This window comes from Poeciliopsis prolifica, unplaced genomic scaffold (assembly GCF_027474105.1).
Source record: "Poeciliopsis prolifica strain line A6 unplaced genomic scaffold, Auburn_PproV2 SCAFFOLD027, whole genome shotgun sequence".
In the NCBI taxonomy this organism is placed as follows: domain Eukaryota; kingdom Metazoa; phylum Chordata; class Actinopteri; order Cyprinodontiformes; family Poeciliidae; genus Poeciliopsis; species Poeciliopsis prolifica.
Genome location: NW_026562402.1, coordinates 1,054,820 through 1,598,161, shown reverse-complemented (window position 1 = coordinate 1,598,161; position 543,342 = coordinate 1,054,820). Strand labels below are relative to the sequence as shown.

At 38.7% G+C, this 543,342-nt stretch overlaps 2 protein-coding genes across 2 annotated transcripts; both read right to left on the bottom strand.

Annotated features, from left to right (window-relative positions):
• Positions 1-223,257: 223,257 nt before the first annotated feature.
• Positions 223,258-483,915, bottom strand: LOC129371592 (plexin-A1-like). The gene is made up of 33 exons (XM_055048267.1): positions 483,732-483,915; positions 450,186-451,571; positions 427,127-427,309; positions 361,419-361,550; positions 349,232-349,332; positions 346,548-346,671; positions 346,118-346,271; positions 345,374-345,473; positions 329,421-329,535; positions 305,158-305,358; positions 292,921-293,017; positions 288,823-289,046; positions 283,012-283,163; positions 281,208-281,328; positions 280,387-280,523; positions 277,034-277,201; positions 270,872-270,965; positions 267,461-267,697; positions 262,306-262,449; positions 254,154-254,388; positions 248,590-248,732; positions 243,053-243,150; positions 242,461-242,619; positions 241,754-241,820; positions 237,495-237,641; positions 236,782-236,941; positions 236,490-236,593; positions 236,304-236,400; positions 234,109-234,299; positions 231,329-231,498; positions 229,553-229,765; positions 228,266-228,416; positions 223,258-225,994 (listed from the first exon to the last, which is right to left on the bottom strand). Exons 2-33 carry the CDS (start codon positions 451,359-451,361, stop codon positions 225,899-225,901), a joined length of 5,691 nt encoding a protein of 1,896 aa, XP_054904242.1. The 5' UTR covers positions 451,362-451,571; positions 483,732-483,915; the 3' UTR covers positions 223,258-225,898.
• Positions 341,776-343,824, bottom strand: LOC129371601 (protein Daple-like). The gene is made up of 2 exons (XM_055048285.1): positions 342,213-343,824; positions 341,776-341,890 (listed from the first exon to the last, which is right to left on the bottom strand). Exon 1 carries the CDS (start codon positions 343,749-343,751, stop codon positions 342,657-342,659), a length of 1,095 nt encoding a protein of 364 aa, XP_054904260.1. The 5' UTR covers positions 343,752-343,824; the 3' UTR covers positions 341,776-341,890; positions 342,213-342,656.
• Positions 483,916-543,342: the final 59,427 nt, after the last annotated feature.

Sequence of the window (543,342 nt, the reverse complement as noted above, 5' to 3'; positions counted from 1 at the left end):
GAACAGAGGTTTGTGTCCATCCATACTGGAAGTTGGAGTTTTCTATATTTCAAAATAGACAGTCAAATAAAATTTAAATATGTTCTGTATTTTAACAAAAAAGTATTTTCTCCCCTTGAACCTTTTCCTATTCTGTCAAATGACAACCACAAACTGTAATGTGTTTTATTGGAATCATTTATAAATGAACAACGCATTTATCAAGTTTGAACAAAGACACACAAAGTCTGCAAACTCTATGCAGAGGGATTTGAACCCAGGACTTTCTTGCCACAATAAACAGTATGGACTGTGCCATCATGCAGCCCCAGTTATATTTAGTAAATTAAAATACTATTGAAATGTTGAGTTCAGTAACTCAATTCGCTAATTGAAACACATTATGTAATTGATGCTTCCAAGCCAATAGGACTGTTATTATTATAGGAGTGGCCATTTATCATATTGTTTATCATTTATTGTGAATAATTACATCATGATAAGAATTAAAATTTTTCATGTCTCGATAGTTTGTTTAATAATCTAGAATTTAAAAAACTGACCAGAAATGCCATTTGTACCATTTTCTCCATCATTTGTTTCAGAAGAGTAAATTAGTACATTTGGAAATGATTGAAGAGTGTTCTTTCAGAAATCAGTGTCCTGAAGTAACTAATTTCAATGGAAATGTTTTTCCAATTTAGGTCTATAAATGCTATGCCTTGAAGTCACAGCCATAAGGTTACAAAAAAAAAGCATTTTTTTTTTTTTTTTTAGCAATAGTACCACAAAATATCATGATGAAATTCTAAGTTTGTATCATCCACCCCTAATTTTGAAAATATCAATACAGAAATGTGGTCTTAACAGAAAGTATGTTTAATACCTGCTTAAAGAATAAGCTATTATAGGCAAATAAAAGAGAAAAGACTTGGACAAACATCACTTGATGGAGAAGAAATCTGACCAAGCATAAAAACTGGCTAAAAGTCTGATACAAATTTAGTTTGACTGCAATTCTCAACATGGAAAAGTTTAAAATTCTAAAGTCTACATCATTTTTGTTTGCTCAGTTAAATATCAATTTAAATGAACATGGATTTTGTCACCAGACATGCAGTTGATGTTTTTAAATTCCTCAGGCAAAACTAATTTTCTCAAATGCGCTTTTACTCACTGAGCAATGAAATAAAGTGGAACTCTTTTTACTGAACAGAAGTTTTTTTTTTTTTAAATCCAAAAATCGAGTTCTTTTGACTTTAGGAGTTACATACTTACAACCAACATGGCTAAGTATTGTATATTTTATGGATTTATCAACACTTTGTATGAACTGTAATTCATTTTTATTGTCATGTATGCTAAATCTGTTGTCCATCATTTACTGGAATGATTTATACTGTATGAGGGTTTTTCAATGATTCAGGCCAGGAAGAGTAGGTGAGTGAAAACTCCAGCTAATCGGGATCCTAAACAATAATCGAAAACGAGTCTCATAATCTAATACATGAAATATTTTCATATGTACACAGAGGCAGTGTATTGTACAACAGAACTGCAACATTAGGATCCATGCTGTATTTTTCTTCAAAATTCACCCCACACGATAGTTACAGGGCAGGACTGAACCTGATTAAAGTCTAAAGACATGGCGCTGAGCAAACGCCATGTGAGCAATGCGAGCACGCATGCTGCCATATCTGAGAATGCTGTAATTACACACATCATTAGATCTACAACACCATCATTAGACCTCCAACATGCACTGCCTCCTGCACTTCTTGGAGGCACTTGACAGAAATTTCAGATTCGCAAATGAGAGCAAGGGCTGGAGGATGCACAGGGAGCAACCATGTGGTCCCCAGGGCAGTGTTAGCATTTATCCGGCCACCCATAGGGCTCATTTAAGTACAAACTGGTGGCAATGTCAACCTCCCTAAAGGGAGTGGAAGCATTATCACGTCCTCGTCTGCCAGTGCTGTGGGAAACTGCTGCTTTTTCATCCTCATGCTTTCAAAAGCCTATGAACTGATTGAGGGACAATTGAATCTTTCACTGAGGTTGTTTAAAATTTATGATTCAAGACTAGAGTGAGCCATTCTGAAGTAAATTACGTTAACTTGTTTTGGCGTAGTAGAAAATAGGTGGCAGTAAATGCAACTTTTATGGTATTTACGATAAGTAAACTAAATGATGCACAGAATATTTGTTTTCCCCAACTCATTGCTCCCCTGATTTTTAACAGCAGTTTTAATGTGCAGATTATTTGCATTGGAAATTATTTACTCATCTGGGAAAAAATTGCAAAGCTGCGTCTGAATGAAGCACACGGCCTCATCAAGAATGAGGACTTGAGGATTTGAGAGCTTGTTGGAAAGTACACCAAGCTCTCAAAAGCGCCATAGGAAAAAGATTTAGGAGAAAGTTACAATATTATCACTCTTGTTTCTTTTTAAGGAAGTTCAATTTAATTTAAAAGCTTCTCCCAGACCTGGACTTTCAAAGACTTTTGTAAAGTCAGTCTTCTACCATTTGAATAACATTTCTACGACTACAGGACTAATGTCTTAGCAAGATCTAGAGAAACTTAACCACACATTTGTCTTTAATCGCATGAATTATTGCAACAGTGTCTTCACAAGTTTTAAAAATAAATAAATAAAAATCAGACAATTTATAAATCACTGAACGCCCTAGCACCAAAATATAGTAAATATCTGTTGCTGTCATAGTAACCTTCCAGACCTCTCAGGTCTTCTGGTTCTGGTCTGGCCAGAACCAGAAAGAAAAATGGAGAAGCACCACAAATCTGTAACCAACTTGCAGAGAACTGTAAAACTGCTGAAACACTGAGTTCCTTTAAATTAAGCCTTAAAATCCACCTGTTAAGAGCTGCTTTTGCACAATAATTGACATGTTTGGATTTACCCTCGTGACCCACATACAGAACCAACATTTGCGTTGGTTCTGTACGGTCAAGTAAAGGAAACAGGGTTTATTTTCAAAGTGAAAGCAATGACTGGTCTTCCTGACCCTTTCTGGGGTGAGATTAGCGTCACACGATTGGGGGTGCCTGAAACGAGAGGTAGGTTACTGATGGCCAGAAATGAGGGGCTCAGAGATGCAATAGGAACCGCTTACTTTAGAATGGTTCTGGTGAGGCAAGAGAGAAAGATGTCCAGGGTCTTGTGTGGGGAATGGTGACAATGATCCCACAGGCGAGGAAAGGTTGTGGCAGAGAGCCGGAGGTCAGATGAAGCGGGGTGGAGATGAGGGACACGGCGGAGCGGGCAGGCAAGAACTTGCAGGTAGAAACAACAGGAGGAGGAAACAGTGAACATCCGTTCACCTTCTTGGAAAATCCAGTGACGAGCCACGAACCTGGAGGCAGCGAACATAATGACTATGAAACTGAAGGTAAATGCTCAAGAGACAGATCAAAGGCTAATGACAGCTGACTACAAGAGATGGCCAGAGACACAACCGGTAAAAGTTACTCATCCAGCACTGAGGAAGGCTCTGCTGCTCCTTTATCCCCATCACTCTGATGAGGCTGATGAGCTCCACCTGCGAAGGCTGCCCAGGCTCACCACCAAGATCCTCGCTGGAAAAGATGTATTACTCGCACTCACACACACGGACACAGGAACCCTGACAATAATAAATGAAACATTGACCAACATATTTGATGTGTATTGATGATTTCAATGATGGCATTTCATAAAACATAATATTTATTGCTTGTTTCATTATTGGTGACTGTGTGATGTTTTTATGATGTAAAGTACTTAAAACTGCCGTGTTGCTGAAAAGTGCTATAAAATTTAACTTGACATGACTTGTTTTTCTATTACTTTAATATATGTAGGTCCATGCTGGCACACAGAGAATTGTAGTTATAGCCACGGAGAGGCAATGCAGCGGCTATAACTACTCCTGCATGTATAACTACATGCAGGAGTTTTAACATACTCCTGCATGTTAAAACTTCAATTCTTGCTGTTTTTCACTTAAAATTATTTGTATTAATTTACTTTTCAATTTGCACAGATTTTTTTTGCTTTCCTTCACTGTCACGGTGAAGGAGAGAAGACATTTTCCATCATAGTCATCTGCTAACATATATTTGATTAAGTCAGCTCTTCCTCTGTAATACCAAACCACTTCCTCTGTCGTAAAGGTCTTCACTTTGGTCTCGTCATCAAAATGACAAAACAGTAACTGCCACCTCTCACTAAAACCAAGAAAAAAAAAAACAAAACACTTAAATCAGAATTTGAGAGATGGTAGGAGTCTCCTATATACTGAGAATCTCACTTCTGTAGTTTGTAGCTTCAGTGTCATATTTTGTCTTTTTACACCACACAGCATTGCCGAATATGACAATGGGTCTATGAAAAGAACCAAATTAATCCTATTAGTATATGAATATAAAAAATCCAAGACTGTGTCTCTGGTGGCAGCTTCTGCATTGCATCATAAACATTAGTCAATGTTTAATTCTGATCAAACATTAGTCCATGCCATGGCTCCTTGTGTTTTCTTTCAGCATATCATAGTTTGAAATCATCTACAACACTCTTCCTGGTCTATTTCCCCAACCTGATGAAGACTTATTGATAAGTCAATGTTTCCCAACCCTGATCCTCAAGGCCCATAGACCTGCATGTTTTAGACTCCATTCTCTACTGTTTTTCTGTATTATATCAGTATTGGCAAATTCTAAACCTCAGATATCAGTAACATATTGGAAGTGAAAAAAATGGATCAGTGCATGTCTAATCTTTGGCCACGTATTTAATCAGGTGCTGAGGTAGAAAATTTATCATTCAGAAATCAGGTCTAGATGAGGTGTGATGAGGTGCACTAGAAAGGGGTGTGAATATTTTCTCAGTGCTAATTTAAGAGGACAGAAACATGCAAAAAAGTAGCAGTGACTCACTGGTTTAATGAAATCCAACCAGTTCGGTCAGAGTGGACAAAACTTCAGTGGAGTACTGGCCGACTAATTTGCCTCTCTCTGCACCAGCAGGAGGAGACACTAGACGTCTCCCTCAAAGCATCTTGTTCTGATTAGTGCCCAGACAATTTAACTTGATAATGATTTGTGCCAATGGCGTATCTATTAAGGACAGCAACTAGGAAATAATGGTGGAACTTACACACTGTTTTCATCTCGTTTACGTTTTTGAGGTATACAACTAAGACATTGCCTTTCTGTCCTTGAACCTGAGCTTTTTTGAGCGTGAGTCACCTATGAAGAACTAATAAAAGTATTGAATTTCCTGAATTAAAACAAAACTTGACATTGGTCCAGGACCTGGTGCTCAAAACAAAATAAATAAACTTCAGTTGATGTGACTTGGTGGCACCACTGCTTATGTAACTGTTTTTCCTTTATATTATAATTTTTTGTGTTTTCTATTTTCTCTTCACTATTATTATGGATCATAAATTTCATGATTTTTTTCCAGTGTTATCTCTTCAGCTTCTGGTCATGCAATTTTAAATAAGTAACTGTTGTGGCCATTTATGTTGAATTTTTGTAAATTATAAGTTCCATCAGTTTAATTTTTCTCTGGGCAGTTAGAATATACTTTTATTTTAGCAAAAAACTGCTTAGAGCTGCAGCAGGTAACTTAGAAAAATAAGTGTTTTGTGCATATTTGTTAAAAGTTAAAAAGTATGAGACAGAAAAAAACTGAACTTCTGAAGAAGCGCAGCAATCCTTCTGAAAAACAACCAATCAGAGCCTGGGGAGACTCTTTACACTGTCAATCACCGCATGTACACGCCTCTAAAGGAGCTAATAGCAGAGAAACAACTCATTGTCATCAGTGGTCATACTAAGTAGCAGTAGCATTCATGACAGCCTCTGTTGGGAAGGAAGCAAGGCGGAGGTTGTGAGCACCGTGTACAGGAGGATGATTAACAGCACTGGAATTCTCATCCTGGTTCTGATTGTTTTTTTTTTTCCTGTTAGCACTGGGAGAAGGCAAAGGAGATTTATATTTTTCAGTTTATCTATCTCATTTTCCACTGTCACAATGTAATGATAGTTTTTACAAACATATAAACAACATACTTTCATAAATGTTACATACTGCAGCTTTAAAGATTTAGCAACAAACTGAAAAGCATTTCTATGAAAATGTGTCAGAGGGCAAAACCAATGAACACAGAGCCTAGTGAATGTTGGATCTGCAGTTGTTTTAGATGCTGGCATCATACTCGTGTTCCTGACTGGACTCCCTCGTGTGAATTGTTCTCCATCGTGAGATCATGAATAGAAACTGCAGCTCAGAGTGCCTCAATGCTGCTGTGACAAATTTCATTAGTGGGATCTGGGCGAATGTTTGACATTTAACAGCTCTCCCAAACAAATCACTTCTGCCAAATATTATCTCAACACTTTTACAAGCTCTAATGCAAAGAAGAGAGCTGCTGCAATGCAGATGTTTACTATTCCCACCTCTTCACAATAAAACGCTGTTTAAATGCATAAAGTGCCATGAACACAGTGTAAAGTGAACCGCCGCATGGCAGAAGCTTTCTGGACGCTTGTCCACTTTAGTATTTGATAGTTGCAGATAAAGATTTATAGCTAAAATGGCACGGCAATAGAACTGAGCTTTGCTCATATGACTATTTATGATAATATTTATTTGCATGACCTTGTTTTTTTATTGATCATTATATTTAACAGCTAAAACCAATAAAGAAATATATGAAACTCATGAAATATTAAATTTCTGGACAAAGTTCTGGACCAAGTTCTTATACACACACACACACATACACATACACACACACACACACACATATAAAAAATTCCCTTCTCACCCACCGCGGGTGGTTCTTATCCTCTGAGCTCGGGTCCTCTACCAGAGGCCTGGGAGCTTGAGGGTCCTGCAGTATCTTGGCTGTGCCAAGGACTGCACATTTCTGGACTGAGATGTCTGATGTTGTTCCTGGGATTTGTTGTAGCCACTGCTCCAGTTTGGGGGTCACTGCCCCGAGGGCCCCGATGACCACAGGCACCACTGTGGTCTTCACCGTGCTCCTTTTTCCTGATGTTGCAATCACTTGGTATTGCTACATCTACCACAACGGCTTTCCTCTGATGTTTATCCACTACGACAATGTCTGGTTGGTTCGCCATTACTATTTTGTCTGTCTGGATCTGGAAGTCCCACAGGATCTTAGCTCTGGCGTTCTGCACCACCTTTGGGGGTGTTTCCCACTTTGATCTTGGGGTTTCCAGTCCATATTCTGCACAGATGTTTCTGTACACTATGCCTGCCACTTGGTTATGTCGCTCCATGTACGCTTTCCCTGCCAGTATCTTGCACCCTGCTGTGATGTGCTGGACTGTCTCAGGGGCCTCCTTGCACAACCTACACCTTGGGTCTTGTCTGGTGTGGTAGATGTGGGCCTCTATTGCTCTGGTGTTTAGGGCCTGTTCCTGGGCGGCCAGGATGAGGGCCTCTCAGTAAATCCTACCAATGGCTGAAAAAAGCTGGACTCAAGGACATATATATATATATATATATATATATATATATATATATATACATATATATATATATATATATATATAATATATATATATATATATATATAAAAAATTCCCTTCTCACCCACCGCGGGTGGTTGTTATCCTCTGAGCTCGGGTCCTCTACCAGAGGCCTGGGAGCTTGAGGGTTCTGCGCAGTATCTTGGCTGTGCCAAGGACTGCACATTTCTGGACTGAGATGTCTGATGTTGTTCCTGGGATCTGTTGTAGCCACTGCTCCAGTTTGGGGGTTACTGCCCCGAGGGCCCCGATGACCACAGGCACCACTGTGGTCTTCACCTTCCAGGCCCTCTCCAGTTCTTCCCTGAGGCCCTGGTATTTCTCCAGTTTCTCGTGCTCCTTTTTCCTGATGTTGAAATCACTTGGTATTGCTACATCTACCACAACGGCTTTCCTCTGTTGTTTATCTACTACGACAATGTCTGGTTGGTTCGCCATTACCATTTTGTCTGTCTGGATCTGGAAGTCCCACAGGATCTTAGCTCTGGTGTTCTCCACCACCTTTGGGGGTGTTTCCCACTTTGATCTCGGGGTTTCCAGTCCATATTCTGCACAGATGTTTCTGTACACTATGCCTGCCACTTGGTTATGTCGTTCCATGTACGCTTTCCCTGCCAGTATCTTGCACCCCACTGTGATGTGCTGGACTGTCTCAGGGGCCTCCTTGCACAACCTACACCTTGGGTCTTGTCTGGTGTGGTAGATCTGGGCCTCTATTGCTCTGGTGTTTAGGGCCTGTTCCTGGGCGGCCAGGATGAGGGCCTCTGTGCTGTCCTTGAGTCCAGCTTTTTCCAGCCATTGGTAGGATTTACTGATATCAGCCACTTGGGTTATTTGCTGGTGGTACATCCCATGTAGGGGCTTGTCCTCCCATGATGGTATCTCTGGCACCTCAACCTCCGTTCCCTGTTGTCTGAGACATTCACTGAGCACATTGTCTGTTGAGGCTTTGTCCCTGATGTATTTATGGATCTTAGTTGTTTCGTCCTGGACAGTGGTTCTCACACTCACTAGTCCTCTGCCTCCGTCCTTGCGGCTCGTGTACAGTCTCAGGGTGCTGGATTTGGGATGGAACCCTCCATGCATGGTTAGTAGCTTTCTAGTCTTAATATCTGTGGCTTTTATCTCCTCCTTTGGCCAGCTGATTATTCCAGCAGGGTATCTGATTACTGGCAGGGCATAGCTGTTTATCGCACGGATTTTGTTCTTGCCATTGAGCTGGCTTCTCAGGACTTGCCTTATTCGTTGGAGGTATTTAGCTGTGGCTCCTTTCCTTGTGGCCTCATCGAGGTTGCCATTTGCTTGTGGTATACCTAGGTACTTGTAACTGTCCTCTATGTCTGCTATTGTTCCTTGTGGGAGTGAGACTCCTTCTGTGTGGATCACCTTCCCCCTCTTTGTGATCAGCCGACCACACTTCTCTAGTCCGAATGACATCCCAATGTCAGTGCTGTAGATCCTGGTGGTGTGGATCAGTGAGTCGATGTCTCGCTCACTCTTGGCATACAGCTTGATGTCATCCATGTAGAGGAGGTGACTGATGTTGGCCCCATTTTTGAGTCGGTATCCGTAGCCAGTCTTGTTGATAATTTGGCTGAGGGGGTTCAGGCCTATGCAGAACAGTAGCGGGGACAGAGCATCTCCATAGGCTTTCTTGTAATCGATCCAAGCCATGCACAGGTTGGTGTGTCAGGTTTTGCAGTCTCGGGCAACTGTGCGGTCTATGAGGAGTTGGTGTTTGGCTCCTCTGGTATTTACACCGATACCCTTCTGTGCCGTGCTCATGTGTTTATCCATGTGTTTGCTTATCTTGGCCGCTATGATGCCTGACATGAGCTTCCAGGTTGTGGAGAGGCAGGTTATTGGTCGGTAGTTGGGTGGGACTGGACCCTTTGATGGATCCTTCTGGATTAGGATTGTCCGCCCTTCAGTTAACCATTCAGGGTGAGTCCCACTTTGTAGCAGCTGGTTCATTTGGGCTGTGAGTTTCTTTAGCCAGTAGGCATGGATCATGTCAGGCCCTGGTGCTGTCCAGTTTTTCATACCTGAGACTCTTTTTTGAACATCTGTCACAGTGATGGTTACCGGGGCTTGCTCAGGGAGGTTGCTGTGGTCCTCTCGTAGAGAGATCAGCCACTGTGCATTGCTGTTGTGGGACGCCTCCCTTTCCCATATGCCTTTCCAGTATTGTTCAGTCTCCAGCCTTGGTGGGTCTGCTCTGTTGTTATTACCCTGCCATTGAGAGTACACCTTAGCTGGTTGAGTGGAGAAGAGCCGGTTAATCCTTCTGGATTCATTCTCCCTTGTGTATCTCTTTAGGCGGCTGGCCAAGGCTTGGAGCCTCTGTTTGGCAGTTTCAAGTGCTTCAGGTATGGGCATCTGACTGTACTTTCTGGGTACTGGTCTTTTCATTGTACCCTTGTGGAGCTCTGACAGTTGGCTCACTTCCCTCCTTGTTACCTTGATTTTAGCCTCTAACCGTCTTTTCCATGGTGGGTATTGGGTCTCATGATTGCTCTTATAGCCAAGTATCTCAAGGATCACTGATGCTGAGTTGTAGATCAGCTCATTGGTTTCTGTTATGGTGTTGGTAGGGATCGTTCTCAATGCTGCATTCACATTCTCAATGAGACTTTCTGATGGTACTTCACTCAGCCGTTGTAATTGGCGCCGAGGAGGCCTGGTTGTCATTCGGGTCATGATTCTCTCTCTCAGGTCAGCAGCTGTCTTGTTCAGCTCTGTTTCGCTCATTGGGGCCGTGTATCCCCTCACTGGGTGGGGACTTGTAGTTAATTCCCCACAGTCCTGACATCCGGGTTCCTCATTTTTGCCGTAGCATTTGTGTTGTATCTCGTCAATCTCGAGTTGTGATAGCAGTTGCCGTTTGCGGATGTTGGAACACTGAGCTACTAGTTGTTTAGCGCTTAGTGTTGACTGGGGATGTCGAAGTAACCATTCCTTCCCCAGTCTTTGCATGTAACCTCTCTCACTAGGGTTACTTGAGTAGTAGCATTCCAACAGATACACATTTTCATCTCTCGCCCATTTCCGTCTTGTTCCAGTAGCCCATTTGTCATCAAGGTGCTCTGGTTCCCCAACACCTGACGCAGACCTTGTTTGGCCGGGCGACGTCTGAGCCGGCATGTTACGCAACTTAGTATCTCTCATGGTATGAGGTAGGCAGTAGCTTGAAGGGTCTTGCCTAAGGACCCAGACTGGATTCGAACCCTGCCCTCTCGGGTGATATACTGATGCCTTATGTATTGAGCTATCCAGTCAGCTATATATATATATATATATATATATAAATATATATATATATATATATATATATAAAATATATATATATATATATATATATATATATATATATATATATATATATATATATATATATATATATATATATATGCCAACACCATAACAGAAACAAATGAGCTGATCTACAACTCAGCATCAGTGATCCTTGAGATACTTGGCTATAAGAGCAACCATGAGACCCAATACCCACCATGGAAAAGACGGTTAGAGCCTAAAATCAAGGTAACAAGGAGGGAAGTGAGCCAACTGTCAGAGCTCCACAAGGGTACAATGAAAAGACCAGTACCCAGAAAGTACAGGCAGATGCCCATACCTGAAGCACTTGAAACTGCCAAACAGAGGCTCCAAGCCTTGGCCAGCCGCCTAAAGAGATACACAAGGGAGAATGAATCCAGAAGGATTAACCGGCTCTTCTCCACTCAACCAGCTGAGGTGTACTCTCAATGGCAGGGTAATAACAACAGAGCAGACCCACCAAGGCTGGAGACTGAACAATACTGGAAAGGCATATGGGAAATTGCTGTTGAGGCGTCCCACAACAGCAATGCACAGTGGCTGATCTCTCTACGAGAGGACCACAGCAACCTCCCTGAGCAAGCCCCGGTAACCATCACTGTGACTGATATCCAAGAAAGAGTCTCAGGTATGAAAAACTGGACAGCACCAGGGCCTGACATGATCCATGCCTATGACTCAATGCCACATACTTGGATCATTGAATGCTTAGAGATGTATAACATCAACTGGACTCTGAGAGCCTTCATTGCAAACTCGATGAGGCTGTGGAAAACCACCCTTGAAGCCAACTGCAAACCACTTGCACAAGTGTCCATCAGATGTGGCATATACCAAGGTGATGCTCTGTCCCCGCTACTGTTCTGCATAGGCCTGAATCCTCTCAGCCAAATTATCAACAAGACTGGTTACGGATACCAACTCAAAAATGGGGCCAACATCAGTCACCTCCTCTACCTGGATGACATCAAGCTGTATGCCAAGAGTGAGCGAGACATCGACTCACTAATCCACACCACCAGGATCTACAGCACTGACATTGGGATGTCATTCGGACTAGAGAAGTGTGGTCGGCTGATCACAAAGAAGGGGAAGGTCATCCACACAGAAGGAGTCTCACTCCCAGAAGGAACAATATCAGACATAGAGGACAGTTACGAGTACCTAGGTATACCACAAGCAAATGGCAACCTTGATGAGATCACAAGGAAGGGAGCCACAGCTAAATACCTCCAACAAATAAGGCAAGTTTTGAGAAGCCAGCTCAATGGCAAGAACAAAATCCATGCGATAAACAGCTATGCCTTGCCAGTAATCAGATACCCTGCTGGAATAATTAGCTGGCGAAAGGAGGAGATAAAAGCCACAGATATTAAGACTAGAAAGCTACTAACAATGCATGGAGGGTTCCATCCCAAATCCAGCACCCTGAGACTGTACACAAACCGCAAGGAAGGAGGCAGAGGACTAGTGAGTGTGAGAACCACTGTTCAGAACGAAACAACTAAGATCCATAAATACATCAGGGACAAAGCCTCAACAGACAATGTGCTCAGTGAATGTCTCAGACAACAGGGAACGGAGGTTGAGGTGCCAGAGATACCATCATGGGAGGACAAGCCCCTACATGGGATGTACCACCAGCAAATAACCCAAGTGGCTGATATCAGTAAATCCTACCAATGGCTGGAAAAAGCTGGACTCAAGGACAGCACAGAGGCCCTCATCCTGGCCGCCCAGGAACAGGCCCTAAACACCAGAGCAATAGAGGCCCAGATCTACCACACCAGACAAGACCAGCACATAACAGCAGGGTGCAAGATACTGGCAGGGAAAGCGTACATGGAGCGACATAACCAAGTGGCAGGCATAGTGTACAGAAACATCTGTGCAGAATATGGACTGGAAACCCTGAGATTAAAGTGGAAAACACCCCTAAATGTGGTGGAGAACGCCAGAGCTAAGATCCTGTGGGACTTCCAGATCCAGACAGACAAAATGGTAATGGCGAACCAACCAGACATTGTCGTAGTGGATAAACAACAGAGGAAAGCCGTTGTGGTAGATGTAGCAATACCAAGTGATGCAACATAAGAAAAAGGAGCATGAGAAACTGGAGAAATACCAGGGGCCTCAGGGAAAGAACTGGAGAGGGCCTGGAAGGTGAAGACCACAGTGGTGCCTGTGGTCATCGGGCCCTCGGGGCAGTAACCCCCAAACTGGAGCAGTGGCTACAACAGATCCCAGGAACAACATCAGACATCTCAGTCCAGAAATGTGCAGTCCTTGGCACAGCCAAGATACTGCAGGACCCTCAAGCTCCCAGGCCTCTGGTAGAGGACCCGAGCTCAGAGGATAAGAACCACCCATGGTGGGTGAGAAGGGAATTTTTTTTTAGATATAAATAATAAAAAAAAACTGGGTTCAGAATTGAACCCAATGGTGAAAATGTTCACAGGGATAGCCATACCAGACCAGAAAAATTTTAGGGGGAGAGCACAACAAAGAAAAAAAACTATTATTAATGTATTTTTTCATTTATTTAATATTTATTTATTTAATAAGTTTCACTGAAGATGTCTCTATATCCCTTTCTATGACTGACTAAATATTGTTTTCTTTGCCAAGTGTAAGCTAAAATATGAGCAACAATATTTTATAGTAAAACAGTTGTGAAACATAGACATTAATACATATTAATGCTGTAATGATGGATGCTATTGAGAAGCACTGCGGTGATGGCATATTAAAGGGGGCATGTCGGAAAAAGTAGGAGGTTCTTAAAGAAGCACAGGCCAATTTGATGCAAAGTCAAATTTCTTTTAAATTATTTTTGATATATACAGCATTTTTTAACAATTGAAGATTAGTTGTTTGTCTTATACAATTGCACTGTGTCTCTGGAGAATATATAACACACCCTCACCCCATAAAACAATGTAAAATAATCATAAAAATTCAATTGCTTTCTTGTCAATATGTATTTTATAGACTCCATTGGCATTATAACAGTCAAACTCTTGTTATTGTTGCTCACTAGCGTTTTGCATGTTTTCACCAGTGTTTCAGAGCTTTGTATTTGGTAATCAACATCACCCTGATCTTCAGTTTAATACTCAGATTATCTACCAGATTCAGGTCAGGAATCAAGTGTCTCCTTAATCTGAAGAAACATCTTGATGACATCAAAAGATGTATAATTTCGGGCTAGACTGTCATTAACACATGTGAAGATAAGCTTAGGAGTCGTAAAAAACCCTTTTTTACGACTCCTGGCCACATCAACCTGGAAGCTAAATGTCATATGCCAGAAAGTGCAACACGACGGCGTGTGATTTATGTTCTACTGATTTGTAAGCTCACTTAATATGATTCTTTTTACCAGAGACCCAAAACACAGGGATGCCTTTAGTAGCTAAATCTGTGCAACGTTGATGATCTCTCTGGCGGTAATTACTGTTCTTCATCATAGTTAGGTGGTCTACAGATGGGAGTAGTCCTTCAGAACCCCCCTGGAGTATTTCCACATGCTGTGTGGAAGATGTCGGTCAGGGACCTCGGGTTGCAGCAGTCGTGTTCTGAGACGCCACATCAATGACATTTAAATGAGCTCAGTTACTTTGCTTCAATATGTTCATATTTACAGGGTGTGAAGTGCGGGCCTGCTGGCCGGACCGTCATCCATCCTGATCCTATGGATTATTGTCGAATCTGGCTTTTTTCTTTCTTCTTCTTCTTCTAAAACGTTGGATTCTGCAGCAGTGATTTGCTTCTGGTTTTCCTTCCATGAAACTTTTGTGTTTTTTCTTTCGGGTCCAGCTGGAAGAAGGTGGAGGCACCCTGGATCTACAGCAAATGAGTTGTCAAACCACAATGCAACCACTTGAACTATTCCCAAAGTATACAACTTTAGTCATGTGGCACTCAGTCCACAGCAGTCTCCCCCCCTCCCGTCTTCCCCCACTAAAGCCTTTTAGCACAGTTTATGTGAAACAGATGAAAAGCTGGATGCACCCTGACATCAAAAATATGGAGGGAAAAATGTATCACAGAACAGAATCTGTAAAAATGGTGTGGAAAGCTACCAGAATGCAACAGCAAGTATAAAAAGCACATTGGTTTGCTAATGAAAAGAACTAAAAGGATTTTTGTCACTATTATACAATGCTCAGTGCCTGTACTGCTCTTTTATTATTATTTTTAAAGTTTCACCGTTAAATTCCACTGTGGTGTTGATTTTCTTTATACATGACCAAAACTGAGTCATAATTAGTCTGCTTTATTTTTTCAGGAAATATCTCCAGAAAGCTTAAATTAGGGCTTCAGAACATTTGAGACACTGGCCAAAATCTTCAAAAGTCTCCCACAAATATATGAATAAAAAAACATGAATACCACACACACAAAAAAGCAGAATTGTGATTTTGTTTTCTTTCTTATCAGCACAACAATAAAGTAAGCATGCAGTATTTCAATAAAAAAGATATAAAAAGTAGATTATTTTGTGAAGGGACAAATCAATTACTGGAGATTCCCAGCTTAAAAAGAATTTTGCTTGTTTGCATTATTTGAAAGATGGTATTAATTTAGAAAAAAAGGCCAAACTTTAAAAACTTTTTAAATTTTTTTTGGGTCACTTTTATTTGTTGCATTTAGCCAAGTAAAAAAAAAAAAAGTAAAAGCAGATAAAGCACGAAAGTCCTTATTACGTAACTGAACTGCAAAAAGTTGCCTTGTGAAATAACTAGCAGAAAATCAGCTATAATTGATTTTCTGCACTTTGGACCCCTTTGGTTCAATAAAAATAAATACTCCTGCAGAAATAACTTCGTTTTTATTATTATTATTATTATTATTATTATTATTATTATTATTATTATTATTATTATTATATTATGTTCAACTTAAGTATTACAGCATGAGGAAGTTGAGTCACATTATGACATATTATTGCAATAGCCCTGTCATTCCTCACAGTAGAGAAAGAAAAGTCCTTTGCAGTATTTTATCTGCAGTTATCCATATTGTATTGGTTTCACATGTGCCCTGCAGCCCTGGATTAATCTCTGTTATTATCCAGAGTGGAAATGCAAATGTTCACAACATTTGCAACATTTGCTTTGGGTTTAGTTGGGTTTGGTTGCAGCTAATGACAATAGGCTGTTGTTTGTTGTTAGAGATAAGCAGCAGAAACCAACAGCTGAGAGGACTGAGTCCATATGGCCACCAGACACCTGGTCGGTCCTTCAGGATCCGTCCAACCCACCATCTGTGTCACTCTCCACAGCGAACCGTCTGCTGGGTGAGAGAGCTCTCAGCAGCTCTCCAGATTTTTTGGGAAAATTTTACAGTTTTCAGTTTCCCACCCCCCCAAAAATAATAAATGGCAATGCTACTTAAGAAAGGGATCCAGCCCATCTGGACACATCCCGCTCTAAATTTCCATGGTGTTGCATTAGATCCCAACTGTCAACTGTTGTTTTGCAAGAGCTCATTCAAACTAACCAACTCCTTATTGGTTCAGTGTGCAACAGACACACAAAGTTAGCTAGTTCTGAAGGAAATGATAATATTTGAATCAGAATAGTTGTGTAATACATAATATAATTAATGACTACCAGCTGAGGAAGGCTAACACATTCTGTACCTGATGTCTTCCCCAAACCAACATCTCTGTCTTAACCAAGAAGTGGGTAACTATCATAACTAGCTATCACAGTAAGAACAATATTGTGTAGAATTTCCTGCATTAAACATTGTTCAAGCTGTTTAAATTGTTTAAGCTGTAAACAATTTGAACAAAAATGATAATTTTTACTTTATATCCATACCTTTCTTCATAAAAGTTCTGGGTATCATGGCAATCTGATTTTATAGCTGGAGACAGATATTGAAAAAAAAAAAAAGCAACCCATCAAACTTGTCCTTGAGGAAGACGGTTCAACCAGCACGTACCATGTATTTAAGCAACAATTTAATTTATATTACATTAAAACTTATATATTCTATAATGCCCTGAAATGCAGAATTGTATTTTTGTTAATGTCTTAATCTTTTGCTGTCTGTGCTTTATTTCTGTTTCTTGTTTCTTGAAATAAAGAGGGAACTTGAGTGGAGGAAGCAGAACTACTGCATGAACAGACTTCAAAATAAGAGCAGGAAAATATCTTAACTTCTTGAATAATTCTGAAGTTGATAAACAAACTTTAACAGATTTGAAAATGTATTTAACTGAAATCTTACAAAACAGCCAAGTGATTTAGCACCTAAGAATTTATACATAAAAATTAGCTTAGGGGAAGTTGAGAGCACTAAATGTTTTCAAACTGAGTAAAAGCTGTTTGTTGTTTTGGTTCAATAATTTTTGATACTTGTTTCTTTAGTGGTTTTATGTCTAACTTCTGGATTCAAGCTCTGAAAAGCTGGGTTGGTAAATAGTGCTCTATTAATACATTTCAATTATAGACAAATTGAAATAATCAGAATAATCGAAATTCATTCATTCTTCTATTTTTATAAATAAAAAGTTTAGTTCAGTGGTGTCTGAAGCGGGTCCTGTAGGGCCGGCATCCTGCATGTTTTAGTTCACTGCCTGGTTTAACACGCCTGGATCAAATGATGGCTCATTAGAAGGTCTAAGAACACAAACATGCTGAGGAGGTTTTTACTATCAAAAGGGAGAAAAATAAAACATGCATGCCGGCCCTCCAGGACCCACTTTGAGTACCATTAGTGCAGTTTAATAAGGTGAGTCATAGCATGACTATGAAGATTTGTGTAAAAATTTTTTAAAAATAAATAAAAAAAATAAATAAAACACCAAACTTTTAGTTCTTGGTGGTTCTACACTACAAGGACATTGAATTGGAGCAGAAACTGTGACCCATCTTTTGTCGTCCAACATCAGTGTCTGACCTCATAAATGCACTCCTCAAGAATTGGTTAAGTATTCTTTGTTAACACACTCCGAAACAGTGTACAGAACCCGTTGAGCCAGTTTTTATAAGAAACGTGATGTCATAAGTCTTCATGTGTATGCAAAGAAAAGTGACTGAAAACTTTTGAAAAGTGAATTTACACTCCACTCTTCCAAAGTGAAGAACAGATTCACTTTGGAAAACTGTAATTCATGATTTCTCACAGTCGGCTTGTGTGTTTTAAAACATATTAGTGCCCAGCCTGATTTTCGTTGTGGTGTATTTACAGTGCCTCCTGGTGGTCCACTATGAATCCTACATGATGAATTTCACACATTCAAATTAAATATGTTCTTTAGGATTATCGATCTCTCGGTTTGTAAATTTCAATATCATTTTAATATCATAAAGTTTGTTTTTTTCACTCATTTTAAAAAGGGATATATATATATATATATATAGATTCTCCTTAAAAACATTTCAAATCTTTAATTCTTTTAATTGTGATTATTACGTCTCACAAATGATTGAAATCTAAAATCCTGTATCGTTGACAATTAAAATATTACATTAGATCAATAAAACAAGACATTTAAAAAGAAACACCAGTGAATGGTGTGTTCATTTCTCATCCAGAGAGCCAATATAAAGACTCAGGAAATGTTATGAGTTAATTACCTGTAGGTAATTCTAATTATTGAGTTCCCAATACAATTTCAACAGTTTCCTTATATTCTGAGACACTGAATTATTGTTTTTCAGACATATTTCATCAAAATGACAAAAAATAAAGGTTTGAAATATTATCCAAAAGGCCTGAATACATTTTTTTGCCACCAAAATCATCTTTTGACTGAAATCATGTCAAATTTTTTTCAGGAAAAAATTACTTGTGGTAAAAAATGACAGGCCATTCTTCCAGGAAGGTGATGATTGATGAGTTTCACAGAGATAATGCAAAACAACAGATTTGTGTGGAATTGATCACGCAACTTTCAAAAAGCGCCACCAGGAGGCACTGTTCACACATCACAACCAGACAGGAAGATTGTAACTGGGAAGAATGGAAAGTCATTAAAAAAGTGACAGGCAGAGTCAGAAATAAGGTAATTGCAGTTTTCCAAAGTGAAACTACAGACAGCTGTATGTTCTGTGCCAGCTGAGAATTTGAGCGACCATCTACTTCCTATATGTGGCATCTTAAAGAGAGTTTTGTCCTGGCCACACACAGAGTGTGTTCAGTAAAGGCTTTAGATTGAGTCTAATTAATTCTGTGTTTTGTGTCTCTTTAGGGAAAAGCAAGAGACTTCTGCTGGCTATTAAAAAGTTGTTGCCAAGATGAAACAACTGCAGAGTCCAGACCACAAATCCATGTGGTCTTCAGACGGCCAGATGCAAAACAAACAAGCAAAAAAACCCTAAATATTCATCAATAAAACTGTGCATGGAGGCAGAAATAAGCATTTCCAATGCACATTTTATAAAAAGCTTGATAGCACACTATTTTTATTTATTTTTTTTTACAAAAAATACATCTTATACCACATCAAAACCAGATTAAAGGGAATGTAAACTTGTGCTCTGCAGCTACCTTTTGGATTCCATTTGCACTGTTTGGGTTCCATCCACAGCTGAGACCAGATCCTCACAACACTCAAGAAAAACAGCTACTTGGAAGCCAAAACCCGCACTAAAGCCACCTATCATCCTGTGACAGAAACCAGGAACAAGGTGTAAAAACCAATTTATCTCCCTGAAGTCGCACCAGAATGCTCTTCCAGGAACATTTAGTGGTCTGCCACATATTTAGAGGCTGAATAAAATCCTGAGCAGGATTAGAATTGCAACATTGCAGTTACCTTCAGTCCCCCCTCTGGGATTTCTCCCATTGAGCTTGATTTCTCCATTTGAATTTCATCCTGGCCAATCAGTAAATCAGAACGTGTTGTGAGTGACAATATGTAAAATAAATATGAAACTGATATATTGTCTTCCTGTTAAAGTTTTGTAATCTGAAATTAGGAACACATTTTTACTTCTTTAAATTACTTATTACTTATTAGTTTATTTATATAGTGGATGTTCATGAAGTGACTGTCAACCTGTCCATGGTGACCCTGCCTCTCACCTGTGACTGCTGGAGACAGGCACCTGTAACCATCATGACCCCACTAGGGTTGATGGATGGATGGATGGATGGATGGATGGATGGATGGATGGATGGATGGATGGATGGATGGATGGATGGATGGATGGATGATGGATGGATGGATGGAGTGGGGGCGGGGTAAGAAGAAGAACATTTTTATTTTCAACAACCACCTGTCCAGAAAATATATTTACAAAATCATAAAATAGAATATCACACAGTGGAAAACAGAATATTATAAAACAAGGAAAAAATAAAAATACAACCATATCCACATTGACTACATATATTGTAAGACACATGATAAGTCATGTGTCAAGAAAAAGGTCAACAATGTCTCTTTGGATTTTAAAGGTTGCTGACCCATGCTTTAATGGATACTTGGTTGATTCTCAGTGCAGAACTTCAAAGGTTGGTGTATAATCTGTTATAAAATCAATTAAAAAAATAGAAGCTAACTCTGAAAATGAGATCGAGGCTCAGAGAAGTTGTCTGTTTTGGGGTTATTTGTACACTTCTTCCAACTTTCCTTTTTGGTTTCTTTGTTTCAGTTTCATCAGTTTGGGCTTAGGCGGTTTAAAAGTGTGTGTACGCCTGCTGTGAAGCCTGCGAGGTGCACACAGCCTCTCTCTGCCTCCCTCCTATATCAACACTGATTTGTGTGCAGGAGAAGGGGTCCGCATGGCTTTTGTGTGTTCGCATTGTTTATGCATCTGGCCACCACTCGGCCCTTCAGGATCTGTCCACACTTCCATCTGCCACCTTCTCTTACCGATAAACATCTCTTTGGGTTTTTGCTTCTCACTCGCCAGGAGAAAATCCAAACACTTCTAGGAAAAACGGGGCGGTGGGGAGAGGGGGATGGGGCGGATATACAGCTGGTGTACGACTTTTGCCAAACAACAACTGGCACTTAATATTTTCTTGGTTTGAGTTGGACTTATTGTGCAACATGATCCATTGTGCCTGAACGGCCAGAGAAGCTTTGGAACACATCTGTCCCACATTAGGTGATCTCAGCAGCCAGCGGAGCGGCCAGTGGTCCGTGACTTCCACAACTCCTGCAACGTGCAGTGAAGCAACCACGCATGCAGCTTTCTACAGTTTTCATAGCTATGGCTGCTTCCCTTCAACTGATGTCAAGCTTCTGAGTTTTGGGGAAAATAAACATTGAATGCAGCCCACATCTTATGCTCTATCTCTTTTTTTAAAAGGTTTTTTGGCTCTAGTGGTCTTTATTTGCAAGTGGTCAGACAGGACAGTGGGTGACGAGGGGAAGACATGTAGCAAGCATCGTCAGGCCAGGACTTGAACCTGCGAGGGTTGTGCTCTCTCCTTGTGCCCCGACATGCTTCGTCTTCACCTGTCTTTAGGTTAAAGTGGTAATTATGCATCTTTTAAAGGAGATCCTTAATCTGAGTCCCTTTTTATTCCAGGATATGTAGTCACTTTTATAAAGCTTTATGTGTGTACACACATGCGTGCGTGCATGTGTATACAAAATAAGTCATCTATCAGGTTTAGGGAAAAAGGAAAAACCCTACACTGTATACTTTTATGTGCAACTATCAAATATACACACAGATGCTGTTTAAAAGGGAATATTGAGAATAGTTTTCAGAAGACAAACTGATGACGGTCCCAGAGATTATGGACGAAGTAGATGATCATATGAGAGAGATCATATTGTCCTGACAGATATAAAATGCTGCATTTAGGTGTTAAGATAATGGTAGATTGCTCAAAAATGGTGAAAAATGAGGCCAGCATGAGCCAGAGAAGATGGGTAAATCATGACCCCTGCTGGTCAAAATGAAAACTACTATCAGAGAAGAAACCATTTAAAAAAGCCAATAATGATAATAACACGACTGTCTCTTTCAAGTCGTGTACATTTGCTGTTTTAATTATTAAAATAAATTCATTTTATGATTTTAACTTAATCAGAAAGAAAAATCTGATTTAGAACAACAGAAATAGATTAGTTCATTTTGCTAAATTAAAATACAGATAAAAAAATAAACAATAATAATAATATGAAAGGCACTATTCTTCTTCTTTTTCTTCTTCTTCTTCTTATATTATAATTAGTAGTAGTATTATTATTGCTTAATAATAATAATACAGTAATGAAAAACATTATTAAAAACATCAATGACACAAGGCCAACACTACAGCCGCTTTAAGATTTTTATTTTTGTACTGGCAGATTTATGCTTCCATTAAAAACTGAAATCCTTTTCCTGCATCATCAGCCAGGATACGGTGGGCTGTAAAGAATACACCAGTTGTTCTTCAACTTTTGGGAAAAGATGGATTTACAGAAGTCTACGGATCTGAACAGCTTTTATTGCTTCATTGTAATGTAATTGGCCTTTGAATGATGCAGTGTTTGAATATGGACACACTCAGTGTAACGCTCTTCTATAGGCTACATCCAGAAAGAATTAAGGTCATGAATAGTTAGGAATAGATACGCCATCTTTCACAATTTCTCCTTCTGTTCACTGATTGGTCTGGTTGAAATTGTACCACTTGAATGGGAGAAAGACCCAATAGAGCAGAGAAGGGAGATGAGAATCATGAAGTATTTAATTTCCCTCAGAATTTACATGGATCTTATCCACAGTTGTGCTCAGACTCGTAAAATGCCTTTGTGTTGATGCATCTTTGCTCATTTTGCTCAGAAACACATTTTCGGGTATTAGCTTCCTGGTAACCTTTATTTTTTTTTGTTTGAAAAAGTAAGGGTGCTGCGTAGGAGAGCGTGAAGAGAAACGGTTGTCAGGGATTCAATTCTTTGTGCAGCAGCGAGAAAAAGATGAAAAAAAAAGGCAGCATTTTTGACAGGTGGGAGGTCTTCACAGCTGGATCATGCACAGCCATCCATTCAGAGAAAATAATGTGTCAAGTCTTCAAAAGGCAGTCAAAGAAAGTGTCAATCATGGAAGACAGGAAAACCCAGGTGGGAAGATTCCTCCCCTTCCCGTTCCTCCAACTTCCTACTAGGTTCAAAAGCCATCCGTTTGATTCAAGTCCTTTTTTTATTTAGCGTTGTCCCTTTATGTGAGCCGGTTTCTATTCCTCCGCTCCATCCCGACTTCTTGACAAGCTTGATCTCTCCCACATGTATCCGTAATGAAAGTCTGTCTCCCTTCAACGACAAATAAAGACATTTGTCGTGACTTGAAACTGTGCGTTCCACTCTATTAGCAACTTGCCAAAAACTATTTGTCTCTTTTGGTTGGAAGCAGGAGAATTATTCCCCGCCACCAACCCTGTCACAAACAACAGAACGCTAAGAATGAAAAATTTAATACATACATGCTCTGCAAATAGAATGTCACAGCCCTCCATCTGCGAGACGTCTGCGAATCATTTAGTGTTAAACTGTATTGACTGTTGTTATGTAGCTTTTTGCCGCGGCTAGATTACATTTATTTGTCGAGTGGTGTTTTTCTGCACTGGGACTTATTTTGGTCTGAAAGTGGCTGTCACAGGGGGAAACACAGGGGATGTGAGTAAAAGAGGCATAAATGGACCGGGCAATATTCACTGTTTTTACGATGAGGGATGCAGGTTTTGATTGCAGAGCAGAAATTGAGAGGGAAACAGTGGAAGCAAGAGACAAACAAATGGAACCTCCTGGGTCTCGACCTTATGCGTGAGGGCTTCAGAGAAGCCAGTATTTTAATCTGGCCAATTTGAAGTTTTATGTAGCTCCCCAGACAGTGTCTTTTAGTTCACATTCAGTTCAAGAATACTTAATTTGTGTCAGGGGAAAATAAAATGTTGTTGCAACTAATTTAAAAAAATGTCTGACAGAAGATTGTTCCTTGATTTGAACTTCACAAATTGAAATCCTCTACAGTTTGTGGTTGTAGTTCAGGTTTTGCTTGAGGTTTTGATTAACTGTCTCCAGTTGTAAAAGCAGAACTTCGTACCCATGGTTATGCATCACAACGTAACAAGTAGGACCAAAAATCCTCCTCGCTAACATCCACAAAAACACTTATAACATTCTATTTTAATTATTCAAACATTACATTGTTATGCACAGTGGGAACCGTCCAGACATTAGCGCTGAACGTTGGCTCTCCTTTGTCTTGGATCTTGTGGCCACAGAGCAAAATAAATTAGAACTCCTGGATTGGCTGCTGTTCAAATACTCCTTCCACAGAAGTTCAGTCCCACGCTTTCTCAAACTCTCTACAACTCTCTTTGAAACCGTTCAACCAAAATATACTTCAACAATGTTATAGTTGAAGTATGAAAAATATACGACCGAGTTATGAAAACTTAGTTTCTTACATTTCACCAGTAAACAGATTGTTTTCGGTAGAAGTGGACAGAGCACTTTAAAGTTGGCAAAACTCCTTAAATAATTTAGCAAAGTCTTGCAAAAGCTGGCATTTCAACGGGAGTGTTTACACTTTGAGAAGCAGCGCGTATCTGCTGTAACGCTTCACATCGCCTTTACAGTCAAAGCTGTGGAGAAGCATCAGCTGTGGATTCACTTTATCGATTCATCTGTGTAGCTGCTGCATACTTAAAGCTTAAAGACAATCTAAATGAGTAAAACGCTCAGTTCTATAGTTGCAGTTATAAAATGTATTTTTTTATGAAATAGATCTGAAAAATGAACGCTCTGCTTTTTGGATCTTTGAGTTTAACGACTCCTCAGCCTCAGAGACGCCTTCAGAGAGGGTTGGTCAAACATAAGCAGAACATTTGCCAATAATTTGTTCAGATTTGACATAATTAACAGAAGGAAACAGAAGAAAAACTACATTTTCATAAGAAAACAGATTTTGCCGGTTTCTTCCCGACATGTTTAGGCTGCTGATGGAGCTGCCTGTGAGCCGCATCAAATTTTAATGACTGCAGGACTTTTGCGATGAAAGCAGCACCTCCTATTGCTTTCCATTTCAACAAGTTCTTTGCGATGCCAAACGCTGTCCGAGCCCCCTCCCCCTCCCCCTCCCCCTCCCCCTCCTCACCCCCCTCCCCCTCCTCAGCCCCCACCTCACCCCCTCCTCTCTCCTCCTCAGCCCCCTCCCCCTCCTCAGCCCCCTCCTCAGCCCACTCCTCAGCCCCCTCCCCCTCCTCAGCCCCCACCTCACCCCCTCCTCTCTCCTCCTCAGCCCCCTCCTCAGCCCCTCCTCTCCCCTCCTGTATGTTTACTAATGAGAACTAACGGCGCTGCGTCGATAATAAAAGCTCTCTCCTTTGATTTCTGTGTGTTTTCCAGCACTGCGGAGAAATCAAACCGCTCTGATGCAACCTTGACTAAAAAAATAAATAAATAAAAAATCTAGTTAGTGGACCTGCAACAACAAAATAAAGAGTCAAAGTGGTTGCTTAGCAACAGATACATCTCTCTCTCTCTCTCTGGCCTTCCTCCAACAGCATCTGCTGCTGGAGGATGTTTTTCATCCTATCTGAGAAAAATCACAGGTTGACATGAGTCAGGCTCGCTTTCTGCAGTAAGGAAAAAAAATATTAACAACGTGAATCCTGAAAGAGTTTCACTCCCTTTTTTTCACGGGTCAGAGGTCAATATTAGGGTATCAGACACAGTAGAGTATTGAAACCCCAAAGAGTGAAAATAGGAATCTGATTTTCTCTTATCTGTTGCCAATGTCATATTTCTAACGAAGTGGTGCCTGCTTGATTTTTGTTGTTTTTATTCATACCTCATCATCCTGGAGGTCAGTGCTTTTACCATCCATTGGATGGCGCCATTGGTTCACATGACTGAGATTCCTCGAGGCGCCGACTCTGTGTCACACACCCGCTCACACACACACACACACACACCCCCCCACACACACACACACACACACACACCACACACACACACACACACACACACACACACACACAGAGAGAGAGAAGTGACGGGAGTTTCCAAATACGGTGCGGTTGTACCCCTCTTGCTGTGGCATGAGCACTTAGGCTAGTTGATCCTTTGATGTTCCTGAAATGGGCCTGCAGTGATGCATCATTAGGTTCAGAGGCAGCGGAGGAGCAGCTCCGCTTCAGAGCAGGTGCACTGCGGCCCTTTGCATCCACGGCGCTGTGTGAAAGCAGAGGAGGACAGATTCCCCCAAAGAACAAAACAAAAGGAAAAAAATACACAAAACAAAACAAAAAAAAATAAGACACATCACGTTCATGTGTTGATAACAAAATGTTTCGTCGTTGGTTTTTGGGAAGGTAACCTGTCACAGTTTGTTTGGAAAATTGTTGTGAAGTGTAAACTGACTCTAAACTATTCACACCCCTTCAGCTTTAAACAATCCACAAACATCCAGGTCAGGATTCAATCTGATAAAACGGTTCTGGAACCTCTTGTGGTTTGTTTGCTGATGGGGAGAAACGATTGTTGTAGGAATTTTTTTCTTGACGTTAATATTAATAACGTTAGAAACTTTTTTTAATGACTTTACTTATTAATAAAGTCAATATTAATAATCTATATTGCTCACAAATTCATATGACAATCTGCCGTCTTAAAATGGATCACAACAAAATCACAAAGTTTCTGACACAAGTTCACATAATTAGTTTTTAGTGTATTTGATAGTTTTTATGGGTTACAACAGTAGTTTTATTTTATTTTTTTCATTCTTATGTTTAAGTGAATTGGATAATTAATCCTCAACAGAAGAAACCATTTTCTAAAATATATTCAGTTACAGTTGAACAACCGACAGACTCGACTTTTCTTCCAACTCTTGCGTCAGGAAGATTATGGAGTTTTGTAATTTGCAGATTGTATGGAAAAAAATGTTTTTCACATCAATTCAAAAGAGTAATAAATAGATTTATAAACATAAAACAAGGGATATTTGTAATTTCATTATGCTTTAGTTTTATAAGTCCCAATATATTTTCAGTTAGTTATAGTTTTTCCCCCAAAATTAATGTTATTTATTCCAGTTAACAAAAAATGCTTTCTCTATTTCATTTCTGGTTTTTCAATAGTTTTAGTTCATGTAACGTCTGCTGCTGGTTGCTCTTATGCTCTGATTTAAAATCTACCAAGTTTGTTCTTTCAAAAGAACAAACTTTGTTTTGTGTCTTCATTTTCCATACTGATAGAAACTGTTCACTTCATTTCACAGAGCTTTTCTTCTTTTTTTCCCCTTTTTTAACGGATGGCTCATTTTGTTCAGAAATCTGAAAATACAAAATGCATATTAACTTAATTGTTTTAGCTTTCATAACTAAACATTTAGCTGGAACATATATCTGAAATCAGTTTGTATGGTTATTTTGTAGCAACAGGGCCAAAAGTGACAGGCAGACAAAATGTAGCACAGAATTGTGAAATAGAGGAAAAATGATGTTGGACTTTCTATTTTTTACTAATAAAATAAATAAAAAACAACAAAAAACAAAAGTATTCCCTGCAATTGTGTTTAGCTCTGATATCCCTGAATAAGATTCAGTCCAAACAAATCTCTTTCAAAAGTCATCTCGTAGTAATCACTGAGTAAATATTTTGAAGGAATTAAATTGATATCATGATATATGGGAGATTTGTTGTTATGATAAACCGTAACAAAAACCTCTTTGGAATTTATTTGCAATCTTTTGAAAATGATATAATTGACTTACAAAGTAACATGATGACTGTGTGACTGGAACTGAAACCCCACTGTACAGAAAAACACATTTAGTTAGAAACAGACTTCTTCATGATGCCTCACATAATCAAAATCAATTTTCACCACTAACCTGCACATATAGCTGGATTTAATCATATTTTGAAATTATTAATATTAGTTGACGACGAGAATTGCTGTAACAATCCCTGCAACAGTTTCAATCTGTGGGGTTTCTGACGTCATTTACTGGACTTTATTGTCAGATTCTGATGGCTGTGGAAAATAAGCATCTGCTGCAGCAGTCTGTGTTCCTGTAGTTCTGAAAAAGCCTCTGACTGAAGACACTCTGCTACATAACAGTCTCATGAAGTGGATAGTCAGAAGAGGATTTCCATGCACAGCTCAGATGAGACAAATGATTTACATGACAACTTGCAGTAGTGCACGACACAAATCTGAATTTTATGGAAGAGTTTGTAAAATACATACTGAAGTTAGTGGTTGATCTGTGAAAAAAAATGTAAAAAATCCAAGTACTAATCAAGTCATGTAGTCAACAGCGCTTTGCTTCCGTGGCATTGCGTTAACTTACAGTCCATCCTCCCATTTTCAAAGGTTTACTTTGTTTGCCTCCGCAAGATTTGATAAACTTAACATATTAACTTTAACAAAACTTGGTAAAAGAAACTTAGATTGTGAGCAGAGCAAAGAAATCCATCAGCTTTTTCTGCATCTCACAGTCATGTTTGTTAAAGCTGTGAAACACAGCATTAGCCTTGGTGAAGAATGAGTTCCCAGAGAGCTTTTGTCTTTCTGTTTCAAATTAAAGTTGAAACTGTTGATTACTCTGTATTCTGATATAAAAAGAAAACTAAATAAAAAGCAATTCATTCTGGTAAAAGTGGAAGAAAAGAAATTGTGCCTCTGCTTTTGATGTGTTGTGACAAACATGTTTGTTCAACACTTAAAAGCCACTTAGATTTTTATCTTACTTTTTCTTTTTCTTACTTTTTCTTATGAAAATTCATCTGTATATTATACACAATGTATCTGTATATTGTACAGTCTTTAATCTGGATTTATTTTGGTTCTATATGTTCAAAACCAGATGTTTATATAAGTAAAAAGGCACAGAATAGTTTTCCTCCTCATGTTAAATTAAACTTAACTTTTTCTGTTTTGTGTTGTCTGGTATTAAAATAGCTTTCTCTCTCTACTAATCAAAGCAATTTTACTTCATTGCTTTGATCAAATTTAAAGTTTACTTATGCTAAGCCCAGATAACATTTGCTGCAGAGCCATACATTCTGCTCTGTTGGAGTTAATTTACTGTTACACAAAAACAAAAAGCAACATTTTTTACATGCAGTTATTTACTATTGAAGTAACAAAATATACCGCTCTGAACAAATGAAAAACACACAAAAAATACAAATACAAAAGTGAGAAAGACGTGATTCAATATTCAGTCATGGTCAAATGACTGACATCACCTGATATCAATGTTAATCTATAGTGGAAATACTGGAAATTTCAAGAATTCACCCAGAAAGTTGCAGTTTGGGCATAATTATGTCTTCCACATGGACGGCAAACATACAAACAATTTAGCCACAAAGTAGTTTAAGGATAGCGACAACCAGGTTTTTAATCGTCCGTCACAATAAATAGATCATTTGTAGAGAGAGCTGAGAAGATGCATGCAAACAAACCAGACTCAGTTCCACCAGTTTGATCAGGGGGGATGGATGAGTATAAGGCCACCCAAAGTACAACTTATAGATTTTAAAATACATTTTTTTTTTTAAATGAGTAAATCTTTCGTTCTGGGATTAAGAGAACAGAACTTTGCTTAAACTGAACTTCAGAAAGTTCAGACTAGTTTAATGTCATGGAGAGAAAAAAAAAATACAATAAACTAAAATGTTTCTTCGCTGTCCAAACAAAATAAAACATGTTCAGTCATTTATGCAAACATAATGTCATCGGTTTGCATGCAATAGTTTGATATTATAATGGGCAAATGTTTTCAGAATTGTATTTGTAGTCACATCCGTTTAACAAATTAAAAAAGAGACCTGTTAAAGAACATTGAGTTCAATGTTCTGCACATTAGAGAATATATAGGCGTTATTACCATCCATACTTTGAAGTCACTTCCAGACTTTCTTTCAAGGAAGCCATTGCTAACAAAGCTTTAAAATATATATATCTATTTTAAAAAGCTGTGAAGACAGCACTATTATTTTCTCTGTTTTGTAGTGACAATTTTTATATGTTTCATTGTTGTGAAATATGACACAATATAAGAAGCAATTTGTGAGACATCCTGTATAATCAGGACATAAAGTACACAGAGTAAAAGTACTTATATGAATTTTATGCCATATTAAGAGCTCTATTCATCAGGCCAGCAGCACTTCATGACTCCATTTTCTCAGATAACACCACATGAAAAATCTGACAAAAATAAAGTCTGGAAAATTGTGTAAGCTTGTGTGGGTTGGGGTTTTGTGGCCTAATTAGTCTTATAAATCTTCTGAAAATCTATGCAGAGGCTTCTAGTGCCACTGCAGTTTGACATATTCCAGTTTTTTTCCCTCCCATGAATCACCTGGGGCATATTCTGAAGAACATAATCCTGGATTCTTCTTTTCATCAAGTTCAGACTTTCCAACATAATGATACGATAAAAACACACACAAAAAAGAAAAGAATGCACATGCAGCAGAGAGGGCAAACTTTTAGGTTGTTATAACTGAGCTTATCCATTTTCCATCAAGGCCCCTTTGCTCTGAGCTCACATTAGTGGAATCCCTTATCGCCGCAGTGGTCCAGACACACTCAGATCTGGGCAGTGAAGGGAACATTGAGTTTTATATAAATCAATACAATGTCCCCAACACTTTGCTGCTCCTGGCACACCAGGGGAGATTATAAAGCGCTCGGCGGCGTCATCCCTTCCAATCATTTCATTCTGAGGCGGGAAATAAGAGCTGAACTGAAGGAACGGAGCAGGGAGGGGGCGGGGGAGGGGTGACACAGGGACAAACAATGTGGTGCACTTCAAGGTGACAAGGGCTTCAATTTGCAATTTACAGTCAATTCCCATCAGCCACACCCATTTTGGTTGCTTGTTTGCTAAAATGTGCTTGATGATCCGAAACATTTAAGTTTGGAATTTAAGTAAAGTAAAGCAGTAAGTAATATTTTCGCTGCACCTTCACAGTCTTGAAGCATTTTGAAATGTCAGAAAGACTTGTGTAATTGTTGAAAAAGGATTTTGTGCTACACAGTGTTTGATTTCCCTACAAAGTTAAATTTAGCAGCTAACATGAAGGAAGAGTTAAACCTTCAAACAGTCGGCTGATGCTGCAGTGGAACCCTGATTATTTGTGATTCCGTTTCCCTTCAAATTAACTTCAACAATTTGCAACAAGTGCAAGTTGGCTTGTTAAAAACCAGTCTCTGGTCCGATGCTTTGCTTCATGTGCAGGTCTGGACCCTCAGTTCTTGAGAAATGGTGGTTTCCTGGAGGCGTGGAAGTTTGAAACGATTGGATGTGATTTTACTGAATCGTAATGTTTGGCTGTGACATACGTAACGTCAGTTTGATGAAGCGGCGCTGTGAACAAACACGTTGGGACCACACTGTGACAAACACTGTGGCATTCTTCAAGGTGACAAGCTCACCTAAATTTGCGATTTTCAGTTCATTCCCATTTCCAGCAAATTCAGCTGCTTGTTTCCTTTTAAGGTTAGCGAGTCAACACACTTCGACCACTGGCGGCTCTGATATCAGAGAATGAGCTGACAAGATGTTAGAGAAATCTCATTGAAGATGCTATTCATAAGACACAAGCCTAACAAGCGGCGAGCTTAAGAAGCCTTTCAATTCGACAGGTATTCAGACTTTGGGGAGATGGGAACAGGTCGGATTAGATGGGATAGTCTGTTGCCTAAGCAACTGCAACACTCCAGTGTGTTCGAAGAGGTTTGCTTTATCTGCCAGGATTACACCAGGCACAAGAGGAAGGGAGGGAGGGTGGAGAAAAAAGGAAAAAAAAGGTGTTTGCCTGAAGTCAAACAGTTCAGATCCAAGGCCAAACGGCGTGTCGGAACGAGGCTAAATCCTCGCTCGCTTTAAGCAACAAACAAAAGAGCCGGAGCCGTCAACAAGAGCACAAACAAAGTTGAGTGAATCAAATAAAAAAGGTGACAAGAAGGAGGGACAAAAGATAAGAGGCGGAAAATGAGGCTAATCTATGCTAAGTCCACTCCAGAAAGAAAAAAAATGATTTGGAAACGGCAGCACTGCATGCCTAAGCTCTCAGGTGAAAAGAAACTGGATTAGTTTTTTAAGCCGACAAGTGGAAACAGTCAAGCCACACGGGACATGTCAAAATCCCCAAGAACTCCTTTATCTCAGAGAGGTGACACTGGTTGATGTTATTTATTTACGGCCTCTGCATGAATACGTTGTATGCCCCGTATTCATCGCATTGTGCTGACGCGCTTGTTTATATTTCTGAATTTCCATGAAGAGATTGTGGTGAAGCCCTGGGACAACGAGTGACACAAGGCACACCAGGACTTTCATGTCTGGAACGCGCAGATACCTTTGAGAAGACTTTGACTTTTGCTTAGATCACAGGAACTTTCTTTCTGCAGAAGCTTTCTCTGAATTTTCTCTTCAGCAACCAGAAACTAAAGTATCTGGGATTGTTTGATACCCATCATGAAATGGTCTTTTAAGAAGACGCAACATTCAATGGTGACTGTTGATTTCCAGCTTTTCAGAAAGGAAGATTCAAAATTTGTGTGTACAAGTCAAAGGTTTGGGCTTGACTGCAAACTTAAATACAGAAAGAAAAATACCATGTAATTGTTAAGAATAAATTCTGTGCTACACAGAGTTCAATTTCCCAACAAAGTCAAATTCAGCAGCAAAAATGACAGAAAAGTTTGGTGGATGACCATTTCCTTCCAGAATTTCTCCCATTCACTTGGATTCCTCTGGCATAATTTCAACTGGGCCAATCAGTGAACAGGAATTGTGAATAATGACCTTAATTTTTGAATTGTAGTCTGCTAGTGCATCACATGGCATGATGTCGTCGTTATCGTCGTTATCCCGGGTTTAATTCCCAACCTTGGTGCGCTTGCTGCAAAACTTTGCCCCTTCTTCCTGTCCTCTTCCCGTCTACCTAAATCGAAAAACACTCCAGGCTGGGAATTGAACAATGCAACAATGCCAAGACAAGAACAGATTAAAAATATGCAGTCTGTCTGTACTTTTAGCAATGGCAGCAGAGAAAGTGATCAAAGTCAATCAACCTGAAGAGCCGCCTTCTTCAGCTCAACACTTCTCTCTTGGTTGTGGAGGACTGTTGTTTGAAGCACAGGCAATTTTTAATAACTTTATATTATTCAAGTGGCGAATTGCATACGTCACAGAAATACTTCAGCTGTTGGGTAAAATCTCAACAGAGTTCTTGCCTACAGGAAGCAATAGTTTCTCAAAAGCTGAGAATCCAAGACTTCAATATGAACCTAACAGCGTAAACAACAGGTTGTTTCCCATAAAAGCAGCTTTAGCATGTTAGCAAGTTAGCCTGGTAAAAAGAAGACTTTTTCTACGCTTTGTTTTGTTCTACCGGAAATTTTGAGCACAGTGAACACACCTATTAGGAGTAGGACCATGACAGTTTTTCTAGTTATAAAATGTCCTACACATTCCTCTTGTTCTAAAAATAATTGCTAAATATTTGGCAGAATGGCAGATTTAATGACAGAGTGAAGGGCTTTGTTCACATCCTTCTCTGCCAATACCAGTAATCATCGTCCACACTAATAACTCTTTCTATTTGCTGATTGGCTTGCTTGTAATATAACCACAGGAAGTGACCAGGCTAGGTAAAGAGTATATTTTCCCCCAATAAAACAAGTATGTTAGTCGTTCCACGATGTGCTTCCACAAATAAGGTTTTTCATCAATATTTGAGCCTTGAAAGTGTATGATAAAAACATTTCATTCTAAATGATTCAGCATAGTGAAATTCCTCCAGTCACAGCGAATTTCCATATACTTTCATGTGTTAACACCTTGTTTAAATCTGTTCCTTGCACATATTTCAGCAAATGCCACTCAAATGTCTCTGTGTTTTCATGCTGAATGTGAGATTAGAAATGGCACAACTGTTGCCCGAAGCTGCACAGTGAGATAAAGACTTCTCTGTGTCTGCTAAAGCCTCCGATACATGAACAAAGTCTTTCTCTGAAATTATTTGGCTCATCAAGCATCAATTACAACTCTTGGTTGACTAATCCCACGATGAAAATGGGCAAACATTACACTTTAAACACACGTGTGACCACAAACGGCAGCAGAGCTAACTGGATTATCTTCCTCTGAGGTGATGTCAGCAGCCAGGCTCAGTTTGTGGCTGTGAGTGTGTGTACGTGTGCGTGCGTGCGTGTGTGTGTGTGTGAGCGCGGTGACATGTACACTGCGTGGATGCCAAAGCTGTACTGAGGGGAGCTGGGAAACACAGAAGATCTGCTTGACTCTTGCCATGTCTTCACAGTGAAGACTTGGAAACTGAAGCAATGAGTGGCGGGTGGTGTGTGTGTGCGTGTGCGTATGTATGCGTGTGTGTGTGAGTACAACCCTGCAGTGACTGGCCTCCATAGAAAGCGAACTAAAGCGTGCATTTTTCAGCCAAATTACATTTTTCTTTTACAAAATAAAACGTGAAATGTGAAAGTATGGGTTGGGTGATAAAGACTTGGAATTTTAACAGCAATATTTTATAGTACTATTGTGATAGCAATAAAAAAATATGATTTCCAGTTTTAGTTATGGCCTTGACTATGTGGGACAGCGTTCATAGTGCTGCAAACATTGTAAAGACAAATTCCCATTTGAATCGGAAACTAATGGAAACTAAATAAAGAAGTGAGATACATTTAATCATGTTTTCAACTTTACTAATATGTATTTATTGATGCTCTTGTGGTACAAATGGTAGAGAAAACAGTGAGACTTGTTTTTTATTTAACATCATTCATTGAACTATATTGAGACTATGATAAATCTAAATTCTTATCATGCTGAGAAATTTTTGCCGGTAAATGATAAAAGATCCCTCCTGATGTGTGAAAGTATTCAGCTCCTTGTTAATTTGATGCCCCTAAATAAAATCCACGTGGCACTGAAGGCTGCCGTGTTTGAGGAAGCAGGGGAGAACGGGGGATTTTTAAGCTTTCTTATTTCCAAATGGACTCAATCTGTGTCTAATTTATTCTCAAAGGACATAAATTCAGCTGATCTGTGAGGTTTGTTAGAGAACTTTAAGTATAACATGAGACAGATAATCTGTGAAAAAAAGTCTCCATGTTGTCCTACTGCCAGCTGCAGAAAAACACAGCTCTCGATCAGAAAAAAACAATCAGAGGCAGGAGGAGGGTCTTGGTGCTGACAATCACTCTCATGCAAGTATTCGCAGCTGCAGTTGCATGAAAAAAAAAAAAACAAACAAAAAACTAATATTATTACAAAACTTTCCACTTCATTAATATTCTCTACTTTCTTCGTCAGTTAAAGCCCAGTAGAATAAATTCAAGTTTGTGCCGTGAAAATGTGAAAATCTCCTAAATGGTATGAACGCTTTTGCAAGTATGTTAAAAACAAAGAAATAAAAGCATCTTAATGTTCATTTAGATCCGGCGAATGCTCTATTAGTATGCTGATGGGTTTATTTAGGTCGTTGTTATCCAACCAAATTAGCATGACCTCCATTTAGCCTGGATGCTCAGCAGGTCAGTGCATTAATGGCAAAACACTGAAGGCTGCTGCATTTGAGGAAACAGGGGTGAGCGAGGGATTTTTTAATATAATGCTTAATAATGGGAGGCCATCGAGCAGCTAATGTGCACTCACAAAGGCAACTCCGTTTACTGACATGTTGGGAAAAATAAACCCAAAGCTCCACGGAACCTTGGAGTGACAAAAACATTGAATCAAGAGAATCAGGGACTGGAGAGCTCCAGCGATGTCTAAAGCTGATGAAGGCTTTGAGCATCACAAGACGTTTCTTTCCACTTCAACAGCCGCTGGTTGGAGTGTTTTATTTACTTTGTGAAAACCTAAGAGATCAGGCTGACATCGTATTTGTCATTGAGGCAAATCCACCCCTGGATGGAGCACTCACTTACTCCCCTTTCGTGGAGCTTTTTTTATGTTTTACTTCTATGTTTTGATCCATCTCCTATGTGAACGGATGCAAGAGGCAGCAGAGGAGCGAGTACAACTCGCTCCTCTGCTTAAGAAAAAACAAAAAAAGAAACTTCTTTCATACAGCCAAAACTTCCAGAATCTCTAAAGATTTGAGTCTCTGTTCACGTAAAAGTCTGTTTTGGTCCACATCGCTTTGACGGAACCAGAGCTGTGAGTCTCACATTAAATATTCTGTTTGACAGAATATTTATCCACAACTCATTACTTATTTCCTTCATTTTGGCTCAGAGTGTACCACAGTGTACCCATCATACAAACCTATCTCAGTATAACGACGTAAATACATAGATTTTATCTCCTTCCTTTTTAGTTTATAGGATTATAACCTCTTAATTAAATTTCTATATACAGTATGTAATGTTTATTTCTTTTTTACATTATTACATTTAATTTACAAAGGTACTGGCTGGAACCTTCATGTGTGGTAAATCTGACACACCATTGACATTTCTTAACAGCACTTGACAGATGAATGAGTGTATTAGCACTTTGCATGGATCTAATGTTTGCTAAGTAACATATTAAAACAATATATAACTTTATTGTGGAGCTCATATGTCTGTTTATTCAATAATTTAGCAGAAGGGTAACCTATTTTGTTGATAAGTAGTTTTTGGTTAAAATGTGGCTAATTAATTATGCTAGCATTTTTGCATTTTTTTTGTGGTCTGTTGGATTTAAATTTATTTTATTTTTTTGGAAACATTTTATTTATTTGTATTTTTTTGTGTGATTTATGGTTGAAATGCTAAAGTGTCTAAAATGACAAAAGGGAAAAACACTGAAAAACATACCTCACAATAATGAATGTTAGTTCCCACATAACATGTGGTTTAGAAGATGAATTAAATAATTCGGTTCACAACAAGCAATTTTTTTTAAACAACATTAAAGTCAATTGTTTAATAAAACCATATGTATCGTGTTTGCCTGCTGAATTTCACCATGAAGAAATCCTAACGTCTAGAAACCATCTCTTCTTTTTTTGAGATATTTGTCACTCAGCAGGCTGCTCACCCATAAAGCCATGCTTTCAGGTTTTTTAATGGAGCCCTCTGGGACCCTGTTGATGGCTGTCATTCCACCAGCAAACACTCACAGCATGCCGACTACACACAGAACGCCAGCACAGTGTTTGTTTTCTGGAATGCATATAGTCCTGTTGGAATTCTCTCCAATCCTGTGACAAAAAAAATCACCTGAAAATCCCCATGAAAATAGACGAACACTTGATTGTGATTTCTTTAATTTTGCATCTGGTGTAATCCTGTTGAGAACTGACAAGCTCTGGCCAAACATTTGCGATCACTATCACTTGATGTGGATGAGTTTTATATCTGGGATAATGTTGACTGTCATGCAGTCTTCTCCCATCAACCCCATCAACATTTCTTACCAGCAGAAGATTCAGGCCAAAGCCTTCAATAAAGATATTTTAAATTTAAACATATAGACGAAGCAAAGCTGAAAATGAACTTTTTTTCATTCGTAAATATGTATGTATACATTGTTTTCACAAAAGAGTAAGACAAGGTTGAGTTTCATGGTAGTAACTCTGTTAAGTGCATCAAAGAGACTGGATGGGGGAAGTAACGGTCTCTATGGCGGCAAGGTACATGTCCAGTTTATGTCCAGCATGTGTGGGGTCTGCAAAGACATTCCTTGGTTGCCAAAGGAAAATCACATGTTATCTTGTGACATTGCAGAAGTTTATCAGAACATAGTAAACATGTGTATAATCAAACCTAAAGGTGGTCCATGTTTTGTTAGAAAATATTTTAATATATATGTAAAAACTATAATGAAACCAAAATGAGAGTCACACCTTTGTGAAGAAACCAGTGAGGAGTAAAATGTTGTAGAGTGTGAAGTGCAGCGGTACAGGGAGATTTGAATAAGAGAAGAGAGAAGCAATTAGGCGGCCTGGACACTGATGTCCTGATGCGTCGTCCAGCCATGTTGAAATTGGTTTCAGAGAGAGTTGGTCTCCCACATTTTCCTTGGTTCAATTTTTTCATAAAATATTTTTTTCTGTTGCTTCCTCCACACAAATTCATCTGGAGCTGTTCTAAATGTCTCTTTTGATCACATTCAATTAGGACTGGAACTGAAGATTATTTTAGTAGTCAATACATTTGTCTGCTGATTGTTCAGGCGATTAATCGAATTTTTAAAAAATTACATTTATCATTCAATCACTTAAGTAATTTTTTAAATATACAATATTAGAGATAAATTAAAAGTTGCAAATAAACAAGTGAATTCCTTTTTTAAATAAGAAAGTGAAATAACACAACAATCTTTAGTTGACAAATTTTTGCAAAACATGTTTAATAGGAGATTTTGCTTTCAAAAGAATTTAAACCAGGTGAAGCTAAAATTATTTCACTGCAGAAGTTCTGGGTAGAACAATTTTAAATCTTTTTTTATGCAAAATCTATATATTTTTGCATGGCTTTGGGTCAATTACTAACTCTGTGTGTTGTTCTTTTTTTGAGACTGTGTATTTCAGATATCGATTAATTAATTACTGATAAGGTTGACGATTATTTAAATAATTATAAATTATTATTAATCAGATTAATCATTTAACCCTAATTACTGCCCAACCTGAACAATCAAGAAATCACTTATAGAATGTGTCTGGCAATAGGAAGTGGGGTAAAAGATATACAATTGATTGATTGTGATTAATCACAATTAATCCAATTAATTGTTTCAACCCTAAAATAATTATGTGACAGACAGGACTTACAAAGATGTAAAGATGGATCTGGCTTCATGAACGTATCCTGGCAATTTTTAATTTTCATAATTAAAACAATTTGATTTTTTACTTGTTTCCAAGTTGAAAACTTTCAACCAAAGACTTCAAGTCGTCTACCTTGCACCACAACAGCTGTGTCCCAGTTCAACCTCCGAGGGATGCGGTGAATGAGACTTATTCATATGCACCTGCATTTCTTCTCCAACTTTACATATTAATCAACTCATAAGGGGGGAAATAAAGTCTGCTGCTGTCATTGAAAGCAGAAGAACTTGGCACTTATGTACTTCGGTCGGAGCCCAAAGAGCCTGAAGGGATGCGGTTCGCCCGAAGAAGACCTGCAGCCAACCCCAGAGCAAGAACAATCGCCAGTTCTGACTGCTAATTTCAATTACAAAATAGTCATTTATATGTAGTTAATAGATCCCGTCTTGGTGTTGATTACTTATTGAGTGAATTTGAAGGTTTAACGGGTTGATAGAGAGATGCTGATGCATCACATCCTTGAAAAGAAAAACATGTCCCGACGCTGCAATATGACTCTGTTCTGTGGTTCTGAAGGTAGATCTGGCAAACACACAGCTGGCATGAATAAAAGCACCTCATCAGCCACGTCTGCATTAACAATGAAATTGAAGCCTTGTGTTCAGGTGTCAAACTGACATTTGCACCTTCTGCCAGGAGTGTCAGAAGTTATACTCGTATCTTTGAAATGAATTATCTGGAGCTACAGGAAGTCACTGTCACATGGGGGCTGTCATTCCTGCCAGATGTCTAGCTCATCCGACACAGCTTGCCTGGCTTGCCAGGCCTTCCTCCTGTCTGACGGAGACGAACAGCACAATGAACTGATGCCGCAGCAAACTCAAATGCAGTGCGAGAAACAGAACTCAATTTCTTTGCACCACAAATCTGGAACAAACTTCCAGACAATGATGCCGAAACACTGAGTGGCTTTAAATCAGGGCTAAAGACCCACCTGTTCAGAGTTGCTTTGATTAAAAGTGGAACATTGATCAACATATTTATAAATGTTTTCGCTCCGTGAGTTGGATGTTAGCATTTGACAAAATGTAATGTTTATTTCTGGTTTCATAATTGATGATTACATGATGTTTTATTACATAAAGCACTTTGAACTGCCTTGTTGTTGATGTGCTGTGCAAATAACCCTGACTTGAAATGTTTGCATTTTTGTTTCTGTCGCTCTTTTTCTCTCTGCCAAAAACTGTTATGGATTTTTCCCTGGTGGTCAGGGTTTGGTCTAAAATATATTATTTACAGGTGATTCTAGTATGGAGTTATACAAGTGATCGCAGTAATGTGGTGAAGACAAAAAAAACAAAATTCTCTGTCAAGGTCCAAACCATCACTTGTGGTCTTGAGATGGGAATTACAATCAAAAGAATGACTTTCTGGATGTAAGTGACTCAAATTGGCCAGACTCAGTCTTTGAGGCAGAAATGTTATCGACCTTGCTATGCATTAAGAAATCTGTGCAGCATTCTTCCTGCAACACTGTGATAAAAAAAGATGGATGGATAGATGCCTCTTCTTGTGGGGTTCAGTAACAGGCAGAGAAACAAAATCCCTGGACAGAACCAGTTGAAACCGTTCCAAAGGTAAATGGTAATTCAGCAGTAGGTAAATATAGACATTCAAAATAAGAAAAATATAAATCTAAAATTGATTTAGAGACTCTGGCAAGGAGGGTGAAGTGTCTATCCCAAGGACTCAAAGATAGATGGACATCAAACTGGCCAACTGCCAACTGTGTCAAATGAGTCAAAGCCTTTGATGAACCTTTAGCCCTTGCACCAAAAACCTTTGAAGGAAATGACACAAAATCCTCCAAAGAGTCCACCATTATTGTCTTGAGTCCTCTCAGTGGTGTTCATTAAGAACATATCAAGATGAGGTCATGAAGAGGAGTGTCTGAGCTTTACTTTTTGTAGTTGATGTTTTTATGTTAACACTTTCATTCTATAATCTTCCGTATTTGCTGGAGCAGTTTGTTTCATCCCATCTAAGTCCGAGGCCGTGGTCCTCGACCATGAAAACATGGATTCCACTCTCCAGTTCGTTAGTCAGTCTCTGCTTCAAGTGAAGGAGTTCAATTGTCTTATTTATGAATGATTGTAAGAAAATAAATGGCTCAATGGACTGGGTTTGGTCAAATTCTGGAGTAATGCAGGTTTGTCTAATCTGGTCTCTCATGGTGAATAAAAGATATTATATTAAGTTCAACACTTTCTGGCCAGTTGTGGCTCTGACTCTAGAGTCATAAGATTTGACTAATTTCTTCTGCGTCAGAATGTCACTTGAGGCGGCTTGTGCATTTAATTAGCTAGTCTCCTATCTGCCCAGCTTCTGAGGTTTTCATGTTTTGCCCACCTGGAAGAACTTGCTGCAGGCATAGATTCTGGCCTGAATGCACCTTGGGATATCTCAGAGTTAGGTAGTGTGCCGATGTAGAAAGTGATGTCAAAGTTTCTCTTCTGGAAAACCCTCTGGCCTGATCTCAGATATTTGCAAGGCAGCTAGTGAATGGAGGAAATACAAAGTCACCCAAATTAAAACTTTTTAGCTTAACTTTGTTTTGGCTAAAGTTCACCAACACCCCAAGTCAATTTTTCAACATATAATATGCTCTCAATACACTGTTACCTTAAAAGCTCTCTCTTGGTCAATTCTGAATCTTATCGAGGTTTTCCAGGCTAACTTTGAAAAGCAAGGGGAGGCATAATGCCTCCTGATCTTGTCAAAGCAAAAAAGCAATCCACTAAGAATCTCTCTGGAGAAACTCAATACAAGGTATTAGTTCAGAGTCTGTTTCTGCAACTATAGCTGGGGTAATCAAGTGGTATTATGTGACTTTGTTCCAACATTCACAACAAACTACGGAATAATACACCAGATCGATGCGCTTCTTGATTACAAATTTCTCCAGGGAACTGTGTTCAATATATATTGTTAAATTGATTGTTAACGTCACGCCACTGTTGCTTATATGCCAGAGGTAGGAAGAAAAATGAAACTCTAGAGAAATGTACTGAGGCAGAGAGGAGAGCTTAAGTGAAATAAAAAAGAGAGAAGGGAAGGAGAGCTGTTCAAATGAACGAAGTGGCTGAGTATTGAGGCAATTTATTTGGGTGTGCTACGATGACAGGAGTGGGCAGGCGCTCGATATCATAGCAGTGCAGAGGAGGAGCTGCAAATCTCTGACTCCGCTAGTCATCCGGCCATTTGTCCGTCTGTCTGTCTGCATGGGAGAGGAGAGAGGGTTTGGGATGCAGAGGTGGAGAAAGATCCATCAGAAACATGTACAGAAGAGAGAAAAACTGAGGTGACGGATGACTGAAAGAGAAAGAAAAGAGGGATACAAAGAAGCAGGGGCCCTGCCAGGAATATTGGGCCCCATGACAAAAAATTCAGTTGGGGCCCCCCTTTCACAGCTGCTGTTAAAGTTTCTTAACTCTATCCGACCGATCAAAAGTGCCACAATTTTAAAGGTTTGCTTTCTTTGGTTCAATTCTGATACTGGCACAATATTCACTGCTAGTGAATTTTACATGACACAGTTCACATAAAATACAACAAATAGGTCGATCAATTTTATTTATTAGTGTTAGCTTGTTGAAATGTCTCTCCCCACCAGCAACAGTCACAGGCAATGTGCAAAATATACATGAATCAATCCGGACTTATAAAAAATGCTATGTTGTTGCATTTTGTTCAAACTGCAGAAAATAAACTGAATAAAATATGTTTTTTTTATATTTGTTAAAGCTGTCACCATGTCGTGACAGTTTGCTATGAATCAGATAATCTGTGAAAAGATCACTCTTCTCCACCTCCTCCTGCTGCTGGCTAAAGAAATGCACCGTTCTGACCACAAACAACCAGTGAAAATCAGAGAAAATATACAGTTGTGGTCAAAAGTTTACATACACTTGTAAAAATCATAATGTCATGGCTGTCTTGAGTTCCCAATAAGTTCTACAACTCTTATTTTTCTGTGATAGAGTGATCGGAACACATACTTGTTTGTCACAAAAAACAGTCATAAAGTTTTGGTTCTTTCATAAATTTATTATGAGTCTGCTGAAAATGTCACCAAATCTGCTGGGTCAAAAATATACATACAGCAACATAAATTGTCAATTTTGGTGATGTAGAGAGTTTGTGTCAATCAAATTAGCTTAATGTCATGGTCTCTTCACTTCTTGTAAGTGATTCTGATTGACTACAGCTTTTCACTTCTCAGAGCCTATTGAAATGGGCTCATTTGACCCAGTGATCAGACTCAGCCACAAAAGCTACAATGGAAAAGTCAAAGGAACTCAGTGTGGATCTGAAAAAGTGAATTATTGACTTGAACAAGTCAGGGACGTCACTTGGAGCCATTTCAAAGCAGCTACAGGTCCCAAGAACAACTGTGCAGACAATTATTCGCAAGTATAAAGTGCATGGAACAGTTGTGCCACTGCCACGATCAGGAAGAAAACACAAGCTATCACATGTTGCAGAGAGGAGATTGGTCAGGATGGTCAAGAGTCAACCAAGAATCACTAAAAAGCAGGTCTGCAAGGATTTGGAAGCTGATGGAACACAATTGTCAGTCTCCACAGTCAAGCGTATTTTACATCGCCATGGACTGAGAGGCTGCCGTGCAAGAAAGAAGCCCTTGCTCCAGAAAAGGCACCTTAAGCCTCGGCTGAAGTTTGCTGCTGATCACATGGACGAAGATAAAACCTTCTGGGGGAAAGTTCTGTGGTCAGACAAAACAAAAATTGAGCTGGTTGGCCACAACACCCAGCAATATGTTTGGAGGAGAAAAGGTGAGGCCTTTAATCCCAGGAACACCATGCCTACTGTCAAGCATGGTGGTGGTAGTATTATGCTGTGGGGCTGTTTTGCTGCCAGTGGAACTGGTTCTTTGCAGAAAGTAAATGGGATAATGAAGAAGGAGGATTACCTCCAAATTCTGTAGGAAAACCTAAAACCATCAGCCCGAAGGTTGGGTCTTGGGCGCAGTTGGGTGTTCCAACTGGATAATGACCCAAAACACATATCAAAAGTGGTAAAGAATGGATAAACCAGGCTAGAATAAAGGTTTTAGAATAGCCTTCCCAAAGTCCTGACTTAAACCCCATTGAGAACATGTGGACAGTACTAAAGAAACAGGTTCATGCAAGAAAACCATCAAATTTAGTTGAACTGCATCAATTCTGTCAAGAAGAGTGGTCAAACATTCGACCTGAAGCTTGCCAGGAGCTTGTGGATGGCTACCAAAAGCGCCTAGTTGCCGTGAAAATGGCCAAGGGACATGTAACCAAATTCTAATATATATTTTTGACCCAGCACATTTGGTGACATTTTCAACAGACCCATAATAAATTTATGAAAGAACCAAACTTTATGACTGTTTTTTATGACAAACAAGTATGTGTTCCGATCACTCTATCACAGAAAAATAAGAGTTCTAGAACTTATTGGGAACTCAAGACAGCCATGACATTATGTTTTTTTTACAAGTGTATGTAAACTTTTGACCACAACTGTAGATGTGATTTTTGGTCTGGGAGGGGATAACACTTCATTTTTACTGAAAAAACTAATTTAAAAACACTACAATATTAATTTTGTAATAGACAAGGGGCACAATTTTTTCTACTTCTATAAGAAAAATAAAACTATTTCCTGTCGGTCAATGCATATGTATATGCATGTTTGTCCAAAACCAGGGAAGCGATTGAACCTTGTTCGCTTGTGTCAGACTATTCAGTTTAAAGCTTTACCTTCCACTGGGGTTAAAAGCTGTGCCACAAAACAGGCACTGTTCTTAAAGATTTCATAGTAGCAAGTAGTCTCTTGACACTTGAAACAATTGCGGTCATGATTGTTGCTGAGTAATAGTCAGCTCTGAGTAAGTTCCCTGGCCCTGCAGTTTGACCCCCTTCAGAGAGGATGTTAACAGCCACTGGGAAAGAAAAGAAGAAAGATTTTGTTTCAGAGTCAAGGTGAAACTGGGACCATCAACACATTGAAACAGCTTCGCATCCTCATTTTGTCAAATCTACTTACAACATTTCTTTAACTCAAAGTGCTCTGACATTTATTTTATTTTATTTTATTTTAAACACTACATTGCTGGTTTTAGAAAATAAAACTTATAGCTATCCATTGTGTTTACTATTTGAGAAATTTGCCAGATTTGTTCTAAGACTAACTGGGTTAAAATGATTTGGTTATTTATTTCGAATCACTGCTAACAGCCCTCTTTGCCACATTGACATTTCACTGCTGTGTTCACATCTTGTTTGGCCTTCTTGTCCTGCTTTTGTCGACATTCTTCAACAGGTGTTGAACAGTTGAAAATACACAACATACTGAGATGAGGGCTGAGATAAAGCCCTTAAAGCTAATGATAGAGTTCTGTTTTGTTCTCTTCAACAAAAAAGGTTAAACAATATGGGCTAAACAAGAGAATATTTGTGCAAAAATAGCAGTGAACCAGGCAGAAAAGCTAAACTGTTGTCCAGAAAGGCCAAAAGAGGGCAGACAGAAACCAAAACCAGCAAAAGGAGCAATTTGTTGTTTCAGTTTACTTTTAGTGCTGCAGCAAGAAAGTAGTTCACACATTAACAAGCACACACCCCCCCACACACACACACACACACACACACACCCACACACACACACACACACGCACACACACACAGACTACACCTGTCTGATGGTTAGGAGAGTTTGTATGTTGGGTCACGTTGACTGAGTGCTGCAGGTGTTATTTACCCATGCCTGTATGGACCAGCACTATGCCATGAAAAAAAAGCACTGATAGGTCGGTTTCAAAGAGCCTTACCTGCTCTTTCAGCATCAAAAAGTGCACTTAGAAGCATCTGTAATTTTCCATCCCTTTCCTCAGCCTAAATCATATTATGATGAGCAGCAGTTGCTGTCTCTCTCCGTCTCTTTCTCTCAACCCCTCGTCATCAGCCGCTCTTTCATCTTCAACCCCGTCTCTTTCCCTCCGTGTCTGGTTGCTGCTTATTTCACATGTTGCACCGACGTTTTGTTGCCATAATAACAAGCCTTGACTTTTTCGAAAAGAAATAAATAAATGTAATTTCGCTTTAAACTCGACATGCCCATGTCCACTTTTATCCAAGGTTTTTTAAGCAGAAAACACAACAGATGATGGTGGAAATGCTGCGCAGACCGTCTGGCTGGAGATGTAATCATTCAAAGCGCCCCAGTAGGTGGTCAGTGACGCATCCGAGCACGTTAAAAACAAGCAAAAGCAGAGCGCTACCAATCGGCACCCTGGCTTGATTAGAGCCACATAAACAAGGATATGATTGAGTTTACAAATGATTTGCAACACAGATAGAAACACATAAATGACTTGTAAAATGGGTTAAAATATTATTTCCAGTTAAATGTTTAAAAATGAAACATGATTTCAGGTTGCCTGAAAATCATCACAACATCCTCCAATTTTACAGACATATTTTAATTTATCTTCTTTTTATGCCATCTTTTCCTGTTAAATCCATTAAAGGGACATTATTAAGTAAAATAGACATTTTTGACATTCTTTCATGCATGTTTGAGAAATCCTTTCATCTCCCATGGTAACCATTCAGCTGGGCAAAACGCCTGGATGGACCGTCGAGCTGAAGCTCAGAACTTCTTCTGCTCGACGGAGCAGCCCTCCTCAAGCCATTCCCCCACTCGGCTCCTTCAGACTAGCCAGCAGCAATTAGCAAACGCCTGGTGGAACTGCTGAATGTATTGTAGGAGCTACTTCTCAGTCAAATGCTGGTGAAAATGTTAAAGGGTTTATAGAGCAGCAAATTTCTTTTAAGTCATATTTGATATGCAGCATTTTTTTTAACAACTGAAGGTAACATAGTTACTTAATTTCACTCTTAAATGATTCTTTGTCAGTGGAAAACACATAATACTATAATAATGTGTGGGGTTACGTTTTGACCTGTGCAAACACACCTGAGGTGTTTAGTCCAGTTATTTCTTCCCCATGGGTTTAGTTCATTTTGTGTCTTAAAATTTGACATCTGGGTCAGCGCAGTTGTCCAGTTTTAGCTTTTATTACTTTATTTGTGAAATCAAACCCTGTTCACCTTGTTATCTCGAAAGGGCAGTACTTCATATAGGCTACCGCAACACTCTTTTTGCTGAGTTAGACAACTCTCCTGTCTGATCCAAACCCTGCTTCCCATCTGATTATGAGTATGACACGTCGCTCCCTCTCCATTTATTTTCTATGAAACTTGTGCGATGAGGCGACAATCACTTGTCCTCCTTCACCAATATATTTATGTCATGTCACTTTAAGGATGCAAGTAGACATAATCTGATGTTATGGTGTAAAACTGGCTTTCTTTGAGCATTTTTTAAAGGATTTTTCTGCAATCTCAAAGAAAAACTAAAAATATATTTTTTAAACTTATGTACTGATTTATGTATCAATAGCTATTCTGTGTTGGTCTTTAACATTAAAACACATAAAAGAACTCACTGAACTTTGTGAAAAAAATGTGACAAAGGAGCAAAACTAATTTAACAAGATGGTGAATACAATCCTAACCACACTATTATGAGCATGATGATTAAAAAAGGAGTTCAGGAAATTGTTGCTGAGTGTTTTGAGATGAAAATCTAATTTTATTTTTGTGTGTGTAATGTTATTAGGTATAGTAATGCTATTTGGTTAAATCAAGTTAAACATCTGTGAGAAGAAATTCCCAAAGGACTCAGTGGTCATGCAGCAGTGTTTCCCCTCCCTCATCTAAACCCCCTCCCCCTCAAAATAAACAAACAAATTGTTTTTGTTTTTTGAATAGTTTCTTTTCATTCTGTGCTGAACTTGGTCAAGAAGGCATGAAAGTGATGGCATTTGCAAACAGCGGTAAATTTCAGACAAATTAATTGCTTAATTGCAGAGACTATATCATCCCTGGCACATTAGCATAAGCAATTCGTTGGAAGGATAGTGGTAGCATAGCAGAAAAAGCTCCTGGGGGTCTTTGGAGAATTAGAAAGCCAGACTGCATGACGAGGTGGAAGGAGAAGCCTAAGCTAGCGGAACCGACATTTGAAGCTTTTTTTTCCGCTCCTAATTATGAGTCTTGTGTGTACATTTTTCTTCACTCCACCATTCATCCAGTCTTGTTCCAATTAGTGTGTAATCTGCTTCTGGAAAATCAGCTTTTGTTGATATTTTGTTGATACTAGTATTAAGTTTTGTATGTACAAAAAATATTATATTTAGCAACAATGTACAATTTTTATTCATACTTTATTTTTTTTTCTTTTTTGACGTGGAGTGTCCAGCATTGTGCACCCAAAATTGTTGTCTGAGTGTCAAGGTGAGACCCAACAGATTTACTTTCACCATGATGTTCCACTTGATCAGTAATTTCTTCAGGTTTACTTCAAATGCAATGGATCCTGAGACAAATAAATAAATAAATAAATAAATAAATAAATAAATAAAGGACAAGAGAAAGGGGGAAAGGTAATGTAAAGGTTTAAAAGGAAAAGAGAGGAGAAGAAAAAGAAGCAGAGAACACAAGTGGACACCATGGAAGTCTGCCTCTAATCCTGCTGAAAGAGAAAGAGAGAAGAAGAAGGAACCACAACAACATATGCTAGTAATCCTGCTGTTTACAGGACACAGTAGAAATGATAGACATTTGGCTTACAGTAAAGATCTGAATTCTGCAGGCTAACCACAGTAATGCTTGTTGATGACGTCATTAAAACAGCGCAACAGGTAACAGCATGAGAACGCAAAGGAAGAGAAGGTGCAAAAATATGAATTATCTGGTCGTGCTTCTTAAGCTGCCAATCTTAATGGGTCAATGTATATGACTAATCTAAAACATGTAATGCATTAGTATTGCATTATGAATATTAGTTGCGTTACCTATTTTACCTAAAAGCCTCTTTCGGGGTGCGGTCTTGTACTGCGGTCAGCAATGCAAGACCGCGTTGGGAATAACATCCAACACCAGTGAAAAGATGAGCAAACAGGATCTGACAGGAGAGCTTTAAAAAACTAAGCTCGTCTGCAGCTTACTGGTTGCAATGAATTATTCTTCCACTGAAGCACAACCGATTTAGAGCTAAACGCTCTGCGCTGACGTCATTTACGCTGGTCGCCAACTGCAGAAATGCCAGTAATGAGAAATGGAAAGTGATAGAACGCTGAGGGATGAAATGAACCTCTTCCTCCCTCCTTCTGTCATCACTAACAGGAATGCAAAGCTCATCATCAGCATTTTTAAAAATTATTGTGTGATTTAAAAGTGAATTGCGCTCTATTTCTGAATACACATTTCCATCTTTTACCTTCCTTATTTCATAAAAACCTCTGGACCTGTAAAAACCGAGCACAACAAAGCGACAGAAGCACATTTTTGAAAGCTATTAATCATCTGAATCTGGAGTTTTGTTATGTCTGAGGCTTAATTGCTTTTTTAAACCTGTTCTGTTAAATATTTTATGAAGTGTAAACAGTCTTCTCTGTGCTGGATTGATAAAACCCAGAGAAATCAATAATCGAGGAGTACTGTCTCTGGATGTAGTTTCAGAGTTCCATTTCTAGACATACAACATTCACATTGTTGTAGTTGATTTTCGGTCTCTGGCTCCTGTAAAACATTCCACCTGCCAATGCCAATTTAAACCAATTCCTATTCTTCTTTGAAAGCTATTTGAACAGCAGTGAATATGTTTTTATTTTCGACTTTGCCTGCTGTGAGTGTGCATAAATTATTTACAATCTCTCTTTTTTTCTGCCCTTCTCAATAATAAATGGAAAGGCCTTTATTGGCTGTAGAGCAGTCAAACGCTTCTTGGAATTGCTGACCATCTTTTTATGTTTTCCCACTGGTATTTTCGATCATTTATGTTTTTTCTTTAGCCAAAGTCTTTGAGGTTGAAAGTCCTCCTCTTCATCACCCTAATGCTTGGCTCCCTCCATGGGTTCACTTCAAAATTTAGCTCAGGAGTCTTGAGGAATGTTCATAAAAAATAAAATTGTCATAGAGTGTGTGGTGGAGGTGGTGAGGCAGACGCTAGAGACCCAGGTAAGTTGAATGGCGAGTAATTTAATGAAAATTATCCACAAAAACACAGTCAACAATGTAGTCCGCGGCCAGGCAGCACGGCTGAGCGGAAGCCAGGGCTCAACGCCGGTAGCAACTGGTCTTACAGGCGGCTAAACACAAAACGGCAGACAAAGACAAAAGTACGACAAGGACCCGAAGAGGAACAAAGGACACAGGAGGGACTAAATACACTGAGGGTAATCAAGGGAATAAGACACACCTGGGGACAATCAAGGGGAAGACAGGACAACGAGGAGAACTCAGGACACAGAAACAGAATAAAACACAAAAAACACCGAACCTGACAAAAATGACTTTAAAGTAAAATCTGGAGTGTGCTCACCCCTTTTCTCCCTGCCAATCCAACCAATGCTTCTTGTTTAAATATTACTTCCTGGTTTCTTCACCAGTCACTCATCTTTTTGTCTCTTTTGGAAAATCTGGCCTCAAAGCCAGAATCACACATGTTCCCAGTTGCATATTTACGCATTTAATATCAATACAAATTATGATACATTTAATTGTTTGGGGCTTCTGTTTTGCAGTACTAGGATCATAAGAAGAAAAAAAATCATTATTTTAAAAAAAAAGTTGAAATAATAAACTAAATTGTCGTATCATTTTAACTGTATTTTCGTGCGACTCTATTCTCGTAATATGACTAGTTCTGTACAATTTTATTTTTATGACACTTCAACTATTCTCATTATGATTTAATTTTTGTGTTATTTTGAGTTCAGTTTTTCAAAACAATAAATGTTAAGAAAACCACATTCATCATAACACTTCTTCTATCTATACCACATTTATCAGAAGACTTTTACAGAAAACCAAATAAAAGCAATTCCTCATTCAAACCATTTTGAATTTGAACTGTTGAGAAAAATGTCAAACCTCTAAAGTGAGATCTTTAGACTTTTAGAAGTTAAATGAAATGCTCAGATGAGAGACACCAACAAACAATAGCCTCTAAAGAAAATGATGATGTTCTATTAAAATCTAAAGAAGTGACATTCATACTTTAATGTAATAGAAGCAGCCAAGTAACTTGAGGAAAAGCAAAAAGATTATTGAGTGACGAAGGACAGAGAACTTAAGCTGTTAATAAGCCAAATCAATCTCCCATTCCATTAGTGCTATAGGCAACAATGCCATGTTAATTGCTAATGTTGACACATGACTGCTCTAATTGAAGTTCCAATTTATTTTCAGTTTTTCTCATCAGGCATACATTTTTTTCTGCACTGCTAGGAATATTAACCGCAAAGCTATTTTCCTCTTGAAACTTGTTCTGAGTCCGGTCATCAGAAACGGGAAAGGATAAAAGAGACTATTGCTGTACTCTGGTTTTTAATTCAACCTTTTTCTTTTAAGGGGGACTTTGAATTTGAAGAAAGTGTGTTTTTGAAAGTGTGGTCGTAAATATCCTTTTCCATTCTGCAACATGTTCTAAATAGAAAGTCAATGGCAACATATCAACGGTTTTTAGTGTCATCAACAAAAGACATATATCTAAATATGGGTTATATTTAATGATATCCATTTCTGTTATCATAAGGGATCTTAATCTGACTTTACAAGACAGATGAATATAAGATCTGTTAATTATATGTTTGTAGTTGCTTAGACTAAAACATTTAAAACCTTTCTATTGTCATGGTGTCCTCTAAGGTTTCGAACCCACATGCAAGGACACAATCAGGTAAGCGGTTATTGAACAATGATGATTTATTGAGTTTGAGGGAAAAGGAAAGAGGGATGGTTTCTGGAACGGGTCACCGGTTCGTCAGACTGTCAATGAGATGGTTCGGGTTAGTTAGCGGGTAGGAGAGACTCTCCGGGATAAACAGATTGGATCTTACTTTGGAGGGTGTGAGTATGACGGCTGGCAGAGCACTGGAGAACTGGCTGGTGGGAGGCCGGACAGGTAGAGCGATCAGAACGAGATTCGTCAAGGCCCAGGCCAAGGCACCTCCAGGTGGATCCAAGCTCGATCAGGGAGTCCTGCTTTCCTGGAGAGGCGTCCGAGGCGACCGAGTAAATCTGGAGGCTAAGGGTTCCGGGGCAGACGGCCCACTCAGGGAATCAACAGGGAGACGGCGGGTTCACCTAATGTGAGAAAAAACAGAGGTTAAATCGACGTAGATCTCGGGGGGCCTATCATGTAACGATCGTTACCGAGGTAAACAAAACACTCAGGCGGAGAGGAGTCGTTCCGCCGCTCCTATAAACACCCAGGCTGAGCCCTCCGAACAAGCTGCAGGTGTGTCGACGGGGTTGACATGGCACAACTCCAGGGGCTCTGCATCCTAGCGGCACCTGGTGGATGCCATGAAAGCAGCAGGTGCTCCAGGGAGACACAACAAAAAAAAAGGAAAAACTAAAAGAAACAAAAACACAGACCCTGACAGTACCCCCCCCTCAATGGACGCCACCCGGCGGCCGAGCAGAAGAGGAGGGCTGGGAGTCCCAAAAGTCTCTAATGAGGGAGGGATCCAAAATAAACGATCCAGGCACCCAGGAGCGTTCCTCTGGACCATAACCCTCCCAGTCAACGAGGTACTGGAAACCCCGACCCCGCCGCCGGGAGGCGACGACCCGGCGGACGGAGAAGGCCGGATGGCCATCGACGATACGGGCGGGAGGAGGGGGTTCGGCCGGAGGGCAAAGGTCACTAGAAAGGACAGGCTTAATCTGGGACACATGAAAGGTTGGGTGAATGCGCAGGGACGGAGGAAGACGAAGACGTACGGCAGATGGGCTGATAACTGACGACACCTCGAAAGGGCCTATGAACTTGGGAGACAACTTTTTGGACATCGCCTTGAGGGGATGTCGCGTGTAGACAACCACACCTTTTGACCTATGGTGTAATTAGGAGCAGGAGTCCTCCTGCGGTCCGCCAGGCGTTTATTGCGTGCAGTGGTGTTGGTGAGCGCATCTATGGTGTCTTTCCAGATCTTTCGACTTTTACGAATGTGGTGTTGAACAGAGGTAACAGAGATTGTCGTTTCATCAGAGGGCAGGAGTGGTGGCTGGTAACCCAGCACTATTTCAAAAGGAGAAAGACCTGTGGCTGCAGAGATGTGACTGTTGTGCGCATACTCAACCCAGGGAAGGTACTGGGCCCAGTCGTCAGGATTGGTGGAGGTCAGGCACCGCAGGGTAGCTTCTAGTTCTTGATTCATGCGCTCTGTCTGTCCGTTGGTTTGAGGATGGTAACCAGAAGTGAGCATCACCTTGGCCTCCAAGGCAGAACAGAATTGGCGCCAAACCTGAGAGACAAACTGGGGACCACGATCTGAGAGGATCTCCTGAGGAATGCCATGGAGTTTAAACACATGTTTAATCAGAAGCATGGCAGTCTGGGTGGCAGTAGGCAATCTACGGAGAGGAACAAGATGACAAGCCTTGGAGAAGCGATCGACGATGGTGAGAATGGTAGTCATACCTTTAGAGGTAGGTAGTCCAGTGACAAAGTCGACCGCGATGTGGGACCAGGGTCGTCGGGGTATGGGTAGTGGCTGAAGGAGGCCCGCAGGATGATGGTTCGACGACTTATTGCGGGAGCAGACCACACAGGCCGAGACGTACTCCTTCACGTCCTTGTGTACCGATTCCCACCAGAACCTCCGATTTATTAGCCCAATGGTGCGACTGATGCCAGGGTGGCCAGAAAACTTTGAAGCGTGTATCCACTGGAGGAAACGGGATCGAACCGATAAGGGTACGTACATTTTACCTGATGGACAGTGTTCAGGGGCAGGTTCCTTTTGCTGTGCTTGGCGAATAAGGTCCTCGATCTCCCAGGTGACCACTCCCACTGTGCAGGTGGGGGGAAGGATAGGAGCCGGATCTTCTTCAGAGTCATCTGAGGAATAAACTCGAGAGAGCGCATCAGGCTTGACATTCTTGGAGCCTGGGCGATATGAAATAGACAGGTTAAAGCGAGAAAAAAATAAAGACCAACGCGACTGGCGTGGGTTGGACCTCCTAGCGGATTGGAGATAGGATAAGTTTTTGTGATCTGTCCAAACCAGAATGGGTTGTTCAGCTCCCTCAAGCCAATGTCGCCATTCTTCCAAGGCTAACTTGATCGCCAGGAGCTCTCTGTCCCCAACGTTGTAATTTCTTTCCGCCGGTGAGAGTCTGCGGGAGAAAAAGGCACAGGGATGAAGCTTATGGTCATGGTCGGTGGTCTGGGAGAGGACAGCTCCGACCCCTGTGTCGGAGGCATCAACTTCCACCACAAACTGCTTCTTGGGATCGGGCTGGACGAGTATGGGTGCATGAGCAAACCGGGACTTGAGTTCCGCGAAGGCAGCCTCTGCTTGAGGGGTCCAGGCAAATACCCTCTTGGTGGAGGTCAGAGCCGTTAGGGGAGATGCAGTTTGGCTATAGTTGCGTATGAATCTTCGATAGAAGTTAGCGAACCCCAAGAATCGTTGTAGTTGTTTACGGGTCTCAGGCTTGGGCCAGTCCAGTACTGCTTTTATCTTGTCCTCTGACGCTCTAACCTGTCCGCCCTCCAGTACGTATCCCAGGAAAGTTACTGATCGACGGTGAAACTCACATTTTTCGGCTTTTACGTATAGTTTGTTTTCAAGCAACCGCTGGAGAACCAAGCGGACGTGTCTTCTGTGTTCAACGAGGGACTTGGAGTAGATCAGAATGTCGTCTAGGTAGACAAACACAAAAACGTTAATGAAATCTCTGAGGACATCGTTCACAAGTGCCTGAAAAAAGGCAGGGCATTAGAGAGACCAAAAGGCATCACCAAATACTCATAGTGCCCCATAGGAGTCTTAAATGCCGTTTTCCACTCATCACCTTCTCTAATACGGAGAAGATGATAAGCGTTTCTGAGGTCTAGCTTCGTGAAAATGGTTGCGTCTTGCACAGGCTCGAAAGCTGAGGACAACACAGTGGTAATGGATATTTGTTCTTTATTTGATTTGATTTAGTCCCCTGTAATCTATGCAGGGCCGTAGGGACCCATCTTTTTTTTCCACAAAAAAAAACCCTGCACCTAATGGGGAAGAGGACGTGCGGATTATGCCGGCAGCGAGAGATTTGTTTATGTAGTCCTCCATTGTCTGTCGCTCACTTCTGGAAATGTTGTATAACCTGCTGTTGGGTAATGGAGCTCCTGGCAAAAGGTCAATGCTGCAGTCATACGGCCTGTGGGGTGGTAGAGATAACGCCTTGTCTTTGCTGAAAACCGTAGATAAATCATGGTACTCACTGGGAATGGAGGATATGTCAGGTGGATCGACCTCTGCCTGTTCAGTCAGGGAGGTCCTGCCCGGAACGGCGGAGAGAAGACAGGTGGAATGACACCTTGTGGACCAGGACTCGATCTTGGCTTCAGCCCAATTGATATGAGGGTTGTGTGCGTGTAACCAGTCGAATCCCAGAACTAAGGAGGAACTGGTAGCAGGGAAAACAAAAAATGCAATCTCTTCGGTGTGATTACCTGAGATCAATAGGCGTATGGACTTCGTACGGTGGGTGATTTGTGGTAGGTTCCCTCCGTCCAGGGCTGAAACACGGAGAGGGGTAGGCAGAGGTTCAACCTTGATGCCCAGTTGCTGGACTATTCTGAGTTTATGAGGTTTTGTTCGCATCCCGAGTCAATGAGTGCTGACAGGGGAAAAGATTCGTTATTGCTAAGGAGGGTGACTGGAATGATGAGACGGGATTTAGTTGACTGTGATGATAACGCCGACAGTTCCCCCGTCTTTACTGCCGGACCTGCGGGTTTAAACGAATGGGACAGTTAGCAATAACATGGTTAGGCTCACCACAGTAGAGACAGAGCCGGGAACGCATCCGCTTCTGGCGTTCCTCTGGGGTTAGGCGTGTGTGTCCCAGTTGCATAGGTTCAGGTTCAGGGGCAGAGGTAGGGGAATCCTGAACTTCGGACCGGTTACTGTGTTGGGAAACACCTGGGGAAAAAACCCGGCTGGACCGCTCCCTCGCCCTGGAGCGGATTCGGTTATCCAATTTTATGGTTAGGTTGATGAATTCGTCTAGAGTCTCAGGTTCATCTAGAGTTGCCAGTTCATCTTTAATTCGCTCATTTAACGCATGGAAAAATGCACTTTTAAGTGCAGGGGCATTCCAACCAGAAGCTGCGGCTTTGATTCTGAAATCAATGGCAAAATCAGCCACACTCCTCTGGCCCTGCTTCAACCATGCAAATCACGGGAGGCTGAAGTCTTTTCAGTCTCCTGACAAAAAACTTGTTTCAACTCCCTTAGGAACTCAGGAAACGTACATCCATAATTCAAGGCGGATGTAAACCTGGCTTCGGCCCACTCTAGTGCTCGACCCGTCAACAGGGATAACATGTACGATATCTTTGAATCATCATGGGGAAAGCTCTGCGGTGAATGATTAAAGATTATATTACACTGGAGAATGAAACCTTTTACCTTCTTAATGTCTCCTGAAAATTTATCTGGTGCAGATGGACGGACATCCGAAAACATGGAGCGGTTCGGCGGATCAGGAGCCGCAGAGGGAGTGGAAGAAACGCTAGGTACCTGCTGGACTGGGTTCTGTAGGAAATTTGAAAGTTCTGTTAGCCGACGATTTGTTTCTGCTTGGCGGCTTCCCAGCTCTCTTAAAGCGGAGTCGTGGGACTGAATCAGGGCATGTTCGGATAGAGCCCTTCTGATTGTGTCCGCTGAGGTTGTGGTCTGGCCTGAGTGTTCTGTCATGGTGTCTCTAAGGTTTCGAACCCACATGCAAGGACACAATCAGGTAAGCGGTTATTGAACAATGATGATTTATTGAGTTTGAGGGAAAAGGAAAGAGGGATGGTTTCTGGAACGGGTCACCGGTTCGTCAGACTGTCAATGAGATGGTTCGGGTTAGTTAGCGGGTAGGAGAGACTCTCCGGGATAAACAGATTGGATCTTACTTTGGAGGGTGTGAGTATGACGGCTGGCAGAGCACTGGAGAACTGGGCTGGTGGGAGGCCGGACAGGTAGAGCGATCAGAACGAGATTCGTCAAGGCCCAGGCCAAGGCACCTCCAGGTGGATCCAAGCTCGATCAGGGAGTCCTGCTTTCCTGGAGAGGCGTCCGAGGCGACCGAGTAAATCTGGAGGCTAAGGGTTCCGGGGCAGACGGCCCACTCAGGGAATCAACAGGGAGACGGCGGGTTCACCTAATGTGAGAAAAAACAGAGGTTAAATCGACGTAGATCTCGGGGGGCCTATCATGTAACGATCGTTACCGAGGTAAACAAAACACTCAGGCGGAGAGGAGTCGTTCCGCCGCTCCTATAAACACCCAGGCTGAGCCCTCCGAACAAGCTGCAGGTGTGTCGACGGGGTTGACATGGCACAACTCCAGGGGCTCTGCATCCTAGCGGCACCTGGTGGATGCCATGAGAAGCAGCAGGTGCTCCAGGGAGACACAACAAAAAAAAAGGAAAAACTAAAAGAAACAAAAACACAGACCCTGACATCTATAAGTTTCATTGAAGTTATAAGTTATAAGTTATAAGGTTTATAAGTTATAAGGTTTGGTTTATAACTTTATAAGTTATAAGGTTTGGTTTAAAAACTGAAAATATTATGTAACTTCCTTACAATTACTCCACTTTTTAACTTCCATGTCAGACTTTTAACAGAAAGTAAAGGTTCATAAACAAGTTGGACCTCCTTTATAAATTCATCTGTATTATTTTTCTGAAATTTTGAAAACATTCCAGCCGACAAGACTAGTTAAAATGTTTATATCCCTCAAAAACAGCCAACATGGGCCTGTTAAAAAGCTGTCTTCATGTTCACCTGCCAACTCACCCACATCTCTGCAGATGCTGTGGATGCAAGGTTATTGATCTCATTCATCTCACTTGTTAGCTGATTCAGGCTTCCAGCAGATAACTGAACATAAACACACCAGGAGAGTGGCTTTCAAAATCAACAACCGAGTTTTGAGTTAAAATAAGACAGAATTGTGCTGTTTTAACAACATCACCACTAATGCTGCGGAAAAGGACAGACTCGGTTTGGGAAACACCTTGTCATGGTGAATAAATATATCAAAATAAAGTGATGCAACTGTTATTTTTTTAAAATACAATACTAAGTGCAAGTTCACTGTGCAACTGCAACTTTATTTGCAGAATCCTTATGAAAAGGTGACAAGACCATAGCATGAGTAATGTCCTCCCTGTCTCCCAAAGCTCTATGGTTGCTATGGCAACATTTAAACATGGCTTTAAAATAAGATTTAGAACAAGAAAAAATTATGTTCTGAAAACCCCCACCTTCGATACCATCGAGGGCAGTTTTAAAGGTTCATTGCTGCATTATGAGTTTGGTTTCCTCCAATTAGGCATAGCAGGCTCGGTGCATGAAAATCCCAACCAACAATAACTTTATTTTAAGAAGAACTTATTATATTGTTTATTCCTGGGAGTTGTTGGCTGAACTTCTGTCTCTTCACTGGACTTTTTACTCATCACAAAGGAAGTTTCTAGAGACTTTCACATTTTATTTTGCTAGCCTGTGCTAGCTTATATAACTAGCGTAAGCTCTGGACTTGTGCTAGCTAAACAAATAAAAACCCAGATTGGTGCAGGACCATTTGTTTAAAGGTTCATAACGTAGCGTTCACATAAACGTCCATGATGTTTTTAAGACTAAGCATTGTTTTAAGAGAGTAAAGTCCGATTTGGACTCAGCCGCTCACGGACTAGCCGTTAGCTTCAAACTTCAAGGCCAACTATGAACACAACTATGCTTCTGCTTATTAAAGCCTTTTTGTACAACTTCACTTCAAAGACTTATCTTTATCCAATTACAGAGTACAGTTGTGATGAATAATATTAAAATGTTCTTTTTAATTTGCACCTCTTTATTTAAAAACAACAGATGCTGTGTTGTAGTTGACACTGTTCTCCAGATGAAACCTTGCAATGTTTTGTTCTTTGTTTTGATCCAAAGGGAGGACGGAAAGTAGAACTGAGGGAAGCCCCCACCTACACCTCTTATTACCACAGAAATAGTTTTGGTGTCTTAAAACCTATCCAGTGGTAAATTCAAAATTAATTATGCATGACTTTGATGCATAAATTACAAGCAGAAGCAAAACCCAAAAGAAATGGAAATTGCAGGCTATCAAAGGACAGTGTCAGAAATCTTTCACTGTGTGCAGAAGATGGGAAAATAAATGTTTATTTTCGGGTCACTGCGAATGTTAATTAGATTTTTTTTTTCTTGGTTTTTACAAGCTTGAGTAGCGCTGGACTAAAAGCTGAATGGGATTACCTCCGACAGACTATCTCTGATGCATTGTAAATGACAGCTTGTCAACGCAAAGGACATTTTCAATGACGGGTTGCTGGTTGCTCTGAAGATCATATCCTCAGACCTGATGGCTGCAAAGAGAAGTGATTTCAACCCCATTAGGGTGTACACCACACTCACTGGTATTTACACTGATTAGATATGCAGATATGCTTTAATAGCACTCTCATACTATTACATCTATGCATACAATAAGTATGGCCTGCAGGACATTATGTTCTGTGTTAAAATACTAATAAAAAAAATAAAATTAACAAGCAGCAGGGGTCTCAGTTTAAGTATTCATAATGTCTGATTGCATGAATACAGTGCTGGGTATTGGAAGTATTTGCCCTTTACACATTTTCTTTCTTTTCATGGTTTTGGCTTCAGATAATAATTATGTAAGTACAAAATGTTGTTTCCTGACCCTGTGTTAGAAAGAAATTCCTCCCAGCCATTCCTTCTTAAATCATAAAGTTAACTGGAATTAATGCTTCTTAAAAAAAAAAAAAAAAAAAAAGTTCAGTTTTACCAGGACTAATAAGTACGCCTTAAACCAATGATTATTTTTTCTCATTGATTATTTGGAAATTCTTTTGTTGTTTTTTGGAAGATTAATCAGAAGAAAAATCGAAGAAATTGGCACATTTTGCAGATTTTTTATTCAACCACTTAAGCATTTATTTATATACAATATTAGAAAAACATTGAAAGAGGCACATAAATAAGTTAATCCTTTATCAAATAGGAAAATAAATACTTTGTTGCCTAAAATGCAATAATTTACTATTCTTTTAATGAATGCCTGATCATTTCATTAATAATAACCTATACATAACTGGATGGGAAATAAATAGGAGGTTTATTATTTTTATTATTTTTTTATGCCTTTTTTTTTTTTTTTTACTGAATTTGAACCAGGTGAAGCCAAAACTATGCCACTTCTGTTCTGGGTAGAACATGTTCATACAAAATGTATATTTTTGCACAGTGCAACAAACAGAGCACAGTGCTCTGTGTGTTGTTCTTTCAGCAAATGGACATTTTTTGAGTCTCCATAGTCCAATTAACGATTAATCAATCACTGAATTAGAAGACGTTTATTTCCATTTATCGTGATTAATTGTACTTAATTGCAATTAATCACAATTAATGGTGGGTAAGTCTTTCAACTCTAATTACTATCAAACCTGAATGGTCAAGAAATTACTACAGAGCACGACTGGCAACAAGAAGTAGGACAAAATATTTCAAACACAACAAACCATCCCGCCATATAAATCATTTTGAGAACACATGAGAAACAACTGATTCGTTCAGAATCGTTGTTCTACAGGAGATACAGTAGCAAATGTTTCTTACCAAGTGCAGGATAGTTACAATCAATTTACGAGGGAAGATATTTTCTGTACTCTGGCCCAACAAAAAGCCTCCAACTCATAGAGAAAAAGTGAATCTTCCTCTTCTGTTTACAGTGAGAGGTTAAAGTTCAAAGGCGTTGAGTATTTTTCCCAGCATTCAAGCGGTTGGATGTGAGCAAGGTCTTTTCCATGCTCGGTTGGTCCTCTGCACCTGCAGAGAACGATTCATCAAAATGCGGAGCCTGAGTTCGCCGTCGTGTTCCCCAGCCTTTACAGAAAGTGCTGAAGTATCGTGGCCTTCAACTTACTGCTGATCTCAATAATATGGAGCAGGTTGTGTTTAGACTACGCCTGCAAATTCACCATCTGCTTCATATCTGCCACTCAGCTGAAAGCATTAAATAGGCTGATTATAGACATTATCAGTAAGTGCCACCCATTGTGAAAACAGATGTGAATCACTCCAGCAATATTGGTGAGAGTGCTTCCATCTATGTGGGCTGCAATTAAACATTCTTTATTTATTCTTATACATGCTTTATTGAAAGCCCTTGCATGTGAAAAACACATAACTGATTATGTTTTGTCCATCAGCCAGTCAGATGAGAAACAATAGGGCCGAACAAAAGTTAAACAGCCTCTGCTGTCCCGTCAAAGAGAGAACCAGACCTGTCATTTTTACATTCGATGACATTACTAAGAGTGAAAAAAAAAAAGAAAAGCGGGTTTGTAATTCCTTTGCTTTCCCTTCTTTACTGGTGAACATTGATTTCAGCCAGCTATACCTTTCCAGACAACTTAAACTGATTAGGCCCCTCAAAGTACAGCAGGGGAGAAGTATGCATCAATTAAATCCAGCCCTCTGCTCCTATGGCATTTAGTTTTTGCGTGTTCCGTTGTTAGATATTGACTAAATGCCACCTAGACTTCGATCAATCCACCTCATTCCCCGACCTTCTCAACATCCCCCAACTATTAGTGTGTCTCTTATTCTCATTTTATAATATTAGTCCTTTTACGTCTAAGAAGTTGGTCATCAAGATTGATGTTGTGGGTCTGACAACGCAGAAAGTCTTGAGCCAACATAACATTTTCTTTCTCTAATTTGAATTTGAATTTAATTAAATTCATAATCATAATTCATAACCGAACATAATTTAAATTTTAATTTACATTTTATCTCGCTTTTTGCATTTTTAGAAATAAAGATTTCACACATCCCAATATGTGATGTTAAAAAAACAAACAGCTGAAATTGTTGTAAAATTATTTGGTCCAGTTTTGATTGCTCTTTACAGTTAAGACTAAAATTATTCTGACCCCTAAATCTGCTTGAATAAATGTAGCAAAAGATATTAAGCAACATTAAGCAAACATAACGTAATGTAAATGTGCATAGACAGCCAAAATAAGCAAAATAAGCTGGTAGTCCCTTTGGCAGCTGTTAAAAACAACAAAAATTATTAATATTTTATGTTCACAGCCTTAGTACTAAGTTAAATGAATCATACAGCATCATTCATTTATTGTCTCTTGCCTGAAATGGGATTTTTAAAATATTAAATAGGTCATAATGTCATTCACAAGTTAGCATACTGATTATTTAATTACTCAGTACCAGCATATCAGCAAATCTAGTAAATGTTTGAAATGAACTTGCAGGACAGATTTGTCCTGCAGGCCTGAGCTGCAGACCTATGACCAAAAGCATTACAATCCTCATTTAGTGCTGCAGTGACAGATGAGAGAATGTCTTGCTTTACTACACTAAAGCACAATGCTAAAAAATAGCTCTATTAGCAGATTAACATCAATTTACCGCTGGAAGACAAAAGATGAGATTTTAACAGAAATCCATGTGAAATCAACTGCAGCTTTGAGGTGTTATGATACTTTTCCACTTTAGAAAATGCAAAAATGAAGTAATTTTCTACTGATGAGAATGCAAAAAACATACTTCTTCAAACTTTTCATTAAAACACACAGGAGCTATGTAAAACTAATTGAGCATTGACATAATTTATACGTCAACATGATACATGTATGAAATTGTCAAAAATAGTCTCCAAAAGTCTGGTCTCATAGGGGTGTGCATCACCACACCACTATGTCATAAGTGTTGGGATATTTTGTTATCGTCGTAGTTACAAATGTCAGAGGGATTTTGAATAAGATGCGAGTGGAGCTGAATTGAATTGAAATGGAAACACAGCTGCAGGTTTATGTTCACCTGAATGTCACCGAGAGCCTTCACATCCACACTCAAACACTTACCATCTGTCCTTTAGGTGTCGGCATCCACAGTGCGTATGCTCTTGCTGTCTTTGCTACAAATACACACAGAAAGAGGCACATAAACAAGTAGCAGCCAATTATTCTCACTTTAATTACTTTACATGCTGCCCTTTATGGTGATTACCGTGACCTTTCTTTCCAGAGCATCTCCTCCGCTCCGCTGCTGCCATGCTGCCATTTTGGAGGCTTTTAGCCCCCATGTTTCAACTGTGCTCTGTGAAAAGCCAGCCCCCATAATCGACCAGGCGAAAAGACTGAGACCAATTAAAAGTATTTTACCCAGCACTTAAGGTTGACAGGGGCTGGCACACTCGGCTCAGCAAATGCCATTTTAACAGCAAATTCATGAATGTGTAATTGTTTGGCTAATGAAGCTGATGGTTTGAGTGTTGTAATAGAGGGACCCCCAGCCTGTTCCACACACACACACACACACACACACACACACACACACACACACACACACACACACACACACACACGCACACACACACACACACACACACACACACACACACACACACACACAAATTACAACCAGCAAACATAGCCATTTCCTCTGTTTTTCCATAAGATGTTTTTATCTGAACGAATGAAACAAATGTTTTAATCGAAGTACCACCGACAATATTTCAAATTTTCCATGTAAAAATTAAACAAAGCACAAAATGGCTTGAAAAAACTGTTCAGAACCACATTTTGTCATATTCAATTCAATTTCAGGTCAATTCAGTTTATTTTTATAGCGTTTATTTACAACAAATGTCGTCTCAAGGCACTTTACTAAAAACATCAATTCAATCACACATGTTCCAATTGATCCCAGTTAGCAAAAAGTGCTCTACATCCAGTCCATTCAATTCTGTTCAAAGGTTTTCTGCCTAAGGAAACCCAGCAGATCGAGTCATTGAGTTGCAGCTTGCACTCTTCAGGGTCGATCATGTCGCTGGTTGGTACCAGGCCAGCTCACCAGAAGAACGTCCGGTGAGGTGAGACAAAACCAAACTTTTTGTTGAATTGCAAAAGGATGTATGGGAATAATATGAACTCCACTTGCTCCACCTCTAGTTTCTGATTTTTACTTGTGAAAAACATCTTTTCAAAACTTGAAATTATTTTCTTCCATTTCATAATTATGCTACTTTGTGTTGACGAAACATCTTTCAGCTAGAGTAGTCAGATACTCTACTTTTCCGCCATCAGAACAGTTTTTTTCTTTTCTTTAGATACGTATATAAAACTGGCTGTATGCACTTACATGTCCATACCGCTCCTTTTATCCTCTCCTCTCTGACTTGATAAAGCACCATACATCTGCTGGCCAATTACTATTTTACTATTTTACTACTTTCACTCCTCTCCTCTCCAGAGCACCTTTCTGCAATGACTCTTTCTAATTCTGCAGTTCTGAAAAACGACCATTTTATTTGTCCATCAAGTTCCAGCTTTCTCTGCCACATCGTGACAGAGGTGCATCAGCAGGAGGCTGCTCACTGCTTTGTCTGTTTAGCACAAAACCATTGTTCAGGATTTCAAAGGTGTTCACATTGTGACCGATTTTATTCATCTAATAATAAAAAAGGATTTTTATACTAACAGATCAAATGAATGGAGACGTGAAAATGAAGGTTGCAGCTTGTCAAATCAAAATAAGAAGAATTTATACAACAACAACAACAAAAATACTGTTAATGTGTATACATAAAGTCTTAGAGGCATGAAATTCTTATCAGCACCATGCTTTTATCATCTCAATGCAAGCGCTCTCTCCTTTACTCAGATCTCACAAAGCAGAATGTCATGGTCTGCTCGAAAGCAATTCAGGAAGAGACTCAATAGCTGAGTTTCTATTACAAATGTGCACTAAACGTGATCAATATTCTGCTAAAATGTGGAATTGCCGTATGTCTGTTAAATAAGGAACACAATTAAAAATCAGATGTGAATAAGTTTGTTTATTAAAAATCATGCCATCCTCCTCCTTTCCTTCTTTTTGTCTTTTCTGTCAGTAGTAACACTCGGTTGTTGATGACGTGACTCGTGTGATCAAAAGAAATGTTTCCATTGCAGTTTTGTGAAGCGCAGCCGTTTCTATACATCCAAAAATAACTTTTAATTGGGAAACATTATAGATGCAAAAAGGCTAGGTCACTAGCCGGCAATGGTATCTTAACAACTAGTCACCAGTAGCCTCAGAACGCAGTGCAGATGTCTACGCACAACATGCAAGTTTTGAAAAAAACTACAAAAATGAGATGAAATATTTATGACACAAAACAGTTTTAGAACTGCTTATGAAGAAAACTGGGAGCTAATTTTATCATTTTAAAACGTTTTGGTTTTAAGACTTTTTAAGGACACACATACTCTATGATCCTATGAACAAAAATATCACAATTCTTGTATTAACTCAGGTTCATCATTATCTTCTGTGATTATAAATACATATATAAGAAGGCAAATAATTTTTTTTCAGCACTATATCTAAAACATGGCTGAGTATGGTAATCTTTTGTAATGATTTGATAGATGTTAGCATTATTTATGTATGCAAACAAAAATGAGGGATCTAAAAAAATGCAAGTCCAATTCTTGCAAATAAGAGCCATACTCAGATTAGTTTCATTTTATGCAGTCTAAAGATCAAGAATTCCTTGAGGATCTGAGACATCATGTTCAGGTTGTTTATTGTGCAAAAAAAAAAAAAAAAAATCAGCACATTTATTACTGTTAGCATAAAAACTGTAGCTAATTACCATACAAGCCTCCCACCAGGGCTCAGATGTGACAAAGGTCACATCACCTGCATATGTTAGTAATAGAGTTGGAAAATCTAAATGCCACCTCATTTAAAAGCTCATTCAATTTAGCTTGAATACTGGGGTTGCTATCGATCATGCTGCCAGGTGCTGGTTTAAGAATGAACTCTGTTCAACCACAGGAAGGGGTAAAGTGTGGCGACACGTCACAGGCTGCACAGCAATCTCCTCGAAGGCCAAATTTTTCTGCTGTAAGTGTCAGCAAAATGATTTATGCATTGAAGAAATATTTGTTTCCAGGAGTTGAAATATTTAGATTTTAATTTGCTTCAGTTCACGTTTGAAAATATGCTTTTAGCTTTTGCATGAGATGCATTTATTTTGTCAGACTATTTTTTTGTTGTAATGCCATTATTGTGAGAATTGTGTGTGAGAAACTGAGTTGGGTCCACTGGCTGTAAAAAGTGTTTTATATGTGTAGACATATTCAATTTCTAATCTAATTATATGTTATGTTAAATTAGAGCGCACAGGATTGTAAGAATATTTACTTAGGATCTCTGAAGAGGCCCTTTTGTATTTTATTCCTGTTGTTAGTTTGTCCAGCATTCATTAAACCAAAGCAGAGCACCTGTCTTTAAGAAGCTATGGCTATGTTGTAACATTACATTAAATGTGCAATTCTTCATATTTCTTTGAATAAAGACAGGTTACATGTTATTGTTACATCAGGAAATTTTACTCGTTGGTGCAGAGCAGGAGGGCAAAACAGCTATTCTTTCACTCGCCTTCGATAGCTGTGCTGTTGCAGTAAAACTATCCTGTTAACTAAATGAAGCTTGGAGATGGAACTATTCCTAATTCACTGCAGTTCCTCACAGCAAGGGGAAAATAACATGGAAAAAAACATTGAACAACTTAAAACCACTTGTATTTTTTTTCCTCACCCTCTGTGTCGGCTACACTACAACCACAGAACCGTTGCCGTAGCAACTGACAACAGTGCTGCTAATGTATCAGGATTGTTGGGAGTATAAATTTGGTTAGCTTAACTTTAGAAACAGTCAACCTTTGTGCATATGAAAAATTAGATGTAGCATGAATAAGTTAGGTAAACTTAGATAAAGATCCAAACTAAAACAACTGCTGACTCTCTGAACTTACATACATTACTAAAGAGGGTCTTCAGACAGGGGGGATGCAGGCACAGAGAGTCTGTCTATTATCAGGATGAGTCAAATTCTTTGGTGTTTGTTTAGGAGTTCAGTAAAACACTAAAACCTTTAGAAAACAATTCTTCTAGAAGTATAATCAAATGTATTAAGATATTTCCTAACAGCATATTCTGAACTAGTTAGTGTCTAACTAATTTGCATGCATCTTAGATTACTAAAATAGAACACGATTAGGAAACTATTTTACTTCTAAAATATTTCAGGTATTCTAAGAGTTTTTCCTAAAAGAAGATAAGCCTGCAGTTTTTAGATCAAAACTCATAGTTATCACCTGGCACCAGATTTCTGTGCCAGTGTGTTTATAACAGGAATCAGTTTCTTGATGAATCGCTGAGGCAGAAAACCACCAGGTCTAGTTGCAGGTTATAAATTCTGGTCTGGAATATTTAAAGGAGAAGAGTGGTAGAGAAAGACCCTGTTTGAGAATGACCTTTGTTCTCTCCATACATTTGCATTTGGGTTTGAACAGGTCTCAAAGAAGGTAAAAAACTTAACTTTAAACAGCCCCACAAGGGGAGGACACACCTTCTAATGCATATATTTAAATTAAGGGAATACACCTCCTTATAAAAAGGTCTGTTTTACAGCGCCTGAGTGAGCAATTCCCAAAAATGCAGTTTTGTTTTTCATTTCAACTCGTTGCAAGTAATTCTATGTTTTGTAATGTGTTGGACTTCTTGATAATTTGGGTGTAATGCTGATGTAACATTCTGTATGCATTGAATTCTCTGGATAAAACTCTAGATACATCTGAAGTTTGATGTCGAACTTGCTCTATGATGTCCCCTGTGCATGCAGAGTCCCTGGATCTGGGAGACTAGAGGGAAATTAAAGAGCCAAGTGAAGTTTATTCCTCTAAGTTTATTCCTCTAAGTTCAACAGGATCCAACACCAAAAAACATGCAAACATTTTCCACACAGAGAACACAACGCTCAGTACTTTATTAAATTATATTTTTAGGATTGGCATTAATTTTGCCATTATTAATTTATGATTAGCTATCATAGCTAATTAGCTGCAACAGGTAGCCAATTAGCTGATACATTAGCTAATTTAATCACCTGTTCCACTGATAATTTGTCAGAGTTCACATGGCCCACATCGGGCCGAATTCTGCAACACATCTATGTTAATGTTGTCAAAGTCAAGCTAGCATAACTGACCTAGTTCTCTCTCCCTCGCTATTTTTTTTTTTATTAAGACTTTTTTCTAACGTCATTATCTAGTTGTCATAGTGTTAATGATTAATAGCAAAGTTTTGCATCCCTTTTTCTTTTAGAGATCATGTAAGATTTATTATAGTACGTTGACAGCTAAAACCAATGGTGGTCAATGTCGGGGAGCAGCTTTCTGTCCTCCAGCAGGGAGTTGGGGGCGGGATCTTGCATGTGATGTCACGCTGCAACGTGTCTATAAATGAATTAGTAATTGGAGCCATGCATCCAGGAACCCTTTCCATCTGTCTCTCTCTCTCTGTTAAGCGGTTGTCCCTTCCTGGGGTTATTACATGGACTCTGCTAGGCTTTGTTTGGTTTTCCATAAGGCTCCAGCAGGACCTAATGACTTTCATTATCAGATGATGGAATTTAATTTGAGCTGCACCGCTGTCAGAGATGAGTGGCCTGATATGGAGCTACGCAGGAGAAAATAAAGGAGGGAGTAATTACTCTTTAAGGGCACAGGTGAGGTGGGCCCAGTTTGTGGGTGACGAAGAGCGCAGTGGGTCGAGACAGCGAGGAAAGGAGTGGGAGAGGGAAAGCGAGGCATGTAGGGTGGGTTATGAAAGAAATCAATAGTGAGTTGCCACCATCAGGTTATGAGATTCTGAGCAAGGATGTGTTTCCTCATTGTGACCGGAGTAATGGTCCATGTTATTATCCACGGGACTTCTAGACGATTTAGCAAACAAAAGAAAATGTGGGGTTGGCACGATGAGCCACTTGCTGCACCGATTAGTAATGTGTGATTAAGAATCTATTCAGTTGTAAAATTAATGCCGAGATTGTTAACAAACAAACAAACCTTGTCTGCAGGAGACAAAAAGCAAGTTATAAGTCTTGCAAAATATATATTTTTCTTCTTCTCACCATTTATCTTTGAGGAACAAGTTTTACGTTATGAAATATAAAATCAATTGTTGGATGAAAGGAACAGAAAATGACAGCAAATGAGCTAATTTTAAGCGATTTAGCTGAAAATCAGCTCAAATTTTGAGCTACTTTTTAAGAAAAGAAAAAAAAACGTCAAATTGGGTGTTTCCATCTCAAATTGAACAATCGAACATTGTCAGACATTCACGCAGATGTTGCATACTAACATGTACTAATAGTATTACTTCTGTGTTGTACAGTTTTCCATATAAAGTAGTTGGATCAATAAACACATGCAATTAATACTAAAGTTGTGTGTAAACTGTGTACATGGTGTATAGTCTTGAAATATATAATAAAATCTGACTTTGACTGTAAAACAAAGCCTTCGCACCGCGCTCTCCTTCCCACATATAGATATGTGGCAGGTCATATTTACATCTATGTGCATATGTAGATGAGCGAGTGTAAAGGGAGGAGTCTGGCATTCCGTCATGTGTACTTAATTTCACACTTTCTGTGCAAAGGGAATGTGATTGGATTCTTGAGTACACACAGCTCCATACATCTGGATTGATTTGTACGTACAAAAAACAGAAACTCTATCAAGGCTAATCCAGATATTAAGCAAAACAGATTTCTTCTCCATCTCTTCTCCATCTCCACATGCAAAACGTTTTTTACAGAGAATATTAAAAAACAATTTTTTAAAAACTTGAAATGTGCATATATATTTTTGTTTAGCACTTCCTACTTTAGGATGTCCACAGCAACCATCTTGTTAGAGCACAGCCTGTTCTATTACTTGTATTTTCAATGACACACAATTAAGATGTCCGCCAGTACAGTAAACCCCATATGTTTTATATAGTATTAAAAGAAATTAAGTTGAATTTCAGTTTAATGTTTTGCATTTTGATTAATTCACTGCAAACATTTTTAGATCCTTATAAATGACTTAATTTCAAGTCTAGTCTTAGACCTTCAGATCAGGCAGTTTTTCTTGATTTATATGAAGGCAGGGATAAATCCCAGATGCATCATCTTCAAGTGATCCAGAAGCAGGAAGCAGGAAGTGTGAGCATTTAAGGCCCATGTTGGCCTTCTTACACTGGCTACCTGTTCCTTATCGAATAGATTTTAAGATTCTTTTAACAACTTATAAAGTTTTAATTGGGTTAGCTCCTCCTAATCTTTTGAAATTTTATTCTGTGTCCAGCTGCTACTGAAAGTTCCTCAGACTCAACTTAAGAGAAAAATATATTGGGCTTTCTCTGTTGATGCTCCTATTCTCTGGAATAATCTACCTCTCCAGATTGGATAATTTGAAATCGCTTCTTAAAACTAATTTTTATTCTTTGGCATTCATTTGAGGCCTGATACTGTAGCTCTTCTGTTTTTATACTTTTTTTTTCTCAACTTATTTTATTATCATTCGTGTACAGCACTTTGATGCAGTTTTACGCCTGTTTTTAAAGTGCTATATAAATCAATTTGATATTGATACTGATTTGGACATAAAATCAGGTCTATATGTATTTAACATTGACTTGTCAAAATACGGTTTTCAGTTGTGTTGCTTTAATAGTTGAAGTCATGCCTGCTGCAAATATTGCTGTTTCAATATTTTAGTGATTAACAATCAAAACTTGAGACACTTTAAGTCATTCTGTACTTAGCAATAATCAGTAAAATTAAAACATTATGATTTTTTACCCACATCTCAGAGAGGAACTTCTCAGTAAAGACATGTAGACTCTTTGTATTCCATTATGTGTGGTCGCTTTCCAAGCAACGGCACGTTCAAATGCTTCAAATGGTAAAAAGCCACAGTCCTGAAAATAGAGGTTTGGACAAGTGAAAATTGGCACTGGAGCTGCTTTATTTTGCCTTGAGGGAGCCCGCTGCGAAGCCAGTTCTTCCCTATTCCCTCTCGCCTGGTCAAGTGGCCGTTCTGACTCCTGTCAGTCATCTTGATAAGAGGTTTGACTTGAAACAGCATCTTGCCTCAGGCTGTGGTAGCGAATGATTGTGAATACAACACAGACAATAAGCAAGCAGAGGGTGAATTTACCAACGTGTTACAACACTGTAGAGACAAAAAGTATTTGTCTGTTTTTTATTTTTTTATTTTTGTTTGTTTTTTTATCCTCCTGCTTAATTTTCATAAATCTTTCCATTAAATTGCAGCTGGGACTAAAATATAGAAATTAGCAATATTTTCAATTTCATATTGAAGAAAAAAAACTTTTTTAGCTTCTTCCATTTCTTAAAAAAATACTCATTGTGGAAATGATAGTACTCATTCATATGACCAGAAGAGGGCAGCATTGCTATCTGTTTGCTTGGCCTTTCATCACACCACACTTTACCTGATGCAGAGACAGCTCTGTGCTGCTGCTGGTGTGTTACGTCGTACTGACTGAAAGGTTCTGTAAAGGGGGGATGGAATAATGAGTGACAGGGGGTTAGATAACAGGAGCAAAAAGGATGAAGCAACACTGACTGACTGATAGGCAAGAGCAGAGAAACTTAGACGTTGTATTTTGCTGCCGATCTGACGGGTGCCAGAAGATTAAAAATGAAATGCCTGATTTAATTTGTGTTACTTTCACAGTCACTTTGCGCTGTGTTTCATTATCAAAGTGTCATATCCCCTGTATTAAAGCTATCACAATCAAATATCACACATCTCTCTCCATCTCCATCTCTTGCTTTAATAGTGATAAGAAAAACATCGATGAATTAACACAGAAAAAGATTTGATTGAATTCCTATTAAAAGTCAAAAACAACCTTAAACTACCTAAATTTGCTACTTACGATTACATGTTTTAATACATATGACCTTAAAGGACGACAAATAATAATAATAATAATAACTTGTTTAGTGTATCTGCAATTGTACAGGTAATGTGTGGAATATTTTCCATTGCTTGTCTAGGATTCCACTTAAAGAAATAAGAAATGTCATCAACTGATACTTGAGAAGATAATGTTCAGCTCAAACTCGTATCAGTGCCAGAAAACGTCCAACCTCTACAGTGTTGCAAAAAAAAAAAAAAAAAGGAAAAAGAGGTTTTCATATCTTCAAACTAATCGGCAGACTTTTCATCCTCCAACTAGAGGACCCCCTACTGGTCAGATTCGTCTTGAGAATCAACTTAAATGTCAGTGTGTAAAGCAAATGGTTCTCTGCAGGATTTCTGTACTATTTCTTATTTGCATGACGATAATGACAGATTATGATGATGCTGATGGAACCACACTGACCTCATCATGAACATGGACGTTATGTGCTACCCTGTAAGTTGAGTTTTGCGAGATTCTTCCTGTGGCTGTCATATTAATACACCACAGAAACGCTTCCCTCAAACGGTTTCATCAAAAACCTTTTCTACGGCTCTATCCATGAAGTACTGCAATGCTGAGACTCCTCCACCTGTTGCTATATACAATATAGAAACACACACACACCCACACACAAACACATATATATGTACGCATATGTACACTAGTAAGTGTGCTGAATATTTAAGATGGATTTTATAAGATGCATAAATTCATCAAATAGTGAATTTATGCTATTTGGGAAGACAAAGTTTTTACGTCATGATAAAATTTTGTGCTACAATAAGAGATGTGTTGTAAGGGGACATTCATTTCAAAGTAGTCTGACTGTACCAGTGTGTCATACTGGTTGGACTTGGATGTAACAGATTTACTGTAAAATGCACTGAAACTGTTCATGAACTGCGCACCGTGCGAGTTTATACGACCTTGTTTGAAAGTTTGCCGTGAAACAGTTCAAGAGAAAAAGTTCAAACTTCCAACTAGACACCACATCAAACCTTCTTTTGACTTTTTCTTTTTCTTCTTCTCCGTGCAACTTGTCTACTTATTTATTCCAATCTCAGAACACCATGTTCCCACAGCATATTTCTCTTGAATATTTCACTACACGCTCTCTCTCTCCGCCCCCTCTGACTCTCAGTCTGCGTCTTACAATATTTATTTAATCCAGGAATAATTTTTTTTTTCATCGAATTACAGCAAAATGGCTACAGCTGTAATCAGAGGATAAGTAGCAGACGACATGGCAGGTGTTTGAAGGGAGATAAGGCGAGAACCATTGTGAAACCGTTTTTCCCTCCCGCTTAAATGTTTTGGGGGCTTCAACTTCCTTGTTTGATTTGTTACCTACAGCTTCCCTGAGAGCTGTCAGACGGAAGATAGCTGGAGTTTTTCTTCAGGGCTGTATCTCAGGGCAATGTGTTTATTCCGTCCTTCTGATGTTAGGGGTCTTGGATTTTTTCTGGATCCACCTTCATGATCTGACGCAGACTAATGCTTCCCAACAGCGGTGTTCCAAACCAACAGAACTCCTGTTGAAGTTATACTTTTTGCCGTTTTATCTCAAAAGCTAGCTACTGCACAACCACAAAAAAATAAAATAAAAAATGATAAAACATGTTATCCACAATGACACACACATACAAGTGTACGCACAATTGTATCTCAGGTGGCAGTTGGTAATTATATCACAGTGCTGTTTGGTTCTGCAAAGTCCTCCAGAGAAACTAAAGCCAGTGTGTCCATGTTTGATTTTTGGCTCCAGCACTCACAGACAGAAAACAGCTTCCGCCATGCTCTTAGTCCTCCCTTATTGAGCCAATAAAAAAAATAAAATGTTGTGTGTGTGAGTGTGTGTATGTGGTGGGGACAGTGTTCTGCTGTTGAGGCTGTTACTGCACAGCAGTCTCATTTTTATTAGCTCCCAAGACACAATGGATGCCAAGAGAAAACATCAGAGCCCACACTGTCTTCTTTGCTTCTTTTCTTTTAAATTAAAGTGATATCTCATTGCTGTACAATAGACCAGCTTTCAACAGCTGTGTAGAAGAATAATAGCGATTGTTGCCAAGCTTGAATGGATGTGGCTGCCTTTATTTCAGGACAGTTTTTTTTTTTTTAAGGATCTGAACATTGGGATTATAGACGTTTAGACTTTAATAGTCTCAAAGGTTTTTGCCAGTCTCGGAGTAATACAATTCAACCCATTAAATTTGCCATTTGGCTCAAGAGCATGACTGACAGCTCAGTGTGTTTCCCCATCCCCCAACTAGACAAGGTTTTAATTTATTATCTATTTACTAGAGTTAAATATGATTCAACCAGCCTACAGAAGCAAAAGCTAAACCACCGGCATTGCATCCGTGTTCTACAAAAATGTCACATTTGTTTGGTTACATTTCTTAGTTTGCTGTAGCAACAATTCCAATAACACTGAAAAACCTGCTTATCTCTCTTATAAAGGGACATTGCATTTGTGAGTTGAACAACGGAGATAATTGCCACACCTTCTCTACCAGTGGCAAACAGCTTTTGACGGAAGCAGTAGCCGCAAACCACAAACACATTTTATTGCCAATAAACCATCTAAAGGGAAGCAAGCATTCCAACAAGAGCAGGCAAAAATATCTCAAAAATGGCTCAAAATGAAGAAAATCAAACAAACAATTTGGAGTCACTTGTAGAAGCAAAAAAGCAAAACTAGAAGAAGTTTATAAAGGGGCAAACATAGTGAAGTCATGTGTTGACAGATGCTGGATAGCGCAAAGCAAGACAGATTTGACTTTAGCAAGAAACCTTCGTGCTTTTCACCAGTGGACTTCTCTTGATTTGTTTTTCATCGCTTCTTCTGTTTCTGGCAGTAACAGGCTTATAAGTTGTACACAGAACAGCCACACTGACAAGAAGTCATTAATGGGGCATGTGAGAGTCTGGCCCCACCCTGGATGCTCCATGTTTGGGTCGTTGCTGCTTGATGATCCAAACATGTCTCAAACTTTGACATGTGAGTTGTTTTGGTCACATGTCCCAAAGTGGAAATTGCAAAAAACTGCCTGGAGAGATGAGTCAGACCTGCAAGTGTTAGAAAGATGAAATCTGAGATCATCTCCTTTGCTCAATGTTGGTTTTTCATGTTTAAAATAGTTTCTCTGATACTTGTTAATTGCTACTTGAGCTTATTAGTGCAGGTATTCTCCCCCATGAACCTGATGCTGTTCTTCACCGAGTTAATGTGTTCAGTGAAGACTTGGATTTTGACCCCGGTGTCCACAGTGGTCAGGTTTTGTTCCTCTGCTGGAGTTCAACGGTCTGCTTTCCATGCAGACTGACCACAATGGCTGAACGTGAGGATCCCATGGAACATCCATCTCTAGAAGTTGTCCTTGTGTTTGAAGTATGTGGTGAAGGGAAAGTGATCCAACAGAGTGCAAATCTGTTCTGGGTGAAGTATACCATGAGGGATTAGACATTATTGAGACTCTTTAATATGGAATTGACCAAATCCCCAAGAAGCACTCCAGACTTTTACCTTCTTTAACCACAGAAGTTTTCAGTTTCAATGAAAAGCTAAAGTATCCTAACATAAAGAGACCAAAGAATAACCACAACACAAGATCCTTAGATTACCATAGTAATCTAAGTATCACTGTGTTTCAAAAACATCAGAATCTATTTTTGGAGATGAAGACAAACTTTTTCACAATTCCTTTTTTCTTGATGGACACAGCTGTGTTTCTTTTACAAATATGATCAGTATTCTGCTACGGTCAAAAAAACAATACAATGGCAATTTTTGCAATTGCCATTGTATTGCCATTAAATTAAAATAAAATCACACATGAAAATGATGAGTCATAAAAAACATGCTGTGCCAAGATCCTCCAGCGATCTGTGCCAAGATCGCTGGAGGATCTTGGCACATATTCTTCTTCATGCTTTGTGCCAGTTGCAACATCCAATTGTGGATCACGTGCCTCGTGATGCAAGGAAAATGTTTCCATTAAAGTTTTGCAAAAATGAACCAATCTCCATATGGCCTAAAAACCACCGCATGAAAAAAAAAAAGTGTTTTAAAATAGGTTTGTTACCATTAACAAATTTATTCTCAAAATGTCAATCTGTGCAATTTTATGGTTAACAGAAAAAGCTACGTTTAGAGAAAACAATAGAAAAGTAAGTAGAAGCTTGGTCACCACCTCACCATCTTGTATCGCTTATTTAACTTTACATCTAATTTTCACTGGTTGTTCAAAGCAAATGCAGTGGAACACTTTTGATCACCTTTTTGACATCAAACATTTGTCACCTCTCTTGTACATTAGAACAACAGTAAATGGGGTCTAAATGCAATTCTTGCAAAGTTGTCAAAGAGCAGTTGACAGAGTTGCAGCATGATAAACAAATCAGAAATGTCAGGAGTGTTTGCCATGCAAATTCAACATGCGTTCCCCCTTTGTCTTCTACGAGTTGCTTTAATCCTCCTCCGTCTGAAGTCGGAGCGAAAAGAAATAGACAAAGGTTTGTTTTCTGGCTGGCAGGGCTTCTGGAGCTGCTGCCGCTAATTGACACTCACAAGATTTGTAAGTGGGAGCAAAGGCAAACATGTCATAAAACTTTAATGATCAAACAATAGTAGCACTGCTGTCTCACTGTGAACAAACGGCATCAACGCTCCAAGGCTCAGGTTAAAAACATTAACAGCATGGCTGTGTTTGGAAATTTCAGGCATACTTCAGTTACTGTAAGGTCAGAGGTCATGACTCAGTAGTAAGACTGAGAATGAGCGTTTATGCCAAACAGCTTCATGAACCCCAAGATATTTAGGAAGGTACTGTGCACTCTGAGAAGACAAAAGAAGAACTTTGTGAAAGCTGTGTGTCACGTTATGGAATAAAACTAACATTATTTTAGAAAATGAACATGTGCTGTCAGGTGTGGCATGACCATCACACAGACCACATATGCTTTAAAAACAGTTTGGCTGGATTAAAACAGACTCATTGCCAGTTATCACAGATGGTTGATGGGAGTTGTTGCTGCCATGGTGTATTTGGTTGGTGTGAATAGCTTTCATGTCTTTAAAACTGAAGTCATAATTAATGCTCCATCTATCAATTTTTTTTTTGGTATGTCCGATACAGGATTAGCTCTTTTTCCCAATATCTGATTGTGTTTTCCAGGACATGATACTGTGAAACATTGTCTCCGCTGCCTGGATATTGATATGTCAGAATTTCAGCCAAAGTCTTCTGTCAGAGGACGCGCCAGACTTGTTGCAATATTGACTGTTGCTAACAACCCTTCCTGCTCACAGCATCAGCATCCAGAACATTTCCATTCATCATATAATTGTGAAATTTAACATTTCAAAAGTAAGTAATTTTCCTTAATAAAAATAAAGTCATTTCGAAAAACCTTTTGTCATTTGGGTGACGTTAGTTTATTGTCCATATTGAAATTAGTTTATTCAGCAAAACTGCAACGAAAATGATTTTTTCACATCACATGAGTCACATGGTCAGCAACAGAAGGTTACTGGCACAAACCACCGAGAAGACGACAGGAAGTAGTTGCAAGGTGATGACGCGGCTCGTTATTGTGTCATTTTAATTGGCTTTCTTATTTCCTGGAAACACCACAATTATGAAATGTGTTTTTTTGACATTTGCAGAACATTGACATAATTTGTGCACATTTGTAATGGAAACACAGCTAGTGACTCCTTGAGGATATTTGGATTGCATGAGTACCAACAACATTTAATGTCCCTTAAAAAACGTATTTTTGAATATAATTGATATTTAACTTAATCCAATGATACATGACATTTAAGTCTGACTTAAAGCAAAAGCAGAAAATCTGCAAGAGAATCTAAGTTCATGCCTCATTTTCAAGTATTGTTAAAAACAATTTTAAAACTATGTATCTTTTCCATCACGTTGTGCAATTTTATTTGAGTTATGAAACTAACCATCACAAAATGAAATTAAACTTCAATAAATTACATGGATGTATAATTCACAGTAAAAGGTGAAAAAGTTTCTTGTGCTAAAGTCAAAAAGTCACATTCAGTGAGGCAGCAGCTCCTGATAAAGTGAATCCAGATTTCCACATAATTCTCCAGGCCTCTGCTTTTCTCCCTCTTTGTCTAAGCCAATCGGGTTCCTGTTCTCTCAGTTGCCCACCCCACCTGCTGCTGCTGCTCTCTGGACTCCTCTGAAGAAAGCTCATCGAAGAGTTCCTGCAAAACTCGCTACTTTTTTTTTTTTTTAATGGTCGGAAGAAGCGCTGAAGCTTCTTCCCAAGCGCTTTGATGCAAGACTTTACATCTAACCCCCTTCACAGAAAGTTAGAGTTCAGTTCCATGAAGCCTGCTTGCACTTATCCGAATAATTCTTTGGAGACTCATCTTTTGGTGGAGGACTATCAAAGCAAGTCTTCAAAACGGGATATTATTATGTGCTGGATTTCACAGCCATGCAATATGTACAGACAACCTGCTTCTTTTTTTTTTTTTTTTCGCCCTGCAGCAAGCATGATGGATGGCTGTGCAGCTGCTAAAAGACAGAAAAAAAAGAAAGCGACATTAAATATACAAGGACTCAAACACACACACGCACACACTCTCACACATGCAGAGCAAACCTGCATGAGGTTCAACAGCGAACTGTAGCGCCTGACAGAGCAGGATTGCCTCTAATTGGAATGCCAACATTCAGAATTCTAATGATACCGAAAGCCTTTTAACAGTCACTTGATAGGCAAAATGCCTCTCTGTAGGTGTTACCTGAGCTGGGTTTCAGAACGCCGTCTCTCCCTTTTGTCCTTTGAAGAAATGATTGTCATTTGACGGATGTTATTTGAGGAAAATTACAGATGAGACATTGGGAGCTTTGAGTCCACCTGCCTCCCCTCACACAGAAAACATTTCAGTAAATAAAGGGAGAGAGCTCTTGGTATTTTAATTTCAGCTTTTTTTGGCAAGTGATTCACCTAAAAAAAATAAAATAAAAAAATTAACGGTCAAGTCAATCTAACGGTTTGCTGATCATCATGACAAATTGATGTCACACTTCATCTTGACCTTTCTCACTTTGTGCGTTTTCTGGTCATGTCTCAGTTGAATTAGGTTCAAGATTTTGACTAGGCCATTTTAAAACATGTTTTGATCTGAACTATCTCAGGGTGTTTTTACATCTGATAGTAAAGTAGGCTCAGTTACATTGTCAGCTAGTGATTCGTATTTGTTTTATCTGCTTTACTCAAACTGCAGAGTGAACTCTGGTGCTGTTCAAATGTATCCTTGAGTAGATTTTTACCTTCCTTCCAAAGTTTCTCATTTTTTTGCAAAAGCACAAATCCAACATGAACCTTTCTGCCGCCTTCCTGTGTTGGAGTTCTCCAAAACCACAAAGCTTTCAATTGGTTGCCTGGAGTTTATTCAAGGATTCATACTTAAAAGGACTGGATACAAACTTGAAAAAGGTCAAGGGGTATAAACATTTTGTGTGGCTTTTCAGAGTGTTTTAATTAACATCATCAGAAAAAATGGCTTGAAACATGGGGAGGCTGCCAAAAAATCTGAAAAAACAGGAAAGGGGTCTCTGTCCGGAGGTGGTGAGAGGACCTTTAATCTTCTGTTCTGCTCCTCTTACAGTGAGAGGTGGGAGACAACAGGTGTAGAAACAAACAAAAAAAGAAAACAATGAAAAATGTCTGAATTAACAAGAGGAAGAGAATAAACAGTCAGGTTTCATTTGTCAAAAAGCTCTCTCTCTGGGCTGTCAAGTGTTTGCAATTAGCCGTCCATTAGCAGCAACGGTTGTTTGTCCCATCTGTCTGCGGACGCAGACACGGTTACGGCGGAAGGAAACAACACGACATGCACCGATCGACGCAGGTTTCTGTTCTCCCCGACGTGACAGTTTAACCGGCGCAGATGTTGCTCTTATGCACGACAGGGAATGTTGCAAACGGCGAAGGAATGAGTGAGAAAGGAAAGGGGAGGGAGGGATGTTGGGGTCAGGCCTGCCTCCTCTCCAGTTAATTGGCCTAGCTTGTAGCGTGCGCTTGACAGATTGAATTATCAAGCTGCCTCCATGGTTTGAAATCCCCCAGCAATATATCCTGGTTGACTATTAATGACCAGCTCCAGCCGTCTCCTCTCCTCTGCTGCCGGGCTCTCTGTTCTGCTCCAACCCTCTCCCCACCATCTCAGTGACTTAAAACATTAAGCAGAGAATTTCTTAGAGCCTGTGTGTCTCTTCCCATGCTGCTGGATGCTCTTTGGTCTTTCAAATATAGTTTTCTCAAAGAAAAAAAAACTTTGAAAACAAACCTTTCCAAGGGAAAAAGTTAAACTTTGAAAAATTCTCAACTCTGAGGCCCTAATTGCCTCTATGCAGCCGAACCCTTTTGGTTCTGTTCTTTGAATGGACAAATATCGGGGAGGAGTACTGGCCGGTGAGCAGCGGAGCGGATAATGACAAGTACCGAAAACAGGATGAAGGTTGATCTCCTATCGCGGCGTAATTCGTCGTGTGGACGACGTTTAATGAAGAATCAGTGAGGGTGAAGAAGCGGGTGGCAGGACGAAGCTGCTGTGCAGCGCGGAGCCCATTAAGGGCCGCGTCCTGAAAGCTGTTAGACTGCTCAACCACAAACACAAGCCTTCAAGAATGCTTAATTTCAATATACGTTTGGTGCGAGAGCAGCTTGTAGCTATCCTCCTTCGTCTCACGTTTTGTCTTACGAAACACCTGCTTTACATCGGCTTTTACATAAACCACATCACCGGCTCCAATACTTCCACACTGTTCTCACTAGAGCGAATGACTGAGATCTAATCACTTTGGATGGATTTTAACGGCAAGTCTTTGATGAAAAATTGACTTTTGTTTGGCTTTACATGAAGTTATAAGGTTATACCTTCACAAAATACATATAGGAGTGTCGCTTAAATTGTTTTCATACTTTTGAAAAAACCTTTCATTTCCCGAGGCAATCAACTGTGCAAAACACTTAGTGGGACTGAGAACCGCCTTGAAGGATGAAGCTCATCCTCGGAGCTGCAGTTTCCAGCCTTCCAACTTTCCTCAGTTCCTTCAGACTAACCAGCAGAAATTAGCAAACACCTGGTGTAACGGTGAACAGGCTTATCAGTTGAATAGGTGGAATCATACAGCCAGATCTCCCATTAGAAATATCCGATCTTGTACGACTCAAAGTCTTGTGTGGCCTAAAATCAGTTTTATGATTATACTGAATAGTTCACTTTGATAATGATAATTCATCCCACCCTGATTTAATTAATTTCAGTGTCAGTCAATTTTTGGTTTATCGCCCAGTTCTATGATATTACATTTTTTGATATCAATAAGCATTCGGCCAGTATTGCTGATCTGATATTTTTTATTTTACATTTGATATTTCATCAAAATTCTGACTTTTAGGTGTTTTTTGTAGTTTTTCCATCTTGTACAAACCTCGGACAGGATTTGGACAAAATTTATAAGTATCTATACAATACTTTAATAACTTGGTATGATTTGTACATATTTCTAAATAACAAGGTAAAAACAGTATGATTTGAGAGAAAATTGAAACAAAATAGTAAGGAACATCCAATACAAAAGCATTCATTATTTTATGTACTGCTTATATGAGGATACAGAGTTTCAATGGCAATGGGGGAAGTGAACGGTCACAGTCTAAACATATATCGAGGGATTACTTCTTCACAAAGAGACAGGCTGGTTTAATAGGCTTGGTATTGATCCTCATTTGAAAAGTATTTGATATCTGATATTTACTCAAGCTGTTTGATTCTCTGAATTCTGAAGTGTTACAAATCAGTAAAAATCAGTATCACTTTTATATGCCACTATATTCACCAAGTAAAGATGATTTTTTTCCTTTTTGTTCTTTTAGGTGTATTGCTGAGATGCTTTCAACTGTTTGCTTGTATTCTCTTCGGTTGAGCTCTCAAGGTCACTGCAGCCACAAAATAAAGCAAAACAAACAAAAAAAAAAGAAATGGAACTGAAACGCTCGGCATGGTTGGAAAAGCACCAAAGTCAAAGAGCTGTTATTTGATTTCTGGAAAGTCACCCTTTTAAATGCGAGTCAGTTAACACAAATCTGTGTTTAACAGAGTCTCTGCAAAATTACCAGCACTTTTATGGAGAGGTGTTTTATCCGCAGCTCAACCTAGCAATTAAAAACAGCAATGGCATGCTGTTTACAGCCAGCCTGAGGTACGATCCGACTGAAACCAACTGCTGAAAAGACACCCTTTTGTCCGGAGCTGGCATATTTCTCCGTGTGAAACTGAGGCGGCTATAATGGTCATGATGGTGCAACCTCCCGCTGTGGCTAAAACCAGGCTGCCTGCTGGCTTCCTGACATTACTGTATAATCAGTGCTTACCATCGCTAGCACCAGTCAAATGCCCAGAAATGTATATCTTGACATAATGGCTCAGATACAATGCATGCACTCTCACTGTCTCTCACTGATACAAACGGACGTGCGTGCCTGCCGAACACGCTGCACATCACACCAAGGACAACAAATAGGCTTCCTTTTATTCGCCCACTTTCACACGTGCACACGCTCACAGCTTGTGTGTGGGCCATTGTGTGTGTGACAGAGACTTGTATCGGTGGTTATCTGTGGATGCGCGGTCGGTACGTGTCGTCTTAAAATGCCAGCCGTGGGCGTTTAACTTGAAGATAAGATATTGAGAGATGTGGTGGCAAAGGCTTTTGCAGACTTCGGGACACAGTGTGCGTCTAGATAAAAGTACAGAAGAGGTGTGTAGGTGTGTGTGTTGTGGGGATGGATGCAGTGAGGAGGGGGGCTTCATCGACAATAAAGAGCAAGAAAATTTAAGGGAAGAGGGAAAAAAAGGATCTGATTCCAATTATTTCTTTTGGCTTTTCCTTGTAAGAAGCGTCAGATAAGACTTTCCTCAAGAGGAAACCTACCTGACCCTCAGGACTGTTGCCCCTTCTGAGACTCCATAGATCTTATATTCTGGTTACACAGCTGCTACTGAGGCCCCAGTGCATTATTTTTTACGTCTCTTTTTTGGACTCTTCCTCTGCATAACATGGAAATCAAGAATTTTCAAAAAACCTTGAAATGACTGATGTGCAACGTAGAATCAAATTCTACATTGCAGAATTAGCTGAACATAGAATTTGACATTTATTTATCTCAACTAAATAATAAATGTATATATTTACCTTAAATAAATAAATTTACCTATTTGAGATAAATATATTTATCTGAAATTTATTTCTGAGATAAATTGGTGACAATTTATCTCAGAATAAATTTGGGATAAAGAAGATAATTTCTTAATCTTGTGCTGGTGGCTGAGAAACCTATTTGAGATAAATACCTGTATTTATCTCAAATAGGTCAGTTTATATAAAGTTTTTGTAAAAGTTGCAAGTTGCTTGCAGTTAATTACATTTTAGGGCTAATAGATTGCTGGAAAAGTTGAACTGCAATTTTATGAACACAGCTTTATGTCATAACTCTACATTAAATTATAATTTTGATTTCTGTACTGTAAAGTTCCATTGAAAGATTATGAACATTTATTATCTTATTGCAGTAACAGCAAACATTGTAATATTGAGCAAATGGCTGGGCGGTTGTCTGTTCCTGTTACCATGAATACTGACCCCCTGTAAGGGAGATTCTAGTCCAGACTCAGTTCAGTTGGGGACCAACATTGCAATGCTGGTTACATCTTCAGCTGGACGTTAAAACTTCTGAAGAAGATACTGAGCACAAGGTTTTTCTTCACAAAATGCAAACAAAAATGAAATAGTGTCAGATTTTAGGCATTGTAGGATTTTTCTTTTCTCTTTGGTAAAAGGCCACAAGCCATTCCTCCTGCTAACACTAGACCTGCTTCCTGCTTTTGGTTCAGTCTCTGGTCCACTTGGCATTCACATACAAATTCACCCCACATCAGAATTCACTTTTTTAGACCACATGAAAGTTTAATTGCATGGTCACAACTCCCTAACCAAACCGGTATTCTGTCTGTCTCCACCCTTCTGTCCAGTTGCCCTTCCTGTCCCTGATCCTGACCTACCCCACTGGATTTGGACCTCCTGGCTTTTGACCCTCTGTCTGTCTGACCTGTATTATAGATTCTCTGGTGCTGAACCCTGGTCTGTCTGACTGTGAAAAAAAGCTGATCCCTCGGTAAATAACCAGCCTGTTCTGAATTTAGTACTCAGTTCCTGTGTCCATCTGTGCCTGAAACAGGTCAGGTTTTGAGTGGCTCAAATTGGTTTATACAACCTAGGTTCATGAAGCGATATAAATCTGACTGTTTGTGAAATCTTTATATTAACAGTGTTTACATACAATCTGTTGCATGTGTTGTTAATCTAGTTAGCTTTACTAAAATAGAGATGCATTAAACCAATCGATCCCATTGTTTCCATCATCAAACACTAGCTCTAAAAGGTCACATACGTTTTTATGTTTGGTGCGGCTTGTTTCTCAGCCACCAGTACAAGCTTACAGCTAACTAAATTATTTGAAGTTTTGTCTTCTATTTCAAATGCTTTGAGAAATTCCCATTTTAAGTTTACTGTAACAAGACATTGGGGGAATTAGCTGTGACTCTCCATCTGAAATTTTCTGTGCCAGTCTCTCTTTATGTGCTTCCTCTGTTTGCCTTTATTATTGGAAAAGAAAAACAAAGCCAGCAGCTAACTTCAACTAAGTCCCAGTGCAAACAAAATGTGTGTTTGTTTGAATATACAGTGCCAGACAAACATTTGGAAACATCTCTGCATTCAAAGCTGGTGAAGGTCTATGCATCCAGGTCACAATACATCGATACATACTATGGCACTGGGCATTTGTGGACTGTTTGTAGATTATTTTATTAAATTATATATATATATATATATATATATATATATATATATATATATATATATATATATATATATATATATATATATATATATAATATATATATATAGCCTTGGCCAGCCGCCTAAAGAGATACACAAGGGAGAATGAATCCAGAAGGATTAACCGGCTCTTCTCCACTCAACCAGCTAAGGTGTACTCTCAATGGCAGGGTAATAACAACAGAGCAGACCCACCAAGGCTGGAGACTGAACAATACTGGAAAGGCATATGGGAAAGGGAGGCGTCCCACAACAGCAATGCACAGTGGCTGATCTCTCTACGAGAGGACCACAGCAACCTCCCTGAGCAAGCCCCGGTAACCATCACTGTGACAGATGTTCAAGAAAGACTCTCAGGTATGAAAAACTGGACAGCACCAGGGCCTGACATGATCCATGCCTACTGGCTAAAGAAACTCACTGCTCTCCATGAGCAACTGGCAGCCCAAATGAACCAGCTGCTACAAAGTGGGACTCACCCTGAATGGTTAACTGAAGGGCGGACAATCCTAATTCAGAAGGATCCATCAAAGGGTCCAGTCCCACCCAACTACCGACCAATAACCTGCCTCTCCACAACCTGGAAGCTCATGTCAGGCATCATAGCGGCCAAGATAAGCAAACACATGGATAAACACATGAGCACGGCACAGAAGGGTATCGGTGTGAATACCAGAGGAGCCAAACACCAACTCCTCGTAGACCGCACAGTTGCCCGAGACTGCAAAACCCGACACACCAACCTGTGCATGGCTTGGATCGATTACAAGAAAGCCTATGACTCAATGCCGCATACTTGGATCATTGAATGCCTAGAGATGTATAACATCAACAGGATTCTGAGAGCCTTCATTGCAAACTCGATGAGGCTGTGGAAAACCACCCTTGAAGCCAACTGCAAACCACTTGCACAAGTGTCCATCAAATGTGGCATATACCAAGGAGATGCTCTGTCCCCGCTACTGTTCTGCATAGGCCTGAACCCCCTCAGTCAAATTATCAACAAGACTGGCTACGGATACCGACTCAAAAATGGGGCCAACATCAGTCACCTCCTCTACATGGATGACATCAAGCTGTATGCCAAGAGTGAGCGAGACATCGACTCAATGATCCACACCACCAGGATCTACAGCACTGACATTGGGATGTCATTCGGACTAGAGAAGTGTGGTCGGCTGATCACAAAGAGGGGAAGGTCATTCACACAGAAGGAGTCTCACTCCCACAAGGAACAATAGCAGACATAGAGGACAGTTACAAGTACCTAGGTATACCACAAGCAAATGGCAACCTCGATGAGGCCACAAGGAAAGGAGCCACAGCTAAATACCTCCAACGAATAAGGCAAATCCTGAGAAGCCAGCTCAATGGCAAGAACAAAGGAGCCAAACATAGCGATAAACAGCTATGCCCTGCCAGTAATCAGATACCCTGCTGGAATAATTAGCTGGCGAAAGGAGGAGATAAAAGCCACAGATATTAAGACTAGAAAGCTACTAACCATGCATGGAGGGTTCCATCCCAAATCCAGCACCCTGAGACTGTACACGAGCCGCAAGGACGGAGGCAGAGGACTAGTGAGTGTGAGAACCACTGTCCAGGACGAAACAACTAAGATCCATAAATACATCAGGGACAAAGCCTCAACAGACAATGTGCTCAGCGAATGTCTCAGACAACAGGGAACGGAGGTTGAGGTGCCAGAGATACCATCATGGGAGGACAAGCCCCTACATGGGATGTACCACCAGCAAATAACCAAGTGGCTGATATCAGTAAATCCTACCAATGGCTGGAAAAAGCTGGACTCAAGGACAGCACAGAGGCCCTCATCCTGGCTGCCCAGGAACAGGCCCTAAACACCAGAGCAATAGAGGCCCAGATCTACCACACCAGACAAGACCCAAGGTGTAGGTTGTGCAAGGAGGCCCCTGAGACAGTCCAGCACATCATAGCAGGGTGCAAGATACTGGCAGGGAAAGCGTACATGGAGCGACATAACCAAGTGGCAGGCATAGTGTACAGAAACATCTGTGCAGAATATGGACTGGAAACCCCGAGATCAAAGTGGGAAACACCCCCAAAGGTGGTGGAGAACGCCAGAGCTAAGATCCTGTGGGACTTCCAGATCCAGACAGACAAAATGGTAATGGCGAACCAACCAGACATTGTCGTAGTGGATAAACATCAGAGGAAAGCCGTTGTGGTTGATGTAGCAATACCAAGTGATTGCAACATCAGGAAAAGGAGCACGAGAAACTGGAGAAATACCAGGGCCTCAGGGAAGAACTGGAGAGGGCCTGGAAGGTGAAGACCACAGTGGTGCCTGTGGTCATCGGGGCCCTCGGGGCAGTAACCCCCAAACTGGAGCAGTGGCTACAACAGATCCCAGGAACAACATCAGACATCTCAGTCCAGAAATGTGCAGTCCTTGGCACAGCCAAGATACTGCAGGACCCTCAAGCTCCCAGGCCTCTGGTAGAGGATCCGAGCTCAGAGGATAAGAACCACCCGCGGTGGGTGAGAAGGGAATTTTTTTTATATATATATATATAAGCACACCCACACATGCAAACACGTATAGTGTGTATTTCTATCTTCACAGGGTCTTTTGATTGACTTTCATTCATTCATTTCCATAGCCTACCCCTAGGCTATGGGAGGTTTGTTACCAGTACATAAAACTGCACTTCTTCTTATGGGGTCCGGGCTTTTGGGTTTCATGAGGGGCAGTCAGTCCCCAGAATGTGACGTGGGTTAGCAATATCTTCCTCACAATATATCGCATACAAGAATACACACTCATATACATTCACAAAAGCAAACCTTTTCCAAAGTAGGGCATGAGATTATCCCCCATCTCTTTATATTATGCAGACAGTTCTCAGAACCCAGCTATAGTGTAGAAAGGGCCCATGGGACCCTATTACCAGTGACACCACCCGAACCCTAAAGCTACACACAGTGCCAGAGAGAGAGCTAACACAGAGACAACATTTAAAGCAAATATAAAGAGGAACCAACGACAATCAGAAGGAAATGGTTGAACAATAACAAAAAGAAAATGATCATTAGAAGGGTGTCAAAATACCAACCTAGGAAAAACACAGACATTAGAAAAAGGTCAGCAAAGACAAATGGTTTTCAGAGGAAAAAATAAAAAATAAACATTTGTTTTACTTTAGGGAACATGTAGGGGAAAAGCCCTTTTAAGAATCTGAGATATGGCAGAGAAAAAAATAGTTTACTTTAAATCATCCCCCTGTTATTACAAGAAAAGCTGAAAACTTTAATGAGCCTGAATATATGATAGCTTGGATGGTTTGTAGGATTTGCCCTGCTTTCTCCACAGCTTGCTTTAACCTAATTGCAGTATTTCTTTCCAAGCCTTTGAATGTCTCTTAATTGGCTTTTTGACACACAGAAACTCAATGGAGTGAGTCGGCGTGTGTGCACATGACTGTGTGTGTGTGTAATCTGGATCCTTTCATTCCTATATGATCCGATTGAGTATCAGTGTGCATGTAAAACAAGAACAAGTGGAGAAAGCGAGTCCCAGTGTGTAGCCGTGGTTCTAGCAGCGGCAGCGACGGCTTTCCCTCTCCATCGCTGTGTACAGTTGTTGAGACAGTCATTACTGTGACAGATGAGCTGAGCCTCGCTGCACTTTTTTTCCTTCTTCCCTCAACAGGCAGATGTCTGCTCTTGATCTCCGTCTGTTGCCTTTTGTGTCGCCCCGCGACGCGTTAGCAGGGATATTCTCCGAGTCAATTAGCTAACGAGTAGCTAATGAGCAGATAAGGCCAATTAAGATAATAGTGATTGTGATGATGGTAATTATGACAATGAGGCTGGTGAGCCACAAGGTCAGCTTTAGGAAAGCAAATGAATCCAAAGCAGAAAAAAAACACCGAATGTACAACTACAGTTAAAGAAACACATCAAGAATATTCATGACCCGAAAGTGATATGACTAGGTTTTTGCAATCTTGTAGATTTGTTATCCTTGCATGCTTTTGTCACCTGTAAATATTTTTAAATGATCAAAAATAATGCTTCAATAAAGAAACAGATGATTTGAACAATATTTGTATTTATTAAATGAGAAAACAACCCAATCCAGCATGGCTCTGCAAAAAAGTAATCTCTTCATCTCTTCAGCTGGCTGTGCACATCTGCCATCACTATACTAGGCTATGAAATATTACCATTGCTGCTTTGGTCCAGAATAATTTTACATCAACTGAGAAACATTACAATGATATTAACTCCAACTTTCAACTAGGCTAATTCAAAGTCACATTTTTTCCTTCTTTTTGTTTCACAGGTTGACTTGTTCCTGCGCTGTGGCTTATTTAAACAAATCTGCAGGGTGTCCTTTTTATAAAATGTATGTTTTGTTACATATTTGTTAAAATTATTATGTCATAACAGCATAATGTAAGACAGATAATCTTTGTCTTCGCCCAGTGCTAAGTGTAGAAATACACAGCTCAGTCAGAAACAACCAATTAGAGCCTGGAGGAGCGTCTAGGCGCTGTCTATCATTCATGTGTATATGCTGCTCACATCCTCCCCCTTGTTTTCTGCTACACCATAGCTGGTTCACAACAACGTAGCCTGCCATGGAAATCTAATGATAGTTACTACAGCCAGCAATGACAGCAGTGGTTTTTCTGTAAGTCTCCTTCTTGCTCTGATTGGTTGGAAGCGGTGCATTTCTTCAGATAGGAATAGCAGCTCAGGGAGGAGGAGGAGATTGACCTTTTCAGATTATCTGTATCATATTGTGCCATTCCTATATGGTTATAGTTTTACTGAATAATGGAAAAAAAAATAAAAAAATAAAAAAAAGCTTTTTTTTGTTGATTTTTTGTAACAGTTACACACTGCAGCTTTAATGACAAATTGTTTTTCATTTTCTTGACACTGTACTATTTTCTGTTTTCTTTATATTTTCCTCCTTCATGTTGGTGGAAGTTCAAGGAACAACTGAAGTGATGGAAATCAGGCAGAGCAATTAGTCAGATGCAAATATGTTAATAGTTGTGGTTTAACACTAATGAAATTCACATACATTTTTAAAAAAAGTAAAAACCATGGAAGAACCTCTTTGCTCTCTGTTTGGTGGTCTATGACTCACTCTGTCTTTAAAGCTTATAATGGTGATGGAACAGCTAAAGCGCCTCAGGAGGGGCTACAGGGGGAGGGTTTTTGACTGTGTGTTTGTGTGTTGTGCGTGTGGGCGTGTGTGTGTGTGTATGTGTGTGTGTGCGCCTGTGGGCATTGCTCTGGCTCTCCCCAGAGGGTAACAAATGTGAAGTGATAATTTCTTTTCTGTGAAAACACACACAAATACATAAAGAGCTCCAATAGGAAATAAAACACTTCCTTCTGCAGGATAGGAGCGTTTAAAATTCAGCAAGCATATTTAAACAACATATTCAATACAAAAAAAGAATGCTTTTTTTATCTTCAGCTCTGCTGCTTTGAGTGCAGACAAATACACACATACACACTGATCTGTAATGCCCGTAACCTCCTTTATAACCCCTTTGAGCTACACAAAAACACAGTAAGTGTCTCGGGTTAGAAATTGGATATGTCAAATGCTCAGTCTGGCGTGAAATACATAATAGTGAGAAATTTTCCCGCTTCCTTTTCTTCTCTTTATTTTCGCCTTCTTATGTTTGCAGTAGTCTACAGTGGCCCCTCACCCTTCTTGCTGCAGCTCTTGTCGTGCTCCGGTCGGACTTATCAGCTAAACTCTAGCAGTCGTTAGAAGTTCCTTCCTCGACCCGCCATTAGTGAGACCGTAGGAATGATGAGCTCCTTCACTGCACTCTCACCCACAAACAGAGCAATTTAAAAGACCAATAAGTAGAATTGTTATAGCCACTAATATAGCTTTCATCTATTGAGCAAAGGATTTTGAAGCCATTTTTATTATTATTGTGTAACCTATAACTGGGTTTTGCTGCACTAAAGGATACCAGTTAAGTTTTTCATTCACCTCCAAACAGAGCATATTTAAATGACGTGAAGGTGAGCTCGGTTCTCTCCATGCTCCGCATTTTCAATGCAGCATTGTTCAGTTCAAAGTTTTCAAAAATGTGAGCTCCACCTAATCATGCACAAGATATAAACCATAAACTTGCTAAATATAGTTACACTGGCAGGTAATTTTGCACAGCACTGGAGGTCAAAAGGACGATTCTGTTACATGATATCCATAGCTGTGTTAACGCGGTAGAAAAATCTTGATAGCCAAATGAAACCTGGAGATGTAGGTATGATTCTTTTAGTGTATTTTCCCTTTTCGTCAAAGGGAAAATGACAGAGGCAGAACAAGTCAAAATCACTCATATTTTTATTTTTTCTCACGCTGTGTCATCTTCACTACACACAGACTAATTTCCATGGCAACCGACACACAACAGCTCCACTAGTAGATCAGGATTCAGTACCAAAAAACAAGCAAACATTTTCCACAAAAAGAATATACATTTACTTCATTACAGTTTTACGTTTTGAGGCTTGATGTTTATTTTATGGTTATTAATAAGTGATCATCTGAACACGTGTGATTGAGTTAACCACCGGTTTTATGATGATCAGTCAGAGAGTTAGAGTGGCTTTGTTTTTTAACTGAACCAAAGCATGTTGAATTCTGCAGCACATCTACATATTAAGATTGACATAGTCAAGTTAGCATGACTGACCTACTTTCCTTTCCCTAGCTATTTTTTAAATTAAAACTTATTCCTGATCTTATCTTGTCATAGTGTTGACAATCATGATCAAAGCACTCTGTCTCTTTCCTTTTTAGACATCACATGTAAATTTAAGATTTAGCGCATTTTGTTGAAAACTTAGCTAAAACCAATGGTGGTCATTGTCAGCTAGCGGTTGTTTGCCCTCCAGCAGGAAGCAGGAGGACGGGGGTTTGGTATGCATGGTGTCATGGTGCAAAGTGTTTATAGGAATTGTTTAACTAGAAATTCATGGAGATACATGGTGCCTATCTCAAACATCATTTCATCTGAAGCATAGTCATGGTTCACATTTTCCATAACACAAAGCAGACGAAACAACAGCACTAGCAAAGCTTAAATCTCTGCACTTATAAACTTTTAAATACTGGGAAAATTATGGAAGACATCAGGTGTAAATCTCTGCAGCACAACACAATGGCTTCAATCTCCTAACAATTTTAAAAGATTTAACATAATGAGGAGCAGTGTAATTATACTTGAAGGTCCATTCATTGTGGACAAGGTTGACAATTTTGCTTTGTCTCAGTATAATGAGCAGCATTTTAGCTCAACACAACAGCATTTCTCAGCTGGAGAGAGGAAAAAGTAAAGTTGCTGAACAGCAGTCATAATCATTCTGCAAGTACTGATGGCTGGAGCAGACCGACAGCTTCTGCTTAGATGTTTACTAGAGATATTGCTTTTGAAGAAACACCTTCCATAAAGGTCCCTCTGGATGGCCCTGACATTTCAGGAGAAATCTCTCTGAAAGGTGACTTTTTAACCGTGTCGTCTCCTCAAAGTAATAACAACTTGTTGCCCGCATGTAAGTATAAATAAAATCAAAATATTACTCTTTGACTTCTTGTGTGTTTCTTGTTCCTATGCCAACCCATTTATAAAGATGATGATTATGGGTTTTAGGAAAATGGTAAAAATTTCATGTGGATGGATGAGAAGTAACATTGTATTCTTAATGGTGAAAATGACAAAGAGAAAACTATGATTTAGGGTATTTTCACAGCTAATAGTCTAGGTTTGTTTTGGAATCAAAAGTGCAACATTTGTTCCATTTTCAGCTGGTGCAGTTCTCTTTCACGCTGAAGTTTGCCAAACCAAACACTTTGAAAAACCTCTTCACTTCCTCACCTGTGAGGGCGCTGCACCCAGAACCACTGAAGGAAACGACACAAAAACCACCAAAGACAACTTTATTGTTCACTAAATGTAAATAAAAATGGCAGTTGGATTTCTTGTAATTTGTAAAAGAGATCAAGTAATTTATCCCACAGAAGTGTGCCCACCAGATGCTAAAACTGCTTTTAAAAAATATTGAGTCACAGGGCCTGAATATCATATCTCATAAAAAGAAAGAAAGAACAAAGAAAGAAAGAAAGGTACAAGAAAACTAAGAAAGAAGTGTTTTATGTTGCATTATTCTGTGTTGTTCAATCCCATATAATCCTATGATAATACATCAAGGCTTGACGTTAGTGATAAAAGGTGAAAACCCCTTAAGTTGTGTGAAAATATGTGTAGGACTCTAAAATGCCATAAGCTATTTCTTAACATCGGGACAAATCCCGGTGTATGTACTCTAAGGAAGAGGAAATGACAATAATATAGCCTCCAGCTTCCCATAATGCACCACACTCCTCTATTGCCTAACTGTTCCCGAGCTCATTCTGGAGCAAATAGACTCTAAAGACAAGCTCTTACCTCGTCCTTTAAAGCCTCGGTGTAATTGTGCTCCTTTCCTCTAAGATGGGAGTTCACACATCTTTCTCCAATTCCTGATTTTTTTTATGTGTCTGATGTAGAGGCAAATCCTGCTCTCCCATCTTTTATGCACCCTTTAACAGACACTCGCAGTAATTGCGCCTTTAACTTTGAGGACTTCTGACTCGGATGTCCATAAAAGACTGCATCCATGTTTTTCTTTGGGGCCTGGGGGAGAATGGCGACGATACTGGGGATGTGTTGGACTCCAACTGCAAGCAATTACCATATGCATGCATGAAGCTTGGCGTTTCAAATATTGCGACAGGTTTTTTTTTTTCGTTTGTTTGTTTCATTCCCACACTGTCATATATATTCAATGAGAAATAAGTGGAAACCTATTTGGCTAAAATGTTGCGAATGGCTACTTGACAACAGCTATATTTAGAAATGAAAGGTAATAAATCTGCTTGGAAATGTAAGGTAAGGATACCAAAATGCTTAACAGCACAATCAATGCAATGTTTTCTAGCTTGCAGAGTGTAATTTAGGTCCCCTTCAAGCTGAAAATAGCCGTCACACACACACTACTTGGAAAACCCAAATAAGTTTGGCTTAAACACCAAGGTTTTATAACCCAGCATAAACCTATCTGCCACTCCTGGACCCTGGCTGTTCTGCCCCATAGTAGGGGTTAAATGGCTTTAAGCTGTGGGGCAAAAAGGCAAGTTGAATGTGAGGAGAATTGGAGGTTAGGGAGGGGGGACAAAGCAAGGGTGAATGAGGGGAATAGTTTGTAGTGGCGGTGTTTATGGTGAAGTGCTGGTCAAGCACGACTGCCTAGTTGTCTTGAGTGACCCCTCTGCTATGGACGGGCCATTGCAGCCTAATTTCATCCTCCATCGAGCAAAGGGGAGCAGGCAGTCCTCTGAGGCCCGTGTCAAGCCACCCCCCCTTATGGGTTTGGAATTGACACGGTTCCCTGAGGGGGCATCAGGTGATGGTGAAAGGAGTTGGAGTGATGAGGAGGAGCAGGGGAGCTGGATCCCACAGAGAGGTTGATGAAAGAGGCTGACTCACTGTGACTAACCGTGGAGGAGACAGCTGATAGATACCTTAGAATTAGAGTCTGTTCCAGTGAATGAGGAGCTTGGCAGCCAAAGGAGGATGAAGACAAGGATTAAATGGGATGATGGATAGTGAGGAGTATTTCTGTATTCTCTAAGTAGGCTTGGATCATAAGTGAGCTGTTCTCTAAGTAGGGTATGAGAGATGTGACATGTTATAACTGAATATTTTTCTCATATGGTAGTGCAGTATCTCATAAGTCAATTTTAATTAAGCTTCTTTTTTTTCTTTCCTGTCAGCACTTTTACCGTTAAAGATGATTTGGATTGAAAAAAAAAAAAACTACTTTTATGCATGAGAGCATTAATTCTGTCCAATGACATAAAAGAAGAACCTTGTCACTTTTTGGTTGTGTCAAAATGGTGCTAGTGGCTTAGCAGCCAAGGACGAAACAGTAGGCACACAGAAGGAAAGTTGTAAGAGGATGAAATGGTGGTAGGAAGGGAAGAAATGGGTACAAAAGGGGAGACATCTCCAGAGTGGGAGGTTTTGTTACTTAAATCTTGTAGATAAACATATTTCATTAATTTTTCACACAGCTAATAGAGGTTATGCAAATAATGCTGTCTGTATTTAATATTTATGTTTGAGACCAACTGTCGACTGTCCAGTAATATGCATCTTCAATAACCGTGTAAGGAAATCTGCTTGATGTTGTTTTCTTTTGGCATTTGACATTTTTCATTTAATGTTTTGGATGTGATGAGTTTAGAAATCTTTTCTGCATGGAGAAATGAGTGAAAGTGGTTTGCAACAAATGATTTCCAGAAGATTTAGCAGAACATCTGATGAACTTGGTAGCTTCTATAAGTCAGTCAATCAAATTTGATTTGTATAGGATCTTTCAGCAACAAGGCATTTCAAAGTGCTTCAAAGCTCTCATTGTAGGGATGCACCAATCCACGTTTTTCAATTCTGACACCAATACAAATATCTGAGGTTTAGTATGGGCTGATACTAAACCTCAAATTAGTATCTGAGGTTTAGTACTAAACCTCCCTTCCTACCAGTACTAAACCTCAGTGAACCTCAGTTGAACTGAGGTTTAGTAGTAAATCAGATTTCTCTGTACTGTAGATTTCCAGTACAGAAAAATCTAAAAAGACTTTTTTTTTTCTTTCTTTAAGCACAGACATAAATAATGAATTACAAAATGTGAGAAGACAACAAAACTGTCATTTGTTCAGTCAGTGCGGTTAGGAGGACAGCAGCCAATGTAAAAGAAATAGTAAAGAAACTGACAAAAGCAACAGGTTGACTACCTCACTAAACACATAAAAATCAACTGAACCAAACCTTTTTTTTTCAAATGGTTCATAAAGTGCAATTAGGGTTTTTTTGCAAAAAAAAAAAAAAAAATTGCATTAAGATGAGGTGTCTTTTTTCAGCTAAATATAAACACATTTTTTTAATCACATGAGTGATCAACAGCCAGATGTTACTACTGGTGAAAAGAATAAAGATGACACAGGAAGTGGATGAAGGATGATGGTTTGTTTTTTGTTTTTTCTGACAATGTGCAGCTGACTCCACCAGAGCGCTCACAGCTTCACACTGTTCATAAAAAAGTCATGTGCCATTATGAGGTGTTGAATCCAAAGCTCTCCTGTAAAATCCCAGATTACAATTTCCTCAAAACGGCGCATGTGTCCAGTCCCAAGTGTCCACTCCCAAGTGTACAAGGCTTGTCGCTACAAAGTCTGAATGAAAAACAGACGTCTCCTCTGACTGGTTGATAAATGAAGGGCGCTAGTGCCACCATGGCTGACTTATGAATATATTTCATGTACAGTTACATGAAATAACTGTATAAACAGTTACACTGCTATGATTTCAAAAACTTATGTGAACAAGCTTATTTAAGAGTCATTTTAATTTAATTGTTTATTTAATGGAACTTGTGTTTTTCCACATTAGCAGAGACAAAAACCTCTAATGGAAGAACGGCTACTATTGGACATAGCTACTCCAAATCTGAATGGACAAACAAACTCTGGCTGTAGCAGATAGACTTGCAATCAGTTTACTGCTATTTTTATTAGAACAAGTCATTATAAGGACTAATTTAAACAGAATTATTGTTAGGTTGAGTAAAATTGTAACAAAAATAATTCAGGCAATTATTTGAGAATTTATTGTGTCCCTTTCCCTTCATTACTCTTTCACATTTCCATGTAGAGAGTGGATGAAATATCAGCGAATCACTGGAACTGCTGACATATTCAATGTGGTCGAACGAATTCAAGGTTCTTATCTGTTTTACCTGAGAGCCAGACTCGAGCACGAACCTTCATTATCAGCGTTATTAGCCGCAGTGAGAGCAGCTCTTAGCCCGCATCGACCTGTCTACTGAGATCTCTACAGTGCAAATTGGAAATATATCACGTCCATCAGCCGTTACCGCCATCCAGCTCGCCAGCCGCATTTACAACCGTTCCATATTTATAAATAACACAGTTGTGATGGGCTGGGGGGTAACCTTGAAAGGGCTCGTGGCATTGTTTTTTATGATACTCATCTGAGGTAATTACGCATTGATTGAGTCTCCTGACAAACAGCAGGGTCAAACAAGAGACGGGGTCCCACCTCAGTGTCGCTCCCTCCAGTTTTGACTGATAACTCCGGGGTCCTGCTGTCATACTTTGCTCTTAAATGTCCCCCTCTAAGTGGGATAGAAGAATGAGTGGGCAAACAGTTCAGAAAAAAGGAGGGAGAATGTGATATTTCATTATCACTTCACACCGGCGGTTGCAAATGCAGTGACATAACAGCGGTTGCAGATAAATCGGCTCTGGGGCGGCGGTGAGGTAATGGGGCTGTTGGTTAACAAACAGGTGGGATTTATTAGACTCTGAGATAATGGCCTGTCTGCTCACTTCCTAATTCTATTAACTTAAGCAGGAATTAAACATGGGAATGTTCTTTTTGTTTCTGTTCTCTGGAGAACTTATGTCATTTGCAATAGTACTGTGATGTTATTACAGATATGTACTGAATTAAACAGTTTTTAATTAATTGGATTCTTAGAAGAATCTAATTAAATACATTTTTGGAAGCATTGCCAGCATAACATACTGGGGCTTATGGAAATAAATATTTTTATCTAATAGGTTCTCAAGTGGATTTAGAACTAAACTTTGATTAGGCCTCGTTCTGATCTAAACCATCCTATCAAAGCACCAGCTGTATGTTTACAGTATGAGTTGTCTTCAAATGTTGTTCTGTGTTTAAATCCATCTATCTTCCCATAAGAACTTTTTTTATGGGTACATAGAAGGATTTTCTGGTTGTGGAGGACATAAATCAGTAAGAAGTAAGCAGGGTCAAGATAAGTGGTGATTCTAACAGAAGAAAAAGGGTTAAACAGAAAATGGCGGCACCAGGATATGGACAAGATAAGTTCTGACTCTCCAGATGTTTGATCAACAAAGAGTTTTTATAAACTTTCTCTGTTACTGTAGCCTCCACCCTCCATCAACTACATCCTTTCTTGTTTTCTTTATATGTAGTTCACTTCTCTACATGTCATGCGGGTGAAAACACCCCCAGTAAAAGGGGGGTTGAACCTCCAGGATTCAAGTTTGCTGAAGTTGAAGGCTCCAGAGGAATTCCGCCATTAAGTCACCTAATCCCGTTGACGCAAGACTTGTGCTTGAGCTGCCAGTCACTCACCCTTGTCTTTTTCACAAACATTGATCTGAAAACTGAACCCACGAAGATACCAACCATCTTGCAATTTTGGTTTTCTTGTAAAAAAATAAATAAAAATCATTTAACCTTTACTGGGCTTGGTTTGAATTCTGGGCCTGACTCCTACTTAAGGCAATACAGCTGTTATTGCTGGTAGTGTGGTGAACTGTAAAAACGTTCAAGGGTTATTAAATCATAAAAACTCTGTCCTCGGGTCCTTTGCCTCATGTGCTTCCCCCCTTCTCTCATCCCCTTTCCTGTCGGATTACTGAGAAATGGTTTGAGAGAACAACAAGATTCTTTAAAAACAAAAGTAAAAATTTATGGTATATCTTTCCTGTGAAACATTTGTTAACTCTCCTGCAGTTTTAGCACGATGCTCTGGAGGAGCGTGGCAAATGTCACAGTCTAACGGTAGGGGGTTGTCCCGTCACACCGTCAGTTCCCCAAACCACACAAAAAACAACCTGGAAAAAGCGCACCTGGAGTCATTTTAATCTCGCTGGGCTGCACACAGAGTGAAAAAAAACATTGGTCTAAATGCCTCTTTTAAGACCACGGGAGGATTAAGAACCAAATGTTTGGAGATTTTAATATTGGGTATCACAATGTAAATCTGTACCTTGAACACATTTTGAACTTGCTTAAAAAAATATAAATTATAAATTAAAACAGTAATAGATTGAAAAATATATATTTAGTTTATGTATCAGACTACAGTTTAGGTCAAGATTATTAAGTAAAGGGGAAAAATGTCACAGGTAGAGACGTAGCCCACAAAGTAATCACCTGACCCAAAATAAAAGTGACATTTCAGTGTAAAGGTCATGGAATATTTCTGGAAAAACCTTGCCCCTTTCAGATTTCCAGCGAAAGACAATAACATAGAGTGTCAGAGAGGGTTCTAGGGCTATGGCAATATTTGCCGAGATGTCACACTAAATGCATGCAAACAGACATGGCAGCACATGACACACAAAACCACACATTTTTAATACTGGCACAAAACCAACACTACAAGACGTATTCTCATTATTCCACAGAAATCCAACTTGGTTGTAGTTTAACTACACGTACAGAAGCTTGTAAGCATCCACAAAAAAAAAAAAACGTGCGTTTTTTTATCACGCGCCGGACATTTCTGCTTGTGGTAAAATGACCTTGTTGGCATTCATCTTCACATCTCTTCCCTTGAGGTTGAACCACTGAGAGGAAGGGAGAGTGAAAGACATAAAGAGAGAGAGCAAGAAAGAAAGTGCCTGAGACTGCAAATCTGTTACAAAGGCAAGTCATTGATTCCAGGATGGGGAATTAATGAAGCCTCGGCAGGATATGACAGTACAGTGTCAGACGGGGAAGAGTTATGCAGGGTGTCGGGCTCTGGGAGCCATACGCTAGCAGATAGTTGTCTCTCAGGATGACAAAACAAAAAGTAGAAAAAGTTAAAAAGGCATTCATTAAATAAAAAAAAGAAACCAATTTACTTGAGTAACATTGATGCGTTGTTGGGGATTTGTTATAGCAGTTCTCACTCAGTTTTCATCTCAAACCAACTCTCCGCTCTTCTGTTTCACTTCATGGTTACCGGAAAGCCTGTTTTGACTTCAACAATATTTGCTGTTAATGAAACTCAGAGCTCACTATTTTCTTTTGTTTTCTTGTTTAAACAAACAACAACAAAATGTACAACTTTCAATTCCATACAACAAAAAAAAATAAAATACTTTGAAAGGAAATTAGTTATATTTTTGTCGTTTTTTTTGTACACAGTGTCTCAGGAATTGAAAAACGGGATAAAGGCAGATGTTGGGGTCTCAGTTGCAAGGATGTTCATTTGATGATCAATCATTCCAAACTAGAAGTGTGACCTCAAGCAAGACAATGAACTGTCAGGCGCTCACTATGCACATTTTAAACCCTGGGCTCCATATGTGTTTGTCACTTACCAGTTCTAGTGCAACATCTAAACTGCCTTCTTTTCACTTCATCATAATGTTTTGCCTATTTTATGTCTTTATAAAATCCTATTTTTGGGTAGGCAAATTCTGCCAAGCTGTCAAACTTTGACAGTTTGGCAAAAATGAATTATTACATAATACCTTCTTTCATGTGTTTAAATTAGTGTTTTATTGAAAATAGTTTGAGGTACAAAGGAATAAAAAAAGTGATAATGGCCAAACTAACCTTGTCCACTGGGGAAACAAGTAATTGCCCACTTGTTAAATCTTTAATAAAAACCTTTGAAAGCTAAGCATAAGTTCAGAAACACACACACGCATACAAACAGTCGTTTCTCCGTCTCTTGTGACTTCCATTCATTTTTTACAGTCAAATCCTTACCCTAACCTTAACCCAAAAACTTAGTTCACACCTAGTCCTGAACCTAATCCCTACCCCAGAACAGCATTTCCCCTCATGGGGATCACAAAGAATCAGTGGCCCCACAACCCCACATTGTGGACAGAAATAGTTACCCACAAGGATATGTGTGTGCACTTTGAACTGCCTTGTTGCTGAAAATGTGCTATATAAAAAAATTACCTTGCCTTTCCTACATGTAAGCAGATAAAAGAGACGGAGAAAGGACAGTGATATATTCAAAACATACACAATTATTATTCAGAAGTCAAAAGCAATGAACTGATAATATTATCTCCTGTTATGCTGTGCAGATGCTTGTTCTCCTCTGAGGAAATGTTACTCACCTCTGCTGCTTCACAAAGAAAAGGCAGTGCTGCCATCTTGGAATCTTTGTCACTACATCTAAAAATCTGGTTAGCATCTGCAGTGTTAACTTTTGTGTGATCCAATCTCCTACGCATTTAAAGGACTGCATGAGGGTGTGCCTTTCTCTCCTAGTGTCACAGTCAGTTACTGGGCAGTGCTAAATAATAACACAAAGCCTCCAAGCAACGACGGCTTGCGTTATGCGACAGATCCGAAGTGACAAGTGTTGAGGGCAGATCCATGGCCGGCACACTCATGTATGTGGGATTGCTGGAAATCCACCAAGTGCCTCGAACATTAACAGAAGATCATTTTAAAAAGAACAAAGCTCTCAAATGGCTCACATTTTGCCCTGATATTTATGCCAGTGTTTTATAAACGGCCTCATTTCAAATTTGCCACATCTGAGCTGTGAAACAAGCGCCGCAAACTGAGCCCAGACCCCATAAGGCCTGTGGGACGGGTCTGCATCTCCGGCCAACATTTGTTTAACTTCCACTTTCTCTTTTTGCTCTTTTATGTTCAAGGACTTCCATCGAGCAGATGATGTAGGGCCTGCTTCCTTTTCTTTTTTCCTACATGAAATCCTGACACTCCACCCAAGTGGTAAATCATCATTTACTAGTAGAACCAAAGCCACTTTGTCACTGGAGGGTGACTGCTACCGTTTACACAGAGGAACAATTTAAAAGCAAGTTTGCGAACAGCCAAATCATGACTGGGATGAAAAATGTCAATATCCATTCCTGCTGTTAAAAAGTAGAAGACAATTCGCGTATGGCGTTCTGAAGTTTTTACCCAACTGAGACACGTTTCTCAGGGCGCACACCACAGACCCTTTTTAAGCGATGATTGAGGAAAGGTGGCAGCACTGATTATGTGAAGGTATTCCAGCCTGACCTGGATTTAAGAGGTTATTAGGGTGAAATGCTCCAAATACGGCACTCCGAACCCTCCTTTACTTCACTCCATCCTTTCTGAAGGCCCTCATCACCAGTCATTAATGCAGAGGCATCGCTGCGCCTGCATCTAAATGTTTCATTATGGCAAGAGTGCAGATACCAATTTCTGCACCCATTTCTCCGTATTTTCCCAATGTGCCCCCCTCGTATAGTCTCCACACCTTCTGCCTCTCCTCTAACCTCTCTCAGACTGAGGGAGGAGAGATAAGCATGACAAATTGAAATAAATGAGAGAGGAGACAAAGGTGGTGTGGGGACAATGCTGGTGCCCCGGCTCCTCCTTCTCTTCCTCCTCCTCTTCTTCGGCTTGGAAAGGGAAAAAAGAACGGAGAAGATGACAGCAAAAGGGCTTAAGTGAGAAAAGCAGAATGTGAAGAAGAAGGAGGGTGAGCGGTGGCGAGAAAGACAAATTATTTATCCAACCATTATTATCATTTCACCACCAGCTGTCCTCTCTGAGAACCATGGTGTCGTCCTACGCTCCCCTCTGTCCCCCGCTCTGAGTAATGACTGGCAGTAATTGGGGGGATCTCGCTGACCTTTTGCTGCGTCTTTGTCTCCACATGTGTGGATCTATATATGCAACGGGTGTACCACAGGGTCCTCTGCTCAGGGTTATGTAATTTACAACATTCCGTCCTATTCGATTCGGCTCGGAAACACTTTTAACAATGCATTGCTATGTAACATGACGGGTCGAGCCGAGCCTGTCAGAGAAGAGGATATGGGCAATAATGGTGTCTGGTCCGAGAGGGCTAGTTGCGTCAAAACAATTCAAACCTGATCGGCTTCATCACCAGCTTATCAGGAGCTCTGCAAGAATTTTGACTTTCCTTAATGGCATCTCACAGTTTTTTTGGTGGAGGGTTTTATCTTTTTTTATTTAAAACTGTGCTTTTTATTGAAACTAATTGTTTTCTGGCCTCTAAGCAAATAAGACTACCAACGATATAAAGACTCATGATGTAAGAAATGTCCAAGTAAAACAGGATAAAACACATTTCCTTATGAAGTCCATCCAAAATCCCAAAACGATAAAGACAAACACAATCCTGGGGCATTGTTTTGCTCATCTACCGACAGCTGTCTTGTCCGGAAGAAGCTCTTTCATTTTTTTTACACAAAGTGAGAGATCTGGGCAGACAAGTGTTTTAGCCTGAGGAGACAAGGAGCCAAATTAAACCAACCATCTGATGCCCGGAGCTGGAGTTGTGATTTTTCAAATCAAGGCACTAGTTGGAGTAAGATTTGGTTGTTGCTTGTTTTGTTCAAAAAACATTTGCGTAACTGCTAATGAACTGTGTTTAAAGGGACATTTTTAGATGCTTGGAAACAAAAAGGAGACAATTCACACATGTAGTTTAATATCAGTGTGTAGGAGATGAATAAACAAAGCTCTGGAGCCAAGTAAACTCCTGCACACTCCTTCAAAAAATAAAAGGTCTGGGACCGTCTAAACATGTTCACTTCAAGTGTGAAGTTTATTTGATTTTATAGACAATAAAAAAACTGTCTATTTTTCACTGTAGTTCAAGTTGAAGTCCATTTGTACAGAACATTTCAGCAACAAGGCAGTTCAAAGTGCTTTAAAACCAGTTGCAAAACATAAAATGAGCATTACATTTTGTCAAATGTTATCAAAATTATCAATACATGATGATTTTTGTGGTTTCGCAGTCTGACTGTCTGAGGGTAAAAGAAGCTCAATATTTCAGCTGTTTTGCAGTTGCCAGCAGCAGCGTTCTGGATCAGCTGTAGCTCTCAGATTTTTAGACAGGCCTGTAAAGACACTGCTGCTGTAATCAATGCTACTAAAGATAAATGCATGGATAAGTTTCTCCAGATCTTGCTGAGACATTAGTCCTTTAATCGTGGAAATGTTCTTCAGGTGATGAAAGCCTCACTTTGTAACTGCCTTTATGTGTCTCTGAATGTTCATGTCAGAGTTCTTGACTTGTTGAAGAACTCTGGAAAAAAAGTTCTAGTGGAACAAAGCTAGAAGAGATCAAATTTGAATATTCCCACCAAAATTATTTCATTAGCTGTGTTTCTATTGGCCATATAACTGGACAATTAGACATGTCAAATAAATGTACTTAATGGAAACAAAACACATTTGAAAAAACAACAACTTTTTAATACAAAGTTTTAGCCATTTCCAAATTGGCTTATTTTACAAAACTGAAATGGAAGCAATTTTTGCATCACACAAGTCACATGATCAAAGAAAAGTTTTGTGTACTGGGAAGACATGCAGAGCGAATGTGAAATGTCACAATTTTTATTCCATTTTGTCTTGAGTCACTCAACATCGTTGCAGTTGCTTTGGACATGATGTCACTGTAGGTGTTGCTACAGCGACCAATCAAAGCTGTAGTTTTTGTGAGCCCTTATCTTGCCCATGCCTCCTTTCCTTACTATGGAAAGTAAGCTGCCCTTATTACTTCACCCAAGGTTTTACCACTCTTTACAACTTTCTCTCATGGGACTTTCCACCATCTATCTTTTCATCAAACATGGTCGGTGCTTCTCATTTCCTTCACACAGGTAGACTATTCCTCCACTTCTGAGCCATTTCTGCAAACCTCTGTCCACTTCTCTTCCCACACATGATGCACTTTTGTGAAGCACATTGATTTTTTCCCCACATCTCGTCACAAATGTTCCTCTTCCACCCAGAAATCTTTTATTCCCTTCTTCTCTTTTGTCATCTTTCCAATTTCTGTTTTTTTTTTTTCTTTGTATGATCTGGGTCATCTATCTGTAAGCTGTTTTGTTGTTTCTTGGGAAAGACAGACCAGCTAGACATAAAGAAACATATTATATTTATTTAAGTTGAATTTTCTCTGAACAAACCTTTTCTTGAATGTGTAGGGGGAAAAATGCCAACTTTGAATGCATTCATGGAAAATTGCTCATCATTTCCTGGTTTGAAAAGGTAAAAAGAAAGCAAAATGAGCATCAATAGGAAATAGAAAGATCTCGAATACAGAATGAAAGCTTGAGAAATTGTTGTTCACAGAAAACATTATTTTTTGCACAGACCTGGTTTTGTGCAGCTGTATAAGTTTGTGATAAAAGAAAATGCATATAAACTGAAAATATGTTTGGTTTTGTTGTACCATTTCAAAGTTAGTCCAAACTGTGATATGCATTTGGAAAGAAATGTTTGGTCACGTCAAATGAAATGAATTTGACACCACATAGCAAATAAACAGAAGAATGTGTTCTGGTCAGATGAGACCGTCTGGACTTTTTGGATTTTACAAGCAAAAAAATTGAAAGTCATATTTAGCTGCAACTTTATTCTGCAGTAGCTGCTTTTCTGTTACAAATTTTGTGCATAACTTTGCCAATATTCCGCCAATGTTTAAAAACATTGGCAATTTTGCAATTGCATTGTTTGCACTGTATAAGAAACACAACTAAAATCACCCTTTGATAAGTTTGTTCATACAATAAGACATTAGTAAACACGATGCACCATTATCCTCCATCTATTTCCAGTGGGAACATTTGGTTGTTGAGAGTTTATAATTTTACAAAAAAAAAACATTATGGTTATGGCGTTATGATGAAAAACCTCATCATAATGCCAGAACCTTTTTTGAAAAAGGTTTTTGCAAAGTTGGTGTTTCCCTTGTGAGGTTACATGGTCAATGAAAACGCAGTAAAAATGCAGTTTCTTATCAGTCTAACACATCAAACTCCAATAGAATCAATCCTGGCTTGTGGTCGTAATGTGACAAAATGCTAAAGTTGAATGCCTATAAAATCTATTCCGACAAACTGAAATTGACTCTTAAAAAAAAAAAAAAAGAAATATTTGAAAAAGTAGCACCCTGTGTTGACTGCTTAACCAAATTAGTTTTCACAACTTCACAGTCGACAGCAGTCAGACTAACCCTTCTTCATTCAGCTAAACTTTGTGAAAATACTTTAACAAACACATATCTCCATTTCAAGGGCACGTTAACCTCGCAGATCATTTTTCTTATAACTTCTCAACACAACTCCCAACACTGGAGCACAGAGACAGCTGAGGTTCTGTGAGGAGGCGGGCGGGACAAATCAATATTTATTGACATGCTGACACCGATGTCGTCTGTCAATTCAGAGGACTCTTCTTAGGAAAACTATCCATTGTTGCTCAAGGTTGTAAAACTACCCTAAAGGTTGGTTCTGATCCATATAGAAGAGGAAGTTTTTTTATTCTATCACTTAGCAGCAAAAATGATCTTAGGGCAGATGAACTGCACTTATTAAATACAGTTTATCTGACTTAGTTGTTTAGCTTAGGAAACCAGTTTAATTTTCTGTCTTCTCTTTGGTTTATATGGAGGGGTGAGTAATATTCAAGAGGGGCAACTTTGGAAAAGAAGAGACCTTCAGGAGAGCCTGACTCAGAGAGGTTGGGTAAATGGTTGGAGCGACAAAAGGATAAAAATACAGAAGTCAAAAAAACATTTTTGAAAAAAATGCGTTTAAAGGGGAGAAAAATCCATTTTCCCATTTCAACAGGATAACTCTACATGTCTTGTGCTACGGACTGCAAGATGGACAAAAATACAAGACCAGAACCAGAACAATGAAGAGAAGGTCAGAGCAAATGAAACAGGGACTAAAATACAAAATCCAAGGCCAGAAATGAAAACAATTGTTTAAACTGAGTCATCCATGAAGTCCAACGCGTGTTGAGGACAAGATGAGGATAGAATATGAAATAATAGTAAAAAGAAAAAGATATAAGAAGAAACAAACCAGAACAGATTCAACAACTGTTGCCCTGAAACTCTACGTCTGTCAGCCATTACCTCACCTCGCTCCTGTGGGTCAGAGTTGAACAGGCAAAATATATTTATATAAAAAACAACAGTTTTACAGAGACAAAACTTAACCATAAAAAAATGTGGTATTAGTCCAAACAAGTGCATTGGTTTAAATACTGTCTGCACCCTTGGGGAAATATAAACACATTGTGCAGATCTTGACTGCACAAAATGTCTATAAAGCTATTGAAAAGCTTGTGTTCTGATGGTATTTCAAAATAAGTGTTTTTCTTTCTGTAACAGCAGGAATTTCAGCACTGTGGTGCACTTCTTACTTTTAGGGTAATGTTTGTTGCTATGCCAACAGCAGACAACATATTTCTGGGAAAAATAAATATTTTTGATTCTGTTTGTATGATGGTATTTTATGATTCATTATGTGCAGAAAGAATTGACAGCACACTTTGAAGGCCACATTACTGCAGAGTGGCTTTCACTGCAAATAAGCAATGATTGTGGGCTCTCTGACAAACACTTTGCTTTTATTTGACCTGTTTCATATGTGAAGACTAAATCACTGTTTTGTTTTTTCTCCATTAAAAACTCTGGAAATATGTCTGTTAGTGGCAAAACATCTGCTTCTCTGTTAAACTTAGGATTGTAATTATTACCTAAAATGTTATTTTTTTTACAATAACTAACATTGCATTTTGTGAATGTATGTACAATTAACTTCAATTGTAAGTGAATTGTACAGATTTCATTTTAAAACACGTGATCATCCTTGTCTACACACAACTTTATTAAAACAGGACATGTGACTCAAAACAAAACCTTGATCTCAAAAAGCAGCATTTTTTTTTTTTCAGAAGTGCAGTTTGAAAATGCACAAACTTTCAAAATAGTAGTTGTTTCTATTATATTAATGTGCAATTTGACATTTAGAAATGTATTTTCTTAATGGAATTTTGAACATCTCAGATTTCTGATCAAACGTTTTGGTGCTATGAAAACTAATATGTTTTTCTGGCTGAATCAAAATCGGTTTATTTTGCAAACCTACAACGGAAACACTTCCTCACGTCACGCAAGTCACATGGGGAAACTGCAAAGAGAGACATGACAGGAAGTAGCCAGAGGATCACCGTGGTTCTTTTTGTGTCACGTCATGTGAACACGTGATTTCAATTGAGTTTCTTATTTGAAGGAAATTTAATGCCAAAATATCAGGCAAGATGAAAAAATAAAAGTGCAAGAGATATGACAGAAACCAGCCGTTATTACTGCATGCAGTTTGAGGTCTACTCATCTGCTTTGTCATACAAAAAAATAAAAAATAAAAATAAAAAAGTTATTGTTAAGCATTGATTCAGGTGCAGCTACTAAGAGGCACCTGAAACTGCATCTTGATGTGTTTGTGGGACTGTCAGCAGCATCTGTAGACCAATGAATAAATCACAAGGTTGTCATTATGAACCCTTAAATATTAACATATAACCCTCATCCTCTACAATTTTTCACAACATGACATTTAATTAAGGTTATAATCTCCAATGTGGTACAATGTAATGTTATTTAATGCATTTAGTTTTATTGTAAGTGAACAACTTTCCCATCAGACGAAGGGAAAATTTGAAACCAATTAACTCTCCCAGTATAATCTGGACTAGCAGACTTTCAGACCCAGCAGTCAACGATGAAGTTCTAACTTCATCGCCATTGTCATGTATGCTGTTTGTTCTGAAATCTCACCAAAAGCAATGGCGCACTCAGGCTTCCCTCCACCACCAACAGACATTAAAACTATGGAGTCCTTTAGGGTATGTGCCAGAAAATTAGCCTTTGCGAATATGCATGAAATTACTTCAATAGGCAGAAAGGGAAGAGAGTCAGACAAAGACGTTATCTGTGTTGCTGGCATAGATTTTGTCCGATAGGACCGCTTGTAGAAGAGTGTTGAAGGTTTAGGCTGTGGGTGTGAGGGGAAGCAATCATGCCAATTACGCTAATGTTTCTGACTGGGTGTTATAATGAATCAGTTTGTCTTGAATCCTTAACTTGTTCATAAAATATGGACGATGTGGTTTGAACTGAAAGGGTTATTTATTATTTCTATGGAATAAATAATTCAGGTGTTATTTTCAACTGAAGCTTTGAAACAATTTATAACAATTCTCCTTTCTACTGGTTTTGTAGGCCATTTTTTCAGCCTACAAAATACAATGTTTACATCTCCAGCATCACCAAAACCAGTGGCTGATTCCATCTATTTGACACTGCAGAGGTTGATTAGATAGATAGATAGATAGATAGATAGATAGATAGATAGATAGATAGATAGATAGATAGATAGATAGATAGATAGATAGATAGATAGATAGATAGATAGATAGATAGATAGATAGATAGAGAGATAGATAGATAGATAGATAGATAGATAGATAGATAGATAGATAGATAGATAGATAGATAGATAGATAGATAGATAGATAGATAGATAGATAGATAGATAGATAGATAGTAATTCATTTTACTGTTATTATGGGTGACAGAATGCACAATGAAAGTGAAAAATGAATTTAAATAATGAGAAGGAATCAACCATGGAAAAATCAACACCTTCAACGTGACTACAATGTCTGCAGCTTCTCCTCATTAGAATAAAAACTACTGAATAAAATTTCAATTTTATTCAGTTTCTTAAAAAAAATTAAAAGTTGGCTACAGCTTTGCCAGAAAAAGGTTATTTAGTAACTTAGTCGATAAATTTCAAACTTAAGATGAAGATTGTGAGGTCATAGGTAAACAAAGAAACTGCTTGTCTCAGTGTGATTTACTTTCAAAAGTTGAATTAACTAATGGTGCAGTTTTACTATTTCCAGTAAATAGTAACTCGTATTTTTGTGAACCATCACTGAGAAATGAGTGCCAGAATCAGACGGGCTTTTGATATCTTTATTGTAATAAATGTAGTAGATGAAGACATTGGTGGTTAAAGGCTCCTTGTTGAAGAGAAACTCTCAGTTCATATTACTCGATAAGGTGACTTCTTGTTTGCCAAAAAGTGGAGGAACTCATCCTCAGTGGATGCAGAGGAAATGGAGCAGAAAGGAAATGAGTTGATAAACTGCCTGAGAGACCAAATGAAACTTCCATCTGCAGCCTCACTCACAGGAACCAGTGATAGCGAGTCAAAAGCTGGACTTGGAAAAGAAGAATACTGAGAGGAAGACAAAAAAATGGCTGGCTGAACTACCAAGTGTACCAGCAAGTAAGAAACTCCTTTTGGATGTGGAACAAGAGAAACGATTGTCAAAAAAAATGACTCGCTATGAACCTTCTTTCAAAGTATAAAAAAAAATACTTGTGCCCCAGTGGGAATTAAAAGAAAGGCAAACTACAGGACTTCATGCTTTGCCTCCTGGGTTTTGATTAGAACTTTGAGGGCAATGGAAGGTTGAGCAAACAAAACATGAGCTCCACAACACTGTGGTTTGTCTTTTTCCTCCATACCAAGGCAATAAGACTGTAGTGATTCATGTTAGACCTCAACAAAAGACAAAGTCTGATGCATTGATCAATCCCAGGTCCTCCACTATCTGACAGTTTAGCTCAAGTCCATTCTTGGGAAGGTTTTGAGAACACCAATTAATTGACCATGCACTTCAAGGAAAAGACAATCATCTCTTTAACTCGAGAAAAGAACTAATGTCTGCTTGTGACAATGAAAGAAACTATCTCAATATTATGAGAAAACTATCACTGCTTTTTTGTGATTTCAACATAAATATCTTCTATTAAGTTCGACTGCTCTCGGTGTCTGTATAAAAATGATTGCAAAAAGTATGTATAAAATAAGTTAAATGCAATTTAAAATGTAAATGTATTTTCCAGAAAGATTCTATATTTTATACTCTCGTATGAATAACATCCTGTAGTACAGTAGTACCACAGTGACTGCAGTTAAACACTATGCCATAATTATTTTTACATCAGTCAACCCGTGTGCAACAGCACAGATCTTTAATGTTTTAAAAGAAAACAGTTTGATTAAATACAGAGGAAATAAAGAAAATGTAAAAAAAAGAAAAAAGAAAAACAGTATGATACAGATTTTAGTTATACAACAAACTCTGTTAACTATCATACACAAGTCAGCAAGTGAAAGTAAATAAATCTGACCAGAAAGGCTTTCATTTAAAGCCTGGTAGGTAAATGACCTTTCAAAGTGTGTGCAAGCTTTTGATATCCACTCTGTCCTTACTCTCTGCATCACCTTTTTCTTTCTCTCATCTTTTCTTTTCAAGTGTAAATGGGAAATTTACACTTGGAAAAAAAACACGAGAAACCACCATGAAAGGTAAAAAAAAAACTATTGTAAATCTGTGATATAACATCCACAGCAACAGTATTTACTTCAAACTTCTAGTGAGACTTTTCAGCTACAACAAACTTATGTGACATCCAGAGCCTCCTGAGTTTGATTTTCCTTTGATACTTCAGTTCTGTCTGAAAGCCTCGCTTTAGCTCTAATTTTTATTCTACCTTCTACACCCCATCTCTCTTAGCATCGGGTCATGGCAGATAAATCTGGAGAGGATTGCAAAATCTGCCAACACGTCACTGAAGGCTGAATTCTAACAATGCAGCCTTTTGCCAAACCTTTTCTCAACTTATATTTGCTTTTCCTGCTGCCTGTTACATGGCAAGTTGCAAATCAAATCTTGCCGCAGCTACCAAGGAAGTGGTGACATGACAACACCAGAGAGTACAGTTGCAGTAAACTACTGTATCTCAGTCGTAGCTGAGAAACTGCTTTGGACCTGCACAGATGCCTGCCTGATCTCCTAAAGTTAGTGGTTGGACATTAGCTTCAGCCGTTAATGCTACGAATGTTATTGATAGAAACTGACGGTTCAGACTGCAGAAGAAGCACCCTGTTTGAGGTCAGACATCTCCCACTGTTAGTGTGTATTCAAGGCCTTTTAATGAATTTGGCTCTGGGTTATTAGCTCACCCTGTTTGACATGTGTTCTGGGTCTGAGTGTTGGAATCGATGACAGCTGATAGAGATTCAGACCGATGAGGCTGGATGGATCATGTTGTTACGCTTTCTATTTCTGCTAGAGAAGAATTACACCCGTATTACTGATAGTCGTCAGATAACATGTCTGACCATAGATGTGCCACAGGTTGAGAGGTTTTTCACTGAGGTTTCTAGGGACTTTTTTCCATCTCACTGTTCGCCTAACTGTAACGCTCAACCTCAATGCCTGTGACATGAGCTCTGTCGTCAGCATTACCTGTGTGTGTGACTGTCCCTTAAGAGCCCTTAGCCTCATGGTTACTATACCAGAAATGCACAAATTGAAATTACACAAATACATTTGCTTTTGTTTTTTGTGCTAGGATGTAGTGGTTTTTCAGTCCTATCAAAATTGATGTACTTTGCAAAACTGCAATGGAAACAATTTTTTTTGCATCACATCAGTCATGTGAACAACCACTGGATTTTACTACAGGCTAAAACTGTAAAGAAGATGACAAGAAGTAGAAGGAGGATGCTTTTTTTGTGGGGTAGTTTTTCTCGGACAAAGTGCAGCTAGCTCCACCAGAGCTCTCACAGCTTCACACTGTTCATAAAAAGTTGTGCTTCATTCTGAAGTGTTGAAGCTATAGATTTTCTGTAAAATGACCGACTACAATTTCCACAAAACATCACCTACGTAGCTGCTATCAAGTTCTGGGTTTGTCACTGGAATGCCTGAATAAGACGCTGACGTCTCCTCTGACGGCTGATACATGATGAACGCTAGCAGCAGGGCTGAATTATGAATATATCTCATATAACTGTTACATCTGTTGCTCCCATGATTTTTAATGACTTACTGCATGAATAAGTTTATTCACGTCACTTTAATTTAATTTGCTGTTTAATGAAAACACTGCAATTGCAAAAATGTGTTTTAGCAAAACACATTTTGATCAGTGGAATATCAACAAAGATTTGTACACATTTGTAATAGAAACGCAGATAGTGAGTGACTGAAGACCATGGTGTTCCAACTTCTTCACTACAGGCCATAGGAACAAAACAAACTCACTGCTTTCCGATAAATGGGTCAGTTCCACTTTAAATTGTTAAAGAACATGATTAAAATATCTCTGGTTGCTTTTTGACAAATATAATAAGAAACTCAGAAGCATAGATGGTAAACTACGACTAGATCTACTTTTATGTAGTAAAAACTGTTGTGTGCCATTTTTGTTGATTTTATTTTGTGTTCGTGTGGAAAAAAAAAACAAACAAAAATATCCGAGCTCTACTGATGCAGTGTCTGCACTCCTGTAATGCTGTGAGTGTGGGAGTGAGTTTGGTGCAGAGGTGTGCAGGGAGACTGTGAAAATACCCCGCAAGTTCCACTTGAGTGCCTCTCATGCTGTCAGTCGTCTGCGAGGCCGGGTCGCCTCAGGGTCAGCCCATTTCTGATTATCCAAGATGATTGGCGGCTCTATCTGCAGCCACAGATGAGTGAGTCGATCTGACATCAAGCCTTATTGGAGGAGACCCGAGTTCACGGACAGGGTCAAAGGTGACAGAAGACCAGAGGAGGGAGATGTTAGCTTGTGATTGGTTTATGAGTGACAGCTTGACACAGCCAGGTGGGCAGAGAAGAAGAAAGAAACAAGAGGTCAAGGTGTTACCAAGATGTCACATTGGATTAGTTGCCTTGGCGATTGGAATGGGGTTTATTTAATTAAGGGAAAGTCTTATTATTTGTCAGCTCATGTGCTGCTTCACATACCAGAAATATATTTTATATGGCAATGGTTTTTTGCTCTCTGCCTTTGTCCTTGCAAAAGTGAAGATGCTGCCATATCGTTAGAAGCCGGTTGGGCTAATAGGGATGACTGGGACATTTCTGATGTTTGAATCACAAAGGGACGATTTTCTATTGTTTTTGGTCAGTATGCATTCGTGGCACTGGTGGGTTGACCACAGAAGCTACAGCTGTATGGCAAGCCATTTTAACAAAAATATTGATTCCTCTGATTATCTCGAATTGATATAATTAAGGAAAATCAGACTTTTTGTTAAAATGGCCTGCCAATATGTCCAACCGTTTTTTTGTTGATGTTGTTTTCATAAAGACACACTGTGATGTGTCAGTGTAGTCGATAAGTGGCGTTTAAAAGATGGAAAGAAAGAGCAAAGGTATCACAGAGATGGCTCGAATTAAACCGAGGAAAATTTGCTAAATGTGCAAAAACAAACACATGCGAGGTAAGTAACTTCTTGTGAAATCCATACTCATTTACACAATCTTACTATCATCATGGGTTAACTGCTTTTCAGTTTAGGAAAGTTTTATGAAAAACAAAGCCACTTTTCTCTGATGCTTCTTGAATTTACATGCAAAGTAGGATAAATCTATTCAGAAGTAAAGTTTCACACAGTTAGGATTCTCATATGATAAAGCCATGTGATAGACTCCAGAATTAGCATTCTTGCATGCAAACATGTAAGAGTGATGCGTGTAGCGCTAATGTCAGCTTCTGCATTTATATGAAAACTTTGAATTAAGTTATGTTTCAGCAAAGTTTAGTTTTGAGTTTAGCTTTCACATGCCTCTGGCTCCAGCGCTAAATCATAATATTTGACATGACCCTGCAGTCATTCAGGTGTTCTTTTCCCACAAGCATTGAAGCATGCAACATAGCACTGGAATCCAAAATGCTACTATTCTTTCTGTTAGATTAAAAAGTTAATATTCCTTTTATGATTTCTGACAAAACAAGTTCAAAAACCAATCCTGAGAGTGAATTTTCATCCATCTCTATGCTCTTTATTATGACAGTGTTAAACTTGACTTTGTCACGCCTGGGCATCGCTCACAGAAATTCAAACTCTTTTTGTTCTTCATATTAGAAGAACAAAAATGTGGATCTTTTAAATTGGACAGAATTATTATTATTATTTATTTATTTTTATTATTTCAATGCGGATGACCTTGTACTCCAGAGGATGATTGAACTGACTACAGTGAGAGCGCTTCAAGCAAGGCACTCAGCGTTTCCGGGGACGGTGACTAACATCTGAAGCCTGTAGATGTACAGAGAGGCTAAATAAAGGTTAGGAACTATAATGTAGATTTTAAAAGGTACAAGCTTCTGTGGTGTTTTAACACAGCAGACAAGTAGCACAGCTGCTTCGCCTTTTGCACCTCCATCTCTTACACTCTTAATTGCTGCTTTCAATTCATCCTCCCTTTCTTAATCATTCCTGCACTTCACCCCTACTTTGATACGCCGCCTCAGATCTCCACCTCCACCCACGCTCCTCTTCCTGAAAGCCTTCATCCTTGAGTTTTCATCTCTGTCTCTGCTGAAACTTATGCCCTCTCATCTGTCGTTTTTCTGTTTTCCTCCCTCCTTGTCGTGTCTTCTTGAAGTCCATCGTTGCCATTTTCTCTCTTTGCGCCATTTCTCTCCTTCGACGCTCTCTCAACCCTTCACTAATCCGTGTCTTATCCTTTATAGATACTGTTTTTTTCTGCTGAAGGAAGAAAAAAAAAGAAAGAAGGGAGCACAAGGCAAATCATCTCCACTCTCCGACTCTTTATGGTCCATCTCAGGTAAGTTCACACACTGCCCAGAGTTGTTGAGATCACATCAAATCCAAATCAAACGTCACCCCTGAGGCCAGAATAGGCAGATTTGTATTAAAAACTGCTTGAGCACACCTGGAAAATGTCAGGGCTCGCAGTCTGGAAAAGCTAGAGCGCCACATGCTCTGCTCATTTTATGGGGTGACAGGAAAATGTCAGGTGAAAGATTAGATAGACTTGGGGACCTGACCTACTGCTCTCATTTTCAAGCAAAGATGTAATTATTGTTATAGACGTCTGTACGAACAAGGAAAAAAAATGTTATGACCAATGCTGGTTGTGCATGTACTGAGGATTGTGTTTGAATTTAACCAAAAAGGTGAAAGGTAACTAGGCTAACATTCTCAGTTAAACAGCTGTAATGAATAGAATAGAATAGAATAGAATAGCATTTTATTGTCATTGAACAGGATTCAACAAAATTTCTATTGCAACTCCCGTGCAAAAAGTCAAAATATACAATATTAAATAAACAAACACACAATAATAATAATAATATATACAACTAAAATTAACTAAAGGCACTCAACCACACCAAGAAGAAGCAGCAGGTCCAATTATGGTAAAGTGCAGATGATGTGACAGTGCAAGTGCAGAACAATATGGCTGTGTGGAGGTGGGGGGGTGTATGTGAGGTGTGAATGTGGAGGGGGCGTCAGGGAGTAATGGCTCTGACGGCTGTGGGGAAGAAACTGTTTCTCAGTCTGTTTGTTGTAGTCCGTATATTCCTGAACCGCTTGCCTGATGGCAGCGGCACAAACAGTCTGTGGCCCGGGTGGCTGGAATCCATGGCTATGGATCCAGCTCTCTTCTTGACCCGGCCTATGTAAATAGAGTCCAGGTCTGGGAGGGGGCATCCCACAATGCCTTGTGCTGTTCTCACCACCCGTGTCAGTTGTTTCCTCTCCAGTGCTGTGCAGCCACCATACCACACAGTCACGTTGAGGCAGAGGACGCTCTCGATCGTCGCCCTGTAAAAGTTCACGAACAGCCGTGAGGAAAGTCCAGCACGTCTCAGTTTCCTGAGGAAGAAGAGCCTTTGTTGTGCTTTCTTCACCAGGTGGGAGGTGTTGGTATTCCAGGAGAGATCAGACGTGATGTGGAGGCCCAGGAACTTGATGTTGTCCACACGCTCCACCTCTTCTCCATCTATGAGAAGGGGAGTGTGACCCGTCCTCCTGGACCTTCTGTAGTCCACAATGACCTCCTTGGTCTTCCCTGTGTTCAGCACCAAGTTATTGGCTGAACACCACTGAGTGAGCTGCAGAATCTCCTCTCTGTAGGGGGTCTCGTTGTTGTCTGAAATGAGACCCACTACTGTTGTGTCGTCCGCAAACTTGACGACTGTGTTGGTGGGGTGGATGGCAACGCAGTCGTGTGTAAACAGGGTGAAGAGAGCTGGGCTGAGCACACAGCCCTGCGGCGTGCCTGTGTTGAGGACCAGTGGGGACGATGTTGAGCCACCTATTCTCACCACCTGAGGCCTGTTGGTGAGGAAGTCTCTGATCCAGTGGCACAGTGAAGCAGGCAGCCCCACCTGGAGTAGCTTCAGCACCAGCTTGTCTGGGATGACGGTGTTAAATGCTGAGCTGAAGTCTACAAATAGCATCCTGACGCAAGTGTTGGGATGCTGCAGATGGGTCAGGGCTGTGTGCAGAGTGATGGAGACAGCATCCTCTGTTGACCGGTTCGCTCTGTAGGCGAACTGGAGGCTGTCCAGGTCTGCAGGGATGAAGTGTCTGATGTACCTCAGAAGAATCATCTCAAAGCACTTCATGATCACCGGGGTCAGAGCGACGGGCCGGTAATCGTTCAGGCTGGTGATGGTCGTCTTCTTCGGTACAGGGATGATGGTGGAAGACTTGAGACACTCAGGAACCATGGTGAACTGCAGGGACAGATTGAAAATGTCCAGAAACACTCCGGCCAGCTGGTTGGCGCACGTTTTCAGCGTCTGGCCTGACACCTTGTCCGGTCCTGTAGCTTTGCGGGTGTTGATCCTCCTCAGGGTGGACGTCACCTGGTGCTGCTGCAGGACGAGAGGCTGGTACTGCTCTTCCAGTCGGGGTCGATGTACAGCTTCTCTGCTGCCCACTGTGTCAAAGCGGGCAAAGAAGCTGTTTAAGGTGTCAGGCAGGGTGGGGTCACGGCTGGTCAGCTGAGTGCTGTGTTTGTAGTCCGTCATGGTCCTGATGCTTCTCCACATGCTACTGGGGTTGTTGATGAAGTGTTCCTCAATCCGCTGTTTGTACTGGAGCTTGGCCTGCTTAATTCCTTTTTTCAGTTCCGACCGGGCCCTGCTATAAGCCAACCTGTCTCCAGATCTGTAGGCAGCATCCCGGGCTTTCAGCAGGGCCCGTACTGTGCTGTCCAGCCATGGTTTTTGGTTTGGAAACACTTTTATGGTCTTAACAGGGAGGACAGCATCAGTGCAGAACTGAATATAGGACAGAACGGACGATGAGTATTCCTCCAAGTCTGCTCCGTCCCTGAACACACTCCAGTCTGTGTGCTCAAAGCAGTCCTGAAGTGCAGAGGAGGCCTCCTCAGTCCAGACCTGAACTATTCTGGTGGTCGGCTTAGTTCTGCAGGCCAGAGGCTTGTAGACAGGAATCAGCTCCACTGAGATGTGGTCAGACATGCCCAGATGTGGACCTGCTACAGCCTTGTAGGCTCCGGGGGTATTGCAGTAAACCTGATCCAAAGTGTTATTGTCTCTGGTGGGAAAGTTTATGAACTTGTGGAATTTGGGAAACACAGCCTTCAGTTCCACGTGGTTAAAGTCCCCCGCCACAATCACGGCCGCCTCGGGGTTGGAGTTCATCTGCCCGCTGATCAGGCAGTACAGCTCCTCTAATGCTAACTTAGCATTAGCCCGCGGTGGTATGTAGACGGCCACGATCACAATGGACGAGAGTTCTCTCACCAACTTGAAGGGTCTGCATTTCACCGCCAGATATTCCAAGTCAGGAGAGCAGAATGTGCCGACAGAGTGTGTGGCTGTACACCAGGCATTGTGTACATACAGTGCCAAACCTCCGCCTCTGCTCTTACCCGAAGCTGCCGTCCGATCCGCCCGGAACAGAGCGCGCCCCGTTATCTCCACCGCTGAGTCTGGGATGTTTTCATCCAGCCAGGTCTCTGTGACAACAGTCACACAGCTGTCCATCCGGCGAGAGATAATTCGGAGTCGCACCTCGTCGATTTTGTTGACGAGAGACCTGGCGTTGGCGAGGAAGAGGCTGGGGAGGGCCGGTCTGTGAGGGCCGGTCTGTGAGGGTTAGCTTGTAGCCTTGCCCCTCTTTTGTTTGCGCTGCCTCCTCCGTCGCCTTCGCAGCAGGGGGGGAATGATCATAGTCCCAGGTGTTCGAAGCAGCTCTGGAGGAATAAAGTCCAGCTTGGTGGGTGTGTGAAGTCCAAACTGTGCCCCTATGTTCCACAGTTCTGATCTGCTATAAGTTGTCAAGGCTTCCAGTAGTGTGTTGAGCGAAGACATCAATAAAAACAGGCTAACAAAAACGAAAACACGGGAGCTCCGAGCCGCTGCGTCTACTGCCATAAATCCTGCCGCCATTTACCATTTTCACTAAATTAAAAAAAATATTTAAAAAAATATATATATTTAAAAAATATATATTTTTTAAATGTTGACTATTTAATATATATATAATATATTATATATATATATATATATATATATATATATATATATATATATATATATATATATATATATATATATATATATATATATATATCCAAGCCATACAATAAATGTTTTCTTGGAAAAGGAAGAATACCTCCATTTTCTCACTGCCGTGTCCCTAACGGGGTCTGGAGGTGCTGGTCTATCTCCAGCTAACCTTCCAGATGAGAGGCAGGGTCACCCTGGACAGGTCGCCAGTCTGTCACAGGACAACACAGAGACAGACAGGACAAACAACCAGACACACACACACACACTCACACCTAGGGAGAATTTAGAGAGACCAATTAACCTGATAGTCATGTTTTTGGACTATGGGAGTACTCAGAGGGAACCCACACAGGCAGAGGGAGAACATGCAAACTCCATGCAGAAAGAACCTAGGACCTTCTTGCTGCAAGGCAACAGTGCCAACTGCTCCACTGTGGAGCCCAGAAGAATATCTGTTCAGTCTTTTTGTCCATTTGTAACTGAAAGAATTAACTTCATTTTCTTTCATTTGGAGTAAATGCAAGCTGACATGGTAGGAGAGAAATAGTTACCAAGTCTAAAGACTACTGTCTCATTTCAAAAGCTCTTTTCCATTCATCTGTTATCTGAATTTTAAGGAAACTTTTGAAATGTCACAAGAAGGAAAATGCACATTAGGTGTGTTTCCATATATAGATTTGGAACTAGTTAACCAGGTCATGCATGGCATAATTTTGTCAGATGTTGACGCTACACATGGCTGCAAGAAATGATAATAGAAGGTACAAGCTAGGATGCAGTCAGGAAGAGTGGCCCCCTACATGATGGAGGTTTGTGCCTTACCAGAGGCACAAACCCACCAGTCGACACAAAACACACATATTAGTAAAATAAGCAGAAAAAGATTCAGAATCACATAAGATCAACCTTTGTTAACACGCTAGGAACTGCTTACTGTTCTGTAATTGGAAGAACAAATAAAATGGGATTTTGAAACATATTTTTATGAAGCAACATTCCCTCTGTGGATGTTGCTATTGGAGCAACGAGACTGAATGGAAGTGAAGAGATTATACCTGGCAGCACCTTATAGATATAAAGCATATAATTATAGTAGTGAGATATATTTTCCTGCAGTGCCTTTGCCGAAACACGGCAAAGGCACTGGGGAAAATGCTCCAAATGCTCAAAACTTTTATGGATGTCTGCTGCTTTTTTGTTAAATGAATGAAAAAAAGTCTGCTTTAGAAAACAAGCAGCTCTTAGCAAAAACTCCTCAGGATCAAATAGAGGGATAGCTCCATTTGCCTGAAGCTGAAAATGCTCAGATACCCAGCTCTTTAGAAATAGATACCACCCTAAGCCCATTATTTCACCGTTTTTACCATTTTCACTAAATTAAACATGCCGTTTTTACTTTCGGAGAGCCAAAAGCGCTTTGATGACATGCATTTTCTGAAATCAAGGGTTGCGATATTGCTAGAGCTATGACATGAATGTCCTCTTTGCCACAATTAGGTTTGATTTGGCATGTTGTGCCTCCAGACTATAATCACACATGATGCATTTCTATCACCAGTAGGGGGAACGGGGAGGTGGGGTGGCGGGGGGTTTGTAGTTGTTTTGAATGAGTTTGAAGCACTTTGCATTCTGCTTTTGTACTCCTGGCACCTCTCATTCATCCACTTATGTGGCTCCGCTTTTATTGAGGAAGCACCTGCACTCTGAGGCAAAAATGACCACGCTTTGATGGGGCTCCGAGGTAAAAAGGGCCGCGTTTCACTTCGTTCAAAAACAACTTTGACTGTACAAAAAAAAGTTTCCTGCATTTGTTCCAGCGACTGATACTTCAGCACACATACGCAAGGTGAGAAAATAAGTGTCACTCTGCAGCTGAAATAGATGCTAAGTTTGTCTATTTTCTCCTTAGATTAGCTAATTACATTATGTCTTCTATGACTTGTTTCCTAGCAACAGCGAAGGGACAGTCGTGAGCACATCTGCCTGTGCAAAGCTTTTTCAAAATCAAGGTCTTCAACCTGAGCTCTGTAAATTGTGCCTTGTTAAATGATGTGGAATAAAACAGAAGCAAAGACAAAGCAAACAACATAAAGAACAGGAAAGTATGAATGTTATGACATGAACGACTGAAACGTGGTTCCGGCTTGCTTCCAGTACAGAGGATGGCTGATAAATATGCTGCTGCTCGCTCACACGTTGACTCGCTGCTGGGCTTTGAGCGGGAAATGTCAGCTCTCGGGACGGTCAATATCTGATAACCTTTTTAAGCTTGATCAGAATGTTTAACACCAACCTCCCAGACAGACATCACTTTAATCAGTTCTCCTGGAAATGTTCAGGATCTACTTCAAATATATAACAAAACTCGGCTTAACGGTTTGCATTCTCGGAGGCGAGACGTTACGACGGCGATCTGGTTCTGTGACATCAAAGATGTCAGAGGATGACTTCTTATCCTTTGGTTTTCTAGGACAATTAGTTGTTTTTTACAATGGCATAGAACAGTCACATTAAAACAATGCTTTTAAAACAGACACCTCTTTAGTGTTACATTTATCACATTGAGGCTGATAAATATGATGGTGGAAGACCACAGTGGTGCCTGTGGTCATCGGGGCCCTCGGGGCAGTAACCCCTGGAGCAATGGCTACAACAGATCCCAGGAACAACATCAGACATCTCAGTCCAGAAATGTGCAGTCCTTGGCACAGCCAAGATACTGCAGGACCCTCAAGCTCCCAGGCCTCTGGTAGAGGACCCGAGCTCAGAGGATAAGAACCACCCGCGGTGGGTGAGAAGGGAATTTTTATATATATATATATATATTTGTGTGCGTGTCATAATGTAATATAGCATTTTTGTAACAACTGAAGTTTACATAGTTACTTAATTGTGATATAAAATGACACTATGTGCCTGGAAAAAATAAGTATTTACTTCTTTGTAAAACTAATATAAAGTATAACTTCACAAGAATGCTTATCATTCTACATTTTGTTTTTGTATACTCATGAAATGACTTCTTACTGAAGGATTTGGTTTTCTGTGTTTATTTAGTTCCTGTCTCAGCTGCCCTTCATGGTTCCCAGCTGTGTCTCCTGTTCCCTGATTACCCCCTGTGTATTTAAAACCACCTGTGTCTGTGTCTCCCTGTCACATCCTGGTCTTGTGTCGTTAGTTCCTGTCTGCCTTCTTCTATTCGTATTCTGTGATTACCTGTTGCTACCAGTGTCAGAGCTCCTTCTCCTTGCTCACCTGTGCTGCCTTTACCTTGCACTCTTTTTGGATTTCATTAAAACCATGATTTTTTTCCACCTCAACCTGGGTTCATGCTCCACCAAACAAACACAATTCCGTGACACATTCTCCTCATATATGACTTATTTTTAGTTTTATTCTTATTCTGGTAAAAAAGTTTTTCTTCTTGTTTTATTTTCACTTTTTTTCATATGACTATTTACATAACACTAGTTGTATTTTCAAAATATCTTATTCTTGTAGGTCTTTGTTTCTAGAAATTTTATGAATACTCTCAAAATGAATTTCTTTTTCTCAGCCTTCATCTTAGATTAGGAATACAATAAATTTATTTATGAATTTCAGTATTTTTCTTAAATGTCTAATGCCATGTGTAAACAAGGAGACGTCAGAAGTACATTGATTTTTCTGAAAGGACTTGGATGTTTTGCAATAATTTGATTTATTTATTTTTTTATATTTAGCTTCTATGCCTGACTGTTTGAATCACAATGAAAATGTTTCTTAATGGCTTAGAGTTGACAGGTATCTGTGTAGTGTGTTTTTTCCCTCTTCATTAAAGTCTGTTGGTGTTAATATAATCACTATTAACTAAACCAACTATATTTGTTTGAAAAAATAATTCAGTTCCATTGAGTTGATGTACTTTAAAAAGTAAATCTAATCAGATTGACATTGTCTCCTTCTGGGCGACCGAGTAGCAACGACTCTGCATGTCAATGTTTTGTTTTGTGTGATTTCCAACAGTTAATCCGACTATTGTCATACTAAAAAATCCTAACAAACAAATAGCTGCATTTGATTTAAAAGTATTTGCTGCAAAACTTTGTTTTGAGAAGTGGTTAAAAAATGATTTGCTATTTATCATTTATGATCTGCTACAACTAAAATTCATCCCAGCAGCCTTGAATGTCCAAATGTTTGAGATGGAAAAAAAATAAGACTGATATATATATATATATATATATATATATATATATATATATATATATATATATATATATATATTTTTTTTTCTGCATACTGACAACACTTTATTTTGCAAACATTTCTAAAATAACCATTCACATCTGTTTAAAGAAAAATGTAAGAAAAATTAATTAAGCATGCAATAGCAATGCATGTATACATCTAAAATATACTTTAAAATGCATTAAAACCTACAGCAGAAACCATCTTCACCACTGGAGGCGCTAGTATTTACAGACTGTGTTATCACAGCTGATCCGAGTAAAGAAAAAAATGATGTATCAAGTAACATTGTGCCCAGCCACTTCATGTAATCACTATTAACTCAAAGTATTTGAGCTTCTCAGGCTGCAGTTTCTTTTGAATATTTTAGATATTTCTTTTTAAAATAGATATTAGAATAGGCAAATCTGTGATCATTTGGTTTCTTTTCACAGAAAAAAATCTAAATTTATGAATAGGTTAAGGTGCAAAGAACAACTTATCTTAAGCACTGTCTGATTGAATTTAAAATGATCTTGTCTTCAAACCTACCGCTATTTACAGTAAATCTATTCAACATGAAATTAAGTTTAGTTAACTTGTACCTTATAAAATAGGCTTGTCTTTCTTTCAAATAAATTTGTAGAGCATCCCTTTTTTCAAAACTTTTATGTAAAGGGAAATTATATGGCAGATTATTTCAGATGATCCATGCTTTTATTACACCCCAACTGGATTATTCTGACTTTTAGATGTCGGTGTCTTTTTTCCATAAATTCTTTATTATATTCTTTGTTTTATTGTCTTATTTTTCTCAAAAAAATAAATAAATAAATAAATAAATAAAAGTTGTCTGAGAGTTTTTTCTGAGACAAGTTCCATGAGTAAAATCAATTCCTTCCTGGAGGCGTGGGCTCTACTAAGGTTTAAAATTTTATCCATGACATATTTGATGTACCAGTTTGACACTGAAGTTTACTGGAAATCACCTGCGCTGAAAACAACCATCCTCCACTGCAGAAATTATTGCCAAACTTAACTGTTAAATGTTAATTCACTGTTTGTGAGCATGACCAACAAGAACCGAACGGCTTTGTTCACTTCCTTCACTGCCATTGCTAAAACGACAGGCAGACTACAATTCTAAAACAGCGCAGAAAATCAATGTTACCATTCACAACATGTATTTCTGTTTGCTGATTGGCCCGGTCATAAATCGACGTGAGGAAGACCAGACTGTGCTGGAAGAGAGATGTTCTTTCAGGCAGAATTGCCCAGAAAGGCGACTGCCAGGCCAGTTCTATGTACAAGTTTGCTAGAAATCAATCTTGACTGTCGCTGGACTGTAAATGTAGACAGTCATCTCTAAATTTGCACTCTGTCAACAGCTGTCAATTCTGTCAATTTGCATACATCAACAGCTGTGTTTCTGTTGACCATATAATATTGCAATGTGGAATAGCGAAAATAAACTGAAAAAAACTCAAGTTTTTGTGCTGCTCATTAGCACCAAAGGTGAGTATACCACGAATGAAGCTGTCAAGTATGTAAACATATGATATATATATGCATTATAAAAATGCTAAAAACACAGGAATGCATACCTGGATTTGACGATAATATAAAAATCAATGAATTGGATAATTCAAGCTGCACTGGGCAGCAAACAGTGATCAACACAAACATACTGACAGCAACTCCTGCTATCCCTCAGCCTGCTTATGTGGTAAAAGCAAAAAAAAAAAAAAAAAAAAAAAAATCACGCTTTCATACCACTCAGTAATGCATGCTTTAAGGGCCCCTCCTCTCCTTCTACATCATTAATGCCCACCTGATGTCTGATGCTCTGCGAATGATCAGTCCCTGGGCTTCAGAGGTTTTGTATGTGTCTGCTTAGTAGGGATGCTGATTCACACTCACACCCAGTGATTGACATTTTACTGAGGCTAATGAAGGAGACATCTCAGTGGCACTGGGCTAATAAACCCATTGACAGCAGTAGCAGAATGAGTTATTTAACACCTTTGATCTTTCCAACGAGAGCCAACAGCCTTTTGAGCGCACTCTTAACTTCAGTTTGAACTCTTAACATTTCCAGCTTCCTAAAAACATTGAGTTTCAGGAAATATCAGCTGAATTATCAATTATGGCTTGTTGTGTTACGTCAAAATCGCAGAGCTCAATTTGTCAAGCACTGTTTTGGCATTACAGATCAGTGATGTGGGTAATCTGTGATGTCAGATGTTGGCAGTCCTTGAATGTACAGCTACAACAATACCATGTCAAATTTAAAATGAGGACACATGGGCTACCTCAGGGACTCTGTTGCATTTCTCAGGGGCATTGGGACAAAAAATTTGTTGGCCAATCAAGCTGAATGATATTGTGCCTATCTGTCTTCCAAAGCCATTAAAACAAAATGCAGGCAGGCAACAAAACAGGATACTCCTCAGCTCTGTTGGTATATTGTCGGTTTTTCAAAAACCCTCTAAGGCTCAGTACCATACCAAAGCTCCCAAACATTCTCCATTTAGTCACATTAGTTCCAAAGTAAAAAGTGTTGTCAGACATGCAAGCATTTGTTGCAGTGACAACAGTTTTAGAGACATACATTCTTCTTGAAAATTGACAACATACATGTGAGTTGGATGAAGTTAAGATTAAAGATAAAGAGAGCATGAGAGAGGCAGAAGGATGAAGAGTCATGAAAGAGAAGCGGGAGAAGGATGTGGGGAAGGGCGGCCAGATCAAAGCTGTTTTTCTCACTTTGTGCAGCTCTTGATTTCTACCAGCAGGAGGTTGTGTGATGCGAGCTGCTTCATCCTCAATCAAAGCTCTCCAGCTTTGGTGTCATTGAGGGAGATTCACTGTCCCTCCCTGTGCTGGGTACTGTACATCCCAACCCTGGTGCCAGCACACCCAGAATGCTCTGGAGACAGGGGGTGAGCTTCTATGTCCTTACATCCTCAAGATTTGCAATCTCTGCTTTTTCTTGAATTGTATCTCCTCGGTATTTACTCTTTCTTGCCTTTCAGTCCTTTCTCTTTTAATTTTCTATCGTAAAATCTTCTTTTTTTCCTCTTACCAGGAGTACTTTTTGTCTTCCAAGGACTTTTTTGCAGCCTGACAGTTCCAGAAAAGCGGAGGTGGGAGTGTTTGTTATAAAACTTAAGTGTGAGAGTGTATGGGTTTGGAAAGGGGGAGGGATGATTAAAGCTACTTTTCCTTCTATGCTCCACTGAATCACTCTTTATTTCTCTCTCTCCATCTTCCACACATTTTCTCTTCATACCACACGGTGCAACAGGCCTTGAAACAGATGAGCTTTTTTCCACGTTTTCTTTAAAAAAGATCAAGTCAGGGCGGCGAGAAAAAGAGTGGACTCTAATAAGCTGCCTACATATCACAGTGGAGGTTGAGGTTTGTGCTGCTCTGGCAGAATGATTAAAAGTTACCTGAGCCAAATGAAACGCCGCGCTGCCCCGGGTTCAGCCCTGCTGAATGTGAGGCGGCCTTTTTCTCTAAGCCAGCAGAGTTTAATTAAAACACAGTCAAATGAGATTTTGTCACAATAAGAAATGATAATGGTTTGGCTAACTGATGGAGCCTTATCTGTTCCCATTAGCCACTCCCTTGATAGCAATCTTGTAATGGAGGAGTCCATCGCTTCATCTCATTTTGGGACGACTGAAGAGGAGAGGAGACGAAAGGCAGCGATGGTGAACAGGAAGTGGAGAACAGAAACTAATGCAGTTAGGGAAGTGGTAACGCTTTGAGAATCATCATCCCTGGAGGCAAACAGTAAGCGCATCATCACTCAGGTTCTGTAAATGATAAATCACCAAACCTCTGGTTGTGATCATACACTTAGTTTGACACAGTCATTGTTCAAGATTCATGGTCCAGCCCAGGGATTCCTAAATTTCACCGTGCCATCACCCCTCAAACAGCAAAATAACAAAAAAATTAATTATTGTTTAGAATGTTTTTCTCATTTTTTATTAATTACATACTAATTTTACATTTGTTTAGCAAAGCTGCCTTACACCTTCACATTTTTAGTTTGCCAACAGTTCTTAGGATTTTAGCAGTAATTCTACATGACGGTTCCTTCTGTCTTTCTCTTGACAGAAATTGAACCATTTTGAGCTTGCTACCTATGCTACCTTTAAGAGCGCAACAGCTTGATAAATATGACAATCAATCCGAACGATAAGCATGAAAAATAACACTGCAATAAGTTACTTTAATGTACATTTTATATTATAGATTATAAAGTATAAGTGCTGTGAATACTTCCCTGATGTATTCTATGTTTAGCAGATTTGTCACCATGACCAGAACAGCTACAGTATCTCAAGCTATGGTGGAGAGAAAATATGCAGTATCACTGATGAAAATTTTTTTTTTTACACCTGAAGAATCTTGGTGTAAAAACTAAGTCTGCAGTTTTCATGGTATATTGAATTGGCTTCAAAGAGGACAAAATGTGATATTCCAAACTAAAAAAAAAAGAGCTAAACAAAAGGCTGACCTGACTGTAATCTGTGTGAACAGTTTATTTATGGACACATTTTTGGAACCTTCACCTTAGTTTTTGTGATTATCTTTCTGTCTGTGTCTCTAAATCGTGTACAGAGGCTACAAACCTTGAAACAATTTATTGAAGAATATATTTAGCAAAATAGATGAGAGCAAAGGTGAAAAGCGTCTGATTTTATTCAACAGCTGTGCTTCTTATTGCAGGCTTATTGAGATTTTCTTCTTCTATCATATAATTGAAAGCTCGTGTGAATTTCTTTCTTGGTACAGAAAAACCCCACAAACTATCAAATGTGCCAAGCTGAGGTTTCAGGGTGTAATGAGGTATCTGCTGGGATGCTTCATTGAAACAGATATAGGCATCACAAGGTCTGTGCAGGCAAACCGCCACAATGGAACAAAACACTTAGACTCTTGAAAGTGCACTTGGGATTAGTGTTTGGATTTCTTCTCATTGACAGAATGGCTCTGCATGAACACATGGAGGGATCCTTACGCCGGTGACACTGGGAAAACATGTGAAGGATAAGGAGACGTCAGACCACTAAGAAACCAAGAGAAGAAAAACATGGAAACAGATGCATTTTTTGAGGTCAGAGGACGAGAACATCAAAAAACAAACAAACAAACAAACAAAAAAAAAAACAGCTGGACAGTCTGTCATGTATAGGGTGCCATTTGTAAAGTTACACAGGAAAAAAAATATTACCACAATAATCAGGTTTATTTAGCCATGGAAAGTCAGTCATACTTTGCTGACTGTTGCTGTTTATATATTTATACATCTTGTTTAGTTCCAAAATCATTTTTTACTCCAAATGTTGAGCTCCAAATTAAACATATAGTTTGTTAAATTTATATTTAGTTCCAAAACCAATGTTTATTTTCCAAACTAAATTCATGTCAACATTGAGTTCAAGGACAATTTATTTTGTGAAAGTGTGAACATAGCTGGCTTATGCTAACCACTTAGCATGTAGAAAATCAAATAAATGAAACACTGTACAAATGTTGTCGTAATTACCATAACCACCTAATGTTGAGTCTCTGAAAGAGGCTCAGTGAAGTTTGGTCAGTTTGTTAAAGAACTCAAAATGGTGGCAAGTCGCCCATCAAACAGAAAGATCTCTATTACAGAAGTAATATAGATGGATGTGAAGAACTAAAGAAGTAAAATTTCTGTAATATTCTTATTTGAATTCAGTTTCAGAGATTCATTTTGTTTTTTTTTTTTTTGTCATATTTGGTTCTGGCTTCTCTCTGGGAATTTGTATTCCTAAAGAAAATGTTACCAAGGCAACAGCCTGAGGTTAAGATCTTCAAAAGTCTGGTTAGCTTTTAGTTTGAAAGGTGTGTGTGTCTGCGTGCGTGTGCAAGTGTGTGTGAGTCAATGAATATGTCTTCCTAGCCTATGCCTGCGTGTGCTTTTCGGCTTTTAGATGTGTGTTGTTGTGGGAAGTCATTTTGTCCTTTTTGCTTTTAAATGGGTTTCTGAACTCTAATAGAAATAACATTTCAACATAATTACATACAATCTTCATTGTAAACAAAACACTGAATAAGAGTTTGATGTTCAAAAAGCGGCGCATGTATGAAAGTACAAGCATTTATAAATATAATTTGTGCAGTGTGTGATAATTTGCGTAAACATGAGCATATGCGCAGCGTGTGCTTCAGTCTTTCCTAGTTTCCGCTTTTCACCTCAATGTGTTTGCGCAGCTGATAAGAATAAGAATAGAGAATCTGCACAAAGAGAAGATTGCAGACGTACAAAGGTCTCTTGTTTGGTCTTATTTTACATACTCATATTCTGAGACACCTCCATCACGACTGAGACAATCATTTTGCTTTGTACCCACCTCAATATGAAATCACATTTTTCTAAACATGCTACAAAAGGACCTGGGGGGAAGCAGCTGGGAGGGGAGTGAGAGGAGAACACAGGGAGGGAAAATAAAAATAATTGTTATAATTTTCTCTATCATTATGGGATTTTCATACAAAAAAAAAAAAACTATTATAGTGTTTGCTGCATGATTACATGTTGTGGAGTGTGAGTGTGTGTGTGTGCACGGATGTGTGATATGTGTCATTCTTTAGACGAGGTAATTAGAGGTAATTACAATGTGACTGTATCCTCCACTGGCTCTGATGCCAGTGGATGGGACACAGGAGAAGATGGTTCTCTGAATTGTACTTTGTATCACAGCGACAACAAGCCCCACCAGGCCAACAACCCCACCAGGCCAGCCCCACCAGGCCAACCCCGCCAGGCCAGCCCCACCAGGCCAACAACCCCACCAGGCCAGCCCCACCAGGCCAACAACCCCACCAGGCCAGCCCCACCAGGCCAGCCCCACCAGGCCAACAACCCCACCAGGCCAACAACCCCACCAGGCCAGCCCCACCAGGCCAACTCCACCAGGCCAACCCCGCCAGGCCAACCCCACCAGGTCAACCCCGCCAGGCCAACAACCCCACCAGGCCAGCCCCACCAGGCCAACTCCACCAGGCCAACCCCTGACCGTCAAAAACAGCCGCTAACTGTGAACAGGACATTTGATTTTTGCAATACATTAAGAGCATTGTAAGAAAAAAAGAATAACATAAAATTTTGATAATCGCCATAAAATTTTGAGAATAAGTCGAAATGACGAGAATAAGGTCATAAATTAACATAGAGTCATAATATTCCAATAATGTTTAGTATAACAACAATAAAGTTGTACATCTCCAGAACCGATAATGTTGTTGTATGTCATTCAAAATGTTATGAAAAAGAAAAAGATAAAAAGTTGTACGAGAATAATGTCATAATATTATGAAAATGAAACTTATCTTGCAGTACTATAAGTATATTCTCATAATTTATGCATTTATTTATTTTCTTAACATGGCTCTGATACTCTGTATTGACAATATATAAAAACATATTTTTTGTAAAAGTTACATAGTGTCACTTTAAATGTAATTGAACATGTATTCTTTAAACTTGTATTCATCTCAAATCCTGCTTAAATGTGTAACAAAACTTTAAAAAGTGTAGAAAAGTAATTCTAAAATTGCACTTCTGTATTGTACAGTTACATTAAACTTAGCTGCCACAGCAGTCTTACTTTAAACTACATTTGTCCAGAATAAACACTTTAGAAGTAGACAAGGATAGAAAGTTCAATATTTGGCAAATCAATGACAGACACTGATTGCAAATGTCATTAAATCACAGCTTGGAGTTTTTAGAAACTTTTTTTATAGTCAAGTAAACAAAAAAAGGGCATTCTCTGATTAAATATCATCATTCCCTAAACCATGTATCATCTTGTCTGAATGTATGATGACAACTCTTTTACATCCATATCCCTTTAAATAAAACAAAAAACAGAAATAAACTGCTAGATGAAAACAATCAACATTTCTTTGTTTTCCTGCATCATTTTTTCCAAGTCTTTCATAAAGTGTCTCTGTAAACACAGAGAAAAACCTGTTGTCTGTGCTGATAAGAAAACAACACAGCTGAACAAAACTGACTGAGATATGATCTGACAATAGACACAACAGCAGACTTAAATACTGTGTAATGACTATTGATTTGCATGAAGAGCAATTTGAAGCATTGCTTGGTGTTTCATTATTTTTTCTTCACAAGAAGAAATTTTGCTAATCAATGTGAAACAATATGTTTGCTGTCATACAGGACGAGCTATCAGCATATGTGAAGGAAATACAATAGCTATAAAGGTTTTGGATTGCTTCTATCTGTAAGACATTTGATTAACTGTGATCAAAATAACAGCAATAGATTCAACAAAAATAAAGAACATGTACCTCCCATGATTCCCATGGTTCTATCAACTGGTTTTTCAGCATTATCATGTAAATAAGCAGTTTCAAGAATAAAGTCATAGTTTTGCTACACATTTGTAGTATGACAATAAAGTCATAATATTACGACCCTATATATGACAACTTCCATATTATTACGGCTTTATCCTGGCATTATTTCAACTTCATTCTTGTAATTTTATAACTTTATTTTCATAACAATCTGACTCTTTCGATATTTTTATGAGTTTATTTCTGTATTCACTAAAACCAGGAAGATAGAGACATAACACCAGTTTTAAAGTCCCTCCACTGACTCCCTGTAGCTCAAAGAATAGATTTTAAAATACTGTTGTTAGTTTATAAATCACTGAACGGTTTAGCACCACAATACATCAAAGATCTGCTGTTGTTGTATCAACCTTCCAGACTCTCAGGTTCTGGTTCTGGTTCTGCTCTGCTCTGCATCCCCAGAACCAGAACCAAGAGAGGAGAAGCAGCTTTCAGCATCTATGCACCAAAACTTTGGAACAAACTTCCAGAAAACTGTAAAACAGCGGAAACCCTGACTTCTTTTAAATCGCAACTAAAAACACACCTGTTTAGAATTGTATTTGAAATGTAATATGTAACAATGTATTGTCTATCATATGTTGCATGACTTTGTGTTCTTGTGTTTATGGTGTAAAGCACTTTGAAATGCCTTGCTGAAATGTGCTATACAAATAAAATTTGATTAATTGATTGATGACCTCATTCATATAATAAGTTCGAAAATTTTCATAATTCTAGAACTATTTTTGTGATTTGATTTATAATTTTTTTCATCATTTGTTTGTATGTCCCAAGTACTCTGTTGCCTCTAACACTTTTATTTATATTCACAAAGCAGGCAGGGAAGGAAAGAATACACTTATGAATTATTATTGAACATAATTTATCTTTTTTTTTTTTTTTTGCAGAATTTCAGTGAAGACCTTCATCTTGATTCATCGTCTGTTTCCAATAGATGGGAAATAATCCAGTAATCACAGGAACAATTGTGTTTCACTTGGAGTGTGTGTTTAACTCCAAGTGAAGCGCCTGGTGAACAGTGCAACATGTAATCCTGACAGGACATCTCTGGAGTTTAGAGTCTACATGAGTGATTGTTGAAACTGCTTTCAGTTTGCTATCAAAGCAAAGAGTTTCACTCTAATGTTCTCCACTGCAGGTTTCAAACACAGTTAATCCACAGCCTGGAATAAAGTTGATAAAACAAACTAAAACATTGAATTTCATGTCATAATAGGACTTAGGGCCATTAAGGCAAGATTAATTTTTACCAAAATCTAAACCCTCTACAGGTTCGTCACCATTTGAGAACAAAAACAGTGTCCATCATTGTGATGCATAAATTCATTCCTTGCACCTTTTTAGTGTTTTTTCCTCCTAATGCATCAGGGGAAAGAAACATCAACAACAAAAAGCACATTACGTGATGAAAGGCATTTTTTCCCCAAAGAATGTCTTTATACTTTTCAACAGCTTGCAGAGAAATTCTGCAAACGGCTCTGCATTTGAAATGTGTTTACTGAATAAATAAAATATCACAAACATCAGCTTTCATAAGTAATGGACCACTGAGGGTTACAACAGCTCTTCTGATGAGTTACTGTTAATTTTCTTAAAAAATAAATACAAAAATGGAGCACTGGAGTGTGTTCACTTTGCTCAATAGTGGTTTAGTTTATTGGCCTTTAAATCTTACATGATAATAAGGTGCCTCGGGTTGTCCAGGCACAACCCGAGGTCACTTAGAAAAACCTAAGTGGACCTTTTTAATACTCTTGGATGTAGCCAGGGATATAGTAGTATCTAAATCCAGTTGTGTGCAGATGAATTCTTCCCAATGCAGATGGATTTCCCAAACATCTGGCTCAGCAGCACAGAGGGAGGAGTCAACTAAAAGTGGAGTAACAAGACAAAAACGGAAGAGCTCGACATCAAAAACAGAACAAGATCTAGCTTTTATCTGACTGTGGAGCTTTGAGCATCTGCTGAGGTATCGAAGCCAACTACTCCTGTTGGTTAATAACTACAACATTAAAGATAATTGTCTTTCTTTACTGGTGATAAGATGCTCTAATAAATTGTTGACATGAAAGTAATGCCGCTTTAAAGCTGCCTCGGCTTTCCACAGCTGGTGGAGTAACGCACTACAGTAAACACAAGATGTTCATGCATACATTTCAAATGTGAGGCTTTATCTTGAAGATGAGAGTCTAATGACTTTTAATGAGGGATGTAAATTAAGCCTAAAAATTATTGTGGCCCTATAGTTGAGACTGCAGAATGCCAGGACTGAATCCCAAGTCTTTCTATATGTTTGTTGTTCAATTCTTAACAGCATAAAGACACAAAATAGACTCTGACATCCTAATCCACTTTGAGGAAAATACACCTAGAGGTCAATTTATTGGAGATTTTAAACACAAATTGCAAATAGGCCAATTACACAATACCAATTACACTTAGGCATCTGACCATGGTGAAAAGAACTTGCTAAAGTTTTAAATGAGCATCAGAAGAAAGGAGATGTCAGGTTTACAAAGATACTGAGCTGAGTGTTAGTCGTATGGACAAACATGCTATGTTGAAATCAGAGGTTTGAGAAGATAGAAAATACATTAAGCACTTTCTACAACTGACACATGTGGAAAACCATCTCTCAGTACCCAATATATGCCAAGCCTTACAGCAGAAGGCTGCAGCAGCATTACTCTGGTAATGTCCTCATTCACAGATATCAGTCCAAAACACATTCTTTGGAATGTGGTAGGAAGGAGATTTGTGTCATAAAGGCACTACAAACATATTTGTAGCATCTGGGTGATGCCATTGTGTGGATACGGATCAAAATCTCAGTAGAATGTTTCTTTGAATTAAAGTGGTTCTGAAGATAAAACGTGGTGCAAGCTGGTACCGGTAAGGTGTGCTCTCAGCGCGGTAAATGATGGTCGGATAGCAGGAAAACTGGCTGGTGTTGACCCGTCAGACCGTCAGTGCTCGAAACCACACTAAAAAGCTTGTAAAAGCACAGGTGGAGCTTGTGTGACAGATTACAAAAGTTGTAAGGTCCAAATAAATACATCTCTTAAAGCCGTAGGAGGGTTAAGATACTCTCCTATAAGTATATCTCCCACTTCCACCTTTTACCTACACACAACAATGGATCTCTTGGAGTTTTTTTCTAAAACTTTGTCTAACTTTATTTCGCCTCCGTTACCACGAGAATACAGTGCTAAAAAGCTAAATGAAGAAATCTCAAATGACGTCAAGGAAAATCTATCTATGGCCTTATAGAAAATCTTGACACAAGTTCATTTTGTTTGTATTTTGATTAGTAACTAATTTTCAAGACTGTTGGAAATTAGACAGAATAACAAATATTGATTTGTGCAAATGCTGCAGGTCAGATCGGCCCTGACGACTGAATAATGGCTGAATGAAAGGAAAAAAACTGTCAATAGTCATTCTTACTATACAACAGGAAAGATTAAGTTCTGCCTGGTTTCTACTACTGGAGCAAGAAATGCAGCTTTGAGTAAAAAAAGCATATGTTCACCTTTCTATGTGGCATCTGATCCTTCAGTCTAGGATCCATAGTCTAACTTGCAGTCAAACCACACAGATTCTTTAAACATGCTAATAAACCGAGTTTGTCAATCGTCCCTGGGACATTTTAAGCAACACTGTTTTATTTCTATAGTTAAAAGTCCAGAGGAAGCTGCAGAAGGAGTTTCTTACCTGGTTTGGTTCAGTGTGGCTCTCTTCATTTCTTGGCTTAAAAATGGAAGAGGGAAAGCCATCTGTTTGGGAAGAGCTGCTGATTGATGTTATTAAGGTAATGGTGTTTTGAAGAGTACGGCTGGTATGAAAACAACATTGTATGTACAGCTGCAGACTGAAGACTTGCTAATGGAGCGGATAACCTGATTAAATAATGTGAATATCAGCTTGTTAAACTTCAGAAAGAGCAGAATGTTCCTTTGAATGAAGGATCCATAGGAACCTCAACCTGGAACTGATTAAAAAAATAATCATTACAATACCTCTTCTGGTTCACTTTTCTTTCTTGTATTTTAAATATTATTGTTGTTTTTATTGTATTTTCCCAGCCTTGGGAATTTTGTAACTTCTTCACAGCTTTAAAGCAGCTGATTTTATTCTGAAATAAACTAAAAACATTACATCTCATGACAGCAGAATGGCATCATAACTACTTTTAATAATGTAATAATAATAATAATAAATATAAGTGCTTTCCTAAAACCTGACAATTTACAGGAATCAAGTGAAATTACAAACAGAGAACTAAGTGCATCAAAGAATCATACAAGTAGAACTCTTACATCAATAGCACATACAAAATTAAACAGAATGACAAATATTAATAAAACAAGACAACGGTCATATATTAAAAGCTGCTCTGAAAATGTGTTTTTTAATATGCATTTTGTGCACAATTTTAAACACATTTCCCAAACACTTCCACTAGTAGAATGCTTAAAATAAAATAAGCCATACATATTCGTCTAAGTTAAAAAAAATCTAAAATATTACTTTTTTTGGATCGAATAAGGGAACATGTTTTAAAGAGCTCCATTTGGAAAAATAAGTAAAAAAGAAAAAAAAAAACACCTTAAGAACCTGTGTTGTTGTTGTTGTAAAGTGTTTAAAAATGTGGTGAATGTTCACTGCAGTTTCAGATGCTGCTGAGAAAAGAAAAAAAAAAAGATTATAATAAATTATGAACAGTTCTTCATGGAATCATGTTAAGTAATAGACAGCACTGAATATCATTGTCCTTCATTTGCACAATACTCAGACGGTTTGGGATGTAAATACCAGAACAGGGCAGCACTGATCCCTGAATCTTTTGACTTTACCTGAAGCCTCAATGTTGTTTCCCTGATTTTACAGGAGGATATGCAGAAGAGTCTAACATCATTTTGAAAAGTATCATGTAAAAATTAGAGAATGAAACTCACTTTTTAATTCGGAAAAAATATATTTTAGATTCTATAATAGTAAAATCCACAAGAATAATATCATAATGTGAATTGACAAATTTATTGGATTCTAATAAGAACATCAGATTGATTAATTTCATGAAAAGCCAGAAAAATGTCAAATTATTACACAGTAATGATCAATGTAGTGATATCAGCATATAACTGAATTATTTTGAGCTTTTGTAATTTAGTAAAACCACTCAATAATGCTATATAGTAAAGGTTTTGAGGAGATAACATTTTGCCAAAAACTGGATGCAATGTGACAATGTTTCCCTTTGTTCCAGTCTGAGCCTTGATATCTAGTCATTGACCACATTTTTAGCTCCCTTCAATTATTTCCATATTTAAGTTATGTTGCTGATCGGGCCACCTGAAAAATGGCTCTATTGCGTCCAATTAGAAAAAAAGACATTAGCAATATCAAAAAAGAGAGGTGGGGAAACCATGTGACAGGACCTATTAGAAATTAGATTTTGTCACAACCTGACTCCTTTCTCTGACATTTAAAGACATCATGGCCTGATAAACAATTTTGATCAGTTCATTTTTTTAAGCCTGGAGCTCAGAGATAAACTTTAAAATACTGTTAGTTTGTAAATGATTGAAAGGCTTAAAGGTCTGCTGCTGTTGTATCGACCTTCCAGACTTCAGCTCTTCTGGTTCTGGCAAAGCTTCTAAGGACCATAAATCTGGAACAAACTTCCAGAAAACTGGAAAACAGCCAAAACACTGAGTTCCTTTCCACCTGGTGGATTTTGAATCATAATAAGTGAAGGACTAACTAATATTTGGATGCATATTGATAATATTGATGATGGCACTCAACAAAATAATGTGATCTCAGTTGGTAAATTTTTATTTACAATGTAAAGCACTTACATTGTAAAGCAATGTAAAGCACTTTGAAATACCTTAATTGATTTTTAGAATTTTCAGGCCTTGGCAAAAATATTTGGCTCATTTTTGGCCAACTAGCAAGCTACAACACCAAGATCACGCTATCTTTAATGGAAGGAGAACATTTACCTTAAGTGTGAAAAGTGAGATGAATGCACCTAATTATCTTTTGTAACATATTTGAGCAGCTTTAACTGGGACAGAAATCTTTTTTTATGCAAATGCAAACTGAAAAGTTTCTTTAATGAGTAAATTTGCTGTGGAGTGATGAACTGTTCTGTCTTCACCATCAGGCCTGAAAGAGACAAACTCCAGAGTCTCAGCCCTGGACGGCGGGAGCCTTTTCTTCCTAATTAATTCCCACTTTTATTCCGGATCTGATTGCAGGAAGAAAAGGGGGGAAGAGATGCGAGAGAGGCTGCCCTCTTCAAAACGCCTAATGAGCTTAATCGACCACACTCTACAATCTTTTTTAAACCCGTCTCTTCGCCCATGAATTAAACTATCACAAAACCCTGCTTGAACTTCTGTGGTCGCAGCTTAATCACAGCAGATCGCTCTAATCCTGCATGTCAGCGAGAGATGGCGCGGCGGAGTGATGCATCCTGGGATGTGCTTGTCCAGGAGGTGCCGATACGCGTTAATACGTGTGGCATGGGCTGTTGGGGTTTGTTTTCGCAGCCAAGAGACGCTGCATGCAGTTGGAGTAGCAGGTCATTTTTCCTGTGTCCCCTGTGGGGGTCCAGTGTTTATCGTGTGTTTATGGCCCCTTCACTCCCCCCTCACAGCCCCTCTCTCCATCCCACCGCCTCGTTGCCCCCAGCGAGCTCTGTTTCAACACACCCTGTTAGCTGATTGTCCACTTTTCTCATTCCCTTTTTCTCTACATGTTCTTGTCTTTCTCAGTTCCGTGGTTGAGATCTTTGCCTTTGTGACGCTAAAAAAGACAAAATGCAGAAAGTCCAACTTCTCTCTTTCCAGCTGAGCTCTTTGTGCTGTGAAAATTTATGTTGAATTTTGTAAATCATACGTTATATCAATTTAGTTAGTCCGTGGGCAATTAGAATATAATTTAGTTGGTTGAGAACCAAAAGCTGTAATAAATGTTCTTGTTATTGTAAAATATTTTCTGGTTTAGGTTACTTTAGGTTAATTTAAAGATTAAGAAGACACTGGGGGGGCTGGTGGAGGTGTTCTGTTTGTCAAATGTCTTTTGTGACGGGATGTTTTGGAAAAAAAAATAAATAAATCACTTAATTGTCCAAATGCAGTTGAAATAGTATGTTGACAAACCACCTTGGAAAATTTTAGTTTTGGAACTTAAAAGACTTCAGTGAATCACTGACTTTTTGTCAGCCTGCATGTGTCTGTGTGTGTGTTTATTTTTAATGTTATGTTCATGATCAATCAATCAATCAATCAAATTTTATTTGTATAGCACATTTCAGCAGCAAGACATTTCAAAGTGCTTTACATCATAGACACAAAAACACAAAGTCATGCAACATAGAATAAACAATACATTGTTACATATTACATTTCAAATATAATTCTAAACAGGTGTGTTTTTAGTTTGGATTTAAAGGAAGTCAGGGTTTCCGCTGTTTTACAGTTTTCTGGAAGTTTGTTCCTAATTTCTGGTGCATAGATGCTGAAAGCTGCTTCTCCTCTCTTGGTTCTGGTTCTGGGGATGCAGAGCAGAACCTGAACCAGAACCTGAGAGTCTGGAAGGTTGATACAACAACAGCAGATCTTTGATGTATTGTGGGGAGGACAAGTGGAATATCTAAAATATATGAGCAACTGGAGGTAGACAGGACAATTTGATATTTTAATATGAATGATACAAGAAAATGTAGCAATGATTTCTCTGACTAGGAAGAAAAAATGATATATTTTTAAATTAGTTATTTTAAATTAAGTATTTTCCAGTGAGTGTTATGGTGTAGGTCTGTTACCTTTAGTTGTAAAAAAAAAATAAATATGACTTTGCAAAGTTATGCCTTAATATCGACTTTTGTATGACTATATCAAATGTCAAATAGAAGCTAATGTGTCAATTTTGATATTACAAGTAACATTTAGTGGTTTTAAAATACTTCAAACATTTATAGTGTTTGCTCTATTAGGATCAAGTTAGATATAACAGTTTAAACAGTTGTATGAATTTAACATAAACTCAAATGTAATGATCCCATCTCTTGGTACGCACACAAACAAATTAAAGAAAAACATTACATGTATTAACATCAACAGGGAATATATAAATTAAATACATACATACACATTAAATTCTTTCATTCATTAATAAATATAAAGCATTCTGTAAAAGTCCTTCCTTCTACACCTGTGGATAACGATGAGGTAGAAACCTCTGCTCTCAAACAAATACGTGAAATTTGCCCAGCCTCTTTCATGGCCCTCATAGCATATAATGGATCAAAATTACATACTGCTGGTGTGGAAGGCAGCAATTACTTCTTAAACATTAACTTGGTTACCATGGTAACAAGCCCTCCCACAGGTGGCACTGAAACACCAGTAGCTTGGGGGTCCAATCTTATAGCTGCAGAGTTAGTCAACACGAACTTTAAACCCCTCATTTAATCTTCTTTTTGCACGAGAAAAGTGGATCAGAACCAGAACAACACCAGGTCCGCCACCCTGGCAATGGGTCGGATCAGCCCTCATAGTATGGTATCTGTCTGCCCACAAGTTGCAAACAAAATGTTATCTAACAGACCAACTTGTTCATCTTGCTGGTTCTGGACCTACAGAGGAATGATCAGCACACAGATTCAGGTACTACAGCTGGAAACATCAGGCTTTAAATCTTCAGAGCCACATAAAGACAGTCACAAAGTCGGCCTTTTATCACCTGAAAAACATCTCCAGGATTAAAGGACTAATGCCCTTTAAAGATCTAGAGAAACTCTTCCATGCATTTATCTTTAGTCATATTGTTTACTGCAGCAGTGTCTTCACAGGTCTGTCCAACAAATCAGTGGTCCAGCTGCAGCTGATCCAGAACGCTGCTGCTGGCGTTCTGACTAAAACCAGGAAGATGGAACATATTACTTCATTTGTGAAGTTCTTCCACTGAGAGAATAGACTTTAAAATATTGTTAGTAGTTTACAAATCACTGGCTTAATCAGTGCCAGTGAAATCATTGGCACTGATGTCACTGATTTCACTGATCTGCTCTGCATCCACACAACCAGAAGCAGCATTCAGCTTCACAAATCTGGAGCAAACTTCCAGATTTTACAACTATGCCAAACTAAAAATCACTTAAATTTATTTTCTTCCTCATTGTGATGCTCAATTTGAGCTTCAGCAATTTGTCTTCACCAGGCGTAGACGCCTCAATGCATTGAGTTAAAGCTGCAACCAGATGATTCACTGTTTGTTTTTACAAGAAGCTGAACAGCTGTTTCTAGTCGAGTGGCCGGTGTGTGTGTCCATAAGAATATATTACGATTTTAGCATTGAGTTGGTTTCTTTTTATACCTCTTGCTGGTTAAGCATAAATAAGCCAATTATTTATTCAACGACTAACTCTGTTCTATGAATAATCCTCATATATGAAGGGGGACTGAAAGACCGCAGGTTTTGGTTGACTCACTGGCAACTTGTCTGAAGTTTGGGCGCTTGGCGTAAAAAGCGGCGCAGTCTGTTATTTCAGTAAAACCTGCCATGTCATATAAAATTTGAGAAGAGTTGGACTTTGTTATAATGTGTTGAATGCAAATGCAAAGAATCCACTCTGCTCTGTATGGAAATGTACTCTTTTTAATGGACGCCCATAAAATTAAATGGATCCAGTTTATAAACCTGATTACTCTAGTTTTTTATGTTTGCATCTTGGTTTACAGAGCTAAGGGAGGGATAAAGACGCAGAAATGGGGACACCAGATGGATCCCAGGGAAACATTAACACTTTATCTTAGAATAGTAAAAAAAAAGAAAAAAAAAACAGATGGTAATGGGTGTTATGTGAATAACATTCAGTTAAAGTTTTGTAGATACCTGTCTGCTATAGGTTATCATAAAAAACTTGACCTTTTCCATATTTCTGACATCCTTTTCCTTTCATTTCATCTGATACCTGCAATAGACTCAGACTTACTTTACTGTCATCGCACAAAAACATGACAGTGAAAAATGTTGTAGCTTGTCTACCAGAGCACACAGAAAAAATACTGAGAAACTGTAAGTCTGGTGATTATAAAAATACTTATACAAGTGTTGCTGGTGAGGGTAAAAGAGTAATTATATATATATATATATATATATATATATATATATATTACAAATACAACTATATATATATATATATATATATATATATATATATATATATATATATATTATATATATATATATATATATATATATATATATATATATATATAGTTTAAATATACCATACCTTCGAAAGTACAGTATAGAGTCAATTTGTCAATACTTAGTACTGCAGAAAGAACTGGATTAATTTGATATATAATCCATTTCTGTGTATATATATTTTGTCTCTAAAGTCTCTCAGATGTAGTTGTGAATTAATAAATAAAATAGACTTGTAATTGAATCAAAAATATATGCTCACATGGCCTTTTTTGCATACATTTTATGGCCTCTCATATTTCAGATAAGATCACATGATCAGGGATTTAGTACATTATTACTACTGTTGATCCAATTTTTCGATGGTTTTCGTTTACATAAACCACAGACAGCTGAAACCACTAAGCCTTCACTTTAAAACTTTCACTTTTTTTTTCGTCATTCTTTTGTGCTGCAAGTTATTTATAGTGCCACCACGGTCAAACAAATACAGCAGGTTTTATTTTTTTTATTTATTTATTTTTTTTGTGAACCAGCATTTTTCAATTTGCTGTCTATTACAGCGACAGAAAATAACAAGCTCTACCAGATGAACTGCCAAATCCCCACACAATTACAAATACACTGCAGCCGGAGAATCAAGTGCTTAAACTGTCATTATTGATGTGAGAGAGCGGAAAGCAATGCATGTGCATTAAACCAAGGTTCCCAACATGCTGTTTATTTTTTTCTTGTGTTTGTGAAGAGCTATCATTAGGGAGCAGAAGAGAATCTAAGTCTAATTAGGCTGTTTAGTACAGAGCCATGAGGACAAGGGCTACCCTGAATCCAAGTCTGCTGCTGCTACTGTGCCCACTGAGACACTCTTTTAATGAGCTCCAGGCTGTGTGTTTACCATCATGTTGCTCTCCCTCCTTTTTAGCTATTTATTTCACTCATTCTTGCTTTTTTTAACAGTTCTGTAACAGAAAGAACTACATCTGTGTCCATTATTCACAAAGAAGCACTGGGGTGCATGGTATAGAGCTCACAGTGAAGGCACACCTAAAAGTTAAAAACACAATAAAAGCAACACCTGCAATGTAGTCCAGACTTTGTGAAGCTTTGTGATAAGCTCTTACTGAAACCAACAACAACAACAACAAAAAAAATGGAATAAACAAAGAACAAGAGGAGGCATTTCTGCAGCGTTTTGACTCACAATGAGAAAAAGTTAAATGTGAATTAATATGTAGTTTTGTTGATATGCTTGCATTGCATCCTTAGCGCTGAAATGTACATTAGCACATCTCTATGCTGTAAAATAAAAAATAAAAAATGGCTGCCCCACACATTTCTTATGTTTTTTGCTTTTATTTAAACACATTATGAACAAATTATGTTTTTAATCAGACAAATTTACCCAGGCTATTTGCAAAAAGCAGTTTTGAACCAGTTAGAAGCAGTGATAATTTTGCACAAAATGGAAATAAAAGGACAATTCTATGCAAGCATTACATGAAAAAATAACCATTCCCCCTCTTTAAATCATGAATTAACTGTGAATAACCACAAAAACTCAGTTACTTTTAAAGCTCTCAATATTAAGTGATGTCAACACCTCAAAAAGCAAAACACTGATCACACAAAGTCAATAAAAAGATAAAACTCTGACATTTCTAAGTCTGTGAAGGGTTAGAAAACTATTTTTCAAAGTTTTGTGGCTCCAGTCAACCACAATGAAAACCAATGAAAAAATGAGAAAAAATGTGGTCAACTTTGCAGGCAGTGGCTGTTGACCAAAATTACCCCAACAGTAGATTAACGACATCCAGGAAGTCAACAGAACAACCCAGAACAATGTTTTAAAGATCTACAACCCTCATTTGTCTTAGGTGAGGCCACAATTCAAGAACAACAAAAGGCAAGGTCAAAATAGCATCAATAGGTGATGTCTCGGACTAATGCAACCATTTTTCAAAATAAAAAGTAATCCACCTTTTTCTGACTGAGGCGTTACTTTTTTTGGATGGTTATTTCTTCTGGTTTTGGATAGTGGGCAGCTGGAAGGGTTTGTTTACTCTTTTACTTTTGGACAAATGGTCTTATATGTAACCAAATTGACAAAGTGCAGTTATTTTATGACAGGGAGTGGCTGATTAGTAATTCAAAAGTAATGCCTTGACTACAGCCCAGATTCCCAGATGAGTTGAAAAGGTGAATGAGCAGGACCAAAGAGGAGAAAGAGAAGGAGACAGTCTATACCAGCTCATCCTCTGATTGTAGTGAATACCCAGAATTATTTGGCAAGCAAACTGGATGAACTTTAAACGCAAACAAGGAGACAGTCAAAGTACAGGCAGGCCATTAATAGGTATTTCACCGAATCGTGACAGAAGGATTATATTGCAGACTCCAACATATCTCTTGGCTTTCCAGCCAAAGCAGCTACAGGTCCAGATGGTATCAGTCCAACAGTCCTGAAGGCCTGTGCAAAGCAGCTCTGTGAGCTTTTGCAGCACCTGTTGCAAACAACACTGTCCGTGCAAAGCAGGCAACACTGTTCTTCAGTGTCTCCCACTGCCTTAAGCACAATGTAGCCTGATTAGCTTTGTTGAAAACTCCAGCAGACACAGGTAGAGACCTCAACCACCACCTGAATCAAGAATAACCTGACAATAGACCATAGTTTGAGAGTCTCAGCTTCCCCACGCACCACTGGACTCAATTCTTCTCAAAGACCTTTATCGACCACATCTCAGCACTGTCCCGCTGCTTCTCTGCTGTTTTTTCAGTATGTGGAGCAGCAAGTGTGGGGAAATTAATCAACTTAATATTTATTAATGACAGAGGTAAGGCTTTTTAGGGACCTGGGTTTTGGGGATAATACTTTAAAAAAGGAGGCAATGTCCTTGGTAATAGTGACTGACCTGGAGTCATCAGCACACATTGTGTTAAACTATAAATAAAGCAAACCATGAAGTCTGAAAAGATGCTCAATGATTCATATGGTAGTTCGGTAAGTTTCTATAGGTGCAGCTCTATAGAAGCATTGATTTTCATAGCCCAGTTGTGAGTTAATACTCCATACGTTGAGAAGTTCAAAAAGAGTGAGCAGAGCTGTTTTCTACAGGGCTCTGGACATTAGTGGGAGATATTGATGGATGCACTCGTGAGATGATGAATGAAGCCTTGCAACTTTGGAAAGTTAACATGGGAAGACTTTCAAAGGCTTGTTGAGATTCAGATGTCGAATACCAATCACTTGGACACTGAAATGGAGCCAGCATTAGGAATGCACCAATTCCTTACTGGGTTAGAGCATTTATGCGCAGGCTAACAGGCCACTGTCTGTTAAAAGGAATCTTTCATCACTCTTGTATCACCTCCTGTAGTATCAGAGCTCTTCAATGAATACAACAATGACTACATGAATTTACCAAGACATCTGTTATTACTTTATTAATTTACGGTGATATGTCATATTTTTGTATTATTACTTTGTTCAGGTCCAAGGTTATGTTTTCTTTTTGTACTTTTCAGGTTGTCATTTTCTAGTTTTTCTTTGTCTAGTGATCTGTTCGGTGTTGCGGAGCTCATTTAAGTTGATATTGAATGACTGTAGTTCTGGATCTTTTGTTGCTTTCATGTACATAAGAGTGTCTCATTTCCCTCTGTTCTACTTCCATTGAGCCATAATGACTTCTTATTTTTGAAACTGGTCTTGAGTGGTTGTGACTCTTTTTAAATGTGGACCTTTAGACTAGTTGCTCTTTAAGTTCACAACATTTAGCTTTTTTGATTTTCTTGAGCATTCTGCTTCCTATAAATCCAAAAACTGAACTAAAAGTTCAACACAATCAGAGATCTAAGCCATTTTTAAGATACTTGAGTGTTACACTCTGCTTTTTATTCACCTTGTCTTAATTTTATCTGTGAACATAAAACGACCAAATGTAACAGTTTGATTGGAAAGCTGCCTGGAAACTTGGCATAAAATACATATTCAGATGAAAGAGGATGTGTCCTATGTGTCTTTTTCACACCACTTGTTTACTATGTGTATATATATATATATATATATATATATATATATATATATATAAAAAATATATATATATATATATATATATATATATATATATATATATATATAGTAAATATGGACAATTCATAAGCCTTTTTTTAGTTTTCTGCATAACTTGTTGACACTACATCTGTTGAATCTTTTACCTGTGAAAACAATACATGCCATACATCCTATAGCCACTGTGTAAGTAAGGCTTTATTGAGTTAAATAAAGCCTTAACAAACGCAGTTTTAAGTACACCTCTTTCTTTTATCAGAAAACTCTCTTTCTATTGTGATGTAGTGTATGGCTGTGGGTGAAACTCAACATTTAACCTTAAAATTCTATAACTTGAAACCCAAGGGGAGCTTTCACATCATCCAAACCGTGGTGGTCCATTAACTGAACTTGCCACAGCTCCAGTGAGCACACGCTAATTGACAGTTGGTATGTTCCACTACCTGAACACCACAGGTCACCTTCGCTCCTTTGAATGTGAAATTCCTGTGGGAACCACAATATAATGACAGCTCTTGAATCAGGCATGCTGACCACAACTTTGCTTTTAGTCTTTTACACTTTTCCCTGTTAATTTGCAGTATTTCTCTCCTCCTTTTGTGTTTCTGCTTCACCAATTACCAATGGAATCTTTTTGGTTTGTACTTCCCCTCATTCTTTGTCATTTTTATACACCTATCCGCTTCCGATCTGTCACCAGTCCCTTCGTGTCCCACTCCCATTTCCTGATTCCCCCCATCTGCTTGTTAAGGCCAGGCTCAGGTGGCTCGGTGAGGCAGAGATGAATGAGGTGTCGACCAAAACGTCCACCCGGCGGCATCCTCAAAGAGTCGCACCATCAGCCCAACATCCCAGTGGTCTGTCAGGTACGACCGAGGCAAGTGACAGGTACACAGTGCATTCCCTTTGCTTTCAGGTACAAAGCATTGTTCTCAGATCATAATCTGACAAGCATTGGACAGGATGTAAATCACCAATGTGGTTGTATGTGAACAATATTTGAACCTAAAAGGTGAGGTTTTTCTGAACTTGAATATTTGAATCTCTTATTGTTGTTTTGATGGCACTACTCACTTCTAAAAGAACACACATGTTCATAGAAAGATTTTTTTTTTTTTTTTTTTTTACTCTTAGTACCTTTTGTAGACATCTTTATCAAAAGTTGAACGCCTCTTTTGTCAAGCTTTGTCACATCTGAACATTCTGAGAGAGCCCTCTTTGTGTGCTTTCTCTATTGCAAGACTTGGAATGTGTGCAATTACTTTGAGAAATCAATGTGCTCTTTAAAGAAATCTCAGCTTCAGAGCGTTCGGAGTGATAGATTAAAAGCCTTTATGTAAAAGTTTTAGGAGGAACAACCTCCACTTTATAATTTAGATTGTCAAACCTTTTTCTTCTTCGTCAGCCCGATCAATTGGCATTATTTTTACCCAACTTAATATTTTATAAACCAACTTGATACAAACATAAATAAAATCAATGTTCCATTTTCCAGTGAAGTGCTTTTGGAGAGCTGCATTTTATTGCTAATTAGTGCTAGCAACAGGGAAGAAAAACAATGAAAAGTGGGAGAAAGAAAAGGAGAAAGAGGGAAAAAGACGCCAATGCCAGCCCCTTTAATACAATGATGATGTTTAACCTCCCAAGAAACCACTGGCTCTGAACAGCTATTGATTTGCTAATTGCCTTCACTTTCAATTCTATTGTTCCTTAAGGTGGTATTTAACCCCTTTGACATCCAGTATTCACTAAGGACAACCTCCTCCCCCTCACCATTTTTGACTTCAAAGACCTGAGTGCTCAGTCCACAGTCATGACCACAATAGGTCTAAAACTTGACTTTTCATTGCATGCATGTTTTTTCTGTCATGCAGCTATTAAGCTTTCTCCATGTACACTGTCAAATGAAATTCCTGTCATGAACTGCGTTATGAACTGCTAGTTATGAAGCAGTTCATCGTCCTTATGATATATATATATATATATATATATATATATATATATATATATATATATATATATATATATATATATATATATATATATATATATATATATATATATATATATATATATACACAAAGCTTAATTTTGGGTGAAGGACAAAATAGAGCACCACTGTTATTGCTCTCTGCACATGGTTTTGACTTTGTGGCATGCCTCCGCCAACTTTATCAAGATACAAAGTCTCTTGCCTCCTCCAGCAATGACCACCTGATTGCTCCGCAGCTTATTCTGAGAGAAAGACTTTCCCTCACTGCCAGAGTTTTATGACATCATCATATCCATTTTCCAGTGCATGAGGTCTTCTTCTATTGTCCTGCGAGAGAAACAATCCTGTGTAAGCTGAACAGTCACAGCTCTTAAACAACTGAGAGATAATTTTCAGGGAGATACATTCCAAACAAAATCTCCCTGAAAATCACCTCTGGTATTAATCCTTTACTTTCTGTTTCCACATTTGCCTCCCAGTTAATCACTTGTTAGAGTCTGGTCTCAAAGCCAAGTCTGACAAAAGCTCACAATTACCTTTTGTATTCTTTTTGTAAATAAAACTTGTCACCTTTATAGGAATGGGCTGCATTCTTTGTCCAACTAATACTTTGTCCATGAAAAGGACACAAATAGGCTGATCATTAATCCCACCCAGACTGAACAAATCACAACTTGATCATCACAAAAGCAGTCTTACAACTGATTCTTATACATACTGTTCTGAAGTGCAGTCTTGTCAACATTGTTTTACATGGTTATCCCTTTAGAGAACATTCCTGCTCGGTGCTGCCATGTTTCCTAGGACATTTGATCATAAGAATATGACTAAAAATGCAATAATGTTGTGGCCTGGACCTCTCGGGTCACTTTTCAGTGCAGTCTGGGGACATTTAATGAGCACATTAAATGAGCAACTATAACAGGAATGCATCCATTGGCAATAAGCACATTGCCTATTCTAAGTGAATGCAAAGTAAACATCCACCCAAGTACATGGCTGGTGTATTTGCTTCTTTGGGATTTCAAACAAGGACACAAAGTTCAGGAAAAAGTCAAAAGTCAAATTTGATTTAATGCAGTGTGTCACAACAATGTAAATAGGAAAAATAGGGAAAAAAATGGGGGAAAAAAAGACTAATGGTGACTTTTATGTGAAAAAACAATAACTACCATGCTAAACTTTATTGATTCAACCAATAGCAGTCAGACCTGAACAATTAGGAAATAAATTTAACCGGATTTACCTGACGTGATGCAAGCTAAACAATCTCTTAAAGCAGCACATATAAAAAAATAAAAAATAAAAGAATTGAAGCACTTTCACTAGTTATTAGATGTAGAGGAACATATTTTTTTCACTTAAGGTCAGATTGGGTTGGATAGTGTTTTTCTTTTAATATATAAAATCATCTATTACAAACTCCATTTATTATTACTTGGATTTTTTTGTATGTAAATTAATGTTACATTCTGAAACCTATACAAGTGATGTAATACGTTACACTCTGACCACTGTACCCCAACAGGTGAAGAAGCTCTTAATGGATCAGCATGATAACAGATGTTGGAAAACAGTAGTGCTACAAAACTTTGAGAACTGTTTGACAACTTCAATAAAATGTTTTTTTTTTTTTTTTTTTTTTGTACTGCAGTAAGATTCTATAGAGACTTCCCAGGACCTGCCTAACAAAATGGTAGTACTCCCACTCTATGGTGGCATATTTTTAGTTTCCACAATACTTCTTGTTTAAGTGCTTTTGAAAATCTCAGCCAATGCCATTATGAGCTTTATCGATGTAGTTGTCTGTCTCTGCCAGCTATTTTATTGGGCACAGCTTCCTTCCTATAACTGCATTGGCCTCAATTTACCTTCAGAAGTGCCTTAAGCTTTCGTAGGTTTAACGCCATTTAAAACATTTATCAGAAATGTGGATTGGTATAGACATGATGGGTTCATGTCACCATCATGGTTTTATTTTCGCTGGTGCAAATCGTCCCATTTCACCACATCCCGAGTGTGCTTTACTGGATTGTCATCTGGTGGCTGTGGAAGTCACATGAATAAACTAAAGTCAATGTCAAGTTCATCAAATAAGTTTGAGATGACTTCTGCTTCATGGCGCTTTATCCTGCAGAAAGTAGCCATCTCTTGCCAAACATGGGTACACTTTAAAATGTTCGACTATATTTGGATAAGGTGTTGCATTCAAATGTTAATGGGACAAAAGTGTGCCAAGAATATATGACTCACAACATTATAACACTACCTTCATACACTATATGGTTTCATATTGTTTATGGCAATTTTTGGCCAGACTTTTTGAACATTTAATACAATACACAAAAATATATGTGGATTGTTCTGTGAAGCATAGTTTCAGATTATCCATAGTAAATCCGCCTTTTGGCAGATTTTTCAGGCAAGCATATCTAAAATACTAAAGCATAAACTGAAATATCAAGATGCAACGCTACTTAACAGGCTCTTGGCTAATGTTTGCAAAGCAGCCAATCCAGGAGAGTAATTCTTGTTAATAGTTTCTAATTGGCTGCAACCCCAGACCAGGTCCAGCTGAGAGGTATAGCAATTTCAGCAACAAGGCAGTTAAAAGTGCTGTACAACTGAAAAACATAATACAATTATGAAACAAGAAAGCAATGTTACACTTTGTCAAATATTATCAAAATCATTAAGCAAATACACATCAAATATATTGATCATTGTTCCATTATTAGGAATCAAAGCCAACTATAAACAGCTGGGCATTTTAGCCTGGTTTTAAAGGAACTCAGTGTTTCAGCAATTTTTCAGTTTTTTGGAAATTAGCTCCAGATTTGTGGTGCATAGAAGCTGAATGCTGCTTCTTCATGTTTGGCTCTGGTTCCGGAAATGCAAAGTTTTTAAAAAGGGAGTCTCAAATATTTGTGAGTTTGAGCTATTGGTGGACTGAAAAATTCAAATTCTCTCTCTTCTCCTTTGTGTTTAATATGAACGTCAGCAAGACATCCTCATTGCATCTAGTTAATGCAATGCATCACTGTCATGCAATTGGCTGAATTGCCATCCCTGTTAACTGATTAAGGAGGTGTAAGTCACAATATTTATACTCAGTGTAATACAGTGAAATTTATCTTACCAGCAAACTGAACAATTTCTAGCGACTACATTGTGTAAGTTCCTAAGATTTTCTTTGTTTTCATTAATATTCTTTGCTTTAATCCAACAAAGAAAATTACCATACGGAGCACTCATAAAGGTGCAGGAGCCGACATCTCCAGATAAAATTAAGATTGATCTTATAACAACAATTAATTTAAAGGCTAAGACTTAATCAATAGTAACTGTTATACAAGGCGTTTTTATTAGCCTGTGGGCCGTTTGGCACCTGGTGAAGCTCATCATTATGTTTGCAGGTCTTCTCGTCTGATCATACCTTCTGGTTAAGCCGCATTTGCGATCATTAAACGTGAAGCGTGGGGTATGAATATCAAAAGACGAAGAATCCTCGAGGCTTCAGATAAAGTCTGAGGCATCAGCTGACTGAGGTCACACAGTGTGTGTGTGATCTTTAATGATTTTGACTCCCTTTTGAACCCAGTGAGGTCATTTTAAATATGTGATTTTTACAACTGGATCACCAACATCAAAGAGTGTTGATCTGTGTCAGTGCCCATACTGATGTCATTAAAGGAGTCGGTTATTTGCCAAATGTCACCCAGTCTATTTTGGCCTTTTTCTCTATGTTCAGCTCATTAATCTCTGATATTTGTTTGAATTGAGACTGTGACTTTGAGTGACCAAAAGTCAGCATCAGAAAATGTATTAAATTTCACCTAAATATACTCTACAGCACTTTGTAATAGTAATCCCCCTTGAATGTTTTTTTTTTTTCTACAACCACAGACATGAATATAGACCATTGGAATCTGAACATTATATCTACACTCTTTTCCACAAATACAAATCTGATATTTCATCACTCAAATAAGTCTTAATAAAATCTGGGTGTGATTGTGGCGTTCTGTGCCGTATGATGTTTTCCAGTATCCTGAACATATCATACAAACACAGAAGACAAAAAAAGTTCAGCTGTGACTTTTGGATTTCTTTCAATAATGATTTCTTGCCACTCTCCTGTGAAGGTCAGATTTGTGTAGTACATGAGGAACAGCTGTCCACTTGACAATCTGTCACCTGAACCGATTTGCTCCTTTCTGATTTATGCTCTGCTTGTCCATGCTGTCACTTTAGGTCTTGGTAGGTAATATAGTTGTGCTGCTCTCTACGTTGCCTGAGAACGGACTGAACTGAGGACTGTCAGACATTCAAGACTCAGAATATTGTTTTCTAATCTAATCTTGTTTCAAAAGTTTTTTACTATTTTCTCCCTGACTTGTCAGCTTTTTCTTAGACTTCATGATGCTGTTTCTTCTGTTTCTTAATAAAACTAAGAGGATAGAAACAGAACAGCTCCACATAGTTTACACATAGATTTAATTATTAAATGCAGCCAGTCCCTGCTGTCTGGAAACTGCTGGTATTTTTGGATGTTGATTGGGGTTTAGCCAGCGGCGTCAAAACAAAGTGACTTTAGCATGTCTCTGAAACGTGGATCTGGTTGTGACCCATAGCCTTCACCCTGCTAGCTTTCAGACATATTAATTTAACTAACAACTTTAGGATTTACAGCATAACTTTGATCAGGTCAAACAAAGCTCACCAATGTTTTTTTTTTGTTTTGTTTTCATAATTTTTGTATTTATTCTCTCCCAATTCAGTATTTTGTGCTTTCCTCTGGCTGTGAAGACAAATGAGAAATCAACATGTCCCACGTATGTGTCTCTTCCTCCCCTGGCCAGGCGTCATATGCATGGAATAGGGGACGACTTGACAGCATAGCTTGTGAAGGTATCCCACACAGCCACTCTCTGTGTGCGTGTGTGTGCGTGTGTGCGTGTGTGTGTGTGCGTGTGTTCTCACATGAAAGAGATCACAGGCCTGCTGCTCAGATCCTGTTGGCTTGAGTCGGATCAACTGCAGCTGGCGCTGCGTCCTTCTGCCAACTGAATGTGTGTATCTGGGAATGGTTATAGCTGTAGCAGATCTCGACTTCCAATCCCGCCACAAAAATCACACAAAAGGCCTTGCTGTGTATTAACAATAACAGACGACAGCGATACCTGACTGAATTTCTGTTGTCTGCATTATTAAATATTCAAAGCAATGGAATATAGAATCTCTATAACAACATTTACTAGGAAGTTGTGCTGTGCTGTCAACTTTTGCCTTTTGTTATGATATACGGATGTTCAGGTTTGCTATTTACATTCAGCTGCAAAGAGGCCTGCACTTCTTTAAGGTTGTTTTCACACCTGATAGCCTGGTAGACTCGGTTGGATTCGAGACCAAAATTGAAACATTTGACGTTTTTATTTGGTGCAGTTCGCTTTCAGACTGGACTGGGCCAAACAATCCAGACCAATTGTGTCCTTTTATCTTTCAATGGTTCATGGAAACAACACAACAACCTCAGAAGAAGACACTGAGAGCAACTTTCTTCTTCACAAAATGTTAGTGCCAGATTGTAGTATTGTAGGATTTCTTTTTTGTCTTGTAAAACACCAGGAACCGTTTCTACCTCTAATAATGCTCGAGCCCAAATGCATAATAATGAAAGACCGACTGCACCATCCAAACCAAAGATCCCAAAGGAAAAAACAGTATCAGTATAATTCTAAATTGCAGTAGACCTGCAATACAAATAAACATACACAGCAGGTTCTGTGTGCTATAAATAGCTCTGACTATAAACCACTCCAAATATAAAGTGCATTACCAGTTCTACGTAAGTTAATAAATTCACTTTTTACAGCCTTCTCTCCTGAGCATCGAATGACAAAGGATAGCACACTTGCTCTAAAAACTAAATCAGTGCCATCAAAGCTCCATGTGCAGCTTGTGCATGTAGTCAAATTTATATTTGTATATATGGCTGGTTCTGGGCCCGACTAGGCGTTCTACTTCCATAGACAAATGAGGTGCACTAGAACAAGAAGACACCATAGCTGTCCTGGCAAAAAACAATTTGGGAAAACAATCGCAGTCCCCGACTCCCAACATCTGTAATGGCGTCTTGTGTAATGAAGAACTGTCGTTGCAAAGGGTCAAAACTCCATGTGGAAAAGCCTGACCACTGAGGATTTGTGCCAGATTTTTGCAAAAGTATTTCATGAAGAAAATTTCTCTTGTTTCCTTTACCTTTACCATATTCGGCATGGAAGGCGACCTCTTAGTTTTCCTAATCATTAAAACCTGTCCTGAGCAGCCCCACTGTGCCATTCTTTCACATGTCAAACAATAATCAGGGTCAAGTCTCAGGGGGAAACCTTCTTGATCTGTAACCTTGGTTATTCCTCTCAGACCCTCAACCTGGCCTCCCTTTGGCATTCATCAGGAAACCCTCAATGCACCGGTGTAATTATGGCCAAACAAGTCCCACAAGATCACATAGAACTGGCACAGTCAGACACCAATGGGCACACACACACAGACCGATGCATCACGCCCAGGCAAAATGTATGACAGCACACGCTTAAACACCAAGGCTTGTATAAATGAACACACAAGACACACCCCATCTGAAGGGTGTAATAGCATGCTAATCAATGCAAAGCCCTTGATGTAGGGAAGCAGATGGCCTGAGGATGGGCGGCACAGAGCTGGCAGGTATATTTCTCCTCCACTTCCTTTGTACACTTTCTCTCTTCTAATCCTACAGCTGTGTTTTTCTTTCTGTCACACTCCACACATTTATTCTCACTGTATATTATTTTCATTCCCTTCCAATATTTCCCTCCTCTAATCTCAATATTTCGCCCTCTTTCATCACAGCGCCGTTTTCCTTGACTTTTTTCTTCCCTTGTTCCACAGAGTTGATATGAATAATCAACACCACGTGGGGGAGCGGCTGAAATGACGCCTTGACTGTTAAGTAGTAAACAGCAAAAACGGCGTCTATGGGCCCCGCTCTCTGGATGGCCCAGGGATAAAATAAAATAGGCTACTGCTACTCACATTTAATGGGTTTTGCCAAAAAAACATTTAACTCATCCTTGTAACCATATATTTTACTTTTCAAATATGTTTTTAGTATATTTAGAAAAAGAAATGATTACCTGAGTGACTGTAGACTGGTTTCACACAATGGCCAGCAATGCCTGTTTACTACTTTAACATCGAGACTTTTTGTCATTTTCCAACCTGTTTTGTAATAGGAGTCCATATGATTTACTATAAAAAGTCATCTTCAGATAAACTCCCTGAAGGAAAGAATTACCACAGTGTATTGCTTCTAGTTGCGCTGTCAACAGATTATTCCACATGAGCAGTGGATCCATAGAGCCCCTCCAGAGTTACCATGAGTCTATTGGCTGCCTGATTGATTCTCTAACTATCTGGCCTGTAAGTACCAAATTCTTCCTACTTTTCAAAGCTTTAGATGTTGTTTCTTAGCCTAAAGGTTCCCAGGCATACTGTGTGAATTTTGTTAGCTGTGAAGGACTCTGCGCCCACAGACTGTTGAGATGTCACAATCAAGCGTACCGACTGCACACGCTTCTCTTTAAACCATCCACTTTTCAATAGATGGTTGCAAGTTTGATGAGCTACCAGGCCAGCCACTGTTTGTGCAGTGCAGAGAGGCAGTCTGGCTGATGCGCATCCTTGCGACTATTTGTGCCACTTCAACATTATCTTCAACATTATATAAAGCAGTCTGATGTGAACGCAGTTTCGTGCCGAGCTGTTGAGCTGTAAAAATCTACATTTGCGCCAATGTCCACTTGAAGTCCATGTGGACCTCTGCGAAGAGAAGTTTGCCTAAGTACATGGGGAATGTCATGATTTGGTGATTTTAACAGAGGATAAAAGTCCTAACACCAGTTACTGGAGCAGTGATGAATACAGTTTTCATTAATCGGGGAGTATTATGTAAAATGGACTTTTAGCTTTACATCAAAGTTATTCCCTCATAAAAACATAGCTTCAGTATTACTTTGAATAATTCAAGCACATTTGAGAAATCCTTTAATATCCATTTCAACCATTCAACTCTGCAAAATGCCTGGGTTGGACCTAGGTAACAGCTATATGATAGCTGTTAGCTCTTCCTCTAACAGCTATCATAAACGAACTCTCCCACACATCTGTAAAAAAATTCTTGACGTGTATAAAGAAGGTTGTCACTCTTCTGAGAACAAGCTGCTTAGAATGAATGACATGCCAAGTTCTTCCACCACTAACGTGAATCATCATCCTTGACCTCCATGATGAAATCAAACCGTGAATCACTGGCAGTCATGACGAGATTCCTTTGCATGTCAGCAGTCATTTACATACTCATAAAATTATGCATGTGTTTTGGCTCCTGGTCATTTAAGAAGAAGGCTCTGTGGTGGAGGATCTGCATATCCCACATAGAGAACAAAACGGTTCAAGACCAAGGAGCTACCACTGCCATGGATGCATTTATTATAGTGCAATTAGTGACACTTCCTGACTATCAGGGAATGCAAAATTCACACAAACACAACTTGTTTCAGTTTACAAAAGATATAGTGATACATTAGGTAATGCAAGATATGCAATAGATGACAGGTGTAGTTTCTGATGAAATGTTGAAAATCAAATGTTTTGTATTTTGTTAATTCTGAAATCAAACCACACATTAGCAGGTGAAGCTCAGATAATGGATAGACTGACACCAGATCATCTCTAACGGTTCTCATCATTTCATATTCAACTTTAAGTAAAAAGAATTTATTAGCAACGGTGTGTCTTCCCAAGTCTGTGCATCTGTGTGGAGCAAATAAAACAAAAATAGAAGAGAAAAAAATGACTTGGTAGCACAATGCTAACTCACTGCGTCCCAGTTCCTGTTGTTAGTAAAGAGATTGTCAATAGATTTGGTTAATTTCTGAATCTTATAACTTAAGACACATAAAATAAAGACACAGAGACTGTTTTGTGTCTTAGTTCCATAGAATAGGATAGTGAAATGTTGTAAAAATGCTCAGATTTGATACATAAATTGATCTATAATTAATTCAGTATTCTATTATTATCTGAAAGTTTTCTGATACCATAGTATATATAATTTAGTATTTGGGCTATAGTAACACAAAAATGAAAGAAAATTACGAGAATAAGGAACAAAAATATTACAAGAATTACGATGTACACGATTAAAGTCAAATTAATAGGAAAATAAAGTTATAATATTACAAGACTAAAGTCGTAAGAGAATAAATTCGAAATATTCAGAATAATTGTAGTAACATGAGAATAAAGCCTTATTATGAAATTAGTCATAATATTATGACATGATAATGCCATGGCTATTCTTGTATTTGAACTTCATCCTTGTATTAAAGCTTCATTCTTAGAATTTAAATGACTTTATTGTTGTAATTTCTTTATTTTCATTGTCTCAACATGTCCACAATAGTCCATTGTAATTTCACCTACTTTGGTTTTGATGTATGTTAGACTGGTTTACTGTTAAATGTCCCTTATTTTCTAATCAAACAAATTAAAAACATTCACTATATGGAAATATGTTATCACATAACCACATATCCGTACTGTAGACCATAAGGACAAAATGCCTTGCTGTAAATGCCACTACTTTAATCTTTGTAATTTTTCTCATCACACAAAGTGTGAAATAACCAAACATTATTTTTCTTTAGCTCCCAATAATTCTGATTTTCTTGCAATCCTAAAGGCAGCCCGAAGATTGTATAAGATTCTGCACTTTTTTTTTCTTTATATTTGCAGTATAATTGCATTTTTCAATTTTTTATTTTTATTTTTTTTTTTTCATTACTTTTGCCCAGGACCGTAGACAGGACAAATACAGATCCTTTATTCATATTCTAGTTTCCACAAATGTCCCAGGCACCTGGTCTGTGGACTGCTTGATGTCGTGGGGTGAGGAAGTGGGCATTAGGATTTGCACCGGGTGTGAAGATGTGAAAGTGGAAAAACAGAGTAGCCGTCTGTTCTTCAATTAAAAATAAACTCCATCTGGAAAGCTTTTGCCACAACCGTCCTCTTCTCCAAAAGGTTTTGTGCCAAGAGCTTTATCCTTTCTCCTTTTTACTGTTAAATTAATTGAAAACTGTATATTTATTTATTTATTTATTTTTTTTTTTTCTCACATGACTGGCAGGATGAGAGGAAAGGATAGCCTTTTTGGGTGAATGTGACCTCTTCGTTTTCTTGTATGTTGGATTGGAAAACAAGAGGCTGCAGCGACTTACAATCCCATCTGGAGGCACAGTGTTGCTTTACTCCAGGGTACTGACCTACACCAGCTGAATCAGACTCAGACATGTGTTGATATCCACAGAGCAACACAAATGGCTCAGTTATTTCTTATTGCAGATACTTCTTCACATTTTAAACTCCTTTTAGATGATTAAATGCAGAAACAGAGCTTTAAACTTAGTGATCTGATTCATTACCTATGGAAAACGTTATTATACATCTACCGAGTGGGTTTTCTTGAGCTAACCATGGCTTGTATTGTACAGCTGTGTTGTTGTCTCTTCAGAATGAAAGTACTGAGAAATGTAAAATTCTAACTAATGAAATATTGCTACTAATAATAATAATGAAAGGTAAAATATTATATACAAATATTGTTATTAATGCCATCAGTTATTACCTCCAGGAGAAAAATCCCCACACACACACTTCAAACACTTGATGTAAATGTTGGCATGACAACTAAACCTACAGCCCACCCCCAGTATTCACACGGATCGTACTCACACGCGCACGCACATGGTCCAAATTGACTGAAACGTTGTATCATTCTGCAATCTGCCAGCGAGGCCAGGAATGTTGAAAAAGGGAAATGAAGAGATCGACTACGACAGAATGACAAGCAAGTTGTTTGTTTGCCAAATAATTAAGGAGCCGAGAGTCTCTGCTGGAGCTCAGATTTAAGGATGGGAACACAGGCAGAGATTGCTGTAATGATGCCGGTAGTTGTGTTGTTTATTCTGTCATTCATGTGGATTTAATCATATCCAGAATCATAGAAAAGGACAGGAAGCACTTTCATGATAAACAAGGTTTTATTGCCTTACATGGGAGGTGAATCAACGGGGAACCTGAAAGAAGCCCTCCTACGGTGTGATGTCTGCTAATGAAACAGCCTCTTCTTTCTAAGTGATTTTAAAATGCTGGCTTTCTTCAATTCGGTCTGATTTCACTTATCCACTGCAGCCCAGCTGCAGGTCAACGTTGCAATAAATTATAAGCAACAGTAGATGCCTTTCCGTTACAAATTCCAGTTAGAACAGATAGACAGCCAATGGAAGTACACTTAGTGATAAATCCAGATCTATGACAAAAGTTAAAGAGAGGTTGACTAGAACGAGAAAAAATACTTTATTCTACAGCCAATATGTGAAAAGTTATGGTAGCAAACGAAAAACGTGTTGAGTCTGTAGCAGCTTTAAACTTTAAAAAGTAAGAAGCACATAAATAATAATCAAATCATCGACTCTCCAAAAAATTAGATTTTTGGGTCTAATTATTTAATTATTCAGTGATGCAGAATGTCTCATCAATGTCTTAGAGTAAAAAAACCCAAGAAATGCAGAATGTATTTGTATAACCGTGAATATTTTATGTAAAATGAGGCTAGCTGGAACAAAGAATGTAACTTTCTTTTCCTCTGAGATTTAAATTTGATTGCTATATTTAGAAATGTTGTCAGCAGATTGTCAAATGAGGTAGGATCATTTCACATCCAGAAGATAAGCTCCAGATCTGAGCATTTCAAATGTCCCATAGAAAAGCTAAAAACAGTTCACAAGAATTCACTCAGAAGAGTTAGTAAAAACTCTTCTGAGTGTTTCTTTTTTAGATTATGAATGTTGTAATACATGAAGCTAAAACAGATGCAATGCTAGGAGAAAAACATGGCTCAACCAGTAAAAATGTTCTGATTTAAAAAAACATTGTTGCTGGCATATATTAAAATCAGATAACTTGGTCGGATCTGAGAATCTCTTGAATTCTTTGCTATAAATTTGCTTCTCCGGCTTAAAACCAGGAGGGCCGGGGAAGAGCGCTCAGAAGCTGCGGCGTTATGCAGAGTTTATAAGCTCCAACATTCTTCCTTTACGCCACACTGAGAATAGGAGATACAGCTCCTCTTGTCATTATTAATACTAAATGTAACGGAATATTCTTGCAACAGCAACAAACTCATAAAAACTAGAATTATGCAAAGAACTGTGCGAATTTCCATTAGCAGAGCATCATGAACAGCAGCACTGTGTGAAAACCAATTTTAAGTGAAAAAAAAAAAAAACTTTGTGACCTTTTGAAACTTTTGGCTATTTTTTCCTGAGAAATGTAAACTACACTAAAGTTCAGATTACATAATTTACACATTAAGCAGTACACAGTAAACCCAACAGAATAAACCTTCATAGAGGCTAATAAGGAAATGAACAAAGACATCTGACATATTTCACACATTCACACCGCCAGGGATGCTCTTTACTTCCTGTAGTGTGACATTCGCTGCATTCATGATGGAATTTGAATAATAGCATTAAATTATACATTTGTCAGAATTATAATTACACAGCATAAAACAAAATACCTGAGTCATAAATAAGAAATACTTCCATAATACTTTGTGCCATGTTGAATCCCACAGCCGTCTTTCTCCATTGTGGCAAATAAAAGCATTTGAACCGGGCTGCAACAGACAGCTGAGAGGCCGGGACTGAGGTACCACAGAGTGTGTTCTTCTTTATATCAAAGCGTCTATGCTAATCAGCTGGCTGGAAATGCAAGACAGAACGACTGTGGGGTGTTTGGGTATTTGGGCTGCCTGGCTCTGTTGTCCCTGCCAGATGAGGCACTCTGCCAGCAGCAGGTGCCAACCTGGACTGGAAACGCATTCTGGTATTGTTTCACCAGCCCAATCGCAGCGCTGACCTGTGGACACTGCCGTCAATGAGAGTCCGTGTGAGGACGATAAATGTTCACAAAATTAAGAAAGAGTTAATTCCATGTGATAATCCTGATTGTATTAAGATGGATTATTGTTTCTGGATCGACGTCTTTCCAAAATTGCATTATTGTTTCTCAACAAATGATTTGATGTAATTGGACCAGATGAAAAAAAAATTTAAAAAAATAACCACTGAAACTGTGGCTGTCTAGAGATTATGATCACAAAATATACAACCAGAATAGCAACTCAGTTTATTTTGATGAAACATAGATTAGCTTTCCATTTAACAACTTGACAGATCAAACTATTATGCTTTGTAAATGTTAGTCAGACAGGATGATGTGGTTAGTGCTCTAACCTCAAGGTACAAAGGAAAGATGCAAGCAAAAATCATAGAGTAAAATGTTTACCTAAAGAATTTACAATCTGGACCTTAAAATTGTTTATGTTGGAATTGTGAAAATAAATTTGCTCAAAGGAAACCCCCAATTTAAAAAGAAAAAGTTTTTCAATCAATAATTTGGACTTTAGGATGAGCTGCAATAGAAACATTTCTTTGCATCACACAAGTCACATGATCAACGACTGGATGTTACTACTGGTGAAAAATACAAACGAGTAGCTGAAGGATGATGGAGCGGCGTGAGTTTTGATGACTTATCATATGAACAAACTTATCCACATGGAATCCCATGTGGATAAGTTTGTGTTTCATATGTGATGGAAATAACCGCAACAGTGGAAGTGTGTTTTTTCTGCATTAGTGCAATGTTGACAAAGATTTCCACGCATTTGTAATGCGTGGAAATCAATAACAGATCAATATGGAAAGCTTTTATTTAGGGTGTCTAGAAGTGTCTTCAAAATAATTTTCTCTTAGAAAGTATTTTAAGCCTAACACAATAAATGTATAGTTATTCTTTGATATTTTTTTTTTCTGTTTCAAAGGTCATACTGCAGCAGCAAAAAGTAAGATGAGATGAGGTTTGAATTGAAGCATAGCATACAAGTGATAGAACTCATTGTAAAACACTATGCAGGCATGGATGTGATTACCTCGAAATATCAACAATTTTTAAGACTAATCAATGAATCAAGGTTGCGTATTCTCCACATATCGAATGACAAAGTCTGACATTTTTTCATATATAAAATGAGGATTTTTCTTCTTACTTTCTGTATTTATTGCTATCGCAGCCTTTTACTCTTCTGTCATTTTCTTTTTTCTCATTTTCTTCCTCTGAAGCCTCTCTGTGCCTTAACCAAACAGTTGTAACTGTGTAATTGGATGTGCTGAGATCCCTAATGAAGCAGCTGACAGCCCTCTGGCTGTCCTGCTTCTGCTTTAAAGAAATGTGCTGACAGTGGAACAAAGAAGTTGTTCTGGAACTTTAGTGAAGCTGCTCTGAAACTCATCCTGCATCCAGCTGAACAGCAGTGTGTATGTCAGAGCCGGTTTAAACATTTTCTTCCTTCTTTTGCTTCGTCCACTCTTGTGTTGCCAATGTTTGAAAGCATTTGTATCTGACTTTATTTGGGTAGAATGGGAACAAAAACCAGAAGGAAATCCCTGAAAGCTTGTAAAAGACGCCGCTGTTAATTTCCTCAGGGATGTCGAGGATCCAGAAACTTTATTTTGTAACCTAAAAGGAACAACATATAAATAAAGGAACAATCTATAAATTGAAGTCATACATTTTTACTGATAATTTGAAGTCTCATCAATGAAAATCAAATTTATTGTTTTTAAATGTAAGTTTTCATATAGATACATTTGTTTTTAATCAATGAAAAAATAAATGTTTTGGGATGAAAAACTTCAAAACCTTACTCTATAAGATTTGACAGAGATGTTTGTTTGTATTAAAATGTCACATGTAGTTAATAAGTCTCATTGCAATCGACAATCCATGTGGTTCCAGATTAAATGATCAGAAACAAACTGGACTGTTATCATTCTGAAATCCCTCCAATCTCAAAATGGCTCATCATTTTATGCACATTTAAGTCTTCAAACTGTCGCCATGTTTGCATTAGCTAATCAGCTCATTTGCTAATCAAATAATGCAAACATCCTCTTGTTTCTCTTAAAAATGATTGTGAAAGTAGACTAGCAACTTTTCTTAGCAAGAAAAACCTTGTAACATTGCATGTGAATGCATCGCAGCCACTTAGAATGGCACAGATTCAAAAGCTGCTAGGCTCAGATAAATAACGTCAGAGTATTTTACTACTCTTGTACCTTTTACGGTTTTGTGTAAACTTTTTGTGTAAACTTTTTTTTATTATTTCATATGAATATATAACTATTTATGTAACCTTGCAAATGAATCAACCTTGTTATTATCACCAATAATGATGTAAAAAGTGACATGTTTGAGTGTATGAGTCACCAGAAAATGATGAGAAATTATTCTCTGATTAACATAATCTTAGTTAAGCTTAAAGTTTGAATGTTATGCATTTTATACAACCTGAATAGTTCATTTCATCACCTAACCAACAGTGTTCATACTTCAGCCTCTTTGCTGAACGCAATAAAATCATTTTCATTTTGTCATTAGCACAGCTTATTAAATTATCACAAAGAGTTTAGAAAGAGTGGGAGGAGGAAACCATTTGATGTTTTAAACAGCCCATTACCAGATCGTCTGGTTCTTTTAGCTCAAATCGAACCTGATTTTAACCAGAAACAATGTGAGGTTTGAGCAATTTAATGCAATTGTTTAGAACAAAGCTAAATGCAGGCATGCTGCCTGTATTTGCTTAATGAATCCTCCTAATGATTTTTATACCAGGCAGAAGGTGGTGAATTATATAAAAAAAAAAATTCAAAGATACTGCAGCTCACAGAATTGACTGTAATTTTTTTTTTTATTGATGCAACAACATAATCAATCCAAAGCAGAGACCTGACCCGAGCAACTAGATAATAACGTCGCATTTTAACAAGCTGCAGCAGCAGAGAACAAAGCCTCTGCACATGGTGACATTTTTCATTTCTTTGTTTTAGGTCTGAATTGGTGCCAGAGACAGAACATGACCAGTTACTTCCACTATGCCCAGTGGCATCAACAAAAGAGTTGAGGTGGAGCAGATAATTCATGGAGAAGTTTTTAAATACAACTTAAACGGAAAATTGATGAACTTGTGTGTCACTTGTGTTGGTGTGTTTGCATAGGGAGGAATTTCCTGGAATGATTATGCCTGGCTTTCTTCTTTTCTGTGTCGATGCGATGTTCAATTTTTCATCTGTTTTTGTTACTGAATAAATTTTTGTAACCATTACACAACATGACATTTTGGTTTGTTTTGTGGAGGTGTGAATGTGAGATCTAACTTTCATGCGGACCTCTGATATCCAACTCCAGTCTCCCTGCAAACCCAGGTCTCGGTCGGGTTGAAGTGAACTCTGGCGCATTTCTTTTATTACCGATATTTCAAAATTAACATTTTGAAACAAATTTCAAAATTCTGCCTATCAAAATGAACATTTTTAAATGTAGGGAAGTGTTTTTATTGAGCGACTGAGCAGAGCAGCAGCAGCACACTGCTCTAACAAATTACAGTGCAGTGAAATCATGTTTTATTCCTTTTTTTCTTTTTTTTAATTTATTCATTACAATGAAAATAACTGTTTCTGAAGCAGTGCAGTGTGACAGTCTTTGTGCATCTTGAGACATTAAAATCTACATTTTTCATTATACTCCGTTTAAATTAAAAAATGATGATGGCCAAAAGTAAAGCAGAGTATTCATTAAAGCAAAGAATAGGAGTCACTTTGTTGCCATTTCAAAGTAAAAGACTAAATTAAACATTGCTTTTTAAAAAAACATGTTTACAATTCTTCAAACAGAATCCCTTCTCTAATGTTGGACAAAGTTTGCAACAAATATAGAAACATTTTTGGGGTTCTTATTTAATTACTACACCTCGATCACTCGTTCTCCTGTGAATTATTACTCATTCAGCTGGTAGTCAACGTTGGTTCGAAACTCCTCTGAGCTTTTCACAAATAATTGAGAAGTTTGTTCTGAGGGGGTTTAAGGAAATGAACAGATAATGAATCACCTATGATAGCTATCGCTGGTGAGAACAGCAGTGAAGTGAAAGGCTGCTCAGGTACCCTATTATATATATTATATCTTATTGCTATATTCTATATTACAAAAAAAAAGTATTGGATGACTCACCATTACTTAAAAGAATGGGTTGATTATGTTCTTGCCTCAATAAGAAAATTTCAGCTCATTTTTGATGACTTTCCACAAGGGTTGGGAGTTTATTTATGAGTTTTTTAACACTTGTCCAGGAGAGCGTTTGTGAGGTCAGACACTAATGTTGGATGAGGAGGTCTGGCTCAGTTTCTGCCCCAATTCATTCTAAAAGTTAAAGACAGGATTTTGTGCATACCATTTAGATTTTTCCATACCAAATTGGGTCATCCTTGTCTTCATTGATCTTGCTGTATGAACAGGTGCGGTCATGTTGGAACAGGAACTTGTCATCCCCAAACTCTCCTTCTAAAGTTGGGAGCACAAAGACTTGCCTTTTCTTTTTAAAATAACCCTGGCTCTCTTTTCTCTACCATAATAACAACTTTCTGGTCCTTTTGATCAAATTCCTACCCATTGTCTTTACCCTTGACTTTGCACGCAGAGTGGAGTGGATACTTTTATTTTTTGTGCAAGATTTTCTGATTTGTTCACCTCACCCCTTCGGTCAACTTGTTTTGAGCATTCTCACATTTGGAGCTCACTGTCAGAATGGACAAGCAAATAGTGTGAAACATTTTATGCAGTGGGAACATACAATATGAGAAAGAAATTGCTGTAAAATAAAACCTGTCATGCCTGAACCTTATCCCTCTGATGCATAAGTGGGTCCTTTTGGACCTGGGGACGTCATCTTTTTGCAGTATCTTTGTAATGAAAAGTTACAAAGATAACTCTAGTTTCAAGAAATGTGCAGGTGCAGAAGCTTCTTTCTAACCATTTGTGTTTTCTCCTTTCAAGACTTTTCGTGCACCTCCCTCTATCACGTCTCTGCTTTTCATGACATTTTGTAGCGTAACATGATAAAATCATTTTGTCTCATGTCAGGCATTTTAAACACAAGAATAGCTCTGGTGCTTTCACATACAAACAAAGAAAAGTTAAGTAAAGAAAAGAGCAAAATAAGTTCCTCCCTCGTCTCTTTTTTAAAAAATTGTTTCCCTCTTGGGAACTTCTGCTGTGCTCCAGCAGGGAAATCCTTGAGTCTACACAACAGATGGCAGCGATTGCCTTTCCACAGTTCTGCACCCAAACCACGAGCCCACAAATGTTTGTATGAGTGTGGGTCTGTTCACACGTGGGTGAATCATGGGGAGTGGAGGACGGGAAGGAGGTGGCATCGCGTCCCATGAGGGGCTGTGACGAGGGGTTCAGGGCTGCGAAGCGCCTCCGCTCCCTCCAGAATGTCTGTCTGGCGCCCCACCTGCCTTGGTCCGAGCGTCCATCTGCCCATCACACACCATCACACCATCCGGCACCATTGTCTTAACAATAGAATACACTGTTTTAGCAGAGTTTTTTTGTGTTTGTTTTTTCATTTTTGGCTACACATTTCTTTTTATTTCACATAAACAGGCACGTCCTGAAGCCAGTTAAAACTGAAAATGAAATTCAACATGCTTCACTGCACTCCAAGTGTTGTTTTATTATTATTTTTTTCAGCTCTCACAACCTAAAAGTTAAAACACACATTCACACAATTCTGAGGCCATTTTTAGTCCCTGAATGTAACGTGTGAATCTCTTTCACGCCGCGTCCAGCGCTGCCAGCCCATGTCATCAAACAAGACAACGATACGTTTGGAGCAAGAGAACGTGATTGTGCTTTACTGAGAGTCTGCACCCACCTAACAAATTAAAGAAAATTTGATGCTCCTTTTTCTTCCAAATGGAAGAATGAGCACTAGAGTCACTCACTTATTTTTACTCTAGTCAGACCACAGGACATGGCTCACAAATGGTCTTTATTCCTGTGTGTATATGCAAACAACAATATGGCTTTTTTAAAATATATGTATAATTAAAATTCCCTTCTCACCCACCGCGGGTGGTTCTTATCCTCTGAGCTCGGGTCCTCTACCAGAGGCCTGGGAGCTTGAGGGTCCTGCAGTATCTTGGCTGTGCCAAGGACTGCACATTTCTTGACTGAGATGTCTGATGTTGTTCCTGGGATCTGTTGTAGCCACTGCTCCAGTTTGGGGGTTACTGCCCCGAGGGCCCCGATGACCACAGGCACCACTGTGGTCTTCACCTTTCAGGCCCTCTCCAGTTCTTCCCTGAGGCCCTGGTATTTCTCCAGTTTCTCATGCTCCTTTTTCCTGATGTTGCAATCACTTGGTATTGCTACATCTACCACAACGGCTTTCCTCTGTTGTTTATCCACTACGACAATGTCTGGTTGGTTCGCTATTACCATTTTGTCTGTCTGGATCTGGAAGTCCCACAGGATCTTAGCTCTGGCGTTCTCCACCACCTTTGGGGGTGTTTCCCACTTTAATCTCGGGGTTTCCAGTCCATATTCTGCACAGATGTTTCTGTACACTATGCCTGCCACTTGGTTATGTCGCTCCATGTACGCTTTCCCTGCCAGTATCTTGCACCCTGCTGTGATGTGCTGGACTGTCTCAGGGGCCTCCTTGCACAACCTACACCTTGGGTCTTGTCTGGTGTGGTAGATCTGGGCCTCTATTGCTCTGGTGTTTAGGGCCTGTTCCTGGGCTGCCAGGATGAGGGCCTCTGTGCTGTCCTTGAGTCCAGCTTTTTCCAGCCATTGGTAGGATTTACTGATATCAGCCACTTGGGTTATTTGCTGGTGGTACATCCCATGTAGGGGCTTGTCCTCCCATGATGGTATCTCTGGCACCTCAACCTCCGTTCCCTGTTGTCTGAGACATTCGCTGAGCACATTGTCTAGTCCTCTGCCTCCGTCCTTGCGGCTCGTGTTCAGTCTCAGGGTGCTGGATTTGGGATGGAACCCTCCATGCATGGTTAGTAGCTTTCTAGTCTTAATATCTGTGGCTTTTATCTCCTCCTTTGGCCAGCTAATTATTCCAGCAGGGTATCTGATTACTGGCAGGGCATAGCTGTTTATCGCACGGATTTTGTTCTTGCCATTGAGCTGGCTTCTCAGGACTTGCCTTATTCGTTGGAGGTATTTAGCTGTGGCTCCTTTCCTTGTGGCCTCATCGAGGTTGCCATTTGCTTGTGGTATACCTAGGTACTTGTAACTGTCCTCTATGTCTGCTATTGTTCCTTGTGGGAGTGAGACTCCTTCTGTGCGGATCACCTTCCCCCTTTTTGTGATCAGCCGACCACACTTCTCTAGTCCGAATGACATCCCAATGTCAGTGCTGTAGATCCTGGTGGTGTGGATCAGTGAGTCGATGTCTCGCTCACTCTTGGCGTACAGCTTGATGTCATCCATGTAGAGGAGGTGACTGATGTTGGCCCCATTTTTGAGTCTGTATCCGTAGCCAGTCTTGTTGATAATTTGGCTGAGGGGTTCAGGCCTATGCAGAACAGTAGCGGGGACAGAGCATCTCCTTGGTATATGCCACATTTGATGGACACTTGTGCAAGTGGTTTGCAGTTGGCTTCAAGGGTGGTTTTCCACAGCTTCATCGAGTTTGCAATGAAGGCTCTCAGAATCCTGTTGATGTTATACATCTCTAGGCATTCAATGATCCAAGTAGGCTTTCTTGTAATCGATCCAAGCCATGGGGATGTCGAAGTAACCATTCCTTCCCCAGTCTTTGCATGTAACCTCTCTCACTAGGGTTACTTGAGTAGTAGCATTCCAACAGATCCACATTTTCATCTCTCGCCCATTCGAACCCTGCCCTCTCGGGTGATATACTGATGCCTTATGTATTGAGCTATCCAGTCAGCTATATATATATATATATATATATATATATATATATATATATATATATATATATATATATATATATATATATATATATATATATATATATATATATATATTTTTTTTTTTTTTTTTTGCTTTTTCCTTCATGCCAATACATGACTTATTTCTCTGTGGATAATGATGCTCTTTCCATGGTCAGCCTGCATTTTCACAAGGTTGTGTGGTTTCTTTCTTTTTTAGCTAAGGATGTAAATCATTTTCAACATGCAGTAATGGGCTCATTTTCACTAACATGCTAATAGCAGAGCAATTAAAACATTTAGCACACTTAGCTATACTTAAATTGACTTTTTAGGCTAAATTATAAACGATAATTTTAACATCTTTGTTGCAGTTTTGGTTATCAACTGTAAAAAACTTCAAGAAGTTTATATTCCTGCTCTTAGTGGGTGGAGTCTCTTTTCCTCCTTCAGGTTCTCAATTTTTTTTTACTTCAAAATTTATGTAAAGAAGAAACATACAAGAACAAAATGAAACATCAACAACAGAGAGTAAGTCATAAACATAAATGAATATTTAATTATTATTATATAACATGTAACTTTTAATGTCAAAGTTAAAATGGTGCTGGAGGGTTAAAGCCTTTCAGGAGAAGATCATTTGAACTGAAGTCAGCGCTTTCATGCTTTAGCATTAGCTTCTGCTAAATACAGTGTCGGTGTCGTGCATTTGTGCATAAGAGAAACTACAATTTTGAAATTAACATAAATTTAAATTTATACTTTCTAAAGGGTGGAACAATATTGCCCTTCATGCTTTCTAAGCATTAGGTATCACATGTTCAGATGAAATATAATTGATGTCGTTTGAAGAGAAATTTCTTTAAATAATTAACTGAAGCACAAGCTCTAACAATGTCTTGTGCCAAATGGAAAGACAAATGAAAACAATTCAGGCCAGAGAAAGTTTTTCCACTAAAGAGGCAGAGAACTGGATTAATATTTGAAAACAATATTTCTTCACTATTGAAAGTAGACATAAACTTTGGACATCCACATTTTAAAACTTCCTGTTGTTCCAAATTGCACGTCAATTGTCTCTGAAAGGCATGGATGCATTTCACCCATCTGTACGCTGGATTTTTAAAAGCTTTGAAGGTCCTGCTACATTGATTAAAGTATAATACTAGTAACAATAACTCTGGCGCTGTGAAAGGTGTAAGAGGTCCGAGGGGTCAGATTTGAAAAGTTTTTCCACTCGGACAATTTAAGCTTGACAGTAGTTGGAACTCGCTTTCCTTTTCAGAGGATGGTAGCAGTGGGAGGACGCCTCCAGAGTTTTGTTTGTACCAGACAGATAACCTTGATACTCTGAGCACACAGAAATTCTCCAGGCGATGGAAGCTGTCGCACTTCATAAAAGAAGTTGGCAAAAAAAAGTTTTAAAAAGTTAATGTTGAGAGAAAAAAATAAGTATCCATATTGGTTTCTGCTATCTACATATTGAACAGAGTATAAATAACCTTCAAGCTTCGTTCACTTATAATTCATAAGTATAACAGACTACAGAGTGTGTTGCATAAGTTAATATTTCTACTTGGAAGAGAAAAAATAAAACTAATAAGTAATATAGTGTGTGGGTGGGAAAATGGATCTCATGTATTTTATATTAAAATGAGTTTTATATTTTTCTGCTTTAGCATTGTGAGAGAAGAAACATAATTAGCATCAATGCAGTGTAACAAGGCAGCTAATTGTGCTAAAGCTTTCTGTTAATTACACGCTAGATCTGAAGATTCATGTAGATGGAATCTCTCCTGGGGCTTGGCATCTATTTGTGGAGATTTTATTTTTACAAATATGGTACATAGCTTCACATCACATGTTTCTTTTCCTCATTATGTCTTCCTGCTTTTTTAAATTTTCTGTTTTATGTCGGCTTGGTGTGAAAATTGATATTGTCATGAATACATTGTCACATTGTCTTCACAGCTACTTTAATTCCTCATGAAGCTTTTTACATTTTGTCATGTCACAAACAATACTTCAGTTTTTCAATTTCTTTCTTTTTTTTGAACAAACTTGAGGAAGTGCCATAACTGTGAAAACATTTTACTTTTAAAATTGATGGAGCTCTGTCAGACAGGAAGGATGTAGTTTATGAACAGCACTTTTATAGACAGATTCTTATTTAGAGTCAAGTACAGACTTTGACTGGGCCAGACAAACTTTACAACCAAATTCTTTGTCCACCACAAAGAAAAAATATCATCACTGCATTATGCTGCCACCACCATGTATAATATCAGAGGATTTACAGTGTTGGTTTTCCACCCCAGCAGCAGCTTATTTCCAGTCTAACATTCTGTTGCTGGCCACACCAGCAACATCTACACTTCCACCTGAAAATGCCTCCAAACAGACCCGCAACAAGAATGCAGTAAGTGGTTTCCAGATGGCAGGTGAACAACAAATCACTTGTCTTTTCCAGCAGACAGCAGCAAAACCAGCTGACCAAATGTACTGGAGCTCAGCTTCGGGTTGCTATGTGAGAGGAAGATCCTGCTGATTACGTTTTTGTAACAGGTCATTTTCCAGACAGCAAAAAACATTAAGTCTCACTCTCTCACACAGACAAATTGAAGTCTCATCACCATTCATTCATTCATGCAGACTAGTGTTAGTTCACACACACACAAACATTTTCGACCTATCATTCAGAATAATATGTCTGTATGCTTTGTGTGTGTGTGTCTGTGTGTGTGTGGGTGTGTGGGTGTGTGTGTGTGTGTGTGTGTGTGTGTGTGGGTGTGTGTGTGTGTGTGTGTGTGTGTGTGTGTGTGTGTGTGTGTGTAGGTGTGCGATATTTTATTAGTGAATATGTGCAATTGTTGTGTTTTGTGTATGGCTGTGAGAGAAAAATTGCATGCATGTGTGACATTTTAATAGTATACGTATATGTGCAGTTGTAATGTTTCGTGTGTATGAGTCTTCTGAAGTGTGAGAAAGACAAAACATATTTTATGTCCTAAACGGACCCACATAAGGATAACCAAAGAAGGGATGTAACATTAGAAGTTCTTCCACCATTAAAATTTCATGCTCAGATTTAGCTTGCCATGTTAAATTTTTTATTTTTTGAATCATACTTTTTATTTGCTCACCTCACAGCGGACCAGGAAAGCTAATGCTGAAGAATGTGACATTTTGTGAGGATGTGTCAAATCCCTTTCTATATTTACATTTATTGCTCCCTATCTTCCTGACTGACTACTCACCTTGGCAGCGGCAGCTCTTGGATCAGATTGGTGTTGTCTTGGCCTCTGCCCCTTCCCTCTTCTCTGCCCACTCAGATTTCGCTCCTGACGGCTGCCAACCCAACCCGTCTCTCTGTGAGCAGTGAGAGGAGCGTGATCAAGACTGAGGGTAAAAAAGGCATTACAGAGAACACAGAGAATTGGGAGGGAAAAAGTTATTTTGTCATTTGGAAAATACCTTTCAAAATCAAAGGGTTAAAGTTGCCCATCACAGCAGAAGCACCTTTTATTTCACAACATCCGTTATGCTTTGTCTTTTTTTTTTCACAGTTTTTGTCAGAAATCCTCATCTTTTTCTAAAAAAAGTCAACATGTTTCAAATCTTGGAGAATAATCTGCAACAGGCTGACAGAGATATGGTTTGTCTGTGACAGCAGCTGTTATTGGTCTCATGGTGACTTAATAGCACAAGAAGGTTGAACTCTGCATTACATACCACACTGCACAACTTACTGACTTTAACATTACAAATGACACACAGCCAAATTTGAAAACACACTGAGAAAAGAACACATCCCTGCATGAAGATGTCTGCATCACTGACAGAAACATTAATGATTTGGACAGAAATCAATAATGCACTAATTCCAAACATTGAAGACAAACTTATCTTCACTTGTCTTTTGTTGTTACTTTGACATGCGAAGGGTCATATCTTTTTGTGTCAGATATTACAGATAGGAATATTTCTATCTGTAAATTAGGATGCGGTAAAATAGGATTTTACATGTGAGCATTATATGTGTGTGATTTTAAGTCAGTTTAAGTTTTAAGGCTCATGCTCCAGATTTCCTGCCAAAAACATTTAAACTGTCTTAGTCAAGTAAAAAGCTGAAATACCTATGAAATAACTAGTGGCAATAGTGTGTGCATTTTCTAAATGTGCTGGACTAAATATTCTCTCAAAAATAATTTTAGCTCCTGCACAGTTTGCCTCTCAGTTATTCTCAGCTTAATTTTGAAGCTTAATCAAGACAGAATGTTTCCATGATCCTTGAAACAGTACAAAACTACAGAAGGACTAGTTTCACTAAGATATCTTTCCACTTAAAACAAAACATTTTTCCATTTTTGTAAATGAAAAGTTCTTTGTGTCCCCAAACCACAGATAAGATCACTTAAACAAATGATATCTACTTGCATATGAAACCAGTTCCAATGAAACAATTCATTTGTTCCTTCTTCCAACTGCTCCAGCTCACATTTTTGATATTGCTGTGGACCTTAAAGAGGCGCTATTTCTGAACATCACATTTATTTCACTCTGGCAGGACTTACTTTTTGTGCTCAACTGTTTTGCTTCATTGTGCCGTTTGTTCGTTGTTTGGTTCTGGTCTCTTTTCTGACATACATCACATTATTGATGCTGCATCAGTATCTCACCACATGAGGCCTAGAAATGTATCTCATGTAGGTTAAAGTCTGACCACACTATGTGTGTGACTGGTATGTCTGCATGTGTATAATTTATAATGTGTCCTTGTTTGTATGAGGATGGAGGGTAAAAACTAAAATCACATAAAGACAGAGTGAGATGTGAGTTATGAAGTCACCATCAAGTTTTAACAACTTTTTCTATATTTAATGATTATCTGACCATCTGGAGATGAAAGTGATTTATATATAATCTATAAAACTGATTGATTGTCAAATCAATCAAAAAATCAGTCAGACTTTTATCTGCTGAATCCACTTCAAGACTCAAGGATGCCATTGTGAGTACATTTTCATCAGGGCAAATTTTAAAATTACACAGCATTGTTGTATAGATATGTTGCATGTTATTGTTTACATCTGGAAACTGTGCTTGCGCTCAGAACTGGAGGGCAAAAAAACTATTATTTTACATGCATGGCTGCATGGAACAATTCTGTAAACAAAATGAAACCTGGAGATGCAGAATCAATTTAGTGCAAAAGGAAGAATATTGCAGAAAAAAACATTGAAGGACGTTTTAAAAAACACTCGTATTCTACTTTTTTTCACTCTCTGTCTGCTAAGCTATACGCAGACCTGTTGCCGTAGTAACTGACAACAACTGCACCAGAATTACACACCAAAAAAATCAAACAAACATTTTGCACACAAACAGAACATTCATTTTGTTCCAGTTTTATGTTTTCAGGCTTGATGTTTTTCTGTGATTATTAATAGGTGATTAGAGGTGGAATCTTCCACAGTTTGTGGCACCTTAAAGTTCTGACAGTGATTCAACAGAATTGTCGTAAAACACAGTTAACCTGGTTTTGCTACCTCTCAAATTGCCTGAATATCAGATGAACAGAAAGGAGCTGGAGTGATTTGTGCTTAAAGCAGATTATCTTCATAAGCATATAGCACATGAACACAGTAGAACTAGATGAACTAAAGCAATAAAATAGAAAAAAATTCATCACAGAACCACAAATCGGTTGTTTCTGTCTCCATATAAAACAGTTAAAAAAGCAACAAAACCAGGAGGATTAAATTGGGAAGAACACAGGAAAATTTTCTGCTTAAAGTAGAATGAGTCTTTTATTAACTAATGACAAATGTGAAATATTTTAAGATTACATTACAAAAAAATAGGTTAAACTTCCAAACCTCCTGTACTACAGAAAGGGTATTTCATATATATTGTATATACTTTAGTAACTTATGTTGCTGAAGAACCCAAGTCAACAACAGACAAAAAAATTTCCTTTTAGGAAGAAAACTCTGGCTGCCTGCAACGACAGATGAAGCAGTCAAAGGGGAATTGTGAAATGTTGAGATCATATTGAAAACCTTATTATTCGCTGCAAGAACCTGTGTTTTTTATGAGTGGGGCTATTCACGTTTGGACAACTCAGGAAAACTCCATTACGGTTGGTGGAAAACAGAACATATTTTGTTTGTCAGCTCCTCTGCAAAAAGTTTTCTACATTTGTTTCATTACCGCTCTTTTCAGTTTGAAATCTGTGTCTGTTTTCTCCCTCTGGGTTCTAACATCACCCTCTGCAGATAAAGCCTGACTTCAGTAATTACAGTGGTATTTCACTTTGTGTCAGCTTCTTCATTTTCACCGCGCTTATCCAGTACAACTTCATTTCCTATAAAGCTTGCGACGCAGCCTTAATTTTGTATGCAGCAGAAGCATGGAGGTGTTTCTCAATGCGGCCCTTTTATCAATAATTGAAATTAGAGAACATGCCTTGTGAGACATGATCCACAAACTATGAGAACCAGCCAAATGCTTTTCTGTTTGTTAATTACTGGGCGATTTGTGATATTAGAAGTTTGGTGCTCAAAATGAAAAGCCTCAATCAGTTTGGCACTCCCACATTAATTCATTGGATAAGCTAACACCAGAAACAACAGTACAACTACTTACAGTGTATTGGTGATCCAGTGTCTTATATATTTCATGACATAAATGCATAATTACTGTATATATTAGTATTTAATGCCAAATAGGAAGTCGTGGTTTTGAAGGATTGTGATTGGCAGACATGGGTTTTAACTTTGCTCTACGCTGCCCTCTGTGGGCTTTGCACATTTAAAAAAACTAGTGGCGCATTTGTGTAGGTTCACTGTATGGAACATTTTTTGAAAATGATCCTGAGTACAATATATTTTTTTAAAGATTTGGGGGAAATATTTGTTTTCATAAATACACAGCTGTACACTGTGTGTCTAAGGTCTTCAGTTAATGTCATTTAATATATATAGAAATGATATGTGTTTCTTTCTATATATACACAAAATAATTATTGATACCATAAAAGTATATTATAATCATGTTTTGTTCAAACAAAATTTACCATTAATCCCCTGTCTGGGGATCTCTGAAGGAAGGATTTATTTTGGATCAGCATGACCCATGGATGCCTCGATATTCTTTTTTATACATAATTTTATCCTTCATACCAGGCCACAACCACCATCCGCCACTAACAGGCAGTCTGAATCACTGACAGGATGTCATCACTTTGCTTGAAGGAAACAACATTCTGACACATTCAGAGAAGAGTGAAGACATGCTGCCGGTCTCTGGAGAGACATTTTCCTGGCAATATGAAGATTCTGTCAAAATGCATGCACACAAACACGCAGACAAACAAGATGGCCGACAATTCTGGCTGAGCAGGCAGGGCTAAAAGGCACAAACACACAAATCGAGAAACACTTGAGCGCGCGCACAGCTGAACAGCAGGTACGACTGAGCGGCCCTTTCGCACATCTCCGCCTTCCTCATGTCTCATTCGTCCTGCTTTCACAATGACAGCGCCCAGCGGGAGAGCTGTGTGGAGGACACGAATGATGGGAGCTGTTAATGTGTGCTTCACTGAGTGTGGGAAGCGAATGGTTATAACCTCCTGATTATAGGGTATTAAAGATAGATATTTAAAATGGTTTCACTTGAACATGAAGAATTACAATATCAGATTGATCTGAAGCTACAGAAAAAACAACATGTGTGTACTTTTTAAGTTCCTGTTCACTTTTTAAGTAATCTAAACATAGACTGGACATTTAAGGGTACAATTATTCAGACACCTGAGACATTGAGACATCTACATTTAAGATTAATTCAGTAACTGTGATTTAACAAAAGAAATAACTCTGATTCTTTTTAAAGCTGTGACAAGTAACTTTCATATATATATATATATATATATATATATATATATATATGTATATATATATATATATATATATATATATATATATATATATATATATATATATATATATATATATATATATATATATATATATATATATATACATACATACACATTATTACAGTTGTATTACATACACATTATGTTGCTTACTGGACACCGGGTGCGCTATACATAACCATGCCACGCTGCAAAAAGAGAAATTTGATAGTTTGGTAGCCTAGTTCCAATTGAAATCACTTTTTTAAAAAATGCAGAAAAAAACTGTCATGCATCCAATTCAAGACCACATATGAAGGTGGAACAAGTTTTGTTTAAAACATTTCAACTGTCTTGACTGTCAAAAACATCTGATATGAGTCATGTATGTTCCGGTTTATGTGACTTTTGCATGCTTAGTTTGTATCCGTGTTCTCCCTTAGTAAGGTTTTACAAATGCAAGTGCACTCGTTCTTTTACACAGCGTGTTTGCATCTGCATGCGTGTTTGGCAGGTATTACCAGTTTAGCTTTTAACACCTGTGTGCCGGCGCCGCCTCGCAGCCTCTCGGCCGCTCTCTACCTCAGCGAGACGCCACTCTCTTCAACGGGACTGAAAATGGAGTTGACTCCAGCTGGGTCCCCATGAGAGTACACAGCACACACCTTCAAGGAGTATATTTCAACACTCCACATGAATAATAGCAGCACTTTGTATTGAGGGAAATGTTTTTTTTTTTTTTTTCTGCCCTCCACTCCCCCCCCCCCCAATCCTCCCCCTCCTTTCCCCTGCCTCTCTCGATTCCTTGGCAGCTCAAAGCAGAAGGGCATTTCTTTAAAGTAAAGACGTTGACCTTTACAAATAGAGGTGGACCACAGCTCAGGCTGCAGCTCACTATCTGCGTATATGGAAAAGACGCATTTATGCCACAAATAGCACAGGAGACGCGCTAAATGGGCTCGCATGCTTTTATTTTTCTCATCATCCTGCCGTTTTCTGGGAGTTTTTTTGAAGAGGAGTGGAAATTGGCTTAGAGAGTTTGATTACACAGGCTAAAACTTTTCACAACATAATCACAGAATGATGAAAAACACTCAAGTCATGCTTGAAATTCATGAGAGGCCTTTCTGCGTCATATGCAACTCAACAGCTGCCTGATGCCAAAGTCGCTTCGGAACAACGAAGAGGCGCTGCTGATGTCCCAGAGGTACAGCTCAAGAAGAAAAACGCATACAGTGAGGCCATATCATACTGAAGAGCCTTGCAAAGGCTTTGATACTCAGTTTTTTTTCTCATTTTGTTATATTACAATCACGTACAGCAGCGCCTGCACTTTCTAAGAATGAGAAGGGCTTCCCCCCCACCTCCTATCCTCTCCATCTTCTACAGAGAAACCATTGAGAGCTGACCTGCTGACCAGCTGAAAAGTCTCAGACTGGAAGTCTCTGCAAAAAGTGGTGAAGACAGCAGAGAGGATCATTGGGTCTCCACTCCCCCTTATCCATACCACTGCACACAGATGCTGCTTAGCCAGAGCAAATCAGATCGTCTCTGACTCCACCCATCCCCTCCATGGTCTGTTCATCTGGTTGGCATCTGGCAGAAGATTCCTTAGCATTACCTGCAGAACAGCCAGACTCAGAAATAACCGTCTCCCACCCGCCATCAGACTGCTCAACAATCCCATCACTAAAACTGTCTAAGACTGCTTGAAAATGTTAAATTATATAGATTTAGCAACACATGACTATTTGTTTATTATGTAATTAAAGGTACACTTGTGTTTCTGTGTGTGCTCTAGTGGCCAAGCGATGATATTTCATTGCCAATTTTACTTATGTGTCTTTGAGCAATGACAATAAAGTAAGTCTAAGTCCAAGAAGCAAAACAATAAGCCATGGTTTTCACACGTAAAAATCTAAAAAAGTGTAGCATATGTTTGTATCCAACCCCATTTACTCTGATACCATTAAATAAAGGAAGCACGAACAGACTGAACATCTTTGATGATGTCCTCCTGCCATGGCTAAAACTTCAGGCAAACTAAAATTCTAAGAAATCAATGTCATCGTTCACAATTTTTCCTTCTGTTTGCTGATTGGCCAGATAGAAAATATACCAGAGAGAATCCAAGGGGAGAAAGTCCAGACTGCGCTGGAAGTGAGATGATTCTTCAGAGCAGCAATGGCCAGGCTATGTAAATACTAGGAGGAAGAGAAAAGGAAGTTCCAGATTTTCTGCATAAATAATATAGAAAAAAAAACTATATTTTTCATGGTGTATTTTCTCTTTCTTTCTCTCTTCCTCTACAAAAGCTCTGATCTTAGCTGTGTGCTTCATAGTGCTTTTTATTTTTTTGTCATGGTAATGTGGAGTTTGAAAGCAGAAGGGCGAGAGTGCAGGTAAGAGAAAAGGAGATCAATTGAGAACATCAAAGAGACGCTCGCTTTTCCTTCCATGACCATTTTCAATCATTTCTCATCACACTCTTCACATGGGACAAACACATTTTCACCCACATTCATTTATTCCAGCATCAAAACATTTTCTTTTCTATTTTACGCCATCTTTATTCCAAGCTTCCTTCCTCTCCATAATTTCAGCAGCAGGTTCTTGGATCTCTCAGGAAGAGGAGGAAGAGGAGCAGGAGATAGTGGGCACCTCTCCAGGGTGTCCTTTGGATCTGACTGAACCACCTGGGCTCCCTGCACTTCACAGAAGACAGACAACACACACTCAGAGCGGTGCAGAAAGTGGGAGGAATGGGCCAGCTGGTATGCGTGTGTGTGTGTGTGTGTGTGTGTGCCTGCAACTTACGAGACACGTAAAGCTCTTCGTGTCGTTTCCCAATGGGTCTCTTTTCAAATCATGTTCTGTTCTTTTAGTCCATTCAGCTACCCTCTTTAAATTCATCTTTCTCATTCAGACGCTGACTTCTAAATGCTCGCATACTCACAAAATGCATTATGAAATGGCACAAGAACAGACACACACACACACACACAAACACACACACACACACACACACGCACACAATGTGCAGTCCACTGCTGAGCTGCATAGCAGTTGGAGAGCAGAGAGATGTTTGGATGCAGTCCCATTGTTTATTGGGGGGAAAAGCAGTGGAAGAATGATGCCGAGAGCCACTCATCAAACCACTCCACATGTTCGGCATTCCCCTCATCAGCTGGGCAGGAAGGCTTTGGATTTATCACCTTCACAGAAAAGTAAATGTATAAACAGGCTGCAGAAAACAAAGAGGATGACCTGAGGCTCATGAGAAAAGGAGCACAGATTGTTAAAATGTGATTTGCTCTAAACAGACCTCATAATCCAGTAGACTCTCTAACATTGGCAACCAATTTTACATTTGTTACATTTTCAGTTGATGTGGTTTGCTTTCACACTGCACTGCGTCAAACGAACCAAACCTGTCGCCTGTGGCGGCACTGCAAAAAAGAACTGAAGGAACTGACATGAAAACCTCTGAAGAAGACATGAACGCAACTTCCTTTTTTTTTTTTTTTTTTACAAAATATACATAAGAATTAGAGGGGCATGAGATTTTAGCGGTTCCAGGATTTGTCTTATGTCGTTGGTAAAAGATGAGTCATTGCTCCTGCTAGCGCTAGACTCTTGTGTCTGTTTTAGTTGTACTTACTCAGAATGTCATACACTATTGTTCACTTCCTACTTTAGGAAAGTTCTCAGGTCGCTTGCACCCACACAGAAACTGCACCAGAGTTCACTACAACTAAACCACGACCTAAAATTAGCTTTTTTTGTCCAATTACACATTCAAACTTCCTCAAACAAATCAGACTTTATAGGCAAACAGACAAGAGTTTGATTAAAGCAGAATGAACAGATCTGATGTGACTGCATCCTTTGTGTCACTTTATCTTGTAAAGTTACAGTTTGCAGGTGTTACATCAGTTATTAGTATCAGTAAAACAGTTTGCTGAATTAGATGACACTGTTCAAATGCTCTGCATGTCATACTTTTTAATGAAGAGCACTTGATTTTTCATGGGAATATAGTGTTACTATGAGCTCCATTGTTTGTGCATATAAACAGTATACTTCATAAAACATTGAAAAGGTAAGAGTTTCTTTGACATCTACTTCCACTTCAAGATTAGGACAGTAGACAACTCCCCGAGATGAAAACCTGCTCAGAGAGCAGTTGGTTACTCTCTTCATTGTACTCTGCTTTTAATTTTAGAAACAACATAATGTGCACACACATTCTCTGGCAGGTAGTTCACTTTTGCATATTCTATAAATATTAATGGTGGTCATTGTTACTTGAAGTTTGCTTGTTTGTGGTGCTGTGAAAAGCAACTGCTTGCACTTTTTAAAAGACAATTTTTAAACTGTGCTTTCACATTTGTGCTTTCACCACCACAAAAATGTTTCAGGCTCAAGATTTATTTTTAAACTTTAGGTGCTACTCCATGTTGGAGGTCATTCAGCCACGTCTCCACGTGCAGAAGATCCTAAGCCAGACTAAGAACTCAGTGGAGGCCTATATCTGATTGAAAGGCGAGCAATGCGCATCAAGAGAAATTGTTTTCCACAATGAATATTTTACCTGCATATTTGTAGTTCCAACAAATAGAAAAATATTCCTAACTTAACAAAGCTGTATGTGAGATGATAGAACTTTGTGTCAAGGCACGTGGATAAGGGAAGAAGGAAACAAAGGCAGCTTTATGGCGTAGCATCCAACATTTCACAAACAATGAGCAATATCACCTGATACACATCAACCTTTTTTCAGCTGAACTCTACTTACCACAGGTAACGTTAATGCAATCAGCTTTTCAACAGCATCCATTCTCATGCACTTTGTTTTTGCAGAGAACAATCTCTTGACATGCAAGATCCATCAAAGATGGCATACAGTAACAAAACTGACCAGAATCATCTCCTTTCTATCAGTTCGTGGGTGTTTCACAAGCTCATCCATCACACCTCTTGTGGGTAGTGTGAGGCCTGGCTTCCACTAGAGGTGTCAGCCTGATATGATGGATTTTGATGAAATGCCTCCCACAAGGTTTTAGGTACTGGAGCTGTCAAGGGTCACACTACGGATGTCCATCTAAATAATCTTCTACCACCTTTATTTAATTCTTTTATGTTTTGTTTGCAGAACTTAAATTTATATTTATGCTTAAATTTATGCTTTGCAACAAACATGATTCAATGACTTGTCACCAATGATGCCATTGACATTTCTGTGATTTATTGAAGACTGAAAACAGGACAGGGACTTGGCTGGTGTTTGGGACGGTCGGTTCACCCAGGGGGCAGGTCTGGGCGTTAACATAAGAATCCTGGGTCTGACAGGGTATCAATACAAAGCAATTTATGGAACTGCATGAAGAATCGACCTTCTTGATAACAGGCAATTTCTCTGCTCTGCTGGTTACCATTGCCTGCCGTAGAGCAAATAAGAGCAGAGAGACATATGCAGAGGGAAAGATTGGAAAAAAGAAGTTAGGGCATGTGATTAGAGTCTCATTGCTAGACCTACTTCTGTCTTTGCCTAGAAAGCGAAACCTTCCTTAGCACAAACAGCACATGCAGGCATATACATGTAACATAGTAAATGTAGTTCCTGGTGAACATATAATAAATTATAAGCTGTGTGTGAAGATCCCTGTGTGGAGAGAACTGAACAAAAAACAGAATGGTGGAACTTTGCTGGGATTATAAAACACATTGGCCAGTTAAGAAAAGAAAGTTAATTTTGGATGCCAGGATTTAATCTTTGAGCTCTTACCATCTGCAGGTCTGGGGGAGTTAAAATAGCATTTTGGGTTCTGTGTGGATGAGAACATTTCTGGTATAAGTCTGATATGAACGCAGGTGTTTTTAAAAATTCCTGTGTGGACGGGGCGTCAGGATCAAGTACCGCCTCGTCTCACGAGATGGATGTGGCCAAGCTTGTTATAGTTTCCTAAAGCTAACTCAATAATGACAACAGTACTTAATGAAAAGGAAAAAGATTTATAAAACCAACTAAAACATATAAGTACAGATCTAATAACTTTTGTTTTTGTGTTTATAAATGCATCATTAGCCTTTCGAACTGAAGTTGATTTCATTTTACTTTTTTATACAAGAAGTTTAGGTCAGCTGTCAGCAGTTACGACACTCCAAAATCCTCCTGGTTCGCAAAATGGACACAGGAAAGTTGGTAGAAAGTCCCAAAGCCAGTTGGTTGTTTAACAATAATTAAATACATTTGTGGGGATTAGGGATTTTGTATAGTTTGTGTGTAAACTTTAGTCATGTTGTGTCCAGGTTTTTTCACTTAGTGGTTCATCAGTTCCCCTGTATTGTACCCAGCTGTGTTTTGTTCTCTGATTGCGTCCGCCTGTATTTTGGTGGTTGCTGGTTCCTTGCCTGTTACTGTCGGTTATCTGTGTGAAGCCCTCCTGGAAACTGAGTTTTTTCCTGTGCTACTACTTCACGACTCTTTGCCTGATTGTGATCACAGTTGTGAGATTAAAGAAGTGTGTTCATCTTTGCCATCGATCTGAGGCGCTCCATTCCTTCTCCACAGCAACAAAATCCTAATGTTTTAACTATTCTTTAACCAATTGATATATTCACAATCACAATACAATTCTTTTCATGTGCCCATCGGCTGTGTGAGCGTGAAAAAACGTTAAATAAAAGCCTCACCGCGAGAGTTGCTAGCTGTGTCTCCATAGTGACAGAGTCGTGGCACATTCACCTGGTTGCTCCTGCTCTGTCTCATACATTCATGGTTCATCAGCAGAAACAGCGATGACAAAGTTGAGGGAAGTAAACAAGCAGGAGAGGAAGAGTCGGATCGAAGATGAGGAAGGAATGGTTTGGTCAGTTCTGCCAGGGATCTGATCTTGCTTATCAACCTTCAAAACGATAAGAATGGTAAAAATGTGGCCTTCTTTAGAGACAGTTTGACCAAAACATAAACTCGCCTGGTAAAGTAAAATGCTACATTTTAAAAGGTTTTTAAAAAAGTGAAAAGTTTTTCCAGTTTCGGATTAAACAGCAATGTGTGACTTTTGGAAATATTCATCTCACCATCTTCCCTTTGTTGGCTTTCATGCCAGCTCTCCTGTCAACACTTGAGCTACATCTCATCTAGCCTGTGAATCACTTCACCTGCTGCAAAACAGGCTGTGTGGGCCGGACCACAGGCAGAGCACAAAGACAAAACAAGATATCAGACAAACAGGAAAGGACAGGCAGAAATTTTTCAGTAAATCAATATCCTGGTGCACCAAAACACACATCTTCAGTCTCACTGAATTGATCGGTTTACAAGTTCTCTTTCCCAATCATATGCTCAGCAATTATCCCCAATTCTACAGATATGACACAACTATTATCACTTGGTTTTTAAAGTTGATATAATAATCACTTTTCCAAAAACTATAAGAGAACCTGCACAAGATTCAAAAATCCAACAGCATCCAACAGCTATCGACGACATGTTGGTCAAATGCAAAATGACTTCCTGCGGGAATCTACTCTCATATTGTTTTCTGACCTATCAATGTTAAAAAACCAAAAACATTATGCCGCAGATTTTTAACAGAATATTTAATCTTGCCACATTTTTGAAGCAAGTTGCATGTTTGGTTCAAGGCACCCTCGTGTACTTATGTCTAAACACCAATGTTTTTGAGTCTTTTCGTGACATCTCCATGATGGGCTGTTTCTCATAATGTTTAAATCTGGTTTTAAATGTTAAACTGCCACAGAACAATATTGTGCAGAAGTGTCTCGACTTGCAGCTGTTGCTTGACTTCAACTGTTTTAGAGCAGTGCAGCTGAGAGGATGATAATCTCCTTCTTCTGCTCTCTGTGCCGTCTCTTACTTTGACTTCCTCTCTGCTGAGATCTCCAACAGCCAGTGTTTGCCCTCTAATCCAGTCTTGACGTATGGCTCATTAATTGAGTAAGGTAAAGATATTGGATTAAAAGCAGATTATATACGATTAATGCTGCATAATGAGGGGTAATCTGCTGCTCCTGTTATACCCCATGTTTTAATGAGTTTTACTCTCCCCCCTCCTCGCTGGTGGAGTCGTCTGCCTCAAGGTACAAGCCGCTGAAATATTCATGAGATGTCGGTTTGCTAAAATAAACAGGATGTGTTAGAGTGTGTGAATGAAAAAGGTTTGTCTCCAAAATTTTGCAGATGTGAATTATTAGCACATACAGGCTGATGTAGCACACACACACACACACACCCACACCCACACCCACACACACACACACACACACACACACACATGCTAAAAAATGTTCAAACTGTTCCAGCTGGTGCTAATTGGACAGACAGAGACTGTACAAATACCACATGGATGTCGGCATGAAATACACACACATGCAGAAACCAACACACACAGTAACACACATTCTGCCCTTGAACGGTATGAAGAAAGTGGGAAGGTCAGGCAATCACCAGAGCGTCCTCTGAGGCTTCCCTGCATTTGGGACGCCACCTCTGGGAGTCCCCAAGCCTTCTCCACGTCTCATTCCCTACACCCCTCCTTACTGTCATTTCCCCACCCTTGCTCAATTATATCCTCCAACCCGTTTTTTCTTTTTTTTTTTTTTTCCCTTATTCTCATGAAAAGGTAAAAACAAAAAAAGAAAGAAAAAAATGGCACCACTAAAATTTCAATTAAAACAAAATGAAATCAGCCAAAACTTTGGACACTTCATGCTTATTTCCAAGTGGTGGGAATTTCAAGCAAACAATATTATTTAAAGTAGTTTATTTTCCCAAAAAAATCTAATTTATAATATTTATATGACAATTAAAGCACTTGTTTTATAAAATTCAAAAGTTTGTTTTAAAATAAAAACTTATTATTTAAAAATGTTTTTTAACATGTTTTTGTTAAAATGATTTTCTTGAGACAGTATAAGACATGTAACCTGGGAAACAAATCAAGCTCTGCCTTCTCCCACTGCTCCCAGTACAAACTGCATACGAAGCCAATCAGAGCCAGTAAAAGGGTCTCATTTCAGCCTATCGCAATAAGCAATAAATCAATTAATCGTGATGAATGAAAATTATTGACCTCATTTCAATTTTGGATGAATATATTTTTTATTTCCATTTTGGTTGATCTGCTTTGTTAAAAACTAAACAGTGTTGTGTTTAGTTTTTCTTCAAGTGCAACTGAAAGTCTGTTTAATTGTAGCTTTTGGTTTATTTTGCTCATCTGCTTCAGTGTTAAGTGATTTTTGAAAATAAAGTGTATTTATTTTTGGCTTGCATTATGCCATTACCATTACATCACTTTAAAATGCTTTAAACATTATTATTATTTATTGTAATAATTTTTGAGACAATTAATCGCTCAGCAAAATTTATCATTGTGACAGGCCTAGTCGTAGTACTGTCAACCACTCAACCACTCATCAGTCAGAAAACCAGCTGAATTAACTGGTTAATGTGTGCAGTAGCTAGGCTCACCAAAATTAGACTTCAGAACTGATAACCTATTAATTGAATCAATTAAAATTTGTAACAAAATACTTTTGTGTTTAAAGAAAGAAATGGTTTTTGTTTTCTCTAAAAAAGGTTGCATATAACTAGAAAAAAGAAAAAGAAAAAAAAAACAAGCATGTTAAACATTTATATTGCTTTCTTTAAGCCATTGCATCCCACATGTTCCTCTTTTTTGTTTCACCTATTTTTTTTCCATTTGGCCAGGTCCCAATATCATAATTCCCTCATATCCACCAGCTCCCTCTGGATTTGAATCATTTCCATTCCCCCTCATAGTTAGTACAAGGACGGTCTGAAGAACAATCCATTCAATTCGATCCTATACAAACACCAATCTCTGTCAGATTTCATTTTTCTAAAGTCCATCCCAGATGTGTCCCGTCCCAAGAGAGAATCCTGAGTCCTCCCAGAATTATGAAATAGTCTCTCTAGTCCCCTCTTGGTGTGGGGGGAGGCATGCTGATGAATATGATGGGGGAAAAGCAATTAAAATATCCTCTGCTGATCTTTTCTCTCTACATCTTGAGGGTAAAATGAGAGGCATGGCTTGTATGAGGAATCTGAAAAAAGGCCATCCTCTTTTAGTCAGATAAATCTATTTTGAAGGCTGAATAAGTTGGGGGCTTGGAGGGGCACCATTGGCTTTTATGGAAACCCACACAAGCAGAATTAAGGCCATTTAGGATTATGTAGAGAAGATGCTTGTATTGGTGAACAAAGGGAAAAACATAGCCTGTCATGTATTTCAGAGGATTTTACCAGAGGAAAATTTGATGCAGACCAAAAAAGCAAACTCCAGTCTGCCTTACAATGCTAGGACTTGATTCAGTTGACATGAAGTCTCCTGCAGTTAGAGTCTAACTGTATCTGAGTGACTCTTAATGCTGCTGGTAACTTCAGGTCAGGACTGATCTGTCTTGAAGTGTTTTAACCCCTGTTAGTCGGTGTGAGTGGGGTCAAAAATTGCAAAATTTATTACATTTTCAACTGTAACAAATGTTACAAATGTTGCACCAAGAACCACTAAAGGAACATTACAAAATCCTCTGAAGAAGACTATGAGTACAACTTCTTCCCAAAATGTAAACAAAAATGGAGTGCTGCCAGATTTTAGCTGTTGAAGGATTTTTCTTTTGTTTTTTTCAGTTTGTTTTGTTTGGATTTACTCAGAATGCCCAGCAATGCAGTCTGCTTCCTGCTTTTTAGTGATCTCCGGTCTGCTTGGTTTTCACATATGCTTTCTAACTACCTGTATAGTCTAAACTGACTTAATTCAAACTTATGTAGCTGACCTTTATAATCTCAGTAACATATTTCTAATTCTCTACTTTATTTAGTGTTCCCAAATAAAGTATTTGTCTAAATTTAGAGCTTAATTTTTTTTCTTACATCAAAAATTTCAGCTCTCTTCCTAAAGAATGATTATGTGTGATCATCTTCAGACGATCCAATCAGTGCAATCAGTCAAGACCAGTGCAATCACAGGGCCCAGCAAATATCGCCAAAATGATTGGTTTAGTGTGCCAGAGATACGCTATATCTAAAAAAAAAAAAAGATTTTCCTATTGTCTGCCATTTTTACGTGAAATAATGATGGGCTTAAAATGTAATACTTTGATTTTATTTTATAAGGATTTAGTAGAGTTCACTCTTAAACTTTGCCAGTGTCCATTAAATCTCCATAGACAGAACATAAAGTTGATTGTGTAACATTGAAATTAAAGTGAAACCTCTTCTGCAATATATTTATTTTCTTCAGACAAAAACTGATGAAATAAAAGAGCACAGAGAGAAAACTTGTGGACCTCTGAAGATAATCTCTGAGACTTTGAGGTTGTTTTATTACTGAATTGTAGCCGTAATCCACAGTGCCCTCCATAAGTATTAATTCTGCTCAACCTTTCACCATTGTGGAGTTACAAATCCAAAATTGTATGTAATATACAGTGATTTTATAAGTATATTTTTGAAATGCAAAAGTTCAGATTCTCCAGCTCTTGCGTCTGCCACTTTGGACTCGCTGTACAGGCATCGAACACTCAATCTGAAAACACGCAGTGCGAGACTTTGGCGCCCCTAGACACATGTCCACCATATACTCTGCATGGAAACCGGATGTCCTGACCCTCAAGTCACATTCAGCCTGAACACACTGTCAGAATGCTTGGAGTAATGTCTGAATATAAAGTGTGCAACATCTTTGTGAACTGTCACATTAGAACTGTCAGTAAGAAATGTTCTTGTTTATTCAGACATCGTGAAATGTCTACAGGGCCATCTATGATCTTGAGTTTCCCTGCTATGCACCTGCAGCTTCTTGTGGAAATCGTTTATGATGCAACTTCATGGCTCTATGTTTTCTACCAAGACCTTCGCATAGCGGTGCTGATGTTGAAGGGTCTGATCTTAAAGAGGAGGAAAGGACGCCCTGTCCTGCAGTATGTAGTATACCCTGCTCTGTCCCCTGTTTCTCCCCCAAAAATCAAGCCCCCCCATTCTCCTGCTCCCTATGGGGGATGGTTGCCATGTGGTGATGAATAGTCAGATGTGAGGTAAGAGGACATAAAATGTAGGTCGAGCTCTTGGGGTTGCAGTCTTTGCGAGTGTGTGTGTGTCAATAGATTTGTGTGAAGCATGTATTTCGAGCCATTTGGGGGCACAGGGAGGTTGCTGGTATAGACGGTTCTCCACTGAGAGGTGGTGTTGTGGGGGTAAGGTATAGGGACGATGCATATTTCTGCTACAGTATGATGTATGGGGTTCCTGTACCCCGTTCTGCACCTGTTCACTTTGCCTATTTAGTCTCTGTCTCACACACAATGACGTGCACCCACTCGTGGCCCCTTCACCCCCACACGGAGACAAGGTGTAGATAATCAGCTCATTTGTTATGGCGCAGTTAGATTAGTGTATGAACATATGCATGATGATGAACTGCACTGCACCATGCAACAACCTTGTCCTGCAGGTCTGCAAAGTCGCACAAAAAGAGAAGAATGGAGTAAAAAAAAAATGATAGTGTACTAAAGTACAATGACGTTGGGGTCATAGGAAGGTTGAGTGGAGTGAGGCTGGGAAATCGAGGTCATCCAGGGTCCTTTTTGTTGTGTTTCTTTTACTATTATGTTTTTACCTCAAATCTTCAAGGGGTTTCATTCAGAAAAAGCTTTCCCTCTTTGTGCTTTAGGTAATAGATTTGTACTGCTGAAGTCAGAAAAATAAGCTTCACTAAAACACGGAATCAAAGCAAGTTATGTTTGGTTTCTTAGGTTTTAACATATCTTTACTTAGCAGTTGATTCTTTTACAGGAAGAGGGTGTCACACTTTTACATCAGCAAAGAAGAAAACAGCGTGTCTTTGTTCTGCTTTATTTTAAGTTATGCTGCAGTCGCTGAGTCTTAGTACATAGTAGGCCCCTTGGTTACTGTGATTCAAAAAGCATGGCCTGCATGGGGTTGTGTCAGAGCCAACATTAAGACTATTGTGCACCCAGCAATGGCTGCTTCCTTGACTCAGGACTCTATATCCATTCCAAAGCCAGCTCATCTCATTACTGATTGGTTGGCACTGGTAACTGAGCGATCGGTGCTGGTAAAGTAGAAAACTGCTCACCTGCTTTCGATATGGAGATACTTTTGAGTAGGCTGGTCCTACTGCTGTCTATTAGCATGGATAGGCCAGTATCAGCATTGGATTTGTTGGCGTTAGCTGTGGACAGGCGAGCAACTACCATGCCGAGACTGGTCACCCATTGGATCGCCTTCTTCCTCTGCTGGCCATTAGCAATTATAGGCTCGCGTTAGCTTTGATTAGCTGGTTTACGTGTTACTCTGTTCTTTAAAAAAAACTTTATCAACCAAAATGGTTGGCATACAATATCTGTCAATGTCATACATTAGATGCATTGACATGTGATCTGTTGACAGAGGTTACCGTAATCTAATATGACACCAACCACTAACATCCTAACTAAATCGCACTACATACATGAACCGTAAAATTCCACAAAACAATTTTAAAATGATACATTTAAAAGCACTCACATAATATATGGGTCAAATCTGGCATATCTACCAGTTTACTTGATTGGTTTTTAAATATTTTCTCTCTTAAATAATGTTCACAAGTAGTCAGGCCCCATTTTTGACTTCTCTGAGTTGGGCTTCCATGTTCGTCACATTATCATGTCAAAATAACTTGACGTAGTAGAGCCCATTGTTAAACTTTGTCAGTTTAACAGAGCTAATTGGACGGACCACTAAAACATCTCTAACATTTAACTATGAAATCACAGAGGAAGTTCACCACCGCTTTGAAAATCGCTTGCATGGAATCATGTCGCATGAAAAGTGATGGAAAAATCCGGGCAGCACATACACACAAGATTTATACATTTTGCATATACTCACATGTTTATTTCTTAATTTTAAGAAATTGATAAATTATGACACCACTGTATTTTGGCCATGATTGTGTTTTCATGTGTTTGCAGTTGTGTGTTACTTGAACTATCTGAAACTTGTCAATTACCTTGTTTTTGTGAGTGGCAAACGGCATCACTGTTTGTCTGGCGAGTGCCAAGCAGGTACATTTTCTCCCAAGATGATTTGGGTAGTTATTTTTATGGTCTGTTGCTGTCCACATTCTAAGACTAAACTTTTACCTGGGGAAGGTAATGTCAATGGATCCAATTTTTACTGCAAATTGATTGAAACAAATCCACGCAGCACATAGATTATGGATCTCTGATCGCTCTACTGTCAAATTCATGATGTAACGTAGGACTCAGCTGTTAGGTATTTTCCTCGAACCTACAATAAAATAACCAGACAACGTATATGAATTAAATATGGTCAGACTTCTGCAGAAGGAGAAGTCTCCAATCAACAGCTCCTCCAAGCTGTTCATAGAGCGTTCTGATCTGCTTTCACGTGAGCTCCCTCTTTGTTGTCAAAGAGAAACAGTCACATGGTGCAGTCAGGATACAACAGAGGTCGTAAAACATTTAACACAAACAGACCAACAACTCAGTTCCAGGTGTGATATCTAATTTACAATCTGAGCCCAGTTCAGCTCTAGGTCAAACTGTCACCTAAGACTGGGTAGATAAACACCAGAGAAAACTTTAAGATCTGAGAACCATAAAGTTTTACTTCCTCGCATGAAGACAGTTGTAACCTCCAGGTCAGTTTATACTAAAATCACAATAATACGTTAGACTGAATATAAACTAAAGTAACAAGAAAATGATAATACTAAAAAATATCTAACATCAGCATTCAATGAAACATCTAAGTATTTATGTCTATGGCTGATATTACTCGCATTGGCAACATTTGGTGCAACATTAACTGGTGGGTTTCTGAATTTTAAACACATGGTCATCCAAATTGAATAAGAAGCAATATGAATATTTTCCACACCATTGAATTAAAGAACTGTCACAATTATTTACTCTGATTTTCCATCGAGACAAAAGAAGTTCTTTATGTTTGAAACAGAGGCCATTGATGGTACAGCCTTGAGTTGGAAAATGATGCCCCATTTCTTCCATTTTCTTCACCCCACATTTCCCTTCAAACCACCATCTTTTGGTCTCAAACAGTTTACAGCATTTTGTCTTTTTTTTTAAAGAAAACCTCACTCTCCTCTTGTCCCTCCTCCTTCAATCACCTCCGCCTATCTCTTTCTTCCACAACACTACATGGAACCAGCAGGAATGCTCCCCCAAAGCCTTTTCATCTTCCTTCTCTCTCATCTGCTTCTCTTGTGTAACGACCTCAATCTGTCTGTCTCTGTTAGCTTTCGTCTGCGACAATAATTCTGTAATACTCTCAAGTGAGGAGTGGTGGGGGGGGGGAACCTTGTTGTGGCATCTTTCCTCTGCTCCGGGTTGACTCACTGAGTTCTGAGCTGTTTATCACAGGCAAAATTGCCCAAGTAGCATTCAAAAATAAGGAACAGCAGCGGAAACGGCGTGTGAAGTATGTTTTAGCATTTATAAGACATCTTTGTGTCTGAGTGCTTCATCTGAGGAAATGCTTTGGATGCTGTGTGTGTGTGTGTCCCAGTGATATTCTGCCAGCCTCACAGTACAACTCAAAGAAACAAAAACAGAGTGGGATCTGCGCTATCATCCCCAGGCAGGCTGCCGTGCTCCGCCTGCGCGCTCCGTTTACCTGTTGGTCCTCACATAATTATGGCGGCCGGCCTCATCCATCACAGTATTGTTGTGCTGTTCGGCCAGGCTGTTCATTCTCTGGCTCAGTGGCGTTACATAAAGAAACAATAACAAAGTCCAAACAAGCACCAACTGAAGGAGGGCGAACACAACACTGTGAAAGGAAATGGTGCAAAAAATAGAAAGAAAAAAAGGTTTCTTCACCATTCAGTTTCTTTCCATTCAAGTACAGCAGTTTTGCCTTGTAATTATAACTGATTTGCAGTGAAAAATAAGATTTCCAATTTAGTTTGATGTGACAGGAAAGTTTCTTTAAATCTACCTTTGAAGGGCAGATTTAAAGCTTTGAATCTGATGATTTAACTAACTCAAGATACATTCAAAATTAATATCTGATTTAGCTGATAATGTTTTCCAAAGCACGTCCACTGAGATATAAAGTTTCTGCTTTTTTTTTTTTTTTTTTGCAGCATGTCAGCAGGTCTCTGAAGCAGCAACTGTAGCATTCAGAATATGCTACAACCAATCACTGCAAAAGAAAAAAAAAGAATAACTCAACTTGAGATAAACTTTAAACAGTTCTAGAACCTGGTAAAGACAAGAGTGTTTTCATAAATATATATTAAGGTCCTGAAATGTTAAACTGTCTTAAATTTAGACGGTTTAACAGCCAGTCCTCGAGGGCCTGTGTCCTGCAACTTTTAGATGTTCCTCTGCTGCACCACACCTGAATAGAATAATTAGATCATTAGCAAGGCTCTGAAGAACTTATCTACACAAGGAGGAGGTAATTAAGCCATTTCATTCCTGTGTTTTGTACCTGTGGCACATCGAAAAACTGCAGGACAGCGGTCTGGAGTTTGACACCCCTGGTCTAAATGAACGGAGGGTGTGCTTCATCAACAGTATCTGTACATGTTTTCACGCAACAGGTGATCAAGCCAGAGTCAGCCACACGTACCAAAAGTTCACCTTTGGAAACTCTGTAGCCGTTAGGGCAAACTAAAGTTTAGTATTTATTGGATTCATGAGTAATAAATTAGGCCTTGCACAATGTATAAGTCGTCCCATACTGCACACTTTGGGGATTCAGCAGTTTCAGTAATCTCTAAAACTTTTTTGCAAGCAGCACAGCACATTCAGCTCAGCTGCAGATCAGCATACAGCACAGTAGTATAGAGCCACATATGTTAGAGCAAGAAGTTGTCTTGTTTCAGTTAGAAGCGGAACAAACAGCAAGAGGAATATGTCACATCATCAATTTAAAATGTTTTGCTTCTCTGGCAAGATCCCCTTCCATCTGTCCATCCTTTATGCTCTGTTCTATTGCTATTCATGCTCTGTGAAAGTCACATTCACTTATATAGCTGCAGCAACTTTAACAAGACCTTACTATTGTGCTGTAACCATTAAATATCACTTTTAATATATATATATATATATATATATATATATATATATATATATATATATATATATATATATATATATATCAAGGTAACAAGGAGGGAAGTGAACCAACTGTCAGAGCTCCACAAGGGTACAATGAAAAGACCAGTACCGAGAAAGTACAGACAGATGCCCATACCTGAAGCACTTGAAACTGCCAAACAGAGGCTCCAAGCCTTGTCCAGCCGCCTAAAGAGATACACAAGGGAGAATGAATCCAGAAGGATTAACCGGCTCTTCTCCACTCAACCAGCTAAGGTGTACTCTCAATGGCAGGGTAATAACAGAGCAGACCCACCAAGGCTGGACACTGAACAATACTGGAAAGGCATATGGGAAAGGGAGGCGTCCCACAACAGCAATGCACAGTGGCTGATCTCTCTACGAGAGGACCACAGCAACCTCCCTGAGCAAGCCCCGGTAACCATCACTGTGACGGATGTTCAAGAAAGAGTCTCAGGTATGAAAAACTGGACAGCACCAGGGCCTGACATGATCCATGCCTACTGGCTAAAGAAACTCACTGCTCTCCATGAGCGACTGGCAGCCCAAATGAACCAGCTGCTACAAAGTGGGACTCACCCTGAATGGTTAACTGAAGGGCGGACAATCCTAATCCAGAAGGATCCATCAAAGGGTCCAGTCCCACCAACTACCGACCAATAACCTGCCTCTCCACAACCTGGAAGCTCATGTCAGGCATCATAGCGGCCAAGATAAGCAAACACATGGATAAACACATGAGCACGGCACAGAAGGGTATCGGTGTAAATACCAGAGGAGCCAAACACCAACTCCTCGTAGACCGCACAGTTGCCCGAGACTGCAAAACCCGACACACCAACCTGTGCATGGCTTGGATCGATTACAAGAAAGCCTATGACTCAATGCCGCATACTTGGATCATTGAATGCCTAGAGATGTATAACATCAACAGGATTCTGAGAGCCTTCATTGCAAACTCGATGAAGCTGTGGAAAACCACGCTTGAAGCCAACTGCAAACCACTTGCACAAGTGTCCATCAAATGTGGCATATACCAAGGAGATGCTCTGTCCCCGCTACTGTTCTGCATAGGCCTGAACCCCCTCAGCCAAATTATCAACAAGACTGGCTACGGATACCGACTCAAAAATGGGGCCAACATCAGTCACCTCCTCTACATGGATGACATCAAGCTGTATGCTAAGAGTGAGCGAGACATCGACTCACTGATCCACACCACCAGGATCTACAGCACTGACATTGGGATGTCATTTGGACTAGAGAAGTGTGGTTGGCTGATCACAAAGAAGGGGAAGGTGATCCACACAGAAGGAGTCTCACTCCCACAAGGAACAATAGCAGACATAGAGGACAGCTACAAGTACCTAGGTATACCACAAGCAAATGGCAACCTCGATGAGGCCACAAGGAAAGGAGCCACAGCTAAATACCTCCAACGAATAAGGCAAGTCCTGAGAAGCCAGCTCAATGGCAAGAACAAAATCCGTGCGATAAACAGCTATGCCCTGCCAGTAATCAGATACCCTGCTGGAATAATCAGCTGGCCAAAGGAGGAGATAAAAGCCACAGATATTAAGACTAGAAAGCTACTAACCATGCATGGAGGGTTCCATCCCAAATCCAGCACCCTGAGACTGTACACGAGCCGCAAGGACGGAGGCAGAGGACTAGTGAGTGTGAGAACCACTGTCCAGGACGAAACAACTAAGATCCATAAATACATCAGGGACAAAGCCTCAACAGACAATGTGCTCAGTGAATGTCTCAGACAACAGGGAACGGAGGTTGAGGTGCCAGAGATACCATCATGGGAGGACAAACCCCTACATGGGATGTACCACCAGCAAATAACCCAAGTGGCTGATATCAGTAAATCCTACCAATGGCTGGAAAAAGCTGGACTCAAGGACAGCACAGAGGCCCTCATCCTGGCAGCCCAGGAACAGGCCCTAAACACCAGAGCAATAGAGGCCCAGATCTACCACACCAGACAAGACCCAAGGTGTAGGTTGTGCAAGGAGGCCCCTGAGACAGTCCAGCACATCATAGCAGGGTGCAAGATACTGGCAGGGAAAGCGTACATGGAGCGACATAACCAAGTGGCAGGCATAGTGTACAGAAACATCTGTGCAGAATATGGACTGGAAACCCCGAGATCAAAGTGGGAAACACCCCCAAAGGTGGTGGAGAACGCCAGAGCTAAGATCCTGTGGGACTTCCAGATCCAGACAGACAAAATGGTAATGGCGAACCAACCAGACATTGTCGTAGTGGATAAACATCAGAGGAAAGCCGTTGTGGTAGATGTAGCAATACTAAGTGATTGCAACATCAGGAAAAAGGAGCACGAGAAACTGGAGAAATACCAGGGCCTCAGGGAAGAACTGGAGAGGGCCTGGAAGGTGAAGACCACAGTGGTGCCTGTGGTCATCGGGGCCCTCGGGGCAGTAACCCCCAAACTGGAGCAGTGGCTACAACAGATCCCAGGAACAACATCAGACATCTCAGTCCAGAAATGTGCAGTCCTTGGCACAGCCAAGATACTGCAGGACCCTCAAGCTCCCAGGCCTCTGGTAGAGGACCCGAGCTTAGAGGATAAGAACCACCCGCGGTGGGTGAGAAGGGAATTTTTATATATATAACATTGTTTGATATTGGCAAAGTGCAAATAGTTCAATACCTGTGACTTCTGGGTCTGACAATTGTATTGTCATTTAAGCTTTTGTTTCTTTAATCTGGACTAATTCAGGATTTTTTTGTTGTTGTTATTTTTATATTAAAACCATTAAAGAGCTCCATTTCAGTTTTCAGCTGTTTCCTTGTGGATTCTTTGAGTAACTTATGGCTACAATAAAATATTTACATTTATTCTGATTTTGTGAACAAATTAGGAAAAACATAAATGGTTCGTTTCAATGGAATACACATGTGATATGTTACTATATAGTTTAAAATAGCACTGGAGATTATTTAAAAAATATTGTGATAAATATTGTGTATGGTAATATAACAAAACATATTGAGATATTTTCCTAATATCACCCAGCCCTAAAGTCACATTCACTTACAGCATAGTGTAAATGAATTATATTTTTTCAAATCAGAAATGTCATTAAGTGGAGAAACCTGCACCAACACACACTTTGGATCCTAATAATCTTAATCCACTCACTTTTCACACAAAGCAATTGTCTTCCTGCCTGGTTTCTGTTAATTAATTAAAACAAAAAGCACAGTGGAAATATTTGTGCTCTGGGACCTCTCCCACTTTAGACCAGACATTAATAACATCCCTTTTTCTTTCCTGTCAACACAGATGCTGTAATTAAAAGCAGCCCAATGTACTCTGAATTGGGGATGACAGTAACCATGCAAATGAAAAATGAGATGGAGAGGCGGGAGTAGGAGGAAGAGAAACAAAGAAAGAATGAGGATTACTGAATAAAGGGTTTAAGTCATTATTTCTAGCTATCATAGTCCTGTTGAAGCCCAAATGTTGCTTAGAATGTTTGTTGCATTTTCTAATATTGCTTAGCATGTGACATGAGTTGGTAAAAAGAAAATATGGGCATTTGCTGACCTTGGATTCAGATGTGCGACATTACAAAGTACCAAATGTGCTTAAATTTTATGGCAATGAACAGCATACAACTACTGGCTCTAATTGGAGAAACATACTTAAAATCAGTGTTTATGTACAGACACATTGCATGTTATTGTTTACATCAACAAAATCGGTGTGTGCACACAACTCTGGGGGTCAAGTAGCCATAGCAACTGACTGACAAAAGCGCCACACTAATGTATCAGGATTCAAACATTTCCCACACGAAGAACAGAGCATTCAATGTATTGCAGCATTATGTTTTCAGTCACAATTGTTTCAAAATATGGGGCTTCAGCTGCCTGCTGGTCCAGTTTAGGTCCTGGTGCTCACCAGGTGGGTCAAGGCGCCAAATTACAAGGCCCCTTCAGTGGCAGGGTGGAAAGAAGTATTTAATACCTCTGACACTTCATTCACAAAACTTCTGCTAAAAGTTATTTGGGTGACAAGTCCAATTTTGTGGCTACCCTAAAAATTTAGATTTGATTTTAAAGCAAAATAAATAACTAGCACTTTTGTTCTCTGACCCTCCATCATTGTCCTACAGATGGAATTTGAGCATGTTTTGACTAACTTTAGTGCGGAATATCAAACGCAATAGCAAGTGTCCACACTATTACACACCCGGAGACAGAAATGGGAGTGCTGACAGTTTGATTGCAGAAGTTTCTCCAGTCCTGGCCTTTTCAATAACAGCACGCCATAATTTCAATCTGCCTGGAATGAAAGCTGCTTTTTGAAGGAGTGAATACAGAATGGTCCTGACTTGTTGTGATTATGGAAGTGCCAGAAATTTCATAGTGATAAACGATAAGTGATAAACATCTCTGTAATTGTTCGCCATCTCATGTCGGCCTGTGAAAATTGGTGCTTTGCGATGTCCTAGATGTCTCCATGGCACATCTAATTCCCCCCTTTTATGGGCTGCAGGGAAAATAAAATGTGTCTTTATAGCTGTGAGAATGTATTTGTCTCAGTTTTATTTTGATCTGTATTAGCAAAATTGTTACCTGAACCATTTATCCGTCCGACCAGAGTGATAATTTAGGAACCAAATTAGCTTGTATATTTTGCAGATGAATGTGGTTACGTTGGAGTCATGATGCATAGAACATAAATTTGCATGTTAGTGATATCCTCCCTCATTTCTGTCATGCTGTACTTTAGTCTGCATTGCTGGCTAAACTGCAGTGACTTCCTATGTAAAACAATTTGAAAGAAATAGTTCTTACTTGTTATTTTTAGACAGTCTTCTACAGGTAAGTAATGTAATGTAAAGCAGATATTATTCTGAAGATACTTTTTACTCTGGTAAAATATAGTTCCAAAAGTGTTCGAAGATATGCAACGTTATTTGAATAACACTTTAGCATAATTTTGTTTTGACCACTAGGGGGTACGCAATGAGGAAAATATTGTAACATTGTAAATTACTTTGTCTTAATTATTTTTTTTATCTTTGTGTATAAAGGACAGTGTTTAATTGTTATCAAGATATTTGTGACTGGCAACAGTAAAAGTGGGAACAAGTCTGTTCAGGAGCCATTTTGTGATCCTAAATGTGTAGCGTAAGCCTTCCAATTATGTCCATCTCCTGGAAATCAACAAAGGATGTTGATTTCGACAATTCGACAATTCAGCCCGATGAAGAATGAGTTGGATTCTTCCCCAGGATCAGCCACCACTGGGTTGGCTGATCCTGTAATCTGTGCTCCTGAGCTGGTGCTCTGTATTGTCCTCACTCTTTTTCAGTTGTGAAACAGAACCCAGCCTGTTAGTGTGAAAATGTTGATTGTTAACACAATCTGTGGCAACTGGGTGTAGTGTTTTCCCAGCTGAAAACTTCCCAATGGCTAATTATTTGGAGGAGACGTGAAGGATTGTCGATGAGATGGTGCTTTAAAAAAATTATTTTTCTATCCCTTTTTTATTTACCTTCTGAAAAAGTAAATCTCACATCCTGACAGGAGACAAAGAGGAATGTAGGAAAATGCTTATTGAAAGCAACTCCACATATGTACACTTACACACACTTGTTCTGCTCATTAAATTCAGAATTGGCCAGCTTTATTCAATAATACATAGAAGGTCTTCCATGTTTCTCCAACACATGCACTCTGTATTACAGCAGTTTAGCTTGTATGAGAATAGCTGGAGGATTATTTCAAGGCTGCACTTTGCCTCGTTCTCCCATACAATAGTCAGGATGGTTTGTTTCTCTTACGCAGCCCATATAGTGAAAGTCCTGCATAAAACTCAAGTTAGGTAGGAAATTGTTGGTGAAAATATTAGCAAGTTATTCCTTGAAGTAAATAAATTTTTCACAATAGATGATGCTTAAAAATTTTTTACCGTTGGAGTTAAATTTCAACTTTGCACCCACCTTAATCATGAGTGATAAAGATAAATATCCTTTTGAATTTCAAATTTGTCCTCCGTATTGATTCCCTGTCATTCTGCGGCCAATGGCTAATGCATTGTCATCATTTATACACAAGGTGCTCAGGCCCAAATTGCCCTGAAGCCACTATTACATTCAAGATTAGAGTGTGAAAGGTTAAAATTAACCAAGGTTGAGCTATTGATTAAAACAGTCAAACCTAAAAGCACTTGGCGTTGGTGTAAGATGTGTTTATGGATTTAGCTTGGTTCTGCCCCGTGGGCTGCACGCTCTGCAGACAAGTGACTGAGGTTTTTGTTTTTCTTCTTTCAAAATAATTTTTTTAAAATATAATATAAGAACAATTTAACTAAAAGGTACAGGATACAAAGTAAGACAGATAAGACCGCTTGGCTGCAAAAAGAGCTGTTGCAATATAAAGGGAAGGTTACAAGGTAGCTCAAGATCACACACTTCATACATTAAGTGAGAAAAGGATAAGCTCCAAGTAAATTTAAAATTGTTCATGACTCCATTTTAGGTTATTTGGTGAGAGAAAAATGGCTACAAAGTTACAGTATATATATATCAATGTTTGTCAGCAGAGAAATACCACAGCGTGCTAGCTGCTGGCAATGCTAAAGCTAGCGTTCATTTTGGGAGAACCTGTGGTGCTAATTAAAAACGTTTTTACACCGATTTTGAAGCAGTCACGTCTTCATTTATTTATCTCTAGTCAATTTTTCTTCATATAATAGAACTTTACAACAGAGTGGAACAAGCCACTTTCTACCAATTCATAAACATTGTTTTTCAGAATTTTTCTTTCATATTGCTTGGATAAATTTTTGCTATCTCTCAACTTCTGTGTCTTTTCTCTGTAGTACACATACTTTTGGTCCATTACGTCTGTATCTTACCAGGACAAAGTTATTCAATGTGCGCTCTTTGTTTTCTTTCCAATTAAAATTAGTTCCTGTTTTATGTTATTGTGATTTTTGTTCTCTCATTCTGCAGTCGACTGAAGCAAAATGGCCGCTAACGCTGAGCCTAGTCCTGGTATAATGAATGTCTCGGGAAACTGGTAACATTATCAATAATAAACTCTGAGTGTCGCAGTACTATTTACTAAACTGCCAAATAAAATCTTTTTACAAACTTAGTAAATGATAGGGCTGTGAGAGTGCAGAGGAGAGCAGCGTTTCATCACAATGTAACATGACAATGGAGCTAAGATAATTGCTTTTAATATTTACCTTCACAAATGACTGACTACAGAAACCTAAAATTTAACATCTAAATTCTGAGAATATTGGTGGGAGAAAGAAACATTACGGCATGGTACATAAAAATATATTCCAGTGTTTGTTTGTCAGTTTTGTCCTTCATTTAATGGTGCAGAAATAAAATAGGCTGAGGACCATAGAAAGATTAATTAATGTAGCGGAACATTTCTACTAAAATGCAATGAATGTACACTGTAAAAGAGATGGTTTGAACACTATTGAACATAGAAGTGACAGAAACCATTTTCTGTAAATCAGATGAACTTTTCCCCCTAAAACAGTTGCAGGACGTAAAAAGGCATAAAGCGTGAGGCTGCATTAACACCAGCCCTGTTTATTTCGCTTTAATCAAACTCTGTCACTGAAAGTCTGGTTCGTTTGTGGAGGTGTGAATGCATCATCAAACTTTGGCGCAACCCAAAATTGTAGACCAAAGTGCAGGGCATTTTGGGTAAATACAACCAAAACAAAAGCAAGGTTTTTTTTGGCTGTATCAAAATTAGCATATTTCACATAAAATGCAGTAAAAAAAATGTTTGCATCACGTACGTCATTAACAGAAAGATGTTACTAACTGACGAACCACAAGGAACGAAAATTTGTAGGATCATGATGGTTTGTTTTGTCTGATACATGATGAGCGTTTCACCATGGCTGAATTATTAATATATTGTGTCACTGTTTACATCCTTTGCTGTCATGGAAACACTGCAATTGTTTTTTCTGACACTAGCAGAACGTAAACAAAGATTTGAGCACATTTGTTATGGAAACCCAGCTCATGTCTTCTTCAGAGGTTTCTATGTCATTTCCGACAGTGGTTTCTGGTGCAGCGCCACCACTGGTGAGGGAGGGAATTAAAGCATCTGGGTTTGTTTGAGACAATGCAGAGTGAAAGTGAACTAACTATCTGAAAATGTCAGAAATGTTGCAATTTTGGTCCCCGGTCGAACCAAGTCTACCGGATTACAAGGTGTGAAACTACAATGAAGTTGCTGGTCTACATACACTCAAATATTTTGATTCAACCCTGAAATGTTTTACTTAAAACAGATCTATGAAAGGAGCTCAGAGTCCAGGCAGTTTGCTGATGGCTTGATGGTAGTTTGGTTCATCATGTTATGGATGAACCATAGCATTAAAGCTCTTATTTGCACAAAAGCTAGAAATTGCAATCTAATACACACTTTATGTGTCTATTTATTGATTAAGTTACTAACCATAATTTATTAGTGATAAAAGCTTATTGTCCCAAATACTAGTTCATGAAAATGTGATTAATTGTGATTAATAACTAAAAAAGCACTAATTAAGTGGATAATTGCTTTTCTAGACCATCACTAGTAAACTGTTGTCAAAGAGTTTGCGGTTCACACTTTTTTCAAACCATTCTTGGAATGAAAAAAACAAAGAGGAAAAAAGTGATAATCAGACAACTTTGAATCATAGAATAATGAGCTTATGTCAAGAGCAAACTGCTGACCAGTGGCATAAAACTTTAGCTTTTCTTCTCAGGGTAAAGAAAAGTCTGACAGCAAAATTCATTGCCTGTAGTACTTGTGTCACCGAACCATTTTTTACTGGGGCATGTGCCACAGTATGGATTTGCTGTGTCCTCAGTGAACTCTCACATGCAGCTTTAACAAGACGGCAAAGCAGGAACAATGCAGTTTAATTTATAATACAAGCTGAAGTGAGCACAAAAAAGCCAGCCATCTGGGTCTGTGGAGCCTCGCGTATCGCGTTCTGCAGTGTGCTTTTTGTTACTTGACCCTCTCAGTCATTGAAACCTGTACCGACTGTGTGTGTGTGTCTTTGCTTTTACGGGATTTGTGATTAACTGAAGTGAACAGAAATTACAATGACTAGAATCCAGGTTTCACTTTTACATCCTATGCAGGTAGAAATATTTGTCCACAGAGAAATATGCATGTGTGTGTATGGGTAGATAAGCTCACCTGCATGCATGCGTGTGTGTGTGGGAGCTGTTCGCAGCAGGTAGAGTGGAGAGGCTGATAGACGATGAGAGGACCACCACCAGCGAGTGTCTGCTTTAACCGAGATAAGAGGCCGGGTCAGCCAGAACACCCAGGCTCCAACGAGGAGGGGAAATGGCTGCTGGGCAGTCCCTGACCCTGAATCACAGCAGGGTGGCAGAGAAGAAATGAGACGTGACTAATGGAGACACTGCAAGCTGACCCTTGATCAGGTGAGAGCGGCGAGAGTAGAGGGGCTGGATGTATGAAGAGGAAGAGCACAGGATGTGCTCAGAATGAGCTGGTAGAGATTAAAGTTTAGAAGAGAAGTCTCGAGAGCCATTTTCTGAACTTCTATTTGTTTCTTTATGTTTGAAATGGATGATGAGTTTATCCTTATTTGCACAGGATAGGAATTATCTGAACTACTCCATGTAATAAATAAATTACTGCCAGTCTGTTTTTTTTTTTTTAGGTTTTTTTTTTTGTGCAGTGGAAGCCTGACATTCTCTGACATCTCTGATGTTAATGCTTCAGTTTCTACCTGAGGAATGGCGAGAGTTGAAGACTGCTGTTCAGGCTGCAGCTTGTGCTGCGCTGCTGCCAGCTGCACAGCACAAAGATACAAGCAAAAAAAAATATTTAAAAAATGTTTACCTTGCAAATTCCTAACATGGCAGATTTCTATGGGATTAACAACACAGACAATCTCCATAATTATAACTAACAGCCAACATATATGAAGGATTGGACAGTTCTTTTTAACAGCAAAATATGGTTGAGAGAATTGATTCAAGCTGACAGTTCAGTAGTTCATTCATTTTAGAATAAATTTAGAAAAAAAAAAAGTTTTATATGTTCAGTACTAAAGGGTTGGTTTGGATTATTAAAACAAACTACCCAAAATGTATTTTTGGAAGCTATTCTGCATATTGAATGATACTGATGAACATTTTTGAACTTTGCTTCTCTATTAAGGGTGAGCTCATTCATGCAGATAAGCAGAAGAAGTAACCAATAATGTCCATGTTAATGTAGATGCAGCAGTGCATTGTGGGTCAAATGGTAAACACTCTCTGGATAGCAAACTAATTATCCTGTCTCTGATTTTGACCTTAACATGTTGCTACTGAAGTCACTCTGTTAGTCCTTGATGACCAATGCTGTTGATTACAATCACTTCAGGCGTAGGAATGATAATTGATGTAATCAAGAGTAGAATCCATGTCTGCTTGTTTTTAGTGTCCTGTTTGTGTGATTTGATTCACAGATCAGAAGTTTTGCAGAATTCAAAAACAGTTTTTACTGCAACATTTGCTTTTAAACCATTTTACAGCGTTATGCTAAAGTATTCAACGTGTTGCAATGGGGTTTTATGCAATGAACCAACACTTGACTGCATACATGTGGTGGAGGAAAATTAAACATTGTCAAATGTTTTCGCAAATAAAACATTTGCGTTCAGTGCTTTATAGAACATCTACATTTTGTTGAAGGTGAGTTTAGGAAATTTCTCTGACAGCTTGGCACATCTCGAGACAAAAATATGTGGATTCTGCTTTTATTGAAGTGCAGTCCATTTGTCGAGAAAGTCAGGTTTCTTTGGAGGTGTGAATGTGAAATCTGGTCCGCCTAAAAACCCACTTCATAGTTTAGTGGCTCTGAGCTCTGGTACCATTCAAATTCATATCTCAAGGCTAACATACCCTATCATACCCAAGCCCAGCTGGGTGAGCCAGCCATCCTTTCATAGGGTAATATACCTTACTATCTAATATACTCTATATTAGGGTATTTTATTAGGGTATATTAGTTATACCCTAGCAAGCTACGGAATAGCTAATAGGGTCTGAAAAGCTAGCGAGCATACTAGCAGCTAGTTAACAATAGTCTCGACCAGCTCAAGTCACAACACAAAGATGTTTGCGTGCGACTTACAACTTTGCCTGATATTAGCTGGAGAAAAAACTACATAGAATATATGAGATTAAATAATCTTGCCACAATAAAAGTTTGCATATTTAAGGCCATAAATTTTACATAAATTTAAGAGTTTTTAAGGATGTACAGACACCCTGTTGACAGACCCTCAGATCATTTACTTCTACTTTTATATTATGTTACTTTTTCATAGAAAAATCTCCATTTTAAGTTCTTAGATATCTTACATGGGGCCAAATAAAACAGATGAAAAATATTTCACAATCAGGTCTAACAGGATAGTGTCTCTTATCCCACAATCCCTCTACATGCATAATGCTACTGTTTGGGAAAATAGCAGCGTAGCAGCTATTATCGATAAACTAAATGCAGAACGTCATGCTTTGCCGAACTCCTTTTTTAGCTTCATTCGCTCTCATTTTCTCCTCTCTTTCATCCACTTCAGTATCTCTCTGCCCTCGCTGTCGCTCTGAATGAAACGCCATTCTGAATTAGGGAGCGAATTGGTGAGACTGATGGTTTTTGAGGCTTTCAGGAGATAGCTCAGTTTGAGAGTGAAAGAATGTGTGGTGGGGCGTGCGAGATTCTGTTTGTGCGAAGAGGATGGAGGAGAGGGAGGGAGGAGAGGGAGGGAGGGAGGCTGAGAGAGCTCGTCAGCCAACACAGGTCATGAAAAATGCATGGAGGTTGTGGTGTCAGTTTGCTGGAGCGAAGGCTGCAGAGAAAGAGCAGAGACGGGGTTTTCTGAACTCTGCAACTTTCGCTGTCTGGACTTGCGCTCAACCATCCAGCCTCCCTCTGCCTTTTATAGCCTGCAGCTCACTTCATTAGGCCTGTTTGGGTGTGTGCGTGTGTTTTTGTGTGGACTCTATGCTCATGCTGTCTCCAGGTTTCACTGATATACTGAAATACATTCTGTTTTTGAGATGATTTCTTTGTTTTTAGCCTCTCCATTACACCTTTGCTTTGAAGCTAACATGTAGAAAGAGCTGTTATCATCAGGATCCAGCTTCAGAATGGTTTGGACACGCCGCACTCATCGGAACACATCGTTCATCAGTTTAATGAAAAAAAGTTATGCAATGACTGCAATAGGCCAAAGAGTATATTATAAAATGTTTGTCTGGCGTGTATGTCAGCTGACAGACATGCTTTTCTATTATACAAGTTGTTACAGTTTTTGGTCTCTTACTGAAATTTTAAGTTAAACATGACTTAAAAGTTTGGTTCACAGTTTCCCTTGTTTTTTAAAACAAAAGCAACAAATAGCTTTCTGGGAGGAAACCAGAAGATTAAGAAATGACAGTAAATACCAAGAACAAAGTTAGCTGTACTTTTCCAACAGTAAACTTTGAGCAGAATTGTAAGGAAGGTAAAAAAAAAAAAAAGCAGAACAAAGCACTGTGATCATGAATGGAATGTTGTGTAAAAATAAGAATGTTTCATATTTTGTATGATTTGTTTAAAATGTTTGCCATTTTAAACAAATGTATTTCTTACCATCTTTCTACTGTACCATGACTTTGGTATAAAAAAAACAGTTACTTGCAGTTTTTTTATCAACAGATTTACGTTTTACAATAAAGTAAAACAGCAACACGTTGCAGAATATTTGTCATCTAGAAGAAACAGGAAAAAAAGACGGAGTCCTTTACACTGTACATATATTCCTGTGTTTATGAGGGACAAAGTCGTCTTATAAGAAATTACTGATCCTGCATTTTATTACCAGCCAGTTAATTATTAATTACACATTATTAAAATAAAAGCGTTCATACCTGTGCAAAATACATCGAGTTAGCTAACATTTCCCATTTAAGATATTATAAATCTGTAAAAAAAGAAAAAAAGTTTGTCCCAAATAATGGCTGCTAAATTTACAGAACAACTTAGTCATGGACTCCATAAATCTGGACTTTATGAATGAGTGCCAAGAAGAAAGTCATAAAAAGTCCTGCTTGTCGTTTGCCATAATCCAGGAGACAGAGCAAACATGGAGAAAGGTGCTCCAGTTAGATAAAGTGAAAATGAAACTGCTGTGGGGATGTTTTTCTTCACCAGAAAGAGGAAAGCTGCTCCCAGTTGACAGGAAGAGAGATGGAGCTGAATACACTGCAAACCTGGAAGAAGATCTGTTAGAGGCTGCAAAAGACCTGAGACTGGAGCAGAACTTCACCTTCCAGCAGAGCAGCAACCAAAAGCCTACAGACAGAGCAGCAGCCAATGGTTTACATCCAAACATCGAAATGTCTTGAAATGGACCAATCCCTATGTTCGACAGAAAAAGAAAATTGTTGTTCACGTTTCATCACCTTCCTGAAATAATGGAATATCAAATAAGACATGTTTTTGGCAAAAGGAATTTTTGGCATAAAATAAATAAATAAATAAAAATAACCACCTCTTTTTTGACTACAGATTATTTAGGCAAAAAATATATATACAATAAAACAAAGACCATAATGTTAGGAAGGTAACGACGTGTTCTCTGTCCAGTCTGAAGAAACTATTTCTCAAACAAGAATGGGAACAGAAACCCAAAACAGCACTTGCACCAAACCAAGCTTCTTAGATTTTTTTTGTTTGTTTGTTTGTTTGTTTTTTTAATATCTAATTTTTCTACAACAGTGTGGAGGGAAAAATGTGGAGGGAAAAATAGTTTAGTTAGCTGAATGTTTGCAGTTACTTATTCTGGTTTATACATTTCCCCCCTTAATGAACTCTGGGAAATCCAGTACTTCAGAATTTTATAGTCACAATAAATTACAGCTGCTGCAGTTTTTTTCACCACAAATGTGATTTACCTATCACTGTACAGCCATGATGGTTTCCATGGCTCTAATGCCGAAATATTATATATTCACATATAAGAGGTCGGTCAAGGTCAATTTTATGTTTTTCATCGGACAGTATTGAGATATGTCAACATGTTCAACTATTTGTGTTTTTACGAACACTGCTATGGGATTACCCTCCAGTCCAAACTGCAGTGCCATGCCCTGCTGTCACGTCCTGAGTCCCTGAGGGAAAAAACAAAACAAAACAAACAAACACGTTATTTGTGTTTCTGTCAACTATATATACATTAAGATTCCTTTTAAATGCAGGTTGAGACGGTTCAGCCTAATGGACTTTGTGTGTAAAACATCATCAGTGTGCCGCACAATGAATAATTAAATGCATTGCTGTTGAGTATGCTCTTTGTCTTCATTTCTCAGCCTTTTTTTTTTTTTCAGATTCAGGACCAGAGCTAAACTCTCTGCTGCAGAACTATCCGGCATGAAGACGCTCTGCACCAAACAGGTAGCAGTGACAGTCAGCTACTTCTTCATCTACTGTCTGTCTCTGTCATGGGTTTGACCTGACTAAGCAGTAACAAGGCACCATATGCATCACTGCCTTTATATATTTGTTTGATTTTGACTCTGCTTTGGTATACTTGATGCTGCCAGCACAGACTATTTGGCTGCAGGCTAAAGAGAGCAGCGCAGCAGTGAGTCAGTGTCTTTCCACACGCACGCATGTCACACAGAAACTCTTTATACATATGCATATCCTCTGTTTTGGAGCAGAGGCACTATTATTTTTAGGCAATACTTCAAACTGTAGTGTGGGTTTAGCTTTTCTGAATACGTGCTCAAAATGCTAATCAGCACATGACACAGTCAGGATGACTGTGCTGCTCATGACCTGTAAATTCCCAGACAGGGACAATAATAAATTGATACTGACATTATATTCTTACAACAATCCCTTATGTAAGTGGTGAACCCTGATTTAAGGTAAAGAAAGGAGGACTCCAGGAATAAAGACAGAATTGATCCTTTTTATTTATCGGCTGCATTATTAGTTGCGGTTTTTGAAGGTTTGCAAAGTGCTCAATAAAATAACGAGGATCGTTGATGCTTATGCAGGCTTGCAACAACACAACCAATATATGAGACAAGATGATACACTTGACAAAAAGCTTTTTTGTAAAACTTTTTTCACAAATAAAGCAATGTTGTGTCTGACCTACATATCTGCAACAAGTGTGAAATAATGCTGTTAAGGTTTTCAGCAGTTTGTGTTCAGGGCTAATGTCAATAAGAGGGACCTAATGCTGCAGAGCATTAGAAATATTGTTTGCTCTTGATTTCTCAAATAGATTATTGATTTCATAGGTATGAAATTGTGTTATTTATGCTCAGGATAGAATTATCAAGATCCACTTTGAGTATTATGAGTAAGTTATATTTTTAACTATAGATGCAGTACAGACTTACCAATCGGGAAACCGCCTTTGATAGACAAGGTCTGACAGGTTAGCCAGACGAGGTGGAGACTTCTTCAGTTTTGACTTTTCCAAGTTCTGTCATTCCTTCAGATGTAAATGCTGCAGTGAAGATTTTTAGTTTATGCAAAGTCTGAGTTGCTGACGATGAATGCGATTTCCCATTGCTCTTCCACTATTTAAGAAAAAAACATAAAAGGCTCAATAGGTTATTCAAACAAGGTAAAACAAAAATTTTTCACAGAAAAAATGATTTTATTCAGTCTACTTCCATGAAAACATCTGAAAAAAAAACTCCAAATCTTTTCACAAACACTTCAAACTGTAGTTTACGTTTTTAAGCCTTTTCGAATGCTTTTGAATCTACTCAAACCATCCAACACGGTCTGTCTACCTCTATGTTTGCAGTGACTGCAAGGTAAGGAAGAAATGCCTCCTCCATGTTTACTGTGCCTGGCTGGCATCATGTCCATCAGACTTACTGTCTTTAGCCACAGTATTTGACAGCCACACCTGTCTGCTAAGTACCAAGCAGTGTCTCTGCTGTCTGTCTCTATTTGTGTAGTTTGCAGTCCATGGCTCTGTTAAGCTGGTTTGCTTGCTCTTACACCGAGTGTCTGATAATCAATGCGACATATACAGACCCTTGGTGCTCTGACCTTGTCTGGTGCAATGAAGGCATGTCTAACAACATTCTCCTTCGGTCTGTGCTGATCTGCAGGCTGTAACTGTTGGAACTCTGCTCACAGCATCGCTAGATAAATGTTGCAAAGCTTCACTGCATATAGAGTCAAGGTCGGAAGTTTAAATGCTCCTGTCATTAGCGTGACAATAAACTTGATTTTGAGTTTTCAATTATGCATTTGAAATGTTGTCTGAAGGCCAACATTGTGTGCAATCTCAAATGAATGAATCCATCCCATACAGACCAGTAATCAATCAACAGAGAGGAACAAAGAGCTAACAATTCATATCCACATTCATTAATGGAGACCGACTAACCTCAGTGTTGGACTGTTGGACCTAAATGTTGGACGGTGGAAGTGAGTGAAGCCATTCAGTCTGTCGGCCACAGATATTCAGCAAGTCGGCGCAAGAGGAGTGTTTAAGACACTTAATTTCTGGTGAAATTGTTCACAGCATTTCCAGCACTGAAGTTTGGCCATGATGTATGGCCAAACATCATGGCCAAACTTTAGTGATTGGGTAAAATCAGATCCAGTTGTTTCAAACTTGAACAGAGTCCACGCCTCCAGCAAGTACTCGCTTCTCAACAGCCAAGAGTCCAGACCCTCTTGATGAAGCAAAGTGTAGAACAAGAGGCTGGTTTTTTTTACCAGCCTAATATTATTTTTCCTTCCAACTGATTGTCCCTCCTGACCTGTCCATTTCTTAAATGTCCTCCACATAGATCAGTTTGGGTGGACAGCCAGGTTTTACTTGTTTTTCATTGTCACATGACGAAATAAACAAACTATAAGAGATTCAAAGGCTGGGATATTGTGTATGACCCAACTATGCTTTAAATTCTCCACAGCTTTCTGCCTGACCTGTCTCTCTGTTCCTTGGTCTTCATGATGCTGGTTCTTACCCAGCCTTTAAGGCCAGAAACATGTCAATCATCAGCAACTAATGATTGACATGAATTTAAATTTTGGGGTATTTAAGCAAAGGGTACTGATTACAAATACACAGATTTGTGAAAGAAAATGGCATGTACATTTAAATATACCTTTATCCACTTCCTAGTTAACAGCTGCCTTGTGTTGGTCTATTAATAAAATTCCAATAAAACTTATGAAAAAATTGATGAAGGATCTGCACTTATGGAAAGCACAAGAAATGATAAAATCCATCAGAGAGGGAACATTCATATTCCTTCACATGGTACAAAAAACAAAACTATTATTTTGCTTCAGGAACTCTGACATCTGCATCCATCATTTACTTTTTCCACCACCTGTTTTCCAGAAACCAGCGTGTTAGTCCCCATTGGATGAGTCTTTGAAGTGTTTGCTTTGCAATCACAGAGACATAAAAAACAGTCTGAATGCTTTGACCTTATCAGAGCAAACCAAATCATGTCTATATGCAGAGGAAGTTACTTCCAAGCTTCTCTGCTGCCCTCAGCTACATGCAGCTGCCTTTTACCAGCAAAACCTTGATGATGTTGGAACTGTGCAGTGGCGCTGATGGATAAAAACAAAACAACAAAAAAAAACACGTCAATCAAGACCACCTCAATCAAAGGAAAGTAAGATTGCAGGTAAGTCTTTGTTCTGGGATTGTCTTGTGCTTTCTCTATGTGGGTGATGAAAGCTTGTACATGTACAGCAACCACAGAGAAGGAATCGGCAGTAACTGACTATGAATCTAATGAAGATGGATAGAACATGAAAAATGGAAGGCGAGGGAATTCTGCTTTCTTGGAGAAGGAGTCCTACAGTAAGGTGAACCTGTGTTAAATTTATGAAGCAGAGATACAACATCAGCTGAACTCCTCTGGTAACAGAGATGGACTCGGACTGGAACCATTATAATCAGCACACACTTACAGCGCTTCTGAGTCCTAACTCACTGTTTGTCTTTTCTTGGGGTCATTCAGAATGGAGACAGGAATAGTCAAAGATCCCTCCCAGTGTGAGCTCCAACCTTGTGAATTTTAATTAGAGCAAATTACCCCATCACACTCATTCCTGGTTTATGTAACATGTTAAAAGATTCAATGGTATAAGCTCTACTAGTCTGAGATGCCATGTTTGCCGTACTTATAATCTATCGCTGCAGAACGGATGCAACTGCTCCTCAAAATATGGCCTGATAACATGGCAAAATCTCATGCTATGCTATGCATACACTCTAGCTGCACCAACAAAGATTCACTCACCTCTAACCATGAAATGGTTGGAGCCTAAATCTGACACACCGACTGACTTCTTATGTAAAGAACAAAGCAATAGAGAAAAGGCAACGTATTGTGTAATCCAGGTTGTTTAAAATGGCTGCATGTCAAACAACCTGGAACAGACTGTGTAACTTACAATGGCAGTAGCCTGGGGTGCCAATTTTTGGGGGTGGCCCAAAAAGTGAGTTGAATTAGTAGATTCAGATGTTGATGAACATGATTGAGATTTTAACAATGGCACTTGACAAAATGAACGGCTGTTACTGGTTTTTACAATTGACTGTATGTGTTTATGATATTTCTATGTTTGGATTATGAAAAGTCCTTTGCCTTGTTGCTGAAATATGATATAAAAATGAACTTAATTGATTGAAAAACAATACTCATATTTGAAGATTATGCAGTTATGATACTTTTTTGGGGAACAGTGTGACGCTAAGGTCCAGAGGACACATTATTAAACCTATTATGCATCAGTTCATAGTCAATGAATGAATGAATGAATGAATGAATGAATGAATGAATGAATGAATGAAGGCACCAGAACCCATTTGATTCTAAATCCGGCCCTGTAAGCAACATTAAGTCACAGATAGAACATGATGCTCCACTGAATGTGCTTTGTTTCTTCATATTTAACCCAAAGTGAGCATTGAGATGTGTTCAGACATGCTAACATATGTGATAAGATGATAAACAGTGAGTCAGCATCCTAAGTGCAAAAAGTTTTCCAATTACAAGTTTGGTTTTGCTCATTATTTTTAATCATGCTACTGTATAAAGCAGTCACATTTGTAATGTTTCCAACTTCCAACACAAATTTATCGAGGGGCAATAACTGGCCAGTAAAGAATCCAAAGTCAACTTTTTTTTTCTTTTTTTTTTTTTTTGCAAGTATTCCTAACTTATCAATTAAGACCCAGTGTTCTTTATGCTGTCTGGCAACTTCATTAAAACTAAACTAAACCAGCTGAGTCTTTTTTTCTAGATGGCAGATTATTTAGGATTTTATTGTTAGTTACTGAAGAACTTTTGATGCAACATTAGGTCAAGCTTTCAGTACTTCAAACGGAAATACACAAAGTAGAAAGGACAGATTAGTCATATTTTAAATAGTTGTAAAGTGTAAAATCTTCTGGTCTACATTAAGCATCTTATTCAGGAAACAAACTCTCAGAAATGTGGTGCAAACAGGAAACTAATGTTTCAATCAACCAGGGAAAGTGAGGATCAAAAGATCTTCTGTACCAACAAAAGCCAACAAGTCCCAGCATCTGTTTAATATTTATGTGAATATTTGGGACGACAGAAGCAGAGTTCAAACATAGTCAAGACTCAAACTTCCTCCTTGTTTGGATTCCACGCTATCCTTCTCTCAACTCCAAATTTAAATTAAAAGTTAATTTGAGTCAGCCCTTCACTTTAAGCATGTTGCATGAATGTTTGATGGAGAGAGTGCAAATAGATCAAACTACTCAGCAGTCCAACCCAGTCCAGGATAAATTAATTAACACCTTGTAGCCAATTTATCGGTCCACCTGGGTGAATCACATGCAGCACAGAGAGCTGTGAGACAAGATGTAAAAATATCAAGTAAACTGTTGTGTCTATTACTTCAAAATATTACATTTTCACAGCTATTGTGTTGAATAATTTACCAGTTTTTTTTTTTTTGTCTCAATGGGGTTTTGTTGTTTTCATCAAATGTTCTCTTACCTCCAGAAGAGAGAAGCAGAGAAGTTCTAAGATATTCTGTACAGTTATTCATACTTGAAAGTTGACAGTAAAGTGGTTTAAAATAACTATTAATTCATATAATTTCAATACGAAACTTAAGATCGTTATTTAAGGTAATTATAATCCATACATCAGTGATCAGCTGTAAGCCTTTTCTTGATTATGCTATAAAAAAGCACTTTTCCATTGGCCATATAATGGCTAACTGATAACATTGGCATTGACCAAAGTTTACATCAGAATATCTAACCCTATCAGACACTTTTCACCCTTCTGCTCATATCACTAAAATGATGTTGGATTTGGATTTTGATTGGATCTTTTAATACCGCAGATCAGTTTAATGTGCCTCTCTTTGCTTCAAGTGAATCTTCATTATTTCAACCCCATCAAGTTTTTATCTTTCAGTTATTTAGCTGAAAATGTATTTTCATCTGATATTTGTTGGAAAACCTTCCGCACCAAAGTACAATAGGGGCTTTTTTCAGAAGCCGGTCTTAGCCTAGCTCAATAGCAGATGAGTTCTCGAGCTCTCTGCAGCGCAGCCTGGGGCCAAGTTATACATGATACAGTGTAAGAGAGAGCCTGGTGAGGAGAGAGGCTTCAAGAAAGGAAGGGACCGGATAAGAAGTTGAAGGAGATAAAAGGTGGAAGAGCGACAGCCGGATAGGAAGATGTAGGTGAGTTTGGATGGTATTGAGGGGGGTAAGTTGACTGGTTTGTCCAGTCACGTTTGTTCCTTTCTGTCAACTTTCCAACAGCATCCATACGCCCCACTGTGACTGAAACAGATGAAAGTGTGAGTGCGGCTCGGTGACCAGTAAGAGGACAGGTGAAGAGAGCTCCTGCAGGGCTGGCGAGGAGCAGAGCAGGCAGGGGGTTCAGGCTGGTTGGAAATAGCTTGAGCTCAGTTACAACTTTGAATTCTGACCACATTTGATTTTCATTGGCCCCAGTGGGCTGCCATTCGTCGCCTGCCAGCAAAGCACTTACAATCAGACCTCAAGTATTACAGGAACTTCCTTGTGGGTGCTATTCTGGATTTCATTGATCTGGCCTGTTGGAATGAGAGTCAATTTTTAATGTGTTCAGTCTTAGAAAGTAGCTTTTTCTTTCTTGGCAGTAACTGCCAGAGAGTCCATGGGCAAAATGTAATTTTTATGTATGTGTTCATGTCTACTTCTCTCTGTGGAAATCTGACATTAGTGTGATATAAAATATGTAAAAAGAAGCAAGTCTTTGCTTATTTAATAGAAAAAAAGTTGTAAATATTAATGTTACACCCACTCAATCTAAGGACGAAATGTACATATATTACACTTTTTGCTAGCTTGGTCATCGCCTTTTTATACGACTCAGCTTGATTCTCATCTAACTCTGCCTGGCTTTTCTCCCATTCAGCTTAATTTCTCTGGTAGAATTTCCACTGGGCCAATCAGTGAACAGAAGGAGAAGTTGCGAACAAAGATGTTGAATTTTCTGCTCTGTTTATGAGCTGTAGTCTGTCTGTAATTTTAGCACAGAGGAAGGGAACCAACCCTTTCAGTCCATGGTGGCCATACTGCACCAAGCTGAACAACAACTATCTTCTTAGACCTGGTGTTTCTGTCATGGCAGTGGAGGATGGTTGTTCTCTCGCGTTGAACTGGCACATTACATATGTCATGGGAAACGCATTAGCAGATGGGTAAAATTTAAAACCTCATCAGAGTTGACAAATGATTGCTTGCTGCAAGCAATCATTTGTCAGCAGCCCAGGGTTCAGACCCTCTGAAGGTGGTGAAGTGTAGAACAAGGGCCTGAGTCTCACCAGCTTAACCTTCTGGTAATCCTCACACTGTTGAAAATGATGTCGACAGAGATTGCTTAAGAGCGTTGTTGAGCGTTGTTGAGCAAATAGTTCCATAAAGAAAAATGACTGCAGAAAATAAAACTGTTTCATTCAAACTCTTCAGTGGTTATAAATAGCTAACTCTCTCTGCGTGTCTCAGTTTTACAACATGTTTTGAATCATTTTGGGAGAAAAAACTAAACTCTTGTTCCATTGGTGTTGGTTTATTGTTCCTGACAAAAAAATAGAGGCACCATCTTCTCCCAGCTTAAACAATCACAGCCTATTAGCATTAGCACGCCTAACAATAGGTGTGTTAAAGCTAACACACAGTGTTTCATTGATCCAACCTTGTATCTCTGTGTAGAATCTAAACCCGATTCCTTTCAGCTGGTGTCCAGAGAGGGAGAGCAGCTGCAGCACATCCTGCCCTCATCAGGTGACCTGGACTGTGGAAACTGCAGATGAAACATATGCAGTTGAATTTTACCATGAGGAAAAACTCAGTGCGAAGTTTCTGAACAGAACAATTGGAGCCACTCTGAAACATGTCTTGTCAAGTTCACATCAGCAACAGTAAAAGTGACCTGCAAAAACGTCTGGATACAACTTAATGACTGTTATGGAAAGGAAGAGTATGGGAGACTGAGATCTTTACAGTGTCATTGATTCAGTAATATTATTACTGATGAAATGAGCTTAAAATAGCTTTGACTATTTGAGTAACATTGATTGAGATGTAAGCTAATTACTAAATGTGTCCCACTTGTCTTTAAACTAGGATGTTCTATTTCAGTTTTAGGACTACTCACCATCATGGCAATTTTGATTGATCACCATCAATGTTGATAAGTACAATCAACTCATAATAAACATAGTATGATTTGAATAACTTAAATGTATTTATGAAATGTAATGTGGAATAATGAAGGTAGAGATCTGCTGTTCAAAATGTTTGCCTTTAAAATATAATTTGTTGTATACTTGCAGACAAATCTGTCTTCTAATGTCACAAATGAACTCCCAGTTATCAAAGACAACAAGTGCATCTCCATGGACATTTCTATGGAACATATTCTCGATTAAACCTATTCCTAGCATCTAAAATGATCCTGTTACTAACAGCATTAGACCTTCTCGTTCAGTACTTAAGTGAAAAGCCTGGTGCCTAGCAGTTTATGTATCTGTACACTTCACTACGTGTATAAGTCGGCATCCTGTCACAGACCCAACTCAGTCACAGTTTAGCCCTGCATTCAGCTTGGCTCTGACAGAGAGGAAGCCACTGGGGCAGATGTGACTGTCTGTGGCTCTGGTTCCGCTCCATCATCTTATTTCCCCTGCTGGTCGTCACTTATTGGAGCTTCATGAAGACTGAGAATGAGATTGCTAGAACAACGAGCGAAAGCTCAGCCAGACAGTATTATCTGTCTCTCCCCCATCCATCCCTGCACATACCTCCCTCTGAGACCAACCAAAGTCAACTCACACTTGAGCTTTCTATTTCTATATTTCTCTCTCCTCTTGTTTTCCATTTGATCCATCCTTCCCCTTTTCAACTCTCTCCTCCTCTCTTGATGAAAAGAGAGGAGCCTTATCTCGGTTACTCTCCAGCTGAGAGCGGCCGGCGTGGGACTCAAGCCAATGTGACTTTGTCGTTTATAGTGTGTTGGGTGCATCTTGGAGGAGAGCTGAGTGTTTGTGTTGAGAGCGGTCGGGGTGATTGAATAGCCAGAACAGCCTCTGGGCAAAAGAGAGAGGAGACAGAGGGAAAGAGGGAAATAAAATAAAGGGAGCAGTGATTTTTCACATGGAGCACAGTTCAAACACGGTAATCTGATGCTCTGAGATATTTGAACGCATAGCCAGACAGGCAGCAGGAGGTGGTGTCTGCTGTGTTCGTGAGCTTGTGGGACCAGTAGCTTTATCTGAATGCTGCTGTGCTCTGCCTACTGTGACAAGTCCTGCAGCAGGGAATCCAAATATTATGCAAAAGGCATGTTAAAGGAGAGAAAGGGGGGAAGAGTTGAAGAGGAAAAGAAAGTCTAATAAAAACTCGGGTGCCACTTTGATTGAAACTCTCAGTCCATCTGAAGAGAGAAGACAGGAAAAAAAAACTGGACAAAAGTAGATAAATAATTAGAAAAGCTAGAATGTGATGGCTTGAAATCTCTCCTCACAGAGTGAATAAATAACAGACAAGAGTCAAAAGATGCTCCTCGACTCAAAGAGACAAATTAATTGAAGAAAAGTGCTAAGGACGGTGAAGAGAGGTCAGTCTCATTCTGAACAAAGACGAGTGAGATGTCTGCCCCAGTCAGATTCTCCCTGGACGTCTGAGTCTCTCTCCGCTTTATGTTTCCATAATGGACTTTTTAATTGAATTGATGGGTTACCTGCCAAATCCTCGTCTGCCCCAGGGAAGGTCTAATCAGCTTAAATATGACATTCCTCAACAGAGTACCGGACAACCTCTGACATGTGGAGAGAACGCAACTTGATTTGTTTTTGTATCAATTGCTCTGAAATGGAAGACACAAGAACACAAAGAAGACTGAGAACTGTATGCATTTCACTGGATAAATCATCCTCCAAATTTATGAAGATTTTAGACAAGTCAGCTAAAGCTTTAGTGCTTAAATGTAGGATTATAAAAAGGGAAAAAAATGGTAAAACTCGTTCTGTATGTGGAACTAAACTCTGAAAATCTTCAGTTTTTTTTATGAAAGATGAAAAAAAATGAAGTCTATAATGACAATTAAACTAAATACATCCCCTTAGGTCTTAGGAAGTCAAAGCTGTCAAGAAGACAGAAGTGCTCCAGAAAACCTAAACCCTACATTAGAAAACTGACCATTGTTTTATTTCAATTATGCCGTCAAACACTACAGCTCTCTCTTTCTGATGACAAAATGCTAATGTTAGCTTGAATACTGTCAGTAGCAAGTAGGGCATCACTAGCATGTTGTCTGTAATTGACTTACTCCATTCAGTATACTAAACATAGCTATTTCTCTTACTCTTAAGAAGTAAGAGAAATTGCTACCTTATTTAAGGTGAAAGGCCAATGTTACTGCTCTATCCTGAGAAAAAAAAGATAATGCCTATGGCAGTGCACTAGTGAGGGGCAGTGGAATGCTAATGTTTGTGCTAAACATTAGTACAAATATTAATGTGTAACAGTGGTTTGTTTGAACCAGTCACATAATGTCCAAAAGAGCAATTACCTGATGTAAAAATGGCCAAGGCTTTTATTTAGAAATTTTTATGAAGTTTCATTTTAAAAGGCCACACCAATCCCATGTGTAACAATGATTGTGTAAAATCAGTTATAAAATGCCCAAAACACAAGTAATACAACCAGTTATATACTGACCAAAACAGCAAGACGTCCTGAAAGCCCGTTTTAACTGAGGGTTCTGCCATCGTTAGAACTACAGTGATGCGTTTTTGTAGTCCTAATGGGTTCGCAAGTCAGTCACTGCTCTCCCTATGCGTTGCTATGGGAGAGCAACGCCCAATTAAGAGTTCATGAACAAATGGGACTTTGAAATGGATAAAGACCCTCATTGGACCACAAAGTTGATGACTTACAATGACCATCACAGAGTCATAATCTTTGTCCCATAGAAAAGTTTTATGGTTGAGCTTAAATGCTGTGTGAGCAACTTGGCCTACAGTAATGACCCAATTACTGTAGGTCTGGGTAATGAGCCAGAATTCAAGCAAACTGTTACATGAAGCTTATGGAAGGATAGCCAGAACATCCAACCGTTCAATAGTCATACAGTTAAAAGAAGCTAAGGAAGTTTATGTGACTTTCGTAATGTAGTCATTAAAAATAAAATAAAATAAAATAAAATAAAATCTAAAAATGATCACACACCTTTTTGGGAAATATAGATTTTGTTATCCTAGGTAACCTGAAACAGAAGATGTGTGGCTTTCATACCGTGTAAAGAAGCTCTGAGTGGATGCAAATCCTGTAGAAACTAAGCTTTACAGTTTCTTTCCTCAACCTATTAAGATGTTTTACTATGATGTTGCTAGAGGCTTAGAGCAGGCTAGCTTGATGTTTTTTCTCATCATTCTTAATGTCTTCCTTAGCATTACTGGTGTGAAAAACATAATCTACACACTTTAATAATGTGATATTAAGTCCCATGTGTGCTGCTTTTGATCTTTCCTTCACAAGTTTTCTTGTGACAAGCACACAAGATAAACCTGAAAGTTGTTCAAACTTTAAAACCCACAACTCTAAGGGTATTTTAGGGATGAGGAATGGGAATAAGAAAAACATTAGACGATCCAGATTTAGCAAAAAACATGTTTAATCTCTCCTTGATGCGTGTCTATATACAAGTAATAAATCTGCAAAATAGGAAAGAGCAGGATATTTACACAGGTGTGAAACAGCCAAAACCTGTCACAGCAGCTTCAAATCTGAAGCTCTTAAAAAGATATAATTCATAAAGTATTAAAACTCTAAGGTATATTTTTGATCCTTTCTGCGTCGCTTGTCTTTAATCTGTGAGAGGTGTTTAACATTCTCTGCTGCATCTCTGAAGCATTGGCGAGGAAGCCGGAACACTGGAAGTGAAGGAATGAGAAACCTGCGAGTGTTTTTTGGGGTCAGGAGTGTCCCACCAGAGGGCTCAACCCTACCTTAAAATCCATTGAACAACTGCACTTTCAAAATGGCTTTCAAAATGTGCAAAAAAATGTATCCTTTGTCAGAAACAGAGAAATAGCTTTAATGGCTTAGAATTAGAAAAAGCTCCAAGTTAGTACAAGTACTGTATGTTTACAGTACAAAGATTAGTCGATAGATTTCACTACGATAAAGAATCAGCTTTGACATTTTGATTTAGAGCCAAGTGGATTTTTAAAGCGCTATCTTAGCTTTATCTCTTCAAAGGTCAGTTAGTTGGCCAAACAGCTAGCCCTGCTAGCAGGAAAAGAGTTCATTATTTATAATAATGATAATAATAATATTAATAATAAAAACACAAAAAAATCAAAACACAATTTTGTTCAAAAAAAGGCTTAAAACATCTTACTAGCTTGCATTCTTGCATCTTTGCGTTTATGCTCTCATTTGCTCGCTAAAATGTTTTAAATGATCTGTTTCACCTGTTCTATCTGAATCTGTATTGATGCTTCTAATCTGTCCCTGGCTTTGCACATATAAAACAAATGAACCCAAAATGTGTAATACTAAACCTGAACAGAGCTCGGACTGCGATAGCTTAATGAACACTTACTTCAGCTGGTCACAAAACTAAACCTTCTCTTGCAAACAGAACAAGTTTATGTGACAGCTGTGTTTATGTCAGCAGAACTTTTTTCTCTTGTGGTTTGAATAATGTGGCAAAATTATCTTTAAGCCAGTTTTGGTTGAACTGAAACAAACTATCCAGTGTTTTGACTTCATAAAACCACAGATCTTTCATTTTTTCAGCTTAATGTAAAAAAAAAAAAAAAAAAAAAAAAAAACATTCCTAGTTTTAGGAGTATTTTTGGCTCAAACACACACACACACACACACACATATATATATATATATATATATATATATATATATATATATATATATATATATATATATATATATATATATATATATATATATATATATAGTGGGGCTGTAAGATAGGTGTTGTTCATTGTTCACTTTCACCTTTCTGTACCTTTGTCTTTTTAAATAAGAAAATTACTTATGTTAAAAACTATACGTTTGAGAATTGTGTTGGTAATTTCACACATTAAAATTATTTGTCTGTTTCCTCTTTTCTTTTTCTGACAGATAAAAAAGAAATCATTTCCTTTATGCTGTTTGAAGCAACATTGTACCAAGCCAACAAGGCACATTGTTGCTATCAAGAGACCAACTCCCTCAGTCCTTTTTTAAGACTTTCTTTTTTCTCTAAAAAGAACAATGACCCAAACAGATGTGAAAAAATCAAACATGAAAAGGTACTATGGTCTTCAAAGCAAATTCCTGTGCCTCAGATGAGTTTTTAAAAAATCTTTTACCTTAACCCAATGTGAAGCAGAGAACAAGACGCAGTATAGGTAAACAAAATATCACTTTTTTTTACTGCCCACAAAGGAGATCAGGGGTAAACCTAACTAGTGTTTCAAGATTTTGAAAACAATTTATAGCATTTTCCATTTAAAGAACAAGTGAATATACATTATATGGTTCACATCCCGAGATGGTTTCATTACTCAATGAATATCTGTACATGGAAGTGATAATGCGTAAGTTTGACCAAACTTCTAGAAAAAGGAAGAAACATTAAGCATTTTAAATAATTCAAAAATCCAAAACAGTGAAAATTGCTTTGTGGAAGAACTGAAAATCAGACGTTTTGATGTTAACTACCTCTCATGGTTGCTTTCCTGGTGTGGATGACTGTAAGCTTTGGTCGGCTCGCTCTGCATGTTTCGTTTTTTTTACCCTGTAAGTCAATGGTTCAAGTATCAAAGCCCATACAGAACGATTCCATGGGTCTGGACACACATCCAGGTTATCAGATAAACAGAGTCCTTCAGGTTCATGGCAGGCTCAGCAGAAGATGAACACAAGGTCTTTAAAGGGTTTGCATAAAATATAGAGAATAGCTGAGATCATGTAGTTGAACGCTGTTATGTAGCTGAAAGCAGCGGTGTGAATCCAGTTTTGTGGAATAGGTGTATGAGTTAAAAAAAAAAGAAAAAAAAAAACGGTAAAAGCCAACCCTGCTGGAATGAATGAGCATTTGCTGATTTTCTAAACCGTACAACGAAATGCGTGTGGATTTATGCAGATTGAACAGAGCATATTGTGACATTTTGATAGTAATAAGCCACCATCAGCTCCTGTCTGCAACCAATACACTGTTGAAGTCACACATTTATATTTAAATTTCATCTTTTCATCTTGCTCAAACATACAAGCAGGTGACCACAGACTTTCCCAAGGGTGGAAATCACTACTTGTGTCAAATGAACAGTTGTTGGCTTCCTGTTTAAAGCAGCTGTGACTGAACAATTATCACACAGGAAGTGTCTCACAGCGTCCAGAGATTTTTTTCATGGTCACACTTTTCAGTCTGTATCTTTTGTATTTGCAGCAATGGAAAAAGCAAACTCGTTTTATCACGTTGAATTGGTGCAAACATGCAGATGAAACGCAATCAAATTTGCGACTTGGTCTTAAACCTTGTCGCAAATGTCAATGTCCATTTGTAGATTTTAGATTTTCCAGCTGCTGCACATCAAATTGATCACTACAAAACATAAAATGCACGTGTGTACTTTTCCAGGTGACCAGACCCACAACTGGTGGGAGACAGGATTGTACAAACTTGATTCTTAAGAAAGTCTTAGTTCTGGTTTAATGTTACTAAAAGCAAACACAAGCTTCTGCCTTATCCCCCTGGAGGACTCGGATAAAATATCTTTTCAAGGGGAATAAATATGCAGGAAGCACTGCTGAACTGGAAGAAAACATTTGTTTTTGAGGTATTAATAACGGTTTCTTTTGAACAAGTAATGCTCAGCAGAAGAATTGAGCTTTATTTACTCCACAGATTTGTTTATAGTGTTCTCCACTATTCCTGAAAAAGATAAAAACCATTTCAAAAGATCCATTTTATTGCAGTAGAATGATCTCAGATGGGTTTTTTTATTCAATTTGAGTAAATTTATTTAATGAAAAAAGTAAAATAAAAAGAACTTTTTATCAAATTCAAGGGTGCCGCAAATATTTAAGCACCTGCTGTGATTACTTTGTCATGTGACATGTTTAGTTTTTTTTTGCCAGAGCTGCCATTTATTGGATGGTAAAGTATACGTCATAAAATACCTTCCAAATCACCGAGTGGCAAGCAGGTCACAGTTTATTGGTTGATGACCCCAAGATGACCCTTCTCAGATCCCGTCCACACAGCAACATTTTTTTTTCTCCTAAGATGGGAAACTGTTTAATTGTGAAATTTAATTGTGTAAATAATCTTTTTGGTTCAGTTTTAACAGGATTCAGAGTGAAGATTTGTCTCATGTGAATCCCATGTGGAGAGTTAAAACACTTACATATACATAACTGTTGGGAATTATTTGTTATTCCCAACACATAACACAATATGCTGGAAACGTAAATAGACTTTCCCCGCAAAATGAATGTGAGACCACATTACTGCAATAAAAGATGAATTTCTATTAGAGCCTTTTACACTTTTACCAGAGGTGCTAACAACCAGTAACCAGTAAAATTAACATATTTGTGGGATCTAATTTTGTGATTTGTATTGTCTGCCTTTAACATGTTGATGGATGGCTGAGTTTGTTGTTTGAACTTTGTGAACAGTTTCAACCCTTTCCCTCCGTTTTCCGTCCCTCTGAAGAAACCGCACCTGAAGCAGAACGAGATGCAAACCAACAAAATGACTTTCAAAGCACTGAAAGTTAATGTGCTCCAGCAAACTGTGCAAGGAAAAATATCAGGATGTTTTTTTTTTTTTTTTAAGTTCTTTTTACCTCTATAAAAACTATAGAAAACATAAAGAAAAAGGCCTTCAACTTGTACAAAAACACTCACATATTTCAAGCTACATTTCATTATCTTTTTGAAAAACCACAGTCACATTTGGAAAAAAAAAAGGGCCTTTTACGCTTTACAGGCTTTACTTTGATAAAACTGATTCACTTTTCTCTGCACAGCGACACTATCCTTCAGTGGAGCGGGCCCATAAATCGCTTCAGACGAGAGAGGAGGTCTAGAAACAAGACCTAGAAGTTACACAGATCCCCACCCGCTGCCTCCAGGTCTACGGCACAGCATGAGGCGACCTTCAACACCAACGACTCGTCTGAAACGGCTGATCCTGATCTATTTGGTTTCTCTAAAAAATCAAAACAAACAAAAGCAAACACAAAAGCTCTGTAGGTCGGTTTGGCTCATCTGTGGCTTCCAGACATCGTTTGTCTTTTTACAATCTTCGGAGTCACAGCACACAGCGGCCGCCAAGGACTCAGGTAACATAGAGAGCGTCTGTAATATATTCTTATATTTCTGCCATTTACCTGTTTTTAAAACTCTCAGTCACTAAGCATGACAACATGATCAAATTAGCACATTTTATCTAACAAAAAGAAGTCTCTTTGCACTAAACGACATTCAAAGTAAAACATGGCACAAGACAACTTTTTCCTTGTGTTTTCATAATCTTTTTTTTTCATCTAGGAAATATCAAATTTTCTGAAACATCTTTTGTACATTGAAATGGAGGAAAAAAAGTTCAACTTTTTGATTCGTTTTAAAAACAAAGGGTTGTATTTATATATCTATATATATATATTTAATCATATATCCTCTTCTCTCTTTTGATTTAGCTTTTGTTGTGCAAATTCAGCAGTAACACAAGTGGCACAGCACTGGGGAGAGAAAAGAATCAGATGCAATGACAAATTAAATGTAGCGTAATGGGAATTTTTTTGTTGGACTTCAGAGGCGTGTTTTGTTTTTTTCTTCTTTTGTTTTTTCCGCCGACAGAGACATGGAGAGTCAAACCAGAAACGGGGGACGTTCTCGGGTCGGTCCTCCGTCCCCATCGTTTCTGCGGCTTCCTGAAACGTCTAAGTAAATCTCTGCTGGGATTTCCCACCGCCGTTCTGCAGAGTCCCTGATGTTTCGTCTCCCCTGCTCCCTACGGAGGACAGCAACAGAAAGGGGATCAAGTAGAGCGATGAAATCTCCTGGATTTTCGATGACTCACAGGCCAAACCATTGCCGTGGCAGTGGAAAGATACCAAGTGGTGGCCTGTACCTTCTCTGCAGGGGTTCCAGCTCCAGCTAAACCAGTTTTGTTTCCTGCTCACCTGTTTAAGCTCAGGTCCACATTAGCTGAGGCTAAGAGTTGCTTTTGATTTGGCTGATCAGAGTAAGAATTGCGGCTCAGAGAAGAAAGTCAAACTAAATGTGGTGACCAAACAGTCTGCTGTCCCTCCGGCATGCCGCTGCGTCGCCCGTCTCCCTCCAGCCTCATTCCCACCACTGTGGGGGAGAGGGGCGGTCTGCGAGCGTGGTGACAACAGATTTCAAAACGTTGTGAATGGAAATGGATGTCAGACGAGGAGAGGGGAAGGCGTGTGGGTTAAGCCAAGTTCTGCACTAGTTGAGGTGTCTGATCGGCCGGCCCTCAGCTGGCCAGGGCCATTGTGTCGATGACCTGCTCTAGCTTGCCACGTAGCCGCTGCCTGCGGGACTGCTCGTCCTTCTGGAGCGCCGACAGGATCTGGAGGCAAAACAAGGCAGAGAATCACCATGAGCACAGCCGCTGATTAGGAACCTACAACAAGCTGCATGAAGTCTGCGTGCTGCAGATGACACTTGGTTCCATTTGCATGTTTTCAGTTGCAATTACAATGTTGATGACAACGCTGACGGGGTCAGCAGGTTCAGGGGTGAGGACCCACAGAACCTGTGTAATTGCATAGTAATTGCCACTGAGAGTGTGCGTACGGCAGCGTGTTGATCTATCCAACGGGTCGTTTTCCCAGGAAGCGGAGGAGCTGCTGCGAATGTCTACGATTTCCAAATGATGTGTGGAAGCACATTAGCGAGTGCATGCAAACATTTTCAGCACATATTTGCATGTTGGCGAGTGTGTGTGTGTGGGTGTGGGTGCGTGTGTGTGTGGGGGTGTGTGTGTGTGTGTGTGGGGGTGTGTGTGTATGTGTGTGTGTGTGCGTGTGTGTGTATGGCTGTAAGGTCAGGGCACGTGTCTGAGGCGACGGCACCGTGCAGCTGCCTACATCTGGATAATAGGCTGTAATGATGGGGAGCAGTTGGTTTGAATGCAGCCAGCTGCAACCAGACAGAGTGACTACTGTAATACTGCTGCTATAAACCAACAGAGAGGAGGGAGCGGCATGCTTCTCAAACACACGCACACCCCCCCACACACGCACACATGCAACAGAAAGACACAAATAAAGTGGTATTTAAAGTGTAGATTTAGTTTGTTGAATCAGGATAAAACTTTTAGTAACTGTTGATTTTTGGAGGTTAATAACTTGAAAACAACAGCAACACCAACAATGTGTTTCATTCATGTTAGGTTTGTTTACAAAAAGAAAATAACCATGTTGGGATTTTTGGTTTTAGTGTTTTTAAAAACTAAATGTGAAAATGTAAAGAAGGAATAATTAAGCATCCACAGTGTTTGATTTTTGCTTCAGCCGTCTAAATTTAACATACGCAGTTAAACACAATTGTTTAAAAAAAAAAAAAAAAAACATAACAATACTGGAAACGACTGAAGTCACCAAAGAAGAAGAGTTTTATTCACGATAAACTCGTCAGCTGAGATGTACAGCATCAATTTCCTCTAAAAAAGCCCAACAGGATGAGTCTTGTGTTGCTTCCATAGTGCAAAGTAAAAACATAAAGCTTGTTTTTGCTTTAACCACAAATCAGAGAAAACAAAAATGAAAAATAAAAAGATAAACAACTCCAAGTCCAGGGCGAGCCTGGCTGACTATAGCAATATCCCACCAGTCCCACCCAGACCACCAGCCCTGCTTCTTCTGCCTTTAACATCTCCCTTAGAGACAGAGTTGTTTTTATCACAAATATTGATTTATTTATTTTTTATTTTAATTTTGTGAATCCTTTCTTGTGAATCTGGGAATAAACCCAGTTATTTTGGAAATAAAAGGTTTAAATAAAGCAAAGCAGTAAAGGAAATAATGTTGGCCAAAATGAATCCAGCAGGAAGTTGTATCTTTTGACCTGGAATAATTAATAATATCATTAAAATGTTCAAAACAAAGAGACTAATATAAAACTGTTTTATGATACTTTAGCTGGGATAATATAAATGTCTTCACTGAGAAAAATAAATTACATTTGTATAAGGAAACATCATTAGCAGAATAAAATATTTATTGATATAAACAAACGTCAGACAAATCTGACAGACTCTAGTAAACAGTAAATGGCTTTTATGATGATATTAAAGAAAAATATAGTTGGAATTTGCCAGTTCAAATTACAGTCTTTAAACAGATCTTTACTCTCATGATACATCCGTCACATTTAATTAGTCAAAAACAGTGTTTCTCTAATGATGCTCACACTGCCTAGTCTTCATTTCCTTCTTCTGCCTCAGAGCGTTATGGTAACAGCACATAATGGTATCATCTCAGCATATGCTACAAAAAAGTACATTCATAAAAAAAAAAATAAATAAATAAAAATCAGGTTTGATTTAGTTTTTGTCCTCTGGCAGCAGGTGTTATTTTCTACAAATTTTGAACAAAGAACAAGAAAAAAAAAAAAAAGATAAATTCTGTAAAGCTTCATTAGGTTCATAATGTGTTGAGCTCACGCCTTAATGTGCATCCTAATGGCGCTAATACCTTCCAGCCTGCACCCATGCAGATTGCTTATCAGTGTAATTGAATTAAAATGACCTCATGGTGTTACTCAAGACAAGTGAAGGCACAGTCCATCCATCCAGCTGCTCATTACGCCTCGCTCTCCATATTCAGAGGGCACTCACCTCGTCTTTATATTTGATGATGTAGGTGTAGATCTCATGCAGAGCAGACATGCTGTTGAACTGGTCGAGGTGCAGGCGCGACTGCTCCGCTAAGTAGGCACTCATGTCCTGATCGCTGATTGCTGGCATACGGGAAATATCCGAGTAATATCTAGAAGAGAGGTCAAGCAGAGTTATGTTTGCCGTCATCCAGAGCTCGGCTTCCTCAAAAGTGAAACAGAAAGAGGAAAAGCAACAAGAGGTTGTGCAAAAGCCAAGCGAGACGAAAAACTTCAAATACAAAATGTGCTTAGAGATGACTTTATTTGAAAAGATGGGGGATCTCTAAGGTAACCAAGGCCACTGAGCTAAACTATAGCATAAAATAGAAGTAACAGGAATAGTTGGTGAGCAATATAAACTTTCGGAAGTTTTACCACCATACTTTGTGGTAATATTGTGATAACAATAAAAGTGACAATAAGAACTGTGAATTACTTTGTTTTCAGCTAACTGTATAGCTGTGACTGCATAGCACAGCAGTCACATCACACATAAACGTTGCTCCTGAAAAACATTCAGTAGGACACTAGAAAAGTTGTGTTTGAATCACTAAACAGGATGGATGGGTTTGGTGTTTGAACATGTAAACCTGGTTGAGAGGCTGCAGCCCGTCCAACACATTTGAAAGAAAGAAATAGATGACACAAGTTTAATATTTACCATCTCAAGATGAAAACCAGAAATTTGTGGAATGGCAAAAAACAAAAACTAAAAACTCCATCTCTTGCACCTTTAGCACATGATTCAACGATGCTTCAATCTAACTTGATTCCTGAAAAGTTGCCTTTGCTCATTCTGAAGCTGAATTAAAGATAAGTAGGCCACAGAAGTGAAGAGATTTAGATGCTTTCATCCTTACTTGTTGCATACAGAGCAGAATTCAAAGAACGCGGCTTTTACTGATACTTTAGGCTCCCTGAAAACGCTATAATCTATATTAATAAGCCAGGAGTAAGGCAGCAGTAATTACAGCACATAATTCCTTTGCCGTAATTTAATTCAACTATGTATTTATGCTTTAAATGCCTGCAGCAGCTAGAGTTCAACCTATAATGTTGTTCTAATCTTACACTGCTTAATAGTGTAATTAACTTTGATCTTATAGCTCAGCCTCATTTTCCTACCTTCCAGCAGCAAAATGGATATATTTTCCACTTTGACTTCAGGGTTGTAGATTTGTTGCTCACCTCTGGTCAGATTTAGTAAGTTTGAGGCTAGCTTTGCACAGGTTCACCTTGGACGTACCTCTCCACCCAGCTCTTGTAGTTGGGGATGTCTTTAGCGTAGAGGAGCTTATTTGAAGGCGAGTCTTTCCCCAGTTTGTGCTCAGACGTCGAACACGAGTCCATGAAGGTCTGAGCCACAACGGACAGGCAGGCGTCTGTGATGCTGTTTTTATGGATGTCGAACACAAACTGAGGATTCTTGATCACATTCACCCAGAACCGCAGAGGAAGACTGGAGGCGGCAGAGCAGAAGACACCCAAATAACGTTCAAGTTTCTGGTTTAGGCAAAACATGAAACCAAGACAAACCGAGTAATTCAGTAAAAACACAAGAAAACAAATAACCCCAAAACATATAGTTGAATCACTTGGAGCAGTGGTTAGGCCTGTCACAATAACAGATTGTCTCAAAACATTATTGTGATAAACGATAATATTGTTTGAAGACCTTTTTACACTGATTTAATGGAAATTACGTAATAAACCATGCGATTTCCTGCCAAAGATAGATACACTTTACTTTCAAAAGAACACTTAACACTGGAACTGATACACAAAATAAATAAAACCAAAAACAAAAATAAAATAGATTCTCAGTCTTCATAACAATAAATGTACTTGAATAAAAACTAAACATAAAGCCAAAGTGGAAATAAATACTGCATTCAACCAAAAGAGTGCAGATTTTTTACCTTGAATGACAATCTTAGAACGAATTGTCACTTGTGTTGTGTGTTACTGTCACTTGTGTTGTGTGTTACGGTAGATCGTCGTGGCCGCTCCGATCTAAATCAAGGATTTATCCAGACTGGGAGATGAACGCAGCCTGTTGAATGTGACCGGTAGCCAATCAGAAAGCGCGGATTCTCCTCCTGCTTTCTGAGGGGAAACACGGAGGGAATCCCAAACAGCTGACACGATGCAACCCGAAGTCCAGCAGACATCGGAAACAACATGAATGTTTATTCAACAGTTCGTACAAAGAAAAGCTGTTGTTCGTTAAGGTGACATAAATAGGTTATATTGATTTTCATTCAGTCGGGACTGAAGTTGAACCTTTTTTTCATTCAGTGTCATCAACAGTAGGAGAAAAAGGCAGGAAGAAACAATATAGCCAATAATTGAAATGAGGTCGATAGTTTTAATTTATCCTGCGATTAATTGATTTATCGTTTATCGCGACAGGCCCAGCAGTGGTGGTATTTACAGCCTCAACGACAACTCATTGCATCATCATAATCTGGATCAAGTGAACGTGATCCAAACGGACTTCTCTTCAGAAAATGCAGACAATGCTCCTCAGAAAGACATTACTATTGGTTCTATTTGTTTTTATTAGCTTCCTTCTTCTTGTTACGACCTTGAGATAATGCTGATGGCTGCCATTGCTGAATAACTTCATGTTGCTCCAGTGACAGTGGTGTCCGGTATTCCTCCCATAAGCAGTTCCCTGCTGCTTGACGTCTATGTTCTGTTTTGCAAAGCTTCGTTTTGAGGTCGTAAACTGTTCGCAGAGAGATCCCATTGCGGTTGCAGAGTGTAATATGAGCAAAAGAAATGAATCTCATCTGACCAAAGCACACAATCAGAGTTCCAGTAGGTGACTGAGGTGTTTTACTTTAAATGAGTCGGCCAAAGAATGTCTACAGCATTATATTCTACACCTCTTAGAAACAGCTTTTTGTCCTCTGGAATTTATTTTAATAAACTTAACCCAATTAGAGGGCAAATTTAGCACTGACCCTTTTTTTTTCATGGCTTCCAGTCTAAAGAAACAACCAGCCCCGTTTCTCACCAGTTGCTCTTCCAGGTGTGCCGTACATCGTAGTCGGTGATGGAGTGCTTGTCGGCTTGCTCGTCCAGAAAGTCGAACATGTACTTGATGGCCAGTGGCAGCGCGCTGCCTCTGTGAGCCGTGCTGAAGATGGTCTCAAACAAGTCATCCACAAACTTCTGTAATGTACCCTGGAAAAAAAAAAATGGACACAGAGAGTTAAACAAAGAGACATGTATATAGAAACTTAAATTATTTCGAGAGAGATTTAATCATGAACTATAAAAAAAACATATTTTTTGCAGGATGTTTCAGTTCTCAAAACTCTTCATTTTCATAATCTTGTGTTTGAATTGACAGCTCTCTTCTTGGCTCCAAATTTCCTGTCAATCAGCCAGAGTCAACAGTTTTCAATGCTCTGAAATGAATAATTACATTTGTACACCATTAATTCCTTCTCCTCATTTATTGATTCTAAGCTTTTTCCCACTACTACTGCAATTAATTACATTTTTTGAGCTACAATGTGAATTATACATCATCCATAAAACCAGTCATCCTTCAACAATCAGAATTTCCCACCATTTTGCCAGTGGTTGTATTTTTTTCAGCCCCAGTTGAGTTAATTTCCTGTTTGAACCTTGAGCATTGAGTAACTGTGTTTCACACGCAGATTAGTGGCCTAAATGGCTCAGAGGTGTTTGGCATTAGCGTTTGAAATGACAAGCTAAAGAGCAGAAACTGGGTGCTCATGTCTGACAAGCTCTGTGACATTTTAAAACAGATGGTGTCGCCTTGTTAATCCTTCTGACCTTTGTTTTATTGAAAAGGGATTTTTTTAAAAAACATTTCTGTTACTTGTCTTCTGCTCAGGTTTAATATTTAACATATCAAATCAACCTTTAGCTCAGAGAACATTTTGAAAAAGAAAGGCAAAACTAAAGACCTTATCAATAATATGGTTCCATTTCCAACCTGACTGGCTCAGTAATGTGGGGAATCTTACAACCATTTCACATTACTTTGCATCCATCTGACTCTATGGAATTGCAGACTCAGGTATCATCATTGAATCTGTCTGCATCTGCCACAATAAGCAATAGTAATGTTTCTTGAGATCATGCTACATTATGCAGATTGTCTGTCTGCGATGGTGAAGACTCACTCATCTCAATGAGGAAAACAGCAGAACAATTTTTTCAAAAGTTAACTAATGTTTATTTGAGCTCTTGTGGGCGGTCCTACACCATCAACAGGACAGTGAACTTTTAACCCCATACTAGCTAAAGTAACGTATCCCATCCAGAATGTAACAGAACACACTGAATGTTACATATTTTATCTCAAATTCACATGCTATGTGTGAACTGTGAATTTGTTTTAGAAACGCTTCCATTCTTTTCATTTAAACCCAGACTCAAGTATTTCTGTGTTTGTCAACATGTTTAATAATATGATACAATGTGACAGCAGGTTTAGTTCAAATTAGACTGACAATCATTTAATATTTAATGGATTCCCAGCATACAAAAGTTAAATTCAGCATAAATAATTAAGCTTAAAAAAGCTTTTGCCTTTTGGAGAATCCATCAGCAATGGTTGAGTAGCATTTGTAACTACAACCCTCACGCCCCCCCCAAAAACAAACAAACAAAAAAAAAAAATTCCCAAACAGGAATAAAAGTGCTGGAATCTGCAGAGACAATATGTCCAGGCTGCTCGCCACAGAAAGTCGGTGATGTTGAGAGGACAGGGATGAGATTTGCTTTTCAATTGAATTTACCAATCTGTTTTTTTTTATTTTCATCATGCATGACCAGATCTTCAATTCCCTAACAAATTGCCTGTCTCCTGACATCCCCGGTATCAACCTCCCTGCACCCCAAGCCCAGCCTTTATTAATCTGTTTCTCTTATTGCCAGTGGAAATTGAAAGGATGGTTCTGTTGTAACTGCTGCCCATTGCTCTATTTACCTTCCCCGATCGACAATTAAATAAGAGATGGAGAACTGGGAGACAGCGAGGGACATATGGAGAGACATGCTGAAAGATTCCCACAGAGAGAAGAAATTTCAAACTTAAAATATGTATCTTGGGAATTTGTCAACATTTCCACAAAACCAGTATTGTTGAAGAAATTCAGCAGCTGTGATAGCCAGTTTTCAGTTTTGTAATCATTTTCACAGGAAAAGTAAGATTCTTTTACTTACTTTTAAAATTTTAAATGATTTGGAACTTAATTACTTAACTGTTCTCCTTAACCTTTAAAAAAGTGTTTTTCAAAAATTTTCCATCACTGCCCCTTCATTTTTGTGTTGAAAAGTTTATAAATCTCTCTTGAAAAATAATTTCTTTAAATTGGTGGTTAATTTGAGTTCAATCTGAGTTTCATAAAATCTGTTTGGTTATGGTCTCCTGTAATTACATTTCTTTTTTTTTGTTTTTGTTGATTTCATTGTTGTTTTTAAATGTGCTATATACATACATATGACATTTACACTCAGTATATGTGTTTCCAATGAATATATAATTGTGCAAATTGAAATTATGAAAATAAATATGTTTAGTTGATGCATCTAAATTTAAAAAAAAAAGAAAGAAAGAAAAGCTTTTGCTACAAAGTTTTTGTGCTCGCATGAGACGGTGTTTCAGCCATGTCACTCTGGATCACTGTAACATGGAAGATGTAAGAAAACAGGTGAGGTGCATCGTGTTCTCTTAAAACCGATATTAATGAAATTAGTTATAGTCCAGTGTAGTTGAACGGTTTCAGGTTGTGTTCTTGCCTGTCTGTGTTTTACCTTTGTGGCCAGCAGCCTGGTCAGGTAAATCTCAGAGACCATCTTGCTCCCTCGGTCCCCTTCCCTCTGGTCCGAATGGTCATGATTCTTCACCAAATGCCACAGTTTGGTGCCGCTCTCCAGGTCTGGTGTGATCATCGGCGTTCTGGACCGCAGGCTGTCCGGACTGCTGGCCGTCCTCAGCATGCTCTCTAAACAATCAAGAGAAAAGATGATCTACCAGGAACCAAAATGATATTGCTCAGAGGTCGGTGATTTCAACAGAATCACAGTCTTCCATCAAAATATTCCTCACTCATTTTTTTTTTCTTCTAGCCTCTGTGTCTGTTTCATTATTTATAGTGTGAGTGTCAAAGCTGATTAGAGTGAAGCAGTGAGATATCTGCAACAGTTTCTTCTACAATAGAAAAGTCTGTGTCTGGGGTGCTGCTGCAGAGGTGGGGTGAACAGAGGAACACGATTATGATTATCTGCTCAGTAGTTGTTGCTCCCGGGGCCAGAAAGCAGGAGGCAGAAGCCGATATGTGCCACAATCACTTTTGTTGCTTGAGAAAGGAAAAGTGCGTGAGAAGAAGAGCTGAAACAGTGGAGGAGCTGACAGGGAGAGGTGGGTGGCCGGCTAAATGGAAAGAGAAATTAAAAGGTCAGGAGAGAAGGGGGTAAAAGGGAGAGTAATAGAACAACATGGGATAGAAAAGTGAAAGACTGGGTGGTGTACCTGCTTTTGTCAGCAGGATTTAACTCTAAACTCATCATGACCATGGCTGGCCGATTATTTTCCCCTCACATGCACATCTCCTTCCACAAGAACAAGCAGATTATCATGTTCAAACAAAAACAGAGCCTTAAGTAATTGCAATATATCTATGACATATAGTAGGTGTGCACTATAAAGTGGCACTAACATCATTGTCAACTGATATTAGTTCAGAGGATAAGAACTACCCGCGGTGGGTGAGAAGGGATTTTTTTCAATTATTTATATATATATATATATATATATATATATATATATATATATATATATATATATATATATATCTATATATATATATATATATATATATAATTCTCATTAACAATCTACTGTACTAAAACATCCTGTCTCTGTCTGGTGTGAGATAAAGCCTCATATACTTTGACTACACTTGTTTGTGATATAAAATTCTGCCACCCATGTTATTTTTTAGATCTCCATCAAAAACTTAATAGGTGATCCGAATCATCCGACTTTCAGCTGGAAAATGGATCATTTTCCAATCAGTCAATGCACCAAAGACTCAATGTTTTGATTGTGTTCAATGTTACGCAATGAAAGTTCAAAGTTTGTTGGTTTTACTATCACTAACGTGAATTCAGAAGAAGCTTGGAAATGTCAGAAACTGTTTCAAAGTAAATTTATTCTCTGTCGCATGTCTGCAACTTATATGGCTGTAAAAGTGCAAGAGAGAGAGAATCAAATTCATCTATTGTTTTTTTGTTATTCAAAAGGTTTAATACAACTTAATCAAATTTAGCTTTGGGATTTCAATTACTTTTGAACAATACTGTTTAAAATAAGTTAAACTCACACAGGCATTCGCAAAATGCCTGAAATCACTCACTGGTAATTTCTTTAGACACCAGAAGATCTGACGGAGAAAAAAAAGTTAGCTTCCTGTCTGTAATTCCAGCTTCCCGCCTCAGTTGTTAACTTTTGCAACAACCACCTTTACCAAAACAACCACCTTTTTGGTAAAGGTGGTTGTTGCAAGAGTTAACAAAACCCAATCTGCACCAGACAAGGGTTTTTTCTTGGTTTGTTTCCACAGGGTAATTTATTCTGTAAATAATTTGATTTTCCAGTGAAGCTTACAATGCTTGGGCTTCTATCTCTGTGACTTTCAGGTGTCCTTTCTCTTTTTTACCCTGTCAGCCAGAGAGCGAGGTGTCTGCTTTAATGCCCGTCATTTATGGACTGCTTTGGCAATAGCCACGGAATAGCCTTGGCCTCGGTTGATGGCAATGGATATAAAGGATTGCCATTCACTCAGGCGGGTGGGGAGGTAAGAAAAAATGGGTCCCAATCACGACCCTGACAAACAAAGAGTGAATGAAAGAGAGCTCAGACTTGTGGAGGGACGAGAGGCAGAGAGAGAAATCATTGATGGAATGATTCAAATGGAATGGAGCTGAGAAAAGAAAGCGAGCCGCACCGTATCTGCTGAGGCTCTTTGTGAAGGTGGAGGAGTTGGAGATGTTGTACGCAGAGTTCTGCTTTGGCACCAGGGCGATGACTGAGCCATCTGTTACCTGCACAGCAAACACACACACACACACACCTGCGTGTGAATCTCTTTCAGTGGATTGTGTTTATGTGCACTTGTTGTGTGTTTGCTTACCTGATAGTGAGCTAGTGTGTTGAGTCTTTTCCAGTCATTGTCGATCTTGGTCGTCACGTCTTCGTCCTGTAGAATGATTCTGGCCATCCGACCCTGACGCCATTCTTTTGAAGAGGGTAAAGAAGTTGGAAGCAAAGAGAAGAGGGTTTATATAAATACCAGCGCAGGGAAAGGGTTAGGGTTAGTTAGAGAAAGTTTGAAATCATTATTGAATATGTGAAGCGGGAAAGTTAAGAAAGATTAATACAATTTTATTCTTATTGTTTATTGCTGACAGAACCGCATGGCTTACCAAGGTCCATATCAGCTGCCTTTGGCCTTTGTGAGTAAGGGCTGCCTTTGTACACGGCATCAAGCAATTTCTCCTTGACCTGAGTGATGGTGTCACAGTTCAGACACTTGACCGTCACCTCTGAGGCATTTTCATTCTCCGGGTTAACGCAGTGCAGCGTCTGGCAGAAAAAAACAACAGGGCAGAAAGCATGGTTACAAACAGATGCTACTGGGCCTAATCAGGAGTGCTTCATGCTAACTACCAGCTGTTGAGAGGTCTGTATGGTTGTTCAGGTGGATGTGAAGGTACCTGACGGCATTTTTACATCTATGCAGCAGCCACTTCAAACCTTGGTTGAACTCCCGGTCTGCTTGGACCGACTGGATCCAAAATAACTCAACATTCACACTTGATTGTCGACCAAAACAACTACTGGGGAACCTCATGTGCCTCATTGTGTTTCCAGTCCAAAGTATGAGTGCTTTGTTTTGATAGACAACATAGTTAGCACTGGGCAGAAGATGAGTCACTTCATTGCCAGATCACATCCCTCTACCAAACAGCGCAGGTACTGAAGAGCCATGTTTACCATGGAGGGAAGCTGAGCATACTCCTCACTAATCAGGGAAGCAGTCTTCTGCAGTCAGACAGCTGATTAGTGTGACTAAAGCTCAGTAACCCGTCAAGTGACTGAGACCGAACAGGCCCCAAGACGCAGGAAGTTTACTGACCAATGTTTTGTAGTCAATCTGTTGCCTGATGAGTTTGTCCTCGCTGAGGGAGTAGCGGGCTTCTCCTGTGATGGCGTCAATGGGTCCCTTCTCCATCTGCTGCTTGATGGCACAGTACAGCATGAACAGAGGCTCGCCGGCGCACTCCTGGTGAGGGAGGAGGCACAAGGATATCAGAGTTATCTCACCTCAGGCAAAATGGGATTTTCCTCAAGCTGGAATCATTTCCAGCTTGAGAAGGGAAGCTGGAAATAAAATCTGTAATTCAGCATGAAAGGGACAAAAAAAAAACTTGAGGTAAACAGTTTGCTGGAGTACTTGAACACCTCAAAACTCCTGGAATAAAATGAGCAAAACCTGTTTTTAATTTTGTTCGACTGTGTTTGAATCATGAGGTCAAGAGGTGATTGCTGTTTTAGGAAAATCTAATTAATAATCTATGAGAAAATAAATTACATAAAATGTAGGAGATTAAATAGTCCTGGCACGACAACAGATAAGACCTGATTAATGTATTGAAGGCCAACTTAAATTTATCCTAATGAATATAAGATATATTAAGACTTCAAGATGAGCTGACACCCTGTTCTACAACAACCTCAGTCTCCAGACCTAAAGCTAATGGAAAACTTGTGTGGTACAACCACAAGAGATGATTCAGGACTGCTGTTGTTCAAAGGGAATCTTGAATATTTGTGTTACCTGTCCAAAATTATCCACAGATCCTTGAAAAGGTTTGCGTTTGAGTTTGTCTTGAAATGTGAATGATAAAGTTGTTACGTAAACTCTGTTCCCTCTGGACTCGACTAAAAGCTGTTGAGCGTTTGCTAGCAGACACAGATGTCACACTGTAAGTATGCTTCGTACCCTCCTCCCTCCATCACAGACACTTGCCAATCAATAGTGTCATTAGTCATCACTTGGGCCTGAGGAAAAGTCCCCAGCTGATGGAGCAGCAGTTTAGATGGAAGAAGGAGGACACATCACGGCCAACACTCATCCTGACAAGAGTTTAATGACTGACTGCGCTGCTTGGGGAGATACTTCAGACTGGCTGGGTGTGTGTGCATGTGTGTGTTTTGCTTCAGATGAGAACAAGGAGGGAAAGTACAAATTTTTCCATCTCACCTTCAAGCATCCTCAATAACTTGTTTCTTTTTTTCCAACACACACATTTGCACTTTTCCCCTTTTAACATCAGTCCACAATGTCCTATTGTCGTTCCATTTTTGTTGTACTTCATCTCTTGTATTCACTCTTTACTTTTAAAAATGAAAAGAAAATGTAACTCTATTTCAGTTGCTTATTGATTTATAACTTTATGCTGACTTTTTTAGCACGGTTCAGATTTATAAAAATGTTGGAAAACATTTTGGATTTTCCTCTTATGTCTCAGTTTTACTTTACTCTCTTTACTCACATAAAATCCCGATAAAATATATTAAAAAATGTCCTAATTTCACAAAATGTAAAAGAAAGGGTTGAGAAAACTTTCACGAATCATTTACATATGAATGAAAGTTATTTCAAAAACAAACTTTAATGATCAAACACTTGTCATTTCTAAGTTCAGTCCGGTCAGATCTGCTGCCTGTCTCTCCTTCCTCGATTTTCTTTTCCTGTTTTACTAACGTCTGATGACGATGACGCAGCACAGCCCATCTTCAACCTTTTCTTGTCCTCGGCCTCCTTAGTCCCTCGTTCCATCTACATGAGTTTCAAGAAGCTTGTTTGCATCAGGGCCAATTAAGCAGGCAGCTGCTGAAGACACCGGGGTGTTACGCTTCTGCATTCGCTGGGAGCTTCTCCACAACACGGAGCTCTGGCCTGCACACTGCATGGCTTTTATCAAGCTGCCTTAAACATGCTAGGTGGTCAATTTTCAAGGTTACAGCAACCACTCTTATTAAAAGGAGATTTTTACATTAAGGTTTACATATTTGGAATGTTAGTGCTAAATCAATTGAAATATGCCAGAAGTTTGATTATTTTTTTATTTAGAAGACATAAAAATATGTGGAAAAATTTAGGCTCCAATTATTATGTGTTTTAAAACACAGAATTATCTGAATGTAAATGTTTCAATCTTTTGAAAACAAATTTCTAAAAAAAATGTATGAAATTTGAAGTTCTCTTCAGATTTTGAAAATATCTGAAATAAAAACAAAAATCCTTATCCTGGATGTGTTTTTATTGAGGTTTTTTTAATCAAGGCACAAAGAAAGTGAGAAGACAAAGATGAAGGCAGGAGGACAGCAGTGTGCCACATCCCACACCCTCTGGAGAGGCAAATGACCTTAAGGGAGAGACGAGACTGACAGCTCAATAATGACAAAAGAAAGACAGAGATGAAAGAGAGATCAGAGGAGAAGAAGATGTGAGCTAAAGAAAAAAAGATCAGTGAAGAGGACGTGTGAGACAAGGGGGCAAAGTTAGGAAAGAAGGGACTGTCTCTTGGCAAAAACAAACATTTGACTTTTTTGCCAAATGTTCTGGGGATATATATTGCATTATATCCCATTTTTTTCTGAATTCCAGGTATCTAAAAAACTGTCGAACTGAATAGTTAAATAGAAAATTTGTACAAATTTAGTCATCCCTTTAACTGTTGCCCCAAAAGCACTTACATGCAGGTCAATGGGTCCATGAGGATGTTGGTGTCCTCGTGGCAGTTAAAGGGTAAAATATTAATCTGTTCCTGCACAGATACACACACACGCCTACACACACACACACACACACACACACACACACACACACACAACACATACAAGCCTAATTGAGCTCCTCTGCCTTCTCGATGTGGACCTGCTCTCATCTGATTAAATACACTGCTTAGTCGGAAAAAAAAACAATCAGAGCCAGGAGGAGGGTCTTAGCATGTCAATTACCCGCATGTATGTAATGCTTCACAGCAATAGAGGTTGCCATGAATGCCAAAGCTAATTAGCATTGACAACAATGATGGTGGAGAAACAGTTTTTCTGAAACTGTAAGTTGTTTCTCCGCCTTCAGCACATTTAGCAGCATGAACACAAGAGTGATGACAGCGCTAAGCCCCTCCTCATGGTTCTATTTGGTTGTTTTTGACCAGCAGCGATGCATATCTTGATACGGCAGTAATCGTTCAGGGAGGAGGTGAAGGAGACTGATCCTTTACTCGAAAACAAGTACAAATAATATTTTTTAAAAGTTACATACTGTTCCTTTAAGTCAAGGTTTTGGACTTAAAACCATGATTGAACTCATGGTTTTAAGTCTGAAGTCTCAATGTATGTGTGGGGTACCTGGAAAGACCCCACACATACACATGTAGAACATGCAAATTGCTGAAGGAAAATATATTTATGTTAATTCACACTTTTGCTAATCTCTTAAAATCTAATAGGCATTTTGTGTTTTTTCAAAATAGTTTTTATACAGATAAAGAATAACAACAGATGGATTTAAGATTGAATAGTAGTTATTTATAGAGTTAAAATATCCCCAGATACAAACATACATTTTATTGCTAGTTCTTTTCTCACCAAGTGTTTTGTCCACACAGTTTTTGCCACAGTCTTCTTTGCTTGAACATGAATAACAACTTGGTTTCAGAAAGATTCTAAAATGTTCTGACAAAATTCAGCTAAAACTCTCCTGGGTTTTAGTTTCCATCCAGCATGGCTACAAACTATTCAGTAGTTACTTCTATGTGTCACTTCTGCTGATATTTGTGTGTGAAGTTTTCTGCAATACCATGCTAACACTAGATTGCGTCTTCTGTGTTTTGATATCACTCTTTGATCATCCCACTTGTCAAATGTTTACTTGTTCCAGTGAATCATACGAGAAGATAAAACTCGGAAGAAAAGTTGTTTACCTGTTTCATAAACTTGGTGCTTTGCTTTGAATATTATACTTTTTAACCTCTAGTGTTACGGCTGCGTGCAGAGCTCAAGGTTTCTCCCACACAGCTGTCAGCCTGAGGGGAAACTGAGCGCCGGCTGAGTGGGTCACATGACACAAACATAAAGGACGCAGCCAAAAATGTATGTCTTTAACAGCTTTTTATGAGGTACACAAGGTAAACAAAGCCTTGTGAAAAACATTTTATTTCTGCCATTCTATCTGCGTACTGTGCATTAAGTGAAGGTGCCCAAGCTAACACGCTAAACTGAGCCATGACACTAGGCTGTCTGAACAATAAACCATATAAACAAGATTAGATTATATGGTTCAATGAATATACTCAATTATGATAAAGATTAATGTCTCACCTTGAGGAACTTGTACAGGAGGAAAGTAAACCAGTTGGTTAGCATCTTTTCAGCAACAGACTCCGTTCTAACATGAAAGAAAAGAGCAAAACAAGAAATGATCAGACCAAGGTTTTGTTTCTGGACATACACAACAGCCTTGGTGAGTTTCCAGATATGATGATGAAACATATTCTGAATTATTTTTATAAAATAATTATTTTTAAGTAAAAGAAAACCACAACAAAATAACTACACAACCCAAAAGCAATGTGAGGTTGGAAAGGTAAAATGTGATCTGAGAAATGACCTGCAAATTCATCATGATATGCCAGTAAACAGAAATGATTTTTTCTTATTTAATTTGTGTGGCATTTTATTATGTCATTGTCCTGAACATCCCCAAAGCAGCAGAGCAATTTACACCAGGGTGTCTGTTTTTCCCCACAGGGCCAGTGGTGTTAAGTGAGGAACTTTAAAGATCATGCATTTTTCTTTACATTTTAAATATATATTAAATAGTGTTTGCGTTTACAGTTAAAATGTTTCTGAGCCCAAAAATATTTGCTAAAATGTCTCTAAATAAACTTTGAAATTAATTTAAACTGAACAATACTTTTAATAAAATCCAATCAAACCGGCATCCTATGTAAAGTTTTTCAGTAGAACTTGTACAGAAGGAAAGTAAACCAGTTGAGTTTAAGCCATCCAAAGCTCTCCTTTCTCACCTCCTTAGCAGCAGTTTGGGGTGATTTTTGCTCTCCAGGTTTCTGTCTATCAGATCAGACAGCAGTTGTTTCAGGACCCCTGTGGCGTACTCCATCTCCCCCTGCAGGGCCGTCATGATCAGAGACGCCACGTTGCCTCGATCCCGCATCGAAAACGACCTGGCAAAGCATCAGAACAGCCCACACAGTTTAATGGCTTTTTGTTGTCTCCCACTGGAAGCTTTCTTCTTATAAATTCAAAAGTGCACAATTAATATAAAGGTTTTGTTTTAAATATTAATGCCTATTTAATCTTAATTAAATGTTGCACAAAGAGGGATTTTCCAGCTAATTTAGCATTGCTGAATTGTTCATGTTTGCAACTTTTTCATTATAAATTTAGTCTTTTGTGGTCTAATTTATGACCAAACACAACAATTAGTGTTTGTAATGTTGTAGATTTTTTTTTTTTAAATAACTAATATCCAGAGTAACAAGCAATTAAATATGCAAGTACAAGCTTTGATTCCCTAAAAAGAATCTGTTAAATTCATTTAAATACATAAAAATACAAAACAAATTATTTATATAAATTAAACCAATGAAAACAGACCTTTGAGCCTCAAGTGTCCGTATGAATGTCAGCAGGAAGTGCTTCTTGGTCAAGAGCTGACCAAACAGCGTGAGTGCCTTCTCAACATTGGCTTGGACCTGAATAAAAGCACAGTGACAGATGGACAGCATGAGCGTCAAATGGAAGGAAAATGACATTTTCCACCAATAAATCTGTTCCCGTTCTTTTCTTAGGCCGATTTGACGGCCCAGGCCTTTATAGATTCAAACCTCCTGGTCCATTTCATGTCTGCGCTCCTTTTGAATCAATCTCAGTGTGAGAGTCTATTTCTAATCTGTTAATATAATACCATATAAAGTTTGCTATCTTGTCAAAACCTTCAGCTTTTGTCTTTTGCTGTTTTTTTTTTGTTTGTTTTTTTTTGTCAGTTTAATTTTTCACACATCACGCACTTTTAGATAACCTGGATAACTGGAGTTAAAATGGAAATCTTAAAATGATGAATTAATTTATTAGGGGGAAAACAATCAATCCTAACCAACCTGAGCTGATATGAAAAATGATATTAACCTTAAACCTAATGACTGGTCCTGACATCCATGACGGCAAAACTTCCATCAAGCATTTGTGATAACAGGCAGTAACTATTTTAGGTTTCTCTGGAGGAGTTCTGGTCTGCTTCTCTTAAAGAATCATCTTAATTCAGCAAAGCTGGAGGAGTTTCAAGTTGTACTACACTGAAGTGTAGTGATGCAACAAATGAGCAAATATAGCCTGCTATTTAAAAGCACAAAAACAATTTCATGAAAAAGTGAAATGTAAAAAAAAATAGATTTTTTTTAAAGAGTTTTCAAAAATGACTTAGAAAGACTAATACATGCTAAGAAACACATCAGAAACCAGACATTTCTTTAGCTTGTGCCAAGACCCAATACTGTCTTGTTAAACACTAAGTTGAGGCTGATTGGCTACTCCTCCTCCTTCTGTGCTGCTGTGTGATGTGCTTGATGTCAAACGATTTTAGCAGACAATCTAACACGATTGTCTGCTTGACATGAGGGGGGCGAAAGCCTTGGACCTTTCTCCAGTTGAAAAATCAATGAAACAAGAGGTTTTAATTGTTGCCTTTGCCAGAGAGCCACGTGCATTCAAACCATCTGGCCTGTCTGCGTGTCTGTCTGTAATGTACTCAAAGGATTTAAATTTAAATCTTAAATTTCATCAGATCAACTTTAATTTCGACTCAGTTGTTTAGCTGGAGCCCCTTTCATAAAACGTTTAGAGCTTTAAGGCCAAAAGGGATAGTTTACGACTTTGAAGCAGAGTTCTGAAAAAGATTGAGCGCAGTTAATATCTTGCTTTTAACAAAACACTCTTTTAGCATCCACATTTACATTTAACATCAATTATAATAAGCAGGTACCAGAGGCTGAAGCTAACAGGTATCCAAGACCAAAGTGCATTTGTGCCGTTTTGAATCAGTTGCAGTTATCAGTTTAGGCAAACATCTTTTTTATGAACCATCATACTGCCATTGCATTTCTGTTGGGCAGTTTTTTACACCAAGTCTGATAATTATGTGTACAGTAAACTATCAGAATATGGTTCACCAACATTGGCTGTTTTAAACAGGAGCTTGGAAAGATGTATAAGAACACACAACTTCCTATAAAGCAATGTGAAAATAAGGAAAAATGGCTTTTTATCTTCTTATTGGATACAGATAAAAAAAAAATTACAAAGGGGAAGGTCAGTAGTGATATAACACCTTCTACATATACTTTCTGAAAATACACATAATGTTCGGTTTAATAAGCATGTTAACATTATGAAGGTCTAAACAGCTGATAAAACTGTTGCATAAACCACTATGACATTTTGGAAGCTAAAGTTTTAGGATGGCAGTTTTTTGACTGGGACTGGGTGTTAGCATCAGCTAAACGGGAAGACAAACCAAGAGAAGTGAGATTTTTTTCTGATTCATAACGGTAATATCCAATGTAACAAGCAATTAATCATGCAACTACAAGGTACAATTCCCTTAAATGAAGCTGTTAAACTCAGTTAGCAAAGCTACTAAAATTTCGCAAGGTATTTGTCGGTTGAAGGTCTGAGGTTTGGGGGTATTTCAGGTTAGGTGGCATTAAACAAGGGTCTGGGCACAGAGGTGAGGTTTCATAGAACAGCAACCCGAGTGCACAAAATAAAGAACATGTGAGGTCATGACTGCCATGGGCTGACAGAAAGGACAAAGGCAGCATAAGTCTCTTTCAAGTTGCTGTATCTGAACACATCTGACTTGGAAAGTAATCCACTGACCAGATGCAACTGGACTGGATGGTCAGATTGTTTTTGATGCACCATGATCAACAGATGCCTTCCAGATTTATAGCAGGTGAATTTCCATTAATTTTTTTTTAAAGGCATAGTTTGAATCATCACATTAGAAAACATTGAAGGAAATAAGAAAATTCAAAATTATTCCATTTCAGAAAAAAACATTTTTATACTTGTTTGTGATGGTTTTTGGTTTTGGTTCCCTCTTTGGTGTGTTAACCAAAGAGGGAAATGGAAACATTTGCTGAATAAGTTCTGACGTAGCAAACTGGCCACAGTCCAAAGCTCCAGAACGCAGGGCAGGGCGGTCTGCCTGGGGGGCAGCAAGAGGCTCTCTTGGCTGAGATGGAAATGGTGGATTGCTCCCAACAACTGGTGTGTCAATGCCTTACCAGTGGTAAGAAACTGAAAAATGTATAAGTCCAAACCTCCTGGTCAGAACTCTCTATCTATTTCTCTTATATTTGCCTAGACAGGCAACCTCTACATCTTGTTTTATTACAATTACATACAGTGTCAACATCTGATATGATGTCTCTTATGTAATTAAGTGACATATTTTGCGTAGTCGGGGTCATTTGCTCCAAACCAGTCAAGGAAATCAAGCCTAACTTGGACCTTATTTTTTGTGACATTTTGAAACATAGGCTCAACCTCATTTTAAAAAAAATGCTGAGCTATCTCTAAGTGTCTATCTGGCCTAGTTTCCACCTGAAAAGCATTTCTGTCAAACTCGGAGAGAAGCAGGAAATTGAGAGCACTGTAAACAGGAAGGCACATCAGGGCATGGCAGGATTATATGTGTGTCAGTGTTGGTGACAGAGGTGCACCCTGCTTGTTCCCCTGGCTGGCACCTGTCACTACTTAACAACACACTAAACCCCATGAAGATACCCTCCTTCACTGCTCTAATTCTTCCTCTCACCCTCATTCTTATTTTTTTATACATCCTTCGACTCATATTGAATTGATCCAATCCTTCGTTGGTGAGTATCTTTTTAACTTTGACACGCCCTAACACTTATTCCCTTTTCATTCTTTCCCCCCCACTTCTGTTCCTCCACTCTTCAGACACGCCATAATAAAGTGTCTGGACCTCTCTGTAAAGTGCTAAATGAGATTCCCAAGCCTCCGGGGGGGAAAGCTGAGAGTGATGGGTCTTAGAGTAAAAAAAAACAACAACAAAAAAGAATGAGATAAGGCAAAGATAGAAGAGGGATGTGTGTACATACAGCACTGCATTTTCACCTGATTTTAAGGCTGATTCCAGCTTTATGTCCACATATGTGAGGACATCTGGATCTCCTGTCAATGTGTGCGGTTTGTCTGCTCAACTTAAGATAGAGAGTGGCCACACAGAGCAATAAAGAGAAGAGCACTGGTTTACCCAGGCCATTGGATTATACGATCAAGCCTGGAGGGAAATACAGAGGGACAAAGAATAAAGTCTAGACGCAGCAATAAAACAAGGGAGCACCCTTTTGCTCAATGCCTAGCTGACCTTTAAATTAAAAGGTGCACTCATGCTTTAGGGACTTTGGTTAATGACGATCATGTCAGTGGTTGACATCTTGATCTGTTTCGAAGGCTGTAATTTGGTTTTGTACTGTTTCTCTTACTTGTGACTAATAACACTCATAAGGAGTAAAGAATTAAAGCATTTGAGAGGCGTCTTTGAGTGGCTTATGTGAATAAATAATATGAGACTTTATAGCCCACCAGACTGAGAAAGCACCCACCTGCAGGGGAGAGTACGGGTAAGAAAAGGGGAGGACGACATTTTTGCCTTTTTAGCAATTCCTTCTTTTGTACTTTAGGCTGCTTCATATTCAAATTGTTCAGAGACAACAGTGAAGTCACCAATAAGAGGACATTTCTGTGACTATGTAGACCACTACCACAAAATCCTGTCAAACTGCTTTAGGTGTGTGCAGCTGAGGTGCCTGTTGAGGAGTATTCTACACATACCAAGTATTACAATAACAGCACTTACACAACTGCACTTAAAAAATGCTGTTGTGATTTTACCATGATGATCACAATATGGACCAAATGAATTATACAAAAACATATAAATATCAAGTTGGAAGCCCAGTGAAGCAACAGCAGAATCAAACAAAACAAATGTGTTTTTTTCTTCATTAATGCCATTTTATCTGCATTTGGTGTCAAAAACCTGTCAAAATTCCTCAGTTTTACTCTGACATATTTGTTTAAAAGTTTAAAGTTTTAAGCTGAAAACCAGTGGAACTCACAGGGCAGTGGGGGGTCTTTTTGTTTCAATAAAGCTAAAATTGAATCACAAAGAATGAATAGAAAAGGTAAAAAATAACTGCTCAAAGACCACCCTGAGAGCTTCCCTTTCCAAAGAAAATCCACTGTCTGGATAAGAGTGATTAAATGAAGCTGTTAAAGGTCAAACAAATTATTCCTTTACTCCAAAAAGTCGGCTCTCCAATCAAAGCCAACAGAGCAGGACCGGTTTCTACATCTTAATGATTCTGCTGATTACAAACTTAGCTTTGGGTTTTTTTTAGCTCTGATGGAGAGCAGTTTTTGGAGACGTACTGGTCTGGATGGTGAAAGGTGTGTTGATATCAGCTTCACTGTCGTCATTCAGCTGTACTCAGAAGGTGGATGCAAAAAATTAAATTATAATTAGAAACTCAGCAGTGATGTATACTGCAGACAGCAGTTCTAGTAACCTCTAAATTTCCTTCCCTACTATCTTCATATTTCTATTTCATAAGCATTTTTTTCCTTGTGAGTTTTTATAGGATTTTATGTAAATGAATCACAAGTTTAGAACTCTATCTAAACTAAAAAAAAAATAAAATAAAATAAAAATCTGAAGGAAATTTTTCTCTGAGACTCGACTAAAGATGACACCAGGGCTCTTGAAAAGTTATTTGCATTGAATGTGATGAGGATAAACACATAAAAGGCAAAGTAGGTAAAATATAGGTTATGTGATTGCTTTAAGGTAAATGACATCTTGGGCTCTTTTTAGTGTCAGACTTTTTTCAAACCTGCCTTTGATGAAGCCCATCATGGGATGATGGCAAAAGAGGAATTAAGTGGAAAAGCCAGAGGGGCACTTTAAGAGTATTAAAAACAACTTCAGAAACACTTCGAGGCAGTGTTAGTGGATTAGCACTGGCTGCTAGCTGTAGGTTCTGTCAACTCGGTGGTTAGTTTGTTTCACTATGAAATTTGGCTGATGGTGTACTGACCCGTACCTCCATCTCCTTAAGCACAGGGTGATCCTCAATTCCAGGGAACAGGACTCTCATTGCGTATGTGCGATAATCCAAGAAGGGAATCCCGGCGCCGTCCAGTTCCTGTGTCAGTTCATGGATGTCCGTCTGGAGCTCAGCGAAAGCTGCACAACAACAACAACAACAAAAAATGGCTGATGGATAAAGATGGAGTACTAGAGGTTCAGTTTTAACATTGTAACTTTATTTGTTTTTAATTGTGCCGCTGAGCTACTCAACAACAACGTCTGAAAAGACGCGTTGCTCTAGCACATTGAGTTTTCCTTCAATAGATGTACAGTGACGAACTGCTCATTTTATTTGTTTTTTATTTTTATGCATTTGACATCATTAGAAATCTGAAAATCCACACTTTCAAAACCTGTAACGAGTTCAAAGCGCCTGGGAAGACTTGTTCCTGGTTTGGTCATGACCAGTCACATACTTACCATTCATGCTAACTACAATTAGCAATGCAAGCTAATCACTTATTTGTCTGCATTCTGTACAATAAATTAATGCAATAAACTTATGTTGCTCTGAGTGTTTGTGATTTCACAAGACACAGATCATAAGAACAATTATAAACTGTTTTATTTTTTTTACTGCAGCTATCACTTCTTCTGTTCCTATTTCTTCTAAATACTTACATAGAGGAAGGGTGCTGACAAGAGATTTTGAGTCAGAATGACTCATTTACTGACATTTCAATCCAACATGGGTCTTCCTCAGAATACTTTTAAAGGCACTTGTGGCCATTAGTCAACAGTAGTTAGACAGGAAGAAAAGCAAGAAAAGAATCAAACTGGGGACAACAAATAAAGAAATGAATGTCAGCAAAGATGAAGAACAAGGTTCAGATGGACACTTAATGAGGTAGAAACAGAAAAGAATGTGTGGACGGATCATAAAAAATTGTTAATATGACATTATGAAGTAAGAAAGAATTTTATGTACTTAAAGGAATATATCTGTAAATACATGACTGCAAGATGTGGCAAAAATATGCACATGTTTGGCTTCTAGAGGTCTACTACAATGTAGATTGTTACAATTTATCCTCACATGTAAATAACGCAAGCTATTCACTCTCAAAACATATTTGTATTAACTTCAGTTTTTCATAACAGCATGCAGAAATATTGAAGTTAAAAATGAATATTTTTCAATAACAGCAATCTCTGCAAAGGTCTATACAAAGAAGGCAGGACAAAAATGAAAGTGGGAAATGAAAATCTCTGAAATGAACAAGAAATTATGGCTCAGGTGGAGAGAAGAGGCAAAAGCAAGAGACAGAAAAACCAAGTTCCTGAAAAGGAAAGTCAATTAATTGCATGACTGGATAATTATTAAAGAGAGCAACGGATGAGTTTTCATGCATAATTTCCTCCAGCTGTTATTGGACTGTTTGGTCCACCAGAGAGACGAAAGAAATGAGAGGAAGCTAAGATGATAAAGGAGGAGTGAAGGAAAAAAAAAAAAAAAGGCAGAAAGGAAAATAGGAAAGCAAAATTAGGATTTTACAGACATGAGAGTGGCAGACAGAAAAAAGTCTGAAGACGGAATGTTACTAAGAGGAAAGGGGGGCTTTTTTTAGAGAATAACTGCAAGAGAAATATATCATGAAAGAGGGAGCAACAGCAAAACCTGTCCCATGAATAAGAAGTGAATACAAGAAAAAGGAAAAGCATGGAAGCAGCAAACATGAAGGTCTAAATTAAAATTTTCTTCGTTTAACCCACAGACAGATTATGTAGAAAAGAAAGAAAAAAAAACCTACTAAACATGTCTCTGAAGATAGCCAATCTGTCTGATTGGATAATTATATACTAATTAATCTTGTGGCAGCCAGGAACTAAACCTGGCTTGTCACACTGTTCTTGCTTTTTTGAATACCAAACTTTCCATAAATCCAATTATGTGTTTTTAGCCAAAACACTCTTGGTGCGTCATATTTACAGGCGTACCAGAAACACACAAGTACAAAAGTTCTGTCCCGGACCTTTGCAAATTAAAAAAATAGTGATTTATTGCGTTAAAATGTTTTAATTCATTAATAAAAATTAAAGCGTTAAAGTCCCGGGCCTAGTCAATTTAGGTGAAAAGTTAACAACCCAGGTATACACAAATTGCCCTAATCCCATGATTGTTTTAAAAAATTATTTTGATCCAAGTATCGCCCCACCATGACTGTCAAAGTGTAAATGTCCATTAACAGCAGACTATAGATAAAGGTATTTCCTGTGGTGTCTGCTTTGCATGGATGACTGAACCAAACATCCGCTTCTCTGCAGAATTTTTAGAGCACAACCAAACACACACACCTCACCATTAGCTATCACACACATGGTGGACCGCCCACTTCATCTGCTACTCCGCCCACACGCGCCTCTTCCTCTCTGTGGGCCAGATGGGCGTGCAGCAGGCGGGGCGGAATGCTTGGGGATGGGTGGGAATAGGGCCATGCTTCATCTCCTGCACAAAACTGGTTGTTGATTCATACATTGCATGTTTTTCACGAGTGACATCTTATATTGAGTCACTCCAACGAGGTCAGGACACGTTTGGGTAAATGTCACCTCTGCCAGGGTATGTGGAAGTGTTGCCCTGAAAAATAAAGGGCTTTGACTCAAAACATCTGACAGCTTTTGTTTGACACGTCTGGCTGCTGTTAAGAGTTATGACTCTGTGTCAAGACTGAGGTGTGATCATGTTAGAACTTTGTGCCTTGGCTTTGTGTGCTTGTGGCACTAACTTGTAAACACCTACAGCACCAGGCCTTATTGTCAGTCACTCACACTCACACCTAAAAGGCCTCTCTAAAACTCATGCCCTTAACCCTCAATAATTAACCACATCACAACCCACCACACACCGATATAACGAAGCTTCAAGAACTAATGGTTTACAAAGCCTTCTCATCTTCTAGGACTCCAGTCAACCCTAATCAGAGCTTCTATCTACAAATGAAAATACAAAGAAGAGTGGTGAACCCTCAGAACTACTCCAAAGTCACATCAAGGACTCAAGCAGAAGGCAACAAATGAAGCTAGAACAACATCTAGAAAACGGCTGATATCATTTCTTTCAGGGTCGAAGGGAGTTTGGTGTGAACGCATCCAAAGTTGATGACTCAACTTTGGATGCGTTCACACTATTTTCATTTTTCTCACTAAAATGGAAATGAAATGAAGGCCCACCTACAAAGCGGCAAACATCTTAAAGTCCCATAAGACCTTTTTCGGGCAGTTATTTTTCCTGTTACATTTGATGCAATGATAACACAACCTTTCAGAAAAAGAACCTTACACCAAAAAAAAAAAAAAAACTGTGGTGTTACTGCAACATTGTTGCTTTCGGACCCAGATGATTTGTCTTTCTCAACCAGTAAATTCTTTCAACCAGTAAATTCTGGTAAAGAAAATCTGCTTCATAAGCTCAACCTCACTACAGTTAAGCAGCAGGACAATGATCTAAAGCATTATGAATGTTTAAAAAAAGCAAAAATAAAATGCAAGTCTTCAATGCTCTACTTTTGGCTGAATTACATTTTTTAAGCACAAGCTTAAAAACCTTCCATTTTAAATGGAAAAAAAAGTGAATCTGCAAAGAACATATGGTCAAAATGTATTCAGAGCAAAATACAAGACTCACTGCCAGTTATGAAAACCTCCTGTTGGTAGCGTGGAGAAACTAGTGATTAGGTTTAGGGGGCAATTACTTTTGCACACAGGTCCAGGCTGGGTTGGATGGCTTTTGAATGTCATTTGAAAGCTTCCTTGTGAATTTACTCTGGTTATCTTAGATATAAACATTAGTTTGATGATCTAAAACATTTATGTGTCATCATAAAAGCTGCTGTGACTTTTTTCCCCGACTTTCCAGGAAGGCTGGTGTTTATAAAAAGCATCTTCTTTGGGTCTCAACATGAGAAACTGAAGGAGATTTTGTGGAACATCAAGTCTTGTGATGTCTTTGAAGTATGTGTGACATTTTTGATGTGTTCCTGATGTAAGAAGTTCCCTTAAAGTGGAGATCTGTGAGACACAATTCACAAACAATCTGACCGTTCGCTGAAATGACTTTCACATCCCCCAATGCCCAAACCTTATTTAGATTTTAGCTGCAGAGATGTTAAAGCTCTCAGAGAGTGCTGTGGAAATCATATGAAATGTGGGTTGATCACAGCTGACACGGTAATCCCAAAACCAATAATTTTACAACTGCATGTTTTCTGAACAAAAAGTCTTTGAGTCCCACTACCAGACTAAGAGAGCTCTGTAAATCTCTCAATAAACAGCCAAAAAGTACATTTCTTCATGTGCTGATGTTATTAATGATGTTCCAATTGTCAAATTTTTATGACAATATAAAAAAAGATATTTGGAGTTCCATTAGATTAACATGTCAGTATTTACCAGGAATGAGTTTCAGTTTCACCAGAATGCAAAACCCAAAGGGAATCCACTTCATCTGCTTTTAATGTCTTAAAGATTTTAATAGAATTAATCAAAATAAATAAATAAATAAATAAATAAATAAATAACATCCCAAAGTACTTACCTTAGCTGGAACATAAATGTTTGCGTGTTTCTGGTACATCCATAACTCTGATGCACAAGTGACAGCCACAAATGGCAGCGATTGATGACAAAACTGCTTCTCTCGGCACATTGGGAGTTAATTTATGCTTCATAAATGTTCTGTTGGGATGTTAGAAAAGACTACTATTGTGTGCAAGTTAGTCTATCATCACCAAAGCTATTCAAGCCTAAAACAGGATTTCGATGCAAAACATGTAGCAGCAGCACAGACGTCCCCAATGCTAACATCAGCGTCCACAGTCCATATTACAAAAGAATGACTTTTTTCAAAGTAGTTTCATGAATTATCAGAGGTTCCTAAAACATTTGTAACCTCAGTGGGTATATAATCACTTTATCCCAATATGCTTGTTGAATAACTTAAATAACAGATTAAAAACAATAAATATCTTTGTTATTGAACTCATATGTATTATTATTATATTATTCATTTAATAATATAATAATTTAGCAGAAAAAAGGGTTTGTGAATAAAAAAATTTGCTCATTTTTATTAAATGTGATAAATTTTGATTAATTAATTACAAACCCTCCAATTAGCTTGATTAAAAACTTAAACAAATCACACTGCTAGTCAAAATCTAAGTGAGTCTGAACTCTTGCTGTATAGATATTATCAAAAATCACAAGTTAAACAGTTTATTCACCACAACTCAACTTTGGTAGTTTATGTGTTTAACTCAGCATGTATACCCTAAAGACGCTGGTAGTGATGTTAACAGTATCCAACAGTAATTTATTGCATCTCCACCTCTCTCCAGATTCATTCACTTTCATAACTGTCTCTGTCTACTCAATGCTGTGCTTAGCTGTAAATCAACCCAATGAAAGTCATGTTTAGAGAAATATCTTAAAAATTGTTCTATTCTACCAACAAGGAAAGCTTAAATACTTAAACCAGCATCACTGCCAATGAATTTGCTTTGCTCAAAGAGCGCCCACCTTCTTTACACTCCAGGGCCACTCGGGACTCCAGGTTGTCCATCTGGAGCTGGAGGCGTTTCAGGGTGCGGTCTGCGTCCCTTGACTTCCTCTTGTAGGCTATCAGAACAGCGATGATCACCAAGAGGAGCAGGCCACCGCCCCCTCCAATGCCAATGATGGCAGGAAGGGTGAGGAGACTGTCAGAGTAGATGTGAAGAGTTCCTGGGGAGTATTCAAATCCACCAGCACGGATCTAAACACAAAAATAGGGTAGGGCAAGATTAAGATCTTCAAGATTCACACAAGATTCACAAGAGAAGCATACAGAAATTATTTTGGTAATTCTAATTAACCAAAAACAAAAGGTGTTTGGTCTGACTTAACTTCAAACAGTGGTAAATAAAGTTGTATACATCTTTATTCAAAGTATGTAAACATCTGGTTCCAACTGTACATTCACCTCAGCTGATGTTTGGTGAGATGTCTTTGGAGGGGTACAACTTGTCCACTGACTTCTTGTAGTAATTTAAAGGTTCCATTCAATTTGTAAACTGGTTGCGTTCTAACAGTGGACCTGAATTTGAATTGCAGTCCAGAATTTTTCTCTACAGTATTTTGTCTATGTTAAAACCACTTCTGATGTTGACAATTTTTTTCTTGTCAAAATACCAAAGACCATCAGACTCAAAATGTTAACCTTCTGAAGGAAAGAAATTGTTCAGTAAGTGAAGGAACCACCAGATTCTATTCCAGTTCTAAACTAAAAACTGTCAGCAGACCAATGTTTTGCTCCATATCCTCTCACTCAGTCCAAGTACTCCAAAATGGACACCTTTGACCCATTTTACCAACTGTAATTGGCAGCCAACGTGTCATGTGAAGGACACCTCTATGGTCAGACAAGACCAACATTGAGCAATTTGATCACAGCGACCACAGTAACCCTTGAAGTTATGCATTCCAATGCAAAAGAACTGAACCAATTGTCTAGCACGGTGGTGCCATCATTTTTTGTCAATACTGACACAAAGCAAAACATGCAAGGATTAACAAAACAGGATAAATGTCAAACGTTTGAAATTTCACTTAACATAAACAACTACAAACAGAAAGGTTGGACACAATTACATTTTTCAACATTAAAACAGATATTAAAGGTAATTTTTGAACAGATAAATGTTCTGAAAGTTCCCTGACTTTGACTAAGCCAAATTTGAGTCAATTAAAATTAACTCTAACAATGCCGTCACACAGAGTGGTTCGGAAATATGCAAGAATTGCATTGATGGTGAGAACTGTTGTGCTTAGCTGTGCTTGAAGTGTTAAGTGTAGCTATATTTGGACTTGTATGTAATATTTAGAAAAACCCTATTAAAGTTATGGTGCATTCACACCAGCCCTGTTAAGACCACTTTAAGCAAACGTTTGAATGTACAATCAAACTCTGATGCAGCCAAAAAAAACTAGGTCTCAGTTTGGTTAAAGAGAAGTCTGGCTCAGAGACCACTACACAAACAGAAAGTGGACTAAAGCATTCTGGGTAAATATAACCAAAACAAACATGCATGTCTTGCAATAGAGGGAGAAATGGTTTGTAGTCTTTTACCAATGACAAAAGTAAAGGTTGCTGAAGTCTGACACCAATCCAATTGTTTACATTTTGAAGAAGGAAGTTGAACTGGTCTTCTTCAGAGGTTATTATGTTGTTTCCTTCAGTGTTTCTCCCTATAGTGCCACCACAGGCCAGAACATAAAACATTTTTCAATTAAGTTTGACACAGTGCAGTATGAAAGAGAACCATACCATCTGAAAATGTAAGATGTTGAAATTTTGGTCCCCAATCAAACCAAGTCTACCGGACTATCAGATGTGAAAAGGCCCTAAATCTCCAACTCTTATGTGGGCCCACCTTTATATTCATTTCAACATCAAAACAGGCACCTGCACCACTATGATTTATTGTAGTTCCTCTGCTTGTGCCTAACTGAACTGGTTGGCCAAAGAGTTTATGGCTTTGCTCAAAGGCAGCTCAACTACAATCATTAAGAGCTAGGATATTTCTGTGCAGACATGTTCCACCACCCACTTTGATTTTCTACTAGCACCATCCACGGAGAGAGAGAGAGAGAGAAAAAAACATGGTTCATTTCTGCAACAGCACCTGTTTGAGATCAGACAAAGTTGTCTGAAAGGATCAAAAGTTGTTGATCTGATGAAAGAGAAACTGGCCGAGCCGATCTCTAAAGCAACGGTCATTAAATTTTTATCTGTTGTATCGTCACGCTGAATAGATATTTCTAACAGACTTGTGCTGCGAAGGCTTACATCACCTCCATCGTTGTGAACATTTCTTGTAGGAAAGCTTTTCGATTCCTGCCTCGGGGGGGCAAAGAAGCAACTTCAGAGGGCTTTGATAATGAAGATTTCAATACTTGCCCAGTACTCTCTTAGGTAGCTGCTGTGACAGCTCTGTATTTGGGTTAGATGTTTTCTTGTTAATGTTCTCGTCCATCACTGTCAACTTTAACTGATTTAGGTCAGAATGTGAATGATGGGCATATGGACAAGGATAAAGCAGTGTGGTACAGGACGAAACCGACATTAATGTCATAATAACATCATAAAAGATTACCCATTCAGGGCATACACACACACACACATATAGACTTTGCATATATTCACACACAGCATAAGTAATCAAACAAAGTAATCACCAGCATTTAAATCTCTCCCCAAGGAGTCGTGGTAATTATGGAAAGTCAAACACATCTGATGTTTTTTTTTTCTCTGACTAACTACATTTATATATGCACAGTGTGTCACTGGAATCCATCAAATCAAGATATCCCCCAAGGGGGTTGATAACCGATTCAAATGAAGTGTGATTATAAGCTTTGAAGTTCTTGTAAGAGCACTTTCATGTTGACATTAACAAAGTCTGAATATAAAAGACAGAAAGTAAGAAGCCGTTACATCAATATCAATATAATCAATAGCTACAAATTAAATTTGCAGTAGCAAAGGCAATTAAAATGGCCTTTTAGGATGAGGTAACTAAAAGTCTGTGTTGATAGGAATTGTGTCCTGAGAAACTAACAGGCTGACTTCCCATTAAGGCTCAGAAAGTCCAAAATTTGCCTTCTGTATTCTACAAAGTGCGCAACTTTGAAAAAAGGTCATATTGGTTGCACATTTTTCACCACCATCCATTCCATTTATCCATTATCCTTTGGCTAATCCGGGATCTGGTAACCAATCTGTGCTGAGAAGCCCATACTTCCCTCTCCAGAGACCAGTTTTTCTGGGGGAATCCCCAGAAACTGGCCAGGTGTTCCCAGCCCAGTTGAGAAACAGTCCAGGGTGTCCTGGACCTTCCACTGGGTTTCCTCCTGGTGGGACCTACATGAACCAGGGAAGCGTCCACAAGCCCTCCGGGCCAGAAGTTCAAGCCACCCTATTTCTAAGGGAGAGCCCAGATGCCATGAGGGTGACACTTGTTCTTTTGGGAACTACGCAGAACAGTTGACCAAAGATGAGGGTGGAAATGTAAATCGACCAGTAAATGGAGAGGTATCCAGCACAGCACTCGCATCACTGCAGATAATGTATCAATCCACCTACCATTACCACTCCATTTTCCCTCATTGATAAACAATAAGGGAAAAAAGACAGTAAAACGCTTAAACCCCTCCACTTAGGGCAGGACTTTTTTCCTGCCCTAAGTGGAGGGGTTTAAGCGTGGGAGGGAACTCTACTTTACAAATCAGGGCCAAATGAGTTCTACCAGAATGAGTTCTACAGTTGGACTGTGATGAAGCACTTCATCCTGGACCTCTAGGATGGTGCTTTTAGTAGTCTTGACCTTTCCCAGGCTACTCACTGCTGCAGCTCCTGATGTAACTTCTTTCGTAAAACCATGCCAAACAAATACATGGTCAAGTTTTTGTGGTACGTTTCTACTTCCTCTGCACAGTTAGAGAATGGAAGTCTAAAGCTGTGAAAAACTGGTTCATAATACCAGATCTCAAACCAATGCTTTAGAAGTTTTTCAAATACAAAAAACCAGATGTTTAAAAATGATTATATTATCTTCTCAAATTGTCACCAAGAATCCTGGTAATCATTAAATTGTTTAAGTTGGGCGTGCTGTACCAGAGAAACACCTACAACATGCTGGACAGGTGTTACAGAATTACCAAGACTGAGACAGAATTCATCTTCCAGTTATCTGCAGAAAGTCTTGTTTCCCCTCTTGCAGGCTGAATCAGCTGCAGACCTCCATGACAAGTCAAAGGTCATGCAGTTCCCTTTTGAATAGCTTCTTAAATTACATTATTGTGGAGGTGACCTTGTAGGAGAAATGTACTGTGCATTCATCGATGGTAAAACGGTTGGATTGAGGGTAGGATCCTCACCTTTCCCCTAAAATAAGAGTGTAAGGTGACAACCTGCAATGCGGGCACTGATATGGTTGAGGAAACCAATTAGGTGACACATCAAATGCCATGAATTCAGAAGGGGTTAAGTAACATGGAGGCGTTTATATATTTTTGTAGCTTGTCTGTTTTTATTCGACTGACAGACTGAAGGACTGGCAGAGGAACTTAAAAAGCTGAAGGCCAAAACAACAAACAAGTTTCTTCAAAAACTCAAGGGAGCCACACAGCTGCCAACACACAGCTGAACATCTGAGGGCATGCACAAAGACATGCTGATACACATGCAACATTTCTTACAGTGCACTGGCACACACGCACACACACACACACAACAACACAAACCTGGGGCCAGTATGTATCGACGCCCATTGGGGTCCCCTGTATGTAGGTCATTGTGTACAGGGAATAATGTTTTGCTACAGCTGTGTCCTGCGCAACATACAACACAAAGACCAGAGTGCTCACACACACACACACACACACACACACACACACACACACACACACACACACACACACACACACACACACACACACACACACACACACACACACACGCGCACCAAAGGCAGGCCATAAACACAGGGTATGTAGTTGCACTTACACACACACACGCACGCCCACACACAGAAAAGCAAATAGGAACAGACAGCTCTATTTTTTTCCACGGCTATTGTCACACGAAAGAATTCCACCACCCCCTCCGACATATCGCGTCGCTCCAATATTTAACATGACATTTCGTTCAAAAAGCAGGAAAGTGGGGGTGTGAAAACTTTGAGAGATCCACCTTGGAGCTGGCTGGTTCCATTGAGAGCTATCATATTGAATTACACGGATGCGCTGTCAGGAGCTTTCTAGGTTTATTGACTGTAGCTAGCATGGAGTAAATGTCATAAAGATATAGTGAGATGACTGTGAGAGGACACTGGTAATAAGTTTAAAAGCTGTGGGTGGAGAACTGGGAGGTGACTGAGTGCACTTTTGGGATATTTAAAGAGAAGAATCCAAATGTATTCACGATGAGCGCCATGTCACCAGGATGAGGTTTGACCTTCAGTGGCGCAAACGCTCCTAAGGGGAACTCTGTGATTTCCAAGGTCTGCTTCAGTCAGAGTGAATCAGGGAGTTTAGTCGCAGTTCTGCAGACAGCTTGAGACAAGCAAAGCTGAACGGTACTTTTAAGCCTGACGTTTCCACAAGGCTATTTCAATAGCATTGTAAATTTCAGACATTAAGGGAATGTCAAAATGCCACTTCATATAGTTGTAAACACTTACAAGTAGGTATGGATACCTTTTATTGTTTCATCTGAACTGTTATTTTGGGACTGAATGATTTTTATAAATGATAACTATTGAAAAACAACAAATAGGTTAAGTTTTAGTGACAGATTCTCTCTAATTCACATATATTCTAAATAAATACATTTATTTAGAACGTCACTAACACACGTCTAAGGATTTTTGCAGATATGAGAGTCCAGTAGACTCAGTTCGACTGGGAACTAAAATAGAAAAATGTATGACATTATGAACACGGTTCGTCTTCATACTGCACTGACTCAAAAAAGCAAAACCTTTCAAAAAGACCTGTTCACCACCCTCAGCTGTGGGGGCACTACACCAAGAACCACTGACTGAAACAATACGAAAACCTCTGAAGACACACAAACCATTTCTTCCTCTACCACAAGACATGCATGTTTGTCTTGGCTGTATTTACCCAGAATACCCTGTGCTACAGCCCACTTCCTGCTTTTGAACAAGGTCTCTGGTCACATATGCATTCGAACCGCACTGGAGTTCACTTCAACTGACCTGAGAGCTAGGTTTCAGGTGGACCAGAGATTTTATCCAAATCAGAATGTGAAATGAACCAAAATTTCTACACAAACAAGTTCGATTAAATCGGATTAAACAGTGGCAAATGTCCCACAGCAAGTTCTACCTTAGACTGATTTAAGTCCCAATCTGTTCATGTGCTAAAACTGGAAGTCCAAACAGAAAGCAAAACCTGAACACCGATCTGTACGTTCATCTGGTTTACTTTAAGTAAAAACCATTGAAGTTTGTGGTGAAAAAATGAGGAAGTAACTTAAAGAAAATGAACAGGTTTGCATGGAAAAGCACATAGAAATCTGTCTTTAAGTGAAACCCATTGTTTACAACACTTTAAATAAAAGCTCTGTCAGAAAATGTGAACTATCACTTTAAGTGCTGGTCCAGATGAGAAGTGGGTGACTGTCTTATTAGAGTGGAGGGTGGGTGGAGAAGTGCCTGGCTGGAGATTTACTGAAGGTTAGTCACATTATATTCCGTGTATAAGTAAATGTCTCCATCATCATACTTAAATGAAGCTCATAAAAAAAAGCAGAGAAAAAGGGCATTAAGGAAGCTTCCACTGTAAAAACCAGCAGCATCTGCAGCAGAGAACTGCTGATGGCTGCACTTCTGATGAAGACAAGATGCCCCAGTGGATAAAAAAAGAAACATGGCTCTGAACATGTCTCCACAGGTTCAGAGGAGAGATTATTACAAGAACAGTTAAATTAGTTCCTTATCCACTTAACTGATCAAACTCAGTATTAAACTTCCTGCAGATCCTGAGCTTTAAACGTTGTTGAACAAAAAAAAAAAAGAAGAAGCATTTATCAAGTTTCTATCTCCTGTGACTAAAGTGAACTTATTTTCAGCAACAGGTTGCCTGGAAGCCAATGAGGATCAATGTGTTAATTAAGCGCAGCATATTTAACAGCAGCCTTGCAGCGCGAGCGCAGCAGAGCATATCCTGAATCTGTCAGAAGGAATCGTTTCAAAAAGACACATGGGATTATTTATATACCTCAACGACAAAACATGGTGAGGTGAGACTGAGCGGAACGTTTCCAGATTCATCAGGAAGTGGAATCTTGTGAAGTAAAGAGGGTAAATGATCAGCTTAAATGATAATGGAGGTTCATTTAACTGAAAATAATGTGTGGAAAGTTGAGGATATTGAGCATTTTCTGAGTTGCAAAGAATATTTAGAAGTGCTGTCAATGTTAATGCGTTAAAGCATTTGATTAATCTGGAAATTTTAAACCATCAATATTACATAAATAGAGATTAATTGAACTATTATTTTGACTTAAAAGCTTCTCTCCTGTGGAGGGTTACCTCTTTCCCAGAAGCACATTATGGACTACATGATGAGACATAAGAGTTTTCCACAGCAAAAGTTGAAAATTTCTATCTTTTTTTTTTCTGCTGAATTCCATAGAAATGAATGGAGAGAAACATTTTTAAATGATATGTTTGAAACAAAATGACTTCCTTTAAACTTTCCTGCATATAAAAACCTGGAAAACTGAAAATGTTCAGACATGTTTGTTTTGAGACATTAAAACATTTATTGAAAAGGTGAGAACAGAGTGGGTTATGATATTGGCTATTTGGGCAGTTGTCCAGGGCGGCATCAGAAAGGGCCGGGGCAACCAAGAACTAGAAAATAAAGTATATTTTATCCTTCAATTATTAGTTTGTATGTGTGGTAGCGGAGCAGGCTTTTTGCAGTTGCTGTTCAGTACCTGTATTGTGCTACAAAACAATAACACAAAAACAGATAACTGTTGCATTTTAATTGTTTGAGTGCGGCAGAAGGCAGAAGTAAAAAAACAAAACAAACAAATAAATAAATAAAAACAGCAAAAAAGAGTAGTTTTGATGGTGACAGAGAGTTGTGAACTCACCGTGACTTTGTGTTGTCCGGTGAGGTTGGGCCATTCGCACAGCAGCTGGCTCTCAGACAGGGTCAGGACGCAGGGAGTCTCTCCAATCAGCACCGTGTAGTTCAGGCGGCTGTTACCCGGCGCCGCTGGGATCAGGTTACGACCCTAAACACACAGAAGGGAGAGAGTCAGGAGCATGAACGCAGCCCGTTTGTCAACGGCATACTTTAACTGGGACATTTGTGAAAGGCGAACATATTTAAGGTTATTAAGTTTTTTTTTACTGAGCTACAAACTGAGGGAAAATACTCAGTTTGAACCTGGGCTTTTTCTTTGAACTCACTTTCACCTCTAAGTCTAGTATTTTTCTGTTAATGATATAATTCTCTGTCTTGTTCCACTCAATAAAACAAAGCACTGACAGCATAACAGCTCTTTTAAATCTCATTTCCAGGACAGGATTCTCTTTATTCTTCTGTTTATACATACCAATGATAATAACTAAAAACCGGTCAAATATATAGGATTTATTTCAAAAAGCAAAGGGCTAGTTTTTAATTGAAACAATGATGAAGTTCGTGGAGGATTCATGCAAGATGTGAGTATTTATTGCAGTTGAGCAAGAATAAAAGTGGAAGCTGAAATAAGGAACTATTATATCAAAAAGCAACAAAGAGGTAGATTAGATACTAGGATTTAACATGCTGTTACCAGAGATCTAACTGACACCAGGATAATTGAGCAAATCATTTTAAAGCAATATACTGACTTCCTGTCTGTAAAAAGAGAGGTTACAAAGTCTTGCTTTTCTTGAAGAAAATGAATGACCAGGCAGTCTGAATGTATCTGAGATTTCTTGTATGACATGAAACCTGAGAGTAAGATGTATATCTAAGAGACAGAAATAACAATTTCCCTTGTGGAAATCCCACAAAGGTTGTAACCTTATTTAAAGTTTCTGTTTATCTGTCTGAACCAGTATCAGTAACTGGACCAGTGTCAGTAGTACCAGAACGAAAGACAGGGAGGCAGCATTTAGCTTCTTATGTGTAGAAATATTTGGTTCCTTTAATCAGGACTGAAATCATAGTTGTGTCCTTGAGCGTTCTTGTAACTGTAAAATTGTATTTACATTTTACCAAATGTTCACTTTTCTATAATTATTTAAAAATATTTTTGGTCTTATATTCTGGAATATGCACTTGATTTTTTTGTAAACACTCAGAATTATGTTTGGTATAAATACAAACTATAAAAAAGTGACCTGTTTTAAATCAAGTGTCAAACTCAAGGTTCAGGGTTTCAACTTGACCTGTCAGAAGAATTTATGAGGCCCTCGAGACTCTAGAATCACAATATTGCTATTGTGTGCTTAAATGTTATTTTGTCAAAACACTGTAGTTTTATCTGTAATCTAACAAGATTACAGATCTTGAGATGTTTAATATAATTTTATGTCAAGAGGTTCTCATAGAATGCAGAGAAAACTATTTATATCTTAGTAGTTTGTTAATGGGTAATTTTATAAATTATTTTATGCTTCAATCAGCTCTTTGAGGACATTTTGTGGCTTGAAATGAACATTAGTTTTCTGATTGATGGAGTATATCAAATAAAAATGCAGTTCTAAATTCTATTATGGAAAATGAAAAATTCTTAAAAAGCTTTTTGTTCATTCAAACATGTATGTTCCAAAAAACTTAAATGTAACTTCACTCAAACATTGACAGCAATGGAAGATTTACAGTTAGTTTTGTCAAGCCAAAAACAGAAAAACAAAAACAGTAAGAGGGAGAGATGACTGCAAAGAGAAGAAAAATATTTGGAAATGTTGGAAGGAACCATCAGGAGGAACAGATGATTGGACAGGCAAGAGAAAAAAGATGAACGGAGAGGAACAGGCTTTGCTCTGAGTAAAGAAGAAAGGTAGTGAGCATGGAATCGGAGTTAGTGAGTTAGATGGAGACGGCGAGCGAGGAGATAGCTGCCATGTCTCCCGCTGACTTAGCAGTGGGACGCAGAGGCAGACTCCTTTTTCCAATCCCATCGTCTCTGCAGGCTGCTGCCACCCAGCCCTGCTCCGCAACCCTGTAAACATGCATCCCATTCCATCTCACAATCACACACACACACACACCCACTTTGCACGCATCTTCAAAAACCACACAAGCCTCTGAGTTATTGCCACATACTGAGCTGTTGCCGCACACAAACTCTCCAAAACACACACGGGGACACAGGAAACGCTCAAGAAACAACAGGATCAAATGGATGTGTTCGCTCCTCCTCAAAAAAAACAACTAAAAATGAGAAATTAATTGTGTGGCAGGCAAAGTGCCCCCCCCCCCTCTCTCTCCTCACCAACTACTGCCACATCCCATCTCTCCAAATTGCATTTTTGTCCATCTCATCAGCGCTTCCACTGGGTAAGCAGTTCCGCCAACAAGCCAAGCAGGAGATTTGGCAATTACCGGGAAGCTCTTTGGAAATAAATGATCTTTTAAGAAATAAATTACAACGGTTACGCTGCTTTCAGTCTCTTCATGGAAATAAGCTGCAGAACACAGTCTGTGATGACTCTTTATCTATCCTGTTTTATCTTTATAATTCTTTATCTATCGAGAAGATAAACGCATTAAAGAGGGAAATTCAATGCAAATGCAGCGTTCTGGACGACTGTGAAACAGCTTCAAAAATAAATACATTTTGAATTATTCTGTACTGTAAAAAATGTCTGTACAGATTTTTTTGTGCTCTAGAAGTGAAATTATTCATGTGCTCACTTGTAATTTCTGTCAATTTGGGTCATCTAGAAAAGTTTACAAGAATGGGCAACGTAGTGGCAGTGTTCTTCTAAGAAAATATAAGTATAAATGTCCTTCATCTCATCTGAGAAAATAAAAAAAATGTTCACCTTCTTGAACTCTTTGACAGTGTCATTCTGAGAACTTTTTCTGCTATATGTTGCATTTATAGGACTTCAGGCATTAGGTTATTTATTTATTTATGGCCGTGTTTTGTGACGCGTCTGTGTCATCATGGTTTTGTTGAGAAAGGTTTTGAATGGCTACCAGATATGATAACAGACAAAGCTACTTCGAATTAACTTGTTCTCTATGTGAAGATCTTCCTTCATTCTGCACACAGAAGCATTTTTTAAGAACTTATTTTTACTTGAATAACAACTTCCGTAGTGTGTGTGGCTGCAGAGTGGGAGCCAAGGGGTGTTTGAAGCAGAATTATAAAACTATATGTTGTTGATGAGTTACTATTCAATTTGAAGGCTTCTGGACAAATAAGTGATTAGTTTTTATCAGCATGATTTTAAAGACATAAAGACAAAGCTACACTGCAGGGGAGAAAGGGACACTGGGTCTCCTCTGCTCCTGATGTAGGTATTTAGAGAGGGTATTTGGCTACTCATTAACATTGAAGGAATTATGAGTACATTATATTAATCTGTTCCAAATTGTTATAAAAACTATTTTCTGTATACATTTTGTCCAGAGAAAGAACAGACTTGTGCAGGTATATTTATACATTAAAATCTCAGTCAAAGTCTCAAACTGAATCCAGTTCAGCATCTGTCAAGAGTCAGAGGCTGAAAATACCAATCTCCAGAAACCTGGCACAGCAAAAGGTTTTGAAGCTTTTGCTGCATTAAAAAGTAACATACATTTTACCTTTAATGTATGTTGGTCAGTCTAATAAAATATTTAAAAAAAGTTTGTAACTTCACCAGAAAGTAGAAAAGTCTGAGGAATAAAAATGGTTTTATGGATTACCGTACATAAATCATCCAACACATCCATCTATTTGCTTTAATCCTGCCTTGGCCCAACGTTTCAGGTGAACCAATTAATTTTTCTTACTCATGTTCATTTTTTGTTAATGAAACTGAAAACCAATATAATCCAAATCTCCCAGAACGCAGACTTGCGTGCTTCCACGCTGCCCTTGTAGCACTACAAATTAATTACACAAATTGAAAAGGCTGCTGTTTAAGAGGCCTTCAGGCTGCGGAGGAGAACTGTACTCAGGGAAGTGGCTGAAGGACACAAGCTGGCCTTGAAAGGTGTGGGCATTTGCTTTCAGCTTCCATTTATGAATTAAAAAGACTTTTTCTTTTCTCTCCCCTAAGGGACCTTGTAAACACACTTAAGAGCTTTTTTTCTCATCCATCTTATAAAGAAAAAAAAAAGCATGAGCGTGTGTGTTTCACAGTTTGTATTACAGAAAATTTTCAATATGTGTGATTTTTAAAAGAAAAATTGTGTTTTGAAAAACGCCCATCGACAGCAGCCGTATAAAGAGAGGGTTTTTTTTTTATGTATCAGAATCCTATTAAAAGCAAAAACAGCAAAACAGAAGTTTTAGTCAAGGAAATACTGTCAATCTGAAGTGGAAGAATGGAAGAATCACACTCCTTTTATGTTTTCGAGAAGGAAATAACATTATAACATGAATTAAAGTTGAAAATAGCTAATTTTATAGAATATGGTCCATTTAATATGCATTAATTGGCCGAGTGGAAACTGTCTTGGCTCTCCCGTAGAAGCTGATATGGAAGTTCTTCCATATTTCCAGTCTTGGAGAGACAACCAATCAGCTCCAAGAAAAGTGAATGACTTCATCTTCAGAGCTGCTTTGGAAAATTACTGAGACTTACTTTGTTGTCACTGGACAAAACCACGACAGTGAAATGGGAAATGAAATATTGTTGCTTGGATACCAGAGTATATAAAAAAATTTTGAAAATCTACATACACACAAAATCTACATACCTGCACCAGAACTACTGGTGCAGGTAAAAAAATAATAATAAAATAAATCTAGAAATGACAGTATTTATATGTAAGATATAAATTCTGTTATTCAACAACAGAAAATTTTCAGTCAGAGGTTTCTTCTGAAACATGGTAACACAGACTGCTGCAGGAGATTCTTCCTGTCAACAGTCATCAACGTCTTCAACAAGAAAGTTGTATCATACGAGTTATAACAATATTTCATTACTCCTTGGGAATAATCAAATTATTTGATGAGTTTGAACTTTATTGTTCAAATCTTTTTGGAAAAACCTTTTACCTCAACAGTTTAATGTGAAATCTGTGGATAAAATCTCAAGTATCTAGTAATAAAGATCCATGGAAGTGATTTTTGGTGCATTTCTGACCTTCAGTATTAGTGGTGATGTGGGTTTGAGCTCCAGCACGCCGGACGGACTCAGCGGCTCAAAGATGGGGTCAGGGTAGTAGCTGAACGTCTCGTTGACCACCACCAGAGAGTTCACGTTGTCCATGTAGAAGCCGATCTCATCTGGGCCGGTGCCGGTGTCGGAAAAGCCCAGCTCGGAATCCGCCACCGACGGAGCAAGGCACACCATCACAGAGTTGTTGTACACGGTGCAGTTCTGAGCAAAAATAAGATTCAATTGGAAACTGAAACTGGTTGCGGTTGTAAATATTCAATTTTAGTCTATTTTTAAAACGCTCCAACAACCAATAAAAAGGAAGCAGCCCTGGCCTCTTTACAAAACACTTGGAATCAACATGCAGGCTGTAATTTTCTGCTAAAATGAATCTGTTGGGTATAATAACCAATCCTTTTTGCAAGGCAATGCCCTGTGAAACTGTGGCGCTCTTGAATCCACTGGAAATGGAAATTGGTTGCAAATTTATGATCAACCGTTAATAACGGACAATGAGCTCTGCTCCCTTGCTTGTACCTGGGAGTATTTACATCATTGCTTTGGAGAATACATGAATACAAGATGTCACGACCAGCCTCAAGTCAATACACACTTCTGCTTTGATGCCTGTGCTCCTGTTGCTTGTGTGTTGTTGGCAAATTTCACCAAACACTTACATTGTGTCTTTTTTTTTTTTGCTTACACTGAAGAAGCTGTTCTATGTGGCCCTGACTAGAACAGCCGAAGCTGAAGTGATGCCATGGTGATATTAAAAGAGCAGAAAGGTTTTGTCAGCTAATCGTTATATTGTCATGGAACTTAGTGAAAAGGGCCGCAGCTGTTTGACAGATGCTGAGAAATGTAAGCGTGATTAGTTGTAAATGACGTTCAACATTGAATAGCATCAGCATTGTCCTTTAAGTGCAAATAAGCACTTTAACAGAAAGGCTGTGTGGGAAGCATTGTGGAGGCTGTCTGCATCAATAAGTCCCATCTTTTGCTACAGGTTGAAGTGCTTCAGAGTTGTTTAAAGTTCAATTCTCAGCCTTGGCGACTATTAGCCACAATCATCAAAGTTTTTGGGAAGTTTCTCTATAAATTATCTCTACAGTGCTTTTTAAAAAGTTTTCACACTCCTTGAACTTTTTCACATTTTGCTGACATTAAGATGTGAAATCTTTCTTTGTTGCATTGGGAATTAAGAGGCTTTGAGTTGTATTCTTCCACTATCGTTTTACGTAAATTCTACTTGGTTTGCAACAGTGATGGCCCATATGGGCAGTTGCCCAGGGTGGCACCAGAACAGGTGGCGGGTGGGACGGAGAGATGTTGCAGGCACCAGATTAAATGTATACTTATCGATCAATTGAGTTTTGAAAACATTTTATTCCTCCCATGCGTGTGCAATGGGCAATTGGCAGCTCTGACTTGTGGCTGGGAATATGGAGACTTTAGCTGCATTTCCAATACAAATTTTGTCGCTATTCTGCTTATGTATGAAAAAAAAAAAAAAAATAATTAAAAAAAAAACAATTTTGCAATTGCAATGGAAATGAAATCACACATGAACAAGCTAGCTGATGCAATAAGTCATTAAAAGTCATGCCAGTGACAAACTTAAGCTGTTCCAAATTATATTTGACAAATTTACAGAAATATGAATCATTATCCTCCTGCCACTTTCTGTCAACTTCTTTGTGGTTTTCACCAGTAGTAACATCCGGCTGTTGATCACTTGACTCGTGTGATGTGAAAAAAATCTGTTTCCATTGCCGTTTTGCAAAATACATCTATTATGATATAGCTGAGAAACCGTTTCATCTTAATCTCTTATCAAAAGACATGAGTGTTTTCGAAATTGCTGTTTCCATTAAGCAAAGTTATTTTTGTAATTTCAATACGTGCAATTCTATGTTTAATGAAAAAGCAGCCCATTTACATGTTCTGTGTGGGACGACATTTTGACCTGCCCTAAGAATTTAGAAGATTTTCTGTATTTTTATTTGAGCAGAAGGAGGGGCTTGCATCTTAAAAGCACATATTTTTAGTAGGACAGAACTTCAACACATTAAATAATTAATTAATTAATTTCATAGATTTTAACACAGAAAATTTTTTTATGCATTTAATTGTATTTTTATTTATTTTTTTGACATATATAGCTTCTGACCAGAACCTTTGTATTCACCTCTTTCTGGTTGAATCTAATGCATACTGGGAGTTAATTTTCGCTTAAAAAGCAATCTGATGGGATGCTGGAAAAGACTATTGTTGTGTTCAAGTTATGCTAAAAGAAGCTGGCACATCACCAAAGCTACTCAACACTAAAATGGCATCAAAATGCTAAGCATGTACCAGCAGCATAGATGTTCTCAATGTTAATGTTAGCGTTCATAGTCTACATTTCTAAACAGAAATTCATAAAACTTCCATGAATGATCAGAGGTTTTGAAACATTTGAACGCTGAATAAATATAAAAAAATAAAATACATTAATCAATGTCTTTGTTGTTGAACTTATATGTTTATTTATTTAATAACTTAGCAGTGAAAATAATTTTTGAATTTAAAATGCTGGTTATTTTGTCATTACATCATTTTATTTATATTAATTAAAACACAATTAATTGCAGCTCCTGTAATTAACTCAATAACATTTTTTTACCTGAGTTGAGGTTCAGATCAAAGAATAACAGAGGTGATCACGCTATTTCTGTGGATTAACTTGCCTCTATACATATAAGTCATACATACATATAAGTCACCAAAGCTTTCAAAAGCTGCTTAATTGTTTTTATTATTATTATTTTATGTGTACAGCATAAATAAGAACTGGTACTTTTTATTTATGTTTGCATTCTGGTAGATATTATGCCCTATATGACTTTCAGAGCAAAACACCGGATGAATAAAGTTTTGACTCAAAAGGCGATAACAGTTGCTGTCAAGCTCTAATTTTCTAACACACCATTTTTCATGCATTACTTTGGTCCTGGTCCATCACTGTGTACAAACCTTCTTATTCTCCTTCACACATCTCTCAGGGTTGTACGACGCACTTATGCGGCAAAGTGACATTTGCAAACCCCTTTGGCCTGAGGTAGTGTTACAGTGCATGTCTGCAGCTGGTTAATAAAGAAAATGTGACATAAGCAGAGCATGACATTGAAGAGGTTTTTTTGCTCCAGCTTGTTTTTCAAACTTGAATGGTTATTTTACATTAGCGCTTATCTAGAAAATGGATTCTATGGTGCAATTGCAGTATATTTTGGTGGGTTTGTAATCTATATGGAAGTACCTTAATTCACTTGTGTAACTAAATTATGACCTAAATTATGAGTTTGTTCATTCAAGGTCGGCTCTGAAAAACATTTGTGTCGCTGATGCCAGACTCACATGAAAAGACTCGGCCTGCCCGTATTTGGCCCTGATTTTCGGTTCTCGGATGGTTGCTAGGTTGGTCCCACTCACTGTTAGTGGGGTTCCACCACTGTGGAAGGAGAAAAACAACAGGAAATGACAAAGAAACTTTGGCCTACAGTTACAGGGAACATTTTCTTTGCATCTTGCTTCAATCTGCTAAACTATAACTCCTTTCATTTGAAGATACAGGAGATTGTTTTTTTGCTAATTGTTCAGTAATATGGTTAATTCACATTCTAAAATTGTGACAAATACAATTTCCAAGCACAAACTGTCATATGTGTATTTATTTGGACTGTGTGATGTTGACTTTTGCACACACATCATCACTTCTGGGTTGACAACAAGTGCCTGATAATTTTAAATGGATCTTTTATTTGTTAAAAGATTCTTTGTGTGGGCCAAACGAGTGAGGGTTTTTACTTTCTCACTGAAAAATAGCTTCAATTCACTCAGATGACATGTTGGTGCATCCAAAAATGATTAATAGACTCAGAGGCAAGATCACAAGGTTCATAGGAAAAGTAAAGACTTTATCGCAAGAGACTCGGCAACTCAAAGAGAGTCTTTTTACTAAACTTAAATTAGATTTATGATGTGTTCTTTAAAGACGTCTCAACCTCTTGAACATTCTTTGTTTTACAGTGTCGGTTCTAGCCTCTGAGTCAGTTTTCTGTGGAAGGATCACTACTTTTCTCTGCTGCTGGGCTATTTGTGCCACAGTGAAATATAGCCAAAAAGATTCCGTATCATGAGTCTTTCTGCAGTTTTCTCACTCCCTTCTGGGAAATAAGCTTTAGTCTCCATCACATAAAAGCCTGAAATAAAATCTTGAAGAGATCATAAACACAGGACAGCTTTTGAAAACATTGAAGCGATAATGGTGCCGTTCAGGACTATCGTTGTCAACAAACTTTGAGTAATAAAATGGAAGATGAGATAGCACTCAACTCCCACTTCATTATGTGTACCTATCAATCGGTTAACAACTGTAGTGAATCACCCAATGACATGGTAGCAACTCAATAGATATGAGCATCTCAACATAAAATGTGCATCATAATAGATACTTATGGAACTTTGAAAAAGGCATGTTAGTGATTTAAGATACATTAGAAATAACTAATAAACTGGGGTTTTCATGTACAATCACCTCTCAAGAGCGGTCTAAAAATGGTCCAGTGAGGTACCAGCATCAACAATGCCGAGTTCTTACAGGAATAATTCCCCCGGTCTAAGATGGTACAAAGGCAACTGAAAAAATAAACAAGAGTACCATCTCTGAATTTGAAACATCTCCACTTCTGCTCCAACTTTCAGACGTTAAGGCCAGAATTTGGAGTAGGCAACAGGGACACACTGAACCACCATGTCCACAGTGGTGGTGGTCTTGTTCACAGTGGTGGTGTAATTGGTATTGTAGGAGGTTTCTTGACCCATTTTTGGTATCTTGAACCTCAGGTGAGCATTATTTTAACACTTCAGCTAACCTGAGAATTGTTCATGACCATCCCTTCATGACCACACATCACAAAACTCAAACCATCAAAAACTGGTTTCTTAAACTTTAGGGTGAGTTAATTTTTACTTAAATATCCTCCAAAGTCACCAGATCTTAAACTAGAAGCAAGTGAGTGATAGTTTCTTGTCAATCTCTGGGGAATATTTCAGATTGTTGAATCTAAGGTACTAAGAATTAGGGTACTTCTGGTGACACATTGGGGTTCAAACAGGTACTTGTAAAGTCTACTCAATTAAGTGTCTGGAGATACAATCTTCCATCAAAAAAAGACTTTTACAACAGAAGCACTGGTTCAAGTATGTGGGATTCAAATGTTACACCCATCTACCCATGTAACCTGTTTATTCTTCCAAGGTTGCAGATGTCTTGCTTTAGCAGTCAGTGGGTAAGAGGCAAATTGAAACTTGTCTGTCTCCCTATTAAAGGGCAACACATGACAAACAGTCTAAGCATACTCACACCTCAGGGTGATTCAGAGTCCTCAATTAATCTAACATATAGGGATTTGAATGGTGGAAGAAAGCCAGAGTGTTTACAAGGAGAACATGCAAACTGCAGAAAGATTCCAATCAAGGCTTTATTTTTTCTTTTTTGGAACTACTGGCCTTTACTGAAGAGCAGAGGGTCATGGACTAGTGTGGAGAAACAGGAGGAAGACATGCAGCAAATGGCCCAAGACGGAATAAAACCCAGGACAACCAAGTTGAGGATTACAGCCTTTGAATGTGGTGCACACTCTACCAACTGAGCAAGCTAGCACTCCTTAGAACCTTTTGCTGCAAGGCAACAAAGCTAACAACAGTGAGTCCCACACAAACACACCATTTTTCAGTTCCATCCATCCATCCATCCATCCATCCATCCATCCATCCATCCATCCATCCATCCATCCATCCATCCATCCATCCATCCATCCATCCATCCATCCATCCATCCATCCATCCATCCATCCATCCATCCATCCATCCATCCATCCATCCATCCATCCATCCATCCATCCATCCATCCATCCATCCATCCATCCATCCATCCATCCATCCATCCATCCATCCATCCATCCATCCATCCATCCATCCATCCATCCATCCATCCATCTTCTTACACCCTGGTCCATAGTGGGATCGGGAGTTGCTGGTGCCCATCTCTAGCTAACGTTCCGGATGAGAAGCGGGGTCACCCTGAACAGGTCGCCAGTCTGTCACAGCCATTTTTCAGTTGTTCTTTGGATGACCACCATGTCACACTCACTGTGATCTCCAAGGCTTTTAAAAAGTAAAGGAATAATATAAACTCTGGAAAACCTTTCTTTGCTGTGAAAGCAAAAAACGGTTTTCCACTGCTGCTCCTGGTACTCGCCAAATATTCTTAACCTTGTATTTTCCATGCCATGGTGACTCTCCTCCATACTCTACACATCAGCAGCAATGCTACCACCAATGCCAATAAAGTTACCAGACCTGATCAAAATTCTAAATTACCAAGTTACGCCAATCAAACATAATCTTCCCCCAAGAAAATTCATTATAAAATTCTGCATACATAGCTCTATGTGTTTTACAAGTGATTATCTGAATGGCTCCTAAATGATGGGAATACCAGAACTCCCCGAAGGAGTCATTATCAAGACAATTGCAACGGATATTTCAATTCTGCGGTGGAGCGATGCCAATCACAGAAGCAAACCTTAGTCACCCTTCCACAGTACAAGGACTGAAGAGTACATCACCTTCCCATGCATTACCACTGACTTCTTCTATATGCAGGTCTCTTTTCTTACTCAGCATTAATCTGACACTTATCCCAAATGGCTTGGTGCAGAGGCACTAACAGCAGAGGAAATGATTTGAGAGGAAGCAGAGACAGAAGCTCTTAATATCTTGGATTGGGAGTCTGGCAGGCTTACAGAAGACATTCATCTCCCGCTCTAATCCAACCAGGCTTAGAATAGCTGCAAACAGTAATGCAAGGGTTTGACAGGAGTAAGTGATAAAAGTAGGTACACTGTCTCTCACATTGTAGCTAGATATTAGACTCTAGCCTGACTATTCTTCTAAGCTTCTCAGAGTGTTTCTCTGCTGGCATTACCTCTATTATTCTTTGTCAAGGAGAACAACATTTATCCTCAGCTTTTTTTAAGATATAACTGCTGGAATGTCAAGACTCTTGTTAGTTGTAGGTTTCAGCCAGTCTTTACTGATGAGTGGATTTGTTTTGTGAGGGTTGTTCACAGTTAATTCTGGGAAAGCACAATTGTGTAATTTTTTTTTTTTTTGTCAAGGATTGTAACAAATCATATGATTAAGTGTTTTTAATGAAGTTATTGATACCTGTTTTTTTTTTTTACCTGTCAAGAAATTACTATTAAAAGTGCAACTATGCGACATTGGGGTAATGTGCATTAAGTGATACAGAGGTCAACGCAACTAATTTTCAAAGTGGGAAACAAGAACCGTTGCCATTCAAATAAGGTAGAGTTGGATGAGTCTAAGTAAGTTAGAAAAAGACTAGAAGAAAAGCAGGTGTTCAAAGTGAGGCCCATTTGTGGCCCTTGGACTGATTTTGTGCGGCTCCCCCAACTGGAATAAAAAAATGGCTGCAAATCAAACCAGTCCAGCACAAGATTGATGCTTTTTATTTGTAGTCAGGGTAAAATTACTACCCACATATTTTTCCTACAATGGAAAATGATAAGTATATCACAAAGTATTTGTCTTTTTATAAGCAATTTTTTATAAGTAGAACCATATTAATCCAGATAAGCAGACATAATGCACTCAAATCAGCTTCTACCCGATTTTTTAAACTTGGCTACATATAGCAAGTAAATTACCTAAATCCTGTTCTTAGTCTGAGAATGAATTTGTTCAATTAAATCCAAAAACATTTCATACAAGACATAACATTGGCAACTTTATTTGCTTGACATTTCCTAAAAGACACATCTACAAGTTGTGGAAAGTAGTAAAATTGAGGTTTTGTATCTTGATAATTAACATGAATAATTATTGTGGAATGATATACATAAATGTTTTATGTCTATTTAATTTTCTCAGGTATAAAGCAAATAATTGTCATAGCTTACAGAAACACTGTGATGCATCAGAATAAATTTAACTTGACATAAAAAAGACATGAAAACCTAAAAGAAAAGAAAAAAACAGTGCATAAGGAAAGTAATTAACAAGAAAGCCAAGGATTTACTTAGATGAACAGACTTTTAGACGAAATGTTTACTTTACTGCAACAAATGCATCAGAGGAGCTGGCAGGCTGCATGTCTTAAATGCCGAGCTGTCCTCTAGTCTAGATCATTCCCACCCTTCTTCCTTCCTCCTCAGCTTGATGGATATTTGTGCAGAGTCCCTCTGTCCCAGTTTCTCTCCTCTTTGTCTAAGTGAGTGTCTTGAGCTTAGGTACATGCTTGAGGGAACAGACAGCAAGACAATCAGAATAAACTCCTAGAGATAGCCTGTGAAGGTCTAATGCTGTTTGAGTTCCTCCTTTTATCTCTGGACTCGCTCCCTATTGTTTCTTTGCCAACCTTTGAGCTGATATGTTGCGTAGATAGAAATTGCTTTCCCTTAATTTTGCGTATGCCTAAATAAAATAATACAGGTAAAACCTTGCAAATTAATATCTTAAATATAAAAGAGCTCATTCTATGGCAAAAACTTTTTATCGGAAAATGTGAGATTTTTGGAAATTGGTGTGTTTCCATTAAACAGATTAAAATTAGAAATTCTGATTTGCGCAATTAAACAATCAACGCTTGTACAGGGTTTGCATGGTTACTTACAAACAAACCTGCTATTTTTGTGGAAATCATCATTCCGGAGCCTCCTGAAGTAGAACCTTGTTTTTGAGCTGACACACACAAACAAACCCACACAGGCTCTCAGTGGGTGGTCAGGAAAAAAAACTGAGCCTCATCTGATCCTTGGCCAGTTCTACTGGGCTAATAGAGAAGGCTTCGACACTTTTCCCTAACAAGCTCTGCTAGAATGTGCTGATAAGTAACTATAGGGAGGATGAAAGGTTTTTGACTTTTCCAAAAGTAGTGAAAAGGAAATGAGCTGTCACAGAGGTATTTATATCAAAAAGTTTTTGAAGGATTTTGTAATAAAGGACCAAATAATTGCTTCCACAACCACTCTTGCTCAACTGTTTCCTTAAAACATAAAAAGCAAAAAAAAAAATAGAAATCTCTAAAGCCACCACTGGTTTACCTCCATCTAAACATGCTGCCAGTGTTCTCACGCAGCACTTAACCCGACTCAGATGGCTTCCAAAATGTTTTCAACAAACTTCTTCTGGCACATCCACACACGCGCACACACCACAAAAAAACAGCCAACAACTTTCCTCAGCCTGTACTCCTCGTGGGACATTCTGGACCCGAAATCCAGGTAAAAAGAGAACATTTAAGTCACTGCATTTGGGCACAATTTACATGCTGGAATTGATTCTCAAAGGAAGCTGCAGCAAATCACATTATTGCTTCTCAAAATTGTTACTTAAGCTGATCTATTAGCAAACTGAATGGGCTCATAATAAGAACTAACTAAAAGTTTGTGGTTGAGCTCAGTGGCGTGACATCACAGTATCGTGGCTAACCTGGCAATGCTCCAGTCGGGCTCGATTTTCAGAACCGTGGGGTCTTCAGTGTAGTTAAATCTGACCTCTGGGTTCCGGAGCTCGGCGTCATCAATGTCCACCAGGACTGATGAACTACTTGGTGAAAGTACAGCTGGGGTAACGCACACAATCTCTCGTGCATTTCTCCTGAATCGGGAAGATGAAACAAATCATTAAGGAAGGTTATTTTACACTGTAGGCACTTAAGATAAATCAAATGTCCTAAACTCCTGTTAAAACAGCCAAGAAACCAATAAAATCTGTAATTTATTCAAAAATACAAATGAGGCATAGTGGTATGTCAAAATAATAGTTTGGATTATTCTGTCGTATTTGTGTCATGACTCAGAAACAACGAATTACATTTATAAGAACTTCTACCAACAGAAAAAAAAAACACTTTTTGAAATCATAAATGATCACTCTCTTGTTGTCACACTATTTGAACATTAAATGGTAATTATTTATAATCGAGTAAAATAAATGTAGTGTTTTTCCCAAAAACACTATAAAAAAAAACGGTTAAAACTCAGAGTGGTGATCATGTGTATTGAGACTTTTAAAAGTTGAGATGTCATTACAGTGTGATGGTTCCTGGTTTGCAATGACTGAAACAAAGTGTGAGACAAAGACAGACAAGATACATTAGACTGCAGTGACAGTGTGGAGCCACAAAACTGCTTTAAGAAACCCTTTAACATCTGTCTCACAGATGTCTGAATTTTCCCTTGACGTTAATGCTAGTTTGTTTACTTTATTTCTGTCTGCAGTGTGATCAGTTCTCTATGTCTTTAAATGACTGGAGCCAGTGGGATTATAAACAAACAGAACTATTTTCACACTCAATATTATTATGTGCCAACTTTTCGTCCTAATGGTTGAGCATAGTTGTTTTTCTTCCCTGGCGCAGGCTGCACGTTACAACTGGTTACAATCAGACCCACACAGGAACCAGAAACCCAACAGATTTTTATGCAATACTGGAAGGCAGTTCTCCTAATTCTGCATAAGATTTTTAGGATATGTTATTACTGAAAAATGTAGTTTCAAATAAAAAATTAATTATCCATTCATCCAGCAGCAGGCCTGTTGCAAAAAACAATAAATCAATTAATCAATCAATCACACAATACATTAAATGAGCTAGATAAGAAAATCAGTGAGATAAGTTGATTTGTTTTTGCTGTGTTCTCTCTTTTTCTACCTAAGAGACTGGATGACAAAAAGTTTCTCCCCTCTTCTGTCCTTAGAAAAGGCTCAACACAAAGGGAGCTAAAAACGTCAGATTTCCTCTATGGGACTAGAGAGACAAAAGCTAAACAATTATGAACTTTCCAAACTTTCCACATGTGCCCTTAATTCACAAGCAGGAATTACGCTATTCGCTCAACTGGATGAGGACAAGTGACTGTCACCTCACTACAAAAACTCCACAGAAAAGAATAGAGAGGGAGGGAGCAATGCTCCTGTCACCGTGTCAGTGATGGGAGACTGTTACCCGTTAAGCTCATGGTCTCCTACCGCAGAGCGTAGCACGAATGCCCCATGTGGAGGACCGAGCCGGGAAAACGCTGGTTTAACGGTATGGGTGTGACTGAGTGAGATACTTTTCTACCTGAACACGAGGCTGACTGACCTACAACCATTACTGTTTTCATCAAATTTGTTTAGTTCTAGTATGTATTTATGCAGAACTAAAACATTTTACACAAAAATGTCAATAATTATACAGAAATGTAAATATATTATCCTGAAAAACCTATTTATTGAAAAAAACACCAAAAAAAACAAGTTGATTTAGGAGTGAGATACATTTTAAAGTTGGACCAAGTGGAATATTTCAGACATTTTATTACAATAAAGATGTGGAGACTCTACTCCCTAGAGGTGGTTAACGGTTCACACAACATCACTAAGCTACGTAGCATATATCACATCGATCATGGCCAAATCTTAGCAATTGGGTAAAATCAGATGCAATCCTTTATAACTTTAGCAAAGTCCACACCTCCAGCAAGCAACGGCTTCTCAATATCCTACAGTCCAGACATGAAGCAAAATGAAGAACAAGTGACTCGTTTTCACCAGGCTGTGACTCGATCTTGGACAAGAGGAACACAACAGATATTTGTGGCTCTGTTAACATACTTAGGCCATTAATAGAAAAATGTAAAGAAGTGAAAGTTTTGTTAACTGATGTCTGTACCTGTTATTGTTCTGCTCTTACCAATGAATTAACAGTTAGTTTATTTGTCCCCTTAAGTGCATCTCAATCCATTTTTGTCCCATAGGCCAAATAATATTTTGACTCGCAGTCTTAAATACAGTCTTCAGTAGCTACATGATCTAGTATGTATTTAGCACAGTTGAGTGGTGGCTGCTTTTCTGGGTCATGATTTCACGGGAGCAGTATGTGTGTAATCTATAAGGATGCCTTAAAGTGTATACGCGCACTTTGATGTAGTGTTGCAGACATTACCACGTCTCTGTACACTATGGCGGCTGCAGAGGGAAGACGAATGTGTGTGAGAAATCAAAAAACAGGATGGAGAGTCTTCAACATCGGTCTGTAACCATAGCAACTCCATTGAGAAGAAAAAAGCCAGAGAGGGAAAGAAAAAAAATGAAGAAAAAAAAAATGTCCCAGCAATCTTCACAAGATGCCACAAACACAGTCCCACGGTTAGTGTGCGACAGATAAAGGCAGAGTTGAGGTGAGGGAACAGTTGTTGTGAAGTAGAGTCTGTGGGATTACTGCGAGGAGGCTGCCGCACAGAAGTGGCTGCTGTGACATCAAAGCGAGCATATGCTGGCTTCAATAGAGATTAGCTACGGGAGGCTAATCCATGAATTTGACATGCAAGCAACTGTGGTTATAGTTTGGATTTCTTTTTTTTTTTTGCTCTTCTTCCTCCATCCAGTCGATTAAGGGGAAAGCTTGTGTGAGTTTGTACAAAGAGATGCAATGTGTCGAAAGAGCAACAAGCACACACACACTCCGTCAAAAACATGTCATCTCACACACACACACACGCACACAAGAAAAATAAGATACAGCCTAACCTCACACACTCATTACATGCTTACATGTCTTTGGAATATCTTTATGATAATAACATGTTAGAGGCAAATATGAACAAATCTTCAAACGGTGAAACATTATGCAAATATGGTGTTTGGTGTATTCTCTTTTTTTCACCTGCAGTTTATTCAGGTTTAGTGAATCAGACGGAAATTGCTCTAGGTCATTTTTAAAATTATATAAGGATAATAATTTTCTAAAAATGAATTTCAAATAAAGAAAACATTAAGTTAAAAAAAGTGTGTCTTGCCTCTTAAAATGGCAGGGTTGTGGTCCGATGCTGACAGAAACGAAGCTGCCTGCGTTGAGGTAGCTTCCCTCAATGGTGACCCGGGTCCCGCCCGAAATGGGTCCCTGAGACGGCTGGATACGAGTGAAGTATGGAGTCTGGATGAAAGGAAAGCCAGAAAAATGGATGTGTGACCGATCAGTATGAAAGTATTTCACTGCCAAAAGCAAGAAATACATTTGCTTCATTCAGAAACTTTCTTGCTTCAACAATATTTTGTATCTCATCACACAAAGGTTTTCAAAGTTTTGCAGTTTTTGAATATATATATATATATATATATATATATATATATATATATATATATATATATATATATATATATATATATATATATACACAATATCCCAGAAAGCAATAACAGTTTTTAGAAAAGGTGAAAATTTGAAAAAAAAAATGTTTTGTTGTATTTTTGTTTTTGTTCTTTCATGATTTTTGTTAACAATAATAACCTTGGTTATAACAAGGTACAAAACTTGTTAAAATTAATTTTATATCATAAACACATGGAAGTTAGTCATTTTAAACCACTGGAAAATGCCCTTCATAAAACATTGTTCTGTTTTAATCACGGCTTTAAAACATTAAATCATTTTAATACATACACAGTACAAACAGAGGCATAAAATATGTGACTGAATCATTAAACCATCGTAATGAGAACCTTGAAGTCCATTTCAGCTGCACTTTTATGAGCAGAGCAGAATAGAAAATTTGAATTCAGTTCAGAAATATTTCTGAACAAATAACATCATAAATGCTCCCTGGAAGATTGTTCTTACCACAAAGGTGAATGGCCTTGGTGACAGAGCTCTGTAGTCATTGACGCAGGCTCTCACACACACCTCCACCTGAGCTTCCTGAACTCGGTAGCCAGTGGCATCGTTCAGAAGACAAACGATTCTGCAGAAGTACAAAGTTAGGTAACATTTAATAGTAGCTTCGAAATGTCAAAGTGGCAACATTCAAGCTAAAGGACTGACTGTTACACCCACAGCACGGGTTGCAGTGCAGCAAGGACCCCATAAGATTGGATCCTAATCTGAATCTAAGTGATGCTGGAAGAATGGAAAAGAGCAACGCATGAACCAAACGTGAAGGTAGCTCCAAGGCGACAAGAATAACGCACAGAATAATGGATGCGTGTGTGATATTTGAATTGAGACGCCCTCTATCTCAACATGCATCATTTCCCGACTAACTGCACTTCAGGGAGATTGTTTGATCTGCGTGAACTCAATTCCTCAGCCGCGTAGGACCCTGCAGAGGAGTGAATGTCAGGACAGAAGGATGAGAAAAATAAAAAGCAAGGAGCAAAGGCAGTGAGTTACAGGAGAAACACAAACCCGTGTCACTTTTCAACACGTTTCCAGGGTCAAGCGGGAACATTTGTCACTCATTTCAGGAGTTTAATTTGATGAGGTGACTACAGTTAGCATTTCTAAAAAACTCTCAAAACAGTTTAACTGTCACAAGCATATTACAGTTAAACTGTTTACAACCACAAACGAGTTTGTTTTGTTGCAAATTCATTTAAATGTTCAACAGAAATACAGCATGAATTTTAACAGGAAGAAAATAGAGATTCACAGTTTTCAATAATGTTTTGCAAATAAAGATCTGAAAAGTGTGACCTGCACTTATACTCAGCCTCCCTTGACCCAACATGAACAGTCTGTATTCTAAAGCATTGATGTCAACATTATTGTTAGAGTTGTTATCCTGCTGGAAAGTGAAGGTTCCTGTTAATGTTTTTTTTAAGCATCCCCACAGCATGATGCTGCCACCACCATGTCTCACCATGACACCGGAGGCAGTGTCCGGTGTCAATTTTGTTCTACACAGAATTTTGATGTACAACATGTGTTCATTACAACTGATAGGACAATTTCAATTGATTGGTAGTCACAAGTTAAAAGCTGTGCACATAATTATCACTGTGATATGCTCTGGTCATATGCAAATGAATTATTTGGTTAATTTTATTTAGTTTTGTAAATGCTCATTATAGCTTTAGTCAGTTTCTCTCTCCCTTCTGTTCCCTTCAAGAGGAATCCAAAATTTTGGCCACAGTGGCAGAGGATCACAAAAATCTGACTTTTTTAGCAGAAGAAGATGCAGAAATAAAGAAGCAATATTTTAATCTGTTGAACAAAGTTATCTGATTGGTGAAGAAATGAAGTCATATGGAACCTGCATAAAAAGCTTTATGCAGAGAAAATTATACCATTCTTTATTTTTTGGGGGTTGGTTTTTGCTTTTGTCCAGATAAAAAACCTTGTAGCTCCGCTACAAGAAGTGGTCATGGTTCACTCTTTCTCCCGGCTATTTTTAGCTAAGTTTAATGGATAGATGTGTCAAAGTCTGATTTTGAGTAGAAGTCATTGAATGGTTGTGGACATAAACACTACTAAATTAAAGTGAAAGCAAAAAAAAAAAAAAAATGATTAATAATAGAAAAATGCTTAACTAAATTACGCAGTTTTACACTTCAGGAGGATTTTAATGATCATTTTAAACTGTCTCTAACTGCATAAACCAGGCAGTTCAGTGACATCCAGACACACTTGAGGTTCTCTGACTTGCCTCTCAGCGCTGACATACTCCTGTTCGATGGGCACGCAGGGAACCTTTCCCAAGACCACTCCCATCTGGATGTCTCGGAACTGTAGGCCCAGGTTTTCCCCCCAGATCGTCAACCTGGTGCCCCCTTGACGAGGTCCGGTTTCTGGGAACAACTAGATCAACAGAGAGGTATGAGAGAGACACGAGAAAGAATGAAGGAGCGCGATCCATTTATTTTGCTTCTGATTCCGATATAAATATCTGAAGTTTGGTATCAACCAAAGCAAATCTGGTGCACAAAAACAGTCTTGAACTCATTCGAATCATTTTTTTTAAACACAAATACAAATCTACAGAATTACAAATTTATTTGATACATCTGCCTCAGTTCAGCACACTGAGGTACACCAAAGCTTCACAAGCTTAATCAAACATGTAAAAACAGCTTTAATTTGAACAGTCAGTGCAATTAGGAGTTTAGCTGCCAATGTAAAAGAAATAAATGGACAGAAACAACAGGTTGAGTATTTTGGTCAAACATATAAAAAGAAAATAATCTGGAACAAACTTTCTTTCAAATGGTTTAGAAAGAGCATTTAGGAATTCTAAAAATAATATAAAATACATCTTAAATGATGACACTGCTTCAAGCAGAATGTATAGAATTAGACTGAATACATATACACTTATGGATTGGGAATATTATGACCAATACCCAGTATAGAAATTTTGTCAATGCGAGCACTGATACAGAGATTAATTTTGGATCAGTGCAGCTTTAGTTATGGAGGAACTGAATGTTTTAAACAGTTATTTTCCACTCAAACAAACAAAACCGGCAAAGCATGAGATACTGTAGGTACACACTGCTTTTAATGAAGAAAAATCACCTTTTTGACAGCGAAAAAAACAAAAACAAAGTGGCGCAGAAAGTGCAAAATAGAAAAAAAGGGTTCACCAACACACAGAATGAAGCTGCCGTCATCTCAGTATGATTGAAACTTATTACGGCGCCTTGGCTTCATCCACAGGGCTGTGGTGGCGCGGTGCTCAGTTGCATCGACAGACCATAATGTGATTTATCTAGCCAGATTATGGTGCGTAACGGGGACAGGTGTGGTGTGACAAAACAAATATGGTGACTGATGAACGCCGCTTGTCACAAACACACCCAAACACACAATTTCTGCAATAACTTGCGTGCACAAACCCAGCCCCTAATGAGCATTATGAGGGAATTATGTGTAATCGTCCCAGTGCCCTGTTCTGCTGCCGTACTTGGCTGAGCAGCATGCAATCTTTCTTAGATCCTAGAAAACCAACCAACCAGAGCTGGAGAACTGTGGACTGGTTTCAGTAGGAATGTGTTTCTCCAAAGAAAAACTTGAGAAAATTTGAGCAGAAAAAGCCAGCTGAGATCCAAAATTAGAAAAAAAAAACGAGTCATGCAATGTTGGCTCTTCAACAAACCATGAGCACCAGCTGGAGGTTAATTGCCTTGTTAAGAAGAAAAAGGCAAGTTTTTTACAGAGGGGATGAATTTATTTAATCAGTTTTCAAGCTGAGGTAAAATTTAAATCTTTTTTCATGTTTATATATTTATATATTTTAAATGTATAGCATAAGATATTCAGAAGTACAAAGTAGAATTAGGGCCACTAAAGAAAAAGAAAATGTTTTCTTTTTTTTCCCAACAGAAAAAATTCAAATCAGAAAAAAAAGTCATAATTCTGACATTTTTCTTTGAATTCTGATTTTTGATCTCAACAAACTGAAGTCAGAATTTTGTATTTAAAGTCAGATTTATGAGAAAAAAGTAAAAAATATATATATAGATATATATATATATCTATATATATATATATATATATATATATATATATATATCTATATATATATCGTGGCCATAATACTCTTTCATACAACAAACAGTATGGCAAAAGTTTTTTTTTTTTTTTTTAAACATCCTCACATCTTTTGGCAGAAGTGTAAAACAATAATAAAAAAATAATAAATAAATCATAGAATAACCTTAAATTAAAAATGTTGGAAAAATAACTTTTATTGATAGAAAATCTTTGTTTTACCATGAAAATTAATACCATGCTCTAATAATCCTGGAACGTAATGAGAAGGATTTTTATCTGTTTTTTTCAGTCTTTTTAACATAGCATAAAGTCATGCTATATATATATATATATATATATATATATATATATATTATATATATATATATATATATATATATATACACTACTCTGGCTACTGGCTTTCTGGGGGCACAACTGATGTAAACAAGAGAATAATCTCATGTTTCAACAAACTTATAGCATCAGTTCCCTTACAAAACAAGTTATAATTACATAAGAAAAAGAAAAGCACCGTATATGGATACATAGGACCATGTGGACCATGAGTCTGTTGAATAAAGTAATGAAAAAAAAAAAAATCAAACAGGCCTTTAAAAATGAATATGAACAGCTAGTTATTGAGTGAATTTTACAAGAACTGAAAAACCTCACTGTAAAATCTTCTCTCTTAAGGAGAGAAGAAAAGATAACATTACCTTTGGCAGCAATACACTACAAACCCATGCAGGAGTTAATAGAGGTAGACATTGGACAGATAAAGTGTGTATGATAAATATGCTCAGTAATGATTGAATGATGATATGATGATGATGATGATGATGATGATGATGATGATGATGATGATGATCAAGGTACAAATAATGGATTATTTCCATGAAAACAAAACAAAAAAAAAAAAAAAAAAAAAACAGAGAATGGAGGGAACTAAGCGAAAATACCAAGGCTCGGGCAAAGGGAATCGCGGTGGAAAATTCTGCCCCAGTATTTGGAAGCTGACTCACTTTGGAACCTCAGGCGCCAGCAGGGCCTCAGCACTCCAGTTCCACAAACACAATAGCTGGTAAACACTGACCAGAGCGAGTAGCCATCAAGCTCCAGGGTGCAAATATGGACAACAGATGTCGGGGGGTGGAGATGGGGGCTCCAGATGGGTTTGTAAGGAAGACGCTGTGACACCACAAAACATAACATCAGCTAGCCACCGAGCCCTGGGACACATAAACACTGGCAGCGCCTCAGACAGGCAGGCAACACAGGCAAAGAAATAACCACCACACTTTTAAAGAGATTTCCACCATCACGGCTTTAAAACAGAGGAGGCACACGAGTGTTTGTAAGATACAGAAGCTTTACTAGATTCCATATTTACTGTACTACTGCATCCAAATCTGTGTTTTTCTCCCATCACAATTACATTCATAAGAGAGAGAGCTGCACAGAGAGCAGCTGAAACACTCACCATTAGCATGTAAGACATTCAAAGCAACTTTTCAGCAAAACAAATATTTAAGTTTTGTTTTACCACAATTATAATCTGATTTCATTGAGTCAAATTAAAATGAAGAAGAGCTGGGCTAGGATTAGCCTATGCCTGGTTGTAATAAACAACAATAGATTGTTTTTGCCCAGTTTTTTTTTTTTTTTTTCAGTTCAACAAGATAAAGAAGACTTATGTTGGTTAAGTTGGTTAATGCAATAAGACTTTTATTCTTATTGCATTAAAGTAGTTTGACCAAAACTTCACTGAAACAATGTAGGCCCAAAACAGATTAACTGACTAATCATATCAAATTTAGCCTGGAACCCAAAGCAGGCTTAAATGGATAGGGAGATTCCATCCATAATTTAGTCCATTGAATAGGTAACTTATCATACACTAGGTTTACATAAATTAGATGGTGACAAGTTGTGATACTGAAGTTATGAAGAAGAGTGCTACAGAGGGAATCACCCACAGACGTGTGATGACCAATAAAGTTTTTCTCATTTCGACACCTTTTTGTGTTCTTCTGTAAATCCATACTGAAAGTCATAACAGGGACAAAGACATGGAGGAAAACAATCCACAAACAAAAAGAAAGACAAAAAAAAAAAAGACTTCAATAAGCTTGAGTTCCAGGAGTGTTGCACAAAAACACACATGAAAGACAGTTAAAATAAAAAATAAAAAATGGAATCAAACCCAAACAAAGTTTTTTATGAGGCTGCCTCCAGAGGAGCAGTTTGATGTAACCGCATGTAATCTGTGCCAAGGGCAGGCACAAGGTCCCAACTAATATGAGTGTTATAATAGCAGCACATTAAAATAGAGCAGCTTTCATTCTGGGTTCAAGACACGTAGGGCTTTTGTGACCACAGGGACTTCAACAAAGGGAGCTGATGCAACATCCTTTCAAGATTCCCAAGCCTTGGATCTCCACAGGTGACATTACAGTCTTCGTGAGCCGACAAGACAAAGATGTGGTGCTCAGAAACAGACGGGAAGCTTTTCTTTGCAGTGAATTTTAGATTTTCAGAAGCGAAGCCATTGTGAACAGAATTGTGTATTTTAGCAGTAGCTGGTTGATGGCATTTGAGAGATCTTCCAAATGGTCAATGATGGTAAGAGTATAGCCAAAGTGGCTACAACAATGAAGTCAATGTTTTGTGGCATGGTAGTTTCAAAACCCTCTGAAGGATTTGTGGAAAGATCGCAGAGTGCATCAAGGAGTGAGAGAGGAGACCTACAAACCCGACTCAGAACGGGCCAGAACTCCAGCAAACTGTTGGGAGAAGCTGTGAGAAGGAAATCCAAAGTGCTTGATCCAAGTTGTACAGATCAAAGGCAATGTTAACAACTACTGAAATACTGAGGACATGTATGTAAACTTCTGATTTTGAAGACATTATTAAAGAAATCTCTGACTTATTGTCACACTTATTATTGGGGAATTTAGCAGATAGAAATAAGTTTGGTAATTCTAATTGACCCAACACAAGAGAAGACAATGAGAGAAAAGGTGCATGTCTTTTTTTATTATTTTTTTTTAATTTTGTCATATAAAAACGTCTTGTTTAGCTCTATTCAATTGGGGACCAAAGTGGCAACATTTGTTACATTTTCAGTTGGTGAGGTTCATTTCACATTGCATTAGGTGAAACCAATGCATGATCTCTCATGCTCTTCTTCAGAGCATGAAAACCTCTGAAGAAGATCCAGAGCTCAACTCCCTCCTTCAGGAGATGTAAACAGAAATGAAGTGAGATCATATTTTAGTTGTTGTAGAATTTTTATTTTGTCTTTGGCTAAAGATAATAAGCCATTTCACCCATTACAGCTGCATTTGCATATTTGTTTAGGTTGTATTTACCCAGAATGCCATGTGCCATAGTCTGCTTCTTGTTCCAGCCTGATTGGTGTTCACATATACATTCAAAACACATCAGAGTTCACAAAACCCAGTGGAAATGATTTGTAAACAGTGTTCATTTGACAACAATTTTTTTCAGCTGTACTAAGATTTAGGATCCAGGCCTTCATATAGAAATAGAGTTTGCTATTTTGGTCTGAATCAGAGTTCCCATTGATACGTCCCCAAATGAACCGAACATTCTAGGCAAGTGAACTAGAGTTTGATTAAAGAAGAATAAACAGGGCTGGTGTGAAGGCGCCCCAGGTGTTCTTTAGGAAACGGCCGGTGGACGCAGAGTTTTACAAATATTGCAAATAATACACAACACACCGTTGAATTAGCACATGACAAGAATGAATGGCATTTTAAAAAGACTGCCTGAATTGACATTGTGTTAAAACACGAGTCACTCATACTACTATTAATAATTCACACCTAGACATAAAACAACCCCCACCATCCTCATGAATGCTCACATACATATGGAGACTTTTCAAATTATAGTGAGTGGCTTCATCTTCCTCAAATGCAACCATGAAAAACATATGCAAACACCCACACTCCCTTACCTTGGTGATCTTGGGGTGAGTGCAACGGCTGTTTCCAGATGTGGCGTGCATCCACCCCCCACCTTCACCCAGCTGCAGAGGAACGTTGGAGTTCCCTCCCCCCGTACACTCCTGCCGCAGGGAGCACTTCTTCTCTTGGACACACCAACCGCATTCAAACCTGGGGTCAGCTTTCAGGCACATCCCACAGCTGTCTCGTAACGCCCTACACTTGTACAGGTGGGCTGCATAAGAGAGAGACAAAAAAAAAAAAAGAAACGACTGAAATGTAGCATCTGCAGAATGAAAGCTTTAAAACAGGAAATGTCACAGGAGTTAGTTTGAAATAGGTTTAAAGAAGTTTAGGGAATTTTCTAAGCTTCCATTCATATACCAACCAGCATGTGCAGCATTTGGCTAACATGGCCTGGCTGTGAAATAGCTTTACCTTAATGAGATAATTCATCTGAATTTATTTGCTGTTTAAAGGCAGACTGCCTCTCAAAAATAGTAAATTGTTTCAATGTGTAATAAACTTTGAAATGGTACATACTATATGTATGTAGAACAATTTAAAGGGCCAATGAAGCCTATTTTCAAAAAGATGAAATTATGTTTTGAACATTTTGATAAAGTCAGAACATATTAATTTGCTAAGTTGCAAAAAAGTGTAAACACATGTTTAGTTGATGATTACCACTCTGAGGCTAAAACAAGAAGTAAGTTCTGTTTCTACTGATAAAAAAAGTCATGTTAAAAAAAGAAGAGCACCTGAAGGGATACCAGTGAAATTAATTCAACAGGTAATGTCTGCTAATGGCAATGGGATTGATGATTAGTTACATTCAAAAAAGTTCAATTAAATTAGAAACTGCACCAACACGGCAGACTGGAGAAAAGTAATTAAAAGTACAAAATGAATGAATAAATAGATAATAAATAAAATAAACCTCTAGCACCTTAGGAGCCGAGTGGGAGATGAAAGGAAGCCGGGAAGGGGACAAATTTTAGCTCCACTTGTTAACAAAACAGCAACCAGGATTGTTATGAATTCAAATGTGATGCGACTCAGAGGATCAGAGGAGTTGGAGCCAGAAAAAGTAAGAAGAAAAACCAGACTCAAAGACCTCAGATGAGGAGTGAGTAGTCAGCAGGGCAAAGCGTGCAGAGAGACACATGCAAACAAGCAGCAAAAACTACCAGTGGATGCTTAGCATTTCTGATTTATGCATAATCTGCTAATTGGAATCATAATTATCGCAGTTAACGCAACATTGCCAGCACCTGCAGGCAGATTTTTTTCCTTCTTTACCATCACAGCAGATAAAAAGATCTGAGGTTAAGATGGAAAAACAAAAATGAATCTCCATCCTCCTCCTCCTTGTTCAGCAGACGTTCGGCGGTCGGACTTCAAAGCGGGCTTCTCCAGTATCCATCTGCCTGCCTCGGCCCTCGGTTTGGCCCTAATCTGATTAGCTATGGTTCAGCTTAAAAGTAGTGCGACACTAATTAATCTGGACCAAATGAATGATTTAATTAACATTTACATCTCGACTTTACACCGGAGCAAAGCCGGGCTGGCTCTGAGCGGCTCTGCCCCGAAACGGATAACGCAGCTCTGATTCAGGAGGAAAAAAGAGACGAGGATGGAGAGAGGAGGGATTAACAGAGGATGGAGAGAGGAGGAGGAGAACAGAGGAAAGGCTCTTTATGAGATTTGTATGAGAGAGTACAATGTCATAAAACATATTTTCAAAGATTATTAAACTTTTAACATTAATTACTGCATTAAATTTAACAATCACAATGGGGAAAATGTGAAGGTTTAGAAAGAGAAATAATCTCTTCTAATCTCCCGTTTAACTCCTCAGACCTCACCGGTGTGCACCGAGCTCATTGCAAAATATCAGTTGTGTGTTGTAACAAAGCCGAGGGATTATGTCAGGAAGAATCATAACAGAGGAAATACGTAAAAAGATAAAAAGAAGGTACAATAACCTGGTTGCATAAGTGTGTAGACCTTCAGATAAATAATTTGTTATATCCAACTGCAAAGATCAAAAGGAAGACAGAAGTCCTTTCCTTCCAAAGAAGACGTTCAACCTCTGCTATAATCTTCTAAAAGCCAGTGGAAAAATGTGTAATAGTCTGAGGAAACAACCATAATACATTTGAAATTGGTCCACAATTTAAAATGTTGTGCTTAGCATGAGAAGATGAATACACATAACTCCAAGGACATCATGTCCACAGAAAAATATGGGGGTAGGAGTTTCATTATCTGGGGTCACTCTGAAGGTTTTGACCCAGAACTTTAGTTATCTGCTATAAGGTTTAACTTAAACGAGGGATAATAAACAGTCAACCCAAACATCCACTACAAGCAACAATAAAAATGGTTCATTATAAGAGAAGAAAGTTTTGGGACGACATGGCAGAGTTCGGAATAAAATGCAACAGAAGATCTGAGGAGTCACTTTAAGAAGATTTTGGAAAATGGATGACCCTACCACAGAAAAGAGTGAACATTTAAAGGGGAAAATTACAGTATTAAAGTAGAAAAAGGTTGAAAGGACTGACGCAAAGAAGGATAGAAACAAGGAATGACACAAGAGACGAAAAAAAATGACAATGAAGAAATGGTTCACAAAAGAAAGAAATTATAAACAAAAATAATGTCAAGAAAAAGATGGAGAGAAAGAAAAATAAAGGAAGAAATACAAGGATGAGAAGAAAATATAACACAAAGTAGAAAAGAAAGGAGGGAAGAATATAAGAATTAAATGGGCGTAAAAACAAAGAAAGAAAAAAAAGATAAAGGTGAAAATATGAAGTTAAGGACACAATCTTGGATGACTAATGTAAAAATAACAGTATTTCTTTAAAATACTGTTATTTTTACAACAGATTAACAAACCATAGTATTTTTCAGTCTTTGTGTTGTTTTTGATCAGCAGTGGTTTAGAACCTGCTGCTCTCTTATGGACACACTGTTTGCCGAGTCTCATTCTACTTGTGAATGATGAACTCTGATCCTAATCAAGGTGAGTTGGGTTAGATCCACGTTGCTTGGAGCATTTATGTGCTTCTGGTTGAGGATGCTTTTAGCCTACTTCATGTTGTCAAATAAGTTCCACATCATGTTTCTCCAGTCTGGGGTTGGACAGGAACTGAACCAATGATTAAATGCAATGACTAGCTTTTGATAGCCTCAATAAATGAAAACACCATTTGAAAGCGTCCTTTTTGTACTTACACGTGACAATAAATCATTAAAACACAGTGACTATGAAAAGAGCCATGATTGCTGAGTATGCATTCTGTAACCAAACTGCTCATCTGTCACCATCGTACCAAAATGAGGTCAAACGTAACGTAACGGGAAGTGATGAAAATCTCCTCATATGTCATTTCAGGAGGGAACAGAAGCAGAAGTTACCAGATTAGAAACGGTTAGTTAATCCACGCGCATTCAGAAAACGGGACTGTTTGACACGGTCGAGAGCGAGACTCGCATTATCTTGTGTAATGGGACGTCTAAAATCATTAGCCTCCACCTCCCAATGTATTGCACTTGATGAAGAATTTACAATTTGTAATTGTTTTCCACTTCATGCACAAATAGTGATTAAAATAATAAATACCATCCCTCTGTGTCGCTTCTGTTTTTTTCCCTTTATCATCCCTTTTTATTCACATCTACCCCCTGCCATTACTCAGTGCATTCATCAACCTGTCACACACCCGTCGCTGCTCTCTTTTTCCTCCATCCTGTTGGTTTACCCTATTTGTTTATCTTGCTGTCTAACATCTATCCCTATTAATTTCAGTGTTGGGGTTTTGTTATCATCACCATCCATCAATCACTCCCTCCGCTCTTCCCATATCCCCAGAGACGAGAATAGTGATTTTCCTAAACAAACGCCACACTTTCACCTTTCTTGCTGATGGCTGTCAAACATGAAATTACAGAGTTCCGCTGAAAGGGGAAGCGTTACGTGCCGATGTTGCTTGGCGAAACTTTATTGTGAGCAAACAAATGGTTGTGTCTTTCACCGAGGAAAAAACAAAAGAAAAAGACAAAAAGAGAAAAAGTAGGAAGGATAACTGTTCTCTTACCTTGAATGTTGAACGGGTTGTCAATGACAAAGTTTCCGTTCCACACAACGGAGAGGTCAACCGGCAGGTCACTGATGGCGCCGCCCTCATAGTCGTACTGCGAACAGAAAGAAAAAAAAAAACAGACACAAAGAGCGTGAGAGAAATTGGTGATTCATGATGGGATCCAATGCAAATTGGGCAAACTCCGGCAGAAATTGTTTCATTTGCATAGTGATTCAGGCTGGGCCACTCTTCGCAGATGCCTGCGACATAGCCCCAAGAACACACAAACCCAAATCTTCCAAACAGACATGTTCCATAAATACGCTGAAAATGCAGGTTACGGGCGAACGGGCTCAGAGAAGTGGAAACGGATGGAAACGGAGGATGCGGGGAGACGAGACAGGATGTTGACGAAGAGAAGACGAGGAGGAAGGATGAGGGCACAGCAGAGGTGTGGAGGCAGCCAAAAATCAAACGGTGACGTGTGTGAAAAGGTCCTTTAGTCGTTTAAGCACAAGTTAAGTGGTGGGATGAGGGGGGAAAAGACAGATAAGATGCAGAGCAGAGGAAAGTGAAATTGGCATTTCCAATTTGCTCACTGACACACTGGATTTGGTAGACGGAGCTCGACCGTCCCGTGTGGGACACACACTCACACACACACACAAACTCCTGATACAACTTGAATTTCTAGAAAGCAGTTCATAGTCATGTCAAGTGTATTTTTACAGAACATTCCATCAACGAGACAGTTCAAAGTGTTTTTCACCATAAAAACATCATACAGTCACAAATTATCCACAAAGCTCGAAACATTTCATTTTATCAATTGTCTTAAAAAAAAATCATCAAAATGTTCTAAATTTGTATCAGAACATTTCTGGTTCTGATACAGAAACCAGAAGCCCTGAGACGTCTGGAAGGTTGATACAACAGCAGCAGGTCTTTAATGTATTCTGGTCGAAAGACAATCAGTGATTCTAAACTACTCATGGTATTTTAAAGTCTATTCTCTCAGAGGAAGGACTTCAGAACTGGGTGATATTCTCTATCTACCTGGTTGTAGTCAGAACCCCAGCAGCAGCGTTCTGGATCAGCTACTGCTGGACCATTGATTTGTTAGACAGACCTGTGAAGACACTGTGCAGTAATCAAAGCATGGATGAGTTTCTTCATGCGTTTATCTTTAGCTCAGATCTTGGTGAGACAGTAGTCCTCTAATACTGGTAATGTTCTTCAGGTGATAGAAGGCTGATTTTGTAACTGTCTTTTTTTTTTTTTTTTTTTATGCTCAAAACTATTTTTGCCAATTAGGCATGCATACACTTTTAGTATGAATCCTTTGATGAGACTCCAGATCTCAATCCGATTTGTGTGCTTCACTACTTTTATTTAAAGAATCTTGCTTTGGTATTCCTGAAAAAGAGAGGTGGTAAAGTTAGGGTGAAGCTGTCACAATGAAGAGAAAGAAGTGGCAAAGAAAAGAGAGACATTGTGAGGAGTCACTGTGGGACTGTGGCCCTCTGTTGAGACATGAAGAAGATGAGATGACCACAGACCAATTAAACCACAGGATTCTGGCAGGTCAACAGCTTCTTAAGATAAGGATTTAACAAAGACACAAAGGAGCGGCTGATTAAACATCCTCCCTTCCCACTCGTGCATTGTGACCATGATCCATCACACATGAGGTAGGCTGTTGACATTATTAGCATCACTTTTGCATCCCACTGGCAAGTGCTGTGTGTACAGCAGCCTAGCGAAACCACAAGACCCTTCTCCCCCCCATACTCACTACTTCTTCTCTACTCCTCCATCTTTGTGGCACGGCCCCCATTAAACTTTCAGGGTTTCAACTTGTCTGCCTTCACCAAAACACTGGCTGAGCTTGTTCCCCTGTCAGTCCCTGCCCACCGTGCTGGCCACCGCATCATGCTTTATTCATGCTGTCACATGGTTTAAAATGCCAGGACAAACCGCACTGTGACACGGGGCGTCACCCGCTGTCTCACTCACTTTCCGTGGGGAGAAACAGGAAAAGTTGGACACTGGTGTTAATGATGGACCACAAGAAGAGAAAGGAAGACACAATTGGGGAAATAAGAAAAGATGGAGAGCACCCTAAAAGGATGAAATCACTTGATAAACTCCTTTATGAACATTTCAGAACTAGAAACATACAAACCGCAGCTACAATCACTGTTTTATTGAGCTAACATTAGCATTAGCCTGGATTCTTCTTGTGTAATGCTTTGTTTCTTTGTAAATAAACTGAAGTGATATTAGTGCTATGTTCGACTTTTGATGAAGTGACAAATATTTGGGGAATTGTGAAAAACAATAAGTGTCCTAAGAGTGAGTAGCGTTTATGCAACAACCTTCATGAAAACAAAACATTTTTGAAAAAAAACAAGAATTCCTTGATAAAAACATTATTCAAAAACCTGAAAAAGACTTTCTTAAGCATGACAGGAAGATACTGACCAGCAGCTTTAGAGTTGTTAGCATTAGTGTGTCTTTTGGTGAATAGAACAAATTCTAAAACTATTGTTTTAGAATTTAGCTCAGCTACAAAACTATGGTTTTGTAGCTGAATGTTTTGACTCAGAAAATCTTCCCTCATATTTATTTATTATTTTTTATGCAGGATGTTATATAAAAATGTGAATAAAAACAAAGCACAGATAAAATTTGCAAATGGTTGTTCAACAAAAAAAAATTATATATATTATATATATAAAAAAAAAAAAAAAATTCCCTTCTCACCCACCGCGGGTGGTTCTTATCCTCTGAGCTCGGGTCCTCTACCAGAGGCCTGGGAGCTTGAGGGTTCTGCGCAGTATCTTGGCTGTGCCAAGGACTGCACATTTCTGGACTGAGATGTGATGTTGTTCCTGGGATCTGTTGTAGCCACTGCTCCAGTTTGGGGGTTACTGCCCCGAGGGCCCCGATGACCACAGGCACCACTGTGGTCTTCACCTTCCAGGCCCTCTCCAGTTCCTCCCTGAGGCCCTGGTATTTCTCCAGTTTCTCGTGCTCGTTTTGCCTGATGTTGCAATCACTTGGTATTGCTACATCTACCACAACAGCTTTCCTCTGTTGTTTATCCACTACGACAATGTCTGGTTGGTTCGCCATTACCATTTGTTGTCTGTCTGGATCTGGAAGTCCCACAGGATCTTAGCTCTGGCGTTCTCCACCACCTTTGGGGGTGTTTCCCACTTTGATCTTGGGGTTTCCAGTCCATATTCTGCACAGATGTTTCTGTACACTATGCCTGCCACTTGGTTATGTCGCTCCATGTACGCTTTCCCTGCCAGTATCTTGCACCCTGCTGTGATGTGCTGGACTGTCTCAGGGGCCTCCTTGCACAACCTACACCTTGGGTCTTGTCTGGTGTGGTAGATCTGGGCCTCTATTGCTCTGGTGTTTAGGGCCTGTTCCTGGGCTGCCAGGATGAGGGCCTCTGTGCTGTCCTTGAGTCCAGCTTTTTCCAGCCATTGGTAGGATTTACTGATATCAGCCACTTGGGTTATTTGCTGGTGGTACATCCCATGTAGGGGTTTGTCCTCCATGATGGTATCTCTGGCACCTCAACCTCCGTTCCCTGTTGTCTGAGACATTCACTGAGCACATTGTCTGTTGAGGCTTTGTCCCTGATGTATTTATGGATCTTAGTTGTTTCGTCCTGGACAGTGGTTCTCACACTCACTAGTCCTCTGCCTCCTTCCTTGCGGCTCGTGTACAGTCTCAGGGTGCTGGATTTGGGATGGAACCCTCCATGCATTGTTAGTAGCTTTCTGGTCTTAATATCTGTGGCTTTTATCTCCTCCTTTGGCCAGCTAATTATTCCAGCAGGGTATCTGATTACTGGCAAGGCATAGCTGTTTATCGCACGGATTTTGTTCTTGCCATTGAGCTGGCTTCTCAGGACTTGCCTTATTCGTTGGAGGTATTTAGCTGTGGCTCCTTTCCTTGTGACCTCATCGAGGTTGCCATTTGCTTGTGGTATACCTAGGTACTTGTAACTGTCCTCTATGTCTGCTATTGTTCCTTCTGGGAGTGAGACCCCTTCTGTGTGGATGACCTTCCCCCTCTTTGTGACTAGTCGACCACATTTCTCTAGTCCGAATGACATCCCAATGTCAGTGCTGTAGATCCTGGTGGTGTGGATCAGTGATATATATATATATATATATATATATATATATATATATATATATATATATATATATATATATATATATATATATATATATAAACTTTCAGAATTCAAAAATGCCTAAAAAAGATACAATTTTTTTTAAAATAATGACTGAGTTTTAAGTGTTAAGTGTTCTGAGCTGGTGAAAGATCATGCATGTATATTTAAATTAAAATTTCTATATCAACTTGATGATGGTTTTGCATGTCACGGTAACTTTACATTTCTAAATTGATGTAATTTTGTTTTCCCAATAAAAGACTATGGGGAATTAGCCAACACGTACATAATATTTAATATATCAGACAAGTCAAACATCAAATTGGATGGGTTTTTTTTTCCACTCTCTCGGGATCATCACCAATTGCACTGGATTTAGTAAAAAATCCCACCATATTTGCAAAAATAATTCAATGTGAATGATCTTTGCTGACTGATAGTAGTCCTAATGAAACACTTCCTGTTCATGTCAGATTTTATCTGATAAATGAATGAAGCAACTTGAGAAAAGCAATCAGTGGAGCATTCATTTAAGTCGTACATTAATAAACATATTTTTTTCTCAACTACTAATATTCTTCTGCCTTGTGAAATGTAAAATTTGACTCTAATTAGATTCCAAAGCGTGGGCAGGGTGCTCAGTTTACAAGACTGAAGAAGCATTTGCTTACACACAAAAAGTCTAACAGCCTTTTTTCTTCTTCTACTGTCTAGGAGTTCACCAAATATCTCATGTAATCTTCTGTATGAACATAAAAAATATCTCAGTGATTTTCTTCAGGCTCATATAATGATGAGACGAGCTCAACTAATTACATCCAATTAATAAATGACTTGCAATCAAACTAACTAGCATGTATGTGCAGAAATAAATTCATTTGAGCTTCATGTCACTGATATTTTGAGAGTCACAATCAAAAAAATCACTTTGTCTGAAAAAAGTCTGGATAATAAAATTCCCATTTAAAGACAAATGACAACAAATGTTCCATTGCTCTGATATGTTTTTCATTTTATTTTTGTCTGACTCCAGACTTTTGATTACAGGAAAAAAATACGACTGGAAGCAAAGAAAGGAAGAACAAAGTAAAAGAGAAACCAGTAAAGGTATGTTTCTTTGTTTTGTCAAGTTTTGTTTGTCTAATAAAATTTTCCTGAATTTGAGACATTTTCTTCTCTAAAAGTGTCCTGTTGAAAATCCAACAGCAACATGTCTCGTTTTTATGAAACAATGATTACGTCATGTAAGAAGATTAGGACACCCTACAAATGTGTTTGTTTTTCTGACATTTTTACTACAATTTATTTTCAATTATCTAATCAAAACTTAAAATTTAAAAACAGAGGCCCAATTTCAAGGCGTTAAATCAGGAAGTAAAATTATTTTTAGTCATATCTAAAAAAAAAAAAATATATATATATATATATATATATATATATATATATATATATATATATATATATATATATATATATATATATATATATATATATATATATACAACCTAAAGTAACATATTTACTTGATTTTGCTCTAAAAAGACGCAAGTTCTTTTAAATGAGTAACAAAGGATTGCAGGTTTCAATTGTGACTCATTCTCTTATTAAGTTCCAAAGTTTTTGGCAAGTCAGTGACTTCTAATGTACCTTTGCTCTTAAAGTGGTGTCAAACCCGGTACTGGTGAAGCCCTGTAGGTTAAAGTCGTACTGAGACACCCCTCTACTGGCCTACTGTCCTGACTTCCCTCCCCAGAGCCCCCAGAGCTGCTGGAAATGAGTAATCAGACTCATTACTGAAGCCTCTGGCCAGCTCCTTTATGTCACTGCATGTAATTAATCTACCTGAGACAACTCATAGTGTGGCCCCCCTAGGGAGGCGAGTGGAGAGGAGGAGAGAAAAGGGGAGGAGGACGCCTCAAGAAAGTTGTGTGAATGAACATGGAGGATCGCGCCAGTGCAGATGAGAAGGAAGTGAGAGGAATGGTGTTAGGAACAGAGTAAGGATTAGCAGAAGGGGGAAGACGGGCACCAAAAGAACGAGGGAAACTAGTAAAAAGGGAAAAAAAGCACAATGACAGCGGGAGGAGACAGAGTGTAACCATGGAGGATGGAGTGAGGATAGGGAGGGGACAAGAGAGGGAGGCGAGGTGACAAGAGGGTAAAAAAAGAGAGGGAAGGGAGGAGGTGCAGAAAGTACAAGGTGAGCACAAAGCCGTCCATGGCCTCATTACAGTAACACAGCAGCCTGGCTTGGGTTCATTCGTTATCTGCTCCTGCACTCGTTTATTCTCCCGCTACATGAATCGTCTCTATGGACTGCGTGTCTCCATGGACTGTATGAATAGATATGGTTGTGGTGTGTCTGCGTGTGTGTGTACGCACATATGCCTAAGCGTCTAAAAAGTGCCGATGTTAACAAAACAGAGCAGCTGGCAGGCGAGGCCAGAGGAGGCAGAAAAACCAGCAGCTGTGCACGTCGAGCTGCGCGTCCGTGTGCGGGTCATCCTGGAGTAATTAGTCATGTTGAAGGATACCAGAGTGTGTGTGTATGTGTGTGTGTTAAAATACACCGCTATCACACATATGTAGCAGGCAGGTCCCTCATTTCATCCTGTCTCTACTCAGTTCAACAGAGGCTGGATAAACAAACAATGTAAAACTGCCTCAATGTTAGTTTTTGTCACATATGAACAAATTCATGGCTCGATAAAAAAACTTTTCCAGATTTCAGAGCTCTAATTAAGCTGCATCTTCCCCACAATCTGGGGATTATTTCTATTTCCAATCTACTTTAAAATTATTATACACTGCTAAGTTTGGTTCAGTGTAAATCAAAATTTTTTGAGAATAGTTTGCTGATAGCCAAGGATTCTGAAACTACAGCCTTAAATTTACACACACACCCCCCCCCCCCACACACACACACACACACACACGCACACACGCACACACGCACACCCCCACAGATACACACACACACACACACACACACACACACACACACACACACACACACACACACACACACAAAAGTCTGGCATATTTGATCTTCTTTTTTACTATTATATTTAAATTGCTTGGTTCAAAGGCACAGACCAAACTTGTAAACATAGATTTTAAGTAGATTCGAAGCCAAGGTTTTGTAAAAGCTCCAATTTTAATGTGCGTCTTGGAATGTTAGTTTTGTTGGGACACCAATAAAAAGACAAACTTGCTACTAGCTAAATTAGTGTAATTTTCCTCATGGACACGAAAAATGCCAATGGCGGATGTTTTATGTTTAGACCAGACACAGATTAAGATTTATGACCTCAAAAATGAAGTATTAATGGACCAATGAACGTGAGACTTTCAACACATTATAAGCTCTCAAGTATAGTGAAGGTAGCATCATGTTGTGGGTTTGAATGACTTCAGCTATAAAACCAGAGGCAGAGGACTTCGTCCAAATCTTTTAACTGCACTAAAAAAAGAAAAAAACAAAATCTAGATTGCTGACATAGCAGGAAATGGTGAAATATTCAGCCTGAACTTGGCTGCTGATGACCAAAGAGCATATACTTTCTAAGAAAGCATCTTGCTGAAAGACGTTTATCCAAACCTTATTTGGAATCCCCAGTATGATAAATTCAAGCATGTATGTATACTGTGGATTAGAAAACAAAATCCAAAATAATCTATTTTTTGTTTTGTTTTTAAATAACTGAAGATATGTCATCATTAGACTCTTCAAATAAATCATTATGAATCCCAAAGTGAATCTGCCTGACACCAGTCAGATTAAGATATGTTTTCAGACACACACACGCAAACACGCACACACACACACGCCCACGCATACTCGCATGTGCATTCACACACCCAGAGGCATTCATCTTCCCAAATTGGCTGTGCCAGAGTGTGCCAGATGCATGGACTTGCAGCAGGAAGTTAACACAAGCACACACATGCATAGTTTCACACACACTAGACCTATCTATGTGTGTCAGTGCAATAAATCATGTAAAGCAAATTCTTGGTCGTTGCTGATACTACAGTCTCTGTCTGCTCCACATGATTAGGAAGAAGATCATGTGGAGAATCTCCATATGTCTGTTTCATTTTGGGCTTCCAAACCCCTGGGGAGGAAATGCATGTGAGTGTGTGTGTGTTTGTGTTTGTGGAAAAAAAACAACAAAAAAACGAGGTATCCCCCGCTGCCCGCCTGCGTCCTGTGTGCGTTCCGTGAACACACTCTCTCGTCTCTGCATCGATGAGTTCTGCAGCTCCCTGGTGTATCTGACTTAGCAAGTTCAATGTTTCACTGTTTGGTGAGGGGCTAAATAATGCACAAAGAGACAGTAAGATTGAACGGATGAGTGTACATCCACTGCTGGCTAATTTTCCCTGTGATTTATTACCCTCGGCTACCCAAGAGTCGCAGGCGAGCCGTGATACATAAACTCACTCCTCCCTGCTGAGAATACCCAACACAATGGTGGCCGGAGTGGCGCTTCACAATCGCAGATGGATTTCCATCTATTGATCCTCTGCAGCTTCTGTTTGGACTATAACCACATTTTGTCTTTTGTCTGTAATATAGTGAATAAAGAAAGAGCATAAATAAATCTCCTGACATATGAAAAAAAACATTACTAGGAGCACTGATCATTTAATAATTACAGTTTGCCAGAAGATAATGGATGTTGTTGGTTGGAAGCTTTATTGGAGACAAACCTGCAAAGAAAAGTCTCTTTTTTTAATTTTTTATTTTTTTTTCTTTTGATTAATCTTGTTTTGGTTCAGAATTGTTACGTCTTCTTGGTGGAACTACAGGGTTTCTTCAAGTTTCAGAAAGTCAAATTTTGGACTTTTTAAGATTTTTTAATTACGATTAAAGATGTCACAGTCTGAAAACTAATATCAAGAATTTTTCAGCATAGCAGTTGCATGTAGTAAGTGAGCCAATTACAAAATTAGCATAGTCTACTCATGATAGATACAAAAAAATAGCTAGATAGAAAGAGTATATAAGCAGTTAGTCATCGCTAACTGCCTGGAGTCACAGAATGCTGATTTGTCTTTATCTCTATGCTACATGTTGCTAATTTTCATCATGCCTTAGTTAACATCGGCTGCTATATTAAAGTCTACTTTATTCATGGCTTAATAGCAAAAATGCAATTAAGCCATAATCACATCCCATGTTGTTCTATTTGGAGCTCACATGAGTCTAAAATATCACCAGCCTGATGTTAGTTTCATCTGAAATCAAATTCCCAGGCAAGTTTTGGAGAAGTTTCATGGCATAAACTGGAAACAGTTTATGCCATGAAAAGCAATTTTTCTCACAGTACTCAAAAAAACCTATTGGCATTTTTGAGATTCGGTTTTAGGGTTGTAGAGACTTGGAGACCACAACAAGCTGTGGCTGTTGGTAAGATAAGTATGGTGTCTCCTTTAGCCTGGTGGTGAGTGGCTAGAAGAAACACCACGTGTAACATCTTTTTTTACACTCTAAGGCTGCACTCAGATCAACTTAATGCAGTATAGTACACATAAAAAATGTTACACTTATTTTAGAGAGATTTACCAATGACTTATCAGCTACTGAATTAGCTTATGTCTTAAATTGGATTTTCTTTTTCCTCAGCTGAAGAAATGAACTCAAGTTAAATGTTTGATTTTACCATGTATTACAGTGTGAGATGCAACAGCACTGAACTGGGAATGTATTTTAGTTTTTTTTTTTTCATGTTTTCACCAGCGTGGCTGATAAATTCGTTGTCGCCTGTTGAGAGTCCAGGAGAAATGAGAGTTTTATCAAAGCAGTGTTGCACGGTTGAACAACTTCCTACCCAAACCAGGCTGCCCCTCTCCCCCCTCCCCCCTCTGCTTTTTCTTTCCCCATCCATTTTATTCCAGGAAAAACTTCCCATCTCCATCTGTTTCTCCCTCATTTGTTTGTTTGTTTCCCCCTGTTTGCTTGTTGAACTTGGGTCTGTTTTTCCCGTATACTCTCATCCATTTCTATACAGGACTCTCATCGTTTCCACCTAATCCCCTCACCTCCTCCTTGACTCTCTTTGTCTATTATGCTTCCTTAAGCCTTTTCTTTCACCTTATACGAGTCTATCTTTGTGTGCACGCGTATCTGTGTCCGTCAGTCTACCACACTGCTGCAATTCATCATCATTTTATCTACAGCTCCCTCTAATTGGATCCTATCACAGTCCCACCTGACGAGCAGACAGGCGGGGATGGGGGGGAAATGGGGGCTTACTCACTCCACCTAGCTCAGCCTCTGGTATCTACCTCAATCAACAGCTGCAAAGTTGTGTTGAGACCCGTGCGTTTCCTATTTTCCTTGACTCTTGCAGAGATAACGCTGGGATTTTATAAAAGATTGATGTGCACTGAGGAATGAAGAATTGAATGCAGGGGTGTGTTGGGGTGTGTGTGTGTGTGTGTGTGTGTGTGTGTGTGTGTGTGTGTGTGTGTGTGTGTGTGTGTGTGTGTGTGTGTGTGTTTTCAGTGTATGAATTCATCTGGTTTTGTCTTTAGTTCTGCAGAGGCAGGTCTCTGGCTCTTTCCTACAGCATCAGCAGTAACAGAGGTGCAGTAATGAATGTATCAGAGTCTATCATAAGACTGGGAATGAGAACCTGCACCGCACTCCAAAACTAACTGTGATGGTGGTTCTGGCAATGTGGGAGGAGCTTCTTCAATCTGCACTGTTAAAGGCATAGAGAGGCAGGAACAAGTGTTCATAAAACACACCTATATATTTTAATATAATTCTATGTAATAGACCTACAAAATATTTTTAAGACAGTTTGAAAGGGGAGCCAATTTTAATAGCAATTCTTGTGAAAGAAGTCTAAGTGCATAAGACAAAACAACGAGTTTCAACATTGTTGAATTTAGCACACTAGCATTAGCTTTTGCTATACACTGTAATGTTACAGCACTTTAGAGTTAGTGGGACTGATTTTTATGTTGGAGTGCCCACCACTGTCCAAAGCCTATTGGTTACACTTTTATTGTCATAGTAAAGGAGAATGAATATCCAGGCATGCAAAATGTTTCAGATTTTAAATTCTGAAACCTTTGGAACCAATGTGTCATTATAATTTTAGAGTCATGCTCCACTTTGTGTTTGTCTATCACATAAAATCACAATGGAAACTTTTTCACAGCGCTGTACTCTTTTTTTCTTAGAAGGCGTTTGATTAATGCCTGAGAAGAACACCAGAACTAACAAAAGTCTGTGTCTTACTTTGCCTAAGGAATAGAAATGTCATTCAAAGTAATGAGAGTAAAGGCCAGAATTCCTTTAGAACCATGCTATTTAAATATTCAGCTTGATGAACAGCACTTACTGTTTTTACAGCTCATTCAATATTCAAAAGGCTTCAGAGCAGACATGTCATTAAAGGACAAATCTGCCAAAAAAACTGGTAATAACAACCCTAAAAGTCAAACCTAAAAGCACAATCACTTCCGTGAAGCAATTACAGGAAGGCGAGCGACTAAATATGCATGATTTACCTCTCTGAAGCACAAAAGAACTGCAGGAGCTATCATTATGATCTGGAAATCAACTTCAATGATATGCCCATGAACTATTTTTGAGTCACCGTCCAACATCAGAGGCAGAAAGAATTCAAGGATCACAGCGCCCGGTGCTCGATCTTTCCTTCTGTAGAGTTCAGAAGCGCCAGGAGGTCGCAAATCAGCAACATGAACCTGTGGTAATGCAGAAGTCAGCTAAATGAGGTGCAGCAGCTGACAGGTGTGGGACAAGCTGATGGAAAGGAGCTTGGCGGTGCCCACCCACCCCCCCCCCCCCCACCTCCCCACCCACCCCCACCCCCAGCGCTTTTGCTGCTTCGTTCCACGTTGGACCGGTCGTGTGCTACGTTAGCTCAGAGCTGGAATCGGTAAAACGCCGACTGGAGCTCAAGAAATGACGACTTCTAAAATGCCAACAGCAACACAAAACACACAAAAGACACAAAAAACTCATGACTTCCTGGAATGTGTGTGACTTTTCACGCTGATCTTACTGTGGTTTTCTGACACTGGATGCTGGAGCTGTTGAACCTCAGCGCCGGGACGCTGTGCGTGCTGCCCTGGATGTGAAAGACGCACTCGTAGTTCTGCTGTCCAGACTGAGGCTGGGGCAGGTTCTGAGCCAGCAGGGTGATCGGCCTCATTACCCCGGCTGGAATGTAGATCTGAGTGGAGGGCAGGATCTGAGGGCAGTCCTGGAGGAAGAATTCGAAGAGAGGAAACGTAAATAAAGACAAATATTACACATTATATATGTACTTTTCCAGTTGTTTTTTAAACATTATGGGTGCGCTTATAGTGAGGTGTGCTCTATACCCCTGAAAATATGGTAAGTGTAACACAATGTGATATGAAACACTGCGGTACAATATAAAACATAATATGTCACAATATAATGTGAAATAGTATCATCCTCTATGGTATATTACAATGGTACAATGGAATAGAATGTAATATATGATGCAAAACAACATAATACAGTGTGAGCCTACAGGATATAATATGAAACAATTAACTGTAATACTGTATGATATAATGTGAGGTGGCGTGGCATGAATGAAGCAGGAAAATTGATTTGTAGCTGAATAAAAAGGCATTTTTTTAAATTCAACCTCAATGAGCCACAATCCAGTATAAAAGCGATTATAGGCAAAAAATCAAAACTAAGCTGAGTTTTTTTTTTTCTAGATTATGCTCATAAATGGGAAATGTAAACTTGGTGACTCTCACAGGTGTAAAAATACAACAAAGTATGAGGGACATTGTGGATCAAAAAAAATAAAAAATAACTTCCACCAAAAGTCAGGAATTTCTAGATTATGTTCACATATTTGCAACCCCCCCCATAAAATTCTCTATTGATGAAAAGGTAAAATAAAAAGATACTATTCGAGATGAATCTTCATAAATGTACCATTTTTGGTTTTCTTTTTTAGTGCAAAGTTCTGACTTTTCAATTACAGAGAACATCTTAGCATTTTAAATGCATGATTTTATACAATTATACTACTAGAAAGTGGCTCCACTCAGAAGATAATGCAGCTCTAATGGGAAGGCAGCAAAAGATTAAAGAAGCTAATTCCTGGAGCTAACTTTTGCCTTTTGTATGAAGGGACTGCATTTTGCTACACAAACTCATAAGAAAAAGAAAAAAATGCGGCTCATATCAATGAATCATTACTTAACCTGAATGTGAACATGAAGCAAAGCAAGAAGAAAACCATATGTCATCATTGCTTCAATCCATAGAAAAAACATGCTGATTTAAAAGTGACTAAAAATGCCTTTGGCAGAACAATTTGGATAAATTCCCTTGCGTCCATTATGATGAATCCGTTTTCTTTTCCCTTCCCAACAGCGTTCTACCACACTGGACGCTAATCCAGCGCCATCCCAGCTTCCTTTGTTCTCCGGCCGACATCAACCAGCCTAAAACCCTTTCTTACAAATGATCATTTCTCAGGAGGATCAGCTCATTTTTTTATTAAACACTGAATATTGAATGTAGCAGTGACTGGTTAAAAAAAAAAAAGAGTACAAGCCAATTTGGAAAGGTAGCCCTGTTGCCATATTAATGAGGCTTTTATGGATATTACGCATGTTTTGGCTTAAAGAAACCCACCACAGCATATTCTTATTCCTTTTGTGTGCACCAAACCGGCAGCCCGAGGCACCATCTCCCACCACACCGCATTGTAACACTGTTTAATGGATTAAAGTGAGATAACTGAGAGTTCAGCACTTTAAACAGCCATCTTCTTGATGCTTTTCAACCAAGAGCAAATTGGCCAAGACAACATATTTTATGATGTTAACTGAGACAAGAAAATTTTGCTTTTTGCCTTAGCTAAAATAAATGACAAAGGGGGAAAAAAAAAATGTTTTTAAAATGCTTCTCAAAATAAAATATAACTCAGTCAAGATCGAAGAAGCTTCTTAAGAGTTGAAAACTCTTAAATCTTCAGATATCAAATCAGTGTACAAGATTTAAACTGCTTGACTTTCTCTGAAAGCTAAACGTGCAAAAACAATGAATCAGAAACAGGTAGTTTCTACCCTTCAGATTAACCTCAACAGCAATACAAGAATGCTGTAAATTGACAGTATGTATAAATATTAAAAGGCAAATGAAACATCTAATCACACTTCAAACACCATCAAGCACACTGTAATTGCCCTATTGTGATAGCAAACATTTGTATCAAAGAGAAATCTCAGACAGCAGAATGCTATGTAAGCAACAGGGAAGCAGAGCGGAGCCACACCAACAGTTTTATTAACACAGTGATAGAAAAAAAAAAGGAAAAAAAAAAACATGAGTCTAAGAGAAAAGGAAAATGCTGAGAGGATGGCATAAGACCAGCCAAAAAACTCTTTTACTCTTTTCCAAAGGTCCTCATACCATGTAACAAATAATTGAGAAACTGCAACAATACTTCCTGTTGATATATTATTATTATTAAAATGTAAAAACAAAATATCTCTGTTTAAAATCACAGATATTTAATTTGAGATCCACAGATGGATGGATGGATGGATGGATGGATGGATGGATGGATGGATGGATGGATGGGGTTATCCCCCAAAGTTAAGGGGTTTTATTAGTTTCCATTTTAAAATGGTAATTCTAGAAAGATCTAAACAGTAATTATCATAATCCAGTGTGTGTGTGTTCTGTTTTTTTTTTTAGGTGAGTGTGAGTTTTTCTTGTATAGAGGATCTCTGCTGCATAGCTTTTTGCTGACCTGCTGTTAGACAGCACACCTGTCGGTAACTGCGTCATAAACATCACTGGGGATTTAAGTGATGGAGTCTTTTTTACTCTGATTCTGTGAGAATTTTTTACTCTGATTCTGTGAGCTTTTGTGTGTGTGTGGTTTCAGGAACTGATGATCTGACAGCAGTATCCCTGACCCTTCTCCACCTCCTCGTTATCTGACCATCGTTTGAGTGATGGGAGGTTGAGACTGTGGAAGACTCTGCACAATGATGACTCTTCGCCAAACAGTTAGTCACTGGTACCATTTAGCCACTCGAACATTCTTTTGTTTTTTTACTGAGTTTTTCTTGTAGCCCTGCTTTAAATATTTATGTTCAGTTACCTTAGCAACAGTAACTACCATATTGGAGGCTAATCAGAATCATGTTAACAGATTAAAAAATGATTTTTCCTCTGTGGACTTCTTTGACAAACCTGCCGCAGCAAAATCCTAGATGTTTCTAGAAATGTATCCTCAACACTCATGTCCAGGGCAGATTTGCCATTCAACCAACTCTTAGTTCATCCTTCTCCTGGATCTAGGATTCACCATCTCTGGAACACACTCCTTTTAAGACATTTCCGTTGTATCGCAACTAAAGACTTGTGAGGTAAAATAACTTTCTGTGAACTCCTCTACATAAATGCTGATATTTTTTTCCTCACAAAGTAATAGGAAAGAAAATTGATAAGAGATCAAATCAATGCCAGGAAGCTCAGCGAAGCAGACTGTTAGTGAGGCTGACAGTCAAAATTTTAAGCAGTCACAGATGCTGTCAGAATGCTCACGAGCCGATTCTAATCTTAGAGAAATAACAAAAAGACGAGCTGAAGGAAATATAAAAAATGAAGGGAAGTTCAAAGAAAAAACACGACGGACTCCCTGAACGATTCAGTCGGGATGGAAGAAAAATAAATGTACAGAGGATCATAAATCAATCCCATAATGATGGAGAACCATCATTATGTTTTTGCTAAATAAATGAACATGGAGGCAGAATATTGGAGGTATTGTTTGGATGATTGCTCCCTCTGTTTTTGGATGCTGTGTGCCTCGACGGGTTTTTTGATGGTTGTTATGATGCATAACCGTGGCAACAAGGTGTTTTCACAACAGGGAGCAGCTGATTTGCATCTCAAAAGCTAAAGTTCAAACCATATCTTCCATCGATCATAAAGAACATGTCTCTGCCTGGCTTTCCGACCAGAAACAGATTTAATGAGGAGAAGCAAAAGCAAATGATGGGGATCAGCAGTGGTTGCCAATAACTGATGGTTAGGACATGTTTCTATGCAATATTATCTATGCTGCCCAAAACAATTGAGCCGCTAGATTTAATCAGAGGCTTCTTCAGCTCAATGGCAAAACTTTCTGAAGATACTTGGATAATACGACTTATCACTTTTAATTTCTCTTTTGTGTACGTAAATCATTTTTTAATTGATTTGGAATCACCATGAGTCACATAGTCTACTGCTGAAGTAACCTGAACCTTCAGAGACACAGACAGTTACAAACTCAGCCTTACATCACATGGAAAACGTTCAAACAATAACTTATGTCGATCCAAGATATAGAGAAAGTCATGCATGCGTTTTTCTTTAGTCGCATTGATTTCTCCAACAGTGTATTAAATAAATCAATAAGATGGACTAATGCAAAAGAAAAGAGCTTCTTACTAGTTTTTAGAGTTTGAGGGATCCCTAATAATTTGAGTTTTGCCAAAAATAAGCATCCAACTTTGAAAGCGACTGCAAAACTGACCACCAGATCAATTTATGGGCTCTGCACATAAAATATAGATGCATGTGAATCACGGTGGCATTCCTCTGAAGAACGTGATTGCACTCAAACACATCCCTCACATTGGGCTTACACGTATTGCACAAAAGACACCACTGAACAAACCCCTGAAAGAGACAGAGAGGGCAGCACACAAAGGAGGCAGGGAGCGAACAAAAGATTCAGCAGCAGAGGATTGTGAGCAGCATTGCAGGAGCTGTGGGAGCATTAGGAACTGTCTGGTCTGCATCGGTTCAAACACAATGAGACACAACAATCTCCTTTACCTGGGGGAATCCTCTAATGCCTCCTTTCTCTCTCCACCCTTTTCTCTCTTCCTGCAGTTCACAATTGATCTTTTCTACATTCTGTGTAGCATCCCTGTTTTTACCCCTACTTTCACCTTCCGTTTGATCCTTTCTATTGGGATAACGGTAGATGCATTCCCCTTTCTTTTTCCTTCTCCCCAGGACGTTCTTTAGATCCATACCTGGAATTCTGCCACTGGTTGCGCCTGGATACCAATCTGTACAACTTCAGATCAGCGAGAGGAAATGTCTCATTAAAATCTGAAATTATATCGTTGGGATTTAGAGATCAATGGAGATGAGAAACGCCACAAACCAGGAATTTATTTAAAATGTGATAGAGGTGGGAATTTATTGCATTGTTTATTGTGAAAAAAAATTTCTTAAACAAATTTCAACTTATCCTTCACGAATAGCTACACAGTTATCTAAAAAAGAAGTAATCAGGAAGCTGAATATAAATAAACAGCACACGTTTACCTGCGGATACAATAAATAACACAGTCTATATTGGAAGCACACTATCGCCATCTAGAGATAGAGGTGGGTAGAATAAGAATGGCACCGGTTGATCATAACGTTGCTCCACCATAAATAGATAAGTTGTATAGTGAAGGAAGCTAAACTCCTGCTACAAAGTGTAGCAGGAATCCTGTAAACTTTGTAGTTTACAGGAAGCAATCAGAAAAAAACCTTTGCCAGCGATGGAACGCCTTAAACATTCCTCTTTCTCTGACTTCAATTGCTCAATATGTGGAAGCGCGGCCAACACAGACCAACACAGACTCAACGACTTTGTTCATTTCCTCTGCTGCCATTGCCAAACAATACTCTTAGACAGTCTCCAATTCTAAAACAGTGTCCACAGCTTCTCCTGATTGCTGATTGGAAAGTCTACCAGAGTGGAAATTCGACTAGAGAAATTGAGCTCAATGAGAGAAATCCCAGACGAAGCACTGAAGGAAGATGAGAATCAATTGGAATTGAAAAAGAAAGGAAATAGGCTAAGTCAACTTTGTAAAATCTGCAAAAATTTGTGAAAAAATGTGAGAAGAGTCACAAATACATTTGTGAGGCACTCTAGAAAATTCTCTAGAAAAAAAAAAACTACGTTTTTGAAATCTTTGCACTGGATTATTAAAGTGAGAAATGCCTTTATAAAAAAATAAAATAAAAAAATAAATAAAAAAAAGCTATGTTTTTTAGACAAAATGTTGCAACTGGCCTGCAACAAATAATAAAAAAATAATAATAATACTCACGCAAACTGAACATCTCACACTAAAAGACACACACACACACACACACACACCCACACACACCAACACACACACACACGCAAACACACTCTGACACCAATCCAGAGCTAAATCTTGCCCTCTGGGTTTGAGCTGTAAACTAGTGCTGGGGCCTGTGGAGTGTTTTACAGTAGCCTTGGGGCCAAACACACAGATGCTGTGATCAAAGGAGGGGAAGGTAAGCCTTCAGAAAGAAATTAGTCTGAGCCTCCTTTCCGAACTGCTGCTGTTAAATCTCTATTAGGGTTTCTAGCAGTTTCTACCACTTTGCTGCGTTATTTATTATAGGTTCAGAAAAGATTTGATTCCGTAAAATCTATTGATATAGAAGCAAATGAGTTGGAAAACTACAACAGACAATAGTGAGTCAAATTCAGAATTGATGTTAGCAAATGTTGGGCTGTATTTTTAATCCTAGGACCCCTCTTATTCAATATTTCTATTCTCCCACTAGCTCAGGTTATAATAGGAAATAACATTAGCTACCATAAGTATGCAGCTGATACTCAGCTCTACATTACGATGTCACCAGGTGACTCTGAACCCATCCAAACACTGAATAAATGTTTAGAACAGATAAATGTGTGAATGTGTCAAAACTTTCTCCAGCTGAACAAAAACAAAACTGAAGTCATTATTTTTGGACCTAAAGAGGAATGATCTAACGTCAATGCACAGCTTCAGTTATTACAACTAAAAACTAGCAATCAGGCCCGAAACCTGGGAGCAGTGATGGACTTGGACTTGAACCTTGCGAACCACATAAAGACGATTACAAAGTCAGCCTTCTATCACCTGAAGAACATCTCCAGGATTAGAGGACTAATGTCTCAGCCAGATCTAGAGAAACTCATCCATGTGTTTATCTTTAGTCGCATTGATTATTGCAACAGCATCTTCACAGGCCTGTCCAACAAATCAATCAAACAGCTGCAGCTGATCCAGAATGCTGCTGCTCACGTTCTCACTAAAACCAGGAAGATAGAGACATAACACCAGTTTTAAAGTCCCTCCACTGGCTCCCTGTAGCTCAAAGAATAGATTTTAAAATACTGTTGTTAGTTTATAAATCAATGAACGGTTTAGCACCACAATACATCAAAGATCTGCTGTTTGTTGTATCAACCTTCCAAACCTCTCAGGTTCTGGTTCTGGTTCTGGTCTGCTCTGCATCCCAGAACCAGAACCAAGAGAGGAGAAGCAGCTTTCAGCATCTATGCACCAAAACTTTGGAACAAACTTCCAGAAAACTGTAAAACAGCAGAAACCCTGACTTCTTTTAAATCGCAACTAAAAACACACCTGTTTAGAATTGTATTTGAAATGTAATATGTAACAATGTATTGTTTATTCCATGATGCATGACTTTGTGTTTTTGTGTTTATGATGTAAAGCACTTTGAAATGTCTTGCTGCTGAAATGTGCTATACAAATAAAATTTGATTGATTGATTGATTGATTGATTGATTGATTGATTGATTGATTGATTGATTGATTGATTGATTGATTGATTTGAATTATAGGTTACGCTTTTATCAGAAACATCAATTTGTTTTTCTGGTAGAAATAGTTAGTGAGAGTTAAACAACTGCTAGTGAATATGCTGGCAGAGTAGGTCAGTTACAATGAATTTTGCTGGACGATAATTTGTCCCAGAAGTTATTGCAATGAATAACTTTATGGCTTTGACACCATCTTCAAGTCACATTATGCCAATGGGATAATATGGCAATGACACCTTTAAAGATCAATATACTTTAATTTCTAACAAAAATTCAACACTGGAACTTTAAGACATTTTAAACATCCAAAATATATCAACAAAACACTTGACACATCCAATACAATGGACATGGACGTATTTGGAAACAAAATTGTCCTTCAACAAAGTATTTAGTTTAAAAAAATGCACCAGACCAAAGACTTTTGTCATCCACTCTTTGGTAGAAAGAGAGAGAGAAATGAGAGAAAATATCTTGCAAATGTAAATAATCCAGCTCGTTTTAATTTATTATGTGATTAATTTATATATAGCTCATTGCGACTGGCCTATGTAAGTGTTTGAATGAATGAGCATTTATGTCAGTCAAAAAATGTGCTTCTGCATCATTTTGAAATTTGGACCGTTGCATCAAGAGTTGCAAAGGTGCAATAAAAAAAATAACTTAAAGTTTGTGGAAGGCCAAAAAAACACTCAACAATTATTAAATCTTCTGCAGCACAGAAAAGACGGAAGAATTTATCAAAGACAATACAAACAGCCCTCGCATTGCATTGCGAGGATTGACTTAGCTTTTAAATTGAGAAAGTGGTTGCTAGAAAAACAACATGTCTTATTGTGTTGGCCTTGTCAGCAGACCTGATTCAATGACAGCCCGATACATGTGTGCATTTGTGTTCCACAAAGGAAAACCGAGTGCCTTTTAAACGCATAGCGAATGGATCAATCACAATTGTCGAGTTATTTGTTGCTGTGATGGCCTCGCTACAATCCACAGTGCAAAGCAGACATCAATGCTGTAGACTTTGCATGGTGTGGGTTGGCATGCAGAGTTTTCAGCGACGTTTGAGTAAAAACAGACAAACAACTTCACTGAACTTGAACGAGGGATTTAGGTGGTTTGGGAAAAAATATACGAGATCTTAAAATACAGATATCCATGTGAAAAAGGCTAAATAAAGAGTGAAATAAATGATCCAATGATACAATATTTCAAAAAAAAATTTCTACCTTTAGTGTTTTCTGTATAAAACATTTTTGAAGAACATTTTTAATTACAGTTTAACAGTCACTTTTCTTGAGTTTATGCCTAAGAGCTTTTTTATATCTGAAATTTCATTTTAATTTTCTCAATCTTTAGCTCAAACTAGAGTTTGCAAGAAAGTAAAAAATCTCAATAAGACATCAGATTGGCATCTGAATGCTTAGAAGTTATCAACACTGTGAGAGTTACATAAATGTCCATGTATGAATGTATTCTAAAGGTGATGACTTTCCATAGTCTCCATGTTTCCAGGATAATGAATAGGGTTGCAGGATAAAATCCTTCTCCAAAGAAAACATATTTGCTTCGGTTAATCTCCTAGTCACTTATGATATGCTGAGAGTGAACTTGAACTTTTTGACATCATTTCTAAAGCTGTACTTGGCATGAAAACACCTCAACACCTCACTAAAAGAGCATCATGGGAACAGTGAAACATGCTGGCATCCTGTTCTGCAGTCACTTTTCTTCACATAGAAGTGTGTTTTGGCCCAAAGTGGTTGACATTTGTGAGTGATCCCAAATACCACCCAGTTAGACCCTAAACTTCAGGTGCCAATAAAGCTGAAGAATAATTTTTTACAAATGATACATGCTTTACGATAAGAACTCTTACATTTTCAAATGATGTCAAAATAATTCTGAGGAAAAATCCTTTGTGGTGTACAGGAGAGGCAAACTGTTGCAAGGTAAGGTCAAGGCTTGGAATTCTGATAGACAACCTACCAAACAAAGACTGCATTAACTCCAAGAAATTTGCCAGTTCAGCAGTTAAAACTCTACATAATTTTTGGTGAATTCAAGGTAGAAATTAAACAATTACTAATCAGAGTCTCATTTTGTATACATGAGGGAAACCTGGGCTTTTTAATCAAGGTGCACAGACTTTTGAGATCCACTGTAGATCCTGTGTCACCTAAAAGAGCCAAAGTTTCTTCAGTTTTTCCTGGACAGGAAGTTCAGGATACAGTCGGTAGTTATGTAACAGAACACCAGAGGGCTTCACATGCACTATTTCAAAACAACACAGTTTTCCAATCTAACTGGAAAGATGTGTGTACACATCTTCCTAACATTTGATCTCCTCTGGTCTCTATCTGGCCTGTGGTTTATTTAACCACTGCAACGCCTGCAGTCATGAACTCCAGCTGCCTACGACACCCGGCTGCATTTTCATATCGACTTTTCCTCTCCTCCTCAGTCTTCATGCCCTAAATCACTTCTCTTTTCCCTTCAGCCCCCCATTCTCTTATTGTCTTCCTATGGCTGTGTGAACAAGAGAAAAAAAAATAATGGGAGGCCTGCATTTACTCTCCGAGGACAAGGAACGCGTTGTGAAGCTGCAGCAGAGAGTTTATTTGTAAAAGAAAACAAAAAAGAGAGTTAATTCAGGTCAAAGACAAAAAACGTGAAAAACAATGACAATTGTTTGATTTCTGTTAAGCCCTGACACATCCCAGATTTTTATTTTTGTTTGCCTGCTTTTTTTTTTTTCCTTCTTCTTCTTGATTTTCATCACGATGAAAACGCTACACTGACAGCGATGTCACACATGAGCCGAGTTCCCCGATTGGCTGCTGGCTGTCACCGTCAGGGCCACCTCACCGAGACACAGTCAACCTCAGAGTATGATGGATGAGGAGGGCCGTGTGTGTCTGTCTGTGTGTGTATTAGAGGAGGTGAGAGGGGGTCAACGCGGTGTGGATGGTCCCAACGGACTAAAGTCACAGACCAATGGAGCGTTTCAGAAAGAAGGGGGCGAGACCCCATTGACCAGTTTTCTTCTCCCCACACACAGAAGAGACGCTGATATGATGACCAAACGTCCCAGTAGAAGAGAGAAAGTAATCCGTTCAGCAATATCTCAGTTGGACACGCTAATACAGTTATACCCTTAGAGAATAAATTTAACAGGAGGTAACACACTCTCACATACCAGATGTACAGCGGATCATGCAGTAAATCCCTGCAGGTCTCACCACTCAATCTATGGGGAGGCAATTCATGCAACGGTACACACAAAGATTCTTAACAGATTTTTTTCTCTTTTTCAACTTTTTTTTTTTTACCGGAGCAAGCAAACTAAAAAATATCTAATTTAAGAACAATGTCATTAAGACACAACTTGGCTTGAACCGAAACATTAGTTAGATTGACTTGATAATGAAAAAGGGGTTTAGCTTAAGACAAATCCAAGACCTTGAGTCTATGTCAGGTCTCAGAAGTTTCATTCTTTGTGTTTGTGACTTGAGTTCAACTCAATTTTGAGACTCAAGTCCAGATCCAGTGGCTGTTGCTTTCCTAGTTCATGAAAACTGCAAAAAGATACTGCTTTTAGTGAGATATCTACTAGACTGACAACGTAGCCCTTTATCGAAAGAGTCCATTAGAATAGTTGTGTCCTGAGTGTTATCGCTGATGGATACGTGTGATTGTGTAGCTATCTGTTGGGATGCTATCAGGTCTGGATGGTCAAAGAGGAGGATGTAGACGATAAGAATCAGTTACCCAATCAATAGCTGCTCCTAAAATATCTGTTTGTGTGTGTGTGTGTGTGTGTGTGTGTGTGTGTGTGTGTGTGTGTGTGTGTGTGTGTGTGTGTGTGTGTGTGTGTGTGTGTGTGTGGGTGTGTGTGTGTGTGTGTGTGTGTGTGTGGGTGTGTGTGTGTGTGTGTGTAGTTCAGAGGGTATCACCGTGGATATATGTCAGATAAGAAGTCATCCAGAACTGCCTGTCTAGGTGAAGTTTTGTGCTCTTTTTTACTTTTGGCCTGCAGGTTCAAAATTTGATGAATTTTGTTTTATAGCATTGGAGAATGGCAAAGTGCTCATTGCCACATGGGAACTATCCATAAGGAGTCCTACAATCTATTTTAAATCACGACCCAGGGAATAACGAGAGACTTCTGTGATCCAGCTTGGAGTCGGGCAACCTTTTCAAGGTCAGTGTAAAAGCCAGTGATGAATGCTCAAACTTTCACAGTCAAGGGCATGAGGTTGTGACTTTCACCTTCTTAATCAGTTCTGAATCTGGTTTGGTAAAGCTTAAAAATCACCAGACAAAGAAAACTCATACATACTATACTAAATTGCAAGAAAATTTAACATGGCCCCCCCCAAAAAACACGCCTTTACAAAGCTTGTTTCATCTTTGTTTTTTGACTCATCCCCTGTGCTTCAGTTCAACAAGAAAACTTTTCGACTAAGTTCCCAGTCGTAGTCTCAGGTGGAAGGAGGGCAGGCACCCCATCGCAGCAGAATGGGGACTCTTCTGTTCAATAAAAGGCACTTTGAACTGCGCTGGAAGCCTTTTGGAGTGTCCACCCACTTACAGCCCTTTCCTGTGGGGAATATGGAGATAGTTGAAGCAGTAAAGATAAAGGCTTTATGCCATTATATACTGGAGATGCATGAATAAAAACAGACTGATTTCATAACAGCTTAATCTGAAGAATTTTTCAAATTCAGTCTTAAAAATATTACAAAACTGAATACATAATGTTTATATAATTTAACTGGGGAAAGATATTACCACTTCCTTATGTTTGAAAAGCAAGTGAAACTGCAAAGAAAAATGTGTCTAGAAATGGGCAATAAATATGAAGAGATGACAGATTATTGGGTGCCTGCTGAATTTAGAGTGTGGCTTACATCTACTGATGCATAACAAGGTATGAATGGTGGAAATTTGAAGTTAAAATCTTACCATTCTTCATGTCAAAATGTCCCACGATTAGCAATGTCATTTAACCTGGAAATAACCTCAGTCCTTACTCTACCTTCGTTAAGACCGTGGAGGCTTGAAGTGCCCAAATTTTCACATGTATTACTATGGTGTGCAGTTGAGGTCAATGATGTTTTATTACAGTAATTATTCTCCACATTGGACTGACATGGAGACTCAGGATTTATAATTGATTCTCCCTTCACATTTATGTTGAAATTCAATAATAAGGCTTCTGAAACAGACCCATTTCTTAAAAATATAATAAGAATGTGGAGAGATGTAAAATAAATTTTAAATAAGCCAAACTGTTTCTGTTCAGTCCAGTGTGGGGAAACCAAATTTTTGTATCTGGTAGAACTGATGCAACGTTTAGAGCATGGAAAGACAAAAGACTCCAAATCGTTATGTACCAGACTCAGGCATACTAATGAGCTTTTAGGATCTACAACATAATTCCACCTAGATAAGAAACACTTCTTTAAATATCTTCAACTCAGAAACTTTATAACTACGAGTCAAAATAATGAGCTAACGAAAGCTTCCCAGATAACTTTAGAAAAGATGTTAAAGGAAAGTTTGAAGAAAGGTGGTATATCAGAGTTTTATTTCTCAGAGATGTTACACATAACTGAAGAACCTCATTTCAGACTAAAGTCTTGAAAGGTAGATTCACTGCTGGAGTTATTTGAAGAAGATTGGCAAACAGCATGTAAACTGGCCAACAACAGCTCTATCAACACAGCTCCTAAAATGATCCAATTCAAATGGTTAATGTGGGTCTACATAACACCAGTGGACCTCAACAGGTATGCAAGAAGATGGTACAAGTGTTCCTAAAGACAGTTCTCTTAGAACACACTATTGAATGAGGACTGTGAGGCATTTTGTCTATTTCTGTTTGTGATTTCTTTTAGCCTGAACACAATGTCTAAGTAATACTACTACTGTTGTCATACTTTGTAGAATGTTCAAGCTGTTTTGTATAAACTGCTAAAATTTTGGGAAGAAAAGATACATATCCTCTCCTCTTCATACCTTGGTTTTGTATAAAGATGCACAAAAAAAACAAACAAAAAAAAAACTTGGAGTTTGGAATTGTCTATTTTTTGGCTGTTCTGGCCCTAAAACCCAATCAGTGAATGTACCATAGCTAGATGCTACAATGTTAAGTTGACCACATTCTTTGGTTTCTTACCAAATGAAAAACAATGCAAGTAACTAGCTTTATGTCAGTGACATGAATTACATAAAGACTAGACTGATTATAGAGAAATTGCACCTTTAGAGCTAAAAGCTCTTCTGTCCTTATCCATGCTGCTTGAAATCTCAAATGTTAAACTGAGAATCACATTTCTTTAAGACTTAAGGCAGACCGCTGCTTTTCAGAAGCTAGCCATGCTAATTACTCTAACTGCTGGTACAAGGTGTCAAACCTAATCCATTTATTGTGATTTTAATATTGTAATAAAACTATATTTTGTTCCCTCTAACACAGCCTCACTTTAGATAATGACCACTCAGCACAAAGAAGAAAAACATATTCTTATAATTTCTTAAAGACACATTTATGAACTCTCCACAATGGCCGCTCAGCCACAAAGGTACACATGCACACAATCTTGAAATGTAGCTCACCTTAATGCAACAAATTCTGCATTAAGCGCCTGCTGCTTTAATGCAGATTTTTCAACTGATAAACCATCAAGTAGAATACGTTATTGTTTAAAAGTAGCAACATAAGTTCTTGGTTGGGTGGATTTGGCTGGACAGTCAGGAGCTAAAAACCTTCCAGTTATATTTATCTTTTTTTCGCTTATGAACACAACCACAGGAAAGAAATTAGTCAGAGGGGAAGACATTTTAGCTCAATGTTCCCCTTCACAACGCTCAACTGTTTAATGGTCATTTAATTTACCCAATGAGACAGTGAGCAACAACAGAAGTCTTAAAACCAATTTTCCACGTGTGATTACTTGTGTGCAATAGGAACAACGAAAGGGCTGGGGTGAGAATTATTAAGCCAGTGCAATGGGGGAAGGAGTAAAGGTCAGTAAACTCAATAAATATTGGCAAAGGTTTATATGACTGAGTTCACAATTTATTCCCCTATGTGTTCTATATGGTGGCTTCCAAATAAAACCTTTTTCACATTTTGCTATACTTCAACAGTATTGTTGTCAAGACACTCGTGTAAAATAGATCTCGGATCTCAAGGAGCTTTATCCTGGTTTAATAAAGTTTGTAACAACACATTTCAATGTATTTCACTGGGATTTTAAGAAATAGAAAGACTCATGCAACCAACTGTTTTCTAAGAACAGGAATCAAACCCTGGTCAATCTATAGATTCTGCAAATGGTGTGTACCTGGTCAAACAACGGAGCAAACCAGGACGCCAGATTTACTTTTTTGTACAATACTATATTATTTTTCTAAGTTGTGCTAGTTTATGAAGTGAAATCCCAATGAAATTCATTGAACTTCACAGCAACATAAGGAAAGTTTTATAGGGTATGGTACCACAGTAAGGCAAAAGCAAATACTATAGACACCAATAAGAAACAAGGGAAAGATACCTAAAATCCAGGGCAAATTCATCACTAACATTGATTGTGTTTCATGTTCTGCAGACAAAAGCAATTTCTAAAAACCGAAATGTAAATCTATACCATAATCAAACGCTTTTAGAAGCTGTGCTTAAAGACAAGATTAAAGGCCGGGCAGATAACATTAGATAATGATATGGAATTATCGAGTAGATATTATGGAGACACAAGGCACGGTTAGAGTCATGACACTCAAGTATCCTTTCATCTCGCGAATGGTTAAACATCTCTCGCATCCTCCTCCGCTCCTCCTTTCATTGACAAGTGCCGCCTTTTCTCTCGCTTCGTGTTAATGATTTCCACCACTCCAACACAGCTGTCCTCAATTCATCTTCCTCCAACTGGCCGTCATCTGCCCCCTACTTTTCCCTCCTTCAAAATTATTTTTTAAACCTTTCTATTCCTTCATCTCCTGCTCTCATCCTGCATGTTTTTGCTAAAATCAGCGGACCTAATAGATCCAAGTTTTAATGACGAGTACTCTCAAAATGTTTTGAACTTATGTACTGCCCAGTCTGAGTTCTTGTCATAATACAGCTGGTAATACAACTAATATTTTGTAGACCTTTATGGACAGAGAAAACAGATGAATCACGTATCAAGTCAGGTTCATACAAAAAAGAAAGAGCACAAAGGCCAAGGAACAGAGACGCTACGTGGCTTTCATGCAGGGTGAGGTGAAGGGACGCAGCGGACATGTGGAAGAAGGTGCCAGGATCAGATGAGACCAAAACAGAACTGGGTCTAAACACAAATAACTTATGGCAAGATATAGACGTGGACATCACATTACTCTCCATTCTCACATATAAAGGTGGTAGTGGATTTAGAGGTGCATTCACATCACCCCTGTTTAGTCTGCTTTAATTGAAATCCAGTTTGTTTGCTTAGACAGTCTGGCTCATTTGGGGAGATGTGAATGGAACTCCATTGCGCAACAAAACAGAAAATTGTCTTTGCCTGCAAACTTAGGTCTGATGTGGTTCAAGTACACACGTGAATGCCAAGTGGATGGGAGATTTCTCCAAAAGCAGGAAGTAGACAGGCCATTTTGGGTAAATACTAAATAAAGAAAGGTGCAAGTCTAAGGATAGCACAAGAAACATCTGGTAGTCTTTGCCAAAGACAAAAGAGAAATCCTAAAACTGGTGAAATCTAACACCACTTGATTTTGTTTTTTACATTTTATAAAAAAGGAAGTTGGACTCTGTTTTCTTCAGAGGCTTTTATGTTGTTTACTTCAGTGGTTCTTGGTGCAGTGCCACTGCAACCAAGGGGGGAAACGGGTTGGTCAAAGGGTTTAGTTTGTTTGATAATGTACATTGGGAAAGAAAACTGCATCAGTTGAAAATAAAACAAATGTTGGGCCCCAATTGAACTACCAGACTATTAAGGTGTGAAAACACACTAACTCTTGCTGTCCTACGCATTTCTGCTTGTGCATTACATACATAAAACATGGCCAGACATTAACAATTCAGTAAAATCAGACTCAATGACTTCAAACTTCAACAGAGTCAACGCCTCCAGGAAGCAATAATTTCTCAAGATGTGAGGGTCCAGACCCTGTGGATGAAGCAACACATAGAACAACGGCTGTATAGGAAACCTGTAAGCAACTACAAAAGAGTTGAGACTATGGTAGTGGTTCATCAATACTCTCTAACAAGGTATTTTAAATAGAGCAAAGGCACAAAGGTTGGTGTAATATAAACTCTGCAAACAGTATAGTATTGTGGTTTAAGCTAAAATGCTCCTTCAACAACTAGAGCAACACCACCGTCCTCCCATAACGTGGATACCTTTTGCTTCTCATCTCCGCTGCCGCTCTCCATTAAACAGGGCAATGATCAGAGAGGCATCTTTAAGCTTTAATACACAATAAATAATTAAATTGTGTATAAGCATGTTTAAACACACGCGCACACATTATAAAGTTTGAGCCTATCAGTGGCAAGCAGCTTCCCCCAGCCAGAAAGACCCAGAGGGAGAAGGGGAAGCCTGGTATGTGCCAGTTCCAGCTTAAGAGCTTCCAAAGCCGGGCTGCTCCGAGCTGCGCATCAACAGCCCGAGTCCCAGCAATCTGAAACAATGAAGAGACAGCTGTAACCCCAACACCCATAGCTAAGAGACAAAGGGAGAGAGTGTCTGGCTCCAGCTAATTGACTTGTTGAGGGAATGAGGGAGCCATTTAACAAAAGGAGAGGGCTCATTGGGCTACGGATCAAACAGGGAAAATAAGATGAGCTGGAGAGATCCAAGGCTTTTCTTCTGGCATTACCTACGAGCATTTGCTGATCTGTAAACACTGATCCACTGGAACATCACGCTTACCTACCTGACATACAGGTGTAGAAGGATTCTCATAGGTTGACGGGATTTTTATTCGGTAGACCAACACAATATAGTGAATAATCAAGTAAAAGTCAGCCCTGTTTACTCTGATACCCCCAATTGAAGTACCGTTCAACCAAACCCAAATCCATTGCCTCTCTGCCCAGATTTCTAACTAAATACACAAAAAGAGACTTAAAAAGAAGCAGCAACAGCAAAGGAGCTGGATCAGCAGTTATTGGTAAAAAATCACATGTACAGAGGAGAGACAGATAATACTTTAAAAGAAGGATGCAAAGTATGGACCTGCCAAGCAAGAGACCCAGAGGAAGAACAGAGAGGAGATTTATGCCTGGAGTGAAAGAGGACATGAAGGTAGTTGGTGTGACAGAAGAAGATGCGGAAGATAGGGTTACATGGAGACGGATGACTCGCCTTGGCGACACTTAAAGGGAAGAAGCTGAAGGAAAAGATGAAATAAAATACTTTTGAATTGAATTAATTCAACTCTACAAATCTGGCCTTTGCAGAGGAGCGGTAAGAAGAAAATGGTTGAAAAGCAGCCGTAAGACTTTATGTTTATAAGTTGTGTAGCAAAAACAAGAAAGTGGGACCAACATTGAACATTTTGACCCAAATGCAAAATGATGTGAATTAACACTGAGTCATCTTGAACACACATTTTCACCACTATGAAACGTGTGCTGATCAGAAATAACTGGAGTAAAACACAGATCAATCCCAGAAGAAAAGCCTCTGCGTGTTCCATAGAGAAATGTTCCGGAGCCGTTCATGCTGTGTAACTGGGCGTATCACTTGCCTGTTGCCATTAGGGAGTGTGTGACCGGCCTGTTAAGTTAGCAGAGACGTGTTGAAGTAACATGCCGCTTCCAGCAGAACATTAATCAGTGCTATTAACTTCACCATTCAGGGGTTTTGATGACGTGAGCTGATCATTTTGTGTGTGTTGGTGCGCTGCTGTCCTCTGCCGCCGTGCGACTTGACTTGACAGCAAAGTACGACCGTCTGATCGGCTCAGTCGTCAACTTGATGCATTCTCTAATTAGTGGCGCGAAAGCTATCGCTGATCTGCGTATCTTTATTCATCCTGTGCACATGTGGAGTTTATAGCAGCATGCTAATGGTAATTAATGAGGCAGGACTACAAAGCTGCTGGTGCACACCTCTGTGCAGCAGAAAGTACACTCGTTTAGGAGTAAGAAGTCCAGGCTGGAGGAAAGAGCAAATATATGTAAAAAACGGGAGGAAAAGCAAGGAGAAAGGCAAAGTCTGATCAGCATAGAAAGAAGGGAATGGAGCAACACAAAAGAAGGAGAAAGACAGCTAGAAAGTCAGTTCACACTGTAGGCTGAGTCTTAGAGGGCGCGATGCGCTTCCACATTCTGAAAAGGTCACCGCCTCGACGGTTAACTAAACTGTTTCGGAGCGGCTGATGCAGAACCGGCTCTGGTTCGTAATGAGCACTTCCTTTGACAGATTCGGATGACTTCACTCAGGCGTTGTCTTAATGAACACATCACACTGAGAGAAACATCCTTCTCTGAGCTGCAATTTCTACAAACATGATTAGGAAAAACGAACAGAAAACAATTTAATTTCACCAAAATGTTTAAAAATCTGTATTTTCAATGTTGCTGCTGATGGACTGAAAACAATAAATAAATAAAAGGAGAGACTGGACTCAAAGGAGTGATGTGCCTTCAAAATCAAGAGCCACCTTTTGCAATACAGACGCGGTTTTTTTTGTTTCAAAATTTTGTTGGAGATATTATTCTGAAAACAAAAAAGTGATAATTACTTATTTGTTCTGGAACTGTGTGGCTGTGACTAGGCCTGACGCCATAAACAATAAATCAATTAATCACGTGATAAATTAAAAGTATTGACCTCATTTTAATTATTGGCTTTAACATTTCTTACGGCCTTTTTCTCTTTCTGTTAATGAAACTGAATGAAAAAAGTCTCAACTGCAGTGCTCTCCACTGACCTCTCATTTCCTCATTTCCTTAGTGTAATGGCCAGCGCACACTGCACAATCCTCCAGTTGTCGGCTGTTTGTGCTCCATTTTCAAAACCTGAGCGACCACACATTGGCCGACAGAAATTCTAGGTATAACGGTTTGATTGGGATTGATCATGCCGTGTGGTGTCAAACAATGGATACAAAATAATGTCTACAACTAATTTTAAAACCAGGCATTAATCAATGCTGGGTTTATCAACTGCAGTAGCAATTTTGCTCCAACTCCTATCCTTGTCATTTCTATACTCTTTGCATGAAATGTTGAATAAACATTAATGCTGTTTCCACATATCATCTCCAATGTCTACTGTCCGCTGTTTGAGATTCCTCTCCGTAATTTCCCCTCAGAAAGCACAGAGTGGAATCTGCGCTTTCTGATTGGCTACCTGTGACATTCAACAGGCTGCATAAATGCTCTGTCGGGGAAAACCCCTGATTTAGATCGGAGCGGCCATGATGGTCTACTGTAACACACCACACACTACAAGATGATTGGTTACAAAATCTTACAATGTCCAACGTTCTAAGATTGTCATAAGGGGAAAATCGGGGCAAAATATTGTGTATGTGAACTATTGCATCAGGTGGTCTGATGTTCCCATTGTCTCTAATTAATTAAATCTAATTACTGAAGGGCAATATAGTATACAGACTTCATAATCTGCACTGTTTTGGTTGAATGCAGTATTTATTTCCACGTTGGCTTTATGTTGTTTAGTTTTTATTCTAGTAAACTTTTTGTTAATGGAAACTGAGAATCCATTTTATTTTTGGTTGTTTAGTTTATTTTATTTATCAGTTCCAGTGTTAAGTGTTCTTTTGAATATAAAGTGTATCTATCTTTGGCAGCAAATCGCATGCAATATTACATCATGTCCATTAAATCTGTGTAAAAAGGTCTTCAAACAATATTATTGTTCATCCCAATAATCTGAGATTGACTACATGACAACAATCACAGTCCCACAAACACAAATAATGCTGCATTAAAACATTCCCATTTCTTTAAGATACCAGTCATATATATATATATATATATATATATATATATATATATATATATATATATATATATATATATATATATATATATATATATATATGTATAAAGTGTGATTTATGTCATTGAACTGCTCACAGTAACTGTATTTAATCATATTTTCAAATGAATTGAGAGTCGGTATACTCTCACTAAATAAACAGCAGAGAAAATATTTCAACTAAATCTTGGGGCTCATGGGTATCACATACAGTGCATACCCATTTTGTGAGGCACTGATTTTGACAAATTCATTTTGGTTTCATCTTTCTAACACCTACAGTGCAGCGTTGGCTTGTCTTCCGATGCAGCTACACAGAAGCTTATAACTTGAGACTGAAACAATATATAAGTTGGCATCGTTGGCATCTTGTCAGGACTGTTGATGTTAAAGACACTAACTGGGGATTGAATAAGGGCTAGGGACAGGAATTTATGTGAGCTTGTTGGGTTCAAACAATCGCCTCATTATTTGTCTGATATCTCCAACCTGAAGTTTCAGAATTTAAGAAGCTTCTTGGAGCAAAGGTGAAAGGTCATCAAAATAACAATTTAAAACTCTCAAGGTCATCATGTCCTGGCTGAGTGAGAATCTACACTAACAAAGTAAAAACGCAAAAAAAAAATATATAAATAATTTAAAAAAAGCTTCAATCAGAGATTATTTGGGAGTCAGTTTCCATCTCTGCTGTCAGTCACATTCTGCATTAATTTATTTGTGGGACATCAAACATCCTGAGTGACAAAACGACATACAAAATGAATGAATGCCTTAATTAACAGGCGGGCAAAATGCAATCAGCAGCAGCAGAATAAGAAGGCATGCTCAAAATAAAACATGCAAACAAACCGGTTTTTCTATTAGGTTTTCTGCTGGTTTTTTAATATTGCCTTTTCCCCCTATTTCCTTGAATCTAAATAAAGTCATCTGAATCCACCCCCCAGACCCCAGGGGGGCTACGGCCGCAGCCCAATCAGCTCCACTGGCTCCCAATGCTGGGATTCACTGGAGCACAGCAAATCTGTTTCCCTCTGTTGTTTGTTTGCGCCGGTGTTTGTTTCTCTCATTGTTTGTGTTTATGCGCCTTTTCCCGTTGATGGCCTTCTCAAGTGTTTCTCCGACTCTGGCAATTTTCTGCCTGGTCGCCTCTAATGTGCTTCTCTGTTTATCTGCTGTCACAAAAGAGCTGATTTATATACATTTACAAATCCATGAAGTGACAGTGGAGAATAATATTTACCTCAAAAATGGTAAAACACTCCCCCAAAAAACAACTAGTTATCTTTTTACATGTGCGGAGAAGAAAAGGGAATCTTTGGCGAGTTTCCAACGCCGCATTTTCACAGATGCTATGAGTTTTATCAGATATGAAGTGAAGTCAGCCTCGAGAAATATGACAAATGCCTTTGGGAATATAAATAGTGTACTGTGAATTCAATCACTCCGGCAACTGACTGCTAATGACACAGGGGGAAACTTTTGCAGGCAGCGGTGATGGGCAATATTGCCTTCAGCGGAGGCTACGAACTGGCAAATTGGAACAAAATCGAGACTGGAGGAGATAAATGTGTGACAAAACTAGCGCTGTTGGCCAAAGTGAGCATATGCGTGGCTTCAAAATACTACCTATTCAATGACAGAGAGCAGGAGGATGCATCGGAAGCCCGGAGTTGTCTCCTTGCTGTCTGCCGTGTCAATAACAGTGATCTGTCTGTGGCTGTGGGACGAGTACGACTTCCTGTTTACTGTTTCTTCCTCTGCTTTCAGACATAACTCTCAAACACTTTAAACTGCAGCCAGATATTTTTGCTCTTATACATGAACAAAAAATTTATTGGTCATTTTTTTATTTTTTATTTTTTTTATTACACAGAACATTTTAAAAGTGCCCAGCTTTTAATTTGAAGAAATTTATTCAGTGGAGGAGAAAAAAATCCCATCTTAAAATAAGTTGGGGTTAAGTGACAAGTGGAAGCTGGAATCACACCTACAACCTTCTGATTGCAACTTTACCCATTGTAGCTCACAAAATAAGGCTGGGTGATAGGGACTAAGAATTATATGCTGATATTTTGTGGAACTATTGTGATAATGATAAAGATTAGGATTAAAATATATATATTAGTTATTTTTCAAGTATCTGTGAATGCATGGCACAGCATTCATATCACCTCTGCTGGTGCAGATTTATCAAATCAATTTGTAATTCAGTGGGTTTATATCTGTGTTTAAAAATACATTTCAGCTGTTTTTCTGTAACGGATCAGTACTGGCCGATACTGAAGCTCAGAGATTGGTATCAGTAGTAAAAATAAAAGCGAACCGGTGCGTCTCTACTATTCTACTAAAAATACAGTATATCAATAGTGCATTTAGTGACATTCTCTGTGGAAATTCAAAGCAAATACTGAAGGAACAAACTGAAAAACTGTTAAAAACATGCATTTATTGTTATATTAGCAGTTTTGTTTTTTTTCTTTTCATTTTTAACCAAAGTTACTAAAAGCCATTATGAAATGGTGGCTGGTGGCTCTGAAGCCAGAGGTTGCAGATCCTTGCCTAACTCCTAGTTTGTTTCTGTGTTTCAGAGGGACATTGCTGCTGCTTTGGAAGATAGGAGTTATTTTCAGGTTTTTACAAATATTTTACCAAAGGTGACAACATACTTATCTATGTCTGTATATCTGGAAGCCACTGGAATGTTTTCTAGAGATGCTTTAAGTCAAAGTCAATGGTGATGCACACAAGAAATTATACACCAAACACAAAAACAACAGGAAATTCCTAGAGCCTCCAACCCGAGAGCCACATACAACACAGGCCCACACACACCTACTTCACACCCACCCACGCTGAGTGCACTGAGCGGCATGTTTTTTCCTGATTATACCCTTTCAATATCTCAGTTTTCTTCCAAAAACAAAGATGGAAGTGAGTGAAAAACCAAGAGGAAAGTGGCGGCAGCGAATGAATAGCTGAGAGTGTTGGCATCCATGCAGCACAAAAGAAGAAGAAGGGGGGAAAAAAATCTGACAAGTCACAAGAAAATAAAGGAAATGCCATAGAAAGTTTTGGGGAAAAATATGTAGCATCCAGTAATGAGACATTCCATTATTAAAAAAAAAAAAAAAAAAAAAAAAAAAAAGACAGTTTTACAGAGAATATTTTAGATATTTTCTTCATCTACCATGAATGTCTACCACGTTTGTGCGCAAGCCAGGGAGAGTCAGAGAACTTGACAAAGACCCGGGCCCCACAAGTGGATGAGGGGCTTTCATGCAAATATAACATTTGGGACGACAAGCACATGCTTCCATTTGCATACCCATTCACCCCGACTTGTTTATAAGTGAATAAATCTAGCGCTGCTTAGAGTGCAACAGCTGCTGCTGGGCCACTCACAGCAGCACTAATTCACCCCATCACACACACACATGCATTCAGCCGCCGCACGGCTCCCAGCTGCACCGCTAGGGTTGCTATGCACACCCTCATATGTATGTGTGCAGATGTGCATGCGTGCTGTTCATTCTTGGAAATGTGTCCACGTGTTGCTCAACGTGGCTCACTGTGTGTGCTAACGCTAACGCTCACCTTGGACGTGTTGACCCGACCCTCTTGGAAGGAGCAGTCGCTGGCGTTCTGTGTGCACATGTGGCGGTATTTGCACCAGTGGCAGGGGAAGTTAGCGTTGACGCAGGACAGGCACCTGGAAGCAATCGAAAATTTGAGACAAACAGGAGGGGGGAGAGGTTAGAGGAGGCCATCTTTTTAAAATAACAATGTAATTAAGAGCTAAAACCCAAGGTTTTAAACCACTTTCTTGTTTTTTTGGTAATTATGTACATCACTCTTCATTCCAGATGTCTTTGCTCTTCACCTTATTTCCCTCTATGAAGGTTTATTCTGTTGGGCTTATTGTGTATTATTACTTAATGTGTAAATTATGTAATCTGAACTAATTATTTTAGTTTTAGTTAAGTTTTTCTTCATTTCAGTTACTGTTATCTTGTTTGCTTTAGGTAAATGTAACATATATAACATCATTATAACACCATCTGTGGAACCAATTGCCAAATGGAGGACAATCAAAATGACTGAAAACAAATTCAGGTCTGGCTGACTAGGCGAGTTCAGAGCAGGCTGCAAAATGCTAAAAGAAATCCCTAAAAATTGCAGGAGATGCCAAGAAAAAATGTCTTTAGTTATGGTACTTCCTCAAATGCTGGTTGGAGCATAACTGCAGTGTCTGCCATATGGGGCCTGTGAGTGCAGGTATACTCAGGATGGACACAGCACATTAGGGTGTAGTGTGACATTCCAAATTACAAACTCAGGTGAATTACCTGTGGACCATATAAAAATGAGTTGCATTTTTATCACAGCAGAGTTCAAGCTGCACTAGAAAATGCTTGGCACTTCTGAAACATTCTCTAAATGAACAGACATCTCAGCCCTGAAACTCTGTTGCACCAAATTCTCATTGATTATCAATAAACATATCAATGTAATCCAGAAACGAAGCAGAAACGAACAAAACCCCAAAAGTCTGAGGGTTTAAATCAAACTCTGACACACTGAGAAAAAAAACTAACTTCTACAGCATCAAATGTTTATGGTGAAATCTCCATAAATCACATTGGAAAAACAAATGTAACTACGGACTCTTGCATTAAGATTATATTCCAGCTGTCAAGCAGGCCAAAGCGGATGCTGAAAACAGCTGAGAGAGAGAGAGAGCGCAGTCAGAGCCAGAGCAACACTCACTCCTTCTTATTCTCCATGCTTGGAGGCTTAGTGAGAACTAAGCTGGCAGACTAAGATAAGCCTGTTTTTATATAACGTTTTTTCTCTCTCTCTCTCTCTCTCTTTATTCATTCAGAGTTGAGGAGGCAAAATGAATATATACACATTCAAAGATGGATTAGAAGACAAAAACAAGGCTATCATGGTGGAATGGAAGAAAATACTGTGCAGGAATAAAATGGCTAGTTAAAGTTTTTAATTTACTCAGTGTCAGACATTTAAGAGGAGATGATAGAACGTAATAGGAAAACAACATTTTCTCTGCTTGATCACATCTTTTGCAAGTATGTTCTTATCAGCACTGTACTAAATTACTTTCTGCTTTCCGTCAATCATGTGGCTCCTGCTTGAAGAAGCACAGCCTTCCTCTGCCTAATCTTAGTCATATATAAGAGAACACACAATCATTCAACATGCAAACGTGAAGAGTGACAAAAAAAAACAAGCCTGCTTTTGAAAAAGTCTTCAACTTTTCCTTGTTTCGTCCTTTTTTTTTTTTTTTTTTCTTGTTTATGCAGGATGTTGTTTTCTAGCTTTTACATCACACCAAAACAAAATGGGATTAAACTGGGTCAAGAAATCTAATGTTTAATTAGCTGGCCCTGCCAGAGTGCTCAGTCAGTTGTCCAGCACCACCCACAGTCAATGTTCTGTAGATTAGATCCAGTAAAAGGCTACTGAGTCTCCCTACACATCACTGAAAGGGCAGCTAGAGAGAACATGAGTTAACTGATATGAAAAACAGGAAACAAATGTTGTTCCTGTGGGCTTGGTAAATAAGCAACTTGTTTGATTGGGCCAACTGTCTAATTTTTTTAAAGACAGAATAAAGACCAAAATGTAGGAAAGAGCTTTTCTTTATTAGCTTTGTTGGAAACACAATATAACTGAATCTTTAGATATGAAAACATGTTCAAGAAGTATTTCACCCTCAACCTCGATCTTTCAGTCTTCCCCAGATTCACTTTGTTCAAAAATGATGTTGAAGAGATATACCCAGGGTGAACACATCATGTTAGGGTGTGGTGTGACATTTCAACCCTATGTTGGAACGCCACATTATTTGGATGTGGAGGGATGTTTATGTTTGTGGCTCCAACATAAACTGTGAAGTAGAAGTTCATAATACTTCTTAAACTGGAATATTTCCTCCTCTATTTCCATAAAAGGGCAAGTTTGACTTAAAACATGCTGCAGTTTAACAGGAAATAAACTCTATGAGATATTAAGCTGGGATAACAGAAACAGAATGGTGTGAAAATTCAACCAACTTGACATCCTTTAACAACAAAACAAAAGGTTCATGATATTATTAATAATACTACACTACATACTAATGTTGTTTCATCTGTAAGGCTTTTATCCTGACACATGATGTGAAAAAAGAGGGAGGTACAGACAATTATGCTGTTACCCGATCATATCTTTTACATAAAAAAGAAATCTTCATTCATCCTGCAAAAAACTCCTTTCTACAGGTTGAAGGTTGTGGTGTACAAACATCTACACTAATGTGCTGATACTGCATGGGAATTATAATCCAAGAGCACCCATGTTTTTTGTTTTGTCACATATTCCTCTGCTCTTTTGAAATGTCTCAATATTCTAATTGTTTATAAAACTTAAGTGCTTTTGAAATGCTGCTTATCTGCTTAGACACAAGAACTTTACGGTAGGTACATTTTACAAAAGTAAAAGCAAATGTTTACTTTGTTTCAATTCGCTACCAGAAAACACGGTTTCAATACTTTTGCTTCCATTTCTATTTTGAAAGAGGGACTTCATGTATTTCTTCTCAAAACTTGTAATGATTGTACTGAAAACTTCTCGTGCTCACACATAGTCTCTGCTCGGCGCAAATCTTCACTTGTAAAACTCTCTGCTCACTGGCTGGAATTTTCCTGCCATAACTTATCAGCACACATTTTCAGTCTAAATACAGGATTTCATGTCTTTTGTTCTCAAAACTTGTAATACTTCTGCTTACACTTTCATTTTGAAAACAGGACTTTATTGCCTTCTTAAAACTTGTAATGCTTGTACTCAAAACTTCTTCTCACACTTAGTCTCTGCTAAGACTCTCTGCTCACTTACAAAAAATGGAACTCCATGTTTTGGAGGTTCCTCGGTATTGTATCTGGTACTCTATGTGATACTCTATGTGGACTCAAAGCGCATGTCCACCGCGCAAAGATAACTTTTTATGACTCATTTAACTACCCAGTGGCAACAGTGTTCAGACTGAACTGGTTTTCATCTGACACCAGGCTGGTAAGGTTGAAGATAGGGGTTACATGAGCTAATATTGTTGACACCAACATGATAAGAGTCGACAGAGTTGTTGCGCAGACGTCACAGAAGCAGAAGCAAAAATGCTTCACAGCAATAGGCTTTACTGGATATATTCACACAAACATTGACATAACATAACAGCCCAGACATGCTCATCAGCAGCAGAACAGAGGTGGTCTGTCAAGTTGAATCTGATTTTTTATTTTTTTTCTCAAACAAGTTGTGATGATCGGGTATATGCTCATTTTGGATTGCTGCACAAATTAAGTCAATCACAATTGTGCTTTTAGAACACATTAACTAACATTATTATGAAGTGATCCCATTTGATAGTTAGCATAAGCTCTTTTGAATTACTGCTTATCTGCTTAGACACAAGACATTGTTTACCAGAAAACGTGCTCATCTCTTATCTACAGATTAACAATAAATATTGTTTATTGTTCAAAAAACAAAAGATTTATTCTGCTATTTTTAAATACTACCAGATAGATCCAGCTGCATGTTCCGATACATATATTGTGGGGGGAAGGCAGCAGTATCAGCAGCAATAATGGTGAAAGGAAGTGGCAGTTATTATGAGCTGTAGAGTAATAGGAGCTTTCCATGCATTGCAGGGAGGCATTAAAATGCTTTGTTTGCTTCGACAGGCCCCAATAATTGTGTTGAAAACTTCCTAATTCCCTTTTTCCTAATCTTTATCAATATACTAAATTAGATTTTTTTAAGTAGATATATTTAGCATAATGTTAGCATAAAGTGAAACTAGCATTGCATATTAAAGATAAATCTTGCCCACACTGTAAACCACAAAAACATCGGAATATAACCAACATAAACCCACAAGGGTTCTAATATTTAAATAGGAAATAATTGTAAATGTAATTTAGGCAGATCGCCATCACAATATTATAATCTTTTTTCCTTAATATAGGATGGTGTGACTGACAAGTCACATGAGAAAACTTCATTGTCATAAGTCTCAGAGAGGTTTAAACTTAACTGGAGGACAACTGCTCAACTTGCCAGATGCCTGAAAGGACGTCGTAAAACCTAATTTCACTCTAGACCTCGCACTGCCTTTCTCTACATCCTTGGTTTATTCAGATTTTTGTGAGGGCTCCTCCTAATTCGCTTGCAGTGGAGTGATGGGCTCGTGGCAAAGGGCTTTACATAGTCAGAGATAAGCTAGTGAAACCAGACTCAACTGCAGTCTGAGGTTTCTAATCAATGTCAGTGTATTTCCACAGGGAGAGGGGTGGGCTGAGGTTATGCTAACAGTCCGATGTTTGTTAGCAGAGATCGTGAGTCAGTTCCTCCTTGCTATTAACCCCGGGGTTCATCGATTTCTTGTTGCAGACGCGTGCGTGCACATTCACAGGCACGCTATGTATGCTTGCGCCTCTAAAAGCTACACACAAACACTTAAATGGGGAGACAAACTTACACACACAAGCTGTCACTTGCATTGACATCCAAGCATTCCTCTGGGTCACCTGGCCGGTTGAGACTTGTCTTACAGTAGAGATGTCAATGCCTGGACAACAGACTTGGGGTAAGTGGTTGTGCTGCTGCTGCAATGTAGTCAATAAAAATCGCCTGCTGTTTAGCAAGGCCCAGCAACAGAGCTGGGTCAAATGCCTTTTCATCTCCTCTAAGCTTTTGTTCTTGTGAGGCCGGATCGATGGAACAAAGCTGTTGATATGCAAGCAAGCGAAAGCATGTATGGAGGGAGTCAACAATCATATCCTCAATTAAATCTGGCGAGTGTTGATGAAGTCACAAATCAGGCTGCAATTCTGTCCTAACAAGGAGAGCTCAGTTCGTCTGGGTCGATGCTCTGCAGAACGTCCTTTTGGGACATGTCTGTAACCAGCTATACACATCTACAGACTGACAGTTGACCATTTCTCTTTGCAAACTCAATCAGACTTGTAAGTGTTGATCTATGAACAACAATCTGACTCAATTGGATTTAGACCTGGACTTTGACTGGGACGTTCTAAAATGTGAATATGCCTTGAGATAACCTCTTCAATTGCAGCTGTTAGAATTGTTATTCTGATGAAAAGTGAACCTTTGCTCCAGTGAAGTTATTTGTGGCCTCTAAAAGTATTTCTTCAGAATTGCCCTGTATTTACCTCCACCCATATCCTCAACAACTCCATTAAGCTTCCAAAGTCATGCTTAAGGAAACATTACACCTGTCTTACCTGGTCACAGAGTTTTGGGCAGACAAAAATATGAATAATGACCATGTAAATCCCAATCGAAAACATTACAAGTCAGTCACATCATTCTGAGGCCCGTTTCTTACCAGCACACAGCACAACAAAGACAGACTTCCATCTTTACTCCGTGCTGCCGGATCGTTTGGAAATATTTTGGAGATAAAGCTAAAACTGCAGATTGTGGAACATCTATGTAATAAATGAAGACGCATAGATTACACATGCCAGATCACACACCTCTACAAAAATGGCCCCATGGATTAGTGAGTCCACAAAAGTTGTACTGCCTTCCACAGGCCAGACATGCATACTACATCATTTCCAGTGTCATTTGTTTTTCCATCTACATGTAAAGTTTTGTCAGGTAATCAAAGGAAAACGCTTCTGTAAACAGGACCTGTGTTTTACAGCAGGAATTTTTTTTTCTTTTTAATTCAACTTTAAAAACTTTTAAGACCAGTATCAGTAAGATTTAAAACCTGCATCAGGACAGAAATGCATATTTTATAGAGCAGTAGTGTTAAGCTTTTTAGCACACAATGAATATAGCATCGTATTGGTTGGTGTCAGAAGTGAACCAATGACAAATGTCGTCCAGCCAACCGGCGATAAATTTACTCTTTTCCCATGAGAGACGCAACAGCGCTAGCCAGCTAGCCAGCTAATGCTAGTAGCTAGTTGTCAGTAGCCGGCAAAACGCCAAAAAACGCAATAATGATGTTTGAGGGTGACTCAAATATTCATCTGACTGAAAAGTCCCATGAGAAAAAAAGAACATAAGATACTCCTGCCATGATGACATTTATTGTATTATATTGTTATGTAATTAAGGCTATCTTACATTTTAAAATTAATTAAACACTTTTACATACATGAATTTAATCTTGTACAGGACAAACAGCCTTTTGGAAGTAGATCTAGATGCTCAACTTTATTTTGCTTACATGTTTTGTGTGTCCCATATCTGGTTTATGGCATGGTGCATTGGGGTTTATTCAGGGGCCTCAAGGTAAAAAGGGTTGAATGCATGCATACACTGCTCTTTTCAGATTACTTGTATTACATTGAAAATGAAAAGCGATAAATATTTTTCCGTCCCCTTTACTCTTGTGTATTACTGATGTATTCTCACATTTCATGAAAAAACAGTCAATAAACCCTTTTGTGGGACGCTCTACCCTGTAGTCTAAATAGACTGGATGTTCAGCTTGATCGCCAAACAAATCCCTCTGAGTTTTATCCAATACCGCGACACAGCGAGCAGCAATAAAGTGATGTATACATCATTAGGTTACGAACCAAATGAGAAGTTTAGATTCTCAGTGGGTTGGCTCAGACTCATTACTTGATATTATTGGAGATTGTCAGGGCAATGTCCAAAAGCAGCGAGTCGGTGAGTCTCAGCTCTCAGTTTAATTAAAAACGGGATGCATTCATTCAAAATTGGACCATGCAACAACGCCAGAGAAATCAGCACCATCAACTAATGGATGGGTAATCACAAAACAAAGATGAGCCTAAACAGTGTCACACATGATGAGTTCAAAAGTTGATGAACACAGGAGGAGAGGGAAGGTGGCGGGATCGCCTGGAAATGAGAGCGGCTCCTGCAGGCTGGAGTGTGGGCTGATCCCATCCGCTGAGTACCTCCTTTCACTGCTTCTTTCATATTGAAATGGTCATGGTGGCCTGAAGCTGAGTGGGGGGGAGGCGGTCGCTAACCTTTCAGCTGTGTGGGACGCATTATCCCGCCACACAATAACGCACAATCTCCGTCTTGTTTGCTAACACTGCTTTATATTTCTCCTTCCCTCTTCATGCCTCTCCAGCACTCGGGGAATGTGGGTTTTCTTCAATGCTCCGCTCTCCCCTCCAGCACCATCCCGCCCGTTTGCTTCAGTCCCTCTCTTTAAAGATGCATTATTCCTCTCTCCCGCATGCTCAATTAAACTATTCCAAATCTCTTTTTTAATGCAAATGCCTAATATTGTAAAAAGCGTATGTAAATAGCTCTAGGCATAATCTGCTGTGCCAAGTCTGTGCCTTCTGTCTCCGTTTGTTGCCTCTGACTGTGCGAGCACCTGTTTGTGCGTTTGCTTAAAGAGGATGCAGGAGCTGGTGAAGCCGGTGGTGGGTTTTCTTTGCATCGTGCGTACCTTCGGGCAAGCTGTGCGAAGACACACACAAGCCCGTCTGGGCCGCCAACCTTTGGGCTGCTCTGTTTGTGCATCAGTGCTGATGCTGTAAAGCCTCTCAACCTGCTCCACGCCCACCAGGACAGAACCATTACCAGCCATCTGAAACGCTGCGACTCCTGCGCCTCGGCCTCCTACGGGCAGGGTCAAAGATTTCAAGGTCAAAGGTGACGGCATTAGGGGAGTGGTGTGTAAAACGTTGGCATATATTAAAGCTGCTGCACTGTAGTTTTGCTACAGACTCCTGAGGGGGCCTGACATCAAAGGCTTAAACAGCAGCAAGCCTATTTAAGCGGCAAAGTAGGTGGGGGGGCACAGCAGAAATGCACACCCACGCAAAAACATGCAGACGGGCACAGATACTGATGAATGTCTTCCTTTTGCAGTTACTTTAATGCGACCTGCACAGGTTTTAAGAAAAAAGCCCATACATTAACAGTCACGTGTTAACATATTGTTACATGTGCAGATGGCGCTGTTCGGTTTGCTCAAAGGAAAATGCAAGAGAAGTGGTCTTGAGGTTAACAGATGAAGTGAATTGAGTCACTCACTGGCTGTAAAAATCCACTCTCAGGTAAAATACAGAAAAGACAGGTGCAATGTTTTACTTTTTTATTTGTTTTTAACGGGCAAGCCATTAAAAAAATTAAAATACAAGGAAAATGAAAAAGTATCCAGATAAAATTCAAAATATTGAGGATTTTATCTATTTAGACACGACTTTTGATCTAACTTTAATCTCAGTCCAAAAAGCTCAGTCTTTAAAATTCTAGTATACATGTAGATCTTCCCACTGAGGATTCCCAGATTTATCTAAATGGACATTTTTTTTTCCATGTTTTGTTATATTTTTTTAATAGCCGGTCACAAGGGAGCAAGACAATTTTAAAACCTCTTGAATCAACATATGAGAGTGTTTTAAAGACACATGACAAGAAATCCTGACAATATTATCACCAACATTCTTTCTAAAACTTTTCTTTTAAATTTGAATATCTGATATTTTATGCAAACATTTGTTGAGTTTAAAAAACTCATAATGCGCTTGTGACTCCGTCTTTACTAAGGTTTCTCTTTTTGAGATCAGATAAAAAGGGTGCCCTCTAGAGGTGAGTGTATCATCCCAAAATGTAGAACTGCTTTTACAAAAACGTACATTTCACCGCGAAGAGTTACTTTAAACTCTGACGTGTTCTGGTTATGAAATATTTGCAGATTCGGCCAAATATATGGATGTTAAGTACACAGATCTGGACTTGCTATTGAGGAAGGCAAATAAACTGTTTTGCGAATAGTCTGTTTGAAGTTTGTTTGGTTTAAGTGAGATTTTAATAATGAATTGACATTTATGATTAAACTGCTTTTTCAGTGGTTTTTAATCAAGTGGAAATTAGGACTTTTTGGTATAACCTCTTACCAAGCATTTCTCCTTTTTAAAACATTATTTAAATGATGTCCATTGCCACTGTGTGAATAGATAAATGCTTCAACAAAAAACAGAATAAGAGAAAGTAAAGGCTGGAGAAGTGACCCAGGTGAGCTCTCCCTCTCCAAGCCCACTCCATTATGACCACTGCCACACAGAAACTCCAGCCAGAGCTAATTAACGGCCTATTACTATGCAGATGTATGCAGGGTTGAAAGCAGATCTCAGGCAATAAATGGGCCTGATGAACAAGAGGCAATGAAAAAAAGGGATGTGAAGGAGAGAAGCAATGAGATCAGAGGATGATGGGATGACCGAAGCGTTGCGTGGTAGAGATGCAACAAATAACAGGTAGACATAAAACATAAATCTTCAAAATCTTAAAATTAATTTCAGTTCAATGGAAAAACACAAAAAAGTCTAAAATTGATACAAAGGGTCAAACATAAAGAACTCACCTTCATGTATGGGGTTCATAATAAACAATGAACTTATTTCATCATTTGAACTTGGAGAGCAAACACCAGCAAGCTATCACTTTGGAAGAGTTCAAACAAATTGGTGTGGAAAAAGTAATGTTTTTAATCCTAGTTTGTGATTCAAATGTATGAAAAGGAAGGACAGGCAAGACTGGAAAACTGTAAATGGAAGGAATTAGCAAATGTAAAAGTTGTTTTGCACCTAACCTCATATGGGTTGGCAGCAGAACTCCACCAATGTCTTCCAGCCAACTGGAGATACATTTGAAGTTATCGATGATGGAGCCAGCTTGCTAGCTGGCTGGATAGCAAGGGTATATTGCTGACTGCATACAATTTACCCTTATGTTAGCCTCTGAATTAATATCAATGCTAATATGCCTTTGTTAGCTAGCTATATTAGTAGCTAGTTACTGGTAGCCACCAGCAATCCCAGTCACAGAATGCAGTTAAGATGTTTGCATTCGACTATATATATATTATATATATATATATATATATATATATATATATATATATAATATATATATATATATATATATATATATATATATATATATATATATATACAAATACTTCTGTCAGGACATAATTCAAGAGCTGTTATTAATGTATTTAAGGCCAACTCAATTTTTTTTTTTTTTTTTTTTTTAAATTTTGGACATTTTAAAGTCTTGATTTAGAAATATAAATGTAAAACTTTTTATAAAGCATAAAGCAGGCGATCAGATAAAAAGAGCGCCCTCTGTAGGTGAGAAGTAGTAATGTTTTGTTTTATGAAACTAACTCCTGGTTGCTCAATGAATGGTGGGAGTCTGTGCCAGGTGGAAGAGGGAGCAGTCAGAGTGAAGGTTGTCCAAATCCCTGGGCTGTAAATCACACTCGCTTTCTTAATTTAACCTGTATTTAACAAGACAGGACAGTTAGAGGCTTGCTCCTGATTGGTTGGTTTATCTCGTTGCTGCTCTGTTGGTTTCTCAGCCTGGACCTTCTTTTAGTTCAAATCCACATGGAGATATACCTGACTAATCCAGTGAGATGAAATAAAGCTGCGGATTTAAATTACTAAAGGTCGATTTGTTGAAATCAGCCCCAATTTTCCAGCTAGAAGTGTCAAGAAAAAATAAAAGGGAAGGAAAATAGGTGGGTGCAACAAGATGTCATAATTAAAAAGAGCATCAGTCAAATCTCAAAGGAAAAAAAGAAAGGCAAGTCATGAATAAATTAACATAAGAGCTGTTGCTGGTAAGATCTTGTCAGGGTTATTTCAACCATTCATTTGGGAGAATGCTAATGCAGCGAAGAAGCTGTCAGCTTTGTAAGAACTGCTTGTTGTCAGAATCTATTAGAGCTCATGATCTGACAGGAACTCTGACAAATGCTTTCTATCTGTTTGGACTAATGTTCAACTCGGAAGCCACCTAGAAAAAGGGAAATACTAATAACTCTGAAAATTACAAATGTCCATACAGGATGCAATAACAGACAGGAAATTGACCAGCCACCAACTCTACATGGTGGCTGATATCAAGCTAACATTTTATCAGATCAACCCTTTGCTTTAATAATCAGATACTGATGATGATGCAGGAGCAGAAATTCACTGGTGCCCCTCCCCTACATGTTTCTGACCACTACTGGTCAGCTGGTTAATACCTGGCTACATTGTTTACTGCTTAAAATAAAGAAAGATTTTACTGAAAACATTTCAAAGGGGATAAACAGCAATGTAGATTGAGAGCTGTTAGCAAGTCATGAGAATGTTGCACATCAACAATGTCTTCAGTCAGAGGCCTCTCCAGATTCATTGCAACACTGACTGTTGCAACGAGAGAAATGGATTCTTTGGAAATCACATTAATTGCGACATTTAATTTCGCTTTGAGATAAAAAAAAATCAATCTGAATTGAACACAATGTTACACACAATGACAGTGAAAGAGAAGAAAGGCAAAGTGAATAATTCACAATTTCTGATAAACTACGACTAAATATTACTGACATTTGTGCATCAAGTGCTCTACTATACATCAATTCAAAACACTTTGTAAGACAAAAGATTTATTAAGTAGTATACACTAATTTGTTAATTATGAGGAGAATTAAATATTGTTTGCAACTTAAATTGTTAATTTAATTAATATGCCTGTGAAAACTGGTTCTGTAGTTATAGAGGAAGGGGCAGTTTTTGTTTCTTGTTTTTTTTTTTCCTTTTGCAAGAGCTTTTGCTCATCCTCCTTTTTCATTCATGTTAGTAAGTGTTGAAATAGAATGTGTTTGTGAATTAATGATGAAATTTGTTAGCTTTACTGACTAAATTGATTGTTTTTTTTCACATAGTGTGAAATATCCACCATACATTGCAAACACAAAAAAAAAGTTATGTGAAAACATCAAGAAACAGACTAAAGCTAGATTCCACAAAGTGTAGATGGAACAAGACATCAGGAAAATATTCCGACACTATTTCTGAATATTGCAATGCATATATAGATTACAACAACTCTGCATTTTCTTGACTTTATTGCTTCCATCGCTACAATTTCCACACCACCCCTTAGAAAATCTACAAGTGGGTATGCATCAGTGGCAGGAGGACAAACTCATCACTGACAGCTAAAGTGTGAATGAAGTCCTGAAAAAGTACAGCAGACCAAATATTAAATTCAAACCTGCAAAGATTGTGCTGATGATATATTGAAACAATTCATTTTAAAAAGCACAAACAAGAGAGGTTTTGTTCAGACTCGGCGCTCACATCCATCCTGGTGATCTGACCGTAAACACACAAACCCACACACACACCCACCCACCCACCCACACACACACACACACACACACCACACACACACCCCACCCCCCCACACCCACACCCACCACCACACACACACACACACACCCCCACACACACGCACACACACACCCCCACACACACACACACACGCAGGCGAACATACCTTCCTGTGTCATGGTGCAGTTGGAAGTTGTATGTGTAAAGTTATCCAGAGGTGTTGGACTGACAGACCCACAATGTGTTAACTCATGTCCTCCAGTGAATTCTGACCCTGTTACTAAAGTCTGGAGGAGAGGCGTTGCCGAGGAACACGGGTTTGTGGGAGAAAGGCAGGACCCGCCCTGCCTGGTACCAGCTCCCTGGCACCTGAGGAACAGGGCGTACCCCAAGACCAAACTCAAAGTACATAGGTCCTGGATCTCATGTGTGGGGCTCCAGGGTACGGTTCCAAGGGCCCAGCCGGGCCTCTGGGAGTACCTGGACCCCCCCTACCTTGTGCGGGACGCCTGGTTGGTTGTAAACAAGACTGTCAAACTGGTGTGGGGTTAAGGCAGGGTTTAAATTGCCTTTTCTCTAAATATAATCAAGATGGAGGCTCCATTTAGGTTTATTTTCCAAACGCTTTCCAGATTAAAATTCCGCCCGCAATTAGTAAACCTGCCCCTAAAGCTGTACCAATTCCTATTGTCACATGCTTTAGGAATTTGCTAGATTCTTTTTTCTTGTCTTGATTCGCTTTCATTTCTGCCTCGTTGATTTTCTTCACCTCCTTCTGTTTTGCAGTCTCTGAGTTTTTTTGGTTTTCTTTCACCTCCTTTGGTTTTTCTATCTGTAACTCTTTCTTGACTTCCATCACTTCTTTTCCTAAGTTGTCTATCTGGCTTTCCAGCTGCTGCATTGTGTCTATGATCGCCATTGCTCTATCAATTCTAAGTTTTAAACTTACATTGGCCTCTTCCAGCAGTTCATGAAGAAGTTCAATTTTTCTCACTTTGTATTTGTCCATATATGTCAAGTTGAAGTCCAGCTGCTGCATCTTGTATATGTCATCCACTGCTCTCCATAGTCTGGTATTTATATATTCCATTTGAAAATTGTCATCTGAAAGGCCTTGTTCCAAATTTTTAGCTGACATGTTGTTTTGATCTTTTAAAATGAATCTCACTTCAAAGATGTTATCAATTAACTTATCCAAATTTCTATTTATTTCCATCTCCTTTTGTTTGTCCATGTGTGGTATTTTGGTCATTTCCATCTCCTCCTTTTCTCTCGCTGTCTGTGTATCTTTCATCAGTTTCATTACCTCTTTCTGTACATCTTTTATCTGGTTGTCAAGGTTTTCTAATTTTTGCATGGCCTTCAGTGCTCTATTGAGTCGGGAATTTAAACTTAAATTGCCCTCTTCGAGTAATGTCTGTAATACTTCAATTTTTCTAATTGAATACTTGTCCATCACGGTGATGTCCAGCTGATGCAGTTTATCAATGTCCTCTGCTGCTCTCCAGAGTCTTGCTTCCAAGCAGCTGATATTAAAGTGGTCTTCTGGAAGAAGATCCTCAAGTCCATGAACTACATCATCATCACTAGCCATTATGTTTCCAGCTTTCAAAATGAATCGTATTGCATTGACATCATCATTTAACTTATTCAACTGTGTATTCATTTTCTTCGAGATCTCTGAGTTTTTCTTCATTTCCGTCATAGTTTGTCTGTTTAAACACAAGCCTGGAATGTTTGAACTCTTCACTGACTAAATGTGTCTTGTGATGAACTTATATACAAGAATGCAGAGTTGTGATGTAATGCAGAAAAGCGTGATGTCACAAATTGATGTCACAGCCTCAGTAGATCAAAGGGCAAACTCATCAAGTTTGAATGAAAACATATTTATTTTTACATATTTTTAATGAACCCAAATTTATCTACAGCAACTTAGACCAGCTGTAAAGTTATTTATGCGTGATTTTGGTCATAGTTTTAAGGAAATGTTAACAGATATATCGATATTGCATTGAAGAAATCTTGAAACTTAACGCATGATCTGTTTTTCCAAGAGCTCCATCTTTTCTGTCCTCTTTCGTTTCTCTGCTCTCTGAAAAATATCTGGTTCATTCTCATTAGCGTCTCATTACCACGCCCTGCTGAAGCAGACGTCAGCAGCCGACCAGAAGGTGGCGCTGGTCCATGTGGAGGAGCTGTGTCTGTTTCCTGTCGAGCCTCTGCAGCAGGAGCTCAGAAAGTATCTGAACACTAAAGGTAGAGAGAGCCACTGCATTCTGACACACACACACACGCACACACATACACAGCTAAACATAAGAGTGAGTCAACTCAAGGCAGACTGAGGATTCTCAATTAGTTTCACAAACTCAGTTCAAACTGTCCTTGGAGACACTTTGAAACCTCCCACTCACCTTACATGATTCCACACAGGATCTATTCAATAAACAGTGCTGCTTAAATCCATCTCTGCTTCAGGTTCTTTCATACTGTCAGTCAAAATATTCTGAAGTCAGAATTGTTTTCGGACAGATTTTGTTTTTATTTAAATTTACTTTATTTATAAAGAGGATTCTGGTGAAATTGGCAACTCAAAGTGTTATATAATTGTGCCACATTTATCCAATCAAATAAGCTGGATTTGAACCCCTCAACTTTCAGTAGGTATGGGAGTGTCTCTCTACATACATTACTAAATTAGATATGTAAAGATCCATGAACTATATGATGATGACAAATGCATTACTGGGAGACAAGAAGAATAATAACTTTAAAGCAAAAATGTATGTTAAGACTTCCTATTTACTCTTCAAATAACAGATTCAGACAATAAAAACCCAAACAAATTGCTTTGAAATCAGTGTTGAAAAGCAAAGTGGTATTCCGTTACTCAAATTAGGAATAAATCACTTGCAAACAGCGTAAGTGATGAGTTCTGGGCTCCCAAGCTTGGCTGCTCTTCTACGCCTTGCATGGATGGGATTCGATTTATTATTTCACTCACCAGTACTCCCTTATTTGCCCGAGATGTAATTAACTAATTGATTTGTTAAAAGCTTGTGAACATTGAATACCGAAGAGGCACAGGTTGCGAGCCATCCTCACTTATCCCCGTTAAAATAAGAGTTACTTGTCAGCCAACATTTTAGCACCGCTGCTTTTAGCAAGAAAGCACATTTATTTATTCATGCTTGTCACTGCTATGCATGGATGTTTAACATTACTGTGACATGAGTTAATCAGTTCTTTTGCTGTTTAATTTGGATCAAATGTAATACATAGATGGTTTTTGTTCTGGTTTACAGTTATGAGTGGCTGACTTACGACTGGTGGACGCTGCAGTTGTAGAAGACGAACAAAACACTGGCAAACTTCTTTCCTGTCTCTTTGGACTTCAGATACAATCTTATTATACGTTGGTCACCTAAAAGGAAACACAAAACATTTGATAGACTTTTTTACAATATTCCTGCATTTAATTATTATGACCCAACATAAATGACATCCATTATCTAAAGGTACTTTAATATGGAGCTATATTAATCAAAATCTTGTGCAATCTTAAAGCATGCCACAGGTGGCTTTAGACATGCTTTGTTCTTTTAGAAATAAAACCCTTTTAAGTTAAATTACTCATATTTCTTGCACAGATAAAGCATAGCAGCACTCCAACTCCTGTCCACCTATGTATACCTTTTTTGGATATTCCAGTCAAAGATGGAGTGATATTTACTTCAAGCCCTGCAACATAGTATATAGCTAAAATGAAAGCTGTAAATGCAATAGTGGGAATGAATGAACACGACAGGACAATAATGGAGTCCGGAAGGATTTAAGAGCCAGAGATATCAGGCAAATTTGGCTGATATCTGATTATATTAACTTGAAGAAGGCAGAAGACAAACTAAATGGGGAAGGTCACGGCTGTCAGGAGCCAAAGGAACACTATGAAACAAAATCATAATAAATACTTTTGACCAGAACACTTCATATGGTGTAATAAACAACTAATAAGTTTCCTTACTAAGTAACTGCATATTATTTAAACCAAAAAAATCAATTAGTTACCCTGGTCTCGTGTTATGGGATCAATTTCTTTGGTAGAGGGAGACAGGCAGAAGATCCGTCCGCTGTAGATGCGTCCTTCCGTCTCCACGTAGTCCTCAAAGGAACAGTTCACTCCCGCAGACAGACTGGGCACGTTCTGCGCCTGAAGCACCAACTAGGAAGCAGGACAGAAATCAGAAAAGATGAGCTAGAGCAGAAATTTCAATCAATACACTTCATTACTGATGCCCCCGAAGCAGAAAAATGCTGCTCCGATATCAGGTTTCGGCTCCGGCCTAAAATGATTGCTTGTGATAACACATCAACAAGCTTTATCTAATATCATTTTATATCCTTTTCCCTGTATGCCTCCCCCTTCTCCAGCTTTACCAACACACAGAAACAGCCCCAAACATCTGAAAAGATATAAAAACATGACAGGACTGCGTACCTGCACTTCTGACATGGTGACCGAGACGGTCTCCGGGTGGACGGACAGATGAACGCACTGCTCCACTCTGGTGGTGAAACGCTGGGGCTCCTCTGCTCGCTCGCAGCGATCCCTCCTCGAACACCTATCACAGGAGATTATCCCACACATCTCTTTAACAAAGATCCTCAGTGTCATATTCTGATATCCCCTTTAATCTCACATTAACAGCTTATTTTACTTTACTTGTTGATGAAAAGCTCTGTCATTAGAAGAAGCTAATGACAGAGGTCTTTTCTCAACTGGGACGCATAAATTGTTGCCATTTATAAAGGCATTCACATTCCAGTTGTTTAGTGCTGCAAATATCACAAAATTATTGATCTGGTGTATGTACTTAAAAAAAAAAAAACAGAGTTACAGACGGAAAGTCTGTTGATTAGTCTGTGCAGATATGCATGGAAATTAGAAATAAATTAGGGAAGCACATACAAAATAACTTACATTGAAAAAGCTGAGCCCAGCAATTACTAGAATATGTCATGTTAAATGGTGCCGTGTGAACCAAATCAGCACTTTTTCAATAGCTGTGCAAATCTGCAGGAGCTGAAGCAAAACTAAAATATGTATGAATGCTTACAGTGGCGGTATGTGTAAGGTTCAAGTGTAATGAAATGTCAGCCATACACTAAAATCTGAATTACTGTGTAACACACCAGGAATGAGCACACAATGAAAGGGTGCATGCAGTACATGTCATAAATGACTGACAGCAGCTGCTCAGTCATCCTTCATCTCATTTGTTGACTGGAGAAGGGAAGGCAACTGTTTTTGCGCCAGTTTGGGATCACGGACATGTGGAAATATGAAAAGTGTTGCAAACTTTAGTATTTGTCATTTTTTACTCTAATACTCCAAAGTAAAATCAAGTGCCACCAACTACAGAAGTTTTAAGAGGTAAAGATTTCACCTGTGTGTAATTTATAAGTTGAAGTAAACCTCTGCTTTGGTCTAAAGCAGACTCTCCACCCACACTTCAGCCTTTAGATGCATCCCAGCTGTAACACGCCTGAGTCTCTTTAGGGAGCTCCAGGTTTGCACCTCTCCTCCTGTTGCTCCTTGAAACCTCATACTGGCTGCTGATAATAAGAATGTTTTTTTGTGCCCCTGAACCTAAACGCATAAAAATGAACAATTCATTTGTGGCACGTCAACTCTGACAAACTTTTGTTCTGACTGCTCTGTTCTCACAGCTTGAGAAAGTCTATTTAAATGAACCGCATGACGAGCCAATCACAGACAGGTTTTCTTTCCATCCAATCAGAGTATTTATTGCAAATATTGCATTTGCTTGGATAAATTAAACAAATTAAACCAGCAAATCTGGGTAATGCTTCTATGGGCAGGAATTACAAATCAAAATGGAAAGATTCCATAATTAACCAAACACTTGACTTTTGTAGCTTAGGTTAGTTAGGCACACAAATATGCTTCCTGTGCATTTTGGGTAATAGTTAAACATTTCTCAAGCTACTACAAAATATGTCATAATTAGTTCTTCTTTTAACAGCAGATTTTTAAAGAGAAATCCAGGCAAAGTCCCACATTTCTTACAATTTTTATTGGCAAAAATGTTTTAATTTCCTTCAACTTCAGAACTATGCACATCTTTGTCTGGCTTATTGTGCTAAATCTGATTAAAATATATTGGTTTTGTTGTTGCAATGCAAGAAAATGTAAACACCTAGTGTATTAGCACTTTGCAGAAGTATTGTATGAATGCTGATAGTATTAGCATGTGTAACCAAGTCAACTAAAATTGAAAGTACTCTCGTCTACATCCAGGTAGAAAAGCAGTAAAAGCAGTAAAAGCAGTAAAAGTCCAAGTGCAGCAGAGGAGAAAAGAAAACAGCCAGACAAAGCGTTCAGTACTTGCTCGAGATGACTGACAGCAGCTCATCAGTCATCCTTCATCAAGATGGAGCAACTCATCCATTATCTCTAAATACCTCAGATACAGACTTTGTGAAGGGGAAGAAGCCGCCTTTTTCTTTATTTTTGGATTATGTGATAACTAGAGCTCTTGGAAGACAGAACATTTTCAATTACACCTAATTAAAAAAATTTGCACGGCTCGGGCAATTTATTGATGGGAGATTTTACTGAACATAATTACAAAAGAGAAAAAATAGGGTTTTCTGATCTTTAAAATCCTGAAAATGAAACAGAAATGGAGGCTAACTAAACCATAAAAGATTAAGACGATATAAACCAAACAGTTAATCAAATCAATGTCATGCATCTTACCTACCTGATGTTAGAATGTTCAGGTTTTATATACTCAACCTAAATGTAGCACCTTTTAGGTATTTTTGGACAGTTCTTTTTAACACCATGAGATTAAAACAAGGTTTAATGAAGGGATTACATCTAAACGTAAAACTCTATCAAGGCCTAACACTAAGGGCCAGGCCCACATGCAGTACTTAGGCTCTTTCAAGTGGGAATGCTGCAAAGTATTTTGAAGCTTTAAAACGTAAATTTCTTAACGATCTGATGAGTCAGATATCCTTGAAGCACCTCAAAGGAAGACAGGTTCATGCTAAGAAAAAAGCTAGGGGAGAGCTACTGCACCCTCTGGTTTAATCAACACAAACTGGGCGAATTAAACTTCAAAAGCAGCTTCACTGTGTGCAAGCACTCACATGTTGTGCAGCACACACCAGCCACAGTGAGGGTCTCCTGATCCCAGACAGTCTCTACAGGATGTGTACTGCTCACAACTCTCCACCGGCACACGGGTCACCTGGAAGAAAATGTAAAAACAAAAGGTCACAGCTGGTCGACGTCAGAGGGAGAATCATCTAGTCCAACAGACTAAATATGGTGACTAGTAACTGGACGTACTGTAGGAACATGCAGATAGGGTTTCTGTGCGTATTTGCACATAAAAACATTGCTTCATTATTCCAGTTTGTATATGAGTTAGACTTCAATCCAATTTTAATTAACATTTCATTTTAATTAGTCTTTTGGAAGTCCTGAGTGTTGGTTTGTCACATAAAAATAAATCACATAAAAAGCAGTGAAGACCAGCTTTGCAGCAAAATGCATTTTTGATGTTGGCTTCCTTTTAAAGTTCATATAGCTTCATTTTAAACAGAAACTTAAACCTCAACTCACTTTCTATAATTGTCTTTCCTCAGCCCAACACATTTCGGTAAGCATCTCAATATGAAGGAGTATAAAATCAAAGCATTTGAAAACAATGAGCTACTGTGCTTGATACCATTAAGATAAACATCAGTGACTGCCTTGTTTGAACACTGACTCATTTCAAACGCCGTTTTATGGCATGAATGAGAACAAATCTAAACTTTGATGATGTCAAACAATACAGCTAAATGGATTTGTCTACAAAAGACACCTGCATTCATATTTTAGCATCAGTGGGACAGAATTTATCTTTAGGAAGCCCAGAGAAACTGATCCTTGCAGGTGTCATGTAACAGCCCCGTGCAAAGCAAGAAATTCAAAAGAACTTCCATATTATGGCACTTCCAGGAAACTCTAAATTGCTAAAGGGTCCTAATAATTAACTCTATAGAAAGCTTTCTGAAATGTTGAAGTCATACCTGTGAGGAAAAAGGTTTTATGCACCCAGCTGACAATTCAAAACATCAAGTGCATCAGTATCCATATGGTAAATCTGTATTTGCTGGATGCGATTAGCCAGTGACAGGTGGATTGGCAGACAGAGCGCTGCCTCAGGCAAACTCACACACAGGAACCGACGCCAGCAGGAAGGCTACTCCTTGGCCCCAAAAACAGACTTTCAGACAAGTTTTCTGGGGCATCTGTTAAATTCTTAAATACATCACTGACCACCAAGTACACATTCACACACAGACAAGGCGTGATGTGCGTGTGCACACACGTGTCTGGCTGTTTCATTTAGGTGAAGTATGAAATCAATAGCACAGCAGAAGCAGGAGGCACATGAGATTAGCTGGAGTCAGTCTGCATTCTAATACCAGCTGCAGGCGGATGCTTTCAGAAACCTTCATGGGGAAAATACCACAACAAACTATCTCATTCAACCTGCCACACTTCAAAGAATAAATTATTCTGTTTTCATCACATGTTTTTACACAATCATTGTATAACTGACCAAACACATTGCAAATTTTATGTCAATATATAGCAAACATATGTGTTTATTATTCAAGATTGTGTCAGTGCTAATTGCAATGCTAATGCTAACTAGCTAGGGGTAGAAAATTATTATGAATCAATGTGGTTTTTTTTTACTTTAATTTACATGTTTGCTTCCCATTACCACAAGCAGTAAGTAATGTTTCTTGATACTGTACTTGAGGGTTTTTCATTCCTGATTCCTGATAGTCCAGTAGACTAAGTTAACAAAAATTGCAACATTTGTTACATTTTATGCTGGTGGAGTTTGCTTTCAGGCAGACTAACCAAACTAATTGACAAATCTGTTCACCCCTTTGCCAAAAACCAAGAACTACTGAAGGAAACAACACAAAAACCTCTGAAAGAGACAGGAGTCCTACTTTCTTTTTCAGATTAGGCAGTCTTAAAGGGGTAGGATTTTATGTTTTCCAGGCACATAGTGCCATTTTATACCCCGATCAAGTAACTATGTTATGTTCAGTTTTAATAAAAATGCTGTATATGACTTAAAAGAAATTTGACTTCAATGTTTAAAGCCTTGAAATCAGGTCCCTTTAAAAACTCCTGCTCTTTCTCACTCGCCTTCAGGAAATTGATCATTTTGTGATTTTACCAAATGAAAAATATGTCCTATAATGAGCCCAGCAGATGTGCAATTCCACCAGGTGTTAGCTAATTGCTGTTAGCTAGTCTGAAGGAGCAGCATGGGGGAGTCGTATGAAGGGCTGCTCTCTGAGAAGGAAGCTTGGGAGAAGAAGTTGGCACTCGGTCCACCCAGGCGTTTTGCACAGCTGTTGCCATAGAGATTAAATAATTTATGCTAGCCATGCTAACAGTACCAATCATTTACATGAGATGCTAACATCAGATTAAAATCTCAGCTGTGAATGATAATGTTGTCCTGTTCTCAAACTATTACTAGAATCGCTGGCATGAAAGAATCAAATCAACCCTCCAGGTATGTTTTTGATTAACATTGTAACAGCTCAGAAAATGTGATTTTACATAATACTGCCCCTTCAAAAAAAGCAAATGATTCACTAGTAAAAATGGACCTGAGTGATTGGACAAACATACTCCACTACTCCACTGAGGAGCTACTGTTCTAAATTATTCAACCCATTATGCTTTTGAAAGTCAAAACATAGAAGTGCTCTCACACAATACTTGCCACATTCCCTCCATTTTACCCTCAGTTCCTGGATCCTCAGGTTCTCTGGGTCACACAAATGTACAGGTGAACACAATGCCTTATCGCAGATTCATTGCATGGTAATAGTAACCGGTGTCTGAAGGCCACCATAATGTAGCCATCAGTAGGCACGAGCCTCTTACAGAACACCAAATGGCAGCAAATTGCAGTCATTATTTGTGGCTGTGAAAATACTATGCTAGTAATACAGCCCATCTGATAAAGAGAGGGAGGGGGGAAGGTAGTAGGGAGAACAAAAAAAAAAAGAGCTCCCTGCTCTCAAGCACAATAGCCAGAGAGAGAAGTTTATTCAGTGGAGCTTTGTGATAGCAGGCTGGATGATATATTCCAAGGGAAAAGTTAAATTATTAAGTTTTAGAAAACAGATAATGGGGAGGGTAAGTGGGAGATGCTCAGCCAAAGACTCTTTGTCTCACTCTAGGTGGCACAGCGTCTGTGTTTGTGACAGAACTGTAAGTGAGCAGCACCTATTTATATTAAATATGGCATTTTCATCCCTGGCCCATTTATGGCGGTGGAAAGGGGGCCGAGAGGGGGCATCCATCTATAGACAGGGGAGGGAGGTGGATAGGAAAAGGACAGGAAAATTACAGCAGAAGGTAGAGAAAGACACAAAGAATGAGATCATGAGACGAGAGAGGGGGCCAAAGGGGGTGTCCATTTAACCATTCATTTTGGCTTTCAGGTGATAATGGACAGTGTTTGTGGATGAAAATAACCATCCAATGCAATTCAGATTTATTTCTTCTTTTTTTTTTTTCTGGTTTTACCACGTTTTCACAGTGCAGGAAAGCGAGAGGAAGAGAGCACAGGAGATGATGAGGGGAGTTTATTACAAATAAATAACAGCTACAAATGAGCCTCTCTCATTTGGGTCATGATAGAGAGGCTCTTAATTTGCCTAGTGGCAGATGAGAGGGGGGAGGGTGCAAAGAAAGGGGAGAGTGGGAGGTGTACAGAGAAGGATAGATGAGAAAGACACACAAATGTAATTGCGACTGATGTTTCATTCCACATATGGGGCCCCCTTTTCCACCACAGCTAGCTGTAGCTGTGAGCTTGGGTGTAATTGTCCCATCTGTATAATATGGTGGCGAATATAAGGTGCTATCACAACACAATAGGCTGATGGATGGCTTATTCCGCCAGCGAGTTTCGTTCAGATGCAACCACGGTAGCATCAACACAGAGCAGATGTGCAATTTGAGGTAACACACTGGGTTGACGTACTTGACCTTAAGGTGGTTTTAGCAAAGAAGAAAAAAATGAAGCAGCCAATTGGCACTGAGGCTACACACACACACACACACACCCACACACCCACACACACACAGAGAGTAGCGGGGTTCTCAATGGTGAAGATATTGTATGTCAACAGATAATTATGGGTTCTAACTGATTTATCAACTTAAGACTAATGTTTCATTTCCAAAAAAGAAAGCCTTTTTTGTCCTCTCTGTACTTTTTCTATAGCCTACACTGTGGTGAAACGCTCCAAATGACGCCATAGATCACATGAAACCACAAACAGACACAATCCTGGAGGAAGCAGACTGTGGGAGATGGAAGACAAGTGAAGAAACATCTGACAAAGGGATGAACATAATCCCTCTTTATACTTCAAATTTCTAGTCAACAAATCTTGAAGCAGCCCTGGTCTACAAAAAAGAAGTACACAAGCTGAAATTTATGAAATTTTCCAAATGTCGTATTGATAAAATACATCAAAGCTTTTGAGTGTTTAGTTTGATGATACCTGAAGGTATGAGTGTCCAGTTCATTTAGTTTGGCTTTTTCAAACTCTTGACAAATCACTGAACCGGTTCCTTTCAAATAAAGCTCGGCTAAATTTCTCTTAAGATAAATTAGCATAGCTTAGGGGTGCTGTGTTGGCGCAGGGGTTAAATACAGCCTACAGATGGAGGCCTTTGTCCTCGATGCGGCTGTCGCAGGTTCGATTCCCGGCCTGGCCTTCGCTACATGTTTTCTCCCTTCTTTCAATACCCACTTTCCTGTCAATTCACTATCAAATAAAGGACACGAGAGCCAATAAAACCTTTTAAATAAGTAAACATTTGAAAGAAATAGAAATAGAAAGAAATAGCAAAGCCAAAGTAAAGGAACGGGAACCGATGAGCAGCTCTTGAATGTTTATTTCTGTTATCTTACTATGAATTCACATGACGCCACTCCTAATACAGGTTGATGAGAAGCTGCCATGTTCTCACTTGATTATCAACAGCTGAAGAGCAATCTTAAAGTGAGACGGAAATTCTCTAATCACCCTCAGTGGAAGCATCGCTTTGGCTCTTACGCCTTTATATCCCTAAGTTCCTTGTGGGAGTTGATATGAAGCTCATGGTTTGACCTGCTATAAATAGTTAAAGCACTGGGAAAAAAATCCAGTCACGTTACGCAGCTGACGTTCTGAATCTTAAAGACGACGATGCTAAAACACCAGGTGAGATGACAGTGGAAGGGAAGAATACCTCTCAAGATTTAGAAATGCTCGAGTGACTTTAACCAACAAATACCATCTTGCCCCAAAAGTAAATCCTAAGATGTTATGCTTATCAAATGGAAGTCAGAAACTTGCTGACAGAAGTATTTCTTCTATCTTCTCCTCATTATCCTCTCCAGTCACCAACTTTTTTTAGGAACTTCATAGTTGGACAAACACCAAAGAAACTGCTTTAAAGGCAGTGTGCGGCGGTCTCTTCCCGCTGACCTCCAAGTACAGTAAATGCTGACTGAATTTAATATGAACCCTCTCTGATGTGGTGCCAGGGGTAGGGTTTCTCCACCGTGCAGTACAGTACATTTCTGTATAGTAGCTAAATCAATACGCAAAGGTACATCATCGGACCATTATGCCAGCTTTCCCGAGCCGCCACCCCTCACACCAAACGAGGCTGTTTGCTGCTGGCGGGTCACCTTACAAAGGCTGTTTTACAAGTAGAAATGCTTGACCTTGCTCTCTGAGTTCAGAAGTGCAACTCTGCAGTCATAACCGTTACAAGACGATGAGATCTGAGACATGACCTTCTGTATATGATTTGGATTCAAAATTGACAAAGGACCTAGGGCTCTTTTAGTCTGTAAAGCGAGAGAGCAGCTCATTATCTGGCGAACCAATAAGAAAAAAAATGATTGTCTAATAGCCGCGTGTTAGAAGTAAGACTTGTAATAACATGATAAAGACGACATCTGGTACAAAGATACAGTAGAAATCAATAGATTATGAGCTGTAATCCACTTAGTCACTTGCTTTAAGGCAATTAGGTGATGTCATCCACAGGGACATGCGGGATAACAGAAATATTTCCCACTCTGTGACGTCAACAGCCGAGAGCCATGACAGGAGGAGAAATCTATTTTTTATTTTTCTATTGGACCGGAACAATTTGAACATGGAACTGTAAAAAAAGCAGCAATGATAAAAGTGATTTAGTGCCATTGTTCACTTTTATGAACACAGAAAATAATGAGGTATCATTGGGGAGACACAGAGATAAAAAGATGGCGGCAGACCGAGATACGTAGAAAAAAAAAAAAAAAAAAAACGCTGAGAAAATGTGCCAGCGCAGGATTTTATGTACGACACACACATACACACGCACACAACCCAGGGCATGAATAAATCTATAGAGCACTAATCGAAAACCCTCATCTTGCACTGAATCAGTTTTATGTTTTCCTACTCCTGTCTGTGTAAGCTCAGATGTGAGTCCACACTGCCCGTTTTGATATGTGGTCTGCGTGCTGGAGTTCAATGCACCGCATTTAATTACGGCCAAGTGAATATGGGAAAAGGTAAATTGCTCTGTCAAGCTGGAGAATTGGGCTCTTGATGTTGGAACTCTCATCACTTGGCATTTCTATTATTCAACATCAAGAAAAAAAAAAAAATGGAGGAATGACGACGGCAGGAAGAAGAAGGGCCCGACAAGCAAGACACCTCCGATTGTTTCTGCTTAAGAGGAAAACGTCAACCGGCAAGATGTGAAAAGCCCAAATGCTATTTTATTGTTTTATTATGTTTTATAGATTTCAAATATCCCTCTTATATCAAGACTCATAAATTCATCTGATAAACTCTGGTACACCCTAACAGGACGGGCAAGACCATTTCACTGCAACAGTCATTGTGGAGTATGTCAGTATTACGACTAAATTATGATTTTGCTTGAAAAGGCAAAAGAGGGCAGTCATATTTTTGGGTAGCTGAGAAATGTCACTTATCAAACTTTTTTTAAAGGAACTATTTTAAAATTTGCAACAAGCTAGAAGTTGAAGCCAAAGTGTGTGATGAAATGATACAAATGACAGCTTCGATAAAAAAAACAAACAAACAAAAAAAAAACAAAAATCCAAAGTCTATTATCCAGGTACATGTATTGGTAAATCTACAGGCCACCATTAATTTTGGTCTTTATTACTTCAAGTCCACATTATGCGAATCTGGCAACTGAAGGGAAATTACATCTAAAGTCTCTATAAACTCTCTCCAATCTGAAACAAACACATGTGCAGATCCAATTTTAAAAATATTAGGTAGAAAGAGTTAGAAAAAATAGCAGAGCATGTCGCAGAAACCAATTATTTTTTCCCACCTTCTCAGCTCTCACACACTGGCACTCTCCATTTGTACTCTTCCTCTACTTCAGTCCCTGAGTCTGGACTGTGAATGTAGTCAACACTAACAACCTGGAAGTAAAAAGTTATTATCTGCTCCTCAAAAAGCTCATATCTTGGTTAGTGCGATTCTGATGAACAGAGACAGAAAACGGATTTGAAAATGTACAGCTCAAAGGAAAAATAACTGGTGCAAGGGAAATGTTGGCTGACAGAGAATCAGCTGATGAGCTAATTTCGAAATTTTTATGCAACTCTTGACAGCATAAAAGTAACAGTAACTAGGGTGAGAAAGCAGTAGAGCTTTTATTAGAGCTCACATCTTCTAAACACCAGAGTATTTATCATCAAAGTAGAGTCAGGCTTACAAACTACCAGTATAACTTCATCGAGTGAAGTAAGTGCATGCTAATACTACAAGGTGAAGCATATGTAAGCACAATAGACTGCATTTATGTTTGAGACTCTTATTTTGAAATAAAAAACAAAAAAAGGAAATACACACAAAAACCTTGAGTACTGTGCCGAGAGTTGACCAAGAAAGAATTGTCATGGAGTTAGCTAACAATATTTAGTTAAAAAGAATGGGTAATACAATGGTAAAAACGGAACTCAGGTAATAACGCTAAAGGCTAACCATTAGCAACTAACAATGCGAAAGTTAACGTCTTCTTCCTTGCTTCCTATTAGTCTGAAACGACAGACAGACAGACAGACAGACAGACAGACAGACAGATAGATAGATAGATAGATAGAGAGTCAATGTGGGTAGCATCTTTAGTTTAAAAGCTAAAATGCTTTGAACAAATTTAAACCAAATGGGTTTGGACTGAACAGACCAAACATCAATTACCAATTTATTTCAATTTAGGATTTTCTGAAATCACTCTGACTAAAATGTTAGAAAGTTATGGGCGATGTCACAGTATAAATGCACCTTAATTTAATTTCATGTTTTTTTTTGTTTTGTTTTGTTTTGTTTTTTGGCTTCCTCATTCGGGAGGGACTCAGAGTAGAGCTGCTGCTCCTCCGCATCGAGAGGAGCCAGTTGAGGTGGCTCAGGCATCTGGTCAGGATATCTCCTGACCAGGTGTTTCGGATACGTCCCACGGGGGAGGAGGCCCCGGGGAAGACCCAGCACACCCTGGAGGGACTATGTATCTCGGCCGGCCTGGGAATGCCTTGGGATTCCCCAGGAGGAGCTGGAAGAAGTGGCTTGAGAGAGGGAAGTCTGGGCCTCCCTTCTTAGGCTGCCCCCGCGACCCGACCCCAGATAAGCGGAAGACAATTGATGGATCGATGTTTTTTTTTTATTTTTTTTAGAATTTTATTAATTCTTGTTACCATACAACTGGGAAAATTATAGATCTAAAAGAAAGCTTTGAACTCCCATCTCCTTGATCATAATACTGGCTAAAATTTGATCAAAACTCATCCCATGTTTGTTGTTATTTTAAGACGAGGAATTAACATGCAAGGCCTGCATCAATAAAACTGCAAATTCATGTTGATTAGGAAACTGGCAGGTCTCTCTACCAGCAGAAGACCTCCATCCTTGAACTGAACTAACATGAGGAGGCATGTAGGGGACATATCACTGCTCATCAAATATAAAACACTGGCTTTAATAATTGAAAACGACTTTCTGGTGGCAATAGCAGTCATCTTTAATGAAGATTAAAAGGAAAGAGACAGTTATGAAAAGGAAAATCTGACAAAGCTTACAGCGTGGATTTCTTCTATCATGGCAATAAGCTGCATGGCTCTGACTCAACCAGGTTTTAGATCAATTGAAAACATCTCTACAGATTAATAACATTGAATTAAAAAAAATTAAAAATTTTAGTTTCTCATAGTTTCTGTATGACTTTATTGTCAAAAACATGCTTGTCAGAATAAGATGTTCATTTACTCAGATGGATGGATAAATGCAACTTTTAGACAAATACATCAATTAAATTTTATACTTTTCCATACTGAGTGCTGAGGATGAAGCATTTCTTTCTGACTTTAATTCTTCAGATTCTTTGACTCCATGATGGTAGTTTCAGTTTTCTACATCACATCAACAGTGATGGCCTCCATTTGTATCAAATTACACCTCCACTCTGTTCTCATTGAGATACATGAAAGTCAATTAAGCCTAATCGCTGGTAAATTACAAAACAATGTCTACATACTGTGGAAGTCTCATTTAAGGTTATCACACAGAGGTCATTAAGCGTTTGGAGATAAGGGAGTCGTAGAGAAGACTCAAAGTGCTGAATACACTAGCAAACTCTCTGAAGGCATCTGAAGATAACACAGATTCCAGAGCAGCAGGATTTTAAGCATATTATCCCAATGAAGTCAGCATTGTAAATGAGAAATCCCTGAGACTAAGAAGTATTAAGTAATAGATCTAATATTTATGATAGAAAGTATTAATTATGTAAATGGACAAATCATGGCTCCAATCACAGTAGTTTTGGGTCTGGGTCAAACCTGAGTCCAGATTCAGGTCCCTTCTGAAATATGTTACAATTAAGTTACATGAAATCTGAGTAAACATGTTGGCATTAACCAAACCAGTCCACATAAAAACATTTTCAGGAGAACCAACAAGACTAAAGCTGTATCTGCTAAGTCAGGCTGATGTTTTATCTTATAGCACCTCTTTCATTTCAGTTGTGTCTTACTACTTAATGATATTGTAGCATGCACACTTTAATTGCTGGATTACCTAGACTACTCATAATCTATAAGGAACTGCTAATGAAATGTTACAATTCACACCCAATTACTTCATCTCTGCACTGATAAAGATTCTCTAACTTCAGATGCTTAAAATTGAAAACTGATGACTTGACCAACTTTATGAATAATTCAGCTAACAGTCTATATGCCCATATATATAAATTCCTACATGCAGTCTTCATCTTTTAAAGTGAGTGTGAAACATTGAAATGAGATAGACCAAATATAACATTGCAGTCCTGACACTGGAGGACATTGTGAATTAGGCACCTTTATACCAGATACAGATCAACTAGTCAAAGTAGGGACACATTTAAAGAGACAGATGTACTTCAAAAACCTGAAAAGATGGTTCACAAAATCCCCTTCACTTCCTCAAGTTTAGAGCCACACAACAGGCTTTTCAAAATACCAGAAAAATAGTGTGACAGGAGATATGAAGACACAAGAATGTCCTACAGACACTTCCTGTCAAGATAAAATATCTGGCTACTGCAGTGACTGGAATGTCACTGTAGAGACAGTTATGCTGGATACAGAAACCTGTGTAAACTTGATCAACTGTGTATTACTTACTTCAAAGCTAAAGTGATTGAAATCCCTGTAATGTAATCATATTACAAGGACTTTACTCAATCGGACTCGATCTTGGTATCAAATAGCTGCTTCTTAGCCACATCAGTTATAATAAGAATAATATTAAATAGTATTAATAATACCTGTCATATGAACCAGTTATTTCCTTGTAAGTGAAGGAATATGGAAGAATGTGTACATGTATGTTTGTCTGTAGTTGCTTTTTTGCATAGGAGTGTGGCCCTGGCTGATCCTTTTTAATAATTAGTGCGAATGTGACTTGATGCGATATGACATGACAACATGATTCATCCTGCATCCTGCAGTTATTCTGCCTTATATTCTACTTGTCTAGAACACATGTAAGTGTAGTTAGCTGTTTTAACCTCAATAACATTGAACATAGATGGTGTTGGTGCCTTTTCAGGCTGCAACACACTGAAAAGTTCCAAGTATTTTGTACTTCCTATATTTTAGCTCCTTTGAATCTTAGCAATATCTGAAAGAATTGGAATAGTAAAGGGGGATAATCAAAGTAAACTCAAATGTAACACATATTTTTACCAGAAAGCTTATCACAAAGTTGAGTTGGAAATACAGACAGATATGGAGAAAAATGAGGCCAAATGAAACAAACTACATTAATACAATAAAGTCATTTCTGAATGGAAAGGTTCTCCTTCAGAGACTTTACAAGTTCAAAGTCTTAACTTGTAAATATCTACTTGTCATGGCAACTATAAGGGGAAAATTTAAGGGTGAAAAGCTTTTTTTTAAAGTTTTTCAAGGGTAGTGAAATACATACAACACATGTAATAATGATAAATTTCAGTTACTGGTCAAAGCAGTAGTATTAATATTGGTTATTGATATCGGCCCAAATTTTCAATTCAGTTTATGTCTAAATAAAAGACTAAATAACACAAATTTACTCAATATTTTTGATAAAGCCTATGAATTTCTGCACTTGGGTTATAAGTAATTTCAACTTATAACCATTTGACATGTTAATATGTTTAAAGTTAACAAGAATAGCTACAAATGTCATCTATTATTCAAAATATTATAAGAGTAGCATGTGCCTGTGTGTTTTTCTAAGGACCCACAAGGTGCATGTGCCTCTGTATGAATGTAATTAGCTTGATTGCTCGCTTCCCAAGTGATTTTTTTTCCACCATCTTCATTTTCTCATTCTGCCTCACCTATATTCTGCTGCACATATGCAAAAGAAGTTGCATATCTTCTACTACACACTCAACATAGTAGCTATAAAAGCCTATAAAGCATCATGCCAGGGATCCTGATAAAGAGATTGTGTTTGCACCTTCATGTAAACCAGAAAGACATATGCATACACATTTGTATGGATGAGAATCTGTACCCATTCCCTGTTACTGCCACACAGATCGATGATCATTGATATTCAGTCATTATTTAGTCTGGGCTGTCATTGGCAACAATAGACTGCATAATAGACTAACATTGCTTGGCTGCACTGTAGATCATTGGAGTGCTGATCTATATGCCTCTCCTACCTGTTTATCAGTGAGAGCGTACAAAAACTGATGATCTGGACTGAAGAGCAGATCTCTCAGGATGGGGTTCCCATCGCTCACCATCACATTCTCATACAACAAGGCAGGCTGGGAAATGGCGTTCACCAGGATCTGGAAAAGAAGAGGGGAATGCAAAACAATTATGAGGCTGGAACGAGGTTTAACGACGCTTAGCTTCATTGGATTGTCTCATTGATTTACGGCAAATAAACCGCTTCCAGTTTGTCTTTTTTTTCTACGGAAATACAGATAAATGAAGGCGGTAACTTCTTGATTGTTTTTCTACTGAATAATTTCTCATTTTAACATTTTATTAACTTAATTCACAACTTTGGAGATCAAAAATATATCCATTCATCCCATACAGTCACTCCATGGTGCAAAGCAGTATTACTGCCAACTCTGCCACCCTCTAGCTGGTGATCAGACAACAAATTGTACAACATTTTTCATTCTTCTGAAGTAACTACTTTTACTTTTCAACATGTAAAAGTCACAAAAGTAACACAAAATATTTCAATGGATTTTAATGGATTACTGGATTCCAGTAATCCAGTCTTTTAGGTTGATTCACTGAGTGCAGCACTAAGAACTAAATTATGTATTTTTCGAAGATGTTTGCCAACGCTGAATCCACTGGCAACACCTCAGAGTTATGAGGGAGGGCACACTGTTCCAAAAGCAACGAGTAGATCTTCTGGTTTCCTTTGGACGTTTCTGTTTCTTATTTCTCTCCCTCCATCTGCTCATCCATCACTTGTGAGCAGCCTTCTATGTTTTTCTCTCTGTTGTGTCCCTTTATGTCAGGTTTCGGCTCTGGGTTTGGTTAACTTGAGTAAGAAACGAAAGCAGAGTTACTTTGATCTTCCTCTAAGCATGTAGTTCATTTGGCACCAGGCTTTCATTATCGTCTGGGTCTTCTTTTTTAAGAGAAGCAATTATCTAGACAGAAAGAACTTTCACAACTCTATTGCTGATATTAGGAAAATATGAGTCATATTGGTCATATTATCATATAGGATATTATTTACAACAGTACATGAATGTAAGCTTCCACAAAGCCCATATGAAGGGCAGTGAAGGTGCATCCAACGAGTGGCATTTATAGAATAAATGCAAACCAACTACAGAATCCAATACATCTTTTGTAATCTGTAATTCCAGACGTTCAGGTTTGTACGTTTCTTCCTGTCTGTGCGTGAGCCCACACGTATAAAAACTCAATGAATTGGAATTGTTACTGACCAAAGGTCATTTGTTTTAGCAGCCACCCCACCTGCCTCCATCTTGCTTCCACATAAAGACACACAAACACACTGAAAAGTTTTATTGACATAAAGTGAGTGTGACCTTTTGTGCCTTTGGTTTTTATGGCTCTGATGATTTTTCTCTCTCTCCCTCACTGTCAGGAATAACACACATATAGAGAAAGGAGACGAGAAAAAAACACACACTGTGTGGCTGTTCTCAGACTGCTACATGCCGAGGGCTGCTGTATCATTTATGATGAGTGACGGACTGTGATGGAATGAGGGAGAGAGAGGGGAAAACAGAGAGCATGCTCTGCCCCACAGCTCGGGGCAGAGGGCATTTGGAGGGGGATTCAGGTCAGCTGGCACAGAAGGGACTGTAGTACGAGGCAGGTGACTGTGAATTTTCATCTTGTCTTTTAGCCTGCAGGTTCCTGCTCTCCTTTTCCAACCTCTGCACTCTGGAAGCTTCTTATAGAGTGGGCAGCTTCACCAGAGAAAACTTCAGGAAGTCTCAGTTTTATACTTGCTCCCTTCGGACACCTGAACTGAAATATTGCAATTTGTAATCACATCATGAAGAGACTTTTGCTGCGTTGCTTTTGGGCATGTGCTGGTATGAAATTGGTATGATACGCTTGAATAAAACACCATTGTAGCACGACAGTAGAAAAGAAAAACTATTTGTCAAGCAGAAGAAAACAGAAATTTGCCTTAACTGGGCCCTACATACAGCTATAAGATATTAAAAAACAATCAAAAAATCAAAAGGGGAGTAAAACAATTATATGCCATGAAATCTGGTAATAGTGAGTAAAGGCTGTCATAGTAAGTATCCAATTGTGGTCATTCTGGGGCTTCAATCACCAACAAAATCAAAGTTCTTTTAGTTTTCATCCCAAACTGTGTTTTTCACACGTAGATCATTTTTTTGTAGAAAAGTCCTGGACCCTTTCTGTGGTTTTATGAAGGACTGAGGGAAAACTTTGGTGGTTGTGAAACTTAACCTTTTAGAACCTTGGTACACCTTTATAATCCCTATTGGTCCATGAATAATTATTATGTTGAGACTTAATTAAGTTCACTTTCACACTGCAGTATTGAAATGCCATCTGCTTAAAAAGAGCTGAAATGCCAACAGTAGAAGCTTAATGAATTCCACAAGTTCTTTGTGTGGTCTCTGCAAACTGAATTCAAGCCCATAAAGCACAAAGAGAGAATAACACTGACCCATGTGGAACTTTTTTTTTTTTTTTTAATGTAACTTTCACCTTCTGAAATGTATTAACCAGCCTGAAAGATGAAAGCAACTCTGCTATAAAAAAAAAAAAAAAAAAAAAAAAAAAAAAAAACACTGACTACCTGCTTTAAAAGTGCTTATTAAATATGCTTTTGTAACTGGTCCCATGATGATTATTAGCCCGGGAAAAAGGAAGCATAAAGCTTACAGCTTTGAAGTCACTGAAAGCTTATGAGTCATTAAAACACTGCCTTTTTACTGATTAGTTTACCTCTTTGAAGGGGGACAATCAGACGTATTTCGGTTTCGCTCAGTGGTGCTGCTCCGATGAGTGTGCTGAACATAATTGCTGCTATTTGCATTCTAATTATCCATCAATCAATTAGTTTTACAACACAAAAAAAAAATAAGAAAATGGCATTTTAAAGCAGTCAGTTCAATAGAGGATGAGGCACTGTGCAAAGACGGTGCTCTTCTGAGACAGTTTCCAAACTGTAGTATAAAGTTTGCTGAAAAATGTGTTTTTGAACATAGCCCACATCCGTTGTTCTCTAACCTTCAGATCAAGCCCGTGGCTATGCCACTGTACAAAAATTATAATCAGCACAAAAAGTTAGAGGTGACTTCTTTCCAGGTTTTGTCCCACGTTTTGTCTTTGGAGAAACATCCTGCTCTAGTTATATCGCACCTCACCTTTTGTTTGTCTCAATGCTTCAAGGTTAGGTCGCTCTCATTGAGTTAGAGACACAGGCATGACTGACAACAATCATTTCAGTGACATTTACATCAACGCAACCCAGTGTGATTCAGACATGTCGAAAGGACTTTCGATGCTGTCGTTTTTGGTCGGCTGAACACTCATTACTCTAGCGAGGCCACTCCTTATGAGCTCACTCTGCTATACAGGACAGAAGTTTCAGGAAGTGTGTCTGAAAAGCCAGTTTTTGCTGAAGTCATTTAGAACATCACTCAAGAGACATTTTGCCTAATAAATTCAACACTTTCCAACTTTTAAGACTAATATCCAGAACAGATTTAGGATTAGAGCAAGGCTGTATATTCCCAACACACTATCTAGCATTAGAATTGCAAATACTATTGGGTATTTGCTTTGCACTTCAATAATATAAGAAACAATTCTCCAGCATGTTATGAACAATGGAACTTACATTTCTGTAGCATACAGAAGTGCCACTACTACCAAATTTATGTAAATGCTACACAAATGTATCAATGATAACAGTGTTAACCATCATCATGCTACACTATGCTCAAACCAAGTCTGATGAAAACTCACTCATTTCTCCATCCTTAATGCAACACAAATCTTGAGAAAAACAACTTCTAGATTTTTCTGGGCATTTCCAAATTTAGGTTTTATTTCCATAAATTTACACCAAAGACATACAGAATACATAGACAGATAACTAAAAAGAAATGCTAAATGGCCTGGACTTATATCGTACTTTTTCTACAGGGCTGTCATGCCCTGGCAGCAATCATTGCGTCTCTGTCACAATGACAGAGACGGACAGAGCAGTAACCAAACTACCATCATCACCACCAGAGAAATATAAAAATAAACGAAAAAGGAGAGTCGTCAAATTTTAGTGGTTGTTGGATTTCTCTTCTCATTTCTACTGCTAGCACTAGACACATGGGTTTGTTCTGGTCTCTGGTCTGCTTGGTGTTAACATATGCAGTCGAACTGAACCAGAGTTAACTTCAATCATACTGTGACGCAGGTTTGTAGGTGGGGCAGAGTTTACGCCTTCCCAAACAGACCAGACTGCCTAGGCAAACACACTGGAGTTCAATTAAAGCAGTTGAATTCACCTCCACAGGAAAAATGTCCAGCTGCTGTTTGGTCAGATTTAAGAAGCAGATGAATGGGGTCATTGGAATATCACCTCCATGAGACCTTTTCCATCAGCCCAATTTATTCGACTGGCAGGTATTAATAAGCACTTGTCTCCTGACACTCCCCAATGGTGATGAAAAAAAAAAAGAACGGTTAATGTAAAGCTGGTTTATTAAAGAGCATAACATATTATGCCAACAGAAATAGAGACGCCCTGCACTGAGGGCCTATCGGACGGTTGTGGGGGCAGTAAGGAGAGGTAGATGCAGGAGGGGCATTAGAATTGTGTGTGCAGTGGAGGACAAGGCAATAAAAGGGAGCAAATTAAAAACGGTCTGGGTTCAAACACCGGTCACAATTTCAGGTCAGGTAGTCTGACAGAAAACAATCACACACCATTAATTGCACCACTTTGTCAGAACCACATAGACTTTTTTTAAACAACCAACAAGTTCCTTAATAAACCTTTCTCCTTTAATTGTTGTGTGTTTTTATGGCACAAATATGTTTTTTTTTTCAGTTTTCCTATCCAAGGTTTTATTCCAATGTTTACTAGGCCTTTTTCAAACTGTGTTCTGTCTGTCATTTTCTACAGAGAAACTTTTTAAAGATCTCCTTAATTGCTTCACTTCAAAGCTGGTCTTTCCATTCCAAGGTTTTTCTTTGCTGCCCTGACTTCTAGACCTTCCCTTACCCCCCTGCCTCCTCCAGACATCCACCTCATCCCTCTGGAGGGTGTGTGTGTGTGTGTGTGAGTGTGCGTGTGTGTGTGTGTGTGTGTGTGTGTGTGTGTGTGTGTGTGTGTGTGTGTGTGTGTGTGTGTGTGATTGTCCAGACACAGCAGTGTCCCGTCCAGCCTTAGCTGTTCAACATGTAGTTAATTACATGACTGGAGAAAAAAGGGAGGGAAGAGGACAGATGCGACGGACAAGTCAGAAAAACGTGGAAAAGGGGATGGAAGCTTGTAACAGTTTTGAGCGTTTTCTATTGAGATCAATGGAACAAAAGTCACCTGAGAACAAGTAATAAAGATATGCCCTAAATGTTCAAGTCATGGTTTTATGATGGAGGGCTGAAAGGGAAGAGGGGGAGGCATCTTCTTAATGAAATCTATGGTAGATATAGTGTGTGTGTATGAGAGTGTGCTAACTGCTCCTTATTGTATTCATGATCCTTAATGAAATTGATTTTAGTTTCCTGTGCTGAGATGACTCATTCACATGCACACAGAACCATGGAGAGGTAACACATCTCAAATCAGGGTTTGGTTTCGAAAAAAGGATTTCAGGTTAATACTAACAGATAGAGAAAAATGGGCAGAGGGAAGGAGGAGGTAGGCAGGTATATGCAGTATATACATGGCACAGTCCCTGCTTATGTGTCTGTCTGACCCTGACTGGAGGGCATCCAAGGTATCAGAGCGCACCTGCTGACAACACAGTCTACATTTTTCAAACACACACACGCACACACACGTGCGGCTTTGCCGAGCCACATCAGCGCGACAGGTTACTAGGAGTGAAATTAATCATCATTCTTTTGTCGCACCGCTGCTCTCACAACAGGAAGCTGGCCCCCAGTGACACACACACATGCACACACACACACCCACACACACGCAAACCCGCATATGGATTGACAGCCAGACAGCTGGTCAGTGACAGCACGCCTCTATAAAGCTGTTTTGCTAAGAGCTAACAATGGTTGGCTCAGGTGAGAAGAACAGTGCCAGCATTTGGTAGAGTAAGTTCAGACAGTCCAAACTGAGCACTTTAAAGAAATATTTCTGGATGTATCCAAGAACAACAATGCCTTGGCGGTGAAACAATAATTGTAATTAGCAGAGGTCAGATTGTCATTGGATCAAACTGCTATTATTCTCAGAAGTTAATTGTATTTTCTGTGGTGCTTGTGTGAATCCGAAGGTGGGCTTTGGTGCATTTGCAATAAATGCTTGAAAAAAGAAGCAGGCCTTTTTTCACAATTCACTTATGAGGACAACTATGAAATTAATCAACTGGTCCTAATGATCAAAACAGAAACTTTAAAGTTTGAATTTTGATGACCCAAATAACCAATCAGCACCAATTATGACCTTTCTATAGCTAAATGTTTAGATAGTGAGGGTTAGAGGTAGACACCAGGACTCAGTCCAGAGGGACAATATTCTTGACTTCAGAATGGTAGAGTTACAAGACAATAATGCAAAAATCTGCATCAATCACTCTGCAGTATGAAATTTCACAATCATGTTTCCTTCAAATATTGGCCAAACTCATGGAGATGACAAAAACCATAAAGGGAATAAGATTATCTGAGAAGGCTAAGGCAGTTTGGGGTGTTGCCTATGGGGATGCAACGACAAACTGCTGAGTTCAAAAGAGACAACATTTGAGCAACATTTTGAGGGAAAACCAAAAATTCTGACATTTTTACAAACTGCTTTAAAACATCTCTGTTTGATGTTTTAAAGCACAGTCTGAAGAATGACTTTCTTCAGATTGTGAGCTACAGATGATCAAATAAACATTTACAATTTGTGAAACAACCTTTTAGTTTGAGGAAGTTAAGTAATGGACACAACTTGTGCGTTTTAAACTAACACCGTCAAATCCTCGCTTTTCTCATAGATGAGCCCAAGACTGAACAGTCTGGCTATAGTCCACTCCAATATTTTGGAGACAAACACAAACACCTCATTCCAGCTGTCCAAGCTGGACACAGGTTTTACAACGTTTGTCTCCGTTGATTCCATCTAACTAAGTCTGGACAGATGCAAAGCAGCTAAATTATCAGAAAATAATGCAAAACAAAGCAAAATAGAAAGGTTCAACATTTTATGAACCTTGCTTTTATCAATTAATCATCCAACCAAATAACTAACCTCCAAGGTGTTAACGCTTTTTTCCAGTCATTTAGCTGTATTGCTGTCTGTCCAGAAACCATTACCTTGACAAATGAAATACTCCTACTCATACAAAGAAATCTATTGTGAAAGGAAAAGAAAAAGAATCAAACAATGGCTGAATAATGCAGTGACATGTTAAGAGTTCTCATGACACTTATTTTGTACTGTGTTTTCTTTAAATTCCCCTTCCGCCTAGAAGTTGACAGGAGTGGCTAAAGAAGAAAATGCAATTAGATCCAATCATTAAAACAATTCTCAGAGGTTAACACTTGACAATAGCTTGAAATGTGTTTGTCTTCTCGGCCTCTGAAATGCCTTCTCTGCTCCTTAAGTAAGGTTAGGATTTGTTTTTGAACACACAGACCTTTGGGGAACGTTGAATTGGCATTGCATTGCTCCCAGACAGGATGTACGTTCTAAAACAAATAAAATGTCATAACTCAAAGATACTTGTGAAAGGCGTTGATTTGGTTTTAAATATTTAAGCAGGAAAAACCACACACACACATACTCAAACACTTCAAACAGAGTTGTACATGAACAGCTCTTCTCAGACACAGAGTCGGGAAACAAAAGTCTTTCTGCTGGTTTTCCTGACTGGTGTGGCACCAACGCATGAGCACTTGTGAGTGTAATGCCCCTTTAATCTTTTACACACATGACGGACTTGAGCTGCTCGTTTGCACAGCTCCTGCAGGCCTTCTTGCAGAACACACATAAAGTTTCCCTTTCCTGCCTCCTCCTACGATAATCAGATTCGAACAAGTACTTAGAGCAGTGGGCAGGCTCATTCAGAATTCTCTTTGCTGCTTTTGTTCCTTTGCTTTCCATCTCTTTTATCTCTATCGTCACTTACCTTTTGCTTTTATTTTAAGTGTAATTTCACATTATTTCTCCTCTGGGCAAACAGTGGGAAAAAAAAATTATCTGTACGTAATTTACCATAAAATGAAGTTTAATTTCTTAAAAAAAGAACCAAGAAATTGTACGGGTCAGAGTCCATAAAAGGGATTTTAATTCGACATTAAGTCAAACTACTATGAAGCGAGGCGACGCAGATCCCTCAGTAGGTGTGAAAGAAAATGACGGCTCTTTTGCTGATAATCTCAAAATGAGCTGATTTCCATCAGAATTGGCTGGAATCACCCCAGACATTTGTGATTTAGGACCACATTAAATTACCTGTTGAAGTGGTTTTTTAACGGTTTCTTTGCCATTCTCTCTCTCTTCGGTCCCACCGTGGCTCGCCTTGCTACCCCTGAGAATGCTTCTGACATAACTAGGTCTGACTGTGTGCTAAAGTAGCGACTCTCCATTCCTCCCTGAGGCAGATTCTGCTAGGAGTGGCCAATGTGAAGCTAATGACATACACACACTCGCACCCCCACACACACAGTAGAGTGGCTTGTGTTTGTGTCGGCAGAGGTTGAGACCAAGGCTCACGTGATTGATGGACACAAGATAGAGACTATTATTATTTTTGATTCTGTGCAGAAATCTGGTGCATTCTCATAGGTCTGTGTACTCGCTGTCAAAGTAAAATGTTGCATTTTGCATCTCCTTGCTAACAGTTTTCAAATCTTTCACCCGCAACAGACGAGTCGCACAAGTTCAAGTGCTAAATTCTTGACAAAGTGCAGTGCCTTTCGATTTCCATTAACACAGAGGTGAAAAAAGGAAAGAGAAATTTTGTTGAAGGTGATACTCATGAGAAATGTTGCCCTCATGTTGTCGATTATTGTCAGGGTTTCAGAGCTGCTTTGCAGAAGGTTAAGTAAACAGTGAAATAATGTGTGTCTGTGGTCGGTAGATATGTAACACTAAGCTGGTGGGGTTGGTAAAAGTATTTTCTAACACATCAATAGTGTTACAGAACACTAGTTAAAAACTGACTTCTTTACATACTTACATAAAACTAACTAGAAAACTAGACTAACTTTGCCAATGTCTGCTGGTTACCAGTGAGAGGCTTCACTAACAACAAAAACTGAAATGAATCTTCTCAGAGAAGTCTGTTAACAATCATCCATCTCCATGACAACTGAGCAAACTTCATTCACCTGAAGTCACTGAGACCCTTTCAACACGACATGGATATTTTAGCTAAAGACGACAATCTTCCTTTAACACCGCCTGTTTTACAAATGTAAAATGGGTTATTGGCAAGAAAAGACTTTTACTCATGGATCTTTAACTGCCTGAATTTGGCAATGGACGATTTTTTTTAGAAAGAATTCTGCACTCAATGTGAGAAAACACAACTCTGTAATTTTCAATGTTATTTTTTCTAAATGGTGTCAAAGAAAACATGAGCTACGTCTGCTTATTCGTTTTTGGGCCAAAAAACAACTTCGACCACAATCAGAATGCTGATGCTCTGAATTTTAATGCTTGTTAATCTGTCACTAAGAAGGCATACAAATTGAATTGTGGACTTTTAATCTTAGTTGTCATGAATTGTGAAGTTGTGATTTGAAAAATATGGCTGAGGCTTTGAGGCAAACAAATATTTGCTGCACAAGAGCAAAGCTAAAAACATTTCCAGAAATATTCAAGTTATTACTGACAAAAGTCTAATACTAATTCTGTTTTATCGTACTTCAGCAATGTGCGGTAAAGGCACCAGTTGACACGAGTCACCTGTCGGCAATCTTGTGTTATTTTATGATAGCTTTAATAAGTAGTGGAATTAATATCACAGCCAAAACTGAATTTTCATTCAACCCTCCTGTTTATGCACAAGCTAGGATTATCAATGCAGCACATCCTGCTAATACAGGAATACAGAAACTAAGTAGCTTAACCAGCTACACAAGTTATGGGATTGTTTATTGATCCACAATTGTGTTTGTTGTTTTTTAAGATTTCCTTAGGTTACTATTCTTAGGATGACAGGGCTGTGAAAAAACATAATAAAATATTTGCTACACATAGAAAATATTTAATGATCCATTGAGGTTTAGAATTGTGATATCAGAACAGCTGCCTTGTAGAACAACTTGCACTAGTGGCTAACCAGGCTAAAAGCTAAGAAAAAAAAGACATGGAAAAAGGGCAACAATTTTCAAATTGGAAGATTTCACTTCAGACTATTAAAACACTTAAAGGTAGTATATTACTCTGTGTGGAAGAATATAGTACCTTTTGCTGTTTCCAAAAAGCAACTTGAAGAATAAGGTCACCTGGGAACAGGTATCATTGTTTTTTATGAGCTGTTTTTTATACTCAACCAAAACTTTGCTTGTATTTATGGTTTCCTTGTGACTCTACATGTTGGGGGCACAGCAGAGAGAGTCTGTTCAGGAGAGTAGTATGCGCTCTTACACCAAAGTTAACTGCTTTTTTGCAAGTGATTGTCCCACCATTTTTATCTAGACGGCTGCAGGGATGAGGACAAATCTGTATGTGATGAGAGTTTGCAGCTCCTGTATTTGCATTGACATGCCGTTTCACTCCCACCGCGGTATCTGATTTGCCGCTGCCGCGACCCTCCTCGGAGCTTTGGGAAACAATCGCATTTCTCTTTTGTTTCCCTTCACCCTCTACATCCATCTGTCCAGGTCTCATCCCACTCTCTCTCTTCAACTTGTCCGACTCTCTTTCCCTTCCAACCCTCCACCCCCACCTCTCCCCACACCCCCTTGATGTTCCAGCTCAGCTGACACACATGAGCAGCCAAGCAGAACATGCTCGTGCATTGTGCGGCCCAGCGGCGCGTGTGTAGGTGCGAGGGTGTGCGTGAATGTGTGTGTGTGTGTGTTGCGTCCAGCTGAGAGCACCGATGCTACTGGTACTAAACTAGATCAATTTGTCAAGAGCAGAGAGGTGCAGGGCCTCGAGGAGCAACCCAGTGTTACGTTCAAGGTAAACAGAGGAGTGTGGGTAAAAACAAAAGGAATTTCAAGGATGAAACCAGCACCACACACACAACACACAAGCAGCAGGAGGAGGCGGGGATACTCCATCAATGCCATGAATGCGTGTATATATGTTGAATTTGACAGAGAGCGGTCGAGACCTCAGAATTGACGCAATGTCTGTGTGTGTGGGTGTGTGTGTGTGTGTGTGTACAGACAACAGCACGCTCCACATTGGAAAGGCAAAGGCTCATTATTAAAGAGGTAGCTCGTATAAATTATCAGCTGCTGGCCTGAATGAACCAAATAAAGAAAACAATGTCACGGTGCGGTCACAGGGCGAGCATTTACTGAACAAATGATGAATGTGTCTTTTTTTTCCCTGCCTCTTTTCTCTCCTCCCCTGGCCTGTTGCCATCGCAAATTAATTCTTGGATGCGCAGCGAGGAGGAGAGAGAGACAGAGGGGGAGAGATGAGAGTGACATATCTTGGACACCCTTACTTCAAAGGCCATGAGCTTATCACGGCGAAACACGCAAACACAAATGCGCTGTTTGAGTCGGTGATACCACCCTTCCTGTCTTCGTCAGAAACAGCATTTTTTTTTTTCCTTTAACAGCTATTATGTACGCAGACAGCGTTTGGAGAACAAGTGAATCGGTACTGAGAACTGCTTGTGCTGAAATTGTATTTCTTTATTTGTTTACTCTGGTTTGTTTGGGAGGTGATGGTACATAAAGGAAAGGCAATCAGGAGGAGAGAGGTGGGTTGAATTATTAATTAGACCTGGGTAAGGTAACAAGAATGCAACAACTGTGTTGTTTCCATTCTGGGATAAAGAATGGAAAAAGACTCATTCCAGTTTTTTCTTTTTTTTTTTTTTCCCCAATTTGTCCTAAGCCCATTTTCACTCAGCGTTACACGGAGCAACACATCACAAAACTTGTTTCAGCTTTCCTTGGAAATAACCAGAGATTGACAAGACTGTGAGCAACACACCAGTCATTAAATCTGCTGTTTCTTTTCCCGTTGGACAAAAAGCCATCAGTCACTTGTTAGCTCCTGGAAATAAAATTCACGTAAATAGCATCTTTCGCACACATTAACATCACTAAGTGCTTTACAAAGACACAAATATAAAATTAAGAATATCGAAAACGGACATAAAGGTAACAGCCTGCAAATAAAAAAATAATAATTTTCATTGTTTTTACAGCACACAAATCTATTTATTTCTGATTAAAGGAATCTCTATGGCTGCCTGGAGAATCCTGGAGCATATTTCAGGCAATGAATATTATAATTTCCAGACTTCTGAGCACACCTGACTATATGACACATTCACTAACTCCCAACCTAACCTATAGGCTACACCTCTCTACAAGCCACCAGTGTCCAGGTTGCAATGAGATATCTACACAAAAATATTTGACTTTTAATGAAATATATACTGAAATACTAAACAAAACACGTAGCATTAAGAGTTTTTCAGAACAGTGCCTTTAACATGGCAGCCTTAAAAAATAAATACAATAGCCTACCAGGAAAGGTTATTGACTGCTAACTTCATTTTCCTCCTGGACACTAAAACCACTAATTTCGCTTCGTCTTGTGTCTGAGTTGAACAGCCTCACACGTTGTCGCACTCGATGGCCATCTTGTCTTGAAGTGAATTCGCCCTTTAGCTTGTGCTGTCCTTGTCATCACGCAGCAGTCCAGCCTTTCCAAAGTCGCTGCTTAAGCTGCAGTGTTCAAAGTTTATGAAAAAAGTGGCACCCTAGAAATTATAGGATGGTGTGAATGATGGCTTCTCGACTATCACTTGCTAAACAAAGTAGTAGTATCCTACTGATAATAAAACAGACTGTTTAGGACTGCAAGTATTAAAACAACCAAGAAATGTTTCTTTTTCTTTTTTTGGACTGACTCCACAGCAACAACCGTGAGTCTGATTAGAAGTTCCTAACAGTGCAGGAAGCTACCAAACCTCAAGGTCTTGAATCTAAGGGTTGAAGGTTTCATCACAATATTACGTGGTACTATTGTGATATTGGCAGAAGTCATAATTAGAGCGATTTCTTACCTCATTTTTAGGTAGCCTTATGACTGTGACTGCATGGCACAGCAACCACAACCCCACAAATGCAAACACTGCTGTTGATACTCATTTGTAAAATGCTTCTTTAGGACATCAGTCACATAAAGAAGTGTGATTTTATCACAGTAACAGTCTATGGTTTTGTTCAAACAGCATAAATTAAAATATATCATAATAATACGTCACAATTCTCATCATGATAAGAAATGATGTCAGAAAGCCCTGCTTGTATCCAATCACAGCAGTCTGTTACCATGGCTGTTCTGGACATACAGACACATATTGCTGCCATAAGAGTCACATAGATGTGTTTTAGCAGTGAAAATCAAAATATGAAGGTTCTGCTCTAATTAAGACTGATAATCTAGAAATCTAAAAATAGACTGTAAAACATTAGTGATTAGCAACAATAATATTACAGATTAAATATTTAAAAGTTATCACCACAAAGTAACAAGTTCAATCACAGAAAGGAGGCTGAGGAGCATCCAGATCAAGACTGCCAGGCTGAGGAACACTTTCTTCCCTTCAGCCATTAGACTCCTGAACTTGGGCTGCACCAAATGCAGTTTCCTCCCCGCAATTAAGTACAATACAGAACAGTATTGTAAATAATTAACAGACACATTACTTTATAATTATCACTTATACTAATTTATTGTTTAATTATTTATTTATGTTTGTGTGTGGTGGATTTCTTGATTTGTGACCTGAATTCATGAGGCTAGCAAGGTGGCATGACAATAAAAACGCATTGAATCGTTGAAAAAAGGAAATGTTCCATCTAGAATCCAAACTTTGACACTGCTACTTTTCCAAAGGATGCCAAAAGGAGCTCCAGAAATCAGGAAAAGCAAATATTACTTCCTATAACAAAACAGACAGAAAGTAGCTTAAACTGAGCTTTAAAAAAGCTTTAGGGATTTCATACAGGTGGTAAATAACTCTAAATGTGCATGTTGGCGCTGCTACAGGAATCTCTTCCCAGTGTCTTTGCATCTGTCTGCACTTGTGTCTGATTATGTGTGCCTCTGTCGCCCTGTTCGGATCTGTAATTATAAAGGAGAAACGATAAGCTACTTTTTTCCCCCTCTCCTGTGGGAGCTCACAGCTAATTATAGAGCCAGCGGTGCCTCAAATTGCCATTTAAAACAGCCATACGGTGGGAGACAATAACACACTCCCCTGGTGGCATCTGTACAGAGGTGTCCCGGTAGAAGAGATAGCTGCAGTAGCAGCAGTAGTGGGAAAAAAAAAATGTAGAAAGGCCTGTGAGGTAAAAAAAAAAAAAAAAGAAAAAAGCTCTGCTTTTGATGATGTAGAATATCTGAGCCTGTCAAATCAAATGACTCCGAAAATAAAAGAAGGTGATAAAATCAACAGATATTGTTAATAATTCTGAAATATTTGACTCAAAGAGGGTGACAAAAATTGGAAAAAAAAAAAAAAAAAGATTGCAAAAGCCAGATCTACTTAGAAGGAAAGACCAGATCAACAAAATAGAAACATTTTTTTTTTTTTTTAAGAAAAGAGAAAAAGAGGTTTGAGGTTTGTGGTGGATAAAACGAACTGCCAATACTCACATAAACACACACACACACAGTCTCACTTTACGTGAGACTGTCTCACTGAGACTGTGTGTGTCTCACAGTGTGATTGAAAGTGTGGCTTTCTTTCACACTGGAATCCAACCACACGCCCTCTTACGCCACTTCTTTCCCAAAAACACGGAAACCACCATAAGAAAAAGAGATTCTGTAGAAAATCAGCTCTTCCCTCTGATCATGAACACAACATGGTTCAACAAGCCCGAATCATAATTCCTTGCATTGTGTAGATATTTCTAAATCTTTTGGCCCAAATAGGAACATATTTTTCTATAATTGGAAAGCTAACCTTTCTGTCCCCCATCCAATTAAGAACATCATTAGGATCTGGACACCTGGCAATTAAGAAACAATGACTCGCTGGAGGCATGGACTTTGTCGACATTTTAAACGGTTAAATCTGAATTGACCCAACGGCTAATGTTTGGTTGTGATGTAGGTGAGGTGCCAGGTTGATGAAGCTTACCAGAAATTGGGTGCACTGTAAACAACACAGCAGGGAGTTGGGTCACGACATCTTTGCCAGAAATAAAATGTCTCAAACATTCCTCTTTTATTGCTCAATATTTTGAAGGATGGCCAACGGACCGAATAACTTTGTTTCCTCTGCTGACGTTGCCAAACAACAACCACAGGCAGATCACATTTCTAAAACAGCGCAGAAAATCCATGTCATCATTCAGAACTTCTCCTTCTGTTTGCTGATTGGTCAGGTTGAAATTCAACAAGATAAATGACACAGGGCAGATGACAACTGAGTGAAATTGAGTAGAAAGGCAATGGCCAGGCTGAATTGTAACATACTCCTTCCATTGTTTGTACGATGGATTCAGGAGCCCAAACCCTCTTAAAACGTCTCACTAACCTTCCCCTGACCGGTCTGCTGTGTGTGTTGGTCTTCATGAAGTTGTTTGTTCATTAATGTTCTCTTTACAAACTCTGAGGTCTCCACAGCATATTGTTTTACTCATTACAATAATTAACACACAGCAGGACTCTGTTAACTAATTAACAGTTGGCTTCCCTAGATTTTAGTTTTTGAAAGCAACACATAATTTTCTTTTCACGTCACAATTATGCATGTTAAATCGCAATACAACACATTGAAATTTCTTGTAACAAAATGTGGGAAACCTCCAGAGGTAGAGCTGTATCTCCAGAACAAGCCCTATTCTAATTAAGAGTGAGCATATATAAGTGTAACAGAGCAATAAATATGGAGGTACTCATATTCGTTTGTACATTTATTTAACTCATTCGTACATACATAACCGTTCCTCGGTCTTACATGGCCTGTAACTTGTGTCAATTTTTACTAACATGTGCAAGCGCATGCAAGTGTGTGATAGAGTTACAGTCCATTAATGTGATGAGTGTAAGAAGAGCTGTAATCAGACTCTGGTCCAATCTGTAACTAAAACCAGGTGAGATGCAGATATGCAGTGTAGTCATGGCACAAAGCTTCACGGTAGCTAAACAGGATGGATGGTTAACACAGAATTAAAAGAAATACTTATTTCTGAAAAGAGTTAGATGTGTAAAAAACTCACTCATACATTAATACGTTATATACCTACACTGCAAACTTCCCACAAAATATATGTCCCCTTTTTTCAGTCCGTGAAAATTTATTATTTTTGATTTTCAAAGAAACTAAATTCTTGGTAGCAGAAATAACTGGAGCAAAAAAAGATGTTTAAAATATTCAGAAAACGACTGCACGGCAAATAAAGCTGTAAACGTCACCTTCACTGATGTTCATTTATGCATTAAAACATTCAAATATGACAAAAAGATAACATTAGAACCCAAAAGAGAAAAAGAAGTAAAAACAACAGATTCATTACTAAATAACAAGCTCATTACTAGATACTGGTTGGTCAGTTTCAGCTGACAACCAGTACAACTCACAAAGAGCTCAACATCTCAAAGCATCTCAAAATGATGCTCTAACTGTCAGTTCTTCACATAACGTCACGTCTCTGTTTTGGAACAGAAAGTGAGGAAGGACTTTCCCCGGGCACCATCTCTGAGTAAGTCCTGCTTAGAAAATGGGTTGAAACTGACTGTCAAATTTTGTTTGACTCTATTTCTTGATGTTTTGCTGCCAGAACAGAACTGACACAGTGAATAATACTGAAATGTGTAGAGCAGATTCTCCAGTATTGTTGGTTGATTATTTATTTCACACGTATACATCATCTCACCAAGTATTTTTTTGATATTGTTTAGTGTTAATATCTTGAACAAATTGAAATAAAGATCTGCTGCTGTTGTATCAACCTTCCAGATCTCTCAGGTCTTCTGGTTCTGGTCTCCTCTGCATCTTCTGCCTGGCTGTATGATGTTTCTATGATTTTTTTGGTTTGCTTTTTGTTCCTGTGTTTTTATGATGTAAGCACTTTGAACTGGTGTAGTGCTGAAATGTGCTACACAAATAAACTTAGAAAACTGACTTACAAGTAACTTTTCAGCAAGAAATGGGATAAAGTCAATTCCTTAATATTGATGAAAAAGTATTAGTTGTAAGTGAAATAATCTGCCAGTGGAACAAGGCTTTTTCCCCCATACTGTATGTTACCACCTGAAAGCCCAACAAATATTGCAAATATCACAGATACTAGCTTTGGGATCGAGGAGACTCAGTTTGTTGACCAGACAAACAGAAAACTTTTGGAACCTTTTTGGCACCACTCTTGCTTGTGGTAACAGTATATGTGAAACTGAAGGGAATACAAATTATTAACTCCATGTTGACAATGTTTTTAAGTAGTAAAACTCTACTCTCCAACAGGCTCCAAACATCCGGTAGGTGGATCCTTACAAATTTGACAGCTTTCATCAATCCAGCCTTAATGCAAGAATCATGGGAACAATGAGCGCTCCAAACCAGTTATCCCACCGCGCCAAGCTCATGCAGAGCCATTCCCATGACTGTTAATCTCGTTAAAGTGCCAGGCAGTAACGCAGACTCGTATAAGCCACCGCCAGCTTACCCTTTTTACCTCCTGCCATCATGCTTCAATCATTCCACTTATGTAACTAAATGAACTGATCGAGTTTCCGACCCTGTCTCATACAATCTTTAAGGGCTTTATTGTATCAGGCAGCGAATGGTACCACAGCCACAACAAAGCCGAGTCTGGTCTGTAAAACACACACTAAAACCAAAAGTAGGGCTTTTTATGAGTGCAGAATGCTGCTTACCAACCTTTAACAGCCTTTCTAAGAGGATAAAATCTTTATTAAGTCAATTCATAAAGAATATACTAGCAAGTATCATCCAACGGCACATCCTACATGCTTGAAGGAAAATATTTTGTGGAGATATTGATTTTTGTTTATGCTCTTGATTGTACCCAGAGGTCCACCGACATAGTTTTCAGCAGATTTTTATGTACTGAGCCACACTGTAGATAATGGTTGGCTATAAATGCAACTCCTGCATGCATGAGACCACTTTACCAGAAGCAATGAACAGTTCCATCCTTTCTATTAATGTTCAATGTATAGAGCCTGAAAGCTCAGGCAAACCCGTCAGAGTTCCTTGGGGATAGATCGGAGGAGAATTCCAAAAATAAGGAAATGCAGTTTTTGTTCATATCAACCTTTCTTCCCTGACAAATGTCTCTTTACAATCCCCCTTCCACCCCTGCTTATTCTTTGATTTTTGCACTGGCAATCTGTCATCCTGCTTGTTTTAGTTTACCTCCTCTTTATCCTTGATTACAGTCTTTGTCTCCTTTCCTTCGGCACATATGTATTTGTTTAGATGGGAAAGGAGAATAGCGGACAAAAGTGCGGGTTATGACAGGCAGAAGGAATTAATGAGCAGAAGAAAGTTGCGTGAGGTTTGTGACCAGGACTTAGAAGCATCATCTGCCAATCAACCAATCAGCAGTATATATTTCTAGTCACCGCAATTATAGAGGTGGCGACAGCACCAATTTGATCTTTCATTAGGTTCTAATGAGGTCTGGATGAATAAATGGATGATGGCGTGGGACTAAAGGGTAAGATGAGGGAAAGCAACCAGCATGAATTAATGATTGCATGAGGAAAAGAATGCAACATATTCTTCAGGACAGCTTTTCTTCTAAAATAAAATACACAAAAGGATGAGGCAGTCTCTATTTTTTGACAAAATTAAGGCTATCTCAAATGAAACTGTGTTATTCAGAATTACCATCTGCTTGGAAAATGGGGTGTGGTGCTCATCTTACGACATTGGAATGACTTTGTTTACATTTTTAAGCTGGAGTTTGTAGATCACAGAAGCAAAACAAAGTTATTGTAAGTTTAACTTGAATGTTTCTGGGTCAGTTAGGCCTTCTCCAATGTTCTTGTTTTATTCAATGCCCACATGTTGCTGTGTCAGTTTTTATTACCTCCATGTTTGGTCTCCACAAACAAACCATTATTAACTCATGTCCCGATTGTTTATCTCGCTTTGTGGGTATTACTCACAAGGGACTGCAGGACAAAATGGGAGATGGTCAGACGGATCGGACTGGGGCTTCGTCTGCAGTAATGTCGGCGCTGTTCTGGTCTGTTGTGTGGTTGATTTTATCGGCTCCTCTGCTTTTCCAACCTCAACTAGACGTGGATTGTGATTGAAAGAACGAGATCTTACATACAAACATATTAATTGATTTTTGTCCCAAAGGTGCCTAGACTGAGGCTTAGAGATAGGGTGAGGATTTAGTGTGGGCATCTGATCAGGATCCCTTTGGAGGTTTTATGGGCACATTACACAGAGAACAGGTGCCAGGGAAATCCCTGAACTTGATGAAAGGACAATTGTAAGATCAAGCTGTTTCTAGGGAAAGGAATAACTGGGGTTGCCTCCTGGATCTGCTGCCCCTGTGACCAGATCTTGGGAAACAGTGAATGGATGGATGACTCAATGAATGTCCAGTGATGGATATTCACTGTGTTTTTATTACAAACGGGCACAAAACATACAATAAAACTTATTATTTACAGTGAAATCAAATGTGAATATGTTCATGCAATAAGTCATTAAAACACATTACTTTCCATGATCCTGAAACTACTTCTTGTTGTCTTCTTTGTGGTTTGGACCAGTGGCAACATCCAGAATTTGATTATGTGGCTCATCTATTGCAAAACTTTTTTCATTGCAGTTTTTTGAAGATTTTTATATAACCTATCACCAAAACTTTGTATCAAAAGGAGACTTTTTAAATCTGCATGTTTGCATTAAGCATATTTCTTCTTGAAAGGTCAAATTGTGCAATTATATGGTGAGTAGAAAAACAGCTACAGTCGTATAAAAGCTAAACGCTCATTCACAAATATTAGGTTCTTATTTTCATTTGAACTCTCTTGCAAAAAGATTTTGATCTCACGTATGTAACGCCCGGCAGTGGGTATGAATTCACAAAAGGCAGGGTTGGTCCAACACTCGGCAGACCGATCTATTTCAGACTTGAAAAACTCACCAGCCACTCATTCTGCATCGCTTGGTTGTAACGACTTCGGCTTTCGTTGCCTTTCTATTGTCTTGGACCAGTTTGCCCATTCCTGTTTGACAACAATGTGTTTTTATCCACACAAATGTCCCTGAATTAATATCTTCCCCACATATATGAGATGCTGATGATGATGTCGAGATGCAATTGGTATCTTTATGGTATATGAAAGAAAAAAATGACAATGTGCAATAATGTCACTCAAAAACAGCAGTCAGAATACACGCATATTGTCAATTTTTTTCAGAATTTTGGAGCCCTTAAATCCTTCCACCACCTCCATCCTGACGCAGCCACGGTGTTAGCTATGTCTGGTCAACTGAAAAAAGGATGATCCTGAGGGTAAATGTCTTTCACACTATAGAAAAAGCTTGAGCCAAGGGAATTTTTAACTCAAACTCCTGTACTGTCAACTTCTTTTGACCCACTGTCAGGACAATGGCAAAATGTATTCTTCACTGATATTTACAAAGAATAAAGTTACTTTCTGATTTCAATTATCCTATATGTGTGGGAGGTTTTAGAAGTTTTTTTACTGTTGCTTTTTAGAGGGTTTTTTATTGGGGCAAGATTATGCAAGGAAGATAATTTGCTTGTTAAACTGTGTACTTGTGCATGTATACAATAAATGTGGTTATATATAAGCCTCAGAAGCTCCATGTGGTGAATTTGGAAGGAATGGGGCCATGTTTTTTTTTTTTTTTCTTGTGGGTGGGCCTCTCTGTGTGCACTTTGCCAAGAACTAAAACCCACAATCCCTCCATCAGTCCCTTATATCCACCAGGTCTTTTACTTTTCTGTTGTTTTCTAGACCATTTGCTTTCTAAGTTTTCCTTTTGCACCTTTGACCTTAGCAGGCTGCAGAACTACAGGGTGTTTTTCTTTCTTCTTTAAAAAAGCCAAAAGGTATGGTCTGCTAATTTCAAAGTAACAACAACAACAACAAAAAAACTCGCAAAAACGGCAAAGACAGAAACCAGTTTATTCTGAGGACAACAGGACATGTTGCCCTATCAAGGCAGAAAGTTTTGCACTGCTAAAGACAAATGAGAGACAGGAGAAAGAAAGGCAGAGGACAGGGTGAGAAAAGATGGAAACAGCCCAACGGAAACCATGATGTCATGATTAGTGAGGTGCGACCATCCTGGAGTCACACTGGCACCACAAGGACGTCAGTGGAACGCACACATACACAGATGCAATTACAAAATGTCTCTGTCCCCTAACCAATCACAGCTGCTGCGAGGAACAATGCAGTCGTTGTCGTTCTTAACTTTTCTTCAACGGAGAAGTGCTATATTACTGCATTTTATTATGTGAGTTCTACCAGAGCATGAATGCTGGAAAAACAAAATTGCTTCAAGATGAGGAATAAAAGCAGATTTAGAAAAGCTTTGTTTGTTCACATCATTACATATATATTTGCCTGGAATTTTTATAGTGAGTTGTAACATCAACTTTCCAGAATCATAACAATAGCACATTCACCAATATTGCTGGAAAGCAAAGCTGATGCAAACTGCCTAAATGATGACAGCTGAGCCCTAAAAGCAAAAATTGTAGTAGATTCGTGTCAGCATGAATAATACATCCTGCATCAGGCCCTCTGTGACAGTCGAAATAAAAGACGAAGCAAAGTTTCAGTCTATTGTTTCTTTCCCATCAATAGCAAAGGCACACATGGTGATTAAAACCAAACTCAAAGACTTGAATGAGGTCGGCTCTCAGTCTCTTGGGACTTGTGAGAGGAAGGAAAAATATAATGAGTGAAAAGACAAAAGATAAGGCAACAACCTGGTTTTCATCAGTGTAGGATATGTTAGATGATTATGATCAATTAGGAGAGGAGAAAAGGAAGGGGGAAGAGTCTGAATGAAGAGAAAGTGATCATAGCTTTAAAAAAAGATCAAGATTTGGTTGACAATCAAGTGTCCTAATATTTTAGACCAAGAAGATCTTAAGTTGCAGAAATATTTTCTGTGTTGCTTCCTAATTTTGGGAAGCAGTTTGAGAAACTATAAAACAGTTATGATATTTTTGCTTACAACACTAAAATTCAAACATGCATGTTTATATTATCAATTCAGTCATTGATGTGAATCTTTGAACTGTGCTGCAAATATAAGCTAAATCATTTAATTTATTTTTAATCTCCTTAAGAAGAGAGATTTTGCAAGCTTGTCTTTTAAAATGGCTCCTGTTTTACACAGACAATGCCCACTCCTACAACAACAGCCAGCAACTTGACTTGACACATCCTACAAGAGCTGCATTACAAAAAAAAAAAAAAAGCTATGTTGGGTCTGAAAAGTTGGGAAAACGCTGCACTTCAAACTGAAAGGTGAGTACGCAGGTCACGGATCGCTGGTCCTCTTCACAACAGCTCGCTTATTAAGACGGGCGAACAGAAACAAGAGACAGCAGAGCGGAAACTAAACTGACCGTTTATCCGGAAAAACACGGCAAGCAAACCGGCACAACAGGCCGCGCAAGGAAAACAAGCTGTTTCGCAATTACGGCAGAGAAAAATAAAATGAGAAAGGATAAGACAAAATCAGCGTGTGCTTCCTGTAGCCGTGTATGTGTGGAGTGAAGGGGAATGAAGGGGAAAGTGAAGCAGTAATCATTATGGGTGCGATATGTTGCTCTGTAATGAATGCAATTTCATTTTTGTCACAGTCTGTGTCAGCAAGGTATGGAGTCCTCGTGTCATGCCAAAAAAGGACCTGCTGTAGTAATGTGAAAAAAGATAGAGGAAGTGAAAGTCTTTGTATTTTCCATTATTCTGAAGATGAAAAAGCAGCCGCTGAGAGCAGGCCGCCTGGCAACGCTGGCAGTCCTCGCTGGAGCACGCTCATTAATATGGGAAGCCGGAATGATGCCGAAACCTCCAACTATGTTTGGCTAACAAACAAGAGAATCACCTAAGCACATGCTTCGCATTTGCCACCAAATAATGAGAAGCGCTCAGGCACGAGGTTCCCCTCGCCGGCATCGCTCCGGTCATTCGATTCAATCAGCTCGCTGAGAGAGACAGATGAGATCACGGTTTTGACCTCTACTCATGATCAGTCATCTCAGAAAAACACACACATGCACACATTTCAAGACAAGATGTCTACTTGAGCTAATGACATCATCATCAGCAACGGTGTCAGTTGGGTCAGGGCTGGCTGAAACCTGTCTTATCTCGACAGAGATTATTCTGCTGAAAGGGTTATTACTCGCACGCCTTATGAGGGATTGCTAAGACAAGGGTGACTACAGACACTTCCCTCAGAGAGCTTTCCCCTCCCTCCACCTACACTTAATCTGGATTGATAGCACAGCCCATTACTGAGAGATGAATGAAGCAGATTATGGAATGCTCCATTAGTGTCACTTCATATACGAGAACGAGTTCTGTGTGGGTAGCTGTAGAACGCATAATTGGACAGGAAAAGTCAAATGTGTTTGGAACAACCCGACCACTTGCCGTCGAAAAGTTACAGATATCAAGGTAAAGCTTGGTTGTAACTCATGGTTTCAAAAATGTACATGAGACATTCCATGTCGCGTCATTGCTGAGGTGTGAAGTTCTTTTGCAGAATTGCTAGAGAAGTTGCCAGAGATTCCTTCGACTGCATGGAATAATGCAACACAGGAAGGGGTGGGAATTAGACAAAGGTCAAATGAGTCATAATTGGTCATATTTCATAACTGCTAAGAAGAAACAACTGGATAGTAGAAACACTGTAGTTCTACCCATCTATGCATAGTCTATTCTCACACATCCTTGCTGCATTGTGGAGGCTTTGTGCCTAAGTCAGTGACATTTTAAAACATGAATTCAGCATTTACTAGTAAAGAAATTGTAGAAATATTGTCACCAAACATAGTCAGTTATAGTCTGTTGTAATTATTGCTTTCCCCCTAAAATAAAGACAAACCATAAGATAGTTGCCCATTCCTGCCCGTTACGTTTCTCTGTTGTAATAAGCAATGGAGTAATAATACCAAATTGCCAATGAGAACCATAACTGTGAATGCAAAATAAAAACATTTAAAGTCCAAAAACATTATGTGCCTTTTGAATGTTTTTAATGTTAAGATTAAAAACGTTCAAATTTTCCATTTGTTTGTTGCTTGAAGTTCTATTTTTTTCTGATAAGAATAGCTGGAGAAATTTTAGTATAGTATACTCTGGAATAATAAAAATCAAACCTGAATCCTATTCTAATACCTGGTGAAATGTATTACTAGAACTCACTAGAACCAGGAAAATAGAGCACATAACACCAGTTTTAAAGTCCCTCCACTGGCTCCCTGTAGCTCAAAGAATAGATTTTAAAATACTGTTGTTAGTTTACAAATCACTGAACGGTTTAGCACCACAATACATCAAAGATCTGCTGTTGTTGTATCAACCTTCCAGACTCTCAGGTCTTCTGGTTCTGGTCTGCTCTGCATCCCCAGAACCAGAACCAAAAGAGGAGAAGCAGCTTTCAGCATCTATGCACTAAAAATTGGAACAAACTTCCAGACAACTGTAAAACAGCGGAAACCCTGACTTCCTTCAAATCTCAAGTAAAAACGCACCTGTTTAGAGTTGCATTTGAAATGTAATGTATGGATTTGATTTTGTGGATATGTATGTATTTTTTTTTTTTTTTTTTTTTCCTGTTGTGGCAACGGGGCCCGGCGAATACCCGTGGTTAAACGGATGGCGGAGTCCGGCGGTAACAGGCGCTTAAATTCCGTGTCAAAGGGAAGGGGGAAGAAAGGGAAAAGAGAGGGAAAAAAAAAAAAAAAATTGGTATTTTATTCTATGTTGCATGCCTTTGTGTTTTGTGTTTATGATGTAAAGCACTTTGAAATGCCTTGTAGCTGAAATGTGCTATACAAATAAAATTTGATTGATTGATAGATTGAAAAGGTGAGTAGAAAATACAATTAATTAGCACTGAAACATGTGGAGTAAATGCATCACAAACAGCAAAGATTCAAACTTGTCAGCAAGTTTCACAAATGAAGTGTTCATTACTCTGGCTTCTTTTTTCTTCAGCGTGATAGTAAAATATTTTTATATTTCTGCAATGCACCACACAGAGGAACTAATGAACGAACAGAAAAACAACAACATTATTGATACTGTTGAGCCATGACAATCAGTCAGGATGAGAGTCGACTTTAATTCCCAGTGGAGCTCTGAGCTAATTGCTTCAGCATGCTAAAGTGGTCACACCGGCAATGTCAACATGCCAAGGTTAATCAGTTGGGTTTGCGCATGTACATTTATTTAGCATTTCATCTAGACAAGATAAGAACCTAAAGTACAATTGATGCTAACGGGAAGGTGATAAGATTCTATTTAGTCATAAAAACAGAACATTTAAAATATGTTGATCTAATGGCACCATGATTTTTAATTAAAATAAAAGGAAGTGATTGAGTTTAAAGCTATAGGCAGCATAATTATAACATGGTTATCAAGATATTTTATTGAAAGAGAAGATCTTTTTTTTTTTTTTGGTGTTCAGTCATTTTCTGTATTAAAAGATTAAATTCAAAGACTTGAGGAAGTGTCAGATATTAATTACTGATGTCAACAAAAGCAGCTTGACCTGTGGGGTGTCCCACAGAGGAATGGATAACCATGTGGATGGACCTCATTAACGGCTAGGCTGAGTTCTCAGCGTCACACCCATAAACGCAACATGAACCAGCAAACTGCACACAAACGCCACACAAGTACTGTCCAGAGACCGTGACTCCTTTCAGTGAGCGTCCTTTATTACAGTTCACTGTACACACCTACCCTGACCTCAGGCTGTACTGGAACAACAGCCTGTCTCTCTTTTTCCTGGTCCCATTCCCCAGCTGAAAGGAATGTTGACCCCTCTGGACCTGGCGACAGAGTGATTCACCTCTGCTGAAATAATGTCACTCATCCTCACCTCGTCGGTTAGCTAATGGTGCCTGGAGGACTGGCTGGTCTGGAACATGGGGCATATTTCAAATTACTTCTCATGTCCAGTTCTGTTTAATAAACAGAGAGAGACTTTGATATCTAGGGTATAATAACAAAAAGAAAGATTCTTTAAAAATGGTTGCCAGGGCAGTGCATGGCGTAGCAGAAAAGCTGGTCCCTCCTTTATGGAGGTTAATAGTCCAGGGGATTTGAAAGTCGACTGTGGAACCTTTGCTTTGTGTTTTCCTCTTTTCTCTTTGGCCATTTCCTGCTCCACAGTAAAACAGTTGCCAAATTTATATTACTATCAAACATGAATGTTTACTCTCTCATCCAGTAGCTCATGAAATGGTAGTTGGGATGCTGTGACATTTTTAGTCTCCAAACACAATGGTGGTGTAAATATTACTACCATTAACGTTATATTTTAATGCACAGTGGATCTCCACCTCTTCACATTTTGAGTCACAGAACACAAACACAAGGATGTTTTGGATGCTGTGATGCAGGGCTTAAGCATAATCCATATAAAGAGGCCTCACTACTAAATAAAAGCCAACTCTCTATTTTAAATTAACTTAAGAAATGTTAAGACTTTCATTTTATGTACCTGAATTAAAGACTTTTTAAGAATCCTGTGTCGTTTTTTTTTTCTTTGCAGATTGGTACACATTAAAAGTGTTTTGAAAATCTCAGAGGTATAAGTCTATATTCTCAGGGGAAAACAAAACACTTATGCTAACTGATAATACTGCATGACAAAGATTAAAATGTCTCCAACTCCAAATCTTTTTTGCCATTGTACAGTTTCTCCTCTCACACATACACAAGGTGTCACCTCTGCTTAGAGTCAGATATAAAGAACTAATGCTGAGGAATCGTACAAAACAATATTCAGTGTTATCAATTTATTTGTGTTGTTATTATTGAGTTTCAAGACAACCTGAAATAGGCTGAAATTAGCATCGGCAGAAAAAAAGTTGAGAAAACCCAGTGATTGGAAGCCGACCCCTAATATCTGATTGGTGAATCTCTATACAGAAGCATTTTATTGATTTGGAAAAGGAAATTAATGATGCCAGATTATGGCCAAAATATTAATGCAGCTGAGTTCAATAATTAAGCATCCTCTGTGGAGAGGTTGGTTGTATTACCTGGGGTTGGTGTGGTTGATCCCTGAGGCTTTAAAAGGGATTGTGGGAGATGGAGTTTGAGCAGCGGCTCCTTTTAGCCTGCAGTGATCTGTAATTGATGGGAACCTGGCAGGGACCAGGAGCCCTTATAACGTCGCTGTACAAGCATGCTTGAATCAAACACCACTTTTCTCTCTTCTCCTCTGTTCTTCTACTTAACATACGTCCCTCTGAACCCCCCTCCTCTTTCTGTCCTCACTTTTCTTTTCCTCATTTCCAGCACCTGGTTCCTTCTGTCATATTTCTCATCTGCTCCCTAGCACCACCATCCAGCGTTTCTTCCTCTCTCCTGGCTCCGCTGCCCTCTCGCTTCCATCTTCCATCTCATCCATCTGTCTGCCTTTAATCGCTCCCTCACTTTTCTCTTGTCCCACTTCACCTTTATCCCCCTCTCCGGTTCAGCTCTGCTGACTGACGGGGAGCGCTGGACGAGGCTGAACGTTGAACACAAAGAAAATGCTGTGTTTCTGAAGAGTCTTGTAATAATTCCAACTAATCTACATCAAGGAGCGTGCCAATCAATCTGCAACAATTTTGTAAACAGAAAAAAACTCAAACATGGAACTGTTATAACTGTAAAAACATACAAATTCAGTGCCAGCAGTCCAACCTTGGAGCTTTGGAAAGTGGGTTATAAAATGTGAGTAAAGAGAATTATTTATAGCATTTAATTTCTGTCTTCAGTTTTATTTCATTCATAATGAAATTGCTGTCAGAAGGTCCTGCCAGGGTGTTATAAAGTGTTTGAGTGCCTTGGCTTGTGTAGATAAACTGAGTGCCAAAAGACCAGAAAAAAATAAAATAGAAATAACCTTTACTGTGAATCAGTGGGGAAATTTAGGTGCAACAGCAGCAAAATTAAAGGACAATTCAAAGAATGGAAATTCCTAATAAAGGTAAAACTATTTAAAAAAGATTTTGAATTCATAAAAAATAATTTCAAATCTAAAAAAACACGAGCAAGTGCTTACAGCAGGTAGAGTAGAAAAGATTATTTTTTGATTGCTGGTTATTGTTTGTGAAAACAAAGTAAGAGTCACTTTAATTTGGTATTTGGAAACTGACCAGCTAACGTATTGGGCGAGAGGCGGGGTAGACCCTGGACAGGTCACCAGGGCAACACAGAGACAGACAGGACAGGACAAACAACGCTAGCTGGAGATAGACCCAGCACCACTAGGGACAAGGGTGTTAGAAAATGGATGGATGGAAACTGAACACAAACTTTTGATTGATTTTATGCAAAATGTTTCAGGTCCTTCATGTTGAGTGTCAGAATCTGTATTTTCATTGCATCACTAATATATGAGGCTGTATAGTGATTCCTTGGCTGTACTACAAAGTTACCTCCCACTTTAAAAACCTCCAGCATGACTCAGCACTGACGGAGCACCACCCATAAACCAACCAACCAGGTGCGACAGCCGGAGTTTGACCTAATTTTACCCATGTCATAAATATTAATTATTAATTGTGACAACTTTTACTTTCCTGCTGTGCATCACCCCTCCTGTGTGTGTGTGTGTGTGTGTGTGTGTGCGTGCGTGCGTGTGTGTGTGTGCGTGTGGGTGTGTGTACCCTTGCACATGACAGGACACTTCCACCATCTCGCTTTGCCACAAATTACCTCATTAAACTTTATTGCATTAAAGCCACTTTTATGAATTTAGTGTGCTCCCAGGCCTATTGTTCTCCTGCAAATGAGATTAAAGCAACATTTGCCTTTCTCCCTCCTTTCAATGATATTTCTGGAAGGACGGTTCGGACGCAGAACTTTAATGAGGAAGTTGGGGAAAATGGGTATCAAAGCACCATTTGTGGCACATTTTCTAAACTAAGGCAAAGCTAGTGACCAATTTGGGAAAACTATTTTGTTTATTGGCTTTTATTATTAGTTTGCACTTCCTGAGTCACTGACTTCATGCTTTCCCTCCCTCCTTTTAACCAATAAGACTGGTGGAAACAGATATGACTAACAAGCAAACAAACTAAAGCAAGTGGTTTTACCCTCCCATTCAGATTAATTATGTATGTGTTCCTTTGTGTGTGGGTTTCCGCAGTCAGCAGTGCATTATATACTTCCTTTGTGTCTATTATCACCAGCCTCTGTTAGGATGTAGTGCAATAAAAGCAGAGTTAGTCGATGTTAAGCTTAAGAGTCCCTTCACACAATGCAGATCACAACAATGGACGCATAAACACACATTCATAGACATACAGAGACAAGAGCTAATGGTCAATAGGATCACGTTGCTAAGCAACAGATTTCACTTCTGGCAATAAACCATTTGTTTTGCATGCTGATGAAGAAAGGAAAGTAACACGTAAATGTCTGCAGGCTTCCGTATATTAGGAAGTGCATTAATCTTTGACCATATGCAAAAAGAAGCCCCCAGAAATTTTTGTTCAGCATAATTTGCTCTTTTTAAGTCTTTGATTTAATTTGGAATATTTTTACACTCAAGTATCACTAGATGTAAGTGCAGCTGACTACCTTTAAATGAAGGCTAACATGCAAAATCTCTGAATAAAAAAATAATGTAGAGAAACATCCCATTAAACTGTACAGTCATTTTCAATTATTTGAATATGAGCTCTAATGAGGCTTAAATGCCAGATTAAAAATACCTTCTGAAAACGGGCAACATTAAAGCAGGTGTTATTCATTAACATTTCAGTATTTCGGTTCTAAAATGTTTTTTAAGTGGTCTGATATCATTTTAATTGTCATGTTTTTATTCATTGTACGCAAAAAAGAAACACAATTAACAGAAATAGAAGCTTCTACACATCCAATTGTGTGTTTTTAGTGATTAACTTTCTGAAATAAATTGGCATTTCAATTATTTTCCAATTTGTTGAAAGGATATGGATTTAAAAAAAAAATGTCAAAGGAACAGTTCAGATGTTTTGAGGTTTTGTCAAGAGGCTACAAAAGGCAATACGTTACCCGTAGCAACGCCTTTGGGGGTCCTCATGTTTACCTAAATATAAGTTAGTTGCTTCTAGAGGCTAAAATTAAAAGTTAGTCCAATTGGGAAAAAAACACTTAGTCATTAAAGTTACGAGGAAGAAATTATGAATTATTTCAGAATGTAGTAACTTATACCTGGAGACTCCCAAGAGGTAATTTATTGACTTTAATAGAAGTCAATAATTAGTGTCACTGTAATGTGACACTAATTCATAAACCTCTGAGTAGTCCCCATTTACTGCATTTGATGTTTGTCTTTTTTTTTCCTTTTTTTACCCAGAAACCAAAGAATGGATCTTCGTTGTAAACACACTGTCACCAGGAACCTTTAGTGTGACATATCCATTTTAAAAAGCAAATCAAGTAAAGTTCACTTGAACCACAAAGTGGTGTCATGGCCTTTTTCAATCTATCAATCAATCAAATTTTATTTGTATAGCACATTTCAGCAGCAAGACATTTCAAAGTGCTTTACATCATAAACACAAAAACACAAAGTCATGCATCATGGAATAAACAATACATTGTTACATATTACATTTCAAATACAATTCTAAACAGGTGTGTTTTTAGTTGGGATTTAAAGGAAGTCAGGGTTTCTGCTGTTTTACAGTTGTCTGGAAGTTTGTTCCAAATGTTTGGTGCATAGATGCTGAAAGCTGTTTCTCCTCTCTTGGTTCTGGTTCTGGGGATGCAAAGCAGACCAGAAGCAGAAGACCTGAGAGGTCTAGAAGGTTGATACAACAACAGCAGATCTTTGATGTATTGTGGTGCTAAACCGTTCAGTGATTTATAAACTAACAACAGTATTTTAAAATCTATTCTTTGAGCTACAGGGAGCCAGTGGAGGGACTTTAAAACTGGTGTTATGTCTCTATCTGCCTGGTTTTAGTGAGAACGTGAGCAGCAGCATTCTGGATCAGCTGCAGCTGTTTCATTGATTTATTGGACAGGCCTGTGAAGACGCTGTTGCAATAATCAATGCGACTAAAGATAAACACATGGATGAGTTTCTCTAGATCTGGCTGAGACATTAGTCCTCCAATCCTGGAGATGTTCTTCAGGTGATAGAAGGCTGACTTTGTAATCGTCTTTATGTGGCTTGCAAGGTTCAAGTCCGAGTCCATCACTACTCCCAGGTTTCGAGCCTGATCACTAGTTTTTAGTTGTAATAACTGAAGCTGAGCATTGACTCTAGATCGTTCCTCTTTAGGTCCAAAAATAATGACTTCAGTTTTGTTTTTGTTCAGCTGGAGAAAGTTTTGGCACATCCACACATTTATCTGCTCTAAGCATTTATTCAGTGATTGAATGGGTTCAGAGTCACCTGGTGACATCATAATGTAGAGCTGTGTGTCATCCGCATAGTTGTGGTAGCTAATATTATTTCCTGTTATAATCTGAGCTAGTGGGAGATTAGAAATATTGAATAAGAGGGGTCCTGAGATTGAACCTTGGGGTACCCCACATGTGACCTTTGACCTCTTTGATGAGAAGTTTCCAATTGAAACAAAGTTCAATAAGTAAGATTCAAACCAGTCGAGCACCGAATCGTAGAGTCCAACCCAACTCTCCAGTCGATTCAGTAACATGTCATGGTCGACAGTGTCAAAAGCTGCACTGAGGTCCAACAGAACCAGCACTGTGGTTCTCCCAAAGTCCGTATTTATATGGATATCATTGAATACTTTTACGAGGGCAGTCTCCGAGCTGTGGTGAGCATGAAAACCAGATTGGAAAGTGTCAAAGCAGTTGGTCATCATGAGGAAACTATTTGTTTACACACAGTTTTTTCAATAACTTTGCTGATGAATGGGAGGTCAGAGGTCGGCCTGTAATTCTGCAGGCCGACCTCTGAAGATTGTTCAGATTGTTCTTTTTTGCTTGGTTTGATAACTGCTGTTTTCAAAGCCTGGGGGAAAACGCCTGAATTGAGTGATGAGTTACTATTTGGATCAGATCAGTACTAATGTGTGGGTAGGACATCCAGACAGCAGGAGCTTGAACTTAATTGACTTAGAATTTCTTCTAGGGTTCTATAATTAAGTAGTTGAAAATGGGTCATTTTTCCTGTATTTGTTTTTTTTTTTTTGGGGGGGGGGTACAGCAATGGTTCTGGCTTTAGATTTAGATTCTCTGATCTTTTGAATTTTCTCTAAAAAGAAGCTGAAAAACTTGTTACAGGCAGCATTAGATTGGAATTCAGGTGGTAACATCACAGGAGGGTTTGTGAGTCTGTCAACTGTTGCAAATAAAGTTCGAGCATTGTTGATGTTTTTGTTCATAACATCTGCAAAGAAAGCCTCCCTTGCATGTTTTAGTGTTGAGTGATAGTTACGTAATCTTTCTTTATAGATGTTATGAACGTGACGTTGAGTTTTACGTCATTTTCGTTCTGCTCTGCAACAGAGTTGTCTTGCAGATCAAACTGTTTGTGCATTTCTCCATGGAGATTTCTGCCTACCAGACACAACCCTTACTTTAATTGGGGTGATGGAATCAATGATATATGAAACTTTAGACTGAAAATCATCTACCAACTTATCTACATCATTACAGATTAAGGATGAGGAGGAAGAGTAGATTTGATTAAATGTTTCTGCTGTGTCTTCTGTGAAAGGACGTTTTGTGACAGTAGCTGTTTGTCCAAGTGGGTCAAAGAATAAATAACTTTCAAAGATAACAGCAAAGTGATCCGACAGGGTAACATTAGTTACAGAGACATTGGAAATATTCACACCCTGGTTATAACACCCTGACAACCAGGACCAGTGTGTGTCCTGGAGTGTGTGTTGCTTGTTTAACATCTTGTGTTAAACCAAAGTTTTCTAAAATATTAGAGAGCTTTTTTGCCCCTCTGTCTTGGGGTTTGTCCACATGAATGTTGAAATCGCCAACAATTATTAAACAATCATAATCAATGCATATGAGAGATAGAAGATCATTAAAGTCAGTAAAGAAATTTTCCACATATGTTGGAGTTTTGTATAAAGTTTGTGTCAAAGTTCGTTATACTCAGTGATGAAATCATTAATTAATAGAGCTTTAGCACAGAGTGATCTGGTATTTAAAAGAGCTACTTTAAGTGGCTTGGAGGCCAAAAGATTTTCAGTCTGAGGTTCGAATTAGGACCGCTGTATTTCATATTTCTATTTTTTTAAGTTTTCTTGTAGTGATCCGTACAGGTAATGTCCTATTCTGCAGAACCCAGGAGCCAGACACACTCTGGATGGAGACAGGTGTAAAATAATATCTGGTCCCCGGCCTAAGACCTCAGAAACGCAGAGTGATGGATCCTCTGGAAAGTCAGGGGCAGGTTGCTTAAATGTAGCTACTGAATGCTAAGGTGAGACGTGCCGAGGCGAACCTGTTGATTCATTCCATCTGTAAATTTAAGAAACTCTGGTCCGGAAGAGATTTCCTCATTGGTATCTATTGAATCCAGTGAATGATTGGAGGAGCAGAGAAGGAGGGAGGGAAGCAGTCGCTCCGTCTCCAGTCGATTTATCAGCTTGTTTTGGAATATCATGCTCCTGATATGAGGCGGGCTCCATCCTAGTCTGATATTCTTGTCAGACATTTTTGTCAGTGTTCAAGGATTTCTTCTAAGAAAAATCTCTGCCTGATCCATACCTGCATGTTGTTGGTATTGAACACATTTTCTGTTACTATCTGAACGTAATTTGCTCCCAAAAACCTGTTTTGGAAGCAAATTTGCCTGTTTTGTTGAACGTTTCATTCAATCAGAGTAAAGAGCATTTCTCAGACTGTCAGCCGAGTCAACAGCAAGAGAAAACAAAGGGGCACTGCATTCACAGAAAGGCGGCCAGTGGCTGGTGGGACGACTACACTTGACAAGTGGGTTTTGTTGGGAAGTTGAAAACTATAGCAGGTCCATGTGAAAGCCTCCAGGGAGAGGCTTATGTGGCTGATCTGCATGTGAAAATGCGTGAGGGCTTCACTTGGGAATAATGCGTGGCTTTGACCCTCTCAAAGGAAAATGGGCATAAGTGCATGAGCACACAAATACTCAGTCAAATGGCAAAGTTGGAGAGGAGGCGGGGAGACAGAGGAAAGGAGAAACCCAGAAAGGTGATGTATCGCTTGAGAATCTGACGTAAGTGAATTTTCTCACAATTTCGAAGGCCAAAAAAGCTGTGAAGGAAACATTTTTCCTCCTCCTGTGCAGCATGTCATGGTTTAAAAACTGAAAACTGGCCACCTATGCTAACAAGGAACACAAACAACAGCGAGGGAGCCTTGTGCGACTGTGGAATCCTAATTTTGTTCTCCGTTGTTGCAGCTGCCAGAAAACTAAGGAGACTTTTCTTGGTGTGGCTCCTTGTGTTTTAGCTAAAAGGCAGCAGACTTTTTTTTTTTATTACATGTGAATTTAAGTTAAAACGTATTAGCATTTATGGCGTGAACACTACAGCGTTCATCTTCACACCTTTTCTCTCTGTTTCCAAAGTCAGGCTCAGAATCTCCTGTAAACCAGCAACGACTGATTCCTCTCAGTAAAGTGTCTTTGATTCAATGTTTCTGTGTGTGTCATGGTTTAACATTCAGCTTATGAGAGGAAACAATATGTAATTCAACAGAATGAAGAGAAATGTGATTTTATGAGATTTTATTGTTTGCCAGTTTATCTCGCTGTTTTTTTTGGTTTTATCTGTTTGAAAATTAGAGATGTATAAATTATCCAATAGATTGTTAGAGACTATTCCCAATTGCCTATGTACCAACAATCAATTGATTTTAAAAACAAAGGCTTAATTAGCCTTTAAAAATTTGGCAAAAAAAATATATAAAAAATCATAATTACTATGTCTCAGTTTAAAGGTGATTTATTTTATTTATTTTTGATTTATTTATTTATTCGCTTTACGGCAGAATGTTTGTTGCTGTTTTTAGAGATGAAGAAATATTCTACAGTTACAAACTGACCTTTTGGCTGAATAAAAGGAATATTACAAGTCAATAAACTGACATTTACTCTAAGCACTAAAAAGGTCAGTTCACCAAAGATCATTAGTTGAATGTTTTATGATACAGAATACCCCAAATAATGTTTGAAATCCAGCATTACTTTTTGTTTTGGGTCGGTTGTTTTTATGTGTCAGTGTAACTGGACAAAATACAACATGGATTTTCACAGAAAGTTCTACGTTTTGCTGCTGGGGTGGAATAAAAAAAACATTGTGTAGACAAAATAGCAAACAAATTCAACCTATAAAGTTAGGAAACTGTACTATTTAGTTTATTTATAAGGCAAAAGGCTGAAAAGGCAAATATTGCATGTTGAATTTATTATAAAAACAATACAATTTACAATAAATTGACATTGTATTTTAAGTAAAAAAAACTGGCATTTGGTTTTTAGTTGGTGATTTTTGAAAAAATTTTAGACACGACTTTTCTGGACAATACATTGAGAAAAAAATTATTCTTGAATTGGAGAAGTATTGAATTTCCACTGTGTGCATTAATTCAGTTGAGCTCTGATCATTCTAAGACCATCCTGGAAGCTGACATTGTTAGCAGCTAATGGTTAGCTAGTTATTGGGTTATGGTGACTATTAAAGGTTCTTGCCTGTTATTTTATCACCATTTCTTTTTTTTGTGCTACGTATTTAACATGCTACCACATATACATTTTAAAACTGACAGAAGCTTCTTCAGTATTTACTTAAACTAGCCAGTTTTTCCACACCATAAATTGCTTCGACAAAAAAAAAAAAAAATGTTGCCTTAATGTCCTGTTTAGTCTGCAACCAGTTGTAAGACCAACACGTCAAATTTGACACATTGTGTTTACATCTGGTTCTACACACACATTCGTGTGTGATAGCATGGAGCTATCACATGCAAGCCGATGTGACAACTCTCGTCTTCCTCTGTTTTAATCTGGCAAAAGAGGCTACTTATCTTCACCTTAAGAAAAGGTAAAGATAAGTAGACGAGACTCATTGTGAGAAGTGTTGAGTTGCTGAAATGAGGATCCAGTCCAGATTTAAGGCAGTGGATGATAGATGGAGGAAGATAAATGGATGATGGGATGGGGTAAAACGGAGCATTTGAGGAGCTCTACGCAGACAGAGGGCTGAAAACAGAAGGAGTGGTGGAGAATTTTAAATCGGACGCAACCGAAGCCAAACTCCTACACGATCTTATGCTCGGCTGCACGTCTTAGTAAAAAGTGATTTTTCTGCAAGATGTTGAAAGTTTTTAAGTCATTTGTTGCATTGTGCAATTTCTCCACCTTTAACCCTATGCCTCATTGCCTCTCTCCTTCTGAAGACTTAGACTATTTGCTGTTACCTAGTTTTTCTCTACAGGAACTTTGTTGTAACATAAATGGGACGACTAATGTTTGACAAGAAGTGTGTCAGAAGTTTAGTCCACCCAGGAAGGAGCTTGTAATTCCGAAACGCTCGGCTAAATGCCGACAATGTAGAGGGCAGCGATAAGGATGAGCGTAAGAGGATGAGGTCGGTCGGGGGATGAATGGAGCCGTGGGGTGAGAAATGGAACAGAGCGGTGCTAAAGAGATTGAGAGAAGGATAGAGGGATGAGACGGATGGCTCAAAAGATGAAGGTGGTGAAGGAGGCTGCAGGGATAGAGACTTGAGGAGGTGGATGGTGGGCTGAGCGGCGCAGAGAGGAGGATGGGATAAGGGGGAGATGAAGCGCAGCAGGGGTATGAAGGGGGGGTTCACACAAGCCCCTGATTATACTAATCTTGGTGGAACCCCCATGGTAGAAGATTAGCGCCTGTACACATGCACACACGCACACAGAAACAGAGGAACCCACACACCTTCTGTTGCCCTAGCACATGTTGATTTGCCCTGCTCCATGGCACCCTGTGGCCCCTTCCAAATCCCTCACAGACCGGGCAAAAAGAACAGCCAACACAAGGGAGGGATAGGGGATGAAGTCACATTTTCCTCAGGCAAAACTTGCCTCAGTGCACATTTAGGACCCAGTCAGAACAGAGGGGGTGGGTTCAGAAAAACCCAACTTTGTAAAACTTCTCAATTCAACAATCAGGAAATTATATTCACATGTTAATGTATCATCACGTTGAGTGTAGTGAATGTTCTCCATATTGTTGTGGGCTTAAACCATAACAGTTGTTTCATAAGTAAGTTTGAAACATGCAGCCAAACAAAGTTTTTTTTTGAATGACCTCCATTTTAACTTTGTTTCTAATTTATAAATGTTCTGTCAGTATTGCCATTTGCTGCTGATGTCTCATGTATTTAGGATAACTTTCCAATGGGATGTTGGCATTTCAGGACAACACCTCAGTATGAGAAACATTCCCTTCAAAACACTTGATCTCAATAGATATTAAGATATTTAAACCAGTCCTGTTGTTTTATCCCATTATAATCAGTAGAACGTTAGACTTTGTTCAAATACATTGGCCACATCCTATTCGTGGTTCATTAACCCATTTGGGGATCTGCCTGTGGAACGTAACTAAATCCTTTGTGTAAAAATGTGCCTATTCTGGGGTTTTTCATAGAGTCAATCTAAAATATGGGAAAGAAAATGCAGCAAGAGAAGGCAAAATATTTAGTTTCGTTGGGGCTGATTGGCTGTTCCCTAAAGATCAGAATTAAGGAAAGCCGTGGATGTTAACTTCTGGAGACGTGACAGGCTGTTTTTCACTGTGTGTATTGATGCATATTGAGGAATATATGGTGTTTGGACCAATAAATAAGGCACTTCTGCTACTAGAAGGTATTTGGGTCTCTAATCTCTGCTATCACAGCGGGGTCCCCTAAACAGCCTGAACAAGATGTGAAAAAAGGAAGGCTTAGTTCACCCCATTCATAGAGCCCACCTAGTCTGAAACCACACTTACACATCAGTTGACATCTGTATCTGTCATTTGACCTTTTAGGCTCTACAACCATAATTTGACATGTGCAATGAAAGCATCGCTGCTTTTTCAATGTCAATACAAGTGAAATCTGACTGTTGTTGCGCAGCTATAAAACATGTACATTGGCATTAAGGCAAAGTATAATAGAGAAAAGTGAAAGGCAATATCCTTTCTTGGCTGAAGAGCTTTGAAAAAGAAAGCAGGAGACAGATTGTGTCACAGTGAGCTACGAGTCAGGGAGGTAAAGATGAGGGCTGAATGGCAGGATATGCTTAATGTCAGCCAGATTGCACAGTGCAGCACTTCTTACTGCAAATGACACCAAAAGGATGGAGATGGATTAGGGAACATGGCACACCACACGCTCCAAAAGTGTTACTAACTAACCGAAACAGTCGCATTAAACTACTGTGTGATTCACCACAGACTTTAAACCTAACCACAAGTCGCTCTCTTTGCAGGCATGTTTTATTTATTTTTTTAAATGTCACAGAGGTCAAACACCAGCTGAAGTATTTCTGATTCGAACATGTCCACCCAGGGACATTTTACACGTCTCCTTTCTACTTATTGACAGAAATGTCATTGTGCGCCGTGTTTAGTCGGCTTCAGGCCCTGCCTCTGTTTCGCACATTAGATGGACAAACAGAGACCGAAAATGAGTTTCTCTTTCACAGGTCATGCAAAGCTTCTTCTGCAAATATGAAAGCGGTTTCAGATCCCACAGAGACAGGAGACCCAAGAAAGAGAACACCGACTGTGGAGGTTGGAAAATCTGAATTTTTTTTTTTTTTTTTTTTTTTTTTTTACGGCGTTAATTCATGGTGAATGGATTTGGAGACACAATTTTTAAAAAAAGTCAGAGCCATAATTATGATTAGACCTGGACCTGTATGTTCTACAGGACCTGTATGAACTGGACATGTATGTTCTACACAAATAATCAAACTTAAAGATAATTTAGAGACACCGATCAGCAGTAATGTTTTTGATTTGTGGGAAGTTGGACTGAGAGAACCTAGGAATGCACAGAACAAACATCAAAACTTCATGATAATCAGCTGTCTGAACAGCTGGACTAATGATGACATCACATTTCTCATTATGGCATTACAGAATTCAGGCTGCAGATAATGATTATTATAGTATTTGACTATTGTATTGATCATTCTGACGACTCATTGTGTAATTAGATCAAACTTGGTACATTCTGCATATTTTTGCATTCAACCAGCTTACTTTATGTAATATTAAAAATACAGAAAAATAATAAGCAGATAATAGAATTGCTTTTTTAAATGTGAAAGGAAACATTTTTATTGCGTGAAATGCAATAACGGCATTCTTTTAGCACTTTAGGCGTTAATAGCAAGATATGCCCAGAGCTAAAAACATACTTAAAAATGAACACTTAAATAAAATGAACATACTTAAATGCTCAACACTTTCTGCTTGACTTCTCAATACAATGTAGACTTGGTCTGATGATATTTTTGAGTCTGTATACACCAGTTTACAACTATTAGTTGTAAACTTAGTTGACAATTATTTCAATAATCCATTAATGCCATTAATTGTTTCATCCCTAACCAGAACTGTAACTCTATTTCTTCTTCTCGAATGACTGACTTAAAACATCTGTAATTATTTACATTTTACAAAAAAAAAAAGACATTAAAAACATTTTTCTCTGTAAACTTTATTGACTTTACAGCAATGAAAAAACTGTAATAGTTGCAGCAGGTTTTTACATGTTTCCACAGGTATTTAGAGTTTATCTAATTACGTTCAGGTCTCTGAGATTGGAAAGCCTCCTTGTCTTCACCCTAATCTTTAGCTCCCTCCACAGACTCTCTGCTTAACAATAACACTGATTACCTGAACACCTCTCATTCTGGAGATTAGCTAGCAGACTGTCACACATTCAATTCCTAGTTCCTGTTTCAGAAAACTCTATCGAGTGTCATTGTCTAAGGAATTACAGTAAAACCGGAAGCTGTTCAGTAACCTCCTAAACCTGGCACAGTATGCATCTTTTAGCCACACACCCTAAAACAACAGGACACTGCTTTTGAACTTAAGAAGGTCATCCATACAGGAGGTAAAGAATTCGTCATCACCAACCACAGCTACTCCATCTGCAACTTAAAAACTGTCAACATTAACTGAACAGGGTGCCAAAAACAGGTTGGACGCCTTTGGCTGAACAGAAAAGGTGTTATGTTGTGACAGATTGATGGTAGGGAGGATGAACAGGACACACATAGATTAAAGGTGTAACCTCTAAAAGTTAGCTGTCAAGTAGCTTGAATGTAGGGATGTAACCAGTGATTATTTTAGTTACTGATTAATCAATTATTCTGGCAATTAATTAATTGATCAGACCAAATAGTTGGCACATTCTACAACCTTTTTTATACAATATTGGGAATATATTAAAAGATACAAAAACAAATAATTCAGTTACTTTTTTTAAATTAGGGAAAAAAACAATAACATTGTATTGCCTAACATGCACAGCATTTCTTTAATAAATATGAACTAAGTGAATCTAAAAGTAGGCCACTTCAAGACTTTGGCTAAAACATTTGTACAGACAAAGGTGTTCTTATCTTAAATCCAACATGTATATATTTTTGTGGCTCAATTAATAATCTGAACACTATTTATTTTCAGTATATGGCCTTTATTGACTGTGTATACATAAAGCAGTTAACGATTACTCAGCTACAAAATCATTTTCTAATTATGTCAATAATCAGTTCATCACAATGAATTTGATTAATCCTTTCAACACTACTTGAATCTCCATATAACACAGAATTTTGAAATTAAAATGTATATATAATTTACTTCAAGTAAATTGTACTTCTTCTGAAAACTCCCTCAGTTTGGAATTAATCTCCAGGAAACCTCTCAGTCTGTTCAGGTTTAGGCTCAAACGGCCAGAGCAGCGCCAACATGCTCTCCCTCGCTCACATCCATTCCGCTTGTTGGCTTTCACGGCCGGATTGAATTAATGTTGCATCTGCTAGTGTTGACATGGGAACCCTGAAGTGATATTTTGGTGCTGTCTGTTTCTGTCGGGGTCTGAGAAGCCAGTGCGTTCAGAGGAGTGTGTGGCCTGGCTCGTTCTGTGTGTACATCTCAAAGTGTTTTTGGCCCACATGGTTTGGGAGGGGGGTAATCATGTTAGCGAAAGGGTTGATGAGTTCACGTTCGCCAAACAAACATAAACTGGCATAAACAACGCTGTGGCCTAGCAGGCTCCACTTCACACAGAGTTCTCTTGTCTCAACTTCCTTAAACGGATTCATTAGGAAATATTTGGAGAAAGATTTATGCACGGACTCTGGAAAGCTCAATCTGATCAGATTACACTGGGGAGAAACTCAGGGGTTCGTAAACATATAACACTGAAGCCAATTTTTGATTTGGCCGAACTTGATCTTGAAAGGTGATCAATTTGTTCTTTTTATTCAGAATTTTAAACACAGTTCATTTTGTTGTAAAAATGGACACCAGATGTAGCAGGTTTAATGTCTTTACATTGTTCAGTTTGCAATGGTGAGTTATTGGTGCTATAAACTCTAACAGCACTTACTACACTGTTAATGTACGACCAGCACATGAAATAGCAATTCCCCAAGTAGCATCCATCAATAAAATCAAAGACTTAGAGAATGCATTAATGTATATGCTTACCTTGGAAAAGGAATCTACAGTAAAAGGGGGTAATAAACTTATAGGAGTTCAGCTGAGATGGACTATGTCTGTCTGTCTGTCTGTCTGTCTGTAGTAAAATAATTTCAGATTTTTTTCCAGAAACAGTCACTTTTATATTGTTTATATCTATTAATGTTTCACACTTAAAAAAAATCTAAATATGATTTTATAATTAATATAATTGTAATAATTTTGAGTGTACCCCTAACACAAAAACACACAGGACAGTGTGTTTTTAAACTACCTCATGAAAAGGTTAATAATGACACGACTGACTTTAAAGCTCCTAGAACTGCTTGCTGCAGATCCGGAGTTCATAATGACTGTGGATCAATGCAACAATTGCCTATAGAGATCAAACAGCTTTATGTGATGGCTGCCAATTTGTAAGTTCTTGAAAGAGTTGTTGACTTTTTGGATTTATACTAATGATCTGTGGATTTTAGGTTTTGTGTCTCATCCTGTGCCAGAAATGTGAAGAAAAGTCATTTTGTGCTGATCTTTAAACGTCACACTTTTTATACACACTTGTACGACGGCGAGCAGAGAATGCGTTTATTTTTTTGCAACATCATCTGTCTGTAATAACGCTCATCTATTAATACTGTTAAAGGCAGGTGGACTGACAGCTTCACCTCAACCTAAACTAATCAAGACAAATGAGAACACGTCTAAGAGTTATTCAATGCTGAAGTAAACCAGTCGGATAAAGACAGTAGCCCATCATAAAATGTTCCAGAATGGCATCATGAGCAGTTTGTGGAAGATATTATTCCAATATCAAGGGTGGAACAACGCACAGAAAGTTGGCATGAACCTCGATGACGTACCCTAATTAATGAAACTAGCAATACTATCAGAAAGTCCTTGGTCAATCTTTGACCTTAGCATAAACTCACTTTATGCAGTATAACATTAATCCTAAGCATAAAAGAAAGTCGACCTCTGAATTATTAAAAATACACAACCAACAAAATAAGATGGTTTGCAGAGGCCTAGTCAAAGTTCTGAATTTATTCTGATGCTTTGATATGATGTTGAACTAGCTGTCTGTGCAGCTACTATCCACAGTGGACGGTAGCTGCACAGACAGCTACCACTAGTAGATGGTAGCTGTTGCTACAATAGGTGAAGCAACCAGTTACAGTATTATGTTCAGGAAGCAGCGACTTATTTACTAAGAGCCAGATTGGTTTGGATAACATTTCCTTTCATTAATTAAATCATTATTATTTTTACTTAGATTGTCTTTGTGGTTAGAACATAAGTGATATCTATGTTTTTGAGTGACTAAGTAATATGTTCTGCCTCCTATCTACCACTCTGTACACATTGGAGCATTTACTTTTATTTCCACCACTGGTCCAACCAGAAAGCCATTGATCTTCTTTTTATCATTTGTCAACATTTACGTTCAAGAAGTTGAAAAATGTCATAAATCTCAACTAAAAATACAGAAAAACTATCAAACCGAAGCTGGTTTCACAGATGGTCTGGGAGTACCCAAAAGTCATTTCAAACAATAAGCATTGTTTGAAATGCTTATTGTGTATTTCAAACAAACAAAGTCATACTCGTCTCGGAATTTTAAGTCAGTGACAAAAAAGCCCCAAACGCTGGACATCAAAGTAAAATTCAAGACAACAACTGAATTATAATGGAGACCTTTTACCTCCCTGGAGGAAGTTGACAGCAGAGTCTGTCTTTTTTTCACTCTGACCTGATGTCTGTCTTCCCTCGTCTCTTGCATTGGTATTCTCTTTTTATTTGTCTTGCTATGTGACTGAAATCAAAGCTCCTTTATTTGACAAAAACCTGAGATGGGGAAGGATCAGGATATTAAGTGGGTTAACACAATCAGTCTTCAATGTGTTTTTAGAAAAAAAAAGGAATCAAACTCAATTAAATCGACTTTCAGCCGACTGACTTTATGAGCTTGAGGTTGTCTGATTAATTAAATCCTCGAATAAATCTTTCAACAAACTTAGATTAGGGTGTTACAATCACTCACTGAGTCGGTTGTACATCTTCCAATGACTTTTTGTTTTTCCGTAGGCAGAGAGAGACAGGGCTGATGTCTGTCTAGACAGGGTTGACTTACAGTTGTGCAGGGGCCAGAGAGGGTGGAGGTGGGTGGTTGGGTTTTATGTGCACTTACTGTACATGGGAGTGCTCAAGAGCTTTTTTGGGGAGGAGGAGAAAGAAAAAGCCAACAAGCGTTCCAGCTGTTATTAACTTGCTGCTGGCAGGCTCTGTACGGATGCTCTCTGAATAAGAGACGAGGGAAGTTCAGCTCAGGGTCATCGGTTCAAAAAGTGGTTATTATGCTCCTACATGGGCAAAATGGAGAACAGAGACACTTTCACTCGCAGATAATGTGCACTCGCATGTAGATGATCTGGTGTGCAGAAGCACTGACAGTTCTACTGTCACCTAAAGGCCTCTGTTCAATCAGATGAATCAGGACTGAACAGGGCAAGTTCACATGGCCGGTGTATGTAACAGAACAAAATACAATAAAAATGTCTTAATATTTTCAAAAAAATGCCACAAATTAGTAATTAACAAACAATATCTTAAATTACCAACTGAATAATTAATTGGTATCCCTGTAGTAGCAATGTAACTATTAGAAGCGTAGTTGTTAAAACCATAACAGAACTGAAAGTTGATTTTCAGTAACATTTTTAGTTCAAATAAGTATTTGAAGTATGAGTGAGAGAGTGGTTCTAAAAAGTATTGGGTTGAGTTTTGCTGAGGATAAAAAGACTGTATCACTCTGAAAACCGTGTTTCTCTCAGGGAACTGCGAGAAACATTGTCATTGGCATCTTGGTGGAATTACAAATCTTACCGCATCAGATGCTTCTCTGCCTTCTGACATTTTAGAATGCGTCGCCTTTCAAGTCTTGTTTGGCTCTTCTTTGACTTCTGAGTTATTTCCTGCAAATGTTTGGAATTTATTCAATTTTTATACAGTTAAAATCTTCATATCTGACAATAAGGAAGTCTCATCACTTCAGCAGACTACGTGGCAGAATGTGGAGGGAAGAAGGGGACAGAGCTTTCTGTGTCTAGCAATAAAGAGTTTTCAGACAGAACACTTCAGTCCGAGTAATTTAAGACATTTTACCAAAATGCTTTGGGATTAATAAAGGACCTTGTCCAATACTCAGTATTCAGATATTTCTGTGGAACGTAACTCTAAATTATCTGCAGAAAATTCACCTATTTACAAATTTTTCTGAAGAGAAAATCTAAAATATTTGGAAGGAAATGCAGCTTGGGAATCTGAAATACTTTGGTGCTACCTGACATGCCATTGACTGGCTTTTGCAAAGCAGCCAACCTAAGAGTGGTATTCATTTTTGCTTGGCCCTGATTGGCTGTATCCCAAAAGTGGAATCAAGGAAGACCTGAGGCTTTGGTTCCTAACCCCCACAATTACTTGGGGTCCCACTGTACCGTAAATTTGCCCAACCATAAAAAATAAAGCAAAAGTTAAACTTTTACTTCTGTTGATGGCATTATTCTGATGTCTATGACATGGGTTATGGAAAATTAACAATCGACAGCTATCAGATTTTTCAACGATTGTCCCATTTTGTGAAACATAGTAGTTTGGCTGAAAACAGAGGTAATGTAGAACTGAAATGATTGAATTTGATCACCAGCTGATATTTCAGTATAATTCTACTTGTTAATGTTAATGACTCATAAATAAAATAGCTTATCATCTCTATCTGCACTTTTAATATGTGCAAATCATTGTCATTATTCCACTAATGTCAAAAAACACAATTTTGCAGTTTCCATTAAACAACAAACACAATCAAAATCAGGCATGAATACGTTTGTTCATGCAATAAGTCATAAAAAATAACATGCAGCAGCAGCATCCTCCAACTACTTCCTGCTGTCTTCTTCTTGTTCATGGTTTGTGCCAGTGGCAACATCTTATTGTTGGTTCCATGACTTCCTTGAGGTGAAAAAAAAAAATCCACTGCAAATTTGATAAGTAAACAAACTTTGACATGGCCCAAAAAAACAAACAAACACCTAATCCTAGTGGAAAATTCTGTTAAAAATACAAAAAAAAAACTAAGAAAATATGCATGTTTCAGTCAAAGAGATTCATTTTTGAAAAGTCAAGATGCAGGATTATGGAATGGAAATGCAGCTTCTTACGATATCAGACTGAAATTTTGCGAAATGACACTGAAAGAATGAAATATTATGTGTTCATTGAATTCTGTTGTATTTTACAATATCTGCCTTAGGTTACAGCTTAGGTTAGGGATAGCAATAAATACATGAGCGAGAATAACAATGAAAATATACCATAAATCCCAAACCAGCCAAAAGGAGAGCCGTAAAGCCGCACAAAGTCTACAGGAAGCAGCAACAAACGGCATAAAGAAGGACGAGGAAAGATGGAGGAAGAGTGACAGCTGAATGCATTCCTCGGCATCCATCCTCTCTGCAGCCATCGCTTCTTACCATCTCTATAAACATTATGCAAATGGCAGTGCTGCCGTGCAGCGAGCTTTAATGTGATGCTGGCGGTAACAGAAAGCAGTAATCATGTTTAAGGAGTATGGGTGGAGAAATCAAACAAGGGTATTTATTATCCGGCGATCCCTAATCCGATAAGCAGTCATCACTTTACTCTGCAGCAATGCCTTCACAAAAAAAAAAGAAAAAGAAAAAGAAGGAAGACAAAACCTCCCTGCTGCACAGCAGAGAGAGAGAAAAAGTCTAAATTCCTGTGCCCACTCCCTCTTTCTCTCTCCTGCATGTGAACCCAGGAATACTTGGATTTAGCTTCGTTATTGTGTCTGTCTAGTTGTGGGTAATTAAATGTAGCTGATAATTTGATCTTTTTTGTCTTCTGTCTTTTTGTTCCTTTCTCAGAGCTGCTATGCTAGATTACATAGTGCGTGCATGTGAGAGTGTGTGTGTGTGTGCGTGTGCGCGTGCGTGCGTGTGTGTGTGCGCGCGCACGTGTGTGTGTGTAGGTGTGTGTGTGGGTGTGTGTGTGTGTGTGTGTGTGTGTGTGTGTGTGTGTGTGTGTGATCAGACTTGTGATGCCATAAAAGGCTGCGGTGCTACAGCTAGACATCTTCCAATTAGAAGGGTAAACAAAGGAATGTGTTGAATAGTCTACCCCAGAGGACACAGAGACAGAAAAGGAGAGCGAGACAAAGATTGACGCAGAGCAGACACAAATTGCAAACAGTGGCAGGCTACATTGTTTGATTTGCCCTCTATGTGTTTTTCCAATTATTTTACTGCCACGTTCTTCTCAGTGTTGGAACTATGTCTTGTTCCTGCATATCTCTTCAGAGGAGTTGGAAAGAAGTTGCAAAGCAGAATGGTCAGACTGCTAAAACTGTAAGGGATTGAGACTGAGCACTTTCCTCTTTCTTTAACACACTGCCTCGAACACACACTCCCTAGTAAACAGTCGCTTAAAACTGCGAAGCAGACAGAGCAATCATGCAGCGAGGAGGAGATGAGGGGATGGAGAGAGCAGGGAGGCACACAGACAGGAAACAATCCATCAAATGTCCTCCCTTTTACCCCAATTCGTCCTCCCTCTCTTTCTTTATTAAACTTCCTCGCTGTTGAACTTTGACCTCCATGTTCCAAGCTCTCTGTGGGTTCCCAAATGTAAAGCACTCTGCCTTCTGAACCCGCTCCACAGGCCTTTGGAGCACACGTGTTTGATTTGCTCTGTTCCATTTTTGCCTCCTCGGCCAACATTGAATTGGCAAAAATGAGCTTTACTGTAATGTGATTAATTGAGATATTAATTTCTCAAACAACCATAGAGATAAAAATAGTTTTTCTATGTTTTTTAAATATTTTGACATAAAATGTCTGTGTTAAATTCTAGATATGAACCTAGAATTGAATTGCAATATTGTTTAGTACTAATATTTTTATTGTCACTATTGATGATAAAAATACTATTACTTCATTCATGGTGCTAGAAACATAAATGCTGCTTTTGAAAAAAAAAAAAAACATTTAAATGTACTGATGTTTTTATGCTACTGTAGAAACAAACTGACATTTTAGTCCCCATTTTTACGCCAACCTATTTTTTTTGTGATAATAATAAATCAAAATTCTTATGACAATTTTTTTCCTGATAAATGCTAAGCAATATGATAAATGCCCAGTCCTATGTTGTGGTATTTAATTGCATTATACAAAGAACAAAAACAGCTCGTACAATTTGGATGAAAGCACAACCATGTATACAAATGGCCTAGCCAAAGTCTAGTTATTAATCTGTGGCCAGACAGGAAAATTGATGATGCAGGTGCTCTGCCTCCAACATGTCTGATCTTAAAGTATTTTGCAAAGTGTGTGCAAAAGCAGAGCCCTATGAAATTTGTTCCTAGGAAGATGTTTTTTTTTTTTGTAATCTTCAAAAAAAAAAAAAAAAAAAAATTCCCCCCTTTTTTTATTTTAGATACCCCTGAATGTGTGAAATCAGAGCCAATCTATGTTCAAGTCAGTTCACCAGTTTGCGCCTCCAAAACTTCGACTTTCCTCCCTGTTTAGTAAAGACATACTTGATTGGCCGGCGTAGAACCCCAACCACGTCCCTCTCCGCCTCTGTCCTGCCAAAGGAACTGGAGCAGCAAGCCAGACCTTATCACCATTGGTAACTGGATCTTATCGTCCAGAAACACTCAACCGGACTAATTCTTGTGATGCTACTGGGGGTAGAATCAGTTCTAGGAGCAGCAGGTCATTGCCAGTTAGATCAAAACAGGTGTTCCACTGTCACAAACACCTGGGTTGGCCCATTATCATTATTATACCAAACATTGCATAGACTTGAACGGCTGCACAAACATCCGAGCTGCAACAGCAACTCCTAAAGTTTTCACGCCGATAGTGTTCCAAAAGCTGTTATCTGTCCATCTCCATGCATCTGTCCTCTCTAATCCCTGTTTCCAAATTCTGTCAGCAATCTGGCAAGGAGAGGATGACAAAAAAGGAAGAAGAGAGACGGAAAAAAAACCCCAAAATGGCAAGACTCTTAGCTGGCATGAAAGCTGTTTGGACAGATATAGGAGGATGTAGAGAGGCCTCTCTTCTCCAGTCCAGTTCCCTTCTCTTTTCTCTGCTCCCTCCTCCAGCTTTTTTGATCAGTCAACATGACTAACTCCATCATTGCCTCATGCTTTCTGTTTTTCCTTTTTGGCTGTGTGATCTGAAATGTGAACTAGATGTAGCATCAGCAGGTGAAATTAGAAATTAGGGTCTAGAGACCGGGTCTAGAGACCAGAGAAAGAAAGATGCAAGAAGAGAATGTTCAATGGAAATATGATGAAATTAATAGACAGCATGTTGCTAAAAGGACTCACTCGCCCCTCCTCATCACTGCATTCAGATGTTCCAAACACTTTTGTAGCCTCAGGTGAATAAAACTGCAGCACCTACCATGCATACTGCTTTCTTAAACACTTGTGAAAGAACGGGTCACTCTCAGGAGTTCGGAGAAGTTGAGGGTTGTGCTCTGATGCCATCAATCAAGTTGGCAACTGTTTGAAAAAAAAAAAAAAAAACTGTTCACCTCCTCACCTGTGGCAGCGCTGCGCCAAGAACCACCGAAGGAAACATGATGGTTACATTGACCCAGAAGGCCCTGCACCATAGTCCACTTCTGGCTTTTGGAGCAGTCTCCGATCACATGCATTCGCACTGTCCATAGTTCACTTGAACCAAACTGAGACTTAGTTTGGCCAGACCAGAGTTCACTTTTTTTTTGTCTGCATCAGAGTTTGATTGCACATTCACACCTCCCCAAGCGAACTGCACTTTCGAGGCTAACAACCTAGAGTTTGATTAAAGCAAGCTAAATACAGCAAGTGTTAAAACACCTTAGTTGTAATATGGCAATATTAATACAATTGGGAATAACTGTAAAGTAATAAATTCGGTATGCTCCACAAAACAGCAAATAAAGTGCAAGAAGCACAACTTTTGTGGTCTTTAGTTTACATGCAAAGAGTTGGATGCAGTAGTGTGTCTAACTGGACTGAGCCAAGTCTAAAGTTTGGTGTAGAGGGAGTTAGTTCCAGTGGAAGACACTCCAAATCCTTGAGAAAACAAAAGCATTCTGGACCATTTCATGCTCTCAACTTTGTTGAAGCAGTTTGGGGATGACATGACAAACAAAGGTCCATAAAGACAAGGAGTTTGTTGCGGAAGAAGCTGACCAATCTGCAAAGAATCCTGACCTGAACTCAATACTACACCTTTGGGATGAATTATAGTGTTGCTATCCCATCCAACATCAGCAACGGACCTTACTAAGGCTCTCCATAAACATTCTTCAAACCCTTCCCAGCTTTCCCAGAGGAGGTGAAGCTTCCGTAGCAACAAAGGCTAGATCCCACTCGTGAAAAGTTTGCACTAGAAATGGAAAATAGATCAAAACCTGTGTTTATCTGTTATCCCTGCTTGTTTTAAAGGCAAGTCCCTCAGTACTTCTATATTGTATTTCAATTTATTTATTTCTACTTCTGTTCTTTGTCTTCATTCGTTGTGCATTATAGCAATAAGAAAGCCTCTTGAGTGAACTCCTTTTTTTTTTTTTTTGCAGATTCAGGTGATTCACTAAATGGCTTACTGCATGCTCACTGGGATTACTTATTTACTCTAATCTAGCTAATGGAAATGCATTTTAAATACAACAACAAAAACCCTATATCCAATCTAAACTAGAACTGGAATATTTATGCAAAGTACAACTACTCCAACGGTTAAACCAAGGATGATAGAAAGCTCCTAATATTTATCACATTATCCTTCACCGTCTATCGCTCTCCACAGTCCATCCATCCAATTATTCCGTCCATCATCTCTCTGTTCTAATCTTCCATTCAGACATCCCTCATGCATTGTAATCTGCTGTAATCTGATGGATTAACCTCGGCACTCTGGCTCATCAGTTGATCGTTCTGCGTCAGTGCTGTACAGCTGTAACCACGGCTGCTCACTTTTGTTCTCTTCCTGGGTTTCCATCACTGAACATTGCAGCAGATAAAAATAAGTACAGTATATTACAATCTGGGAGATATTTAAGTTAAATTAGGTCTCAACTGTCTTAGCTTAGCATACATTAATATTGAGATATCTCTCTTAAAAACCATGCTAAATAATGTACATGCTTGACACGCCCAACAAACACTGGTGAACTGCTGCAAATGAATAATAAAGTATTATTTTTATTAGACTAGATACACCAGCGGTAGAGTGAAGACATCACTACAGTACTATTGATGTTTTCACACAAGATTCTTTGATTACAAATGTTACATTCAATTTAAATGTGTGCCCAGGGATACACAATTTTGCATTTTTTACAACTATTGAGCTTTTTTAATAGTGATAAGAATTGTGATTTATTTCTATAATGATTTCATGATGTTGATAATATTTTAAAAAAACAGAGTATTTTGAGCATTATTACTTTCACTTTTGTTTTTTCTTAAGAGAATCAACAAATATCTAAATATTTAAAGGTGATATTAAATCATCTTGTATTGTTATGGTCTGTAGTCCAGCTGCAGTATATACAAATATGGAATGACACAGTGCTATTTTTCAATACCTAAAAAAACAGATTGTTTGTAATGTGGCTTGATTTTATATCCAGTATTTTTTTTTTTAAGTTATGATCAAATTTGTCTCTTTAGAAAATATTAGGGCATATATCAATATTGTGGAAAATACATTGCTTTAGCCTTTTCACAAAGAGCAGCCATTACTGACACACACAGTGTGACTGCTCTCACACTGTGTGTGAGAGCAGTCACTGTAAGTACTGGAAAAACCATGTTCCATCATAGATAGAATTTTGAATCTCAAATGGATAAAGCACAGCACAATGTGCAGGTAAGTAACCAACCTGGGTGAAAAGATACAATTATTTGTGTTTGTTGCTGACAGCCTATGTTTTAAGCTTCTATGACGTCCAGAAAAGATAATCAGGAAAGCCCGTCATTTGTTTATGATACACAGCTGACTGAAAACTCACAGCAACAGGTGGGGAAGAAGGGTTTCACTCCACCTGACTAAGAAAACTGATTAGAAATCTCATTAAAGGACTTTAAGCTGCAGGAACAGCATGATAATAAACTTCTGTGGTTTGAATTCAAGAAAAACCACATCGTCACGACTTTATTATACAAACAGCTCTACTGGTTTCACTTGGACAAAGCCTACACGGCCGTATATCTTCATGAGTGTTTAATTTTGTCCATTAGGATCAGATAACAGTCGTTTACAAATATATTTTCAGACATCATTGGATTTTTCATTCTCCATCCTCCTCCACTTGTTCTTTCCATCTTTTTTTGTTCTCCTCCCATCAGTTTTCTCTGTCTCATCCCTCCCTTTTTATGCCCCTTTCTCTGTGCACTCTTCCTTTCTTCTATTGTCCCTCCATATGACTCCTAACATCAGGCAGCCTGCCAAGTCACTGTACACTTCAATTAGAGGGGAAACCTTCACACACACACACAGCAGCTGAGTGCTTTGTATGCTTCCCAGGGAAAACCAAAGGGCTGCAGAGACACACAGGCTGCATGGACGCGTGTGCGCGCGCGCGTGTGTGTGCGCTCCAAGTGCTGGCAGTTGGAGCGTGTCCTAGAGTGTGACTTTGATATCAGTCTTGGTAATCTAAGTCATTCTCTCTACAGTATACAGGTACAATAGAGGTAAGAACACACATATAGATTCACACACACTCTCTCTCACACACCAGATGGCTGAATAACATCAGGTCTTTGTCCTTCCCTTTTTATACTGCTATCAGCGTGGATATATTTCCTCTCCGGTTGCTCATCTGTTTGCCTATTTGTCCACCTAATACACATGTAAGCACCCAATTGAGAAACACATAATTATTTGCAAAATAATAAGAAAAAAATTTAACTCAACAGAGACCATGTGCTTGATCAGTTAATACAGTACGAGGAGAACTGCAAAAATGACGCAATAAATAGTGGGAGAAAATGAAGGAGAAGGAGAAAACTGTGATGATGATGAAACACTAAAGTGATGTTTGTATTGTTAACCCATCAAATTGTGATTTCATTTAGTCACCAAATAAATAAATAAAAATGGTACAACAGTTAGGCAATGCAACAAGACAACCAACATGTAAGCTGGAATTAGGGAGGTAGACTTTCTCTAAACCTCAACCCTTTGACCCTGTGGCAACATTTTCTCAAGTCACAAGACTTGAGAAAATGTTATGACTGATGCAGACTTGACTGCATCAGTCATTACAGTCTCTGTCATAATAATCCCTTGAAAAACACTTAAAAACTCTAACACTATGTACCATTTTTACAGTCACCATTAAGAAACCAGATATTAATCTTATTTATTCTTACTTGTGTCTTTTGAAATTTGTTATTTATGGATTCATAACTGAAATGGCTGGTTTATCCTCTGACTTTGCAAAATATAAAAAATATAGTCAGACCTAAATGTTTCAAAATACAGCAAATTAGGTTTGGTACTGTTAAGTAGCTAAAGTGAAATGTAAGGCAAAAGTTTAACAGGTTGACCTGAAACACTGAAAGAAATAGATCTAAAGAAAAACTGTAAAATTAATTCATTAAAACATTTACTTTTCTCCCCACTTTGGATCTTCTTGAGTGGCTTTCATATAAAGGGCAGCTGGGAGGTTCATTTCATGGCAAATTTGTTTAACAGTGTTGGAAATTTACACATCTAATTCACACCATGACGACAGCATATCATGGCCCTTAGAGATTCAACACAACAACAAGCTGTAAAATATATTCAATCCAAATACGGATTTGTTAAAAATAAAAATAAAAAAGCAGCACTGTCTTACAAAGAAAACTGAGAAAACATACAAATGTATGTGTCAGCTCAAGCTTTACCCAGTAGCTTGTTGAAGTCCAACCAAAGGGAGGAGGAGAAAAGTTTGGTTTTCTCTGCCCTTGTTGACTTCCTATAAACCTACATTAATAAAAGTTGAAAAATACAGACAACTAAGTCTATGTGAAACAGAGCGCCTGCAAAAAAGAACCAGTGTGTGGGCAAGAGAGGGGATGCATGGACTTAAGGGTCATTGTCCTTGATTGCAGAGGCCACTCAAGGCATTAGATGTTCGCCCTGCAATCACAATGCTCAGAAGTGCCCAAATCAAAAATCAGGCAGCTTCTTGAGAGTAGGCAATCAATATTATAAACATCATCAGGGACAATGCTCTCACTCACAGAGACATACATTGTCTCTCAGTGTCAACCTTCTTATGATCCATTTCATTACGTCTCCTTAACCTCAAAGCAGCTTTCAGGGTCTCTGTCTGCATCTCTCCGTCATTAGTATACGACAGCTGAGCCGCAAGACGACCTTGTGCCTGGCTGGTGAGCTGACATGAAGTTGGACAAAAACACATTAAGAGATATTAAGATTATAACAATGACTAGGGGAAGAAAGCACAAAGACTTTGAGTCAAATGATTCCCCTTTGTCTGGGTAAATAGAGATCAAAATGTATATATTTGCTAAAAGTATCATTAAATAAAGAAATGAATTCATTTTGATAAACTAGACCAATCACCAAATCTGGGTTTACTATGTGATTTGAAATATAGCCATTAGTCTAAATAGAAACTGGCAAGTAGAACATAAATCGTACAAACTGCTTACTACTGAAATGAAATAATGTCTAGCCAAGTATGTTAATCAGTAAGATCAATTGTTCATTTTTATTCTGTCACTACTTTAGTAAGAGTTTAAAAAAATCTAATTAATTAACTGGTACAAGATACCTAATACCTACCCCAGTTTTCTGAATTACCGATGAGTGGTTTAAGTTTTTATGTTCCAAATGCTTCACTAGAGCAGCTAAAATTCTAAATAGATGTAAATCACTGAACAAGTGATTCCTTAATTAGTTGACTAATTAAGGAAATTGTGGCTTTGTAGGACAACTACTAAAGCCTAGTTGACAAGTTGGAGATTCTGATACTACTAGCTCCATTACAACAGCTGAACTAATTGTTGAACTCATAAGAGGCAAAATACTAAGGAAAGTGGACCCTCAGGACAGCCAAAGGCAAAAATAAAGAAGACCTTAGATGTTAGCTTCTCCAGTAGCACCTGATGGTTTCCACTGTTCATATTAATACACATTAAGGTAAATTTGGGAATTGAATAATTAAAATAGGCTTTTCTAAGCGATTCCAGAAGTGATCTTGGGTATTCATGGATTTCAGCTATTTGCAAGCAGTTGCATTCTCTGATCCTCATGAATCCGTGTGTTTACTAGAGACTGACTAGTAGATCTACAATTCTTAGTAAATGATAACCTGATTGACTGGACCTGTCACCTAGCAGCAAAATAAATGCGTAGCTGTAGTTAAGTTAATGCTAAAACAGCTTGCTATACAGTTCCCTCTGTCCTCTTGGCCTCAGCTCTAATAACTGTCCCATGGATGGATGGATGGGTGGATGCTGCTTCCATCTAAACCAGAAATACCCCAAATAGTGTTTTATGGTGTCAGACGCAGTTGACACACAGCTTTTCCTCACACAAGACATCAGATAATATGCATCTTTGTCGTGGCAAGGCCCATTGAGTGTGAAGTGCGCCATGTGTGACTGATAAGACAACAGACGGACCCGTGTGTACGTATTAGTGTATGGGAGTGAGAGTGTGTATTAATGTCTGGACAGATGGGGCAGTCTAGAGGAACAGTTGATGAAGGCTTTACACTGCAGCTGCCCCTTTCTCTTCCTCTTTGTAGCAAACACACACTTGTACCCCAAAAGAAAAAAAAAATCTCTCCTGGCACTGTTTGTGTGCATGAGTGCAGAGGGGCTGTTTGTGCAGCAGCTGCCCTGGCATCAGGTGGGCCTCTCCGAGTCTACATGAAGAAAGCACAGCTGCTGTAGTATGTAAACGTACATTACTTCCTACACTAAACATGGCACACACTAATCATGGTGATCCCACATACCAACATCCTGCAGAGAGGGCGACATTCCCTATAATCTAAGAATTTATACCTCTAGGAGTGACAAACACACACCTCCACCTTACACTGAAAGAATCTGTCCCTTTAATCAGGTGTACACACATACATACATGCCCACGCAGGCTGCATTCTGTCATACATCTATGCCATATTAGCATAATGGAGACAAGCACACACGTATATTACACCCAAACATCACAATCTATCCCCAGCCATGTAATTAAAAGTGAAACGCACATAATTCAAGAGAGCAGACTTTGCTAAATGCTAAATTGAAGCGTCCTACACACATGTGGTGACTCGCATCTTTTGGTCGACACAAATCCAATGTGCTCAAGCGCAGCCCCGACATGCCAGTTGTTCTCCAGATGCCCGCCAAAGATGGGGGGACACATGTCCACCCATTGTCCCACCCCTGTATCTGTGCAAGACACATGGGATGTGGGGAGGGTAGCCAACTTGAAACGGGCCACTGGCACCTGACGCTGGTCGTCAGCGACAACAGCTGTCTGACCATGGAGCTGGCTGCTGCCGAGCTTCCGGATGATGTGTGTGTGCCTCTGTTTGTCTGGATCCGTGACCTCGCATAACCTGATCTTGGGACGCTGCAAGTCGGTGCTTAGGCTAAAGCAGACTGCTTGGGGTTAGAGGGCTTGGATTTCTTGGGTCGAGAAGCTAACTATGTATTTTTTATTTTTTTTCCTCAACCCTTCAGTGTTGGAGACTTTCCTCCACACAGTCGTGGCATTCATCCAGCAGCTACATGTGAATGACTTCATGATTAGAGAAGCTCTTCCTGGAAGCCAGTGTGGAGGATTAATATGATGGAAAATGGAAAAAAGGTCAGAAATCCAAACCAATCCAAGAAGGGATACACCCAGTTTGGCGGCTGAAGCTTTTATTATTTTGAGCCCTAATAGTGTTTATCCTCTACTTTTAGGAAAGCACATTAAAAAAGAAATCTACTCTGTTGATAATGAGTCATAGACTCCTACATTTTCATTCATATGGGTAAAATTTGTTCCTTTTTCTCCACATCACTTTGCCTGACAAAGGCGCTGCCAATGTCAAAGACTTCAAGGGTTTTGTGCGAATTAAAGCCATCTTTCAGCTGATGGGCTTAGCTGTGATCTTTCCGCTCGTCTCTTGACATACGCAAAGCTTTCCCACTTATCAAAGATTCATTAGCTCGCTAATATATCCATCTAGGTTTCCACGCACATCGCCCGTCCATTAATACTGAGCCGTGTTCGTCCAGAGGGACAGCCGAGATAATGCCCTGCTCAAGGACACGGGGGGTAATAATACACATGAAGTGATAGCCCACATGGGACTAGAACCCACGACCACAATGGCGCATTAGACACAGCTGCCTCTAATAAGTGACGAGGCCAGCTTTATACCACCTCAGAGGGCAGCTTGTTTCTGCATCAGACTCTTTTACGCCGTTACATCTTTGTTCTATGCATCTTCTTTTATGACATTTCTACTGCCAAGGAATTTTAATACAGGAAACTATCAATGTACATTGTAATGGATATACAAAGATAAAGTCCCTTGGTGCCTTATTTGTGATTTTATCCAGTGCACATTTCATTGCATATTTTTCTGCTAAAAGGATAATAAATCAGGTCACCACCATCATATTATAGAGTCACGTGGAATTTTTACACAAAATTCTGCCTCTTGCTTTACTCGCTTCAAATATCACAATCTAGTTTATTATCTGTCATCTTGAGGAATACATGTCTTCCCCTGGGTATTTAGAGAACATCTCTGACAGGCGAGTCTCATGATCACAACACAAAATAGACAAAAACAGTTTTTACATGTAATTTCAATAGGTATTGACAATTATTTTAGTGTTATGGTGAAAAGTGTAATGTAATAAGAACTTTAATTTATTGTAACATGAGAATTCCTGCTGATAATTGTTCCTTTAAATATGTTCCCCAGAACTTATTCATGAAAGCAGCAATAAATAGCAATAAATTAAAAAATTGGATTCAACACAATAGCTGTGTGCAGTTTAGCAATAAATTGCACACAGTTTATTGCTAAACTGTGAAAATAATCACTTTGTATGTTAGTGTTTGTGTTTATGGGAGCTTTGACTGCACACATGCAGCCCAAACAAACTCTACCAGGAATATGTGCTTTTCTAACGTCACTATTGTAGTTATGTCAACATATAACACAAAATATTGAGAAACATCCACAGATGTCAGTAATTGCACAAAAAGTTTTTAAGGTCAAGAGTTATTTACATATGTGAGGATACCTTAACAGATTCTTTACAATGCATTTTGTGAAACTTATTTTTCTAAAAGAAAAATCATAATTTTATGTCCTAGTTACCATATAGTAACGCCTTGTCTCAATCCATCATTAGTCCATTTCAAATTTGTTGTTTCACTTCGTAAGACGATAATGTTCCCTATCAAGATGGGGCGCAGTGAGAGTTTTCATATCACTTGACTGCTAATTAAAGAGGCGTGGCTTACAACTAGCATGGGAAGCAGAAATACCTAGCCACAATGCTACTTGGCATACTATTAGCTGGCATTTCCGAAGCAGCCAATCCAGTGGTGTCGTTTTGCTTCCTAAGCACTAATTGGATACACCCAAAGTGTGGTAATAAGGAACATTGATGACATTATCTTCTTCATTAGCGCTAAGATGGTTTCAACTATTTGTATTAATATATTGTATTTGAACTATTAACATAGACAGCTGTTACCATTTTTAGATTTATGTTCGCATTTTAGCAATTCACAGGTGACTGTGGAGCCTAAACACTGCAAATATCGAGAGTCTGCTATGTACCCTTATTATATATAGGTCCTTTTTCCTTTCATATTCTTTCCTGTACCAGTTTATCTCACTTGGTTTCACAAAAAAGCATAAAGTCACTTTTTTTAGCAGGTTGATGTGCCGTAATGCTCTAATGGATGGACAAGATTCAGAAACTCAGTTCAAGAGAGAAGGACAGTTTGCCACACACACCGACTCTCTCATAAATGAGGCGAGAAAGTCTCTAGGGAGGCAGATTTGTAGGCATCAAACCCAAGTAACTCAGGAGAGAGAGGGAGCTGAAGGTGACATATGAGTGTTGGGAAGCGGAGAGTCGTCGCAGACATGAAAACTGTAAGGCTCAAAGACAAGGAGAGCAGACGAGTAGTAGGGGAGAGAGCAGGCTAATAATTCACTCAAACACCAGCACTGCTCAAAGCAGTAATTTTACCTCTGTAGGATTTACACACTGGTCTGCACTCAAAAGGCTCTTATAGCAGCTTCAAACACATGCATTTATTGAGGCTATAACACAGCAGCTCTAAAACAGCCATTCCCTCACACTCATCGTATATATTCATGCACATCACAGCAGCTACAAACTGTAATTTCAGAAGCACTAATATCTGCTAATATCTTTTTGAGCAGGAGATGGAAAAATGTGCGAATATGAAAAGGAGCTTTTTGAGAAGCCTGCTGAGCATTATTGGAAACAAATTGGACATTATTTCAGTAAGTTCTAGCTAATGGGATGGGGATGGAATTAGAGTGTTCAGGTGTTGAGCTCATCTGCGCATTACGTGTTAACATCTGAGGGCAAGTGAAACAATATTTCACACTCATTTACGCATAAACAGGGAAACAGGCAGCAGCTCGACACAAAGATTATCAATCATTCCCCCCACCCGACAGACTGCTGGGTATTTTTCTGCTGTATAACCAGCGCAGGCAGCCGATGCGCAGCTTCAATCATCGTCTGCCAGTCTAAATGCTAGCGCTAATTAGCATTCACATGCTAAATTACCTCCCTTCCCATGTTCCCTGATTAGCCTTAATCATTCTGACAGCAAGTTTTACTGCTGCACTCGCAGAGCCCCATAGATCCACGGCCGTCTCAAACTCTAGGAAAGGATCCAGGGAAGTCTCATTCACTGGGATGTGAGGAGTCGATACAGACACTGCTTAGATTCCTCTCCGCCTCTGAACCTTCCCTGTTCTGATATATTAGCGTTAAACTTAGAAAATGTATTCCGAACCTTGGTCATAACATTGTTTCACCTCCATGACCTTTAATAATTGCTGTCATATAACACAATGATAAAGTTAGAAAGAAAATTTTAGGTTCTTCACTTTAGCCACTTTAGCACTATCTATCTATCTATCTATCTATCTATCTATCTATCTATCTATCTATCTATCTATCTATCTATCTATCTATCTATCTATCAATCTATCTATCTATCTATCTATCTATCTATCTATCTATCTATCTATCTATCTATCTATCTATCTATCTATCAATCTATCAATCTATCAATCTATCTATCTATAAGTAAATAGATAGATAGATATACATATATATGTATATAGATAGATAGACAGACAGACAGATAGATAGATAGACAGATAGATAGATTCTGTATTCCTCACATTGTGATCAGTTACAACCATTTCCTTAAGTGTGTATTGAAATATTATTAGCCTATTATTATCAGTGAACCTGGAGTAAATGCAGCGACAATGGATTGCATTAAGAGAATGCTTTAAGGACATAAAATACTTTACAGAATTAAGAACAGTAGATAAATAATTCTTCTGAAGTGTAAACTGTAAAGTCTTTCACTAAAATAAATACGAGTGCAGTGGGAACATAAACACACAGACACAAACTGGTGTAATGAACACCAGAGTTTAAAAGTCTAAAGGTCCATCGTCACTCAATACCCTCCCCGGCTCTAAAGTCTAACTACTATTCAGGGATTGGAGAGTCGTTAGTAAGGAATACGGAGTTGAAACAGGGAGGACATGATAACACACAGTGGAGCAATTCAGTGCTATCAAGCTAAAGCAAAGCAAAACATGTTGAGTCTGTTGCCAAAGAGTGAATTAGATCATCTTTAGGAGGGACAAGTGAACCTGTAGTCCCCTTCAACAGCTCATGGACAGCCTCCAGTCTAACCAGGCTCTCCTGTCTCTTTGTATGAAGCCAGTTAAGTGCCAGTGTTGTGTCAGTCAACCAGTTGGCACGGTTACCTCTGCAGCACTGTACTCCAATCAGTCCTGTCACTCAGCCTATCTTACAAGATAGAATGGAGAAGGAAAAGTAATTGGATTTACTGCTAGCAGGGAAATGATGAAATGACATGAAACCATACCTCTATTTCACCCACCACACACACACACACACACACACACCCACCACACACACACACACACACACACCCATGCCGACACGCAAACACACCTGTACACTGTCGAGAGTAAATCTTCCCTTTTTCCCCTCTTTCTTTCCATCTGCCCTGCTTATCCATTTTCTTTTGCTTCTAAAATCTGGAAACACTTCAGGCTGTTGAGTGTTTCTTTTCATCTCTCCTGATGCGGCGGGAGTACCTTGTTCTCCCAGGTAGACAAAAGATGAGTCGGAATGAGGGGAACAAAGGGATTTCCAGGTTTACACGTTGGATTTTTGGGACGTTTCTGGCAATCAGGTAAGAAGACGGTCTACAGTGAATTTTATACTGTCAAAAAGTCAGTTCCCCAATGTTCACCATGTCAGCTGACAAAGAACTACTGTGACCTCCTGAAGAAAAATTTCATTATGTGACTTTGAAGTACAAAGACATAATAACAGTGTACTCTGGATAGTTCTGGCAGACATTGTATGGAAATAAAGGAGAGGCTTCCATAATCAGAACCAACAGACAATAACCTTCTGTACATTGGTGAATGTTATACCCAAGAGCTCAAAGCAAATTACATATTACACACCCTGTGTCTCATACTATACATATTGCTACTTGAGGTCCAAAATACATGCTGTTTATGAGTTTTTCTTCACATTTCATTAGAGTCCAGACAATGCAATAACATATTTCTGCCTCCTTACAATTATTTTTCAACACTGCATATAAAACCATTATGAAAAAATTAAGGCTGAAACTATTAATCCAATTAATCTCAATTAATCTGATTAATCAGATTAACTGCTTTAGTTGACAAATCAACAACTAAGTAATTGATTAATCGTTAATTATAATACACAGACTAAAACAGACCATTTTGTTAAAAAAAAAATCACAGAGCAGTAATTAAGCAAAAAGTGTACAAAATATATTTACATTTTGCATTTAAGATTAAAAAGAAATTTTAGTAAATGGGTTTTAACAACAAATCCCCAACTCTAGCAGGTTAAGTTTCCCCTGGTTCAGATTTACTAAAAGATTGCTTTGTTGCATTATAGGCAATATAATGTTTATTGCGTTATTAAAAACACAATAGAGAATTATTTGTTTATCTGCGTCTTTTATTGTTTTCTGTATGAGGTATGTTATGCAGTCTGTCAGAGTTTTGTGACCACGATTTCAAGAAAAATATGTTCTCAGATTGCAATGTTGATATTTTGCTAAAAGAAATCGGCTTTCACTGTCCTGCTTTTGTTTCCGCAGGCAAGATGAATATGGAAAGTTCATCCGATGAGATGAGGAATTATGGACATTTTTTTTATTTTATTTTTTTCACATCCTGGCAAAACACTGTCAAATGGCTGAGAACTTCTAGATGGAAATTGCAACGCCGTCTGAGCTAACTGTCCTTCAGCATAACAAAATTTTATTACAGCCTATAATAACATGTTAACTAATAACATGTTATCTCAATCCAAACTTCTACAGAAAGAAAGCTTTAATGGAGATGTTACGCTGTATTCTGCTCCTACTGTATATGCCATGTGCTTAGTCAGTCATGACATTGGGATTAGTCATCCTGTGCAGATTTACAATATCTTCCAGCAGAGCTCTCACCCTACCACACACACACACACACACACACACGCACACACACACACTCACACACAGCCAGACAAAGAAACCTACACTTTTCCAATGGACTGCGTGGATTTAAGCTCGACATTAGTGATTATATATTCATAGATCAATCAATACAGAAAGTCTAGCAGGCGAGACGTGTCTGTGCAAGCAAACACACAGTTTGCAACAGTCCCATTGCAGGAATCCTAATGAGTATCAGAGTGTGTGTGCGTGTGTGTCGACATCAATACAATGCAGCTTTACATTTCATTAGGCCAGGAGCACAGTTTAACTTCTAATGAGTAGCAATAAAACTCCACCGCCTGCAACCATGCGCTTCAGCTTCATTTTATTCTTTCTAATCCCAGCTTCCTTCCATTTTTAGTGCCTCGCCCCCATCCACTACAAAACTTTGTTTTATCCAAAGCAAGTTGGAGGCATTTAATTCTTGTCCAATCAATTTCAGAAAAACTCATTTAAAGCGGAACTAATCATGGCAACAAGAAATGGAAGAGCTTAACAAAGTGCTTGTAGCTGAAACTGCTGTTGATTTATAGTAATTGCCATTTTGCCGTTCCACCAGCTCATACAGACAACTGCATTTCACTGCAGCATCTCATTGATTTGTTGCGAGCACACCGGCCGCCTCCACCTCACCGTTCACCTTCCTCCCTCTCCCGTCTCCCGGAGCGCAGGGAAGATGTGCCGGCAGAAGGGAAATGGGAATCCGATGGGCAGGATATATTCCAGGATCTGCTGACCTCGTCGCTCTCGACAGACACACAAATCATGTGTCTGCCCGCACGCGAGCCACAGACATGGTCCAGGGGTCAGCCGCAAGGACTGGCGGGCCAGGTTTCAGTCGACTTGGCAGAACCTGGGAGACAGGATGCTGCGCTAAGATGGCATGCATGTGTCTGTCTGAGCATTTTATTTTAGCCGACAAGAAAGGAGTCGACAACTGAAATGCTGAACTGCAAAAGGTTGTCGATAAGCTGCAGAGGAAATGTCATCTACAACTTCAGCAGATGCTACAACCGTGAAATAAATGTTTATTTTATTCCATTAGCAAAATCTCACACTGAAAAACTTTAATTTGAAATCAGTGAAAAGTTAGAAATATGCATTTTTTATGTGAATTATTATTATTGGTGATAATAATTTAACTTACATTTGTTCTCGGTTCACTTGTTTTTTATTTTCTTGTTTTTTTCAGTAAATCCTTGTTTCTATCAGTTAAGCTGATTCTGTGTCTGTTGAATCATTTTTTTTGTTGATTTGTCACATGATTCTAAATGGTTCCCCGACCTATGAAAAATGGCCCAGAGCATTACAGATTCTCCACTGTACTTGAAAGTCATGAGGTGTTTTCTTTATGTTTTCCTTCCCTTTCCACACAACCCCACTTCGGGTGTTTGCAAACAAAAAGCTAATCAAATAGGCTCATCAGACCAAAACCCACTGGTCCAGTTAGACTCACCATAAAATCTCTATGTTTATGATTGCTACACATTTAATGTTTACTATAGAGATCTTGTGACCTCCATCTCCTTATATTTTTAGACTGGCAATATTTTTTTTTCCACCAGTAAATTAGTTAAACATGATTATTTCGTAATGTGGGATTTTCCCAGAAAATAAAAATGTACCTTGAATTAATGGTTAGATTTTTCAAACTGTTTAAAGTTACTGCAATAACAAATGATATTATTTCAACAAAGTTATCTGCATGAATATGTGTTGTGAGCTGAATAAGAGCTACTTGAATATTAACTAATGATTTCTGCCAGAACAAGCACTAAAACCTTCCGGGGAGCATCATCAGAAACCTTTTCAAGGGTAAATACTGAAAAATGAATTTGCCTTTGTGATATTTAATTATTTTTTTAATGTATTTATTCAATTCCTTTTATTCTGTGCTGACAGTTTTATACTTTCTGAAGCATGTTACTGACAGAGACACTGATATGCTGTGTCCTGCTGAGGACAGAAAAAAAGAATTGGAAAAAAAACATAATGCGCCTCAGTCGGAGTTCAGATGAAGGAGCAGCTGATTGGCACACATGCAGTGCAGTCTACTCAACACTAGCACTCAAGGAAGCCCACACATATTGTAAAACCCACAGGGACTGCATGATCTGTGTGTCTGTGGAACATGAGAGAAAAATTACTGCTTGCCTGTGATTGAGAACAGCTCATTTCAGCAAGCAAACAAACAGGCTCAAAACAAGTTATGAGTTTCTCTCACCTGTGCTGCTCAAGAGACACATAAAAAAAGACATCTGCACCCACCTTATAGCCACTAAAAAAGAAAAAGACAAAACAAAAAAAAAAACCCTCACTGACGTTTGAAAATTCTGTGACTACAGCACTCAGAGATAAAACCCACACAGCTCCAGTATGTCTAGCAGCGTGAGTTCTACTCCACAAATCTCTCTCCCCACCCAAAAAGAGAGACACAAACACACACCGTCTCAACCTTGCTCTGCAGGAGAAAACTTCCATCTGAAGAGCTAGCTCCCTGTCGAGCTTTTGGCAAGTCTATATGCAATTGCAAAAATCTTTCAATGACAGAAAAAAGGGGATAAAAAGCCATTTTTGGAGGGAACAAACATAAAATACCATGAACACCACAAACCACAGCAACACGCATTTTGGTCACAAATCTCCATTGCTGTTCCTGGCATTGACTGGATATGTTCTACCTCTTTGGAGGATTCATCTTCTGACATGGAATCCCTTAAACTCCCGGTCACTTACCTTCTTTATGCGTCCACTGCGAGTTCCGGTAAATGCCACGGTGTTTCCTCTGTAGTCGTACGCCGCCACAGAGGTCATGCCGTCATCTTTGTCCACGTAAAGTGGAAATCCTTCGATGGCTTTTGTACCTCCGAGAGGCTGGTTGAAGTCCTGGCCGCAGAAGTTGTCGTCTATCTGCAGCGGCTGTTGTGTAAGGAGACACACAGGAAGACAGCAGTTAGAAAATGTGCAATAGGCTGCATGAAGTTTGTGCACATCTACTCCATCTCACTGCGAAATTTTATTCTATGAATAATAAAAGGCAATCAGCAGAAACAAACAACACAAGCATGAGTCTTTTAGTACTTAGTAAAGGGAAGTGTGGAAACCACAGAGTCGTATAACAAGAAGTTTAATGATTTTTAAGAAGTTAACAATCAAGCATAATTACGTCATTAAGCCTCAAGAGGATATAAAAAGTACATTGTGGTAATATTTATTTATTTTTATCTCAGGCTGCTTTGGAAACTTGAAGAGGCCAACCAGAATAAAGATGGAGGTCTGGCCTCTGGCCAGGAGGAAGGACAGGAAGTAAATTATAGGTCAAATTAGCATATCGTTATCAGAGTGTCCTGTACATGCTCATTACGATGCTGATGTGTCACACATGATTTATGCATAAATTGTATGCGTGTGTGTGCGTGTGTAACAGGCATGTCATTGACATCATGCATCATCCCTGCAGACCTGGAGGTTCCCCTGAAATCCCTGAAGGAGATAATCTGCAGCCTCTCGCCACCGATTTGTCAAGCATCTTTTGTGTTTTGCTGTTCTTTGAGTATGAATATCATTTTCTACAGTAGAATTAGTATTTTCACATGTTAACTTTCAAAGATCCTTGTGGTTCTATTGGTTGCTAAACTTAAACTACCTAAAAGGCAATGGAATGACACAGGGCTTTTTCATAACAGTTTATTCACAGTTTTTGTGTCATCAAGAGGGAGTCACATTTATTGTACATGCAAACTTGTTCCTTTAGTGTTTAACCCCTTCAGACCTGATGTTTTTCTAGTGGACGAAAAAAAATGTGCTCATCTGATTTGTACTCTCCTTAGGGTTACAAATAAAAGGGAAAAAAAGAGACATTTTTCCTATCTGATGTTTTAATACGTTTTTTTAATGTCCATTGTAATGACAGCTTGACTAAATGAGCATAGAATGTCTTGAAAACCTCTATACTTTTCCCATAGAGTTTCATGTAATATCTAATTTGATATGATCTCAACCTTTTAAACTGAATGTCTGCCTTTATGTTTATCAGTGTGCATTTCTGAATAGAGAATATAAAATATGTATATATAATAAAACTAGGACTGCTTTACTTCTCCATGTAATTTACAATCTAATTGCTGTTCTCACATGGCTTATTTCCTATATACAACCACTCAAGATCAGATAGATTAGTTATCAGATCTGCATGAAAACTGCAGACTGTCTTATGCCTTTTTATACATGCTACTTTCTTTGCACGGTAACACTGAATAATCAGCCGTTACTCAATAGTGAACAAAGATTTAATAAAACATCTACTCAAGTACAAAGTAACTGATTAGAACATCTAATTTAACATTTCACAATGATATCGTCAAAGCAAAAATATAAAATTATGTGAAAATTCTGGTATTTTAAAGACAAGTAAAATAAATAATAATTCAAATAAAGAACATAATTATGAAATAACGTATCTTAAGCAACAGAAATCTTATGAAAGTGATACTGTAGGTCTATTGCACACACTTTTGGTGAAAATGCCTTACCATTTCATTCAGTGAAGTTAAACACAATGGATAGAGTATCAAGACAGTTTACTCATGACAATAATTCATAATACCGTATTTTCCGGACTATAAGTCACTCTGGAATATAAGTCGCATCAGCCATAAAATACATAATAAAGCAGGAAAAGACATCTATAAGTCGCACCGGAGTATAAGTGGCATTTTTGAGGGAAATTTATTTCATAAAATCCAAAACCAAGAACAGACATGTCATGTTGAAAGGCAATTTAAAATAAAAATAGAATAGAAGCAACAACAGGCTGAATAGTTATATGGTATAGGCCTACTAACATTACATGACAACGAACTGACAACGTGCCTGGAATGCTAACATAACATATTAAGAGTTATTCAGATAACTGTAGCATAAATAACATGCTAACAAGTTTAACAAAACATCTGTGTCTCTCCAAATCACTAAACGTGACGAAATCTTCGTCCTCGGTGTCGCTTGTACAAAACTCCTAAGGTAGAATAACACAGGTCTCTTGCGGTTTAGTGTGAAAATAACATGTGATATGACATAATAATGTGTTAATAATTTCACACTTAAGTCGCACCCCCGGCCAAACTACGAAAAAAACTGACTTGTAGTCCGGAAACTACGGTAATATTACTCAAACAAAATAAAAATGTGTGAAATAAAAATATTAAGTAATTTTTTTTTTCCAAAATGTTATTGAACAAAATGAAATAGTTACTACTCAGGTCTGGCTAGTAATACTTCGCTTTGTCCTGGGAATTAATAAAGTATATTCATTCATTCATTGGTTTTCAGCATTACAACTGAAACATGGGACGTATTACTCTGAAAGTAGACACAAAGTACAACGAGTTGGGTGACTGTAACTGTAAAGTGTCATTTGTGTGTGACTCATATTTTGAAATAGGTCTGTTGGGTTTTTATGTTTCCAGTCCAATGGGCTGAAATACCTAAGGCTGAAGGCATTTATATGCTACAACAAGAGAAGCAACTTGTAAGTGACTAAAACAGCAAAAGAAAATTGCAAGATAGGCCTGTTTATACCACATAACAATGTGGTACTTTAAGCCTGAAACTTTAAAATGTGTAGTTTAAAAAAATTGTCCACCCCTTGGATTTCTGTTATAATTGAATCTGTCCTGAGCACATTTGTCACTTTGTGGTTTGGCTTATCCTCAGACAGGACAGGACCAGATGTACAACAAACAATCAGGTCTGCAGAGAGAATCCTCAGGACTGACCTCAGGTCAGAAAAAAAAAACTATCATGTCTGTGTCCAGCATATGGGTGGTTTAAAATATTAAACCACGCATCTGCAAAGTGTTTAAACCTTTGCCTTTAGATCATGAGAAGGAAACATAATTTTTTCCCAGACTGTCAAATTAATACCATGAATGTTTGAATTACAACTCATTTAATTTATCACGTTTTTTTTACCTAATTTGTTTGAAAGACTTAATGAGTCTTCCTAAATATAAGCACATAAGATTCAGAGAAACCAGCACACAACATAAATACTTTTACTACATGAGCTGACAATGCAAAAAAATAAAAGAAACATGAAAGAAAATCCCTTTAAAAGGTGAGTGATGTACATCTACACGTGTAAATTCTTTACATGCTCACAGAAACATGCGCCAAAGGAAAACACACACACACAAACATGACTGAAGCCGCCCACACTAAACAAATTAACATGCCAGCTTTCTCTTGTTCATTACAAGATGTATCGTCTCCATAGAGACTAATCAATCACCACACCCCTTCAAAACAGCAGAGCTGTCAGGGAAAGTGTGTGTTTGTGTGCGAGCAGGCGAAGCTGAGGAAAAAAAAGAGAAAGGGTTCAGAAAACGCCTGTGGCGGACGTTGTCTGCCTTCCACCAGACTTTCAAAGGCAGCCCGACACGCCGCAAAGTTTAACTTAGCTGAACAAAGACTCGAAGTGACAAAGTGAGTGAGACAAGGAGAAAGAGAGAAAGAGGGAGGGAGGGAGTAGCAACACACACTCACAACGAATCTGCCTTTTGTATGATTAACATAAACATGTTCTCAATTTGGGAACCGCTTGCCGAGTAATTTGAGAGGAGGAAAGGAGGACACGGAGAAAAACAAGAACACGGGAGGTGGCGCAGAGATGATGGAGGCAGATATGACAAGCTGGAGAGGAGGAAATTAGAAGGGGAAATCAAGTCAAGAGAGGGACAAAGACAGAGACCCGGCATGAAGAGAAGGAAAGAGGAAGAGGCTGCCAGGGATCGGTGATAGTGTGAAGTCCGACCTTTTTGAGGTTTCCCTTCACTTCCTCTGATAAGGACCATATCTTCACTCATTCATTTCAGTCATTTCCTCCATCCAGCCCACTTTCACCTCAACCCTGCTCTTATTTTCCCTCTATGCCTTGAAATATTTCTCTCACATCTTCCCTTTTTCCTTGAAGGCTCACAGGAAGTGGCTGGTGGGAAATCGTGTCTATCCCCAGAGGGAGTTGGACGGTACTTTTTTATTTCTGCCAAGAGCTCTTTCAGGCCATGTTTCCACCTTCTCTAAAGTCACAAGCATGATCGCAGATAATTCTCGATTTATAACTGCATCCTGCTTTGCAGGTCGTCCGACCAAACTGAGGAACAAGATACCCTCTCGGTCGAATCGTTGCCTGGTTTTATCACAAAACAACTTCCTTCCTTCCTTCGCCCAAAGGCACCACCACAATTCTGCTGCGGAAGAAATTAAACCAAAGAAATATTTTGTGACTGCAAACTGTTTAAGATAGCGATTTACAGCAGTGTGGTGAAGGCAGGTTTGATTTATGCAGCAGCGCTTCTACTTGTAAACCAATCTGCATTCCCGGGGTATACGGCCAACGAGCGGACACGCACCGGAGTGAGATCACTGTCTTTCCCAGTGCTGTTGTTGGCATGCTGAGGACGCTAATGGTTTGTTATGTTTAGCTTGACTTGCATCATTACCATAGAGTCAACAGCTCAGATTGAGGCACAGCAGAGCGTTCAGTCGACGTGTTTTCACTGCAGACAAATGTGGCCTCACACAGGCCCGACATCTGCTAGCTGTTGTTTGCCTTGTAGACATGTAATTCCGACAGTCTGCCTCTTTTATCATGCCTCCGCAGCTACTCCTTGATGGTGGGTTTTTTTCCCCTGCCACCGCTCTGTGATGGACTTACAGGACCTAAAAATGCTAACTAACCCCAACAGAAGCTTGTAATAAAAAGAAAAGAAACTGTTAAGGTTATGATCGAGAGATTTGGGCTTTTAGTTTTCCGCTGCCAATAGCAATATGTTAGACACATTCGGTACTCGGTCTGATACCATAAAACCGGACGTTTAATAAGCTGGTGGCCATTTGTCCTCCATTTGTCACAGTCCAGACACCCGACTGTAAAAATCAGATGTTCGTCATATCAGCGCTAGATTTTATTGCTTAAATAAATCATCCTCTAATCACCAGTTGCAAACTCAAATAAAAGCTATCAAGTTAATACAGATTTTGCTTTCATTTGTGCCTTTTAATTAGTTATATCTATATATATATGTATGTATGCATCAGTAGATATATTTCTTGATCTAATGGTTTCACTCTGCCTGGTGCAAAATCTGATATGATCTTCCAAAAGTATTCAGAATATTGAGTTCCTTTAAATTGAGGCTGTTTATAGTTGCTTTTCAAGCAAAATCCCTGGAACATCGAGCAGAGAATTTGATATGCATTGATTATTTTGATGATGCCACTCAACAAAATGTAATGTTTGTTACAGTTTTTTTTTTTTTTCAAATTTATGTCTGTATGCTCTGCTTTGACTTTTTATTTTTGTGTTTTTAAACAAAACACACTTTGACTGCCTTGTTGTTGAAATGTGCCAACTCAAATTTAAGACCTTTTAAACATACCGGACCTTTTTCATCATAAAGAAAATATAAGACCTGTATCTTGACAGAAACATACTGTATATATAAAAATGGCAGGAAATACAAAATTTGTTTACTTTAACATGGTTTATTATGTGTAGGGCTGTTGAATACCCGATGTCTGAATTACATATAGCCTTCAAAAGTATAGGTTATTAGTCCTTTATGACAAAATTTAAGACCTGTAATAAACATATTTAAGGTCAATTTATTTTTTTTTAGATTAAAGTTAAGACATTCCTTAAGCCTTAATTTTAGACACATGAATTTAAGACGTCTTATCACTTTGTAAGGATGCACAGACATCTTGATAACACATTTTTGTAATTATTTTGATTGAAAAAAATAATAAAAACCACACTAAAGCTTCCTTCAACACCACAACAGTTTGAATGCATGACTTTGCATTGGTCTATCGCATAAAACTCCAATATACACACTCAGGTTTGTGGCTGACAAAATGGGAGAAACGTTCAAAGGGTATGAATACCCTGCAAGGCACTGTGCTGTAGCCTTTTATTATGTAGTCTTTAAAGTCTTAGTGTAGTGTGTCCCTGATGCCCTACTGAACCCGTGGCCATGCTATTAATATTATTACTCCAGAACAATGTACATAACATTATGGGCTGTACACACACACACACACCTTTGCTCTATTTCCAGCGAGTTAGACAAGGACAGAGTCCCCAGTGTTGTCCCTACCAAAGACCTCGACTGTACACAGGAGCCGACTGGCCTAGGGCAGCACGCATGCTCTTCCACATAAAGACTACTGCCAAGCCGGGCTGGAAGACGGATGATGGGGTGATAAGGGAAAGAGTGGGGCAACTCAAACGAGGGGAAATGAAAGGACGCGGGCAGAGAAAAGGGACGAGTAGAGGGAAGATAGAGAGGGGAGACATAGTTGAGGGCTGCGGGGTCAACAACACTGTTGTAGCCACTAATGAGCCTCGAGCCAGAAAGAGCGAGAGAGGGCAAAAGAGAGCATGGATTGAGCTAGAGAACTACCCATTAACCAAAGAGGCTCAAGAGCCACGGTAGCCAAACTGTGGTTTTAAACTATGCAGCGCTGGAAAGGACATGCTGCCATTTTGACCGCCGCTAGCTGTGCAGCCATCAACCACTAAACCACAAAAAAAAAAGTTGTTATAAAATAGATCTGTTCCTTCTGTTTGCCATGTGTTTTCCCCTTTTTAATATCAGCTGTGATTGCAGACTTCAGTCGTTTCACTTTAATGTACATTGGTCAAAACTAAAGGGAAAAAATGGTTGAACAAAAGAGCTAAGTAAATAACTTGATTCACTTTAATTCATCTCAAGGCGAACAAAATTGCAATGTTTGTTACATTTTCACCTGCTACGGTTTGTTTTCATATTGCAGTGTCAAAACCAAACCTATTGGAGACCTGTTCCCCTCCTGGCCTGTGGAGGCGCTGCACTAAGAACTGATGCATACATCAGTTCTTGACTGATGTATGCATCAGTCAAGAACTGATGTTCATAGTCTTCATGAACAAAAACTGATGCATACATCAGTTCTTAGTGCATGAACATAGCATGAACATAGCATCAGATTTTAGCGGTTTAAGGATGTCTTTCTTGACAAGATTCCACATGCTAGAGCTAAATATGCATGTTTGTTATGGTTATATTTACCCATAATGCCCTGCACTATAGTTTGCTTCCTGTTTTTGCAGCAGTCTCCAGTCAACTTGACATTTACATATGCATTTGACCCGTGCCAATGGAAAGTAATTGCTAAGACTGGCAATTTATGATATTAAAGTTTCAGAAAATTCATGATTTACAAATTAAATTTGCAAACTTCTGTAATCTAGAAAAAATTATCCTGAACCACACTCCTGACACTTCCTGGTTTGGATAATAAGATTCAAAACAGAGGGTTTTATTGAATCAAATGTTGTATATCAGAGGTGAAAAATACTATAAATTCACAAATACTTATTATGCATTCAGAAGTGAAGTAATAGTCTTCATGAACAAAACTGGGGAAATAATTTTGGCTCATCATCTTCTAAAGAGTATTTTTTTGAATCCAGGGGACACACACAAAGTACAAAATGAAGAGACCCCAAAGGGATATTTAGATTAACCAGATTAAGTTTAGTTTGGCCTATTTCTACAGTTACAGGTCGACTGATTTTATTTGAAATACAAAGTGAAGTCTCAGAGGAAAGCAAGTCAGTAATTACATGAATATGTTAAACAGAACCGTGGCAATTATTTTCATTCCGTACAGAATATAATTTTTTTTTCTAAGAAGTTTTATAATAATGTTCAAATCCCATCCGCCGCATTAGGTAAAGAGCAGTTTTTGAAAATATAATGGGCATAAAACCAGATGCTCATCTTGTTCTGCACCAATCATCATTTTCCAGGTACTTTGACTGCAGTTCCTTTCAACTGACATTATACATACAACTAAAACCAGAAGTGCGTATATGTCAAATAAAAGAAAATGCATATTTGTTCTTACTGTTTCAAGCTAGGAACAAATATGTTTTAATTTAGTTAATTATGAAAATTATTTAGATTTGCAAAGAGCCATAATATTGAGTCAGAGAATCAGAGATTTATTAATGTATAAATACAAGACAGAAATGTACAAACATTTTTCAACATTTTATAGCATTGTCTTCGAACTGCATGATTTGGGTCAAATGTTTTCCTTCCACAAGCTTCTCACAGTCGATTGCTAAAATTCTGGCCTCTCATATCTCCTGACAGGAACCACTGTGGCTGTGTGCTGACCATTACTATCCTAATCTTTTTGTGATTCTTCTCAAGTCTATATAATTGATGTTCACACACATTCTCTCTCCAGTCTAAAGCTTTCTTCCACAAGGTAAAGTAACATAATAATGTTATAATTGAACTATTCTTCAAGACATGCATTTTGCATGTTAGACATTCATGCATGTTAGACATGAACTTGGGCAGGATCCTGGGTGGGAATGTAGGAAAGTGAGTGGGATGTGAGCGCTCGATGCTTCTATGATGTTATTTTCAATGTGCATCCCTGGGCGACCACTTTCTCTTAGATTTTTCTTGGTGTATTTGTTTGCCGCAGGTCACTTTGTCCAGTTGACGATGTATGCACTCGTCTGTATGTACCGTCTTCACTCATGGAGTGACTGTGTGATGATTTTGATTCCTTTTTTCTTTTGCTTGTTTCATAGTTGGTGACTACTATGTTTTTAGTTGTGCAAAGCTCTTTGAACTGCCTGAAATGTGTTACACACGTAAACTTTTAACTTTTGATTAACTGGCAGAGAACACTGATATTAACAAAACAGAGAGAAGAAGAGAGAATGCTCCTGTTTTAGAGAGTAACTGAGGTAAACATAGAATTGAGAGAAAGAGAGCGAGAGATGTCATCAACACTCTCTCCGGAGAGACAAACGCCTCAAGCATCTCTCATCCAACGCCGCTACAAACACATCGGCCCAATCCCACGGAGAAACCGGCGAGCATGTTTGTGTGTGTCTACGCGTGTGTATGTTAAACATAGCTCGTGTCCCTCCCATGTGTGAACGATAATGTCGAAGTGAGAGCTGTGTCGAGGCCTCCCGGATGGCTGATGCAACCAACAACAACACTTGCGCAGTATGGAATAAAATGCATTTAATTATGTAAGTTCAGCCAAAACGATCTCAGACCGTCACATGTGGGAAAGGCAAGTCAATAACACTCAAATACTCCACCCTGGCCCGCATCCAAGTATTTGTTGGGACTTGGCGTTGAAGGGGGAGAACAACCACGTTTGGCCTTTTCATTCCCCTAATGAGCCAATATCTGCTGTCTAATTGGTCGTTAATGAGTGCATGGATGTGTGTTTGAAACTTACACATGGCGACCAAACAAGAAAGACGTGGTGGTGTCGGTGTAGTAATAAAGAGAGGCTCCAGTAGGGATTTCCAACATCTGTCTAAAAGTCTGATACATTTGAAGCCAAACACACACTCACACACACACACACATACACACACACACACACACACACACACACCCACACACACACCCACACACACGCGCGCGAACGCAAGCAAACATCTATGTGTGGTATTGGAAGTTCTGTGCTTGAGGCAGGAAGGACTTGAGCCACTGAAAGTTACACACGCACAGTGGGTTGGGTATTTGTATTAAAGCTACCGAATCATGAGCATCTCACACCCACGCTTGCTGTCACAGTCACGCAAAAACGAGCAACGAAAGCTAATCTAATTGAAAAAGCTTTGGATGGCGAAGGAATAATTTGTCACAATTTGCTTTTTATGCCAATAAGCAAAGCAGAGGACCAGTGAAAAAGGTTAGGATGAGCAGCTATGCCGGAGCACTGGGGCCAATTAGAAAAAAAAGAAACACAAAAGAGCAACGCTTTGATAAAGAGGGTGAAGTTGAGGGTGAAGCAAAGTGTGTAAACAAGTGTTCAAGCAATTCCTGCAGGTTAGCATTGATCAAATAAACTCAGGTACTCTCAAGAATCGTCATGCTTTGCAAAAGAGTTGAAACCTAAACCAACACAAGGTAAATGAAGGAAAACAATACTGTCATGTCTTTTAGAAATAAAATCAAAAACAGTGTGGATTCCATTTAATCCCTTTCAGGTTGATACACAAAAATTAAATCCAGTACAACAAATTCCAAATGTGTAAAAGTTTAAGTGGTACAAATATTTTTGAGGGGCCCTTCGGAACACTGTGGCATAATCTAAGCCGTACTATTTTGCTTACATTTCAAACAGCTTAAATATGTGGGGGGGCTTTTAACCACATGTGCCACATTTGGCATCTTACTCCATGTCTGGTTCTCTATTGGAAAAACAGACATCATTGGTCCTAATGCTGTTTTTGGAAAATATTTGATTTTACTTAGTAGCAAAAGAAAGAAATTCCACTGCTTTGGCATCTGCTGTTCTGGCTCGGTTGAGACATTTCAAAACAGAGCCTGGCAGCAGAGAGATGTGTGCTCTGGTTGAAGAAAAAGCTCAAGGCAAAGGAGACGGAGACGCTTCAACCTCTAAGGTCAGAGTCAAAGGAACTGTTGGGATGAGAGATCAACATTTGTGCTGTAGTTAGACCTTTGTGAACATACCCCTACTATGACTCATAACAAATGTGAATATAAAACCTAATTTGAGAAAGCTTATTTGTAATGGGTGAATATTGTGTGAAAACTCTGAGAAGAGATAGTGGCTCCAAAGCAGCTACACTATCAACAGTAGAATGAATTTAGCTCTATACTAATTAACTTAACAAGAAAATAAGACTGAACAACAGAAACAAACCTGCTGCATCCTAAAGCACAAACAACCTAACAACAAGGGAGATGTTCCAACCTAACAACATTCAGGTTTCTTTTTCTAAGATAAGTGAAATGCTCTTTTGTTAAAACTCTATCTTATCAGACTAACATTAACCTGACTAATAATCCCAAATGCATCAATAACCGCAAGAATAATGAAGGATTGTGTTTGTAATTGTGCTGCAACTGATACAACTCACTCAATACAAAAGATTACAGTTGTGCATTTTTGTTTGCTAGTCTTGTTTTCTTGCGTTTACCACCAGTTTTGTGTGGAGACATATTTAACACCACTTACAGGTCTGCAGGAATAAAGAAATTGCATTTTGTGTATGTGTATGAAAGCATTTCTTTTTTTAAAGATTTTATTGTCACTAGTAAATTTTGTTCATTATTAGTTTGACACACAGTTTGTAGAAAAGGACATACAATAGATGGGCTGCGTTGAGGACTCCAGCCTCTGTAGATGTTGCACTTGCTCTACCTCTGAGCCACCTGGTGTCCCAGATTAGAAACATTTCATGAAATGTTCCCATGTTGATTCAGTTTGTTTCCATGTGAATGGGGCCATAGAGCAGCTCTGTTCCTCAACGGCCATAAAGACATGATCCAAAATATTCACCTGTAACTGTTTCCTAAAGAATATACAAATGGGGGCAAAAAATCTTCCTCACAATTAGTCTATCCTGGTAACACTAAGAATATAAAAAAGAAAACTTTTGATTATTTTGTGTGTATTCGTGCATGTATTATTATTTATCCCTTTAAAACAGAGAAACAGTTTTACAATGGCACTCATTCCTATACAAAAAAATTAAGAAAAGCAACTGAGAAAAACTGAGCAGAGAAATTACAATTATTTTCACCCTTAACAAGTCCACATGAAAAAAGAGAGAGTATGCCAAGGGGATGTTTTACTTCAACAGGAAGAGGGAAAGTGGTAAAAGTTTATTGGAAGCTAAAAAGTTGAAAGAAACAGCCTTTTAGGGCTTAAAACAGTGGGCTGAAGGTTCACCGTTCAGCAGGAACAACTTGATCTCAAAACATACTTCTATCAGAAGGGCTAGTCAAATTCCAGATGAAACTTGATGTACACAGGTCTTTCCATCCAACCTGACAAACCTTGACCTAGTTTCACCAGATGAATGCACAAGTATTTCCCATTTTAGATGCACAAAGCTGCAGCCAAAGATTGGTCTAAAAAGTATTGGCTCCCTGCTGAAAACAAATGTACTCCTCAATCCGGTAAAAAAAAAGACTACTTCTTGTGGGTTTTTAAGCAATTCTGTTTAAAACTGGGATCTGAGAAGCTCAGCAATTTGCTACAGTCAGTATACTTTAAAACACCTCCAACACTCTTTGGGATAATTGCTTTAATTGCCAAGTTTAAATGAAGCCACTGGATCATGAACATGCACCCTACTGGTTTAAGTGCTGCACTGCAGTGAGTTTCCAAAGCACGGCAAACGCAGTTGTCAAGACCAAGCCCCGCGGGGATGCGTTTCTGGGTCATAATTTCCCCGTTTCCAAGGTGTGCAGTAAAACAAAACATACAAAGTGGAGCAATTCCACAGAGAGAAAAAGAGAGAAATGGTGACTGAGATCTGTGAGAACAGAGAGGGCTCTGCTCCAACACTGCAGCATCAGTTGGTCTTATAGGTTAATGTGGTACAGCAGGACGGCGGCTTGTTTCACCCCAGACAGCCTCTGCATCAGCTGAGCTAATTCCATGTGGGAAAGCTCCGGTCTTTTGGGTCAGTTTTTGTCTTGTTTCCTTTTTTCCTGCCATTTGAAAACAGCGAAGCACATTTTCAAAGCCACAGCTTTTATTTGTTGGATTTGAGATTTAAAAGGTAAATATAATAACGTGACTTCACTGGATGGTGACAAATTCCTGTGTTAAGTATTTTCCATATTGTTTTCCTGATTTGGTTGAATCAAATGTTTGTGAAGTATTGTAGCTTGGCACTGAAATTGTAATTAATTTTAGGTACTTGATTTCAATGCAGACACACCTACAATCAGTTTTGGGTCTGGACCAGCATTCCACTTAGATGTATGCAGTTTTCACTACAACTTCACAGGTGGCGTCAGTGAGCTGGTTTGTCAACCGTTTCCTCAGAAGAACAAAAGAATTGTTGAAGTGATTTATCATGGGAAATGTGACTGTTTTCATATATTTATGGGTACCGAGGAAGATCAATAAACCACTTCACCCAGCATATTGTTAAAAGCAGATGTTCTTGTAATGTTTATTTCTTTTTCTACTCTCCTGGTTTACTTTTTTATAAAGCACTGTATGTTTAGCGCCACCTTTAGAACATCTGTGTTACCCAGTTAAAAAGAAATCACCTGGGTAATTTAATATTGGGATTTTATTTCCTTTTTTTCTCTTGGCCCACGACTACATTCGTTTTAATCATGTGGTCCACATGAAGTATTGATTTCACTTAAAGCTGCAGTTTAAAAATATAGTCAGGTAAACATATTAGTCTGAAAATGTGTTTATAATCTACTAAATGGGTAAAAAGAACAAATATAGGCAGATATGTGTTCCATATAAAGCGAGATGATTTTCACAGCAAAATAATTTTGTGTTAAGTGCAAAAAAGGAATTATTCAAAACAAAAAAGGAGTTATGTTCAGGGATATCTAAAGTGGCTTAAAATACTTTATTTTCCCACCACAAACATCTAAGCATACACCGTGATTGCATTAACAGTTATTTGAGAAAAAAATGTCTGCATCACTTAAGCCGACATTTACCAAACCAAGCTGGAGTTTGCCAGACTGAGCTTCCTGTTTAACATGAGCCAGATGATGTTCTCTGAGCCACTCTATCAGTCTAAGTCCAGCATACTGTACACTGTCTAATCTGAACTAAAGCCTCCTCTGACAGCTAAAATCCAATTATTACACATCTCTACAGAAACTCACTTGCATACAAGAGCCTGCAAAAAGCTGCACTGCTGGGCCCAGAGACAGACGCTGGAATGCAAACACACGGTCCCTCAAAATTACGTTTGACAAAAAAAAAAAAAATGTCTACAGCAATTATAAAACGTAAAAAGTGAATCAGTCAGTTTAAAAGGTGGGTTTCATCAAAGTAGCTCCATTATGGTTCCAAGTTCCAGAGTTTTACTGACCTTTCCTTTGTTTCCCAAAGAGAACATCCATCATGAGGAATCGCCAAGCCAAATTCTCACTTTGCTCTTGGCAGACTTGGAGTTGAACGGGTGAACTGTTGACTTTCACTGGATCAGATCCACTAATGTAAACAGCATTACAGTTTCTTATTGTAATGCAGGAGTTGTTAGGTCAAAAAAAAAACAACAAACCAAAGTATGTAGGTTTATAACGACGACCATCCCCACGAGCAACCATGGATGGTAATGGAGTTATGTTGTGGGGCTTTTTTCAGCAAGAAAGGAGAAGCTGGTTTGAGTTCAGTTCAGCTCATTTGTCCCAAAGAGAAAGTAAGTCTTGTTGTAACTCATAGTCCAAGAATCTTCACAGACTCATTGTTTGGTGATGTTGTGGGCAGGAAGTATCTCCAGTAACAGTCAGTCTGGCAAGAAATCTGAAAAACTCTCTGACTCAAAACTGTTTCAATATGACAGTTTCATGACTGTCATCTAAATAACTGATCAATTTCCAGGCAGCAGAAGCAACATTTCAAAGTAATGTCTCAGTAAGCAGGCACAGCTAAACCTCCCAGTTTGCTTTAGCTGCTCTTCTTCAAATCTGTATGGCCTTGAGGTGGAAAAGCCAAGATGGAGAGTGTTCCAGCTATAATGCTAACCCTCATCAGAAACAGACCTGAGTATAGCATTGAATCATTGTTCATGCTGAGAAATCCTTTAATCTCAATGGCAACCATCCAGCTGTGCTAAATGACTGGGAAGTTTAGGGTTGGTAAACCATGTCATCATGACTTCCTGAAGGCGGAGTTTCAGAAAGAGCAGGAGTTTTTAAAGAGACAGACGTCCAATTTTAATATGCTAAATCAAGAAGTAAAATTTATTTAAAGTCAAATTTGAAAGCTGTTGCACTTTTATATTAACTGAATTGAAGGTTACTTGATTAAGCAATGAAATGGCTCGGTGCCTGAAAAAAACTTAAGTTAAAAAGCAGGAGCCAAAAGCTCCTAAAGCTCCTACTTGCAAAGATATTTCACAAGGAACAAAAAAGCAATATCTCAACTAAAAACAAATAAAAGACCACAAAAAGAACAAATCAGAACTAAATCATGTAATCATGAGTATAATATATTTAAAACGGACCAGTCAAAGATCAAATATTTGGTAGAAACTTGATTTCCACAGAAATTGCCCATCCAGTCTGAACAGACTTGAGCTATTTGGTGAAGAAGTGCAGGGAAAACTTTGGATCTCTAGATGTGGAAAGATGTACCATCATATAAAATCATAATAAGACATAGCAGAATATGTGAAAAAGTCTGAATATTTGTATTAATCTCTGTGCTGCAACTACAGAAACTCACTTCAAACAAGACATTTGAGTGTTTCATCTGCACCTTACTTTCTTGAAAACACTTTTGAGACACCAACAAGACACTTTAATGGATATTTTGCTTTATTTAAAACAAATCTTCACCATTTTTGTTTGCTTACGCATCCATGGATACTTGTGCATTCATATCTGAAAAACAAGATATTAAAATCTGGTTTGGGATTTTCTGCTGAGAAGAAAAATCCTAACAAAGCAAGGAAAGAAAAGACCCTCAGTTAAAAAACATGCATCTTTGCAGAAATACACAAATATGAATAATTAAATCAGCAAATATACATTAATGAATGCGTCGGTTTGCACAAATACACACAGATCTCATGAAACTAACCTCAGAGCATAATGCAGCATAAATGCGCATCAATAAATAATTATACTCTTCATTAGACTCTGCAGGTCAGCGGTTTGTGAGTGTGCAGCAAAGATTTGTGTCCAGAAAGTCCAGCGGTCTTTTGTAAAGCATGTAGTTGTCTTTTTGACCTACTTAAACAGCTGAAAAGAAATATAAATTACCCTTTCGTAACATTGTTCCTCCATAGAAGAGGTCTTGGGAAATCATTAATTATACTTGACAAGGAAAGATTAGATTTTAGCAAAACTGCTATTCTAGGTGTAATTCAAGATATCTTTGAGAAACAAGTAGGTTTTGTTCTAAATGTGCAGCTAAAGTTCTCAAACTATGTGGAGATTTTTTTTTTTCTTTTGCTGTTGTTTTGTTTTTGCCAACTCAGATTTCTTTCAGGCTGCTGGTGGTTTTCTGGGAGAAAAAGGTCACTTAGGATCCAAGTCATACAGCTTAAAGGCTAAAGCAGCCACAAGCTGCAAAACACTCCAAATCCACAACAAGCCCACCCTCTCATGGGCCTTTTAGCAGCCATTAATCTATTCTGTCATGTGCTCTGGCTAACAATGAACACCACTGTTTATAAAAAAATCTGAGTTTATAAGCACCACTCAATCTGCTGGATTTAAGAAATCTTCCAATTGTGAGCGCATTGTTAATTAGGAGGCTTGCTAGATGTTAAATGTCGCCGCCTGAAGCTAAAAAAGCACTCAGAGGGAAACAAAAATGACAAGAAAAAAACATATGGGTGAGCTCTGCAGCTTAAATCACTGAAATGCCTTTGATTTGTGAGACATTTTGCTGTGTCATGCATCAAAATGTCACACAAGGCAGGAGGGACGTGGAGGAAAAAAAGTCCACTTCGTCAAAAACTGTTTCCCTTTTTGGGCGTCTTGTAGAAAGTATTTGGCATCAATTTTGTGTAGAAGGTACATTATTTATCAGCGCGCTATAATGATAATAATAATAATAATAATAATAATAATAATAATAATATAATAATAATAATAATAATAATAATAATAATAATAAAATCCTACCCCAAAGTCTCTGAGTCAGAAAATCTTATATAATAAACAAATCTTAGAATGCACCATTTTAGGTTGGGTCTGGTTTTAAAGAGGGACCATGGCTCCTCGCAGAGAATCATATTCATTTCTTTTATTTTTTTTATTTTCTTCCAAACAATTGTCCAATTGTTTTTTTTTTTTTTTAAGTTGTGCCACCCTTAACTTTTTTCTTGTTTGTTCTGTACAGTAACACCCCAGAATCTTACCAAGTATGTTTCATCTAGTTTCTTGGGTGAATATCTTGTATATCTGAGTCCACTTGAAATAAGACAAAATTATGTTACACGTAACTTTTCAGCAATAAATAGGTGATGTTTTAAGACAATAAATGCTTAATATCGATGAAAAAGTACCAGTTACACTTGCAGAATATTTCACTTATGAGAAGATGTTTTTACATAAAATATTCTGTCAGTGGAACTGGTACTTTTTTAAAATGAATTTTAATGAATTATTGACTTTAAACGAGCTACAACTTATTGCTGAAAAGTTACTTGTAAGTTAGTTTTGTTTTATTTCAAATGTACTAAAATATTCACTCTAGAAGAGTTTATGTTTTTGCAGTGTGGACACGTCTATAAAAATTTTCTCAAAGAACCATTGCTTTTGAATAGATATTTTACACACATTTGTGTTACTTTTTTGTACCAGTGATTCTCACTGAGTTCAAATGTTGTTTGACCTTATAAAATTCTAGTAACTCTGAACTGTATTTGCCGTAATTTGTCTAGACGTGTCTTGCAGAACTGCCTAATATCTCCTCCAAATATCCTGACAACACTGTACTCCAATCATAAGGCTTTTTACAAGGTCCAAAAAAACAAAGTAAAATGTGTATGACCAATCCTCCAGTCATGAATGCATGACTGACGGCTGGTTTCCATTATTAAGGTTAATATTGCCAGGCATGATGCAAGAACAGCCATCAGAGCATGAATATTCTCAAACACAGCATGACAAAACCATGATGCAATCTGGGTGATCCATGGAACCGATATGACCAGAGCTACTGTGTTGGGGAGAAAGAGACAGAAAGAGAGAGAGAAAAATTCACAATGTCTCCAGATCTCTGGAGGACAGGATAGAAAATGTACAGAAATAAACTGTAATCGTGGCCAGTGGTGATCAGCGGGGATAAATATTAATAAACACTACCAACCTCTGACAAATTCATAAGAAGTGATTGCGAGAGCTTCACTCATTTTGATGTGGGCTGTGTTAGGGTGTGCAGGTGGAGAAATGGGGGAATAACAATAAAGTTGAATTCTATTCTATTCTATTCTATTCTATTCTATAAGCATCTGTTTGCTCCGGTGTGACATGTAACTTGTGTTTTTGCCAACTGTGCATCCTCAAAGTGAGCGCACTCTCATTATTATCATTTGTGTCTTTTGTCCTATTGTTGTCAGCAAGTTTCTTCAAGCAATAATAAGTGGACAAAAAAATGAGCACTCAGAGAGAAAAATCACAAATGTAGAACCTAAACACACACATCCACACATGTGCACACACACACTGAAAGATAGCTTCCTTTATCTCTCTCTCCATCTGAATCAGTCTCATTAGCCATGCTAAGGCCGTAGCTTCGCAGGGTTGGTCTGCACGCTGCGCTGTAGGGTTGGACGCCGGCCCAAGGCAGAGAAGGTCACCCACCACTCAGTTTAATTCCCACAAGACCAGCTCTGGCCCCTTCCTGATAATGAGCGGCTATAAATTTGTGCAGGGTTAGATGTGGAGCTCTGAACACACCCATCACAGCTGGAAAACATGGTGACAAAAAAACCCGCCAAAAAAAATGGGGGAACAACTTCAATAAAGTTTTTACCTTAAAATGAGAAAAGTGACATATGTATGGCTCTTAAAAAGAGGAAAAATCTCAAGTGATAAGTTAATATAAAAAAAACTAACATACAAGTTTACCGCATCACAACATAATGTATGCAGTTGGTACATGGCATGAAAAACTTTTATCCTGACTTACTGTTGAGAGATTTATTTTCTGATATTTTGCAATGTCTTTTAAAATGTCTGATATATAAGTATGGGTCAATCTTGAGATGTAAGAAATATAACCACAGCTACAGAGGGCAGACACACACACACACCCACACACGCACACGCACACACACACACCCACACACGCACACGCACACACACACACACACACACACACCCACACACACACATTTCTGGATTTTTATTCCAAGCTCAGCCTGAACTAAAAATGAATCAGTGCTTGAAAGCAGACATAAATTTTATATAAGTGAGCAATCTGAAGAGATTTGTAAGAGCAAAGGAACACATTTAGGACTTCAACTAAACATCATTTTGTTCTTGAGTAATCAATTATTCTAATGATTAATCATACAAAAATGGCACAATCTACAGATTTTTCATTTAAACACTCAAACCTTCTTTATACATTATATCTATATTATATATATATATATAGATAGATAGATAGATAGATAGATAGATAGATAGATAGATAGATAGATAGATAGATAGATAGATAGATAGATAGATAGATAGATAGATAGATAGATAGATAGATAGATAGATAGATAGATAGATAGATAGATAGATAGATAGATAGATAGATAGATAGATAGATAGATAGATAGATAGAGATAGATAGATAGATAGATAGATAGATAGATAGATAGATAGATAGATAGATAGATAGATAGATAGATAGATAGATAGATAGATAGATAGATAGAATAACAGATGGACATAAAATGCAGAACTATAGTTTAGTGGTGAAGATAAAACTACACCACTTGAGAATTTTTAGCTAAAACATATTTACGGAATTATGTTTTTTTTTTTTTGTTTTTTTGGGTTTTTTTTTAAAAATCTTAAACACAAATATGCTTTGGTACAGTTTTGACTTAATTACTGCACCGAATGCTTTTTTTTTTCACCAAATGGCCTTTTTTTAAATTGTACATTCCAGTTAATGATCTATCAATTAATATTTTAGTTGAATATTATTTAAAAATTAGTTTAATCTCAATTAATCTTTTAAGCTGTATACACATTTGAACATCCAACTCCTGGACTGGCTGTTTTTCAAAAACCAGCCAACAGCAGGTTGGAACGTTTTATGTTTAAACCACATTTATGCTGTTTTTATGGTGGCATAATATCTCTTGTTACAACAAGATGCATGATTTATAACATGATCATTTGTCATCTGGCTTGTTAAGCAATGATCTCATTGCACCGAAGATCCTCTCAGGTGACGTTAAAAGTTTAACAACATTGGAGTAAAGAGAAATGTCCGACTGTTCCCTCTGATTCCAGTACATCTCTTGAACTGAGCCAGTAGATCAGTGACCACATGATGCTGGTGAAAGAGCAATGAGCTGTCACCGCTCTCGTCAGGATACATTGAACATGCCTGTACCACCAGATCATAAATTCATCACGGTGACATCCTGGAGCAAGTGCCGTTGACTCGACCTTGATCGATCGCAGGCAGAACGACAGATGGCCAGAAAGGACAGTCATACCGTATATATCTGTACGCCCATTAGCATAATGACATGCATATGCAGTACAAGTCATCGTACAAGGCCACATTGGGTTTGGATAATGTCAGAGGGTAAGTGTCAGAGACACTCGATTAATTGTTTGAAATAATAAATTAGTAGGTAATTGTATTTATGTGAGAGATATTAAAGAACACAAAATTGTATTGAGAAAGCACCACTGATTTTGAAGATGGTGGTTTTAGTTTTACGAGTTCACAAAGCATATATTAATCACCTAAATGTCAAAGCTATTGCTTATTTTGTGTTCGCACTCATTTACCTGACCATTACCTTCCAACACAATTCCATTTGATTCTCATCTCCTGTCAGTTCTCCATCTGGGATTTTTCCCATTGAGTTTGACTTTTATGGTAGAATATTAACCTAGCCAATAAACCAAAGTGGAGTTGTGAAAAATGTCAATTTTTTGCGTTGTTTTCAAATTATAGTCTGCCTGGGATTTTAGTTTGGCAATGGCAGCAGGGGAAGTGAACAAAGCTGTTCAGTCTGTGTTGGCCATGCTTCCAAATGTTGAACGATTAAAGTTTGAGCAAGAAGAATATTTAAGAAAAATTTTTTTTGCAGAGAAAATATGGTCATACATCCCACAGGGTTGATGACCATGTACACAAGTTCCAGCATAGCTGGGCCATCACAAATGTCACAGTCAAACATGAGCAAAATCAGATTCAATTGCTTCAAACTTCAAACATGGTCCAAACCTCCAGCAAGCAGTGACTTCTCAATAGTCAAGGGTTCAGACCCTATGGATGAAGCAAAACGCAAAGCCAGGTATCTGGTTTTACCAGGCTATCTCTAATGGGAATAGTTCCCAAAACATAGAAGCCACTTGCTACCACAATCTGTATGGGTATGGATGAGCATGCAATCTATATTCAGATCACAAAAACACTTCTGGGAAATCCTGTCTTGAACACTCACCGAGTTGATGCAGGCCAGCTCCTTGTTGAGCAGCCAAACTAACTATAATGACATTCTACAATCATTGACAGCTCTGGTAAAGAAGCTTTAAATAAAAATGTTGCGGAGACTTAGTGATTCCCAGAATATTACTATTTAAACTGAAAGCACGGGAGATTATTCTTACCTTCCTAAATATCCTCCTCGTTGTATCTATTGGAAAGACAAACTCCAGACTTGTTTGTCTCAGTTCCAGGTTTATTCGATTGATTAGTTACAACGAATGATGGTAGATATCGGATGGAAGGGTCATATCCTGAATTATGAAACTCTAAAAACATCTGCTGTACTTTTTGAATAGTAGCTAAGAGAAATGGGAGTCTGTGTCACATCATGTTTACTTCCAGGGAAAGAATCAGGCATGGATTATTGAGTAAAAGTTCAAAACAAAATGTAGGTCAACATAGTTTGCACAGATTTTACACAATTTGCAAAAACAATCATTTAAAAAAAGCTGAAGAGAAGGTGGAAAGGAAGCTGGAGAGAATCAAAGTATTGAGGGAGATTGAGACAGAAGCAGCAAAAGAAGACCAAACAAGAAATAGGTTAAAAACTAAAACCTTAAACACAATATTTCAAAACAGAGCAAGAAAGCAACTGAGGTAATAAGAAGCCCAGGAAGCTTGAGGTTAGCAAAATGAAAGAATTCTCCATGGAAATGATGGGACTGGAGTAAAAGATAGGAGAGAAATAGAAAATAGAATAGCAGAGAAAGCAAGCGGATATGGAGGCAGAGAGGTGTGGAGTAGTCCAGAGATTTATGGCAGGTTGTTATGGAGCACCGACTGAATAACGGAGGGTGAGACCAGGTGAATTATTCATGACCATACTGGGGCTGAGAGTGTGTGTTACGCGCCAGTGACGGGAGCAAGTGAAACACACAAATACTAACTTCACTCACAGACACTCCTAGGAAAGCTGAATAAAAGCATTGACAAGCCGTCATCAACTTCAGATCAAATTATATAGGGACACAACGTTCCACAGACCAGAGAGCAAAGAGATATCTGGACTACACTGAAAACCAGAATCAGGAAGGAAATTATACTTTCATCCATCTGGGTCTTGTTAATGTCAGTGCTAATAAATGTTTCTTATAATCATGCAGTACATCACAAGCAGGAGTCAATTTATTCTGATTTAGTTAACTTAGTTCTGAATCTGGAAGCATCTTTCAATTTGTTCCTGTCTGTACAGCAGTCAGGCTGGAAATGTTTCAATTTAATGTAAATACGTCATATGCCTTGAGCTGATTAGAGGAAACATACTCCTCTGGCTAACTGGTGTTACCTTTAGCATTTAAATACAATCTGTAAAAAATTGTTCAATGCCATCCTACTATCACAAAGAGTTCTTAAAGGTCTTTTTTTAATTATTATTCTCCTGGTATTTATTTATAAAAAATAAATAATAGCAGTTCAGCCTGCTTTGAGCTGCTGACTGGAGAATGGATAAATTGCTACCACAATCTGTATGGGTATGGATGAGCATGCAATCTATATTCAGATCACAGAAACACTTCTGGGAAATCCTGTCTTGAACACTCACCGAGTTGATGCAGGCCAGCTCCTTGTTGAGCAGCCAGGGCAGGGAGAGTTTTCCCTCTCCTTTGTAGCATGACTGAATCCTCTCTTTAATCTTTTCCTTTATCTGCCTCATTGTGAACAAACACAAAGCCGACTCCTTGGGCGGTTTGGCTCTGTTCTTCTGACCTTGGGCGAATACAGTGAACAGAACCTCCTCGTGCTCTCGAATACCAAGAGAACGTGCCAAGCGGGTTCCTGGTCGGGCCAGGTAGGCATCCTGAACCAAGCGGTACTCCACTCCGTCCTTAGTGCAGCCGATGGGGAATTCGACATACGAGTAGAACTTGGGGTCGTCGACACACAGGCGGACAATCTTGGAGGTGAAAAACTGTTCGCTGCTCGCATCTGGCGAGGTGAGCTGGGTGTCAAGTTGTAAGGTGAGGTAATAGACAAACTGCTCACTGTTGAAGCCGTAGATGTAGTAGATGTCAAATGCCGGGAACTTGGACAGGGTATCGGAAGGAATCTTAAGCTGTGAAGATACAAATTCGTCCTGGTACACAAAGCTGAACATGTCGGCATTCTCCTCGTTCGACATCAGCTTGCGACTCGACAGCGTAGGAAAGTACTCCGATTTCCCGTCGATGGGGGTGCCGACGAAGAGCTTGCCGCCCCCGCCAAAGATGTCAGGGGGGATTACCACACCAGACATGGTGCCCGCCTCTGCAACGCTGGATAGATAATGCTCTTTACGGTGGTGTGGCTCACCAAGCTTAAATAAATCATCCAGACGCAGGAACTGGCATATTCCCTGGGAAGTACTCCCACACGCAATTAAGCGGTTGTGGGCAGCATCGAGTAGCAGGAGTTTATTGACATTAGAAGTCTGCACTAGCTCATGTGGGCAGGATTGGACACCAGGAGGAGGGTAACAGCGAGGGTTGTCGGTGACGGGCCCGGTGACATGGCTCCGCAGCTTGGTGAGGTTGCCAGACAGCTTGTAGATCCAGTTGACGGCCCCCAGGTAGACCTCTCCGGTTTTGTTGTGGACCACCAAATGTGTGAGACCACCTTCCGGCGGAGAAAAGGAGAGTAGAGGAGAGGTGGGGGGAGTGGTAGATGTGGAGGTCTTAGGGAGGGAGAGGAGAAGGAAGAGCAAGGGGAAGATGAGAAGGGGTGGATTAAAGTGTGAGGACATGGTGGTGAGGGGAGGGAAGTGGGTGTATGTTTTTGAGAGTGTACTCCGTAAAAGGGTCAGTCGGTGCCTTATACGACTGCAGGGTATAATGATGTAAAAGTAGAAAAAAAGTCTCAAAGTAGTAATCTCCCTGTTCTCTTTTATCCTCCTTTCTCTGGTGGAGATTTTATATCCTCATCCCTTGATCCTCAGCCATGCCTGCCACCAGCCCTGAGAGAGAAAGAAAGCAAAATATTAGCAAAGATTTCAAATATTTTCATGCACTCTTCTTTTGGATATTAGAGAACTAATCAGAATTACTCAGCAATAAAAAGGATGAGGCAAGTGTTTAAATCCTGGGTCCAAACTCACCCAGGATTTAAAGACAAGGCCTGGATGAAGAAATAAATCTAAAAATAAGTGTGACAATAGAAAGGACTGCTGGATTTACTTTATTGACTTCTCTACTCCTTGAGAATTGTTTTTTTAAGACTGAGCAAAACCAGGACTCTGTGTATTGACAGCTTAAAGGTATTAAAAGATTCAGTTGAAAATGTGAACACCAGCACACAGACATAGCCATATTTTATGTTGGAAAATTGTGATTCTTCTTTACGATGTTGCAGATCAGTCGGTGTTTGCGGACCACAGTTCTCTGCAATATGTAGTTCTTGTGTGACAACACTTCTGTGAACTTTCTAACTGACAGCCATCTTGGCATCCCACCATTTTTTTTTTTCACTTTTCTTAAACCCTTTGAAAAGGGAAAACATGCAAATTCCATGCAGAAAGACTGTCAGGTTAATTGGTCTCGTTAAAGTCTCTTTACATGTGTATGGTGATTTGTCTTGTCTGTCTCTGTGTTGTCCTGCCTCTCACCCGAAAGGTTTGCGCTTTGCGGGGGATAGGCACCAACCTGACCCTACTAGGGACAAGAGTGTACAGAAAATGGATGGAAATAAAAGAATTCGGTCACTTTTTAAAATAACAAAACGGTGCTGGAGAATACCATCCAAACTGATAAACTAAAGAAATAACAGTGAGAGGGACAAAAGTGAAAACTATTTGGCTTCACACCAGCAGAATATAAAGTCAGTGGAGATGGTGAAAACAGATTGCTATGAAACTAACAAAAAGAAAGAGAGATGAACCATCCATCCACTTCTTATCCACTTCTTATTACAACCATCCATTCATTCATTTTCAATAATCCTCTTATCTGATCAGAAGGCAGTAGGCTGGGCAGGGTCTTAAAATGCAGTTGAGGACAGGTAAGGTCTTGAAAACCAGATTTGCTCCTCCACATGCTAAAGCACTAACACCTTCTTGAGTCTTTTATACTCTGTGATGGGGACAGTGGATGTTGCTGAAGATGAGAGTGTTGGAAGTTAACACTTCTTTGCAAAATAGAAGTGGTAAAGTCTGAGAAAAACAGAGAATTAATTTCCATTAATGTTTTAAACACACTATGTTGCAACATGGAAATGATTGTTTGTAAAACCAAGACTCCTTTAATCTCAGTTTCAAAACTTTTAAAATAGAAAAGAAGAACCCAACCATACAGTATGCTCCAGAATGAGATTATCTCTGTTTGACAACTTTAAGTAAAAATAGTAAACATTGCTCAATCCATTCCTCTCCTAAGTAAGAAAAAGTTAAAAATAAAATTAGTAAATTTTGAAAAAAAAAACATGCATTTTTGAAGCCTTGTTACAGCTTGTCAGTAACATTAGCCTCTGCTGAACATAGCAGAGGCTAATGCTCTTTATTACTTCAATGGTGCATGCACAGCCAGGTTCAGATCATGAGGGAAAGGCTTGTATCATAATAGCGTTTGGTCAGCAAACTATTCTTGTCTCCAATTTCTGCTCCTTATTCTTCCTTTCATTACATTCCTCTCTCTCCTTCTCCTCTCAGACACTTTCCTTCCAGTCAATAGTGTCTTTCATGTCCTGGCCGGCCCTGATTACAGTGGCCCTGATGACGATGCTGCTGCCCGTCCCATCAGGACAATCCGGCCACTGTTGCTGTCTCAGACACTCACACTGAAAGCATGCAACACAGACGTACAGTGTGCTGTCCAAAACCAATTCAAACAAGTACACTAGATTAAATTTACCTCAACAAAATCTATGCTTGAAATCTAGAGACCTAAAATGAACAAACTGAATGTATTTCTGTAAAACAAAGCATTATCCACAACAGAGAAAAGGAAATGGATGAAATACTTGTATTAGTTGATAAAAGACATGAAAATGAAGCTATTCATGCTACTCTCCTTTCTCATAGTTTTCTGATCTACTGCAGACATGCTATAAATAGCATGAAGCATGGACTTGGTATCAATATAGACTTAATAACCAGTGAAACTGTTCTGTGATGTCAACAGCTATTTGACTAAACTAGGACAAATAGATGAGAGGAGTGAAGAAGACATACAAGAACACAGAAACAAGGTAGTGATTTAAAAGTCTGTCTTTAAATAGCAAAATTAGATCAAAAGGAGAAAAATGTTCTTTATTTGTAAAGAAATTTGTAGAGCAGTGACTGTGGTGAAATAAATGATAAAAGAAAATCAGACAAAAAAATTGGGACAGGATATTCTAATGGGAACAAATTCCCATCTTTGTACACACAGAAAGATGTCCTTGTTTAGTCATAATACAGCCTCACAATCTCACAATATCTTACTTACAAAGCATTCTTTATAAAATTACATTTTATGCTATATGTACATATTAGGTTTTGAAGTCTAATCTTTTTAAATGACACTCAAGAGAAAGTGGAGCAGTGACCAATTACACCTGGATGGCAGCAGCCCTGAATTAGGGTGATGAACTCCAACATTAAAAATTGTGCTATACAGTCTGTTAATGGGAGGGAAGGTGCTCTGAGTGTTCAATGAGACAAAAAATGTGTTATATGAAAAAGAACCCATAAAAAAATCTAAATTGTCCTAATAACATTATCTACAGCCAACTCCAGCTGTAGAACGGGACAAACTCGACCCTGAAAACTGGTCAGGATTTTGCATTGTCCTATGAATGATTACTTTGAAACTTTCGTGCACACTTGAGTCCATTTAGGTTTCTGTGTTTGAAATCCGCCTGCCACATCGGATGAAACGACTGTCGCATTCAGGTTCGCCCTGAGTTGAGTTATTGCTGTTGGCATATCAGTTGCCCACACAACCACAGATCCTGGCCAAACACTTAGGCAAATGTATACACACCACTTCTTTAGCATTTAGCTCACATGCCTGCTGGCCTCACTCTATTGGTCTAGTTGAAAATTTGCATCCTTGAGATTTCAATTCTTGTTTTCTACCCAAACACAAACAGAAACATGTCTAGGCACATTAGCCAAAACATTAACTCTGTGCATATAATACATAAACTTAAAGTCCAAATAAATTACAAGCAAAGCTAAAGATATGAATTCATCCTGACACTTTTTCAGGTTTCTCCGCCATAGTCTCCTAAACAAATGGCGGAGAAGAGTGAAATCAATGGCGACAGGAAGTGGATTAAACTACTTTAAACTTTGACCTACTTTGGTTACCCTGTTGATTAATGCAAGCGACCTTGGAGGGATGCATTCCTGCGAATAATCACTTGCATAATCAAGTCACAACACTGATAGCAGGCTTTGCAACTTACTCTTAAAATTTAAGTTATTTTTTTTATACCTTGCACCAAAGGTACAATTTATGTGAACTTTAAACCTGTTGGCAGGTGACCTTTGAAGCAGTCAATTAACATCTAATCAAGACTTTAACCTTAAAATATAGCATGTTTGCAATTAAGTCAGATGCACAAGTAAACATGTTTTCGCCTTCCTTTTATTTTGAGACGACAGAAAAGGTGAAGGCATATCCTTCCACATGCTTGATGGTATGAATTTAATAATAAAGGCATACTTCAAAGATCAGAAGAAAACAGTCAGTGGCTGGAATTAGAAGATTTTCAGCCTGGCAGATGACCGACCAATAAAAATGAAGGTTATACTGACAACAAGAGTCTGTGACCAAGAAAATAAATGTGGAAGTGAACTAACCAGGCTAGCCATGCTGATCACTAAAAATGACCAAGCATTAAAAAAACTTACATGATGTGGAATTTAATTTTAGCACAAAGCATGTTTAATCTAAAAATGGAATGACTGTCAGCATTTGGAAGGATAAGTAACTGAATTCAGTTTTCCAAATCACTGCTGTGCATTCAACAGATTCTTTAGCTGCAGGCGAGGCAAACATCTGCACCAGGCATGTGTTCTGGATCTGAGATGTTCAGTTCACTTTTTAGGTCCAGGCGTCTTGCAGCAGATGGTGGAAACATTAGTCCCAATTCAGGTCAGATCAGGACAGAGGACAGGAAGACATGAGACAAGGGCCAGAAGGCAGACACATGGTTGAACATGAGGAGATTTCTATTTGAAATCTATTTTTCAAAAGGCATAATATTGACGTGAGCTAATGCTGCAGACAGCTGTCCACTCACACCCAGCTTTTGTTTTGTAAAAAATAGAGAAAAGAGGGATGATTCAGGTTTTTTATCCAGGTTCACAGATGACAGGAAAAAACTTTCCAAATAGACGTATTTACCTTTTTTAAGTATATGAACAAGCATGAGGACACTAATATTTCTGGGAAATCACTTTTCAGAAAATGCTTAAGATTACAATATTTCTATTTGAAACAGAAATATTTCTCTAATCAGAAATACTGATTAGAGACCCAGGCAGATGTTTTTCAATCAGTAGGAACTGATTGACTGTTTGTCTTATTGACTTTTCCCATCTACAAACTTGTTCATGAAATTTGAACTGTATTTCTTATTTAATAGCAAAACTGCATTTGAAAAATAGTGTTTTTTGACAATAACTGAATATCAATAAAATTGTACTTTTAATATAGCAGATTCTCCTTTGCTTCAGTTCAAATCCACCTGTAATCCCTGTAACTACACAGTTCAGCCTCGTCTGACCAAACATGGGCATTTCCAGTCAGAATTCATGAAAATAAAAAAAGCTTTAGTTGTCTGAATAGGACACGAGAAGGTAAAAGTTCATGTGAAGAAAATGTGTGATGTGGAGGGCATTAGGTCTGTGGTCCAGTGTTTGTGTGAGGACATGTGGGTTGCAGCAGCACCATGCAGCGGGACACAGTGGTTCACTGGCAGTCGCATTCCACAGCTGACACACTGACCCCACAGACAGCTGCGTGGACACATTGCCAGGCCAGCAGAGTATTCAAATCATCCAAATACACACACACACACACACATGCACACACGCATGCATGCACACACACCAGCCTCTCATCATTTAATATCAAATAACCACCTGTGGTCCCGTCGAGTAGCAAACAAGAACACACACACACATTAATGCTGCCACCAATAAGGACAGAATGCACACTCTGCACACATGAGCTCATTTTCCAAGCTAACAGCAACAGCTCAGCCATCCTGAGAAAAACAATATCAGAGCGAACAGAGGCGAGTAGATGAGCCTTAATTGTTGCTAATCTGACTGAGTCTCCTCTACAACACACTCCACAGCGGAAAAGGTTTAAGGAATTTTCAGATGGAACGTTTAATCTCATGCATATTTCCATTCACATGCAACAAACTGTAATTACATCAAGAAGAAGAAAGCCACCACTCCATTGCACAATATCTTTACAGTGATTGTAAAACTGAATAATATTTACCAGATCAAGTCAAATGTATAGACTAAAGGTGTAATTAAACTCTTTTGAATTGGGCCTCTGTCTCTTACTGAAGAACTCTTATTATTTCTGAAAGTCTGCCTTCAGTTAGTCGTCAAACCCTGGATCCTCCATTAATCCTTTAACAACATTTTACCAGCGTTGCTCTGATAAGTAGCTCCTATCATGAGCTCAGCAGATGCTCAGTTCTACCAAGTTGCTGCTGGCTAGTCTGAAGGTGATCAGTGGTTGCTACAGGAGATAATAGGAATTCTCAAACATGCATGACATAATCAAGCTCTGCAGGTGTGTTTTTGATGAGGGAAAACATTATAACATGATGTAAAGCTCAAACATGTCAACTATACATTATACTACCACCTTAAAAGTATTTTCAACCAAAACTGTTCAAGTGGTTACCAAAATTGCTGTCTAGACATTTGTTGTAGGTTTCCAACTTTATATCTCTAAAAATTCACGTTTTGAGGGTGGAATCTCTTCAGAAAAAAGAAACAGTTGGGGAAAAAAAAGAAAGGAAAATGGGCTGTAATCACATCAGTGGTTTGGAATGCTTTTTGAGAGCCTCCACACAGAGGCATGTGGATTATGCTAAGTTATTGTACAGTTACACATTTTCTACAGTGCGTTCTTTGATTTAGGTCCAGTGTGCCGCTGACTAAAATGTCATCTATTGGAACAGAAAAACAACACTACAAACTACTACAACACTACAATAATATTCAATTTTTTACAAAAGTTGTTGGATTCTTTTGTCTGCAGAAATGTCAACAGCAAATTTGATCAGTGTCACGCTGTGAGTGTGCCACCACATCTGTGTTGTCAGATGTTTAGATCCATCAACTTGTACCTAACTTTTGTGTGTGAGTGTTTGGCCCACTTCTGCTTTTCTAGTACTTTCCCCTGAATAAAAGGTGAAGGAGTTGAAGCAGAGCAGTGATTCAAAGTACTTTTCCACAAGTACGAACAAACAAAACTGGGGTGTTTATTTGAGTTTATTTTTATTTTATTTTTTTTTTTTTTCTGGACCCCTCCAGCAGGTCAGATCATCTGAAGTGAATAACAAGAGGAATCTAATTTCTAAAAAAATTCTTTCTGAAAATAGGAAAATAATCTTCTTACTCTAAGAGCTGACATAAAATAATCATCCTCTGAACTCATTCTGGTAAACATGACTCCCATCTGGTCCCAAATAAACATGGAGCTTTTTCTACTTTATCACTAAAAACACCTGCTAACCAGAGTCAGTAGAATCCAATTACTAGTTTTATGAATCCAGACTTCTAAAGAATCATAAGGAAAATCAGAACCAAATAAATAATTAAATAGATAAAAACTTCATGTTAGGATTTGTCTCCTGAACTAAATCCACACTTATCATTCAGAATAAAACACTCGAACATACCTGCACTACTGAATCCAGACAGTTGATGTAAATACAAACAGGTCAGGAAAAAACAACATAAAGCTTCAGCTTTATGCAACATGCTTCAGAATCCACTCATATGGTTCCCCGTTACTTCAGCATAGTGACAGAAAAACCATCTGTTTATTGAAATCACCAACAACATAATTAGCACTGCAGGTTAAAAATATTGCAAACAGCCTGAACAATTGTCACCATACATTGAATACCTGTTTTTGTAGTTTGTGCAGTAATATGTAGCAGTCCTCACAGTTTTTTTTTACGTAAAAACACTTGGCTGTGTAGTTTAGAGCTAACAGGTCTGTATTTGTGCTGCTTTTTCTATTTTTCATGATTGTTTCCAAAACAACAAACATTCTCAGAAACAGTCCTAGTTCACATAGACAAAAAATCTTCAGATTTCCCAGTTTAATGCAGCTAAAATTATAACCCAGATGCTGCTGCTACAACAGACAAGATGCCACAGAATCTTGTCTGTTGCACTTCAGTGGAGGTCTGTGAATTTAGGGCTTCATTGAGCTCCAAGACAGCCATACAAACCGGGGGCAACAACTCAATACAGGTGCATGCAACGGGCATTAATTTGCAAATATGCTGAAGAAAATTCACTCAGTACACAACTGACAGAATATAATAGGTTTTTGTTTTTTTGACCTGACTTATTTGACCCTTCCCCTTCTTCTCCCATCCTGGGTGACAGAATGAAAACCACTACAGTGTATTCATGTACATGTGAAGTCCTAGTTTGAGTGGAGATTTTCCCCAACTGCAGCTGTGATTCTGTTATGAACAGAACTGAATACAGTTCTGCAATTTGCAGTGCTTCCATTATATAAGAAACAGAGTTAAAAGTCACACAGAAATAAGTTTGTTCACACAATAAGTCATTAAAAATCATGCATACATTAAGTAAATGTATTTTCAAAATGTCAAATCCTGTAATTAAATGGTCAATGGAAACAACTTATGTGGACAACAGAGTAGTACAGTGTTGTCCCTCCCCAACCTGTTGCTGGAGCGGCTCAAAGATCAGTCCTATATTTTTTTTCTTACTTATTACAAAGAAGAATGTACTTCTATATTTCACAAAGTGAAAATATTATTCAAAAGCAGTATTACTAAATGTTTCATCAAAAAAAAATCTAGAGATTTGAGCATGTAGCAATAGAAGGAACTAAAGCAAAGCTATTTAAATGTGCTGACAAACCTTAGGAAACCAAAATGACTGTTCAGTCACATCATTCCCATGGTGGTTGCTGAAATCACAGCAATTGAGTGCATGTGTGTTTGTGTTGGTTTCTAAAGAGAGACCCCGCAGCTACAGCCATTTAGAAGGGCTTTGAGTGCCTGAATAGGCCCAGAAACAGTACTTTATCAGAAGATTTGGCGTGGATAATCAAAAATGGCTGCCCACCACACAAGAGCAATTTTGCAGTTGAAGAAAAATTAAAAGAAGAGCGAAGAGAAGGCTAAAGAGAGTTGGAGAAGAAAAGAATGAGGAAGGAACAACCTCATCATTTAGCACACAGTCAATCTGTGTGAATGCAGCTAGCAAAAAAAAGGCTTTGTGTACATAAATACAGAAATATCCCTATAAACATGGAAATGAATGGTTCCTCAATGGTGATGCAGTGGAAAAGCAGAATTATTCACGAACATCATACAAGTGATTTTACATGCGGGGGTGAGACAGCTATTTGAACTGAAATTTAGTTCAGTTCAAGTCAATTAGCAGCCAAAAGTAGCAACAAAAAGCCATCTTGAAACCCATTACACACAGTTGAGTAGATAATACCACAAGGCTTAATCTGAATCGAATTACATCTGATTGGATTCAGTCCAATTTACAACAGTCACCACTTCCAGTTCATCCAACCCAGTAAAAGAGAGTCAAACTGGATCCAATAATAATGCAATTCTAAGGAAATCAATTTGTAATTGATTCCCTTAATTGTTAGGTAATCAATCATAGTAATTTGCTAAATTACTAAGCAAATGGTCATTAGTTATAAGTTATTAATTCTGCAGTTTAAGAAAATTAAAAGAAGAGCTGTGATGGAATCTAACAGATGCCAAGACATAAATTTCATGAAAACAAAAACGAGAGTTGTTTGAAAAGTTGGAGGTTTCAGATGTAATGTGGAATTATGGTTGACAATGTTATCCAAAATTAGCTACAGTGCTTTAATGATGGTTAAGATTTTAACCATCATTAAAAACTGAAACAAAATTCATGTCTGTCATAAAAAGAGAAATTTAAACATTTTCACCATTTGTTTTTAACTCTTCTGCTATCATTCCTGTTGCTTAGCAGCAATATTTTCTCAACAGTGGCACCTGGTGTTTAGGAGAGAGGCTGCAGTGACTAAAACAGACATGAACAGTCATTCCTGCATGATGACCCTAAAGCATTTTTACAGTATACTGTTTATATTTTTGGTCAAGAATCTTTTTCTTCAGGTTTACATACATTTGTAACTTTTTTGCCAGAGTGCTGACTGATTTATCCTATGTTCAGATAACACGGATAACCATGATGTCATTTCATTGAAAGGCAACAGTTGCTTACAGCAGCTCCAAAATGTCATTTTGTGTAAAAAAAAGAAAAAAAAATAGTATATGGATCAGTCTATTCAGGATGTCTCTCAGATGCCAAACAGGAAGCTGACAAACTATTACAAATAACTTATTAACTTCTTGACATGTTTAGAATGGATGTGCTTAGAATCAAGATAACATACAAGAATCCAACTTCAGTCAAACTCTCTCAAACTCTTACTAACTCTCTGGTCACCTAACAACAACAACCTGTTGAGTAACTTATGCAACAGCAGCTTCAAGTTTTATTATCAAACTTTCCAAAACATTCAGAAAAAAATGCAGCTCAGGAGCCAAAGTATATGGACACAATATTACTAAACACACCATTGACTGGCGTTTACAAAGCAGAGACACCTGGAGTGACATTCATTTTCCTTGGTGTTGATGGACAAGAGCGGTAGACGTTAATGCCAAAATGTTAGTGCAAAATGGAGCTATTAAAATCTGCAGTTGCAAGCAGTTTGTGGAGTGGCTGTCAAATATTTGCAGGTATTTGCTATTTGGTTGCTAGATGGTTGAATGTAACATATTTCAAATTGCATCACATTCATTTTATAGGGGAGTGACGCAAAAATGTAACTTGTCTAAAATGTTTTCTGTTATGGCCACCGACTGGTAGATTTGTGTCATCCTCATGAGAGTCTCTACAAGAATTTTATGCGCTCAATGTTCTTGAGTTTGTCTAATAAAATTGTACCAACATCCCAATGTTGTCAAATGAGCTGGACTGACTTCTGTTGCCTCTTTTTCAATATGCATTTGCAGTTGCACAGAAGCGGAGCAACAGCAGAAAAAAATTCATCAAAAACATATTTCTCAACTCTTCAGTTTAGCTTCAGAGGATGCCATTTTGCAGTTTGAAAGGTTTTTTGGGTGGGTTTTTGTAAGCTGCTTGTGGTCATGCAAATGCATTGCAGGAGTCCTGGATAAGTCCAAAGTCAACAATCCATTCCAGTATTTCAGGCACTCTTGCACTGAGGAGATATGTTCAACACCTACACATGCAGAAAAGCAGGAAACATTGTGAACTTAACTGGTATTAAGAGACAATTAAAATGTTCCTCCGCTGCCATTTGTGTTGCTATTTGTACATCTCGTCCTGTCTGTCTGAACTTACATTTCTTTGAATCTCATAATTAAATCAAATCTCATTTGACTTTATAAATGAACCCAACAATTACCCAAAAACCTATGGGCCCTTTGCAGCCAGCATTTTATATTCAGAGCTTTAAATAGGGGAGGAATAACACACTTGATTAAATGCTGCCACTCGAATGAACCACTCAAACACCTACGCAGACCTACACACACGTTCTGCACGCACACATGAAGCTATAGCTTAAGGGAACGAAAGATAACCGAACACATGCTCAGAAATGCGAGCGGAGCCGTCCTAATCTGAGAGTAGCATTTTGTGTTTATGTGTGAGTGTGTCGCTGTGCGATTGTGGGGATGTGTGTGAGGCTCCCACGTATGTCATCTATCCTCATGTCATCTTCTCTCTGATGTGACCTTTACACACAGATATTTTCTTTCCTGCCCTGCCAGCAACACTGCTAACACAATTACACTGAACTAATGAACAGAGGAGCCTGATTAAGTGTTATACACACTTAGGCAAAGACGCGCGTGCGTTTCCTCCATGCATATCAATCTCCCCCCCATAAAGGCTACATTTGCATCTTTAATATAATTTAAAGTGCTTATTAAAGTGCATGCAACCATTCAGATCAGATTGAGGCAAAGCTCATCTAAATCCACAGTGTTTAACCCCCTCACACTTCTTTTGCTCCCGTTACGTCCAAATCTCTCTTCTCCACTTCGGAGTAACTAAAAGGGTGAGACACGGTTCAGTCCAGTCACTCATGTTGAGTCCATTAAAGGGAAACAAAAAGTGAGCAATCTAGCCTATAGCCTTGCCACTTTGACCCCTACACTGTGGCTCTTATTACACCAAATAAAAAGATTGTTTGATTGCAACAAGAAGAGGTGATTTTAGTAGATTTTTTTTCCTGCAGGTTCTTATGCAAAATCTCCTTTTAATATCTGCAACAAGCTAGGATGGGCATTTATCGTATCATTTATTATTTGTTGTTAAAAAAATTTTATACGAATTTTGTCATGAACATTTTCAGTAAATGATGGTAAATAAAAAACCAAAATGGAAAAATGGATGAATGGAAATGTCATATCACTACTTTCTGCACAGTTTGTTCCACTGGAGCATTAAAAATTCAAGAATGATTAAATTCAGTTAATATGTGCATCTAAGCAATATAAATCACTTTTTGAAATTAAGTGGTGGGCTGAATTAGCTTCTTACAAATGGGGATGTTTTTCAAGAACAATATTTGTGTTCATGCCAATAAGCTATGCATTCACAGTCCTAGAGGTACATAAATATTAAGGGGTTTTTAATCATAATTTCTATAATTATCACAATAGTTCCACAAAGTATTGCAATACAATTCCAAGTCCATATCAAAGTCCCATTACATGTTCACTTTCAGCCTCCACTGTGTCAAATGAACCGAACCCTGTCGCCTGCAGTGGCACTGCACCAAGAGCCATTGAAAGAAACAATACCAAAACCTCTGAAGAAGACAAGTGCAACTTCCTTTTTCATAAAATGCAAGTAAGAAGTGGAGTCGTGTCAGATTGCAGCAGTTGTAGGATTTCTCTTTTGTTTTTGTGAAAAAAACCCTGACTCTTTTCTAGCGCTCGCGCCACACTCACATCTTTGTTTTGGTTGTATGTACCCATGTTGTATGCTCTGTCCTTCAGCACACTTCCTGATTTGGAGCAGTATCAAGTTCTTTTGGCATTCAGATATGATTTGAAACCACACCAAAGTTCACAAACTGAGACCTGAGTTTTAGGCTGCAGTCAGCTGCTTACGTTGGCATCAGAGTTTGATTGTACATTCACACCTCTCCAAATGAAGCAGCCATTCTAGGCTAACAAAAAGTTTGATTAAAGCGGACTATACAGAACCGGTGCGAATGAATATTAAACTTCACTTCACAGCTGTCAAGTTCTTAACCTGAAGTGATCCCAGTGTGACGTTCTGATTTATTTTCACACCAGTACGAACACATTTGCTTAATGAATACTGACATGTTTGCTTAAATGAACTCAAAAGGGCCTTTTTTCAGATACACTACAACTACAATCTTTGTGGGCTGACTGCCAGGATTCCACCAAGGAGAGATGCTGTCAGGAGATGTAGTCTAATATCCATACAAATAACATCTCCGTCCAGTGTCAAAAGAATAAAATGACTGCTTAATGCAAATCAGCCACCTTCAATGCATGTTGCTTTCATGGGACTAGCTTGAATAAACTATTGTGATCAGAGAAGCTAATCAGATCTTGTAACTTATTTGTTCTGGTTAAGAAAATCCAAAATAAAAGAAAAGCAAGGAACCAAAATAAATTGCTTTAACTCTTAGAAATGAGTTTCTGTGTCTGAACAGTCCCCAGAGATCATTTTAGAATGGTCCCTATAAGGTTGGCATGTCCCTATAGGGAGGACTGGGGACGATGTGTTGAGACGGTGAAAATCTCCCTCATATTGTCACTTTTTTTCCCTTTCACAATTTGAAAAAAAAGAGTGTTTTATTTTCTTTTCACGTCTCCATCTCTCTTAAAACTTCAGCCTTCCAGTCAATAATTTGTGAACACACACACACACGCACACACACACCCGCACATACGCACTTACACACACACACACACACCTCATTTTAATCCAGTTTGACAACAAATCCACAACAGACCTCTTCTCTGACAAAACATTGACAAACGACAATCCGGAGACTAATTTGCTTTCCCATCGGGGGCGACTCCAGGTGGAAGATTAAAAACAATGGAGGTACATGATTTTTCCAGTTTCACTGCTAACCAAACCAAAACCTACGTCTTTTTGGCGTGAGGCTCTAGTCACAGAGGAAGAGAAGAAATTCCTAAAGTGTCTTGCTGGGTTGATTGTGATTGGATGAGATCCTGGTTTGCTTGAGTCTGGTTCTGATTATCACATCACGGTCCAGACAGCATTCCAGCTCTGCTGCCAGGCCAAAGCTCCACGGTGGTGAGGGATAGCGCTTGTCACTGTAATGTTCCATTGGTAAAAGAAGTACAGGTAAAGAAATGTAACCCTGACCTCTCCATCCTAAGATATATTAATGGGACAAGACAAAAGAGGAACCGAATGGGTGATTAATTCTCACCAGGGGGGATCTAAAAGAAATATACAGATGCTGGAAAATGAGTCCGGTCCAGTGACTTAGCTGCTCTGCTGATGAACCTGACCTCTGGACTTCCTGTAGGGAAATGAAGGAAACATTTTACAACAAGGGCCAATTAAGCGTCACAGTAGTGTTACTGACATGTAGGAAAGCTAAACAACTGACAGATGCTTGGTTCATGTGCAGTTCAAGGCTCGTCAAATCAGTGTTCACAGCTAATGTTGATAATCTGCTAGATTTAAACTCTTGTCAATCCCTCTGCCGATTTAGCTGAAAATTACAGTCTTATGTTTTAATCTAAAAATAGGAAGTTACCATATGACTGACTGATCTGACTAAGACTAAGAATGGAAAATTATACTAATTTGATAAAAGCCGAGGCTAACAGGATTCACCTTGACTCATTTGAATGTTAAAAAAAAAGTTTTTATGCAACATCTTTTGTTTGCCATATAAATACAAAACAAGCTGAACCAAAAATGTTGGTATCTGTTGGATGTAATGCATTTAGTGGATGTTTCACCTCTACACTTCTTCAAAAGATTATTTGTTGACTTTGTTGGCATTTCATTAGCTGAATGTTCCTCAGTGTCTGAGCCAAATGGAGAAAGTTTTTCAGAGTTTCACTCAGCAACATTTCTCATGACTTTGTCCTGTTTTTAAAACAATTCACAGAACAAATCTTTGTAACATGAGCTCATATCAAGCTACAGAGTAAGCTATTACTGTTTTTATTTAGCGTGCCATATTTGCAGTGGAGTGAACTAACACTTTAGCATTCATCATAATTCAACTTCCTGCTTCGTCGTAGCATGTTTTTTTTATATTCCTTCTTATGTGTTTTTTACTTTGGACAAGAAAATTAAACACTAAACTGATGTGACAGTTTAGGCTGATAATATTATCCAACGTTAACATTGCTGTTAAGAGCAATAACTGATATTTACTGATACTTTCGACAGTGAACAAACAAACATAATGCTGACTCAGCTTTTCTGCTTCACTTACACACTCCCATTGCTGCATCACTGTCACATGCTGTAGCAAATACCATAAGGTCAAACAATACGATGGAAACCACACAGACATCTTGAATGACTAACATGTGTCGATGCCAATGCTAATGGAAGTCTACTTTAAACAAAAAGTGAAAACACTTTTAAACAAAAACATTGCAAAAATCAAAATAAATACTTAATTAAATCAAACAGAATCTAGAATACATAATTTCTGATGGCTTCATCTCCAGACATCCTATGTCTTTCCATTTCAGATACATTTATGTCCTGTGAAGAACCATGAAGATTCTGGACTCAGCCTTAAACAAACTAATCACCTTCTGCTGACACACATTTCACTTCTCAACCATCTTGCTTTGATGTTGCTCTTGTTCTTTAACCCAGACCGTCCAGACACTCACTGACTCATCTATAAGGACTGGAAGGTCACTCCTGCAGCTTGTTGAGTTTTCCTAATGCATCTGGAGATGTGCATGATTTGCTCTTGTTAACCTCAAAGCAATATTTCAACCAGGCACAGAATCTCAGTGTAGGTTTTGGCAGGCCTGCACCTTATAAATAATAAGGCATATAAAAATAAATAAATAAGTGGCAGCATATGTTAGCCGTCCAAGTGGCTACGTTTTGGAACTGGCCTCTCTTCAGGGTTTTTTCCTTCAATCAGAATGAAATAACTGCCCTAGAAGACAATTTTGGTCAAATGCTGGGATTTCTATTTTATTGATTTGTTAAAAAAAAAAACACACACACACACAAAAAACAAGAATATTACTGATTTTTTATTTGATTACAAATCCAGTTAAAGTACTCACATATGATAACTTTGTTTCATAACAGGGTAGGATGATCCAACTTACAGTCAAAGCTAAATGCTTTCTAAAGATGTTTTTAGAAGTAACTGAAAAGAGTAGAGAAATCAGACATCGTATCGGTTTCCCTAATGTTGACCTCTCAGCATGGATCACACGCTGAATCCATTTGAAAATGAAAACAGTATTTACAGTGAAATAACAGGATTACGGATTTTATTCGCCCACAAGACGACAACCTGCTGCTGCTGGACAAATATTAGGTGATCCCATGTTACAGTCCGTGTCCTCGTGATACTGCAGTTCAGTGCTTTTTCTTTTCCTTCAGGCATGCGGATGGGACACCCCAGGGCCCGAGGGTCAGGGAGGGCGTGAGAGCATAGAAAAGCCTGGCAGGGGGACGCAAACGGACAGAGACGGAGAGTGTCTCAGTGGATCTGCTTCGAAGGCAGCAATCTAATACTGTAAACATATTACGTTCCCCTTAACCTGGGGGACACAACCTCCCCCCCCCCCCCCCCCCCCCCCCCCCCCATCCCCCCCCCCCAGAAGACACTGGGAGATTATCAGAGGAGTTCACAAGGTTGTTTTCAGTCAATCCTGACGAGCCGTTTTGTCTCCTTTGTAGTTGTAAAGTTGTATTTTTTATTTATTTATTTAAATTCAGTTGGCAACAATGGGGTGACTATTGCAGACGTGTCAGTCAGTCCTCTCTAACAGCAGAGCAAAACGGTACAGTGGAGGATTTTCAGACCTTTGCAGAGCTAGATCCATAGGTAAAGTTGGTTTCTCATACAAATATCTTGCAAAATTAAGGAAATCGGGGTTAATATTAGTGTAAAGTTAATTCTTAGCTGAATCCTTCAGGTTATTTTTAAACAACTACAAAACCTGGTCAAGGCAGAAACCTGAACTCTCCATTGATGGTGCATGACTGACACAAAGTCCAAACAAAAATACAAAACAGGCTGTTTGCTATCAGCCCATCCAAGAATTTATTTAACTTCCAACTATCCTTTTTCACCAGGTAAGATTTCAAAATATCTGAAGCCTGTAACTTAACAGATTCGCAATATGTAATGCTTTATCTAAACAATCACAGCAAACATCAATACTGTTGGAAAATTTCTGTTTTAAATGTTGTAAAGTGTCCTTGGGTGTTTAGAAAGGCGCCCGCAAATAAAATGCATTATTATAAATATTTTTATAATAAATATAAATATAACTGCTTTGATTATCACATTCATAAGATACCAGTAGTTCTTTACTTTTGTGTACTGTCGTATCTTGGAAATACCTTTACTTTGAAAATTTTGGAATGAACACTTAAGTTAGATGTCACGGACATCAGCAAAGGACATACTGAAAGTGTGAGTTTCTTCAACAACTCCAAAACAAAATGGCCACGGCACACGTAAAAGGCGTCTGAAACACTTCAGAGTCGATTAACAGGAATATTCACTTCATCCAAGTCGCTGAAGCGAAGAAGTCAATTTGAGTTAAAGATACAGCCTTGCAGAAGCCATAAATGGGGAAAAAAGATTGCTTACTGAGCTAAGCCTGAAGCCAAACAACCACAACTTTAGGCCATAATATTAGACTAAAAAAGTAAGAAAGACTGCAAGAAGCAGATCATTAATTCTGAGTTATTGTGATGGCTAGCCTTTACAGTTGACCCTCCTAGTATTAATCAAAGCCATTGAAGACAATGTTATGAGGCACTTTTAGTTCGCCGAGTTGCTGGCTTGTTCAGAAATATGAATATGTTGGAAACTGAGATGGTATGCAACTATCTAAGACCATTTAGACGGATAAAAATGGCTGTCTTCTAATAGTGTTGCCTGTTTCGAAGCCTGCAGTCTGTAAAACAAGCTGTTCATTTCGCCAGGATGTTCTGGCACAGAGCAAGAGGCCACTTTTGGTACATGAAGTCGATCTTTTGCCGATGCCAGAGATAGAGAAGTGATAGCTTTCGTCAAAGCCTCCCATCCCAAGTTTCAAATCTTTTGGACCATTTTCAATCATGATGCATTTTTCTCAGTTCTCTGAGCTTGGCACTGAGTAACTATTTAGCTGGCTTGGTGTGTTTACTTGTTTTTCTCTCACCCCATAAGCTTTTTTCCCCTCTCATCATAGAACACCAGGAAAGTGTTAACACATTTAGTTCTTTTTTTTTTTTTTCTTCACTCGTGTGGAAGGATTCTGGTTTGGTCTAAATATACTTCTGTCAGGTAGCCAGAGTTGTATTTTGTTGGGAGATTTTTTATTTATTTTTTTTTATTAAAGATTTAGCAGAAGGAAACAGAAATAGCCTGATGTAACAATATGTCCACTCTAAGAGGTAAGCACATAAAAAAAGGAACATTGTGTATGAGCAGGTTTTTAATTTTAGAAGAACTCAAAAACAGAGCAGTTGTAATACAAAAAAACACACATAAATCCTAAGAAAAAAATTGGACAAACATCTTTCGGTTATGAAGTGTTTGTTTTCTTTCAGGCTTATTGGCATTAATTCAGATTTATTTTTGATTACATCTGACAATAATTGCAGGCTAGTTTCATTCAGGAACGTAGGTCCATTTTGTCCCATTTCACATCCAACTGTCAAAGCAGCATCCAGTTTATATGTACCACACATCTGCTACAAACTTCCAGAAAACTACAAAATAGCTGAAAGACTGAGTTTCCATGAAATCAAGACGAAAGCTCAACTGGTTAGATTTACCTTTGAGCCATGAAGGTAAATGATTTTAAAATCATTTCAATAATTTTAAAATCATTAAAATGTATTATTTTAATGATTCTCTCTTCAAATTATAATGTCTGTCACTGATTTCTCAATTGTAACGTGTATGTTGTTTTCATGACATTTTATTTTGCGTTTTTATGATACATGTGCTCTACAAATAAACTTGACTGATTGATTAAGTTCAAAAAACTGAATTGCAAACAAAATCTAATCTTGTAACAAAGGAAGACAATTTTAACCACAAACGGTTTCAAACACCAATATGTAAGAAATTCCACCAAATTTTATTTTTATTAAACAGTATATATCAGCATAGAAGGAAAAACAATAACTGTGCAGGAATACTAATTATGCCTGCGTGTGTACGCATGCGTGTGTGTTTGTGTGTTGAAAACAAGAGGAAAGCTCTATGGATTGCAAAATCCAGTCCTATTTCCAGTGATAAAATCTGTCAATCTGGCTCTGCCGCCCCCCCTCCTGCTGCATTAGCCCTGCTTGCTTTTCCTGAAGGACCTCTGGAGTAAAGCAACGCTCGCTTTTGCAACTCACACACTCTGGCAGAGAGGGAGCCAGATGTTTGAGTTGATATACCCGCTGCATTCAAGTAGTAATCTCCTTCACCATGTTATTGGAGCTGACATAGTCTTTCGCCAGCAGGCGCATGTTTCACATAAACAAGACATCAGTGGCTATAGCTGCGGCGTATAATCAACATACCACTGTCAGCGATCTGGATGCCTGACATGTATGGTCTGTTGCTAAAGCACGATGAGGCAAAACGTACCACACCCACAGAAGAATTGATGCATGTTTGAATGTGTCTGTATTAAGAAGTCAATCTACAGCTGGAATAAAAGAAAGTTGTGACAATGCATATATGTGTGTTTAAAAGTGTGTGTGTGTTGAAGCTTCTGCTCTCTTCTTGTAGCCTCTTTTTCCAGGCCTGCAGAATATGGAAAAAATGTGCCGGGACTCCAAGCGTGAAGAGAAGTGCAAGAAATGCTGAAATAGGAAAATTTCATTTCTCCATTAACCATGTTGTAGCTTAGCCTGGCAAATCTATGTTTGGTTGAAAAACACACAGCTGCACCAACAAAAACAACACCCCAACTACCCCCGCCCCTTTTGTGTTTTCCATTGTTGAAAAAATATGAAAACGGACAATGACAAGAAGATTGTAGGAGGATGACATCACCAATGCGTCTTGCAACGATTACTTGGGTGCGCTCAAGTGCGTCAAGTTTTGGATTTGGTGCACACATCTGTGACAGTTTACAGTGCAACAGTGTGAAGAACAGTCCCAACCAGAGAGGAAGGAATTTGACCTCTCACCCTTACCATTGACCCTCTGTGGCCACTGCGGCAGCCTTATCTGATTGGTCTGTCTGGCGCTTTAATCATTTCCAGAACTCGAACTGTGCCTCAAAAACTGGAGGGAAAGAAGGAAGACGGAGCAGCTCTTTGAAAAGGGAAACTTAAAGGACATTTTGCATTATTAGATAAAGCTGTAAACAGAGCCCTGGCCACAAGTACAAATATGCAAACATCCATGATAGGCATAACCACAAATTTCTACATCTGAACAGAAATTGGAATGTAGGTAATTCTACATCTTCGTCTCTGATTCATGCCTACAAAGCAGCGAGCTAAGTGTGTGACAGAGAAAATGACAGTTTTTTTATCGAGTGCTGCAGTTTAACCCCCGCTAATCCCTTCAGAGTGGCAGAGCTTTATGGTCAATTCACACTCTTTTCAAGCTTTTATGGCTCCCTTCTCTCCTGCTGCAGCTTCCAGAGTAATCCCCGCAGAAGAGGTGGCCGAACATCAAACAAGACAAGAGCTCGAACAGACCCGTCACACACGCCGACACCAACAAGGGTGAACCGAACCTAAAGCCAGTGAAAAGACTCCCTAACACGGGGGAGAGGTGTTTCTTTTAAGACCTGTGGAGATAAACTTTTAATCAAAATCCTAATTATGTTTCTTCAATTAGAGAAAAACACTTTGGATAATAGATCAGTTCAACCTGTTTGTTTTCATATGATAATTTACTAAAACATCATCATCATCATCATCAACTACTTCCTGTTTTCTTCATCATGGTTTGCACCAATGACAACATCTGGTTGTTGATCATGTGACTTATGTGATGAGAAAAAAGTGTTTCTATTCCAAAGTAGAAAACTACACCAATCATTTGTCCAACACAATCTTACAGCAAAGTGTTTAGCAGATCTGTGGACCGAAACGACTCACTTTCACCCCACAAACAAAACTAAAGGATTCAGTCTGAAAGGGTTGATTATTTTCAATCAATCAATCAATCAAATTTTATTTGTATAGCACATTTCAGCTACAGGCATTTCAAAGTGCTTTACATCATAAACACAAAACACAAAGGCATGCAACATAGAATAAAATACCAAGGTTTTTTTTTTTTTTCCCCTCCCTTTTCCCTTTCTTCCCCCTTCCCTTTGACACGGAATTTAAGCGCCTGTTACCGCCGGACTTCGCCGTCCGTTTAACCACGGGTATTCGCCGGGCCACGTTGCCCACAAGAAAAAAAAAAAAAAAAAAATTACATACATATCCACAAAATCAAATCCATACATAATACATTTCAAATTCAACTCTAAACAGGTGCCTTTTTACTTGAGATTTGAAGGAAGTCAGGGTTTCCGCTGTTTTACAGTTTTCTGGAAGTTTGTTCCAAATTTTTGGTCCATAGATGCTGAAAGCTGCTTCTCCTCTTTTGGTTCTGGTTCTGGGGATGCAGAGCAGACCAGAACCAGAAGACCTGAGAGGTCTGCAAGGTTGATACAACAACAGCAGATCTTTGATGTATTGTGGTGCTAAACCGTTCAGTGATTTGTAAACTAACAACAGTATTTTAAAATCTATTCTTTGAGCTACAGGGAGCCAGTGGAGGGACTTTAAAACTGGTGTTATGTCTCTATCTTCCTGGTTCTAGTGAGAACGCGAGCAGCAGCATTCTGGATCAGTTGCAGCTGTTTGATTGATTTGTTTAAGCTTAAAAGAACCGATTAGAAAATCCTAACAAATAGCCAGAGGAAAGAAAAGTCAAACACAACAAAAAATTTTAAGTCAAACTAAAATGAACTCAGTATTAGTTTCCCCTTCAACATTTCAAACCTAAACAACTCATTTCACTCCAATATGCTTATCCAATCACCATCAGTGTATTTCTCTTGGCAGTATTTAGATAAATTATTATGAGAAAAAATTAATAAAATACTCAAACCTCACCAATGGTTCACATTGGTGATTCACATTACATTTACATTTGAATCATTTTCAGAACTAATTTTTGTTAGGACCAGTTGACTTTTATAAAATATGATTCAACATGACAGACTCAAGGTGCAGAGTATACCTCACATGATAAAACCCCGTCCATAACAGAAGTCTTTGTACAGACTTCTGTTAGAGAAGTCTGTACAAAGCCTTCTCTAACAGGTAGCTTCTTTTCATTCCTGAAAAGCCATGTTCGGAAAGTTAAAAATTTTTGAAAATGGCAAATACTCCAAGTAATGGAAAAGCTCAAAAAATGAAGTCACTCCACTGAAGGTCATAATTCACACTTAAGATTCTCCAATGTCATCTTTTTCAATCAGTTTTAAATTATTGGTTCCTTCTGAATATATACTACTTCTGATTCACTTTCTGCATCTGGTTCTGACATCTTTGCACGTTATATGAGAGGTTTTCCCCTCCAACACCTGTCTCTGACTGGTACTGTTGGTTTTATAGATCTCCGCAGACCCAGTGGAAGAGGCTTTGCTCCAGGCGGCTCTTTCTCTTTATTGCAAAAAAGCAACAATTCCCTGCATCCATTGACTTTCACATTCTGAGTGCTCAGCCACAGCCAAATTTCTCGTCACGTCTTTCTTCAACACAGATTGCGTGTAACAAAATTAATTACGAAAGTTTTTTTTGTTTTTTTTTCTTAGGTGAGAAGACGCACATGGGAACTACAGATTAAAAGTGCAGAGAAAAAGACTTGGATGCAGGCATGCATGAACTGGGAGAATGAAAGATGAAGCTGGATTCCTGCAGGAGAACACAGCCGACTACATCAGCACGCAGCGCGAAAATGAAATGTTGTGTCGAACTGCCACATACACAGCACCGCTTCCTGGGTTTCACAAGAGGAAAGAATTCAAAACGGTGAGTGCAGGGGTAAGGCATGAAAAACACACACACACACACACACACACACACACACACACACACACAGACTAATGCTCAAAAACAAACCTCCTGGCTGCACTCACACACAAAACATGCTGACTTAAACACACACGAGCAATTTCACCAAAACCACAAACACAAACTCTCACTGCATTTCGTAAGACACATAGAGCTTTGAAGCCCACACACACACACACAAGCACGCACGCACACACACACGATGTGTGTGGAAGTGAATGAATGCGAGAAACTGCTCCATTTCTCTCATTAAGGAGAAGGAGCTGCCTGCAGCAAAGCCTCCACAAGTCGGTCTGCTGAGATCTGTAAAACCAACAGTACTAGTCGGAGAGACGGGAGGAATAAAACAGTCAAACACACAGTCTAATCGGCAAAACGGATGAGGAAACTGAATGGAAGTGGGTTCGTGAATAGAGTCGCAGAAAAACCAGAGCACCCAAAAGTTATTTGTCTCTTAAAACCTGTGACTTTTTAAAATCTGGAATGATGGTGCCTTGCAGCGTTTGATCTCCGCCATGAGCTTTTTCTACATGGAGTCTGAATGTTCTCTCCAGGGTACTCTGACTTCCTCCCACAGTCCAAAAACACAACTGTTAGGTTAATTGGGCTCTCTAAACTGCCGTTAGGTGAGAATCAGTGTGCATGGTCAGGGGAGTAGTAAGTCAAATTCAAGACGTTTAAAAACCTTTTTAATGTCACCTTGAATGAATTTTAAGAAGGAAAAAAATTAGAATTATATGGTATGGTAGTGGGATCCTGCTGTATTTTAATCAATAGCAAAAATTACAACACGCAGGCTAAAATAGAGAATTTTGTGAACAATTTCTGATCTCAAGCTTTTTGATGAGCATTTTTTGTTGTTGTTAATTCCAGTTTTGCTTTAAGAACTAAAAAGATGCAAGATCAACATTTAAATTATGAATTTTTACCCTTTCCGGATATGAGTGGTCATTACCTCTTTGCATTATGAGCAGAAAGAACTGGCATAAAACAAGGTTGAGCTACTTTAAAGCAAAATGAAAATTGGTGCAGTTCACATTTTTTATTAATTTTAACAATTAGCAACAAAAAAATCCACTTCTACATGAATCCAGTGGAAAAATGTAGAGCCCCCAAATCTTAAAATCTAGCATCTTTGGTGATTTCGGCTAAAACCTCTGCAAGACTAAACAAACCAACTATGCTGTGCTACGTTCATCCTTCCTGTTATATGATGACGTCTTGCTCTCTCTCCTCCGCAGCCTACATTAACCCGACATGTATTGAACTCATACAAAATATTGCTTCTTTCTAAATAACCTAGTATCTGGATCAGCCTGGAAACAACTGTTTCATGTCGGTAGTTGATTTTTCTGTGGATCTTAAATTTTGACGATTTTTTTTTTCATTCCTTTGTTTTTAAATTATTTTAAAACTAGCTATACTCTTGACTAAAAGAGGAGCTTGGCAAAAAATGAATAGGTAAGAGAGCAAAGCAAGTAGTGGCATAGTATCAATTCAAACTCCTTGAGAATAGGAACAAAAAACAGAGATTGGCAGAAAAACAGAAAATAACAGTCCCTTTAGTCACAAGTTATTCAGTAAGGTCATTTTGCTGAACAAAGGTTTCTTGTGGTTGTGTCACTGCAGCTTTCACCAAAAAAGTGAAATGTAACACTTTCTCCCCAATTGAAGCCCACTTGTAGCCCCCTGTGTTTCTCGATGGCTAAACTGCCTTTATTTTGGCTTCCAGAGCATTGCAAGCTGATAAAAGTGGCGATTCATGGGGTAGCTTTCAGATGGTTAGGGAGATGCCTTAGCACTGCTGTTCTGAGAAAGAGAAGCTCACATTGGCTAAAAGGATTTGAGTATGTTTTTGACTGAGCGATTTGCTTTATTGATGAGTGGAAGCATTTATATCAGAACTGCAGCAATCCTGTGAGGCTCCCCCATCCTGCAGAGTCCAGATGAATATGAAGAGGAGGACACTGAAGCTGGACTGACAGATCTTCACTTATATGGACTCCAACAGTCACTCTAAAACGATAAAAGCAAAGCAAAAGCCAGACATCTGCCACTGAGTCCCGCACTCTACCCCTTCCCAAAGCTTGATTGTCCTGACCCGCTAACCCTATCGACGGCCAGTTTGTTGCAAAATCAATTAGCTGATCACAATCCAAAACAATCAAATGGGCTAAAATAAATCACACCTGCTGACTCTGCAGATGTTTCATTAGAACAGCAGCTGCTACGTCCTTCAGCAAAGCGCGAAACCTGAGAGAAATGCCTCTGATCATGGAAAACAATATGCATCACATATGGCTCTCTGATCCTATTTCTGAACGCAGTCATTGGCAAAACATTATAGTGACTCCCCCATTCACACACACACACACACACACACACACACACACACACACACACACACACACACACACTGTATGACTAAGCACTCAACAAAATGAGATGTGTGTGTGCAGAAGCATGTGTGTGATGATTAGGGGAGTGTCACTATCGGTGCTGACTCAGCGTTCCTGCCTGTCGTTTTACTGCGGCCTCCTCCCAGCAGAGCCAACAGGGATCTCTGAAAATGGTTAAAACATTAAGTCGATGACATCGCCTGCTTACCTGATATTTTTCAGCAGCTGGTAAATTGATTTTGTCAGCAGCCTGGCAAATACACTGACATATTCCTTAGTTATTAGTACTTTCTGCCTTACTGTGTACTTTCCTCGCTTGTCCACATAGGTTTTAGTTTTGTCACAGCTTTTATGGCAATCAATCTGTTTTATTCATTAGTGATCACAATTAGTCATCCTGAAAAGTTTTATGAAAGTTATCCAAAACACTGGTAACAAAAAGATTGAATCTTGATTTATAGCTTATTCAAGACTGAACACACCAGCGGCGGACACGCTTAAATCAAACTCTCATTAACAAAAGAATACACCAGACACCAAGCAAGAAAGAAAAAATGGATGCTTACATTGTTTAAGTCTCTTGTCATATACTTAAAGAACTTTAGATTGATTACATTTCCATAAATGGGGAGTTCCTGAGCCAAAATGATGTATTGTAGAAACTGCATGTTCTTCGGTAAGGTCCCAACTGGCTGGAATGTGTATGAAAATGTAAAAATATTACAGTACAATATATTTTCTTACCTGTTTCTTTCTGTATACAGTATAATAAAAATAAAACCTTTCCTCTCATTATGAAGGTAGAAGACACTGCCCCCTTCACTCCCTTTTCTTCCTCTTCTGTTCTTCCACTTCTGTTAACCTGACGTGTTTTCTTCTATGCTTTGCAGCCTTCACCCTGTTTTCTTTACTGGTTGCATCTAAGATATTCAAATAAAATGCAGCTGGGCTCAATGCTAATGGATAAAAATGCTTCAAATGGTGCAGCACTCGACACACCTCCACATAGACTTTTAATGTAAACCAGCCGTGTTTGGTGTGAACGCACCATTAAGCTGAACAATCTCCTGAGTTGGTAGACTTTAAATACATGTTACTTTACATGAAGGTAAATGTTTTTGCGTTAAAATGGCTCCATGAAAAGATAAAGAATAAAAAATCTTTATAGCTAATTTGGAGTGTTCCTTACATATCATTGTATTAATGGATGTGGTACCATTAAATATTTAAAAAGCCAAAATGAATTTGTTAATCTGCCCCAATATTTACTGTTTTTGAGGCTTACAAATGCAATGAAGCTGATTTTGTCAATACTTGTAAAAAATCTGGTTAGCCATTGGAAAGAATGTGGGTATAAAACAGGAAATGTTTGGTCTTCATCTTTATGATGCTGCAAACATTCACCAAAACTAAAAGCCAAAAAAAGGTTGCAGAGTCACATCTAACACCACCCTTCCATTTAACCTCTTCACCCTTCCAATGTTGCAATTTCTTCAGCCTCCTTCATCTGGTCACTTCACCTCCCTTCTTCATTGTGCTCTGGCAGCAAGCAAAGACAGCACACAATCCATATATTACCGCTTTTCACAAATCCTTTCACCTTCACGGACCTCTCCAATTCCTCTTCATGGTCATTTCTTCTCCACTTTGACGCAGGAAAAAAATTCCCATTGTCTTTAAATCTCTGGTCTCGCTGTGGAATAAAATTATTTTCTTAAAGCATATTGCAGCTCTTTCAGAAGCAAAGGCGGGCTTCACTCTCAGGTCAAATGCTTTTGTGGTTTCCTTTGAAAGAATTAGGGGAAATTGAACATTTTTCACAAGGTGTAATATGGGACTTTGACTGGACTACTTCCAAACATTCAGTTTGCTCTCTCTTAGACTGCAGCCTCACAGAACAAATGAAGTATGTTAAAATTAATCCTTGCAGCAGGCACAAGTGTGTATGGCGTAAGGTTCTTCATAGTATTAAATAATTTACAAAGTGCCTTGCAAATTTAGTCATACCTTGTAACATTTAACATGTATTTCCCATGTTATAATCAAAGACCTCTATGTATTTTATTTGGGATATTTTCTCCTAGGCAAATGAAAAATCTAATGCTAATAATAGACCAGGAAGTGGTTTGAAAAGTGGCCAGAAAGATTGGCTGAGTGAAACACAAGGCAATAATGGAAGCTAAACTGTCAAAAGTTTCACCTTCCATGGATGCTGTGGTGGCGTTGGGGTTAAGCACAGCCCACGTAAGGAGGCCTTAATCCTCGATTCGACCATTGCAGGTTTGATTCCCAGCCTGATGATCTTTGCCACATGTTTCCCCCCCTCTCCTCGTTCTCTCGTTACTCACTTTCCTGTCTGACCACTTTCAAATAAAGTGGTCAGACTAGGGCCAACAAAACCTTAAAAAATATAAATAAAAAGTTTCGCTATCCAGCAGGCCAACTGGAAATCCCTTTGTGAACTCATAATGAAACAGAACATCCAACTGGAAGTGTAGAAAGTAGAAGAGAGATCGGCATCTAAAACCTATGAGCAAAAAACATAAAGAATGATGCAATTCTGACATTAGATGTACAAGAAGACCACAAGTGTACAAAGAAGACGTGTGCGTATGTGTTTATATGCAACAAACAAGACAAGCTGCTTTAACTTATGCTGCAAAAACAGGACATTCAGGGATTCTTTTTTCTACTTACTCATTGAGATATAGGTCAGGCATACACTCACACACACACGCACTCAGTCGGATATAAGCAGTATAGAAACTGATTATTTTTCTGTCTCAGCTGCTCAGACAGCACAGAACATACGGCAGAAATTGGCCAATTGGGACACTAAACACAAGCTGCGCGCTCCACAGAAGCAGAGGAAAATTGGGTTGAAGAAATTCTTTTAATTGCTGACAAAACGGCAGAAATCTCTCCTCCGCTTGGACTCGGATGAGGAGCCACCCGCCCACATGGCCTGTGCCTCGCCATGAAAGTTCCTAAAGCAGGTGCTAAATACAATCAGAAAAGCTCCTTCATTAGCTAACGAAGCGACGGTTAGAGATCAAGGTGGCACGTCGCCTCCGTCCGCGGCGGCCCGTCACATCTGTGCCCCATCGAAACCGTCTTTTCCCTCTACAAGGTGAACTATTTGAGTCGACCTGCCCCGTTTGATCTGCTGTGGCCTTTCAGACAGGGAGCTGGATCAAAAAGGTGCCAGCAGCTTGAAAGCAGCTCTACCTCTGTAGCTTGTTGCCCACTTCTCCTCAATCCTCCATCTGCCTCAGACACAAACTGCTTACAGCGTCACTCAGAAAAAAGCGGTGTTCTAAAGACCACTGCATACTAGAAGTGTTAAGTTTATTGCAACAGGATATCATCTCTCTATGTCTGTCAAAGAAGATTAGATTAAAACTTGTATTTTATCTCATATCCACAAGTCTGGCTATAAAGGAAAATGTCAAGTTATGTATTAGTTTGTTTAATTGCATAGAGGACATAAAACTTGCATAAAACATAAAAACACACCTTCCCTTCCCAGTATCTGAATATAAAAAGAGCACTGTTTTGCACCTGAACACATCCAGAGTGCTTATGAATGGAACTAAGTGCTAAAAGAAACGTTCTGCAGGGAAACTTTAAAAAGTGACACTGAGACTAAATATGGAGGAGTCCCAGCTATTGCTAGTCTGCTATTTGAGAACATTCTCAAGAAAGCTGGATGTCAGGGTATGCAATAAGGTATACATACCTAGAGTATGCTGATCATTACTATTAAAACATCTACATACATGAGTATGATTTCAATTTATCTGAAATATACTGTGGAGATATTCAGGAATCAGGGGTAGGATGGACAAGAACATTATTAAACGGTGGTGAGGACGTAATGCCTGGATATCATGCAGGCTTTAAGGTGCTGCTCTATTTAACATCTTAACTCTAGTGCAACTTTTACTGAAACACAGCATGCAGTAGGTAAAGGCAAAAGAAAAATCACCAACCTCAACCACTGTTAATGACTACCTACCTATATACCTATAAAAAATTATCAAAAATATATTTTTGTTTTAACTTTAAAGCTACTTTTCCTATTTCTTCCCGCACTTCAAATCACCAGTATCTGAATATAATAGCCTGTCACAGAGCTTACTAATGTATGCATATCAAACCAAATGTAACTTGAGTTTATAATCAAATGTGCATTCATGCTGGAAAACCTAACATTAAGCAACTTTACTACATCTATTTTATAAAAGAAGAAAGTCCAATTAGATCTGAGAACTGCTCTTCTGTAAAATAATCAGATTCCAACAGCAGCTCAATTAGACTATGTTCATGTTTTGTTGTGAAACACCAAAGTACCTTACTGCCCATCGTCAACAGCACCAGCTCATCAGGAGAGAACTTGGCTCTCACATTGCTGGGTCGGCACTTCACTTCCCACTGGGCCTCTAAACAGTACTTAAACGTAGATTTCTGAAGTGCCATGTATAAAAAGCTCTTGGTTTAATGTTGGTTTCATTCCGTCCTGTAGTAGCAGTTATGGCGGTGCACGCCTCCTGTGGGCGTTTATCAGACTAAATAAACTTAAAGCGCTTTTATTGACGTGTTCTATAAAAGTACAGTTCTATAATCTGTGCTGCCTCCTCTGCCTCCCCGCGTCTTTGTTTGTTGCAGCCTCTCTGGGCGAGGAGCAGCGGCGTTTGTGTCGATTCTCTGTGGCTCTCATCTCAGTCAGGGTCTGAGGCAGTTGGGCGGAGACCCCCACTACACCACCTGACCCCCGCACACATGCGTGCACACATTTGCTTTAGCTTAATAAAAGCTTCCCAAATGTGGGCAAGGTGTGGGCAACATGTTGGATTAGACAAATCCAACACGTATATTTAGCTAAAGAAATCTTCAAAAAAACAACATTTAAACGTAAAAAAAACAGCTGAGCTTTAGATGAAATGTTTAGTTCCACTATCTTCACTTTTAATAATTTGCACGCTTCATATGTGCGTGGGAAGCGGCAAACTTGAAGTCCCTTTGACGGAAATTAGATACAGCACCCACATATCTACATAACACATTAAAAGATTGATCAGAGCATAGCAAGAAGAGGAGCTTCTATGTTCTAAGAACAAATGAATAATACAAGACTCCGAGAATAAACTGGGTAATTGGGTTAAAGGCAGCTCAGAGGGTGTACAGCTCACCGCTGTTGCCCGAGTCCGACATTGACTCATTAGAGGTTGAAAACCTCTGTTTAAAAAAAAAAATCCCTCCTCTCTACGCTCACAGGTGCAACAGCAACTCAAATGTTCCCTGCGGTCACGGTGTCATCGGCGCAGCAACAAACGCAGTCGCTCCGGGTGTCACGCCTCGGCTCCAAAGTGGAGGTGATGCTCAAGCATTCTGCCTTATCAAGGAGTCCCAGGGCAACAGTGTCATTATGACACATGTACTTTAAAAAATAAAATAAAATCTCACATGTCCTTGCATTGCATCTCCTCCACATCAGCTCACTCTCACTCATCCTCCTGAGCTCAAACCCCAAGAGGATGGAAGTAGAAAGAGACGAGTGGTTTGGGGGTGGAGGATGAGTAGGTATGTTCAGAATACGAAAGGGAAGGCTTTCCATTTTTCCCTCTCCGTACAAACACATCACCTAAAGATATTTTTTTTTATTCCTCCTCCTTCTCTTTTTTTTTCTGTGTGCTTGGCAGCCAGACCAGTGGCTTGTTGCCCGCATAGTCTTTCCAAATCAGCCCGCACCTACGCACATCACACAAGTCAAAAATTCATAAGGTGACACAAAACTGTCAGCGCATGTTGATGCGACTTCCGAATGATGGCAAAATGTTTGGATGAATGAGGGGCAGCAAACACACACACACGTACACACCCACACAGGTCCCTATAAAAATAGAAAAACTTGGTTCACATAAATGCACACGCATGCACACACAATTCCAGAGTGAACCAGACTCCAGAACACTTAAACAGGGGTGCCGCCATAAAGTTTACAAAGGGGTGGTTGATTAAATGATAAAGATAATTCAAAGCTTTTTTACAATGGTGAAGGCTGTATATTAATTAGGTGGTGGGCACCAGAGGAGAGTGAGGAATTTAAAATGCTACAAAAAGTGAAAACTAAATTAACAGAGTACATTAAATAAATCAGGGTTTAAGCCAATTTTTAATATGATGTCCTGACCTATAAGGAATACACCAAAAAATAAATATGAAGTAAATCTATTAGAACACTTTTAAACTAATGTTTAGGTTCAAAGTCTCAAGCCAAATTTTGTCATTTCTAAAGGAAGCTCAGCAGGTAGTTTAACATCACTTTCCAGAGCAAACTTAAAAACATCTCACACCTTACAGCCTGATGCATCTCCAGAAAAAAAATAAATAAATAAAAAAACATGAGAGGGAAAAAGATGATGGATGTGGAGGAGATATATGTGGCGATATATCTGCTCCACAAATACCTGATGTGGAGCAGACATATAATTAATTATGAAATTCCCAGTTTCTTCCTCCCAGTCAGTGACAAATTCAAAGAGGTGGTCACCCTGCCTGCCCCTCATCTTAGCAGCGCCTCTGCAAACAAAATAGAAAATTAATTTTAGGGTTTCCAAGTTGGCTGGATGCCTTGAGTGAATTTCCATTTATTCAGCAAACCACACAACTACTTCGATGCACCAAACTGACACAAAACGAGCCCGACAACTCACGTCCATGCATTCTATATTAATACACATCCACTTTGCATACAAATTCCGCAGTGACCTGAGAGCAAAATTAAAGACCCCTCCGCCTCCTGCAAACAACTTGCGAAATTCCAGCTAAAACAAAACTGGAGATGTTCAGTCCTGTGGAAGATCCGCAACCTTCCAGCGTGCGTTACTGGCTGCTTTCGCCCCGTGTGCGCAGCGACAAGCCGGAGCTGCTCGTTCAAAGCGGCAAAGTGCAAAATGTTGAAAATAAAATAAAAATAAAAAATTAAAGGAAAAAGAAGGAAAAGAAGACAAAAAATGTTCCGTCGGAGTAGAGCATGTTGGTCCAGGTGAAAACAAGAAAGCGTCATTCGGGAAAAAAAACATAAGATAAGGAGAGACTGGAGGTGGTGAGGAATGGAAAAAATGATTTAAAAAGCAAAAACAAAAAAAGTAGAGGGTGGGAAAAGTTTGCCTGTACTTACTTATTAAGCCGTGTTTTGTATTATCCCTGCTTGGCATCATTTCTTCTTTTCTTCAGGATGTCAGAGTTGCAGCAGAAGACGTTTCCATTCCCGCACGGCTCTTCAGAGAGCAGCAGCAGCAGCGGTTCAAAAAGCTCAGCTCTGCAGATCCGTGCGCACAGGAGAGCAGCGCTCAGCATGAATGAAACAGGAGCTGCGGCTGGACTCCGGCATCCCCCTGCTACATACGGATGAAGAGGGAACCGGGAGAGAGAGAGAGAGAGATGGAGAGCTTAGTGAACATGCGCCCCCCAGTGGATCCGGTACTTTACATCGTCGGTTGCACGACGCACTTCTGCCAGGCGCGCATTGGTGGCAGCATTGGACCCGTTTCAGTCTGCGGCTCCGTGAGCTCCTTATCCCCTCCTTGTACTCCGGTTTTAGGCTGTCTGACAACAATCAGGGTCTGTGATTGAAGATGCTTCCGTTCAGCTTGACTGATTGCACCTGTCATCTCACAGAGCGCAGATATGTGCCCCTGTTCACTCTTTGTTTTCTTTGCCTCTTGCGTTGTTTTTACATCATAGTTTCCAGGGGCAAGGCTCGGTTTGAGCTTCTGATTTTACAGTAAAAGTAGCCTATAAACACATGGTCATTAACATCATATTGCAAAAGTATTCATACCCTTTGACCTCCTTCTAGTTTGTCATGTTAACCACAAATTGCAAATCTATTTCAATAGGATTCTACATAAGTCAACCCAAAGTAGGTACACTATGATTTATTCAGATATTCAGGCCCTTTTACTCTGATATTCCCACCTACAGGCTCTGTCAACTCACATTTAAGAATCACTATAAATGGAATGTAAGACCCATATCTACACAGAAATGTACAAATTACAGACTATTGGCAATAAAATCCACGGATCAACTGCTCAGGTAGAATAATCTATTATGAAAATTAGAACTGTTGGCTGTACTCTGCACAAATATGGTTTATGAAGAAACTGTAAGTGGAAAAAAAATAGTTGAAGGAAAGCCACACCGTGGCCAGAAGATCAGGCCAGATTTGGTTTCAGGAAACTGCAGTGCATCACCATAAATGCATCATTCCCACAGTGAAACGAGGTGGTGGCAGCATCATGCCTTTCTTCAGCTGGGACAGAAAGACTCAAGGAGGGAAAATACAAATGCATGCCACACTTTAAAGAGTTGTATTCACAAAACATTTTTAAAATCATGTGTTTCTTTCCACTCAATAATCATGTACTTCTTTGTGTTTACTTTATAAATTCGAACGAAATATTTTGAAGTCTTCACTTGCAACGTGACAAAATGAGAAACATTTCTAAAGCTCTGCTTGAACAGAAAAATATGTGCAGCTCGGTGCTTGTGAGCATGCCCACTCTGTGTGTGCCTGCTTCTTTTCAACAGCATTTAATGCTGAAGGTCAGCTTCCCTCGTCGAAACTCAACAAATCATCTCCATCAGCAGTGCTGGCCTTGTCTCTTACCTCATCAAACATTTGTGGCTGGCCATGTCTCATTTAGACCAAGATGACTTTTATTGTTTTTCAGGCCATGAAAGTAATGGGAAAAAAGAAAATCAGAAACACTTAAATTAAAAAAGGAATATCTGAATTTTCCTCCTGCACGTGCAACATTATCCACATTACAGGAATTAATGTTTCTGTTGCTTGTAAGAAACAGACACATAGTTTTTGATTGTTGGCTTCCTAGGTGACATCACCAGGATATAAGGTGATTTAATTGTCCACAAAACACTGCTAGTTCACAAACATCTCCACTTCAGTCCAACACTCAGCAGCTATAACCTCACAGAATACAAATAAATCTACAGTTTATCTTTAATTCTTAAAGCTGTAAGTTATTTTCAGTGCTGTGTTTAGAAACATTTGGAAGAAATTGAAAAGAAGGATCTTTCTACAGTCCATAGGGGCCAGCTCTGTGAGACAACCTGCATAACTTACAGACAATCATCCTTAATGCCATCTTAATTGGTATAGTTGAATTTTAAGTGCACATTTTAAAACATCTCTAGTGTTAAGCGCAAATGAATGAACCATGTCTGATCAACCTATTCATTCAAACCATGTTTTACAGTGTTTGGGGTCATCAAGGTCTGACCTTGTTTCACCATCAAAGTCCTAAAGCTTCAGATGCACAAACTGATTGGCCATGCAGAAATATGGAGTCTATACGGTTCCAGAGTCTTGCAGCAATGCATAGGTAATTAAGTATTTTTAATGACCAATCCGATTTATAAACAAAGCAATTATAAATCAGAAACTCCAGCAAAAGGGGGCTGTGTAGAATCAGAGTGGTAATCTCAAACCTAGAGAGGAAGACGGACTCCTGCTGTGTACTTGAGGCGCAGCTCTTCTATACAAGCACAAGATTTTTTTTCCAGCTACTCCTCCCTCATTGGCCAGGACTTTGACCTTTGCAGTCCCCTTGTGAATATTAAATGCTGATATTCCTTCCCATATTAGTGATGACTGGGGAGTTTTTCATCCAGGACAATGGTGGTGTCACGTTCTCTTCTCTGCACACTGAGGAAGAGGATGTGGTTACACAGATGATACATCGCAGCTCCAATTACTGCATGTGTGCATGCTCATGTGCATGCATCTGCTTGTGTGAACATCCTTTCTTGCAAAGTCCCAAGATTTTCTCCTTTTTCTTTCTTCCTTCTTCCTGGTTTTAAAATGTGGCATCGCCGGGGTCTCCAGGTTCATCGCCACATTGGATTTTCAGACTCAGTATGTCATCAAAGGTACATCTTAAGGTTGGTCACAGTTTGCAACCTCCCTTAAGAATAAATATTATTTTGCATATGTGTGTTAAAATATACTGATTCAGAGTGGCTTCATTAACCAAAACCTCTTAGATAATTCAAAGATACAGAGTGTAAGATTAAAAACAGTATTTTTCATTTAAGACCATTTTATTTTTAGTATAAAACCATGCATTAATGTTAAAACAGAAGATAACTCACCCGCTCTACTTAAAACCAAAAATTTACATGTAACACTTTGAAAAAAATATTCGCAGAACTTTTCAAACATTTAGCATTTTTCTCTCTCCTCCTCCATTGCTACTTCCATTTGAAGAATAAGCCTCTTTAACAAGTGGCATTAATTTAACTCTTAAAATGCAGTCATTTTTGAAGTTACTACATGTGAACATGTACTTGTATCTCCCCAGAACACATTCTTAGCAGGTCGCTGTTGCTATCATAGTTACACCAGTAGCATTTCAGCTAAAATGCTACTGAAGGATGCTTTGCACAGGGGTCACAGGGGTCACCATAAATAAAAGGAGTTTATGTCTATGGGTCAAAGTATCAACCATCTTCTGCTTAAAATCGGATGAATTACCTATTTTTTTTTTTCAAATGGGAATATGTTACTTTACAAATGTGATGTATTTAGATAAAATTACATTAAATTAAAATAATTTGAAAGACTGTCTTTTTCTCCTCTTTTTGCCCTTTTTCAACAAAGGTTGTACATCTAATACTTTCTGTTGTAGTGATGTAATAATCTCTCAATAGGTTCTTTGACAAAGTAACCTAATCCACCTTTTAAATAACATTAAATACATCAAACATTTTCTCAAAACATTAATTTTTGCCTTATTTATTATAAGCCAGCTGGTGTTATTTCTTAAAAGGTCTTTTATGATAAGGTAAAGTTAAAAAAAATATTTTCCAATAAAAAAACACAAAAAAACATTCTCGTTAAAACTGTTAGAATATCCGTTTTTACTTGCTATGTTTATCAAAGGGAACGTTCAGTGATATCTGCAGGTCACTAATCATAATTTTACCAAGCAATATGCTATTCATTTGGATATCAAATCAACCCAATGTGTGACCAGAATTGATAAAGCTACAAAGTTCATTATAAACCAGTGAATTGCTCTCCCAACTCCAGAGTCATGACTTTTGAACCAACAAGCAATCCAATGGCTTTTGCCCAGCAGATGAGCTACAAAAATAACCCAGCATTTCTATGAGTAGGTAATCAACTGGAACTAAAAATGAAAACAGAACATTTTTGTTCTTGCTAGTGAAAATAAATAGAAAAAAGACATATGTAGAAATGCTCCTGTTTCTTACGGCTTACAAACTGAATTTATACAGAACTCAGAGGTTCTGTATAAATTCAGAACCTCTGAGTGGCTTTGCTCCCCAACACGGCTCTCATTGTGCGCGGCTCGTCAGCGAGCAGTCGAGCATAGTGTGAATGAAAACGTTTTCCACTTGCTTCACAATCTCTCTCCTTCATTTTCGCGCTTGGCTTCTATCTTTCCCCATCTGAGCCACCTTCCAACAGAGCCTTGATCAACAACGTCCATTTCATTTTACAATCGCCAACCGACGCCAAATCATAATTAAAATCTCCACAGAGAGCTGCCTGCAAAAGAAGCTAATTAGCCGTTAAAATAAAAACTGTTTTTCTGCTGCAGATCTTTTTTTCCTTTTTCTTGCAGAGAGAGAGAGACAGTGATGAGAGAGAGAAGGTGATGAGAGTAGAGCTTTTCTTGACATAAAATCAACTTCCTTTAACTTTTATGTTTCAGAGTCGAGGCCTGTGTATCCGCATGTCAAGCCTACCTCTCTTTTTGTCTTTGATCAATCACAAAATCCTGAATATTTTTGTGATGTTTGATTCATCTGCTCCAAATGCAGCAGCAATTATAAAGACCAAAGTAAAAAGATGGAAGACATAGGCTGAAAGGGAATAAAAAAGTTCCAGAAAGAGTCCATGCAGAGAGGACGTTGGCAAATCAGAGAGACAGAAGAAAAAAAAGGGGAAAGTGGGCGTTTTTACTGCTGCAGCTCAAAAGATGACCAGGCGTCTGTGCTTCTGCTTTGTCCCTGCTTGATCTCTATCTCATGCGTGTTGAACACCCACGCTCACAGCACAGGTGTAACCACGCACACACACAGAAACACACACACAGGGCGAACAAAGGCCACGCTTCCTTCGCGCTTCCTCCTTTTGTCTTTTCTGGAGGCGTCTGTAATTACAGTCAGGCCAGTGATGAGCAGCAGGGGAGGCAGCTGAAGTTACGGCTAACTGGGAGATTTCAACCTTTGAAACTGTACATGTGAGCTGGAGAGAAACGCCAATAAATAGAAGTCAAAGAGAGAGCCATGGAGACGGTCTTTGGTTTAGCTTGTTTCAAACAAATCACACAAATAGGAGTTGTTGCTAGAAGTCTGTAACATCACAACATCTCTGTGCTGCTTTCTTTGAGCAATATATGACCTCATAACCATACAACCCTTCAGCTTTGCATTCACTGGCAGTAGGGGAAATATGAGGCAACTAACGCTGAGGGTTTACATGATGCTCAGTACGAAAAGAGGCTTTACTCTACCTCGCAGGTAGATCATAGGGTGAAGTGGAGGTCACCCGGAATGCTCTAAATCCTCCGCAGGATCAACCTAATACTTTTCCCAAAGTTTCCTTTTTTCATCTGATGGTTGCCATACCTGGTGATGTCAACCCGTGGCTTATGGTTTACTCAAGCCATGGGTAAACCATAAGCCATGTCTCCAACTCTCCTTGTTCATCTTGTACTGAGCCAAATGAAAACAACCTGATCTTTGGACCACAAATCAGAACCTGCTGTCTCCTGCCGGGTCCCACCTATAGTCAAACCCACCTGTGTAACCTATCGCCCCCCCATTATTGTGCTGGATCAGGAAATTCTCAAAAGATTTACTGATGCATGCTTTTTATGTATGATTACTCATCCCCACCCTCTCCAAAAACACATTTAAGGTATCAGAAATGTGTCCCAGCAGGGTGCAGAAAAGCTTAATGGGTTTATTTGCCCTCTTTAAGTAGCATGGTCACAGATGTCACTTCCATTGCAAATGTTACTGCATGGTGATCCTATTCTTACACAAGTTTGAGCCTGTGGGTGGGTAACCAATTAAAACTGTCGCAGGATTTTAAAGGAATTCCCAAAACATTTTCACTTTAAAAGTGAGGCAAAAGCAGCCAAAGTGGATTAAAACATAACGTGAGCAGTAAATGTACGCACTGCTCTGTCTGTAGAATGGATCTGTTCTAAATTAGAGGTGGTGGTCATGATCAATTTAAGACTTCTTATTGAGCTGGAGGAATGGCGGTCCACTTTTCACCATCCCCTGGGAGAAAAGGTCCTACATTTTCTTGATTTACTTATTAGTCCAAGCTAATTAGCAAGTAAAGCTGTAAAGTAGTTGATAGTCACAGGATTTGTCCACCTTGACTCATCTCACTTAAATCTATCAGCCAACGTATATCACTTCCTTGCAGAGTTTGATTACATGTTTAGATTCAGTGAAGGCCGGATGAATCTAAACATCTTGTGTGTTTTCTTCTTCTATCTCTCTCTATTAATTGCACAAAATACACAGAAGCTGTATGAGCTGAGGCCCCACCAGCCACATCAGTTCTGCAGGCTGCACCAGCTCAAAACCATTTCATTAAAATTATTCAAAAGGTTTTTTACATATTTTTTGAAACTGTTACTATGTTGTAAAAGGATGGTATGAGGCAGATAATCAACAGGGGAAAAATGACAGATTATTGGCTACACCACAACTCCTTCCTAATAGTCTGCCAGGAATGCTAGTTAGCTAAGACTAGTTAGCATAGCCACTGATCAAGACAGACAAACGGTAAGTCGTTTTCCACCGTTAGCACATTTAGCAGCATACACAAGAATGATTGACAGCTGCTTTTGACCGGAAGGATTGCATTTCTTCAGACGGCAATAAAAGCACCGGGACAGGGTAAAAGATGTAGGTTTTCTTTGACAGATTATCTGTCTCAGATTATACTGTAATGTTATAGTGACAGTTTTAACAAATATGTAAACAAATGTACATGTAAAAAATATAGTTACATACTTATATAACTATGTAACTTATAAAAGTTACATACTTTTACAAGTTTTTTTTTCCAGATTCTCAGGAATCTGGAAAAAAAAACATATTAGAACAGAACTATGTTTACAGACTTTGGGTTGAAGAATCTTTTCGCTCTACAAATATCAGTGTTCTGCTGTGCTACCAAGGCTATGGCTGATTGAGCAACAACTGAAATATTCAGCAAATTAACTACCATGAATTGGTCATGGTGAAGTTTCTTTTCGAATGAAATTTCCCTCATGTTTGGGTCCATCTGGCCTCCAACATGTGCAATTATTTCTTCAGGAAAGATTCAGCAAGCAGTTCAATAGCATCCCCAATCTCTCACTGCTCCTTTTCCTCATGTGATAATGCTCCTCCTCCCTGCGATACCATGCTTCCTCCTTTCTCCCTGTCTCTTTATCCCCCTCCTCCTGCTCCGGACCAATTTGGGGTGGCGAGGCGATGGTTATCTAAATGCAAAGTGATGCTGTAATAGCACTCAGCGAGAAGGCATAAACGACTGGTGAGACCTGGAGATAGAAGGATGGGGGCAGGAGGGGATACAAAAAGAAAAGGTGGGGGGAAGATAAGAAGGCTATATGGAAAAAGAAAATGAGAGAAAGAGGAAAAAAAATAACGAGAGGAAAAGGCTCTAAGTCTGAATATCTGAAAGATGTATGATGGTCAGAGGGAAGAAAAGAGAGAAAAGTGGGAGGCTGTAGGGAGAGTGATACCAAGGAAGAGCCGAGGGATAAACATAAAAATATCTACAGGTATGAATTATTCGCAAATATAAGAACAAAAATGGGGAGTAGAAGAAGATTAGAAGGAAATTGAGAAAAGCAGGAATGGGATGGAAAAGCATGAATAGTGAAAAAAATAGAAATGTTTGTTCAATTGCAGTTAATTTCTCATCAGATATTTTAAAACCCTTAGTGTCTTCATTAAACCCTGGTTAGTCTAGTTCAACACTAAAGTAGACTTTTACTACATTAAAACCACCTTGATCTCAAAAAGCATTGCTGCAGTCTATAAAAATGTGATGTTGACATTTCACAGCGTTGTCATGTTTGCAGCAGGTGGTTATTTACAAAGAAGTCAACAATTGCAGAAGAAAATGAGACAACAGGGAAAACACCACCAGTGTCACCAGCTGTGATTCCATTACAAATGTGTGCAAAACCTTGCCTACGCTAACAGTCCAGCGTTTTAAACCTCCACAAAGAGGCTTGAAACTAATTCCACTAACTCTACTAATGTCCACAAAATGAAATTTCATAATTGCAATATTTCTATGTCATCACACAATTACAATCCCAAATGAATAAGTTTGCTCATGTGATAAGCCACTAAAAAACAACACACTTTATCCTCCAACTACTTCCTGTCTTCTTCTTCATGGGTTGTACCAGTAGCAACATCTGATTGTTTGTAAAGTGAAAAAAGGGATTCAATTGCAGGTTAGTGAATTAAATCAATTTCGATACATACAAAAAAACAAAAACCAAAACACATCCTGGAGACAAAACTTATCAACTTCAACAATTATGTGGTCAATGGAAATCAGCTATCAGTGGAAGCGCATCACTAATTGCCTTCCTGTAGGAAACACTGAGAATTCCAGTTGGAGTATCCATCTGATGTGTTATTAAAGCAATGCACAAAGCAAAAATAATACGCATGGTTTTTGTGAAAGCTATTTTTGTATGAAGATGATTCCCTTTTCAGTACATGTTTCATGCAGGAAAATTAGCGGGTTGGACATCCTCCAACTTTTATTTCCAATCAAATAAATATTAACGTTGTTCAAAGATATTTCAAAACAGCAAGAACTATAATGTTGAGTATGAAAAATTTAAAAATAGCGCATAGCATTTTCAATCTAAAAAAGCACGCAAGGAAAGCAACTGAAAGGAAAGGAACAAGTACCAATACTGAAATCAAATGTTCTCCTAAATCATAAATGAACTCTCTGAGAAAGATTTTCTGTGATCAAGAGAATGGGACGATTAGATATGAGAAAGTGTGTTAAATCAATGCTTTTAGAGTTAGATTCAAATCCTGCTAAGTAGGGAATTAGTCATGTGAAATCTCTGTGACTAACTGTGTGTGCTCCCTTTAGTCCTACAGACTTGAAGACTGGCTGTGAGCCTATCTGCTCAGCTGGATGTCTCTCCTCGACAAAACCACTACAGGAACTACTACGGCCTTCACATTTTTATTTTTCTTCTGAAGAAAGAGAAATAACTCTGAAAGCATTAATGTGTGTTTTTTTGTGTTTAGTAATTTGATGGGTCTCCTTAGAAAACTATCAATTCCTAAAAGCTGTGGTGGTGCAGGGGGTTAGCACACCCCCATGTATGGAGTCTGTAGGCCATATCGCGGGTTCGACTCCAGGAGTCAGGACCGGGTTTGGGCCACATGTCTTCCTCGCCCTCCTTCCTGTCTGCCTACTGTCAAAAAAATAAAAAATATGAGCCAGTAGGTTGATGGGTGATTCATAGTTACTATTGTGACTAGCTACTGACTGTTTTTAACCTTAAACTTTTTTTTCAAAAACAAAATAAAAGAAACGTAAGTGGAATAGAAGATCAAAGTAATTAGATTTCATTTCTAAAGCTGACTTGAAAATAAAATATCTTCTTCTTGTTTACATTTGAGAAATTATTGACAGGGAGGATAAGAAAAAGGAAGCAAGTGAAAACAGGCTTTTGAAGCTGAGTCTGAGTTTCTATCATTCATTTCTGTGCACTTTCCTCAGTTCACCCTTTACAAATAATTCTTCCTCTTACACCAGTGAAGCAGAATTTTATCGGAATTAAAGATTAAAAATAGGAGAATCACAAAGGAAATGAAATGAGGTACAAAGAGGACAAGACCTAACAGTTCTAGACATATGAAGGCTGAGCTGCATTATATTTTCTTCTTCTACTAAAAGAAAAATCCTTGCAGAAAGATAAAACGGTCAGCATTTCGGATGCAGTGTGTCTAAGAGGGACTCATAAGAGAGCAAAGATATGAGGAAGTTCCTGGTGTTTGTTGGTTTGGGGGCAGCGGAGAGTGGGGGGTTATGAGTGGGGGAAACATTACCAATATTCTCTGGAAGTGGAACTGGACGAGATGAAAATGAAAAGAAGGGGCAATACGATTATTAGTCTTCTGCACAATATTTAGCTTTTTCCTAAATCGCCTTTCGTGACATCTCGAATTGGTTCTGCAAAGCCAACTCCAACAGGAAAATACATTCTTCTTTTTTTAGTTTGCTTCAACTCAAGCGTCACCTCTTAGCCTCTTCTAACAGGCTGTTTTGTCAGTGTACATTGCAGCCAAGATGGCAACATTAAGACTATTGATTTCTTTTTCTTTTTTATTCTTCGATCATTCCTTGGGATTAATCCAAAACATCCCCCTGCGTTCTGCTCTGCATTCTTAATTTCATGCCTGCCTCATACAGACGGGGCCATCAGGAAGTCTCCACCTATCGACAGTTTCTCCTCCGGCAGACGTACAGCCGCTGCTGTTCCGCATTTTGACAGGAGGCGATTTGACAGCAAGGTCAGACTTGCAAATAAGCGCTTGTGTTTTCATTTTATTTTTGGCATTCTGGGGGCATATTCATGAGCTGTGCAATGTCCTAACGTAAAAAAGATGCTATTGATTTCCATCACAGCAGAAGGAGAACAGCTGAGTGGGAAACCGACCGCACTACACGGGAGCGATGCGGCGCGATATATGATTATCTCCAGGTTTAATGAAGTTTATCAGGATATGAATGGATATAAATTTTCATCGAGGACTATGGGAGAAGAAAGTGTGTTGCTGAAGGAGACTGTTCATTTTTCCGGAGGATGTGTCACATTTTTCAAGCAGTCTGTGACATGAACTCTTCTGGTGACTTCTCAGCTGTTAAAGATTGTGGAGAACACTTTAGATTTACTCTCCCCCCCCCCAACATACTTTATGTTTGCAGCTTTAGACGTGGAGAATCTGGTGTTACGTTACTCACAACTAATTCTATGTTCTGAGAGCTCAAATCTAGGAAAAGGGAAGTTACACAAATAGTTATTTTGAACTTTTGTTTTTCTTTGTGAACCTTCACAAAGCAGCACATATTTGACAAGTAGATGTTGAAATTTTGCATTTTGAAACCTTTGGCTAGACAATAGCAATAAATTCAACAAAAGTAGCCTTGAGGGAAAAGTGGCAAGAAAAAAAAAATCATTGTTAAAAGAAAGCCAAAGGTACAGCGAGCTATTTTTTGAAATGCTGTGATGGGGACACTGAAAATGAAATATGTGAACAAATGTATTCAGAACTCAGTTGTTAAAGAAACATATTTGTTTCCCAGTAATACTAAAGTTTGTTGCCGAAATTTGACAAAAACACAAGAAGTTAAAAGAGCTTGAATGCTTGTCTTTCTTGAAGATGTTAACTGGTTTAAACAATAAAAACAAACTTTATAGGTTGAAAGAAAATCCTTCACAAAACTTTTTTTGTCATATAAAGCTAACAGAGCTCTTGTAATCTTGTCAAGTATTCAAGAAATGTCTTTTTCCTTTACTTTTGAACAAACCTCTCAAATTTCAAAGGAGTTTCTGTTATGCACAAAAAAATTGTGGTTTAAAACTGAGCACTAAAACCTTCAAATTTTTCCTAGCTATCTATGATGGATCATCACAGTTTTAACCAATGCTTTGAAAGAAATTCTCAGTGGTGTAGTTTGACTTCTATTACCATTCACAATAAACTTTTAATCTGGCTCAGTCTTTTAAGGGCCAAAACAAATGCTTCTAGGTTTGTGGTGTAGGATGTTGGTGTAAAACAGAAAAATATGTAATTTTTCAAATTAATACCATATTGTCTGGACTATAAGTCGCACCGGAGTGTAAGTCACATTTTTGAGGGACATTTATTTGATAAAATCCAACACAAAGAGCAGACATGTCATGCTGGAAGGCAATAAAAATAGAATAGAGGCAACAGGCTGAATAATTGTACTAACGTTACATGACAATGAACTGAGAACATGCCTGGCCTGTTAACATAACATATTAAGAGTTATTCAGATAACTATAGCACAAATAGCATGCTAGCAACTTTACCAAACCATCTATGTCTCTAAATGCAATGAAATCTTTGTCCTTGCTGTTGCTTGTACACAACTCTGAAGGTAGAATAACACAGGCCTCCTGCAGTTCAGTGTGAAAATAACATGTGACAATGATATAATGATGTGTTCATTTCCACATAGAAGTCACTCTGGAGAATCAGTATAAGTCGCAACCCCGGCCAAGCTATAAAAAAAAACTGTGAATTATAGTCCGGAAAATACGGCACTAGTTTTCCTATATCAAAAAACTAATCAGTAAATCTACTAATCAAAATTAGTAGATTTACTAAGGCCTCTTATTACAGTTTGAGTAATTGTAAACGATTGTATTATGATAGAATAGTTTTGTTTTGAAAAAGCAAATTTTGTCAGGAAAGTTTGACTTGCACATTTTTGACTGAGTTTGCAATTTTACGATAATAAAACATTTCAGCATGTCTTAGTCTTATAAACGCACAATATGATTCCAGTTAGTTTTCCCCACTAAGTACAGTTAATGAAAATGTCTTCTCAGTTTCAGTTTTGTTAGTTTCCGTAAGCTATAATAACCTTGTCAGTCACATATAGTTGTACAAATGTGTTAAAGTAGATAGAGATGACTTATACCACGTTTCCATTAGTATTTAAATATTATAAAACTGCTCACCCAGATCTTGAGGTTTTGTTTGTTGTTGTTGTTCCTTAAAATTGTTTGTTGGATCATCATTCCATCCTGGAAAAAGACTTTAAAACTATTAAAAGTCAAACTCATTGACATGCACGTCCGTGATGAGCAGGTGAGATTCTCTCAGGATCTGTATCAGCCGTCTCTGTCAATCTCCTTTGACTTCCACTCTGCATATCAAACACCTCTGCGACTCCGTAACGTAAATGATTGCACCCCAAACAGCAGCGGGACTGACTAAAGCTCAGTTCCAACTCCTACATGAACAAGCTGATACATTAAGAAGAAAGTCTGACCCTGTTTAGCGACCTGAAACTGACTCATCTTCCAAAATTGCCTATTTTAAACCCGACAAAAGAGGAAATGAAAGAAACTAAACCCTCTCTCTGTGTACTCTTGCCTCAGTTTTCCTCCGGATATTTAAGGAATGATTGGGAGTTGTGAGACTTTAGCCACTAAAATCTCTTTGGGAATCTGAGAGAGAGAAAGAAAAAAATAATAATATCCCCCTAAGGGCAACCCCTGTGAATTGTTGCAGAAATTAATCCCAGTTTTCACCCAATTCCACCACTTGCCCCCCAGCTTGCCTTTTGGAATAATTCTCTTTCAATTATTTCTCCTTCCTTTTCTAATTCTTAGTCCACCAATGGAAGCATCGGCGGCGGCAAGAGAAGAGAGGAGAGAAGTGAGTGCTTCATTAATTGCTCTGATGTGGATTAGATGTGAGCATCCTCCACCCCCTATCCCCCAATCACATTTCAATTAATAACAGTCAGCCAGGCATCGCCTCGAGATGTGCGAGCAAGATGATTGGCCTGTCACTCAGAGCTGCTAGAGAGCATTTGCAATTTGTCACTAGTCTCCTCTTTCTTCCTTTGCTTTGCGCAATCACTCACTCTTGTTTGCGTTTGAAAACATTTTTTCTCTCGCCTCCCTTCTGTCCTCTCATTCCTCTTCGGACATTTTTAACTTTTTAAATTATAACGTGATGTGACAGCTATTAATTTTTTCCCCACAGTAAACCACGACCTGCATGTCAGAATCTGTGAATGCTGTGTGTGTGAATGTGTGTGCGTGTGTGTGTGCGTGCGCGCGTGCGTGTGTACACCCAACAAGCTTAAAGTGAGGAACACAAATACGCTGAAGAGAGAAAAATATATTAATTCAGTGGGTTTTTAAGAAGAATATATTGAGATTAAGCTTTGATAGCCTTTTCAAATGTGGCATTAAGTAGCTTGGGAATGTTATTATTGATGCTCTTCACCATAAATTTCACTTTTGAGTTCCCTCACAAAACTTTTGCATTCTCTTGCAATATGATGGTCTTTTGCTGGTCTATTTTGTACACAGTCACAAATCTCAATTTAAAATCTCACATTTAAACTGAAAATCAATTTATTCACTGCACGTTTGTCTATTTGTGAAAGGTTGAGATGGAACGGCACATGAAAACATCCCTTTAACCACTCAGACCATCACAAGAAACAATCCAAACTGTCAGATGACTGATTACCCAATAATAACTCAGAAATAGTCCAAATAGTTTGGCTGTAGTTTTCCTTTCCTACTTACTGAAAGCTTCTGTTTATGTCAGAGGTTTGTGGTGCATTTCTATCCTAAAGAAAAAGATATAAAACTTCAGATATTTCACGGCATATCAACATACAAGGAAAAACCTCACAAAAGCCTTATTATAGCAGAATTACTTAAGGCTTTCTTATCATACCAAAATATCTTCAAACTTTCTCAGTTGTTAATTTAGTTACATTTTGCTTACTTCATTACTCCTATGAAACAGATAAAGTTACTCAATAAATTTGCTTATGTTTCAGTAGGCCTCTATAACAATAAAAAGGAGATAAAGCCATCAAACATAACTTTCAGACGTCCTTGGACCTTTTGCAGAGTCACTCTTCAAACAGAAAACATTTTCTTCCTGTATTTGAAATTGTGCATCTTGTCATTTGAGTATGCGAATATGTTTCGAAAAGCTTCCGCAGCATTCTTATTCAATTCTATACGTTCTCCTGCTGCGTTCAGTTTGCATCTGCTTTGCATTTTGCTTTAAAGCTCGTGCTGAAAACAAGGAAACTTGGCTGTGATACTAGTGTGAAGTGTCAGAAGTGCAGAGCGCTCAAGTCAAATGTATTAAGAAGATCAACGCCTCATGTGTCAAAGGGGTTTGAAGGCCATGTCATGTTTACTTTGACTTCTACCGGTTTCAATAAGTGGTTAAAAAAAAGAAGAAGAAAAAAAAGAAATTTGTCAAATTTAATTTGGTGTAACTCTGGGGTTTACCATTCTGCTGACATTGCACCCGCAGCAGTAACAATCTGCTTTCTGCTCTCCATTTTCCTTCTGCAAAATTGCAACAACAGCCAGCGGCAGGATCCGCGGAGGTAAAGAACGGTTTTGACAGTCATTCTAGTGAACATGCCTTGGAAATGGATTTTCCCACAGAACTCAAAATGGAAATGACACAGAGACAAATCAAGTTTTGTTGTTTTTTTTGTTTGTTTGTTTATTGAAACAACTACCCACTTGTGACCAAAGCTGTATGCTTTCCAACTGCAGCAGATAATCACAAGACAGACAGGAAAAAAATATCTTCACAGTTTAACTGGAAAAACTAAGTTGGAAAAGTAGATTAGGCTGAATTAAGTTGATTCTGTCAACGAATCAGAAAGAAAATAAAACTCAAAATGACGACAAACAAACTAGCTTGAAAAACTAGTGATATTACCAACTGATTAATGACAATGGATTTCAACCTATCAATAGAGTTCTCTTGTCTGTTTCCCATTTTCAATAAGTACAGTTAGGGCCAGAAATATTTGGACAGTAACACAATATTTGTGAGTTGGGCTCTGCATGCCACCGCATTGGATTTGAAATGAAACCTCTACAACAGAATTCAAGTGCAGATTGTAACGTTTAATTTAAAGGGTTGAACAAAAATATGTGATAGAAAATGTAGGAATTATACACATTTGTTTACAAACACTCCACATTTTAGGAGCTCAAAAGTAATTGGACATATAAACATAACCCAAACAAAAAAGTTTTTTCTCAATATTTTTTGTGAATCCTTTGGAGGCAATCACTGCCTTAAGTCTGGAACCCATGGACATCACCAAACGCTGGGTTTCCTCCTTCTTAATGCTTTGCCAGGCCTTTACAGCCGCAGCCTTCAGGTCTTGCTTGTTAGTGGGTCTTTCCGTCTGAAGTCTGGATTTGAGCAAGTGAAATGCATGCTCAATTGGGTTAAGATCTGGTGATTGACTTGGCCATTGCAGAATATTCCACCTTTTTGCTCTCATGAACTCCTGGGTAGCTTTGGCTGTATGCTTGGGGTCATTATCCATCTGTACTGTGAAGCGCCGTCCGATCAACTTTGCAGCATTTGGCTGAATCTGGGCTGACAGTATATCCCGGTACACTTCAGAATTCATCCGGCTACTCTTGTCTGCTGTTATGTCATCAATAAACACAAGTGACCCAGTGCCATTGAAAGCCATGCATGCCCATGCCATCACGTTGCCTCCACCATGTTTTACAGAGGATGTGGTGTGCCTTGGATCATGTGCCGTTCCCTTTCTTCTCCAAACTTTTTTCTTCCCATCATTCTGGTACAGGTTGATCTTTGTCTCATCTGTCCATAGAATACTTTTCCAGAACTGGGCTGGCTTCTTGAGGTGTTTTTGGGCAAATTTAACTCTGGCCTGTCTATTTTTGGAATTGATGAATGGTTTGCATCTACATGTGAACCCTTTGTATTTGCTTTCATGGAGTCTTCTCTTTACTGTTGACTTAGAGACAGATACACCTACTTCTCTGAGAGTGTTCTGGACCTCAGTTGATGTTGTGAACTGGTTCTTCTTCACCAAAGAAAGTATGCGGCGATCATCCACCACCGTTGTCTTCAGTGGACGCCCAGGCCTTTTTGAGTTCCCAAGCTCACCAGTCAATTCCTTTTTCCTCAGAATGTACCAGACTGTTGATTTTGCTACTCCAAGCATGTCTGCTATCTCTCTGATGGATTTTTTTCCCTTTTTTTCAGCCTCAGGATGTTCTGCTTCACCTCAATTGAGAGCTCCTTTGACCGCATGTTGTCTGGTCACACAACAGCTTCCAAATGCAAAACCACACACCTGGAAACAACCCCAGACCTTTTAACTACTTACTTGATTACAGGTTAACGAGGGAAAGGCCTTTTGAGTTACTTGCAGCCTTTGGAGTCCATTGTCCAATTACTTTTGATCCCTTGAAAAAGAGGAGGCTCTGCATTACAGAGCTATGATTCCTAAACCCTTTCTCCGATTTGGATGTGGAAACTCTCATATTGCAGCTGGGAGTGTGCACTTTCAGCCCATACTATATATAAATTGTATTTCTGAACATATTTTTGTCAACAGCTAAAATAACAAAACCTGTGTCACTGTCCAAATATTTCTGGCCCTAACTGTATTTCCTGTAGGACTATAACAAACATGCACATTAACATCAGTAATAAACATATTCTGTGGAAACTAGAATCATGTTTGAGCTAATTCCAAATTTCTACTTTTCAATTTCTCATTAGCAAAAAAACATATCTCAAGTTTATATTGTAGCTACTTTCCTCTGCTGTAGTACTGCTGTCAAGCAACAAGGTCCTGGGTTCAAATCCTGGCCTGTCTGGAGTTTGCATGTTCTTCTTTGGGCTTTTAATGGCTCTCACTAATCTGTTTATGTTAGATGTAGCTTCATAGTAATCACCATATGGATATCACTGTATTAAATTAAATATACAGCACAAAATTAACTCAACTTACCTCCAACATCTTATGTGGAGTTTTTAAGTTCATATCAGATAAGTTCCTGTCTTCCACTCTAGAGTATAAAGGGCAGCACCCTCCATGATGGCTCCAGCCTCAGGCACCTGTTCAGTCATGTCTTATGTCGCTTGTTTGTCTTTTTCTTCTTTGAACAGTCTGTACTAAACCAAATGTTATTATACGTCTGTACAACCACAATAAAGGCTGATTTTGATTAAGTATACAAGAACAGAGTCACAACCATGCACTGCTAGGAAAAAAATACATTTTTTTCTATACCTATATTAATCTTTTGGGTTGTTGTAAATTAAGGCAATCAGAGACAAACGGATGACAAAAAACATTTCAAAATTTTTGGGACTCAATTACAAATTGAGATAAGTAAACCGGATTTAAGGAAGAAATGATCTGGTTCAAACATCATGTTCCGTTTTATGAAAACCATCAGACGCTACCACACATCAGTACTCATATCATCTCATATCAGATTAATCTCCACTACTGTCATATTTATTGACTGAATACTGGAACGTCACCAGGCCAGTGTTTCCTAAGCCAATGAATAGAGATTAATTTTATTCTGACATTTTGTGCTATTTAATGCATTAATGTGATGTGACCATATTATTTCAAAATAAACTACAATGTTATTTGTTTAATATAAAGACTCATGTCATTGCCTAGAGTTGTCCACTTAAGCATGCCAGCTGCATTAAGTGGTAAATGCTCTACCACTTAATCTTATATTTATCACTGCATAAGCTGTTTCTGCGCATTGCTTAAAAACTTTATTTGTGGACTTTTTGAACATGTCTGTGAAAGTTCAAGCTTCAACTTTGGAAGATTTCTTGAAAGTCAACTTATTCATGAATCAATATTAACCTTCTTTAAATAATAATAACAGTAAAATACAAGCGGTGGACGGAAGGTCAAAAGACCTGATGGTCAAATACAATAGGATCCATCTTCTTGGAAGAAAAGTTTCACAAAGCTGTACAAGATTATTGATTTTTCAAGTGTTCTTCTTTTCATTCAAATTAACCACTTCAGCAGGATTCTTGCATCCAGTTCCTTTGGAATATTCAACTAAGTAAACGTAGAAGTCAAACAATTTGGTGGCGACTAGTAGTGTTCCTCAATAATTTAACGAACTACAAAATCAATAGCTTCAACATTTCAACTCCATTCTTCTTCTTACACTTATTAGATTTGATCACTGCATTAAATTAAAATCTTCTTCAAACATCCTACCAATCAAACTTCAATGGTGTCAGGGGGTGAGTGACATTGGCAGTGTTGTCATTCTATGTCTGACATTGCATCCATTGTTTATACCTGTTCAGGGACAGAATGCCCATCTGCAGCAGTCAATAGGTGGTGGAGGGGGTCACACCTGGGGCAGATTGACAGTCAGTCTCAGGGCTAACAGAGAATGTGAAGTATTGCACTGCAGTTGTAAACTGGACACCAACAGCTCCCTTAAAATAAAGAACCTTGTTAATGCAAACGTGAGGAACAGATTTATTGTTGCCGGTGAATAAGATTATCTGAGCAGGAAATGCCGGTGAGTTCTGTTGCAACATTTGGTCAAAGGGATGAACCAACCCAGTCATGAAAGAGGAGAACTCAGAACCACCTACATCATCCCCTCCAAATGCTGCAGGTTTAGTTTGACAGAAGCAAGTTTTTATTATAGCGCTTCAAGAGCTATGCTGTTTATTTCGATTTGTCCTCATTCTTTATTCTCAGCTTTTATCAGAAGTTTGGCAGTTTCTTCCAGATGAACTATGCTGATGAGAGGTGGTAGAAGCAGCAGTTTCTTTTTCATGATGCCATTCAGCAACTTAAAGTTACCAACTTAATGTTCCTCCAAGAAGCTGAAGATCAAGTTTTTTTTTCTCCGAATAACATCTTACACTTGACTAAATGAACACAAATGGTTTTGAGAAATAAGCTGATGTTCCATTTTTTAACTTCCAGTTCTTCTGCCTCATGTTTCGCATTAGCTTGGATTTACCACCCAATACATTTTCACTAAGTGATATTTTATTCTGGTTGGGATTTTGCTTTTACTACTTTGGTTTTGGGCATCTATTATGTTATTTACTGAAGGCAAAGTTTAGCAATTTAAATACCATATCTCTCTTTCAGCTGACTTCTGCTTGTCGTTTTTCACTTATATATTTCTATGTTTTGGATTATGGAAATGAATGGAACCATCATGAACAACAAACTGGAACAAAAAATAATTGGAAAAGTTGTAAAAGCGACAACTGACCTTTAAGTTTACCGAATACAGTTTAATCTAAAGAACAGTAAAGAAATTTCTCAACTGAATCTGGTTGTTTCTTTCAGAGTAAGAGGCCAGAGCTACAATACCAGCCTGACTGTCATAGTCTGAAGACACCAAATCATTTGATTGACTGACAAGCCAGATGTTCCCTCGGCTCCCCGTGAAACAGCAGGCTCTCGATTCAGCTGAGGGAAGCAAGACCATGAGCAGACCATGAACGGGAAAAAGCCTTGGCCTATCTCCTTTTGGCCGTTCTCACTCTCTCCCGCTCTCTCCTTTCTTCATTTAAAAGAAACACATGTAGTGTCGGCTCGTCCAACTATGAAATTCAATTCTCATCCCCCCAAACGGTGTTTTTATTAAAGCCCTTACTATCAAGGCAAGCAGACGGGCCTGCCCAGGCTGGCTTGGCTCCCCTCACTTGTGCGAGTACATACTGTACAAGCAGGGAAGACGCGATGGAGAGAGCATTAGGCCAGGAGGATGAGAGACAGAGAGAAACTGTGAGAAAAAATACAAAGAGATACAGAGTGAACAAGGCAGCGAAGGATTGGGGCAGTCAGCAGTAGGACGACAGAGGGGCTTAATTTGCCCAAAAGGCAGCTCAGCCTGTTATGCAATTTAACCAGGATGTGCTTGACTTGAGCTTGGGTTGGCGCCCTGGCACGCCCTGGTGCACTGAATCAATTGCACACCAGACAGAAAACTGTGCCGTTTTTGCACCACCGTCTTACTTTTCATTACTGCGGTTCCATTATTCCATTATATTAGCAAGAAAAACAAATATCTGAAATGCTGAAGAAATGTTTAACAATCTCTAAATTGACTAAATTACTAGTTATGTCATCTAAATGCATTTACCATATTACATGACAATATTATATTTTTCACTCATCACGTATTGCACCTTTCAGAAATCATCCAATGCCTTCCACTGATCACAGATCAGGTTATGGGGGTATCAGACCCAGAAGGTGAACTTATCAGAAAAAGTTAATTAGCTGAGCTTGCACAACACTGGTGAAAAAGGTACTACCACATGCTATTGACGGGCATTATAACATCAAAATGGTCAAATCCTACCAACATTTTGGGGGTTTTCACACCTGATACTCTGGTAAATTTGGTTTGACTTTGACCAAAATTGCAAAATCTGTTACATTTTCAGCTGCTGCAGTTCACACTGTATTGTATCAAATGATCCAAACTGTCCCCCTCGCCCCTGTGGTGGCGCTGCACAACACATAAACTTACAGAGAAGACAACTTCCTTTTTCACAAAATACGAACAAAAATGGAGAAGCACCAGATTTTAGATGTTGTAGGATTTTTCTTTAGTCTTTGACTAAATACCACGAACCATTTCACCTGCTAGCACTCTACTCGCATGTTTGTTGTAGTTGTATTTACCCAGAATACACTGCATTACAATCCACTTCCTTCTTTTGGAGCAGTCTCTGATCTTCTTGCATGCACGTATTCATTTGAACTGCACCGGTTTACTTCAGCCCAGTGAAGACCAGAGTTCACCTCAAAACCCAAGTCTTGCTCGGGTTGAAGTGGACCAGAATTCACAGTTTTGAACTGCATCAGAGTTCGCTTGAGCATTCACACCTCCTCCAACAAACCATAATTTCTGGCCAACTGCATTGGAGTTTGAATAAAGTGGACTAAACAAGGCTGGTGTGAAAGCATCTCTATTCAACTCAGGCATCTGTAAAAATGCTGTCTGACTGTTAACTCAATTTACACAGCTCCTGAGATGAAGGAACACAGGATTGATTCTAACTTACAGCAGTGATGAGTTTCCCATTAATGTTAGAGCAAAAACATTTACATTAGTCTCAAGTTCTGTTAGGTGATTCTTAAAGTATGTTTCTTTTCCATCCATCATTGTATCACGTCACGTAAAAATCCAAGAGTTAAAGAAAAATCCAAGAGTTAAAGAAAAGTCAGACTCTGCTTTTAGATCATTCTTGTATGAATCGGTTCCCTCTTTCTCCTGACAGTAAATACACAGCTGGGGTCAGCTAACCCTGTCTGCGCCTTGGAGAAAACAACGCTTTGTGGCTAAACTATTCTGACAGGCCTGCCCTTTTTACACAATGCAGATGAAGAAAAGAGGGGAGGACGGACGCTCTGACTGGCTGTGTGGCTTGAGGTCGGTGGTGGTGGTGAGTTATGAGGGGGGAATAATGCAAACAAGTGAAGAGGAAGAAAAGCATCAAAGGACACAGGAGAAGTGAATGACGACAGAGGTGGACATTAAGACTTTTTCCTGACTTTTCAAGACATGTCTTGCAAATTGCATCATAGTGTCATTGCAAGACTGATTTTCAGCCTTGTGGTGACAGGTTGAATTTCTGATCAACTGGGTAAGTTGTTATGGTGGCTACAGATACTTGATGGTCCAGACTGGCTGACAGGTGCAAAGGTTGTCTCTGTGGATGGCTACCTGGCTGTCTGTGCATTCATTATTCATCTTCTGTTTATGATGATGTGGGTCAAGCTTGCCTCCAGCCAACGGGAGCTGCAGACAGACAGCGAGCAAAAGCCTTCAAGCTACAGCCTGCAGCAATACAGCACAGGCTGCAACATCAACGGAATCCTAATATAATGGAGTTTTCCATCTTATATTCTTTGTGTGTTTGAGGTACTGAAGTGGATTCCTCCTCACATGAATTATGGAATGCAAACAGGAATGGAGTAACCTTTGGGAAAGTGTGGCTTGGGGTATGAAGTGATCATTTCTGAACAAAGAACTGCTGGAGTTTATTCAACCCAGAATGAAGACTGTTTAACGATATTTGCTACATGGCTGTCCAATTTAGAGAGACAGTGTTGTGCATTTTCCAGGCACAAACAAGTCACTGTTCCCTTCAGTTGTTATTGAAATATCAAATATGACTTTAAAAGAAATTTGACATTGTAATTGAATGCCTGTATGTCTTATTACAAAGCTCCGGTTCTTTCTGAATCTCTACCTTTAGAAAATCATCTCAACATTTCTCCATTATCCCGTAAACAGCCATTCTGTCACTAAGGGGTCTGTATGATAAGCTCAGCAGATTTGCAGACATGGAGTCACAGTCATACAGTTACCTGAAAAGTAACTGTATGAGTTACTTTTTATATTAGATAAATAAATAGATAATAGTTATCATCAACTTTATTGTCATCACAATATTACCACAAAATATTGTGATAAAACTTGAAGTCCATATCACCCAGCCCCAACTTAAGCCTTTTTTACCTTCTGATTTTTTAGTGCATAATTTAATATTTTACAGTGTGAACCCAATTTGTCGAGCTTGCACTTTTTCTGCTTTTATAAGCATACCCCTCTTTCACCTGTCCACCTTTATTGAATATAATAAAAAACACATGAATTCAATCACAGGCTGTGCTCACTATGTCATTATGTAGTACAGTTAAAGCTGAATTGCACGTATGTGCATTTATGGCAGACCACCATTCTACCTGGAGAATACTGTAAATTCTTAATGTGCAAAATTGACTGTCTCCATCTCTCTGTATCCTTATTCCGTGACTTGACTATCCAGTCGTGGCGGCTCAGAATTTCTCATCCTTCTCTGACATCCTGCATTAATTCAAGATGAAGTGAAGAGCTGCGATAGAGATTTCCCCTGTGGCAAGATGGAGATGTTTTGATTAATACCAGAGAGACCACGGGCTGAACGGGGGAGGATACAGGAGAAGAGGACAAGGGGTAAAAAAAAAAAAAAAAAAAATAACTGATGCAGCTGAAGAAGAAAGAAAACAAGAAAAATATGACAGAGGTTGAGGTGAGTCTACCTTACAGACGCATCACAGGTGGCATGAGCACAGAATTAGGGTGTAAAAAGCAAACTACATGTTTACATGACAGCTTTATTCAGATTTTATAATCTCTCAGTTCTTGTAGCAAAACTTTCCACTATGTGCCTGTTTGATGTTTATATAAATGTGAACATTAAATATCTCTTGCTAACCTAAGCTGCAGTCTTTCTTTTTATATAAAGAATTGCACAGTTGAACTACGAACTAACTAATCTGATACTGGTGTGCTCCAAGCCACCAGGGGGTGCTGAAAAGTACATGATTCCTCATGCAGCTTTATTGTAAATCTCATAATGAGTACTTATATCACATTCATATGACTTTGACAGATACAAGAGTTTTGGATGTTTCTCTCTAATTTAAAACTAAAACTTGTTTCAGTTTAAACTAATGTGGTGGCAAATACTAGTAGCACATCACCAAGAGTCAACTGTTTGTCATACAATCCATTCTGGATTTGCTGACAATCAGATATGTCTGCTTTCACATGCAAGTATCGCTTTATCACCTAAAATAAGAAAATCAGGGCCGATTCGGTCAATCAATCTCCACAGTGTATTTAAAAAGCTGTGCCTACCAGAAACATTTGATTCTGTAATGTAGAGTAAATAAAGAATGTAAAATGACCAGTGTAGTTATTAGGCGAAACACATTTGGTCATTCTGTCAATTTCAGTATGCTGTGCTGGGTAACTGGTCGCCTATAAAAAGAGTTGTACTAAATCTCTACAGTGATTAATGATGGATACCAGGTGTGGTGAACCTCACCATAAACACATTCTGCTGAAGATCCCCATAAAACCTCTAGAATTATAAGGAAACACGTCTACATGCAGCATCATGTGTGGTTATAGGGACTCCTTTTGTGTTTCAGGATTTATAGTGTTACAGAAACAATTAACTGGTGGATTATACAAGATTAGGCTGCATAGTGCATAAATGATGTGCCACATAAAGCTATTAGTGTCTTTCTTGCTTTGTTGCATGGATAATGTGCCCATGAATACAGCAATAAGCACACTCAATGTGAGACTTTTTCATTTGTCACGATGGAAAGTGGAGATTACATGGAACGCTGGGTTTGGTAATGACTTTGTTGAATGTGGAACTATGAGTCAAAGTAATTAGATTTCCTGGAAACTGTTGACTTCCATTTGACAGATAAACATCTAACACTCTAAAACATCAGAAAAGAGAGATTCTATATGACTGAATAAAGACATGGTGAGAAATCTAAGATGTGCTTTGGCAGAAAAGTTTTCCATAAATTTTCAGAATTTGTAGATTAGACGTCACCATCTGTCACAGAAAATAAGCTTTGTTTTCTTTTCTTTTTAAATATGTTGTTAAAATTAGAATATTTGTAATTAGCATGTAGCTTTGCTTTATCATAACTTCTGAATGTTTGTTCAGAGCCCACAGCTGTGTGACAAAACCAGCTGTGAGCCTAGGAAGGTGATTTTGCATACCAACATAACCGACCCAGAAACCAGTTGGTTCTGCTGGTTCAAATATTCCTGAAAGTCTCCCAGCAGTTAATTTTTCAGCCAATGCTTTTCTTGATTCGACTATGTCATGAATAAGGTTCTGGAGTTGCCTGTCAGAGCCAGAGTGCTCCATCTCCCCTGTTTCCAATCCAGCTCCAGGGGAATGCCAGGTCGAGTTTTCAGCCTGAGTGGGTTGGATGTACACAGTGAAACCATCAGTGTCAGCAGAGTGGAGTAGCTGAAGGAGTCTCAGTCGAAACACTGATGGGATGGAGAGATGGGAAGAAGAATCAACAAGCTGTGCGAGCAGCTAATCCGCACACACTTAAGTGTGCATGAATTATGCTGCAGAATTGTATTTTTTCAACTATTTCCCTGTTATTTCTCTCAGTTTGTTGGACTGGTGGACAAAAATACTAAAACCACTTTGTGATAAATATTTAGATGGATAGGATTCATTCTGTGCTTTTAATTACATATTAATTACAGATCAGACATGAAGAAAGTTATGGCTCTTTTAGTAAGGCAAGGCAATTTTATTTGGATTGCATATTTCAGCAAAGTAATAAAACTATAAAAAAGTAAACAACAAACATTAAATTTTCTCGAATTTCATCAAATAAAAAAAAGAAGAGAAAATAAAGACTAAAATTCATCTGTGCTCCAGACTTTATCAACTAAAAGCAACTCAAAAAGGTGGGTTTTCAGCCATGACTTAAAGGACCTCAGTGCTTTCTAAAAGTTTGTTCCAGATTTGTGGGGTATAGAAGCTGAATGCTGCTTCTTCATGTTTGGTTCTGGTTCTGGATGACCTGAGAAGACCTGAGCCTGCTGAAGGGTTGACACAACAACAGCAGATCTTTAAGCTATTCAGTGATTCCATAGACCAGTCTATTCTCTGAGCTACAGGGAGCCAGATGAAGGACTCAGGTCCTGGTTTTAGTCAGAACGCCAGCAGCAGCGTTCTGCTGCAGCTGGAGGATTTCATAGCCAGACATATGAAGATGCTGTTGCCTAATCAGTGCAACTAAAGATGTGTTTCTGAAGGAGTCAGAGCAGACTATTAAACATGTGAAACATGCAATTATTTGTCTCAACTGACATCCCAGTCATGAACCAGAGGAAACAGCTGCTTCAACATATTTCAATTTAAAGGTTAAGAATTTAGATCGAGCTGTAAGTTATACACTAAAAGTGTGTCGTGTCAAATATTGTGTTATTTGGATGGATTGTAAACAGTCTGAGTAACAATTATATATAAATATATATTTTTTAAAATTATTAATGGAAATGCATCTAAAATCTAAAAATATTTGAAACAACTTTTAAACTGCATATAAGTGCCCTGTTAATTCAAGCAAGCATGCATGAATGTCTTACCACCACTACAGCAGCTAATATCTACAGCCTTCTTTAAGATGCAACCAATAATAGCAGCTCCTGGATTGGCTGCTTTGCAACACCAGCCAATAGTGTGTGAAGCAGCATTGGGCCTACGTATCTTAACTGCCCATGCTGCATTTTCAAAAAAATCCACAACTGGGCACATTTCTTGCAAATACTTTTGAGTTACATTCTACAGAAAAAAGCACAAATATCCGACAGAGCGCTGTATTCAAGTGAACTAGTAAAATTCAAGTTAAAATTAAGATTATTTTGTCATCTAATTTTTCCTCCAATGTTAATAGAAACAAATGAGAACTGGTTTTTGATCAAAACCAAAAACTCCATGAAAAAAAGTTAACTTTCTAACTCTATTCTTATCACAACTCAGTAGTTGATTTTACCCTGAACTTCCTGTTCCAACACAGAAACCATAAGTTTCATTACTTATGCCAATGAAAAATGTTGAATCCTCTCAGCCAAGGATCCATCAAAAGACAATTTTCACCGTGTTTTATTAACAAACCCATAGAGTGAATGCAGTAAGTCAAATTGTATAGTTTTACTTTTCTGTCACACTGATTCTGAACCCTTTATGTCTCATTACTGTTTTTTTTTGTATCTGTTAATTCACCTGCATTTTGAGAAATCTCTTCACACTGTTTTTTTTTTTTTTTTTTTTTTTTTTTTTTTTTGCTGCTGCAGCAACATTTCAGATATGATCCTTGAGCTACTTTGATAGAATTTTGCCACAGTACACTATGAAGCTGGGAAATACACAAATGATCCTCAAATTGTTGGCAGAACTCACTCTTGGAGGCCGTTTTGATCCCATTCTTTATTCATGGCAGAATTGAGAAAAGGCCCATTGCCTTGGATGAGAACCGACCCAGCACATGAAACTACACTGTTAGCATTACACATGGTAGTTCTGCAAGCTAACCATCACAACTCTGATGTTTGCTGGTCATTTTTGCTTTCACAGTAAAGCTAAGCTTTCTCTTTGGCGTTTCAGCTGTAGTATCCTCAGTAGTTAATGCCATGCATGGCGATGGTCAGGCAAAGCAATAATGGTCGCACGCTGTTCTTTAACAGCAATCCCTGTGAAGCAGCAAGACGGAACACCTAGCTCTCTTTAATTAATCAAATGTTAGTTTAAGTGTTTCCCAGTTGAAACATTGACTGGAATTAAGCTAGCTGCCCAGTTTTGTTCTGGATATAGTGTGAAACTGTTTATATATATCATGAAGCTTTGAAAGCCAAAACAGTTCTTTGCCATCAGTTATTACACATCTAATCACTTCAATTTTGTTTTAAAAAAAGGAAAGTATACATAAAAATTTTATTCAATCAATTTAAGACCAAATATGGTTTGTTGATTTTCTTAAATCACTCTTTTTTAGTCAGACTGACCTTTTTGTCCATTAAGGTCACTTGTGAGTATCAATATGATTTCCATTTTCCAAATAGCACAATAAAAAGAGATGCTTTTTCATATAAATGTTTTACTACTTTCTTCAAGTTCAGAACTTTTTATACATCAAGATGTCTTTAAATAATTTGGGAAAGCTACATGATGATGTTCTTCGTCTTTGTATGCTGCTCAGAGATGGCTCATCGATGAAGAGCATATGTTTGTTTTTAGCTTTATGTTTTTAGTTTCTTATTAAGCAGAGTTTAAGTGTTCCTCCCGATGAATGTCGTCTGGATAAAAGTATCTGATGTAGAGACAGAGAATGTTAAATGAACATAAAGAGCAAACATAAGATAATTAACATGCTCAAGTGAATAACTGGAAATGTAAAGAAATCAAAGTCCATCTCAGCTCAATGAATAAATAAAACAGGATTTCAGATGTCCACTTGTTTTAATCAGACTTTCAAACAAGTCATAAATGTTAAGCCACAGATATATCAGTGCAGTTTACAAATGTTAGAGGATTTTATTACTTTTTAAAAAGCCAATGTTTATACATGGGCCCTGATCATTGTCTGGAGCAGGATCTGCTTTTTACGGTGATACAATTCCAGTAAGACATGAACCAACACCGACACTGATAACCGTCTTTGTCTTACCCATGACATCGACAACACTGTCATCATGCCGTTTTTTAAAATAACGTAAGCTTCCATAAACACACACAAGCTGTAATAGCAGTTGTGATGGGGAGCTTTTGGAGACTCCAGCCCCACAAATAGATTCATTTGTCAGACTTATGATGGAACAAGTTGTGCGAGTGAACAGCATGGTGGAGTGTGGGTTTTTAGTTAAATCCTACTGCCAGTTTTTATCCGTAGTTATCCCCGTGAGTTAAATTTGGTTTTAGCGAGTGGCTTGGAAAAACAAGCAGCCAAACTGCCTGATGTCGACCATGGTTTTCTTGTCTTCACAAGCCATGAACAGATGAGATGTAAACAACAGATGACGCGGGCTCTGATGCTGTGGATTGAAAGACCACAAACCAAAAACTTGAATGACGTAAATGTCATCTCTTTATCGCTAGAGCTTTTAAATATAGACTATAGATCTGAAAATGCATGAAATTTGCCCTCCAAAGTGTACAAACTTGATCATTTTGCAGTTTTTTGTTGTTAGAAATGTGGTTAGTTTTATATATATATAAAAAAAGAAGAACTATTAGCAAAAGTCTATATTTGACATGTTGGGATCATTACTGTCATTCTATTCTGGTGCTGGATGTGCTGGCTACAGGGAATTAATAATGGGCATATAAAGTGCTTCCAGGCAAAGTAGGTGTACCTATAGCCAGTATGTCTCACAGTATGTCTCACATGTAACCATTAGTACATTATGTCTTTTGGCTTCCTTTTTATGCCTCAAGGACTTAACACCAGTAACTTTAGACAAGCAGCTGGAGAAAGAAAAAAAGAAAAAAAGCTATTTCCATTATAGAGGAGAACATGAAAAATAGAAAAATGGTGGTAGAACCAGATATATAGAAAAGTTGCCATTTCATGCTGCGTTCCAGTTACCTGGAAAGTCAGAACTTGGATTTGATGTCAGACCCAAGTTTAAGATGTAGGAATTCAACATGGCGACACCCTTTAACATTGTCCGCAGTACCTCTCACAAACATCATTTTAAGATTTATGTTCAATTAACAAATACCACTTTTGATTTGTTTGGTTTAGGAATGTTGAAATTTGAAGTCTGCCTTACAAATCGGAAGTGCGGTTATTTGTAGTTGCTGCCAGTGTCCCAATGGGAAATATGTCTTTGGAGGTTTGTTGACTTTTCCAATTAGAAAGTTGAAATTTTCCAGTTCCATGTACATCTGGAACAAAGCCAGTCCCTCGGAAGCTGCAGGACCCTTAAATATCTCTTCTTTCATTTCTGGTACATGGCAACCATTTAGACAGAGATGCTCAGTATTTCCATAATTGTGTAAATGATAATGGCCAGCAATTTTTTTTTTTTTTTTTTTTTTTGCCTTCCATTTCTGATGTAGGAACATACAGTGCCTTTGGTAAATAGCCATAACTCTAAACCCATATGTGCTCACAAATTTATTTAGATTTTATCATATTGTAGTGTCAGTGACATGGCTCTAATACAGCATTATATTGCACATGTGCATTTTATACATCTATTGCTCAAATATTGAAATATTCCAGTGGTATTATTTACTCTTATGCAACACTCTTAGACAAATTCTCCTTTGTGTTGATTGGATGTCACTAACCTTGGGTAATGGTTATCCTGAAACAACGTAAAATGACATAACCTACGTGATTGTCAACAAAACCAAGAAGATCCCAACAGTTGAACAGGGAATTTCACACCCTTAATCCCCAAACACATGGATTATTCAAACTAGAAACGCATAAAATCTGATACTTGTACTTCAGAGACAGAACAGAACAAACCGTTCTGAAGGAAAAAAAATAATAATAATAATTCCACATTTAGACCTCCATAACATGCTTTTGTTTTCAATATGTCAACACACATGGTCAGATAGAAAGCTGTGTGAAAATAGTTTTTTAAAGTTGCCTGAAATTGGTGGTTAACAGATCAAATGAGTCATTTTGGCATTAAGGGATTAACTGTCAGTGTTCATTGGATGGACGGGTCTGTGGAAAGTTATTGTTTCCTTGTCACGGATATAAAAATATATATATCAGAATCTGGTCAAAATGTGGCATTTGTTTTTTCTATTGAAAACAAACTGAACAGAAAACACCAAAAAGATCCAGAGATCAACAATCAATGCCACTGCAGTATCTAGAAACACTCAAAATCTTTCAGCTTTTCAAATAACTATTTGATATTTGTTTTGCATCTTTTTTTTTTCTCAAGACTTCTATATAACAACATAAATCTCTTGTTAAAAACTCACATCAACTGGCAGTGAGGCTTTAATCCCTTGCAAATACCAAATGGGGCATCTGTGACTTTCAATCCGTGTCGCTGTCATGAACAAGGCTGTGTAAATAAAACTGTAAGTAACAGCTTATGAGTTAAAAATCTGTTTGTGTAAACAGATAAATTGTTCTGACTGTTCAAATGTGTCCATTGAAGACTAATAAATTAGTTAGCATGCAGCTCTTTGAACTACAAAAAATGTGAAATTCTAGTAACTCTTTCTTGGAATGCTGTCAGACATTTCCATACACAGTACTAATAAACATATATCATCTTGACTGTTATGAACTTTTTCTGTTTATGTTACCAGAACATTTTTTCTTACTTTCTCCAAATTCTGAACTTTATATACTCTGAGGTCATTAGAGTATCTATCCATACCTGACAGTCTGCTAGACTTGTTTTGATTGGGACCAAAGTTGTTAGATTTTCAGCTGCTGCAGATCATTTTTACACTATGCCATTACCCTTAGAAAAGCTTGTTCCCCTCCGTGCCTATGGGGGCACTGCACCAAGAAGCCCTGAAGGAAACAACACCAGAACCTCTGGAAAATACACTGGGTGCAAACAAATAAAAATGAAGTATTATAAAATTTTAGCAGTTGTAGGGTTTCTCCTTGACAAAGACCATGAAGCATTTAGCTAGCACTAAATACACATGTTTGTTTAGTTTATATTTTCCCACAATGCCATGCACTACTTTTCATTTTCTCTGCTTCACTTGGTGGGCACATCAGGGTTCACGTCGGCATCAAACTGGACTTTCTCAGAAAATGAGCCAGAGTTCCATTAAAGCAAACTAAACCAGACAGGTATGAATGTACCCTGAGATTATTATTCTGTCAAACAATTTGGAATCGTTTGGTATTTCCAAATCAGATTGGATATAAAGTCAGTTTTTACCCTTTCAAGGAGTCATGTAGTCGTCACTGTGACTGACAGTTTGACCATCTGAGAGGATCGCTGAGCATTTTCCTCAGGTTTCTCTTTCCACTCTTAGAAATTGTGTTTCAGCATTTTTCCCTGCTCCCCATTAAAACATGTGTCTGACAGCAGTTTCTGCAGATGCAGTGATTTTCTATCCCTCCTTTGTTACTTCATCCTTGTCTTTTCTTCCAATTACATTAAAACATCACAAATGCATACAAAACCACAGAGTGCAACTGCGCCTCAACTACTTTTAGTTTATTATGTATTTTCCTAGCTTTTTCCCTCTCTTCCTTTTTCCAGTTTGCCCATCTCAGTTCCTTCTTTCTTCGGCTTCTTTCCCCTAAGAACTCCCTCTCCCAAAACAATAATAACAAGCTTAGTGATTCAGCTCGCTGACCGGCTCATGCGCCAGAAGAAACTGAATCCCACAGCTCAACACCGACAGATAATCCTCTCTGCAAAGCCAGCCTTGCCCCTTCTGGAACAATGCTTTCATTTACACCAGAGTGACCATAAGCACAGTGCAGGAACAGGCTGAAAGGAAGTGGGGACTGAGTGAAACGCATGTAAAAGAAAAAAAAAAAAAAGAACTGCAGCAAGTTTAGTAGAAAGAATATTTTTCAGAAGATTTTGGAAGTTTCCATAAATGCCAAGAAAGAAAAAGTTCTTGGTCACAACTCACATGATCACTGCATAAATTTAAGTCTCTGTGTTGCTTCCCAATCTTTCTGCCCAGAAACTAGCTAAAGTCTGGGTTTGAAAATGATCACCCATCTGAAGAAAAGCACAAAATGTGACGATGACACCCCAGAAAACTCGCGGCTGAGCTTTCGTCATCAACCTCCGACGGCTACATGCCGAGACAAACAACAGCAGCTGTGAGGCCAGAACAAGAGGATGCGTCTATTTGTCTGCTCAAGAGCAAAAGAGTAATCAATTCAAGTTAATCATAGCCACTAGTTGGACTTTTATCAGATCACAACGGGGCGCAGACAACCCTGGCGGTGAGGTCACTCTGAGGCTTCATCAAACAAATCTGCCAGGAGAAGAATATTCACAAAAGAAGTAAAAATAAACTCTTCCTCATGTCTTCAGACACAAGCCAATGCTGGATTGGAACATTGTGGGTCAATGCTTCATTATTAATACAATTAGGTGATCTTGCAGAAGTATTTATACCCATCATACACTGTTAGTTAAAGGTACTGTTTGTGGAACTCATGCTAAAAACAGCTTAGGTATCAAGAGGAAGAAAAAGGACACAAGGTATTTTAAAAGAATATTCCAAGCTTCAACCACAGACCAAAAACCTACCAAATAGAGATGCAAAAAATGTATCAACTTACAAATAATTGTCTATTAATGGCTTATTAAATTTAAACGAGTTCCAGTGTGTTTAATTAATGTCTGATTATATCTTCTTTCAGTGTTGTAGTTTGGGCGCTATCCAGAAGAGGGCACCGCTGATTATCCAGTTGATACAGAATTAAAGATGGCGGCAGCACACCAGAAAGAGAAAGACAAATTGTGCAGTTTGCTTCTGAATCGATTTTGTCAAAAGTGAGGGTCAAAAGTGCATGCTGAATTCACAGCGCCATCTCATGGCCTGGCATAACAACTACAGCTGACTTAAAGTACATGGTGTCTAACCGTACCACTGATAGGTTTAGGTACCAGTGGTACATAAATGTGGAACTTTTTCCGAATCAAAATCTAAAATTACATGCAGCTCTCAGACAGAGGGCTCATGTAAATGGAGCCACAGTTTGTGGGCAGCAGTGATAGTTATAGACTTTAACAACTAGTGGAAGGAAGGACCTATGAAAATGCTGTTTTGTGCAATTATAATGTTGCAGGCAGAGCTGCATGTCAACCCCGTGGGACAGATCCAAGCTACAGATTTAATTTTAATCATCAAATTTTGATTGTCCAGCTGTACCTTGAAGGGGAAAATAATCTGAAACTACTTTCTAGTCCATTCCATGCTTTGGCCATTAGAAACGATTCCAGGTGTGAAAAATGGCACAAATGTTGCTGTGTTTTTATGTTATTTCTATAAGAACAAGAATTTTACTAATAGACAAATAGATATAAATCCTATTGGCTCTCAGTGTTGCCCAAGCTTTTTGTTTTGCCCCCCTTTTACTTTCACATCCCTGGTTTATACCAAAGCATATTCACACGCTAGAATTATCTTGTCAAAGACATACCATCCAATCTGAACTTGAATCAAAAAACTAAATAAAATAGTTTTTAAGGTGTGATAAATCTAGTAGAGACATAACAGAGCTGGAGCTGAAATCAGAACAGAAGGTTCTACAAAATACTGACTCTGGGAGGCTCAAAACAAACAGGCCACACTGAAGTTTTTCATTTTTTAAAGTGTTAAAAAGTCATGCATCTTATCTCATCAAATTCACACCTATGTGCTTCTAGATGTTGGTCTGTAACATAAATGTATGTTACAATAGATGGTTGTAATGTGACAAAATGTAAAATTAAAAAATGAATATACTGCTGCAGCCAAAGAAATTCTACCATCTCGCCAATCATTTTGTGTTTTCATCCTTAAACACTGTGGGGTTTTCTTTGTTTGTGTTTGTTTGTTTGTCTCAGATTTCAGTACATTTGCCCTGGGCCCTTTTGAATGAAGTCTCACCAGAAGCCAGAAACATCTTTCTTTGAGATGCAGACTCTTCTCTCTCCACCTTTGTGCAACTCTCACATCAGAAATCTGCTCTGGACCGGTGAATAAAAGATGACTGCTGTTCTTCCATCGCCTCTGATAGACATGAACCAAAGAAACAGTCTTGCTGTAGCTTAGGCTTTCTGCAACTTTTATTTGAACCCGTGGCCAAGAGAACCTCAGTGATGCGTCTATTTATTACGGAGTAATCATAAGTGCATAAAATTCATGTTTTTTATTCATTCACCGGCATGACAGCGGGCGTTTAAAGTCGAGTCGAGGTAGGAAACACCTGCAGAGAGCTCACTGATTAGGGCCGGAGGCTGCAGGAGTCGCAGCCTACAAAGACCGACAGCAGGTCCATCTGTACGCAGAGCTGCCTCTGCAGCCTAATGGGGGACGTGTGTAAGATTAATGCGGACCTTAACGCTTAATGCCAATTAGGATCATATGTAATCCAGTGACAGCCTGTCACTTGACAGGGCTGGTCAGGGGGAAATCTTTTGTGCCTGGGAAAAGGTCGGCTCAGGATTTGGCCGTTTGCTAAAATCAAAAGCCCAACTGCTACTAAATACCCTGATTGCCTCTGATTACGGGAATCAGAGGCAAAAACAATCTCACTTTTGTTTCGCCTGCTGCAGTGTTATTACTGATGCTGCTATTTTGATGCATTTATGTGGCTCAGTGGGTCACTTGCATTCAGAGCCAACAGTGTTTTAATAGAGCACAGCAGGGGGTTGGAAGGAAAGCTTTCATTCCAGGAGCAAACATCTGGTTTGGTCTGTAGATTTAATGGGCTGCAACATCTGCAACCCAGTAAATCAGTTTTTGACAAAAACTGCTTTTACCATTAGCTTTCACATGTATGGGATTTTTGACTTTAGGTTAAAATCACCTGAGTGCACCCACAGAAAATAAGCAACATGAGTTCTGACAATGAACTCATGACTGTAAAATCATTGCAGTTTGACCAAATGAGCTTCAGAAGAAAGAACAAATGTTCTAGTGTGAACTAAAGCTTTTCTGTAAGGACCAGAGGCCTCATGCATAAAAGAGTGCGCGGTTTTCACACCAAAACTTTGCGTACGGAAAAATGTAGAAAAGTATTTCACACCAAAAAAATAAAAATAATAAAAAAAAAAAGCCGTGCGCACGCACATGGCCGCACACATTTCCTTTATAAATTCTAATTTGCGGGAAATTGAGCACAGCTGCTAGTCCGCCCTGTGGCAACGTCATTGTTTTGGTTAACTTCCTTCATATGACTTGATGAATTTATGGCTGTTTACATGAAATTTGTCTTCCTATTTGTGGGCATAAAGATTCAGGCTGAAGCTAGTCTGAAGTGGGGATGGACTGCTCTGTGAGGAAGAAGCTTCTTCCTGGAAGGCGGGGCTACGTCCACCCAAGCGTTTTGCACAGGTAAATGGTTGCCCTGGAGAAAAAAGGATTTTTTTTTCACATACTTCAAGGGATCCAAGAAAAACTCCAGGTATGTTTTATATGAAGGAATAACAACAAATGATGTACAGCTCAAAAAATGTATATGATACTGACACACTAATAAGCTGTAAAAAGAAGATAGTAACATTTAGTAGAGTTTTTCCTAAAAAATCTTTGTTTTCCTCAACTAAATTCTGACATGTGTAGAACGATGGTGGCCCAAAAGGAGAACCACAACCCAGGCTTGGCTAAACAGTTTTTGTTGACAAATACGCGCAAGTTGGTCAGCAACAGCGTGCTGGGTTTCTAATCACTTTGTAAAAGAGATGGACTAGTAAGTAACCGGCAGATGAATTGGGAAAATTCATCTGCATAATCAGAAAGAGGATGATTACCTGACAGAGCCTCAGTGATGCCTCAAAGACTGGTGACCCTCTTTGGAGATTTGGACCTTGATTAATGTGGAGCCTCTGGGCATGGCGGTGACACGTGTGACCCATAAATGGGGACCTTTAACTCCTCGATTCAGCTCCTGTTGAACCTCCAGGACTTCATTGGGAGACACACAGGGGAGCACCTCCTCCGCTCCAAGGCTGAAGTAATTCAGGACTACAGAGTGAACTCCTATTCTGGTTCACAGTGGTGTAGTAGAGCAGCACAGGAAGAGACAGCTGGAGGTTCCTGTGGGGCCCATAGCTACCTAATTCTTTGCTAATTCTCCATTCAGAAACACACCCACCTGCTTGTTGACTTTTCCTGTCCACTATCAAATAAAGGCAACTAGAGCAAAAGAAAATAAAAATGAGGAAAAAGTGGAGCCTTGTGGTTGTAACAGGATTGGTTAAGATCCTTTTCTTTCACCAGGGACTATATCACCCACAGGACCATATTAAGGTAAAACCACTGTATATGCTGGAAACCAGTAATGTAGTAATCCAGCAATTGGATCTCACCATAGAGTAAGGGGGGATGTTGGCTTGGTCTAATCCAGCAGTGCCCAAAGTGGGTCCTGGAGGGCCAACATCCTGCATGTTTTAGTTCTCTCCCTGGTTTAACACACCTGGATCAAATGATGGCTCATTAGAGGAGAACATTGACATGTTGAGGAGGTTTTTACTAACACTCAGAAAGAACAAAAACATGCAGGAGGCCAGCCCTCCAGGAACCACTTTGGGTACCACCAGTCTAATCTAAAGCTCAGTAGTCAGATGAACAGACCATGTTGGTAACAGGGCAGATCCAAAAACATCTATAGGGAGGTACTCCAGGTTCTGGTACATAGAGCAGGCATGGGGCAATCAAAGGTCAGGCAATTGATCAGGAATACAAACATGGCCTGATTGAACGCTGGACTAAGTTTTGACAGCAGCTCTCCTCACACTGACTGAGTGGAGAGTAGGAGTTTATATAGACAGCAGCACAGCTGGGAGCAATCAGCAGGAGCAGAGGCAGGTGAGAGCAGTGAATTGATCAGCAGGTGAGGGAGGCGTAGTGAGCAGCAGCAACATAATGCAGAGTGAAGTCCAAACTCTTACAGTCTGGGACGTGATTTGAAACTGAAGCATCAAGAGTTAAAGAATGAGACAAAGTTAATTAAAAAAAAGAAAAAAAAATGGATGAAAATATTAGTTCCTCAATATACATCCAGCAACAAAGACAGAAGGTCTTCCTATAAAAACAAGGTTTTGATACAGTTAGGAATGTATTATTTACAAGCACTAACCAAGTTTATCGATGTTTTGGATCTGTCTGCCATGTAAAATCAGTGGTGAAATGTATCAAAGTACCGGTACTGTGTCATATCTGACATTAAGAATCTGCACTTTCTACTCCTATACATTTTGACAACATTGTATCACATGTTACATTCATGTCATATTGCATATTTTTAACTGTTAGTTTGAAAGTAATCAATTCAAGTTAATCTGTTCAAAGGATGACTATGAGGTCCACGTTTTGAAACTAGAATACTAGTGAATCCAAGTATTCTTGACTCATTAGAAAGATTAAATCTACAGTATTTTTTTTTAACTGTGGAGTTAATGACAAAACAGAAAAAACAGGCACAGCATTGCTTGTGTCTATTTCTTGTTGGTTGTGTTTGATGTCCCTTTTTTCAGGCAGACAACTTTTAATCGAATGTGTTTACTGCAGTTAGTTTTGCTCTATTTATCCTCTCATGAAAAGCAAACCTGGAGTTTTGGTTAGATTTTTTTCATGCATGTCTAGGAAATCCTTTAATGTCCATGACAACCGTTCACCTGGGTGAATTTAGCCCCACCTTTGAGGCCCTGCTCCTCCTCTGAGCTGCAGTTTCCAAGCTAGTGAGCTGCCACCTCACAGAGCTGCTTTTCCCCAGGATTCCCCCACTCAGCTCCATCAGACTAGCCTGCAGCAATTAGCAAAAACCTGGAGAAACTACACATCAGCTGAGGTCATTACGCAAGTTACTTCTCAGTGAAACTCTGGTAAAAATGTTGTTAAAGAATTAGTAGAGGAACAATGTTGTGATGACTTCCTGAAGGTAGAGATTCCAAAGAGCAAGAGTTTCTTTTGTTAAAGAGACAGAGGCCTAATTTCAAGCCATTAGATTAAAAAGTCCATTTTTTTAAGCTACATTTCTTTCTTCCTTCAGATGTCTTTCCATATTTTCTATGAAACACTTTTAGAAAAACAATGTAGCAATTTTCTTTGACTGTGCTATAAAATTTCAGTAGGGGCCTGAAAATGCATAGTACTAGAAATAGAAAATAAATAAATAAAAACTTTCAAAGGCATAATCAAAGAATTGATCATCCCTCTTTCTTATTTTACATAGTGGCATTTGACTCTGTCTGTCGCACCAGATTGCATTAGTTCATTCTTTAATTAAATGTTTCTTTTGGATCATTAAAGTATCTTTAAATGTGAATTGAATTCAATTTGAAATCCTGATGCACAGAATCACAAGTCCAGTTATCACAGAAATAATCTGGGAGGGCAAATAGTAAAAACATGCATTACCTGCTGTATATTACTGATTAAACCAAAAAGACCAAAGAAAATATATACAGTAAATATACACACAAATATACATACAGCACAATAAAGACAATTTGCCTTAGTGAAGACATTGAAGTTTCAATGCTTTTAAGTATTTTTAAAAGCAAGTACTCTCATTTACTCAAGTACATTTTGTCTCTTGGGACTTTTACTTGGATAAAGTGTTGGAGTACTTTCTGCTCCTCTGCATAAAATCCTAATAAGATACTTATATTTCAGAATAAGTGTGATAATTAAGGAAATATTAAAGAAACAATAAGATACACAACATGCCAGACAACTTAATTTACACTAATGCACAAGCAGATTATTCCACGCTCCAGTATGGATCCAGTTGCTGTGGGAGTCGTCACATTTTTCCACTGACGTTCTTCCGTTTTTCTCATCTGTACCTGCAGCCACCAACTCCATTAGAAAGAAGGGGTTATCCATGCTCACACACGGACACATGAGGCTTTGAAAAGGTGAGTCACAGTTATGGTTTGTGTGTCCCCATCTGTCAATCAAGCCTCCATTAGTGACTACTTGGCTGGGTGGCTTTGGGTCCATTGCTGAAGACATGGATAGAAAATGACAGCTGTGTGTTCCTCTCTCTCTTCATCTCTCTATCTCTCTTTCTTTCTGCATTCGGGCCTGTGTGTGTGTGCATGTGTGTGACTGTGTTAGACTTTTTGATGCTCACACAGAAGGCACAAGGCCAAAGTCGCCCATGCACCGCTCTGGTGACAGAGTTTCACACACACAAAAAACTGGGTTTGAGACACTTTTCCTCATTTTCTTATCAGTTGAGCCGGTGTGCCACGCAGCGTCACCCCGAGCGGCTTCACATTCCCGCTGAATTCAGATGCAAAGTGTAAATCGAATTTCATTCTGGCGACTCAAAGCGTTCTAAGTGTCTGCGTGTGCGTCCCTCGTTGCCAGCCTGGAGGCAGGTCATCGTGAATCACGTCAGAGCAAATCTGCTGCTAAAAGGAACTCTCTGCTCTGAATGGAAAGTCAAACACACACACACACACACACCCCACACACACACACACATACCCCCCCCGCCCCCCACCCACACACACACACACACGCACGCAGAGTTGCCAGTGGCTGGTTTGTTGCCAGCAGTAGTGAATCACAGCGGTCATCGCTTGGTGTTTCATATGTGGAGCATGACAGACACAGATTAGTGGTGCGTGGTTGTATAGCTGGCATCTGCTGTTTCCTCCCATAGTCCTCTGGGTTTCCTGCTTCACCTCCCTTTGGGTGTCACACTCCTGCTCCTCCTGTTCTTTCTCCTGCATCACCTCTCCTTTTTCTTATTCAGCTTTCCTTTCACTCAAATTTTTCTTTCAAATCAGATGCATTGAAACTCTTAACAAGTTCTTCAACAAATTAGAATAAATTTGTGATCTATACAAAACAGTTTTATTACATTTTTTGCACAAAATGATTCTTGGATAATGAGATTTCAGTCTGCTCAGTTTTGACTTTTTTCAGCTTCTTTCAGAATGTGCTGTTTTAGGACCTTTGTCACCTTAAATCAAAATGAGCCCCCTACTCAACATCTACCCTGTTAAAAGATACGCAGTTATACAACCAGACACCTTTGAAAGGCATTAGTAGAGGCTCCTGCACAGCCAGTGGCTCCTTGTTGGTAAGTCAACAACAAAACAGTGCAAGCAGCAGCTAAACCAGCTGACCAAAGATGCTGGAGCTCTGTTTGGGTTGCTCGGCAACGCGCAGGGCTGGGATTGCTAACAAAAACCCAAAAAACTAATAGTTTATTTTTTAATAGTTCTCCTTTAAACACAATCAAACATCTCCAAAGCTCACTGAGGACTGCAGAAGAGTTTCATCTTGGGGTCACTCCGTCTTCTACTATTAAATGCTGGCACACTATGGCAGTCATGGTTTACTGGAGACAGGAGTGGTCTTGCAAAGCCACCTGTCAATGTACCCCTGGGCAAGGCACTTAACCCCGAGTTGCCTACCGATCTGCCTGTCGGTGTTTGAACGTGTAAGTTTGTGAGTGTGGTTGCGTGGAAGCCATATTCCCAAACACAAAACAATAATAATAATAAAACAAATAATGCAAAACTATATTACTGAAATCCCACATGAATAAGTTTGTTGATGTGATAAGTCATTAAAAATAACGCTGTGTCATTATCCTCCAGTTACTTCCTGCCGTCTTCTTTGTGGTTTGCTCCAGTAGCGGCGTCCGGTTGTTGACCATGTGACTTATGAGATACGGAAAAGGTGTTTCCATTGCAATATGGTGAAGTAAACCAATTTTAATACGGCTGAAAAACCACCTTACGTAAGTGCCTCCTCCAGCATAGGTCAAAGGTCATGCTTTCTGTATCCTTCAACCATTTGTTAAAGGAGACAACTAAGTGCTTCAGTGTTGGTAAGAAGAAACACAAAGTATTGAAAGGAGAAGTTCTTGTAAATGTTCCATGACTAATTTTTATACAACCTTTCTCTCTCTCAGCTTTTTCAAGGTTTACCTCTACATAAAAACTGTGCTATTGGAATGTTTCATACTTTTTTCTTTTTATCTTTACTTCTATGTAATCCCTTCATACTCTATTCATTTTTCACCTTCTTTACTCTTGAGTGCATAAACAGACGAGTTATTGGTTCACATCTCCCACATCAAAACATTGAGAGTTCAGTTGGAAAGAAAATCAACCTTACTAAAAGCCATTTCTGGATATTATATTGTCATCATAACTTCAGATGTTACGATATATACACAGTTTATGATTCACAATTTTAAAATGTGCAGTTATGTTTAGTTTTTGCAGTAATTATTTTCCATCAAAAAAGTGTTCTGTCAAAATGATCAGGTAATAATTATCTCCCAGATTCTTATGAACACTCTTCTCTCCAATGAAGTTTTGAACCCTACTGTCCATCCACATTTGAAGAGAATCTCTGGAAACATGTAGTAAAGCTGATAGTTTAATAATCGTCAAAAAAGTTAAGACCTGTATAACACCTGCAGGTCATAAACCTGTTACATTACATCATTTTGCATGATCATAACATAATCAGGATTCCAGCACCATTGAGTGATCGAACTACAAAACACTGCATCAATGAAATCCTTCATTTAAACATGTCTAATTAAATGAACAATATGAAAAAATTGAATTTTTTTCACAACAGATACTTCACTAATTGGCTCTTTTAATTCCTTATTAGTGAAAGGGACCATGCATGATGAATAATAAGAGTATTCCATCCATTGTGTCTTTGATGAGCAAGAAATGTGGAAAAACTGCAAAAATACATGATTTTGTATTACTTCATATTCAAATTTGAATGCAAAGTTATTGTTAAGTTATATTACTGACTGTTGTTATATTATTGGTCTCTACACCCTTTTAAGAATTTTCTTAAACAATTTACATAATTGGTTAGGAAAAATGAATTTAAAAAGTGAACAGGTTTCTCCTACAGTATCAGAACAGACCCAGCATATGCACAGCTTCATAATCTAAAAACGTCCATTATGATTTGCAAACTGCACTGAGAACTAATGGGTTTTTCTAAGAGGACCCATGTCTGCATAAACATTGTTTGGTTTTTTTCATGAATTTACACATGAATCTGACCCTTGACCCTGCCCTGCTCTCAGTCTCTTTGAAGCATCTCATTTGCTTTGTTCTGCTTTTTTTTTTTTGCGCTTTTGCATGAATTTTACATGTTCACCTCCTCTTTAGTGATTCTTTTTCTTCTTTTTGTCTCCTTTTGTGATTTTTTTGTCTTTCCTGTGCCTCGTATTTACTGTATTCCCCGCGCTCTCCATTACATTTGTTCTTAGCTTGTGTTTGCTCTCAGTTATTACTTCTGCTCTTCTGCTTTTAATTTCCAACTCCCAGCCCTTCACATCTCCTGTTTTATTTTTTTCCTCTCAATCCATCATTCCGTTTTCTTCTTTGTAATTTTTATCTTCATTTCCAACAAATGAACAAAAAAAATGTAATATTTGTATACTTGTAATCTTTTCTTTGCCATTTTTTTCCAGCATCGCTGTTCATTTGTTCTTTCTTTACCTTTCTTTATCTCACTGAAGGGCTCCCATTTCATTCCTTCTGCTCCTCCTGTTATTGGTCCATCCTACCTCCAGCTTTCATATTCTCAGTCCCATTGCATGTAAGTGAACAGAGGGGATTTTTTTTTTTTTTACAGTAGGTTCCATCATTTCTATGATGCTGCTTGAACAAACATGATGAGTTTATGAAAACTCCAGTGAAAACCTTGCATACAGTTAAAAATAACAGATAAGTTCAGATTATGTTTTTGTGATTGTGAAAAAATAAATTAATATATACCACTTTATAAATATTTTGCATTTAAATATGTGACATTTATGAAACAGTGCAGCTCTGTATGCTCCCATCAGGCCTGCAGGGAGGCTCATGTCTGAGCTGGAAAGTGAAGCCAAGGCTGCCATCTATTGTTCCCACACTAACAGCCTGCACAGCACGGCTTTTACACAGTGGAGCCACATTCAAGGCCAAAACCAAATTATTAACTCCATCCTAACATCATCTGCAGCATCTTGCAGAAATATTTATGTAATGTGAGTGAAAGGGAAATGAGAGATGGTTTTCAAAATTATTTTGACATGAAATAATTCCCAAAATGTCACATGCATCAATAATTTTTTTTTTTTTTTTTTTTTTTTTTTTCATAGTAAACCCCCAAATGAAATTCAGAGCAACAAATTACCTTCAGGTCACTTAATTGGTAAAGTACATCCACCTGTGTGTAATTTAATCAATATCAATACAGATGCTCTGAGTTTCCTTTATCTAACTATTCCAAGTAGGAAGCATTGTTGAGGGAAAGCTTTAGTTTGACACAAGCCATGAAAGGAAAAAAGTAAATAGATAAAATAAGTTGCTCCGCTGGCATGAAACCAATATTTGACATTTATGGAAAACACGGTGATGGAAAACTGACACTTTGAATCACTCTAAAAAACCAAACCCAGAACCAGTGGTGACAGAATCATGCTGCTGGGGATCCTTGTTGCACTTGTTCAACTTCACAAGAATATCAGACAAGCCCCCAATAATACACTGGAGTTTATAGGTGCAACTACATAATGTGGAGATATTTAAGGGGTATAAATATTTATGCAGAAATCGTCCTGTTATAGGAAGGTTTTGAGATAAAAATGGACTTAAAATGGAGCTTAACATCATGGTCTAATGATGTAAAGTTCTAATAATGTAATTGAATTATTCCCTCATGAAAAACATACCTGGAGTGTTGCTTTGATTCTTTAATGCATGTTTGAGAAATACTTGAACCTCCCAAGGCAACCTTTTTGGGGTGCCTAAACACTTTGTCTCACACAGCTCTACCTATTTCAATAAAGTCTCCATCGGAGCTTCTGTCACATAGAGCATCTCCCCCCAACTCCACCACTCAGCACCTCCAGACGAACTGGTAGAAATTAGCAAGTATTTGCTGAATTTATTCTATGATCTACTTCTAAGTGCAACACTCCTTGTTAAAGGCTTGATGGGGAAACTTCCTGATGACTTCCAGAAGCTGAAGTGTCAGAAAGAGCAGCCGCGTCTTAAAGAGACAGAGCCCCATTTTCAAGGTGCTAAATTGTGAAAGCAAATTTATTGTAAGAAATACACAATACAGACAGTATTTTTGTTTTTATATGTATATTCTATATTCTTATGTAAGGGGGAAATACACAATACTGCCCCTATAAATATAAACCTTATTTAGCTTTCAAATAAACATGAAGATTTCCTTAGATATACTTCCACGTTTTTAACTCAGAATGATGTCAATGTTGTATCCAAAGCAACTTTTCAGTTAAAAGAGACATGATCTCTCTGCACGACGTTGTTTAAACATGGAAGCAAAGGGAGCAGACGAGCTAAACTAGGGAAGGCAAGTGATGGGATCCCAGGTGTAGGACGTGGTGGAAAATCCTCCATAATTTAGCAGTGGACAGAAACTTACTGTACTTTCATACAAAACTAATTTAAAGCAACATTGCAGCTCTGGGTAATTCACTGTGGGGAAAATAAAAAAAGTTTTTCTCTCTGCTTTTGCTCAAATTTCTTCAAAGCTCTGTAGTGGAGTTGTGTGCCTGCAGATCTGATATGAGCTGCAGGATCTAACTACAAAGTGCAACGTGATGTTTGGTAAAAACCGAGCCTCTGACTGAGAAAAAAACAAAAACAAAACCCCAACATATCTTTTCACTTCTAGCTCAAAAAGGTTCTCCAGAGGAAAATCGCAGCCCTGCACCATGTGTTGAAGGTAGAAATTATCTGGTGAGTTTTGCTTCATATTTCCTGGCTTACGTGAAAGGTTTGGTTAGAAAAAGTTGCTTTGGAGTCAAAAAAGAAGTTCTCTCAGGGAGCCTGAATAGAAAAGGGTTTGAGCATGTGGTTATTCAGCTATTGAGGAGTCTATTTGGTAAGTTTTGTATTCATAAAAAAACTAAGAATAACAGACACACTACAGCTTTAAATTTATTTACAAACAAAGAAAAAAAAATCCAGCTCATTAAGAAGTTTCAGAAGTCTGTCCTGTGTCTCCGGCTTCGGGGATGTTTTTCCTATTCCTGCAACCTCTGTTGCCTGCTGGCACGTTGCCATAGCAACCTCTAGTTAGGCTCGAAGAATACTACAAGGTTTTGATAAGACTTAACTCCAATTAAGTCAGCCCACACAAATTTAGAAGGCCAGGGTGGAAATTAAAAGAGCCATTCTTCCCAGAGGGCTGCTTAAGCCTGAAATTTAATATTGCAATATTTGTCTGAAATAAGACTAGAACAAAGTATAGCCTAACACGATTAACTGTTTGAATAGATTAAAGCAAAAGCTGGTACATTTATCTGTTCCTACAGCTTCTGTGTGTTGGAAGAAAGGATTATAGGACATCATGCATGTGTGTGTGTGTGTGTGTGTGTGTGTGTGTGCGTGTGCGTGTGTGTCATGATAGCTTTTCCTCATTGCAAATAATAAAAACCTAAACAGACAGGTTTTCTGTTTCCCACCATAGCATACCTGGACAGGTCTTTGCAGTTCCATATTTCCTCTAATACGTCACTGTCTATTTTTGTCCAACTCTCCTGATCATATTTTTATATCAATACCAACTTATGCTCATAAGAACAGTGACAATCCATTTAATTTGGACTTTTTTTCCCTTTAGATTTATTTAAAACTAATACGCCTTCAAAAATGCAATTGTTACACAATAGTGTTAATACTAGACAGTATTGAAGTCTTATTTTATATTGATGTGACTTTAGCTAAGAAAACAGACTCTTTAAAATATCTTATAGCTGAAATAACTATGTGAACTATGACCCCAAATCCCAGAAGACTAAAGAGATGAAGGAGAAGAGGGAAGTTCAAACCATCACTTCACCATGATCCATGATCTAAAATCTCAAAGCTGACCCCAGGAAGTCACTTGGATGTTTCTAAAGGATGTTCTCCATGATCTGCCATGTGTCTGTTGGTATAATGGATGCTGCAGGAAAAATGAGTAAAAACACCTGTTTAGAATATATAAATGTTCTAAACATGAATAAATGTTTGTTGAATCTATCCATTCATTGTTATAGACCAACTATTTTAACTGAAAAAAAGTTTCCATTAGCTCACACTCTGAGAGCAGCTGGGAGGGACTGCTGGGCGAGGACTGGATCGCCCAACAATAGGAACACTATTGTTCCTTCATTAACAGAAGGAACGAGTGTTTTCACTTCATTTTTGTTGTCAAAAGTCTCTAATGGTGAAGAAAGTCCGTTTTAAAGGTGATATGACTTACTCCACATGTAGCCAGATATCTGCCTCTTTCAGCCTCAGAAAAAGTCTGTTACATAGCATAAAACAAATATATTTTATTTTTCAACAACTTTATACAAAGACTGGGAGAATGAGTGAGGAATAAACATCTAGCTCTGCTCTGAACATGATGTCAGCTTCTTTTCTCCTAATCCATTGGTGGAGGTGAGTCTGATACCATGTCCTACATCTTTAAACAGAGACTGTGGATATAGACATAAAAAATGCAGCGTTGCCTTATAATTGGGTAAATAATGATATGTCCGCAAGGCAGTTTGAGGGAGCTTGAGACCGGCTGCCAGCAAATAAATAGTGATTTTAGCCACTGGCTCAACGTTAAATTTTGATTTGCTATTTTTATTTATTTTTTTTGTGATGCTGCTAAGCAGACTCAATGTTCCTCTAGACTCTGCTTTTTATTTCACTGTGCAATATTATTTATCTTACAGAGTCAAATTTAAGATTTTATTCTACTAATAATAAAATAAAAGATTCCCCATCTGTCTGTTTGTCCATCCATTCATCCATCTGTTTGATTTTTTTAAAACCCCATTTCAAATTTAGTTGAATCAGCAGAAACAAGCATTAAACCATCAAAGCTAATCCTTTAGAGCTGCAAAATATCTTCAAAGAAATATTTTCTGGTTGTTTGGGTTTTGTTTGTTATTCACTGAACTTGCAAGATTTCTCACACTATTTAGAAGTTAACAGTGACGTGCAGTGAGACTGGTCAGGTGATAACTTTCATGGAGTCAAATTTTACAAATACAAAAGAACATGAAATAGAAGCTCATATCTCAACTTTGAATATAATTGAGGCAAATAGCTGTTTAACAGGTTTTTAAGTATGTTTTAGTCATTTCCGTACTGTTTAGTAATGCAGTGAAAGAAATTTTTCAAAACATTTCTTTTTGTCTGATCTGTCCTTTTTTCAAATTACAAACTGTGTAAGCGCTAATCTATATTTGTACATGAAGTCCATGTCCTCTATGAATATATCTTGACGTGGTAGAGATGACTTGCTGAAAACACATTTTACGTCAATGTCGTTAAAGTCAGATAAAATGCAACATGACTGTTCAGACAGCTCTGAAACGCTTAAATAATCGGATATGTATGTGACGTTCTATTTATGGAAGTGGCATAGTTTGGATTTATTTTTTGGGTGAAAAGATCTGAACTGGCCCATTCAGACTGTGGTGAAAAAGTTGGAAATTTGTTGCATTCGGCTCAAAAAAGTATCTTTGAGTCACATTTACCTGATGTATGAATATAGCTTATGGGGAGCAGACAGAGAAAGTCACAAACTGAGCTTTGAACCCCTACCATATGAAGGAAGGTCCTTTTAAAAGACACATTAAGAAACCATGAGGGCATGTAATGGAATTTACTGCACGTCTGTTCAGATGTGAAAAACATCTTCATTCTTTCCCACCTGCAGTCCTAACTTTCATTTTTTAAGACTGGACTAATTCATCTGTCTGGTTGCTGGTAGCAACTGATGTGATATCATACTGGTTTTATTTTAACGCCCCTGGCAACTTCTTCAGGTGATTCACATCAAAAATTGTCCCTAATGGTTCTGGTTGAATAATAAGCAAAATGCAACAGGAAGTCTTCAGCCCAGAGTCCACTCTCACATTTTCCCTGTGCTCATTTTTTTGGGTTTCTCATTAAAATGATTGAATTAGATGAATATTAGGATCAAAGGTAAGCTTGTGAAACCTCATTGCTGTAGATGTGCTCCAGTGAAGTCTTTCACTAACACAGACTTGATTGTTAAAGCCTTTTGTTGCTTGTCTGCTTAGAAAGACTCAAAGGCTGATTTTTTCCCCCCATTTTTAAGTTAAAAACTTTGAGTTTTTGCCATTTTATCACAACAAAAACATCAGTGTATTGTATTGTCATTCTCCTGCAGACTAGCGGCGGCAGCAATCATCAAACATGTGGTGGGACTAGTGTTTGCTGCTCCAACTCAATAGAGTTTGACTGGTGCTCAATGGAGTACAATGAACTCTGATTTCATTGTACGAACTTCTTGGTGAAACTTTTGATGGAGGATTATTGTGACGACTTCCTGAAGCCAAAGTGCCAGAAAGAGCAGAGCTCCTTAAAGACACAGAGGCCCAACTTCAAGGCATCAAATTACAAAGTGAGATTTTTCTTAGGTTGTATTTGGTATGTTCAGCATTTTGAGAAAACAGAACAAAATATAGTAACTAAATAGCATGTGCCTTGAAATTAGCGATGTGAGTCCTGTTCCGATCTTTAGGACCATAATTCAATTCAGAAATGATTTTTGATCACAAACCAGTTTTCCACTCAGACCATGTAGAGATTCTATTTAAATTATGCAACTGACAAGAGGAAGAGAGAAGTAAACAAACACAACTTTTAATCAAAACAATTAATCAGTTTTGCATATAACTGAACAGACTGGAATCAATCTTTGAGCCTTTTGAATCAATTCAGCAGTAAAAATGATAATTTTTTTATAAAACTGATCTTTTTTTCTGCATCTCTACTTGAAAATATATAATACTGTCCCTTTAAGAGAGCACTGTGGAATGCTCTCACAAGGCAATTCTAATCAACACATTGGTGACTTACCTATATGATTGTTTGAACTGTTTTATTTGGAGGCATCAGAGTCAAAAAGGATGGAAACATACATATGCTATTATTTTCAGTTTAATTTCAAAAACCTGTTAAAACCCTGGCAATGCATGCTCTACCTTGTATTTTATTGGACTGTTATGTTTTGAAGCAACACACTGAGGTTTGTGGCTGCAACGTAAACTTATTGGGTTGTGAACACCTTGGCAAGGCACCGGCGGTTACCTGTCGGTCTTCAGAGAAAGCCAGGTTTATTTTTTCGTTCCGCCTCGGACAGCCCAGCAGAGTCATGGCAGAATTATCGGACCGTGTCTCAATATCTCCGGGAGAGAGCAGCTCACAAGGATAAAGTGGATGAAGCGGCGATCAGCTGTCCCCGCTGGACGCAGGGTCACACAATCAGAGCATGAGCTTCTCTGACAGAAGCGTTGCACAAGCCAAGGATTTCGCCGTGCCTCGTGGGGCGAGACACACCATGATGAAAATTCCTGGGAGTTTTTGACATTGAGCATTTGTTTGTCCCCATAACAGGCGACTGAACGAATAGACTGTGTTACCTCGAAACATTATTACTGCAAGCTTCATAAAGCACTGAAACAAATAGAGGAATTTCTGGGACGCTTTCACAGTGTTGAAGGAAAAAAATACATAAAAGACACGCCTCTTCAGCTCAGTCTGATAAAGATTACAATGTGTGAGAACTACTTGTATAGACGGCCATCTTCTATTGATCTGGCAGTAATGCATGCGTCGCAGAGCATGATGGAGGTGTACTGAACCTTTCAGCAAGATGAGCCAAGTCCAAATATTCAGTACTTTACTGAAGACTCAGGCAGAGGGCTTCCTGAGTTTGGGCTCATGGTGTAAACAAAGCGTCAACTTACTGGTAGAAAACATTTAAAATAAGTCTAATAATTCATTGTAATGATTTTAACATTATTTTGAACATTATTTATAGTAAGAGTAGGCATGGATATTGACATAAAGTTTAATCACAATATTTTATAGCACTTTTGTGATAATAAAAGTAATGATGAGGAATATGTATCACTTATTTTTTACATAGGGCCACTAATAATGCTCTTGGAAAAAATCTGTAATATGCTTTTTTTGAACAATAGTCTCATAAGAAAGTGTGACTAAACTGCTCAGCTTATTCATATTTATAACGTTATTGATATTCATTGATACTCTCCATGAAAAAACAGTAGAAAAAAAATAAATGAGAAACAATATGATATACAATAAATGCCTACTTGAAAATAACACCTACTGTTTTCTACTTACTATCCAAGTCATCAGACAAATATTTTCTGTGCATTTTAAGCCTTTTTGTGCTTTACTTTAAAACACTGCATCATGAACCTCACATCTTCATAATCAGGCAACATTCTAAGTAACTTGTGAGGCTTTAATTGCGCAGCGTTAATGAGAACAGTTGTTATTGCCTCAAGATAAAACATTTTCTGGGAGTTAATCAGGAGACACTGTTTCCATTAGCTGCACTGTCTGCAAGGTAAAAGGAGCTGAAAAAGCAGCTGGAGCCTGACTCATACAGCATGTTATATCCTCTCATAGAATTACTTGATGCTTCAAAACACAATTTATGGGGAGCAATAGGACATGAATCAAGATATCTTTCAACAATTTAATTATAAAAATATATTTATATATATTTATATATTTCAGTTAATCAATTCAAAATATTAAATTCTTTACCCACAGTTATCAATTACCAGCATTTATTAGAGTTAAATTTGATTATTCATATATTTTCTCCAAAAATTAAAAAGTAAGAAAAACAGAAACCATGCGGTTATGTTACAGTATGGCCAACCAACTTATAGTTAAAACTGATGATCCAATCATGTTGATGGAAGATTCCACATAAAGAAAAACTGGGTTAGTGGCAAAACCAATTCAAGAGTTTGGAGAGTGAAAAGTTGCTTAAAAACATCTTCTGTTTTCAGGAATGGGAGGCACCACAGCAGCACTTCATTTTTGCTGAGAAAAATTGGAACATCAAAAAATATGCAATTTTTGCCACTAGTTGATACTTCATAAAAGGAGTTCATTACACTAAATATAAGTGCTAAAACAGTTTTGGTACATTATCCAGGAAAGATAATACGACAGTTGGAAATGCTTGGATATTAAGAGTAAGAACCAACTCTCCATTAAGTATGATCAGAATGATCATACTTAATTCCTCCAGATTAGCCTCTAAATATTTGCAGTGAAATGCACAATGATGCATTCAGGTGTTTTCTGAAAGCATAAATCTTGCTTATGCAACCCAAGTGTTGAAAACTCCTACATAAAGGCAGCGTCTTTGCCTTTTGTTATTTAAGAGTGAAAGACATAAAAGCAGTAAAAAGCCCCAGAATGTCGCAATTACAATCATTTCTTCCTGAATTGTTTTAAATAAACTTTAATGTCTAAATCTTTACACGTTGGTATGTCACACCGCTTTTTCTCAACAACAAAATCTATTTTAAATGTTTGTCTTACTCAATGTAAAAATTATATAAAACAATTATGAAATAAGAACCTCATATGAAAACCAAATGCTTTCATATGTCATTATGATTTTGTTTGCAGTGTTTTTCTTGCTGCTGTAAATTAAGAAACCAATAAAAAGTTGACTAGTTTAAAAGCTTCACGGGCAAGAAATGATAAGAACACATTCATTCAGAACACACTGTATAATTTTAGGAAAAAACTCAACTTGTTACCGTTCTGTGAACCTAAAAGTGATCTAAATGCATGTGGGGCAATCTGCTGGTGTTCTGCGCTCCAGTGGGAATGCACCGCAACCCAGACATTCGCAACTAGTTCAGATTTAACAAGCCTGTTTGATAATGTGACTTTTCTCCTGTTTACTTTTTTTCTTTTTTATACCTGAAAAATCTAGGTCGGAATAATAAGGACACAGCAAATCTGAATTGTCTAACAAGGTGAATTTTATGTATAGTGAGCAATGTGACAGTGACTGTGAGGGCAAATAGTCTGACACCAGGTGAGCTGGAGTCAGTTTGTTAAAATTTAACAAGGCTGCTGCACCGGCAGTGTGTCTCCAGTCATCAGTCCGTCTGAGTGTCTGCGTGTGACAAAGACCATCTCAGAGGCCCCTGATCAGATTGTGACAGACTTGAGGAAATAATATCCCTCACCAGCATCCCAGTGAGTCAGAAAAAGTTGTACAACCCAGGAAATAAAACATGACTTTTGTTCAAACCAAACTGTGACATTTTGTCTCAGCAGGTTCCCCAACTTCTTGCAGATGTTTTCAGATTCATTTATCCTTTTGGATTAGCCAAAATGCTACAATCAGGATATTAAGCTGCCAATAGAGTGTTTACATTACTAGTTTATTTATTTTGGTCCAAGTTGATTTTTTTGTTGGTTACCTTTTCTTCACACTGGTCTTACTGTAAAGTGTTCCTGATGTCAAAAAAGGCAATAAAATGTTTCTTTGTTACTGCATTGCTGTCAATTGGCTAATTGACAGCAATGAAGCGTGACGTTGAGCCTCAGCTGCATGCAGTGAATGCACTCTGACGTCTGAACGGTCGCTCTGCCAGGAAGCTTCACTATAGGAATCCTTTGTCCCTAAGAGAGAATAACGACAACGCAGATAAAGGGAAGTCGCCACATTTAACAGCATTAAGCCACTCTGTAGCAGATGAATTAAAGCAAGAGAAAGAGAGGATAAGAAAGGGATGAGAGGGAGAGAAATCAACAGCGAGGCTCACAGAGAAGAACAAGGCGGTGAGAAATCAGAGGATTAATCCGGGTTACTACAGAGGGATTAAATCATCCTCTCACTGAACATTTTGCTGGCTCTGTGCAGCAGCCGGGGTTAAGCACACCATTCTCTCCTGACCACTGTATTTCTGCTTCTCCCCTCATCCCAGCTACCTTTCCTCCTTTATTTGGTGGCATTAAAGACAGAGAAGTCTTTAATCGGTGGAGCAATGTAGTTGGGAAAGCCTTTGCAAAGGATGGACACAGATTGAGACAGAAGTGCTGAACAGATGGAGTGTTGGGCTAATAGATGTCAATGTTTCTGATAATCTGATGTTGAGGAGAGGTAGCAGAAACTCTCATTGATTTCCCTTGTGGCAAGCTCATATGAGTGTCTGAGTGAGGGTAAACTCGTGGATTTTTGGAGTGTGGGGATGGATGTACACACACGCGCACACACACACGCAAACACAGAGAGAAAAACAAATCCGACTTGTGATCCTGTATCAAAATTAAATATTCAGTTTCTTAACTCCCCAAATGAGCTGGTTAAACTTTTTCGTAAATAGTTCAGATTTACATCAGTACATGGAGTTTGAAGTTTGTTTTTACACTAAACAGAATCAGATTTGACATGATAATCGGTTTTATGCTGCTGTGATGCTTTCCAGATTGGTACATTGAGTCTGATTAGATCTTGCTGTCAAAGCAAATGTATTCAAAGTCCAAGAGGAAACAGAGTGGTGAACAGTGAAAATTGTTTTATCAAATGTCAGTATCAGAATCAAATATAATGGCTCAATATGTTTGCACATGAGGAATTTGACTTGGTTTGTTGTGATGCAGAAAAAAATAAAGCAAAAAGAGAGAGAAAATTGAAGTAAAAAGAACGCATGCAGAAATAGAAATCAAAATAAAAAGCATCAGAGTAAATAGTAAATAAACTAAATGAGAATTAGGATCTAGAGTTTAGCATTGTAACAACAGAGTAGACATTAAGTAAACGTCATTACAGATGGTGACATTTCTGTACAAATGAACATTTCCCTAAGTGCTAAATATTAGCTAGAAATCAAATTAGCTTTATATATAAGATAAATAGAAAGACAAACCCAAGAATTAAGTTAAAAAACAAGGACACTGGAAGAGTACCAAATCTTGATAATCCAATAAGTGGCCACATTTTTAAGAAATGACTTGTTTTGCAGAAATCTGCAGTGAAAAGGTGAGGAACACAAACAAACAGCAGAAATAATCATAATGAATAACAGTTCCTCCCATCCATTCATTGTCTTCTGTCAGGCAGGTAACTTCTGTTCTAGATTCTCTCTTGGTTCTCCCAGCATCTGGAAAATCTTCAAAAATTTCAGCTAATCCAACTGTCTCACCTGACGAGTCGGCAACTTTGCCTCCAGTTAACCTACGACAGCCGTCATCCAACTCACTGTTCATGTTTTGACCCAAAGCTTTCTTCACCATAGCAAACCAGAGTAGCACTCAGAATACTGCAGACGAGACCCCAATACATGTTGACTCTAAGACTACTAAGCTGTTAGTTGCAGTTGCAGTATGTGTAGCAGGGCGAGGCAATAAAATACTTACAATATCTATCAAGATAGATATTGTAAGTATTTACACATGATCAAAGTCAAAAGAAAATAAGTCAGATTGAATATTGATCATTTCACTGATCTGTGACCCACAACCAGGCTGCATTCTGGGGATGTAGGCAGAGAAAGGCCTTAGCCCAACTATAAAAGGTTTCTCGCTCAACTAACTTACTCTTCAGTTAGCAATACTCTGTTGTTTAACATGCGCAGTAGCAGTTTCATGTTTCCCCCAACACAGTTGGTTGTACTTATCTCCTTGGAGGTTTGTGTGTACTTGAAGTGGACTCAAAGTGGAGGTCCGAACCAATGATGCACTGGATAATGAGTCGCAAAGACTCTATGCAGGCCTGACAGCTGGCTGCTCTGGTGGAGAAGAAACCAGCTTGGCATCCAACTGACTCGTCAAGTTAGCTAGTTCAGATTCAGATCATGGAAAATAAAGAAAAAGTCATCTTTTAATTTGACCAAAATGCTTTCTCTGGAAATGTTGTTAATGTTAAGATGAGGCCTAGTTTGAATCACAGAGAATCTGGAGCTAAAGATTAGGGTGCTGGTGAGGAGGCCTTTGAACCTCAAAAACTTGGATCTCATCATCAAACATAAGACATTTATTGTTTATTTATTTATTGTAAAGGAAAAGAAAAGATGAAACGCTCTGAATGTCAGCGTGCCGGCTCGGCCTTCCCCCACATTCTCTTGAGATTCTGCTTTTTGTGTGTATATTGTCCACCATAAAGGCGCAGTCTGAGTGTTCCAGGGTGGTGTGAGTGGTCAGGATGGAGTTATAGGGTTCCACTACAGCAGTTGACACCTGAGGGTAGGCTGAAAATTGCAGCTTGAACTTTTTGCCGTAGTCCATGGAGAGACACTCCATCAGTATATTTTCTTTCCCACAGTGGAAACATGCAAAGATATTAGTCAACAATTATATAGATACTGTAACTCCAGTAAAAAATGTCACATTTATTATTGAGAATGGAAAAATACATTTTTATCATTTTTTAAAGAAGTGGAAATAAAAACATCTCTTTCCTCTCGGTTGTGAGACTTTAGCCTCAGATTCTTTTGGAAACAAAACTTCTTGGTTGAATGGATGTAATTCCAAATGGCTTAACTGTGAATAGAGGCATTAACATCCTGGGCCTTGGTCAACAATCCTGCTGGCCTTTTCCCATCATCTCAGGTTAAATAAATAACCGAGAGGACAACCTGAGAAACCATCACAAAGCAACCGTTTTCTTCTCCTGTCATTAAAAGAAAATGTTTTAATCAAACATGCCTCTCGAAACTCTAACAGCTACAGAGCATTCGGAGCTGCCTGTGTGTGTGTGAGTGTGTGTGTGTGTTCCATCCAGACACCTTCTCCTCCAAACATTTCCATCAGATTGTGAAACCTTCACCAGCTTTACACAGATTTTCCTTCAAGCTGCAGATAGAGAGATATTTGGCACAACCTTCGCCTAGTTAAACAAGTAATGACAGGCGTGGGTGTTAACCTCAACACACACACACACACACACACTGCGGTGTCTCTCTGAAAGGTGTGCCTCCGCACCTGAATGCTCCGGTCTCGTCTGTATTCCTCGCGCTCCCTCCTGCTCCGAGCCGCGCGGTAATTGGGTATGACATGGGATCAACAGGAGAGCGCGAGGACACATTTGAATGCGGCGGCCGTCGTCCTCCTCGCCTCTTCTTTCAAACCTGCTGCCTTGCAGCTCCCAGCCCGAACTCGCCGCTGTTACCGTAGCAACATCTGCGTGACCGCATTCCCCCCCCCCACACACACACACACACACACTGCATCTCTCTCCCTCCAATGTGTCGTTTCTTTCTTTAAGAAAGAAACGACACATGGGGGGGCCGGGGGGGGGGTGTGGGTGTGTGTGTGTGTGGGTGTATGTGGGTGTGTGTGTGTGTGTGGGGGTGTGTGTGTGTGTGTGTGTAGCGGGCCAACTCTTCGCTCCAAGCCAATTACCACGGGCTCAGGACGGATTTTAAAGCTACAATTCAAAGCTGGAAAAAAACCTGAGTCCAACTTGTTACATTTAGTCAATCAGGAACATTATTGCTCACCTGGGTGGATGCGTCTCGTCGATGCTCTCAGTGGACGTCCGCAGCCTTTCCATTCAAACGGTTCCGGTTAATCAGGCCATTCAGTTTCACTTCATCACTGCTCTTATTCTTTTCTAAAACAAGCTTTATTTTGTTGGCAAAAAAAGAAAAGAAAAAAACGTCATCCTGAAGAACAAAGACATTGTAATCACTACTGTTGAGAAAAAAAAAAGACTCTTTAGCAAATTAACTCAGTGGAGCAACTTTTACTGAACTCTGATTCAAATTTCTCAGTTATTAATCATTGCTTATACCTGAAGTCTTGCTGTCACAAGAATGTTCTTTTTCCTGGTGTGAACGCATCACAACCTTTCACCGAGGCTTTTATTGACACTTTGAAATGATGTCATAATATCCAGGCGCCATGACAGATTTCAGAAGTGATGGAGTATTGAATTGAGTATTGAACACTTGGGTTGTTTCCTAAAGTTGTTTTTGTCAATGTTACTGTGACTTGTACTTGTTCAAGTCAAGATCATTTGTCTATAAGTAGATCGCCTAGTTAGGGCTCATAGACGACTATTTACCAAAGCTGGAAATAGTTCACTTAAAATCGACCCAAAGCTTTCCCCTCCCAGGCGTTTGTTAATTTAAACAAATCATGGATTTTGCCTGAATTCACACCACATGATTTTCTCCATCATGCCATAAGTGCAATTTCCCCCTTACACCAGATCAAACAGCACACAAAAATCTGGATAGAAGGTTTTTTGCATGAATGGCTCCATGATGGTGGGGCATTTTCTCCATGGTTACTAACAATTAGAAGTGGGCCATCTCCTAAATACAGTGTTTGACTGAATCTTACTAATCATATTTATGACGTTTATGAAACTCAATCATCTTACACTGAGGGCTGCCAGTTGTTATGACTGACGGCTGCCATCCACCACCACCTTCTTTCCTCATCAAAAGGTTTACAATTAAGCATGGCACCTTTGAAATAACTAGACTTTGAGAAAACATTCTTTGATATTTCACAATATTTTTCTGTTGTGATTTTACATAGTTTTTTATATAAATTCCACAGTGTACAGGGTAGCTTGGTAGATTAAAGGTGACATTAGGTAACAAAGTGTCTGTTTTTTGACAAGTTTTGCAGAGGTAGGTTAATTTGACAACAACTGTTCCGGTGGAGTGGGACGCTTTCTGAAGAGCGCAACGTCACAAGCAAAAAGTTTAAATTTTGTTCACGTTAATGAACCATCTTTGTGATACACCAATTAGTTGTGGGGTACCCCAAGGTTTAGTGCTCAGGCCAGTTGTGTTTAGTAGGCACTCAGTGGTAGTTTTATGAGGTTAAACCCTGGGAGTGAAGGTTTCACAGGATGTCAGACATTCCTCTCAGATATTATTCTGGGAAATGACAGCATCATGTAGTTGCTGCTAAACTTTTCAGCAGCAGCAGCAGCACATCCATGATGAAAACGTACTGAATCACAACTTTCTTCAACCTGCTGCCACCTTGACTGACACAGTTCTACAGAATACGAAAGAATGGGTTATGATAATGAACAGCCCACATGGATTCAAAGCTTTGCATTTATACAAAAGTCTCAACAAGACTAGTTTCAGATTCGTTAATGACAGCAGCAACAAGTCTAATCATCCGGGTCAAAGGTTCCTCAGGGCAGCCAGGCGGAACTTCAAACAACTCTTTCAGTTTTTGTTTTTTTTCTCTACTTACAGGTCGGCTTAATTAACCTGTAATTTGCCTCAATCACAGATTTCTTTTGTTCCTCGTCTTCACGCTGAAATGGAAACTGATGCTTGGTAAATACATAATTTTCTGATCACTGTAAACAGAAACAACACTATAATGGTTTTAAAGTTACTAACCAGACTTTTGTACAGTTTATGTTGAACACTTTATACATTTTCAAAGTCATTAACAGCATTTATTGAGATTTCTTGATGATGAATCAGAAAGCTCCATAAAAGTCACATTCATATTTGGTAAAATATGCTCAATCTATAGCAGTTCTGGAATTTAGATAGGCTGGATCACATGTACTGATAAAAGTCTCAAATCGACTTATTTCATAGATTTGAGACTTATTCTGAAATTGGGAAGAAAAAAAAAAAAACCTTTTCAAACATATGTACCAGGAGAAAATAATGGCAGCTTTCATTTTGCACTAACAAAATTGAAAGCAGAAACCTTGGATTCTATGCATAACTTTCAGTAATTCCTCTGTGTGAGCTGAAGCAATCAGGGCACTGCAGACATGCCAATATTTCAGCAGGATCTTCATCAGGGTTTCATCAGTACCCTCTGCTCCTCTAGTGCATCATCACACTCAAAAATGTTACATCCTTCAACCCCTTCCGTTCCAACGAGGCCAGATGGGGAATAAAGGAGGAGGAAGAAAGTCAGAAGGTTGAATACATGAGATAGACTTTGTGAATAAATTAGAAATCATTCCACTGATGATTTAACAAAAGGACAACGGATGAAATCAGTGGTGGAGGTAGCAGTTGGTGTTTTTCTCACCTGAAGATGGATTGTTCTGACTGGCTGCTGAGGCTCCTGTCCAGCCAAGACTGCACTGGTGTTCATCCTGATCCTCAAAGATACAGGTTTTATCAATGTAAAAGTGTAATAAAATCAAGCTTTAGTATGTAATAAATCATAATTAAAAACCGTAATATGTCATATCGGCGCAAAATATAATAAAATTCTTGAACG

Coding starts and splice junctions, on each gene's coding strand:
- LOC129371601 (XM_055048285.1), bottom strand. CDS start 343,751: ATGACGGAAATGAAGAAAAACTCAGAGATCTCGAAGAAAATGAATACA.
- LOC129371592 (XM_055048267.1), bottom strand. CDS start 451,361: ATGTCCTCACACTTTAATCCACCCCTTCTCATCTTCCCCTTGCTCTTC. Junction 346,672..349,231: donor TGGTGTGTGCTGCACAACAT/GTGAGTGCTTGC, acceptor CTCCTGTGATAG/GTGTTCGAGGAGGGATCGCT. Junction 228,417..229,552: donor TACAAGAGCTGGGTGGAGAG/GTACGTCCAAGG, acceptor CCTCTCTTCTAG/ATATTACTCGGATATTTCCC.